Source organism: Tinamus guttatus, unplaced genomic scaffold (genome assembly GCF_059628265.1).
Source record: "Tinamus guttatus ecotype Peru unplaced genomic scaffold, ASM5962826v1 Tinamus_guttatus_pri_ptg000515l, whole genome shotgun sequence".
Classification (NCBI taxonomy): Eukaryota; Metazoa; Chordata; class Aves; order Tinamiformes; family Tinamidae; genus Tinamus; species Tinamus guttatus.
This window is the reverse complement of record NW_028289049.1, coordinates 112,490-590,182: the sequence shown is the minus strand read 5'-3', so window position 1 is coordinate 590,182 and position 477,693 is coordinate 112,490. Positions and strand designations below refer to the sequence as shown.

The 477,693-nt window shown below is 50.8% G+C and overlaps 12 protein-coding genes across 15 annotated transcripts; 4 read left to right on the top strand and 8 right to left on the bottom strand.

Moving 5' to 3' along the window:
• Positions 1-3,131: 3,131 nt before the first annotated feature.
• Positions 3,132-5,938, bottom strand: DFFB (DNA fragmentation factor subunit beta). Of its 2 annotated transcripts, XM_088533706.1 has the most exons (7): positions 5,825-5,938; positions 5,630-5,756; positions 5,367-5,555; positions 4,664-4,743; positions 4,328-4,501; positions 3,979-4,079; positions 3,132-3,583 (listed from the first exon to the last, which is right to left on the bottom strand). In XM_088533706.1, the coding sequence occupies exons 1-7, from the start codon at positions 5,936-5,938 to the stop codon at positions 3,367-3,369; spliced, it is 1,002 nt and encodes a 333-aa protein (XP_088389832.1). In that variant the 3' UTR covers positions 3,132-3,366. The 2 variants fall into 2 exon arrangements, with proteins under 2 accessions (XP_088389832.1, XP_088389831.1); XM_088533705.1 differs by lacking the exon at positions 5,367-5,555.
• An 856-nt stretch (positions 5,939-6,794) lies between these two features.
• Positions 6,795-21,127, top strand: CEP104 (centrosomal protein 104). The gene is made up of 21 exons (XM_088533688.1): positions 6,795-6,907; positions 7,397-7,570; positions 8,181-8,319; positions 8,820-8,885; positions 9,256-9,332; positions 9,506-9,674; positions 9,900-10,058; positions 10,698-10,934; positions 11,822-12,025; positions 12,216-12,383; positions 13,437-13,610; positions 15,291-15,467; positions 15,788-15,994; positions 16,250-16,366; positions 16,967-17,003; positions 17,491-17,572; positions 18,162-18,270; positions 18,527-18,665; positions 19,146-19,213; positions 19,605-19,695; positions 20,989-21,127. Exons 1-21 carry the CDS (start codon positions 6,795-6,797, stop codon positions 21,123-21,125), a joined length of 2,844 nt encoding a protein of 947 aa, XP_088389814.1. The 3' UTR covers positions 21,126-21,127.
• Positions 21,128-23,778: 2,651 nt separating this feature from the next.
• On the top strand, positions 23,779-28,102 carry LRRC47 (leucine rich repeat containing 47). Its single transcript, XM_088533693.1, has 7 exons — positions 23,779-24,423; positions 24,498-24,944; positions 25,332-25,448; positions 26,380-26,495; positions 26,734-26,836; positions 27,288-27,377; positions 27,843-28,102. Exons 1-7 carry the CDS (start codon positions 23,779-23,781, stop codon positions 28,083-28,085), a joined length of 1,761 nt encoding a protein of 586 aa, XP_088389819.1. The 3' UTR covers positions 28,086-28,102.
• A 337-nt stretch (positions 28,103-28,439) lies between these two features.
• CCDC27 (coiled-coil domain containing 27) lies at positions 28,440-32,016 on the bottom strand. The gene is made up of 9 exons (XM_088533711.1): positions 31,947-32,016; positions 31,736-31,848; positions 31,471-31,629; positions 30,782-30,983; positions 30,152-30,282; positions 29,937-30,014; positions 29,326-29,538; positions 28,811-28,915; positions 28,440-28,702 (listed from the first exon to the last, which is right to left on the bottom strand). The coding sequence occupies exons 1-9, from the start codon at positions 32,014-32,016 to the stop codon at positions 28,565-28,567; spliced, it is 1,209 nt and encodes a 402-aa protein (XP_088389837.1). The 3' UTR covers positions 28,440-28,564.
• Positions 32,017-41,802: 9,786 nt separating this feature from the next.
• TP73 (tumor protein p73) lies at positions 41,803-70,061 on the bottom strand. 2 transcript variants are annotated; one of them, XM_088533690.1, is made up of 14 exons: positions 69,857-70,061; positions 67,556-67,651; positions 66,113-66,236; positions 59,636-59,881; positions 48,010-48,196; positions 47,552-47,667; positions 47,274-47,383; positions 46,759-46,901; positions 46,328-46,416; positions 45,850-45,974; positions 45,403-45,557; positions 44,783-44,915; positions 43,691-43,784; positions 41,803-42,108 (listed from the first exon to the last, which is right to left on the bottom strand). In XM_088533690.1, the coding sequence occupies exons 1-14, from the start codon at positions 69,889-69,891 to the stop codon at positions 41,803-41,805; spliced, it is 1,959 nt and encodes a 652-aa protein (XP_088389816.1). In that variant the 5' UTR covers positions 69,892-70,061. The 2 variants fall into 2 exon arrangements, with proteins under 2 accessions (XP_088389816.1, XP_088389817.1); XM_088533691.1 differs by lacking the exons at positions 67,556-67,651; positions 69,857-70,061 and having other exon boundaries at positions 59,636-59,855; positions 66,113-66,213.
• Positions 70,062-72,468: 2,407 nt separating this feature from the next.
• WRAP73 (WD repeat containing, antisense to TP73) lies at positions 72,469-84,225 on the top strand. Of its 2 annotated transcripts, none has more exons than XM_088533695.1 (12): positions 72,469-72,543; positions 73,032-73,184; positions 73,725-73,841; positions 78,092-78,164; positions 79,354-79,457; positions 79,741-79,827; positions 80,202-80,336; positions 80,432-80,509; positions 81,013-81,115; positions 82,124-82,249; positions 82,951-83,142; positions 84,087-84,225. In XM_088533695.1, exons 1-12 carry the CDS (start codon positions 72,475-72,477, stop codon positions 84,194-84,196), a joined length of 1,347 nt encoding a protein of 448 aa, XP_088389821.1. In that variant the 5' UTR covers positions 72,469-72,474; the 3' UTR covers positions 84,197-84,225. The 2 variants fall into 2 exon arrangements, with proteins under 2 accessions (XP_088389821.1, XP_088389822.1); XM_088533696.1 differs by having other exon boundaries at positions 84,036-84,225.
• Positions 84,226-86,163: 1,938 nt separating this feature from the next.
• On the bottom strand, positions 86,164-89,352 carry TPRG1L (tumor protein p63 regulated 1 like). Its single transcript, XM_088533707.1, has 5 exons — positions 89,170-89,352; positions 89,005-89,096; positions 88,239-88,415; positions 87,498-87,651; positions 86,164-86,729 (listed from the first exon to the last, which is right to left on the bottom strand). Exons 1-5 carry the CDS (start codon positions 89,350-89,352, stop codon positions 86,535-86,537), a joined length of 801 nt encoding a protein of 266 aa, XP_088389833.1. The 3' UTR covers positions 86,164-86,534.
• Positions 89,353-92,615: 3,263 nt separating this feature from the next.
• MEGF6 (multiple EGF like domains 6) lies at positions 92,616-158,011 on the top strand. The gene is made up of 39 exons (XM_088533731.1): positions 92,616-92,701; positions 94,306-94,440; positions 98,318-98,427; positions 106,654-106,758; positions 121,160-121,282; positions 127,905-128,027; positions 132,841-132,966; positions 134,158-134,280; positions 134,679-134,801; positions 136,908-137,045; positions 137,808-137,933; positions 138,131-138,253; positions 139,502-139,669; positions 139,934-140,065; positions 140,860-140,988; positions 142,330-142,458; positions 142,626-142,760; positions 143,133-143,267; positions 145,550-145,675; positions 146,267-146,398; positions 146,740-146,868; positions 147,260-147,391; positions 147,773-147,901; positions 148,399-148,527; positions 149,626-149,754; positions 151,114-151,242; positions 151,359-151,487; positions 152,806-152,934; positions 153,288-153,416; positions 154,024-154,155; positions 154,537-154,665; positions 154,737-154,865; positions 154,948-155,076; positions 155,168-155,296; positions 155,407-155,535; positions 155,606-155,734; positions 156,200-156,331; positions 156,887-156,934; positions 157,914-158,011. The coding sequence occupies exons 1-39, from the start codon at positions 92,616-92,618 to the stop codon at positions 158,009-158,011; spliced, it is 4,875 nt and encodes a 1,624-aa protein (XP_088389857.1).
• A 2,010-nt stretch (positions 158,012-160,021) lies between these two features.
• ARHGEF16 (Rho guanine nucleotide exchange factor 16) lies at positions 160,022-169,069 on the bottom strand. Its single transcript, XM_088533689.1, has 14 exons — positions 168,524-169,069; positions 167,845-167,896; positions 167,314-167,465; positions 166,743-166,799; positions 166,409-166,569; positions 165,410-165,562; positions 164,606-164,735; positions 163,763-163,837; positions 162,925-163,017; positions 162,490-162,644; positions 161,700-161,909; positions 161,232-161,305; positions 160,643-160,744; positions 160,022-160,243 (listed from the first exon to the last, which is right to left on the bottom strand). The coding sequence occupies exons 1-14, from the start codon at positions 169,067-169,069 to the stop codon at positions 160,104-160,106; spliced, it is 2,100 nt and encodes a 699-aa protein (XP_088389815.1). The 3' UTR covers positions 160,022-160,103.
• Positions 169,070-174,552: 5,483 nt separating this feature from the next.
• Positions 174,553-359,629, bottom strand: PRDM16 (PR/SET domain 16). Its single transcript, XM_088533730.1, has 16 exons — positions 359,129-359,629; positions 289,362-289,711; positions 206,822-206,956; positions 202,217-202,319; positions 199,845-200,043; positions 197,904-198,051; positions 197,606-197,759; positions 193,095-194,493; positions 189,866-189,950; positions 188,347-188,516; positions 187,046-187,123; positions 181,154-181,323; positions 180,338-180,512; positions 178,134-178,364; positions 177,018-177,192; positions 174,553-174,687 (listed from the first exon to the last, which is right to left on the bottom strand). The coding sequence occupies exons 1-16, from the start codon at positions 359,163-359,165 to the stop codon at positions 174,553-174,555; spliced, it is 3,744 nt and encodes a 1,247-aa protein (XP_088389856.1). The 5' UTR covers positions 359,166-359,629.
• Positions 359,630-375,405: 15,776 nt separating this feature from the next.
• On the bottom strand, positions 375,406-376,506 carry LOC148592810 (actin-like). Its single transcript, XM_088533729.1, has one exon. It carries the CDS (start codon positions 376,396-376,398, stop codon positions 375,406-375,408), a length of 993 nt encoding a protein of 330 aa, XP_088389855.1. The 5' UTR covers positions 376,399-376,506.
• Positions 376,507-377,236: 730 nt separating this feature from the next.
• On the bottom strand, positions 377,237-378,370 carry LOC104569463 (actin-1). Its single transcript, XM_010216428.2, has one exon. It carries the CDS (start codon positions 378,368-378,370, stop codon positions 377,237-377,239), a length of 1,134 nt encoding a protein of 377 aa, XP_010214730.2.
• Positions 378,371-477,693: the final 99,323 nt, after the last annotated feature.

Sequence of the window (477,693 nt, the reverse complement as noted above, 5' to 3'; positions counted from 1 at the left end):
GAGGACCGTTCCACAGCACTTCTGCCTCGTCTCCCAGGCCGCAGACCTTCAGGCAGGCTTGGCCGGTGCTGACGGTCGTCTAGAGAAGTGTCTGTCTCCTGGACACGCAGACTGACCCCAGCCAGAGATGAAATTACTTGCCTGGCCAACTCCATTTCAGAAGCAAAGTCTTTCCTGTTCAGATTTAATTATTCTACAGGATAAATATTTTTACTCATAAAGATAGCTGAATTATGGAGACCTTATGCACTAAGGTAGTTTTTCACTGGCCACTGGCTCTTAATTGTGGTTACTTCAACACTTTGGAGTAGAAACCAGTTTCTGAGTGGCTGTGCTTTTGGACAGGTCAGTGACAGAATGAGAAATTCAAGTCCCAAGTCCATCAGTCCTGAGGTCTGTGTTAATAGTTAGTGTATTGGGTGTAGGAGAATGGTACGGATTGGACATGTAAGACTGTTGTTTGCAGCAATTGGGTTTTTTTCTTATTTTTTTAAATCCTTTTTCTTCAAGGACCTCCCAGCAGCTGCACTTGGAAGCACAACAATGAGCAGACGAGAATTTAGAAAGCTGCATTTCATTGCAAAGGAAGACGAAGAAGAAGATGTCATCTAGCCACAAAATGTAAAATAAAGCTATTTTTTTAAGGATTTTTATGCTGTTATGTTGGTTAGTGAAATGTAATGGTTGGCTGTGTCACTGCCCTGATGCATCTATATTTGCCTTTTCTCAGGGGGAGAACTGGTAGGGTTTATTTCTATGAGCTTGTCAAATGCAGTACTCTCCCATGGTTATTTGGGGGTCAGGGGAGGGAGAATTTCAGGGGAGGGAGAATTTTACTGATTTTTCTTTTTGAGAATTGGAAATAAGTTGTAGTTTATTACTAGAAAAGTATGAGAAATGGACATTTGGTTTACTCTGCTGCAATTCTGAGCCAATACCTATAATGTTCTCACTGCTCTTTTAAAAACTAAACAAGCAAGCAGTCTAGGAGCATGAATAGTCATTTTCCTTATAATTGTGATTTTTGGGGGGTGAGGGGGCATCTAATTAGCAATTTACCTAGCAGGCTACCAATACGAGGAAGGGTACCAGCCTCTGCTTCTTATGTTTACTGTTGCATGGTTTACTTACAAAATGAAAGCAATTCAGAGCTTTAAAATGCAGTTCTGTTGCCAAAGCTAAATGCACATGTCAGTGTGAATTCAGTATTTTTGGTTTCAAGATGATAAATTTTTATTGCATGTCAATTTTCTGAACCACCACCCGTGAATCCCATTGCTTCCCTCTTCCATCAAATCAAGTGAAAAATTGTCATTTTAAATATTTGTGCAATTCAACTTGTGCAGTATTGCCTTCAACTGATTTCCAAGGGTTATGAATAGTGGGTTTTTTTTTTTTTGAGAAGATGGTCATCAGTGGTGATAAAAGGAGGAATCTCTGCACATAGCACTTTTTTTGGTTGGTGAGTGAGGATCGATTGTTAAGGATAAGCTCAGTACTCCAGATTTATTCTTTTTGATGGTGTTTTTGGAAAGTAAAAAGGAACCTCCGAGATTTCAGGAACAGCTCGTTCATGCCATGTTTATGGTAATAGTTCTTTGAAAGTGGGATTATGCAATAAGCCTCCACAACTTTATTTTTTTATTATAAGTAGTTTTCCCTACATTTGTAAAAAGCAAATGTAATCAGCAGATGGTTTAAGTAAATATTAATTTCCACAGCTATAGCCTGTTAAGCAATCATATTAAAATTGCATGCCAAACAAATTGTATATGCATGACATGTTAATTCACTCACATTGCTATTCAGCTGATACATTGCTTCTATCAGTGATATTTCTTGGCCCCTTTTCCATCTACTTCAGTAATACACAAAGATTTAATTTAATACTGCTCTCATGGTTTTCAGTACAGCTCCACTGCAATGTAGTCCTTCCAACTTTTCTCAAACTAGGTTTATTCACAATTTCCTCTTTCTACTAAATTAGCTTTTACATGTAGGTCTTCATCTTAGTTTTAGCACCGTACGGAATGGTGATTGTCAGTGTGTGTGTGCGCCCAGTCAATCACATGGTATTTGTCATCAGAATCTTTGCTGTGGTGGCTTCTGGAATGTCAAAACAGCAAATAGTGCATTTCTGCCTTAATTACAGGTGATGTGCATGTTTGGAAGAGTGAACTCAACACAGTGCTGTTTGTTTAGAAATGCTGCATTAGAAGTGCACTAATTTTGTTTTAGTTTTGAAAAGCTTTTTGGAGGGAGGTAGAGTTTGTTGTTTACTTTTCAAGTAACTTAATATTCTCTGTACTCTCTAGAGCAAAACTGCATTCCCAAGACTCACACAGCAATATGATCTTAATACAATTTTAACTGGACTAGCTGAATTTACATGGCCAAGAAGGAAGACCATTTCCTTACAGAGGAGCCAAGTGTGTTCACTGCAAAGAGGTATCTAGTGACGCACTCAAACGCCTTTCCCTAAGCTCATTCTTTTTAGTCTCATTAGTTTTAGTCTTAGGGATTTCAGTCTGGTATGTTTTACTAACTTCTCAGATACCTTTGTCTTCATATACACAGGTAGAAAGATACCCATGATTCTTTTTTATTAAGAAAATACAAATATTGCTTATGCTGACATCCCTGAGAATTCAGTTGCTATCTGATGATATTTTAAAAAATAAATAATGAAAAAATGATATATTTTGTTTCATGAGAGGCAGAGAGCCTGTTTCAGAAGCCATAAATATTCTAAAGCAGGACATCAATGTGATGCTTTCCCAGTAACACTGCATGTCTTGCTTCAAGCAAACTCAAGCTAAAAAGGCAGAAATTGTCTGAAAGGAGAGGAAATCAATGGGCAGGATGACAAATTGAAAACATCATAAAAGCAAAGACAGCCTTGCTGCTCCTTCTAGAAAGCGTGCATGTAACTAATAGCAAATGGAACTGTTGGGTAAGAGCAGCTCTTCTCATACGAAGGGCCCGCGGCTCTGTCACTGAATCAGCGTTTGGCTCGTTTGAGACACGGTGGCTGCCGACCTGCCAGGAGGTGCAGAGCACGGTCGTTATCCTGTCCTCTGTTTGCCTTCATGTTTCAAGGAGTCTATTTTTTTAGTATGATTTATAGCTGTACTTTACCACACTTAATGTAACGTGATCTAAGCAAGGCCTGTGGTAAGCAGAAAGGAGGAGAGCTGCCTTAGACGTGATCCAAGTGTACGCTCTGTGAGACTGCAATTGAATCACCTGGGGTCCTTAGCAAAAGAGACCCGCTAAATATGGTTTTGTTTAAGAAAGTAGAGCTATTTAAAAATGATCTCATTACATGATTTTGGAAAAAAATCAGAAGTCACTTTTGGTGTGGTGCTAGGAAATCTTCTCGGTTTGCTTCCTTTTCCTGTAAATTTTAGTTTTGTCACAGCTAAGATTATGACTGGTTTTCTTATGGCAAGCAATGTGTACAAGTTTTAGATTATCCAAGGTAAACAACAGCTGATAGAAGTATTCCCAGTTCACTTCTCTTCCATCCCGTGCTTTGACAGCTTCTGCCAGTTCTGGGACAACAGTTCTTTTCTTCTCTATTCTGCAATGAATAATGTGGGGTAGAAATTATTATATTTTTTCATAATGACATTTGCATCCTGCTCTAAAAGCAGGATGGAGATCGAATTCTTTTGCCATGAGTGGTTTAGCACAGCTTGTCTGCTTTAGAAGTACACACTGCCTGAAAAATGGGTCAGAAGTATTTGTATTTGTATGCAGAGCAAATCTGAACACGAGCAAAGCAGCTAATGAGAGACTGCGTTATAATCTGTCTTCAGGGTTTGATGTTGCCAGACACTGTTGCACCTGAGCATCTTTTACAGCAATGTTTCACAGTGGAGCTCAGTGTATGATGGGGACAAGGAAGGGGGAAAGCCTCACTGGCATCATCTGTGCTAGTTAACAGGTAAGTCGGCACTAATATTTCATACGTACATATGGTCGAGATTCCAGGTACTGAAGAGGATTCTGCTTTCCCTGTTACTGTAGGGGTTGATGGAGTGCTTACAGGGGCAGAAATCTCTGTCAAAAGGCCCCTAAAAAACAAGATGAACGCAACGAAGGGGGTACTGCGGCTCAGCCTAGCTCCGTCCTACCCCAGTCTTGACAAAGCTTTCGTTTGCTGTAACCAGAAATAAATCACGCGAGCTGATAACGCTGAACTTGATCGATACCTCACTACGCAAACATCAGATTATCTCCTTCCTCCAATACTGTCATTGTAAATCACGCCTCTGCTTGTTGCAGTCAGTCAAGGCTCTGCTTTAGAGAGGGCCGGACTTACTTGGCAGGAGAACCATCCCTCTACAGTGCAGAGGCGAGCTGCCTCCTCCTCCTCTCGCCTGTCGAAGTAGCACCCGTTGTATTTCACAGATTTCAGTTTATCCAGCATAAGGTCAACTATCTTTTTATATGCATCTCTTGCTGTCGGATGAACGTTCGAAATAAAGCCATTAACCTTAAAACGAACAAACCAAAGTCATTCATTGGTGCTCATGGAAGGTTGAGGCTTTTCTTCTACAGCAAACATGTTGCACTATTGAAGCATTTTTTGATACATGTGATTGTTGAATTATTTTTACTAGCAGCTTAGAAATGTTACTTTATCTGAAACTTTCACCTCTTTCATGTAGCTTCGTATTCGGTTTTCACAGCTGTATCGCATGTAGCTTGATTTAGTCTTAAAACGAGACTCCAGACCTAAAGAGAGTTATTTTGTAACGGTGCACACGGTACTGTTAAATCTGTGCAGAAGCACCGAATTAGCCCTTCTTTTCACAAAACCCAGTATACACGTCTGTCTTTTTCTTTCCCGTTTTTATTTTATGGATCCAAGACTATCCCGCTCGTGCACAGACTGCTTGAGAGCTCTAATGGATACCTAACCCTTAGTGGTTCTTATTAACGCACATTCACAGAGAATGTGAAAAGACCATGGGATAAAAGCTGAGTTCAGGAAGAACTGCAGAGCTCGGCATGGCCTGGGAAGCGGAAGGTGAACTCACAAGGAAAACTTTACGAGCAAACAGGGAAGGCTTGGCTGGCTGCTGTATACAGGTTATGGACGTGTTGTTAGTGGGTGTACGCCCAGCTCCACTCTGTGTTAGTGGGGCAAATCTCCCAAATGTGCGTGTTACAGAACAGGGGGTGAGGCAAGGCAGGGCGCAGGGTGGCTCTGTTCCTGCTAGGGGAATGGACATACCTATAGGGGACAGGCAGGGCACGGACTCGGTGAGCGTGGCGAGGAGCCCTGCGCCGCCGCAGCACCCCGCGCCCCGCACGCCGCGCTCGAGGCTTCTCCCGCAGCCCGGCCCCGCACTCGCCTTCAAACCAGGGCCGGTCCTCGTGGCGCTGCTCGGCGCCGCCGTTCTCCTCCACGTTGTGCAGCACGTCCAGCAGCAGCTTCTGCCGCGCGGGCGCCCGCTCGCCGGCCAGCAGCGCCCGCGCCGCGCGCACCAGGGCGTCGCGCTGCCCCTGCGCCGCGGCCAGCAGCTCCGCCACGGCGCTGGGGCCTGCGCGGGGCTGCTCAGCGGGGCCGGCCCGGAGCCCGGCCCGGGATCCCCCCCCGCCCGCCCCCCGCACTCACAGCCGCGCCACGTCTCGCCCGGGCCCAGCAGCACCAGCTCCGTGTGCGGCGGCAGCGCGTGGAAGAAGCCCTCGGTGAGCTCCGTGCCGTCCTCGTAGAGGCACAGGCGGCTGCCTGCCAAAGGAAGCTGCCGCGGCGCCCGTGAGGCCCGGCCGCGCCGCGCGCGCCCCGCCGCCGCCGCCGCGCCCCCCGCACCTGCAGCATCCGGCAGCCCTTCCGCAGCAGCGCGCGCAGGCTCGCGGCCGCCACGCCGACCTTGGCGCCGCCGCCGCGCCCGCGCACGCGGAAGGCCCTGAGCGGCGCCGCCATGGCGCGCGCCCGCCGCTTCCCGCCGCGGCGCGGGGCGGCCCCGCTGCGCCTGCGCCCTGCGCCGCGCGGCGGCGGCTCCGCGGCGTCTGCGCACGCGCGGCCGCGTTGCCAAGAGACCGGCGGCGGCGGCGGCGGCGGGGGCCGCTGCGTGAGGTGGGAGCCGCGGCCCGGCCCGGCCCGGCCCGGCCCGGCCCGCAGACCCTCTCCGGCCCCGGAGCCGCCTCAGCCCCCGCCGCCGGCCCCGCGCGGCCTGCTCGGTGCGGCCTGCGCCGCGCCAGCGCCCCTGAGGCACCGCTGGGGCCTCGCTGGGCCTGCGGCGCCGCCTCCCACCGCTGCTCCTCTTCCGCTCTTTCCGCCCCGAGGCACTGGTGAGAGCGGCCGCGTTTCTTAAAAAACGTTCCTTTTTTTTTTTTTTTTTTATCCCCCGCTTGTGTTTCTTCCTAACATCCTCCCCACTCAGTTATCCCAATCCCTTCTCCGCACCCCCAGGTTAGGTACTGGAGGCCGCAGCACAAGCCCGTGAGGAGCTGAGCTGGGCCGCAGGCCAAAGCTGAAGGTTCCAGCCCGGGTTTGCAGCTTTCGTTGCCTCTGTGGGCAGTGTCACACAAGCTGGGCAAGCCCCAGCTCACTAAATCTTGGTAAATGCCTGAGTTAGAGCTCAGTAAGAGTGGCTTATGACACTAATATTAGTTTAATTAAGTAGAGAAACGCAAGTTTGAAGCTGTTGGCTCCTGGGTGTGCCGTGGGGGACCGCGAGGCTCGGTTTGGTGGTGATGGACCTCAGTGCCCTTTCATTGCGCTCGCAGGGGCTGGGTCGGCTCGGAAGGCCGCTGCCGTGGCGAGGTGCCCTCGCAGGATGCCGCACAAGATCGGCTTCGTAGTCGTGAGCTCGTCGGGACACGAGGACGGCTTCAGCGCGAGGGAGCTGATGGTCCACGCGCCGACCGTGAACGGGTGGCGATCGCCAAGGTACTGCCGTGGGAGCGCAGGGCGTCCTTGGGAAGTGCCGAGGGGGTCCCAAACGAGCGGGAGGAGTAGTGTGTGTGTTCAGAGCAGCTCACGGCCTGCCAGGTGAAACGGAGGGTGAAAACAAACATGTGGGTTACTCTGATCCTATAAAATCCTTATTATGAAATAGGTCTTGGCTACCCTCTAAAGGTGTAGCATCCCATGAAAAGAAAGGAAGGAATGATTTTTGCTTTTGCAGTTTTCCTGGGCTTTGAAACTTCTTTAGCTTAATATTAAAAAAACTAATCCTATTGGCACTTTCCGTTGATGCATATGGCACACTCTAACACATACAAACTGAAATGAAGAGGAAGACACTTTCTGTTCTGTTATTTGTTTTATGTTTATAAAGTTTGTTAAGTTCAACTATTGTAACTGTGGAAGACTTTATGTTTAAATGTTGATACAGAACATCTTTAAAGATGATTCAGAAACTGTGTGTGTTTTCAGACTCTGTCAGTATCCACAGGAAATTGTTCTGCAGTTGGTGGAAAGATGTCGAATACGAAAACTACAGTTGCTTGCTCACCAATATATGATTTCAAGCAAAATTGAGTTCTACATCAGTGAAAATTTACCTGAATACTTTGCTCCTTATCAGTCAGAGAGGTTTCGCAGACTAGGGTAAGTCAAAACACTCTAAATGGTTGCCTTACTTTCATCAGAAAGGCCTAGGAGGTCGCGGTATTCATCATGCTTTGCAGGCAGTACTGATACGCTGTCCTGCAAGCAGTCCAGAGCTGTCTCCATGCTCGGGTAGAACTGAAACAAAGCCAAAGAGACAGGTGTTACTTGGGATAGAGTTGTATTCGAGGTGTTCAGATCACAGAAGGCAGCTGCAGCCCTTGAGAGCTCTCTGAAGCCCCTCACTAGCTCCACAGTTATCTCTCTCTGACGCATTGGACGTATTTTCATCTTTGCACTTACCCAAGGACATAGCGCGTCCACTGAAAAGAGAACACATGTGTTGATTATTGGGTGTCTTATCTGTGTTGTGCTTCACTGGACCCACTTTGGACCCCTCCCTTCCTGTGAAGCAAGTCTGTAAAGTGCTGCACAGATGATGGTGATGAAGTTTTTTAAGGACATGTTGTACATTGTGAACACTTTTGTCAAATGACAGTGTACTTTGCTTCAGTCATGAGCAAATTCTAGAAGTTAACAAAAATGCTAATTTGAGGAGCCAGAACACAATGGCATTTTACCTGCTTACCTGTTAAGTTTTCTTTTTCAGTTACGTCCCTCTCTCAGATAATGAAAAGACTGGATTTAAAGCACGAGAGTTAAAATCCGTATACATGGATGCAGTTGGCCAGTACCTAAAGCTGATTTTCCACAAGAATTATGTCAATAAATACAACCTATACAGTCAAGTAAGTTAAATTTGAGTGCTTACTTGATCAACTACATGAAAGAAACTTCAGTAGTATAGGACAGCCATAGAAATCCTCTCCCTTGATTTCTAGAAACAAGAAATGCTCTTGAAAGCACAGTTGAAAGCTCAGTTGAAAGCTCTTGATTTTAATTATGGTCTCTTCTAAAACAAAAGGATATCTAAAACTTTCAGCAATTGAGTGAGTGAATAATAATGTTAACATCCAAAGTAATTTTGCCAAATATTTGTTTTCAGATTAATTTTGTAATCACTATTAAGAATTATATCTTTTCTCTTATTTAAGTAAAGCTAAGAAAAGGGCAGATGAGTTGTATGAATCACCAACTGATGATTTTCAGTAGGTTATACTTTTGAGGAAATACCTGCCCAAACTGGTAACTAGTCGTACAAATATATTTAAGCACACTGTTTGAATTTTCATAGGATAGGAAGAAAAGATAATAACTTGTGCATTTACAGCTTCTTTAAATCTTTCAGGTTGCCCTAGTAGCGATAAATATCATTGGAGAACCTGCAGACTACAGTAATGACAGCAATAATAATGTAAGTGTGTAATAGAAAGCATGCCTGTCTTTCTAGTATTGCTACACGTGTTCCGTTGCAGTGTTTCTGAAATAATGGATGGCATCTCCTAATAGTTCTGTGCTTTAGCAGAGTTGCCATATATCCATTTGTATTTACTTTTGAAGCAAGAAAGCTCTGATAAAGTTTGCACCCCTTTGTGGAAGCAAAAAACAAAACATTGAAACACCTCCATTTCCAGCCTCTCAAAGTTCATCTATGTCCATGTGCCCAGACAGAAGTGTGCCAAGGCTCAGAGCTCGTATTGTTTGTTATAAGTCATAGTTCCAGTCATGAATGTGGACGTGATGTTGCTGAACTGCATTAAGATTTTCTTTGTTTCCCCACAAAGACTTCAAGAGAGAAGCTGATAGACCACTACTTAGGAATCAAATCAGATGATCCAGCCTTGGATGGAACATACTTCGGGTAAGGGTGCTGTTTTGTGCATACCCTAGCAAAATGTTTACTCACTCTAAATTAGTTCTCAATCTCTATATTTTCTTAGTTCCCAAGTAGTGGGGGGGGGGGGGAAAAATCATACGTTCTACCTGGTATTCTGAATTAGCTGAAATTTTATTTTATTAAATTGATTTCTTCAGGAAGCCTGACTCCATTTCACCTCTGGATGATTTGGCTTTTGACATGTACCAAGATCCAGAAGTTGCTCAGATAATCCGCAGGCTTGATGAGAAGAAGCGCGAGGCTGTCCGTCAGGAGCGCTACGATTACGCCAAGAAACTCAAACAAGCTATCGCAGACCTGCAAAAGGTACCACCAAACTGGGGATTATCTCTTAGACACAACAGCTTTCCACTGGCCCCCTAGGCACTCTTTAGCCTAAATGTTAAAGCAGAATTGTAGTGTTCTCCAGTATGTTTTGAAAATAGTAATGATAAATCAGACAACTTGATTTTAAACTTGACTGCAAATACTGAAACACAGGCGTATATACAATAACGTGACTCCAAACTAACCTATTAAAACATTTTCCAGGTAGGGGAACGACTTGGACGGTATGAAGTAGAGAAACGCTATGCTGTGGAGAAGGAGGATTATGATCTTGCTAAAAAGAAGAAACAGCAAATGGAAGAGTATCGCCTGAAAGTGTACCAGCAACTGGAGCTGCATGACCTTCTGGATCCAGAGCTGATGGTGGCTATTGTTATTCTGAATTCTGAATGCTTTATCAGGTTGCTATTGTGAACGGAGATGGCAGAGCAGCCAAAATGACGGCCCTGCACAAGTATTATATGACAATATGTAAAGATTTTCTTTCTACTTAGACTGTGAATTTTCCCAACAAAAGACTTGCACATGGCATTTTATGAACATGCTTAGTTCTCCATAAATTACAATGTTAATGCTTAAACCTAATAGCATCAGACTCCCAAATGCTTTGCATTATTTCAGGGCTAGACAGTCCCCATTCATAAGTTAGTTTCTCATATTTTGAAGTATTTCTCATTGTGGATAAAAGAGGCTTATGTGTAATTAGTGACCTGTGAAGAAGCATAAGGTACATCTTTTACTGTTCTCAGAATGGGGACTGCTTGCAGACTCGCACTCTCTGTCTATCTGTTTCTCATACGCACAGAGTAAGTTTTTTTTTTTCTTTTTTACAATTGTTTCATAAAGCTGCATCCAGTGCAGTAATTGCACCACTGTGAATGAGGTCTAGTATTCATTGGAAAGCAGGAGAAGTTTTGGTGACTGTTAAAGTTGTAGCTGTAATAGCTTTAATTTTAGTACAATGTGTCACCTTGGTTTACAAAATCTCCTTGCCTTTCTCAGGTTCAAAGACCACCTGAGTTGCCTTTGGAGCCTGTGATTTGTGCTGGTAGTTCTCAGCACACAAAAGCCATAAATTCACCTCCTCGTGAGAAAACAGAGCCACAGGAAGGCGAGTCACGGAAAGCAGAGCCTTTGCTGGAAGAGAAGGCAGCAAAGTGCACTTCTCCGGAGCCCACGGCTCCCCACCAATCTCCTCCTGTGGCTCATCCCTCAGGGGAAGAGTTTCCTAAGGATAATGTGAGTAATGTACTTTTGTCTCTGCAGAAATTTAGCACAGCAATTGATCTTGCGTCCAGCCTTCCGAAACAGCATGGTCTCTTGTGGTTATTCTCATGTCTTGTGTCTGAAACTGGCCCTGCTGCTAAGCAGTGCTCAGCTGATAATTGCTGTTAGCCTTTCTCTTCCCTGGACCACTTTGGAAGGTGCTACAGATGCTCGTTGAGTCTGCAATAAATAAGAGTTATACCTGATTTACAAGTAGATGAATGGAATCAAATAGGCACTAAATGATTAATCAGAGGTCACACAGCCAATTTACTGGGAGAATAGGCAGCAGATTTCTGTCTGCTTCCTTAATGGCTTAATAAATCTTATTCTTAGAGACGCTACTGTGTGAATCTGCAGAAGCAGACTAGAAGGGGAGTGTAAGGAAAGTAACAAGAGTATGGGTGTCACATCTAAGGAGGGGAAGAAAATCACAGTGTCTGTGATTGGCCTATTTTGTTGCAACTGCAGCTTCTTGCATTGACTTCAGTAGCAGTAATGTGCTCTCTTAGCAGCATGCTGACTTAAAATAGTTTCACAAGTAAAGCTTTGTCTTGCTAACTTCCCCTCAATGGAGGGCTTCCTCTGCAGGTATTTCATTTCCACAGAAGGCATTTTGTACATGTTTAACTGTATCCTAGGGATGTAACTGTTGTATTCACAAACACCCGTGCCCTCTCTTCATGGTGTTATTGTGGGAACTGCCGGTGCACTTAATCTGTGCTTAATTGTCAAGTGGTACTGCTTTAAACAGGGGAGGAGGGTGGAAATCAATCGAATTGAGGTGAATCCAATTAGCGATGCAGCAGCTTCGTGTCAAAGTTTGCTATTCCAGAAATGGCTTAATCTTCTTTGTTCAGGTTGAGTTTTTACCTTATGATGAAAGACCTCTTCCAGCTATCCGTAAACAGCCCGAGGAAGGAATTGCATCCCTGGAGCCCGAGACCACCGAGGAGGGTGGCAGGGACACTCCAAGAAGCGGCATTGCCGGCGAGCCGGAACCGTTAACGGAGAAGGCACTGAGGGAGGCCAGCCCTGCTGTCGAAGTCTTTGGAGAAGCCTTGGTAAAGAACGGCAAAATAAACATATGGATTACTGTAATCTGTATTGGCAAGCACCCTGTGAGCAAAGACCTACAGATATGGCATTTGAATACTTAATTTCCTATTTTCTTCTAAGACTGTTTCTGTATATAAATATTGCACAGAAATAGCAGCGTTAGCCGTTTGCAAGGTGACCGTGCTCTGTGTTCAGGTTTCAGGAGCATATTCCAAGACATGGTCGTATCGGGAGGATGCGTTGCTTGCTGTGTATAAGAAGCTGACAGACATGTCAGTGAGCACTCCGAAGGAGGATTTAAAGAACATGCTGAGGGCTGCCATTTTCCTTGTAAGGAGAGCCATAAAAGACATTGTGTCTTCAGTAAGTAGTGGTACATTTGGTAAGAAAAGCTCCCTAGCCTGCGGTTTGCGCAAAATGTTGCATCTGTTCTGGCCCAGGGAAATTGGCAGGGCCCCACTCAGCGTAGGATCACATTTACTTGGCAGTAAAACAAGCTTTAGCGGAGACAATTATAAATACGAAAATAAAAAAAAAGTGTGTCCTATGCTATAAAATGCTTTGTTGCTTAAAATTACCGGTATAAGGAAGAAAAACGTGGGTTCATACCGTTTTTACACTTAGAATTTGGAACGTGCACACATAGAGGAGAGAAACTAGATATTCCAGTATTTTTAAGTTGTGATTGGTGCAGCTTGGTTTCTGTAAACTTCAGCTCATCAAAAAATGACAGAACCGAATTTAGAAGTGCTATTTAGAACTGCTATTATAGCAGCTGAGTGGCCAAATATCTTTAAATTACCAGTTTAAATCATAAAATGTTCCAGTGAACATCAAACAACTAAAATTGTGTAACTGTAATTAAAATGTGTTTTAAAATAATTGAAACAAATAATTTATTAAACTGCATTGAATGGAGTGAATGAAAAAAAGGAAATTTGGGATATCAGCCTTTAGTTAGACAGAGTGAAGTCTGTCTCCCATCAGCATGGGAAGTAACGTCCTGGGCTGAGTGATGGAGACAGAAACAACTGCTCCTGCAGCAAATAGTCCTGTGGTTGAGGGTTTTTTCTAACAACTGAAATAAAGCTATGGAGCAGACATAGTGAGCCAACTTGGTCTCCAGTTTAGGAGATTATATTTAGCCTAAGGAGACTTAGCTGTCAACTAGGTCTTAAATAAGAGAGGAAAAAATTATTCATTTTAAAATAAATTCTGAAGTTTTTCACCTAGTCACTAAGCACATGTTTTTCTGGAAAAGAGATATCTGAAGTAGCTTCTGTTAATAGTCTTACCTTATTTCTAGATCCCTGCTGTCGTTGTTTAGAACTAGAGAAAATATTTTATAGTGTTGCCTGAGAAGGGGGATCTTTATGGTATTTTTGTTCAGTGCACCTTCCTCTCCTTTTAATTCAGGTTTTTCAAGCTTCCCTGAAACTTCTAAAAATGATTATTACACAATATATACCGAAGCATAAATTAGGAAAACTAGAAACTTCGCATTGTGTGGAAAAAACACTTCCAAGTTTGCTTTCCAGAACAGGAGACTCTTCAACCCGTCTTCGTCTCATGGCTTCTAACTTTATTCAGGTGGGAGTTTTTCTTCCAATTCCGTTTTGATCAAATTACATTTTGATTGCATTAGCATGAAGAATGTCACAGAGGTTGTACTTGGGTAACCTCTAATCAGACTTGACTTCAGCTCTAGAGCTTGTACAGTGAAGGATTATGTCTCATATGCAAGGCAAAGGGTAGACTCAACTTTGTTTCTCTGCAGTATCTTTTCCAGCAAGGTACCCTCGCCTTTAGTGCAGAGATTGTGAGGAAATAGCTGATATCATGTAATCTGCTGCTGCAGATGCAAGAATGGTGTTGCTCACTAATTCTTATTAGCTGCAAGTGATCTACAGAGAAGAGAGCAAGCAAGTCCCTAGGTATTCCTCAGATTTCTTTGTTGTAGTTCGGTTCCATTTTTAACTAAGAGAAAAAAATAAATCTATTCCCCAAATAACTGGTGCAAAAATGTAAAGGAGCGTCTTGCATTTGAGTATGAGTTTTATAGAATTATTTAAATGTAGCTTCATTAGCAAGTGGGAATTAAATAAGTGTATGGTGTAAAAATCAAATGTAGCAAGAACATGACAAAGATGCCCAATTTAAAAGACACAATCCATTCCTTGTTGAGTTGGCAATGAGCATTTGTGAACAGCTGCTGGAGGATTACAGACTCTTATCCAGTAGAATTTAGAAGAAAGAACAGTAATTCTGTGTGAAAATAGGTGTTAATTCAATCCCAGGAAAGTAGTAGCTGATTCTTTAGCCTTGCTTGTCTGTCTGCATGGAGAGGAAAGTTTCCTTACGTTGTAGGTTTACCAGGAATGTGGACGGGTGTTGTGTGAAGTGCTCTGGCAAACTGCTGGAGCCCCAAAGGTGACAGAGTACTCTGTGATGACCACCTGGCCTGTTCACAGCAGGCTGCTAAAAGGGAAGGAGAGCGTGGTTACAGGTGCCTTTTCATAAACAGGGCTGGGCTTGGCCTGTGAAGAAGGAAAATACGTTTACGTTGGATCAATGCTAATAGAATAAACACTGCCCTAATGAGCAGTTCTCTGGGGAAGATGCCAAATGGAAATAATTGTGTCCAGGACTGACCAACCAGCCCTGGGACAACTGAGTCCCTCAGCAAGGGAGAGCAACTGCAGGACACCATGGTCTCCTTGAGTGCCTGGCAGCTGACAGGATCCAGAGGAGGCTGCTGCGGGCGGTTAATCGCTCTGCTGTCGGCAGAGACACAAACGGTGCTTTCTGAATAATAACAGAAGTTAGCCTTGGAGGTTCTCCAAAATAGAATGCGAAATTACCCGATGGCATCTGTCTTCCGCACTGCTGAGATCAATCTTGATGCATTGTCAACACTTGGCATCCTTTGAGACGCTTTTCATTTCCTCCTTGGATAGTTCGGTGTCAGATGGATTTCTTTAAATTTTCTTACAGCACAGTTCCACACCTCTCGCTCTTCTCCACATATCTAATATTTTACCTGCTTCTCAGTGGCTTTCTCTTTCTTGCCAAAAGCAAGACCAAACATCTACATTATCTTCCCATGGAAGCCAGGGCAAATGACTTGATTCCTAAAGTAACAAGCAGTTACTTCTTAAGGGGGGTTGCGTCATTTAGTTAACTTGTTAAAGTAATTTTGAATCTTTGCAAAGGCAGTTCACCGTCCGTGTTTAGTATTCTTACATCCCAATGGGCTCTCTGTGTTTGCAGGAAATGGCCCTGTGTAATGAAGTTAAACCTCTGCAGATTGTTCCAGTTCATTTGGTTCAGCCACTAAAGCCGACTTCCCCAACGCATCTGGCAATGAGTCAGGTGGAGTTAGTGGAAAAACTTTTGAAAGAAATGGGAACCGAGAACTCCGGCTTTACCATTGACAACATCATGAAGGTAGTAGTCCAAGTTTACAACATTTTAAGTTCTTTTCTGTTGCTGTTGGGTTAGTTGCTTTGTCTGTCTGTTTTGGAGCAGTCAGTAAATTTCCAAGAGAACTAAGGAGCCTCTTGGAGGCGACGCCATGCAGTGGTGTGAGGAAGCGTGATGGCAACACGGGAAAAAGCATCAGTTGGTCAAAATCTGTTCGGAGAAAAAACTCTGCATAAAGACTTCTCCCACTGCAATGGCATAGTTGCCTTAGACTAAAAAACAAGTATTTTTAAAAATGGGGGAATGTGAGAAAAACTTTTTTTTGGTTTGTTTCCCTTTTTCAGTTTGCAACAGGCGCTTTGGAACACAGAGTCTGTGAAGTGCGTGATACAGCGTTGCGGATCATCTTTGATATGTATAGGAAGCACAAGGCTGCTATATTGGACTATCTTCCTCCAGATGATGCAAACACTCGCAAGGCTGTTCTCTATAAAACACTTTTTGATGGATTTAATAAAATAGATGGGAAACTTACTGAAGCTGAAATTAGGGTATGTAATATAAGGTTGTAGATATCATATGCAGCTACTTTAAATGTGGTATTCAACTAAGCAATGTGTTGTTTTCATCGCTCTATGAGATACTGAACAACACGTATAGCAGAATATCTTAATGAGTGTTGCTATAATTAGTCTAAAAACAATATCGCTGATCACTTGTTCTATGCTGTTTTTCTGTGTGCAATCTCCCTTATATGAGTGATGGCTCAAAAGCTGTTGTAATTGAAGGAGTGTTTCTGGACACAGGCACAGAAAAAGGCAGCCACAGAAGAAGCAGAGAAACAGAAGCTGGATGAAATTAAAGTTCTGCAAGGGCAGCTGGCAGCTTTAAAGGAGATACAAGCAGAAGTTCAAGCTGGAAAGGTTAGGGCTGTTGTTTGTTTTTTGTTTGATCCGTTTGTGTTGTGTTTCTCCTCAGGTACCCCAGGTTGAGATGATCTGTAATGAGATGATATTAAAGAGGTCTCCATGACACACACTAAAGAAACATCTGTCCTCCTTAGCAACCAGCTTCTAAATCTGGCAGTTTGTTTTTTCCTAACGTGGTATCAAGATCGGTTTCGTTTATAGCAGCTTTGTCCCTATTATGGCAACTCTGTGAGTGCTTCCAGGAGGTCTAAGTGTAACTGCAGCAGCCAGAGAGCAGGAGCGGTGCCGAGCGCCTCCAGAGCCCGCGGGCACCTGCGGCTCTGCGCCTCGACAGGCTCCACAGCTGGGTCTCGGGAAGGTAACAGCCACTTCACAGCCAGGTGCTAGGACTGTTCTCCCTGCTCAGCAAACATTTGCTGCCTTAATAGCTGAAAGACTCACTGTAGGACCAGAGGCACTGGCAGTGTGAAGTATTGGCTCTGCTCCCAAATCCTTAATTCCAGAGAGAATTTGGGATATAATCTATTCTCCTTATCCCTGGAAAGCGTCACAGGCATTAAGAAAAGTACTAATTTAAATTTCTCTGTTCAATAGGAAAAAGAATCTGATTTTCAGAAGTCGAAGAATCAAAGTAAGTAGCTTCAAATAACAATAAGGAGTAGAGAGGAATTTCAAGTTATTCCTGAGGTGTGGTAGATGCTTAATTGACTATTGAATCATCTGAGTCAAATGCCTGAGTACTTGGAATTGGCTGAAGCTCTGCCTGTCCTAGAGATAACTGTTAAGTTTACTAAAAAAGCAATAACCTTTCCATCAGTTAACTGCTTAACATCTAATAACAAATGAAAGTGACTTGGCTTCAGACCATTTTTGGTTTCTCTCCAACCTAAAGTAAATCACTTAATGCATTTTCAAAATAATCACGAAACTCTTATAAATGCCCAATCACCAAAGCTGCAGTTTTCCAGCTGCCTTTAGGTATGGTGTCCTTCCGTGTTTGTCTTCCAACATGGAAACTGCTATTAGGTCTGTTGCTGTTAAGATAGGGAGAAGCAGTGGTTCTCTGCATGCACAAAAATTAATTGAAATGTGATTTTTTTTTTCCTCTTCTTTTACAGGCCATCGGGTAAATGAAAGGCCACAGCATGCAGCAGCTGAGATTCCAGACGATTGTTCCTCTGTGTCAAATTATTTAGATAAGTAAGTTAGTTGAGCAGCTTCTGATCACTGAACAGGGTAGCTTACAAGCTGATAGCCAAAATAACTTTTCTTTACTAGATAGAGGCTAATATCTTGAGCATTTAAGTAATGGCATTTTTTCTTCTAACCAATTTGGAAGTAGCGCCAAGCAATCCTAGATTTTACACTGCTTGGACAGTGTAACCCTGAGCTTGTTTTCTGAACACTTGCCTGTAAATTACTGCAAAGTAATGGTCTGCTGACGATGTGAAATAAGGCAAAGACCTGCTGGAACTCTCGTGTGTGTTGTAGAATTAGGGCACAGAGAAAGCACTTAAAGCTTCTGGGATCGGGCAAGCCATTTAAGTCAGCTGTTCTCACTGCTTTTTTTTAAAAAGCAATAAATGCTTTTAAGCTGTACTTAACATGAATTATACAGCAGTATCTCTTTATGCCCAGAACTAATGTCTGTAATATGTAGGGAAAATTAGCTGTTCCAGAATGTTAGCTGCTCTTCAGAATAGAAGAAATGGGGCTACCCCATTTCAGTATATAGTGTTCCGATGTTTGCTGATTTTTTTTTTTTTTTTTTTTTTTTTGTTATTCCTAGCTTATGCATTTTTTGCGGTGAGAGGGATGAATCCTTCACAGAGGAAGGATTGGATCTGCATTACTGGAAGCATTGTCCTATGTTAACCAGATGTGAGCACTGCAAACAGGTCAGGCATAAACTTTTTATAGCTGGTACAGTCCTTGCATGTCAGTACTCCGGTTTCAGGGTGCTAGGAGTCATTTAACAGCATGGTGGTTGAATTAGCAATGCAGTTGTGTAATCTTGGGTAGTGCTTCTAGAAAAGAACAGCCTTTTGAACTAGATTAAAAACCAGATTCCTATCACGTACATAGTCTCCCAAACACGGTCCTCATCTGCTCGGCGCAGTGCCAGTCTTGCTGTGCACCTCTGCTGTGTTGCAGGTGGTTGAAATAGCAAGCCTGACGGAGCACCTGCTGACCGAGTGTGACAAAAAGGACAACTTTGGGAAATGTCAGCGCTGTACAGAGGCCCTTCCAAAAGATGAGTTACCCAAACACATTAAGAGCAAGACTTGCAATTGTGAGTAGTTTTAAATAGGAAAGCTGTAATTCAGAAGTGAAGTCGGTTAGATTTTCAAATACTGCATGTTTTTGGCAAGTCAGACCACTTCTATTTAGATACTGCGCTGTGGATTTAGGATTCTAACAGCATCTTCAGGAGTCGAGCACGTTTAGTGTCAACAGCTGTGTCTGAAGCACCTGGAGCACTGGCACTGCCATGAATGCCCGTGGGGAGGGACGAGGGTGGGAAGAGTGGAAACCACCACCCCAGCTGCATGCAAGGTGGGCCCCAGGCACTGCTGTGTGCTGACAGCTCTCTATTCCTTTTCATTTTCTTTCTGCGTAATGGTTAAACACAGGACTTCTTTGAGAGCAATTAATGATAGTAGTGTGGGAGCTGGTTTAGTCATAGTCGTGTTCTTTGTTGTACAAGTCCTCCTCTGTATTTGAAAACTAACCAGTCTTTGCCATTCTCATGTCATTTTTCTAATAATTTCAGCTGCCAAACCAGAACAAGTGGCAAACCATTGCCCACTGTGTCATGACAACTTTTCCCCAGGAGAAGAGGTAGGATTGTCTTCTAGGCTGGTCTTACTGATATGTCACTGGGGTTGAATTAGTATCCTCTCGTAAGGCTGGATAACAAAGATTTAAGAAACTGCCTACGTTATTACTAGGGTCTCTAATGGCTGTCCTGCACTCTGGGCACATACCTGAATCTGGGCCTTCTACCCTGCCAGACATGTAGGGGAACCAGAGGGCTAGAGGCTGGACCAGGGATTAATTCTGTACAGATGTCAACGGGTGATGCGGACTCTGTGCCATTTTTGTCCCTAGAATGGCATGCTGCCACCGAGTAACACTTCTCGAAAAGCTTCCTTCAGAATTCTTTTGGCATTGCCAAGATTACTAAAATTTGCTGGTTTTGTAACGTATCTACTTTTTTAATTGACTGTAGGCCTGGAAATCTCACTTAATGGGCAAAGATGGCTGTAGAATGAATCTTCGGAGGTTGCCCGTAATAAACAAACTTTTTCCAGCGCAGTCAGGTAAGATATCTATGCAATAATTATACACTTCAGCATGTTGCAGATGTTTAGGCAGATGGTTTTCAAGAACAAAATAAACTGCCCTTTAATTCCTTGTTCAACATGCTTTTTGCATTTGCGAAGCTTAACTAGTTTTTCTTATGCTGATAGAGATAATGATACATACTTGGGGAGCAAGTTCTCCTCACTGTTAAATCATTCAATACTGACAGTTTCAAAGGGAAGGCATTAGTTGAATGGAGTGGGAATACTGGCCTGATTTTTGGTTGTATCAGTTCACTCTTCCCGTGCAGCAGCTTGGTCTGTGGGTGTCTCCTAGTGCAGCTGCTCTTAGCCCCTCTTGTTAGAGGGGAACAGCATGTGCAAAAGGGTCAGCCGTGAAGCTGACTGGTTAACCTTGTGGAAAGCTCCTGAACATGGGCCCAGGGAATGAACCCTTGCCTGGGGGCTGGTGTCCAACAGAGGTGCAATTCTAATCCTAACCCCAAGTGAACGGGATAGTTTGTGCTGCATAGGGGTTTCCTTTTCAGCTTGGAACCAGGAGCTAGGCAGAATTTTTGATTGTGTAGCTGCTTTTCCAGCAAAGAGGCGCATGGATGCTGATGTCATGGGGTTTTTGTTCTTTTTTGATTATGTGTCTTTATGAAGCATGTGTGAATCCTGAGCATCCAAGTTACAGAAACAAGCTATTTTCACTGCTTGCAGCACTAAAGCTTTTTGGCCAGTAACCTTCTTTCAGGCTTTTTTCTTCATTCTTTGATCTGCTGCATACCCAGGTGGTTGTTAGTTTCCTCCTTTCTCTCACTCTGGGCTTTGCTTTTCTCCTCTGCGTTTCCCAGCACTGCAAGCTCCTGGAAGGATGTGTATGACCATCTCCATCAGCTGCCACAAATCAACCATTTCCAGTCTTCTAAACTCGGCCTAGCATTGCATCTGTCTTTGGGCTTGCCATTAGTACTTGCTATTAAGAAAGTTAATTATTAGCTTGTTGCTGCTTAGAGATTGGAAATGTGATCAGAAATAACTTAAATCTTGTTTGATAGAGCTGACGCTCCAGGGCAATTTCCTGGAGATAGGAACGGAACTCTGACCATGCACTCATACAGCTCCTGGTGTGAAATGCACCTCGCTGTACTCGGCGGTTGAGGGTTCTCGAGCAGGGGGTCAGGCCAGCCTTGAGCTGCTAGAAGGAGTCCTTCAGCCAAAACATACCTTGACAAGCACAATGTAAATGAAACTGGAAACTTCAACCAGGTGTGCGCGGAAATAACGATCTCTCTGTTCTCTTTGCAGGCAAAACAGGTGGCCTGTATTTAATGAAAATGGGTCCTTCAGGAGCCAAGGCTCGATCTCCCACTGTAGGAAGCAAGATCCCAACCCCAAGGCTGGGCCCAAGTAAAAGCACTGGCAAAACGTACTCAAAGCGATGACGTGGCACGTGTTTCCCTTGTCCGAGTCGCTGCTGCGCGTGCCCAGCTCGGGCCTCCTCCCTGCGCCGGCCGCGCTCCGCGGGCTGCGGAGCCGCCACGGAGCCGGCTGCTGCCCACTCCAGGCCCCATCGCTGCTGCTCACCTTAAGAGTCTCCCCAGTGCGTATAAAGTTAACAAGAGCAGCCTCTGTGCTTGCTGCACCTGTGTTTTTGGGACAAAGATGAAAAACAGCAGTTCTCTGGAACTAAATCTAACACTACTTTGTGACTATACATCCTGAAAGTCTGGGAAATAATGCTCATGTTACCGACTTTATCATCCGATCACCTCAGCGTAATAACCAAAATATGTTGCTAATACTTTTCGAGCAGAATCATCTTTATAGCACTCTGCAAACAGTAGTGTCACTTTGCGTGTTTGTTTGAGCATCAAGTATAAGCGGTAGAGGTTGTGAGGCCAAAGGAATATACTGGTCGACTTGTGAGATAGCTCCTCCGTGGGTGTTTCTGCACTGTATCACTATATCACTTACCTTTACAGAGAATTCCTTGCAATCAGGCTTGAGAAAACACCACCACGAATACAAAGTTACATGATGAACAAAACAGGCTTGTTACAGTGGCAGGGGTTCCTTTGATGTGACAGTGGTGTTGGGATCTCAGCAATACTGTAACTTATCTGCTCTGATGTGCTGTTAGAATAAAGTGAAATGAAAAATACATCTTTGGCAGCCAAAAAGCTCCCTCATAAGCAGTGAGTAACCCCAGATCTCTGCTGTGGGGGCCATGCAACAGTAAGAATAGTTACAGCTCCTTGAAACCGGGGTCGTTCAACTGCAAGATCTTGGCCATCCAAATCTAATGCGCCCAGCGAAATTAAATGGAAGAACATACCTATGTCTGTGTTCACGAATATGAGCTGATCTCTGTGAATACAGATGTTTGTAAAGTTGTAGGCATAAATTACACTTTCAAATAATGTCCCTTTTTTAAAAAAAAAAAAAAAAGTGATATGAAATGTATATCTCAATTGATCCAAAAGACCCATTTGATCATGTGTAGATAAACTCTTGAACCAATAAATCGGCAAAACAACAGTTCCATAAAATGAAATACTTGCACATCAGTTTGCTTAGAAATAATAGTAGTAACAATAAGAGTTGTTACCTTGTGACATTGTAATGTAGCTGGGAATGGCTGCAGGGTTGTGTGTTTTGGGTTTGTTCCACTCCAAGTGCTATGGCATGGTTGGTACCTAAGAAGAGTGTGTACCTATAGAGTCACCCCAAAAGTGTAAGTGTGCTTTAAGATCTCATGCCATAATAGTCTTCCAAAAGATAACCCTGTAAAAAATCCGAGTAGGGGCTCAGGAAGCTCAAGTTAATACATGAAAACCTCTTTTCTCTAGTGAACTTCAGCCTGTTTGTGCCTCCACCCTGGCTTTCCCTGGTTAGCCCTGGACGGAGCCAGCGTCCCCAGCCTGCGGGCGCTGCCGCAGCGGCGCAGGGAACTAAACGGGCTCAGGTACCACGTCCGAACCCGCCCTTTGTGCTTGTGACGTGGAGGCAATTTGTCTAGGATTGACCCGCTCTAGGGGTAGCTACAGGAACGCGTGATCACGGTAGCGTGCGCAGGGTGGAGGGCTGGGGTTTTGCTACCACAGAGTGAATCTGCAGCGGTGTCTTGTACATACAGCACTGATTTTATATTGACTATGTTTTATAGTTTGCTTGCAGGCTTGTGCACAAGCTTACGAATTTTACAGGTAGATCAGAGTATCTGCATTTTAAAAATCTTTTATATAATTATTTCTTTAATTATTCTTATATAACTATATAATATATATTTTATATATATGTTTATTACCACCTGCTGACACAGGTTTGCATTTTAGGGCCTGATTCCTTATGTAAGCAAAATAACCCTTGCTTTTGCTCGGAGACAAATCCATACAACGGACTCCAGGCTCATGGGCGATTGCCCAGAGCGTGTTGTCATTTTAGAAGCAAAACTGTGAGTTTTTGTAGATAAACGGAGTGAAAAACCTCCACAGTGCAAAGCACCGATGTATTTTCTGGATTGGCCCATGTAGCACTGATTTGTAGATTGAATTGATGGATACGGCTCTCCATTGCTCTGGAAGGATGGCTTTTCAACAATAATTAAAATAAAGCTAATCACTAAAATTCTACGCATAGCAGGGTCTGTGCTTACTCTATTGTAATATTTAGGGACCAGCTTTTTAACTATAGTTAAAAAGTAAGATCTGATAAAATAAACCTTGTGAATTCTGGATTAGAGACTATTTGTGAGTGTTGATTGATCCGAAGCAAAACAAAACGTTGTAGGAGGTGGCGGCGCTCTAGGCGGCCGGGAGACAAACTCGGTGGTTCCCGCGCGGCGCTCTAGGCGGCCGGGAGACAAACTCGCTGGTGCCCGCGCGGCGCTCTAGGCGGCCGGGCCGCAGACTCGGTGGTGCCCGCGCGGCGCTCTAGGCGGCCGGGAGGCAAACTCGCTGGTTCCCGCGCGGCGCTCTAGGCGGCCGGGACGCAGACTCGGTGGTTCCCGCGCGGCGCTCTAGGCGGCCGGGAGACAAACTCGCTGGTTCTCGCGCGGCGCTCTAGGCCGGGCTCGCGCGCTCGCTGGTTCCCGCCATGGCGGCGGGCGCGGCGGCGTGGCCGGAGCTGGAGGCGGCGGCGCGGGAGCGGCGGCGGGAGCTGCGGCTGGACGGGGCGGCCGTGGCGGAGCGCGTGGCCGCGGGCGGCGGGCGGCTGCCGGCCGCGCTGCTGGCGCTGCCGCTGCTGCAGTCGCTGGAGCTGGGCGGCTGCGCGGCGCTGCGCGAGCTGGGCCCGGGGCTGGCGGCCGCGCTGCCCGCGCTCCACACGCTGCTGCTGCCGGGGAACGCGCTGGGCCCCGCGGGGCTGCGCGCCGGCCTGGGCGGCCCCCTGCCCGCGCTGCGCGTGCTCGACCTCTCCGGGAACGGCCTGGAGGCGCTGCCGCCGCCGCTGGGCGGCGCCGGGCCCGAGCGCGGCGATGCGGGCGCCGAGGCCGCCGTCCTCCCGCAGCTGCAGAGCCTCAACCTGGGCGGCAACCGGCTGCGCGAGCTGGGCCCGGGGCTGGCGCGCGCCGCCCCGCGCCTCCAGGCGCTGCTGCTCTCCGGCAACCGGCTGCGCGCGCTGCCCGGCGGCCTCGTGCCGCCCGCCGCCGCCGAGCCCTTCCCGCTGCTCAGCCGCCTCGAGGCGGCCGACAACGAGGTGGCCGAGCTGGGCGCCGCCATCGCCGCCCTGCCCGCCCTCAAGGTGCGCGCCGGGGACGGGGCTCCCGCCGCGGGGCTCCCGGCGGGGCCCGGCCTGATCCCGGGTGTCTCCCGCAGAGCCTGGACCTCTCCAACAACCACCTGACGGAGCTGCCGGCCGAGCTGGCCGACTGCCCCCGGCTCAAGGAGCTCAACCTCCGCGGGAACAGGCTGAAGGACAAGCGCCTGGAGAAGATGGTCAACGGCTGCCAGGCCAAATCCATCCTGGAATACCTGCGGGCAGGAGGCCGCGGGAAGGGGAAGGCCGAGAGCGGGCGGGAGGAGAGCAGGAAAAAGAAGAGAGAGAAGCGGCAGAAGAAGGACGGCGGCGACGGGGAGCGGGACAAGCTGGAGGACGTGAGCAGGCTCCTGGTGAAGGTGCTGCACGTCTCCGAGAGCCCCGCGCCCCTGACCGTGCGCGTGGGCGCCGGCGTGAAGGACGTGCGGCCCTTCATCGTGTGCTGCGCGCTCAGAGGAGTCACCCTGGGGCCGGGCAACGCGCTCAAGAGGTTCCTCGCTGCCCAGGTCAGTGCAGCGCTGACCGGGGTTACGTGGGTCTGCGGTGTGACAGCCAAGGCCCTTCTTTGGGAAAACGTAACAGGAAAACGTAACGAGAAGGCGATGGAGACGCGTTGCCTGTATAGCAACAGCTTTTTACTGTTGTTGAAGCTGTTGAGGATTGATAATAAGCACATATTCACACTAAACTTATCCTGATTTGGCCCTAAGTTCCCTCATCTGTGATGAAGTTCTCTTTGTGCGCTCTTCCCTGCAGACTAAGCTATGACAGGCACACGGTTTCAGCTGGCGCGCTGCTGCGGACGTGCCCGTTAGATGGCAGGCGTCAGCCTCCCGCGCGCTGACCGGACTCGTGTGTTTGTGCTGGGTTTGACACCGTTCTTTATGTTCTAGACCAAACTGCATGAAGACATCTGCGAGAAGCGAACAGCGGCCACAATTGCCACTCACGATTTGCAGCTGATCAGAGGTCCCCTGACATACAGTGTCCAGCCTCCTGCTGAACTGAAGGTAGGGCCAGTGGCAATTGCAGCCTCTTTCCCTTTTGTTGTTCTCCTGTCTTTCTCTCTATTTTTCTTTATTTTTCCTTATTGTTTTCCTTACTCCCATAGTTCTAGAAGAAGTGACACCCTGTGTCCTGCGTTACAGTCTTCGTGTTCCCCTTGTACACATTAGGCTGTACCTGGAGCGCTGCACAGCAAAGCAGCTGCTCATTTGTACAACTGCACCTTGGTCAGCAGCTGCCTGTAAGGCAACGTAATTAAAATCAAATCAGGTTCTCTTAGTTTGTCCCACTCTTTGGTTGTTTATGTTGCTGCTTTCAAAGGAAAACAAAGTTTTCCTCCTAGGCCGTCCTTGACGTGAAAGAGCAGTCCTGGATGTCAAGATTTGGTCTATTCTGCTGCATGGCCAGGTGGAGAACGGCCTTCAGCCAGGGAGGCTTAGAGCAGTCCTTATGTGACGTATGTTAAGCTGCTGTTCTGTGTGCTGCAGCACACAGAACAGTAATAACATTTGAGAGCCAGTCATCAGCATTTAAGCAGAACCGGGCAAAATGCCTGGCATTGGGTGTTCTCGTGTCAAGTAGCTGCATCAAGGAAGGAAGCAGTGGCAGCAAATATCACAGAATATGCCCTGGTACACAAGTGCTGCTTCAAAAGCAATCAGGAACACACTTGTGCAAAGAACTCCATTGAACTGCTAAGGTGACAAGGTAAAGCCCACAATCTAACCACATCCCACAGCTAGGAAGACTGTTATGGAGAACAGCGATGTATGTGAACACGCGACAGCATCCACGGTTGTTTGATTCTACAAAACTGTTTGCAAGTAACTTTACTTGAAGTATGTTTTGGGTATCTTTGTACTCACAAAAGACCGTTCATGGCAGCAGTGTCCAAGTTGCTCTTACTCAAACGTTTGCTCTTCTTGTCCGGGGCAGATAACGCCCCTAGGTCGAAAGGAGATCAAGGCAAAGGATCTTGTCCGTCAGCTGCAGTTAGAAGCTGAGGAGCAGAGGAAACAGAAGAAGCGTCAAAATATCTCTGGATTGCACAGGTCAGTATAATAACGTTATATTGGGAGCCATTTCCTAGGACTAACTCATCATTTCCATGTGCTAGTGGCTTTTCTCTTGTAATCAGCTGTATCACCGTGATAACACCTTGTTGAATTTTGGTGCTCTCAATCCCCTCTGTGGTATGTGGGGCTCAGGAACACTATTCGTTTTGTCACTGCTTTCTGCCCAGATGTCCAGCTGCTGGTTCACTCACGTTTTACTTTTCTTTCTTGGCAGATATCTTCAGTTACTGGATGGCAAAGACAACTATCCATGTCTTGTGGATGCCGAAGGCGTTGTTATTTCTTTCCCGCCAATAACCAATAGTGAAAAAACAAAGGTATAAACAATTAGTCCCTGTTAGAGTGGGAGCACCTCAATCAGAATCGAACAGTGATTTATTTTTTTCCACCGAGGAATAATTAGCTCCAGACTCCAAGACATGCAGCAGCCTGTGAAGCTTATGGTCACATTCCAAATGCCAATCTCCATTGCATGAACTCTCTGAGCTAGAGTATCAGATTGAGGTGAATCTTAAGGGGTTAAATTTTACATTTGCAATTTGCAAAGCTATGGCAAGCTGCTCCAAAGGTACAGGTTTTCCTTTGCAGATAAATCTTTATTGAATGGCAAAGGGAAGGGCAGGACTACAGATTGGTACTGTAAAGAAAGGGAGCACTTAGCATGTGGTCTGAATGCCTCTCCTTCAGCTCGTGTATTTTGAGAAATTTTGCCAAATAACAGAGTATGCTCTGACTCATTACTTGTTTTACCTCTTGAAATCCTTCCAGATTAAGAAAAGCACGCGTGATCTGTTTCTAGAAGTGACAAGCGATGCCAGTTTACAGATATGCAAAGATGTCATGGATGCACTGATTCTGGTAGGTAATCCACTAAGATAATCTGATTTGTTCTTGGGGTGCTTCTTAGCGAAATGTTTCAGTGCTCGCACGTGTTGGAGAAGAGCACAGAAGTTGTTTCTTTATTTCCTCTTCTATTTGTGCTGTATTTCAGGAGATTTCTATATGCTTATTTCCTGAGTGACTGGCAGACTTTAAAAACTTGCCAGGGATAAATTATGTTGTGTTACCACAGTTGGAAATAGATGGTGTGTCTTTTGACACCTTCAGGTTTAGCAGGTGCCCAGTAAAGATACAGCAGTGGTAACTTCACTAGTTCTTTCAGTTTCCATAAAGATTTTAACCCACCAAATAATGTTTTTGTGCCAAGAGCCCTTCAGGGGCAGGCCAAATTGTATCTCAAAAACAACTTTGAATTGCTCAGAGAGCACAGATGCAGTGTTCATACTTAGTTTAATCTTGTTTTCTATATTTTGCTTTTAACAGAAAATAGCAGAACTAAACAGATTCACCTTGGAAAACAGGGAAGACGACTCCGGCTCAGATAATGAATCTGATGCTCTTTGTGGGCCTGTGAATTTGAATCCTGGGCAAAATGTGCAGCAGACGAGTTCTCCGTTGGTGGTAGAGCAGGTTCGAGTGGTGGACACAGATGGGAACTTGAAAGTACTTTATCCTTCAAAAACTGACCTAGCCACAGTTTCTTCTCTTCTGACTGTATTGCGCTAGCAGCCGTTAATCTAAGAGCAGGATTCGGTTTTCATCTTTTTCATGTTCAAGAATGCAAATTGCACACAGTGAGATTGTTACTTTTTAAGAAAAGTGCAGTGTATCCTGCCTTGGTATGTAAAACTTTCAACTTTGATCAAACTATGTGAAAGAGTGTTGCATTCTTTCAGCCATAATAAAAATTTACCACTGGTAATTACCTCTTTTGAGCTCGGCAATGGTGATCTCTCTAGCACGTTTTAATAACAATGCTGTCTTAACATGCCCCAAAGACATGGACTATTTAATTTTGGCAGGTTTGCAAGACTGACCTGATCCTAATTAGAGAAACTTAGCAATGCATCCTCACACATATGTGATGAACAGTTTAATTGGTCAGTAAGGCACTGTCTGAAAACAAAGCAACAGGAGCCTGGAGGTGCTGACACATATTCTGACCGTCTCAGCTGTGAAGATTCGTTTTCAGGCATCAGATGACACTACTTCTGGGGACTCTTTCTGCTACTCCTGGAATTGGGGAGGGATGAAGCAGGTGTGTCGGGGCTGTAGAGAGATGGGACCTTGACGCCCTTCTGTTTCAGCATCTGATGGAACTCCATCCGTTCGTTAATAATTTTCTGAAAATCAGAGATGTGCAGAGCGATACGTTAGGCTGACAGTGGTATTTTCTTGTCTCATCAGCTCCGCGCTAGCTCAGAGAAGCAGAGCTCCAAGGACTCACATACCTGCATTGCCTCCAGCACCTCCTCATCAGTCAGTTCTGCCTGGGGACACTTGCTGCCTGCAGCACTGAAGGTGGCCTGAATTATTTTGCTTCGGTATCTTTCAAACTTTGATAAAATAGGAAAGTAGGTATGCTCAGTCTTTATGTGAGACTGCCCGGCACTTTCATGGAGCTTACTATGAGCCAGAGGTACTTAGGGGTCTTCTATGCTGTCACACTTGAGAAAAGCTGCTAGTGAGTGCTGAAATGGGAAGCCCGTTCTTGTGAAATGGCTACGGTTCAGCACGGGCTCCACCTGGAGCTGCACATACTTTGTGGTAAAGATGTATTTCCAGGTGGAGAAAGTACCTTCCCACGGGAGGCAAGTTAGGCCCCCAGGGAGTCTGCAGCGCCCTGGTTAGGTCCCCTGTGCTGCTACCTGGAAATGGCTCTAAGCTTTCTGATTCTCTGCTTGAAATGGCTGAAGTGCCTCTTAAGAGGGAGGGAGGAATGGGAAGTGAAAGAGGCTGCGTTTACCCTGCTGGAGATGCTTTGGAGGGCTACTTTAGTTTGCTGCTCCATGTGCTGCAGCAGGTCGGCTTGGCTCTGGATTGCCTCCTGTGCCCGTTGCTGCTCCTGGATGTGGTACTCGTTGACCAGAACCTTTGCCTGCAGCTGGCTGACTGCGCTCTGCAGATCGCTGATGAGCTGGTTCTGCTCAGCCAGTTTGGATTCTTGTTGTGTCACAGTCTGGGGAGACACATAAATCAAGCCCTTAAGAACAAGTGAGGAAGGTGGTGATCCGGCTCAGCCACATCTTCCCCGTATCTGGTCCAAATCCCTCTCATATTTCTCAGGATTTGCAGACTTAGAAAGCTTGTCAGCACCAGGAACCATTACTACTTTGGGATTTTCTCCAAATCTACTGTGCTGAGTAATACTTTTACTTAGAGCAGCTAGAAGCAGCACGTTTGCTATTAGAAAAATAACCAGGCAGTGAAATAAACTTGGGAATCAGATGTTCACAGTAACTTAACTGGATTTTTTTCATGAGACAGATGCCCTCAGACCTGAAACAAGCATAGCTAGCTGAGCCACCAATGCTAGAATTTTCCATAATTCATCATGGCACTTTGCACCAAATTCACCTGTCGAAGACTGCAGTTCTCCCTCTCTATTGTTGCCATCATTTCTCCATGCTTCCGTTCTTCTCTCAGGCTGCAAAACTAAAAAGATTTTACGCCTCAGGTGTGCAGTTCGTACCTGGACTTGCTGCCTCGCTAGAAGGGGAGCTGTTTCCCAAAGAGCAGCTCCCCTGCTGCCACCCCCGTGGGCAGCCGCCGTCCCTGCGCCAGGGCGCTACCTTGGCAGACATGGCCTGGAGCTGCTTCTCGCGCTCTCTCAGCTCCTTTTGCAGTGTTTCCTTTTCAGATTTGGTTCTCCGAAGCTGGGACTCTTGGATCTCCAGTTGTCTTTGCAAGGCAGAGAGGGCACCTGTAAATTTGGAGTACTGCCATAAGTGAGCTGAATCCCTGTCAAAAACTGCAAGAAGCTTTTTCTTCAGGTAAGTATAAGCAGACCTGCTTATAGACTGTGGGTGAAGCTAAAACTACTGCCACAAGGAGACAAATTAATATTTCGTGGTACTTCACTGTCATATATAATAAACTCATATAACCTCATTTTGTGAGTAGAAGCTGTTCTTAGGGCTAGTTTGGCCAGTAATGTAAACACAAGTGTGCCAGAGAGCCCAAACCCTTTCGGGTACCCCAGGATGCTGCTCAGGACTTTTTGTACATCATTTCCTCGTGCATGTCTAGGAGGAGGCCTCAAAGTAAGTGTTGTTTCTGAAGCACTCTGAAAGCAATGAGCGAAAACAGGAGGTTTTGCCCTCCTGAGAACCTAGGCTAGGTTTTTTTCAAGGTAAGTAGATTTGCAATAGAACAAACTTGGTAACTAGTAGCAATGGCGGCAGGCGCCGCTCCCGGGGTACCTGTGGCCATGCTGTAGTCGTGTTTTGTCTTGTGCAGCTCTTGGCAGAGCTCCTGCTTGGCTTCCTGCAGGTCAGCGACCTGGGCCCGCAGCTCCTGCTCTCCTGCTCCCGGCGGCTCCCGAAAGGCCCCGGCAGCCTCCGCCTCCCCGAGAGCTTCCTCGGCACCCTCGGTACCTGGGCTCTCCTGCTGCGTTTCTGTGTGCTACAAAGAGAGGGGAGCAGGGACTTCTGAGGCGTTAATAAAGCCTTGTGCAGAGACGCACGGATTCACAGCTGGAGCCGAAATGTTTTAGGGAAAGCTGGTGTGTTATTGCTTAGCCCCTGAGGAGGTGGGAGGAGGGCAGGTTCCATGGGCATAATCAAAGGATTCAGTGGGATTTCCAGACCCTGTAGCGATTGCTAGTTTTCTTGCTTGGGCAAATGGACAATCTTGAAGTCTCAGATTTTATCATGATACTTGCATTGTAATGGTAAGCAAGCCACTTTCTCTCTCAAACTTGTCCCGAGGCTGCTTTGCCCTACACTGTCCTCTCTCGAGCTTGCTAAACGAAAAACCTTTGACTCCCCGTTACCAGTGAGCAATCGTGAAAACACATTTTTCTGCAAGGGAAAAGGGAGGGCGCCAGGAGCAGCAAGAAGCCCCAGCAGAGGGAACGCGGCCCGTTCCGCAGAACAGCCAGCGCCGTTACCGCCTGCGCGACGCCGGGGCCCGTGAGCAGCTCCAGCCGCCGCCGCAGGCTGCCCAGCTCGTCCCGGAGCAGGGCGATGGCGCCGTCCTTCCTGGCGCACTCCGCCTCGTAGCGCGAGAGCCGGGTGACCTCCTCCTGCAGGGCCGCCAGGCGCTGCTCCTGCGCGGACAGGGCTCTCGGTGGGCGCCGGGCAGGAGCGGAGCGAGGCCCCGGGGTGTCCCCGTCCCCCCCGGGGTGTCCCCGTCCCCCCCGGGGTGTCCCTCACCTTGTCGCGGCTCTCGGCGCTGTGTCCCGGCGGCGCCTCGAGGCCGCCCGGCTCGCGGGGCAGCTCCCGCGCGGGCTCCGGCTCCGCGGGGCTCAGCGGGGGCTGGAGGCCGCCTGCGTGCGGGGCAGCGGGGCTCAGCGCGGGGCTCGGCGCGGGCGGCGGGGCCCGCGCGGGCCGTTCCGGGGGCGGCTCCGCCAGGCGCGGCCCTTACCCAGGTGCGCGGTGGACGTGGCCTTGTGGCACGTGCCGAGGCAGCGGGGCCGCCGCGGGAGCGGGCCCATGGCCGCCTCCCCCGCTCCGCCGCCCAGCGGCTCCTCCTGCGCCGCGGGCCCCGCCGGCCGAGCGGCCTCCAGCCGGGACAGCCGGCGGCTCCCGGCTCCGCGCCGCGCCGCGCCCAGCGCCGGCGGCTCCCCCGGCGGCTCCCCCCTCGCGGCCGGCGGCGCGGCGCTCCCGGCGCCCGGCTCCTCGCCCCCGGTGCCCGCGGTGCCCCCGGTGCCCCCGGTGCCCGCCTCCCCGCCCGCCGTTCCCCGCTCCCCGCCCGCGGCGCTCATGGCGGCGGCGGCGCCGCGTCCCCGGGGCCGGTCTCCCGGCAACGGCGGGTTCAGCACGGCGACGCGGACAGCGGCCGCCCCGCGGCGCCGCTTCCCCCTTCCGCTTCCGGGCGGGCGCCCGGCGCGGCGGGGCCGCCATGGGCCGCAGGAAGAAGACGCTGCACGACTACGCGGCCGAGTTCGCCGAGCTGGCCGTGAAGCGGCACCTGCTGCAGCGCGGCGCGCCCGGCGAGCCCGCCGTGGTGGAGACGCTCTACTGCACGTGCTGCGAGCTGCCCATGCGCGTGCGGCGCGACCGCATCCTGGAGCACCTGGCCTCGGGCCGCCACTACCGCAACCGCCGCCTGGGCCGCGCGCACGGGCTGCGCGCGCCGCTGCTGCTGTGAGCGCGGGGCCGGGCGCGCGGGGGGCGGCCCCGGGCCGCGCGGCGCCGCTCAGCGCCCTCCCGTTTCTCTGCCCGTGCAGATCCGCCGCCCCGGAGCTCGGCGCCGGCCTCCCGCTGCAGCTCGACGCCGCCGCGCTGCTGCCCCCGGCCTCCTTCCTGCTGTCGGGCTGCGGCGCCGCCCCGGGCCCGCCCGGCGGCACCGAGGCCCCGGCGCCCTCCACGTCGGGCGGCCCCGCCGCCCCGCAGCCGCCCCGCAGGCACCGGCACCCCGCGGGCGGCGGCACCGGCAGCGGCCCGGAGCGCGGGCTGGGCCTGGCGCTCTTCGGCGTCGGGCTGGCCGGCAGGGCCTGGTTCCAGAGCGCGCTGGAGGAGCGCGGCTGCCGCCTGCTCTACGTGGTGGAGGAGCAGCCGCGCGAGGCCGAGCGCGCCCTGGGCGCCGAGCTGCTGGCGGGCGCCACGGTGCTGCGGCAGCAGGACGCGGAGGCCGCGCTCAGCGACCAGCGGTACGGCCGGGAGAGCCGCGCTCGGCCTGCCCGAGCCTCCCCGCTGCGCCCGGGGAGCTCCGAGCCCGCTTATCCGCCCTCGGGGATTGGGGAACGCGGGTGGGGAGCGCCGGGGTCCCGGCCAGGCCGGGTCAAGCTTTGCTCCACCTGGGAGATCCCGGACATCTCCGGGCTTCCCAGGAAGCAGAGCTCGACTTCGGAGCCCGGGGCTTCCGGAGCACTCGGGGGAGCGGGCTGTTCTGGTGAAGAATATGAAGAAAAAAATCCTTTTCTGCTTTCTTATATAGTGACATATAACACGTGCCCACTGGCTTTTCTGCTTCAGAGGAGCTGGCTCTTTTGAACTGTCCTCAGAAAGCAGAATATTGTAAATACAGAAAACTGGCTTTTTGCTCCACAGCTTAAGCAAGCAAATGCAATCTAGTGCTGTTGTTGCAGCCGCCTCTTAAGTCAGTAGAGTAAATATCATTACAGAACTGAGAGGCGGACTTGATGTTAAAAATAAAAGTAAGCCTGGTGTTAAAAGTGAAAACATGCACGGTTCTACCAGATAGATATTTTTAGATCTTTTTGTACATTTTTGACTAGCAAAGTTCAAGTAGCTTTCAAAGAGATCTTGGAAGACTTTCTTTTCTGACGTGAAAGGAAACCAGTGCAGTTTAACCGTGTCTGTTTTCATTTTCATTAAGGATGTGTTCCTTCTCTATGTGCTTTGAAGAAATGCTAAGGAAGCTACTGGCTTCGAGTTAGGGGGTTTTGTTAGAGCTTGGCTTCCTGCATTACTGTCTCTTTCAAGCATTAGTGCCTCAGAATAGTTTAAGAAAGCTAACATTTAACGTAACTGTACCTGAAAGGAGGTTAGGGCTGCGATACTCCACGAGGAATCGTGTCCTCCCTGAAGACCTTTCTTTGAACCCCTGCAGGGTGGCGGGAGTCATTGTGTGCTCACCTCCCGAGGAAGCTTCTGAGATCGTCATGGGCGCTTTACGAGCGGGTAAGATCCACTGCTGCACGTGCAGCTCCTGTCTGTGCTCTTGTTGCTGGGGGAGGCCTTGCATGGCCACTTGCTGGCCAAACACACTTGGTGCCTCTTTCTCAAATAATTGCATCTTTCTGTACATTGGTCACTTGTGCTTTAACTCTGTACTTTGCAGCAGTGTCCCTTGAGATGTACAGACTGATTGCATAATTAAAGAGAAATTAGTTCATTAATGACACTGGTGTTAATGGCTCAGGTGCAAATGGTGTTTGTGCTATGCTGTTCTCACTACCAGTACTTCAAATTTCCAGTTCTAGAAGTTCAACCAGGAATAAAAGGAAAGTTAGCTATAAAACCAGTGTGACCTCTTGGGTTCTGTAAACTGGTTAATGAAACCATAGCAGCTGGCAGCAAAAGGGATTGAGTATCATCAGCATAAAAGCCATGCTGTGGTTTCTTGGAACATGCTTTTTAGAATGTACTGACTTACTGTATACAATATTGCAAGATGAACAACGTTCAGCTCACATTGTGCCCTGCCTTCACTTCTATATTCTGTGACATTTTGCATAGGGAAAGGTGTATTTTGCGAGAGGCTCCCCAGTTTAGACAGGCAGACAGCAGAAGCTTGTTTTGATGAAGCTGACAGATGTGGAAGACCATTGGTTTGTGGATTCTACAAGTAAGACCAGCCTTTTTCTTCTGCTCTATGCTTGTTAAGAAGTGCATGTCTGAAAGTAGCACTGGTTTCCTCAAATAAGCTTTGTTTTGTTGCTGCTTGTCAACATTGTTTGGCGCCGAGGTTGGATTTGATTAATTCTTTATGCTTAATGGAGGTGAAATCTGGTCTGTTACAGAATTAAAATACATACTGACATACTGAATTACATACAGATGAGAATGGAACTCAAATGATTAAACTTTTGAGACATGAGAGCCCCTGTTTTTTAGAATGGACATAGGTGATTTCTGCAGATACTTTGAGACTTTGGAAAGGCTAGTTGAAGCTGGAAGGAGGGAAATATTCTGGCAATGCTGGGCCCTTCTCTAAAGCAACTTCTTGGCCTGTGGTTTTAGGAACAAAAGGAGTTTGTTCATAGGTTGTGTGTGTGTGTGCACGTGCTTATATACAACGGCTGGGTCGGGCAGATCGGTGGTTTTGTTAAACACGCGGCTACTGAGATTTTCATTGGTTTTGGGGTAAAGCATTCATTGTTTTCTGGGTAAATGCTGCAGCATTAAGCTTTGTTCATTTATAGCAGACATCTTGATGAAACGTCAGGCCCCGCGGGTTGTACTGCTCTGCCTTTAGAGGAGATACAGCCGGTAACACCCAGGATTGCAAAGTGCATGTTTGTAAAAATGCTGCTTCACGTTAGGGTTGTTGGCCTATCTGATAGGATACATTTATTTATCCTTATACAGTGAAGCTTCCACTTGTGACTTTTCATCACAAAGCGATTGAATAATCGAACCAGAAAGAACGTAGATTAATTTTAACTCCCTTCATCTCTTTAAACCTCAGGGAACTCTGCTATAAGCAAAGAAGCTACTTTAAACTTAGGATTTAAGAAGGCATGTGTAGTGTGGATGTGGGTTGTTAGTAAACGCGCTTGGCTGTTTACTGCCCTCCTCTAGGATGGTCCCTTTCACCACCAGCAACAATTCCCTGCACTGTGAATGCGTTTTGTGAATGTTAGTGCATAATCACACAAAACGCCCACGTTAACGTTGGCCTGTTCAATCTGAGTGCTCTGTGTACAGGCCTGTTCCCCAGCCATAAAGCTGAATGTGAACTTCTCTTGAATATCCATTCTGGTCCACACTCGCCTGAGTATTAGCCTGAAAGTGAGGCTCTAAGAAGAGCTACCTGTAACTTAATGGACTTCTAAATCCTTTTAGTCCTTGTAGCTTCATTTCCTCTTTTAAGTTGTTGATCCTTAAGTGCAGTGAAGTGCGGATGTTGACGCTTTTTGCAAGAAGCAAAGTGCTGTGTACAAGGTGCTGAACTTGGAGAAGTGGATGGGGAAAGCGGCGCGGACGCCCGCGGGTGCGCGGAGGGGCAGAGCGGAGCCCTCCGCGCCCAGCACCGTCACCCCCTGCGTGTTTCTCTTTGCACCGAAGGCGTTTTGACCCCGCGCTGCAGTTCTTGTACAAAAAGGTCCGCGACAGCCGGGCGCTGGGGAGGATTCACCGCATATCGACCATCAGCAGCATTTATCCCGCAGCCTCTCTCAACTTCCTGAAGAAGTCAGGTACAGCAGCTTTCCTCTGAACGTCTGTTCTCAAAGGATTAGAAATGTGCTTGCCCCTTGATCTCACCAAAGATTAATTCTGCTTGTGTGTTCTAGGATGCATGTTTTTTTCTCTTTTGAGGAGTATTTTCTGTAATGTTTGTTTCTGTTGTGCAAGTATAACTCTTTGTATTAGATTTTGCTTTTGCATCGGTCTCGGTGCAGTTCAGAAATGTAAATTTACTGTGAGTTTTAACTATGAAGACCTTCATGCCCAGTTTTGCTTCTTCCAGGTGGAATTTTTTATAATGCTGCGGTGCATGATATAGATATCATCAGTTTGTTGCTGGGAGAGAGTGCACCAGATACAGTATTTTCACTGGGACATGCATTCTGTGCAGGTAAGGCTAAATCTGTGGATAATTGATTCTGTAACTTTTGTACTTTTCAGTTATTTCATATTTCAGTACTAGCCTTGGGGAAAACAAAGGTTGTATGGTACATTGTTCCCTTGTGGAATTACACACAATTATTCCCTCATGGAGCTGTTGAAAAAACAGCCTAGTGCAGTAGAAGACAAGTGCTAAGGGGGTTGCTGTAGACAGGGTATTTTGGTAATTATTTCTTCATTTTTGCCAGTTCCCTGCAAAAAAATAAATTGCTGCAGAGAGATCCCTGAGCTTGGCGCTGTGAAGAGCTGAGGGATGTAGGAGCTTGCAGTCTAGAAACCCGCGTGCAGAAGGCAGCTAGCAAAGCTCCGCGCTTACAGCGATGTCGGTGCGGTCTTTCCAGTTCCCTGTTTGACTCTGACCTCCCTCGTGCTCGGTGCTGTTTGCTCTTTGCTGTTCCTGGTATGAGCGAGTGCCTCTCTTGTCCCTCAGATATGGCCTACTTGAAGGATGCCGACACTGTAGCCGTCAGCATGAAGTTTCCTAGCGGAGCAATTGTTACTTTGGACATCAGCCAGCACTGCACTAGGAGCTGTGATCACAGACTGGAGGTGCGTTCTCGCTTTTTGATAAGTCTCTTGTGTCACCGCAGGCTGGAGTCAGTTCTCCCGAGCGTACGTTTGTGGGGGCCGTGTGTTGTGCCCCACGGATACACCTGCACTCCCCAGAACGGCTCTGTGCCTCCGCACCTTGCAGCAGCTCTTGAAGCTGCAGTCCCTTCTGTCCTGGTGTCCGAGTCTTGCCGCTGCCAACACACGTTCTCTTGGAGCAATAGGCCCCTGTACTACGTCTGCCATCACTGCCATCATGACTAATCCGCAAAGGGGGATACACCTGTCATAGCTCCTAATTTTGGAGCAACTTTTCTGCTTGATACTACAGACCAGGGGCTTTTATAGTCTGGTTAGCTGCTTGAGATCAAAACCAGAGTGATTGTAAAACCTTTTGTTCTCCTTCCTCATCACTGTCGCCCTCGCAGGTTCATGGTTCTCAAGGAGCGTTACGGGTAGATAATCGGAATCCCTTGGGAATTACAGAGCACGGAACCTCTGTGTCCGTGTGTTCGCAGAGCCAGGCCGACCGCTACAGCGACGCGCACAGGGAGCTCTTCCGCCACTTCATCCGGACCCTCAAAGGTAGGGGAAGCTGCAGCGCACGGGGGTTTGCTTCCAGCAAAAAACAAGCTGTGCCAGTGACAGGTGCAACTTGGAGCTAGTGCCTGAGATACCAAGAAAAAAATGGGTAGATGTGCAATAAAAAAATAATAATTGTGTTCTGTTGAAGTCGACTGTGTTTGACGAACAGGAGAGGTGATAGCAGTATTTTCTTTTCAAAGGCTGAGGAAAGGAGCAGTAGGAAAGACAGTCCCTTAACCTTCATGTGGGAGCTGCTGCCGTTTGCAGTCATTAAGCTGCGGTGCAGGCAGGGCTGTGCTAATGCCAGAGTGAGTCCAGGCAGAGCAGACAGAACCTCCGTTTTATCCCGTTTTCCTCATCTCTGCAGGCAAAGAACCTCCTATGATAACCAAAGAGCAGTTTCTCTGGACAATTCAGGTAGCTGCAGCTGCAGAGCAGTCCTGGAGAAATGGATCTGCCGTTGACTTACGGAATGAAGCAATAGATTCGTCTGTAATCAAGACTGAAATAATGTGATGCTCCTGAGGTGGAGGATCACCCTGAGCTGTGTGACGGTGAAGTCTTTTTACCCAGTGATGTCTCCACTGTTACCTTACTTGTGTACAAGACTTCCCTTCTGACACTGCCACTGGAAATGCCCAGGACTCGGAGGCACTTGGAGCTGGAAGGGCTCCGCGCTGGAGCCGCGGGTGCTCCTCAGCGCGGCAGCCGGGACCCTCCGGAGGAGCCGGGCGCGGGTTTGTGCGGGCGGCGTTTTCCTCTGGAGAGCTTTGCCGTGTGCACCGCTCCCTCGGGATAGCAGAGCGCTCCCTTGGGATAGCGCCCGCTCCCTTGGGATAGCACAGCGCTCCCTCGGGATAGCGCCCGCTCCCTTGGGATAGCACAGCGCTCCATTGGGATAGCGCGGCGCTCCCTCGGGATAGCGCCCGCTCCCTCGGGACAGCGCGGCGCTGCCGGGGCCGGGCAGGCGGGACCCCCGAACAGGAGGGCGCAATCCCCGCGCAGCCGAGAGCGCCGAGCCGGCGCGTGCTCGCGGGAGGGCGACTCCTGCGCCCCGTATTTATTATTCCGTGTGCTCTTTTTTAATGGTTTTTCTAAATTTTTGCTATGGATTTCAGACGTATCTGAAAAGCTCCGATTTTCTAACTTTCTTGGAGGGGTGGGGAAGAGGAGCAGGGATTCCACAGCCGTGCTGAGAGGAGGAACCACGGGAAGGCCCTGGGTTCCGAGTATTCCATAGGGAAGCAGCACATGTGGACACTTCTATAATAAATACTGCATTGTTAACAGTTTTCTCCAGAATCAGTCTGTGAATGGGTTAGTGGCCCCGAACAACGACTACGGCTCAGCGGCCTCAGCAATAGCAGTGAGTAGCCATCGGCGCACCTCTGTGTTCCTTGCTCAAATGCAAACCTTGTATGTTAATATTTTAGTAGCAAAAGGAGACTAATAATCGCTTTTCTTGAGTGTAGAAAAGGTGATGATTACATATTTTAAAAATATTTTTTACAGTCCAGCACATTTGGAACATACAGGAAAAGATATAGTGCCTTCAACAACAGGCAAGTCTGCTTTTAAAGCCAGGTTATTTTATCTTTTTATTCCTCTGTTGAGCTCATTGCAGATATCTAGATTTGACTATTCTTGTCTGTATTTCTCATATGCCAGTTATCAAGCTCTTTTGACAGCTTTTTTATTGTATTAAAAGAACAATCTTGCCTTGAGTATTAGTTGGTACATGTCACTTTTCTTCTTGAAAGATTCTTTAATTCTATCACTTTCCAATCCTGTATTTGCAGTATATGGTTAAAACTAGAAATAGCTGAGACATTAATAACTAAACACGATTCTCCCGTGGAAACTGTTTTTAGCAAGTGATTTTTTCCAAAGGGGGAAAGCTGTGTCTTCATGATCAAGATCACGGTCGGTTTCGTGCCCTGTTCTGTGGTCCTTTCTGGAGGAAATGGTTTTGTTCATACAGGAGTGGGCAGCGGCGCTCGCCTCGGCATCGCTCTTGTTTGTGGCTTTCCAGAGCAGCCTCCGGCGCTTCCCGGAGGCTCCCATGGCCCTGCAGAGCGACCCCGGTGCTGGAGAGCACTTTGCCATTCAGTGTAAGTGAGACGTTAGCTGGCAGCTGTTGTCATTGCGACGTGTGCTTTTATTGTGTTACAAAAACAAGATAAAACAAAAAACAAATACAGCTATAAAAATAACACATTTTCCAAAGATAACATTACAAAAAATACCATTCATAACATGGTTGGAGTATATCAATTAATACTGCTGGAAGAAGCCTTAGGTAACATTGCAAACACAAGTGATCGTTTGAAAGCCTTTAAAGCCTTAAAGTGCTTTAAGGAGCTGTTATTTCAGGGCGCGCAGGGGAGGGAGCCCCGGCGCTGCCAGCCCGGAGCGGAGGCAGGAGGAGGCAGGGAGGCCATTCCTGCCCTTTCTGCTTCCCGGCGCTCGGGAATCCGGAGCAGCCCCAGCCTGCGGGAAGCGGCTCCCTATGGTCCCCCTTCCCGGGGGTCCCCTGCCCTTCTCCTGCGGGCTCTGCGTGCGGGAGGGACGCGGTGCCTCCGTGCCCGCTTCCCGCTGAACCGCAGCTCGGGGAGAGCCCGGCGGCAGCAGGCGGGGGAAGCAGCGAGGCCGTAGCCAGCCGCGGGCCAGGGATGCTGCGACCGCCCCGGGACTGCGAGCAGCATCCCTGGAAGCAAAGGGAAAAGGCTGGAGTCGGGCTGGGCTATAAATAAGCTGCAAGAGAGGCAGCTGTGGAGGAGACTTGAGCTAAGAGCAAACAAACTAGAGCGGCCTCGTGCAGCCGCCCCGTCCGTCCCCTTGCACAAAGGCAGGGTCAAGTCTACGGCAAATCATTCCTGGGGGTTGGTGTGACTCGTCCCACGGCTCCTCGCCAGGGCAGGGAGCCGCTCTGCAGAGCTCCGGGTCCCAGACGGAATTCAGCAGCTCACGCCCTGCTCTGCATGAGGGACGCTCAGAGGGGAAATCACTTTAATTGTTCGGTGGATAAGGCCTGAAAACATGATTTCTGCATGTTTGCATGCTGGAGAAGGAAATTAATTTACTTGACACTATAGTGTCTCAGAAGTATCAATTTTTATAGCTTACATGAAAATAAATCTTTTTTTTTCCCCTTACAGCACAATGAGTATACTGTATGTACATTGTGGTCTGTCTATATACACAATTATTTAAGTACACGAACACATGTGTAATTGCCAAATGGGTTGTTTTTCTGCTCTACAAAGCACTGAGGGAGAGAGATACTTCTTGGCAGCCCACCAGGAAAGCAGCTGGGTTGTGTTGCTTTCTATCCCTCGATGGCAGACATGTAAACCACCTCCTTTTTTTTTTCTCCAATGAAGAAGACCTTAGGGTTTGGACTCGCTGAGAATACACAGGTGGGACACACAAGAGGAAAAGGTGAGTTTTGCTAGCAGAACGTACATGCTATCTTTATGCTGCATATGGTTGATGCAGTAAAATATAAAGCAGCGTTACAAACCGGCGAATGTCTCTCCCTGCATTGGAAGATCTCGGCATTCCTTTTCAGGTGTCGTTTCAGCTGCCTTTTCCTTCCCCTTGATCCTCTGATAAAGCCCCTGGAATTTCCTTTCTGGGGAAGATGCCTAATGAAGGGATCAGGATCAGGCTTTCTCCCGTGGCTCGGAGTTCCCGTCCATCCAATGCAACTGCATTTTCAACCAGACACTCAAGGCTGAAAACAACCTGCTGTTTCCACACGGGGTTTCCTCTTTTTCCGTGTTCTTTAAACTCGGTGTCCAGTCTCTTCCCGCTCCTCCCGGAGCCGCTCAGTTGATGTCCCCCTCCGTGAACTCCTCCTTTATGGACTGTTTGCGCGACTTGCAGTCGGGCAGGTCGAAGCCGAAGTCGGCCCAGTCGTCGGCGCCGCGGTTGGGGATGGTGATGGTGTGGCGCACGCGGAAGTGCACGGCCTCCATGACGCGCTGCCGCTGCAGCTCGCCCGCGCCGCCGGGCGCGTTGCCGCCGGGCCGCAGCAGCCCCTGCGCCCCGTAGTCGTGGCTCTGCTTGAGATCCTGCAGGCCCCTCCAGATGGCCATGCGGTACTGCTCCGGGATCTTCAGTGCCCCGAGATCCTGCAAGGACAGCGCGGCTCAGCGGCTCCGCGGAGAGCCCAAGGACAAGGTGGGCGCGAGCTCCGCACGCGCCTCTCATGGCACCATGGCTGTGCCCTGAGGGGTCATTTCTCCTTTGTAACCATGGCCAGCTGAGCGGTTGCTCAAACTTTGCAGGTTAGAAAGCATTTATTGTATTTAGAGGGAAGAGGAGCAGCAAGTTCTCGCTTCACACCAAACCCGTGTGCGACGGGGAGGACGAGGCCCCCCGGTGCCTGACGCAGACTGCGGAGCCGCATGAGCAGCGCCGTGTTCGGCCCCGGCGCCCTCGGCCCCGCGGTGCTGCGCTCGCCCTGCGCCCTGCCCGGGGCTCTCAGCCGCGTTTCCAGGTGAGCCGTGGGGCTGCTCGTGGCTCCGGCTGCCCTGCAGCAACGCGCATTAACGCGCCCACACGGCAGCAGCAGCTCCTCGCTGTGCCGGGCTGCGCTCAGCGCAAAGCCAGAGCTGCAAAACCCGGGGGCTGCATCAGAACAAGCACCACGGCGCCGGAGAGCTGCTCGAGAGCCAACACAGACCCACGGGAGTGTTAACGGGAGAAGACAGCGGGGACGCGATTAGTAACTATGGACTTGGACACACAGCTCAGCAATCTGGGAGCAAGTTTGGACTGCACCAAATGTTTCTTTTGACAGCTTACGGGTAATAACGGAGTTAGTTCAGAAAATGTTTCAAAACCAGACTAAGATTATGCAACTGGCCCCAGCTACCAATGAAAAATCATTGTATCTCCAACAACTGTGTCATCAAAACATGTTCTCGTTATTTTATTTTAGCTGCTGGATAGAAGACAATTGCTACAGACTACAGAGGCAAAACTGAATCAAGGCATGAGCTTTGAGTTGGCCAGAATATTGACTCAAGGACTGATTATGGCTGAAAGGGTTTTTTTTTCCTCTTCTGGCTATGCATGACCTCAGTATTTGCAGCAAGAATTGCACTTTAGCCAAGGATTATAGCACCAAGCCCCTCTTCCCGCTAGCAGCAGAGGGCTGACACACAATGTAATATAGGATATTTCTAACATAGTTCATACAAGTTTTCCTTCTAGTTTAGCCTAACTTGGGCTACTGGATCCCAGGGTTGGAACCCAAAGTCCTGATACTGGTACTGAAATACCAATTCTGTGGCCTTTGGATTATTTTGCTGAGTACCTCAGTTTGTTCTCCTAAACGTTATATGTTAGGATAAAAAAAAAATGCATTTGAGGTCTGATTTGGGGAGCCTTCAGGTCATTTTAGATATCCCAGAAAGAAGTGCACTGAGTTATAATTTTGTTTGTTTTTCCCCATTTTTCTATGAGCTTGTTGGCCTTCGCTTCTGGCTGTCTGGAAGAAGCAAGGGGACAGACTATTGGGGTTGCTACCATGATCTCTGCTAAACCTGAAGGACTGGAAAGGACGACACATATCACGGGGAACGTACAGCTTCTGTGACAAGTTGGTGCACTTTTTTTTTTTTTTCCTTTAAAACTGTTTGTCCTTGCTTTTAAGATCAACAGCTGATAGAAACAAGTGGTAAGAACATATCTTCCCAAAGCATTTACCTCTATGGATAGGTTCTGCAGGTGGTAAATATTCTGTAACCCTTGTGAGGTGAAATAGTCGATGCAGTTTGGACACCCCAATCCTGTTAAAAAACTGCAGAAAAAATTTGGAAAATAAAGTGGCATTAACTTTTTATGAATATAAGCTGTGCTCTCAACCATCCCTGTAGTGGCAAACCGTGCTTCTGCTCATGGAAAACCAAGGAGACTGCAGCAGGCCTCTGCCTCTCAGAACTGGCAGCCCTCCCAAACCCCTGCAACACAGGTGGGGTGCAGGCAAAGGCAAGTCTAGCGGGGAGCTCACTCTGGGATACTCACAGTGTTTGGACAGTTTTCCTTGGGGTGATGCAAAGCCAAAGCATGGCCTAACTTGTCATTAGGGTCAGAGTGAAGACGTTAGTGGGACTATGTTCATTCCCTACATTACTTTTTAGTCCTTCTGATCTTCAGAGGTTTCAGCAGAGTAAGTTTCACTAAATAACCTGAGGGAACTTGAGTTACCTGGAGAAGAGAGGGATGTGCTTTGGTCTGGGCAGTGACAGTCTCTGCAGTGTACACAGACGTTGCACTGGGTACGTTGCACATTAGACTGGGCTGCAGCTGTGCATGTGCCGCCTCCTAATTCTGGCAGGATATCTTCTAAAACATCTATGGTCTTTTTAAAAGACTGGAACATGAGAAAGTGGCTGCAGATCTGATAACATTCCTCGTGGAAATAAATCACGTGGAATGATTTATAGGTATCACCACCGTTAAGGAAGGGGAAGGTGGAAGTTCCACAATGCTTTTTTTTTTTTTTTTGGTGCCAGTTTGACATATAGAAACAGATTATTGTTCACATGTATTTAATTTCTATTGAACAAGGATAGATTACTCGGAGGTGTTTGCAGCCAATACATGTTTCTAATGGTAGTAAGCTGGGCTTTGATTTCTGAGATGAGAATAGTCTATGTGATTTCATGAGCAGTGATTTCTCAGTTGGAACCAGTGGCCAGTTGACCAGTTGCTAGACAGCTCTGAAGGTTAGAGTAAGGGACAACAGCAAGAAACATCAGAGGACAACACACAGCACATATGAGACGTCTTCCCTACCTGACAAGGCTGGGATCAGGGTTGTAGGGTGGAGGAGGGGTGCAGTGTGATCCCGAGACCATTGACTGGGATGAGTGGCCTCCATTCATTTCTCCATTGGGTTGCATGGGGTGACTATTTAACATTCCAGGACCTAAGCAGCAGCCATGTCAACACAACGAATAGATCAGAGTTAGACATAACTCAACCCAAATGGTTATAACCGCCCTGTCCCTCACCAGGGAGTCTACTGACAGGCAGGGAGAGCCCACAGTGAGCGTTGGCTGTGTGAGCACTAGCTTGAGGACTGCGGGGTTTGAGCCAACTGTGTCTGATCCCACTACCTTCCTCTGAGAGCTTCTACAAGATCTGCTGCAGACATAACAGTTACACCACGAATCCCCTCTCATCCCAAGAAATGCCAGTGGCATTTGCAAAAGTCTTTCCCAAGTGCCTCAGCTGTGGAGCGGTTCCAGGTAGGTGCTGGCTACCAACACAACCTGCCTGGCCTTTGCCTGCAACGCTTCTGCTTTGGCGTGGGCTTTGAGAAGGGGTGCAAGGCAAGGAGAGCTCAGCTCGGGGCTTGGGGCAGCTCCGGGGCTGCCTCTGGGCTGCAGGAAGCGGTGACACGGGGACCTTACCCATTGGCCCCAGGCTGGGCGCCGGGTTGGAGCCGTGCTGCGGGGGCTGCCCCACCAGCTGGTTGACAGACGGCAGCTTGTTCATTCCTCCTCCATGAACTTTATTCATAGGCGAAAGGACAGGACCGTAGGATGAAGCTGTCTGCAGGTGACTCCTACCCAAGACACAAAGCAGTCGGTGACCTCCAGCAGGAAGGACGGGAGCCCCCCTCCCTTCCCCAGAGCTCCCTTCTGGCTGGGCTTTCTGATTTTCCGGGCTGAGGTTTCAGCCAGCAGTACCAGTGCAAACTGTGGCAGCAAAAAAAGCTCCTTTGCACTGCTGGCAGCCGGGGGCAAATCGCCCCGTGCTGAACTGGCTGCCATCGGGAACAGCTGCTGGAGGGCTCCGCGCAGCCACACGGCCAGCGCTGGACTCAGCGCCTCGCTGGCTGCTCTGCTGGTACTCACTGCCTTTGCAGGAGCTGCTGCTGCTGCTGCCGGTAGGAGTCAACCAGCTGCTGGGGGACCAGCTCCACCAGCTCCAGGCTCTCCTTTATCTTCATCAGGATCTCGAAGTTCTCCCGGCCTCGCACCTGGAAGAGGGAACAAGTCCAGGCCTTCACTTTGGCCCATCTCACCTGGCCCTTTCCCATGGCCCTTTTCTCTACCCAGTCCTGCAGGGCAAAATGCCTCTGCAACCAGTGAATGGTCAAGGCTCCAGGACTCCCTCAGACACATTCATTTACAGATGTTTTCCCCCTTGTTTCTAGCCTCCTCTCAGCCCGATGGGCCAAGCTGCTGGCCCCCCGTCTGCCGCATGCTCTGTCTCCTCCAGGCACGGCCTCTCATCCTTCCCGACACTTTATCCCCACGGCGTTTTGCTCAGAGGGCACAAAGTCACAACTGTCCTAAGCTGTGGAGACCAGCGTGGCTCACAGACACTTACTGGCACGTAGTACATCTCCTCCTCCCCATGTCTGCGCTTCTTAATGCCAGCCCCCAGTGCTGGGATCCCCTGCGGGCTCTGTTTGAAAGCTGGGAAGGAGAAAGGAAAAAATGTTAGTGGGAAACAAAAGCCAAATGTCTCTCTGGGAGCTGCCGTGGCCTAGCTCCTCCTGGCAGTGGGCTAACCTCTACTGAAAACAAGGAAACAACTGCCTTCTGCAGACTTAGTCTGACACATGCCAAAGATGCTCTCTGTTTCAGGACTTGTGGCTGTGGGAATTGTTTTTTGTGTTCTTGGTGACAAAAGTTTGAGCTTGTGCAGCACAACGACTGGCTGAGCCAGGAAAGGAGAGTGACACAGAAACAGCCGTGGTGCTCGGAGCAGCAGGGGCAGCACCCTGGGCACCCAGCTCTCCTGGCAAGAGGACTCACTGCGTTTGTTGGCGCTGCCGTTTTTAGCAGCGCTCTCGTTCAGCGCTTGCTGCTCTCGGTAATGGTCCTCATCAGCTTTCCGGTCTCGGCCGGGACAGGCGCAGATCCGTCCTTCAAACGACCTCCTTCCCAGGACCTGGCCACTGCCAGGAGAGAAAAGTCAATGAGGTTGTTTCTTCTAGGGAGTTTCACGTCAGTTCAAGCCAACACTTGGTGGTATGGCTCAAAGAGCCCCAGTAAAGTCTCCCATGGGTATTATCAGGTATAGGGAACCTGTCTGCTGAGAGCAGGAGTTTCCTATAAGGGACGAGTGATTCCTGGGGCAGAGGAGGGGTGCAGCTGTGCTGGGTCAGCCATGCCGTGTGCTGCCACCTCCCCTTCCCAAGAGGGGCTCCTGGAGCACATGTCCAGGGAGGAATCACCTGCGTCCCTGCTCCCTTTCGAGGCCCCCAGCCCTCTTGGCAGCAGGGAAGGAGCCTGCCCTGGGTAGGGATGTTGCTGTGACAGCGACTCACTCTCTCGTTTCCAAGGTTATGATGATGAGGATGGGTCTCCTGTTCATTCCTCCCACGCAGCTGCTATTGCACATGAAGTTGTACAGAATAGTGGTGAACTCGGTCCCCACCTGCCCCGGAGAGGAGAGCAGACACTGAGCAAGGAGCGAAAAATCGACAGTCCTGTGTGTGAGGTCTGCCAGGACAATGTTTGTCTCCCCATGGCTACCCCATGGCACTGGCAGACCAAGGCAAATGCTGGCTCTGCTTTCCCATCCCCCTGGAAGCAAACGCGGTACCTGTGGGGGCTCGTAGGGCACCATCACACTCTGCCTGCCCGTGACAGGGTCGTCCACGTACTGGGAGAGGTTGTTGCCTTCCACGCGGATCAGGTGGCTGGCAGGGGCGGCCTGGCCTGCCAAGGGGAAGGTCAGCGTTAGCCGAGGGCGCTGGCCTTGCCCTCCCGCGCAGGGCACCGCGAGGGGCAGCGTCCCCGGCCCTTAGGAGCTCGCTGCCTTGCCTGGGTCCCCTTCATCCTCCTCACCAACACCTGAGCAGTGGGGCTGGAGGTGCTGGGGCTCCTGCTGCGAATCTGCAGATCCCCAGGAGCCCCCAGCCAGCTGGGCATGGCCGGGCACACGGTGCTGCTGGCTGCAGAGGAGCAGGAGCTCCCCAGGCCGTGGCCATGGGCGCAGCGGGCAGCACCGCTGCCCTCCTCGGCCCCGTCCCCAGTGCGGGGAGCAGGGCCAGCACTCACCATCGTTGAAGTCGCGGCCGAGCTCGTGGTTGGGGCAGCGCTTCACCACCTCCGTCACGTGCTCTGCCTTCTTGTAGACGGGCATGGCCCGGACGATGGTGCCCGGCGGCGGCGGGGTGGACACCTTGATCTGGATGGGACATGTCTTGGCAATCTGGCAGTAGAGTTTCTTCAGCAGAGGGGAGTACTGGAAAAGAGGAGACCTGCATTCGTATGGCGCAGGAAGAGGGAAGAGCTGGAGGTGCTGGGGGTGCAAAACGCAGGGGGGGCAGAATGGACTGCTGGGCTCCTGCTGCCCCCTGCACGAAGCAGCGCAGGGTTCGGGCACAGCTCTCCCTCCTGCATCTGCCCGCAGCTCCAGCCACCTGCTTCATCGTCTCTCAGCTCTGGGCTCCTCAGTGGCACCAGGTGAAAGCCGTCAGGAACTCCCGACTAGAAGAAGCCAGAGGCACTGCTGCCTTCCAGCTGCCTCGCCTGTGGAAGGAGGGAGCGCTCCGAACACACACACAGTCCCTTTGCCCTGGGACAGCCTGCAGGGAGGGCTGCCGCAATGGGGGACCTGCGGGTGCAGCAGCAACAGTCACCAGCACCGAGGCCGGGCGAGAAGGAGCTGCCGACCCCTTCCAAGGTAGGCAGCGACACGGCGCTGGGGGGGCAGCGGCCGTCCCTCCCCCTGCAGCGGGTGGCCCAGCTCACGTGCGGGAGGACCTGGTTCCCTCCTGCTCCCCTGTCCATGCCGCTTCCCAGCTCCCAAAGACTCTGTTTGCGCTGCAGGAGCCCACCCCGGCTGCGCGGGGAGAGGGAAGCCAGGCCCTGCATGGCAGGGCATGTTTCTGCTCCAAGGATTTTATCTCACCCCCACAACACATGCTTTATGCCAAAAAAATACCACCATGCAGAACGCTCACGAGGATGTTAAAGCTTGTCCTGAGCCATCAAAATACAGGTGTGCGAAGGCTGGCGAGGTTCCTTCTGCCTGGCTGTGCTGTGAGAAGCCCCCTCGGCCTTGCCGGGGGTCTAGTCCGGAGCCAGGGCTGCCCGGAGGTGTTTGTGTCCCAGGCACTTCCCCTGCTCGGAGCAGGAGGCTGCTCTGCTCTGCTTCGTGTTTCATGCTCCCTCTGCCCTCCCTGTCCAAGCAGGATACACTCCGTGACTTCAGTGACTGTTTCCCTTCCCATGAATGACTGTTCCCTCCTGCCATCATTTTCTCTGCCTTTTCTTTTGCAAACCACCCTCCATCACGCCTTGCACAGCTAGATAGGCACATACCACCATGTGAAATGCAAGGGGGTAACATGAAGAAGGAAACAAGAAATAAAAGCTATTTTCAGGTGGTATTTGAAAACAAGTTCAGAGAAGATATAGAGGGAAGAGGTCAGTACTGAGGCTGTTAAAGCTTTCATGCAACCAACGCTGAATTCACAAAATGTTGGTCAGCAGCAGAGATATCGGCAAGGGAAAGCAAGCGAGCTGGCGGGAAACATCCACGGGTAGTTCCTGGTTTTGCATTATGAGGAACAGCAGGACACCGTTGTCATTAGAGGGTGCAATCCCCAAGAGAGTGATCTGGAGGAACAGCACGAAGCCGTGTGACAGCAAGGATGAACCCTGGACACGGAGTGGTGCGGATTTGCCAGGAGACACGGGCTGCTTAGGAACACTGGGACTCACTGGAACGTCCAGATCCTGCTCCAACAGCTGGGAACTGTGACCACATCCCAACTCTGCTACAGTCACATCCATTTCATTACCCTGGAATTGCAAACAGAGGCTCTTTCTGGAAGATACCGAGATCCCATCTGCCTGGGTAGAAGAGACGTGTTCTTGTACTGCTTTAGCCCGTGTAACCATTTGGGCTCTGCGTGACTTGGGTCTAACACGCTCATTCTGAGGAAAGGACGAGGCAAAACAAGGGTTATTTGGAGGGGGTTCTTCCTTGCCAGGTGTTAAAATACTGACAACTTCTGTCAGAGGATTCTTTCATGTAGACATTCCCGGGCAGTCCCCAACATGCCTGGGAAATAAAACTGCTCTGGAAGAGCAGAAGTGCATTATGGCAAGTTCTTTGGTAACAAATTCTCTCATTATACCATGTTATGACACGGATAAATCTCTGTTAAATAGCACAGCGATTGCCCTGCAGGGAGAAAGGCTGCCGCTCAACGCAGGCATGCCTCCGCTGATAACCTTATCATGTCTTAACAGCTCCAGCGCTGCCTTCAAAGATCCTTCAACAATAACAAACTATTCTTTTAAGGAACTCCGTGCTGATAACTCTGGGCGAGGAACATGCGCTCGGTACCCTGGGTGCTCCTGCGCGCAGCGGGCACGGCGGCCGCGGGCAGCCCGGCACGGCCGCGCGCGGAGCCCTGGCCCCGTTCCAGGGGAGCTGTCCCTGGTCTGTGCGGAGCAGAGCGATGCTCGATGCTCGCTGCGCTCTGGGACCGGTGTCTGCGCAGGGAGCACCAGCGCAGGACAGCCCAGCGCAGCCCCCAGCAGGACCTGTGTACTGGCGCTTACAGGCTTAATCCGAAAATCTTCTTCTCATCCACACAACAGCTTGAACATCTTCTGCCTCTGGGTCCCTCCTTCCTTTTTCTTTTCTTTTCCTTTTTCTCCCAGTTCTACCCTTTGGATAGCTAGTAGCCTCCTTCCCAATAACGTTACTACTGCAGTAGTTCTGCTCGTTGAAGGCAGTCGGAGCTTGTCTTCTGTTGCATGCCTGGAGAGCAGAGGTTCAGATGCTGACGGGGCTCATGGGCATTGGCACGGCAGGAGCAGCCACTAGCAGCCGTGTCACTGTGATCTGCTCGAGCTCGGGCGCTCGTGCAGAGCGCGTGTTCCGATGGCCAGAGCTGCGTGTTCCAGGCAGCCGTCAGCATGAGCCGACCCTCACTTGCTGCTTTCAAATTTATAATGCCCCCCGTTTTACTGCTTCTTCTCTGCAAATGCAATCGGTCTTGCAGTGCAAGTCCGGAGCAACAGCAAGGATTGCAAAGGCCAAAGTCCTTGCACCTCAGCAGCCTTGCACTATTGCAGTATGCTGGCCTCAGCCCTGCTTCTCTAGCGAGTCGGTGTCCCCAGGCCTCCTTAGAGGGGTTTATTTCATCTCTGCTGCCAAAGCCGAGTCCTCGTGGATACCCCGGTGTGCCCGGCCCCGCAGGACACCCCTGCTGCCATCGGCCCCGGCAGAGACTCCTCGCCTCTCTGTGCCAAGGCTTGTCTTGGTGCTCCCGTAACTGTATCCACGACAATGTTTTGCACCTTGCAAGGTCCAAAGGGGACAAATTCCCACAAGAAATCATGAAGCTTAATATGGTTATATCTGTGAAAAAGCACTAGAATTAACTCATAACTTCTCTGCTGCAAATGTCCAAGACCCACTCTGGAAAAGGACACTTTGCCATGTAGACCTGTAGCTATTTCTCCTGGGCAGGAAGCAAGAGATGAGGTGTTTTTCCCCTAGTATGTTGAAAGCCTCACACAAGAGGTAATCTAAGTCTGCGTGAAAACACCTAGTAGAAAAGTCCATCTCGCCCAGCTCCTCTCTGGGCAGCAGAACCGCTATGAGGATGTGTCCCAACAGAGTCTGAACTGATAAAATCTTATTTATCTTCAACTGTTGACACCGAAGCGTCTAGACTTGCCTGCTTCAGGAGGCCTGTAGCCAAGTTCTTCTTTCTCTCTTGAAGGAAATGATTTGCTCAACAATTACTTTTTCCACAAATCCTCCCCCTCCTCCCTAGCAGCCTCCTCCTCCTCCTCTTTTACATTCCAGTCTCCTCATTAGTTCTACTCAGGACGTGTCCAGGACTGCAGTCAATGGATCCCAATAAAGCCACTAGCCTGGCAAGAGAAAGAGAAGAAAAGCGCTGCCTCCGGCTGCTAATTTCCTTGCGCTCCCCAGCAAGCAGCTGTGGAGCTGCATCCTGGGACAGGTTTGGACAGATCGCAGTGGAGAGGTGATAATAATGTGTCTGTCATCTTACTCAGACATGTACCATCTTGCAAACCGCAAATACCGTTAACCGGCTCGGACGAATCTGTTACGACAGATCCTGGAAGACATGCCGACTGCAGAGATTATTTTTTTTCTTTCTAATTTTTTTAATAACAATTTTTTAAATCATTGGCCTATATAACTTCTCACTGAGCTGGAAATTCCTTCCCAAGTTACTTTCTTGCTCTTTTCCTATGAGTTGGGGCTTGGATATGCCCAGTACATCCCTCTGCCAAGCAGGTCAGCATCCCGCAGTGCTGATACGCACCGGCCACATCGAGCCCCAGCTCTGGATATTTTGGTTCTGTGACAAGTCCTGCATTGCAGCTCAGTGCCATCCAAAAAGTAAATCAGAAAATCAGCAACGCTGTTCTCTTATGCTGCATGGGTGCTTTTGTGCATATGGTGACTGAGCTGGGAAGGAAGGAAGAACGATGGTTTGGGAATCCAACTGCTGCTGAAAAAGCAATGCAAAAAAAAAAATCAGAGCAAAAAGATGCAGTCCTGGAGGAGCGCTGCTGTCATTGTTAGCATCACTGTCACTCAGAGCCTTCCAGCATCCCGAGCAGCACAGGGACCTGCTGTTCCTAGGGCGTTCCACATGTGTGGGCGCAGCTGGGGACACTGAGTCTTACATAACAGACCCCAGGCAAGATGCTCTTTCTCATCTCCTGTATTACAAAACTGTCCCTCTGCTCCTGTTCACCACTGCTGGTTCAAGAACCAACAGGGACTGTTTTCAAGAACCAACAGTGCAAAGTTGCCCTTTTTGCATCTTTCTACCCTCCCGGGCTCCCACAGCATTCACCCCTTGGCTGAGCAGCTCGCAGCAGCTCGCTGGGAGTGCCGTGAACTCTGCAAGCACTTGGCAGTGGCAGCAGGAATCCTCCTTGCAGACCTTGAAGAGCCTCAGTCTGCACTCCTGGCTCCCAGAGCTGCGTTGCCAGCACTCATGCCACGCTCAGAGGGGAATTTCCATCCTTAGTTTTGCACATAGAAGGCTCCTGGTTAAAGCAGTTGCCAGACTGGCCTTGCAGGACTCGCGGCAGTGGCTGAAGGTGCCCACCAAGGAGGACGCACACCGTGGTTGTATCCTTACTGCAGCACTGAGCTTCGGGAAGCAGACAAAAGCCAGGGATCACAAATACTGATCCATAGGCTCGGCTCTTAGAGCTACCAGGTCCCTGCCCAGGGCTGGCCTCAAGGTTTCCTCCCCGTGCCCGGCTCCTCGTCTGCTCTCCTCTGGCTCACCGGCAGGCAGTGGAGGAGAGGTTTTCATAACCACGCGAGCTCTGGCTGTATGCAGATGTGTGCCGGGGTAGCTGCCCTTCATGCATGCAAGCGCATGTTCTCCCCTGCGAAAACAGGCTCCAAGAACGCTCTCAGATGCATTTCTCGTGGTGCTGAACAGAGCCTCAAGCGGTAAAATCCCTCTGCGTCCCCCAGCGTAACGGCAGACAGACGTGTGGCCCTTCCCAAGGGCGTTTGCTGGGATCCCTGGGACCCCGGCCGGAGCGTGAGGAGCTCCCCGGCCTGACGCCAGCGGGGACTCAGCGCACGCTGCGATGTGGAAGCACCAGCCAGGGTCGCTCTAGGGCCAGCCCTTGGAAACACTGCACCTCTGCAGTCTACGTGGTATTGACTCCTCTGGTTGACTCCATGTGTTCCCAGCCTGTTTCCTCAGTGCGTTGCAAATCCAAACGCGCACCAGAGCCGGCCAGAACACATGCCACCATTTTCCATAGCAACCTCATTTCTCCCAGCGCATCCTATCTCATCTTTGCAGTAGTCCCTGCAGGAGAACGTTACCTGCTTGCAGGAGAGGCAGTTGCCAGTAAGTCATTCCCTTGACCTGCACATACCATACACGTTCAAGATAGTGGAGCTGATAGCGCAGTCATGTTGGAACATCGCACACCAAATTCCATTGCCTTTTTTTTCCCTCAATTTCATTGTGTCTGGAGCTCCTGGAGCCTCATCCACACCCTGCTAAGGCTCATGGAAAGCCTCCAGTGGGCTGGCTTCAATGGGCTTTGGAGCAGGCTGATGCTGAGGTTGCTTTCCTATTTCTGGCATGCTAAAATATCCACGTTCTTCTGCCCAGCTACTTGGATAAAAACAAAGATGTTTATGGCTCGGATGTAGAAAGCACTGAGCCACACATGCCCCTTATTAACTTCCAGGCTGCTGGTGTGAGACATGAACATCTACACAATAAAATGAGGTGCCAGGAGATGGTTTCAGGAGGAGGGTGAGGTTCATTTTCTACAGATAATCCTGAAGACTTTTCACTCCTCTTTACAGCTGCTTCTCTACCTCCACGTACTTCAGCCAGGAATCAGCAAGGCACTGCCTATCTCCCACAACACCAATTATTTCAATCCTCCCCTTTCAGTCACTGTCCGATAAATCATCTCGCTCGCACCGTATTGAACCTCCCGCTGCAGTTTGTGTGGTGTAAAGAGCACTGGATTCAGGAAAGCCTGCGCTCCCTGCGCCCTCCCGCTGGCCAGGCACGGGCACACAGACTGGTTTCCCTTGGGAACTGCTCCATTATGTCCCTCATGGGCTTGGCCACAGCCCTGGGGACGCAGAGCTTCCCGCGGCGGGTGGCTGTCACCAAGGGGGTGGCCATGGCCGTGCCTGCCCCTTGGCTCGGGGCAAGAGCCCGGGGAGGCTGCGGCCACCAGCGCCTGCTCCCGCTCGGCAGCGCCGGGGCTCTCATGCGGGAGCAGGAACCCCGTGGCGCACGGCTCCACAGCCGGCCGCATCGACAGGGAGGCCGCGGGAGGCCAAAGACCCTATTAACAGTTCTGCTGGCTTCGGCCGCACGCTAACCTCCGAGAAGGGAGAGCTCACGGAGCCACCTCAAACCAGACTCGAGAAAAATACTAATTATCTATCAGTTACCAGCTGGCCAGCGTGGCGAGGGGCTGCCGGCGAGAACACAGCCACGAGCGGCTCCCAGGCCGAGCGTGCCCGGGCAGCGCCGCGGATGCGCGGGCCGCGAGCTCCCGGCGCGCGGGCAGGCTGCCGGCGTGCCCCGTCCTGCAGCGCCGCCGAAACCGCCTGCCCGAGGGGCTGCTGCTGCGCGGGGAAAAACTTATTTGCAGCGTCTGTTCAAACTCACAGCTCTGCTGATAAGAAAACCATTAAAAATGAAAAACAAATAAAGTTTGCGGCCTTGCAGGCTTCAGAGAGAACAGACCGGGACCAAGAGCCCCGGTTTGTTGCAAAGTTTGTGGTGGTCAGAGCACAGCCCAGGGACTCAGGAATCCCCTCGCACCCACCTGGCGCCTGGAAGCTTTGCACAGAGAGGAACCAGTCCTGGCAAGTGCAAGTCCCAGATCTGCGCTCAGGGTCCTCATCCCTTCTCCATCTGACTGGTTCATAATTTTAGAAATTCACCATTTTTAAGGCTAGAAAAAAAACAAATCATGATCCTCTGGTTTGATTTCTTTCATGGCAGGCCTAAGACCCCTGCTTACTAGTACTGCATTAAGTCAGCAGTATCTGCTCGAAGTAAAGCTTATCTTTTAGAAAGATACGTGAACTCCTCATTTAAATACCTCAGGAGCTGGAGAATCCACCACATTCCTTGGTAAATTGTTCCTATGGCTAATTACCCTCACTGTTAAAAAATTTCCACCTTGTTTCTAGTCTGAATTTGCCTGGCTGCAGCTTCCAAGCACTTCATCTCATTACGTCTTTTTCTATTAGATTAAAGAGCTGTCTGCTATCAGAAATCATCTCCTATGTAGGTACTTGCAGCCTGTATCAGGCCACTCTTACTCTTCCTTTGGAGAACTTAAATACACTGAGGTCCTTTGGTATCTCCCTACAAGGCATGTGCTCCAAATCTTTCATCTGCTTTGGATCTCCCTCTCCAATCTTTCCTATTTTGTCAACAGGCTTCCGAAGGGTGGACACAGGCGCTGCATTCTCTAAGGCAGTGGTCTCAGCAATGACACAGTCATGGGTAACCTTGTCTCCCCAGCTCTCCTGCTTAGGCTCCCGTTGCTCCAGTGCACAGGCAGCTCACGGCCAAACAGTTCTTTGACCAGGTCCCCCAGGCTCCTTCAATGTCTCCTCTCCTAAACATGGGGCCAGGCCATGCTGTTAACGCCTCTGCTGTGCTGCCTGCATCAGCTGAGTTGTCTCCAACACTATTTACAATTTTACGTTTGACCTGCAGGCTTTGCCAAAAATTAATTCATAGATTTTCAAGACTATGGGTAATGGCACTGCAGAGCAGGATGTCCAAGAGGGTCCCGTGGGACCGGGGAGCATCCTTTTGTACATGGGATGTGATTCCCAGCCACATCTCCTTTTCCAGCTGTGAACTGTGCTATCCTGAGTATGGATAATACTGACTCTCCTCTTTGGAGTATCCAGAGGAATTCAACTGAAATCATGAAAAAGGTGAGTCTATTAGGTTAGTTAGATGCTTTTATAATCAAAGCCGATGGCTGTGTCTAAGAACCATGCCAAAGAGTTTGGCAAGATTATTTCCACAGCATGATGTGGGTTAGCATTGCCTATGCATCCCACTTTGGGTTCTTCCTTGGCTGAATCTGAATGATTTGCCCCCAGATCCCCGCACAGACCTCCTGACCTGGCACAGTCTTCTCCCCTCAGCCTGGAGGGCTCCCCAGTGCTCTCAAACGGCAGGACGGACCCCGGGGAATTCACGGTGAACTATTCCAGTGTTCCTGCTCTAGGTTCTTTGGCACAGTTATCCTTAAACTATTTAAAAGCCACGAGGCTTCCTCAGCTACTGATGAAACGGGAAGTATTTTTTCTTGTCGTTTCGTTCCGAGTGCTGAATGGAATTGTTCATGGCTTTGATGCACCAGGATGGGGCCTGCAGCTCTTGTCAGCTGCAGCTCTTGTCTTGTCCCAGCCCTACTGGCCACAACTTTCAGCTTTCCTTGCCAACCGACTGTATTTCCCGTTCTGACTTGTACACTTGCATTACCATATGCACTGGCATTACTTATATAGCGGATCTTACTGCACACATATATCATTATTTACATATTGACTGACTTGACAGTATATGACATATGTTTTTGGCTGAATTCGTTCCCCTCTTAACCATGACAGATTTTTAAATGTAGCAGTTTTAATTTTTAATGGTGCAATATTGTTTCTTCAGTATATAATGCAACATTAAACAGCTCCCAGTCCTTCTTCATGTTTAACTATGTTTCTTTCAGCTTTGCTCTGGCTCTGAGAGCATCAAATATCTACGTTACTTTATCAGATTGGGTTCTTTTGGCTCCCCTGGCTCTTTCCTGCAGGCAGATACACATTCTTGGGTGCAGGGCTCACAGGTACGGGACGATGCTGACACAGTTTGAGCTCAGTGTAACTGGAGCCCTGAGGGGACCCCAGGCCCCTGGTCACTGCTCTGCCGCAGCAGAAGGCCATTGCTTTCTCCCGCCAGGTATAACCAATTGCTCCTTGTGTGTGCAGCAACGTATGCTCAGGAGAAGGTTGTGGGCTGGAGTGGGTGCTGTGTGGGTGACGACCCGTGCAGGGTCCATCAGCAGAACAAGGACGTGCCTGAGCCTCTGCTCCCAGCAACAGCAGCAGCCGGTCCCAGGAGCCACTCGGCACTTCCAGGCGGACACGGCTGCCAGCAGGACAGCGGGTCCCCAAGAAGATGGCTCCAGCGAGGGAACCGTGCAGTCACGTCATGGGCACCCGGCTCGGGAAGCATCTCGCTGCTCCATCTTTCGCTGGCCCAGAGACGAGAGGCCAAAACGGCCCCAGTGGCTTTTTTGATTTACTCACTGCAGCTGCAAAATTCATCATCTGGGTGAGGGAAGGGTATGTCCTTACTGCCAAATAAAGGTGAGCAGAGAGCGTATTTTTCAAAGCAGTCCTCTCCCTGCTCTGACACGTGTGAGCAGACGCTGTCCAGAGAGGGATCCTGCAGGAATCCCGCAGCTCCCAGCCCGGCTGTGCTCTCAGATGCGGCGGCAGCGCGGCCTGCGGCTCCTCTCCATCACAGAACTACCCACAAGTGCCTCCAGCTAGCGACAGCAGCAAGCGCGAGGCCGTGAGACACTTCCCAGCCCTCTTCCTTCCACGTCAGGACAGCTAGAAGCAGACCCACCGCACGAGCGAGTGTTCTGATTCCACTCACACGTTTCTGGTTTCCAGAATCACCACGGACGAGCACAGCCTTCACCTCTGGATCCTCCTCACCAGGGCCAGCTTGGTCCTGGGGTTTCAGCGGGACATCCCGTCTCCTGGACACCCCTGGCCGCACAGTCTGCACTGCCACCCGCAGAAGCCACCAGCAGGACCCAGCAGGCAGCCCCACCGGGACAGAGTGCCAGGCCGGGTCGCGGGGCCGCTGCGCACGGGCACCAAAGGGGCTTCTGGCTACGGTGGAAAGGGCTTTCTTGGCAATTAAACACATCAGCTTCCAGAAATAAAAGTAATTTTCACACCATGGGCTGCTATATTGCTCCTGGTCTGCTCTGCCTGTTTAGTGATAATGGCGAGTGTTGGGCTCCAAGGAAACCCCATTGCTGCCTCTCTGTGCCAGCTGTCTCACCTCAGCGTTCGGGCTCTGCTGACATTTCCCAGGGGAGAAAAGCCTTTCTGGGGTGTGAACGGGAGAGATCTCCCAGGCACTCGGGTGGCAGAAACCCGAGGGGTGCTGCAGTGCTGGGTGAGCAGGCTTTGAGGTGCACACTTCACTGCCAGAGAAACATCCATACCCGAAATAACAGCTGCAAATGCTCTCTAAAAAAACATAGGAGCGGCTTCATACGAACACAAAAGCCAGGATGTGACTTTAGAATCTCTGCCCATTAAAAAAAAAAAAAAAAGGAAAGAACTGTTGTATTCTCCAAATAATCCCGAGGCCCCCTGTTCTGCCCAGAGACTCCTCTGACTGCCTTTAGGACACGCAGTAGAATCTACACTGGGGCACGCAGGAGGAGCAGGCTGCTGTGCTCCTGTCTCCCAGGGCATGATGCTGTGCAGGGAGGCATCTGTGACTCAAATCTGCTTCGCTGTTTTGCTGTGGCTTCTAGAGATTAAGTCATTCTTCTGATACGTGAAATGAAACAGGATTACAAATGAAAAGCCAGAATTCAAGGCAAAGCAAAGAACAGCTCCGGGAGGTCAGAGCAAAGGTCCTTCAAGCCCATCTCTGACAGCGGCTGCTGGCAAATGCTTAGGGAAAAAACTATGAGAACAAGGCAGGTAGTTCTCAGTACATTCTTCCAACTTTATGATTTTCAGAGACATTTACCTACAGTTTAGGGAATTCCTGACCTGGGGTTATATTCCAATGACTGCACTTTCCCGTTTGGAAAAAAAAATACAAATCTCCAGTGTAAGCATTGATGATTCCTGCCTCTTCTGCTTTCCAAGGTCAGACTCTCTGTGCTGCCTGCCCAGCTGTCAGAACCCCCTGCCAGGCTGCACAAAACCCACGCATCTTGCAGCGGATCCTGCACCGGCGGCCGCGCACGGACGTGTCCTGTGCATCCCTCCACAAACCAACACCAACACATTCACGTGCTCGCAGCAGAGCCGCTGAGAACATATACAGCACTAGCAAACTTCTCTTTAGTGAAGGCAAGAACACATGCAACTTACTGTCCAAGTGGCTGACTTGGCCGTGCTGGATTGCTGGAAAGTCACCTCAAAGTGGTGGGGACCAGGGTAGTCAGTGTTGGAGGGGATGACGGGAGCTGGGGACATGGCGTCGAAGGTAGAGCTGGGCTGCGAGTAGGGTGAATGCGTTGGGACATTGGAGGTGTGCTCGGAGCTGTAGGGGCTGGTGGAGGCTGCTCTGCTGCCGATGCTCTGATCCATGCTGTTGTTCAGCAAATTAAACTGGGACTGGAGGAAGGGAAAAGGGGAGGAGGGAAAAAAAGAAAACACCAGCCAGTTTAGAGACATGGAAACCTCAGCTACACTTCTTCAGGACTTCAGGTGTCCTGTTACAGCTCCCTTAAAGGGGCAGCGTGCTGGGAAGTCAACCAAAATAGTTGTTCTGGGTTGGTTTGCTTCTTAAACAGGTCACCACTTGTGCAAAGGATAAACTTAATACATGTAAATCATCCCCTTTTATCAGCTCCATCCTCACTGAAGGCAGCGAGTCGCCAAGGTTCTTGCATTTCTAGAGCCTTGGACCACGCTAAACAGCACTTTTGGTAGCGGGGGGATTGGCTCGCTGTTGGGAACAGGCACACATTTTCCATGAAGGGCTAAGACGTGGGAAGAGTCCTGCTGAACCGAGCGGGAAATGGCGATCACCATCCTGCACAGAGGACGCTGCTGAGCGCCTGGACAACGACGCACAAGGACGCGTTGCCCGCGAGGTTGGATTTCCTTCTGGAACGCAGTAGCTCCAGCAGCAGTGCGGGTTTCCCTACGGGAGCGCTCGTGGCGGCGCTCCCGGCTCCACGGCACAGCCGGGACGAGGGCAGAGCTCCAGCTCCCGCCGTGCCAGGGCTCCTGCCCCTGCTCCCGAGCGCGGCGCCCGGCCGGGCTCCTGGCTGCGCGAGCGCAGATCCCCTTTCCCAAGGGCAGGAAGGCTTTGCTCGCCAGCGGCGCCGCGGATCCCTCCGGCGCTCCGGTGTCCAGCACCAGCGCGAGGGAAGCGGCCGCGCGCGGAGGCCTCATCCTGCAGTGCCAGGGCCTCAGCACGGCCCGGGCCGCGCGGCTCCCGCCGGCAGCAGCGGGAGGACCCGCGCTCGCTGTGGCACCTTGTGCCCTGCCTTCGAGCCGGGACTTTGTCCCCTGAGATGGCTCTAACCCGGGACAACCTGAGGCTGCGGAGAGCAGCGCAGGTGGCCGCCCGCTGCCACCGTGGCCCCGGGCAAACCCACCTCCTTGCACCGCACTGCCCGGGGCTGTTCCTCCTCCCGCTGAACCCCCAGCGCCAGCCATTCCCACTGCGAGCGGGCAGCTCGCTCCTGCGCAGGCACAGCCTAGCAAAGCGGCGCTCAAAGGCAGACTTAATCTTTCCTCTGAAAATCTGACAAAAAGTCCATTTTGTCATGGCAGAGAAATAAACTAATACTAAAATAATCACATTTAGCTGTTCCTCAGGCAAGCAAGCCGCTTGCTCTCACAGCAGGCAGAATGTTTTTGTTTTCCAGCCTGCTGGAGGGTTTTTCTTCAGGCATTTCCAAGGGAGCAGCATCCTGGAAAGGCCAGGGTTTTTCTTCAGGCATTTCCAAGGGAGCAGCATCCTGGAAAGGCCAGGGGCAGCTCCGTTGCTCTGCTGGTTCCCACGCACCGCGGAGATGCCCTCGCGCCGCCGCTCCGGGGCTCCCGGCTCCAGAGCCGCGAGGCTCCCGGCTCCGGGATCGGGGACGTGTTTTAACTTGGGAAGCAAAGCTCGCCCGGCCGGCACAGCAATGCAGAACGCGTTACACACGATCCTCCTTCTCCAGGAGAGCTCTCCTGCTGCCTGCATCTCTCACAAGGTCGTTGGAGTCGGTGACTAAGTGGAGGAATGCTGAACAAGATCCGACTTGCTTTAACAAATACAGCCATCTTCTCCCCTAAAACATGTGCATAAACCCCTCTATTCCCTCTCACTGCTCTATAAATAGCCTCGCCAGAGAGAAACAATTTTTCCACAATTCCAGAATTTACCTGGAGAAGAGGGTACAAGAGACTTGAGCAAACAGATGCTGAGGTGCACGTGGCCGCCAGCCCCGCTCGGGAGGAAAGGGCAGCGAGGAGCCCGCCGGGCCGCACGGCGCCGCGCTGAGCACCCCGGCACGACGGGAGGGAAAGGATCTGTCCTTTGGGAAAGGAAAGGATGTCTCCTTTGGGAAGGCTCTCCTCCAGGAGCCTTCCTGGGCGCACACGGAGCGCAGCACAAACGGGGCTCTGTTCCTAGCACAGCTCTCACCTGCACCACGCGGATCGCGGATCCCAGCGTGTTGGTGCTGAGGCTCTGCACGGGTGACAAAACCAGCCTGTGCACCGGGGGGAAAGACCTCCCTCCAACTCATGCAGTTTCTTTGCATGTTTAACAGTTTTACAGGCAGCCAGCTTCACCCTGGTAATGGAATAGATCTGCTACAAAGCCAAAGGCATAACCCTCAAATATGTATTCATATATATGAACAGATAGATAGATAGATGAATATATTGTAATTTTTAGCAGTGATACTCCAAGTCAGGTACAGTGGGTAAAACAACTAACTTGCTTTTAGGAATGATGGCATTTTGGAACCTTTCCTTTAAAAAAGAAGTCCTGCACACAAGTGTTTGTGTGCACACACATAAACAGATGCACATGTTCACATGTTTACACACGAGTGTGCGCATTCACAAGACTGCAGCAGGGATACTGCAAAGGATTACAGCACCACCCGTACGTGTGTGTTTTGCATCACACACATAAGACAAAAAGGAGAAATTAAACAATTTCTGGTCATGAAGTACAGCACTACACCTTTCCATTCATGCCTGTGACTATGTCTATCTCTACATCTATTTTTTTACCAACGAATAAAAGAAGAAAAGCACTCAAGGAAAGCAGGTTCGTTATTTTTAAGGGTGTGCAAAAGGAAGTCTTTGAGTCTGCTTTCCCCAATGGACACAACAGTTTGAACCTACGAGGGGCTGGGCAGCCTGTGCCCAAAACCATTTACCCTGAAGATTTAAACCATACTGGAGACCCTGCAAAGCACAACACACGGTTCACACAAAACGGGAGATATCAACCAAGCACCACAGCCGTAACCATCCTGATCCGACACGCTTTATCTTTCACAACACACAGGTTGCCTCCTGGTGCCCAAAGAGCACCACATCCTTGGTGCACCCGATGGCAAAGACGAAGGATTCCTGCCCGCCCAGCCCTTCCTGGAAACCCACTGCCCTTCCAACCAGCCCTGCGTCGCACACTGGACATTTCTGGAGCAGCAACGGGAATAAAAGCTCGGAAAACATGATGAGAACATGCATTTTTGCCGAGCCTTTTCTTTGGCAGCAGAGGACAACCCCAAATAAGAAATAACAAGGCAAATCCCATTAATAAAAAGTAGCACCTACCGTGGTATAATGCTGCATTGGGTCGCTAATGTACAGCATTTTAGTCTTCCTGGAATTTATGGATAATGGGGAACTTTCCCACCACCGGAGTCATGGGGTCAGGGGGAGATGGAGGAAACCAGCGGGGTTTTAGGGAGCATGCAACACTGGACCACGAGGAGCGGGGCCGGCAGCGGCAGCGCCAGGGATGCTGCGCTGGCCACCCGTGTGCCGTTTGTTGGCTTTTTTGCTTTTTTCATCTCCCTTAGTTCTGTCAACTCGCTGCATCCAACAACAAAACTGGGCCCACCCCTTTCTGACGACTGCGAAGCGCGGGGCAGGCCCCAGCTTGCCCAGCGCTGGCCGGGCTGCACCACGCGGCCGGCAAGGGGAGCGCGGGGGTCCCAGAGCCCGTGGCCACGGGGACGGTTTGCGCTGGCCGGCGCGCTCGGCACCGTGATAACGCCGCAGGTTGCACCCTGGGGCCGGACGCGCCGCCCCCGGGCCCTCCATCCGCCCCAGCCTGTGCCCTGGCTCTTCTTTCTGCTCGTTTTGGTGGCACAGCAGCTGCGTTAGAGCACACCGCCAGCCCGCGGCCCAGACCCCCTTCGGCTCAAACGCTCCTGGAGGGCACACGGATAAAAACCCCCGAGAGGAGGGAGTCACAGAGCCAGGGCCGTGGGCCAAGCGGCACCGATCCTGTTTGATCCACTGATCCAACAGGAATGGACTCAGCGGGGAGAGCACACTGCCTATCGAGGACCTTCTTGGAGGTTTGGAGCAAGGGAACAACCAGTTGAGAGACACATGCTTCATGCCCACTAGGAAACGCTCTTGTGTTCCCTATCATGCCATATTATTTCACTGGATTTAATATTCCTTGCTGGAACGATCTGAGCCTGGACGCTCGGATGCTCACAGCGCAGCTGGCAGGCCCATCCCAGGGCTCCATGGACACAAGCTGCTGTCTGCAGGCTTGGAGCAGTCGGTCCTGCCTGTTGGCAGGAAGCTTTTCCCGCATCGCATCCCCGTGCTCCGCCGCGCTGCTGCGCGCAGAGCGATGGTGAAGCCTGAGAGGAGGCTCTGCCACAGGATGTGTTTACGTGGCCTCTCCTGCAGGTGCTTTCACTTCACCATCAGCCTCCTGCCACGGCTGGCAGAGCCAGGTGCCTGCCGAGCTCCTCTAACGGGTGCCTCTTACACCTGAACAACAACAGAGCCTATTTCAGCACCTGGGGTGGAAACCACACCAAGAGTTTGCGAGCAGGAGGACTCACCAGCTCCAGTATAGGGCTCCCTGCCTACAGCCAGCCAAATTCCCTCTCAATTTGGACTGCTGGGGGAGTGCTGTTCATGTCGGCCAGGCTTCATTGTGGAGGTCAGCCCCTGACACAGGTAAGCAGCTCAGAGAATGGCTTGTCACATTTTGAAGATGGAGTGAGTGTCTCCAAGTGAGTGTGCAGGTGTGAACCTGTGCACGAAGGGGCAGCAGCCGTGTCCGAGCTAAGCCTCGAGTGCTGTGTGAACCGCTGGGTCGTGTTGTCTGTGCATTCACTCTTGTGTGCTGCGTGTTTTGGTGATGACGGGTAACAAGAGCTGGACTCGCCTTGCTCTGAGCTCAGCAGCACAGCATTTACTAGCGCGGTCAGGCCAATATAAACATTTACTACTGGCACTCTGAGCAAGTGCCCTGAGCTGGCTCTGCGCTCAGCTGCTCTCGGCGAGGACGGCTGCAGCTCTGCAGCCTGGCACGGGCGCGCGGTGCCCGGCTTGGGTTACAGGAAGGACAGGAGAGGCACCCGCAAGCCCAGCGCAGGTCCCAGCTGCTCCTCCTGCCCAGTGCAGACAAAGGCCGGGAAGAGAGGGAAAGCGGGCGGAAAGCGAGGGAAAGGGAGCGGGGGGAGGGGCTGCAGGCTGGCAGGGAGGGAAAACGGAGCTTTGTGGAGGGAGTTTGTGAATGGCCGGGGCTGCCTCATGCTGAAGAAGGGATGTTCCCGGGAGGCCCTGCTGCTGGGCAAAGTGTTCACACGCTAACACGCTCTCCAAACAGCAGGTGCAGAAAAGGCCCTGCAGTCTGTGCACACCTCGAGGGCAGGAGCAGATGGCACAACGCATTTGAATCCCAACAAATCACTCCTGTAGGTGACTGTTGCACGATAAACAAGAAGGCTTTGTCCTGCCCTGTGTCCCACCAAGAGCAGTGCCACCTGTGTGGCTCTGGACCCAGGCACAGCAGCTGAAGCAAGAAGCAGGCAGGCAGTGAAGGAGAAGGAATGAGGCTGAGCTCATCCGCGTGAGCTAAACCTGGCGTGACCTGAAAGGGACTGTCAGCCCCTCTGACGAGTGCACATGCTGGTGTGCAGAGCAAAAGCAGGGGGAAGGCAGCATGCCAGGGAGCATGGCACTGCCACCCTGCTGCTCGGTGAGTGCCCAGGCATCTGCCTGGCCTTGCTGCTCGCAGCCACGGCCACCCTGCCCCGGCCAGCACGGCCACCGCGCGGGCGGCTGGACTCGGCCCGAGCCAGCCCGCTCCCTTCACTGCAGCACGTTCTGCGTGACTGTTCCCTGTGACTGTTACTGCTGCTGCTGTTCAGATTGACATGGAGAAGAGAGCTGCCTCTGCCACGCACAAGGAGTATTTCATTGAGGGGCTGCTCTGACACTGTTCAAACTTGGCCTGCCAACACTGAAACTGCATGTGACATAGCATCACGCCACAGCCATGCTTGGCAAAAGCAGGATTGCTGTAGTCTCAGTTTAGTTGTTTGCTGCCTGTCTTGCTGGGCTGCTGAGATACACGCTCTTCTGAAACAGAAAGGTGCTCCAGCAAAATCAATCAATAAGCAGCCCCTGTTTTCCTGCCCGCTGTACTCCATGGCTGCAAAAATGCAATAGTCATTTATTTCAGAATATCAGACACTGAACAAACTGTAGTAACTCTGTACCTGCAGTTATTTTGTTCCATTTGTGGACCAGCAGGTGTTCTGTTTCCTACTCTAAAGCCGCTTAATCCTCTGGGAGGAAAAGTTTGGTTTTGATGTAACCCTTTTTTTGCAACCTGGGGCTACTCACCATAACGGACTCGTTCATGCTTCTCATCTGGAAGACGTCCATGGAGACCTCGGTGCGGCTGGGGACCTCGTGGCTGCCTGTGTGATTGGACGGAGGGAGGTCGAAGTAGGTGCTGTCTGGTTCCCTGCAAAAAAGTGACAGTCAGTTTTCCAGCTCTGTGACACAGCCTGCACCAGTAACACCCAAGAACTTGTGGTGTCCTTGAACCTTGCCTTCTTCTCAACTCTCCCTCCATCCTCTGCTTTTCTTGTCACGTGGCAGAGCAGGCAAACTCTTCCTTTATGGATGAAGAGAGACTTGGAAAGGTTTTGTCTACCTGGCTACTCTGGCCTGTCATCTTGAGATGACTAAGCTATAGAAAGGCAAGAGAGGAAGAAGTGAAGTGCAGCTCGCACTCCTTGTTTGATTACTGTCAGGCTCAAACGCCTGAATAGCTGCAAAAGTCCCAGTGTGACAGGAAAATGCTTGATTTTTGAAATCAGACACTTTAATTAAGCAGCTGGCAAGCTTTGTGATGTCATGAGTGGGGCCAGGGCACCCTCCCAGGCTTGGTCCCAGCATCTCTTGCCTCTTCCCTGGAAAGAGAGGACCCATCAAAAGAGAGGACCTTTGCTCAGTCCTCGATCATCTCCATCCATCCTGGGGAATGGTGCCTATGGAAGGACCCAGGCTATGGGACCCACGGTACCATGCAGAAATGCCAGATCCAAGAGCCATATTTGGGAAAAGTGGCCCAGTTTCAGTCTGCAGCCCAGCGGGTCAGTGCTGGCTCCTGTGAGAGGCACTGTGGGGTGCAATGGTGCTCCAGGGTGCCCTTCTAACAGGTCAGGGACCCTCTGCCCTGCTGTGGGGGCCAGCAGGTGTTCTCTCCTCAGGCAGGAGTGAGGACAGGGCTCAACTGCTCCTCACTCAGCAGAGAGGAGTCGATGTTTCCTCTTCCCAGCTCCTCTCGAGGCATTTCTGATCATGCTCTCCAAACGCCTTTGCTTCCTAGAGCAAGAGGAAGTGTGCCCTGATATTGATCTTTGATGTGCAAGAAAGACTGCCGTGCTGTGGCAACTTGTTGCAATGCTCGCAGCACTGCTTTGCATTTACAGTGCACATCAGAAATGCTGGCCTTTGTGCATCTCTTCTTTTCAGAAGCAGCTTCCAAAACCTGGAAATGACATTTGTGGCATCCAGCTTTCTGCAAATGCAAACTCCAGCCTCTGAACTATTTACCATCATTGAGGCAAAGGATTCTGGCAGATGAAACAGTCCAAACAGATATCTGAGTCTTGAAGCAAAATTCTGGCTATGAAGAATGAATATGTGAGAACTAGAGCATATGGAAGAAATGTGTCTCCTCTCAGGTCATATTAATATCTACTGGTATACACTACACAACAAAGAACCATTTCTACCTCAAAAGTCTCTTAACAAAAATGGTCAAATGCCACTTACAGTGTGCTCCAGAGGTGTTCAAACGTTGTGCCTTCGTCAGCTGGAGATGACTGAGACATCTTCACAGAAGGGGAGTCTGACAAAGGATAAACCGCTCTAGGAATAAAGAAAAAAAGCAAGGTTAACACTGCAGGAGTGCAAACAAAAAGCCTCTTTCTTTGTGGAGGCTTTCCAACCTGGATATACAGGGTGGGGGTTGTCCATTCTGCAAGGGAACAGAGCAGATCATTTAATATTGTGTATATGCTCTCCTCTTGGTAAATGCTTGGTCAGCTGCACTAACCTCAGTTTATGCCGAAGCAGGTTGCAAACGCCCTGTTACAGCACCGCACCCACGGGTATCAATTCCCTCCTCTCCCACTGACCCCGGCCCCTCGGAGGCCAAAGCTGACGGGGAGCTCGGGAGTCTCCGAGGCAGCCAGGGACGTTCCCAGCCAGCTCCTCGGCCAGGCGGTGCCGCTCGGAGCTCAGACTCATCGCCGCTGGCAGACGGGTGACGCTTCCCTGCCAGTACCGCGCATGGACCCTGCCGGGCTGCGCCGCCCGGACCCTGCTGCGGGACCCGGCGCTCCCCTCCAGCGACAGGGAAGGCTGCAGAGAGCCACGTCCTTGCCTGAGCTGCCTTCGAGGCTGAGCAGTATACCTGATATTCTTCATTAATCGTCTCATCTAGTATTTTGAGCACTCATGCCAGTGGATGGCGCGTGAGCAAAATACGAGGGGGTCAAGTGGCGCTCGGCTCTTAGCCCTTTTCTATCAGAAACCAATTCTGTGACTCCAGCTTCCCACATAAGAGGCTTCTAGTCCACTTAGCAAAGAGGTCACCAGAGCTGCAAGCAGCTCCCCTGACCTCGGGGTTGTCTCCACACAATTCTTCTTGGTAACTATTTTGAAGCAGGTACAGAAAAGGGCTTCAGCTTCCTGGTTAAACGCAGTAGTAACCACGTGGTGAGTACCAGGCTGCTGAACAGAACCAAAGCCCTGAAGTTAGAGGACAAAAATAATCCTGCAGCAAAAGGAAAGACACCCTTAGTCCAACCACAGCACCCAGATCTCTGGGAAAGGGAATTCTCTATCCAAAGCCTTCCGAGTCTTCTGCCTAGGCATAAGGGCAGAGCGCCCTCAACCTCCCTGCTCCTCTTGCCTGTGGTCGACAGGGTCTGCAGAGCCCCTCCGTGGAGAAACGCACCAGGAACGCACACGAGGGGCAGCAACACGCAGCCAGTTATGGACCGTGTCAAGCAGTTTAGATCCTGCTTTGCAAAACTCTCTATATGACCTCTATAGGGACTCTATAGCCCTATAGGAGCAAAGGCAGTTATAACAGTTCAGGAGCCTGGAGATGACACAGAAAGGGCAGGGCACAGGGGGCACTTCAGGCAGTGCAAGTCCCTCAACTCTTCTGTTTGCCCCAAGGGCTGTTTCCCTGCAGCATGGCGCTAGCCGCCCCGTGACGCAGCCCGCGCGTGCCGCCTGGCTTAGACACCGTGCTCGAGTCACTGCCGTTCCTGGGTCCTGCTCAAGCCATTCACAAAGCACCCGGCCTGCCTCGACCCTTCCTGCGCGGCTGTCGCCCCTCCGAGCCCCGGCAAAGGGGTCTGGAGGCTGGAGTTCCATTTTGTGGGGCGGCCGGGCTGCAGCCATCTTGGAGGCTGCGCGGCCTTCCCGCGCGCGGAGCCGCGCCGCAGCCGCCCTCCCCGCGGCGCCGAGACCCCGGGAGCTGCTGACGCTCGCTAAAACGCGCCCGTGCCGGCCGTGGTCTGGCTACTTTCACCCACGCGCCAAGTGTCATCGTCTTACTTCACCTCAGTACCAGCATCTCATACTGAAAGCCTGAAAACTTCCTGCTTTTCAACCTCGGCCTGCCGCGCCGAGGGCAGCCGCTCTCGGGCTGAGCGATCCCTTTGCCGTGACGCACACGAGCCCCCCGGCTCGGGGTCTGTCCCTCTGTGCTCTCTGTGAGTCAGCTGGAGCCCGGATGGGTTCACGAGAGGCCAATGTGACTGAAGGAGCTAAAACGAAAGCAGGACGGTGGCCCTGACGGTGGATTTGTTTTTGGGTTCTGCTACCTCTGTGACTCGAGGTGCCGCACCTAGAGATGCTCCTGCAGGAAGGTTTGCCGAAGCAGCAGCGCACTCGCTGCCCCCGGGTCTAGCTGCAGAATAACCATCTGTGAAAGTCTCATTTCCTCCCGTCCCTCATCATCCCGTATGCAAAAGAGAGAGAAACAGAAGGACGTGAACAGCAGTTTTGAAAAGGGGAAAAGCTCAGAGCTGCAGCAAAGCGGTGTTGGTGGCTTACCCAGGTTCCATGCTGGGTTCCTTGGCCCAGGACATTGGCAGCTTCCAGAACGAGCTTGGCCCGTTCCTTCAGCAGAGAAAGCACCTCAGCACCGCCCTGTGCTGCGTGGTCATGATGGGTGACACCACTCTAACCACGTGGCTGCGCTCGTTTTCAAAAGAAAAAAAAAATCTGAATATTTTAAGGGCGTTTTGGAAGTTCCCTTTCTCTTCACACTAGGGGTGTTTGCAAAGCCAGGCTGGTATCTTCTCACGCTCACACTCTAGACTCTGTAGCACAAAGCAGAGCCTGGGCTGGCAGTATTGCTAAGGGCCTTAGTGATGCAGTGATCATTTGATTACCATGAAGGTATCTCAGTAGCGATGGTGAGTCTGACAGCATGGCATCTAAGATGATAAAGAACCTCAAAATTTTTGTAAATAGTATTCCCCAAGCTGGGGAATACTCAGTGTACGGATTATGAGGGAAATAAAAAGCATGCACTGAGATTCACGAGAGCTGATGCAAGACAGAAAACCCACTCTTTGGAGACAAGTAGACATGAACCAGCACGTACCCAAGCATGAGACTCACGGTTTGTGTTCTGACCACATTCTCAGAATCTATTCTTAGAATTACTATAAATCCAGTTCCCTTCTCTCATCAGTACAAGGAAGGCTCCGTAGAGTACAAGGTACCGTAGGCAGAGCTAGGAGGCTGAAGCCTTGTTGGGAGATGATGCCTAAAAGCCGAGCTGCCCTGAGCCTATTGCAGAGGGGAGCAGGGCCCAGCGGGGCAGCCTGGGCACCCCATCAGGTGCTTCCTGGGGACAGCAGCACGCACAGAAACGGCGGGGCGCGAGGGGAGGAAGCCTCGTGGATGGAGCAGTCGGCACACAGGACAAGCCACCAGCAGCTCCGTGCTGGGGCAGCGCACAGGACAAGCCACCCTTGTGCTGGGGCAGCAGCCTGAACGGCGAAGCCCCGTTCCCCCCGGCGCCGGCTGCGCGTCGGCTCCGAGCAGAGCCTGCCCCGCGGAGCCGGGCAGCTCCGGCACGGGGCAAACCCCCCGGCAGCCGCCTGCGGCCATCCCCACCTCTGCTTTTCCATTCCAAGCTTTGCTGTTCCTCCTTCCACAAGTGCTGTACCTGCATCTAAGGCACTCTGGACCAAACTTTTCAAGACCCGTTTATACACTGTAGCTACCCTCCAGAGCAAAGCCACCACAGACCGCCTTCCAGCTGCGTTATCCAGCAATTGGGAGAGGCTCTGTGCTGAGTAACCCCCACACAAAGAGCAAGGGGTTCCTTTTGTCTTTTTCCTCCTACCTGCTCCGGCTCCCCAAGCGCCTCGAGTTCCCCCGGAGGTCTCCCGCAGACAGGAGCGGCCTGGGATTGAGGATCTACGTTATTTACCGCCCTGCAATCAAGTAGCGTCCCGGTCGCCTAGGCAATGACATTGGAGCTGTTGAAAGCTATGTGGAAAGAGTGGCCGAGGCTCGTGCGCTCCTTCCTGGAACACAAGGCAGTTGCAAGGGGGTGGGGAATGCTCAGCCAGGCGTGCTGGGGAATTAAGCCGATGGCTGCTGCCAAAGCGCCCCGCGGGGCTGCTGCCTCCTCAGGGGCTCCAGCCAAAGGGCAGCGCGGAGCCGAGGCGCTCGGCGGCGTTTAACCATGGCCGGAGAGGAGAGGCTTGGCGGGCACCACACCAGCATGGCCGGGTCGCCGGGCTGCAGCGGCTCGTGTAGTGGCACTGCTCAAAACGACTCGCTCGTCCTCGTCCTGCACGGGCACCAGGGTTCACCTCGCCGCCCGCAGCGGGCGACCGTCCTCCGAAGGGCAGCCGGACCCGGCGCCCTTTCCCTCGCGTATCACAGCTCCGAAGGCACTGGCTGACTGGGACACACTGTGTGCAACATTCACAAGGAGGCGGCGGGAGATAGGGAATTTTCCCTCTTTCCCAGTTTTTGCAGAGGACACGTTTTCAGGGCCTTTTCAGCACATTTCAGCACATCGCAGGGCTGTACAACACGGCTGCACAACCCGCCTGGCCTGGCACTGCCGTTATCCACCCGCACGCCAACATTGATGTGAGCCGCGCCATCTGCGCTCCGTCACTGCCACATCCCGCATCTCCCTCTCACAAATCTCCAGGGCCTTCTTTTCTCACACCCAGCTGGCGCCCCGCTTCCTGCTGTGTGCCACTTGCAACCTGCACCGCTGAGAAAACACACACGAGACTTTGTTGTGTTCATTCCACTCATCGTTATCAATAGTTTCTCGGTTGGCAGGAGAGCAAACGTTGAGGCTCAAGAAAATTGCCCGTCACGTCACGCTCGCTACATGTCAGCCTCGTGACGTCACGTTGCGTCACGTCAGCCCGCGGCTCCCGCGCTCGCAGCGCTCGTGCCGCGCGGCGCCCGCCTCCGCGTTTCCATTGGCCGCGCGGCGCCCGCCTCCGCGTTTCCATTGGCCGCGCGGCGCCCGCCTCCGCGTTTCCATTGGCCGCGCGGCTCGCCGCGCTCCCGCCCCTCCGCGCCGCTTCCGGCGCGGGCGGCCGTTAGGGCGCGGCGGGCGGAGCTGCCCGGTTTGAATCGGGCGCCCCCCCCCCCCCCTTTCTCCCCGTGGTGGCGGAGCCGCCATGAACTTCTCGGAGCTGTTCCGGCTCTCCGGCCTGCTCGGCAGGTTCTCTCCCGACGGGAAGTGCCTGGTGAGTTCGGCCGCGGCGGCGGGGGAAGGCCCCGGCCGGGCGGAGCGGCCGGCGCGGGGCCGGGCGGCAGCCCCGGAGCAAACGCGGGGCCCGGCGCGAGGCCTCTCGTGCGCGGGGTGCGGGGCGCCGCCGGGGATGGGAACGAGCTTTAGGGCTGCCTCCGGGATCAGCGCGCGGCGCCCGGCCCGGCCCCGCGCCCCTCCGGGCGGGACAGGCGGCCCGGCCGTCCGCCCCCCTCGCCGACCCGCGGCCGCCGGCAGGGCTGCCCGTCCTGCGGAAACCGGCCGCGTTGGCAGGGCTTGTTGGTCAGGGTAAGCCTTAATAACCGAGACCGAGGAGTGTGCAGCTTGTGCCACGTCTTTCTAACAGTCCTGATGGCGTTTAAAACACCTGAGCGACACAGCAGCCTGTCACGATGCAGGGAAACGCACGGGTCTCTGGAATCGGTGTCGATGTATGAACGCGGCTTTGTTTTTGCTTTTGGTCAGGCTTCGTGTGTGCAGTACCGCCTGGTCATCCGAGATGTGCACACCCTCCAGATTCTTCAGCTGTACACTTGCCTGGATCAGATCCAGTACATAGAATGGTCGTCCGATTCCCTCTTTGTGTTATGCGCCATGTACAAGAGGGGCATCGTTCAGGTAAGGACGAACACAGAGGAGAAGCTACCTGCTCTCGTGGGAGTCACGTGTGGTCTGGGAGCTTCTTAATGGCAACGGCTACTCCGGTGCTTTTGCTGAAGTAGCTGCTGCCTTGAGGGTGACCCAGCATGCCATTATGTTTGAAACCACGATAAAAATCTTAGCTTGAAAACAGTTAGAATAAAAGCTGTTTAAAACAAAACTGGAAAGCATCTTAGCTTCTTATTTCAGTAGGAAATAATTTCATGCAGACTTTACGAATGGACTAAAAAACCCCCCTTATTTTAAGCATTGAATATTCAAAAATTTGGCACAGAAGAAAATTTATTTTACGATTTGTGTTAATGCACAGAGATGTGTAGCTTACTTTTGTAGTGGGATCCAGCGCCAGTCCTTCATGGCCCCGGGCTTCCAGGGGTTTCCTCACCTCTCGTGTGCGATGCAGGAGCTTGCTTGCTCAGCCGTGGTGCGTGCTTGTAAGCAGAGGGCCTGGTGATCTCTTCATTTAATGCAGACTGTCTGATTTCTGCTCCTGCCTAGGTCTGGTCCTTAGAACAGCCAGAGTGGCACTGCAAGATCGACGAGGGCTCAGCGGGACTGGTGGCTTCGTGCTGGAGCCCGGATGGTCGTCACATCCTCAATACAACGGAGTTTCATGTAAGTGTGAAGTCATGATTGCTCTTGACAGTATCAGATGTTACTGTCTGCCCTTTGCCTCCTAAAATAACCTAAAGCTCTTAAAGCTGTAGTGGTGGTAAAGACACAGATAAAGTTTCCCCAAGTCCACAGATGTAGTTTAGCCTAATTCCAGTTTAGACATTATTTTGTCAATGTTTAGTCACTGTTCTCTTGCTTTTTGAAAAGGTAGTCAAGAGTCACTTAGCTTTAAAGTGATTTTTTTTTTGAGAAAGATTTAGGTGTAACTGACATTCATTAAAGTAGTTTTAGTAATCAAATGCCTCACTAGCTCAAGAAAAGAAAAAAAAAAATAAGAAGGCCTATTGAATTAAAATGCATAGTGATAGACTTATTGACCTATCCAGATGCTGGAAAGACTTTCAGAAGTGCTTAATTTCACACACAATAATCAGACTGATGTTGCAAGGTTGAGATTAAACACATGTAAATGGCTGTTGGTTAAGAGCTGTGTTCTAGAATCCAGATCAGAGCTGGATGTGTACAGAGGATGCCATGGCTTGCTGGAAGGCACGTGGAGGTCTGAATCTTCAGTTTTGTAGTCTTGGGGTTATAACTCATATTCCTCATCACAATGAGAAAGACTCAAAGATATATAAGAACATAATAAGGAACTTTTCGGTGTATCTGGTCTGCTGCAGAGGATTTCACATGCCAGGCTGTTGCACTACAACCCTCGCTAATGCTGAACACAAATATTAAGCTTTGAAACTTTCCATTTTCATATGCAGACAGGGGTTGGTGCTGTAAATGCCTGTGTACTCAAGGGAGCCTGTGAGGAAATTTGCCTACAACTGAAGCTTATCTTGTGATGCAAGTGTAGTGGAATTGTCTCATGGAGTTACCTGGCAAGGATATTTAATGCTGGCAAAGATTTTTTTTTTTAATGTCAGCTAGGATATATTTTTTCTGGCTATAAAATGGACCATGCACATGGTCCCCCTCTATCTGAGTATGAACTGCAAGGAATGATACATTTAGAGCCATGTTTTCCCAGGAGTGATATATCCTCATAAGGCGGTTTAAAAAATACAAATCAAATGAGGCTGGTGTTGAACCGGGGTCGGTGAAGGCACGTCTACCAGCTGGGCAGGAGTGTTGCAGTCTGAGCAGCCCAGACCGAGAGCTGATGCTGTGTGCTGCGAGCGAGTTTCCTATGGCACGTGCGTGTGGGGGTGGACGAGGGAGTATTTATTACCTCCCAACAGAACTTGCTTTGACCTTAGAGGATTTCATTAAGCCTTTGCCAAGTTGGCATCTGTGTCAGGATAAGTTTTCTTTCCAGCTGTAAACAGGTTGCTAAATTAGCCGGTGTCAGACAGCTGCCTGGGTTACACCAATGCCTGGGTTGTTTACTCTCTAGTGTGTTAAATCCACAGTCTGGCAGGACAGACGTGAGCAGTACTTGAGACAAACTGTCAGGATACTTAACGTTGGTGTATTATGTACGTTATCGAGTGCAGGGTTTGCCTGGAGGCTTTAAAGGCTCCATGTCACCACTTTAGTTTGGCTTTGGTAGTCTCACAGTTTCAAAAAGCGCCAGCTAATTACTCATAATTTGTAAGCTCAACATGTGAGCTCCGCTGTAGGCTCACAAATGTCAAGACCTATCAAGACCTTTACTTAGTTACTGCTGTAGACAACATGGACAAAATACAGGAAAAGTAAAAGGAACTTCTGGTTCCCTATAACTCTGGTGTTTGATGATAAATACTTTGAAAATTATTGTTGTTGTTCTTGTAGTAGTATTTCTTTTAGGAGATGTATTTATTAACTACCTATGTTATATTTTCTCTAGCTCCGCTTAGGGAATTAAAGCATTAATGAGCTGCTTTCGATTAGAGCAGCAGCTTAAAAAGAAAAAAAAAGAGTTTCTGTGTATATTGGAGTTAATCCTTAGTAACTCTAAATGGCTACATTGATAGAAAAATACTTTGTCGAGGAATGTGCTCTGAATAATCTTCCAAAGTCCGGTGCTGACAGACACTGCTATGTAGGGAGGCCCTGTGACCCAGTCAAGTCTGGGACAAAAGTTGACAGTCATTTGAGATGAAGGTTGTTTAAAAGTGTGTTTTTATCTGGTGAAAATCACCAGCTTACACCTGCCTATAGCTGTCAAAATCGGGATGTAGTCCTGAACCCCACATGGGAGACTGTTTATCACATTACCATCGAAATACTTTTTATTTCTCAGCTGTTTTTAGGCTATTTTAAAAATGCTTCCGTTTTTGGTTTGCCTTTCCACTGCAAAACAACAGCTGAATAGTTTTCAGACACCATTATCGTTTGGGTTTGAGATGGACAACTTCTCTTGATCCAGTCTCTGCGCTAAAGACAAAGCATCCCTTAAAATGACGAGCAAAGTATCTGGCTTAATTGACTGCAATCTCTTGTCTACCTTCAAAAGCAAAAGGTCCTTCCTCACAGATGCTCTGAGGCAGGCAAGCAAGCAATACAATTTCTTAAAGTCTTTACAGTGATTCACTTTTTTCTTTTCTCTCATTACCAAGCATTTTATGGTTCTTTGTTTCAGTTTCTGTTAGCAGTGAAAGAATCGTTATCTCGTTTGCATTGTTAGGCCAAGCAGTAACACAACTGTAGAACAGAATGCCTTTGTCAGGAAAAAATATGGCCTGAACTTCAGCATTCAGAGCTTGCAGTTGCTAAGCTGTTATTAAGTGGCTGCAGAATGTGTTCTGTGCACTGCATGTTTTGGTCTGGGGAGGAACAGCAGCGAGGACATTGAACACTGCAGTTAATAGGAACCAAGAGCGTGTCACTGCTGCAGTTGTTGGGGAAGAATGCGAGCAGGCATTGTGCTGGTATTTTTAAAGTAAATATTGCATGAGAAGCAGACTAACAGTGCTGTATTTTTATATGTCCGGAAGTGAGCAGTTGGAGGGATAAAACTTGATTAATGTTGCTCTTCAGTGGATCCCTCCAGAGCCTGTTTAAAATGTCTAGCAGTGATTTCATACCCCTTAAGTAAAGGAACCCCTTATAAAAGAAGAGAAAATCAAACTTGCCAAGTTCTGTTGCAGTGAGCAGTCTATAAATCTATTAAAATCTATTAATCTATATTATCTATATTAATCTATATTATCTATTATAAATCTATTAAATCAGAACTAGCATTGCTGTTTGGTAGGTTTGGAAAAGGTAGCTTTGCAGTTGTGGTTCTTTATTGCAAGAATAGTTTTACGTGTTTCTCCTAGAGTCTCTTACTTCTCTTTTGGTTCAATAAAATATAGGAAACCCTAGAAAAAAATGTGGAAACTGGAACCAGTCCTCACTTCAGATATAAATGCAAAGGTTCACATGACATGTTGATTAATACACATGTGTCTTGTGGCTGCTGTTGCTAGGGGAGAGCAAGTATTTGTTTTTAATCGAATAATCTGCAGATGGCAACCCAGAGCTTCCAGAATGCAGGCTGTGACCTTGAGGAGCTGTGGAGAGGTTTGTTTTGCAGCTGACTGTCTTTGTAGTTTTGATATTGTATGGGTGCATGAGCATCCCTAAATATCCCAAACATGGTATTTAATACAGTGCTTTGCATACTGTATTTTGGCACTTTTCTAATTCTTGCAGCAATTATATAATGTGGCAACCACCTGCAGGTGTGGAGGTGAGGAGAGGAGAGAGATGCAAATTGGCTGTTAAGACACTTTAAAAGTGAAGGACACATTCTAAGTTTTCCTACTTACTAGTCTTGTCCCAAGGAATATCATATTCTTAAATTGCAGCAACTTTGAATCCATTCATAAACAAAAGAAATTTCTTCTCTCTTTGCCAGATGCTGTGACAAAATGTGTGTGTTCATCCGAAAGTGCATTTTGTACAGTGGTCCATTGGTTAGCTGGATTTCTGCTACTCTCAGTACCTTTAATTTAAATTAACAAAAGGTTGTTGTCCCTGTTGTTTTTCTTTCTCTCATATGTCCCTAGGGTATGTGATGTGCCTGTGATACTAATTTTGAATAAGTAGCATCACTGTCTGAAGGGAAGATGTATGATTATTCCTAAAAGATTATTATTATTTATTTATTTTAGGATCCAGTTAGTGCTATTTAGAATAGCTGTAAGTTTTAACTAAAGCACAGAACACACTGCTCTACTTTTCATTGTTGAATTAGCTTATTTGGATTTTTATTACTACTTTTTGTAGATTAAAAAAGATCAGATACTTCCTTGTCTTTCTCTTTGCAACAGCTGCGGATAACTGTGTGGTCCTTGTGTACAAAATCTGTATCTTATATCAAGTATCCCAAAGCTTGTCAGCAGGGTAAGTATCTCAAATCTAACAAGGAATGGTATATTTAACATGGCAAAAAAAAGGGAAAATGAAATCTATGTATAGCGAAGAAGCACTAGTTCCTGAACAGGGTATGTTCTTGCAGGTCCCAGCTGAGCTGAGCTCGGCCACTGGGCCATGTGTCTGTGTCAGGACAGGCTGTCACCTCCTGCAAGGGCCACGCTGAGCTCTGCTCTGCGCCGGTCGTTCTCCCTGGGCCACGAGGAGGGTTGCATGTGCTTCACATACCTGTTCTGCACGTGCCAGCTAAAAGAGTGTTCTTGCAAAGCAAGCTGCCAAGTTTTATGGTACTCAACTAGATTTTAGGCAGCAAGAACACCTGGAAAATACATTACAGCAAGGCAAACCCTTTAAAGGAGAAATGTCTTCCTCCCCGTCTGCTCATGCACGTGGATCAGGTAGACTGTTGAAATGGTTGGAATGGAGATCTCTGAGGAATTTCGGCAGGAGGAGGCAGAGGGCAAAAGATTCTTTGGGGGTTCAAAGAGAAAAGAAGTTACAGGCACGGAGGGGAGCAGGGAGCCCGCAGTGAGGCTCTGCGGGCGGGCTGTCCTGGGGCCGCCTGTGCCTGGAGGGTTTGCTTAGTAACCACCGGAGTGACACTGTGGGAAATGGGTTAGACAGGTGCTCATTGAAGGTCCATCTTTGGCATAAAATGGTGCACAGATTTTCTGCTTAAGATTTTACAGTTACTTCCTTGGGGTAGTGACTTTTGTTGTGTTCTCCTCTGTAGATGCTTTAAGATATTGAATGAACAACTGTAGCACTTGGAAGAGAAGCTGAATAGTTAGTGAGGAAAAACACTAATGCAAAACAACTTTTATCATTACTGTGCATATTAAAAGGTTTGAAAGGGAATCTCACATCTAAACTGTCATAACTGTAGTTAGTACCTACTTGCCTGAGGTTCGTGTGTAATTATATCTCATATATCAAAGGTAACTATGTATTACATGCACAGTAAGAGTGAAGAGGGTCCAATACCTGGAAGCAAATAGTTTTGTTTTGTCTTTTAAAAAAAAAAAAAAAAAAAAAAAAAGTTGATCTGTGATCAAATCTTTTGTGAAGCTAATATTCCTTTCCTTTTGCTTCCTCTTTGAGTTAGTTGCTTCTTCTTTCTCTCAATAATTATTTTTATCATCTTTTCTCTCGTTGCCAGGAATAGCTTTCACTAAGGATGGCCGCTACATGGCGTTAGCAGAAAGACGTGACTGCAAAGACTTCATCAGCCTCTTTGTGTGCAGTGACTGGCAGCTCCTGAGGGTAAGAGATGTCCTTCCTTTCCACTGCTTTTGCATAGACTACATCTGTACCCTGCATGCTCCTTTAAATACCTTAAACATCTTCCCTTTTCTGGAAAGGGAAACCAAAGTAGTAGTGAATGTAGTATATTATTTTTAAAATCTGCTTCTGTGCTAGTATAAAAGCTTGTTACCTTTGTAATGGGAATTAAAGGGATAAAATTGAGGCTTTGGTTTGAAGTTAGCTGCACAGTATTTCTTAGTATAATGTTGTAAATGATTTTGTCGTTTTCTTTTGGGAACAGCATTTTGACACTGAAACTCAGGATTTGTTTGGGATTGAATGGGCTCCCAATGGCTGCGTTCTGGCAGTGTGGGATACATGTCTGGAGGTAGGAGAAAAAGCACGTTGTGTCCTTAGAGTTCAAGCTGTCTTTTATAGCTGCTCTGTGTAAAGCAGTAGCTGAAGAAACCTTATTTTGTGATGCCTTTTAACAAACATAATCAACAAAACTTTCAAATATAATACTTCTACTGGCAATGGGGGTCCTTACAAGTCTATGTGAATCGTTTAAAAAGTTTTACACATTAGCATTCTTTCCAATATAATTATAAATATATTTAACTCTGATTTTAAACATTGCATAGGCAGCTATGTATTTAACTTGCTGCATTTTGAGCTGTGAGGATTTGGCAGGGGTGCTTTTTGCCTCTGTGGCTTTTAATGATATTGTTAGTCTTGAGAATGAACCAATTTATGTTTCAGTATAAAATCCTGCTGTACTCCCTTGATGGCAGACTGCTGTCCACGTATCGGGCTTATGAATGGTCGCTGGGCATAAAATCAATTGCCTGGAGTCCCAGCAGTCAATTTTTGGCAATTGGCAGCTATGATGAAAAGGTAAGAAATAGAAAAGAGAAATTAAACTTATGAAAAAGTTCTGCAAATGACAGAGCTAATAACCCTTCTCTCCTGCAATGCTTGCTTTGAATTAGGTGCGGATCTTGAACCATGTAACTTGGAAGAAGATCACAGAGTTTGAGCATCCAGCAATCATTACTAATCCAAAGACTGTAAGTATAGGTCCAAAATCCATTGAATAGCAGCACTTTGTTAGAGCTGCTGTTTGAAAGATGCTAATAAATCCATTCCCTTCTGGAAAGTCTTCTTTATTTTCCTGCTAATCTGTAGATAGTGCTTGAGGAGTTGCATGAGAATTTGTGAATACAAGCAAAATAGAGAAATCCTTTCAAGTTCAGTGGAGTATGCACATTCAATTGTGCTGCTGTATTTAACTTTCAGGAATGAGGCATATTCTGCTGTACTCTTTGTAGACTTTAATTTATCACAGAAGTGTGTGGGCGTGTTTTTCTTCTTTCTGGTCATGGTTTCAAACTACAAATGATTCACTGAGAACGCCAGATTTGGTATTTGCTTGTCAAAACCCTTTCTCTGATTGAAATTGGGGGATGCTGAATTCCAGTATACTTGAAGATAAGTTAGTGGGATGTGGATGACCTGCTAATCTCCCCTTCTCTTAAGCCGTTCGGCAGAACTCTTGCTTGTTTCTTTGTAGATTGTGTATAAAGAAGTGGAGAAATCCCCATCCGTTGAAACAGAGAGACTTTCTTTCCCTCCGAGAGCATTGGCTAGTTCTCTCTTCAGCACACACAGTAAATGTAAGCCAAGGTTTACCAAAATGAGACACTTGAGTTCACTTGAGAGTGTTTCTGTAAATAAACATTACAGGCCAACTCTGTCTTTTGATACGGGAATAGATCTCTGGATGCTCTGCTCAAGTCTCCTGAAATATTTCCAAGGGCAGCAAGGGCCCTAGTAGACAGGGTGTTGTCTTTAGGGTGTTTTGGAGGTAGATTAAAGAGTAGGGAGATGCTATAGAAGAGAACTGTCATTGCTTGGGCAGAGGAGAGAGAGCAGGCAGATCTTCAGTGCTGGGGTTTCTTGCAAAAAATGCTTTAATATTGTGTGAGTTTTTTTCCTCATTTGCTGAATTTGTACAATATTTTCATGCCTTAGAGTTATTTTGACTGTTGCTGATAATTGTGGTACTTGATCTTATTTTAGCAGTTTTATCTTAGTATGTGGCAATTCCTACAACAAGAAAATGGCAGGGTGTCGTCCACAGGTACTCCTGCTGTCTTTATTTAGAGTAGTAGTAGGAAGCTGAATGAAAAAGCTGAGCAAGAAGAAAGGGATTTGACAGTGACTTGTCTAAAAGGCTGTATTCCTAGCAGTGCTTCAGACTTACTTTCAGGCAGTAGACTCATAGTGAAGAGGTCATAGGAAATGTGTGATTAATATATGGGGTTTTTTTTCTATCTTTTAGTGTCCCGTTACGTATGGGGCTGTAATTTCATTACTAATTTGTCTTTCACTGGGGTTTGTTTGAAACACTAGTTAACACGGTGAAAAACTGATCTGAGTATTTTTTTATAGTTTAATCTCACTTTCCTGGATTTCAGGCTCCTCCTTTGTGTAGAAGGCAAGAGTAGTAAGCTGACTGTGTAAAGATGCAAAGCCTTAAGGCAATTGAGGTTTTCTTTGATTGTAGTCTTTTGCAGAAGAGTAAAATTCTGCCCTACCATTTCAGAGATACAATTTTTTAACATGCAAACGCTTTCTCCATCCAGACTGACTTACTAAAGTACTTTTATTTCCAATTACAGATGATATTTCTGAGGTGCCAGTTTCTTTACAGTGTGTCAAACCAGTTGCGGACAAGGCAAATCCCAAAATTGGGATTGGAATGCTGGCATTCAGTCCAGATAACTGCTTCTTGGCAACCAAAAATGGTAAGTTCCTAATGCACCCTTATTAAAGGAGAAATCCATTTGTTATGTAAATGATATTATTTTCATACAATAAACAAGGACAATTAAGTTAGTTTGCACCATGGGAAGACTCATCGCCCTATTCAAAGTGGACTCATTATTTTGCGAACACTTTTTAGCTACAGAGGAATTCTGCCTTTGTCCTCTAGCATCATAATGTATTATGTGCTGACCTGCTTATTGTTGTGTTAATTCATGGTCTTGGGTTTCTGTTGAATATTTGCTTTAATTTCTTCTGTACTTGTGCGTATTTATGTACCACTCTTTCTTCCTTTACTTACAGGAGCTATCTCCTTAAAAGGCAATTTCTCCAAGCTTATAGTAGTGGGGTTTTAATTAGCAGAAATAAGGTTATAGAATTAACATTTATTTTTGCCTCTTGGTGGAGATGAAGGCTGTTTACTTCAACTTGTGGTTCACAGATAAAAACCTACAAATGGCAGCATAATTGTGAATAGCTTCATAAAAGTTAGTGAAGGCTTGGAAGATAAAGCAAAACAAAAGTTAAGATGCTGTCGGGTGAAACTGCAGTGATGTTAAGCCTCTGCTGTACCTGATTGGTTTGTGTATTGCTTGATCTTGTTTAATGTCTATTTCTTAAAGATATGCATGTTTACTTTTTACTTTGATATTTCTGTGGCAATTCTATCCTTTTCTGATAGATAATATTCCTAATGCTGTCTGGATCTGGGACATTCAGAAGCTGAAACTGTTTGTAGTCTTGGAGCAGCTGTGTGCAGTCCAGTCCTTCCAATGGGATCCACGACAGCCTCGACTTGCCCTATGCACAGGCAATGGCAAACTGTACTTGTGGTCCCCAGCTGGATGCGTGGCAGTGCAGGTTCCAATGGAAGGTAAGGCTGCCTGCAACAGCCTCCCCAACTCAGCTTTGGCTTTTCGTTTACAAAATATTTTCCTTGCTTATAAATTGGCCAAAATGTTGTCCTGTAAAGGTTTAGAAATGCCCTTGGAGCTTCATGAAAACAAGTATTTCTATCTACAGAAAAGGCATTCAGAGCAAGACATAGTAAACATAGGAAAACATACCAAGAACAGGGCACACGGGTTAAAACAGTTTATGGTTCTCTTAATCGCATGATACGCTGAAGTATTTCTCAAAACTTGTTCAGTTTATTTACATAGAAACAATAGCTATCCGGAAGGGCAGGTGTTGAAATAAAGCCTATTAAATGCCCAGAAGGATTTGGGATATTCTGAAAACAAACTATAACAAAGCAGTAGTCAGAAGGAGGTGGGAGGTGGAATGAACATATTTAATCTCATGTGTAAAGATAGATGTGCCTAAGAACATATGGGGCCTGACCTGTGACTCAGCCTGCATGATGGAAAGTTTTGTCTTGCAGTGAGTCATTTAGGACAGTAGCTAGACCACACAAACATTTTTCATTTTCAGCAGAAAAGAAACAAATCGGTTTCAAGTTTCTTTTCCTTTACAGCTAGCACCTAGATTGTCAGGTTATGGAACTCTGCACCACTAGACAGTCCTGTCATGCTCTAAAATGATGTGGCCACAAGCTCTCTTACGATTGTGTGTGGAGCACAAAGTAACTGTAGAGTTTTGCCACATGAAGGGGGAAAGGAGAGTGCTGCAGCTGCCTGTGTACAATGGAATACTGGGGAGCAGATTGAGTCTAGTATAGCAGGACAAAAATCAACCCTTTTATCAAAAGTAAAACGCCCTGGGAGGCAGAGCAAGCATCTTGCAATCTGTGTGACTTACCCCAAGAGGATAGTCAACCATCCCACTCCTTGCTGACAAACTGTTCTGTTTCCACAGGTGACTTTCAGATCCTCTCTCTCTGCTGGCATTCTAGTGGAGATTCCCTGGCACTTCTGAGTAAGGATAACTTTTGCGTATGTTACTTAGAAAGAGAAGAGGCAAAATAATCAATTTTGAAAATGTTGCTAAGTTTGAGGGAAAGTGAGAATGGACAATAGAGTTTGACCTATCTGAAGTTGTTTGATACTAATTATTTATTTGAAGGAGCATAAACTCTGCTGTGTGAACCACTGTGAGTGTATTTGAATGATGTTACAACTTAGAGAATGAGCCTGGATTTTAAGGAAACTTCAGTATTAATGTAGTTGAACTTTCTCTTTAACTTTCTCAACTATGAAACTTATTTTCCAAAACTGTAGCTGTGTATATAATGTATAGACATTATTTAAATTTGATAATTTCCAATAAATATTTTGATAATTATTTACCTTGCATGACTCTAGCTATAAGCCTGCATTTCTCCATTCTAGTTCTGACAGAAAACCGAAGTCTTTCACTATCCATCTGGGTTTGACTACAACTGTCAGTGACATGATTGCTTAGCTGTTATGTATCCCAAAACAAGGAAACGCATTTGTATGTAGCAGCATACTATTTATATCTACCCCAGCAAGACAAGAGATCTTTCTCTCTGTTAGAATTAGATATTGTAGCAGAAGTAGATACATCAAACCACTTTTCCTAGTGAATTCATTACTGCTAAAATGAATCCTTTGTTCAAAAAGCAAATGAAATCATTTATAATAATCACTCTTCTTTTCTAGACAAAGATGTTAGCCACTAATAGTTGCAATAAATCTGAAGTAGTCCTGGCTTTACACCGAATCTATTCGAGGAGGATAGCTGCTTTCTGCAGAGAAGCAGCAGCTCTTCTATCTGCTGTCTTTATCTGCTCCTTGAGAACTGGCATGTTGTACAATAAGGAACTGAAGTGGGAGCTTTTAACCCCACAGTGAAGAGAGCAAACAACTGCTTAGTGTCAAACTGGAGTGGACAGTCCAGTAAGGAACAAAAGGGTGGACCATCTCCTGTGCCTCTTCCGAATAGGCAGCCACTGTGTTCCTTCAGAGAAAGCCCAGTAGTTGGCAATTTATTGCATGCTTTTTGCTTTTGCTGCTTAAGTTGAGATCGTCAATCTCCACAAAATGAAGAATAAAGAACGATAGTTAAGTTGGAATTTAATGCTGCTATGAGATCAACAAAGGTTAGTGTTAAATACCTTAGCAAATGCATTGAGGGGGCAGACAGATTGTTATTTGTTCAATCATTAGTTCTACTTTACATAAGTTTCAGAAACATCTACTTCAGTTCAGGAAAAAAGTACCACTGCTACACAAGAACTTTATTCAGCATTATAGTAGCGGGGAAATGCGGTGGTAAAGTGACATATAGATCATCATACACTGTGGAAAAAGCTTGTTACAACAACCTCCTGAGCAATGCTGGCTGTAGTCTTATGCTGTGTCTGAAACTGATTCAATTCTCAAGGTCTGGGTAAGGTCAAGTGCAAGATTATGCAAATCAAGATTGATATATAGGGCTTAATCTGTCCTCTTTAGGAAGTCCTGCTCTGCTGCTGCCCCAAACTAGAGTAGATTTAAGAAATCTAAATTAAATCTAAACAAAGCAGAATTCTTTATTAAAAAAAAGCATTTTGCATAAATAACTCTGAAGGCAAATGTTTGTGAGGTTTTTGGCTATATTGTTTCAAGATGTGTCTTTATTATATGTCTGCAGCAAGAAACTATGTGAGAAACTTGCCACTTATATTCAATTTTGAGAGGAGGAACCTTTTACAAAAAGATAATGAACTTATGTAGCCATATACTTCAGTTTACAAAGTAATAGTTCAGGTAGGCTGGTTTTGAGATGTAGAACAGTCTGCCTTTAACCAAATCTGCCAGCTCAGTGCTTCGTTAAGGAATGACTGACAGCTTTAAAATTTCTTGTTACGGAATTAAACAAAATGTTAAGATTACAGTAATTTCGAGCCACTAATACCTCTTTGAATAATACAAAACGATCCCAAACATGCCATATAATTTGAACTTATTTATAAGACACTATTGTAATATGGCATGAGCATGCTACTGTATCTTGAATACTTGTGCGGAGCTTCTGTAGCACATACCAGTCATGCTTAGTTAGCAGGGAAGAGCACAGAGCAGAGGGGAGGCCACTGTTCACTAGCCTTGCATATGAACCAGGAAGAGCTGAAAATCAGATGCAAAATGCAAGAACAAGGCTACCTTGTGTCCCCTTCAGATTAATCTGACATGCACCCTAGCTATCTTCATAATAATCAGATACCGATGTGGACTGATGGGTCTGCAACCAACTGCTTTGATTCCTGTATCTTCCTCTTGATTATCGAGCACCCTGCCACACACCGTGCTCCCTCTCCAGGAGAGAGCTTTGCTTTGAAAACATTTTATGCAACAAATCTTAAAATCCAATTTTGCCTCTTGTCATGGAGTAGCCAAGTTTCGCCTCGTTGTTGATGAAGGACATCAATCCCAGGTAAGTCTCAATCAGAAGAGGACGCTCCAGCACTAGAACTCCGTTAGCTCTTCCTGGCAATGGTGACTCCTTATGAGCCTTCTTCACGGCTTGAATTAGTTGAGTTTTAAAGTTTTCCAGCTGAAAGAAAAGATCACTGTGATGTTGTTTGTCTGTCTGTCTTTAATTTTGAGCTCATAGGCAAAGACATTGTGATATCAAAGTGTAAAGAATTAATACTAAACCTGTAGTTGTCTAGGATTTCATACTCTGTAATAACTTCTACATTGACATTTAACCTTTTATGATGCAGTTAAATGTGGGCATCATAACCTTAAACATGTGAACTAGGTGCCCAGATTTATGAGCAACAAATATTGCTTATTGCTGGCCACAATTCTCTTGCTCTTGTAGTTGATGTGCTGAAGAATTACTTGAACATACCATTTTCAAGTAAAAACCTTTAAAGGAAAGCAACTACTGAAAAAGGAATCTAAGTAAAAACTTAAATTTAGAAGCTACAGCTTTTCTTTATTTAGTTTGCAGTTCTAGGTGCAAAGTTAGGCGTCTGCCTGTTGTATAAACAAAAGTAGGAGTAGCAGCACGATGTATTTTCTGTTGAACTTTACATGCTTTTACTTTTTTTGTGTGTTTGAAAGTTTCAGCTTCTTTTTTGTGTAACCCAATGATGCCTAATCAGGAGAAACTTCACTGGAGCATTAGGAAAATAGTTGTGCTGCCCTACAGGGTGAAAATTTGGAGGAGGGGGACACTTAGAATTGCAATCTAAGTTGTGTGTCTGATTTAATTGCTTGCATTTAATTACTTTGAAAAGATGCAGCAGAAGGTTTTATCCAGCCTCAGCGGCTGTTCAAAGGCCACCTAGAATAGGGGAGGGGGTTTCCTTACTAGGCAGAGGGACGCGATCTTCTCATCAGCATCTGCCATGGGGTGTTCGGTGAACGTGGCATAGGGGACATTTGTGGACCACGGATTCCAGCGGTTCAGGAAGGAGGCACGACTTTGCTTGTCCCACTGAATTCGAATGCCAGTACCTTCTCGCCTGGTATTGGAGACAGCACAAGGGGTATGGTAAGTCATTAAGTGTTTGCAGCAAGTTTAATTGAACACATACTGTCTGAAAAGGATGAGTGCTACTTAAAACTACAAGTTAAAATTTAGTTTGGTAATTGGTTTTCAGCTAGGAAAGTGTTAAGAGTAATTCAATATCTGGAAAGCCTGTTGCTGACTTTGAGCCCCTGGAGTATGGAAAGGTATTTTATAAGTGCAAAAAGGTTAAGCTCATTAGACATCTAGGACACAAAGCCTAAACGGTACTGCCTGTGATACCCTGCGCTTACACACAGCTTCCGAATAGGGCCGGGGTGCTGCTGCCACCTACCGCGGCGGGAGCTGCTCCAGGGCCCGAGCTCGTCCCCAGAGTCCTGGAGGGGCCCACGGCTCCTGCACCTAGCACGTGTCCCAGCAGCACGGGGACTTTCCTGGTGAAGTTTCAGTAATTGTTCAAAAGCCAACTAGTGACCACTGCCACGAGGCAGAATTCTCAAGTTTGGTTAATGGCTAGGGCTAAAGGCTGCCGGGTCAGGCTAGTTCCAGTGACAGGAGTACTGCATGATTGTGTCAACTTACTTATTCAGAGATTTAGGTGGGAACTCGAACTCTCCTACGGAGATGGTATCAACTGCATTGAGTGATATTCTTGTCACGTGCTGGCACTGCAGGCTAATGAAGTCATATTTACAGATCAAGAGGGACCAATCTGTGATGAGAACTAGGCGCTCCTTCTCGTTGTTCCAGTGATCGATCCTGGGAAGAGAACAAGGCTGTGAGCTTGAGCGGTTTTCTTGTCTGTCCAGAATCCTTTAACAGCTTGACAAGTGGAAGTGCCACTAAGGAGAATAAACGTGAGTCTTAATAACGCTGCATTTCCCATTGCAGCCTTTGCTTTGGATCAGCCAGTCTACCATGGGGTTGAGTGTGCAACACAACAATAGGAAAATACTAAGGACACTAGAACGAGTCTGAGAGGGTGAGAGCAAGCTCTAAAGCAGCTACCTCATGTTACTGGAGCCCAAACGCTGCAGCTATTCAGTGTTAAATGGAGCAGATGGCAATTTTCAACTGATACTGTGCCATTAGCTTGATAACACTTCAGTGTTTAAAAACCATATTTGTTCATTTTGGGGGAGAAAGCCTTGCAGCAGCAGTTTGTTTCTGCTGTGTAAGGCTTGCACCCCGGCTGCAGCACCCCTCGGGGTCGGTTGATGTTGTTGCTTTCCAAAGCGCCCCTGCAGCCGGTGCTCCTGCTCCCTGCCCCGGTTCCTGCTGCAGCCGCCTTCCCCAACCGGGGAGGCTCCAGGGGAGCGGCGCGGCCTCCCCGGGCCCCGCTACTCACTCGGTGAGCAGCCACACGCTCTGCACGTCGCCGTCCTGCGCGGGCAGCACCACGACGCGGATGTCGCTCACGGCCTGCTCGATGGTGCCGGGCTGCAGCGGGAGAGGGAGAGCGTTAGCGCGGGGCGCGGCGGCGGCGGCGCGCGGGCGGCGGCGCGGGCCCTACCCGGAACACGAAGTACTCCTTGAGGCGGCCGCCGCGCGTGGCCGTGCGCACGCGGAGCGGCCGCAGCGTCTGCCGCGCCGGCGGCGGCTCCGCGAGCGGCGGCTCCGCGGGCGGCACCAGCAGCGCCGCCGCCGCGGGGCTCTCGCCCGGGCTCCCCTCCACCGAGTCGCGGAGCTGCAGCATCGCGGCCGCCGCGCCGGGCCGGGCCGGGCCGGGCCGGGCTCCGCCGCCGCCTTCCGGGGCGGGCCGGGGCGCGGGGCGGAGCGGAGGGCCCTGGTGCCGCCCGCGGCCTGTGCGCGGCCCCGGCCCTCCCCGGGGGTTGGGGGAAACGCTTCCCGGGACTGCTTTGGGCCGGGGAAAAGGTTCTGGGAAGCGGTGAAATATATTTATATATATATATATATTTATATATATATATGTGTATATGCATATAATGGAGTTTGCACCCAGCGTTGGGCTTCCGATGCCACCTTTCACATGTGTTTAATGAATTTCTGCTGTACTGTCTGCAACCCCTATCCACGCGAGTGTGTTTCAGTGGGGAACCTCATTGCTTTAACAGCACTTAAAAAATCAGAGAATCATAGAATGCTGAAGGTTGGAAGGGACCTCTAGGGATCATCCAGTCCAACCCCCCTGCACTCGCAGGGTCACCTAGAGCACGTGGCACAGGGCTGCGTCCAAGCGGGTTTGAAGATCCCCAGAGAAGGAGACTCCACAACCTCTCTGGGCAGCCTGTTCCAGGGCTCTGTCACCCTCACTGCTAGGATTTTTTTCCTTAAGTTCCTGTGGAACTTCTGGTGCTTCAGTTTGTGGCCGTTACCTCTAGTTTTGTCAGTGGCCACCACTGAAAAGAGGCCAGCACCATCCTCCTCACTGCCTCCCTTGAGGTACTTCTAGACACTGCTCAGGTCCCCTCTCAGCCTTCTCTTCTCCAGCTGAACAGGCCCAGCTCCCTCAGCCTCTCCTCATAGGGCAGATGTTCCAGGCCCCTGATCATCATCCTTGTAGCCCTGCGCTGGACTCTCTCCAGCAGCTCCACATCCCTCTTGTCCTGTGGAGCCCAGAACTGGACACAATCCTGCAGATGCGGCCTCACCAGGGCTGAGTAGAGGGGCAGGATCACCTCCCTCGACCTGCTGGAGACGCTCTTCTTAACGCACCCCAGGATCCCATTGGCCTTCTTGGCCACGAGGGCACACTGCTGCCTCATGGTCAACTTGTCGTCCGCCAGGACGCCCAGGTCCTTCCTCAGGAGTTACCAAACCCATTAATTTGGCTTTGCATTCGGTACTTTCCCCTAGCACGTCCAAAGCAGGATGGCCGCAGCAGAAGGGCCTGCAGCTCGCCCGTGGGCCGTCATTGGGCCAGGGGCTCCGGCCGGCGCTGGGGCATCCCGGAGCCGTCCCTTCCTTCTCTGCCGTGCCCGGAGCCTTGGCTGCCTGCCCGGCCAGCCGCGTCCTGGAGAGGGAGCCACACTCCAAGCTCCGGCTGCTCCGGAGCGGCTTGCGGGGCGCGAAGGCCCCGTTCCCCTTCCCGCCGCAGCAGCGGCCTCTCGGCCCGCAGCGCCCGGCGCACCGGAGCCCGCGGCTCCCTGGCGCTCAGGGGGACGGTGCTTGGAGCGGGGCTTCTCCCAGGGCCACCTGCTCATGGGGGAGCTGCTTTGCCTTCCCCTTCCCTGGCTGGGGCAGTGGAATTGAGATCCAGAGAGGTTTGGGGTGGAATTTTGGTGTTTAGCTGCTTTTCTTTGCTAGCGACAATGGAAGGTGTTTTCCTTACCACCTCTTAGGCCTGGCAGATGCTTCATTTCAAAGTGATAATGCTTTCAGAGAAGCCTTGCAAGGCTTGTGTTCTCTGGTCATTTTAGTTAGCAGTTTGCCTTAGAAAGATCCTGCTTTCTTACTCACTTTAGGCAGGCATAAGTTGTGTTTCAAGTATGAACAATGCATTGAACTTAGGAAGGCAACGACAAGGAAGATTCTCTTTTCTAGTAAACTCTTTGGGAACAAGAACGGCTCTGCATATATTCAGCACCCAGCAAGGGAAGCTGCCTACTCAATTCGGTTTCAGACAGCAAAACATGAAGTGGGGGTAAGATACTGCAAATGTGGTCTTTTGGAAATGCGTGTGGTGCTTCCTCTCTTGGATTTCCATAGGTAGAATGCAGGCAGCTGTGGTGCTAATTACAACACTCGGGAGAATGTGTTGTTTGCAAGTCACCTGCATTTTCCCTTGTTTGTGTAAGTCTCCTTGTTCTATTCTGTGGCTTGTTTGTTTGTTTTGTTGTTTTTTTTTTTTTTTTTTTTTCCAAAGGGCAGCTTTGCCTGGCTCTACACCAGGGCAAGGGCACAGTGCTTTCCTGCTCCTTTGATTGCCCCTGCTTTTGGTAAGAGAGGTCATGGCTGGGTTTTTCCTCCTTGGTGTTATGGGCGCATCAGAGATTCCTTGGGCCATCGTTACTGTTGCTACCTGGTAGCCTGCACAGGGAAGGAAAAATCTCTGTTGGGAGCTCTAAGACCTGCTGGAGAATGGCATTTTGGAGGATCCGTACCAAAGTTCTCCTTGGGTAGTGCGAAAGAACGGCCACAAAACCCATGATTTCTGCTACTGTTGTGCAGGGTTTCCCCCTCCTCTCTTTGGGGCTGGACATGGCTGGTGGGAGGGATTTGTGGCTGTCAGCAAGAAAAGAAACAAGAGAGCATGTGAGTGAAGGGAGCTGGACCTGGGAAAGGCAGCAGGAAAGTTGCGTTACTCTCCTGGAACTCAGGAAAGCTGCTCTTTGCAGACGTGTTACTCGGAATCTGCTCGGGAAGGAAGCTGGGAGCGGTATCGGGAGTCTGGCACTAGCCCTGTGGATGGGATAACGGAAAACGCTGCCTGCTTTTGGAACAGTCCTGAGGGAGGTGGACTCCCCTGCGCACAGGGGAGCAGCCCCCGCTGTCCGCCCGTCCCTGCCTGGGTGCCGCTTTATGCCCTGCTTTATGAAGGGGACCAGCTAAAGCCACATGGGGCTGCGTTCCTGGGCCGAACCAGGATCTTGTGAGCCACCAGCTTTCTGGACCTTGTCCCGATGCAAGAAGGAAAAGTCACTGCAGTTTATTTCCCTACAAGCAAATGAGCATAAGAAGCTACGTTTGGTTTGGGGAAAAAAATAGTGACAATCTGCCTTGGAATAATTTTGCATGGACTGAAGAAACCTGCTGATCCGAGCCCATATGGGAGAAAGCATGCAGGAGGGATAAATCTGCTCTCCTGGTAAAACCCTGCAAGAATCCCGCATGCTCCACAGCTTTGTCCTGTGCAGAAAAGAGAAACAGGAGGTGGCCGTGAGCGGGACTCCTGCGCAGCAGGAGCAGGAACTCGCTCATCCTGCTGGAGAAGGGAGGCTGCGGGATTTCCTGGGCACCCACCCGGAGCACCGCGGGGAAGGGAGAGGAGCCGCTGCGATGGAGCTGCGCGTGTTGCCGCTGTCACTCATCCTCGCGCTGCGGGTGTCCTCGCTTGCCTCTGGGCTCAAGCTGCAGCCCCACATGTAAGTACCAAGAAGAGAGTATCACCAGTGTTTCTGTAGAGCGGGGAAACAATAAAACAGAAGCAGAAATTTTAAAAATCGAGAGTGAAGGGAGAAAGGGGGGGGGTTGTTCTGTCTTTCTTTATCTAATACCCAGTATACATAAAGGTGAAGGGAAACTTGAAAGTTTGGATAGTCACGGCTTGTGGGAGGTAAATCATTGTTTTAACTGAAATGTTGCTATTGTGTAAGCAGGAGAGGCAATTACTGTAGGGTAAATAGTCTGGTAAATACTTTTTATTGCTCATCTGCATCTCTCTCATTGCATTCTTCGTAGTATTTTTTTTTCTCCTTTTGCTATTAGTCTGGAAGTCCTTTCATTTTAATTGAATATTGCAGTTACACTTTGGCATTAATCATTTGGCCCCTTTGGAAAACTTCTTTGCAAGTTTGGTCTCCCGCCAGAAGATGATCTCTTGATACAGGGGGGTTTTGTAACCGACCAGAGCGTTGCAGAGTGTCCGAACTCCAAACTACCCTCCCTTATGCTCTTAACTTCTTGCTTAGGACAGAGAGGACTCCTGATCAGCAGGCAGGGGTTTTGCAAAGACACTTTCTCTCCCTGTATCTGAGATGCTTTGACAAATACTTTTAGGCCATCTTGGATAAGACACTAAAAATGAGAGGGATGCCAAGGTATCGGAGAAAAGAAAATGCCAGGCCCTGGGAAGTGCTCTCCTTTCCCATAGGGCATTGCAGACAATGTGCTGGACACAAATCCGCTGTATGGGGCACACAAAAACCTCTCCTCACTGCAATAAATTACGCCAGAACGTTGCTGCTGCCAAATTCAGCTGGGGATCCTTTTTGTTCTTTGTTTAGAAGTGCAGACAGCTAAGAGTTGAGATATCAGTGCATTAGCAGCAAGGAACATCCCGAGGGTTGGGACGTTCCCTCCTCCAGCTTTCCTCGAATACAAACTTTGATATTTGTTAATGGCTGAACTTGCTGCTTGCTGTCTGTGGAGACACTCACAAAATGAAGCAGCTTCTCTGGCATCCACCATTAGCACTTGGGTCTATTATGTTAGTGAACTGATGTGTGTGGGGCTTTACTAGTCGAACAACTCCGCAGTGGCCACATGTGGGAATGACAAGGAAAGATTTTCCAGCAAAGCTATTGGGGGAAACATGCCATTAATCCTAAAGGCATTTCCAGGCTTTCTGTAACAGCGGTGTAATTGAATGTCGTGCAGCAGTAAGATGCCAGCTGCAATCTCTATTCTTCACCACGTCTGAATTATTTAGTTTATACTTCTGTTATAGAAAGTTTTTGTTTGTTTGTTTTTTGCAAAAAAACTCACAAGCCCTTTTAGAATTGGAAGGAGCAGAAACAGTCCCAAACAATGTCTTGTCGCTCATTATTCAGGGACAAATATTTCCTCCTTCATTCTAAGGTAAGAACTCCTGAGTCATATTTGGTGAAAAAGCTCGTTTGTGCTCCTCGTTGCAATGAGCAATGCGAGGTTACCTGCGCCCGGTGCCGTTGCAGGCCGCCTGGGCCGTGCGCCTTGCGCTGGCCTGCGCAGGGGCGGATTCCCATAACGTTCTGTTTGTCTGTGCCAGGCCGAACGTCTGCGCGGAGCAGGAGCTGGCGCTCGTGGGGCGCAGGCAGCCGTGCGCCCGGGCCGTCGCTCGCGTGGTCAAGGTGTGGAAGCCGGGCTGTGCGGGGCAGCTGTGGTGCACGGGCTACGAATGGAGGTACGTGTTCCTGGGCACCTGCCTGGCTCTCTGCGGGGTGGAATCCCGCTCTCGTGGTGCAGAGGGAGCTCGGCGCAGCGAGCGGGCATCGCTGGAGCCTGCGCGAGGGCTCTGCAGCCTCTGCACAGCGCTGGTGAGCAGGAGATCTGGGCACACGCGGGATGCGCCAGGGCTCCGCATGGACGAGCGCCTTGCGGGCGAGGGCATTCGCACCAGGCTCCACTGCCGTGGCGTGAGGGCAACGGAGCCCCCAAACCACGGAGCGCAGAGAGCCCTGAACGAGCTGCAGGTAACAGAGCTGGTTAGTTGGATGTTTTTCTTGGCTAACGCCAGGGGAATCTGGGAGATTCTGTAAGCCCCAAGCAGGTCCAGCTCAAGGGGCTCTGCCCTACCTGGGCTGTGTGACGTGACACGACTCCCAAGAGCTCTCTGCGGAGCCCCTTTAAGCTGATCAGCATTTCCTGAACAGAAGATATATTGTTTGTGTTCAGAGGTTCTGTCATTCCGGTGTGCTGTTTCCACTCCTCTGGCTAGGTATGACATCTGTTTCCTGTGATCACGGCATGTTAATGAAATTACTCCACCACATCACAGCCATTATTCCTGCAGCTTTAAAGGTCCCCGCTTCAAAACGGAGACGGGCCAGTGTCATTCCAAAGTTTTATGGGGCTCAAGGCAATCTCACAGTCCAAGGAGGTCTACTGTGCATTGTTAACAGTAAAACTCATATTAAAGGGGAAAAAATATTCTAGAGAAAAATATGCATGAAAAAAACACACAAAGTTAGGTTTCATTACAGTAAGCTAAGGTGAGGCTGAAAGTTATTTTCTCTTTGTCTTTGCATCCTGGGGCAAAATTCTCTGCCTTATTGTGGAGTGGTTTGGCCTGCTTGGTACATTGACCCCTCTGGGTTTTAATCCCCTGAATCAATAAATAATATATGCTCCCGCTGTCGGGCTTTCTTCCAGCCAGCACCGAGAAGCCTGAATGTAAGGTTTGTTGGAATGAAGCGAGATGAGTGCAGGATGCTGTCAGCAGCTCAGCTGTGGTCTTCAGCTGCTGTTGGCACAGAGGTGGGGAGTTTGTTAACACAGACACACAGCAGCGATCATCCCCGAGCCCGAGCACGGCTGGGGAAGGCTCCGATGGAACCGGCGATGGGAACGGGCCAGGCGCCTGTTTGGTGCCGGGTCGTGGGGTTTCCTTTGACACCGCGGGCAGGACCAAGCTCAGAGCCGTGGAAGGGCAGCGTGGAGTAAAGCTACGTGTGTCAGAAATGAATTCAAATGGACTCTAGGTGGGAAACGGGTGCAGATGTTCAGCTAATCATAGCAGCATTTGTGTAGCAAGAGGCCCGAACCGCGAGCTGGGAGCCAAAGCCGGGGAAGGTGGTGGATGGAGGACTGTGACTATGTGCAGCACTGCAAGGAGTGAACCTTGCTGAGCTGCCCTGGAGCCCACACTGCAGTGTGCACAATCCGTGTGCTCCTCCTGCCTCCTTAAACAGATACGAGCCTTCGCAAAATAATAATAGTAGTAGTAGTAGTAATAGTAATGATTCCAGGAAGCATCTTGGACTAAAGACAGCTTTTAAGTCCAGGGTTTAGGAATTCCTCCTACCCTGTAATTGCTGGTAATTATCTTGGTGATGATATCTGTGTAGTGGTAATAAAGCAGTAAACAGTCTGTCTTTTGACTGTTTTAAGAGAAGGCTTCGAAATGACAGGTGCCTTGTCTGCTTCCACTTCAAAGGCTGGGAATTCCCCAGTCACAGACGTCCCTTTACACTGTGTAGTGCAAGCTTCGACGTTGCAAAGCAAGGAACAGGAGCCAGACAATTGTATGCGAGTATCCGAATAGTCTAGTGCGAAAGCTCCGTCCTTGCTGACGGGAGGAGAGCCCTGCAGGGAGGGCCTGTGCGATTCTAGGAGGCCAATGTGGTAAAGGTTGTTTTAGCAGAGCTCTCCTCGGCGGATTTGTGCCAGATCTCCTCTTTGGGGAGGTCCCCCTGCAGCTAGTGGAATCCGTTAGCCCGCGGATCTCGTGCCAAGCTCCGCGGCGCGTTGGAGGCACTGGAGCGCACAGCTACGGCGTTCACGGGACGCTGCGCAGCCCGTGCTGGAGCCGCTCCAGCTGGAGCCCGGGCCGCGGCGCCTCCGGCCTCGTGCGCGTCGCCAGGAAAGCGCCCGCCGCTTCCCCTCCCCGGGGCGCTTCCGCCGGGAGCCGTCTCCGCGGGGCCGCGCTCGGGATCCTGCCCTCGTTGCTCGGGCCCCCGGGCACGCGCGGGTGTGCGTGCTCCAAAACGAGGGCGCTTGGTTTCATCAAACCTGCGGCTGGGACTGCGGTGGTGCCGTTTCATAGAAGCGCACGTGAAGCCTGTCACACGGTGCTGGTGTCACTCACTGCTGTGTGCATCTCGGTGTGATCTGGGCTGCTTCTCCTGTCCCGCTGATGCACGACCACGTACGGAGCTCAGGACACGGGCCTGACTAGAGCAGAGGCTCAAAATTTGCTTCTTACTGGACAAATGAAGCATCTCTTGGGCCTAGTCGCTCCTGGTAAAGTTATGTTTTTGCTACTGGTTGTGCAGCTTCTCTGCTAAACGAAGTAACAACAGAATTTAGCTTTACTTAGGCCACAGCTTTCAATGCAACACATGTTCCTCATCGTTTCTGAGCTTCTTCAGGGCAGAAAAAAAGTGCTGCCTGTTGCCATACAGTTTCTCTGATTTTGGATGCAAAAGGAAGCGTGCTGGAGCCTCGGGGCGTTTCTGCTGTCCTGCCGTGTGGGTCAACAGCGTTCCCTTCTACTGCGAATGCTGTTTGCATTAGCACTGCCCCAGCCACGCACTGATATTTCTGTACTTTGCAACGACGCTGCAAGCCCTGGGCTGGCTGAGAGCTTCCGATTCCAAGAGGATCCAGATGGATCTGAGCTTGGTCGTTAGCTGCTCTGGGGCCTGAGCGACTGGAAATTGCTTTCTCAGCTGCTTCTGGAGCACGATTATTTCCTTCTTAATTTGCTAACAGCTTGTACAAAAGTTGGTATCTGCTTTCATGTTTCTCAACAGCACTTCCATAGGCTGATTGACAAAGAAGAAAAGCTGAACGCTTCCTTCAGGGGAATTAATAGTTCACCATTATAGGATTTTTTTTAGAAACATTCAGACAAAGCAACTGGAATGGGTTAGGATAAATATTTTCAGTGGGCATGCACAACACGTCTGCTTGGCCAAATATTTGTTGTTGTTTGTCGGATTTGCTCTGGAGGAGTAGTTTCATGTTGTGCCAAAGTATCTGTCCAAGAACCAGCTTCAAAAGTTTTCTCTCTCCTTTGATTTTGTCTCACACACATCAGATCTCCAGAGCGGCTCCCGCAGCTCCCACCTGCGAGTAGCGGGGCTGCGGGCGCAGGCGCCTCTGCTCCCTCTTCCCGATCCATAAGAAAGGTGGGCTGGGGGCTGTTCTGGTTGCTCCATGCAGACCCCTAGCACCACTGCTCCTGCCAGTGGGGCATGGCTGAAATGCACTTTGCTTCTTTCGTTGTGAGTGGTTGGGGAGAGGAGGAAAACAATCGCTCAGGACCATAAAATGACGTGGAAAGAGAAAGAAGAGCTGGGAATGTTCTAAGAAGCTGGGTACACTGGTGTCCCTTTTCCTAATTACAGTAAAGGAAGGAGTGTTTTGTTAGGATCAGCAGTCATTGTTAGGTGAAAAAAAAAAAAGGTGAAAAAAAAGAGGTGAAAAAAAAAAAAGCAAGCACATTTAAACCCTAAATTCCTCATGCTATCTGTGCGCCGTAGCCAGAGTTACATTTTCCGTCCTTTCCCGTTTGCTCATTCTAGGCGCTGACTGCCCCGTGTTTTGTCTCCTTGCAGGACCGCGTACTACACGGCCTACCGGCAGGTGTACGCCGTGCAGCCGCAGCGAGCGTACAGGTGCTGCCCGGGGTGGGCGCAGCGCGGCGCGGAGCCCGGCTGTCTGCACCGTAAGTGTCGCTCCCTCCGAGGGATCCCGTCCTTGGCACCCCCCGGGCTGCCGGTTTCCCAAGAGAACGCTCGGGTTTGGGTTGTTTTTAGCTGGGTGACAGAAAACTTTTTCTCTGGCTCTCCATGAGCTGCCCCGTGTGACTTTCCCTGCATGTAGATCTTCCTCCGTATGACATGAAAGGGGTCTCCGAGTTGCATTATTCATTTACCCACTTGCCAAATACTATTAGGTGTTTAAAATAAAGTCCAAACCTGTGATTGAAAAGGTCCCACTGGCAAAAGTTCTGGAAAGCCGAACCCTGAGCCCTGCGTGGGCCTTTCATTACACACTGCATTAATTGCTGTCTGTGAGGCTGAACGTGCTGTGATAGCTCGGTTGCCTGCTAGCTGCTCTTACTCGGCACCCTTAAGAGCTTTTTGTAAAAGCTTCCTTAGAAGAGGAGGCCTTTAACTAATGCAGCTTTAGAGCACATGTGAATTACTCAAAGTGTTGGAAAATGGGCTTAGCTATTGTGCGCCAAAAGGCAGTGAATTTTCGCTGGAAATGTATGGTCGCTTAATGGCCTACGCTTCCTCACTACCCTGCTCTCCACCTTTATGAGAATGTGAGACAAGTTCATTCCTTAATTTACTCTCGAAGAGATGCGAGCCTTTGGAAAGACTCTTGGGTCGGATAATAGTTCTATTATTTTTAGGTTTGTTTGAGCCTGTGCTGTCTTTCCCTTCAGCCTGCTCTCCCTTTGGTGTAAAGACAAGGGTTTGGGGTTCAGGCGGGATGGGACTCAAACAACCGTGTGTTGCAGCATCAGCCTCAGAGGAAAAAGCAAACTGATGACACTAATAAGATTTGAACTTATTCCCACAACTTGAAGCTTTTGGGTTTTGTGGCTGCGTTTTCTGCTCCTTTGTGTTTGCCCAGTGTAACTATCTACAAAACAGGCATAGAACCACCTACTTCATAGCTGTGCTGAGAAGCACGCAGATTTATCGGAGCCTATTGTAGAAATAAACAACACTCTTAAGGCAGGATCGCATACATTGCTTGGGATAGACTGTTAATTTTGTGCCCGCTTACAAAATGGCACAATCGGATGGTATTGAATTGGAATTTGGAGGTGCCTCCCACCCTCGTTGTAGCAAAGTAGCTTTCTCTTCAGGTAATAGGCATGCAAACCGTAACGCGTTTGGAGTCCTTGCTGCCTCACCATCAGGGAAGGAGAGCTAGCGGTTGCCAGCTTCATTGTAAAAATGATTTTGATTGTAATTGATCTACAATATAAGGAAATCTCTCCCTCTCTCTCCCCCTCTTCTTTTGTTCTCTAAAAAGGCTGGTTATACCTTCCTTGTGCTAAGATGCTTAAAGTGAAGGTAAAAAAAAAGCATGATGTGCCCAGCAAGCCGATCGTTATTCTTCCTATTCAAAAGCCTGCAATATAGGAGAGCAGCCCCACTGTGTCAGAGGAGACTCTGTGGGTGCCCGGTGCTTCGGTATCAGTGAGAGGTAATAGCCTCAGATGAACTCAGAGAGGTGAGTCCTGTAAGGGCCTTCCTGCAGGGGAAATGGATAAGTGCAGCCAGGAAGGAAGCAGGGAAAGGACATGGAGCAGCTGCTCGGAACATGTTCCTAACCCATCAGCCTAATCAGAGAGAGGCTGCGCGATGTCCTGCACTGCTCTGCTCACTGCGGGGCAGCCCGAAGGAGGTCCAGCTCTCCTGCAAGGAGAGCTGCTGCTTCCGGAAGCATTTGAAGAATTTCTGTGCTTCTAGAAGCACAGAAGAATTTGATTGTCTATACTGATTTCCCACTTGTTGGTGATGCGCCCCGCCAGCCATTGCTGCTTGCTTTCTTATAATGCATGTCCTTCCTGTTGCTCATACTTAAGTGTTTCTTATTTACATGTTTTTTGCATATTATTCCCAAGAGTAGTAAAGCTAGAAGTATATGTTTTGCAGCTGCAACATAAGCTGAAGAGCAGATTTCGAAGTCCTTGCTTTCCCACTGCTTCTAGTCACTAAACTTTTTATTTCAAAGTGAGAATGTAAGTGATATCAGTTAAAAAAAAACTTCAGCAGGAAAGAAATGAATGTGAAAGAGGCCAGCAGGATGCCTTGGCACAGCACGGGTTAACTGGCAGTCTGCTCCTGCCTCTTGACGAGTTGTTCTCTCTCCAGTCCTAGCAACTCTTCAGCCAAGTCCTTCTGTGTTTGGCTAACCTTAGTGCTTGAAGCATCTTAAATAATGTTCCTTGTGATAGGCAGCTTGTGTGTTTTTATCTGCTTTGTACCAGCTCCTAGGGACAACTGGCCCTGGCTGTCTGCAAAAGGAGAGTGACATTAACTTGAAAAGATCAAGACAAGGCGCTGCCAGAGCACTGCTAGGGTCTGGGGCCTGGAAGGGGATGCAAAAGCACTGACTTGATAACGTGGAGCTCGTGTTTATGGCAGGGAGGCTTCGGTTTTGGGAGTCAAAGCAGCCCTGATCACACCTGGCATCAGCTCACGTGTAGAATGTGCACGGGTTTTCCGAGCGCCTTGCTGGAGCTCACATGCTGGCATATTTATATGAGTTCTTTGCATTTAAGTCTGTTTTGTACTTGTGTGATCCTGAAAATGTAAGTGTTTGACCCCCTGTATTACCTGATTGCCAGGAGAACTGTGTGTTTCTGGTGTACAGCGCTTTGCTTTCATTCAAACCCGTGGCCGTGGTTGAATACCACTGATTTTAAGGTGAGATTGTGGTGCAGCCTGAAGTTTTTGAGGAAAAAAAAACGGTATTTGATGGGATGTGTTAAATAGTGCCGTGAAACCCCAGGTCCCAGGCAGGGGTGGATGGAGCCCGCCGGGCTCTGAGCCTGCCCCGCTGCCGCCGCCGCGCTCGCGCAGGCCCCGCTCCGGGTGCTGGTGCCTCTCCCAGCCTGCGCTCACAGGTGAGAAATGGGTTATTGCCGACTGTGGAGTCAGGACTCTCTGAATCTGCAGAGCATGAGGGCTCTGCTGGGAGCAAATAACTCGGAGAGAGAGGGAAAAATTGACAGGAACACCCTGTAAAATGTCACTGAAGCCAAGAGGTCTAGACACAAATGGCTCCAAGGAGATGTGTGCAGATCTCCAAGCACATTTGGCTTCTTTGTTGTTCTCCTGCATTGCTGTTTGACGCTGACAGCTGTGCTTGCTCATAACATCCCCTGGAGCTGTCGGATCACACCTTATAACCGTGGCGTCGGCGGTGCCGTTGCGAGGTGCCGGCTCCTTGTCGCGTCTCATCAGCCCGTGGCCGTGTCACCACGTACCTTCCTCCTGGAGCGTCCATCCGCCCGGCCCAGGGCGGGCAGGAAGGTGGCTGGAGTCGAGGCACCCGTTGCGTTTCTAGATTGGCGTCAGGTTCCCTTCCTCTCTGATTACTGATAAGACTGATTTTCCGGCTAAGCTTCTCGGTTGCAAGTGGCATCTGAGATGCCATGTAAGTTCCCCATGGATTGAATAACACAGCCAAAGCTCTTGATGATTAGGATGAGGGGCCTGCATGTCTGGTTATGTGCACGATCTCTGCTTTTAACTCAAGATGTTGAAAAGTCGAGTCCCACCAAGTGCTGGAAGCTGAAGCTCCGTTGCACAGAGTGGCTGGAGCTGAGTGGCAGACGATGCCCGGGGCTCTTGTGCCACCTCCTGCCCCCTGCACAGGAGAACGTGAGGCAGGAGGTCACTGCAGGTGGCAACAGCGATGGAAGAGGCTAAAGAAGACGCCCTTGTTAGCTGATCCAGAACGTGCTGATCTTGCTGTGGATGCGGTGTCATCGGAGAGCGGTGCACGAAGCGCTACTGCCAACTGGCCTGGGTTCCGCGTCTGCAAAAGGCACGAGCGTGACCTGGCGAGGGTGAAACAGACAGGAGGGCTGGAGCTGGGGCTGCAGTGCAGGAGAGACCACGTCGCTGCTGCAGGGGAGGGTGGAAGCGTCGGAGTCGGTTTTGGACGAACCCGCTCGGGTGAGCGCGAGGCCTCGGCGCGCAGGCGGCCTGCAGAGCCCGCGCCGAGCGTCCCGCAGCCATGGCGGACGCTGTCACTGTCCTTCCAGCTCCTTCCAGCTCCTTCCAGCCGCCTGGTCCTTGGGCTCCGGAGCACTTTGCCGTTCAGACACCCGCCACGAGCTGCTGGAGGAGCTGGGCTTGAGTTGCTGGTCTAAAACCGTGGTCACCCTGCCTGGCTGTTGGTGTCTCCAGTTTTTAGGCAGCCCTAGTCGCTTTGCTCTGTTTTTAGTACAGGTGTTTCCTGAAACGCGGGCCTGGTGCCAGGTGAAGAGGGAGAGCAGGCATTTGTGCAGCGAGGCGGTGGGAGGAAGTATCAGAGTCTGCGGCAGGATGAGCCCTCCCCGAGCGCTCCTGAAGGCCAAGTAGAAAGCGTCTGAGTTTTAATCACCTCATTAAAAGAGAAACTTTTATTAGTCACAAATGGCCTATTAAAAGGCTCCAGAGTGAGTTACCCTGCGCCGAGGCGCGTTTCTTGCTGCCAAGTCTGCTCAGCTGTGGTGTGTGACTGCGTGCGCAGCCGGGCCGCGCGGCACCGCGGGCTCCGTCGCCGCTCCGCTCGCCCTCGGGCTGCCCTTCCCCTCTTGCCTGGTGTTTTGTCAGCTCAGTTCTGAGCCTTTGGCTGGGATCAAGCCAAATGTTGGCTAAACTTACACTGCCTTTTCCTTCGGGAGGCCGTTTTTGCCTGTACATTGTAGGAGAAGTACTTTTCTCCATCACATTACCTTTTAATTCAATTTCTTCTTTCCGACTTCCTCAAAATTCTGTCTTGGTAAATCCTTTCTACAGATATTTTAAACAGATGATGATGACGATACTTTGTGTAGTTTATCTGTCTTGCCCATCCCCAGAGCAGTGTAGTTATCCTTTTCCCAGATTTCCAGTGCATTAAATTATGTCGTACCGAGTTGCAGGCTCGTTTGCAGGAAGGTTTAGAAAGAGCAGGGAGCTGAGATCTGCAGACCCCCTAAGCCCCAGGGGCTGGGAAATGGATGATGATTTCCTCTCTGTATGCGCCTGCCTGAAGCCTGACTAGTCCAAGTCCTTCAGAAACAGCCGTATCTTCCCCCTCCCGACCTGTGGCCCATCCATTGCTCCTGATCTTCCCCTGCTGCAGTTGGGGCTCGCGGAGCTGCCTCTGCAGGGCGAGCGCCGCTGGCAAAGAGGACGTCGCGGCTCCGTGCTGAGCTCCGCGGGGCTGCTGGTGATTGAGATGCAGGATTTGGGGAAAAACAAGCGGTGTTACTATGCCGTTGGAGCACTTGATCAATTCTGTCCGGTAGCACTGAGGCAAGAAAGAAAGCAGAGAGATCCCTTCTTGCAGGGCCAGTCATCCAGCAGAAATGCAAGCCTGCGGTTCTTTAGGAAAGGCATCTTGGAGCAGCCAAGGGCATAGGAAGCCCCAGCACAGCGTTTGTTGCCTTGGGCTCTTTCTGCCTTGCTCCAGGGGAGGGAATAGGCCTGTGCCCTAGGAAGGTTGTCTAGTAATGGGTGTTACAGTGCACAAATCAGCTCAACACGACGCGTGTGAGGAAACCTCCTGGTCCCGGTGAATTGCATGGGCAGGCTGGCATGAGACTGATCCAGGATCGCCCAGGGCCCCGAGGTTACGTGACTACAGAAAGTGACTCAAACACCAGATCAGAAGATAACTGGCTCTCTGGAACCATATTTCATCACCATTTCATTAGTATGGGTAGACGCGTATTTGAACTTCAATGCTACCTTTGTTCTCCTAAAAAATCTTTTTTGGAGGGGGGATCTGAAATATCTTCAGGTTCTTAAAAGCCAACGCTGAGGCTTAAGTATTTCAGCACTAATGCATTGAAGGTGCAAACTGCAGAGTTTACATGTCAGTTAGGATGGGGCTTGGACCCACATAAAGTTAAATTTCGGACTTGCTAGTTATAGCTTAATTATTAGTTCCAGGAGAAATTTGGCATCTCCACAGTTATCTGCCTGTGCCCTTTGAGTCTGGGGGAAGTCCATGAAAGAGGAAATAAATCATCCCCAAACTGTGGAGATCCACACTACTTCTGATAACTACCCAGCATGGCACTGGACATGTAAGGAAAGCTCGAACTTTTAATTGATCATCTCACCCCATTAGAAGGTCTTAAAGAAGACTTTCTAGAAACAAAGGTAAACAGTGCACGTCAAAAAAAAGGTAGAAGTGAGGATTCCGGTCAACTTCTCTAATATAGGTTTATGCAACACTGTGAAACGCAACAGTATCCGATCAAAATGATCAAGAGGCCTCTCTCGGCCAGTTATTTTGGATCTTTTTCTGTGGTGTGTTGAAGATGAGTAACGCAGGACATCTTTACCATCAAAATGTGACCCCTAAGTGCTGCACAAATGTTAGGAGACCTGTAATTGGGAAGGAAGAATGTTTTCAGGCATGGCAGGCTGAAACCTGCCTGCTCTGACTTGTGTCAGATTCCTCTTGTGCAATTAGTAACCTCCTCTTTTCCCTCTGATTTTGCAAGTATGTCTTTAAAGTCCAACATTCAAGTTATCTTTGTAAATGCATTGGTAAGATTGTAAATTCATCCTGTCCCGACAATTCACCCCCAAAAGTGCGAATCGTTGCTTGTGTTCTTGCCGTCTGTGATTCTTTTCTGCCTGCACAGCCCAAGTTTTGGGGTATGCTGTAAGTATTTGTGCCAAGTATTTTGGAGCATTTTTGAAGCCCTACAGGGTGCCTTTCCTTCCCAGTTATGATGGCACAAAATGAACAGAACAATCACGAGACTGCCTATTTTTTTTTCCTTTGTTACTACTGTTAATTCGATGCTATGTTAATTTAATGTAAATGATATTTAATCGTAGATTTCCTATTTAATGGTGGGCTTTTGTTTCCACTAAAGCCAAAGAGAAATCTTAGCTTTACTCTGGTGGAGAAGGCTTTGCACCTTCCAAAGGGTGCAGTATGTGTTTGGTGGTTCACTTCTGTTGGCAAGAAGCTGCAGCCAGCGACTGTGCAGGACAGCAGTTGTATTAGCCGGAACATAATCCGCACTAAATCTCAGTGTAAGCTGCACTTGGCTTTCATTAAGCCACAAATGTTTGTCTGGGTCACTTGCATTCTTTGCTCTTTCTAGTAACTATGTCTTTCTGAGCCAGCTGGTGTTGCCTTGCCAGGTCTGCCTTTTGTAATTTCAGCTACTTGAAATAATTATAGCCTCTGGATCCATAAACTGGATCAATAGGACAGCAGGGCCTCTAGCACAGGTGACCGTGACACAGTTGGCAGTCGCAATGAATTCCTTTCTGGGGTGCATAACCCGTAACACATCATCGCGCATTGCTGCTCCTGGCCAGCCCCGTCCCAGCCCTGCAGCCGAGCAGGACTGCTACAGAATTGGATTAATGAAAGTGAAAAAGGACAGGGTAAGAGGAGATGCAAGAACAAGAAACGCAGGGGGAACTAGCTCTTGGCATGGCTCTGGCCAGACTGGGAAACAAGGCAAAAAAGTCACCATCCAAATCTTTATGTGGGCACAGCAGACAGGCACTTGTTCTGCCTTCCTGCATTTTGACCAAGTACTACACCCATTATATTGTAATTTATCGAAAACTTTTCTCCTTTTTGCAATAAGTATTTCCTAATGGGAAGTATAAAATATTTTTAAAATGTACGAAATATTATTTTTTTCTGTGCAAAAACTGTAACTTTGTGTGTAGTTTTTGCTGACTGAGATGACAGCAAAGGTGGATTTCCAAAGCCTAATTGAGCGTCTCTGGCGCAGTGTCCATTTCACACTCGGCTTGGCGAGAACAGAGCTGCGGGGCTGTCACTGAAGCCCCTTGCGCTTTAGCTCCGTTTCAGGCCCGCGGAGGGGACCCGGCGCCCGCGGGGGCGGCTCTCCAGGACGGCGTCGTCCCGACGCGGGAAGCGGCTCTCGCGCTTTGCTCCCCAAAGAGCCCCCCGGGTTCAACCCCCTCCGTTGCCAGCTGGCTGCAAGGCGCCCAGCAGCGAGCCAGGGCTTTGGGAGAGCACAGGGAGCCGTGGGGAACACGGGGGAGATGTCTCAGCACTTCCCTCCCGGGGCCCAAATAAACAAGTTAGAAAATGTTGTGGCGTTAGCCGGGGCTGGGGAGCTGGGCTGTGGCTGCTGCTCGGGCCAGCTCCTCCTGTGTGCTCAGGTCCTGCATCATGATCGAGGCCTCACGGATTGTTCTGTCCCACCAACTTGCAGCTGCCTGCAGCGACGGGGTTTGTTTCAACGGGGGAAGCTGCGTGGAAGGATCTTCCCAGCTCTGCCACTGCCCCGCCGGTTTCCAGGGACCGCGCTGCGAGTACGGTGAGTAGGATCCTCACGCCCTCCTCGAGCGTCGAGTCGCAAGTGGAAGGGGTAAAGACTAAGGCTTGCTCCCCTACATATTTTTTTCCTATTAGCCATTATCTTATCTGCAAAACTCCAATAATCTGCTGTATACTTTTTTGGACGCTGCTTGTGATGTTTTGGGAATTGAATGTTTGGGAAGGAAGTGCTTAGCATGACTTGCTGTGAAATGCAGCACTATTCTCCATGCTGTACAATGGCCTTTATTCCTGCCTGCCATCAGCAGAAAGGATTTGTTGAGATTGGAGAAGGAAGCTGATTAAAGCTGGGTCAAACAAAGAAACCCCGGGTCATTTCCTGGGAAGGGAATCTCGGCCTGAGTGAGCATGGCAATGGGCTGCCACCATCAGAAAGGAGAGCAGTTAAGCTGTGACTAACTAGATCAGTTATGTCTTTGGTTAGGCTTTAATTTGGATCTGTGCAGCATTATTTAACTAACTTTTGTGCAATATTCAAATTATTGCTTCAAGGCTATTGAGGGTCTTCTGTTTCATAACTGTTCTGATTTGTTATTGTTATCATGGATAGCAAACATAATGTGATAGTGCATAGCAGGACTGGCACTCTGCGTCTGCACAGTGAAAGAAAATGTGCCTTGTGCTGTTCGCAAGAGAAACATCCATTCTTCCTTCTTTTGGCTGGAAAGCCTGAGACGTACAAGGCAGCAACAGTTACTCACATTCGCTTTAGACAGTACTTATTTATAATAGCAAATTAAATAATATGAAAGTTATATACGTGTGTATTTTACCGCTAGGTAAATATTTCTTCCTTCAAAGATATGCAGTTCGCTGCTCTTCAAGAGCTCAGAGCAGATTGATGTAGTTAGGAGAGACAGGCCGCTGGTGTAGGAATAGCCATAAGCAGGAGCTCGTGGGAAACGTCTTCTGCAGTGCTTGAAACCCATGGACACCCTCCTCGGAGACATCCGAACAGCAGACACGAAGATGGCCAGCTGCAAATAAAGCGTTTAAAGAGGGCAGGTACAAGTTCTTACCACTGAGGCTTGCGAGGAAGCTCATGCCCATCATCTGATATTCTGTTCAGCAAGGTTTCAGATGCTGACTCAACCTGTTCTTTCTCATTTTTCATGGTACACCTGTTTTAAGGAACTTTAATTATTGTTACAAGTGTCAATTTAGAAGTGCTTAAAAGGCCCTTAAGTCTCATTCACATAATCCCTTTAAGGAGGGTTTCTCTCTGCCGGAAACAAACTGTACATTAATCAAAAAGTCCTTGATACTCTTGACTTCAGGCTATATTCGTACCTTACACTTTGGTAACAGGATTTAAATTTATACCTAATAGAGGGTACTGGGATACTGTTTTTGGTATGATGGTTATTTGACTTCCATTAGTCACGTAAAACTGCATAATTTACTGTTAACTGTTAAAATTCTAGGTTAGATTAACACAAAAAGGACACTGTTAGGTCTAGAAACACATTTTTTTTCCATTTGTTTTGCTGCTTTATTTGTTTTGCATTTCTAAAACAGTCAAACTGGAATAGTAACTTGCTTCCAAATTATTTATCCACTTGATGATATCTGTAATTTAAGTGTACTAATTAAAATACTGCCTAACCCTTGTCCTTTGACCCAAGAAGGATGGGGATAGCTAAATGCTCAGAGATTATACACTTCTGCTCTCACTGCTTAGGTTTGTGTTTGCTCCTGTGAGGGCTGGATTACAGAGTTTTCTAGGAAATAAACAGTCCTTAAATTGTCTACTGCATTTTTTTTTGTCATAGCTTCACTCATACAGAATTAATAAAATAAATGCATGGCGCCTTCCAGTACAGAACCTGCGTGGTGAAAGCATTTTCACATTTGGAAATATTTAGCGGTTCCCCAAATTATAATTGGTTGCAGATTTGAAAACAAAGAGCACATTTCTGTGTCCTCCAAATATTTTTTTAAAGGGGAAATGACTGGTTTATTTTGGAGAGGAAGAAAATACTTTTGTAAATGCCACTGATGTTACCCCCCTCGAACAAGGAACCTAAAGTCCATGCTTTTGGTTTTAAAAGGTCAGACTTTGGAAGGCTGAAGATTAGCTTTTATTTTACTTCCCTGCAAAGCTTTTTGCAGGAACAGCATGAGCCAGAAAGGGAGGACAATAGCAGCTTGTGTTAGCTGCGCTCTCAGCGTGGGGCACTCTCTTCATACCCTTCTGCAGGGCTGGTGGAGAGAGGGAATCAAAAGAGAAGCAGGGCAAGTAAACTGCACATCACTAGTGAGTATCACAGCTTTCTGAGCTGGTCTCAGTTTTCCTGTTGCACTAAGATTTTCAAGGTAAAGAGAAACTTCTAGTGCAGAAGACCTTGATAAGAGGTGACTGTAGGGGAAAGTGGAAAATTATACTCTCTGATTAAAAATAAGGTGTGGGATCGACCTGAGAGTCACGATTTGCCTTAGCATGTAAAGGATAAAAGTGCTTGAACCTTTTTGAAGTGCAAAACTGATTGAAAAGCCCAAGATTTTTCTACCATTTCACAGTTGAGTTGGTTATGGCACTTTTCACTTGAGTTCCTAAGGACTGGAATTTCCTTTGCATCCTCAAATTGTTTTAATGAAGTCACTTATGTTTTAAGCCCGTGGCAAGAGAACCTCGTGACACCCCGTTCTACAAGGTAACACTTCCCTAGCCCTGCTGTTTATAAACATTGCAAAGGCGCAGTCATCCCGCTGCTCCCAGCAAAGCCATCTAGACCTGAATATCTGGTTGCTTCAAGGGCTGGGAGGAAGTGGATGGACCTTTGAAAACTCAGACCTGAACGGGAAATGCCGATTTGTTTACGACTCCTATTGTTTCCCTTGTCTTCTGGTAACGGAGCGGAAAACGTAAGGTAATCAATACAGAGAGGTCTCCTCTGTGGTTTCTTTGAAAAGGACAAGTGGGAATATGAGAGATGCTAGCAGCTTGAAAGGGTTTGGCCGAAGGAAGGGGTAGCATCTCTGCACAGAGTGACCTGATCACAGGCCTTAGGCTCCTTAACTCGCTCCGGTTTAAAGGAGGACGCTAAAACTCCAGCGCAGGGTCACGTACGCCGTGGGCACCGCGGCCTCCTGAGCCAGAGGCACCCGGGGGGCTCAAGGGTGGTTGGTCTTCCCGGGCCGCTGTCTCACAAGCCTCGGCCACTCTGGGATTTATAGCACATTCCAATTTATACACAGGCCGATTTATAGCCGGACGGCGGGACCGTGCCGTGCTGCTCTCGCTCGCGGCCTCGCTGCTGCCTGGCTCCTCCAGCAGCTCTCGGACCCTTACGTGGGATCTCACCGTGCCGCAGGGACGGGGCCCTTCTTAATTAGCCTGGCCATGTTTGGAACAGCCGCCCAGGCAGAATCTTCTTTAGCTTTGCACAAAGGACAGGTCAGCTCTACGTGAGCGGGGCCGCTATTAGCGGCTGCTTTTGCAGAGGCAGCTGAAAGGCCTTTGTCGCTGCTCCAGGGAACATTATTGTTTTTTTTTTTCTTTTATAGCACTGCCCTCATTTACACAAGCATTTGACATGCCCTCCGTGATGTTTGATTGACTAATGACCCTATTTCTCCTGCTAATCCCTTCAAACTGGTCAGTTGGAAGCCTCTGGAGTGTTTCTGCATGGGCTGCTTTTCGGCTGGAGTGGAGGGTGGATAGACAGGTTTCCTGCAGCGTTCTCGCTGGAGAGGACGCTCAAAGACAGACAAAGAACTGCAAGGGATTCGAGGACATGAAAGTCAAAACTGGAAAGGCTTGGGTTTTCTTTGGAAACGGAAGAGCGTGCTTTGCAGAATCTTCCTGGACCAGGAGCCAGACTTTCCAACAGGAGGAGAGCAGCAGTGAGTGTGTGTCCTGCTGCAACTCGGGTAACCTTCTAGGCCAAACCAAAAACCAGCACAAAGTTTAGGTCTGACAGGAGCAAGATGCTGTGTTTAATGTTCCACGGTTTTACAGTTCACAAGGCCAACTTAAAATCTGCTCGTGAGATTAAATAGCAGCAGTTGTTCCTCTGCTCTCAGTTTATCAGACACTTCCACTGTTAAGGCTAAGCTGAGCAGAGCACTTTCTTCCAACAGCCAAAATCCTTCTGCTCACAAGCAGCCTCCTGGTTTGGAGGTTTCCCTTGCTGCCGCGGAGGGAAGAGGAGCCCGAGGCCAGAGGAGGTTTTTGGGGTTTTGTCCCTTGCTCTTTTGGCTCAGAGAGCCTGGAACAAGGGCAGCCTGTGCAAAGCTCTGCTCCGTTCTGAGCTATCTACTTGTCCATCAGCCAAACATCAGGCATTTAATAGCTGGCAAACGGATAGTGTGGAGCACCTTGTCAAAGTTAGCGAGAGGAAACAAGCCAAGGCTATGCAGGAGTTGACTTAGCTTAAAAAAATACATATTTCGTGAAGTGAGTTTTGAAGATGAAAGAGAATGTGCTGGCATTGAAGGAGAGCTGGGGTTCTACCTGTGAAACAAATTTCCTTGCAGTTCATTTCCAGTGTGTGCTGGAGGCCAGGGTCACTCGCTTGGCATTCCCTGTAAGATTCCTGGCAGGACGTGTCCGGGGACACGCCATGTATTTTAAAAATCTGGATGTAAATGTAGGCGAATTACTCTATGAATAATTTTATAGCTTATATGATTTGAATTTCTAAAGGTCAACTAAAGTACAGCAAAAAGCGTTTTGGATATATGCTATCACATTTATTTAAAGCTGTCCAGGTTAGCTGATGAGTGATATAACATATGCATAGCAGAAATATTACCAAAACATTAGAGAAAATGAAAAAGAGCTACTACTTTAAAAGAAGATAATCTTAAAGACTCTCGTGAATATGAAATATGGCTTTCTTTGTTCTTTTCAAGCTTTCCTTGGGTTGGCTCAAGCCTTTATTTTGAATTAATGGTTCCATTATCCTTTAAAAGAGGTGATCATACTGGGTAAAAGAATATATATGGCTAATCCTTGTTTGCTGAGATGTGGCCTCTACTTAGATTTTTTTTAATGAATAAAGGAGAAATTGTATCAGTGGCCTTGCATTGGTTTGTGATTTTTGCACAGATCTTCACTACCCTTCTCATGACAGAGGCACCAGCCTGCGTGTCGCACTGCAGTGAGAGGGTCCAAGAGCTGCTGGTTTTGGAGAGCCCGAGCTTTGCTTTTGGGGATTTGTACACGGGGCCAAGCCGTGTGTGATCTTAGATGTCATCTGCAGAGTCAGGCCTGTTTTCCCTCCCGTTGGCTTCAGTGAGGATTGAAACTACACAGCACCTCACATGATCACCTCCTTAATTACTACAATAGGAGTAGCTAAATGTAAGGCCCCATTCTGATTTTTGCTGCAAAGATTTCAAACGAATGCGAGCAGTCAGCTGTGACCAATTAAAAAGGGTCAATTTTGTGTTTGCAAAACTTCAGCGACTTGAGAAAGACTTTAGCCAACATGGGAAGCTAAGCTGGGAGAGCAGAGAGGTTTAAAAGTGTTTTTCTTCCCTTGTTTTGTGCACTATGTAGTCTACTTACATACATTTGTCTCATGAACCATCTGTTGAAAGTCAGCCTGTGTGCATGGAGGTGAGTCAAGTGATACTTATATAGAAAAGCAGAATATTTTCCAAGCAAAGAAAAATATTACAGTCTAAAAGTGGACCATCTGGGATCCCATGGTGTAACTGGTAATAAGAAGAATTTGATGCACATATGCGAAATGCAGTGAAATAATGCTGAACCTTGAAGCATTACCTGAGAGGATGAGACCACCCCCAGGGGCAGGGAGCCCGGGGCCGTTTGCACCATACGATCACTGACCCAACCATCCTGCGTCGTTAAACAGCAGAGAATGCTGATAAAAAGCACAGCCCAGTCCAGCTTGGTCAGAACAGCCTTTTCTGGAGATAGGACAGAAGCACAGCTTCCCATTTGGAGTGTGAGGGCTGTCTGGCTAGCAGGATCTGGAGGCTAACACCAAAATCTCACTTTACAGCTCCCAGAAAATGTCTTTTCAAACCACATTGGCTTTTCTTGGAAAAGACAGCATGGGGAGAAACAGGGGAAGGATATGAGTAAGGGAATGCCTCTCTAAATATTTAATTGTATATGGGTAGATTTGGGGTTTTCTTTGTGTGTGTATGTTGGTGGGGGGCATTGCCTTCTGAAATATTTGGGTATTGTACAGAGGACAAAAGAGAGAGGAAAAGAGGTTACACTCCAATTTCCTGGAAGCGCTTACCCAATTGCTTCAGGAATGTCGATCAAATTCTACCCTCAGATTCCTGTCCCTACAGATAGCAGCAGCCTCCTGTTCATCAGTGGGGTGCAGATTTGTTTCTGTTCTCGATCCTGCTGATATTCTTAAGATCTCTTCTTTCTTTGCTTGGTCTGTAGCCATTGACAACACCTTTTGGGCCATTTCTGAAACTCCTCCTCCCACCTCATCCGTAGGTTTTCCTTTAATTTTTGCCTCATTTATTGCATTTCAATCTAACGTGCTTCCTCTCATTTTCCAGGTGGTGTCAGTATTAGAGTATAATTCATGGAACAGCTCAAGAAATCAAGATGTATTTTGTGATTCTGATCATGACAAATGCTGTTTTTCCGGGAAGCTGCTCTGAGGATTCCCCAGTTAATGAAAGCTATGTGGGAAAGCTTTACGGCACTTCAGGTTCTTGCTGTCAAACCTGTGCACGCAGACCTGTGTGCTGCAGGCAGTTGTGCATTTTTTCTTTGCGTAATTTAATGTTCATGGGCCTCTGTTGCCCACTTTACATCCCCACAGCCTGTGCCAACCCCCCCTCTCCAAATGCCAACGTGTGTTTGGGGTTGGTGAGGGGGCTTGGGCAGCAGATGGGCTTTAGCTGTCTCTGTGTCTGCGTTCTCTTTGCGGTTTGGTTTGCATTTGTATGCCTAAATATAACAACACCTTAAAGTGGTTCCACTTTCTCTTTTATTTACAAGCAGAAATCAATGGGCTTATGGTATTTGCATTATTAGGGCTAGATAAGTTTTATGGGTACTGAATATCAAACTGTATTCTTCTGCTTAAGTACAGCTTTGTATTTGAACGTAAAGAATCTCCTATAAGTTTTCTTACAAAAGCGAGCCTCAAAAAATTCAGATGTTTTCCTCCAATTTGGAGGAAAACCTGATGCTTTTCTGCACACCTAGACTCACTTCCCTTGCCAAGGCTGTGTAGCTGTGTGTGGCATGTGGCCTTTACTTTGTCTTGGTAATGAGTTTTCCTCTGAGAGGCCAATTAAGGCATCCTCTCACATGGGTTTGCTCCTGCTTATTAGGCTACGAATCGCAGTTGTTAAATGAGCAGCGAGCCTCCAGGTCAGTGCCTTGTGTCAGCTGAGGTCAGCGACCTTATAAATAAGCTGGGGGGAAAAAGTGGGAAAATTGTGTTGATTCACTCGAGCTAATTGTGCTTTGTTGAACCAAATGATGGACTGTTGCGTATCTCTGTCTCAATGAGATACTAAAAATGTTCAGTCCTCTGTAAAGAATAACCCCTAATGATGGCTTTTTTGTATTTACAGTTATGATTTAAACAATGATGCTACTTGATTGGCTTTCTAACTCCTGTGGTTCACGTTAGCAAGGTTAATTTTTAAATTATTATTATATTTTTAAAGGCAGTTTTTTTTTTTTATGTGTAAGTTTATCACAACTCTTCTTGTTCCTGTTTCAGTCCTGAAAAGGTAAAATCCAGAGGCTTAAGCCTCTAAACGCATCTGCCCTGTGGTAGACAAAGTCCTCCTTGAGGTAACTTTTATTGCAGTGAGTTATGCAGCAGAGTGCTGGTCGTGATGTTCTTTTTCTCACCAGCCCAAGCAAATACAGGAATGCTCAGGATGAGCATCCCTATAGCGATGGATAATAGAGCACAACAGCTCTTGGCATACATGCCTTTATATTCAGCCCTGGCAAACACCTATGTAATCTCACAGCGCTGAGGTCTCCTCAAAGATTGGGAAGCTTTGAAGGAAGTTGTTCAGCTCCTGCACAACAGGAACGTAGGTTCTTTTCCATGAGAGTCATCTTTCTGCCTTTCCTTCAAATGCAGCAGCTTTGGCCATACAGTGGGGAAAAAAAAAATCATGGAACATCAGCCTGTTTGCTGAGCTCCCAAAAGGAAGTCTTGGAAAGCTGGCCAAGTGGAGAATTGTGTGCTATAGGTTTTAGAGTAAATAAATGTATTTTTCTGGAGCGGAGTAAGGGTGTTTGGTGAAAATCTTTATCTCTTCTCTTAATGGATTCTGCATGGGAGCTACCCAGCACCTTAAATTATGTATGTGGAAGTATTTTTGGACTGCATAACTGTTATCTCTTGCAGATGTTCATTCTTCCAGAACATTTACACAACCTAAAAGAAATAACTCACACTAATCTGACAGGTGTTTACACACATTCCAGCAGGGAAGGAGGGAGGCCAAACAAGCCCTTTGCTGCTTCATTTTTCGTTCTTCTTGGGGACAAGTAAACCTGTCCCAGTCAGATGGGTTCATCAGCTACTAGCTGACAGGGCTGGTTTTAAGGATGTTTTTTGGTTTTCTTCTCTTATTTATTTCTTCCCTTGCAGGAAGAAGGGAGCGCAGTGATGGGAGGGAGGAGGCGGCGAAGCAGCCTGAGGAGGGTGTGCAGAAAGAAGCATCTCAGCAGGGGGATCTTTTTAGGGATTTTCCTGAGTACTGGCAATAATACTAATAAATACAGTTTGTCTAATGTATCCAAAGTCAGGAAACTTGCCATCAGAAGCAGAAAGAGTATGAATTGAGAGGTTAGGTTAGCCCAGCAGGCAGTAGGTATGTGCAGCCTGAAGGGTGAGGAGGTCACTGGGGTGGCGCTGGTGGCCGAGGCTCCTTGGTTCTGGTCCTGCTCGTGCCCTGGGCTCTGCATGGCACCAGCCCTCTGCGTTTGCTCCACGTGAGCTGGTTCTGCAGCCTGGGCAGCCCCAGGGGCTGCCACTGCCCAGGGAAGGCAGCGCTTTGGTCCCTGGCGCGGGGCGTCGTGACGGCGGCCACGGCGGGGGCGGGATGGGACTCACTAATCCTAATGGGAGCATGAAAAGGGAGCGAGGCTCTCGCAGAGCGTCGGGAATGGGAGGCTGGTGCTGGGGTGGAGATTTTGCTTTCCAAGGGCTCCGTCCGCCCGGCGCTGCTGATGCACGAGGAGCAGCAGTGTCTGGGTCCCTCTCGTGGCTCCTGCGGAAAGTCCAGCCAGAGGCAAGGCCAGGCCGGGGGCTACAACCTGTCCCATGACCACAGCTAATTTTATTCATTTAAGGGAAATTAAGTGACGTAAATTAACCTATTAGGTCAGGGAAGAGGTTGCAACGTTGGGCCCAGACTGTGGGCCCTGGACCTCCCCTCTAGCGCGTCAGGAGTGCACAGATATCTCACATGGTGCCGAGGCGTGTGGTCTGCAGTCACTTTCTGTGGTCTCAGGAACCATGTGCAAAGACATTGCTCTGTCTCTGGAGACCCTGTTCTCTGATGACTCCCCTGTTGCTGCCTGGAGTCCACCAAAATAATTAATTTATTTCAAAAATGGAAAATTACTATGTCACTTCATGGTGTGTTTTCTGGGGATGCAGGAAAGGAGCAGTCTTTGCTCCAAAGCCAGATGCTGCAAAACGGAGCACTCGGTATCTGCGTTTCCTTCAGGCCTTTTCGCAAGATGTTATAAAGTCGCTTGACAATATCTGGTGAATATTCATGGTCCCTTAGCCCAAAGGCAGATGGAAAACTGGGGCTGGGAGGTGGTGTTATCAGTTTAAGTTGGTGGTTTCTTTCATCTGGCAGTATGTAACCTCCATAAATAAAACATCAGATGTTCTTGAATTCTGTTTTCTTTAAAATAGCTTGGTCATTCTCATAAAGGATAGCCACATCTGCTCTTACCAGCCTTTTCTTTGAGTCTTTCTTAGTGAAGTGTGCCAAAGGGAGTTCCTGAATGCCGGAGCGTTGTATCCACGTTGGGATAGGTGGGATACTACTACTTGCTTTCAGTCTCAGTCCTGACAATATTCTCTCTTCTGTTCACACCTTTTTCTTAAAAAGCAAACTTGTACATTTTTTTAGGAACAGAGATGCATTGAAACTATGTTTAAGTTGAAGTCTTGTACTAAATCTCATTTTGAATTCATTTGCATTTATACGGCACTTTAATGCACATACAAAGCTAAGACCAGCAAGGCACCTTTTTCAGGGAACAGGTTTCTTGGAGCTCTGCGACACGTCCTGTTCCTGACCTTGGAAATCAACTGTGGGTGAACCTGGCGGCACAGCGGTAGGCGACCCGTACTTGGTTTCAAGGGTCAGCAGGGAAACTGCAGAGGGGCGAAACGCTGAACGTGCTGCGGAGAGCCATGGTGCTTGTCTGCTCTGGTAACGAAATGAAAACATGAAGACAGACTAAGCATATGAAATCTGGCTTTCATTTTTGCAGGTTTTCGTTTGCTCATTAGTATTCTTGGGCAAATATATTTGCTCATAGTATTCTTGGAAAAATATATCCAGCGCAGGTGACAATATACATTTCCTGAGTGAGCTAAGCTCTTGGAGCATTCCGGACACAGAAGCTGAATCCGAGTAGCCTGAGGCATCCCAGACATTCCCCCTTTAAAGAGGAGGAGCCTTCCATTGACTCCTCCGCTGGGCAATCTGCAGAGGCCTTAAACTCATAACCCCCACAAATCTTTCAGATGTTGCCAATTTTGTATTCATGCAAGAACCACGTGTGAAAATAAGAGGTAATGCTGCAGCCATTTCTTTTATTTTTGGAAATAAACCCAGAGTAAGCAATCTTAAAGTAAATGGTCTTCCTGGCAAATATTCCCTGCAGTGCAAAGCAAGCTGATTCTGAAGTGTTGTTTCAAAAATAGGTATTTCTGAAGTGATTTTGGACCTAGTTTCAGGAACACAGAGGCCGTAGGCAAGCAGTGATCACGGCGCCCAGCCAGGTCTGAGTGCGACCTCCCCAGGAGACCCAGGCCCTTCTGCTGGCTTTGATTTTGGCACCCAATTCTCTGTTCTTTGTGGGGGAAGAAGAGAAGAGCATCTTTAGCTCTGGAATGGTATATGGCATATGCCTAAAATCTTTAATGTAGGCTAAGCACATTGAATGGGAGAAAGCCTGCGGCCGTTGCACCTCTGAAAAGCTAATGAATTGTTTCAAAGATGTATGACAACCTCTAGGGAGTAATATATAACCTTTTCCATCGACAACTCGGAGGGTCGGCGAGGCCCCGTTCTAGCACAGCTGCTCCCAGTTAGCTCCGAGCTTCAATGGATCCTGCCTTGATTTAGTGACCACCTTTCCCACTTTTTCTCCCTGGCACCTGGCTGGTGGTGACAGCTGATTCATAGCCCTTCAGCAGAGGCAGAATAAATGCCATTCCGCTGTGCTGGGGGGCGATTGCAACTTTATAGTATCCTTTGTCCACAGATCTGATGATTCTGGATGGCGAAAAGGCCCTTAATTTATGGTAGCAAAATAATTAACCTTGGCCTCTCTCCCCTTTTGAAACAAATATGGCTCATTAGTTTCTCAGAATCACTTTTTTTTTTTTGGTGATAGGAGGCAGTGAATGTGCCTGGACGTAGCGGTGCTGCTCCCGGCTGCGCTGTGGGACAGGGGCCGGGGCCGTGGGGTCGGGCCGGGAGGGCAAGTCCTGCACGTGGGCCCCATGCGCCCCATGCGCCCCATGCGCTGGCCTGGCTCCTGCACGTCTCCTTCCGCTGGGGCCTTTCCTGAAGTGTCCCAAGGAAAGGGCAGTGCTCCCCATGGAGCGCATGTCCCAAGGAAAGGGCAGTGCTCCCCGTGGAGCACGCGTCCCAGCCTGCTTTAGCTGAAGGCAGCATCTGGAAACAGCGTGAAGAAGGTCCCAGCAGCTGCCCTTCTTGTCCCAGTTGATGTTCTGAGATGCTCTAGCTGCCATGCAGGAGGCAATGAAGCTTGCGAGTGCTTCAGCATTTCCAACAAGCAGCATCTCTGTTGTACAGCCTGTATCCGACGAGAGGGATGCGCTGGTGTTTGGAGACCTTGGAGAAAGGATCCATGCCCAGCTCTCCCACAGGCTCCTGCATCCTTCCGGACAGAGGTCTCGCAGCACCTTAGTTCTGAAAATGTTTCCTCTTATTAATTTATCCCTGAGGATAATCCTTATTCTCTCCTTGCTGCAAGCTCTTCAGAGAGAGGCTCCTGGCGCCTCTGCTTGTGCACTGTGCCCCTTTGCTGCCAAGGACTGTGTTGCCAAGAGCCTGTCTGGTGCAGTGGCTTTCCCAGAAGTGATAATTAAATAAAGCAGCTTTGGGGGCCAACTTGCGATCGTGCTGGATAGCAGGACATGCTGCACCTCCAGGTACCAGTTAACCGCATGGAGTTCCCAGCAGCAACAACACATTATTAAGCCTTTAAAACAGCCATGTGGTAGACAGGCTGGGTTTGTGGTTCAGTGTGGAAACAGAGGCTCTATGTCAGGAGATTTTGAAATTTAATCTCAACTTTGCAGCAGTTCCAGTGATTCTGTGCCCTTTCAGCAGATGGAAGGTAATACAAAAAAATCCAGCTACTCAGAAAGCTGGAAGGGAGTGGAAAAATAACCTGTTGAACTTGAATGAAAGCAATAAATAGTTGCTGTTCTGGCAGAGCAGATGGAAAAGGTGATCAAAACCACATGGACAGCCCTGCTGGAGGTGAGGGCAAGAGAGGGCTGCCTTTGACTGGGTTGGATGGAGTCTCGGTGCACAGTCTCATTAGGTGTTTGAATGCTGGAGGAACTTGCTGCTAACCCTATGTTCCTTACCACCCTTATATCCCTGCTTTCGTTACTGTGCTTCCTTCCTGTGAGCTTCCTGAGATGCTGGCAAACCTTCTCTGTCCATCCACATGGTGGATCTTAGCTTATTTTCTCCTATCTTCTTTTATTATCACAGTTATTAAAACTCTGCACAAAATGCGCTACAGATTCTGTGCTCTGCACAGAGGTAAGCTGCGGGACTCAACAGCACTTGGAGGGTGCAGGGGTCGTTTCTGTCAGCCCTTCAGCTGATGATGCAGGAGCAGAACATAATGTGCTCCTTGCTGTGCTCCAGCAGCCTCAGCTCCCCTCCTGGTGCTCCTTGTGCAAGCTTGAGATTTCTTTTAAATCCCAAAGCAGATGATATTTATAATTTTTTTTTCTCATACTGGATGTTCACTTTCTGTAGGTGGGAATTTTTCTTGTGTTCGTTGTTGCATATGTTAGAGACAGCTTAGAAGGGCTCAGTCCCCACCAGGGCTGCTCCGTGTGTCGCCGTTGCTGCTGTGCGGAGCCGGGCTCTGCCCTGGCGCTCTCTGCTCAGATGGAGGTTGGAGGTTCATGGAGAATCGTGGAGATTCAGCCGCAGTAGCAGCAGAAACGTTCGGTGCACAGTATGGCCGAAGCACACGCTCCTGGCAAAGCCACAGCTCGTTATTCTCCCATCCAGACCAAACGCCTTAAAATAGCATTTGTCTCCATTTTTCTACTTTACTTTCAGAAGGAAATGTTTCTCTACACAGTAAAAAAAAAAAGTAGCTTCTTGAGTACAAATGCATTTTTAGAGTGCCTTGTTTAGAGCCAAATGTCAGGAATTTGACAGCAGCTGATAAATCTTTTCCAAACCTCCGCATGCGTTTCGCATGCCTCCTTGAAACCCCCGTTTCCAAGGCTGCTTTGGCTTTGCTGGGCTTTTTGGACTCCTCAGCGTAGCTGTCCGGTCTTCCAGCAAGGTGTGAGAATGCATCAGTAGGGAAAGCATCTCCAGGGCTTCCTAACAGCTTCCAGATGCACTTTGGGGAGGACGCGGCCTCGGGGCCAGGAGAGGGGGAAGTTAAGGGGGTTTGTTTGGGTCTCAGCAGACCCAGATGGCTTCACCCTCCCCGCGGTACCTTTCCTCGTGGCCGTGGGGCGCAGAGCGAGCCCCAGTTTAGGGAGCAGGGACAGTGATGGGAAGGCCAATGTGGAGCAGAAATGGTAACGGCTTGTTGATGTGTATAAGAAAATGGCTTTCCAAAAAGAGGTCATGCAGGTAATGAAATTTGGTCTTGCTTCTTATTTGCATGAACAAAATAGTCCTTACAGAGGGAAGCGTGGTTCAGTGTTGATGTATTTTTATGAATGCATGTGCCAGGGTTCACCAAGGCAGGACCCTTCCAGTAGTAATGGTTTAGGTGTGTGAATGAGTAAAATAGCACATTACTAATTTTGTACCATGTAACCTTCACTTTTTCCTCTATTGGCACTGAAACTTAACAGTAGGAAAAATAAGCTGTATTAAAAATAGTTACTCCTGTCTCATGACCTGTCCCGCGTTGGTGTGGGAGCGGAATCTCATCAATCCTTCCCGCTTCTTGCCTCTTCCAGATGTGGACGAATGCGAAGCCGGGAACGGCGGCTGCAAGTCGCAGTGCTGCAACACCGTGGGCAGCTTCTACTGCAGGTGTCCGGAGGGGCTGGCGCTGCAGGAGGATGGGAAGACGTGTGCAGGTAGGGCCAGCCGGGAGCAATCCCCATGGGAAGCATCTCCTCGTGCGGCGCCTTTCTTAGAGTTATCAAGCTTTATCTAAAAAAGCAGCTGAGGTTCTCCTGTGACATCATGCTCTTTTGGAAAGCTATTTTAGAAGCTGAGGGTGTTTACAAAGCTTCTTCCCATTTCCAGTAGAAAATAGAGAGCACACAGATCTTCTGTAGATCCTAGAATTCAGTTTGACGTATGCGTTTAATTAAGTTGCAGACTTCATTCTCTTGTTTTGCCCACCACCTTTTTTGCAGGTTTCTCCTGGCTGCTGGCAGGCAGAAATGGTGTTCTAAATTTCATCTAATTTCCAAGGGAATGTAAGGCCATTAGCACAAAGAAGCCGACTGCCTTTTCACTCTCATGTGCTCTCTTTTCTCCCTGTCAGACAAGATGATATCATCTGTCTCTTAATCACAGAACAAAGCTGCTGGTTGCTTCAAAATACATGGGATGTGATTTGTGTAGCGTTGGACCCAGTCTCATGTCATATGGACTTTTCTGCTGTTACAGCTTGGATTTATAGTAATGCACTGGAAGTCATGTTCTGTACAAGCGCTGCCTGCTTGAGCTGGCAGCAGCTCAGCGGCAGAAAAACGCAAAAGGCGATTTGCTTATCAGAGCCAAGAGCAAGAGAGATTTCCTGGAATATACTGCAGGTCCAGGATTTGCTGAAAAAGTTAGAGAAAGATGCCTTTGCTAGGTTTCTGCAGGATAGAAATGTGCTCCCAGTGCAGTTTACACTATTTGTTTAGTATTGTCATGCTTTTATAGCAGAGATTTCAGACATTTTCTGCACCGATTTGCTTAGTAGAAGTCCCAAAATAGACAAAATAATTAATAAAGATTACTGACACGCTGGGGAAGAGGAATTTGTGCGGGTAGTGGTTTGGACATTCAAGAATTCTGCAGAAAAATGTCCCTTTCTTGCCAGTTTGGTACATTTGTCATGTTTTGTTGAAAATAACTGAGAAGTATTTCTTGGCTCTATGCCGCTGTAGAGATGTGTGAAATAAACAGCTTCGCCCTTATCTCAGCCAAGCTGAAATATTTTCAATTTCCCCAGAATTCCCCTGCTGAGGGTTAGTTTCTCAGATTAGAAGGTTCAGGGGGTTGGTAGAAACAACTAACCTGCCTTTTTGCTGTGTGTTTTTGGAGTCCTTCATAATTAGTGGTGTCCCTGGCCCTGCCTCATCCCCAGGGCGCGTAAGCGAGGTTGCCATCGCCTTGCACGTTCCTTCTCCTTTCCTGCACATATAGGGTGCAATGAAGTGTGCCCAGTCCTGGGGTCCTCCTGGAAGTTCATACTCATGCTGCATGTGTGTGTTTCTCTGAAAAAATGTCCTGTTTTGGAGGTTGTATCACTCAAAAAAGGGGAAAAAACAGGCCCCAAATGAAATTAGACCCAAATTTACATTAGCACAAATCACTGCTGGCAAAATGCACTCATGTTTTCCTGGGTGTATAGCTGTACATACCAGCAAAGAAATAGGTGTTCATTATGCTCCTTGTGCTTTGTACTTACTGGGTATACTTTGCTGTGTCTGTCACTTTTTACTTTAATTTTTATTTTCACATCAAGCAAGAAACTATTACCACATATTCTGTATGCTAAGGCACAAGTGAAGAAGAGTTGATGGGATTGGATTTGTATTTTTACAGATGGGGGTTAAGGAAGGACACAGGAGGCACTGATTAATGTTTATGGTTTGTGAAATAGTTAGCTTTTCTCACCAGAAATCCCAAAGCAGCTGGAATAGAGCAGCCTGGGCTCCAGTGTGCCATGAAGTAGTCTCACTGCTTTGCTGGCTTCACGTTGGACACCAGGGTTTTGAGAGGAGAGATGGAATTTGGATCTTCTTCGAGTGTCCCGAGGTGATGAGTTGCAGTTCAAGGCCAGCCTTTTCTGGCTTCATCAGTGTAACTTGATTAATGATTCTTGTTTTGCCTTGGTGACATCAGTCTGGCCTCTTTGGAGACCTCTGCTTTGAAGTATCTGTTAAATAAAAAGCTACACAATAACATCCGCAGGATGCTTTGCACGAGGGGCAGAGAACTATCAGGATCCAGTGTTTGCTTTTAAGTTAGGGAATTTTTCAAAGAAAAGCTTAATCTCAACAACTTGAGGACTTCCCAACCCCCTGAGCTAGAAGAATGTTGGAGCTTTGGAAGACCTTGTTGCTGGTCCTCACCAGAGCCAGTTAAAGTTATGTTGATTCATTCACAGCAAAAATATGCAGAAAAGGAAATGCCCGTGTTCTTGAAACATCAAGAACAAGAAGCAAGAAAAAAGGGGTTTCTTTCATGCTCATTTTGCTAATGGTAGAGATCTTAAAATAAATGTAGATGTTCTCCCTCAAGACAGTGAGGAGCTGTAATGCTTCTCGAAACGTTTGGCTGGCCGGAGTCTGGGAAATGTGACAGCGGCAACCTGGGACGGTCACACGCGGGTCCCTTGTGCGCTGCAGGCCCTGCCCGTTGCTCCCTGCCCTCTGCCCGTTACTGGTGCTAGCGGGGCTGGAGCGGGTGTGTACGAGCTCACACACGTATGTACATATGTGTGTAGGTATGTGTGCACAACGGCGGGCCAGCAGCAGCCCGGCAGCCTGCAGAACAAGGTTTAACTTAATCTTATCTGGGAAAGCAGTAGCAGTGCTTGGCTCTCCAGTCCGTTTTCACTCCTGAGCTAAAGGGATTGTATTTAGAAAGAAAATCCTGCACTGGGTTTATTCAGTCCTGGGCTGCTTTGCTAGAGCTGCCAGGAAAGGGGCCAAGCAGCCCTTTGGATGTGCCCATCTGGGACCTGCCTAACTCGCTTGAGCCTGGCCCGCAGTCCCTGCACGGTACCAGCTTTCACCTTTATTTGCTTGGCTGGAATATGAGCTGGTGATCTAGAGTTTCAAGTAACTATGTTTTATACAATACTGATTTTCGTATGATTTGCCTTTATCAATAATATATAGCTGGTCTAGGTGCTCATAGAGTGTCATTGCTTTACTGAATATAGGACCATCATGCTTGCATCCAAGAGCCTCGCCAATATTTGTGATTTTAATTCTATCTTCACAAGAAGAGCTGGCTGTGGTACAGTGGTTCATGTACATTATATGTTTAGGTGTTTTTTAACGAGAAAAAAAGAACAGCTTTTCCTTTTTTCTAACATTTGAGGTATGGCAAATGCTAGAGTGTGCAAGTTCTGTTGGGGCAAAGTCCTTTTGAGTTACCTTGCCATGATGCTGCATCAGCAGAAAACTGCAGCAAGGGAATGGTAGGATGAGCGGAAGCGGTTCAGGAAACGTTAGGAAGTTGCTCATGGTGTTTGGAACAATCTGCTCATGGGACCCATGACTGCAGTCCACCTTCTTCTGGAATATGCTTAAGCAATAGCCTCGAATTGTTATTTTTTTTCCTGGATTCAGCTTCTCTTGGTGTTTCAAAATGCTTCATGGAGTGCTATTCATTACAATAGAAACCACAAGTTTTCGTTTGGAAATTTACTGCAGCCAAATAATACTTGAGCAGCATCTCGAAGCGAGCAGGCACCGCTCCTTGGCACCCGTCCCCACCTCGACCCTGAACCACGGTGCTGCAAACCCTTCCCTAGGGCCAGCTGCGCTTTGGGGCAGGCTCTCCTGGCTCCGGCCTTAATAAAAACAGTGAAGTAGAATCCCGGACTGCAGTGCGGAGCTTGGTAACACCTTTCCTTTCTCTGGCGTGTTCCGAGTGGCCCTTCCTGATTTGAGTTTGATTTTGCCGATTAATGCTTTTCTAAGAAACCCCTCCGCGTTATTCCCTTCCCTGGTGAGCGCTCGGCTGCTTCAGGGGCTGCGCTGGTGCCGAGGGGCAGCGCGGAGGAGCCCTGCGCCCTCGGGGAGCCGTGCGGGGTCCCCGGTGCGTCCTGCCGCGTCCCCGGTGCGTCCTGCCGGGTCCCCCGTGCGTCCTGCCCGGTCCCCGGTGCGTCCAGCCGGGTCCCCCGTGCGTCCTGCCCGGTCCCCGGTGCGTCCTGCCGGGTCCCCGGTGCGTCCTGCCCGGTCCCCGGTGCGTCCTGCCGCGCCGGCTCGGGAGGGCTGGCGACAGGGACAGCCCCGGAGGCCGCCGGCGCCTCCCGTGGCCCCGGGGCAGCCGCTGCCGGACGCGGTGCCCACCGGCAGCGCGGGGCCGGGGCGAGCGCAGCCTCCCCTGCCCGGCGGGGGCTCGGGGCTGGGGGCCGCGCTCGGCTTCCTTGGGGCCCTCGGGGGGATTTTGCTCCCCGGGGCTGAGTCGCGGCTCGGGCAACATCCCCGGCTGCGGGGCTCGTTTAACCGTCCCCTTTCTCCTTCCCGGGGGCGGGCGCGGCGGCGGCTGGGGCTCTCCTGGGCTTGGCCGGTACCTGCGGGGGGTGGGCGGCTCCTGGGCCCGGCTCGGCCCGGCCCGGCCCGGCCCGCCCGCGCCTCCCCTCCGCGGGGCTCCCGCCGCCTCCCGCCCGCGCATCCCGTCCCGTCCCGTCCCGTCCCCTCCGCGGCGCTGCGCGGCTCCTGCCGCGTCCCCCGCGTCGCAGCCGCGTCCATGGCCCCGGGGCAGAGGCGCCTCTGGCTGCTCCTCTGCTGCTGCTGCAGCTTCTTGGGCGGCCTCCCGGGCGCCGCCGGCAGCTACTACCGCTACGCGTGGAGGAGCTGCCCGCCGTGCTACGCGGGGCTGCGCGGCGCCCTGCGCACAGGTACGTTCCCGTCGGGGCCGCGCACCGTGCGGCTGCGCCTAGCGCGGTGCGGAGGCAGCCCCTGGGCAAGGGGCGCTCGAGGAGCGGCTGCACGCGCTGTGTTAGACTGTGCTGGGCGCTGTGTTAGACTGTGCTGAGCGCTGTGTTGGACTGTGCTGGGCGCTGTGTTAGACTGTGCTGAGCGCTGTGTTAGGCTGTGCTGAGCGCTGTGTTGGACTGTGCTGAGCGCTGTGTTGGACTGTGCTGAGCGCTGTGTTAGACTGTGCTGAGCGCTGTGTTAGGCTGTGCTGGGCGCTGTGTTAGACTGTGCTGAGCGCTGTGTTAGACTGTGCTGGGCGCTGTGTTAGACTGTGCTGAGCGCTGTGTTAGGCTGTGCTGAGCGCTGTGTTGGACTGTGCTGAGCGCTGTGTTAGACTGTGCTGGGCGCTGTGTTAGACTGTGCTGGGCGCTGTGTTAGGCTGTGCTGAGCGCTGTGTTAGACTGTGCTGAGCGCTGTGTTGGACTGTGCTGAGCGTTGTGTTAGACTGTGCTGAGCTGCTGCTTTTCACGGGTCTCGCCTTGGTCCAGGGCGATCGATGAAAGGTGATACCCTTCTATGATGAGGAAAAAACCTGACTAGAGAGTTTGCCCGAGTAGCACGAGCAGTGCGTAGTGGAGCCTCGGGAGGCAGAGAGCTCTGCGCTGTCGGTGCCGCTCGGCGCGAAGGGAAATCCTCTGGCAGGAGGCTGGAACCGGGAGCAAGGAGCGCGCGGCCAGCGACCGGCACAGAGCGGGGAACCGCGTCCTGCAGACTCCGACCGCCGCTCTGCGCCGAGACGCTCGGAGTCGCTAGTGTCCGTTGGAAGCAAGTGCTCGACACCTGCGTCTCCAGCCTCTTGCTGCCTTGGCCGAGCGGAGCGGCCCACCGGGAGGTGGAGGCGACGGCCGTCCCGCGCTCGGCGGTGGGGAAGGTCCAGGAGCTGCTGCTGCGGCAGCACAGCCTTTATGGACTGCTCTCCGTGTCGCTAGGACGTGAGCAGCCGCTCTCTGCGTCTGCTAAGAGGGGACGCAGGTTAAAGCACGGGAAGAAGAAAGCTCAGAACCAGGTACCAGGAGGAAAGAGATCCACTGTCCTGCTTCCTGCTGGGAGGGAGCAGAGCACCTGGGTCTCCCTTGGCAGCAGCAGGTTGCTTTTAATGGATGCCTATGGCACTTGCATTTTCTGCTGTACTGGGTAAGGCACTGCACTGAAATAGTAAATACATTTTTGCCATTTTTCAGTATCTTTTACTGAACGTTTTTACGTGCATGGGCTCGTGTGTGTGATGGTAGATGGGCAGCTGTGCGTCAGCTGTAGTTGCTGTGAGTACACACGCTCCTGCTTCTTCCTTGTTGGTGTTGAGCTGACTTACAAGGCAGTAAAGCTTGAGGTTGTCTGAAAATACAGGAAATGGTGGGGGGCAGCATATAAAGTCCACGTTCCACCAGAGACTTTGGATGTTTGTGAGTGACACAGATCTCGAGATGCAGAAAATCCTCACAAATAAAGACCACCCCAGCAGTCCCTCACAAAGGTGATGCTAGTGTATCTGTGAAATGTGTCAGGCCTTTGGAAAGGGGTGAAGCTTTTTTGTTATTTCTAGACCATCTGTTTGTCTCCAGCTCAGCTCACATCTGATGTGGCCGTGCTCGCCATTAGCTCTCCCAGTTTCTCCAAGTCGCAGCGTGGCAGCAAGTGAGGAGCAGACAGGCTGCCTGGCCTGTCATAATAGCTTAAGTGATTAAATGTGATGAGATGGTAGGCTCCTTCCTGCTGCATTCATCCTCAAACCCAGAGCTGTCCAGAGGAGGGTGAATGATGCTGGCTTTGGATGCTGTCATGCCCATTTCTGCCTTGCCCTCTCCCCTTTCTTTTGCAGATATTGATGAGTGCCAAATTCACAACGGGGGCTGCCAGCACCGGTGCGTGAACACCCTTGGTTCCTATTACTGTGAGTGCAAGCCGGGCTTCCGCCTGCACACCGATGGCAGGACCTGCATTCGTAAGTCGAAGCTCTCGCCTTCCTGGGAATCTGTGATCCTTCCCAGCCCTTCTCATACCTGCCCCTGCATGGCACGGTGCCCAGATCGGCTCCCTTTGGCCTACCTGCCCACGTCCCCCCCATAGGGAAGCAGAGGTGACAGTGATGGGGTGGCTGTTCCTTCATCTGTCGGGAACCTGATAGTCTTTCTTGACATGTTTCCATTACTAGGTCCATGATGTTTGCTGTTCTTCAGTGTGCAAGTGTACAGTTTGGGCTTCCTTGTAGTTCCTCAGATTATTCTGGTTCAGAAGCAAATTGCAGCTCATGGGGCTTTGCTGTTTCTGCTTTGGCTGCAGCATGTATCAGATATGGTATTTTCAAAACGGGCACCTCCTAATGCCTTTTCAAGCTAAGGTTCAGGGCACTCTTCATTTTCACCTGAACTAATTTGCTATGTCTGCAAGGCAGGAATCAATTGTGCTAAATAAGTGAAAATAAGCATGACAGCGGGTGGAATTATGGCCATAGTAGTCTCAGAAACCTCTTCCCTAAGGTTTCAGTCATGTGTCCATTTGGATGGTGCATGTCCAGACATTATAATTCGGATGCCAGGTCTGGCTTGTGGTTCATTTTGGGGTCACTTTCTTGAAACGCGCTTTCGGGGTGGTTCTGCAGCCTCCTGCTCCTGGCCGCTTGCGTCCTCTGGAGCCAGTCCCGGGCGGAGGCCGAGGGGCAGAACCTGTTGCCCCAGGGCCATTCGCCCTTGTCCGCACCAGGCGGCTGCGGGCTGCTTTGAAGACTCGGACGTGCGCTTTCTCTGTGGCCTTTCTGCGCAAAAACACAGAAGTGGCTCATTCCTTGAGTGCTCCGTCTAGGTAAATATTTACCCTGCGGAGCGGGAGGCCGTGCTCGGACTCGATCTTTGCAATCACATGGTTTTTATTAAGCTGCCGTTCTTGCCTCCCGTCGGCGCCAGCCTCCGCTCACACGCGCGGGTCGGGTCCCAGCAGTGCCCCCGCGCTGCTGCCGAGGACGAAGGGCTTCTCCCGTGGGTGAGCGCCCGGCCGGGGCCGGAACGCAGGGCCGGAGAACGCGAGGGCTGGGGCCGCGCGTGGCGCAGCGGGCGCTTTGGGAGCCGCGGAGCTCCTGGGCGACTCGTGGCTTGGTTGGGGCTGCATGGGGAGGGGGCACAAGAGCGTCTCTGTGGGCAAAATAACATAATCGGGCTCCTTCCTGATCATGAACTGCTTCCTGTTCTTGCCTGCTTGATACCTGTGGAGAGCCTGGGTCTGCTGTACGCCGCAACAGATCCACACGTAGTGCTGAGCCGCTGCCAGGCAGACGTTTACCCGGAGCAGCAATTCCCACTGCGAGGAAGCGACCTCTGCCTCTGGAGTGCCTCACATGGAGGGCGTTTTCCCATAGTTATGTTAGGAAGAGCCTGTGATTCTGAAGCCGTGTGGTTCTGTGGGATTGGGGCAGCTGATAGCTACTGTGTGTTCCCTTCAGTTTGGGATGGCTCCCAAGTTGCTGCAAAGGTAAGATTCAGTGTGGCTAAGAGAAGAAAAACTGCCACTAAGTAACTCGACTCAGATAGGAATAAGGAGATAGTGATATTGAGGCTCTGTTACTGCCGTCTGCTCCAGCACAGCCAGGCCCCTAGATACAAGGACCGTCGCTGTCACTGTCCTGAGCTGGGGCAGCGAGGCGGTTTGCAGCCTCGAGCTGGGTAACACACGGATATTATCTCAGGGAGCTGGCGGCAACCCCAGTGAGCAGTAATGCAGTGCCAGAAAGCATTCTGGAGAAAGAAGAAGGCTTTTGGCATGGATTTCCTAGTTAGGGTCTGTAAAACTGAGGATCTAATTCTTTAAATGTTTTCCGATCACCGCAAAACCCACCAAGGCTTCAATTAGTCACTAGTGCTGCCGAAAGCTGCCCATGCTGTCTCCAGAGCTGCACCACGGGAGGCTGACGGGCTGTTAACCCTGCAGACACAAAACTTATTGCGAGCTCAGGTTTTAAGGCAGAAGGAATCACAAAGTCGATTCCTCTGCCACCCTTTGCTGGACTGTCACACCAAGCTGGCAGTGGAAATCCAAGGCTGCAGGAGGATGCCCTGGGCTGGCTGCTAAGAGGCTGGAACAACTCGCTGGGGTTACCCTGCACCTGGACCCACTGAGTCGAGGGGGTGCAGAATGGCCCCAAACCACCTCCATGGGCCCCGTGCTGGACCCCAGGGAAAGTCTGAACCGTTGCTGACGCTTTGGGTAGTCTGCAGCTCAACTGGGTGAGATTCCTGCATAGCGTCTGTTTTTGCAGTTCAAATGGAGCACGTCACTGATGACTCTTAATACAGAAGGGAAAGGGAAAAAAACCACAGACATTTCTATTGGAAGTGAGATGAAATGAAAAAATACAAAGGATCATTAGATGTCCTGAGATTACCTCTGTCTCTATGAGAAACACATGGTCAGGAGGCTGACATCCTCAGGTCCTGCTCCACTCTTTCAGAGCAGGGACAGACTCTACTCCAAAGCAAAGAATTTAATCTGAGCCATTGCTTTTGTTGGCCTGCAGAATAGGGAGATGGTCTGAATTACCACACTATATGTTTCTGGAAATTGTCTGAGGTTAGAATAAATCAGTTTGGGATTACACAGTGCATCCCTATTTATATTAAGGGCATTTCAAATGAAGAAATCAAAGATATACCAGTGATTTATGCAGTGAACAGAGAGACTATGCCATGAAGGTTTGTGCATGTTTAAACTGCATGCTCAGAAGGGTAATTGTATATATGTACGTCTGAGAGATTTCTTTCATTTGCATGTATTGTACAGCCAACTTAGACATTTTAGAAAATTTGACCATTTCTTTGTCCCTGTTACTTGGAGGCCTCTCTTAGAACCGATGGTTTTGTATGAAGCCGCATAAATTTCACGTGGAATTCTGATTGTATCTGATTACATGTGTTTTTAAAGAATTAGCTCACTGCTGCTGATGGCCAGTTTCTTGGCTCTGGAAGAAAGAGGATAGGGACAGGGAACCAGGACCTGAGTCTGCATCATCGGCGAGGGGCTGCCTAGTTCTGCCCATCGCTTCCATCTGCCCATGGGGCAGACGGCTGCTTTGCAGACCTGCTTCCCCAGTGGGAACAGTGGGAACATTGTCTGCCCTTTATCTGCTTCGTGGGCCCGAGAGGGTCAGATTCTTGGATCCAGCACCGTGTTCCCTGTAGACAGAGGGGCTCGGAGGAACGGCCGTCCTGCAGACGATGAAATATCATCTGTGGAAAATCTGTCTGAACTTTAATTACAAAAATCCATGTGATGTACAGGATGACGCTGGATTTGGCAATGTCATCGCAGAAAAGTTAAGCTAGAAAAAGCATCTGGGAATGGAAATATTTTTAGAGAGGTTCTGTAAACAGAAAAAAAAAGAGCCTTAATTAAAACAAGGCCAGCAGTGAGGTCTACTGGCTCTTACCCTGGAGAAGCCAACTAAGGAGACCCAGAATTAGAAGGCCTTTGCTTGCATGGAAAGACACCCAAAGCATTTCAACCTAAGTTTTGTTGGGTCTGTCTTGTTATTCCTGATTCTTAAAGTGAATTAGACCATGTCGTAGTAAAGCCTGTCCTGGGTGGCTCCACACTAATGCTGCAGGATAGGATGTTACTGCTTTGCTCCTTTCGTGGTGGAAGTGCCACGGGTGTGCAAGGGCTGTGGAATGGTGATGCTGGCTGTGTTCTCCCTGCACATAAGTTTCTTGGCAGAGAAGGATTTCTGGCTCCTATTACTGCTGGTGCTGGGGAACGGTCCTGCTATGGTAGAGACAAACAGAACACGAGTGCCTCAGTCATGTGTAGCTGCAGCAATATGAGGCTCACGTGGGGTTATTAGTCTTCAAAAGAAATTTTGCCAACAAATAAACTGTACTTTGCGGAGATTAAAAAATGCACAAGAGGAAACAAAACGCTCTGCAAGACCCTTGCATTCCCAGTGCTGCACATTCACCTTCTTGTGGTAACCCACAAACTGTTCCCATTCCATTTCCATTGAAATGAGGTTGTCCTGCCAGAGCCGAGTGCCGGGAGGCGGAGAGCAGCTCGACACACGTATCCTTCGGTAGCCCAAGAGCTGACGGTGCCTGTTGGCCTCGGCCTGCGCAGGGCCGGGGTTTTTACATGGTTCAGAGCCAGAAATCACCTTTCCCCGCCACAAGGAAGTCCGAGTTCGCTGCGGTGCCCCTCTTGGAGCAGGAGTCCAGCTGACCTGGCTGAGCCAGGGCCTCTGTGACCGCTGATCCTCCAACACCACCACGGGAAGCTCCGTGCAAACCAAGCAGCGAGTAAACAAGGAAAGGTTGACGTGCGTGACAAATGTGTCTGCTAGGGGCCTGCCAGGGTGTTTCTGGATCTACCTTTGGGTTGTGCAGCCCCCACCGGGCTGTCCTGGCCATCATCCTTCCGTGGGAACTGCCGGGCGCTCAGGGAGGTCCAGCTGCTCCACGGCACGGGGGCCAGGTTGTTTCCAAAGCCTGGAGCTGCCAGGGATGCCCGAGGTAGTTTTCCAGCCCAGTGCAAGGCAGCCCGTTTTGTACTCTGCACACAGGAGGGATTCTTGCAGTAACAGCTCGCTTTCCTTCACCAACGTGCCATGAACTAACTTCCCTCGTTAGCGCGGGCTGCGTAGGCCCCTCTCGGGCTTCCTCTTAGCAGAGCTCTCTTTGTGAGTGTGCGTAAGCGCGTGTGATTTGCCCTGGCCTTTGGAAACGCTCGATCCGTTGACGCAGGGTTTCTCTGACGAGCGCTTTGTCCTTGCCTTGTAGCCGTGAACACTTGCGCCGTGAACAACGGGGGCTGCGAACACGACTGCGTGCAGGTGACCCCGGCGCAGCACCGCTGCCAGTGCCGGCACGGCTACCAGCTGCGGGCGGACGGGACGCGCTGCGCCCGTGAGTCCCGCGCCGCGCCGAGCCGCCTCTTACTCGGGTGGGACAAGGCCCCAACTCTTTTCCAGCAAATTGCAATCATTAGATTTTTTCAGAGGCAACCACAGCCCATCTCACAGCCTTAGCTCCTGTCTTCTCTGAAGAGGAGAAAGAATTAAGCAGTTAATAACAGTGTTAAGACCAAAAGCTGTAGGTGCTCTGTGTTTGCACGCTCAGGTGTCAAGCCAAGCAGACCGGGGTCTTTCTCTCATAAAAAATGCTGCCAGTTCCGCATGTCATAATGTCAGAGTTGTGTTTGGCAGATTATTTTGAAAGTCAAGGAAGAGCAGAGGGATCCCGGCCAACAAAAATGAAGATATCATCAGGGCAAACACTTCTGAGAAAGCACAGGAAGAGCAGCATGTCTCAGTGAAAGAGGATCCTCTCCCTCTGCTTGCAGACAGCTTTCTGGCTGACCTGCTCCTGCTGCAGGAGGGGGACAAGCTGAAAGAGCACAAGTTTAATCTTTTCATTCATAGCAGTTGGCATTCAAAAGGAGAAAGGAGGAAAGTCTTTTGCTGTGAAGTTGCTAAGGGAAAAGGAACATCTAGGATGCTAAAAATCAGGATGTTTTTGTAGCATCTCTCTGTCCTGGAGCATGTCAGAAATTGGCAGATGTCTTAATAGAAGCACTTGAGATTAGTTTGCCTGGTACTCACTTCATAATCTCTTTAGAGGGTCAGGCCCAGATCAGACTTTTTTTTTAAAAGGATAATTTGTGCATTTTCACAGCTATTGCTCAGCCCCACAGTATAAGCAAGAGTTTTACTCTCTGCCATAGCATATTGCCACATTCAGTCTTTTCCAGTGCTCGGTTTGCTGGAGAGTTATTCTATATGGCTGTAGGAATCTGAGGAAGTGGCAGTGCAGTGACCACCCCCGAACTTTGGGTTTTTTTTCCCCTGCTCCCCACTCCTTCTACCAGCAGCGTAAGGTCCTTCCTAAGAGCTCAAGATTCACCAAGATTTAGATCCAAAACTAACATCTAAGCTGCTTGGTACAGAGAACAGTAGCAGAGTTATGTCATCCTAGAGAATGGATTGCAGTTTTTTTAACTTTCCATAACTGCTTGGTGTTTGTTCTGCTGTAACTAAAATGCCAATAAGAGATAAGAATAGCATGAAATAAGACTGCTGCTTCCACTTCCCTCTGTAGTGAGGAACCCATGTGCCGAGAGGAACGGGGGCTGCATGCACCGGTGCCGCAGTCATCGAGGAAGAGCGCTCTGCGAGTGCCACCCCGGCTACAGGCTGGCTGCTGACAACAGGGCCTGTGAAGGTACATTCCCTATGGCAAAGCATCCGTGGGGGAAAGCAGCTGCTTCTCCTTCTGAAAACTAGCTCTCTACCTTACTAAATACAAGATTTTCTAAATTTATTAGAGTGATGCCTAAGTCTTACTGGGAAGGCAGCATGAAAACATACATTTGATTCACTGAAATCTGTCCAAGAGTCCTGCTTGAGTTGTATGCAACAAACTTGGAGTTTCATGTGATCATGTTTTCTAGAAAGCTTTATAATTCTAAACTCCTGTTTCATAGCAAGTACAGTCTGGGCACCAGTGAAGTTAGGATACAAGAAACTGGTGAAAAGATTGACCTATAATAATAATTGCTGCTTTGAAAAAGATTGCAGCACAGCCTGCTTGTATTCTTACTAACTTTCTGTTTCTTTTAGATGTGAATGAATGCCTGACTGGACTAGCCATGTGTGCACATCAGTGTCTCAACACTCGTGGCTCCTTCAAGTGTACCTGCAACCCGGGCTATGAACTGGGGGCAGATGGCAAGCAATGCTACCGTGAGTACTGCAGGGAGAGCTCCTGCCCGGGCTGGGAAGGGACCTGGCTTTGCTCCTGTGGCCTAAAGGGAGGAAAAGAGAGAGTTGGGTGGTCCTCGCAGCTTGCATGTGCTTAGGCACTATCTTCTGTGAATTGTTGCAGTAGAGTTGCGGAGGCTTTATGGGTCATTTCACAGACAGGTTTAGAGCTGTTGATTCTCTTAGCAAGGATAAAAATCCTTTGTCTGACCTTAAAAGATACCATGAAGCTTCTTTCATTGCTTACGGCAAGTTATTTGGAAACATTTGAAAGCAGTAGGCCAAGTTCTGCTCTTGGGGACTTCTTTAGATGAATTCAGTCAGCTGCAGATCTGTAACTGAAGGAGCTGAGCTAATGGTGCAATCACATCTATTCCCATCAGGAAAAGAAATAAACAGCCTGACATCTGGTTTATTAGCCAGATCCTCCACACAGTCTTTGTTCAGCTAATACACAGCAGCAGGGATAATCCAAAGTGAAGCTATGAGCACTTACCACTATCGTCATTACTGAGATGAGAGCCACCTCGGCACTCCCAGTGTTAGTAATTAGCAGTACTGCAAGCAACGAGGTTCCAGCCCTGCAGCTCTCCCTGAGAGTACGTCTGGAGCATGCTGTTTTGTGGAAAAATAGGAGAGTAAGGCTTCATCGACAGCAAACGGGCCATAAAATGCAACAAAATGAGTAACGTGGAAAACTGGACTGAGGACATGCTATTGAAGAGCTTAAGCATTGCACACACCTTGCTTCCCAGCAGCAGGGTTTATTTCACACTCCAGCTCTGTGAGAAATCCCACAGCTTAGCACTTCTATGTGCAAGTGCACATTTCCTCTCAGTTGTTGGATAGAGATGCAAGACAGACATCTGGGCTTGCAGGATGTTAGGTGAGGGAGCCAAATTCCTAGTAAATCTTCCTAGCTACCACCTCCTCAAATAGCACTGTGACTATCCCAGCAGGAAATATTACCCTTTAGCTACCTGGCCCACAAGTAACTGAAAAAGCTAAGTAGCTTTATTGCCACCTAGGTCTTGTTTTTCCGGGTTTGCCAGGGCAGGAGATGCTAGAGTCACTGGAGACAGCAGGGAGGGAGGAAGCACCAGCCTCCCTCCTGTTCCAACAGCTCCTCCAGAAGGGAAAGGATCGTGACTCATTGCCATAACCACAGGCAACAGCTCTGCCTCAGTGCCAACATTAGTATTGGAATAGTCTTTCTGTATGGCATGCCCCCACCCCTCTTTTAACACACTTTTATGGAAACACTGGCTGACCGTGCACTCTTAGGTAAGGGGGAAGAGAGAATATATTCATATTGTGAAGTCTGGAAGATCACTTTCCACAGTGACACAACTTTTGTTTCTGACCTGGGAAGATATATTTGGGAGCATCAAGCTCCTCCCTTCTCTTCCCCTCCTTGGATTTGGAGATCCTAAACCCCCAAAAAGCTCTTACAGACAGAAGTTGTTTTTCTGAGTTTCAGGCCTGTGTCAAAGCTCCATGGAACAAGTTCCATTTAGTTTAAGGAAGCTTAATTAACCAAAGTTTACATAACTCTTGCCAAACTAAGGAGATATATGACTGCTGTTGATGTCAGTATCTAACATTGGACATGTCAGTAACTGACTGTACTAGCTTTAGGCATCCGCATGTTTCTGCTGCTTCCAGTTCTAGCTGGCATCAGCACAGCTCCAAGCCAAGGAAGGTCAGGCCAGCTTTGGCTGGCAGTACGTACCAGGGCTCATCAGGCACCAGCAAGGGAAGCAGTTGTGTCTGCCTGCTGTCTGCCTCATCCCGGGTTGTCCAGAGCCTGCTCCGCAAGCCCGTCCCTTGAGGGCTGCATGTGGTGTTGCCTGGGATCCATCCATTTATTTGTATACATCACTTTGTAACTCAGCAGTGGCCTCTGCAAGGCTATTTTCGTCCTTTCCCCAGTGTGAATCATTTCTTTGCTCAGCAGGGCTGCCTGCACAGGCTGGGAGCTGCCGTATGGGAACATGGCACAGGGGGAAGGCAGGGCTGGCCCTGGCTCAGTGGGTGCAGCAGTGCCCACGTCCCGCAGGAGCCCCATGGCCAGTGTGTCTTTTCCAGGGATAGCAATGGAGATCGTGAACAGCTGCGAGGTCAATAACGGTGGCTGCTCCCATACCTGCCGTCACACCAGCTCTGGCCCAGCCTGCGCCTGCAACGTTGGCTACCAGCTTGAAGAGGACCAGAAGACGTGTACTGGTCGGTACATATCCTACCTGCTCTGAGTATATACACCATATGCAGGTTAACAAGGCCAGAAGCAGATAAAAGGACATATGAGATTGATATTAGCTGCCCAAGTAGGTGGTGAGTGGAAGTTTGAGGGCCACCCAAAGTAGCTCAATCAGAATTAATCAGTTTTTCCTGCCAGAATTGAGCTAAGGCATTGGCATCCCCATAGAAGGGCTGATGCCCAAGGTGTGCCATCTTGCCCGTTATCTCAAAGGGAGCAGCAGAGTAATTTGAGTGCATGAGTGATGTGGGTGAGTCACTAGCAAGGTATAATTCAGCCCCACCTGGTTGTGAATGAAGGGTGAGCATAAGAGTGAAACACCTCAAACTCTGAACACTATTAAGTTGCAGTGCTCGTGCAGACATGAGTTCCCTTTGCTCTGTAAAATAAGAGGAAAGTAAAAACCATCTGAATTTACTTTCCTTACTGGCTCTGAGTAAGCAGGAGCAGCTGCCTCCACAGCCCATCACAGCACAAGAGCAAGAGGGACAAGGACCCAAAGTGCGTTCTGACAAAAACAAGCCGTTGCCTCTTACTACAACACACAGTAAATTCCCTGTAGCTTTGTAGTGCATTTCCCTGGCAGAAGCCTAAGCTCATTTGAGGGGTGACAGCAGGCTGTTTTACAAGCTCCTCTAATACACAAACACTGTAACAAGTCAGTTTTATGGTCACTACTGCAAAGCTAGATGTGTATTAATACACAGTGCCCTTTGTTTTTTATTTAGATATAAATGAATGTGACAGTGGTTCTCGCTCCTGTTGTCAGCAGGATTGTTACAATTATCCTGGAGGCTATGAGTGTTCTTGCCATGCTGGATACAGGCTCAACACAGATGGCTGTGGGTGCGATGGTAAGCAGGAATATCTACCTGAACCACTGAACTAAAATGGGAATACTGCAATCCTTGGCATTGCAGTACTGCAAGAGGGACAAAGTCTTACTACTACTAGCCCGAATGTTTACGCATCTGTAGGTTCACACACACCTGCAGCATCCGCCTTGTGTAGGGGACATTCTTCCAATACACAGAAATATTGCATTTTTTAGATATGGACGAGTGTTCTTCAAACAACGGTGGATGCGAACACACATGCCAGAACCAGATAGGGTCTTTCCAGTGCAGTTGCCAGATTGGATACAAACTGGATGAAGACCAAAAGAGCTGCATTTGTAAGTAGAATTTGTGTTACTGCACAGGCAAACCATTAAATCACCTGCATGCTTTCTCTTCTCCATTCTTCCCTTATAAGCACTCACCACATAGAATCCAAAAAAAATCAGAGAGGAGCCAGAACCAACTTAAACCAGACTCCTCAGCATACACAGGACTTTTTACATCTCTTCACAGCATTTATTAGCATGAGGAGCTGAAATGATCACCACCAGAGGAAAGCTTTCCTCTAACAGGACCATTCCTCTGCTGTGATACTTCACAGAGCTTTTCAAAAAGACTATGGGGATTTTGGCACATCAGCAATTAAAATAGTCTACAGTAAGCAATGATGCCTCCAAACTAGCCAAAGAATGAGAACATTTTCCACAGCCACTAGCCTTTACAGCTTTTCCTACTAAGGAGTAACATTTTCTCTTTAGCAGGACCCTCTTTATCCCACCACCAAGCGCACTATTTTCCAACTCACTCAGCAGGGTAGCCAGTTGTCTTCTTCTAATGACCCAGACACAGCAGCATTTTCAGGGTTTCCCATTTTTGGAAAGGCTTTTTAAAGTCTTGAACCAAAAGAGCAGCACTTCATGCCCCCCTCACTCTGGCAGAATGCCTGAGTCCTGCCTGGCCTGCTGGCTTTTATAGCCCTGGGAGCTGCTTGTGCTTCGAGTGTGTTTGTGCTTAGCGTGATTGGGGGACTTAACTCCTTCCTGCCCCGTGAAGGAGGAAAGCCTGCTCCACCTGGGTACTTTGTAGCTGATAAAAACTCTTTCCAAAAAGAAAATCAACCCAAAACGCATTGCGTAACTTTGCTAGATGGACATTCTTGTTTAATTTTCAAGAAGAAGAAAAACTGAAATCTCAAGGTACTGATCAGAAAAACTGCAGTGCCTAGATGATCAGGGAAAAGAATGCATGGTGATCTCAGGTATCTGAGAAGTCAGATGCATTGGTCAAGGTTAGGATCGAAGACTCAGACAACTTTTAAGTCATTTGGGTGGCTCATACCTCATTCTAGTCAAAACAAGCAAACCAGTAGCCAAAGGAAAAAAGGAATGCATTATCATTTTCACAACAGGGAGCACACAGATCATAGGAGCGATCCATTCCAAACCAGATCTGCCAACCCTATAGAGATATCCTTTCTGGTTTTCCTGTCTCATGACAGAGTTTCTCCCCACTATTCACCTCTGAGATGATCTCGTCTCACTTTTCTCCCTTTGACATTGTACTTTGCATGTCTGCCTTCCTAGCTCTAGATGTCCCTGTGGAAGCCCTGGATGGTCAGCATCCCATTATGCACGCAATCCCTCATGTTGCAATCCTGAGAGATGAATTTACCCAGCTCTTTAATGAGGATTATGAAGAGGAGGAGGAAGAGATGGAAGCAAGAGGAGAGCACACGCTTTCAGAAAAATTTGGTAGGCGTTTTCCAGCTCTGCTAGATGTCATAGATGGCATACTTTTACTTTAAAGTCTCTAGAATTAATCATACGTGTTGGTGTGTGATGAACATGTGGTGAAACGTTTGTCAGGCACCTTTTCCATGTACACAGAGCCTGTGTTATAACACAGATACTTTTACCTTTGCTGCAGCCTGGGGTGGGGCTTTCTCTGCCCAAATTCCCGATGCTGCTGGAGCAGCCTTGGGAAAGGCTGCCTCTCATCCGCCCCTCTTGTTGCAGTCTGCCTGGAGCACACGTTTGGCCATGACTGCAGCCTGAGCTGCGAGGACTGCCAAAACGGTGGAACCTGCAACGAGGATCAGAGCGGCTGTGATTGTCCGGAAGGCTGGAGTGGCATCGTGTGTAACCAGAGTGAGTTACCCTGGAGAGAAGCAGGAGGAGGAGGACTGGTGCTTTGCTGGCTGGCAGCTGTTCTTTCCAGAAGCCAGTCAAAAGTGAGGAGAAGGAAGAGTACATAAAACCTCAGCTGGCCAAAAGTAGCACTAATGCCCCTTACCTTGCTCAGTCCAGTTGCCTTTGTTTGCCATGTTTACCTTGGCAAAGCCTGGCTTTAGTCACTGGACAAAATCCTGAGGAAAGTTCCCCCTTCTCGTTCCCAAATAGATCCCAAGCCATTTTAGTCTACTGTTCAAACCTAAAAATGTATCTGGCATCGAGTCTGAGCTTAGCACACAAACTGTGTCTAAACCTAACAACAGTGTATTAGACATGTTGCATTCTTGGAGACTAAGAAAATACTCAAGATACTAATGAGAATCCTTTTAATTCCTCCTCCCGGCTAAATTTTTGCCTTAAGTAGAAGAATGCTTTTCCCTTTAGCCCTCTTGTACTTAAGAAAGAATTCCCTGGCTTTTCTAGTGACCCAAATAAAGTCTGCTGTTAGGTTGCTATCTACAATCTTAGTAAGGAATTGAAGCTATGGAAATCTGGCTTCCCCACTGAATTAATTATGTCTTTGCTCTTTTGTCCAAACAAGGCAAAACACTTACTGTCAAAAAACTGAATCTCATCTCATGTTCAAAAACTGCGCTCTGTTCTTGTATCTTCTTTGGGATGCGCTGGACAGGGGCTCTGCAATGGAGAGCCTCTCAGTCTGGGAACACCTTCTGCAGGGCTGTGACGTCTGCCTGTTTCTCCACTCACAGCCTGCCCCGAGGGCACCTTTGGGAGGAACTGCAGCTTCACCTGTCCTTGCAGGAACGGAGGCACGTGTGATCCAGTGACAGGCGCCTGCCGCTGCCCGCCCGGGGTCACGGGGGACCTCTGTGAAGATGGTAAGAGCGGGGTCCTTCAGCACCTGCTTCGTGCAGGGCTAAGATCCCCCTTTCTCTCACTCAGCCTTTTTCAAGTCACAGGGAAGTTGCAGGGGGTGCAAAAATACAGAAAGGCTCCTCTGCAGGGCCCTGAAACCAAGCCTAGGGCTGGGCCTTCTTGCACTTTCTTGTTCACTCAGGTGTTGTTTTTTAAAGGGGGGAAGTCGACTATATTTCACTGAACATTCCTGAAGTACCAAGAAAGTAGTGTCCAAAGTACATGTTCTGTACTAAGTTTAAAGAACTGAGGAGATGTTTCCCACTAAAGGAAAAAGAAAGGACTCTAAGGTTGCACTAGCGGTAGTTACCCAAAATGCTGCAAAAGAAGGTATCTTTTGCTGTTGGTAAGTATTTATTTCTCTCTTCCAAAGAGTTAAAATATTGGGAACATAATCTCAAAACACAGAAATAGTGGTAGAATGAGAAATTCAGATGAAACGACTTCAGACAAATGGTTAAGAGCATATGGAATCTATTACTGAAGGAGAAGGCTGAAGCAGAATATAAATGAATTCAAGAGATACCCAGACCTTTTCTTTCTCTAGGAAGGAGGTGATTGAGGGGTACAGAGAAAGAGCAGGAAGGTAAGATTAAAAGAAACAATGGTGAGCGGATGTGTTGTCCCAGGGTGGCATTTCCTGTCCTTAAACTGTCTAATGTTGGTTCAACATGGGAGAAGACTCGTGCTGCCTGGAAGGATGCTGGCTGGGCATTCTGCTGACACAGTGTGTTTGGCATATGCTTCTAATACTGGGATCTTTAGCATAAAAGAGAATAGTTTTATGCTCTTAATAGTGCAAATATCAAGTTATTTGTCAATAGGGGTGGCTTTATGGATCATTTTCTCACATATGAAAAATCTAGACTTCTTGGAGCCCGGTGAGATAGTTTTCTAGCACAACTGGCTTTATCATTTCAAGTGAAGCGCGATGCTGGTGGGTGCTGTGGTTTATATCTATCATGGTTGGAGGAAGGATATAGCAAGTTTTGTTACACAAAGCTCCTGCCTACTCGTGTGATTCCACCACGGACCTTGTTCCCCACGTGCTGGCTACTGCTGAAGCTCTGAGCACAGCCTCCTCTCTGTTTTCATGTGTTCTTGCTGAATAAACAATATTTTTGAAAAAAAAAGGTCAAAAATCAATCCAGCTTTCTTTTCAAAGCTCACTGTATCTTTTGCCTAGGTTTGTTTCTAACAAAATATAGCTTTGATTTTTGTATGTTATTTTCTGTGTGCCCCAGAAAATAAAATGATGTATCTAAACTGGCTCACCTTCCCAGATTTTCTGTCTTTATTGATAGGCTGCCCTAAGGGATTTTATGGGAAACAATGCAGGAAAAAATGCAATTGTGCCAACAGAGGCCGGTGTCATCGAATTTATGGAGCCTGTTTGTGTGATCCTGGCTTGTATGGACGGTACTGCCATTTAGGTGAGCTTATCCTCATTCTTTTCACGCTCTACATTTTGTTCTCAGGTTATGACCTTTGAGAATCCTGTCCCTGGGAAGGATCAGTGCCAGGTGGCAATGATCTCATTCCTTGTGTTGTATTATCTGACCTCTAATGTCACTTAGCAGTTCTTTTCCTCCGCATCTAGTTTGCCCCAAGTGGGCATTCGGCCCAGGGTGCTCTGAAGAATGCCTCTGCGTGCAGCACAACACTCAGGACTGTGACAAGAAGGATGGTTCCTGCACGTGCAAACCTGGCTACCACGGCAAGTGGTGCGAGACAAGTAAGTTATTGAGCAGAATTGATGAAGCATCTCCCTTTCTCCTCTCACAACCTCTTCTCCCCTAACTAATTGTCTCGGGGAAAGATTTGTCTTGTTTCCATCCCACTAAGGATGTCTTTCCTCTTGTTATTTAGATTAGGAACGAAGCTGCTTATCAGACTCAGTTGAGATAAGTTAACATGCCAGAACCTGCACGGCTGGCCCCGAGGGCCTGTAAATGCCCAGGGTGGCCGTGTCCAGCCTGCTGTGTCACCAGCTCAGTGTGAGCTGGTTCGTGCCCATGGCTCTGCCATCCACATTGTGCTGCCTGCCCTTCCAGAACCAAGCTAGTAAAACTGAATCTCCTCTCTCTTTAATCATGTTTGTTAACAGAATGTGACCCTGGCTACTATGGGGAAGGCTGCAAGAAGAAATGCAGCTGCCCTCTGCAAGCGTCCTGTGACCATGTCACTGGAGAGTGCTGGAAAGAGTGTCCCCGAGGTTACCACGGGGAGAACTGTGATCAAGGTAAGGCTACGTACGGAGCAGGGTCCCCGCAGGCACCGCACATCTCTTCGGGTGATGGCAATCCCTTTAAAGCAGGAAATGGGAATTCTGGTGCATTATGATTTGTATGCAGAGAGGGAGAACAAGGCCCTGCTTTATCCTGCCACTAGGGCATCTTTACTTTTGCACATGAAGGATTTATCTAGTTATCTTTTCCCTCTTTGATGTCTTCTTACTTCCAGGCAGAATGGTATCATATTTTTCCATGTTTTCTATTTCATATTAAAGTTCTATTTGATCTGCAAGTGGAAAGAAAATATTGCATTTCATTTACATTAGGATTTAAGCTTTGGCCTCTCTGTGAATCTCCTGCCAGCTTTCTGCTCTCCAAACCGCGCGGTTGCTGCGCTGTGCAGTGCTCAGGATCCACGGGAGCAGCTCTGCAGATTCCTGGGAGATACCTGGGCTCTCAGAGTGCTTTTTTTTTTTTTTTCCAATAAAATTTTTGGAGTGAACCCCAAAGCAATGAATCATTGGCATGCAAGCGGAGGCGATGATCGCAAAACATGAAGACAGTTGTTGGAAAATAGCGATTGGTGCCAGCCTCAGATCTGATCCACAGCTAAGAAGCCATCCTCCCCTGTCATGAGCTTGTTTTCCTCTTAATCGCGTTTCAACTGGATTCAACAGAAAGTGCAAACTGTTGGATTCTGCAGTTGTGGAAAAGACGTGCTGCGCTCAGAGGCTCGTGGTGTTCAGTATCTCGTTTCGGACTGTAGCGTTTGCACCAGCTTATGCTTAACCAAACATTCCACCCACACCCAACCCAGAAGGTACAGCCCGTAAGCTAATTACATTGCTAGCAGGGGAGTATCTTGCCTAACACCTTAACAGGTATGACAACTATCTGCTAGCTCTTCTTTTGGTCAGAAGAAAAGCTGCAGATTGTTACGAAAAGCTCCAATAAAACAAAGCAAATTTTACTTACACTCTTTCTGACTGCAAAGCAAGTGACAGGAGGCAGTTCCTGGTGGCAGGCTGTGGCACTGAGCCCCGTGCCCTGCCGTCTCGCTCTGCTGACAGGCACAGCCTCACACCAGTAAGCAGGGTACATTCATTTGGGGTTTAAGTGATACAACCCTGTGACAAGAAATTGCAGCAGTCAGAAACACTCCTGGTCCAGGCACCATCTCATATTTCACCAACTCAGTTCAACGTTTTCTCATCCCTGTTTTACTTCTCTCCCCTCTCCCTCCGGCCTCTCGCCACATGTCTCTGTCCTTCCTTGGGTATCCCTCCTTCCCTCAGTATCATCTATGCTGCGGAAATGGCTCCGTCTCCCGAGTGAAACCATTAAGCAAGTGCTAAAAGGATGCAATAAGTTGCAGCAGGCGCTGCAGGCAGCTCGTGCAAGGTTCCTGCTTCCCGCCGGAGCAGGGTCTTTCCCGAGGCCACCACTGGCCTCCCGGCCTCCACGTGGCAGCACACGCGCTGCCCGGGCCGCCCAGCCGCTCCGGGGCCTGGGCGCTTTCAGGCAGGATATTTTTGTAAAGAATAAGAGAGGAGCTTAATCCGTTGAGGGAGAGTCACAGGAAATAACACAAATATTTCTATTGAAATAGTAGGCTTTTGGCTGTTGTTCAGATCTGGAAATTATTAAAGGGTGAAGATGAACATCTGCCATCAATTAGCAAAGAGCAGGAATAACAAAAATCTCCACTGTGTCATTTTAAGTCTGCAAGCTGGTACACTTTTCCTTCATTATTTCTGAAAGCTGACGTGTTTATATCTGCCAAAGGCTTTTGAAACATTGGCTTTTGTGAACAAAAAGAAATGTAAGCTCCTCTGAGACATGCAAATAGGAGGTGAGGCTGTCTGGGTCCGAGGCCCTCAGTCCTCATGTCACTAACTGGCTGCTAAGCTGGGTCACTGGGCACAGAATGTGAGTGGAGCTCTCACAGGAGCACTGCTGTCCTGGCCCCGGGGCAGGGAGGAGGAGTGCACGGGGTGCAGGCTGCCCTGGTGGAAAGGACGAGCAGGGTGATGGGATTCACACCAAAAATAAAGACAGGGACATGGAACGCCCGAGACCCTGCACTGCAGGGAACATGGACACCAGTGCAGGTAACAGAGTGGGCACATCCAGGCCCAGTAGCACAGTCTTCCTCTGCAACACAGAAACTTTAATAACCTCCAAAGGTTTCTCCTTTTGTGTCAGGATCTGACCACTGTTTGCTTGCACGTGGTCTCTCGGAAGATGTGTCTTATAACCCTCAGTATCAACACTGCTCTTCCACCTGCAGAATGCCCAGAGGGAAAATTCGGAGCTGACTGCCTGCTCTCCTGTTCATGTGGGGCGTCTCCCTGCGACCGCATCACGGGCAAGTGCCTCTGTTTGCCTGGCTGGACCGGACACGACTGTGGAAAAGGTGAGAAAACACTAGGAACAGATCAGCTGAGGCTAAGGAGCTAGTCATCATTTTTAGTCATGTTTTTAAAAGCATCTAGTGCAATTGGAGTCATAGAAATCTTGAAAAAAAGAGTGCAGCTTTAGATCGTAAGTCTTAAACAGAGGCAGCAGCTCGCTTAGCTCTATTGTTGATGCTGAATGACCTATACCAATACATAGCAACAAAATGTGCAATGAATAAAAGGAGATATTTTCAGTTGTTGCTGTCCTTAGCAAGGAATCTTTCTGTCTGGATGTCTGTTTTGCACTGACAGAAAAAAGCAAAAGAGCCTCCACCCGGGTTTTAGGGTGCTGGGGTGTTGGAGAGCTTTTTAGCTTTTCTGACACCTCAGCAGGGCCATCCTGGCCGGGGGCTGGCACTGCTGGTGGGGCTGCTCTGCAGAGCCCAGCAGTGGCCTGGGCAGCAGCAGCGTGGGGAGCTTGCCCTGCCGTGGCCCTGCTGCCCGCGGTGAGGGCAGCCCTCGCGCTCCTGGCTTTGCAGCTCGGCAGCTCTCGCTCTGCTCAGTGCTCTGGGACGAGGGTGATGGGCTGTGCTCTACCCGTGCTCCAGCTTGCCCTGAAGGTCGCTGGGGACTGGGCTGCCAGGAGATGTGTCCTGCGTGTGCCAACAACGCCAGCTGCGCCGCCGCCACGGGGAGGTGCGTGTGCCCGCCGGGCTTCGCCGGCCCCCGCTGCCAGGATGGTGAGTGCTGCGCGCCGGCGCCGAGGGGCTCCGCTCGGGTCGGCCTGGAGCAGAGCGCGCACGTGTCCGTCCAGCAGCACCTGCTGAGCAGGGTGCACTGCGTCGCCTCACGCCTTGGGGCACAGGTTTGCTCTGTCCCCCGAAGTCCTGTGTCAATATTCGAGCCTTTTGCATGCAAAGGGACGTGAATCCATAAGTGCCTGTGCCCGTTCTGCCCAGAGTGAGCATGGATGCTCCAGCCCACGAGTGCCCCAGGGAGCCTCGCTGGCACCCGCAGGGGTTGTCGGCACAGACGCCGCGGCGCTGGCAGCCCGGCTGCAGCCGCTGTGTCCATCCTGCAGTGTGTGCGCCGGGCTGGTTCGGCCCGGACTGCCAGCTCAGATGCAGCTGTGGGAACGACGGACACTGTCATCCGGCAACGGGGGAGTGCAGCTGTGCGCCTGGCTGGACGGGGTACAACTGCCGGAGAGGTAACGTACCCTCGGCCATGGTGTGTTGCATAGAGGACACTGACCCTGCAAAGCTAGGCTGTGCCAATGCACATCTCCATGCTCTGCCTCTGCTGGAAAACTCTCTGCAAAATCCTTCAAGCTTCTCTGCTCTGTCTTGCCAGTATCTCCCAGTTCAGTCTTCCTTCCTTGGAGAATAAATTCACATTGACAGTGTGCTAAAGGAGCAGAAATTCCCACTGTCCCCACTGCGTTTCCTGGGAACCTACAGCTGTGCTTCACCTGCCTTCTCCACGAGCAGTGTTAATCAGTAGAAATAACGGCCCTAGGAGACAGATGAGCTGCTCCCATAGCTTTGCTCACCCGGGATGCGAAGCACAGCACTAAGGCTCTGTTCTTTCCTCTATTTTAGCCTGTGACCCCGGTCGCTGGGGCCTGGACTGTGCCAACACTTGCAACTGCAGCAGCGGAGCTGGGAGCTGCAGTGCGGTGACGGGGCAGTGCGTCTGCGAAGCCGGGTACACGGGAGTCCGCTGTGACGAGGGTGAGTGCCAGCCCACGCTGTCCGTGTCAGCCTGACACCAATGCAGATGGCCTAGGTGTGCTTTGCAGGGGAGAGGCCTTGGATGGGCAGCCCAGGAGAACTCTGCCTTTACGTGTCAGATAGCAGAGAAGCCCATGATACAGCTCTTGCTAGCGCTGGTTCCTCAGTTCTACAGCAGAAATTTAGTGGTCTTGCCAGTCCAGTCCTGTTTTTTGTGCGTGATTTGGTGCCATCTATAAAGAGCAGGATAGATCCCATTGTAGAAAGCAGTAGCCAAATCCCTTTACTTCCATTCAGAGCCTGAGCTCCTGCCGTAACAGAGTTTCGCGGAGGAGCCCAGGAAGGACAGGTTGCTCAACCTTTTCTCCTCCTGCCTGTCAGAGTGTCCGGAAGGCTGGTTTGGGCTGAACTGCCGGCACCGGTGCCAGTGTGCCAACGGGGCTCTGTGTGACCACGTCAGCGGCGCGTGCACTTGCAGCCCTGGCTGGAGAGGCACGTTCTGCGAGCGCAGTGAGTATCCTTCCTGGAGGAACCAAGTGCTGTAGAACTCGCTCATGCCACAGGCTCCTTGCCCGGGGGATACGTGCTCCTTGCTTGCCCTAGTTATGCTATTATGGCAAACATAATCCCTCAGGATGATAATGGAGAAAACTGTGTAGCCACAAGCTGCTAAGTGTCTCCTTGGATTTTAATTCTGAAGTGAACAGGTCCAGCAAAAATTACTGATAACATGTAAGCAAGAAACCTCCATTGCTGCCACTGCTTTTCTTCTCTGCAGGGGCTTTGCTGTGTGCCTTGAATGCCCATAGCAAACATGCAGCTGCTGTTCTGACACCATGTCAGGGAGACAGGAGACTTGCGAAATTGTCACATCTGTGCAGCGTTTCATCAGCAAAAAGCTTCCAAGCAGTATCTCCTCCATAATGGGGATTTCTCTCCCTCTGTGCAGACCGACACTTAAAAAGGCATTTGGTGTATGTGGGGGCTTTTCTTTTTGTTTTCCACAGCCTGTCCGGATGGATTTTATGGACTAGAGTGTCAGGAAAGCTGCCAGTGTCTGAATGGAGCCCACTGTGACCACGCAACAGGCCAGTGCCGCTGCGCCCCAGGCTGGGCCGGCCCCAGCTGTAACCAGAGTAGGTGTCACTGGGGCCTCGAGCTCTTGTCCAGCTATGGTGCATTTGGTGGGGGATAGGCAGCATGTGTTTGTGGAGGTAACGGTGCAAAAGGACCAGCAGTGCATGGACCAGCAGTGGGAGCTGTCTCTGTCCCTTCACCCAGAATGTCCTCAAAGAGGAGTCCAAATTCTGCAGACTCCATAAATGAGGGTATCTGCTCGTGACCTCCTCTGGCAGCTCAACTCTCACTGAGCCTGTGTGTTTGTGTGTGTGCATGTATACGTTTAGAATGGACATGTGCGCAGTAAAACTGAATCTAGAAACTGCAGACATCACAGTCTCGTGCTGCCCGCTGCGAGGTTGCCTGCATATTTTAGTTTGTGTGCTTTTATTTAATTGCTTTTTTTGTTGCTAAGAGTAGCACTGCCAAATAGAAAGGGTGAGCCCCACTGTCTTATATAAGCTCAGACCTGAGGAAAGTAGTAAAATGTTGACTTAGCTTTTGTCATTTTTGTATTTCTTTTTACATGTGCTTAATACTGCTAGATTCTGGCCTGATCCCAAAGTGTCATTGCCAAGATGGGCAGTTTTAGTGCTGCATCTATTATAAGGCCAAGGAGGAAATACCAGAAAATCTCAGAAGAGTCTGTTCTTACAAACCTCTTAGCCAAGTGCTGTGGACTAAAGCAGTTCAGAGGTGCTTGGACCTGGACTGCTCGGTGTTTATGTGAAGCAGACTCCCAGCCTTAGGGGACTCTTTTGGCAAGCGTGCTCTGTCCGGGGGTTACTTCCCAAAGCTTTGAATGGCTCTCGCAGCAACTGCCATGGCCTGGAAGGAGAACTGGGGCAAGACAGTTTCCTAGCAGATAAGATGATGTAACACTGAGAATAACAACAGTGCTTGGGGGGCTGCATGAATGTCAGGCCTATGTAGAATACAGCTGTTATTTCTCCATGACACCATAAAAACAACTTACACAACATTGCCAGGCACCATTTTGTGTCTGGCTGTTGGGTCTTCTTCCAGATGAGTGCAGTTTGGTTCACTAGTAGGAGTCTGGGCAATGTAATTAATATCTGTTATCTAACAGTTATGCTACTTCTGATTCCATGAAGCATGCCAGGAGAACAGTTTTGGGGAGAACTGCAGTCAGACATGCAACTGCTCCAATAACGCGACCTGCGATCATGTTAGTGGCCAATGTCTCTGTGCAGCGGGATGGACAGGACCCACATGCCAGCAAGGTAACACAGCTTTATGTCACTTTATAATCCAGATTGTTGCTTTCCTCGATATGGGGCAAAAATGTGCCAATGTGCACTACTCCTACATGCCATTCCTGTGGATGGGTCAGACTTTTCAACAGGGCAGCACCTACAAAGAGCTGAGGCAGTGTGAGAGCAGGACAAGATTGCAAATAAGATCATTCTTAGTTGTGCAGCATTTACTAATTCATTCACAAAGACATGAGCCAAAAGGTTACCCTCTCCAAGAGCAGCAGGAATTGCCTGACTTGCAGTTTGTACAACACATAGAATAAGGCTTGATCTTCCACTGCACTGAGCAGTCAGGCACGAAGCCAGCGATGCTTTCAAGCAAGCTCAATGAAACGGTGCAGATGGTAACAGTTACTTGTGTGCTTAAATGCTTTTTGCTAAGCAGTGGGTCTAAAAGTGAGAATGTTCTGCAGCTCAGGACTGAAGTCACTGAGTACCAGCTGAGCACCCTTCGTGCCTGCTGACTCACACAACTTTTTTTGTTTTATACATTTGCTACCACCAAAGCAATGAGACACACAGATGGGTTGTTTAAACTCTGTGTTACTAAGTGTTTCTTCTCCTGGCCTCTCCTTTAAAGAAGCTTTCCCCAAATAGGGGTGTAGTTTGTCTCTGCTTACCTACCCGCTCGGCATAGCGGGGCCCGCCGGCATTGCCGGTTAGGGACTTCCCAGCTCTTACCAGATGCAGCCGGGTGGGAAATAGCAAAGTGCAGGCTTGGGAGCCTCACATCACAACGAGAAAAGTGAGCGCAAATCCCTTCTCTAATGGGAAAGCAAACAAGGAAAATACAGGCCAAGCAGAGTTCACTATCTAGTTCATGTTGTCCAAGTTTGCTGTTATGAAAGACTCCTTCATGTGGCCTTTGAGAAAGCCAGGTTCACAGCAGCCTTTTGCCAAGCTTTATTTAGCTGGTGAGGGAATTGCAGAGCATGCAGCCTGACAGCAGAGCCAGAGGCACCCTCTGTGCCCAGCGCGGTCGTCCCCAGCGCTGTGCTTGGTTAATGGCACCTCGGTGGCACTTTCCTGGGCTCCTGTAGCAGCGTGATGGGTTTTTTGTGCCTCTCCCCTTACCACTGCATTGGGTCTTTCAGCATTTCCTTGGGGTGGCGCTTCCTAAATTGAGGAGCCTCCCAAAATGATCTGGAAGCCAGATCGGATGGGGCAGGGCAAAAGCTTTGTGGCTGCCCGGTTGGATGCTCCGTTTCACGGCCCGCAGTCACCTTGGGGGACAGGAGCACGTCCTGGTTCCTCCTTAAGCAGCAGTTGCGAGCGCCGGAGCAGGGCAGAGCAGGGAGGCTTTCCCTTTGGGCTGCTTTTCCGCAGGGTGTCCGGCCGGTTTCTACGGAGCGAACTGCCACCAGCAGTGTCTCTGCCGAAACGGAGGGCAGTGCGACCCCACCACGGGGCACTGCGCCTGCCCCGACGGCTGGACGGGGCTGGCCTGCGAGCTGGGTGAGTGGGCTATCCCCGAGGGCCGGGAAGAGCCCGTGCCGTGGAGCGTGGTGCGGTGTGAACCCGCGCCGTCCCCTCGCCGTCCCCGCGCGCGTCACCGCTGTCCTTGCTCGCAGAGTGCGCGCAGGGGCGCTTCGGGGCCGGCTGCCGGCGGAGCTGCGCGTGCCAGCACGGCGGGCGCTGCGAGCCCCGCACGGGGCGCTGCCAATGCCCTCCCGGCTGGACCGGCGACAAGTGCCAGAGCCGTAAGTGACGCGCACGCGTCCCCCGGCAGCGCCTGCTCCTGGAGGGGACTTTCTAAGGCAGACCTCGGGTTGCTGCACTCGGCAGACTGCTTGCACGCGCTGGGGTTCGGGCTGTGTAGAGCCTTGCGTGTTGCTCTGCTTTCCTCTGAGGTCCTCTCTAAAGGCCAGGTACACAGAGGGGCTGCACGGCCACCCTGGCCGGTGGCAGCAGGAGCGGGGAGGGTCCCCCAGCAGCAGCCCTGAGACAGCCCCATGGCCGGGCATCCGAGCAGGGGCTCCCGCTCTGGTCAGGGCCGCAAAGCAGCAGCAGGTATCCTGGGAACTGTCCGACATGGAAACCAAGGCAGTAGGAACAAGAGGTCATTTATTTCATGAGGAGCTGAAGATCATCTCCCTGTTCCCGCTTCTGCGCTTGTCTGTCTCTGGGCTGACTCCACTGACCCTGAGTGTCCGGCTTTGGTCCAAAGCCCCAGCAAATAATTACATCTGTCTTTCTGCAGACTCTTGTGTTCACCCTGTCTTTAAATGTACCACAAACCCACAAGCCCCTCTGTATGAGCAAGTGTTGAAAAGGCTGTTGGCCTTGTTAAGAGCAGCAGCCAAAGGCGTGTCAGACCAGCAGGAAGGGATCCAGCATCTTCCCTGCCAGGGGTCGTGATGCCTTGGGCTGGGATGTTCCTCGTATTGCAATGCCAAAGGGACACGATGCCGAGCTGCAAACTAGAACCCCAGGTTTGGCACCTGTAGTGCTCACTGCTGTATTGGTCTGGCACTGCCTGGGTTGCATCTGCTTTAGAAAACAGGGGCTTCTCTGACAACAGAAGCCACATCAAAACTAAAACAGTGCTGCTGTGACAGAGAGTGTCTTATGTTGGCACTCCAATCTCATCAAACAGTGCCAGAAATAACACTTCCAAAAACATTCAGCCCGGTTAAAGAGCGACTTCGCAGCAAATTGGGCACGAGCAGGTGCTTACAGAAAGACCAGTTTGCTCTGTTCACAGCTTCCTTTTCCTCGCTGTCGCACGGCTCCGCTCCTTGCTCCCTCGCTCCCTGTCCCGCCTTGGCTCTGCTGGTGTCACGCAGCCTGGTTCGCTTGCAGCAGGTTGTGCCAGGGTCACCCCGCAGGCAGATCCGCAGATCTCTGTGAATGTCAGCAGTGTCCTGCCTCATTTGGGGCTGAATTTGATCCTCCAGACTTGACGAGTCCCCTGGCTTGTCACAGTGCTACCTCTGGCTTGCAGGAACGGGTGTGCTGTGAAATAGGACCTGGTTTGTGCAACTTGCCCACTCTCCTTCTGTGTTTGCATCTCTGCAGCTTGCCCAAAGGGGCTGTTTGGAGCCCACTGTGAAGAGCACTGTGACTGTGGGGACGAGGTGCCCTGCCACCATGTCACTGGCACCTGTGACTGTCCCCCTGGCTGGAGAGGCCAGCACTGTGAGAAAGGTGAGCGCTAAAGCAAGGGTTCTAGCTCAGCACAGCACCCGAGAGCTGCCTTCTGCAGACCTGCACTCGATATGCTCCAAGGGAAGTGGAGGAATAGCAAGTTTTGTGGAGAAGCTTTGAGCTTTGCTCACCATCATCAGCGTCAGGCAGAGCTCACCCAGTTAGCACGCTGTATCCCTTTATTTCACTTAGTAGGCAAAGGTCTTTGGTATGTCACAGCAGGCTAGGGCTGCGTCACACTGAACCCTTAATTAAACTTTATTCTTGGGCCTCAGGATTCTTTCCTCCCCTCTCATTAACAGCAACTTGAAAGCCAGTCAGGATACTGACATCTCCTGCGTGTTTTCCCACAGCCTGCCTGCCCGGCTCGTTTGGGAAGGACTGTGCCAGCCGCTGTGCCTGTCCCGCGGGGATGCCCTGCAATCACGTCACGGGCCAGTGCGGCTGCCCTCCAGGATTTACCGGCTCAGGATGTGAGAAAGGTACCAGCAAGGGAAGGAGCCTCTTGCGGTTGTGCTGACAGGCTCTGGGAGCTCGGTGGGGCAGGCCACTGCCTTTCAAAATAAGATAAAATAGAAGAAAACACCCACACCCAACAGGAAGGTTTCCCAAAGAGTGCCTCACTTTTTGGCAGCTGGGGGCATGCCCGTATAATCTTAGCAAAGCCCAGGAAGCTAAGTGGGAAATCAGAGCTCTGCATTTATACAGAGGAGTCGCAATAAATCAGAATTACAATGAGCTCCTGTGGGCACGAGCAAGTCTGGGAGGGATGTGAGCACACTGTTCACCCTGGGGACATGGCCGTAGCTGCGAGCTCGTTGTGCGCTGGGGTGGCAGCTGGCAGGGCCGGGGGTAGGTGGCACTTGGCTCCACGGCTGACACAGCTGCTGTCTCTGAGTCCTCAACTTGCTCCTGCCCAGGGTCATTGCTGGGCTGCGGGAGTGGGGACCCCGTCCCTTCGGTTGTGGCCTGGCAGAGAATCGTCTCTGCAGTGAAAAGCCTCTAAAACCTGGCTTCAAAAGAAGAAGTAGTCTGATTTTGGGGTGGGAGAGCTCATCCCAAGTGAGCCTTGGTATCTCTGTCCTGCAGCCTGCCCGCCCGGGACCTTCGGTGAGAGCTGTGGCCAGATCTGCCAGTGTCCCGGCGCGCACCACGAGTGCCACCCGGTCTCGGGCGCGTGCGTCTGCACGCCTGGCTACCACGGGCCGGGCTGCCAGCAGCGTGAGTCGGGGCTGCGTCCTCCGTGCACGCGGGTGGCGTTCGCAGCGGGGCCGCCGCGTCCCCGCAGCTCGGGGTCTGCACGCGGGGGCAGTCGAGGCCAGGGAGCAGATCCGCACCGAGGCTTCGTGGTGCTGCTTGTGAGCAGCTCGCCGTGGTTGCCCTGCTCCTCCTTAGCGCGGCTGAGGGTTTGCAGTGAGCTGCTGCCCAGCTCTGCAGCTCGAGGCTGAGTCAGGGCAAGCCAGAGTGTCCCCAAAGCTCCCATGGGACCCTGTGTTTGCCCGGGACTTTCTGGGCCGCCTTTGACGGCCGCTTGCAGAGCCGCTGTCTTGCTGCGGGCGCTGAGGCCGCGCTCTGCTCCCCTCTCCTCTCTGTCCTCCGCAGCGTGTCCCCAGGGACGGTACGGCCCCGGCTGCGAGCGCCCGTGCAGCTGCCGCAACGGGGGCCAGTGTGACCCGGCCACGGGGCAGTGCCGCTGCCCGGCCGGCTACGTGGGAGCGGACTGCGGCACCGGTGAGCGTGCGGGGCTGCAGCCCGGGGCCGGGGCGCGCGGGGCCCCGGCACAGCCGTCGCTGTCCCCGCAGGCTGCCCGGCCGGGCGCTATGGCGAGGGCTGCGCGCGCGCCTGCCGCTGCGCCCACGGCGCGACCTGCCACGCCGTGAGCGGCGCCTGCGCCTGCCCGCCCGGGAGGAGCGGGCCGGCCTGCGAGCAAGGTGAGCGCAGCGCGGAGCGGGGCGCCCGCGGCGCCGCGGCCGCCGGCCCTGCCCGCCGCCCACTGCGCCCGTCTCGCCGCAGGCTGCCCGCGGCAGCGCTACGGGCCGGGCTGCCAGCTGCACTGCGCCTGCCGCAACGGCGCGCTCTGCAGCGCCCTCGACGGCTCCTGCTCCTGCGGCCTCGGCTGGACGGGGCCGTCCTGCGACCTGGGTAAGGCTCCCGCAGCGCCCGCTCGGCTCCCGTGCATGGCGGAGCCGCGCGCGGGCCCTGCCCGGCGCTGCTCACCCCGCTGCCGCTGCAGAGTGTCCCGCCGGCCGCTACGGCGCCGACTGCCGCTTCCGCTGCGCCTGCCGCAACAACGCCACGTGCGACCACGCCACGGGCGCCTGCCGCTGCGCCCCCGGCCACTACGGGCACCTCTGCGAGCACAGTAAGTGGGTGCGAGACGCAGGTGGCCTCGTCCGGAGCAGGAGCACGGACGAGCCTCAGCGAAACCCCTCCATGGTGGGCTGGCGCTGATGGGCTCTCCCACGGCCCCAGGCTGTCCCCCAGGCTTCCATGGTGTGGGATGCCGGGAGCTCTGTGACTGCGAGAACGGGGCCACGTGCGAGCCAGCAAGCGGCCGGTGCCGCTGCCCCGCGGGCTTCTCCGGCGAGCGCTGCCAGACAGGTACCTGGTGCCACCCGCGGCGCGGGCAGGAGCCCCGTCTCTGTGTGCCACGTCACATCTCTCCCCGCAGGCTGTCAGGAGGGGACGTATGGAGAGGGGTGCCAGCAGGACTGTGACTGCGAAGGAAGCGCTCCTTGTGATCCGGCCACCGGGCGCTGCTTGTGTCCGCCCGGGAAAACTGGCGTTAAGTGCGGCTCAGGTGAGCGTAGCTGCAACCCGGGGAGCTGAGGAAGGGGACATGCCGAGTAGACTGGAAATACGGCCCTAAATAGCGCACAGATCCTCTTGTTGGTGTTGGAAGCTCCTGGAGGGGGGTTCTCTGCGAGTCTCATGGAGGAGCAAGGTGGCTCTGAGCAGTGACAGTCACTGCTCTTTGTAGTCACAGCTGGAGACATCTGCCCGACCGCGACACCTGCTCAGGCCCTTGTTATTAGAGTCCCTGGATGAAGGGCAGAAGTGCTCTCTGGTGACCCAGTGTCCTGTAAGACATCAGTGACAAGAGCTCGAGAGCAGCCTCTGGGCTCGGGGGCCTTTGGAGGCAAGCCCTGCTCTGCCTTGTCTACCACGAGCTCTTCACGTACAACAAGGAGCACTTGAGCGGCTCAGGGCAGGAACATGTTGGAGCTGTAGCACCCTGATGCCCTCTCACCCCTGTCTTCTGCAGACTGCCAAGCAAACAAGTTCGGCCCAAACTGCACCTTCTCCTGTGCCTGCGCCAGCAGCAGCTCCTACTGCAACCCCCAGAACGGGCAGTGCGTTTGCGTTAACGGGTACATCGGACCTACGTGTCGAGAAGGTAATGTATAGGCTCAGAGCCACAGCAGGGAGCCTCTGAAGGCAAAGAGTGGTGGCACTAAAGCAAATGCACCCCCTGCACCTGGACGTTTGCTGTGGCCACTGCTGATAGCCCTGGTGAGTCAGGTTTGGGACTGGTACTCCTTAATTAAAACCAGTGTGGCTACGAGCTGCCTCTCCCCAAGGTGCTGCTCTTACTGTGCTTGGGGACAGTGACTTGGGATGACTTGCAATGACAGGGTGACTTGCTGTCACCCTGGCCACAAAGGACGCCTTATGCCAATGCACGTTGGATGGTGGTCATGCGCTAAACATAAACTGGCCCAGCAGCAGAACCCCAAACAAGCCACCATCCTGGCAAAGCAGCCCTCAGAGCTCACTCGCTTCTGGGCACATGGTTACATCACGCAGGTGTGCACCGAAGAGAACAAAATTTTTTAAAAGGGCTTTATTTCTGCCCAAGTCACAACTGCCCCAAAGCTGCGCTGGTCTCTGCGGGCTCTCGCAGGGGCCCTGCTGCAGCGGGGCCGGGGGACGCGCTGCCCTTCTCTTGCAGGTGGGCTGCCTCATCTGCCAGCAGCGGAGCCGCCGTCTTTGGCACCAGGTCAGTACCAGACCCCAACAAGGCCGAGGAGCCTGTTTCACCCCACGACTGCCCGAGGAACCACTGACGGCCCCTTCAAACCTGTGTTTGGGGAGCAGCCTGGGCCCATGTGCCGGGTGCTGGGGCTGTGGAGCCCCACGCAGTGTCTCACTCCTGCCCCTGCTTCTCTTGCAGCGCTGCAACCCCAGGCACCCAGCGACTCATCCTCCCGCGGGGCAGCGTTCCAGCCAGGAAAGCACTAGGTCCGAGCGGTTGCTCACCAGAGGAACGTGCCCGTGGAGCAGCCACCTGAAGAAGCCAGTGACCAGTGTAGAGACCTTGCTTACAAGTGGCACGAGTGACTGATCGGCTGCTGCTTTTGAACTTGTTTGACTGCACCTGAAGGCATAAGCACTGCTCCTCGGAGAGACGCCCGGAGGGAGGTAGCGCCAGCTTGGGCTGGCCTGGCACGGCGCTCGGGGAGCAAACTGCCACCGCCGGGGCAGGGACAGCTCTGAGGCTGCTGCTCGGGGCCTGGCACCCTGAGAGCTCCTGGGACTGGGCTGGCTCCCTTCTTTGGGTTTTGGGTGCAGGAGTTTTCTTGGGGGAGGGCTGAAATTAGAGGCAAACAACACATGCGTTTCCATGAGGATCTTTATGGGCAGCTCCACACCTGTGTCATTGCAAACGCTGGATGGCCATTCCCAGCGCTCCTGCAGCCACGACTAGTGAAGACAACAGAGACTTTGGTGTTTGTTTCCTCACCTTTCACTTGCTCCTTTATCACTGTTTGCTCTGGGTACAAGGGGCTTGTATAGGCCAGGTCCTGCATGAGTCTCACAGCAGCGCAGGGCCACGTCACTTTGCTCCTAGGGCTGTCACAGTCGGCACCGAGCGCTCAGGGCTCCCGTATGGCTAGAGCCAAAGCTCTGCTTGGCCTGGTGTACTGGCTCACGGTGTACTTGCTCCATGGCCCCTGCCTTGCTCTTTCCCATTGCAGTCGAGGGCAGGAAGGCCGCGTGGATGTGGACGCAGGAGCCCTCGCAGCGGCGGCCCGCGGCAGGGCCGGGCTCCGAGCGCGGCCACCGCGCGGCTTAGGCTGCCACCTGCCGCAACCGGGAGCGCTGGCGCCGGACAGGGCCCGGCAGCGACACCGTCCCCGCTGCGCCGCGTGCGCAGGAGCTCCCGGGGCACCGAGCCGCAGCCGGCAGCGCCCTGCTCCCGCTGCCAGGCCCCAAGGAATAAAAGAATCGCCTCTTTTCCCGATGGAATTTATTTTAACCTGTACATAACCTGTAATTTTTTGCTAATTCTTTTCTTATTTCTTCCTTAACAGTATTTTTTTGCATTAGCTATCATGATTGTGAAGAAATAATGTTAATATAAGTATGTAGTGAAGGACCAAAACGGTGTAATTAAGGTTGTATGGTGTATGCTTGGTGAGCAGGGAGGAGGAAGGTTGTGTCCATGTGCCAAACGACCCTGCAGCATCCTGCGTCTCGCTGCCGCTGCGCAGGCGGCCCTGGGTTTGTTACGTTCACGTTTAAAGGACAGTTGCCGCTAGACCCAGGCTCCTGTTTTTCCCGTGCACGGGGCGGTAGGAGAAGCCGGGAGCCAGCGGGCAGCAGTGGGAGCCTCCGGAGAGGCAGCAGGACCCCGCGAGGGCGAGGAGGCCGCGGGCCCTGCACGCGTCACAGGCACCCAAGGGCTTCGGTAAGGGTGAAATGGGGGCTGCTGCCCTCTCTACCTGCATTTTTTAAATCATATTTGTATTTTTTTTAATTTTCTCATTTTTGTATTTTTTACTATAGTTTGTTTACTTCTTATTTTCATCTAGGTCACATTTTTTTTCAATCCCAACTCCTCTAATTTAGTTATGAGTACATGTTTTAATTTTTCCAGTAAAGATGAATAAACTTACTGAATTTCTGTCTATCTTGTAGTTCTCATTCAATTACACCAGAAATGTGTTGCAATTCATAGCAGATGCTTCCTTCTGTTTTGTTTTTAAGCAAAGCAGTCACCTATTTTGAAGGATGGGCACCGAGGCTTGTGTGTGTTGAGCTCAAGCAGAGGCTGGAAAGATTCTGCCCTCCGCAGGCAGCTTCCTTCCGTGGAGCATTAGCAAAGGACAAGGGAATCCTTGGTTTCTATTAGACAGGAGCTACAGTGCTTGGAGACATCCCGCGCCACAAATGGAATAAGCTCAGGAACCGGTGCTGCTCCTGCTGGGTGCAGTTTAATGTAGGCAAGCAAAAAAGACACACTTATAAGGATCCAGGAATTTAATATTAGTGTAATTAATCCCTTGCCAGTCCAATTAACATCCAGAACAGGGCCGCCACCCAGAATCCAAATGAAGACGGTTAAGTGACCTGTCTGGCTTGGAAAAGCAGGACTGTCCCCTCCTCGCCGGTGCGACGTCCCTGGGGTTGGCAGCACTGCCTTGAAACGCGGAGCTGCCACGGACCTGCCTCCTGCCACATCTCCACTTGGTCAGTGGGGCCCTTGAGCAATTAATAACCCAGATACAAACCACTTGACTACCAAAAAACGAGTTGCCTCAGCCCTTTGATCCTGTGGAGCAGGACAAATGACCTCCCTGCCTGTGGGAAGCTGAAGTTGGAACCTCCCTGATGACATCTGAACCAAATGACTGAAAGAGCCTGGGCATCTCCTCCTGCACAGACCACAGCTGTGCTCAGAAAAAGGAGTAATTTGAGGGGGGAAAAATTGGGTAAGAGGAGAAGAATTACATCAAGGAATAAGTCTAGCATATAGATAAAAATTTCTAAATCTTCTTGGTTCAGGTGTGCTCTCCCTAGACCCCCACGCTTCCACGTGTAAGGAGTGCAGCAATGGCACAGACAGCAGCATGGACAGTTGGCAGCATGAGGCCCTCCTCAGGACCCAGGAACACGGCCACAACCTGCTCAAGTTTATTTTTTAAAAGCAAGAGCCAGCACCTCTTGGAGCCCCTTCCATGGGATTAGTAGCGTGTTGGCCAGGAGTGCCTGATGCCTCCTACCGCAAAGACCAGTCTTGAGCACTAAGATCTGCCTCCTGTGGCTGTTCAAGACAAGAACTCAAGAAGAACGTACTTCCCAGCTTCTTGCTTCAGGCTCAGTCTGCAGAGGCTTGAAGACCCTTGACACCAAGTCAAGAGAGGCTTTTCTCCTTGGCTTGCAAGCTACACGTCCGTCTCTATGCGCAGCCGCTCCATGCGGCGCACGTTGCACTCCACGGCCATGCGGCTGGTGATCCGCCGAGCACAGGACTGGGGAAACCAGCCCCTTTCACCGTCCCTCAGCCTCTCACCCCAGCACCAGCCTAGGGAAGAAAAGAGGAAGGGTAAAGGCTTCTGGAGCCAGGAATGGAAGGAGCCAGCTCCAACGCTTCTATTCGCGGGAACATGCCAGGTAGAGGTGTCCAGAGGAGGATGTTTCTGTTTCAGAGCTTATTAGGGAGATCATTGATTTGCCTCTGAGGTCTCTGTGATGGCCACCAGGTCCTGGAACACAGACCTCACCCTCCCTGTTCACACAGGAGTTACTGGCTCCCATGCCAGCACCAGCTTGTCACCTACTGGGCCACAGCAGCAGCCCCTGTCAAGGGCAGGGACCTTGCCAACAGCTATGGCTCCATGGAAGCTTCTGAAGATTGCTAAAAAGATCACAGTTCATGGGGACTTCTAAAGACTTTTGCCAACGCGTCTATCTAAGCACTTACCATCCTCCCCACCCAGGAGCAGGACCACGTCTGCCTGCTGCAGGGAGATCTCGTCCGTCTGCTTAGCCAGGTAGGCCCGGGTGATCTCCACCTGGCTCAGCTCTGCAGAGGAGAAGAGCAAGAGGCAGGAGCAAGTGAAACCCGTGCAGCGGGCACAGCCAGCAGGGCCGGCAGCGCCAGGACAGCGCGGGCTGCCCGCACGCAGCGGGGCTCGCGCCGGCGCCGCGGGAGCTGCCCCACAGCTCTGCACGTTCTGCCTCCTTGCCCACTTCCCTCCCCTCTCTCCTCCTCTCCCTGCACACGGGAAGCCGAATTGCTGCTTTCTCGTGGTCTAATGCAAACCTAGACTATTTGCTTCGCCTTTCAGGAAACACACGCAGGGTTTCCTGCGACTGAGGAACAGCCTGAGAGGCAATTCCTAGATTGCAAAGCGGTTGCACCCCAAGTCCTCCTGGTACACATCTCCAGAAGTGGATAGAACAGTAAAAAAATGTGAGATTAGTCCATGCAAGACTGTGGGATTTGGCTCCACAAAGAGAAGCCTGTGCTAGAGCCCCAGGGCAAGGCCTGCCCTCCAGCGCGGCGTTACCTCCTTTAGGAGTGGCGTCCAGCTTCTCCTGCTCTCTGTGCATCAGGGCAGCAATCCACCGGGCCCGGTCGCTCCTGGCAAAGAGAAAGGCCACATCAGAGAGCACCACGGCAGCATAACAGGGACAGAAACTTCCCAGCGGGATGGAGTCTTTCCTGGGAAGCTGGACTGAACAACCCCTGGACTCAGTGTTCAAGTCCCTGGCCACGGAACGATGCTCTGTGAGCAGCACATGCAGCTCAGTGATGTTGCTTAATCTGCAATCTACATTTTATGTAGATTCTTTGGAAATCTAAAGGAGAGAACTAGAGCAAGGGGAGATGCATGTGCAGGTTCCTCTTGGTGGGGCAAGGAGGCGCGGGAAGGACAGGGCGCTCGCCCGAAGCCTCCTTGGCGCTTCGGGGCAGGGCTTTACCCCCAAACGTTACTGCGCCTCGTTAACCCGCTCCACAACGCAGGGCCACTCACAGCGTCTCCGCCGACAGCACGATCTCCTCCCGCCCGCTCTCGCCGTTCTTGTCCATGAGCACTCGGAAGAGGTGCCCGCCGGCCGTGCCGCGCGCCGCGCCGCCCGGCCCCGCTTTGCCGGGAGGAGGGGAAGGTGGGTCCAGGCTCTCTATTTTCTCCACTCTTATCTGATCCAGCGTGGCATAGTTCATCACGGTGTAGCTCTCCTCGCTACGGCAAAGACAGGATTAGCACCTGAGCCATGTGCACACCAAGAACAGATACGGGATATGGGAGCTGGCTCCCTCCCAGCACTGCCTAAAGAGCCAGTGTTCACCCTATCTCCCATTCTATTGCTATTCAGCCGTGAGGCTCCAGCTGTATTTCCTAGAGGTTTTATCCCAGGAGCATGGAACACTGAGGTCTGTGGCATTTGCCAAATCCCTGGCTTGGACTAGATGATCTCTAGAGGTCCCTTCCAACCTTAACGATTCTATGATTCTATGATGCTCCAACCCTTCTGCTTAGGCTAGTTTCAGGGATTAGAGGCACAGCCAGGACACTGCCTGGAGGGTTCTTAGCTTTGACAGCACCCCTTGGCTTTGCACGGGCACCGTTCGGCAGCGAGATCAGCATCCGTCCCACTGCTGCATCCACCACACGACAGGAGGGACAGTAGTGGCAGTTCAGTCCTGCCTGCAACGAGTATCGACGGCTCTGGCGGATCAGAGCTCTCCCCTGAGCAACAGAATCCTGTCCAGGGCCTGTCCCACCGGGTCACAGAATAGCGAGAGGGATCTCCGAGCGTTACCTTTTCTTCTTGGTTATGATCAGGACATCGTTGAACAGGAAGAGGTAGCAAACCCTGCCAGAGCCTTTGCGGAAGATTCCTGCCTCTTCTGAAAGGAGCTGGTAGAGTTCCCCTCTCTTCAGCAGCCATCGGGAAGCAGAAATCAATGGAAAAGGCTGGAACGGGTCCAAAGGAAGGCTAAGTTAGCATCTGTCAGAGGCAACTAAAGTAGCTGTATCTTGCAAGAGCAATAACCAGAAATTTATATTTCAGGCAGCCTGTCAGGCAAAAATGGTCAACTTGGGCATGACAAAAGTGATGCTAAATGTTAAATGAAAACGCTTATTTCCGAGACAGATCCAATTTGTGGTCAGCTTTCTCCAGAAGCCTTCCCAGAACAGGCCTGACAAGCTAAACACACCACAGAAGATCCCTCCCACTTCCATAAGTCCTCACCTTCATTTTTCCAAACTCCAGCTGTTTCTGCAAGGTGTACATCTGCTCCGTCCTCTCCATAGCACGAGCTCCCTCGTTGCAGTTCTTAACCAGCTAGGAAAGAAAACCAGGAAGGAGCAATTGCCAGGGAGCTCAGAGAGCCCACACAAACCCCCGCACAAGCACAAGCGCTGCGGGCAAAGCCGCGGGCGGGCAGGCCACCTCGAACCACCTCCACCAGCAGCTGAGCCTTTTTCTTGAGCAGCAGAAACAGCTGAGTCACAAAAGAGATTTCGAGCTCGGTTTGGGAAAAGATTGGAAAAGATGTGAGTTTTTCTTCCACAAAGAGAGTGTGCAGGTTTCCTCTGCTTGGACAAGGACCAAAGTGAAAGTGGACCAAAACCAGGGAGCAATAAGAGGAGGAAGAATCAATCATCTGAGAAGAAGAGATTATGACAGGAGGGTAAAGTTCACAACTGTTCCTGCTTCCTTTGCTCCTTTTCTCCTCTCTCCCTTGTTCACTGTCTCTGCCTAAAGTGCCAAAAGATGTGACAAACAGCTAAATGAGTCTACTATTACCCCCAGGGGAGCTTCTGGGGTAGGGAGAGCACTAAGAGGACAGTGAGAGGAAGAACAAAGGATGGACCAGAAAGGAAGGAAGAAAAGAATGATGAAGAAAGCAAAAACAACAAGATACAAGTGGAGGAAGACAACCTTGTGGGCATCTAACAGCTATTTGGAAAGAAAAACCTCAAGTGAATCAATCAAGAAGGAAAATTAAGATGGCAGAATGGGACCAGAAAAATGAAATTGTGCACTAAGAAGGAGAAAAGGTGGAGAGCTGGCAGCTGTGCCTCACCTTGCTGATGGCTTTCAGAGCTCTGGTGGCAGCTCCGTACGCTGCAGTGCATGCTTTTGTTTTTTGACAGAGCGTCTAGAATGTCAACATAAAACACTTTACTGATATTGCAAGACAGAGCGACTGTGCATCAACTGCCTCCCTTTGACATAAGGACGTGTTCACTTCTCAAGCCTTCCCCAAGTGTCAGGCAGGCAGCGGGACCGACGTAGGCTCAACGCCAGGTTCAGCACCGCTGGTAGCGTGACCTTGCTCTCCATGGGGCTCTCACACCTGAGATAACCGGCCTGGCCACCCCGCACACCAGGCCCCACTTGGCTCCCACACCTGCCGGCTGGCACAGAGCAGCATTAGGAATTAGCCAGCCCACAGCCAGGGCTTTTGCTGCCTGGAGTAGCTGGGATCCAGTGCCATGGATTCACATTAAGCTTGTGCAATATCTGCCTTCCCTTCCTAGGCACCTGGACCATTAACCCAACCTGTGCTACCCCACCCTCATTGCCAGATGCCAAATGCAGCAGAGAAGGCAGGAAGGAACCTTCTGTCTGGGCAAGCTCCTGCCCCAGGCCACCTTCTAACCCACCACTGGGTCCCCAGCCACTCAGGTAATGGAGCAGCATTAATTACAAAGGGTTTAAGCTACACATCTGGCATCCACATAAAGAAGAGAGATAGCAGATCACTCGGTTTGCATCTAGAACGTGAATAAAAGCTCAGGTCAGGATCCCAGCTTCGGCTCGCAGAGGGATGGAGGCAGGATACTGTCCTGGCTTAGCATACAGGTGACGGGAATGACAGTGACCTGTCCAGAGGCGCCAAGGAAGGACTGTGGGGCTTACTTACATCTAAGAGCAGAGGAAGCCGTGTTACCCTCTGCATAGGGAGAATGAGAAATGATATCATTGGCAGGCCTCCACATTCTGGCTTCCTTTCAATTTGTTTCAAGGCCTCTTTAAACGCGGAGTTTGTGGCTCTGGAACAGGACAAGAAACCCCCATTAGGTCTGTTCTTCCACCATGTTCCAGAAGGTTTCCATACACGAGACAGTCACTGCACCTAGGGCAGGACCTCTGATGTCCAGCAGCAGCCAGTGGAGTTCAGAGCACGCAGCCGGTGCTGCGGATGGACGGATGCGAATGGATCGATCCAGTGGCAGGTAATGGAAAAGCAGCTCCAAAAAGAGCATCTCCAAAAAGAGGCAAAGCCCCTGATGTACCCACAGATGACACAAACTCAAGGTGTACTGCCACTACGACCTGGAGATGAGCAGCCTTCACCGGTGTCTCTGCCCGTATGCACTACTGGCCTTGGCAAGAACCAAAGCTGTCCCATCTGACAGCCTCAGTATGTGGCAGCATTACCCTCACTTCCCCCTTCCCTCATCCCTACAACACAACACGTGTCCAACTTCACCCCTCGCAGGCGTATCTCACTTATACCCCGAAGATGAACACGCTCACGGCTCCATCAGAAGGGAAGCAACATCCCTTTGGAGAAGGGAAGCAGCCCCAAGAGCAGGGGCCGCACACCACTCGCGGTGCTGTTTACTGCAGGACGGAGTTTACTGCAAAAAGCCCGTGTCCCCCGTGTCAAAGCAGAGCTCCCCGCGGGCAGAGAGCCCGGGGCTCAGCACGCAGCAGTACTCACAGCAACTTCTGGAGCGTCCGCTGCTGATAGACCTCATTGGAGCAGTAACTAACGTAAGGGTTGAAGTGGTTCGAGGCGTGCTCCTCCACGATGTCACTGATGTCAGGAATAAGGAGGTTTTCCTGGTACCGCTTTTCCAAGTCTTCAAAGAAGCTAAATAGAGATTCCAGATTCAATAGCCTTGCAGAGAATCCCTTTGTCAACCACGATGTTCAACTCTGGGCCTTGGATAGTACTTTGCATGGATGCCAATTATTTCTGAGGAAGCAGAGATTTGGGGTAGCAAAGGCTTTCTGGGTTACAAGTTAAAGATATGGCTGTACAGTTGTGGCCAGAGCAATATTCAAACTGCAAAGCTCAGGGCTGGGCTAAAGACACAAACAGACTGGAGTGAACTTTGCCTATAAATAGGTCTCCATTTGGACTACTGCAAGATGGCAAGTGTTCCTAAAGCAGAACGATTCTTACACTTATTTATTCTAAAATGATAGCAAACCCCCAAGCCCTTCTGCCCAGTCAGCTCTGTGCAACTATGACACCCATGTGGCTGCCGGCAGTTTCCTTGCAGAGATGGGAACACAAGCTGTGAGCCTGCAAATCCCCAGGGCGCTGCTCCTCCCTGCCCGCAGCTGCGATCCCAATCCGTGCGCGCTCCTCAGGATTCACTCCTGTCCCAGCAGGGCCCCTTGCGTCCCGCCGCCCCCGCAGCGGTTCCCAGGCCGCGCGGCGCAGCCCGTGTTTGCTGTTCCCACCCGCTGCCCGTGCGGAGCCTCCGCCGCCCGGGGCGAAGGCCGCGCTGACGCGCGCTCACGGCGCCCCGGCCGGCCTCCCGCGGGCTCGTGCCCGCAGCAGCTTTCACCGTGCCACAGCCCTCGCCCTGCAAGCCCAGGCTTTTGGTGCCACTGCAACTCGACCGGCCGAGGCGCTGCAAAGGGCGTTCGCGTAGCAGAGCAGCTCCTGGAGCAGCGGCGCTCGGCAGCACGGCCGCGTCCCACTCGCCTCGTGCTGACCGCCAGGATGTCACCGATGTTGGAGAAGAGGTGGTGGTGCTCAGTCTGCGTCATGGTCTCCCTCAGCTCCTCCGACCGCATGAAGTGGCACACCAGGACGCTCAGGCTGTGCATGTAGGAGTACTCGGAGGTGATGATCTCAAACATCGCCTGGGTTAAAGCACAGTGGGGAGGAGGTAACAACAAACTGTTACTACTGGCAAAAGCAGGGGCTGAAGTGAGACTTGCTGCATCTTGTTTACAGCAGGCTGCACTAGAGCCACTGGAAGTGATGATGCACCCAGGCAGACCCAGTCCCACTGGCGCGCTCCCCGGCTCCTCACCTCCTGCCGCTTGCGCTCCTCCGGGGAGATCCTGGCGAGGATGCCGGCGTCCAGCACCTGCGAGCAGGAGCGCAGGGCTCAGCGCAGCGCTCGCGGCCCGGCCGCGGTCCTCGAACGCCCTCTAGTGAGGCCGGGGGCTCCCCTCCCACGAAGGCCCCGCCAAGACACCGCTGGCCACCGCGGCAAGTGTGGCCGGGCACCTGGACCCGGCCCAGCGGCAGCCCGGGACGGGCAGGCTCCGTCTGCCGCCTCTCGCCAGCGCAGCCCCATGGGCCCGCGGGTCCTCACGGGCACGGCCGGGAGCAAAGGTCCCTCTGATGCTGCTCGGGGCGGTGAGCACCCAGGGCGCTCATTCTAAGCAGGGCCTCCTCTGCGCAACAGGGATTAGTTTCAAGAAGGGACAAGCAGAGCCTGCCCGGGGGGACGAGTTGTTGGGCAGGAGCCCCAGGCAAGAGCACGGCAGCTTCAGTAGCGGTGCTGATTGCTCCTGCTCTCCAATAGGCCGGCACCGCTGGGCTGCGTCCTCCCAGCCCCAGGAGCTGCACGAGGAGCCGCGCGGCCGCGCTCCCACCTCAGGCAGCTGGCTCCAGGTGACCTGGGCTGGCCGGTAGCTCTGCACCACGATGGCGGTGTCGGCGGGCTCCTCCGGGATGGGCTCCTCGTCCGACTCGTGGCTGACAGAGTTGAGGCCTCTCTCGCGGATCTCCTGGTACAGCCGGGGCTCTGCGGCGCACGGACGAGACGGGGTCAGAGGAGCCTCGTCCACCCCAGGCTTCCCACCCCACCGCCCTCCGGCCGGGATCGGGCCCTCCGGCTGGGCAGGGCCGGCAGCGGAGCCGCCGCAGCTCCTGGCCCTGTTTACGCAGGGCAAACACAGCAGGTGCCAGGGGAACAGACGGGGCGCGAGGCGCCCGCGGTGCCGGCAGCATTGGGGCAGCACCCGCTGCTCCTCGCACGCGTGGGGCAGAGCCCCTCGGACCGGGCCAGGCAGCGGCAGCGGCTGCCTTGGGACGCGGTGCGCTCCAAAGCGCCGTCCCGTCGAGGCGTCTCGGCTGCGCGCGGGGCCGAGGGGCGACGCTGCCAGAAGACAACGGGCACTCACGGTCCTTGAAGGAGCCACCGCGTTTCTGCACCCGCTTCCGCCCAAAGGTCTTCTGCAAGGGAGGAAAGAGGGAGATGAGCTGGGGCGGCTGCCGCCTTCACCACGATGCCCACGGCAGGGCCGTGCGCCCACCCCACGCACGGGGACCCGGCACGGAGCCCCCGCCACACAACGCTCCACGAGAGCCGTCAGCACACGGAGCCCCAGCGGCCTCTCCAGGGGCTCGTGCCCGGGCCAAACACCCCTCCAGGCCACCAGGAAGCAGCTGCCTCCTTCAAGGAAGGGGAGAAGCGGCCGAGCCCATTGACAAACACCGCCGTGTTCTTGCGGGCCGGCCCCGCCTGCGCTCGTGTTTGCTTTCCTGCTGTGATTCAGCGTTCACCTCGTGTTATCTGGGCCGCGATCGAATGGCTCACAGCGACTCCGCCGCCTCTCCCGCGCCCGTCTCAGCGCTGGACTTTGCCTGCTCTCCCACAGCCCGTCGTGCCCACGCGCGGCCCGGCGGGCCCTCCCCAGGGTGCCCAGCGCGCCCGGCTCCGCGCCAGGGCCGTCCCGGCTGCTCCGCGCTCCTGCAGGGCTCCCGCGGGGCCCGCACCGCGGCAGGGAGCCCCCGGAGCGGCTCCCGAGTGCGCAGGCAGGGCCGGGCGCTGCCGACGCAGAGCGGCCGCGCGCTGCCCACCTTGTTCCTGCCCGGGCTGCGGGCCGGCAGCGCGCCGCCCTCCTCCGGCAGCGGCTTCAGCGAGGCGGCGGCGCTGGCGGGCTCCGGCTCCGCGCCCGGGCCCTTCATGGCTGCGCGGTAGGACATGTTCCGCAGGTTGCGCTTGAGAGCCCCTCCATAGTCGTCCTCCACCTCCAGGTCCAGGGCGATGTTGGGGACGGACGCCCGTTTCGGGTTGGGGCCCAGCGACTCCTTGCTGGCCGCCCCGAAGCTCTGGTGCCGGGAAGGGCTCTTGGTCTTGGTGGAGACAGCCAGGCCCTTGGGGATGAGCTGCTGCGTGCCCACCTTGAGCGCCGCCGGGCTCTCCGTGCTCAGGACCACGCGGCGGGGCTCAGCCGCCACGGCACAGCCCGCGGCCGAGCGCGGCGCGTTGTCCGGCACCGCGCCGGAGCCGCGCTTCCCGGGGGGAGAGGTTGGGGACGGGGGCGCCGGCAGCTCCGGGTGGCAGCGGTACTCCAGGAAAAGGCTCTTGTCACCCACGGAGCTGCCAGGCGGGCTCCGAGACATGATGGCAGTGCAGGGGAGCAGGACGCTGCGAAGACAAAGAAAAGACACCTCAGAACCCCCTTCCAGCACAGCAGAGGACGGTCTCAGCAGCTGCCAGGGGCCCTCACGAACCACCTGGGGACTGACCCACCCCGGAAAGCCAGACACAAGCACCTGAACACCCATCCCCACAGCACACGTGTGCTCATCACCCCCACGATTCTGCACCAAGAGGACGGGCATCACCTCCCCCTTTGCTCCTCTGGGCTTCTCCCATCTCAGACACCGAGGAGGGTGTTTTGGCTCCAAAGGCCTCAATGAAACGAGGGGCAGAGTAGAGTAACGCGTGTCCGTCCCTGCCTGCTTCCACCGGGTGCTACAGGGAAGTGGGGCCGGCTAAGGGCACCTGCGGCTCCAGCCACGGCCCTGCCCACGCGCCCACCGAGCTGCCCCGCGTGGAGCCGGAGCCGGAGCGGGACGGGCCGAGACTCCTGCCCCGCGCCGGGCCCGGCCGCGGGGGCCGTTCGGGCGGGCCCGGCCGCCCCGGGAGGCCCGGGCCGGGCAGAGCCCCCAGCGGGGCGGCCCCGCCGGGAACTTCCGCGGTGCCCGGAGCCGCCTCCCGGGATCCCCGCGCCGCCCTCCCGGCCCCGGGAGCCCCCAGGAGCCCCCGGAGCCCCCGGGATCCCCGCGCCGCCCCCCGGAGCCCCGCGAGCCCCGCACCTACCCGCGCCCTGGGAGCCGCCGGGCCGCGGCGGAGCGGGCCGGGCCGGGCCGTGCCGGGGCGGGCCGAGCTCGGGGCCGCCCCCCGAGGGGCCGCTCGGCGGGAGGAGCCGCGGGACGAGGGCAGGTCGCGCTCGGCCGCGTCCTGGGCGGCCCCGGGGCAGAGGCCCCGCGAGCTCCGCGGGCTCTGGGCGCCCTCGGCCGCCCCTCGTGCGCTGGGGGCGACCGGCGAGCGCGGCCCCCGCTGCCTCCGGAGCCGCCTTTGGGATGCGGCGCCCTGGACGGGCGGCCCCTCCGCACCGCCGGCTCCGGGTCGGGCCGGGACCAGGCGGAGCCGACCCGCCCTGCCCAGGGAACGGGGCTCGCTGTGACCTTCCTGCCGGCCCCTCCGCTCCGCCCACCCAGACCTTTCCCCCCTGGAAAACGGAGCTTTTTTTTTCGCTGGTTTATGGTGAATCTCAAGGGCCTTTGGGAGGACAAAGGCCCCTTGTCAGCACCGGTCTCTTGAAAGCCGACGGTCTCTCCCCAGGGCCTCGGTGACAATCGCCCCATTATTGGCCTTGCTTGGCCGGGAGTCCCCCCGGGTAACCAGGCCCGCGGCTGCCAGCGGCCCCGCTGCGCGGGACGGCCACGAGCACCGCGCGGGCTCCCCGCGGCGCAGGCCCCGCTGAGCCATCCGGCTGCTCTCGTCAGTGCTCCGCTCGCTCCCAGCTCTGGCTGTGCAGGAAACACTCCCGGCCTTTCCAGCAGCTCCTGACACTTGTCCCAAGCCCCCTCTGGGCTGTCCTCGCTCTTGGCGGCACAGGAGAGGCCACGGCCCAGGGCTGCGCAGCCGCCCACCCGGGCCCTGTCCTGAGCCCTGAGCGAGTGGCCAAATGACCAAGTGAGCGACCAAGTGACCGGCCAAGGGAGCGGCCAAGGGAGCGACCAAACGACCAAGTGAGTGACCAAGTGAGCGACCAAGTGACCGGCCAAGCAAACGGCCAAGGGAGCGGCCAAGTAAGCAACCAAACGAACAAGTGAGTGGCCAAATGACCAAGTGAGCAACCAAGTGACCGGCCAACCAAGCGGCCAAGGGAGCGACCAAAAGACCAAGTGAGCGGCCAAGTGACCAAGTGAGTGACCAAGTGAGCGGCCAAGTGACCAACTGAGTGGCCAAGGGAGCGACCAAGTGAGCGGCCAAACGACCAAGTGAGCGGCCAAGTGACCGAGTGACCAAGTGACTGGCCAAGCAAGCGGCCAAAGGACCAAGCGAGCAACCAAGCGAGCGGCCAAGCCAACAAGCGAGCGGCCAACTGAGTGGACAAGTGAGCAAGGGAGCAGCCAAGTGACCGGCCAAGCGAGTGGCCAAGTGACCAAGTGAGCGCCCAAGCAAGCGACCAAGCGAGTGGCCAAGCCAACAAGCGAGCAGCCAAGTGGCCAAGTAAATGGCTGAGCGAGGGACCACGGGAGCGAGCCCCCGCGTGCCCGACCCGGCCTCAGCGCCAAGGCACGGCCCTGCTCGCTGCCCGCCCCAGAAACGCGCACGGGACCCTTGCTTATAAAAGCACACAGGTTTATTGCATATCAATCTCATGTATAAATTCATTGTAGCATTGGAAAGATTACATTTGGTATACATTCCTATTCTACAGCATTAACCTCAAAATCAGCTTTTTCTATTCATTATTTTAAAGGAATTTCTCTACACAAGTACATTTGTCTTTTATCACAAGCATCAAAATGAAATTTGTAAAATCGCTTTTTTAATTATTTTCTACACTTCATATCTTTTATTTCATTATGCTCCTGACAAAGCGATTTCATATTAATTAATAACTGCCATCACTTTTTCTTTTTTTTTTTTTATTTTCTTCCTTGGCAGTTCAAGGCTTCTAGCCCTGGATGCAAAATCTAATCACATATACAATAAGTGCATCTACGGAATTTTTTTCTTTTTAATAAAAATTTCACAAACAGACACAATAATGACTGCTAAACACAAGTCATGCACAGTTTACTTATAAACATAACAGAAGCAATATACAATCAAGAATGATATGGAACAAGCACCATCCTCTTTCTCAATGTTTTTTAAACATTATATGAAAACCAGACATTTACAATTGATTTAAAAAAACACTATACAGTCCTAAAGAAAAAAAAAAAAACTAAATCAAATCTGTATTGTAACAATGGGAAAAGGAATGACATAGGATGCACAGATTTATGATTCTTGCAAGCACAATATATATATGTTTTAAATTACATCTCTGCAGGCTGGAAATGACATCAGGGCAAAGCATCTCTTGCTTTGAAGAGAGCAATGAGAACGTAAAATACATTGAGAATCACCCTCAGAATTACTTTGTTCACATGTGAATTGCACATTTGGAAATCAAAGCTGCCTTAATTTTTTTTTCTTTCTTTTTCATTCTTCTTCCAAAAGTGGTAATAAGAATCAATGACAGAAGAAAGAGAAAAATAACCTTGGAATCATTCAGTAACGGTTTAATCACAGTATCACTCGACACGACGGAGAAGCGGCCGGGGCCGCCGTCCTCGCGGGGGCAGGGGCAGCGCTCCGGCATTCCGGGGCTCCCCATCCCAGGGGGGCCGGCGCAGGGGGGAGCGGAGCCTCCTCCCGGCCCCGGCGCGGCGGGACTCGGAGCATCCTGCAGAACCGGCGGCCGCCCCGGTCCAACCACGAGCTGAGCGTCCGCTCTGAGCTGCAACGCGTTTCAAGTGCAATCGAAGGAGAGCTACGAGATAAATAGGAATTCGGAGCGGCCGAAACGTGGGAAGATTCAACCCTGCGATCAGTGCTAGAGGAGTCGGGACCCTGCAGCAGCCTCGGACCCTCGCTGCAGGAATCGGGAGGAAAACAAACTGCGCTGGGGAAGAGCAGGGAAGAGATTGCACGATCTCCGGGGCTGTGTGGGAGCGGAGCGGCCCCAGCCGCGCGGACAGAGTGCTTGAAACCCCGGGGCCGCCTGCGCAGCGGCAGCGAGACGCAGGATGCTGCAGGGTCGTTTGGCACATGGACACAACCTTCCTCCTCCCTGCTCACCAAGCATACACCATACAACCTTAATTACACCATTTTGGTCCTTCACTACATACTTATATTAACATTATTTCTTCACAATCATGATAGCTAATGCAAAAAAATACTGTTAAGGAAGAAATAAAATAAGAAAAGAATTAGCAAAAAATTACAAGTTATGTACAGGTTAAAATAAATTCCATTGGGAAAAGAGGCGATTCTTTTATTCCCTGGGGCTGGCCCGGCGGCGGGAGCAGGGCGCTGCCGGCTGCGGCTCGGTGCCCTGGGAGCTCCTGCAAACCCGGCGCAGTGGGGACGGTGTCACTGCTGGGCCCGGCACTGGCACAGGGTGGCTGGAAACCGCATGGAAGGTCCGTTTTTCCTGGAGAAGGAATTGCTGCCGGGCTGCCCTGTTGTCAATGCAGCCGAGCGCCGCGCTGCCCGTCGGGCCGGTGACGCTCCTGGGCTCGTGGCCCCCCAGTCCCGCGGTGCCGCCTTCGCTGCAGCCCCGGCTCCGCAGCCGCCCTCTCCCTGCTCGTGCAGCTCACACCAGCCATGAGCGCCCGCTGCAAGCGCCGTGCCCGCTGCAGCTGCTGCAAGCACCGCACTCGTTGCGAGCGCGGCGCCCGGCTCCAGCACCGAGCACCCAGAACCCATCGGGAAGCTCCTGGGCACACGGGCGCCCGGCACTGCTGCTACCCGGCCTGCCAGCACAAGGACAAAGCGCAGCACAAGCACCACGGTGCTCCTGGAGACGGCCTCGCGTTGCTGCAAAAGGATGAGACGTGGCAGCGAGCTCGGGAGCGGGGCTGCACTTACCGGGTGCCTGCGCCGCTTGCTGAAGCTGAAGGAAGGAGATTTGAATCTTTCTGCTTAAACTGCGGGTCAAACGCTGCCCGTGCGGTGCACAGCCAAGCACCCTGCAAGCCCCAACCGCTGCTGCAGCCAGAAGTTCCTGCCGCAGTCCCTGGCTCCTACCAGCACCCAAGGGCTGCCGCTCGCAACCCCCTGGGGAGCAACCGGGTCTAAACAGCCCCCACGGCCAGACCTGCCCGCAGTACCTGCTCCTCGCCCGCAGCTCCCGCTTCCCACGCGCGGCACCCACGGGAGCTCTCTGGAGCAGCCGGACCACGAGCCACGTTTCCGTGATGCTTCCAAACCCCCCAGCCCGGCCGGCCACTGCGGGCAGCCCCAAGCAGGACGGGGCTTCCGTGCGAGCACGGAGCGCCCAGCGCTCCCGGAGCTCCTTGGGCTGCGCCTGCCCGTCCTTGGTGGAACCCAGTGACTGCGACAGAATTGCACCAGGGATAGGTCGCACCCAGCGCTCTGTTTTTCCTTATTATTTCGTTATTCAGCTGAATTGAAAGGGTAGGGAACCAAACGGTTTCAAGCTTTCGTTCACAGGCAAGCTCTGCTGGCTCGGTGATACTGTCCGGTAAGGTTAAAGGGGCCAATATTTGATTGCACCGTTGCAATTCATGTCTTGTTTATGCTACTCTTGGAGATTGTGAAATCCTAGGGCTGCATCAGGGTTATCCAGTTTTGGAGAGGTTCGTTCTGATAAATTAGGAATGAGAACTGCGGATAGGTGAAAATTCAGGCGTTGTAGGTCGGATGCAACAGGTTTCTTTCCCAGCCAAAAGCCCAGACGACTCCCTGAGGCCCTCTCATCCGTCTTCTGCTTGCTAGGATTTTTGCTAGGACAATTGCAGCACCACCGCCTCCTCGCTTGGACTCTGGCCAGTGCCTTGGTGACCTCTCAGAGGTGGTTGATGGGGTTAAAGGTCCCCGACTCTGAAGCTGCTCCTGCCATGTCCAACCAAGCACCCAGAGAGCTCTGGGAGGACGCGTGGAGGGGAGCGTTCTCGGACAGGGACAGCATCATTGCAAAAGCCTGGAGGGAGAGAGCAACGCGGGACAGCGGTGAGCGCGCGGGACGCGGGACGGGGCGCGCTGCACGCGGGGCCTGCGCCGCCACGGGCTCCGTTCCGCACCGGGCAGGTGCCACGCGGTGCGTGGGCCAGCGCAGGGCAGGGCCCACCACGTGCCACAGAGGCGGCGCGGTGACATCCAAGCTACCTGCAGACTCACCGCCCCGCGCGCGAGCCCGCAGCCGCACGGGGCAGCTAAGAGCACGAAAACGCTCCCTGCTATTGCCAGTGCCATCATCTTGCTGGGGTAGTTTTACCACTGTAGTGAAACAGCTAACAACGTCTGCCGAGAAATTCATTGAGATTGTGTTTTTCTTTTTTCTTTCTAATCTGCCTGCTTCTTTGCAATCTAGATGCTCTCCCTCTCCAGATTGCCTATCTTATGCATCCTCTGCATCCTTCCAGAGCACGCAGGTGGTAACTGCATGTGCCAGAGCAAAAGCCAATGAAACTGCAGCCCGTGACCTACACCAGAGCACGGATCCCCACCTCCCTGCTTAGCACCACCTGGTGCAGCCTCTGCTTCTATTTTGTGACTAAATCCATTAAATTGCGTCTGGGTGGCCCCCTCCTTCGCAGGGAGGTGGCCCCAGGTTGCTCCACTAACCAGCCACCCGCTGAGCCTCTCCCCATAAAGCTGGGTCACATCCACTTGTCAAGGCCACCCTAGGTGTGTGCTGGAAGGAGGACAGCCTAGGGACATGCCCCGTCTCCAACGGCCTGAGGGAAAGCCACAGAGGACTGCTGTGCTGCTCACCTCAATGGGGTTTCATTTTTATAGTCCCTGGATAAGAGATTGTTCGAAGTATTCAAGCTATTTATTATAATTTAACTGCAACCAGGCTATTAGTTCTGAAAATATATACATATAAATAAAATACTCCCCCTTCCCATGAAAAAAGTAAGGATAGGCTGAAACCAACAATGCAGAACAAATTTGAAAAGAGCAAGCGGTTCCTAAATAGTTAGTACAGTTGGTATATTAGTAACAGGACACACAGAAGAATCAGGCAAGTGGCTTGTGTTTAAAACAGTTTCAGCAGGAAAGAAGCCTTGTGCTGCCTTCCCTCCCCACCTTCAGTACCAGCACCTACTATGAAGCAGGACAAGAATTTCCCAGGTTAGGGCTACCTTTCATCAGAAACCATGCTCTGCTGGTCAGCATTAAGCTACCGCCTTGCTGGACATTTAAAATAGTTTTCATGACCCATTCTGTTGCTTGGAGGCTACGAAAGGGCTCCAAGGCAATAGCTCTGCTCACCCCCAGTATCAAAAGTGGTCAAACCTCTGCTAACGTCTGAGCTGCCTACTCTTCCTAAATGTACCAGTAGGGGTAATTAATGGGGAAATGCTGTCAGATTTTGCTGGATTTTGCAGATTTTGCTTTCCTATTCTTTGTCAGACTGGCACTTTCCACCCCATCTGCTTTTGGCCACTTCAGGTAGCTGGGTTAGGTACTAAGCGGCACTGTGAGAGCAGGAGCCCAGGCTCCCTGCTGGGATTCAGGGCGCCCTGTTAGAGGCTTGAAGTTGAGGTTGGAAGGTTTCACTAGCATCTCTCTCATCCTGTCCAGTGATGCAGCCTCATTTAGCAGCTCCTTCATGAGACTGCGTTCATACAGATCAAGACTTGAACTTCACAAATGTGAAGACTGAGTATTTTTGCTAAATGCAAAAGCTCAAAGCACCAACAGGTCTAGCCTGCACCTCCAGATTTTTTTCAAAACTCCAGGAGATGCTGAAAGGTCTTTTTGACATTTCTTGGGAGGTCTGAACTGATCTAGCTGTCAAGGTAGAATTTTATTTTATAGATTGCTTTTAGAAACCAGGGAGACAATGAAGTTTTCTAGACCTGTTGGACTGCAAGCCAAGAAAATAGCACTACACTTTTGATCACCAATCATAATTATATGATTGTATCTTTTTGCTGTTTCTGTGGACCAAATCTTGAGTTTCCTGGTAGATACCAAATGAAGATCTAGTGTAAAGTATAAATAAGCAATAATCGTTAACAACATTTATGCAGACAGATAGAACCAGACGGATGCCACTGTCTCACATGCTCTCACAACATAGACTTAGTGGGCAGGTGACCTAGAATTCGTGTGCACTCCACGCTCCTGACCCCAGGAAGCTGCAGCAGGGCTGGGCTCGCATGGATTCACTCATGATGGTCACAACTACAGCTCAGCGGGAGCGGAGGACGAGCCCTCGGCTGAAGGAGGCCAGCAGGTCCCCAGTCCTGCAGTGCGTGCCGGCGGCGAGCTAGAGAAAACGGTCTGTCAGATACCCACCTGGTTTTTAGCCTGCCTGTACAGAGTCTGTTTTATTGCCTCAGAGTCTAAGGTGGAATTAAACACATCTTTAACTTCAAATGCTTCCTCGGCTGCTTTGCGAAGATCCAGCCCCTTCCCAAAATTCGGCATCTGCTCCAAATCTAACAAGCCGGCTTCGTCCTCCTCAATACACCTGTACCAATGACCAGGGGAAGGGGTTGACCTGTTGTTAGCTCATCTCACCGTCACAATCTACCAATGTGAGTGCTGCTAACTCGGTGCCTGCATGCACATACCATGGGGGTCTCACAAGCCACATGCGTGAAACAACACACGGACAAACACAGAAATGGCACAAAATGCAAGAGCAAAGACAAAGCGGAGGGCATGGTTATGCACATACAAGCGTTAGAGCTGTAGATGCTTGTGGTTCAGTGTGGTTACAGCTCACTTTGGTCTTCTGTGGGGAGATGTCCAAATGCTGTCCACTCCTTGAAAGGTTTGGCACTACACTAAATTCTAAAGCAAGCTGCTCTACTATGTTCTCTTGACGTTGTAACGAAAGTAGTGATGCTGAGACGACACATAACACTTCTGTGCATCATGAACACTTGCTATGAATGCTAGTTGTAAAACTGTGGCTAAAAGGAAGGCTAAGCCTTCCTACGAGCAACAGATTCTAAATGTCTCTAGGCATGGCACGACTTCAGGCAAAATTTCACTTGTTTTCCCCAGGGCTTTAAGAATCCACTTGAAGACAACCCCATTTTACTACAGCTAAAATATGTAGAGCAGGACCAAATAGATTTTTCCTGCCCTGTGTTTTGGGGACAAAACACCTGATCCACTGACTGGTAGTTCTCTGAAAGATCCGTTTTCTATTCTGCACTAGGTGCTCTCCTGACACAAACTTTTCAAGTCTTGGATACACATCTTATCACAGATTGTCGTGCGGCCCAAGGCTTTTTGTGTCCCCCACCATAGTGAAAATGGAATCTCTCAAGTGAATACTTGAATCAAATAGGAGATGTGATACATGGGTTGGAAAACAAAAGAACAGCACTCACAATCCACCATGGACACAGTAAAACTCTGACCCCTATGTGACTTCTCAAAGGAAACGGCCCACCTCACCTTCGGGTGTGGTCAAAGCTCATGGTGAGAGACGTGGGTTCTTCATCCTCCTCATCCTCAAACGCTCCTCGGGGCTCTGTGGTGGGTGATACCGTTTCATCCTGTGACTTCCCTGTCAGGCTGTCATCGTCTTCCTCTTCCAGTTCTTCATCTTCATCATCCACATCTTCTGTTTTCTCATTTGCTAATCCATGACACTGGGAATTGCCATCAATATCCTGGATTTCTGGTCTGAAATATTGGGTCAAAGTGGAAGGAAAAAAAAAGGAGAGGGGGGAGATGCCAAATGAGTGAAGTCAAGCATTTCCACTGTAGTGCAAAGCTTAGTTCATTTTGCACATGTCCATATATACATGCATACAGACACATATATATGTACATATACATCTGATTTAAACAGCAAGAAGGAAAATGGCTGTTTTTTAGCCAGTTAAAAATCACTCCTTGCCATGTCTAAGGGCCAATGCTCATGTCAAGTATCTACCAACTCAAACGCCTTTCAAGCTAGAATTTTGTCTAATCTGGATTTAAGTAACACATTTTCTTCTCTTAAAATACCACCTCTGTGGGACAAAGGGCTTTTCTTTCTCTCTGCCCGAGCACATTCCAGCCAGCTCCCTGCAAGCGAGCAGGATGCGGCAGCTTCCTCGCTGCGTGACCACCAGCCGGCCCCAATTCCCTCTTGCGTCACTTCTCCTAGTCACACCTGTCTGCACCTAATGCTCTCTAAGAGGAAACGTGGTCACCAGCGTGATGGACGTTGAAGGCAGCAGGATGCCACCAGTGGCATCAGCCAAGCTCAACGTCCTCGCCATCGTCACATGCCAGCACATCTCAGCATCTTCCTCTTCCTTAGGTGCACTGCCACACGCTGAGAATTGCTCATACTTGTGTTTTAGCCTTTAGCCTTGGTATGGGCATTAAATAGCTACTTGTGAAAACAAGAGAGCAGCAGAAATGTAGTTACAGCTGGCCCCAGAGCAAAATGACATTTGTACAACCCAGAATAACCCATTGGGTTCGTGGGCAGATAAAATATCACTCCGTCAAAATAAGGTTTAAAAAATGAAGGGGAAATTCATAGATTTCCCAAGCCCTGAAACTTGCCACTTACTCTAAGTACTTCAGCAGCGGGTTTGCTTTGCAGGATGGTACTAGATTTTTTAAGGTAGAAGCCCACAGCGCCTCTTCCTCTGGAAGAATTTCCCCAGCCTGCTGAGAGTTCCTCCCCTTGCCTCCTTTTTTTTTTTTTTTTTTTCCTGTATCAAGTAATGTCGAGAGATTCCCAGTTTCCCCCAGGAAATTCCAACAGATCCTTAGTTCTCACCATCCCCCTTGTTTTGCTCCAAGTACACAGTCTAAACAAGAACTGTGGTGAGGAGTCAGTGTATGAGATAATTCTGCTTTCGCATCCAGCAAATGAAATGAAGACTGTGAAACTGGAAAGGAAACGGAGACTCTGCCTAAATTTAGCATTTTTACAAGCACTCAGGGAAAAGCCAAGTCTTGTATTCTCCGCAGGCGATTCCAGAAGGAGATTCCAGCGCTGGCAAAGCAGGATCTCTGCACGTGCACTACGGTCCCATCCGACATCTGCCTGACTTGCACATTTGTAAACGCAACCAAAACCTCCTGGGCCTCTGCACCATGGATAGAATGAGAGGCTCCTGGGGAAGTTTTCCCAGGAATAGGAAGGAATTCAAGAGCCTGGAGAGGGAGCGGCAGAGCGGGCACTGGGGCCGTTCGGCCGTGTCCCCCCACGCTCATCTCAACACACACTGACAGGCTCAAGGTCATTGAGAAGCCTGCGGGCAGCTTATCCCACATTCTCCTTTGCCAAAAGCCACAGTTTGCTCTCTGGCTGGCTGTAGGGACAGACTTGAAACCAACTGATATATTCAAAGTTCAGGTGCCTCTGTTGTCCTTAATCAGCAAGCTCTGTGCTCCCACGGAGCAGGCTGAATGCTTTTATGGTGGGACGTAGTGGCTCGATGATGACAGTTTTATGTAGCAAAGAAAGTAAGTTGGCTTTGCACTCTCACGTGGGAGCTACCTGCCTGCTGGGAGCTGCAAGCTGAATGCACTTTCCAAACTGAGGACTTTCTCTTGAGCATTTTGAATCAAGGCAAAAAGGACAGAGGATGATTAGACTTTTAACCATGTTAACAATGCATGTTATGAGATAAATTCATTTATTTGCTTACCTTTTATCTGCTAAAGTTGATGCTTGATTGATCTCACTATTTGCAATAAAATTTCTTATTTCAGAAAAATACGAATCCTCTTTTTCATCTAAAAGTGCATGGTTGTCTGATTCTGAGTTTGGGGAAGAGGCACTGGTCCCAAGGTGGTTTGTGATGACTCCAGAGTGCTGGCTCACTGATGAGGGAGGCAAGAACAGAGAAAAACAGGAGAAACAGTCAGATATTGCCAAAGCTATTGTGAGGAGAAAAGAGAGAGGTGGAATACTGTGCAGTAATCCCCGTAATTCACATTAAGAATTCAATATTTACAGTAATGTTATGAATCAAAGCTGCCAAAGGAAGCTCAGTTTTCCAGACTTACCTACAGAGAGAAACACAGACTGTATTTAGCAATTAGGGATGGTATATACAATTTAAGAACCACTATTCATTGTATAGCTGTTTGCCTGTAACTTTTCCACATTTTTTTTTCTCTGGGCTCAACGATCACTTAGTTGACTTCAGTATAGAAGGTTCTTCATCCAGTTCTTAGGGCAGAACTTATTGGGCTTCTTGAACTTCACATGTGTCTACAAACACACTCTACTTGAACCTCCATGGAAACCATGGGGAAACCTATGGAAACCCACGGAAACACCACGGGACACAGCTCAGCAAGAGCGCAGGCGTGCGCTTCGAGCACGCACCGGCGCAAACGCCTCTTGCTGCAGCAGGAGCTGGCATGTTTCTCTGCCACCTAATGATCCTCAGTGTCAAGAAATGGGGCTCTCACAAGAGCTTCCCAGCGTGAGCAGGGGGATTGAACGGCAGCGCTACCTGGAACGTTCTCGTGTTCGTGCTTCTTCAGGTGTCGGTCCAGGTTGGTCTGCTGCCCGAAGCATCGGTTACACAGGTGACATTTAAATGGCTTCTCCTTGTTATGGATGTTTCGAACATGCCGCTGGAGGTTGGAGGAAATGCTGAATGACCTGTCACAGTATTTACACCTGAAAAATAGAAGCAAATGCCAATGAGTATAATGTGAGGGGAAAAAAAAACACACAAAAAGAAAAATCTGACTAACAGAAAACATTGGTCTATAAATCTTTACTCAACTTAGGACCTGGAAAGCACAAGGCATTAATCACTCCAGACAAATCTGATATTGTTGTTATTCAAGGAGCACAAAGAAAGGATAAGGATTAATTAAGAAGTGAGCTGTCCAAACAAGTAAGAATGTAAAATAAAATAATTAGTTTTCCACACAGAAATGTGAAAACATGAAAGGAGAATTTATTCTGAATGAAAGCCACAGGGAAGCGGCAGGGAGACGGGGGAAGCAAGAGGGGACCCCGCGCATGGAACCCTGTCCGTGCGTCCCGCCTGGAGACGCACAAAACGCGACGTCTCCCCGCGGCAGTCCTGCTCCCGGGCAGGATGGGGCCCTGCAGCGCGCCTGGACGGCCACCCTGGTTATCAGGACGGGACAGCAGCCCCCGAGGGAGGCAGAGCAGCTTCCAGGGAGGAACCTGCCCCTGGGAGCGAGGATCGGGCTGGGGGAGCAGACGCCGCACGCCAGGAGCGGAGGCAGGAGGCCGGGGAAACGCTCTCCGGCCCCAGCACGGAGCGTGTGAGGCCACTGCCCTCCCTCCACTCCGCTCCTCGGACCCAAACCTGGCTAAATGGGGATCCCGCGGGCGCTCGGGCCTTGCCGCGCTGCCGGAGCGCGGTGGGAACGCGCCGAGCTTACTGAAGAGGGCAGCTTCGAGCCGCCAGCGAGAGCCGCGTCCCGCTCCGGCTCCGCATGGATCCCTCATTAGCTCCCTCTAAATACGTCACTTATATCGCAGCAAAGCTGCTTTCCTCATGGTTCTACGGCCAAAATGCACGAGAAGAGGCCAAGCCCTTGCTCTGCCGCGCACCTCCGAACTCCCGCGCGCGGGGACGACGTAAACCCCGCTCGAGCCGCCCCGTTGCAGAGCAAGGGCACTTGGGGCAGCAGGTCTGCTCTGTGCTGCTGTAACCGAGAGCAAAACACCTGAACTGCCGTCAGAACACCTGCAAAGACCTGAACCAGCCTTAAAGACGCTGGGTCAATTCAAAGACGCTTTAGGAAGGCCACTAGTCCCCGTGGGCAGAGCGCACGTAGAGCTCGACCTCGTGCTGAGCCCTTGCAGACCGACACCGGGCCGGGCTCGACGCACCGGGTGCGATGCTGTCTGCTGCAAACGCCACGGATTCACACGGGGAAGGAGGCGCAAGTGTAAAACGTCTACTCTGTGAAACACACACGCAATTTCCAGATGTGCTACAGCTGTGGTTTTGATTCCATCTCTAAAAATAGATGGATATTATTTTTGGAAATAGCAGAGATACACTTTCTCTCTCCATGTTTATGGATTCCACATCCACTTCCAAATTTCCTACTGTTAAGTCACAGAAAAGAGTTGTTTCGTACAATGTGCTTTTACTATGATTACCCTAAAAAATCAAGCAAAATCTCCCGTTAAATCACAGCTCCTTCAGCCTCTAATTTTAATCCAGAAAATGAATCACACAACGAAAGAAGACAAGTCGTTATTGGAACACGGCAGGAACGAGCCCAGCTCACCCGCTGAGCCCGTGCGGAGCTGCAGCCCTCTCCTACCTGCCGGGACGTGCGGAGCTGCCCGGCCCCAGGCTGCTCCTGCTGCAGAACACGCGAGGGGCCGGAGCGGCTCCGTGGGACGATGCTGCCCATGGGCTCTGCGGCTCATCCCGAGCACCAGCTCCCTGCCCAGCGCTTCCCTCCCTGGCAGCCGCCGCCTTCCCCGTGAGAAGGTTTCTGAATCCCGCTGCTCCCTCCTGCAGCCGCCACCAAACCCCTCTCCAGACTCACCTTTGGCTCGCACAGACCTACCAGCTGGGGCAGCACCTCCGGCTGATCCCCCACACCCAAATCACCCCCTTTTTCAAACCTCCTTCCGCCCCAGACCACGCTCAGCCCCTGCCAGGCCTCCCCAGGTCCCCGTCCCCATCCCGAGGCGCTCGGCAGCCCCCAGCCCAGCAGCGGCTCCAAGAGGGCCTGGCTGCGCGCGGGCGACCCGGCTCCTGCACGACGGCTCATTTAGACGCTCAGGAAGTCTTTGAAAAGCTTCTCTTGACAGGCCCTTGCTCGAGCTATGAGCTATGTGGATCCAGGCTGAGATACAGAGAAAGCATAAAGAGCTTATTAGAAAAATAGAAAACAGAGGGGCATTCGGAAGGAGCAATATCTAATGTCTGAAGGGAAGGGGATGAGGGAGCCGTACGGTATTATTTGTGGTCCCAGAGGGGTCAGTACTTGGATCTCTGCTGGTTTTAATCTAAATATATGACCTAGGCAGAGGAATCAACTCTAAAACCGGGGAAGAGGTGAACACGAGGCAGCAGGAAAGTGAAACACAGAAGAAGCTCTGTTTGCTTTGTAAACACACTGACAAGCGCTGGTGAAATTTGCTGCTCATCAGTTTGGAGTAACACAGCAACAGGCTAAAAACATAAAGAGCTGGAGTGAATGACAGTGCACAACAAGCCCGGGCCAGGGAACGTGGAGAAGAAGCTCAGAGACACAGCAGGCTCCCCGGGGACCTTGAGGGAGCTTGGATACTCAATCTAATACAGCACCAAAAGGGAAAAAGAGAGAGGAGGAAACAAAAAAAGAACGCGTAACTGAGCTCAGCACCATAAGACAAGACAGTTTGGTAACACTGCGAATGTGACAGCCAAGTCCCACAGCCTCGTTCGAGTCCCAGTAGTGACACCATTCCGGTAAAGTTTACACTCCTCAGGGATCAGGCAACGGGAGCTCTAAAGACAGAACTGCAGCAACAAACCATACGATGCACGGATGGCTACTCCTCCTCAAGGGTTTCCTTAACCTCAAGTACAGCTACACCAGGCGCGAAGTTAGCTCACAGTTTTAGAAAGAAAACAAGAAAGAAGAGGTTTTCCCTGGGCAATCTTGCAGGACATGGTAAATGTCAATTCTAGCTGTTAGTTTCAGCTTAATGCAGATAACAGGACGTGGGGGCTGAAAAGGAAATTAAAGAAAAACAAATTCAAAACAGACGTCAGGAAGCACATCTTTCTAGATGGAATCGCAGCCTTAGAGGCAATGCTGCAGGATTGGGTGTAATTCAAGAATCAATTAGATGGCATCCTGGAGGGAACGGGCATTTAAAAGAAGAAAATTAAGCCTGGTTGAATCAAATAGCCTTCACTTGTTCTCAGCCCAGGTTTTATGTAGTTCCAGAGAATGAAAACCAAAAGTAAAAATCAAACCCACAACTACAATACACCCTTATGTTCATGGCTTCAAGCATAAGGAGCTTCATTAACCACTGCCTCTTTGGGATTTTGCTTATAGAAAAAAAGCCCTATTTTTTTTTACTGTGTGAGCTGTCAAAGTAGCCTGACATTATTCCACAACAAGCCCGACTGATTTTGCATTTCTCTGAAAAAAAATAGAAACAGTTAAGTTTGATAGACCTTGCTACTAGGGGGTTTGAAATACATACTGTTGGATTATAGATCCAGTGCAAAAAAAAAAAAAACCCTGCAAAGAAAGAATCCAGCCTAACTCCACCCCATAACAGGCTGCATTCAAGCCAGTTCAAATCAGTTTGTTCAGAAGAGGTGCAGCACATCACCAGGTCCATCCCAGGCACCAAAACACCCAGCCCCTTCCTTCTCAAAAAGAACTCATTAACCTCCACCCTGCTCATGTGCTGTTTATTCCTGCCAATGAGTGACAATTAGGAATCAGATGGAAAGCACCTGATTTTCTCATCTGCATGTGTCTCCACCTACATGCTGACACTGGATTTGTTTATATAGGTTTATGAATATTTTTAGTTCATTTTTCAATGAACTTTCACACTAACAGAGTCAACAGAAAAAAATATTCAAACAATCAAAGGAAAAATTACAAAAATAACAACAATAAAACACCAAAAAATCAGCAATCTGCTTATACCTGAATAAAGTCAGCGCTTGCAAAAAAAGCTTTCAAAATAATTATTGCTGATAAAGTTGGGAATCTCAGTTCTCAAAGAGCAGAAGAAAATCAATGATAATTAAACTCTTCTGTAAACGTAGCACTAACTCTCAGGAGTGCTATTATAATGCAACATTGTCCAGAAGTCAAACCTCTATTACAAAAAAAACACACAGGCCGTTTTCTGGGAGAAGACCAGATCAAATAAATCTTTATTTTTCTAACCTTTGTTAAGTTGCAAGTCTCCTTTTTTGGAAGAAAACTGGACTAATAACCTCTGAATAATCGGGAGCATGCGTTATGGTCAGACAGGGGTGTATAGTGAATGCACAGTATTCATTCAGGTCCTATCAAATAGTGCAAGGGAAAAATTAGAAGAGTGGGGAATGGTTCCAAAATATATGTCTGTTTTGGAGAGGTTTTTTTTTTAAGTTTACCTAATGTCTACACTCAGAATTTGACTCTGTATGGGAAAAAAAAAAAGAAAAGAAAAAAAAGAAAAAGAAGAAACATGACTTTATGTACCAGGGATTAAAATGTGGGAGAAAGTAGTTTCTTAATTTAAACTGAGCATAAAAATTCCATAGATTTGACCAGCTGGCCTTTTGCTGTTCATAAATTTGTTTGTGTTTCTTTTTATATAATAACTATTACATATTAGCTTTGTTGTGAGCTTATGTCTGTGTAAGGAAATACCATAATACTAGCTACCAAAAATGCGATTACTCGTCTTGCTACTATTGTTTGACAATGTACAAAACACTCCTCCATATTATGGAAAACACCGTGCCTGATTTTTAGTGAGCTCTCAATACATCATTCATTCGATTTGTCTTACGTAGGTACCTATTGTAGAAAGAAATCAGTCAAAGCATTTTTGCTGAAGTTTTTTGAAGCTGACTGCAAACCAAAAAGAAAAAATATTCGACACCAAAATACCCATTTTGTCTTCAATGAAAAATGTTTCTCTGTATATACCTACCTACCCGGCTATATTTTCTCATGAGTTTTACGGCAATTTAAAGCAGTCGCTTTTACAGGAGCCCCTTTATGGGGATCCATTGGCGGCTGCACACGGGGTTTGTCCGGAGGGAGGGACGAGCGGCCCTGGAGCCGGTCTGTATCCACACGAGCACCACTGAAACCCCCAAATCCGACCTCTCCCTTCCCATGATTGCAGAAAGCAGCAGGACGGGCCCTGAGCTTTGGCATCTGAGCTGATTCCCCACCCTCCGACCCCCTTTCTAAACTCTGCCACGCGATGCACTCCCCAGTCCAGATTTTAAAACCGATGCACGATGGGGTTTCTTTGATCCATTACTGCAGAGGCTTCTGCTGTGCATTAGGAAAGGAAAAAAGGATCCAACTAGACGCAGCAGTTAATTCGCTGGCAAGCCCTTCAAAACAGCCCCATTTTCAGAGACATTCAGCACCTTCAGCTGTCCTTGAGATGAATGGTTAATGTGAGTGTTAAACAACACTGAAAATCAGACCACTCATTCGCCAGCATACATCTAAATATAAGTTAAGTGTCTATCTGGAAGCTGCCAAGTCTGATTATTTTTGGCTGGTACACATAATATACAATCCTATGAATCATTACATGTAATGCTGCAGGATTGCAGCACTTTGTTGGCACAACTTTACAGAGAGCAAAAAAATAACCTAGTGAGCAGGGCGCCGGGGCAGGGGCGTTGCTGGGCCAACCTCACCTGTAGGGCTGCTCTCCAGTGTGTGTCCGCAGGTGCCGGGTCAGATTGGCCGAGCGCGGGAAGATCTTTCCGCAGTACCTGGATGGCGAGAGGCAACGGAGCCGTGAGCGCGCGGAGCTGCTGCCACGCGCGGCATGGCCCCCTCTAGCCCCTCTCACCCATCTGGATGCCACGGGCAAAATTAGCAAAGCACCTGGTGCCACAGCAGGCACGGAGGCGCGGGAGGGCAGCTGTGCAGGTAGGAAGTGACAGAGCTCCATCCCTCCCGGCGTGCTGGGAGCCCCTGGGGCATCCCTGCGTGCTCCAACCTCGGGACACGTGGAAAAGGAAACACCCAGCACCAGAACGGGTGGCTCATACCAAAAGTCTGTCTGACTTAGTAGCTTATCCTGCAGGCATAAGAAGTACAGGGGAAGGTGGTAAGAGTGCAGTGATGCATCCCCAATATATCTCCCAGTTTTCAGTAAAATGAAGTTAAGATCCTCCTGGGACTAATGATGAATCTATGTGCTCAGTATCCTTCGGCTAAGTTGCTTCCATCTATTTTTCTAGGTGCCTTTTGAATGCACCTTATTCCTGCATCAGGATGAATAGTGTCTAATCACTGCCTGTTCATGCTCTCCCTCTCGAGATGTTTATAGACCTCTTATATTCCTAGCCAGTCACTTATCATCCATAAGCGACTTGATCATCCTGAATACAATTTGCAGCGTTTTCTTCTGGACAAATGCTGCAGGACTGCACTGCTGTTATCAGGATGTGCTGCCTTGAGTCTGGCCATGCTTAGAATGAGAAAATATATCAGCAGAATGCAGAATTAGGGGGAGCTCTGTTCCACAAGAAATACGAATTTGGAGGTAAAACTTCCTGAGCAGATACAGGTTTTAACTCTCTGGGCGATACGCCCTGATATGGAGTTTCACAGCTGCAGTGGATACACGGGTATTTCTGTGGAGACAACCGTGTCTGAAACACTGGAAGCTGCTTTTAAAGCCCGCTGTTCTGCACAGCTGGGACCGCAATGCACTTGCACTGGAAACCGTGGCCTTTGCTACCACACACACAAGGCTTGGCTTGAAAGACCGCTTTGCTTGAGAATCTCCAGATCTGCTCCCAAGGCTATTAAAAAATACAAAGAAAATAGAAGATGTTGATTTCCCCCCAGACAAAACAAGCTATTTCCGAGCGAATTAGTCATCAGCAAGCTCTGCTCTAATCCTCCTGCTCCTTGTTTCCCCCTGCGCCCCACGCGCGCTCGTGTCCGGGGCCGCTTCCCAGGCCCGCTCCGTGGCCGGCCCTACCTGCACGTGTAGCGCTCCTTGCCCTTGCGCAGGATGGGGTCGGACAGCGTCGGCGGCGGCGATCGGAAGTTGAAGGGGTGATGCGGGAGCGGCTGCAGGGACGTGCCCGTGTCGGCCTTCATGGCTGCGAAGCTCTCCAGTTTCTCTGTCATCGTTTCGATGGCCGACATCTGCCAGGACAAGGAAAGACCGCGCGTCACCAGACCCCACGGAAGAACAGGACTGGGTGCACGAGACACGTCTCAGCCAGGGCAGGCTGCCGGGGTCTGCTGCTGATGTCTGCTCTTATCCCCACGGTAAAACGGACTCACTGCATCTGGCCAGGGTAGGGAGAAGCTACGGGGCTAAGAGAAACCAGGTAAAACAGGGCTGGTAAAGCTGAGCGGCAGGCTCTGCGCCGGAGCGGCCGCAGCGAGCGGAGCGGGCGGGCGGCAGGAGGAAGCCGTAGATCAAGCCGGGATGCTCGGCTGGGCAGGAAGGGCTGACCTCCTGCACGTTTACACTTTATTAAACGGGGCTCCAGGGGGAGAAGAGAGCCAAGATATTGTTTAAAACGTATGACTGTAAAAAAAGTTGCCTTAATCACTGCAGAAGACATTGTGGACGGCTGACAAGCATTCACAGGCCGTAAAAAAGAGGAGTAGTAAACCCCACTTCCCGTTAATAAATCCACAGCCCCTTGGTCGGAACTGCTGGCCCCTGCCAAACAGCGAGCGATCCTCGGCCGCCGCCTCTCGAGACGGTGACACGACGGTTCGTGGCCCTTGGGCACAGACGGCAGCTCCTCGGTGGCCCCGGGCCAGCTCTCCAGGGCACTTTGCTGTTTAGGGAGCAGCCCCAGAGCCGGTGGCCCCGGCAGGAGGGGCAGCTCGAAGGCCGGGGCGGGCGCCGCGCGCTCCGCACACAAACGCAGGATGTCGCGGCCGGCCCGCGCGGTCCCCAGCCAGCGCGGGGCAAAATCGCGGGAAGTTGTTAACCAAACTGTGGGGCCGGCGCTGAACAATGAGGGAACTAAGTTTAGCCGGGAGAGCCGCTGGGATGCAGCTCCCACAAAGCCGCCGCTGTGGATGAGGTGGGAAGCACCACCAGCAGCGGCCGGGGACCCCGCGCCAGGCGGCCTTCCCGGGGCAGCTGCGGGAGCCGGGGCCAGCCCTGCACGGCACGGCACGGCACGGCACGGCACGACGGTGGGACGAGCTCGGGAAGGCACCGGGAGCTGCTGCTCGCGGCCGTCTCGCTCGTGCTTCCGCTCCCATTCCAGCTGGGAATGCTGCCCAGCAGCTCTTCCCACTGCCCTGCGGCAGCCCGGACCTGACAGCGATGCAGAGGGAGCAAAACTCCCCGGGCCGTGGGGAGAACAGGGAGTCGGGCAGCTCTGCAAGGCGGGATATACCCTGTTCACCTTCCTACATGGTGGCAAGGGGCAGGAAAAGCCCAATGCAGGGGACTGGTTTGTGCATCTGCACCTCCACTCTCCCCACGTTCAAGCACCCGTCGCATTCAAAGCTCACTGCTTTACCTGGGGGTGAAAAAGCAGCGGGGAGGGTCGCAGGTACTTCTCCTTTAGGGCCCCCACAGGGTCTGTCACCTTCCGCTTCTCCACCCTGCTGGACAACAACACAGAGGGTTACATACCCCACGGGTTACACACGGACCTCGCGAGCTATACACTGACCTCACGGGTTGTATACAGGCCTTGCAGCTCATATACCAACCCCCCGAGACATATACAGACCTCAGGCGTTATATACTGACCTCACAGGTCATATACAGACCTCACGGGTTATATACTGACTTAAGTGAGGAGCTGACGGGAGACTCCAAAGTGACTTAGGCACGTGAGTTCTTCCAGTGTCATTTTAGCACTGTTAAACATCCCACACTTGAACACCTTATTATGGACAGATAATTCTAAATTTAGATCCCTATTTTTGAAAATATTGTCTGGCTTTCACAAAGTTTTCTACTTGCAGGAGAACCATAGCGAGGAACCATTGAGGACGAGAAACTGCAATGTCCTCTTGGAAAAAGTGTCATCAAAATAACCCCAGTAAAGGCAGCAGCATCTCTGAATTATTGGAACAGAGTCTGTCTCATCTTACCTGTAGAAACCCAATAGTAAGAGCAATTTAAACTACATTAGTGCAGAGTAAATGAGAGCAAATTATTTTGCTGCATTTCAGCTGATTGGTGTGTGGATCAAATTACGAAAGGAGTTTAAAGGAAGAGTCATGCCGAGTGCTATTTAGTGAACTGTACTTAATCTGCATTTAATTTTTCTCAGCCAGAGGAGAAGAAAAGAAACGGATTTGAAATGCAGTCGTAATTATCACGCTTTGGAAGGCATGTGCTTTTATGGGCATTTGCTTTCGAAAAACAACCCTCTGCAAAACGAGGCTTCTCCCCGACGCAAGGTGCAAGCGCAAGGTGCGGGCGGCAGCGCCGGGGCCTTCCCGAGCTCCCTCCTCCTCCGGCACACGCGGGGAGAACGCGGCACCGCGCGGCGCTCCTCGTCAGGGCTGAACCCGCAGTGACCAGGGGCTTACGCAGCTCGTCACAGCCCAGCGCCTGGGAACGTTACCTTAACAAGGCCGAGCTAAAAACTGCACTGATTTCAGGCTGTCTGGCTGCATTAAATTATATCACCAGGAGAAAATGCCAAGGATTTAAGTGGCCTTTGGGAGAAAAATGAAGGAGCCAAATGATGTGAAAGAGTCTGATAAAGAGAAGTTTAGAAACAAAATATTTCCATATTTTTTAAGCTGGGACTTGGAAGCTCTGCTGTTTGGCCCATTACATCAGAAGTCCGATTTGCGAGCGCCTCCACCACTGACTTTCTATTTTAATACATTACTGAAACTACATGCACCCCGTGGAATGCAGCAAGCGATGCCCTCATCCTTCACTTCCATCTGTCTCCTGGACCTTTATGGTTTTCCCGAGGCTGCTATTTTAATTGGCAACTGCTTTTGCAACCCATGTTATTCTAACATCGTTGCTGAGAATGCCCAGAGGTGGCAGAACCCTAAGCTAACTCCAAGCTTTTGCCTCTCTATCCCATTTATTTATTTTTTTTCCAGAAGGAGTTTTTACAGAAATCAGCACCAGCCTATTTGCATCATTCCGTGTTTCTCCAGGAGACGGTGACGGCGATGGCTCGCGCGCAGGACGTACCGCACGCCGCAGGTTGTGATGCAGCCGTTTCCATCCCAGATGGCAAGCGTGGAAGCAAGCAAAGCCCTGTCAGCTCAGCGAGAGACGCTGTCTTAATCATGAGCGATGCAGCTTCACTAATCCCCTCGCAGCTGACAGCTCCTTGGCCTGGTGACACCGACATCACTTTTTCCCGTGCTATCGGCCGTACCAGCGAGGCCGGGGCACAGGTGCTCGCAGGCCCGAGCACCCACTCGAACCACCCCGTGAGGACACAGACTCGAGTCTGTCCTGCGTTAGGAGACCACGAGGCCCTGCAGCACATCCAGGACCCTGCAGCGGTCCGGATGGCAGCTCGGCGCGGTGGCCTCGTCCTGCAGCACGCTGCTCACGTCGGGCTTCAGGAATGCAGGAGCAAACCATGAACTGCAGGAACCGACTGTTCAATTAGGTGCAGAGCTGGAGCCTCGGGGCTCCCCTGGGCCAGACCTGCACACTGAAACCCATGGTTATTAAGCAGTCCATGGATCCTAAGAGAGAATTAATTGTCGTGCCAATGCCTAAGCCACGCTGGTTTGGGACATCACTCTTTCCTGCGCTTTGCAAACAGTGTTGGCTCTGGGCAGGTTCCTCTCCTCAGGGGCAGCGAGATCGCAGAGCTGGTGCCAGCCTGGGTAATATGTGACCTTAACCTTTCTCATCTTAAAATAATTTGTCTTTAGAAACAGAATTTATAAAAAGCTTTAAGATAACAGAAGAATCAAACTTTGCCCTTACATTTTCTTCTGACTTCACTCTTTCTGGCAGTTGAACTGGTAGTTTGGTTAGCCTCACTACTCTGCTCTGTACCCACCTTCCACATCCAGCTTATTCTAGAGGTGACACACAAATCTGGCCTTCCTCGAAATGCGGCCACTCAAAGTGAAGCTAGAAAACTCTTGGTGTCTTCTAAGAAAGCTAACTTGGCAAGAAATGCCCACAGGAGAGATCTGGATAAGATGCTACCATGTATTTATGTGGCACTTGTTACTCGTGACTTAAAAATCCTCCAGCAGCAGAAGAGCAGTTGCAGAACAGCACTTCCCATAACTGCGTAACTCTAAGAAAAGGGGTCAGAAAGAAAGGGAAGGAGGGGAGAAGGAAAAGGTGAAGAGGCTCCTGAAGCCATGGAGTCAGTGGGAGAGCAGCGTTCCTGGGCTCCCAGGGCTCCTGACTCATTCCCAAGGCGCGAGAGCAGGGGCCTGTGGCATCTGAACTCCGCATTCTTATCCCATCAAACCCTCTGGAATTTGCCCTGCAGAAGTGCCATCTTAGCAGTGGCTCGTGGGAGAGTCCTTAAATAGGCCAAGCTTCTTCTTTATCAAGTTAAGGCTGCATTTTATATATGTATCTCGATTATGATTACTCCTTCCAAACATTCAGCCCTTTCAGTTTGGAAAGTTCACCCGCTGAACAAAGCAGACAGGTACAAGCACCTGTATCAGGCCTTCCCTGCCCCTTCTAAACCACCCATACCCCCTTCTGCCTCGAGCTCTGCAGGCCAGCTATAAAATCAGCTTGTCAGAGGAAATGATTAAGGCAGGGTATGTTAATACCTGTAAATGGGGTCCATGAAGAAGGGTGATGGCTTGGCGTAATGCAGGGATGGCTGCTGAGGCAGCTGGGACTGAGAAATCTTGGGCAGGACTTCGTTGGCCATCAGTTTCCTCTCCCCGTAGATGTGGTTTTTCCGGGGCTCCCTTCCTCCGTTCTGGCTGGCTCGGATGCGGTTGCCGATGCTCAGATCCAGCGGCTGCTCCTCCCCGGAGGCCGGGGCTGGCAGGACCTTGGGTGGCGGCAAGATGGGCTTAATCTCTTTTGGCTTTGTGGTGAGATCGAAGGGGGACTCTGAGCTGGTGCTGCCTACTTTGTGGAGGTCCCTGGGTGACTTTGGTTCGGCCTTGACCAGCAAGTTGTGATTGAGGGTCCGCTCCGTAAACGGATAGAGGGAATGGGGAAAATTGGGGAGGAACTGAAATGGGAACATGGAATGATAGGGGAGCGAACCCATCTTCTTCTCCTGCATCCCCATAAAGCCAGGCCCAAAATACTTCTCTGCGATGGAGGCAATGGCTTTGATGGAGTCGTTGGCTGCGCCCGCGGGCAGCAGGTGCTCCTCGGGCGGAGGGAAGAAGGAGTGCTGGGAGTAGAAGAGAGGGATCTCGCTGGCGCTGTTGGTGGAACTCGCGGACACGGCGCTGCTCACAAAATCCGGCTTGCTCTCCATCTGCTTGCTCTTCTCTTTTGCTTTGTCCCTGTCACTCTCTGCGTCACTGTCCAGGTCAGAGCCGGTGCCCGTAGTGGTATCCAGATCTGTGCCCGTGGTTGTATTGACGTCCTCAAAGTCACTGCCATCCGACATGTCACTGTTCCTGGCTTTTAGCTTCTCCAGGTAGGAGTTTTCCAGGCTGCTTTCGCACTTCTCCTCTCCTGGAGCAGCCTGGTTGCTGTTGCTCACTGCGGAAATCAGAGGAAGCGCCGGGTTCCCAAGGGGGCTCGGGAGCTTTGCGTCTTGAGTGTGGTTGAGGGGGCTTTTGAGCAGCTGCGTTGGCGGTAACAAGGGGGGCCTGGGGTACAGAGAGGGTGGGAAAATGCCTGGGAATCCTGGAGCGAGGGCAGGGAACGCCGGGGGAGCGGGGGTGAATGGAAGAGCCCCGGGGTGCGGACGGGACGGGAAGTAATCGTTAAATCCCAGGCTGGCGTGATTGAGGTTGGGAGAGGGCTTGGATTTGTCCATCATGGAGGTGGGCGTCAGGGGCAGGCCAGGGGCAAAAATCCCCCCGGGGTTGTAATGGTTCTTGCCCTCGCAGAAGCGCCGGTGCTTGTTGAGAGAAGAGGTAGTGCTGAACATCTGGCCACAGTCCTTGCATTTGATCTGGGTGCGACAGTCCGCGTGCATCCGCTTGTGGCGGCACAGGTTGGAGAACTGCGTGTAGGATTTGTGACAGACCTCACCTAAAGCATCAACAGAAACCAACAACAAAAGCGATATGAAATTAACAGGAAATTGCACGGAAGCAACGAAGAGCTTCGCCGGGGCCCTTCTCTTGCCCCACTCCTTTCATCCTGCCCCCAGCTCCTCTTTGCCCAAAACACAGAAGGAAAGGAGTAAATTAGCAGTCCAAGCTATTGGCTGGATCAGCTTCCAGCTCCCTCTCCTAGGGACCCCTCAGGGCTCCCGGTGAAGGAGGCAGCGTCGCGGAGCCGCTCCGTGCGCAGGGCGACCCCGGAGCGCGTCGCGATCCCGCTGTGCCGGCCCGGGAAAGGCCGGAGCTCTGCGTGGGACTCGGCAGCGCCGGCCTCGGCCCTGGCCACGTGCAGGAAGGGAAGCAGCAGCCCTGGGAATGCGGGATGAGGATGCTGGAGAGGTGCTTGTGGAGCAGGATGGACAGCCCGGAGCAGCGGGCACCAAGGAATGATGCATTTGGGTCCTGGCGCTGCCCAGCTGGCACGGGCGGCATTCCCAGAAACACCACACATCCACACATTTCCCTTTCAAATGACCCTCGGGCCAGGGAATCTCTTAACGTGCCACGCTCTATGGCTCAACACAACGTGCTCCTCCTGCTCAAACTACTTCTCTGGCTTTTAAAATAATCGTGCATTTTAATGATAATATCTATTTATACTAGCTAGTCTGCTCTCCCTCTAGTCTCGGCATAGCTGCAGGTTCTGAAGGCTGAAGGGAGAAGAACTCTGCCTCACTTCATCAAATCCCCCCTTTCTTCAATGCCATTAATAGCAAGTAACCACTCCATAGGGATGTTCTATAAATACCTCCGCAGCCAGGGCCCAGCTCAGCTACAAGTGGGGTGAGATTTTGTATTCGTTAAATTAGCCAGACACCTCTGTGTTTAGCTAATGCTCCATCAGCATTTTCTTTAATGACCTCTATATACCAAGCTTTCAAAATGTTACAACCTGTTTCACCTACAGACTTTACAGGCATGGAAGGAGCAGGGAAAAGCAAGAAAAAAAATCCCACCCAAACTTTTCCATAAGTCAAAACACTGTAACTTTTTATTATCTGATGCCTCTTTCAACATAGGAATAAACTCCACTTCTCAACAAATTAACACTTACACTTCTTTCACGGGAGAATTATTGTTATCACCATGGAAAACACGGAAACTGAGACAAAGAGAGGGAAAGTGAATTGTTCGGAGGCAGAGAGCAGAGCTGTGCTCAGCAAGGAGCCAAATCCCAAATCTCCCAACGCCAGCCCTGACTCGGTGACGAACTGCTCCTTCCTTCCTTCCTTCCTCTCTTTCTCCCTCCCAGCTTCTATTGATGGGTACATGTAAGCCCGACTTTCTTATCTTTTTATCCCCTACATCTTTAAGATTTACAGCACTATTTAAGCACTAAAGGACAGTCAAGAGACTATTTCCCAGGCAGCTCTGGAAACCTGAGGGGGAAGCCCTTTCTCCTGAAACTCCCAGAGCAGATTACGAGAGTTTGGCAAACTCGGTGTGCTCGTGGTGCCCGTGTCTCCCAGCGCTGCAGCTGAAGAAGTGACACCCTCCTCGAGCAGCAAACCCTGCTGAGAAGACAAGCAGAACACAAGCAACGACTTCCCAGGGAACCGGGTTCCTTCTCCACTCCCCATGTCTGCAGGGAGGCTGCAGCTTCCACGCGGATACACGGCACAGGGCACGCAGTTCCCTTGGGAAGTGTTACAGGTAGCCGTGCTCACATCCCCGCTCCAAAGCAAGAGGAACTGGATCTTTCCTTTGTTTAAAACTCCAGTTATGCAAAGACTTAGTAACTCTGTGTGTAACGTCCTCTCCTGCTGTTCTGGGTTCTGCAGATACAAAGACACAGCTCTGGGGTTCTTTGAAACCAGGTATAATACGTTTTTGAAACCTTTTTTCACCAAACAGGAAAGCACAGCTTTCCAGCACACCATCCTGCCCCCTAAACTGCTAATGGGTTCCATACTAACGCACGTGCGTGCGCGCGGGCCGGAGCGGCCGGGCAGCACCGGCCTCGAGCTGCTTTGCACGCTGATTTAGACTGACAACTCCCTAATTCTTATGAGGTGAGAGTGAGGAGATTATGAGAAGAAATCATTCATTTCACTGCAGCAATACTGTGAGATTCAAATGATCTCTTTCATGTGCCCGTCATCAAATGAAAGATTGCATCAAAATGAGCAATAAGAGTATTTTTTCTTCCTCTGCTGACACCCATCTGATTATCTCAGAACACGTTAATGAAATGAGTCTCCCAGGATACTCTCGCATGCTGTTCCCATTATCCCGACGGGCAAAAGGGGGTTCGGTGGCTTCCCCAGCACAACATCAAAGCCCGGAATCAAACGCAGACCCGGCGCTCTGCTTTAACTGCGCTTTTTGAAGAGTGTCGTGAGCAGTCCCTAAAGTTTCTCCAGCTTTGTTGTGACACAATCCACTTTTCTGCGCAGTTATCAAAACCCGATAGCTGCTGTGTCAATTAAAAAAATATACAGCCTGGGGAATGACAAGAAATGAGATGAAGGGCTCTCCAGGGATAATGCTCATTTGGAAATGCCCACTGGAGAGAGCACTAAGGACACAGCTAATCTGCTATTTATTGGCTTCCAAGCATTATCCAGATGAAACATAGTAGCAAATAAAGAAGAAAAAAACTTCTTCTTAAAAAACACCTTCTTGCACCCTGACTATTCAAAATTCTTTGCAACAGCTCCATGATTTGAGGCACCCCTGAAAAACATTTCGATCAGGCGGTGTCAGCTATTTATTTATGTCACCAACATGAACGTTCAGAAATTATTAAGGGAAAAAAAAAAAGAAGAGGGAAAGAAAAGATATGAGAAAATGGCATCGCTAAGACTGCTGAGAGACTCAGCTTTTAACTTGTCAAGAAAGTCAGAAACTGCCACGAATGTTTACTGAAAAAACAGGGAGCATGCAAAAAAAAAAAAATCGCTGCGGAATTTCATCCTGCGCTCTGACCTATGAAATTAGAGTGGCTGCTCGCAGAGGGACAGCTCGGGCCGGGGGGCCCCGCAGGATACGTGCAATTAGAGCGCGAGCCGGGGCCGGTGATGGCCGTGACAACTTACATATGAAAGGTTTGACAGTGCTGTGAATGTGCTTGTGCTGCTTGAGGCCCGACGAGGTGGCGAAGGTTTTGCCGCAGTCGGGGCAGGCGTGGGCGCGCGCGCCCACGTGCTGCGAGCGGATGTGCCGCTGCAGGTTGCTGGGGTCGGTGAACACCTGCAAGAGAGGACGCCGTGAGGGTGAGCGCGGAGAGCGCCCGCGAGCCCGGCACGCGGCGTCGCGGCGCGTCCCGTCGCACGCTCGCCGCTCCCGTCCCGGCGCGCTCCCGGGCTCGCTGGGGCGGCCGTCCCCTCGTCGCACCTTCACGCAGTTTTCACATTCGAAGCGCTTCCCGCTGTCGTGGGACATCTGGTGACGGATCAGGTTGGATTTCCAGTTGAAGGCCTTGGGGCACTGGTCGCACTTGTACTCCCGCTCCTCGGTGTGGATCACCATGTGCTGCTCCAAGCTGCGGGAGAGACGCGCTGAGCCCGGGGAGCCGCACGCCCAGCCCCAAGGTGACACCCGACTTTGGGGGGTCCCTTCCTGGCGGAACCTGCCGCCTCCACCACAAAACACCGCGGGTTTTGTGACCTTTCCTACAGCAAACCCGGCTCTAACAAGGGGCGCAGGAGACGCGACGCCGCAGGCTCCGCGGGCACAAGGAGCTCATGGGGGCCACCTCAGAGACACCCTCGCTGCAGCTTAGTGGGCACTACACACACTCCTGTACGTATATAAATAAATATATTCCTTTCATATATATATACATAAAAATATGTGCCTGTTAACTGTGATTTATGAGTTTATTTAGAGCAAAAATGGACAAACTAATAAGCTGTTTAGAGGCAAGTACCTACTGGGATTAGCAAAACATTTATTTATTTAGTCAGCTGCTAAATGCTCAATCTCAGTTCCCCAGTGGCTCTCTTGATTTGATCTGCATTAACTTCTGAAAAATGGGCCGAGCAGCTCGAGGCTGACTGGGTTTATTCACGCGCTTCCTTCCGCGGGGTTCTCGGCACCCGGAATGGCAGCGATCGGAGCGCAGGGGGGTTGGCAACCGCCTGGGCCAGGACCCCTGGATCTGCCAGGACAGAACACGGACCGTGGCCGTTCTGCCCAACGCAAAACGACCAGGCTGGCCCGCGTCTGCTTGCTGAATGTTAAAGGAAACGAAACAGGCCTTACACCGGCATAAAGCCCAAAGCTTTTGCTCTGCCTACGCGCTAGGTGACACAGCATCACCAGTTCTCACGTTTTGATAACAAATCTTGCTTGTCGTGTTTGCTTGTTTGAGGAGTTAACTCAGGGGAGCAAATCGTGATGTGTGAACTCCAGCTTCTGGTAAAAAGATAAAAATCTAGTCCTCACATTGTGGAAAAACCTTGAAAACAGCTCAAATGTTAAAGATGCAGGAGGCAAATAAACAGAGTCCTAAAATGCTTAAAAAAAAAAAACCCAAAAAACAAAAAACCCCAACTCTCTGCGTTTTTAAAGCTGGCTCCTGGTACTTGACTGCCAGAGTCTCACAGTGCAAATGAACCAGAAGTCTCAAAGATCTCTGGTAAAGCTGCAATCGACACCACCGCTTTCTACTTGAAAGGCGGAAGCTTTCAGCTAACTCTTAATGAGACAAATAATTCTTCCTTTTTAAAAAAAGTTTAATTCTCATTTTGAGCTGCCTAACAATAACCAAGTAATTATTGAAAATAAAAATATGAGATGAAAGGTATCCTATTTCCTTTTTTAGTTTTTTCGTGGTTCCGTTATAAAAATGCTTGGTGAATGTTTTCACTTTTTCCATGAACATTTCCATTCAGAAATGATATAGAAATATTTGTAATAGAAATCTTAAAATTGCTTCTGTAAGATCAAATGGGAAGTCATGACTGTTGGTATTCAGTATAACAAGGCCTATTTATTACCTATTATTGACTTAAGTGATTGAGAACTACATTAAAAAGAACAAACTCAAGGCAAACATTGACAAAATGCAATACTGCTGTTTTTCCCTCAGAATCAGGCACTCAGGAGCTCCAAACTTGCTCGTTCTATCACCTGCCTCTGCCACAGCCCCGAAAACGTGGGGACTTGGGAAACGGAGCATTTTTTGCAAGCTGAACTTGCAGAAGCCCTGTGGTGGATGGCTCCTCCGAGGCGCCGTCCTGGCCTGTGAGCAGCGTGAGCCACGGAGCCGTCACAGAGCCCCGGCACCCAGCGACTTCTGGAGCAACGTGGAGAAGCGACCGCGCGCGGTACCTGTACTTGTTGGGGAACATGCGCTCGCAGTCCTTGCACTCGTAGACCTGGCCATCCGCCAGCGCCTCCGGCTTGATGTCCTCGCCGAGCGCCTCGTAGAGCGCGCCCGCCGCGCCGCACGCGTACTTCTTGTGCCGCCGCAGCTCCAGCTTGGACTGGAAGAGCTCGTCGCAGTCCTCGCAGCGGAACGTGCGCTCCTCTAGAACAGAGACACAGCGTGAGCTCGGCCCGCGCGTCGCGACGCTCCACGCGTCGGGCTACGCCGCCGATATGGGGCTGGCAGAGAACACACAACACCTTTTAGAAGGGGGTCTAAAAGAAAAGAAAGCAGCAGATGTGCAAGTGAGAGGAGAGAGAAACCAAGGTGCCGGGGCCTGCTGAGAGAGCAAAACGGTTTCACTTTGAGCACTGAACTACATCACAGCGGCAGGGGAGCGGTGGCTCTCCCAGCGCGGCCCCGCTCCGGCTCTGCGAGACCTGGGAGCCGCTGGATGGGCTGGAGCAGCCCGGCCCGGCCGCGCGGCGCCTCGCTCGCTTGTCTGCTCGTTTGCAGCAAGGGCGTCCGCAGAAACACCAGCGAGCTGCTCCTGCAAGGGGCTGGAGCAAGGGAAGGGACGGAGCCAGCCCGGGCGCCGATACGGGAGCTGCTGCTCCCGGCCGCGCAAACCTCTCCTGCAGGATTCCCTCCTGCGCCGTCCTCCAAGGCTGAGCACAAGCACAGCGACAACGAGTCAGGCAGGAGGAGTTCGGAACCAGAGCGCCGGGAAGCAAGGAAAGGCAGCCAGAGCCTTTGTTGTCGCGTGTTTTTTTAAAAAAGACCTAATGCGTCTCATAAATTACTGCAGTCAAGGTCAAACAAATTAAAAAGAGGGCAGCTATTATTGAGTTTACAAGGCAGCATCCTGACCACGGAGCCAAGGCAAACAATCGGCTCCGAGCTGTGAATGTTCCAGGGAACGGGTCCTGCGAGGGAGCGCGGAGCCGGCCCCGGCCCCGGCCCGTTTCAGCGGACACGGGGGCTGCAGCCCTCGTGCTGCCCCACGTGCTGCGCCGCCACGAGCAGCTCCCGGTACCGCTGGGGGCCCTGGCTCCAGGCACCCGCTCCGCGGAATTCCCGTTTGTTCAAGTTCTTTCTCTTTCTTTCAGCAAAAAACACCTAAAAATGCTGCCCTTCAGAAAAGGTTACTGCACCTCGCAGGGAGAACGGGATGAAAAGAAAAGAAAAATCCACTTACAAAAAAAAATTGCTGCCTGTTCTCTATGTCTTGTTTGTCAAATCTATGGTTATACGTGTCTATCTTAAGTTCCATCAGTAACACTCAGGACAAAGCAGGAATGTAGCAGAAAAATAAATCAGTGCCTAATAGCTTTCAGGGAAACCAAGGGGAACACAATTATGTGGCATCTACATGCTAATCTACCAGGCTCGAGTCTCAAAGGAGTTCAAGAGCCCTACTCAAAATTCCTGCAGTGATAAGGGGTCTGCTGTGTTTGGCTGGGGCTGGATAAAAGATTTTTATGATAATTATCTTTGTGTGGAACAATTTTGCATTCTCTCTCTTGTTAATTCAGAGTCGAAAGGGGGTGAGAGGCAGCAGGAAGATAGCTTCACTGCAAGTAAAAAGTATTAAAAAGTCAAATGTTTAATGGTGGCCTATTATCATCTAAAAGCAATCTGGTGGCAAAACCTCTCGACATAACCTGGAAGACACAGATGAATGCTGCACAGCGACAAAGCTGCGGTGTTACAGGTAACAAGGGGCACTTTCTGTTTGTTCCAAAAAAGGCCAGTTACGAACAGAAATGCAAAGCCATGGAAGTTTTCCTTCTGATTTCTCCCCGATATGAAGGAAGCTATGTGTTGTTCTCGTCATTGTGAACACAGAAATGACTCACATCTTCATGTCTGTGTGTTGTTCTCCAGAAAGCTACCAAGGTCTTGGGAAAACACTGGAGAAACACTTCCAAACATGAAATCCTTGGTGAGGCCGCAGGCCTTGCACTGCCCGAGGCACACACGAACCTTCAGCAAGGGGCTTGCAGTAGCCCTAACCCCCAAACTATCCATTTTTAGACAAACATTTTGGGGTCAGTGCAAAAAAGTGCATCCTACCTATTACCTTAGGGTTTCACTGCAAATCTGAATCTGCAGATTTTATTCATGTACAGGTGAACAACTACAAATGTATTTATTTCACACTTATATCAGGCTGTCCAGGTGAGCTAACTTAATTCTCAGCACTTAATTAGGTAAAGCAATATTTGCAACAAATACTTCACAAAGAACCAATAGAAGGAATATATTACAGAATGGAGTTTGCAAAAGGCAACGAGAGGAGGGAGCCGTCGCGGCGCCCAGGGACCGGCCTCACCTTCCACGCCGGGGGCAATGTTCCCCAGCGCGTAGCCTCCTTCCTTCACGAACGCCAGCAGCTCCTCTCCCGGCTCAATCTCTTTAATAACCTTATAATAGATCTGCGGATCAGAAACACAAGGGGAGAGGCACATTAAGCTCGTGGACTTGCATTTTACACTTTTGCCCAGTAACTCGAATGATGCCAGCCAGGAGCGGGGCTGTCACTGTGTCTGGGTGACAAGGGCTCCTGCGGGCGCTTCCTGGGGTCCCTGCTGCTCTGCAACCTGAATGCAACAGGGGCACTTGTGGCAACAGCCTCCCCCACAAACTACCCAGATCTTCCCCTCTTTCCCCGCGGTGACACCCCAAGGTGGGTTTGAGCAAAGGTGGGTTGGAGGGGTTGGACGGGCGTGTTGCTGTGGCTGCCCCAGCCCAGCTCTGCCTTCCCTGCAGAGCGAACGCAGCCGTGGAGCAGACTGTGTGCAAGCAGAGAGACCCAACTGCCGCATGCGCCCCGCGGGCAGCGCCCGGGCGCCTCCTGCCCCCGCACGAGCCCTCCCGCGCACGGAGGCACCTCCTAAAGGCTGCAGGGGGGGAACCCCACGCAACCTGCGCGCCCACGGGGCAGCGCGTGCACCCAGCGCGCCCGCACAGCGCCCGGGCCGGGGCGAGCGGCTGCGCGAGCGCGTGGGGACACCGCAGCCAAGCGCGGGGCGACGCGCGGGCCCCTTCGCCCCTGTGCTGAGCCCTTGTGCTGCTCTGCTCTGCACTGTCCTGTGATGCTCCGCTCTGCTCTGCATTGTGCTGCTCCACACTGCTCTACTCTGTTCTGTGATGCTCTGCTTTGCTCTGCTCTGCTTTGCTCTGCTTTGCTCCACGCTGCTCTACTCTGTTCTGTGATGCTCTGCTCTGCGACGCTCTGCGCTGCCCTGTGCTGCTCTGCATTGTGATGCTCTGCTCTGCTTTGCTCTGCTTTGCTTTGCTCTATGCTGCTCCGCGCTGTTCTGCTTCGCTCTGCTCTACTCTGTGACACTCTGCTTTTCTCTGCACTGCTCTGCTCTGCTCTGTGACACTCTGCTCTGCTCTGCTTTGCTCCGCGCTGCTCCGCGCTGCTCCACGCTGCTCTGCTCTGTGACACTCTGCTCCGCTCTGCTCTGCTCTGCTCCGCGCTGCTCTGCTCTGCTCTGTGACACTCTGCTCCGCTCTGCTCTGCTCTGCTCCGCGCTGCTCCACGCTGCTCTGCTCTGCTCTGTGACACTCTGCTCCGCTCTGCTCTGCTCTGCTCCACGCTGCTCCACGCTGCTCTGCTCTGCTCGGTGACACTCTGCTCCGCTCTGCTCCGCTCTGCTCCACGCTGCTCCACGCTGCTCTGCTCTGCTCGGTGACGCTCTGCTCTGCTCTGCGCGCTCCCACCGCGCCGCGGCGCCGCTGCCCCGGCCGCTCCGCTGCAGCCGCAGCCTCTCCCGCAGCCACGGGCCGATCCCGCGCGGGGCGGCGAGTTGGACACAGGTCGGTCCCGCTGCCACGGAGCCCACGGCCAACGGCGGGAGGGAACTTCCCCCTCCCCTGGCTATTCGGGACGCCGGGGCTCGGCGGCCGCCTGTCCCGCGCCCCAGGGAAAGCTGCTTCCCTCGGCCAAGCTTTTCTCAAGTCCGAATCCCGCTGAGTTTAATGGCAAATTCATCAGGAAATAAAATGAGAAGACGAAAAGAAAAAAAGGAAAACGAAAAAAGAAAAAAAAAAGAAAAAAGGAAGAAAAAAAAACAAGGAAAAAAAGCCTAGGAACAAGCACTGTTCGTGCGTGGGAGTCAGTAAATACAAACGGATAATATCTGCCACTTGCAGTTCCCCAAGATAAGTAAGAACTCAAAATAGCCCTGAATTAACATTTCTCTATCAGCCAGGAATCAAAAACCAGCACTAAAACACAACCCACAAGGTCTACCTAGGTCATAGGTACACTTCTAAATTTTAATTTTACTGAAAATCTGTCAGAATAGTAACACTAAATGGTTTGCAGCACCCTTGTTTTGGTATATCATAATCTATATAATTACTGCATGTAAAAATATTTCTGCAAAAGCCTTTCAAGAAATACAGTATGAGCTTCATTAATTATTGGGGAAAAGCAGGATTCTGCTGGAGCCACATTAATTTCATCAAACATTTCATTATAATAATTAACTTCATCTTGCAATCATGCTACTGAAGGTCTGAATTAATTAAAACTACTGCTGTGTTTCCTTTCTATTTGTTGTGCCCTGGAAAAGATCAGATTACTGAATCCATCAGAACATTTACATTTATAAATCACGTATGTCATTCTTCATATAAAAATCCCAAACATTATCTTTTCTTATCTCTCACAACAAAGAGCCCCCTTTAATTATTAAACTGCCATCCCCCTGACTACAGTTATTTTTATTTAAACACAAGAATAGTTAGCAAGGTAACTAGGCTGGGGTAGAACTCGCAGAGGACTGAGTACTACATTTCTGCATTTTTATAAGAATTATGACATTCTAGATAGGGGGGTAAAGGAAAAGGGAACTAAAACCCAGGAGTTTTAGGGGGATAAAGGAAAAGGGAACTGAAACTTCCCCTTTTTGTGCTGCTCTGCAGCTCAGCTCTGGGATTTCTACGGACACACACCCGGTGCGGGCGGCAGTGAGCTCCAGCTCCAGCGTTTCACAGTCCGCGCGTCCGGAGTGAGCGCAAAGCAACCGGAGCCGCCGTCCGAGCTCGGGACATCCTCGGGACACACGGACACTGTGCGGCAACCGTGGGACATCCTCGGGACACACGGACACTGCGTGGCAACCGTGGGACATCCTCGGGACATCCTCGGGACACATGGACACACGGACACAGCGCAGCAACCGTGGGACATCCTCGGGACATCCTCGGGACACATGGACACACGGACACAGCGCGGCAATCGCGCGGCCCGGACTGGAATCCCGGCAAAAGCCGGAGCTGAACACCGGGGTATTGCCTCCTTCCTGCAGGCTCCCTCCTTGCAATTCTGCTGCAGCCAAAGCTAAGTTATTTAAGGGCATTTTAAAGCAGGAATGAGACGTTTACAAAATGGACTCGTGCTCTGGCGCAACCTGAGCTCTTCTTGGTTTGCACGCGTTGGCTTCAGATTTGCTCTGACTTGCAGGTCAGCTACGAATTTTTTGCATGCTTTTGTTAGAAATACATTTTTCTGCCCTCCGCTCGTTCTTTTGTTGATGCAGATATGCCCCCTGCTTGCGAGCCCGTAGTGCCATTAGGACGGCATGACTCATTAAAGTTGGGCTGCACTAGTCTCTCGGCCTCGAACTGCGCTCAATTTGAGGTCTGTGAAACTCCCAACTTGGATTGCTCATCTTGAATCCATTTTTGGTTTCAAGCTTCAAAGAACTTTACAAACATTAGCTAATTAATCCTCGCAGTACCCTATCATCTGCACAGAAGGGAAAGCTTACCGCATCTTTTGGGCTAACATTATCATAATCGTATTAATTCCATGTAATACCTCTCCCACACACCCACATCTGCACACGGGCATTTCTATAAAATGCCTATTCGGGTTTTATTGCTTTTTCTCAGCAGCCTCCCAGATCGCCCCCAGCCTCAGGCCTCTCTTAAACACAGACAGAACCTGAGCCTGCAGCCTGGCATCGGGCTGCCCATGCAGCACCCACAACCCGCACATCAGCTTCCTTCGGCTTTGCTGGCACCGGAGCACGGACACGAGCTTCTCCCTTGGGCCTTGTTAAATAGAACCTGTGTTCCACAACCCCCCGCACCACAGGGCAAGGTCCCTTGAGCCCGGACCCTTAGGAAAACCATCCTACCCGCCCCAGCAGCGGCGCTGCCGAAGGGATGTCCCCCTCGGCCACTTCCATTCGGTCTGCTGTGATATAGATCCAGCTGAACTGCAGACAAAATACCTAGCATAACTCTAGGCTGGGACTTATTACCCTCCGCTGCGGTTTGCAGAATGACTCCGATGTTCCGGGGCTGGTAATTAGATCCTTTCTGCCGTGAGAAGGCCGCGGGGCGCGCGCCAGCCTCGGGCTGCGCACGCGAAGCCGAGGGCCCTGCCGCCCTCGTCGCCCTCCGGAGCCGGAGCCGCTGTCCCAGCGGGAGCTGCGGCCCGTGGGCCGGCTCGGGACCGCGTCGGGAGCTCTTTGCACCAACCTCCTTCGTGCACCGACACGCGAAGCGCCCTGCTGCGCTCGCAAGGAAGACCCAGCTCCTTCGAGGGAAGCTCTTCCACAACAGGGAAGGCCGTGCTTGGCAATCGCACCGTGTGCTGCCCGTTCACACCCTGCTCCCTCCTCCTCGGGGAGCTGCCCACGCAATCCAGCGGGATGCCCTTGGTGGCCAAGCGAAGCCTGAACCCATCCGTGAGCCTTGCGGGAAGACCGGAGCCCCCCGCGTTCCTGCGTTAACTCCCAACGAGACAGTTAAGGCAGCAGCAGGTACAGGACGGGGCTCCAGCCCCAGCCGCCCTGGCTCTGCATCACCCACACGTGCCCTGGGACGCTGTGGCTTTGCTCTGCACCACCCTCCCGCGCATCCCCGCAGGGCGAGGGGAGCCCCGCAGCCTGGGGACACCCCGCGTCGTTACCTGGTCATTAACGTGACACACGGCCAGGTTCTGCTCATCACAGGAACAGGCCACGCGGATGTATTTCAGCCAGTTCCCAGCTCCGCTCTGGCTGGCATCAACACAGAATTTCTCATTTCCCAGGTCATCAGCAATCTGTAGAAGAAGAGGAGGTGGAAAATGGGTCATCTGATGCCAAGCGATAGATACGGAGAGAAGAAAGAAAAGAGAATTATTTACAGTGTAGGATCCAAATGGGAAGAAGAAAGCTTGATGGTATATGTAATAAATAAAGACATTCAACTAGATTAAACCCAGTTTGAGCCCCCCGGGCAGCAGACGCCCCATGGACACAGACCCCGGCTCTCCGCGGGTGACGGGATTGGGGTCCAAAACCCACAGCAGCTTCAAGGGTCAGAACGGAGCAACTTCTCCCAGCCTCATTTGCCTTCACCTCCTCCATCTCCATACTTTATCCTCTGATGTATGAACATTTTTTATTACAAACTTTAAACTTTTTTCTTTCAGTGACCATTTCAAAACAGGTCACTCTCCATAATGCCATGAAATCCTATTTAAAACAATGCTGCAACCAGTGCTACTCCCATTGAGGTCTCTATAGCACTGCAGCCCGGTACGATGTGGCTAGTGGGTAAGTAAGTGATGCTCCTTCCCATCAAAAGGCCCTTACAAATACGGAAAATCCAGGGGCTGTCTCTAACCCTGCCCTCCTTTTCGCAGTATTTTCTGTGTTCCAGACTGCTTTGGTCGAAGGCACCGCAGCTAGTGAGAATTCAGAACTCAGCTCAAATGCACCAGCCGCTTTGCAAGGCCCCTGCACGAAGCTCTGCGCAGGATGAGGTCCTGCCTTAGCTAGAAATCACCTGAAACTCAGTGGTTTTATCTGAGTGGGGCTTTAAAACCCAAGCTGGGGGTGTGAAATCTCACAAATCATAATGAGAAAAAAAAAGTTTCATGAAACCCTGGGAACTTAAGCCCCTGTTTTTCACACACACTTACTCTACTCCATAAATAAAACAAAATACGACGAACCAGAGCCAGCATTGCCACTGAACTGTGCTGCACATGGAGCTGGGCCCTTCTGGGAAGAACTCCGCAGATCCCGAGGAATCAGGAAACACGCAGGGAAGAGCAGTAACGGTCAAGGCTCCTTCTTCAAGACCCCTCATGCAGGATCAGGTCCCTCCTCGTGTCTGCCCCGAGATGCCCCTTCCTCTGCATTCAAACTGCACCAGGCACAGGGGTCCTGATCCCGGGATTTACTGCCAGGTAAATAACATACACCATGGAAAGCTGCTCCTGAACTCTCTGCCCTCTGGACATCTCTCTAATCCCAAGGATCACTATTTGTCCGACTAACCGCGGTCATTTTTAGTGCATGTCCACCACCAGCAGCAGGGAGGGCAGTAGCAGACACAGGTTGACTACTTAGCCACCATATTCAGCAGTCACTAGTTACTTGGTGCAAAAATGGAACCAGCAAGAACAGCCCATCTAATAAATCTGGCCTCTAAATGACAACTGTTGCATAAAAATGCCAACATTTGCAAACACGTTTTGACTTTCCCCTAGAGCTGAAGTGAGAAATAAAGATGATATCTCCAAGGATGGCAAAGAGGGTGTTTTTACCGTAAATGTTCACTTGCCGTGATGCTTTTCTGCTCGCCCAACACAGGGCCCAGGTGTTGGAGTGGGATGGCCGTTCTCAGCCCGCTGAGACGCGGTGCCTCGAGCAGAGGAGCAGAGGCACCCGGGTCACAGCAGCGCTGTGGTTATCACCTCCCACGAGACCCACATCACCCACCCACGCGCCTCGCCGATGCTCTGGAGGAAAGTCACATTGCGATTTTAAAAATACTGCAAAATCCAATACCGATCACAAAGCAAAAGCGTGAGGTGCACTTTTCCCCTGTCAAGCATCTGCACATGCAGAATAATCTTCTAAGCCCCTCTTCTCCCCCTTAAAAAACTGCAGAAAAACAGAAGCTGAAAAATTTTGCTGCATCTTCTTGCCGTTCAGATGGGAAGAAAATCAGAAATTTCCTTAAAGCAACTGCTTACAGCACTGTCAGTAACAGTGCGGATTTTCTGCTGCCAGTTGTGTTTCTGCAATGCACAGAAGCTTTCGTTCTGTTTATGTTTTTGCAAGAAGCAGGACGAGCAGTAAGAGGCCAGTGGTTTGACGGGGAGCTCCAAAGGAAGGAAAAGGGGGACACGAGAAGGGACTTCACAGGTGGCAGCCTGCGAAGACGCTGCCGTTCGCTGCATGTCCCCGTCCTTCCCCGCTGCAGCCCGTCCGGTTAAGGCACAGGGACCTTCACGTCCGTTTGGAGCGAGAGGCTTTAAAGCTCCCGGCGGCAGCGACACGGGCTGCGGATCCGGCCCTGGAGCGGCGCCGCGCCGCGGCCCGGGCCCATCTCCACGCAGCCAGCAGGAAATGCTTGGCATGTTCCAGGACTCACTTTGCAGCTTCATCTGCTTTCTGCCCAACGGCCTTCAGGATCCGAGCCCAAAAGCCTCATTGATCTTGCAGAGACTCTACTTCATAATTTATTAACATCAAAAATGCTGAGTTATGAAGCAAAAGTTATGGAAAAATTCTCTTGAACATTTACAATTTTTTTTGCACATCATTTGAGGTTTCCTGCCTCTCTAATTTGCGGGCTCTCTGTTGGGCTGTTTCTTTCACGTTGTAATGGGCAGAGTCCAACATTTGGCCTCGGCAGAGGTGTGCTGCAGCGCTCGGATGCCTGCGGATCTGTCGTCAGCTGCCTTAATGGATTCCTAGTGTGCACGAAGAAACGGAGCAACCACGAGCTTGCCATCAGTGACCCGGCGTCCTGTTGCTATAACATCTCTCCCCAGAAGCTGAAAGTGTAATAAACCTTCTCATCCCATAGTTGCAGGATCTGCCTTTGACAGCTTGGCTGATGTACGAATTTTATTTGGCAGGAGTTAGAGGGAGATTTTTTTTTCTTTTTACTTTAATGACTCACAAGCTGATTTAGAGCAATAAACTGTTGCCATGAAGTTTTGTTGTGTTTCTTTTAAATAAAGGGGAAGGGGGGGCTGCTACAATTTATGACTTTCAGAAGTAACTGAAACAGAAAGTCCATTCTTGCCACAAAATGCAGAGAAAAAAAAAAATTCATCCAGAGAAACACCTCTGCCAATGTGTAGACACGGAGCCTGGATGAGCTCGTAAATCCAGCACTCTGCCTGCAATTAAGCAGGCTTCCTGGTGACTTGACAAAGAGTTAATGAGAACCGTGTCAGGCACGGCCAGGCCGCGGCGCGGGGCAGCGCTGCTGGGACCGGCGCGTCCGCAGGGCCCGGGGCCGCTCGGAATTCGGAGCGGCTCCTCGTGCGCCCAGGACGGGCGAGCGGAGCGGGGAACCGGCCTCCTGGGTCGAGGAGCGGGCGCAGACCCCTTGTCTGGGCCCGGCAGGACCGAGGCCCCCGTGGCACCAACCCCGTGCGCGCCCTCGGGACGGGGCCGACAGCCCCAGGCCCTCCCCAGGAGCGAAACCCGACGTGTTACTGAGCGGCTGCAGGGTCGGACAGTCTAACCCACCTGTGACGGACTCAGCTCCGCAGGCCGGCTGCGGCGCTCCCGGCACCGCATCCATCCGTGTCGGCCAGGACCCTTGGGGCTTCCAGCGCGCAGGAAGCCGGGGCTCCATGACACGGGGTGTTGAGTCACTCAGAAAGCTCCGGAATGCTTCTTCCTGGGACACAGGCATGTTCCGGCGGGCCCTCGTGGAGCCGCAGACCCCCTGGAAGGTCCACCCGTTGCCAGCTGCTCTTCTGCTCGATCCCATGTTGGGGTACGGGTCACGCGCGTCGCCCTCCTGCACGAGGAGCGTTGGCAAAACCCGGGGACACCGAATGGCCGTGCACTAAAACACGAGGTGAAAACGCCAAAACAGAGGAGGACTCTGAGGATGAGGGCAAGCGTTCACCTCAACAAAAGCTCCGTTTTCACCAGTAACGTAATTCATTTCACGCTGATTTAAACTAAAGAGTAAACCATAAAAAACTAAGCTGGACTCGAACCACAGGGTGATGTAGACACAAGCCCAAGAGGGATTTCCAGGTATTTGCAACATGCACACGAATTTTGAAGCTTTACGGCACCGCTCTGCCCCCAAGCTTTACGCTGCTGCCTGCTCCTGGTTCTCCCTGGGGGCTTCTCGCAGCTCCGCAGAGGAATCCCGGGATTCACCACGTGTTCCCAGGAGCCGCGGCGTCACCCTACACATGGCGCAGTGGGAATCCGACCAGGAAAACCCATTCCTGCCTTTCTTTGCGCTCAAAAGGTGCCAGTGCAGCAAAGAAAAGGCAGCCCAACAGGCACGAGTTCTGCTCTGCTTCTTTAGGTGCATTTGGGGAATCCTCCAGTCAGTATTCATGGAGGTTACTGCTGCTTGTTTTAAATTATTTCTTGTTACTCCATCTTTACTTTAATGATGTTTGGGGAACGGAGCTGTGGAACACCACGAGCATGTCGACCTCTTCAGCCTGATTTATGGAAGCACTGAGTGCCAAAACCATTTGCCACATTTCACACACTGGCCAAGAAAGTAGCACTGCACTTGAAGTAAAGCCTTCTGGTGTCCATTCATCCTGCTAATATTAATCACTACACACCGGCCCTTCTGCAGCTCCAGCACAGTCCACCCAAGGGTCTCGCACGAGCAGATCCATAGGAAACCACGTTGTCTCTGGATTCGGGAAAGCCTCTTCTCCAGAGGAACACGATGCTGTTTGATGGTCTTGGCAGCTCCTCTACCTTTTCCTGCAAACCCTGCGCCCTCCGATTGTGCTTGATCATTAATAATATATGAAACAAATTATAACATCAATTATCCAGACACCCCGGGGAAAGGCGAACACATTGGGATAGCTGATGCTCTTGAAATTAGATGTGTTTTCAATTTAATTAATAGATTTGGGGAGAGACGGCCCGAGCTCAAGCAACAGGAAGATTCAGATAACGGATGCCAAGTCACGGGGCAGACGTGGTGCACATGAGGCTGCCTTGGGCCTCTCGAGCCGAGGAGAGGTTTGATCCCAAAGCTCCCGTGCTGCTCCATCTCCTGCCCAGGAGCCTCCGTGCGGGAGCACCGGCCTCCGCGGCCCTTCCGAGGGGCCGGAGCTCCCTGCGGAGCGCTCGGACACGAGCCGTCCTCTCCCGCAGGCCAACGGAGACGCTGTCGCACCGCGGGCGCCGCTCTGGCCGACGTGTGATCCCTTCGGAGCTGCTATCTACCCAAGACGATACCAAGAGGAGGTGCAAACCGGAGGCGGCGAGCGGGGCCAGCTGGGCTGCAACCCGCACAAAAGCAGCCTCGATTTCTTTTAAGAACGTATATACAACCCCAAGGAGAGGCGTGAGTGCTGCCTGCTTGGCCGCAGGGCCCGCTCCGTGCCGAGGCGCAGGATGCGCGGGCGTCTTTCCGCCGGGATCCACGCCGACACCAAGGCCAGCCCGTGTCGCGGTCACACACAGGCCGAGCACGCCTGAAGGCAAAGCTGCCAGCTCAGAAACAACGTCCACAGAACAGCCCGGCGGCAACGCGCCGCGTCCAGGACAGGCCCCGCGGGACGCGTGTGCAGCCGGAGGGACGGGCTGGCGCTACCCGCGCACGTCCATCACGTCAGCAGCTCTTTGGGAGGCCCCGCGACGCCCCCAGCTCCTCGGGGCTCAGTTTCCAAACGCTCGGAGCGTTGCTATAGGGTCACAACAGTCGGTTCCACCGCTCACCTCCGTCTCATTGCTGTGCCCTGCTCCTACCTGCATCAGGCATGAGAAAATCCAGCGCCAAAGTCTTCCTGTGCTGTTCACTGGGAAGAGAAATGGCATGGGATATGCATGGCTCTGAGCACCTTCCCCACAGCTTTTATTACACCTAGGATCCTAAAACAACTCCCTTCCCTTTTGGACATCTGTATTCTTCAAAGAAATGTGGCTATTAACATGTCATTTGATTATGTGGGAACTCCTCCTACTTTTTTTTTTTTTTTTTTTTAAGAAGCTCTAGCACCATTCTAGCCAAAACTTGCTGCTCTTTTGAGAATTATGGCTAATAAAAGACCAACTTGATTATATCGCTCTAAGGAGGCTTGATGATTTGACCTCTCCTCAGCTGCAGCCAAGGAAATGTCCAGTCTGACATCGCAAACTGCAATCTTACCACCACAGATGTGCAACCCAACCACGGGGGCGAATTGCAGAGTCCCAAGAGCCACGGGATGAACTCTACCCCAAGCTGGTTCACCTACTTACGAAATTCAACACCCTGGGAATCGGCTCTGATGATAAATCTGCCCTCTGAACGCGCTGAGAGAGCACATTTCACAATCTCCCACTCGGATCTTGGACCATCTCTGGGTCAGAAGCTGGTCCAGCAGAAGGGGGCTGAGGCGGGAAGGCCACGGCGGGACGGGGGGTTCAGCACCGTTCCCCCCCGCCGGGCACATCAGATGGAGCAGGAAGCAAAGGGCCAAGAAAGAGCCCACGGGCTTGCAGAGGAACATTATTTCTCAAGCCAACACTTCTCACAGCCTTTCTAAGCGTGCCGATGGCTTTGTCTCTTCAAAATGGACACTTTTCCACCACCAAAAAACTGCTGGAAAAAGTTTCAAAGATTCTTCAGGTTTTCAGAAGTCTCACCTGAAAATAATCTCTAATTTTCCTTCATTGACAGAGAGAAGCCTTTGGAGGCAGCTCTTTTCGAGGTTATTTTGAAGTTAAAAAGCATAGATTATAGAACAAAAAACTTCAAAACCTTCCAACTGCTGTAAGATGTATTAATGTAATGCTAAGTAGGAAGCACCGTATCACATTTGTTACCAATTCTTTAGCATGCAAGAATAATTGAAACATGCTGAGAAAATGACAATATTATCTTCATCTCCTTTGAAAATACCAGCACAGTACGTTCAAGCATCTATTCAAACCCTGAAATGCTGCTGAAACGGTTTATTAAGACCTAATCCTACAGCCTTTAAAAAAAATCTAATAGCACAGTATTTCTTGTAAATAATTCCTGCGCGTATCTGGCAGCTCTGCGAATTCTCTATGGATGAACACAAATTCAACTGTACCGAATGAAATCTGAACATACATATGCCACATAGCATTTTAATTGGGGTGATTTTTAGCTTTTTGGGAAGAGCTATTCAATAGCTGGGTCTACCAGGATGATGCGACACGTGCGCTCTTCTCCCTGGAGCTGCCGCTTGCATTAATTCCTGGGGCAGAGATGTGTTTATATTGATGTTGTTACTGCACGAATAAAACCTCACAGACAAAAATGGCTTGATTAAAGTAGAAAAACATAGTTTATGGGTGGTTAGCAAATTTGTTCTTTACATTCAGTAAAGCTTTCTTAAGCGCTGGGATACAGATGAACCTTAGGAACATTTGCACAGCGGCATGTCCTGAAAACCCTGCTCAGAACAGAGGGCTCTGCCTGCACCCCCGGGATCAGCTCCATGGATCCCGACGGCTTCTCCGTCCCGCTCCGACCAACAACCCAGCTGCTCCCGATGCCCGTCCTGCTCTTGCTGCTCTCATTAGCAGGTTATTTGCTAGGGCTTTAGCATCGCACACCGGGCGCTGCCCGCTGCCTCCACAATATTCTCCTTGTCCACAGACAATATTCTTAAGAGAAACTTTGCTGCAGCCCAGCACGATGCAAGAGATGGAGATCTCGCATCCTAGTACATAAAAATAAATACTGGACCTCAAGTGAAAGATCCTTCGTTTGACACCCCCTTTTTTTTTTAATATATACTTCAAGCTCAGTTTTTACTGGACAGGATCCAGTGATCCTATGGTAATGTAACAGTCTTTCTTGGTAGGAACAAAAGTCCTTTTCTAGTCCTGCGGGCCAGCGAGTTTATCCAAATATTCTCAGTTTCCTCGTAGCCCCTTTTGGGGTTGATAGAGGCGATAAAGGGCACTTTGTATGTGCCAGGGCAGGGCTCGGCGGGCGCAGGGACGCGCGCGGCGGCGGCGGCTTCGTTCTGCAGGACGAGCCCCAGATTCCAGATAAGGGCCCGTAGGTCCCTGGGCCTCATTAAGGGAAGGAACGGGCCACGTGCTGCTTTGTCCCGGGCTGCAGGAAGGGGCAGCGGAGCCGGCCGAGCCCCGCGCCGCAATTTCCAGGGGCCGCTGCCACAGGTGCGCTAATATCGCATTAGAGCATGATTAGGCCTCGTAAAATATATGAATGCTGTTTCTTTAAGAAGCCATAAAATTTTATTGAGGAAAAAATCCATGTGCGAGCCTTTTGGTTTGTTTCATGCGGTCATTCAGAATTTCACTCATTTCTGACAGGACTATGATAATTAAAACTGCGGCCCAGGTCTGGTTTCCATAAAGCCCATCTGGCCTTCCGCGACGGAGAGTTTTGGAGCTATGTAATTGCCTGGGCAGCAAATAACCATTTTGCCATCCACGGCCGTTTAATTTTGTCCCTGCAGCAGGGGAGCGAGGCCGGAGGGGCCGGGATCGTTAGCGGCGCACGCAGGTTGGGATCCCGACGGGAACAACCCTGGATTCTGGGCGTTTGTCCCCGTTCCCTCCCTTGGCCACGAGGTCAAGGAGGTTTAAAGCACCTCGCGCAGCATCGCTAAAACGTGCAGGGGGGTGAGGAGACACCGCCAGCCCCGGGCTGCGTGTCCTGGGAGAGCTCTGGCCTCCTCGTAGGGTCAAGGAACGGGAAAATTACCCTTAAAATCTCCAGGGTTGGCGGGAGGTGGCCAGGTACAGCCACGGACCCCGACAATCTGACACAGCACCCGCGTCTGCAGGCTGTGCTCCCCTAGGGGAGATATGAACCAAACCGGCCCTGGCAAACCAAGTACTTCCAGGGAGGTTCCAAGTGAAAACCCTATTGCAAAAATGGTTATTCCCATACTATGTGTCCTAGACGACGGCCAGTAAAGGACTTTTCAACACACGCATTCATGCAGGTAGAGTATTTTTCTCAATATGTTTTAAAATAATCTAAAATGCATGCTGCGTATTTTACTGACATTTAATTTAGCTAGACGTGCCCCTGCCTTTATTTGACAGGGTTAAAAAACAAGTGGCCAAGCTCAATCCACGCAGACCTGGGCGAACTCACCTTTGCAATCGCCAGCATCCTCCTTCCGGAGCCGCTCGCCCGCATCCCACCAAGAGCAACGCGCGGCGGCAGCGTGCGCACGGCGGCCCCGGAGAGCGCAGTTTCCTATGCCAAAATCCACACAGAAATCGCATCTAGCAACAGCGCTATTAGCTTCTTGGAAATCACATCAAAACAAGATCTCATTCTCCTAAAGACCTTGTAGATGTATTAAACCCGTGCCATGCTAAATCAAAGCGAGTGAAATTCTGTTAGAAAAAATAAGAGCAGGATTGCCAACAGTCCTGAAAAGGGCTCTCAGAGAGAGGGAGAAAAAAGCGGAATAAAAGAAGCTGTGAAAGTTTATGAGGATAAACACTGATGACAGGTGGAGTAGAAGCTGAAATCTGAACTCCAAAGTAACTGCAAATAAAGATTTGTTACAGATGGTTTTAATATGACCTAACACTAGGATGCCAGCTACAGTATCACTTTTTACTATAGGCTGGACAAAACCAATAATACAGTTATGGAAACACGTTACACAAGCACAGATATGTAAGGAATAAAGCCCTGTAATATACGTAGATTATCACCTAAGGAGAGCAAGGACAGCTCGATAAAATGTGCATGAGGAGACAGCGGGAGCAGGTGACAACGCGCACCCCAACAGGTGAAGTCGGTGGAATGTCCCCTCTGCACAGACACACGGACACACATACACATGTGTCAGTGCATGTGTGTGCACACGTGTGTGCTGGGAGCGCTCACACGAGCGCGTGTTCAGCTGTGCAGAACGACCCTCCTCCCCGATCCCCAAAGCCTCCTTGGACGAGGACACGACGGCACGAGGACGCGATGCCGTCCCCCGCATCCCTGCCATCCTTGGCACCGCCGCAGCCGCTACAGCCGTTCCACGGGGGCTTCCCACACGGGAAGCGGCCGGCCGGGCTGTTCTTCAGCCCAGAACCGCTTTTGGCTGTGCCCAGGACCCAGAGCCCCTCTCCTGTGCTCGGAGCGCTGCGTCGCATCCTGCCGTGTTCATGCAACGTCACGGTGCGATGTCCTCGGCAGGGAGGATCATCCCCCATCGCTGCCCGCCGTGTCCCGGCCCTCCCGGCTGGACGGGGAGGGGAAGCCGGGGACCCAGCCTGGCCCTCAGCCCCCGCGGAGCCGGGAAGGCGCCAGGAGCGGCCTCATGCAGCCGGGTATCCGCTAGGGAGCAACACAGCCCGCCGAAAGGTTGGGATGGCTCCGAGCGGAGCGGGCCGGGCTGCAGGGCTGGGGCCGGAGCTGCTGCTCCTGTCCCTGCTCCTGTCCCTGCTGCTGCTCCTGTTCCTGCTCCTGTCCCTGTTCCTGGTCCTGTCCCTGCTGCTCCCACTCCTGTCCCTGTCCCTGTCTCTGCTCCTGCTGCTGCCCCTGCGCAGGTACCGGGGCAGGCGGCGGCATTGCGGAGCAGCCCAACCTGCAAGGGACTATGTACTGACAAAGAGGCGAAAAGAAGACACGGATCAAAGCAGAGGCGGGGGGACAAGCAGGGGTAGCCGCAGTGCAGCAGGCAAGGGACAAAACCGCCCCAAAAACGCAGGCAGATTGCAAGCTGCGCGTGAGAGCCCTCCCTCCAGGGATCTTCTATCAACATTAACTCTTAATTCATCCCCGCTTTATCTAAACATGGCCACTGGAGCCAATATCCCTTTCCATGCCGCTTGTCCTCTGGAAAACCGCAGCTCCCACCCCGAGCCCCTTCCCCGGCAGCTGGGTCGCGGGCGCTCCGGGGGGCAGCGCTCCAGCTCCTGCGAGCGCCCTCCCCGCCGCTTCCCGGAATCCCGGCTCCGTTTCCACAGCCCGTCCCGCTGCAGCGCGCCCGGTTGCTCCATCGCGGTCTGGACGCGGAGCCCAGTTGGCAACGCAGCCGCCGCGGGGCCGGGTCCCGGTTTGGGTCGTTTCCACGTCCACGATCAGCGTGAACCACGAGCAGGGCACGGCGGCGCATCCTGCTCCTCTCCCAGGGACCGGCTGCCTTGGCTGCTTTTCACTGCTGCTTCAGTTATCGCCTTGTAGAGGAACTAAATACCAAAGCTCCCAACCAAAAACCTTAGCAAGATTTTCAAAACTGGCAAATACCCAGACCTTTTAAGCATATATAGAAAGACAAAATACAGTGGAAAACAGAGAATCCTTCAATTAGTAATACACTGAACTAAATGTATAACTGAAGCTGCTAATGATCACTTGATCATATCAGTCATTTAAAGAAATTAATACAGCGAGTGATGCATAAAAGACACAGTCTGCCAGAGTGTCTACAGTAACATGGAGTTGTTTTATAATTTTTACTGAGCATTATTCTTATGATGGGCATGGAATAAAACAAGAGAACGGCTAGTGAAGACCATCGATACGCAGGGTGTGAAAAGCAAAAAAAGGTAATTGAGAAGATGGAGCCACAGAGAAAATGGAGCACCGGGCTTGGCGCTGAGCTGTAACTCGGGACACCGAATGGAGCCATCAATAAACCCAACATCAGTAACAGTAAAATTTTACCACTCACCTTATGTAACTTTTATTTTACACCCGATTAACTTTTATTACCAACTCCAAAGAATAAAGGCATTCTTACTGCACAGAATTAGAAACAGTCCTTGGGTGGAAAAAAGGCACATTCTGCCATTAGGGGCTGCATTCCCCAGCAGCTTGGAAATATTACCAGCAAATACAGCTTGCAACACCCATATCTAACCCTCACCTTCCTCGAGGCTGGACAGGAACCCTCAGCTTCGCCTGCACTTCGCACTTCCCAGGATCAAATCCAAGCCCTGCACTGAGGAGATCCTCACACTCCGTAATGCACTAAGCCAGCAACCAATTCAGCAATTACCTCTTTTGAATTGCAGCAAGGAGGACCCTCCTGCACGGAGGACTCGGGCTCGCCCGGGCAGACGCGCTCGGAGCTCTTCCCCAGCGATGGGCGCTGCTGTCCGAGGGGCAGGAACGCCGGCCATGCCGCTTGTTTTCTGGAACCTCCCGACCGTCAATCACGGACAATCTATTCCGAGTAATCCATTGTTTATTAAACTGGACAGTGCCCTGGGCCATCATGCTGGGGAAGTCAGAGGACTGTCTAATGTCTGTTTTTAATATGGGCCAAGTCCTTTTTTCCCCCTCCTGTTTAGTATAATTTTATACTGGGGGGACATATTTAGGGCCTGAATGGTTTGACAGTAATGATTAATACCCTGCATTAGGAGATTCCAGTGAAAGTATTCAGGGGCACGCTGTGCAGTTTGGTTCTCATCAGATGGTCAGGTCTACAGGCCTATTAAAAACAGCAGGAGAGCTGCAGACTTAATCACAGAGGCTGGGCCCATGGAGGGAGGAAGAGCAGGATGGAAAAAAAAGAAAAAGAGAGTGAACAGATCGAGAGGAGAGAGGTCCATGGAGCAGCTTAACTCATACTCAGGCCAACAATTAAACCGGGGGCTTTTTAAAAGAAATCTGTGAATTAGAAATGATCTAAACAAAACATCTTTCAAAGCCAAAGCAGGTAGGGTTAGAAGAAGGTGCAAGAAAGAAGCAGAGAGCCACAAATGAGAATTACTTAAGGTCTAATGGTAAAACAGAGACATGAAGAAAGACCAAAAGCAGGACAGAAAACTCTCATGAAGAGCCTCTGCCATGCACAGCCTCTGCCATGCACAGCCTCTCTTTTACAGACAAGCTGTAAAATACCCGTATGCTGAACACAAAGGTTCGACGCTGTCACTCCTCGAGGCCAAGTGTGCAAGGGAAGGAGATTAACGGATTGTGACACGTTTTACGGGGCCGGCTGGGCCATTGAAACGTTGCACGTTACTCACCTGGCCCGCTCCAAGGCACCAGGAGGCCGGCGCGGAGGCCCTGCCGCGCCGGGATGCGCCGAGCGGAGGGATTCCTCCTGCTCCGGAGGGAACTGCTCCAACCCCGAGGCCCGGGCAGGTGACATTGTGTTCCTGGAGCTATTAAGACACCTCGAATTACCTTGTTTCAGCGGTGTGGGTACTTCGCAGCTCCCACAGAAGGAAGGGCACGTGTTCTGTACTCGGCGCTTTCAGAAACGAGACCCTTTAAAACCACAGCTTTGCTGATACACCCACCACAGAACTGATCTTTTCAGGACTTTTGAAAAAAGAGCTGGAGCTTAGTGTAAAGTGATGCTGTCTTTGTAGGCAGATCTTCAGGATCCAGCCTGGAAGATCTACAGGGCCAAGTTCACTCCTTGCCAAAGCCAAGGGCTGCCCACAGGGAGGGTGCCCAAACCGAACCTGGAACCTGCAGCCTGGCTGAGAGCGACGCAAAGCCACCAGCACGTCAAAACAGCACGGCACAATCATTAATTTTTGTCAATTACGGAAAAGGCAGAACTTCTGCTACTAGTTAGTCGTGCTCCCATGCATGTCCCAAGCTTGGTATGAAACCTCAGATGATCGCCAGGAGCCCAGCGACATCCACATGACACGTTGCGAAGCCCCCGAGGTGTTCAAAGGCTGCAAAGCCGCTTTCTCCCCAGTGTCTGAGTCACAACAAACCCAAAACAATCATTAATTCTTCTCCAGCGCACAGACCCATCCGGTAACGAGCGCTAGGAACACGCTGGACCTCAGACCCAGGCCAGGTGGATGGGAACACTTTGGAAGTCTGCTCCGGTGATTAAATAAATGAGACCCGAGCAGCCACAAGCGGAAGGACAGGGAGTCCAGCTGCCAGGGCCCGATGGTTTGTGCGGAGGAAAGGGAGGAAACCCGGCGAGCTGGGAACGCGTCCCAGGGCAGGGGGTGGCCTCATCCCAGAGCGCTCCCGGCGATAATCCCGGCTCCCGGCCGCGGGACGGCGCTCCGAGGGGCCGCCCGTGGGGCAGTGACGGCCCCTCGGGCGCTGCGGCCACGTCTGCAGCTCCGGCGGCCCTGGGCACCTCCGGGAACGCCGCCCTATCCCACCGCCGCGGCAGGGAGCGGGACCGGCGCGGAGGCGTCTCCAGCGCCAACGCCGAGCGCGAGCGCGCGGCTCCGCTCGGCCCCGGCGCGGAGCACAGATCCCTCCAGGGCGGGAGGCCGGGAGCGCCGCCGGCCCCAGGATCCCGCCCGGCAGCACCACGGCCGCGTTCCCGCTCCTGGGCCACGGGGGCTCTGCCCTTGCATTTCCTCCTACCGCCATCACGTAAAAACCTTCCCCTTGCATGGCACAGATTGGACGCTGCGGGGAAGGAAACAGCACCCCCCTCCCCGACCAGCAGCTCCCAGCCAGCTAGAGCGGAGACTAAAATGGGGCCAGAAAGTCCTAGCTCGTTTTACCTAGTAATAGGCTCTGGAAGATGGTTTTTAAAAGGGGTATTTTGCTAGGAAAATGGGCCATTTAAGCGGCAGACGCTGTGCGCCCTCCTCCTGCTGCCGAAGCCGCTCCGGCGCGGCCCGACATCCTCCACGTTCCTCCTCTCTGATCCAAAAACCGCTCGTGCGTCCAGGGACTAACGATCCCCTGCCATAACAGCGGGACAAAGACTCTGCTCTTTCCAGACCTAAAACCACATCTTTTATTAAAGCACATTAACCCAAACATCCTCCCCTCATTTCTCCCCTGCTGGGGAACACCGTGTCAGAGCATGAGCCGCCAGGAAAACGCCGTGTCCTGCTGAAAGCCGTAAAAGAGGGGACCAAACGCACAGAACAGGAAACGTAAACACATCGGGCTGACATATTTTACATGGATTAAAGTGATCATGAATTTTCTCAAACAGCAAAAGCAAAACATGATAAACATTTTCCATATCCAACATACAGAGAAAAGGCATTTTTGAAAAATAAAGTAAAATCCTTGGTTTCCCTGTTCCAGGCTCTGGTTTGTTCACTGATGAGCTTCCTTTCTCCATGAGATTTAAAGGCTGGTTTTGTTTTCCTACAGATCTCACACAAGATGCACCCCCGGTGCACGACGAGGCTCAGTTAATAATTCAGCGCTATGCTGGCTGCGGTGCTTTCTGAATCAGAACGTCATCAATGGGAAAACAGTTGATTTACTGCCTTTTCTGCTGGTTTCATTCCCAAAGACACGGAAGGGAACGTGAAGGACGCCCGCGATGCAGAGCACGTGCTAAAACACCAGACCCAGGGAGAGGAGCCTGCCCAAACTGCACCCCGTTCCAGGGCTGCTCCAGGCCCTCCGACACATCGAACCCTTAAAGCTGAATCTTGGGATGTGCAAACACTTCTGCAGGTATTGACCTCGTCCTGGCACGTTAGGGGTTTTGCTGAGTAAATATCGAACTTGGATTACTTTGGGTTATTGCGCGCACCTCAGCGCAGCACCCGGGATCCGCTCGCAGGCCCGAGCGCCTCCCGTCCCGAGCGCCGCTCCGTGTGGGAGGAGCGGGATCGTCCCCGTGGTGAGCGGCACCCGCTCCACCGTGACGGTCACCGGCCCCGGAGCCCGCGCGCAGCCGAAGGCAGCGGCGTTAGTTAAACCGCAGAGACTCCTATCGCTCGACTCAACACGGGGCTTTCTCCAAGGCAGACTGACCAACCCCTGCATGCTGCCTGCAACGACCTCACGTTACTTACAACCTTCAAAATGTTAGATTTCCAATACTTTGCTTTCACCCAACCCACAACCTAGTTGAATTAATGGCCAATAAATTATGACAGTTGGAAACTTGCTGCTTCTCTACCCAGCACATGCTCTACAGACATGCATTTAGATCCCTCAAAAAATGATTCCCCTTCTGATGGAAACAGTTGTTTTGAATAACCAAATAATAACCAAGTTATTAGAAATGTAAATACCACCAGGCTGCCCACAAAAGGCCATTCCAGCAGTGCTCAATGACTGGCACATTAAGAATCCCTAAGTAGAGCAGCATCGAAATAACAGAATTTTGACAGGGGGTTTGTGAGCGGAAGGAGCAGTATTGCCTATAATGGAAGTGGCCCTCACCGTACTTTTTTTATGGAGCACTCAGCATACTATGAACACTCAGCCTTGCACTTATCAAAACCCTCCTGTACATGACAGAGCGGAGTATCCGCTGCCGAGCGCGCGGCTCCGGAGCAGCAGCCGGGATTCCTGAGTGACTTTTCCGAGCGGCAGATCAGAACCAGACCCGCTACCTCCGAGCGCCGTTCGCAGCACGTAGCAGCTGCCAGAGCGAGGGGGAAGATCCTCCTATCTGGGCATTTCTGAGCAGTGTAGGGAGCTCGGGTCTGTATCCAGCGCTGCCCAGCCCAGGAACGCGCAGAGCGGAGACGTTTTCTGCTAAAACGCTGCAGCAGGTTGACCTGTCCTTAAATTATTTAATTATTCCTAACAGGACTGGCCAACGCCAGCCAAATCCATCTACACCTCTTAAAAAATAACAGAGCCTGCACTAATACCAACATTACGGTCAATTTTTGGGGAGGAAGAAGAGCTACTGGAGGTACAACAAGACAAAAATGCGACGAACCCAAATAAAATGAGCGCTTGGCTACTTCAGCATAGCAGAGAACCTGACCTTTCTATTTACTTCAAAAAACTATTATTGTTTTCCTTGGAAATCCTATTTATTAAACAACTAAACAGTGGTCTACTTATCTACCTTTTTTAGAAAAAGAATCAATAAACTTGATTGGAATACAAAAAGAAACAACCCAAGAAATGGAAAGCGAAGCGTGTCTGCTGCTGCGAGCCTGGGCGGGAAGCAGAGCTGGGGCTTCGCAGCGGGAACGCGAGCTGCTCCCGTGCATTTTCTGATAAAATACCTCTGAATTTTATGGCAATCTGATGCCATGCGAGGGAGGAAAGCACCTTAGGGTGGCACGACACGAGGTTGGGAAGTCTCTTCCCCATTTCCCCCCAGATGTGGGGACGCACCAGTACAAACGTTACTGCCTTGTCATTAGGGGAGTTTAGCCGGATACCCCGTTCCTCCGCACGTGTGCTCGGGCCGCGTTGCTCACACGGAGGAGCTTGTGCTCCTGCAGGGCCCAGCGTTCCCTGAGAGGGGCCGCACACAGAATTCCCTTTTGCATCGCTGCGAGAACGCTGCAAAAGGAGCTCGGGGCTCACATGGGGCTGTGCAGTTCACCCGCTCATCTGAAATCACCGTGGCTGAGCGAAACGTCGCTGCAACGGGCCCTTCTGCGCACCCCGAGCGGTGTCCTTGCTCCCTCGACTCTTTTTCCCCACATCTTTCCATGGCAGTTATTAAACGCATGTTGATTACTCGTATAATTGACTGGTACTGCGGGTAACAACACAGCAGACTAATTGAAATGTATGAGAACCAATTACGAGTAATTGGAATCAATTAATTGATGATTTTCCTGGGAGCTGCTGCCTGGTGGAGGCAAGTTCCAATCGCAATGGCAAAGCGCAGGGAAATCCGCGCTCGCCCGGCCGAGCGGTGCTGCCTTCCCGCGCGGAGGGCCCGGCCACCCCGCGCCGGCAGCGCCGACGCTCCCCTTATCACATGGAGGCGGGCTGGGGTTTCGGCGTCGCGGCCCCGCGTTCATCCCGCTTCCTGCGCGCGGAAAGCCAGGCTGCCGCGCACAAAGCACGGCCCTTATCTCCCTCCTGCCTGCACACACAGGGTTCCATTTCCACCGCGCAGCCCGCGGGTGACAACGTCCCCCGCTCCGGTGTCTCGAAGGAATAAAGGGAACAGATCTGCAGATCTGCTTCTGCTCTCGTGGAATACGCTCAGTCTAGCTCTGCAAAACTTCTTTACGCGTAATCCACCTTTTACAAATACCTCTTAGAAATGAGGGAGTCCTTGCACGAACAGCAGGATTTTGCATTTTGAGAATTTTCAGAATTTTCCTGAGATTTTAAGAGATCTTTATGACAATCTACGGTGCTTAAGAGTTTCCCACTGTGCCCTCCTATAGGATTGGAAGCTCCACTGAAACTAGTCCATATCCTATTTGGCTCTTGTTGCTTTTCAGTAAGAATGAAAACCCCAGATGTTGTTCTGCTCTGCACTGAGGCCGTGCTGAGGAACAGCTCTTACCAGTACCAATGCACTGCAGGAGCGGGTTTGCTCCGCCGATGCTTTGGGAAAACCTTTGCTTTTGGAAAAGCCTTGGAGCTCCTGCACCGCGAGCAACACCCAAACTCCCACCTTTCCCAAAGCGCTCCTCAACGCGAGGAGCCGAGGGACCTTCCCGAGCCCCCGTGAGGACCCGTCGCGCGGGCAGCGCCCCGGGGGTCGCAGCGGGGACCCCAGCAGCAGCGGGAGGAATTCGGTGCCGCCTCTGTGAACTTGTCCGGGTGTCCAGCGCAGATAAGGGTGACATGAAAGCATTTCTGCGCCCCGCGCCGCCCCGCCGCGCGAGCTGACAGTGCACAGGAGCCCCCGCGCTGCTCTGCAAACTATGCCGTGGAGCAGATAGCGCCGAGAGCCTCAGTTTAACACGGTGTCCGGGGCCCTTTGAACTCGTGATGAGCTTTGCGTGTTTTCCCCTCTTTATTTTTGTAACTGCTCCAGACTCTGCGGCAGGTGGTGAAAAATCAAGGCAGGGCTGCAAGGAGCAAGAGATGCTTGGTCTGAGGGGCAGAGCGATGAACGGACACTTGGTATCGCAACCGATACAGGAGGATCCCGTGACACAGGATTTTGGAAAAGTCCCTTTGGTTGCATGAGAAAGGAGCCTCTTTGCCTGCGGGCTCCCCAGGGAGGCTCCTTCTTCCAGAGCCCCATCGAGGACCCGTCCATGGACATCCCTTTTGCACCGCACATTTGGGAAGCGTCCGGGCCTCTGCAGGAAGAGCTTGGAAGGAGATTCCCAGAGAGATTAACACAGCAACATTCCACGAAACGCCGCCCTCATTAAAGCATCCCAGTTCTACTTGCGAACGCTCAACCATGTCGACACGCGATTAGCAGGGGTTTCGGCCTCACTTTCATCCCCTCTTAATTCGTTTATCACCTTTGCAGGCAGCCTCAACAAAGAGCCAGCACCCTTAGTGCAATGAATTATTCAGAGGACCTTTCTCCCCAGCCAGGAGATTGGAGAATATCCTGACCTTAAGACAGTTTTAGCAGAGGTTGTAAAACCTGCTTTTAAGGTGGGATCTTCTTCCTTGATGCTCCTTCTCTGCCGCTAAACACAGTCCAGCTGCAGGTCCTATTCACTCATTGACTTAAGGGTCCTAAACGAGACTGAGACCTCCACTGGGAAGGCACAAGCCGGAGCCGGCGCGAAGCGGGGACGGAGCACGCGAGGAACGGCCGCCGAAACCGGCCGGAGGAGCCCGCGGCCCCGGGACGATTAATCAGATACCTTCTTCTGTTTTCATAAATGATAAGCAAAGCCACTCCGTTTTGTGAGCTGTGCCTGCAGGGATTCCTCCTGCCTCGCGCCGTGCTAAGGCTCGAGTGGCAGCAAGCCAAAAGCGAGCGTTCTTGAATTATGTCAGCTTGTATGTTTATTTCTTCTCTTTGGGAAAAAAAGTCAGTCTATAAGGAATTTCTGGCCTCATTATTTAGTCTTGTTTGTGCTGCTCTTAACCACAACATCATTATCAAAGCATTCCTCGATACAAAACCTACCGACTCTTCCACCCTAAGCCAGCAGGTAACTGCCCAGCCAAGCGCCGTAACCGCGACTCCCTTGTGCCGAATGGGAAGAACAATCCTTGCTCACAGCCTGGGTCCCCGACAGCACTTTCAAATTACTCATTTTTATATGTTTACATACCACTAGTAGCGGATCCACTTTAGAGCTTATCAGCCACAATAAAGCAAGGCAAGACTTTAGTGCTTGGGTGCTAAGGCTGGGACGTTAACCTTTAAAGAGCTTGGATTAGGCTGGGAACTGCCTCTTGGACACCCGCTGCCGCACGCAGCGGCGACGGCTGCAAGGAGAGTGAGAAAAGCCCCTCGTGTTGCTCCAAGGTTCCTGGAGAGCTCTGAGCTTTTACTGCCGCGGATTAGGGAGCGAGGACGCGCTCGGCTGCAGGAACTGCAGCCACTTCTCCATAAACTCCAGGCCCCGGGTAGGAATTTTACCCATTCCGAAGCTTCCCACATGAGGGGCCAGCTCTGCTGGGCCGGGGCCGCGAGGGGCAGACGCCCGGGTTGGGAGCATCCCGGCATCCCGGCCCCTCCGCGCGCTGCGCCCGGAGGAGCCGCAACCCGCTGCATCCCATTAGCCGGGAAAGAATAATAAAATGGAAATCCCCGCTGAATTAAAAAATCGCCTCAGATGTGAGCTTTAAGGCAAAATTAATGAGCGCTGCAGCAAGCTTAACAATTGAGCGTTTTTCTTAAATCGCAGACCCTCAGAGCAACGCGGCCATAAATTTTAGCGTAATCAGAAGAGCCCTCCCGTAAGGGAGGCCCTCGGCCCGCGCGGGGCTTTGATCCGCGGCGGCGCGAGGAGCCCCGACGTGTGAATTGCCGGGCAGGAAGCCTGCGATCCGGCTGACGTGCATGAGCGCAGCGCTATCTCGCCGCGAGGACCGCTATAAAATATCCCAACAGCTCCTGCTGCCCGGCCGGGAGCGCGGCTCCCGGTACCCAACGCGAACCAAGCGGCCGGGCCCGTCAAAGGCAGCTCTGTGCTCGGGGCCGCGGCGGCTGGAAGCTACGGGGTCGTCGCAGAAGCTCTCAATTGTTTTTAAATTCTGTTTTTACAAGGAGCGTGAGATTTATAGGCTCTTGAGGGGAAGAAAATGATGTAACTTGAGTAAATCAACAGGCCATTTATTCCTGGCCCTGTTTCCTCTCTGTCACCGAGCGCTGGAAGCAGCTCCCAGCGCTCGCGCTCCGGCCGAGCAGCCGCGCAGCTCCCGTCTGCGGGGCCGGCGCAACACGGATCCCGGGATGTCCAAAACGTGGATCCTGGGAATACCCGAAACGCGGATCCCGGGGACGCCCCAAACGCGGCTCCAGAAGCGCACAAAATCTTTGGGAAATCAATTAACAGTTTTTTTGGCTAAAAGTTGGACGTGTAACAGAGACAACAACCTCAGTCACAATAAAACTTAAAAATGCCTGGAAAATACAGATAGCAAATAAAGACTTTTCAGAAACTTCAGCAGTGTTAAAGTACAGCTGTAAGTGAAGTTTTAATAAAGCTATTAAAAATGCAATACTTTGTTTTCTATGTAACAGAATTTCACAGCCTAATTTAAGAAAAGGCACATGCAAACAAAACAAAACAAAAAAAAAGGAGGAAAAAGAAAAAAAAAAGCTTGTAGGAAAAAAACTGGAGTATAATTTTCTTCAATCAACTCCAGCTCATGACTGCAATTACCCCAAATCTCGGCGAACCTTGCTGTGATACACCAGGGACAGGTCTTGGAGCCTCGGTGGGTGGCAACCTTTCATCTGCCTCTCAAACTGTTCTTTATTGTAAGGTTTCAAATTAGCGCTAGCAGCAATGAGCAAATTTGATAATTCGATCTCAAATTAGTTAATGTAATGTGCCAGGAACCACTAACTAAGGCTTTGCAGAGATGAAAATGCATCTTTCCAGGCTCAGGATGCAAGGTTAACCAGCCTGACATTTCATGTTCGAAAAATTCCTTTTTGTTTTAATTAGAAGAAAATCTTGCTCTCACTTTTCCCTCTTTCCCCCCAGAGTATTTTTCTCATTCTGCATGGAAAAACATCCCCTAAATGGCTGCTGCAAACGTTCTTATGTGATACCCTCTGAATGCGGCTGACCCAGACACTGTGAATTGGGTGGAAATCATTAGGATCATGTGTGCTGATGGAGCCTTTGTAGATAGCAGAGCTAACGGGGGATATGTTTCCATGGCAGCTTTCAATGAAACGAGCCACTGATTCACGTTTCAGATCCTTATCTCAAGTTTACCTAAACTCATTTGTTGTGGAAATCAAGATGAAATATTTAACAAAAAATGGACTTAAGACTTTTCCAATGATCCTTGGTTGTGACAGCCTGGGACCATGAGGACATCTCATTACACCTCGGTGCTTTGGCTGCTCTTTAAAGATGAAACCAGAAGGCGCACGAGACCAGATTGCCTTTCTGTGTGCTGAATTCTTCCCTCCTTTCCCTCTCTCCCACTCCATGCTCACCTTTTCCTTTCGGATTCGTGGGTGCAGGCCCAAGCATCCAGGTGACTCGGATGGTGACACAGGCTGCTATCGGGGTGCCGGCTCAAGGGAACTTTTCCTGAGGAAGAGGGACATTGGAAACCCCATCTCCCTCCCCTACCTATCGCACTGTAAGTTATAAGAAGAGAGAGGGCAAAAGTTCCTGAGTTTCTCCTCTTTTTTACAAGTGATACGAGTTCTGTGCAGGCTCAACTCCAGCCCTGTTTCTGTTAAAAATAAGAATTAAACTTGACCCGCTCTGTGGTTACTTTTAGCCTCCTGAAACTGCTTCCTTCCTGCTGAACGGGGAGTTCTCCAGGGGCTGCTCCGCGATGTCCCGCCGCGGATCCGCACGGAGGAGGCTGCCCGGCAAATCCTGGGAGTTCAGATGGAAACAAGGATTGCGACGGATTCAAAAGCTTCACTGTTGCACGGGGCTCCTGCTAATCGGAGCTGAAAGGCCTCCAGCCCGGAGCCTAGTGACAGATGATTCTACCCTGAAATGTTTTAAAGTGGAACAGAAGAAGTTCTTTATCTGTGTGGTCTGAGCTCATTTACTGCAGGAGAAACCTCCAGCTCCTGCCCGACTGAAAGCCAGGTCTTGTTCCCCATCTGATGGATGAATGGAATCTGGAAGCTTGATACTGTCCCCTGAGATGTCATTTAACCCCGCAGACACATTCAGCGCGCAGGCAAATGTCACAAAGTCACTGCAGAGGCTCATCTCCCAGCCCCTGCCCTTCCTCCCACGGACCAACCCGGCCGCACTCTATTTTCCCCCCTTTCTTTTGCTTTTTCACTGTTTTAAAACGGACATGACTTTAAACTGTCTAAATCAGAGTTGCCCGGAGAAAAAAAAAATCTCATTTGTGGTTTACTAATATTAAAGCAACAACCCATGTTTCTCCATGATCCAAGAAAAAGGCACAGAGGATGTTATAAATTGCAGTGCCTCTAAAGGAATCATCACATCTTCATTCTTAGGGGATGTCCACTTGTTTTCATAGGTTTTATTGTGATGATAAAATAAAAGGGAGGCAAACACACACTTTCCTTAATCACCTGTCTGCCAAAACTATGTGTGAAAAAGAGATTTCCTTTTCGTTTTCAAAGCTGTGTAAACAAAGAAGGGAAAAGCGAGAGCTCCTGCCGCTTCCCAGGGCTGTGCAGGTGCAAAGCTGCGGCGTGGCGGCGGTCCTGCCGGTTCCTGCAATACGGCAAAAATGCCATTTTCACACCTGGGGCTCGCAGAGGCAGCGTTCCTTGAGGACAAACGTGCCCATCTTCCAAAGGGCGAAGCAAAGACCCCCAGGATTCATCCTGCCCTTCCGCTGCAGACTGAGACTGGGAAAGCAAGAAACGCAGCCAAGCAGCACGGAGAAGTCGGGCCTTTTTTGGGGGGCAAATGACTCATTTGCCAGACTGCCATCCCCACGGATTCTTCTCCAAAATGGGCTGTGCTCTAGGGTAACTGCTGCTGAACCTGACATAAAGGAAATTCTTTCCAGGATAGCAACGCTGGGATATGAGGGATGATCCCGCCGCAGCGGTGCGTGCCCGTGGAATCCGGCCCAAATCAGATAGCGCCCGCCTGCACTTTTCTCTTTCTGAGTGCTGCTACCTCCTCTTTATCACAAAAACAGCTCCGGGACGGTTGGAGCTGCTACTGGTGTAATCCATCCAAGAGGAACGGGAGAAAAGGGCTGAAATAAAAGCCGAGCTTCCTGTCCCATGTGTCTGCCAGACTGCTGGGGAGAGGTCAGGGGCATCCTCACTGCAGCCTGGTAATTGCGAGAAATGGAGGAGGTGAACCCGAAGCAGCAGATCAAAGGAGGAAGGGAAGGAGAGGGTTTTACAGGGAACAGGCCGACGACGGGGGCAAGGCACCGGGCAGAAAAACAACAACAACTTCTAACAGAAAAGAGCGGCTGTAATTGGCATTGCCTTCACGAATCAGGCGGGTGCAAGGGGAGGCTGAGCAGACCCAGCCGCAGCCATCGGCGCGGCAGCGCGTTCCTGCTGCTGCAGAACTCTGCAGGTTTGCTGTGCTGAGCGCTGCAAAACGCAGCCCACGTCCGCATGTTCAGCACGCTCATCCATTAACGACGGTTCCTACTAAAATGACCAACATTGTGCAACTAAACAACATTTTGCAACCATAAAGGATAATAAATCACGGCTTTAGAAGTGCTAATGGTGCTCGTGTTTATTCCCATTAATACTTCCCCGTTTTGAAGGCTGGGCCGATTCCAGAGATAACGCAGCACAAACTTTCCCGCCGCAGGCCCTGGGCTCCCTCCGGTTCCCGCTGGCAGCTGGTGCTTTCACACATTCCCAAATCCCGGCTCCTCCCCGCGAGCAGCGGAGCGCCCGCGGGTTGTGCCTGGGGCCGGCAGAACCCGGAGCGGTGCAGGAATGAACGGGAAACGATGCGGCCTCCGGAGACCCCGGCCTCTACCCGGGAGAGCTCTCCAGAGGCCCTCCCTGTGCCCCGCGCTCGTGCACGGGGTGTGCGCGTACCCGCACTTATGGAACGCCCCCAAAAAAATAATGATGTTTAATCTTTGAAAGCACCCGCCAGCTGTAAATAATCCGCTCTGCAACAAGGAAGCTGCTCACAGAACCGGGAGCTGCCCATCATTCCAGACAGGTTCCAACTGCTTCAGTGCCTCCCGAGCCCGGATCACACGGGAAGGATGCAGGAGAACCCACAGCACCGCGCAGGAGCGACCAAACGCTTCCATGCCTTGGGTTTTGGGCAGGGATAGCATGGGAATTAACTGATGTCATAAACGCCAGTGTTACCAATTCCGGGATAACGGGAACGCAGGGAAGGGCGCTCCCTCAGAACCACTAAGAGGAGTTTCCTGCAAAGCCCCTCCGGTTTCTCCGGAACGCTCCTTGCTCCTCCAAACCCGTGTTCGTGTGCGCGGGGCATTCTGAAACGCTCCTCCGGCGCGTCCGACAACACCTACGTGCAGGACCCACGAGCACCTTTCAGGAGGTATTTCTGGAAGTGTTGAATCTCCTAACAGCAATAAGAGGAAAATATCATCATAGCCAAAATAAACGTCTATTTGGAACACGTTGACAAAGCACTGGAGTATTTGTGCAGGTTTGAATCGCTCGCCTTCCTCGAAGAACAGCCTGACTATTGAGCGGTATCAGAGAAGGACAAATTTACAAAGACCTCATAGTCCATCTGTCTATTTAAAGGAACTGCCCAAAAAGATAAAGTTTGAGTTCGGATACTCCTGCAGCCGAGGGCTGCTCTGTCCTCTAAAAAATCAGTTCTAAAACACGAAACCTGCACCCAAAGGGCGGCCGCAGCCCTGCGCAGCCTCAGCCGCTGCCCCCAGGTTGCAGCCCATTTAAATCTGCCTAAACGAGGGAGAAACAAGTGGTTTTGTGAGCGCCAGAGCCCTGGTCCCTCACGCTGAACCCGACGGCGCCGCGTGCCCCGTATGGGGGGTTTCTCAGCCCCATAGGGGAGGTTTCTCGGCCCCATAGAGGAGGTTTCTCGGCCCCACAGAGGTTTCTCAGCCCCATAGGGGAGGTTTCTCGGCCCCATAGAGGAGGTTTCTCGGCCCCACAGAGGTTTCTCAGCCCCATAGCAGTTTCTCGGCCCCACAGGGGAGGTTTCTCGGGTCCCTGTTGGCGCCGCGCTGCTCCGCACGCTGCTCCGCGCAGCCTCCCCGTCCCGTCCCGTCCCGGGATGCGGCCGAGGCCGCTCCGGCTGCGGCTCCCGGCCCCCCTGGCAAACGCCCCGCTCTGCTCGGCAGCCCCGGCAGCCCCGTGACGTTATTTTTCCCTTTTCCCAACAGAAAAGCAGATGATAAAGTGCATCTAGGAACATAACGCACGGGCTTAGGGTTTTTTCCGTGCAGCAGGAACAAGAGCGATGCTTCTCTCCAGCTCGCGGGGTATCTCGGAACAGTGGACGGATTGTTGCAGGAGCGAATCTGGTTTTCATTAGAGGGAAGCGATGGGTCCAATTTCTGCCTATTTGCCTGCATCTCTTGTTTGTCTCCGCGCGGGCAGTTAACCCTTGGGGCGACCAGGGGAGCCTCCCGGCCGGCAGAGCCCCCCACGCCTCCGCGCGGGGCTCGCTCACGTATTGGATTAATTCCGTTTCCTTTTAGATTCGCAGGTTTCTGTGAACAAAGGGTTGAAGTGACACAGGACAATACAAGCATTGACACTCGCTCTGCAGCATTTGCTCTATTTCTTGTTAATGCCTTTGTATTAATAAAATTATTTATTTCATTCATGAATTAAAATGGAATGAACGGACATAAGGGCAGCCAGCAAAAAGGATTTAGAAGCGTATTAATTTTTAAGGTATTCGCCACATACACTACTGAGAAGAATTTCTCAGACTTCAGAACAGCGCAAGCAAATCAGATCCCCTGGTTGCAGGTGGTTACAAATCCCTGGAATCTTCCCCGTGCCCGTTTCCCAAGGAACATCCTCCCTTTGCCCTGTCAAACCACCGTTCCCCATCCAGCGCTGCAAAAAAACGGGTTTTGAAACGCGAAACGGGGCCCTGCGCGCCCGCTTCTCCGCTCAGATAATTCCTTGAATTGCACCAAAGATCTTGTGCTGCACTCCATACATTTCTTATAAATTGGGCATCCTAAGCCAAAACATTAATTGCATCTTCCAGAAAGGAAAAAAAACAACTACATTTAGCACCGTATTCATTAAGGGGCTGATTGGCACAGCCAGAAACGGGGACAGGGGCTGGGGCTCCGGCAATCCCCCCGCTCCGCGGTTCATCTCCGCCACTCGGATAATTGATCCTCCTCCCAGCAAGACAGAAAGGGAACTTGGCAGAGGGGGCAAGGCAAAAGTAGACATTTTGCAACTGCTAAGTGCTAGCGTTTCTGAAGATAATTCTTGCAAAAGGTTTCTAAACAGCCCCTGTCAGCCAAGTTGTATTTTGTTATTTCAAAGTGACTGTGGGAGTCTAATCCAGTTCAAATCCTTTGTAAATTTTAATGGAAATGTTCATACACAAAGGAAAAAAATGCTTAGCTGCTGTTAGATATTCAGGAAATCTAAATCTAATTTGCACTCCTAATCAGAGCCACAATCTCTGCAATGCCTGTGGTTGTTTCTGTGTTTTCTTACTGCAATTCCAACTATTTCATATGAAAATACATTTCTACCCCAGCGTTGAGTACCCACAAGAAAAGGGGGTTTTTGAAAGGAAAACAATGGTGCATTGCAGTAATTTGTAGGAGTGCGTGCGGGGAGCGCGCACCGCCGTGCCTGTCACCAGGAGAACCCTCCTCGCGCCCATGGAAGCGCCGGGTTCCTCGGCCCGCACGCCAAGAGCCTTTCCCAGTCGGAAGGAAGATGGAAAATCCACGTTCTGCCCGGAAAAGGTGACGGTCCCACACGTGAATACTTTGTGCTTACACGGAATCGACCTTGCAAGCCGCTCGGAAGTGTGCGTGAACCGCAGCGACGCTGCCGTGGGCATTCGGCACGGGTGAAGCGGGTGCGGAGCACAGCGCATCCGTGTCCACGCTGGAAACGGGACACCCAGGAGTCCTGCCCCGCGCTCCTTTGCTCCAACCACCTTGCTTGAGCTTTCGGAAATTTGGGGCCTCACTAATTATGGATAATCCTGCAGAAAATGAAGCCCATCAGGAATAAACAGAGGATTCCCTTCATTGCTCCACTTGCAAGGCCAAGCAGACCCCAATATGCATTAAAAGCCCATGCAATAAGGCATTCCTTTCCTACTGCACGTTTCAATATATGACCTTACATCACCAGCAGCGCTTCCAAGGTGCGCTACATTCTTGCTAGCAACATAGCAACCTACAGCAGGAGCTGCAATACCAGTAAAATAGTACCAAAAAAGAACCCCAGAGGAGGGGAGCAACCCAATGGGTCATCTACTGGTCAGGCAAATTGAAGCAGCTGCTCAAAGACAGAACAAGGGAGCTGGACAACATCTCTGCTTGACCCCTCACATCCCCTAGGATCTCCCCTTCCTCCACTTTGCCATAGGCTTCGGAGACCTGGAAAATGGTACTCGGTTACCGACCCAAAGTGAGAAATTCCCTCTTGAGCTGAACATTTGTGTCACATCTCATGGATTTCCACTGACTCGAGCTGCAGCTTATAAAGTCAGATTGATCTCTGTGCAACGATCCTGTCCTGCATTTTGCAACTAGAAGACATTGCTTAAGCAGAATATTCTCTTTCATCACCAAGGGGGAAAAATAAATGCATTCACTCTACAACCTTAAGACATCTGTAAAAGGCAAAATTTCTCTAGAGCACCCCCCATGGAATTGATGTTAACAGTTTCGTAACAAAACGGTGCAAGACGCTGGGCGCACTGTGCTGGCCCTAATCCTGCTTCCCTCTTGGGCAGGGTTGGGAAGCACAACTGGAAAAGAGCCGCTAAGTGCGTTGGAGCTGCCCTCAGAGCCGCGCACGGAGACGTCCTTCAAACGAAGCCGTTGGCTGCAAGGCGGAAGTTTTGCAGTACTAAAATGACCACACAAGTAAACAAATGCTGATATAAATCCTACACACACAGAGATGTATTTTACATGGACAGGAGGAGGGTGGCCGAAAGAAAGAAACAGCCCCCGGGAACATAACGGAGCGGGAGGGAGAAGGTGGAGTCCCCTCCTTGGCCGTGTCAGCCCGTGACATCGGCCCGGGAAGGTTATTCAGCCCTCTGCATCCCAGGAACGAGCAACGAGCACGTGGGAAGAGATGGGATGGGATGGGATGGGAAGGGAAGGGAAGGGAAGGGAAGGGAAGGGAAGGGAAGGGAAGGGAAGGGAAGGGAAGGGAAGGGAAGGGAAGGGAAGGGAAGGGAAGGGAAGGGAAGGGAAGGTGCGAACGCTGCTGGTGGTGCCGATGTCCCGGGCCTGGCACGCGGCGCCGCTGCCACGTGGGGCTGGCGCCTTCCCAGACCTGCTGCCAGCACGGATTCCCCCGGGATCGCTCTTTGTGACGGTCTCCGAGATTCCCGGGAAAGGGAACGCCCCGCGTTTCCCCAGGACAAAGCGCTGTCCCCGGGGCCACCCGGAGCGGGGAGCCGGCATCCCCTCGGGAACGCGGCTCTTCCAGGCGGGAAGCGGCCGAACGAGCGCGACGGGAATCCTCCCCTCCCCGCTAGAACGTCCCATGGAGTGACTGTCCTCGGTGCCCTTCCCGCGCCGACGTGTCCGTGCCCCGGCGGCGCAGCCGAGGGTGAAGGTTACGGGTGTCACACTCGCCAGGAGAGTGTCCCTGTCACCGCGTCAGGGACACGGCCGCGCAGATAACGCGGCGCACAAAAACCCTCCAGGCTTTTCAAGTACTGCTTATCTCCCTTACGCTCTTTGTTTCCCTTACGGAGGAGATACCAGCCAGGCTGAGATTCACAGGCTTAAACCCTTCAACCCAAGTGCGTCATTTAACTTAGCTGCATCTGAAACCAACTATGGGAACAGCGAGGGCCAGCACTGAAACTCACACTCCCAAAACCAAAATCCACTCCTTTCCTAAGAACCAGGCCCAAGCTGATACGAAGGAAAATCTCTGATAAAACCACGGGCAAAGTTTGGCGAGTGCCCACGAGCAGCTGCTGTTTCTCCCTGGCAGGTCTGCAGGGAAGCGCCTGGGCGGCTCCTGATGAGAAACCCCAAGGATGCTGCTCTCCCCAGCCTTTCCTAGGGTTTTTCCAACACGCTGGAAGGCAGAAACACCCCAGGGACTCGTGCAGAGCCACCAAGGAGGGTGTTGTGGGATTAACCCCCATCTCCACGTAGCGCTTGGGATTCTCCGTCAATATAAGGTGCTGTATGTAAAGATTAGCTCATTTTTCCCTCGTGCCACAGCGGTCTGCAGCGTAATTCACCTTCGGAAAAGGTCCCTGCTGGTTGTATCCACGGCTCTGGAAGGAGCCTCCGTCCCCGGCTCCCCGCTCCCAGCAACGCGGCCGGGCAGTTAATAACACTCCCGATGAATGATCAGTATGGATTTCTGCACCGCTAATTTCCGTAACTATCACTCCTTGAAAGACAGCTCGAGGGATTTTGGGTTCAGGGTGCCTCTGTCTTTCCAAACACAGAGCCGCATTATACGACGAAGTTCAAATTGGCGTATCCCGTTTCAGCGATCTAATGTGCACTGCACTTTAAAATGATACAATATTTTGAAACATGCAACTACTTTGCCGATACTGTCTGTGCCTAAAAGCCTTAGCGGGGCTCCCACAATGCCTCCTATCTTATTCTTTTGAAAATAATACAAAGCCTTGGCATGCGCTTTATGCGTTTTTATCTGTCTCTCTGAGACATCGTATTGAAATCTGCTCCCATAAGGAAATCGGGCCCTTCCTCGCGGCCCTAAGCACAGGCTCAAGCAGCGGTGAAAGCAGCTTGCTCAGTCCTTGCTGCTCTCGGAGGCTAAAAAACCCCCCAGAATTATTTCTACTCGCTCTTGTAGGAAACGGGCACATGGGAGCACACGTGCCCAAACAGGGAGCAAAGGGCTACGGGTGCCAAAGCAGGATATTTTGACAAAATTCAATTTTTGCCAGCAACTTATTGGGCAGGTTTTTTGTTCATCCTATTATAAACGAAAAACGCATTTGAATGAGATGTTCCCCATCTCGCTCTCCATGCGGATACCTGCGGACACCCTCACTCAGCCTGGACTTTCGGAGAGGCAAAGCCAGGCTTTGTCTCCATGGAAGGTAATTCCTATACCAGTGACCTCTTGGAAGCAGAATTTGCTCTAATAGCATTAATTTTAGAATTATAACCAGGAATTATATCAAACCTGCCAATACAGGAGATGAACTAGAAGTCTGTTCGTTCTTCAGAACTACTGCTGCTGCATTTAACTAACCCTCCTGAATCCTACCCAAACTGAAGACAACAATTTGAAGACAAACTCGAGCGGGTACTTGCACACACGGATTATACAACGTATAATCTACCTCGGAATTGCATTAAGTGTATCTTCATGGATTAGTCATTGCCGTTTTCTTCCTTAAGATCAAGAGCATTTTGCATTGGCACCAGGCAATGAAAACACCTGAGAGCTTGAGACAACGTCCAAGTTCCCGTCAGAAGGGAATGTAATTAGTGCAAATTAGGCAGCGTCCTGGAGGCAGGAGGTCAGGGAGAGCTGGGCCCTTCCCAAGGTTTCCTATGAGGAGCGCGTGGCCGGACACGGAGCCACCGGTGCCTCTGAGCGCTCCGACACCTCCCGCGTCCGGACACGGAGCCACCGCTGCCTCCGAGCGCTCCGACACCACCCGCGTCCGGACACGGAGCCACCGGCTGCCTCCGAGCGCTCCGACACCTCCCGCGTCCGGACACGGAGCCACCGGCGCCTCCGAGCGCTCCGACACCTCCCGCGTCCGGACACGGAGCCACCGGCACCTCCGAGCGCTCCGATACCACCCGCGTCCGGACACGGAGCCACCGGCGCCTCCGAGCGCTCCGACACCACCCGCGTCCCGCGCCGGGACGCAGCCCCGGAATCCCCACGGAGCGGGAAGCGCCGCTCCGGTCCCTCCTGCCCCATCCCGGGGCTGTGCGAAGGGGCAGCCCCCCCGCCCGGGCTCACACGGGACTTTTTGTGTGTCTGACAGACGCCGAAAACCCCTCCAGCACGACAACAAAACATAAATATCAAAAGAACATTTGAAGAGCTCAATAAATTGATCATATTCTGCTGAACCTTCACCTTGTAACGATAGTACCATTTAAATGCTAATGTCATTTTTAAAAAAGTCAATTACAGGAGTTTTAAAGTAATGGAGTCAGCAGTCTCGATGTAAATCTGCTATATTAATCTGCTCCGCGCACTGTATGCATGGGCACTGATGCATTCACCCCCTTTTCCCTGGAGGTAATGTTCCCTCGCAGGGTACCAGTAATTGAATCAACTTGATACAGACACCAAAAATATTGTAAGTCTCGCAGGTAATGAAAAGCATATGTTGATAAAGGCAGTTGTTGTAGTTTAGGATAAAAGAGCACTGACATTTGGGAACTTCAAAATTAGAGTTAACCCTTCAGTGATGAAGTGACCTGAAATCGTCTTTACAAACTGCTGATTTCACCGAGAAGAGGTGTCTGGAATACGCTGCGAGGCAGCAGAGCTCCCTTCCCTCCGCCTTGCGCTGCGTTGTCAACAGCATCCGCTGCAATAAGGTCTGATAAAAGACGAACCAGGCAGCCGGGTCCAGCTGAACACGCGGATCCGAGCACGGCGGGAGCGTTCCCGGGGGCCGAGGCAGCCCCGCGCGCGGCCGGGAAGCGGCTCCCGCCTTTCCCGCAGGCAGAGGGATGCGCCGGGATGCGCGGGGACAGCCCGGCCCCGGCTGGGAACAGCTCCGATGGGGCCCGGGACAGCAGGGGAATTCCGCCCGCGGGATGCGCACCCCGCGCAGCCCCCGTCCTGGTGCGCGGGGATAAACCCGCTCTGAGTGGGGCTGAGGACCGCGCTGAGGGACGAGGGGACGGGAAAGGCCCCGGCACCGCACACGGGCCCTGACGGCGCTCGGAATCAGCGGCATTCCCGGGAAAATTAGGGGTTAATGGCACCAGCCCGCGGGGACGGGAAGGGACCTGGCGGCTCCCCGAACGCTCCGGCCCCGGAGGCCGCGCCGGCTTCCCCAGCTCGGGATGCGAGGCCAGGAGGGCCCGGGCAGGACGCGGGGCTCTTGGGAAGGCGCCCGCGCTCCCGCGGGCAGCGGGCACGGCCGCTCAGCGCCGCAGCCGAAACCTGCGAGGAGCTCCCCGGAACGGCGCGGAACGGAGAGCGCTCCAAGGAAACACGGCTTTGTTCCACCTAAGGATAAACAAGAACCGCGCTTCATTCGCCGCAACTCTCAAACAGAAACAGTAATTCCAGATAAAGAACATTGTCATTGAATGCATTTAGGTGGTTATATAAACATGTGGCTGGTTTTGCTGTTAAAAAGAGGTTGATTAATGGTTCATCAAGATTTTCCTGCTCCTGCCCTCTGCGAATTAACTTCCAAGCGCAGGTCTAATAAAATCTAGCGAATGTCACACACACATGCCAGACAAGTATTTCCAGGGCCACTATAAATCTGAGCAGCTCGGAGCAGCGCGCTGGCAGTATTTCCTTAGCTTAGGGCCTTTTTCTTCTGTGGTTCGGGGTTAAGGAGATCCACAGAGTATTAGAAACCGTTCAGGCAGCTCTGAGCTAACCACAAACGCAGATCGCGTCTAACAGCGTCGCAGCCTTCTCCAAACCCAGAGTTTTCCCCAAATACTGCAGGCTCCAGCACCTCAGGAAACCCCTGCAGTTTCAGGAACGGCTCCTGCTTGCAGGGAGGTGTTTGGCTCCAGCGAGAGCAGCTCTGAAGCAGCTCGGTGAGACGGGTCCCTGCTGCGAGCTGCAACCTGCCCACGAGCAACCCCTGGGGCTGCTGCTGCCGGACACGGTGCAGCCGCGCAACAATGCAGCCGCGCAGCAATGCAGCCGTGCAGCCCTGCCCCAGTGCAGCAATGCAGCCGCGCAGCACTGCAGCAACACGGCCGTGCAGCAGTAACACCCTGCAAGCGGCAGAGCTGGGAAGCCCTGCCAGGCCGGGCCGGCACTGGGCACCCACAGGGCACCCGAGCACGGCAGGGTAAGCGCAAGCCCCGTGCGGGGGACACTCCAGCCCCCGCTCCGTGTCCCGCTCCACTCCATTTCCCGCTCCGCTCCGTGTCCCGCTCCGCATCCCGCTCCGCTCCGCGCCGGCCCCGCGGCCGCCAAGAGAGGGCGACGTCGCCCAGCGCTTCGGGCACCGCGCGGCGGGACGGGGCGGGACCGGAGCGGGACCTGGAGCGGGTCCGGAGCGGGACCTGGAGCGGGACCCGAACGGGACGGAGCGGGACGGGGCGGGACCGGAGCAGGACCTGGAGCGGGACCTGGAGCGGGACCTGGAGCGGGACCCGAACGGGACCGGAGCGGGACCTGGAGCGGGACCGGAGCGGGACCCGAACGGGACCCGAACGGGACGGGGCGGGACCGGAGCGGGACCTGGAGCGGGACCGGAGCGGGACCTGGAGCGGGACCTGGAGCGGGACCTGGAGCGGGACCGGAGCGGGACCTGGAGCGGGACCCGAATGGGACTGGAGCGGGACCTGGAGCGGGACGGGACCCAGATCAGGACCTGGAGCGGGACCCGGAGCGGAACCCGGAGCGGGACCCGCGGCTCCCGCTCCCTCCCTCCCCGTTTTCGCCCCCGCGGCCGCATCCCGCCTCTTCCCGCACAGACCCCTCCGACCCCCGCCCAAATCCCCCCGCACCGCCCGGCGCAGCGGGAATAACGGGGCAGCACCGGCCACGCAGAGCGGCGACGAGCTGCGGGGGTGTCGGAGAAATACATCAAGAACACGAGAGATAAAACCGCCGCGGAGAATAGCGTCTTTCAGGCGTTCTCCTGCCCCCGCTCCGTATCAATGGAAAATGGATTTCTAAGTATTTGAAGTGTTTGCCCTGGCAGAGCAATGTTCGTGTTACGTCAGCAGAAAACACTTTGAAACTGCGTTTTGCAGCCATTTGCAAACACGGGGTTTAAGAAACTATTAAATTGGCACCTGGGAAAAGGGTCTTAATCTTTCAGATTAAATCAAACAAACAACAGAAAGGACAAGGAATCACCCCAACTTCCACCACAACTTTGGCCCAAATCAGCCCTCTAAGGATCAAAGGGAAAAAGGATGTTAACTGCCTTTGCTCCTTCCGTTTTTTAGGCCTTTTCAGGCCTTTTATTTTCCTGCCTCAATGCAAAACATCAGGATTTTGCAAGTCCTCTCATCAAAAGGGTTTCTTCCAACTGCAACCTGGACATATTTGCTCATAGAAGCACATTCTGCAGCTAGAAAATGTAAAGAACAAATGGTTCAGACATTTTTATAGGCATAAAAATGAAAGCCAAGTTGGTTAGTGGTTTCAGATGCTTTTTATTTGCGAATCAGAAAGGGCTTCATTTATAAATTGGAATTGTACTGGCTGCTAATCCTGAAGGCAGACTACGGCCTTTGGCACTATTTGAAGGAGCAGGAAAAAGTGCATTTTAAATACAGATTATTTCATTTGGAAAAACGAGTGCTGTGGTTGGACAGTACATTTATTTTTTAACAAAACTCATCCAGGGCCTTGCGGAGCATCGCGCTGCGGCCTCGCCGCGAGGCCGGCTCGGGAGAGCCCGGAGCAGGGCCTGGAGCTGGTCCACACTGCCCATCCCGGTGATGCCACGAGGCCCACGGGCAGCGGAGGGCCCAACAGGGCTCCCGGCGAACGTGTCCTTCAGCTCCATCAGGAAAACCCGGCGGGCGCGGGGGGGACAGCAGCCCGCAGCTCACCTGCGCTCCGCAGGGCCTGCGCCCGGTGCACCGCATCCGTATCCATCCTCAGCGATGCTCGAACCACAGGCAGAGCGCACGCCGCATCCGTGGTGTTCCCAGCAGAACGCAAAGCCTATTAGCACAAGCACTAATTCCATTATTTCTATTTTTTCCCAACAATTACTGCCTCTCGGGGCTCCGATTAGCTGCTCTCCTCCTCCCTCGCCTTCTGCTCGAATTTCCTCCCTCCCGATGGAGGAGGAAATCGCCGGGACCTGGGGCCTCTCCACGGCTCCCCCGGAGGAGCTCGCGGCTCGTCCGCCTCCTTGGGAGCCGCTCCCGACCGGAGGGACTCCCGATCCCGCAGGGATCCTCGGGAGCTCCTCGGGAGCGACACGCGTGTCCCGGGGGCTGCTCCGGAGCGGCCGAGCCGGGAGCTCGGCCTGAGCAAATTCCGGCTGCAGGGCCCGCGGCGCCTGCGGAACATCCCGGCGCGTTACCGTTCGGACGCAGACGCCTCGCGGAGGCGCTGACCCCAGCTACACAGACCTGACTGACGAGGCCGCATGAGTTGATTTTACCCTCCAGTAAACTCAATCTATCATTAAGGCTAAGATCCGCAGCCTGGGAATAACTTCATGATCTACCTGTAGGAATATGTGCTACCCAAACCACCACAATCCCGTGGGAAGCAGCGCAGCGCGCCAAGGCCGGGTCCGCAGGGAGGGCTACGGCCTCCTCGGCGCTCCCGGCACCTCTCCCATGGAGGGCGGCACGGGAACGCGCGGCGCGCACGGAACATCCCCGCGGCGCCGGCCGCGCTTCGATCCGGACCGGAGCTCCGGCCCCGTCGCAGGAGCAGAGGGAAGCGGGAGCTCTCCCGGCAGCCGAGGCGGCGCCGAGGGGAGCGCGGAGCAGCTCGGCACAGCGCGACGCCGGCACCGACGCTGGGACCCGCCGCGGCGCGGACGTTGATGGATGGCCGGGTTATCCCGCTGTCGTGACAATCCTCTCCTGTGGGAAATGCGTCTCTCCCCCAAAACAGCTTATTACCAACCTGTGGCTGAGGCAATGATCAATCAAACTGATCAGATATGGCAAACACGGTAACTGATAGAAAGAAGATTTCTTACTGCAGGGTTTGAGGCTAACGTGACAAATGATAGAGCGAGAGGGAATGACGTACGGGAGGGCAGGGCAGCCCGTTCCACACGGAACTTGGAGCTCCGGGAAGGCCGCGAACCCCGGCAGCGTCGAAGACGTGCGCGGCCCGCGCGCCTGCTTGAAGCCTGCGGTGGAAACGCACCAGAGCCCGAGATTCCAGGGATATTGGGCTGCCGTTGGAAGCGGAGCTATCTGAGAAGGAATCCTGCCCCGGAGCAGCGTCCGGAAAGCCAGGGGCAGCTCCGTGCTCCGGAGGCGCTGGCTCATCCTTGTGCTATTGCCGAGGCACCGGCGCGGCCCGGCGGGCAAGCTCTGCTGCCTGGCGAGGGATTTTACAAAATCCTTCCAAATTTGACCAAAGCTAAAACACATGGGGCTTTTGTGCCCCTTTCCCCCTGCCTTACCACTACATTTAACGTGAGAAAAATAAATTTCTTCTCTGTGGCTAACACTGGAGATTAGATAATATGAACGGCTCAGAATGTATTTTATACGGTTACACTGCAAATAGGGAGAAATATTCAACTATGTTTAGAAATTTATACACTCAGTATTCTTTACACATACCTCATGCAAAATTGTGAGCCTGCAAATATGTATATATATATTTCTTACTATCATTTTTCATCGAAATCCAGATCTCTAACCTGGTAATAAACACCAACTTTTTGCCTTTCAGACACAGAAAACTGCAAGCAGAAAACCCAGAAACGCATCAGACAATAAAAACACATATAATGGCTACCAAACCCAGTTCTTCTTTTTTTTACCCCCCTCCTCTTTTTTTTAACAGATAGGTTTTAGACTCTATAATAATCATGCAGCTAAGATACAAGGTCTCTTGTTGGCAATAACCTACATGACATGACTTAGAAGGCAGGTGTTACTGTAATTAGCTATTGTTTGACTATCAAAAGTCAGAGCTGATTAAAGCCACTAAGTACAAGTGCACTATTTTATTTCAAAGAATATTATGAACTGCATGCTGGGACTCTTTCACTGCGGACCTACCTTCCGGAGTCTGCTAAGAGCCCATGCCAGCAGTAATCAAAACTAAAATCTGCATAAACCTTCAGGGTTTTAATTCAAGCAGAGCCCTTTCATTAGAAATATGTTACTTTATGAAATCTGGTCGCCAGCAAGGGGAGAAAAATGTGACTTCTTAAGAAAAGTGAATGGCATCTCTTTAGTGATTAACCCAAGATTAATGGAGGCTCCTACTGCTAGGCCTAAGTCCATTTTATTGCTAATTCATTTAGGTACTATTTCAGATGTACTTGATGAAAGTCACCTGCTAAGAAGTCATGTTTTGGCAAGCAAGGATAGCCATTATGGTCAAATCCCAAATAGAATTTTTATTAAAGAAGCTTTGAAAAGTGTCTCCTATTAGTCTTTCAGAGACATATTATTTAATGTACTCAATTAGTTAAAAATTTGGGGCTCAAGTCGCTAATCAAGCATTCATAAAGCTTTTTTGTATGTATGCATCCTTAATGTTCAAGGTAGGATGAACACTGCACTGCACAGTGACATGTATATACAGACAAAAGGGGCCATGCTAAGACTTACCAAGAAGTGGGTGGGATTTGGGACAAGTGCACAGTTGGATGTCGGAAATACGGGCTTGGCAGAGCATCTCTTTGTTCCCCGTGACACGGCGAGAGGGGGACTTATGCAAATCTCCCCGTCTTAACTGTACATAATCACCCCGCTTTGCCCTGCGTGCACATTTAGAACATGAGGTTTGTTCTCTCACCCAGACCAGCTGAATTTGCTCATACAAATAAATTTAGCTCCAGACCTTTCTTTCACAGATTAGCAAGGAGCTTAGGAGGTTTCATAATCGCCCAGCACAGGGACGGCTCCGTCACGCGCGCCACGTGCCCAAGGCGCCCTCGACCCAGCAGCGCCACCTCCGCATCCCCTTCCGAGCCCGTCCGGCCCCGCTCTTGCAGCCTGGCTGGCGTCCGGGCCGGCTTTTTGCTCGGCTCACGGGAATTCTGCGTGCTCCCATCACCGACGTGGCCTCCTCGCTGTTCCTCCTGGCCACGCTGAAACGCTCCGCGGTCAGAGAGCCGCCGGGCTCTGCATGGGGGGGTTCTCTTCCCTACACTGGGTGCAAATGTCCTGACAGCCCCAGAAACACTCACTCGGCAGGGAAAAACTTACTCTAGAGATAGTCCTGATGATCACAAAGCTCTGACCTTTAGGTGAAAAATGTGCCCTTCTTTTGGAAAAACTGAGCAAGTCCAAGGGAGAAAAAAGGGACGCGCGTTCCTCTTTCTCAGCTCCTCACCACCCAGGCACGTGTAGTAACACAGCATTTCCCAAAAGCTACAATAATGGGGTTATTGACAACCACCGCACGTCGAGCTGCTCCTGCTCCCTTGGCTGCAGGCACTTGCTCCTACGCAAGATGCAGCCCCAGGAGATGCCCCGTTGCAGCTCGCAGGGCCCCGTGCTGTGAGTGAGAACGCTCGAGGTCAACGCGTCGCGTCTCCCCTTCCCGAGCCCGCGCAGCCCCGGCTCGGGTGGCCATGTTCCCGGTGCCGCCGGCAGCCTCGGCCCTGCTTTTCCCAGGCTGTGTGCATGGAATCGGGTTGTTTATTGCTCACCCGCCTTCCAGAGCCCAGCTTTAGCATCCGAGGTGTCACAGAAATCCCACCGGATGGCAGCTAGGGACCAACCCGCGCTCCCCTCTTCGCTCCCAGGACTCCTCCGGGAGGGATGGGAGTTAATGGCTGTTTGGCACTGCCAAATTCTCTCTTAGGATTAAACGTATCAGTGCAGAGAGGCCCCACCGAGGACCAGGGCAGAGACCGGCATCAGCTGAGGGTCCATCAGACCCACTAACCACAGTGATAAAGTGGAAGCACTTGGGAATATGGTGGAGAAAGGAGACAAAAAGAGACATCCATGCTGGTGATGGCAGCAAAGCTGAGGATTTCCTAAAGCTTGAAAGGCAGGAGCTGACGCAAGACCTTCTAATTTTTCCCCTGGAAACACAGACACTAACATGCAACTCTCTGGTATTCAAACCCTTTTTCCTTTTTTTTTTTTAATGATTGATACTTTTTTTAAAAAAAAATCAAGTAGAATTGTTGGAATGAGCAAAATCAGCAAAACCAAAGAGCAGAGTGTGCAGGAAGCTGCAGAAGAGCCTTGCTGGGCACTTCTGCTACCCACACCCCGGACCTGGCAGTGGACAAGCTGGAGCCTCTCCGATACTGACGGCCGCTTGCAAACATTTACACCAAACGTAGCAAGAAAATGCCCCTCACTCCGTAGAACAATTAGGAATTATATCCTCCTCTTGGAATAACCAGAAATGGCAACGCACGTTTGGTGGCAGAATTCTTCTGAGTAGAGACAGGGAAAAACCAGCAACCCGGGCTTTTAAAATCCTTTGCTGAAGGAAAAGTACTGCTAAAAGAGCCGCCTGCGTGTGATAAAGTTACCCTAATCTGTTCCCCCTTGTGTGCCGGGGCACTCAAACATGCAAATCTTGCCTCGTTCGACTGTGTTTGTTCACCTCCATAGTCCTTCGGTGATTCAAATCTGTGTCTTACTATCCTATAATACCCTTGTCTAACAGTTCTTTTTAAATGCATGTGTTAATTATCTTGCCACTGCTGTAATTTCTCCCTGTAGTCCATTAATTAAGAGGTCACAATCTAAGAGCATGTTTACCCAATAAGCTTTCTTTTTTAATTATCCTAATTGCTTGGATACTGACAAAGACTCTATCCCTCCCCTTTCTCCAAGTGGATTAGAAAACGACATTTAAAAGCCCCACACAATGATAGGTTTGTTAAATATATATACCTATATATTTGCATGTTCTTATATATATGCATATATATTTACAAAACTCCAAAATATTCTATAATCCAAGCTCAGCAAGACACAACATAGTATGCTTTATAGCTATGCAAAATGAAGACACATACTACTCGCCATTAACTTATCTGTTGGTCTAGAATTTTATATAGATCAGGAAAAAGTAACTTTGAAATCTCCAGGGCCATGAACAAGGGCAGATAGAGGTATTGACTGTTCCACTCCAGGGAGCATCCCCGTCTGTCCCTGAAATCCATCTCTCCCTGTGCCCAAAGCGGTGGGACCTCAGAGGAAGGGGAGGAGGAGGGAGGCAAAGGGCTTTCCCTGCAGCAAGGATCAACCGTGGGTTCCCTGCTCCCAAAATTCTGCCTTCTGCCAGGCCTGCTAAAATCACAGACTTTGGTTAAACTGGTCCAAATCTATCTTTAATGTCTTAGCAAAATGAAACGAGCAAAATCTCTACCACTTAAATTCAAAAAATCTGCCATTTGTAAAGCTTTTAAAAGGGAAAAGTAGCTATTTGAGTTCCAGATCGGATTTTAACACAACAATTAGTAGAGGCTTTGTCCAGAAAAATTAGTACTTTGTCCATGCTATTTTCAGAATGTGAGACAAAATTTGATATGTCAACTGAAATAGATTTTTTTTGCTTTAATAAGGCAAATGGCTCATTCAGACTAGTCATCTCAGGAACTATATAACACAAGTACAATTACTTAGAAATTGCTTAGGTAAGCGTGATTGATGCATGGTAAATAGATGTTTCCAGCACTTATTGTTTCTTCCTGATGGATTAGGAAGAGTTGTTTAACAGTTCATTTGACCAGTCTCTCCTGGTGTTTCTCGAGTCTGGCTGTGCCAGTCAGCACCAGCAGTTCCTGGTAGTTTAAGTCTCTTTAATAAAGATTAAGATGTCAGAGGTCCTGCATTGCACAAAATCCCAACTTTATTAACTTCTCATTATCAGCTAAAATATGAAGTGCATTTCTTTTCATCTAAAGCGAGGCACTTTCTCAAGGGAAAGGAGACATATTTAATATACATTTATGGTGATTAGGGGTGGCTGCGCTCGGCCTCGACGGACGGTCACGCGCCGCGCGGCCCCGCTGGGCGCGATCCCGCCGCCCTCCTCGCGCGCTGCCGATCCAGCCGGACGCCGGAGCGGGGCACAGCCGCATTCAAAGTCCATTCTCCGGCCAGAGAGGCAGATAAGGAGCTCAAACGCCATCGTTGAACTTAGGAAGCAGCTGATAAAGCCGAGGTGCCGGAGGCGGCAGCGCGCGCGGCCCCCGAGCGCCGCGGCCTCCCAAGGCCCCGCCGCGGTCCTTATACACCGTGTAACCCCACGGGTTCTCCTGTGAGACACTCGCCCCGAGGGCTGCGGCTCGGGACACGGCTCCTTCCCCCGGTGATCCCGTCCCTCTGCTCCCAGCACCAATGGCCTCCTCAACCCGCTGCATTTCCATGGGCGCAGTCACTGCTGCGTCACCCATTTAACCCAACGCTCCGCACACTGCCGGCCAAGCCTGGGATTCCCAAGCTCTTCCAGCCAAGCCTGGGATTCCCAAGCTTTCATAGGAGCGCGGGAAGACACGGGGAGAGGGGGCAGCTCCTGCTGTGGCGCTAGGGGCACAACCTGCCTGAGTCCAGTCTCACACCTGGAGCGTTTCTGCCGCTCACGACGCAGCTGGTTCCTACCAGGGACCCTGGTCAGGTAACTAACACGCAGCTCCAGTTCTCCCAGGGGGCTGAACTCGCATTTCCTCACAGATGCCTTTCTCTTTCCATCAGAAGCCGCATCCAGCCCAGAGGGAAACACAGATTCTTCTCCTGCGTTTACTTCTTTAATAAAGCAGGTCAACGTGTCAGAAACAGAGTCACCCCATCGGGATTTAGGAAGGAGAAATACATATGCCATAGGCTGTCTATTTCAAAGGTATGTATGTACAAAAGGCACGATAAGTGGGTGCTGAATAGTTAGGAGTGGCAATTATCAGTTGCACATATCATTATAGTCTCTCAGCTTTTCAATAGCACAGAGTTCCTAATACCATGTTTACTAGATCAGGTAAAAGGGGACTCTTAATACTGTGCAAATATGACTTACCAAAGGACTTTGCTTTCTCACCTATTCTTGGGCTTTTCAAATCAACATTATTAATTGGCCGGCTTATCGGTAAGTGCTGTCTGGCAGTTGAAGGATGTTTCCACCCATTGCAACGATACATAGAAACTAAGCAATGTCAGCCGCAAGGACAAATAACTTCAATGTTGAAACTGGAAAATATTTTGACATGTTAAATCTTCTTTTTTAAAAACAGAATGCATTTCAGGATTAATTTGATATCTTTATTGCACCTGTTAGTCCATCTTTCATCTTCATTGTTTATCCTTATCATTTCATGTTAATTCAGAAGCCTGGCTTCCAATTACAGATAGGAGGGCATCTTTTAAATCTTTTTATTTGCTCCTTTCCTCTGGTTTTGCACCGTGCAGCCTGGGTTCCCACACCAGGGAAGTATGAGACACCCCAATCTGGGGTAACTTTCCGCCTTTCAAGGTCACCCTTTTTCTTAACCCGCCAAACTCTCTTGACTATCAGATTTGTTTGAAAGTGGACAAAAGTACTTGACTGAGAAGGAATGCCAAAAACGAGGGAAAAAAAAGAGTTCAAACCTTACCAGCAACCATTAAAGAAGAGGCTGCCCAGGCATTAAGCTATCCTGGTTCTTCCCTTCTCTTTGCATTTAACCAGAGCGTGCCCGGCTGCGTCTCTTCCCGCTCGGATGGGTTTAGGCCCGGACGTACCCCCCGGTTAACACCCGACATGAAGTTCAGCTCCAGCTGCTCAGTTCACATGCGGCCACCTGCTTCCCTCCAAGAATTTTTCCAGCAGCAACAGGATCAGATCTAATGTATTTAAAATACACTTTTCTGTTTCTTTTAAATGGGATTTGCCTCTTCCACCCTTGCAGTTGTGATTTGTGACTCATTTTTTTCTTCCTTTTTTTTCTTTAAGGAAATGCTTATTTCATTAAGATAGACACTGAACGAAAATCAACCAAATATTTGATGTGCTGTGTTAGCATGAAAAGGGGGAGCACTGCAAATACAGGTGAACTGTTCCATGGGGAAGGAAGGGCTCCTAGCAGAGATAAACCACGGCGAGGTCAATAAGGGAAATACTGTTCAAACACGGAAGGGAGCTACCAAACGAGTGGCTGCTATAACTCAGAGTTTGCACATTCAGGCACCGTGATGAAGCGCAGGAAACGCACAGGACTAACAGAACAGGCAGAGTCACACGTCGGGGCTGACACCTCAACAGATTCTTTTTCTTACCCGGAGCCAAGCAAATGTTCTCATTGCTGATGAATACTAATTTAACTGCGTATCTGAAAAAGAGTCTCCCTCTTCCAGCCCAAGGTTGTTAGGGCTTTCCCTCTCCATCGCACATTTGTTCACGTGGACCTGTGCAGAACTGCAGCCCTCTGAGGCCCGTTTTGGGGTAGGGGCCAAATCCACCAGCGCCGCGAGCCGGCGGCGTTGGGTTATCTTGGGCTTTTTGGAACAAATCGCTGGCATATGGGTCTGTTAGTCCTAATATTTACCGTTCACTTACTGGCTGACCTTCAGTGTACTCTAGCCCTCCTCTAAAATCTGCGCTTCGTGCCAAGCGCAGCCACTTCTGTGGTTCTGCTTGGTTATGGAAGAATCCATTTAGATACGTGGAAAAAAAAAAAAAAAGGCTTCGCTCTTCCATTCTGCGAAACCTTCACAACAAAGAAAATGCACCCAAAGCCTTATCTAGCTCCGAAACACCTCTGAGCTTTCAAAGGAAGAGAAACAGCATCTTCTTTTCTCCTTATTTAAGCTTGTATCACTTCAAAACTGGCTGGTCCGACGAACAGAACGGTTGAAATACAGCAAGGAGACCTATTCCTTGGGTATTTCCAGCCCAGTCAAGAGTAAGGAATTAAACGAAATTTATCTCAAAAAATGCTACATGTAAGATTTTCATCTGTGTTTTCAGGCCAAAGGGGTTCGGATACGTTTCAGAGATGCATCCAAACCGAACAGGCTCCAAACCTCTGACATTCATCAGTGACTGGGCTGCCAACCTTCCTATCACACAACAGAAAGGGCCATTTCAAACCATTTCTAAATGAACTGCTTTCAAGGTCATGGCCATTTTACTAGCCTCTGTCTGTGCAACAATTTTAATTCACAAGAGCACAAACATTCACGTAGCACGTGGTTAAAGCCTTGGTCTAGGTTCAGAAATAACACAGACATATACCAGTATTAAATAATAAACCTTGTTTTTATGGCTTTACTAATCTGAAAAGTTCTTGTTATCTTGATAAAAATAATAAAAATGTCTACTTTTTAATATTATGACTCTCTTTCCTGGATTTAAAACACTTTAAAAAGCAAAATTCATCATTCTAGTTGTGTGGAAAAGCAAGTAGGGGCAAAAAGAAGGGAAGTGCTTTGCCTAAAACCCCCAGCGAGGCCATCTTCGGGATGAGGATCTTCTGGGACCACGGCTTGTCTGTGCGCCCTCCTCCCGGCCCGCGCGCTGCCGTTCCCTGCGCACGGGCTGACGCGGCGCGGCGGGAAGCGCGTCCCGCTCGGAGCGCCGCGGCCGTGCCGGTTCCCAAGGCCGCACGGACATCGCGCGGCCCCTCCGCAACACGCCGCTCTGCGGTCCCAGGGGCCATCATTCCCAAATTTGTGATGTTTTGTCTACTCCGGTGATTTAAGGTTTGTCAGAAAATGTCAGAAAGGCCACGGGGCCAAGGGCTTCCTGATGACGGAGGATTTTCTTTCACATGACCTTCCTGAGGTTGATTTTGGGCTCCAGACAGTGCTGCCTTCAGCGCTGACAGGGGCCGGCTGGCAGCGGATCCGCGCGCTCTCTGGGGCATTCTGGCATCCTGCAGCGGCTGCAATAGCTCCTCATCGCCCGAGCAGGGCTTCCCTGGCAGCCGCCTCGCGGGCGCTGCAGGAACGCCGGCTCTCCCGTGCAAACGCGCATGCTCGCACCGGCGCAGGCGCTCACGTAGTGTCCTCGACGAGCGCCACGCGGAGCGTTTTGGGGCATTAGGGGCATGGCCAAGCAGGGCAGGGGGACGGGCAGCGAGGGAGGGACGCGCCGGGCAGCCCGAGCCACGGATCCGGGATGCGACGCGAGCGTCATGGATCCAGGATGCGACGCGAGCACCCCGGATCCGGGATGCGACACAAGTGCTACGGATCCGGGATGCGACACTGGCACTCACTGCAAACCACCACTGCAGTTGCGGCTGGGGTTTTGGTGGCGCTGGCTCCTTCCAAAAATCTCATTTTTGTTTTGAAGCAGGGGGTTCACACATGATCCTGACGTTGCATTAACCCGCCTACAGAGAACGGGGTAGTTTGCCATTAATCACCCTAATTACCCGTCCCGGGGAGGCCTCGGAGGCAGGAGGCCTTGCTCGCCCTCGCGGCTCGCCCCAAGGGGACAGCGGGGACAGCGGCAGAGGAATCCGAATCGCTGCTGCTCCTCTCAGCCCGACCCGACCCGCAGGCCCAGACCCCGCAAGGCCTCCCCATAAAACCATCCATCGCGCACGCACTGCGCAAACAAGGGGCCAGCCCACGCCAGCGCCTGCACCAAAGACACTGAGCCCAGCCTGTTCATCCTGCACGATAATTTAACCACCGCTTTCCCCACTGACTTTCCGCGCCCGCTTTACACCTTCCCTTACTTCCCCGGCTTCATTTCAGCAAAATCAAGGATGCAAACTTCTTAGAAGTACTTAGTTTCCATGGCAACCTAAGCTGACCGCAACATTATTGTTCTCAAGAGGGAACTGACTTTACTATATGTTCATTCACTGAATTAATGGACTCCTGGTTTCTTTTATTAGCAGCTCCCTAACAATGGAAAGAGAGAAATGTTATAAAAAAGACTCTCAGACAACTGTCCACTCTTTTGTCCAGGGCTTATTGGAATGACGCAAGTCTATTCAAGGAAAGATTATAAAAATCAACTCGGGGCTGCCTCTGTTTGTGGCAGCTAAACACGCTGCGATCGCATGAAGATATAACCTATAAAACAAGCAAATTAGAGCTCTTCGGGAAACAGCAACCGCGAGGCAGCGACGGTGCCGACGGCGGCTTCCATCAAGGATAGGGGGATATTGCTCGATGAGCCCGAGGGCCGCGGAGCCCCCAGCGCGCGGGACGTTTGCAGGGAGGTGCCCTCCCTCCCCAGGCCAAATTCAAGCCCCAAAGCAGCCGTGTTTTAAGGAGAGCCGAGCGCGCGCTGCTTGCCAGTGTTTTAGACAGGCTGGTACGCACGCGCACGAGACTTGGATTTGATTCTTAACACAAGAACCGACGGATGAAGCAACGCCGCTGGCGTTGGGAATTTCTCAGCGTTGCCGGCAGTTGCGGAGGTGTTTCTTTAGACACGGGTGTTTTTGTGACACGCGTGAAGCGGGGACGCGCTCGGCCCGCGCGCAGCGCCGCGGCAGGGCCTGCGCAGGCCTCAGGCTGCGGGGCCTCGTAATTGCTCCACAAAAGACAGTTAACAGCTCCCTGCTCTTCCCTAACTACCTTCCTGACTGCTTATTGAAGTCTGATTTCTTGCTCCTCTGGGTCGTCATTCATCAGCCCCAGAGATCCCGCAGGGAGAGACCGGCCAGACCTTCCCATATCCCGCCTTGCCAGAGGCCGTTTCTGACGGCCCCTCATATAGAAAATGTCTTCACAGCTATCCGGTGGGACAAAGTATGGTTATAATACCCAAATAATCATTTTGCAAATTATCATAATTATCAATCAATCATCTGGTGCGGACAATGTGTTTCTGAAGTATCAGATGGTTTGTGTGACCTGTAGCATTTTGGATATAATATTAAACCTGGGGGGATTTATGGACCTATCTTGTGGAAGATCTGTAGCAGCAAAACGTTGCTGATTTTAACTTTTGTTTTAGGAAGGAAGGCTTTCCCCCTACCTGCGTCCTTGTTTTTGTGTCAAGATACCTAATCTCACACTGCTTCTAACAGTAATGATTTTCAGAAAAAAATCCATGCTATTTGGGAGAAGATGAGAGAAGGCACTGAATAAATTACTTTTAGTTTATACTGGTAGCTGTACGGCATTACTGGCTTCCTATATTTTGCAATATAAAAATGGAGTGGGCTGAAGTAGGGGAAAAAATTGGTTTTGTTTTCTGTTTTGTCTTTTTTTTTTTTAAATACCAGACTGAATCCAACTCCTTTGAATCTGATAGCATCTCCTGCTCCCTGTGTAGTACATTCTTGTTAATGGATAAATTCAAGCTCTCCAGAAAGTCAAAGAATAAATTTAAAGCCTTTTGCCAAATGCCTATCCTATTGGATTTTGATAAGATGGCTATTGAGCTTTAATAATGTCTTCCATCCCCTAAAGCCTCTTCAGCGATGCCTTTTTATTACAAGTCTCTCAGCTTGCTCTCGAGGGAGCCGGGGTCGACAAGAGTGATAGATAGATAACTCTATAGATTATCTCCCACAGATGTTTTCTCTCCAGTAGCCCCTCAGGCTATTCCCTCTAAGTAAACAGAAACTAAATAGAGAGCCGACTGAAGAGAGAAGTCCCCGAGGTCCCCTGTCACCACCGGCAAAGCAGCCGTGCCGGTGGGAGCCGCGCGCCCGGGCCCCTCCTGCGCCGGCTCCGGCCCCGGCCCCATCCAAAGTGACTTTGGGAAGAGAGATAAATGCACCTAGCCCGAAAGCAGGGGCTGGAACAGGCGCTGGCATCGCTTCCTGGCCGAGGAAGTGCAAACCCTTCATCTCCCTCTCGCAGCTAAATCAAAATGACAGTGGAGATAATGACAACAAGGCGGCTTTTCCCTGTATTAAACACACTGGAAATGCTTAGGAAATGCAGAAGGAAAGAATATGTGAGCGCCTACACAACCAAAATAAACAGGAGAATGGATTGGAAAAAAAAAAAAAAGAGCTTGGAAATACGAGACAAAACACGCATGCTCATACACAGCTCTAACTGCAATGTGTGCACGTGGCTGAGCGTATCCATCCCGCTCGCTCAAAAAGCGACCCTTCCGCTTGAGCATTACCTTCAACCAAACAAATATTTACAAAAAAACAAACAAAAATTTCGAGGTGCTTATGTATTTTTACAGGTTAAAGCAAGCAAAGCAGATAAAAGAAAAGTTTGGCAGGAATAAACCTCTTTTTATGTAACACATTTCCAGGTATGGAAAAATGATCATGGATATAGGTCCTTTAATTATATTGCTAGAAATTCTAATTCTGCGACAAACTCTAACAAAAAAATCAGCCCTCTGGTGCTAGCAGTCCCAGAAGAAATAACAGTAATTCCACCTGAAAAATACTGGGTGTAGTGGGAAAATAACTCTTAGCTGCAAGCAGAAGAAGGGCCTGTTTTATTATACAGTACACTAGTGTCTGCTCTGCTATGTCTTCAGACATTTCACTGCCTCTCAGTTTATGAAAAGCTGCAAAATGGGACGTTTTTTCCAGTAACATAACACCACAAAATAGCGCTGGGGTCGCTTTTTAACCAGAGACGGCTCCCTGCGCATCCTGCCATCCCGCGCCGCTGCCGGGCTGCCCTTCCCGAGGCTTCATCCTGCCATTTTGCAGGTTTCCTCTCCGGAGCCCGGTCCCTCCCGGCCGTGTCCCGGGACCTCGGAGCGACGCCGGAGGCTGGGGAGGGAATCCTGCCCCCCGTAGGGTCTGCAAGCGTGGCGCACGACCCCGTGCACAAGCAGACGGCTGCTTACAAATAATTTTCAGATACTGCAAAAATTGCACACGATGATTTTTCATTCTTTATTTTTCATCTCCTGACCACAAAGCTGTCTTGCAACAGTCTCTTCACAAGCCATTAAGTTTAGACTTGAACTCTTTACCTTACTGCCCTGACCTTTTCTACCCTGGCTGTAAAACCCCACTGCCCATCCTTCAATAAATTTATCACCTCATAAACTGCCCCAGCGCTTCTCTACCGCGCATTTAAGGAAAGACGTGCAAGGGCAGCCCCCCTTGTCAAATATCATCGTTGTCCAGCTGTATGTGCAGCGCACAGGAGAATACTTGAGCATACGGGTGTTCCAGAGAACTGCGGGTTTGCAGCGTTCTCCTTCGAGATAAAAGTACTCGAGTGCAAGGAGGCAGCCCTTTCAACGCATGCACTGACTGCTCCACGTTTCCTTCCACCCTTGTTTTATATAAAGCCCGGCTCTCTCTCGGGCAGCGTGGATCCAGCGGGGTGCGGATGCGGAGTTTATTTGGGATATTGTAATGAAGGATGCGGAGAAAGGAGCCGCTCGCAGCACGGGGACACGGGGAGATTGCTCCATCCGTGCGGTAGCGGCGCTATGATAATAAGAACCTGCCACCTTGTCACCATGTCTGTTCACACAAAAGGGTCCCACTGCGGCACAGACAACCCCCAGATGAGTTACGGGGATGGACAAGGTAAAAAGTTCAGCGCTGTTGTGACAGGTCCCCTTGGAAGGTCACGGCATGGTCAGAGGAGTTCCCAGATTGGAAGCTCCAGGCTCGAAAATAAAAGCTGATTTTGCTCAGCGCGGGGAGAACGTGTGGACATAGCACTGGGCAGTAACGTGTCCAAATACCTTCCCCCAGACAAGCTCTGGAGCCCGACAAGTATCACGTTTCTCTGGGCCTCGCCGAGTGACACAAGTGTTTCCTTTTAACCCCCAGAGCTAGGACAGAGTACTGAAAATGGCCTAATTGAGAGAATAAAAAGGCAGTTGTTGCAAGTTCCGATGTAAAATGCGTTACACTTTGAAACGGACAGACGTGTGATCAGACAGCAGGAAAGCACCACAGCGAGCTCAGAGCTTCACCGAGGACACACCACCCCACGCGCTTCTGCATGGGCTACAGTCAAGCACAGCCCTCGAACAATGATAACCATGCAAAAAATGTCACGTTAGTGTCCCCGAGAACAGCCTGGCCCTGGCCAGGAGTGCAGCTCTGCAGGGAGGGCAGCACAGCACAGCACGGCCTTCCCTGCAGGAACGCTGCAGGCACCCAAAGGACACACAGCACGCCAAGGAAACGCCAAGGCTCCGTTCACAACGGCAACGGCGACCACCGCAAAGCTTCTAAGACGTTTCTGTAAAGTACAGCTTTACTTAAAAGGAGAAAAAAGCGTCAAAGTGCACTGCAAAGCCAAATAGTAAAATAGGGTAAGATTAACCCATATCCTACCTTTTTTATATTGCCCTCTTGGGAAGTCACCTCAGGATCGCTCAGGATTTGCTAAAAGAAAACAGAAAAAAAGAAAAGTCAAACTGCAGCTAGGCACAGCACGAAGTGACCAAGTTCAGCATCATGTATGGGGGCCAAAACACGTGTGGGGGCTCCCAGGTTCCCAACGCGCTCCGGGATGGGCCAGCACATGTGGCCCGACAGCCACAGCTCCATTTTACTTAATAAAAGAAATAAGAACAGGAAGGAAAGGGCCAAGTCCTCTCCTGGTGCAAATTCACTTGATTCTGCTGAAACCAAGGAAGTTTCGTGGCAATTCAGCAGCTGCTGAGGATTTGGCCCCAGGTTCTTGGGCCCCTTTGACCATGTCGGGGGAGATCAACCAACGCACAAATATTGAAACAGGTTGGCAAACGTTTCCAGGGTCAGCTGTAATAACAACCTGTCATATTTTACATAGTAGGAATCCTGAACGACTCTGTATTTCACAGCAGCTTTAATAGATACTGAAATTGTGGTTTGGAAAGGAGCTGGCAGCAGAGAGGCCCAAGGGGTGAGCACCAGAGCAAGGCCGACCTCCGCGTCCGCGCGGAGCCGGGAACCGCCCGGAGCGCTCCCGGCTCCCAGCCCTGCTACTGGCAACCAGGGGCCCCCCAAAGCCCCCAGAGCCGCAACGTAAAGACACTTCTGCTGAAACCACCCCAAAACCTTCAGGAAACGCTGCCGCTTCCGAACGGAGACACAACTATAGCGATTATATGCAAATACCCTGGAATACAATCGGTGGAGTATGTGCAGGGCGCATAATCCACCCATTCGACACGACCATAAACGTAGAGGGGATAAAAAAATAAAATGAAGTGCAAATTGGGCTGTGGTAGAGCCCTATATAAACAGGCTTAACAGTCAGGAATTCCTGAGTCTGAATCTAAATGCCAACACAAGCTTCCTTTTCTTGGTTTGGATAGTCCTGGTGCTCCAGGGACAAGTTCTGCTTCTCAAAGGATATTTAATCTTTCTTTTCTTCATTTCATAGCTGATCCCAAATTTCTAAATTCCTAGAGAACATGAATTCTGTAAAAAGTGTTTCATACTCATCCAAAATTTTGTTTCTATGGAAAAGTATCACTGCCTTTTTATCTAAAAAGATAAAGTGAAACAAAAAATGTCTAAAATTGAAAAATAAACTCGTTCATTCAGGAAATTTTTAAACGGTATATTCTTGACATAGTGAAATATTATTTTTCTAATTGTTTTCCTCTAATCTCTGGGAAAAGAAATCCTGATTTCATGAATAATTCTCACAGAAATGAAACCATATTCCCACCCAAGTTATCAGAACATTATGTGTGGGAAAAGATGTTTTAGCAACGGTGGGAGAATAGGAACTATTTGAAGAATATATTTCTCAAAATTCCTCTTTCACATTCCCTGTTTGGGATGAAAACTCCTTGGAAATGCCCTTCTAGACACACGGAAATTCAAGAGCTCGAGGAGTTTGGCTTTGAGGGGCACAGACCCATCGATGTAAAAACTATCTCCTAATTAGAAGAGAGAAAGTAAGTACCAGATGTGATGTTTATTAATAAGAATAACAAAGGATACTTTGAAAATCTACTCATTAGGTAATTTTAGCTCAGGCTGGACTTCATCTCATGCGAGTGCCATAATACTAAATACAGTGCTTGACATGCACAGCAGGCTGCAGTTTTGCAGTTAACACAGATGTTCTTAAATGTACTCAAAATTTACACCATATGCTTTTGCTATCAACCGATATGTTGATTCTGGCCCGAGGAAAGACAACATGTCAGCAGCAGCCCCGTTAGCGGAGCCGGTGTGTTGGGATCTGCTCGGAGGGATCCGCTCCGGCGCTGGATGAACTTCAGTGCGTTTCCCTTCCCGGGTTCAGAGAACTGGTGGCAACAAAATCCTGCCTCAGTTACATTATTTAGGGATGTGCTATAATTTTTGCAAAGCCTCCTGAATGTATACTAAACATGTCAAGTAACACCATGTGATTCTTTTTGAAAAACAGTTTACAAGCTGGCATTCTCCAGCTGCAGTTAACCCTAATTTGATTACATTACCGAGACAGATCACAATGAGCTTATGTAAATAGTAATGTTATCCATTCATTCCGTGAGCTCAGATAAACTGTCATTAAAAAAAAAAAAAAAGCTTAAATAGGCACGGCTTGATGTATTTAGCAAACTCTGAAGGCAAAGAAGATGACAGACTAGAACCTGCCTCTTTTATCACTGTGAATCTTGATTTTTATGAAGTAATTCCGAACGTGCAGCAATTTGGCGGGCGAAGGGAACGCCTGATCATTGCACAGAAGTTACCGTGCAGATAACAACTCTCCTTAGAATTATTTTTCATTTGGATCGGCGCTGCCCTCGGGAACGCCACCTGCACCGCCCGGTGCTGCCTCTTTCCCAGGGAAGGCCGTGCAGCCTCTGACACCGATCCAGAGCACGAGGAGGCGGAAAAAAGATACCTTGAAAGCAGTTATTTTGTCTTAAAACAGATCAGGGTGAGCAGAAGCCTGTGCTAACGTTTCAGAGGAAACCACAGGCTGTGTCTGTGCTGTGCCCGATCTGCTGCTGTTAATGGCGAGTTATTCTGCGCGGCTGAGGCGCAGCCGGGACGATGTTTCCCTCCACCTTCCCGCAGGCCTTGGACACCAACCATCCCAGCGGCACCGCTGGGAATGCGCGCAGCGGAACTGCGACCCCAGCGGGCACGGTGCATCCCACTGCCTCTATGGTGCATCCCGCTGCCTGCACGGTGCGTCCCGCTGCCTGCACGGTGCATCCCACTGCCTGCACGGTGCATCCCGCTGCCTCCACGGTGCCTCCCGCTGCCTGCACGGTGCATCCCGCTGTCTGCACGGCACATCCTGCTGCCTCCACGGTGCGTCCCAGTGACTCTATGGTGCATCCCGCTGCCTCCACGGTGCGTCCCGCTGCCTCCATGGTGCATCCCACTGCCTCCACGGTGCGTCCCGCTGCCTCCACAGCGCATCCTGCTGCCTCCACGGTGCATCCCGCTGCCTGCATGGTGCATCCCGCTGTCTGCACGGCGCATCCTGCTGCCTCCACGGTGCATCCCGCTGCCTGCACGGTGCATCCCGCTGTCTGCACGGCGCATCCCGCTGCCTCCACGGTGCATCCCGCTGCCTGCACGGTGCATCCCGCTGCCTCCACGGCGCATCCCGCTGCCTCCACGGTGCATCCCGCTACCTCCATGGTGCATCCCGCTGCCTCCACGGTGCATCCCGCTGCCTCCATGGTGCATCCCGCTGCCTGCACGGCGCATCCCGCTGCCTCCACGGCGCGTCCCGCTGCCTCCACGGTGCATCCCGCTGCCTGCACGGCGCATCCCCAGTGGGCACGGCAGATCCTGCTGCCTCCACGGCGCATCCCGCTGCCTCTATGGTGCATCCCGTTGCCTCCACGGTGCATCCCGCTGCCTCCATGGTGCATCCCACTGCCTCTATGGTGCATCCCGCTGCCTCCACGGCGCGTCCCGCTGCCTCCATGGTGCATCCCGCTGCCTCCACGGTGCATCCCACTGCCTCCACGGTGCATCCCAGTGACTCTATGGTGCATCCCGCTGCCTCCACGGCGCATCCCGCTGCCTGCACGGCGCATCCCGCTGCCTCCACGGTGCATCCCACTGCCTCCACGGTGCATCCCGCTGCCTCTATGGTGCATCCCGCTGCCTGCATGGTGCATCCCGCTGCCTCCATGGTGCATCCCGCTGCCTCCACGGTGCATCCCACTGCCTCCATGGTGCATCCCGCTGCCTGCACGGCGCATCCCACTGCCTCCACGGTGCATCCCACTGCCTCCACGGCGCATCCTGCTGCCTCTATGGTGCATCCCGCTGCCTCCACGGTGCATCCCACTGCCTCCATGGTGCATCCCGCTGCCTCCACGGTGCATCCCGCTGCCTCCACAGCGCGTCCCGCTGCCTCCACGGTGCATCCCACTGCCTCTATGGTGCATCCCACTACCTCCACGGCGCATCCTGCTGCCTCTATGGTGCATCCCGCTGCCTCCACGGTGCATCCCACTACCTCCACGGTGCATCCCGCTGCCTCCACGGCACCCGCCACCACCCACGAGGACCTGCGCTCCCTGAACGGCCCCGCGGGGTGACCCGCGCAGCTCCCTGCTCTGTGCACGGCCCCGACGGCAGCTCCCGCGTCCTGGCTCCTCACCCGCCTTCGCCCCCGCGTCGCCCCAGCTCAGAGGAGGGCACCAGGACGAAGCCACCTGTCTTTTTTAACGTAATTTTCACTAATTAGTCCTGTAAAGTCCTATCCTGTCACGTCCTGAGCGCGCTGGCCCAGATCCAGGCAGATCTTTAAGCAGGGAGCAGCCCTGCAGAAAGTATCCGCAGTGGAAGCGCGCACGGATTTAAGTGCTTTTTTGGACGGAGCCCAGGAGCGCGGAGCACCTGGCAGGACCCGGCGCCGCGGCGCGCACCGGACCGGGCCGAGACCCGACGCCGCGCGGGGTGCCCGTCCCGCCGCGTCGCCGAGCGCAGTTATCAGACGTTCCCTTCTCCCGCCAATCTGCTGCACGTTCGGAATTACTTCCTAAAAATCAAGATTCCCAGTGATAACAGAGGCAGGTTCCAGTCTGTCATCTGCCCCCAACCTCCTCTGGACTCTGCCAGCCCGCGCTGCTCACGTGGCCCCGGCACACACCAGCATTCCTGGGAACTTCTGGCCTGTCCCTATCTGCCTTTAGCTAATGTTTCTGTAACATTCCCACTCCCTGGTGCCCGTGGACAATCCTACAGGAAAAGCACATGATGCATTTTTCATTGTTACTATTAGCCAGAGACACGGAAAGCCATTACTCATTATATTGACAAATGCTGTTGCCGCGGCAGTAAAGAGCTAATCAGCTCTGCTGCTAACAGCTCTCCAGATTGCAGAGAGTAAACGCGCAGGCAGGAAAAGGTTTATTTGTTTATCCACAACTTCCACAACAATCCATCTGCAAAATCTGAAATGAAACCAAAAACCCTGACTCGCGCGAAGGGTAAAACTGTCATTTTCCTGCAAAGGTCTGAACAAAGAGGTGGTCCAATCCTGCATGAAAACTGGTGCAAATCAGCAGGGACGCAGGGCCCAAGTTTTCTGGCTACCTGCCTCCGCGCTTGCTCGTGCCTCGTGTCTTGTCTGCCTTTACAGAGGAATTTTCCCTGGTTGCCAAATCTCGAGAACAAACCACGCTTTGTGGCGGAGGATCGGCACAGGTTGCTCCTAGGTGATGCAGAGGAGGGACCTCCGAGGGCCGCGCGGCAACAAAGAGCCGCCCTCTCCTGCGAGCAGCGGGAAAGCGCCGGGCGCACCCGGGAAAACCCCCGTCCAACCCCAAGCGCAAGGACAGGGAGGGACGACGCGGGGCGGCCGCCCCCACGAGCTCGAGACGCGGCTGGTCCCCGCGCCGCCAGCACCGGGACGTCACCGGGGCTCGTGGGGAGCCCTGGGGACAACCTCAGCACCGAGGACTTGAGACCTTCCGCCAAGACAAACAGGACAGGCTCTGATTAGCAAATGTCACCGTGCCCCTTGCCAAGCACTCAGCGGCTGGTGATAGCAGAGCATTAAACATAATCTCGCAGTCTTTAGGGGCTGTTTGATTTTATATTGCGTTCTTATCGGGTTCTTAAAGTCCAGTGTTAATGAGCACAAGAAATGCACTCGGCAGCCTGGCAGTTTGGCAGGAGAGGAAGCGGCTCATTCAGCCCGCGCGTTCCCTGCATCCAAGAGATGCTTTTGCCTTTCACAGGACTCCAAAGCAGGGAGGCCTCCGGCGACTCTTTGTGCCCATTTCAGCAACCTAGTGCCACCTTTAACAACCTTTTATCTGTACTTTATTTAAATACCAATAGTTTTGACCGCTAGAGAGAAGGCGAGTTTCACGGAGGCTGGAGCGCAGACGGAGCGCGTGGGTCGGACACTAACCCCACTGCCCATGTGGGCATCCTGCAGAGCCCTCATGGAGAAAGAGCAGCTCCCGGGAATGGCAAAATATTGGGGAAAACAACAATAAAATAATCATTATAGTTCGGATTCTCCGTGACCCACCAGGTTCTGGGAACTCTGCTCGTGTTTCACACATGGTCCTGATGTCAGCGCTGAACACTCGCCAGCAAATAAAGACCAAACACCCACTGCAATCAACTACAACCCCATCGTCTTTAGGGAGCAACTGGGCCACCCTTCCCAGTGCTGCAAACGTGAAGAATGAGCCCTATTCACTAGGGCGAAACTAGGTGCTGTTCAACGCACAGGTGGAGGAATCAGCCCTCACCTTTCCCTTTCCTGTGAACACAAACGCTACTGATATTATTTTTGCTGGGAGCAGATTGTAGTCCATGTTACATATTTTCCTTGGAGAGTTGAACTTAATCCCTGGCAATTTTTTAAATGAATTACAGTGCTTTCTTCTCAAGTGCTAAGGCCTAATTTTCACTGCAAAATACTTTAACTCCTTCTCTCTCGCCCTTTTAAAAATCACCAAGAAAGCCAGATTTTGAAAAGATCACTAAAAATCCCAGGACAGAATCATTAGAGGTTATATTTATGGGAAAGTAGCCATGGAATGAGTGCCAGGCTTGGCAGAAAAGGAAGGTACCTCCAATTTCACATCTAAACAAAAAGTTTGAATTGTTTCTGTATTTACTCAGCTCGCTCATCTGCGAGGCTGGAAATGTGACTAGTAGATGTTCATGCTAAATAAAATATGAGCTGCTCTGACAGGATGTGTTTCAGAACTGTAAAACAGTTACATTTTCACTCAGAAATCCCCAGAAAAGATAGGTCTGCAAGGGAAGTTTAGGGTCATCAGCTCTAAATTCTGCCTGCCTCAGAGCTACGTAACACACAATCACGTAAATGTAGCTACAGCCATTTATTATGTGAGCAAAAAATCATCTCAAAGAGCGAAAGTGATGTTTTGGTTAAGAGATAAAGCTCTGCTGTCTGCAGCTGCAGTAATTGAACTGGATGGTTACCTTTAGTCATACACGATCCATCTATCTTTTGTTCTCAACCCTTTTTAGTTATAAATATGGCTTGGTATTGACAGAATAATAAAAATGAACTTCCTCTGTATTTCATATATTGATAACCTGTTTGTTAAGATGATCAGTAATAATCATAAGTAAATAAAGAGAGATCATACATCTTCTGGTAATGGCAGCACTGCCACGCGCTCGCGCTGAGGTATGGGGACCTCTGGGCTGAGGCTGGAGAGCTCATTCTTCATATTAACCACGGGGTTACTGTCTGGGACACGTATTGACGTATGGATCCGTGCAGGGCAGTGCACTCCAATCTTGGCCTCATACCTGTTGTGACTGGGATACAAAACACCCTCGGCCGCGGGAAGGGTCCTGGATTCACCGCAGCAAATGCACCCCCTGCACCCCGGGATTATTCGGGGTGCAAACGCCACCCACCCAGGGGTGACGTTCGCTAAGCTGGTGCCTTGCCTCCTTCCTGGCCCTGTCACCAGGGGCACCTTCATTTCCAATTCCGGCCATTTTTCTTCTTTTTTTTCCCCTCCGCAAAATTCCCTTGATCATGATACAAAGTCTCGTGAGGATGCCGTGATTTATTGGCATTGGTCTCCACTCCGATCCCCGCATGGTTCAAACTGTCAAACAGAGTCACAGCCGCCTCCAGCACAACACAGCCCTGGGCTGCTCTCACTGCCACGTCCATCGCTAAGGATTCGAGGTTCAGTTGCCTTCTCCTTGCAGCCTAAAGAGATAACAGGAGCAACTGCAAATTATTTTACCACGTCTAAAGAACATATGACGTTTTTATACGTTTTTCGTAGACACTTTTCCTCTCTTGGTTCAAATGCTGACTCTTTTCTCCGTGCAAACAAGCCACAACTTTGCCGAGCTCACTTTGTGCTCCAGCTACCGCGTTCAAGCCCGTCACCCGTACAAACACGCGGGCAAACCCGCAATTCACTGCACACTGGATCTGCCTGAACCCGGCTCAGCGCCTGCACCCGCATCCAGCGCCGTGCCCGGCTCCTCGGAGCGCGGCCGCAGCGCCGCGGCGGGGAGGGTTCCTGTCATTAATCACACTTGAGGGAAAGCAAGCCAAAACGCACCATTCCCACCCATTTCCAGGGGTGAAGCGGGAACCGCGCCGGCTCCTGGAGCAGCTCTGCCCGTGGGAGCGCGGCAGGAAGGAGCGGCCGGCTGGGAATGCATCCCTGCCTGGCACCCGGACAGGAGGATGGGATATGTCACTTTGATACCCATCAGCGCTGCAACCTGTCACTTTAACGTGACAAGGTCAGCGTGCGCCAGGGAGGTGCAGGAGGAAAAACAGCCCATTAAAGCCCAGGAAGGAGCGGAAGGGAAACATGAGGCTGTTACGAGGGGGTCGAGTATTTATCCAGCGCAGATGCAGGTACGCGGCGCTCCTCGAACGAGACCATTCCACCGAGGCGCTTTTTGCAAGAAACAGAGCAAAATGGAGACCAGCGCAGCCCCCCGGCGCAGGCAGCTCCTCGGAAGCCCCAACACTCATCCCCAGCCCCTGACCTCCCAGACACGTTTTCCGCAAGCAGAGCCGGGAAGAGCCTCGCGCTGGCTCGGCCCAAGCCCAGGGAATGCTCCATCCCTTGGGTTTCTTTCCTGGCTCCGGTGACCGCAGGGAAGAGCTGGTGCTGCGGCACGTGCTGCCGTTTGGCCTCTCGTCCTCGAGGCAGGAGCCTCGTTGGGACCCAAGGGGCGGCCCTGGGGCCTCCCGCAGCGACGCACGGACACAGACAGGGCCCTCGGAAGGAAAGCAAGGAAACGACGTTGTCCCAGCACGGAATCACTGCAAGGACCCCCAAAGCACACGGGGCTGTTGGATCCGAGCAGGGTGGCAGGGGCTGCCAGGTGAGCTCGCTCCCGAGAGCCGCAGGAACAATCCCAGACAGACCGGGTAACGTTGTGCTTGGAATGACAATATTGTGCTTGGAGAACGCCAATAGTTTATTTAATCAGACAGACGCGAGCGGGTGGCAATTTCAACGCATTTTCTTGCGAGAGGAATTCAGGGAAATCAGCCCCTGTTTTCCTCTTGGGCCGCTCGTGACTTCCACACAGAACTTCACAACAGCCCATCCAGGCAGCCCTGCGGGATGAGGATACTAAGAGCTTAATCTACCTCTCAGAGTAAAAGCTATTTAAGCAAGACTCCTCCAAAAGAGCCCAAAATCTGCTTGAACTGCTGTATAAGCATTACAACCATCTCTAACGCACATGATTTATTTTTAGAACAACTTGTTCTACACCTCCTATTTTTGAGTTTGTCGGTTTTGCTGCAAAACAAGCACACGATTACATTTGGATTCTCCTTTTGCTCTGAGAGCCTTCAGTCTGTGCAACCAATGCAACTGCCTCTTGTTTTTCACCTTTCTGATGGAGAATTGAACACGTGAGCCCGTCCAGCCATAGGTTTTTTCTCTTGCACCTGCGCAAGAAAGATTCTCTGTAGAGTGAGACTTGGCCTTGCAGAACTGCTGGCTTAAGAAAGCACTTGGGGAACACACAAAGCAGCATCTGTAACATCAGCTCATGAGCCATAACACTAGATTCAAGTTTTATGCATTTGAATCTCATTTATTTCTGACAGATTTCATGCAATCTGATCCAATCGTGAATTTGACTTTTTTTTTTCAAAATATAAAATCCTTTTCCTTGAACCATTTAATCGTGCTCCATGGCAGAACTGATATTCATCATCACCCTGCTGTCCCTTAGCCTAAAAGATAAAACACCCACAGGGTAATAAATGTCAAACTATGATTATTGATGCTTTGAGCTAAATTGATTATCTATTTGGGGTGCATGGTATGGTGATTTATTGCTGTCTCTTTACGTTGCACTTGCACAACGGCTTCCCTGAAAGGTGAATATTCTGATTGTTTTAATAGATTTTTCTATTAAATCTTCTTTTTCAAAAGTGGCTCACAACTATCCCCATCCTTGTTTAACTGAGTCGGAAATAGGCTAGCTGTTTTCTGAAGGCTGGAGGTTGGAAAGTAATAGGTGAAAATGGAAAACGAAAACTTTTGCTTAAGAGTTAGCAATATGGAAAACTTCCTTGACTTATATCCTTCATTCAAAATCTGAGAGCCTGGCACAGAGATTTAATGCATGTTTTTGAGATCCTGTTAATAGATAATTTGGAAGCAAAATGGTCTGATTCTCCACTACTTTTTGTCTGAACGGTTGGAGCAGTATCGCAAAGCAGGTGCCATGCTCTGGCCTTTTACTCTTGTTTTGCAACGATGCAGGTAGATAAGAGGTTTACAGAACCTGATTTATTAGGCAAAGGTGAAAGATAGCTAAGCAAGGATAAAAATGAGGAATATCTGCGCACACATGCAGGGTATGATCACTCTTAATGAGCTAGGTTCACGGTGAAGAAAGATGGAGCTCCCGTGATGGAGCTGCATTAAGAATGAACACAAGAAACGGGGCCGGGACGGGTTCCAAGAGAGTGACCCGAGGCTGCTGCCCTGCAAGGACGGGCCTGCTCTGCCCTCCATGCAAACAACAGCGGTTCTCGCTACTTAACATATCAGAGTATAAAACCCTTTATAACCACCTGATTCTTTAGCTTAATTTTAGTTTCAAGGGAAAGGCGGTGGAAGCCTTTTCGGGTTCATTTATTTATTTTTTTCATTTTGTACAGACTGCTTAGACAACAGCGTGCACCATCCTGAGCTTTGCTGAGCGCTATCCTCTCAGCTGAGAGACGGGATGACCTTCGACTTGTCACTGACACTGGGTTTTTATTAGTTTCAGATAACAGGAGCTATAAAATTCAAAGGCATTTGCCCACCAATGCTAATCAGCAGCTGCTTCACAAGCAGCGCTTTTATTAGCTTTACCTGGCAGCTTCCTTGAAGCGGTTCCTCGAGTGGCCGGACACCCAAGCTCCAATTTCCAGGGCTGCTGCTTCCTCGGAGCACGGAGCAGTTGGCTCTGGTCTCTGTGCCATAAAGTAAATCTGACTCCAAGATGAAGAGTCCGGCAGATGTTGATACAGAAAATAAGAGGACGGCTCTTATCAACCCGTCTTGCTTTGCAAGGACTGTTCTGAAATCCTTGCAAAGTAGAGCAGGGAGATAAATGGGCAGTGGGAGAAAGACAGGAGGATTTTACTGATTTTACAGAAATTGGGAGCCCTGCCCAAACCACACAGGGAGTCGCTGGCGTTTAGAAACCGTTCCAGGCTCCGGGGCCTTGGCATTGCGGCTGCCCTTCCCGCTGGGCGCAGGCACCTTCGACCCGGCAGGCTCAGAATTACCCGCGCATCAGTTCAGACTTTGAAGCCTGGCTTATCTCTTGCTGGTGTAACTGTCCCCTCTCCATAACCCGCAGAGCTACCGGATTAAAGACAAGCAACTGAGCAGGAGAAAAGGGAGGAGACACAAAGCACCAAGCCCTGCGGCTCGAGGCAGGCGGACTGCTCTTCCCGGGACACCTTTCCTCCCAGCAGGAGGAGGGAGCATCCTAGGGCAAATTTTGGACATACACCCTGTGGAAAGAAAACCGCGTCCTGCGTCCTCCCGGCTCGCAACGGGGCAGCGAACGTTCGAGGGAACCGTTACTTCATTTGGCTTGGGAAATAACCAAACCCCTTCATGCAGAACAAAAGAGCAAAAAGGAAGAGCGCAGCGAGCGTTTGTTGATGCTCCCCTGAAAAGCTGCTTCTTACAATCACTTTTCAAAATTTACGGTGCAAAGTTGTGTCCCAGAACAGTCAGAAAAAGGAAACGTGAAATGGAGGCGAGCGGGGTTACTTACTCATTCAAGCACAGAATGTGGCTCAGAACTTTCCGCCCGGTCCCAACAAAAACTTTCTAAATCCTTCCAGGAGTTTGAATCACTCTCTCCGCTCCGTCCTGCGCTAGATGCTGGGATGCGCCTCTTCCAAGGGAACCACTGCTCGGAGCCACGGATGGGCCCGGCCTCACCGTGCAAAGAGCGCCGGAGGCCGCTGCTCCTGCAGGCAGCATTGCAAAACGTGGCTCAAACAGGAGCCAGTATCTGGTCTTCCAGTCTGCAAGGCTCAAACCTGCCTCTCTGTGCCCGAAATGGGGCACTTTTTGCCTCGCGCAGCAGCAGAGAGGCTGCAGGCTGCGCGCTAAGCCCGGCATCCTCGCGCTTTGGAGCGACGGCACTGAGCGAGGAGCCTCGTGCCGGGCTTCCCTCCCCGAAGGGACGCGCTGCAAACGCCACCGCGTCCTCGCGGGGCCGCGCACGGCTACCGGCACCGCGCACCGGACGGGACCGCCACGGGGCCTCCGCGCTGTTCCACGGGCACGAAACACAGGGCAGGTTTAGGAGCACACGGAGGACGTCACGGAGCCTCCAGCGTGTCCAGGCTGCTGCGGCGGAATCCGGCTTTATCACCAAACACGGGGTCCTGACGGGATTATCGGGAGAAAGAAACCCGGGAGCTGTGTAGCTGGGAGAGGGCTGTAAAGATTAGGCCAAGGTGCAGTAGCTTCCTTGCAGGCAATGTTGAAAGCCTCTTGCTCCTGCCAACTAGGCCCCTCCGCAGAATCAACTGGGATTCTGAGCTCACAAATGAATCAGTCCCACAGCAGGATTTTAAACGGAAAACTCCACGTGCATCCGCACGCACATCCCACCGAGCGCCCTCCGGAGCTCCCCGGGCAGGATCCCATCCTGGGGACAGCGACGCCACCGCTCCCTTGGGGAAAACCAAGGCCTGGCTCTGCCGTGGGGTGAGACTGTGCCCCCGTAGGGACAGAGCCGTTCATCACCGCCCGCTGCGACACGAGCTGTGCCCGGCCTCGGCGCTCGGCAAAGGGGCCGGGCTCGGCCTTGCTGGCTGCTCCCCAAAGCCGCAGCCGGGCCGGCCATTCCCGGCATCCCTGGGAGCAGAGGATGATCCCGGGGCTGCATCCGCGCCGGGACCTCCCTCCCGCTCCCGCTCGCACCCCGAAGCGGCTCATCCCTCGCCTCCCCCACTCGCACCAACTAAAAAAGGGAAAGAATGAGAAAGTGAGCGCCGCGGAGCTGGCACCGCGGACAATGTGCGTCTTGTGTGAGTAATTTAGCACTATGGCCAGTCAATCTGGTTTCTGGGCCCAATGCCCTGACCCTCTTTAGAGCAGCTCTCTCTCTCCAGCACAGTGTGAAACATTTCCTTTCACAGCACTGACACTTTGCAGATTGAGACGTCAGGCCTGTCCAACTGCAGCAAATTAGCAATTTTTCTTTTACTAATTGGAAATAAAAATGTTTGCTAAGGGAATAATTTGTAGGAATGCAGTGTTAGGTTTCCGGCTTTTTATAAGGATGCTTTAAACTTTACACATATGCACTTTTCTTCTGTTTTGATGCCTTGCACTGTAAATTTTAAGAGGCTACTCAATGCTAACTTTACAGTCCCAGCCTTCCCGAGGATTAACTGAAGTTTTTAATTTATCTTCCTCCCCGAGGCCGGGGGCCGCCTTAAAGCAGCCCGCGGGGGTGACACGGCACCGGGTGCCACCTTCCCTAGGGACCGGGTGCCATCCCGGCCCTGGCGCTCCAACCACCGGAGCACTCGGCTCCGAGGCCGCCGTCCCTGCGGAACAGGGAACACGGGGCTCTGCTGCCAGCGGCCCCGTCCGTGCGGGATGAGGGAGCCTTGGGAGGGCTCCCGGTGCCCATTTCCCTCCGCACGGGAAGACGGGGACGTTGTGACAGCTCCGCTCCTAACGCGCTCCGCAGCAACGCCACGGCGGTCTGCAACGGCTGCTGCAAACACGCCGAGCCCTTCGGGAAAGCAGGATCCGGAAAAGCTTCCTACAGCCTAATCGGCTGCTAAAACCTGGAAATGGGAATAAAACGCCCTCCTGTCGAGCGCAGCATCGAGCTCGGTGTCTCCCCGCAGCCCGCGGGCCGCCGCGGCCGGCGCATAAAGAGTTACTGTTCTCCCCTGCCCCCTCCAGCGTTTGACAGCCATGCCTAATAATTCTTTCTGGTGTGGGTTTTTTTTCTTGATGTCTTTATGTGAATATGAAGCCAGAGTGAAAGGCTCTGGGTGACCCCCGTGAGAGAGGGAAAGTATGAACTGCAGAGAGAAAGAGTGAGATATAGACTCCCCGCAGAGCCCTCGGCAGCGGGCTGGCAGCTCACAACTTGCCTTTGTGCGCAGAAAGGAGTCTTCTTCCCCGCGCTCCCACAATAGGTGTTTTGTCAGAGAGGGACAGGATAAAAAGCCGGGGGTGGGAGGCGAGATCATCGTGGGCAAGGGGCTAGCCTTTGGGGCCTGCAGATGTTGCACGGAGGATGATTTATTGCTCCAGTGTCCTCGGTGGCACTTGGCCACCTTCCCAGGCGGGCCGCGGCTCCCGGGCACGGCCGGGCCGCCCTTTGCCGCGCAGAGCCCGGAGCGCCGGCGCGAGCCCGGAGCGCCGCGGGGTGCAGGGCCCACCTGCGGCGCCAACGCGCCGCGACGGGAAGCGCCCGGAGCGGAGCCGGGACGCGGAGCCCGCAACTCGGGCGGGAATTCCACAACTCCGGCCTGGAAGCGGCGCGGGAGGATTTATGCAAATTAGGAAGGAACCAGCGTTTTGGATGCCTCTCCGGACCCAAACAAACCTCAGAGCGTTTTGATGTTTTCCCACTGCTCCATATAGCCTGTATATTAAAAAAAAAAAAAAGAAAAAAAAAATCCCTGTGCATTGCCAGTATCCCAGATTGCTGAGCCAGGAAGTTCTGGACAGTTTCCAAGAAAAAGGAATCGCAGCCTAACAAGAAATACACAGCAAGACAGTATATTGCCAGGAGTTTGATTTAGGACTTTTGCTCCAACTCCTTTCCTCTTTTAATATACAGTTTTCCACCACACTTTCTATATAAATACTGTATCCTACAACTGACAACCTCTTTTAGCAGATTTATCCATCAGTGGATTTTCTAAAAGTGTTTTCTGCCAAAACAAGGGCACAGGCTTCACCTCTGCAACAGGCAGACCCAGGGACAGCATTAAAACACAAGCCCAGTAAAACCAAGACTAGAGAGGCACAAAGCAAGCCGTTTTAGCATCATCTTGCACAGAAATAGCTGGAGTAAAAAACTGCAGACCGGAAGACAAAGTACAAAAGTGGACGGGGACTGGGAAAAGGCATAAAAGAAGCGCCGCAACGTTGCCGAGATGAGTGCCACAATAACAACGCTTAACAAAAAGCCACTGCTGAAAAGCCTGCCATTAGTTTCAATTGCCAAGACCCTACAGCACCTATTATGAGGGAAAATCTCAAAATGCTTTATTAAGTTTCCGACACACTTTTCTGCATGTACTCAAAACTGTTATATCCATTTACAGAAGGAAGCAGAGCATTCAAAATATAAGTGACATGTCCAAGGTCACACAAAGAGTCAACTGCAGAGTCAACAGAAGAGTAACTAGATCTTTGCTTAAAATCCCTTGGCTTTGACTGCCAGACAATGGCTCCCCCTCCCACGTAATCAACCAGTTATGGCAAGGCATACATGCATATTTGCTGCACTAAATATGCTCACTTGAGAATAAAAATGTTTGGATGATTATCTATAGATTATGTGACATTATCCAGACCTCTCTGGTTTGGAAGCTAGATAGAAATTTGATGAATTACAAGCAAGACACAAATGTTGCAAGAAAAGCTTTTCTTTGACTATTTCTCTTGGTCTCTGTAGAGGGCAAGAATTGCAGAGATGTACCAAAAAATTGAACCCCACAGCTCTGAGCACTCCGAACTTCCCACGTGATTATCCCTACTCCCGATACCAGCTTGTTTATCCCTGTCGGCATTTAATCTTCCCCTGCCCGTGTGGCCACGAGCGACGGTTTCCATAGAACAATCCCGCGACCGCAGGGCTGGAGCAGAAAGCCGGAGGGTGCCGGGACCTGCACCGAGACGGAGCCGCGCGGCGCTGGGGGCTCCGGTGTGTCCATGCACACGGATGCTCCGTGCGCGGAGCCCCCCGGCTCCCGGCCGGCTCCGCGGCGGCGGGAGCGGATCCGTGCCGCGCTCCGCCGCGAGGAACGCGCTGCTAAAAGCTGGCTTTGTGTATTTTTTTTAAACGGGCAGTGTTTGGACGACGGGCACGGATAATACTGCATCTTTACTGCTTTGTAAACCGCCACATCAGCACTAAATACCTCCACTTAATTTTTCATTTGGATACGATGAAACATTTTTTCCCATGGAAGGAAAAGTCTGGTCTTTGTGAGCATGGCACTGCCAGCCCAAGTTACAGTAAAGGTTAATCACAAACAAGAGACAAGTAAAATAGACAAAGAGCATCATACACTTCACTTTTCAATGGATGTTTTCATAAATGTATGAATAATTTAAATTATCATTGCCGAGTATTTATTCGAGTGTTTCAGGGGAAAAAAATGCCTCCTCCTTTTTTTCCCCTCCTTGATTCTTTTCATTTCTGTCTCATCTCTTTTATGTGCTGCATCGGCTGTTTTCTTGCCATCTGAATCAGTGCTGGGAACAATGGGATGTATGAGGGCTGAGGGGGCAGCCGAAGAATACGGCCCTTGTTGTACACTCCGTGACTTGACATTGATTAATGAGGGTGCGGACATGGGCAGAATTTGATAGAGAGAGAAGGGGAAATTGGAGGACCTGAGGGCACCAGAAGGAGGAGGGCAGGGGATGCGAGCGTGCGCAGCGCCGTGCCCGCGGCTCCGCGACGCCTTCCCGCGCGCGCCGCTTCCTCCGCGGGAGCTTCGCGCAGGGGACGGGATCCCCGGACAAGCCTGGCCCTTTCTGCCGCGCGCTCCGCGCTGGGCCCTCCGCGCCAAGCCCAGCCCCACGCCGGGGGCTCCGGGCACCGCGGTTCCGTGCCGCGGTTCCACGCCAGCGGGTGCGTTCTGCAGGCGGGAGCGCTCCGCAGAGCCGGGCGCGCAGGGCCAGCGAACAGCGCGGAGCCTCCCCACGTTTTCTGTAGGTTCGTTAAATTGGAAAAAGCAGCCAAATGTCCACTAGAAGAAATTAAAAGCAGAGCAAACTACCGCAACCCTTTAAAACCCTGTGCAAAAGGTGTCAGAAACGAAGAGGGTACTATCCAGAGAACACAAATTTTGCACGTCTGTATTTAGCACTTTAGTTCTGGACTTTTTTTCCTTCTCTTTTTACACGGAGTGTTGCCTAGAAGAAGAGAAATAGATCGGGCCATTTCTCCATTTTGCAGAATTACAGTGTGAGATGAATTGCAAGTAATCTACTAGGTAAAATGAAGGAATTGCCCGTGTTCAATATTCTAATGCAAATAGCCCAGGCCGGGCCTGCCATCTGGCCCAGGTTACCCACGGACAGCGATGTCGCGGCCCCGTGCCGGTGCGCGGGTCCTGCTCCCGCCGTCACGGCCGCGCTCGGGGCCGACCGCGACGCTCCGCGGGCCGGGCCGGACGATGCCGAGGGCGGCCGTGGGTCTGTCCAGGGCTTGGAGGACAGGGCGGGCGGGCGCTCCCGCTCCCTGCGAGGCGCCGTTGGAGCCGGCTCCTCCGCACAACCCGCGCTCCAACCCCGACTTGCTGCATCCTGCCCTCTGCAAAGACGCAGCCCCTGGGACTGCACCACTGGTTGTTATTTCAGCAGCAAGTTGCAGTGCATTTCCCTGAACTCGGCCCGTTCTTTGGTCTGATAATGAGACCCTTGGTAAAGAAGGGAGGCCATGCCCTGCCCCTGGGGATTACCACCATTAAAAGGGCTGACAGAAGTACCTGACCCACCCGAGATGGCCACAGAACCAGCTCTTCACCAACGGGCTGGGGGACCTGGAAACCAGGCTGCAGCTTTAGCCATTGCAGCCAACACCAGCAACAGGGAGAGGGGCACCCAGGCCCAGGGCCGCCCCTGTTGCTCCCGCTTTGCCATTCTCCAGCAGCCCAGATAAACGTGATACCTGCCAGCCCGGGGCCTGTTCATGTGCTAATCCGGCCCCGCGCTCATTCACAGCTGTCCCCATTTGCATTCGGCACCAAGCGCCCGCGCGGGGCAGCGGCACCGGGGCCGCCCGCGCTCCCCGCCGGGCACGGAGCAGCCCCCGGCCCGGGCCGCGCGCGGAGACGTCCCCGGGGAGCGCGGGGACACGGGAGCAGCCGCGCGGGGGCCGGGGTGGCACTCGGGGCGCAGGGACGGAGCCGCCGTGCGGCTCCCCGCGATCACCTGCGCCCGCAGCCCCGAGGGCGACCTGAGCCCCCGAGCGCGGCGGGAACAAACGGGAGAGCTTAACTAGAGCAAGACTGGCATAAAAAGGAAGGGGAAAGAAAGAGAGGAACAAAGATTCCGTCCAATTTGCTCTTTTCGGCATTGTAAAAACTGGCCTGTTTCCCAGTATATCACTCTGCCATTGAATAAGGTCAATTGCAGAGCAGTTCTTCAGTCATCCTGATGGGTTTTCATGAGAAAGTGAATGGAGTGCAAATTAGCCAAAGTCGTCACAAGCTTTTTTACTGTCACTCTAAGCCTGACAGTCCAAAGGAAAATGAGGATTAATAAATCTAACGAACTTTCTCTATTATCCGAGCCAGGTTAGGAAACTATTTATTGTCTCTTTTTTCCCTCTGTTTCATCCATTTTGCCTAGTGTGGCGAAGCGTTTCCAGCAGCAGGAGACGAGGCGCACGCACACGCACCCCGCGCGCCGAGGGGCACCGGCCCCGCACGCAGCACGAGCAGTTTGTTAGTTAACAGCTCCAAGGGTCTTTGGAGCGGCTCGGCCCCGTGAGCTGATGTGCTCAGTGTGCTAAAATGTACATGTTTTATGGGAGAAAGAATAGTCCTAAAAACTAGCTGTCCTTAAAAAGCAAAAACAGCGTTTTTGACTTACAGGAGAATTTTTTCCTGATTACACCCACATGTGAAAGACGATGCTTTTAGCTAGTTTCAGATTTAATGTTTAATTTTCCAAAAATATGCAGTGAAGCTTTTCAGCAGCTACTGATCTAGCATGCAAATCTTTACTAATTTACCAAAATAATAAAGCCATTTGGGTGGCTTCTGTACAATTAGTTTAACTGAGAGAGATTTCCTTGACGCATTCACAGGGACCAGGAGGTCGTGCCAAGCCCATCATAGACATGATGCAAAACAACTCTGGGAAGCATTTAGCATCTTTTGTTTGTTTGGGGGGGGGTATTTTATTTATATATAAATATATATATGTCTGTCTGTGCATAATCTTTGTTGCTCAAGTCCACCACACTGCAAATCTGTCCGACACAGAACGCTACCCCATGCGACACGCTGCAATCAGTAGGTTTCATTAAAGAACCTCCAAGTTTTTGGACACTGTCCTGGCACAGACGTGCCCTTTTCCAGGCGGCCCTTGGGACGTCTCCCATCTGCAGTGAAGGCAGGAGGCAGAGGGGCGCCCATCGCCCGCACCGCAGACCTGCAGAGAAAAGGGCTCCAGCAGGCAGGAATGATGGAGACGAGCAGGATAAACCCACTGCAAACACAGGGTCAGCATCCAGGCTCTTGCCCTAAACACCCGCGTTACGAATAGGGGAGCAGCTGCTGAAGGAGCATCGCGCGAGAAGCTACGCTGACAACGAGCGCGTGCCTCTCCCCTCGTACTTTGCTAGTCGTCTTTCATTTATAGGAAGAAATAAAGTCAGAGAAAAAGCAAGATTTCACTCTGGCAGGTGGTCAAAACGAGGTTTGATTTCATTAATTTCCTCCGTTTCTCAGATACTGCAGCCCCGGAGCACGAGCAGGCAGCGGGGCAGCTGCTCTCCGGCCGGGCTGCAGTTCGCTCCGCCGCTGCGTTCGCGCCGTTCGCATCAGCAGAACAACCCCCCGAGGAGGCTCCCGCGACGCCCGGCCCGGCCAAAGGAAATTATTTAGTATTCACAACAATCGGGGGTTTGTTGAGATTGCCCCTCTGCTACTTTTACAGTCACTTGTCATTCTGTTTAATAAGAGGAAAAACTTTCCTGACCATCTAAATTATGCCATTCAAGATATTAAGGAAAACACACATACCCTGAAGTAAGGGTAAAATTATGCTGCAATCATCAAATCAGCCTCTCTTCTTTATCCCATCTGTATACGCTCCTCGTAAACGCTCAAGTATTGGCTGGAAAGCTACACGAGCAGCACAGTCCTACCTGCTTGCCACTTAAATTGCTGGTATTTTAATCTCATCAAAGAATCTGAGTTTTTTCTTCCTGCTGTTTTGACTTTGCTGTCTCTTACTCTTGTCACATTCACTAGTTTTGAATAAATGCAGAACTTGCATTTACAGAATTTGCAATCTGCAAGATTGTTTAAGTGATTTATCAAATACCTTGATTGAACACTTATTGCCCTTCCAGTGCTGAATCTCATTTAAACTGACTGGGCCTGACAGGATCCTTTGGAAGGAGCCTGGGGAATGGGATCCGGGCTGTGCACTGGCACCCTGGCACAGGCAGCCACGTCCCGGCTCCCCATGGAGCTTTTTACCTCTGCTCAAACCTCGATGCCAGTCGGGGCGGTTTGTCAATGCCAGCAGCACCGTGTCCCTGCGGGGCGGCGTGCAGCACGCAGGAAGCCCAGCAGCACCCAGCTTTCCAAAACTGCAATGTATTCCTATCTCTCCGTGCAGCTAAAGAGCCTGTATTTGGTTCGGCTCCGCACGGCCACGCAGACGGCGCTACGGGAATGGAAGTCACCACCGCTTTGCACATGTGGGACACGGATCCCTGTGGGACCAAAGCAGCCTCCAGACACGCACAGAGCTGCCCAAAGCACCCGCGGCCGCCGCGCTCGCCCAGGGGCTGCTGTGCCCCTCACCGGGTGCCTCTGGGCAGCAGCGGCACGGCCAGGCCGCCAGCTCGGCTGGCCTTTAGCTGGGGCACTGCAGTTTCTCACTGTTGCTCCTAGTTCTGCTCCAGCTTCCTGAGCTCCCGCTTTGCCAGCATCACCCCTGCAGGTTCAGGACCTTGCGCCGTGCAGGGCGTGTGTCGGGACGGGCCGATGTGGTGACACGGGGAGGTCTCTGCACAGCCACGACCACCACAAACCTCCCGGACACCTCCCCGACACCCCGGCGTGCCCGGAGCCGACCGCGACAAATCCCACCCGGAGGAAACACCCCGGGAGCTCTGTTTGCCAGGGGCTCAAACGGAACTACCCGGCCTTGCCTGCACCGGGCTAATCGGAGAAGCAAAAAAATTCAGAAAAAAAGAAATTAAGCGATTAAGCCAACTGCAAGTCCAGTGTACGCTGTCCTCCTGCTCCTCTCCCTCTCCTAGGAAAGGCTTCCTTAGGACTCCAAAATTTAAGGCAGAACCAACATGTCCGAGCACGTTTGCTGTGTCTACAGCGTCATTTCCAGCAGGACAGTCATTTGGAAAGCGAACCAGGGATGGGGAGAAGCCACCACACAAACAGCATGGTAAACCTTTCCAAAAATAACAAATAAAGGGGTCCACATCAGAGCAGATTTCAAGCACCCAGAGTTCGGAGGAGATTTGATAAAGAGTTTCCACCACTAACAACCTAGCAAAGATAAAGTAAATGGGCAGAATTTGTTTCGGTTCATAACAGATTAAAATGACATGCACTTGCAGCATAACTGATGGGATATTTTCTCCTTAAACCTGTTGTCTTTCACATTCATGACATGGGAGATTATTTGAATGCTTCATCCAAACTCATGTGGGACAATGTGCTTCCAAAATTATTGGCTCTAGGTAAGCGCATTCTTAAAATCAACCACTCACCCCACATCCAAATAAAAGTGAGCTTTCCTACCCATTTTCCCCAAGAAAGGAAGCTCAGAGCCCTTTTATGCATTGTGAATGGCCCACCTAATTTAGACTGAATTATACCCTAACCTTCATTTCCCCTTTACTTCTTTGCTTCATTCAGCGGTTTCTGACTTCAGCTAATTCACTAACAATCCCAGCTGGTCCTTCCCAGCTCCCAGTTCTTTAGCACATTGTCCAAGGAAACTATGTGCTCCCATCTACACTGGTATTCCAGTCTCCAATTAACCTACTGCTGAGAGGCTTTACCCCTTTCCTCCATCCATTCCTCTGCACACACATTTTTTTTAACCTTTTACTTCTTGAAGCGAAGCCCAAGATCTCTTCCAGGTGAGGAGCTGTTGTGTTAATTTGCTGAACGTGGTGCTGGCTACGCAGGAAGACAAAACACAACAACACGATGGCTGTGAACAACTAACCTAGCTGATCCAGAACACGTTTCAAAGCCGAGCGCTGAGCGTGGATGTTTAGGGCACAAGTAAACAAGTAAGGGAGGAATTCCAACCCTCGCTGCCCGCCAGCGCACGGGGACGCGGGCAGCGCCGCGGGCAGGCTGGATGCGCACGGCTGCTCCAGACACACGCGTGGATTTTCTGTTCTTAGGTTTAGGAACAGCCAGTCGTGCTCCAGCAAAGAGCCCGGGGGCAGCGGAGCGACCGCCTGCGCCGCGCGCGGCTCCAGGACGCGGCTCAGTGTCCTTAGGGACACCCGGCATCCCGGGCACGGGTACCCGATCAGCACCCACCTATCGTGGAGCGGAACGAGGCAGGCTGGAAACGGCCCTCCTACCTCCGGGCAAAAGCCGGGATTTCGGGGAGACGCTCGAGTCGCTCATCCAGAGGGAAGGTCCCAGCGAGGCTGGCGGGAGGCAGGGCCGAGGGGTTTCATAGCCAGGCACGGAGAAAGTCAATACGGGGCCCCGTGTCCATTTGTTTTGATTTATCTCACTAACTTCAATTGACAGTTAATTCATCAGAGGAGGAAAACGCCAGTCTAGTGAAAACACAACTCGTGAAGGAGAGAGAACAAAGTGGAAAACACAGAGGGTGGATAATACAGGTAATAAATTAAAAGATTCAGTATCGGGACTCTATCATTCGCATCCTGAGCTCCCTAAATTCCCAATCTCGCCAATTACAATTTAGAATAAGCAGCATATTTACACATGCATTTACTCATATATACCCTGCATAGGCACAAACTCTTTAGAAAATGAAGCTATTCAAAAAAATCAGGAAAACGCTCATAACTTACCAGTCCTATCAACCAGACTGGATTGGTGCACTTCTAAATTGCAATAAACAGGATTTTTTTTCAGAAACCATCTTTTAGGATGCAAGTTACTCATCAACACTGAAGCAAATTCAAATGTATCGGCCACTTAGGGAGCATCATGAACTGGTATTGATTATACACCAAAAGAGGACAGTCATAAAGCAAGATACTATAAAGGAGCTTTCCCCTTCCCATTTCTGTCACTTCAACGGGCACCTTTGTGCTCCCCTGAACGTGCAAAATCCACTCGACCAGAGCCTTACCCAGGTGGCACCTTACAGCCCGTCCCAATGTGCGCAGGGGTTACATGAACTCACCTTATTTCTCTGACATCTATGAGCAACACATTTGTTTTAATCTAACAAGGATAAGTAACACATTCATTTGTTCAATTAAATAAATCATTTCATGGAAACTCTTTCAATATGAAAAAGAGAATAACTTCTGCGAGGAAGGGTGAAATTAAGATTAATTGAAAGTAGTGGAAACTGAAGATGCTTCTCCACTCACACTCCACAACCCACAGTATAATAAATCACTTTGACTAGCATTTCTAAGTCTGAAATTTCCCAGCTTATTACTACAAAATCTTGCAGTGAACTGCAGGCAAGATAAGAATTTTCACTGTGAATGCTGGTTTGGGTCTAAAACCCACAAAAAAGATAGGAAGTTGGCAAATGCGATTTGCAATATAAAGTGGTGCACAAGGGCAGCCAGAGCAGCGGCCAGGAAGGCCCGAGGCCTCCGCAGGGCACGAGGAAGGCGCTGCCAAGCAGAGCCGTGGGCGTCCAGCCCACTGTACTGCCCATACCCCTCTCCTCCTGTCATTTGTTATCCAAAATCCTCTCATTTCTCCCCGTTATCTTTTGCACTAATGTCCCTTCAAGGGTGGGTTGGTCCTTGCCTGGCCTGAAGACACCGGTGATGAGAGGGGACGTGGGAGATGCTCCTGCTTCCACCTCACACAGAATTGCCTCCTCCAGCTCTGTTCAAACCTTGTTCTACTCTAGTTTCAGCAAATGCCCCTAGTGCAAATACTGTGGAGTTTGCTAGAGGGCACAACCACGGATTGAAGCAACAAAGACCACCTTAATTCTAAAAAATCTGCAGCTTTGGTATTACTAGCTGAAAGACTGCGAAGGCACAAAAAAAAGTTACGGATTAGCAATGCAGAGGATGCAAAGAAAGGACAAACTAAGTGTCCACCCAGCTTTCTAAATTCAACCAAGAGTTTTCCTAAGGTTTATGCAAGTTTGATTGTTTTGTTTATGATCACAAGCCACTGCATTTCAAGGACTTTATTGCTCAGAGGGGAGAAGCAGGTTACTGCAGCGGGATTTATCTGCAAGGTCGCGGGAGGCTGGGAAAGCCCCACAGGCAGCACGGGGCTTTTCTAGCACCAGAGTCCTCCAAAACTTTGGTCCCTGCCTGAATCCGCTTTCTGACCATTTTGGAGCTGCCCTTTGCCATTGCTTGCTGATGCATTTGGAGCTTTACGAGCTGCTTCTTGGCATCTCCATGGCCCTGCGGCCCCCTCGCGTTCACGCTGCCCTCGGCCCCGCTGTGTCCCTCGCCCCTCCGTGCGCACCGCGGCAGCGGGACACCCCCTGCTCCAACACCCCCTGCTTTAACACCCCCTGCTCCAACACCCCCTGCTCCAACACCCCCTGCTCCAACACCCCCTGCTCCAACACCCCCTGCTTTAACACCCCCTGCTCCAACACCCCCTGCTCCAACACCCCCTGCTCCAACGCTCCGGGCCAGGCCGTGCCCTGCTCCGCGCTCCGGCTGCGCGCGACGCGGACGCAGCAACGCAGGAATAATCGTAAGCGCCACCGCCGATACCAGAGGTTAAGTCGCTGGAGCTGTATTTAATTCCTCCTTTGCAAAAGCTTTCAAGTCAACTCAATTAAAGTAATCCACCACAATGATTCAACCTTCATGGACAGGGATCCCCCGCGCCCCCAGCAGAGCAGCTCATGCTTTAACAGTAATGCTTGAAAATTGTTAAACAAAAACAACCCTTGGTTTCATTCCATAAACGAAGAAGAAAGCCGAATCCATCAGCGCTGAAGAGTTGTGATGTCTTGGGGTAGGAAGGATGCCTCACCCGGCTCCGGTCAGGCTACAGCAGCTCCCTATGCTGTAGGGACGGAATATTCACCCGCGCCAGGGTGGACAACAGCCCCTGGCCACCCTCAACAGGGGACAGTCCTCGGTGTCACTGCCAGCAGGGACTCGGTCCCTCAGCTGCCGCTCAGGGCCGTCACTTTCCCACCTCAAGGCAGGTTCATCCACTTCCCCACCTTCCTCTCTACACATGTGGCTTGGGCATCTTTGGCTTCCCCCCTTCCCTCGCTCCAAGTTTAAGGCAGTTCACCACTTACGGTCATGTACAGCTTACATCTCAGTAAATCCAGAAGGTGTCTGATGAAAAAGAGGGACTAGCCAAGCATCTTAATCCCCCTGTTCATTCATGCTCTCCGTAATGTTCTTTCAGGCCTCCGCTGAGAGACTAGGCTGAAATGAAGGCTGATAAATTAGTCTGGAGGGAAACAAGGCAGATTCTGCTTGTAAAAGGTCATTCCAACTTTGTTCTGGGTGAGGGTTTATCTTGACTGCAGCTGCGACAGACAATGGCCGGGGCCTAAACGGCAGAAATCCAAGCTCTGCTCATGAAATTACTGTGCTGATAAGGTAGAATGGACTTCAGTGAGATCTAAATGGGAAAAGGGAGGCGGGAGACAAGGGTGAAATGTAGGTATTTTTGAACATGATTGAACAGGGATGACACAATAAGATGTACAATTAAACCGATGACTTGCCCGGGCATTATCTCAAAGCGAAGAAACACACTGCTCGCTAATGAGATCAGGAGGAAGCAAACACGCGGCTCTCCACGCCGAGCGACGCGTCCGCACAAACACGGCACAGGGCAGCCCCACAGCAAAACGGGCACGAAACACATTAAACACAAGGGCATTCCTCAAAGGCCGGCTCTCCTGGACTAACTTACTGTGCAGGACAGGGAACCAGGGCTGGCTGCAGATTTACTTGAGAATTAGCAACGCGTTTGCCAAGAGTGGCTCAAACGAGTTCCACTGCTGGCATCCTAGGGCTCAAACGAGCTCCAGGAGCAGGACATGGGGGCAAGAACACTCACCAGGGAGGAGAGTCTTTAATTTTTTCATCGTTTTGTGCATTTCTGAGGCCATGCACATACGGGGTGGCAAGTTCTGGCAAAGCCCTGGCATGTCTGCACTCCAAGGGACCTGCCAGCCGAGCGGCCTGTCCTTCCTTCACGCCCCCCTCGCACGCGCGTGGCCCGGTCAGCGCGAGCACGTTCAAGGTCCCGGCTGCGTTACCAGCCCGGGAGCCCACGGAGCAGCCAAGCAGCTTCCCCAGGGCCTGCGCCTCCAGGGCTCCTGTTGTCTGTTTGCTCCAGAGAGGGCCCGGAGCAGCGGGAAACGGAGAGACGCAGCGAGGAGGGGACACGGACAAGAGCTGCACAAGGGCTCCTCAGAGAGGCCATGCAACTCCCAAAGGCACCCGGCGCACGGGAATGCTCCCACCGAGCGCCCTCCCCTGATATGGAGGCCATACGTGATCTATATGTAAGAACATAAATCGCTTGCATCTGTGGAGATAAATAAGAGGCGACCGAAGCGCCACAATCCGAGCAGTGCTGAAGTCCCACAGGGTTGCTCCACCCAGCAGCTCTCCAAACCCGGTGCCGCTGCTCCAGGTTTGCTATGGGAAGAGTTGTCCATCACAACGGGGCCAACGTGAGCGAAGAGCGGGTGACCCTGCGGCAGAGAGGCACAGGCAGCCTCGGGGCTCACCTGAGCGTTTGGCTGGTGCGCGTGGGGCCTCGCTGCAGCCACACGAACGTCACCTCAGCACGAGGACCGTGCCCTCCGTGTCACCAACCATCGTGCAGAAGGCGCTCGAGAACAGCAAAGCCCCGCAGGGCTTCTGCTTCCCAAACTGCAACCAAGAGGCCGGGGAATGAGGCCTCCTTTAAATTGCTGTGTATATTTATGGCTTAATTCCAACTGATCGATCATTTCCTTTACAAGAACCTACTGTGTTCTAAAGCTCCAACAGCCAAACTTCTCAGGGACAGCAGGAAAATAAAGGTTAGACTTGTACTAAGGTTAAAATTCCAGAGGAGGAAATCGTGTCCTGTATCCCGCAAGGCTTTTGACAACGAAAAAAGCTATTTTTCAAATCCCGTGGTTGCCAGTGAGCTATTCCTGGGATTTCCCCCAACACCCCACCCCTTTTTTAAGTGTGGATGATAAAATACTGTTTCTGAAGCTGGTATTCATGGATGTCTCTTGAAGACGAAAAGAAAATATTTATTTCCTTTTTCTGCTTGTGAATCAGAATGTTCTATTTAAAGAAAGTGCCCTCTGCCGGATTCCTCATGAGTTATTACCCCTTATGGAAATAAAAGAGAAATATCAGGAGGTATTCTTAGTCATTCCCTTTCCCTGTCTCTTCTTTTTTTCCCCTTAATTCCTTATATACCCATGTTTTAGAGAAGTGCCTAAGAGAGAGAAAAATATCTTAGCATTCTTGGGCCTAAAAAAGACTCACTCTTTTAACCCTGATGTTGAAACATTTGACCAAGCACCAAAAAATGGTACAAATTTCAATCATGTTACTTGGATGCCATTAAATTTATTTTTCATTTTTATCCTCGGTTCAAGCTGGTTAATTAACCCCCATCCTGCAGATTTAATGGAGAGGACGGGATTTCGCTTGGATACAACCACCTTCCCCGCTCTTTTATTCTGATTTAGCCGGACACAGGCTCTACCTAGGGCATGTCCATGCACACCAACTCCAGCAGCTCCCAGCCCTGCTCCTTCCGAGCAGAGCGTGGAAGGGAGTTTTGAAAACAGCAATTCCTAAACGCCTTCCCCGAGCAACAACGGCAATTACACCAACATCATCCTCAGCCAAAGGGAAAGGCAGCGGCCAAAGAAAAGAATGAATCAGAAGACACATGAAAATCTACGAGGAAATGTCATCACCTCCTTTCAGCCTAAAAGTTAAAAGAACATTAGAAAGAGGCGAGTGCAAAGGCTTGGAGACTGCTCAGCTAAAGCGCTCGGATCCTCCTGAAGCACCGCTCACTTTTTCTAAACAAGCTGCATCCCAATCCTAAGGGAAACGGGAGCATTAGGGCTGCATGTTCCTAACTGAGAAATCCTACAAAGCCAGCCCAGCTGGAACCACGCTCAGATGCTCCTGCCTACTTTTATGTATCTAGGCCCAAGAAAATACAGTCTAATTCTCTGTAATCAAAGCTACTTCTGCGAAATAAATGTTCGTTGGCATGCGTAAGTATTTCTAAAACAAAATAAAACAAAACACACCACAGAATATTCTCTTTTGTGGGAGCAGGGAGGTTGAGCCGTTATGAATCACTGACACTGAAAGCATCCCCGGTATTCAAAAACCAGCAGTTTTCAACTGACACAGATGTGAAGCCAGGAACTCTCACTGCACCCTTAGCTGCTTATTCTTAATTTATCTACAGTTATTTGTCTTTCACGGGACAGTTTCCATCTTCGACCTAAAATATCAAATGAAAGCATGGATTTTTCATATGTAAAAGGCAAGTCTCTCATCTCCATGAGGCCCCAAATTCTCTTGTGTTTCAGCAAACATTCTCTCTTAAAATAAAAATTCAAATGAAGGAACTATATGTTATAAATGGTATGTACTCTGTGAAGCAAGCTGAGCTAAAATATACCTGAAAACCTTCCAAAGTCCTTGGAATTCAGTCACAATATTTCCCTCCAGGATGGGATTCCCACTGTCCGCAGCAAAATAAAACAGTGCTGTTATAAACACCATTCTTTACTCAAAAAAGTGATTAAAATCACTACCCACAACCAGCACCTGCTGAATCATCCTTGCGACGGGGTGGGAAGGGAAAGACCAACACCTCTCCCTTATTTTTATCACGTGAATCATTCACTGCCATGCCTTCTTAAAAAAGCCCCTGGATAACAGGTGAGGTTTAAATTAAGGAATATTTTAAATATATATGTATATATTGTAGAAGGCAAATGTTTGAGAAAAAAAAAACAAACAAAAAAGACAGTAGAGAAATAAAATAGATTAAGTGTTCACCCATCTTAACACCATTGCTGCTAAATGACTGAAAGGAACAAACATCTGTAATAACAAAGATTACGTATCTTTTCTTTCAAGGCCAGATCTGGCATTCAGCATTCCCTATGATGTTTGGGGCTATTAGGGGAAATAATGGGTAAAGTGAAACTTTGAACAAGTTGCTTTTACTCTGCTTTTACCTCCTGGAGCTAGAGGGCTTCCATTCCAGAGTATGAACTGCAGGGCATGAAATGAGGGCCATCAATATAGAAGTTTGTGTGTGCAGAGCTACCACCTTTCCTGAGATTAAAAATACTAACACACCAGAGAGGAGAGGCGATTCCAGCACAGCACAGACACGTCAACTAGCCAGCGATAACAAGTCAGGAATAAGGGGTCTTGAAACAGCCACCAAGTCAAAGTCAAAACCCCAGGTTACAGAGGAGTATTTTCACAAATACTCAAACTGGAGGGAAGGCTTGTTAGTGTGGAAGTACAGACCCAATCCTTGGATCATTGTGATAGATCCATCACTGTTGTAAGAAACAACAGATGGAGGCAGCAATCTAGTCAACACGAGTCACAGAGTGACAAAAAACACATACTTTTTCTTTTCCTTTTGCTGCCAATTGTCAGCGTAAGGAATTTTAGAAGGCTTTTCCAACTTTATTCTCAAAGGAAACAACTCAGAAAGCCACATACTGGCAGAGGCAGCATTTATTGCATGAATTCCTGTTTGGAATATGGAAGTATTCAAGTACGTTGCTCAGAAGTGAAACAAGGAAGACTTTTAGTGATTAAGCTGAGTTTTTTAGTTCTGAGCTGCCTTTTAACAGAGGGGGAGGTGAAAAGCTGAGACCTATCTGCAAGGTCAAGAGATAGGGGCAGGGCAGGTCTAAGACAGTGTCTGAGGGCATTTGATGGAGGACAAATATTCCTTCCTTTCAGATATGAAACGTTCCTGCCAAATCAGAGAACAAAAGAAAGCCGCAGATAGACGAGAAGCGCCATAAAGAGCTTGTTCATGGAGAGCAGAAAATAAACAGCTGCAAAGTCAATGTAGATGGAATCAATAGCCAGAGCTTTTGTTCCAGGCCTGGCATTCAGTTAGCACTGGAGATAAGGAACATCAAAATATCAACGTGAACAGAAACTGGCATCAAAAATATATGAAAGTTATGTTTAAGTAATAGAAAAAAACATCTTACACAAATTATCCCCTTCTGCATTACCCAAAGCTTACAAATAATCAGTGCTACATATTCCTAGAGAACTGAGCTTGCTTTCAGAAGGATCTTAACTTGACCACTATTTTAGGCAATCTCAGGTGGTCCATAGCATCCCAACAAGGCAAAGTGCTTCCTGTCCACTAACAGGGAAAGAAAGTCTTTTCCAACATCATTTTGGAGATACCACGGAACTACTAATCAAATAACCCACCTATAACGACAGTAACAACAAAAGAGCTAAGACAAAGATGAAGTTCTGAGGGAAAAGCATCAAAACTCAGATGAATTTCCCTTCTTTCCCAGCACCACTGGAGAGAGAAGGGAACTCGACTCATTCAACCAAACCCTGACTTTAGCACTTCAGAAATTTGCTACTGCAGAGGAAATTACAAAATACGGTTGAGCATTGTTTTTACAATGAGTGCCTTTTGCTTTTTTCCTGCACTTCGGACACATTAAAAAGTAAACAAGAACATCTGGATGTATTTCTCTGGGCTTCACAGATTCGAGCTGTTCAGGGATTTTTCAGATTTTGTAATTAGAAGTGTAAATATCAGGCACAAGACACACTTTAAATTACGTGTGGCCTTATTGGCCTGGTTTTCTGAGAAAATAAAGCTCTTGCACTTGTCCTGCAGGGAAAGGTACCTTCAAATCAAGCAAACAGGAGCAGAGGGGACTACAAAGATTTCTGGGACAACTCCAGGGAAGCAAGGAGAACACCACAAGGGTTCTGGGATTGGGCAGGTTTCCTAGTGAAGATTGTTTTCTGTTTAGGGAAAGTGACTTTTGTATTTATTCTCCTTGTTGCAGAACAAGAGCTCAGGAACATCAAGGGTGTTAATGGCTACATGTTATTTTACTATGAGCAGTTAATAAGGCCTGCACAGCTAACACGGGCTGGAAGTCAAAGGTAGCACACCCAACTACAAAACATGATGCGATTAATCTTATTTCTTCCCCTGCGACAAGTTCTGAACACAACCCGCAAATGACAAGCGCTTTAGGAAGTGACCCAACATCACTTAAAACCAACCTTCCTCTAAGGGTGTTGGAGCAGTATTTGTAGCCCAAGGAGCCGTCCTGAAGCACTTCTGTTGCTTTTTAAATAGCATAACCTGCGATCCCGAACAACGCAGGGAAACACGGCACTAGCAAAGTCACTAGGCCTGTCCCTAGGCCAGGCCCAACCCAGTGGAGCTTAATGAGCAATCAGCAGACAAGACAAATGAGTGCAATTAACCCCATTCAGCGTGCTTACCTCCCATCCAAAGTTAGCTTCCTTTAACGTGCTCCTCTGTACTGTCATATAAGGTCCAAATCTTTCCCCAACTTCAATCTTCTTTTTGGCCCAAATCCCTAGCCCTGCCCCTGGAATCGAAGATTCTCTGAGTTCAAAATCTGGAGGGATTGGAATGTCATCAGGAATGTAGACGGGAGCTTCGTACGGCGAGCCCTCCTTGGGAGTGAAGTCCTCGCTGGTGGGAAAGGGGGACGGAGGCCCCACGGGGATGGGGGACATGATGCTGTCCTCGGTTTCCTCCTCCGCGCTTTCGCCGCCCAGGAGATCGGGGTCCGTCTCGTACATATTATTTACAACCTCGCTGTCACCTGAAAGGGGAAACAGCAGAACAAAACACACTGAAATACTCGAACATCCCTTAATCTTTCTTGGGACACAGTTTCAAGCCTGGCTTACGTGCCATACGGACAGAAGTAGCGGCAGAAAAGAGAATCCTCAGCCCAGCGCTCAGTAGAACTGAGGTGAGGATATTCCTATGAGCTGCACGACATTCACACTCACTGAAGATGGGACAAACTGCTGCAGCCCTGTCACGTTATGCAGACATATCAGCCCTATCATGTCATCAGAAAGGCTGAAGCTTTCATGCTGCAGCAACGCAAAGAGGGAGGAATACAGCAGTGTCTAAGATTTCCTGGAACCATGTAACATTTTAATGGGTTCAACACATTTTGTAGAGTAAAGAAGGAAAAGGGGAAGAAATTAAAACAAATTCCTACTCAAAATTCTACAACCAGAGATATAAGCAATTCAAAGAGCTTTCACCTTCGCTAGGAGGTGCTGATGGGTGAACCCTGGGCAGCTCTATGAGAGCCCCCTCACAGAGCAGGGTTTCAAGCCTGGACTCAACCGTGTGTGGCTTCCCAACAGCTTTTCTGAGGTGTCTGCACTAGCACTCGAGGCAGGACCCCCAGAACCATCCACACGACGGTTCCCCAGAGAGACCCTTTCCAAGGAACCACTAAAGACACCTCTTTGGGCTGCATTCACCTCCTCAGAGTCTTAAACAAGGTCTTTTGTGCTAAACGGGCTCATTCACAGATTTTAGCATCTCTACCATACAAAGTACAATTCTTCAACTCTTAAGTGAACACTTAAGTGAACAGAGCTCTTCAGACATCATAAACCATTCCAACATGGAGTGTCCCCAGAACCTGGTGCCGGAGTGTTAATGTGGTTTCCCTTTAAATAAAAGGAGCATTTGCATTCTGGTATTTTGAGATTAGGACACACGAATCTCCTCTGCGTCTGCAGGGCCTAGTAGAGACTTTCCTGCTCCCAGCCCAAGGAGCTGCCGTCAGACTGCGCTGAGCGCGGAGGGTTTTCACCACCCGCGCACCCCTCCTGCAACGCGACGCGCGCGGAGCTTCCCGCGGGATCCGCCGCCGCTCCAACGCGCTGCCGGGAGCGCCGCGCGCCCCGCAACCCTGCAAATACTTGTGGTTGCTGCAAGTGTTTTCTCTCCTGGCATTAGCAAGTCAAATTATTTTCTACTCTATGATTAGCCTCTTTCGCACTTAAGAAACAGGAATTCCAGCTGAGTTGAAAAGCAAAACTAGGTTTAGCAGAAGGCGACCTGTGAAAACTCAGGGCAACAGTGGCAGGGAATAAACCAGGTCGCCACTGACCACCATGGCTCGAGTCTCCCGCATGGGGCTGTCAGACCAGGTGTGATTAAACTTTAAGTTATTCTGAATTTACACTTCAAATTCTAATTTCCTACCAAGCTCATGAGCAAAGCTGCTCAATAAAAAGACCCACTGAAGGATTGTTTCTGCAGGATAACGGGATACAGGGGCAGGTTTAACACACACTTGACACCGACAAGGTCTGTGCACCCGCGAAGGCAAAGCCACATTGCTGGTGACACCTCTTTATAGCATCTGCAATGAAAGAACGAAAATCTAACGTTAAAGGAGATGCTGGCAAAGGGAAAAACACGTCAGACAGGTGGTGTTTTGGGGGGCAGGTTTTGTATTTGCTTTTTAATGTCTTTTTTTATTATTCCACAGAATCCCGCTCAGGAAATGCCTCCTTATCTGCGAGGGCCGAGCGGCGCACGCTGACGGACACAGCGCAGACCCCCCGTCCTGCACGGGCACCCGGCCAGGGCCCCGCGGCAGGTCCTGCTCCCCCAAAGCGGCGCCTTTCCAAGCTAAAGCATGGGAGGCAGTGTAAAATTCGGGTGCTCGTGGCAAAGAGCTCCGTGCCACTCGCCTATAGCACAGTAAGGGGCTGGAGGCCACGCTGCTGCCAGGCCAGCAGCACGCTCCTGCGTCAGGGCTGTATAAATGCAACAGACTCGTAGAAACCTCCAACGCTGTCGCTCGCTGCAGGAGATCCCGGCGAATTCCCGGGAGGCTCTGGGGAATCCCAGGCCCCGGAGAGGCCCTTGAGCAAAGGGGGACACGCGGGCACCCAGGAGCACCCGGCAGCGGGCCGGGGCGCCCGCCGATACCAGAGAGCAGGTTGCCACCTGATGGCCGCAGCTGAAATACAATGGGAGGTGGGAGCCGGGCCGCGTCCTGCCGCGTCCCGCGTTTCCACGGGTGTCCTGGGGAACCCACGTCCCGCGAGGCGGGCGCTCGCACCCGGACACGGACGGGCCCAAGCCCCTCGCCAAAGGGGCTGCCCGCGGCCCGCTCCGCTCCTGGAGCGATTACACTGCTCAAACAGGCCTGGATTTAACTTCTTAGCTTAACGGACACTTCTGCTATAACTCGGTATAACTCTGTCAACACTTTTCCCCGACAGATGAGGGAAATACCTGGGAATATCCTGCTTGAAACAATGTTTTCCTCCCCCGGGGCCGTCCCGAGCCCTCTTCCGTGGCCGCGGGCCCCGCGCGGCGCCTCCTCCGAGCCGGGGCCACCGTGGGGCCGAGGGGACCCGGGAGCTGCCCCGACCCCCTGCAGCCTCCCCGCACCCCCGGGAGCTGCCCGCGACACACGGACAACCCCGAGCGCCGGGCGACTGTAGGAGCTGCACAACTATCCAGACATGAGACAGGCAGGAATGAGCCAAGGAAACAGGACGGGGGAAAGGGAAGAGGCTGAGATCAAAACAAGCGTTTCTCACACGTAAAACCTCCTTCCAGGGTTAATTTGTACATCCATAATCCGTATTCACTGTCTGTATTGTCCTTATTCTAATTATTTTACCTCTCAGAGCAACAGCTGATTCGAGTTCTTTTACTGAAAAGAAACAAAGAACAACTTATATGGGAGGTATGAAAAAAGAGCAGATGAGCTAATTAGCTACATTTTCAAAAAAAAATTCTAAAAATAGTCCCTGCAAACCTTGGCTGTAAAAGAACAGGTATTACAGATTTAAAGTGCCTTTGGTTTTAAGTTAAAAAAAAAATCTTTTTCTGTTATTAAGGGATTTCTGCTGGCAGAAATGAAGAATCGAGCTTGTAACAATATTTCAAAGTGTTCCTTAATACGCATTTTCCTCTAGTAAAACCAGCAGGGAAAGTGTCCAAATAACTCTCCACTAAATGCCAGTATTATATTTCCAGCAAAAGTCTAGTTCAACCAGGCATCAAAAATATTTCCACATCCGAGCCGGTTAGAATGAGCCCTCAGAGGAGGGGACGTCTGTAACCACCCTCCACCTGATGGTCTCCGTGCCCCGTGTTGGATTTTACATTTGAACTGAACATGACACTTCTGCAAATTCTGCTGCGTTAAAAATTAATTCAATGCCTATCTGGATGCAGAATAAAGTGGGTTATTTTGAGGAAAAAAAGGCTGAACTATCTCACTGCTGAAACCATCGGAAAATAATATTTGTCTTTGGGATTTCTGGGCTAAACTATTCACAAAATAGTAACTCCAATGAGGCATCACAAGAAAATATGGTGTATTTCACATACAGTTGTTAATAAAGATTTCTGAAGAAGAATCTATAAAAATAACATTATAGAAAGAAAATCTGGAAAGGGTGAGATGAACGCCTAAAGAAAATGTCTCCATTTATAAAGAAAATATATCACTGCTTTTCAGTGGTTTGCTTGTTTTTGCTATAAAATACTTTCCCTTTAATGTCTAATGTTTCTACCTACAGAAACTCTCCCTCAAAATTTCTTTGTTGGCAATGTAATAAGACAGAATTTTCAAAATTATTGCAAGCTATTTTTTCTGCTAAGAGAAAAGTTACCTACTTAAACTAATAATAATAATAAAAAATGCTGTGAGAGTAGATCTCCCAAAACTAACAAATGGTGCTGGATATTCCCCCCAGTCCCAAACGTCAACCGCAGAACAAGAATAAAGCGTTTGTAAGTCGCCAAAAGGAGACCTTGCCATTGGAATTCACATCTCTGCCAAGCGGGCGCTTTTCGGCTGTTGTCACCGTCTCATTGTCATTCCGCTCACTGTGGCTTCCCCAGGGCCCAGGACAGGAGCCCTGGCGTTATTAACATAACAGATTAATAGCAGCGGGAAAAGACATTTTCGCAAACACGCAAAATATTAATAATAATTGATAACAGTTTGTATTTGTTATCGGGAGCCGGCGGAGCGCACCCGGGCAGGGCGCAGGGCAGGACGGGGCCGGTGTCACCGCGCTGCAGGATCCAAAGGGACCCGAGTCAACGCGGGACGGAGGCTGCGCCGTGAGGTGGGTGTCAAGAGCAGCGCTCTGTTCACAGGCTGCGCACACTCCAGCCCCGCTGTGTACGGTGGATTTTCCATTCCAAGGCAAAAAAAATTCCACTGAAGCTCACCCATTTTACATGACATAATAAACAGCAGAGCTCGGCAAGAACAGTGAGAAATCGCTTGCTATTTTTACCGGAGAAACGCTGCACTCCGTGAACTGTATTTTCCTGACACTCACAAGACCCCTTTTTTTCATTCAGGTATGTACAAATTTACCCAGTTTCTAGATCTGCCTTTCAAGCCTGCCTTGTACTCGGATTATTTTCCACCACCCACATATTTTAATATAAGAAACTTGCAAAACTTGTTGCGCTCTTGTAAAGAATTAAGGGGAAGTTTTCAAAACGAAGCTTTTAAAGTGTTTATTCACCTCCCTGTCGCCCTGTTAATTGTCAGCAGCAGACGAACAGCAGCAGCAGCGCGCACAGCCCTGCTGATGAGCGAGGACCCGCGATGTTTGCGCTGCTAAAACCAAACCGAACCGTCTCAGCTAACGGCTTCTCGGCCGAACGTAAATTCCTCCCTGTCACTGAGCTGAGTCCTCCCAGGGCTGCGGGAGACCCACAGAGTTTCAATTCACAAGTTCAAGGCCACATTTTTGCAGCACTGCTTGACCCACGAGCTGCGGTTTTCAGAGCTGGGACACCCGGGCCTGGCCGGGAGCGCTGCCGTGCGCCCCGCGCGCCACCAAGACCTGTCCCTGCTCCAGCTACCGCATCGGGATTTCGGGAATGCATAACCGACGCGAAAAGCTGGAATCCCAACAGGGCAAGAGACGACAGTAAAACACCAGTCCTTTTTTTAAACCCAGAGATCTCCTCCTCTTTTCCAGCTCCCGAGTTCAGCCCAGGCCTGCACTGTGAACCCCTCTCGGCAGACGGCGCTTCTGTGTTTTTCCCGGACCCTCAAGTGCTCCTTAAAGCCAGGCTTTCCTGTCCCTCAGGAAGCCAACAGGCGCTCACAAGGCACTGAGAGCAGGTTTAACCCCAGCGCTCGATTCCACCCCTTTAGAAACCGCTTCGGATTGAGAAAGCGCTCCTAGACCCTGTCCCGTGCGTTTTAGGAGAGGCAGGACAGCCAGCTCAACGACAGCGAACACGGCAGCACGGCTGATCCTTTCCTAGCGCTCCGAGCAAGCACAACCATCGCTGAGCAGGAAGGTTTTCCCGTCATTCCGCAGACGGGCCGGAACGTCCCGCGCGGGGCCCACGGACACGGCGCGGCCTTGTGCGGCTTGTCTTGGCAGCACCCGGCCGCATCGATTGTTCCAAGCCCCTTTCCGTAGGTTCCGCATGAAGCCGCAACATGGAAAACGTGGAACAGGAGGGAGATGCCCACGAACAGAGCGGGCCCGGGCCCCGCCACGAGCGCCGCTTCCCTCCGAGGCAAGCCGAGGTGTTGCACCCACACCTGGCCCTGCTTAAACCCTCCCCGCTACTCTAAAAGGGGCTGTTTATTCTCCAAGTGCTCCCGGGACTCCCGTATTTGTATTTCAGGGCTGCCGCATCCCCTATTTCCTCACTGCTTTAATATGGCCTGAGGCAAGCGGCTGAAATGACTTGCGATGCCACTGTAATTTTTATCAAGGCTTGTTCCTGGTAAAAAGCCTCTTTGTTTCAAAGAAATGTGATTTGGCCTTTTTCCTCCTCTGCTCTATTCCTTGGTTAATATACCACTTCCACTTGCCCTGGGGCTAAGAAAGGTATTCCATGGAATTGGTCAAATCTCACTGTTTTTCTTCTAAATCACAACTGGCTTTTTTTCCTCGACCCTTGCTAAGCACTATCTAAGCTGACAGTCTGAACCTGAGATTTTATTTGTGCCTTAACTCTTCAGCTCCCGGATTTCCGCAGGCCCCGCGGGGCAGACGCGGGTCAGCGCTGCTCAACTCGCTCCGGAGGGCCGGGCGGGCGGGAGGAGAAGGCCGGGCCCGACGCGAGCGAACGCGGCATCCCCGAGCGCGCCGCACTCAGCAATGGGCCCGGTTAGCACAGAGCAGAGCGCCACGGTTTTCTCTCCAGCTGGAAACTTTCAACCTGATTCATGGGGTTTCAAAAAACCCTTTTTAAAGCTACTCGGAGAACTCTCCTGGAGAGATGCCCTGCAATAGCCTGATGCGACCCAGGAACGGCAGGAACGGCCGAGCGCATCCCGCGAGACCCGGCACAACCCTGCAGCGCGGCTCCATTGAGGAGTCCACACGTTCCAAGAACGTATCCCACAATATCTCCGCTGAAGCTGCCAACCCGTTTCAAGTGCAAGGTATTTAGCCTGACTTTATGGAACCGACAACGTGCTGGCCATGCTAAACAGAAAAAACACCTTTTTCTGCTGGAGGTTCAATAATATTGATAAACTCCCACAAAGCACTTGTCTTATTCAACAAGTATTTTCCTACGCCACACAAAAACTTTTTACATTGAATATACAGAGCGCTCAGCCTAGTTGCCTAGTACTACGTTATTAAAAATATTAATTACAGCTTCTGAGACAGTGACATGCACTTTGTTGAACATGGGATTGTTTTATGTAAACAAGGTGGATGTTTTGGAGTGACAAAGCTTAATTTAGAGTTTTCAAACCAAAAGATCTATTCTTCCTTGTTCCTTATGTACCACTAACAATTTGGTTTTAAACACTATGATGCTTAACCCAGCCATGGGATTGCATAATCAAGTTTGAATTTACTCCAGTTCTCATACGGACAAATAGGGTGTATTTTCCTATGAGATACATGCCAAAAATACACTGATAAAATAGTATATGAAAGCAAAAGGAAGAACTTATTCAGTGTTCTTGTGCATTTCCAGGATACTCACAGTCCTCAGAGTATTTACAGATACATTTGGTATTTTTTTAAAGCGTCTCTTTCAGTCGTATTTGCAGTAAAACTCAGCATTTCCCAGCGCCTGGAAACACCCACGTCGCAGCGGAGCGTGCGAGGGAAGAGCGTTTCCCTGCAGAGGAAAGCAGCGCCCGGACAGGAGGCCCTGTCCGAAACACGGCGGCTCCTCTGCACAGGGAGCAGCGCTTAGGATCCTGTGGGACCTGCAGCAGGCAAAAACACCTTTGCTTGGTGCAGGAGGGCCCCGTGTCCTGCCTTACGTGACACTTCACCCCGTGCAGGAAACTCTTCCCATCGTCCAGCAATTTCAGCAGATTTCTCAACTTTGCTACCCACAGCAGCGCACCCTTATAAAACGGATTAAAGCCCTTTACAAAAGGCATCTTGTGGGGGTCCTTTTGAGCAGCTCTCCTTGACGCAGCAAGTGCTAACGTCCACGGTATCCGACACAGCAGCGGGGCCTTCGGCACCGTTATTTGACATCATTTTCACCCAGTACTCAGGATTTTGGTACATTCGTCGCCGATGGGTGAGTGGGACACGAACGAGTTCCCGGCATTTCCAGCCCAGCCCATGACCCGGGATCCAATCTCTCCTTCCCAACGCAAAGGCCCAAGCACAGAGGAAGCCTGGGCGCCCCGGAACGCTCCTCCTAGGAGCACCAACCAAATTCCCAACGCTTGCCACATCCTATCAGGGCCGTAATAAAGATGTTTACAGTTTTAACCATCAAATAAAGTGCTTAATTCCACCGAGCTTGTCCCCTCCGCTCAGTCACTCCACAGCTTCATTTAGCAGGCCAGTGGTAAAAAAAATTCATTAATTTTTATTAACAGGGAGAGCCATTTGTTCCCTGTGACAATATTTGACTTGTCGAAATGATTTTCACCTCTGCCATGAGGTGCGCGCTCCCCACATACATCACCCGATTACTCCAGGAACGGCCAGAGTTGCAGTCATTAGCCAGTGAATTAACGACAATCCACAGCGCTATTAATCACGCTGACAAAAGCGTTAGCTCGCTGCTGACCCGAGCACGGCTCTGGGACACGAGCAGAGGAGAGCGGAGCACAGCCACGGGGCTAGGAAAGAAAGGATTTTTTTAAGCTGCTGAGGCAGGGAAAAACGGGAGAGAAAAAGGGAATTAGGTGGTACCGGCGGAGCGGGAGCGAGCGGCACATGGCAGGCACGAAGCACCAGGGTGCAGGGGCTCTGCGCCGCCCCAGCACCGCGGCCTTCCAACGGAGCATCCAAAGGCATCGGGGTAACCAAACCACGGCGAGAAGGCACCAGGGTCTGCTTGGAAAGCTCTTTGCTGCTGCAAAAGAGCTCAGAGATTCCTTCCCCCCATGCTGAACCGCCGCAAAGCGCCTGCGGAGGCGGCAGCAGATGACGAGCTCCAACCTCCAACATACCTTGTGCCCCACAGCCTGAACCACCACCAGCCTCCGCACACCCCGTCCGCACACCCCGTCCACCAGCCTCCGCACACCCCGTCCGCACACCCCGTCCAACAGCCTCCGCACACCCCGTCCACACACCCCGTCCAACAGCCTCCGCACACCCCGTCCGCACACCCCGTCCACCAGCCTCCGCACACCCCGTCCACACACCGCGTCTGCACACCTCGTCCGCACACCCCGTCCACCAGCCTCCGCACACCCCGTCCGCACACCCCGTCCAACAGCCTCCGCACACCCCGTCCCCTCCGTCCTCGCTTTGTCCTTCTCCAACCCCTCTTTCCAGAGCAGAGGAATGGCCACTACCCAGGTTGACCATGTTGTGGTTTTGCTCTATCGAATAATTTCAGAACCTGTTTCTTGTTACTTACTTTCATCGCTTTAATTCCCCTTTTGCAGGCAGGAATGCCACGAGGAAGGCTGGCTTCGGAAATCCATGATTTCCTGTCAGTTAATTCATTTCAGCCTAACGGACAGCAAGGTGATATTCCTGCCCAACGCCGCAGCAACAACCAGGGGCCATAAAGGCTTCCATGTGCTGCCCTTTTCCCTGCGCTCCCGACGGCTCCACGTACCCACCTTGTGCCAATTTATACCCTTCCAGCCCGAAGCCATTTTGTCCCATTTACAACTCTCAGGAATTTCAACATCAAAGCAGGAACAAGAGCTACTCTAGGTGGAAACCACTAACCCTGTTTCTGCTCGCCCACCTGCCTACGCGGTGGTTCCTACAGCGTGACGCACAACGCGACCAACCACCCTCTGGAGCCACCGGGAGCTTTTCCAGGTGAACCCATCCAGCATCTCCGTGTTTCCTACACGTGTGCTCTGAACCTTATTCACCTGCCAAAGCAAGGGGAAAAAGGCAGGATGCTCATGTACAGTAAATGGTCAAAGCTGGGAAAACATCTCACTATGCCGGGTACAGCCGGATGAGCCATGAATTTTCTCATTCCGTGCCAAAGAATAAACTTGTTTGACGAGATCAATGTGTATTAAATCACAATAGATAGTTTTAAGGTTTTCAGTTAACTGCAAAAAAAAATATATATATATATATATATAAACCGTAATTCTGGATCAACCCAAAGGGCTTAATTCAATCCACCATGGAATGTGTCATTCTCATGTGGGACATCTAAGCGGTCACATTTTTTGTCTTTTTAAAATCTAGGTCACTTCAGGTCACAACTAAATGTTTTTGCTTTTCTAAAACTAGAAACTTTTCTAAAAAGTCTGCTTTGCCTTTTTCCATGATTTTCCATTTTTCTGATCAAAGCTCTTTTTCAAACTCTACCTCCACGACCTTCTTCTAAATCAGTTAGCTGATTAAAAAATAAAACAAGATACAAACAAACTATTTTAATTCTGGGACTCTAAGGCTCATCTTGATCTTTATGCAAATTTAGGCAAATGGAGCAAATGAATGTGCCCATGACCAGCTTTGTGGACTGGCTCCCCTGGCGAGTCCGCCTGGTTCTGTAAATACAGATCCAGGGATCTGAGCATCGCAAAAAGGAAAATCTGGTGCTTGCTGCTTTTCCGTACCACTTTCTAGCTGCTTTATTTCTTCTTCTGAAATGCACGGTGAATGAAAACATAAAATGTTACACAGACTTTTTAACTTAGGGTCTTCATCCCCACATATTTTTCATATTACTCATATTCCCCTGCTTGAGTTAAACTCAAACAGGCCTGGAACAACTTCATTAACATAAAACCACATGATAATGTGAAACAGAGCCTTTTAATGGTTTATTTTCTTATTATCTTGTGCTCTATTTCATCTTCTCCCGCTCTGCAGAGCGCTACCGCGCGGGGCTCCCCGCGGGCGCAGGGACCGCGCTCCGCACGGGGAGCTGCTCCGTCCCGCGCTCCGCACGGGGAGCTGCTCCGTCCCGCGCTCCGCACTCGGAGCTGCTCCGTCCCACGCTCTGCACGGGGAGCTGCTCCGTCCCGCGCGCCGCACCGGGAGCTGCTCCGTCCCGCGCTCCGCACGGGGAGCTGCTCCGTCCCGCGCGCCGCACCGGGAGCTGCTCCGTCCCGCGCTCCGCACGGGGAGCTGCTCCGTCCCGCGCCGCCGGAGCCGCTTCCAGGACAGCTCCCTGCCCGGCTCGGTGCCGCGGCAGTGACAAACCCGCAGGAAAAGCTCAAAGAGAGAAATCCCCGCTGCCCCGTTCCACCCTCACCTGTGGGCGCGCTAGGCTGTGTCCTGTCCTTGCCCGCATAGCCCTTGCATAACACCACGCATCACCTCTGAAAAAAGAAGCCTTCCCCCTCCAAATTTTGCAATATCACATTTTCTTTTGTCCTAACAGCACAATTTGCAAATTTTAGCACTGCAACAACTTTCATTTTGAGGGTTGATGGAATCTGAAAACCATGAGAAAATGCATCTGCTTCAGGACAGCTCTTTTTCTCACCTGCTTCAGTCATGCTTACTTTTAATAACGAACAAAAAATGTTTACAATTTTTCTTTAAAATCTTTTCATTTTCTTGCCTTTTTTTAAACATGTCCTAAAGAGGTTTCACAACAGTTTATATGCTAAAGAATTAATACAACTTTCTTACTACTCTGTACACAATAACTTAAATCCTAATTAATCAAAAAATGCAAGGTAAGTGTATTATATCCTAATATCCAGTACATTAACTGAGCACTCGTGGACGATATTTAAGCTGTTGCTGGAGAGCTCAGCAGCAGCCTCCAGCTTGTCTTTAAAAAGGAATGGCAATTTCTAGGATCCACATTCTATCATAGCTCAAAGTAGGTTCTCTGAATAAATGGGAGAAGGAAATCAGTGAGATATATTAGCACCACTATATATTTTTCATTTCCCTCTGTCTTTACTTCCCAAAGAATATTGGTGATGAATTTGCAAATGGTTCTGGATTATGACAGAATATTTTACCCTTCATTATTTATCCCCCCACTGAGCACCTCTATTAGAGATTACAGTGACAAATGCACAAATAAAAAGGCAAAGACAATATTTTAGCATTGCGGTGTAAATCTCTCTTTACGCATTATTAATTTAAAGAAATCCATTATCCATCCAGCGCTGAGGGGAAGACAAGGTTACATAAGAGCTGCTATAGGCACCGAGGGTCAGCACCAGCGAGAACCCCAGCACCATCCCTGGCCTCCTGGGTGCTGGGCTGGGATTTGGGGTATTTTTTGCACATCCAGGAACCCCTTTCTCCCTTCTCTTCCCCTTGGATTTGCCCCAAAACGGCGCTCAGCCCCTGGCAGCACCTTGCAGCAGGGAGCTGAGCAGGGCTCTGCACAGGCTCCCTCCTCCCCTGCACACAGCGAGGCAGAGGAAACGCTGCTCCTATCGAGAGGAAGGAAAAAGGGAAACAGATGGAAAGTACTCAGAACTGGAACAAGTGTGCTCTAAACAATGCAACAGGTCCTTTTGACTGCAAAATAACAGAACACTGCTGTGGAAATCTATATACAATAATACCATCGACAACAAAGATAACAGGGAAATAATTCTGTGAACCTGAACTGAAAGTGCTTTTTGTGAGATGCTAATCACCAGACACAATCTCCATATAGCTCCACTGTGCACAACCAAGCTTTTGATTTCACTTCATTTATTTATTTATTTTTAATCTCAAAACAAAAGACCACGTAGGACTAAAATGCCCAAGTTTACGCCTACCCCGGCTTAAAAAAACACCCACCCATTTGCAAGAATTAGTTTATTATGACTTCATTTCTAGTGCTGCACTTAACTGAACTACTTGCAGGTGATCCAATCCACAAACCTGGCCTTGCTCCGTGCACCTGCACTGCTCCCTGCTGCCCTGGGCAGGGTTTCCTTTACAGCCCAGTCCTACCAATGCTGACTGATGAAACGGACTCCAAGATTTCCCCGGGATCCTCTTTCCATGTGCCTAAGGGCAAGCAGAGCCCCCCAACAGATACTGAGGATGAGCCTCACTGGCTGGAGTGAGCTGGTACATCTAAAAATCGGAGCTTGCTGCTCATTTTTGTATCCTTCTGAATTTGGGCGCTCGAGTGCAGACTTTCGTGTTTGAAAATGAAGGTTTTCAGCACATACCCGGTGCAGCACCACCCCAACATGGATTCAGGACCTGCTTGTGCTCCTCCACCACCAACGCTCCTCTCCCAGTCCTCAAGGGACTAGAGACAAGGTCACAAACCAAAGGGCTCTTGCACTTTTAGGCCTTTGTCGTTCCAAAGAGAAGCATTTGATCCTCACATTTGAGCTGTATTTTGCCACGGGAGCCCAGTTTCTATTTTCTGCATGGTGTTTCCTACGGCCTGGCAGGCTGTTCCCCTTGGAAGCGCGGGCTTTCTAACACCAAGAGAATTCACTGAGTAACCGGGTATTTTGGCTAGATGGAAACGCAGGACTAAAAAAGCACTCTGGTGAGCCGCAGACCCCAGAACACTGGAAATACTGTTCGGAAAGGTCAGATAAGGTTTGTATGTACATTCCGTGACATTCTTTGCATTTTGGGGCAGGACACAGCGATGGAAGCGCCCGTCTCAGCCCAGAGCCCTTGCGCTTCCCCTGCGGAGGGCCGAGCAACCAGCCCATGCCGGGGAGGAGAGCGGCGACGCCGGGACACGGAGCCGGGACACGGAGCAGCTCCCCAAGCACCGGCTCCTTTCACAGCCTGATATCGGAAACTCAAGCTCGCCGGCGCGCTCAAAACGCAGACCATGCTTCACTGACCTCTTTCCTTCTGAACTGAGGAGCTCAGTCAAGGGGGCTGAAAATAAGATACTTAATAGTAATTTTAAACCCCTAATTTGTTTGCCCTCCCCCATGCGCCCAATACCTTCACAATAAATCCTTTGAAAAACTGGGAACGCTGGAGTGAAAAGACTGATGGGAAAGGCTAAAAAATATCACGCGAGCAACATGGAGTTATCTCTGTTATTTTAGGCAAAACCTATTTCCTGCTCTTTTCCCCCCAGTCTTGCTCCCAGCCGGCCGCAGGGCTCCGGCTTTCCAAGCGCTCCGTCCCGCGGGGTGGCGGCACGGGAGGATTCCCGGCACGGGAGCATTCCCAGCATGGAGCTGCTTCACCTGGGGGGGCCGCGAGCTCCCCGGCTGCAGGACACCCAGGGACAGCTCTGGGATATCAGGAATGAGGGAAACCCAGCCCCGGAACTGCCGTGTCTGTCAGTGCAACTTGGAATTCTCAAGTTTGCTTTGAAATGCTCTTAAAGAACAGGATTTGTTTTTCCAAATGCAAATACTTCCCCTTTTCCTCTGAAAAGGCAAAGTGCGCTTTCATCACAGCTTACGAGAGGATTACGTCACCTCTGCTGAAGTATTTTATCACAGCTCAGCTGGGAAGCTCTAAAGAACCTGCAAGGATTTTGCTTTGGTTTGCAATCCTGGCACCATTTACCCCCAGCCCCTCCGATTACTCGAGATGCACGAGACATGAAACAGGGCTCTTACTGCAGAGCAACCCGCCAAACTGCTTCCCAAGGCGGCAAAAAGGTGAATTAATGCCTGCCGACCCAGTCCAAAATTCCCTGTTTTGCTGCAAAAGTTTGCTGATATCCCTTTCGGGATATCAGCCTACGTTGCTTGGGCTGTTCTAGTGTTTGGTACCACCTGTAACCAGGGAGAAAGAGCCTTGAACTCCGGGAGAATCTGCCAGCATCCTCCAGGGATCTGTGTGCGTGAGTCAAACGCGCACAGCACTCCCGGGAAGCCTCTTCCAGGCAGCGAGGGCCCTTCTCCGAGCACTCCGCTTTGTGGTCCTTGTTGCCTTGACAAGGATGTCACCCACTGCGACGTGATTCCACCTGTGTGACCTCCTATTCCTGCATTCCTGCTGAAAATTTAATTCCCAAACAGCAAAGAACATCCCAGGATTGGAAAGGGCCAAAAGCTCACAACTAAGCCGTTCAATTGCAATTTTGCTGTTTATTTTAATGTAAAATATTTACTTCTAACAAAGATGAAAGATGGTTAAAAATATTAGCAACATTCAATGTGCACACACAGGATCAGGTAAAGCATCTCTGTTTCATAAGATCAGGTTCCATCCAGTCAAAGGGTAGACAGAAAAGCTCACAATTTGACTTGATAATAATGTTGTGACTTGAGCTCCAAGGAATTCTCTTCCCCATCCCCCCCAAACTTTTTTTTTTCCTTAAAATAATTAAATTGGATGAGGCAAGATACCTGATCACTTAACTTTTCCATTCCTCTGTTTCCAACGAAATAAAATCTAGCAACAAGTTTCTTGCAAAAGATTGTGTTCTACGCCAGTGGGTCAGTGGCCAATTTAACCGTAACAAATAATAAGTCTAGTCTTTCAAAGTTGCAAAGATTTTTTTTTTTAAGGGGGGGGAAAAAAAGACATCGAGTGCTAGAAGACAGCTTGGATTTCCTCTGCATTTTTACACCACCAGGTCACTAGCACATTTTCCCTCTGGCTGGCTAAGGCATCTCCCTCGTGAACATACGCAGGAGGCAGCCTCAGACCATCCCATTGCACCAAAGTCACTGCCATTAACCCCAGGCATATTTGAAATCATGCAATTTCCTCAAAGCAGAAGCTTCAGGTAACTTCCAGGTTCAAGACAACTTTTTTGGCTTTGATGCGTGTGTACTCCACAACTGCAATGGCTTTGGCTGAGCAGGGGTTAAAATACTTCAGTTCTGAGTTAAGAAACAGTAAAAATCCTAGCCCAGAGACACTTTTTTTCTTCTTTTCTGATGGCGATTGGCTCCCCTCCCCCTGCTTTGTTTTAAACATTTTGGAGTGTGCAGACTTGTGTAATGCAGAGATTGCTTCCAATTTAATTTGGTTGTTTTGTCTTTTATCATAATGGAAATGAGCACAGGATCCTTCTCAGGCTTTCTGCCATATAAAAGGATGCAGACTTTACTCTCCACGTCCCTCCGAATACTGGGGGAGGGAGAGCAGAGGGAGAAGGAATAAATAAGATATTTAAAGGAAGGAAACACAGCAACTTTGCACTGTTTGCCAAAGCAAAAAATGTACTCTTGGATTTTGAATTAGTATTTGCTTAAGGATTATATGTAATATGCCAAACATAGCCCTATGATGTAAAGAGCCATCGCTGTATTCCATGGAGGAGAGCAAGCCAAACGAGACCCCCAGTGCAGAGAACCTCGGCCTTAGGATCCAACGGGAGGCTGCAGGAAAGCAGAGGACTCATCCTAAGAGGCTTATTCCAAACCGGATGTCTCTACACTGGATTCCAGTGTGCAGATTATATTCATTTTAATTTTAGCTACCAGCTACACTAACTGATTGTGTTTTCTCTGAATGGCTTCAATTTTTAAGTATTTGCTGAATGGTTGGACTAATCACAGTCAGGCCATTGATTTCTCACAAACAGTTCACTTCAGCTGTTTACTGCTAGGATTTCTCCTGCAAGTCAATGGCAGAAGTGCTACCAAATGCAATATTGTGGGAGGACCCTCAAAGTACCTGCATGAATCGGCTGGCTGGTCACTGCGGGCACTACTGTTATTTCTGTACCAACAACCAACATCTTAAAACAAAAGAAATACAAATAGTGACTGTTGCCTTTTCACAGTATAAATATTTGAACTAATAATCACTCAGGAGAAATATGTAAAGCTTTCAGGATTTACCAACATTTTTCTAAATTCCTGGCATCCACCCAAGCACTTAACAGCAAATATAATGCTGCAAAGAACAAAGTAAACTACAGGCAAAAAGATGACAACCGCTTTTGTTGTCCATTTCAGTCGCATTCCAATGCTAAGACTCCTAACGATCTTATAGACAGTGTGGTTTCTAGGATGGATGGTGGAATAGTATGCCACACATTGAGATATCACAGCAGCTGATTTAGGTGGCAAAGGTGTTTCCTGCCCGTTTGACAGGATGAAAACATGGAGCAAATTAGTGAGGATCAGAAGATGTACAACCACCTAGGACTAGGTAAACCTGTTCCCGTTCTGTTACACGCTAGGCTACCAACTTTGTCTGAAATCAAACATCTAACACGTGCAACACCCATTTCAAACACAAGAAGCACAAGAGGAAGCTCTGACCCCACAACAAGATGTGCTGGCACAACTCCGGAGACCTGTGCCAGTTGTTACATGGAAAGTCGTATCCCCTTGACTGGTTCTTTCAAAAATGACACATTTCAAGAGAAAACATGTAATTTTTTAAATGGAATAACAAAGCAGATCTTAATTTTAAATCTACTTTGAATTGGAACAGAAACCTCATTTTTATTGACTAACCTGACAACTGATTTTAAAGAGAGAAACATGAAGTAAATACAAGTCTACTTTACCCAGGAATGACTACTTAAATCTTGAAATATTAATTCAAGAAAAAACTGTGCATTCCATTTGGTAACTCGGCTTTTACACATGAAAAAAATAAACCATTAGCATACTAAGTGCAATAATTTTGCATATTTAGCAACTGGCTTTAAACTTTATTAACAGCTTCCAGGCTGTTAAACTTATTAACAGCTTCCAGACTCAGCTCTGCTGAGGCCCAAACATTACCGGCCTGCAGAAGCTGAAGTTTGCCATGCAACCCTTTATGCACAAGGCTTAAAAGATGAGCTATTGTGATGTGAATTATTTTTGACAGACCAATAAATGGGATTGTTGGGTTTTTTTGTGTTTCTTTAATAGCTTAAAACTCCTCTAAGAGAAGAGCTGGACATCGTAAGTATTGCCTTGTGACAACAGCCCCATTTTTATTAAGGAATATAGGAACGAGCCTCAGAAAGCCATGGAAGCCACGGGGTGCCCGAAGCACCCACGAGCCTCGTTGTCTCGGGCCTCTGTAATGGCGCCCAGGCCGCTCGGCTCCGCGGAGGGGACGGCCACGCTGCCCGCACGGCCGCTGGGATGGAGGCTCCAGGCAAGGGAGCGTCGGCCCATCCCGGAGCCGGGGAGGCCGCTCGGCCTCGCGTCGGCGCCTCCTGCAGCGAGGAGGGCAGCCGTTACCTCAGCGCCCTTCTGTGGCACCCCTGTCCTGGTGTGGCCGGGGACGCGTGTGGCTGCCCTGCGCGGTGTCCCAGAGCTGCGCCGGGGAGGCCCGCGCCGGTGCCGCCCGCAGCGAGGAGGGCAGCCGTTACCTCAGCGCCCTTCTGTGGCACCCCTGTCCTGGCGGCCGGGGACGCGCGTGGCCGCCCTGCGCGGTGTCCCAGAGCTGCGCTGGGGAGGCCGCTCAGCCTCACGCCGGTGCCGCCCGCAGCGAGGAGGGCAGCCGTTACCTCAGCGCCCTTCTGCGGCGCCGCTGTCCTGGTGTGGCCGGGGACGCGTGTGGCGTCCCAGAAGGGCGGCCAAGCCCTTCCCGGGTACTGGCCACCTGTGCGGCCTGCGCGATGGCGGCAGCGCAGGCCAACCCGCCGCCATCGGCAGCGCAGGCCAACCCGCCGCCATCGACAGGCTGCCCGGGTCGTGCTACGAGCGGCACCGAACGCACCGCAGCCCCACGGCTCCAGCAGCGCCGCGCGCAGCCCCCAAACCCGCAGCGCTGCCTCGGCCACAGCAAGGGGAACTTTTCCAGCGCGTCTCCCCACGGCGTTTTGCCCAGGAGCCTCCCAGGCGACCCGTGGAGCCGTAGATCTGCACGCCAAGCAGAGTGCAAACCCGAGATAGCGGCTATCTGCGCTCCGCGTTTGCAGTGCGCCTAGCGCAACACGCACGAGTGGGCCTCAAACAGGCTAGCTACAAAGAGCCAGACAAATCCGAAGATTTAAGGAGTCAGCAGAAGCAAAAAGGAAAACCCCAAGTCCAGGTCTCACTCTTCTTGCACCAGCCACATTCACTTTCCTTTACTAAATACATTTCTCATGTGACATCCCTGAATCAGAGAATCGAACACAAGAAATGAGACAAACTGAGAAAGCTCTAGGTAAATAGAGAACAAATCTTTCAGAAACAGATTAAAATCTGTCCATTCCTGTAGCCTAGCTGCTAATTTTTACAGCTTAGGATGACGGAAGGTAATGGCCTGTACATTTGAAATTACTCCTCTGCTTCAGATAGGCATCTCCAAAGTCCATTTGGCAGCATTCATCATCACCGTAAAGACACTATTTACAAACACTTCAACATTCATTAGAGCATATTAGTAACAGTGGCATAAAAGTACTAATAATTTCTCTACCACTTATGACTTATTTTGGGGTTTTGACCCTTTACTATCGAACATCTACATTGACAAATCTCTCTCTCCGCACTCACATCTTTTCTCAAGCCATCTTTAGTTTTAAATGGAAGACTATAAAATATCTTTATTAAAGTTTGGTCTTAGATTAGCAAGAGGGCAATAGCACTGTGACTCTAAATCTAGTGCACACATTTTCCCCCAATGATAAAGTAAGGGAAAGCAATGTGATGGCTCTTTCCACCTTCCTGATTTATAACTGTCTATGACTATATGTCAAATGAATGAAAAGCACCTGGGGAGCCTGCTGCAGGAACAAGTCCTTAGTGCGATAGCAACCCTGGAGTGCAGAGGAGATAGCTAGTCCGACTCACTCAGACAAATTAGATAATTAAATGGAAACAGGCTAGATAAATTGCACGTTCTTAATTGGGTTATCAAGAAACAATAGTGACTATGAATGACCTCACTGTCTGTGTAGTCTAACACTTCTCTCCGTAGGAACTAGGAGGGAGTTATTCGTCTAGGCTGGGGTTATTGTTGGCCTAGAAAATGAATGCTTAAGAACAACATTTGGTGCTTTGTTTTGTTTTCTCACCAAAAGCCGTTACAGATAAAAATCGAGGTCTGCTGATGTGGAGGTGGGAGCGCGCATGTGGTGCCGAGGCAAGAAAGATCGCATGAACTTTGCATTAAAAACAAACAGCTCTCACCAAAGTTAACTGATGTCCAGCAGATCGTTGGTGCTTAACTCCGGGCTCGCTCACACCCCCAGATTTGTCATCACTTACGGAATCATTCAGACCAAATGGCTGTGCATGCTCTGTGCGTGCGAGGGAGACAAATACTGCAGCGCTTGAAAGATGTTACGGAGAGCACACGGTTAGGGCCCGGAGACTGGGAATCAGGCACCCTCCAAGGCCAAGGGAGAGCCCATTACCCCGCTTTTGTTTTAGGCGAAACCTCAGAGCTCCTCAAAGTGACAGGCAGGTGTTTCCATGGACGGGGAGCACAGGGAGGAGAGGAGGCAACGTCCCTAGCAGCCTAACCTGCCCAGCAGCGGTGCCCCACATCGAGCCACGCAAAGCCAAGCGGAGGCAAGGTCTGAAGTGAAGATGAGTCTGGCCTTGTGGTTGCCCTGCGCTGCTGGGAGGCTCTCAAAGGCTGCCGCGCCAAAGGAAAGCTCTTCTGCTGCTCCAGACCGAGCGTGTGCCACCTTGGCGTGGTGCTCAGTGACGCCGGGAGGTCCTGCTTTGCGTTCACTAGCCCAAGTGCCAGCCAGTCTAGGAGATTCCCAAGTATTAGCGTCACTTCTCCAAGCAGTGATCGCGCGGTGGCACAGGCGGACGCCGAGGGGCATTAGTGTTTAAAGCACCAAAGGAAACGTCTCAGACGCCTCGTGGAGTGGAAGCTCCACTTCTTGACTGCCTGTCCGCGGCTGACCAGTGACTGGTATCAGGAAAGAACCGCCAACAAAAATTGTTTGACATTTACTTTCCTCACCAGGCCATTTATCTCTCTTCCACAGCGCACAGCCCTGGTCAGAGAACAGATCTAGAAAAACACTATTTTAAAGCAAGACAGTGTGTCGCAACTGGAGATAACCCAGAATTTTGGTATATTCCCTCTTAAGCAAAAGAGGATTACACCCACACTTCTATATTGCTAAGGAATAAAGCTTAAAAGCTACCTAAAAACAGTACCTTAAAATTTCAAGTAACATCACAGTTTTGGTATTAGCTACTGTGCTACCAACTCCATCATCCTCAGATATCCTCGTAGCAAAATAATTCTTATCCAAACTCCTCAGGAGAAAACCAGGGCAGCATGCTCACTTTGCAAGATACACAATGATGACCAAATGCAGAGGCAGAAGAAATGAGCATTTACTTAAAAATAATGTTTGAAGGAAAGAAAAAGCATATGGCTTCTGTTTAGAAACCTGACTCAACAGCCCCAAGGCTACAGGCTGAATTGAAGCTGAATCTTAACTTGGATTTAGTTATGTTGTCTATATTCTATTAAAATCGCCCTTTACCCTTCCATTGAGCTAATGGACATTATGATCCTACTCGTGCGCAGTTTTAGCATCTCAAAATTGATTCTAATTCCACACACACTTCCCTTTACTTCTGCTCCCTGTTTATGATGCAGAAAGTAACTGTGCCTGACAAACTAGCGGTGAAATCACGTTACAGGATGTTTGCAGCTTGTTAGCTGAAAGTTTTAAGCATTTCCTCAGAGAAAATGCTACCTAAAACTACTTTAGCTCAAAGCTTCCATTAAGATACTACATTTTCTACTCTTATTTTTATTCAAAATGACAGGAAACCAAAAACATCAAGTATGGACTTTTTATTTAAGCCTCCAAGAGACCTAATGAAAAACATAACTAGGGGCTGCATCCAAGAACATGTTTAAGGTTTCCCTAACTGTGAAACAGAGACATCCTTCAGCTGGTTACCCGGCAGGACGGACTGGCAAGGCTGGGTATGATGTTACCCAACAAGACGTAATTTCAAGATAAAGAAGGAAGGCCCTTCCGTATCTACTGCACCGTCTGCTCACGGATCTCAAGCCTTAAGACTTTCTAAAGGCAACAGCCTCGCAGATGCTCTCCCAGCCCTTATATCCATCCAGCCAAGTACATCCTTGACCACTGGAACACCTAGGATCTGCTCTTCACTAGCGCTGACCACTTGTACTAATTCAAGCAGAGTAATAATTAGGTTTAATTTTAGCTAAAATTATGCCATTTTTTCTCCTAAACTTTTATTAATGAGTTAAATTATCCCCACAGTAGTTGTCGAGGCCTAAAATATGCTTTCAAATTCCCTCCTTCATTCAGCCCCTTCCAGAAGGGAGCAAGCCATGAATTTTTCCTCAAAAGCAGTAGCAGTGATGGATAATTTGTCTTTATGTGTTAGATCAATGAGTATAGGTTCAGTATAAAAATATCCATTTGGGAGATATTACCAGCCATTTAGGAGATTTACATGAACCTTCTGCAGTCCTGCCATACACTCAAGCAGGAGAGAGTTAATTATTTCTCCAGAATTTATCTTCTGAATGGGCATGTGCTTGGTATGTTACTCACACTACTTTGTAATGAACTCTGCACTCTCCTCCTTTTCTCCCAGGAAGTCATAATCGAAGACAAAAGCCTGCAAATGAGAGACAAGGGCAGAGGCCATGTCCAACTTTGATATCTTTTTGATAACGTATTGTACAATTAGATCAATTTGACAATTTCCATTATAGCTGATAAAATATTTATTGAACCTTGGAGATGATGTCTGATCCCTGTGCCATTTGTTTTACTAATGGGGGAGATATTTACCAAATCAGTAAAAAGCATTCAAATCTCAGATCCTCATAGCCTCCCCAACATTAGATTTGCAAATTACTGGCTGAAGCCATAAATTACAGCACAGCACAGCCAGCCTGATGCCAAGCTGACAAGGTAGGTAGATGGCTTGCGATGACATTGTTTCATGGAAGCATTAATCATAGCACGAAAGAAAATACTCTCAAATTGGGCCATAAGTCTAAATATTAAGGAGTGAGACGCAGGTTGCTGGGAGATAGCTTTAGCTAGAAAATTAGGAAATGAAAAACCCTTTCTATTATTTAACAAATCATCTCAGTAATGTTTTAGGCTCAAGTGCCAGCAAGCAAAAGAAATTCCTACGCTTTTCCATTTGTTCTTTGCCCTCATTGCTCTTTAATAAGAATATTAATAATCTGAGGATCTGTTCAGCCGTAGCTCAGGCTGTATTTTTCTTCTGCCATGGCTTAACTAAAAAAGGATGCATATGGAAAGAAAATAAAATCTTAATTTTCATTTTTAAACCATTTGCTCTCTCAGCAATACCAACAGGGGCTATAGCTCCTCTTCTGCTGTTATGTTCAAGGTCAAGTGCATGTTTACTTATGTGCAGGTCATTGTTATTAAGGGCTCACAAATCAGATAAAGTGCAAAATCCAGTTTAGCTTGAAACACTGAGACAGACATTTGTAATCTTTGGTAAAAAAAATACACATATACTGTGTTGATTAAATATAAGTTTAGAGAGAAATACCATCTTTCAGGGATGATTATACAAAGAACAGTTTAAAATGCTTCCCCGCTAATAGTACTGTCAAAGCCCAGGGCCTTGCAGCAGACTGACCAAGGGAGATTCATAGCCCAGCACGACTCACGGAACTTGAGGTGACATATTTGTCTAGCAGACATAATTAAAGGTATAATATCGGTGCTAGAGGTCAGACTTGTAGAGTCCTAAGGCAAAGGCAATTTGAAAGCCAAGGCTCCGAAATAAGGCAATGAGGAATGATGTTGATGAAGAGCCTGACGCTTCCCCGGTCACGCGGCAGAGCTCGGGCTCAGCAGTGCCCACGCTCACGTTTTCTCTGCTTTCGCCAGCAAAACGAGATGCCCCGTCTTGGGTGAGGGCCGTGGAGGGCACCGTTGCCTGGAGGAGCTGCAGGGCACCATGACGCGGTGCTGCCGCGCGGCCTCTCGGAGCTCCCCTTTGCTGTGGATCGGCCCCGACGCGCAGAGCCGGGGGCACCGCACGTACCCGGGGGCACTGCACATACCCACGGGCACCGCACGTACCCGGGGGCACCACACGTATCCGCTGGCACCGCACGTACCCGCGGCGCTCACGTTGCTGTTCCCTCTCCACACGCTCCATGGAGCCTCCCTCACAGCAGGGCCTAACCAGCACACACTGACAAAGGACAACACGGGGCCGGGGGGTGGGAGCAGGAGAAATCACCCCCGGGCTCTCAGGAACCTGCAAATCTGCTGCTGGGGACGTGATGCCGAGTGTGGAAGATAGGAGCCTTCCCCCAGGACGTTCTGGGGCTCAGGAAAGCATTTAGCTCTTCATTGCTCCCAACCCGTTGAAGTCTTCGGCAGCTTCCCAAGGGCGCCCACGCGAGGTGCCAGCCCAGCACATTCCCGGCCGCCCCGCGCCGCGGAGAGCCGAGGTCCTGTCCTTTGTGGCTGCCTGGCAGCCCTGCTGTCCCCGGCCTTATCTCACACACATGATGCAGCTTTGGGGAGGGATCGGCAGGGACTTTGCATTCCTCGGCTGGGATGATACGCGCTTGTGTCTAAATCTGTTCCATATGACCCACCTCACATGGTCGGTGTCTGGCCGATGCACTTGTAAAGGTCAAGAAGTATTTCAGCTGAGGCTTCAAAGTCAAAAGGCTTGTTAAGAAAGAAAAAAAAAAAAGGGAAAAACCCTGCAGATAGAATCAGGACTTCATGGAGATGATGTGATCGCTCCCATTCCTTAGTACACGTATATTGAAAGACCTCACGCGGCAGAGGTACAAGGTGAGGTTTTATTTTATTTTGGTGTGAGGGGGTAGGAAGAGAGTTTAAGGGTCTCACCTTAGATGACTGAGGCTCAGAACGTTTAGAATTAGGTTATTTTAGATACTTCCAAGTCCAACAATATGCCAGGAGAAAAGGCATTTTCATGAAATTTCTGGCAGATAACAATACTTTCTGGACTAGAGACATTTTTATTTTGCTGCTGGGCCCCATCAGAACCTGGGAGCACAAAGCTGTGCAGAAAAGGTATCCAAAAATTTTAGTGTGAAGATTAAAGCCCAGAATCACGGCCAAGCTTCCCAGATCTTCTGATTTCCGGGAGGCTGGATTTATGCCCAGGCCATGGCTGGGTGAACAAGTCTCTCCCAGGCCATCCACTTACTATATAAATTTACAGCACATCAATAACTCCATGAGGCCGACAACGCCTACAGTTACTTTGAAATACATTCCAGTAACTTCCTGCGCTTTCGCTGAGGCACCAACACGGCCTATGCCACAAACTCTTATTCATGTAGTCAGAGTTCGCAAATACCGGGCGTTCGGCAGGCAAAGCAGAAGTGCAAGTCTGCTCGGAAAACTACGCCAAAGTTTTGTTTAATTACCCTACAAGAAGCCTCACAGAACTCCATGGCAACTCACAGGCCCTTTTCAAATTCTCATTACGGACCAAGCTCAGCCAGATCTCAGCCAACGACACCCAGCATAGATTGGAGGTAGATAATCAGCTCCAATAAACTACAAGGCAGATAAAACTTCTCCTTTGCAGGGCTCCCCCAAATCCTCTAAAGTCTGTAATATGTTCAGGACCTGTCTTGGGAGGAGAGAGCAAATCAGTGGCTGCTCGTTGATAAATTCCTGCTGATGGTGAAGACCCGCCACCCCTCCGAGCAGAAAGGGCCGGGACGGCCCCGCTCCAGGGCCACCCGGAGCCCCGGCACAACCTGCCCGTTTCCATCGGGAGCTCCATAGGGAAGGGGAGGCTGCGTCCCCAGGGCAGGGAGGCGCCTGCAGTGCGTGGGGACAGCGCTGGGTGGCCCCAGGGCTGAGGACGGCCGCGACGCCGAGGGGCTTGCGCAGGTCGAGCGCGCTCTGCAACGCCGTCAGCAGCTGAAGGAAAGATTTATATTCCTCTGGAGGGTGTTGCAGAGCTGGTTGAGAAATAATAATCCCATCCATATTTTCATGACTTATTTGTTCCAGAGATTTTTTTTTCCTCTAGATTCAACATGTAGCAAGCCTGGAAAGATCTATTATGCAGAGAGCAAGCAAACTTCAGGCAAATAACCCAGCTTGAGAGAAAACAGAGGTGCAATATCCTTTAGGCTACCTTCACACATCCCAAAAACTGGTATCACAACACAACAAGGAGGGAAAGGATCGTCGGTTTGAATTGAGTGAGACAGGTCTGAGGAGCATCCTCAAAGACATCATAGAGACAGCACCACGTAAAGGTAAAACAGTTAGAGCTATCTCACGTTCTGATCTGGAGGGAAAGAAAATAAGCCTATTTTTAAGTGAGAGGTAAAAGAAAGATTTAGGAAGCTCCTTTCCATCTTAATATCCCTGCCGAAGAATGATGACTAAATAGCTGAGCTGCAGTTCTGTGCCTCGCCTCACTGAAGGATTTGTAGATATTATGGAAATACCTGTTTCTCATCAGGCAATATGACCCCTATAATTACCAGTCATTTTCAGGCAGTGATACTATTTAATGCCAATCTTAGAGAACAACGTGATAAACCTATGAAAAATGCAAAACTTAAAGGAAAAGAAACCCCACACTGACATTGTCTGAGATTATTTGCGGCTGCGGCGCGCAGCCCTCACCCGAAACGCTGCTGCAGCGCGAGCACAACAGCCGACCAGAAAGGCGGAAAACAAAAAGCAAGGGAAAAATGAGGGGTATTTTCCTTTCATGACCAGTTCCACCACTAAAATATGGAAGCCAATCGTTGCACATCAAGCTGATGAGTCTAATATGCAGTTATATTAAATATTACATAACTCTCCATACGCATAGGACCTGATTACATAATAGGCAAGATACAGGCGGTACGTTCCACAAAATCAGCACCTGCACAGAAAACCCTTCCTGATTCAAATGCTTAAGCATTTTAAACGCCCAAGAACCCATACGGGGAACCCACGTTCATTCCAGAGGTCACTTTGAACATGCTGAGCGCAGGTAGCACTAAAGCCAGTGCCAACGGCTGCCCATGCCCCAGCACCAAGTTAACACAAGGAACACAGGGCGCATTTCCACGGGCGCTGGGACAACCCCTGCCACTTTTTTCCTCACGCAGAGAAAGTTTTTCCGAACTTCTCCCCAACGCACCTTGTGGGTGGCCGGTGTTTTCACCGCTGCACCGGCAACCCCGACTTTTAATCCCCAGGCTAATTCCCGGCCTGATTCGCTTTGCTGGCGATGGATAAGTCGTGTTGCTGCTCCCGCACACGGTGACCGGACACCACCTCGAGCGGCCGCACAAAGGGCCGCCTGTTTGGCCACCCTTCCTTCAGAGAGGCTTAGGGACATTTTTGTCATTTTTGAACAGCTAATATCTTGCAGAGGTAAAAAAAAAAAATACTTGTCTAATCTCTTTAAATTTAATCTTTACTTTTTGAAAAATCTGAGCGTGGATGCTGAGTGCTGGACTATGTTCCGTTAGACTAATTAGGTCAAGATTACCTAAAATGGTACCACTCCACCACCCCATTTACATTCCCTCCCTCCTGTCACCCAAGTTGCCTTGTTTAGCATTTATTTCACTGGCCCTTTCTCTCTCCTCCCCTCGAGACAGCAAAGTGTGCTGGCAATTGATAAAAAAGGAGAAAAGGGGGAAAAGAGGAAAAGAACAGAACTGCAGGGAAATCTAAGGGATTCTTCCCTTCGGCTTTGGTATCAGCAAGATCCAGTTCAGACTGGACAGAACTTCACTAAAATTCCCTGATTTGGGGACAACTGTGTTCATTTACACTGGTAAAAAACCATCTGCTTATATTTTGCTTGGTTTACAACATGAATCCACTTAGCACTTTTATTAGGAAACAGTTTCCTGTTAGTGAAAGAGGACAGCTGATATTTTTATTTCTTCTTATTTTCAGTTTTGGAGGCCTTCGCAAAGTTAAATGTTTTACACGCATTAAAGCAACTAGGAATGGCTGACAAGCCCAGCAAGACGTTAAATAGGGGATTTTCCAGGGATGGAGGAGGCTCCCGTCCCACCCGCGGCTCCTCCGCGGCTCCGGGCCCTGCACCTGCCCCGGGAGCAGCAGGGCAAACCGGGCACCCACGGATCATGGATCGCATCGTTCCCCTGGAAAAGGGCTCCTGGCCAAGGAGATCCTCTTTCATCCCAATTTATATGGGGATTTTTAAGATATGGGGTCAGCATGGGGAGGAAACCCCCGAGCCGCAGGCACCGCGGCCCAGCAACGGGGCTACCCGCCCAGGGCTACCTATTCCCTGCAGTTTTCCAGTTTTCCATGGGATTTCAGTGAACTCCACTGCAGGGAACACGATGTACGTTTGATCTCCCTCACGCATGAACTTACGGCAAAGGAATAACTATTTCCCTGCAGAATAATCTTCCTGGAAACCAGAGATTCACTGAAACTCAAATTGCAATTTACTCATTTCAGGGTGTTAAAATGACAACTAATGAAATGAAACTAATGAAAACTAATGAAATGAAATCAGACTCTCACTGGACCTGCCACCGCTGGCGGGGTTCGCAGGACACTGCCCCAGACAGGCTCCACGGTACAAAAACCACTACCTGTTTTTAGCTCCCCAAGTTACAGGGCTCTCGTTTTTGTTCTCTTTCTGGCCATTTAGAAGACAGGAAGAAAATAAGATTATTAAAAAGAAAACAATAAACAATAGTGGCCTTTTAGGGACGGGGTGGCTTTGTTTAGAACTCGTGTTTCCAAAATAAAATTGCCAGGAACTCAACACAATCAGGCTCGGCTCGGGCGCAAATTTTGCAAGTGAAACAATGAAAGCGGCGGCGGCTGCGGGCGCAGGAGCCTCCCGCCAAGGGCAGCGCCGCTTCCGCGCTCCCACAGACCCGCGCAGAGAAGGACGGGGGAATTCTGCTGCATCAAAGCGCTAAGATGTATTAAATGTCTTCCAAATGAGCCAAAATCGAGCAGAATAAAAAGACAAATTGCGTGTAAAAGCAATCTGGGGGTGGCAAGGCCGAGGATGGACACAACCGCCATCGGTGGAGCGCAGCGAGGTGGAGGACGCGGCGGCCTCGTCCCGTCCCGCGCCCGGCGCCCGCCCGGGCGCTACCTGTGCCCGCGGCCGCCGCGCGCCCGGGGCAGGTCAGAATATTTAAGCAGTTCCATATTCAAAGACCACAAAGAGGGGAGCGCGTTACCTAAGGGACCGGGTTAGCCTGGTGCGATCAATGCATAATCAGATAACTGCTCCAGCTTTGCTGCGAGTCTTTAAGCAAAGATCAGCCACTCAAATTCTAATTCCTTTTGCTAATTAAGCAGCCTGTTAATTGCTCTCGGGGTCTCTAATGCCATGTCATTATGCTTTTTAACAGCCTGCTTGACATCAATAGGGCTGCGAGCTCCACACAAACAAAGCGGGCATCTAGCACTTACTGAATTAGGCTAATGCCGGCATTGCAGCCGGGCACTGGCACGTCGCCTCCAGCGGGCGGCATTTCATTATCATTTCATCAGCCCTCGCGGGGGAAAAAAGCAAGTTACAAATGTTCAACACTTACCAGAGCGGCAGCCGGGCCGCGCGGCGCCCCACGGGACGGCAGCGCCGCGCCGCCCGCCACGAGGACGCTCCGGGCGCCCGCGCGCCGCTGCCGGGCACGGGCCCCGCGAGGCCACGGGGACAGGGACGAGGACGCTCCGTGCGCCCATGGGGACAGGGACGAGGACGCTCCGTGTGCCCATGGGGACAGGGACGAGGACGCTCCGTGCACCCACGGGGACAGGGACGAGGACGCTCCGGGCGCCCGCGCTCCGCTGCCGGGTACAGACTCCATCCCCTCCTGTGATCCCCGCAAGGCCAAGGCCCAGCCGAGACTCCTGGCCTTGCACTGGGCCTTAGGAATAGGGATCCTCTCCAAGAACTTCCCGAGAACCACAGTCAGGAATCTCGCTCCTGACACATGCACCCAGATCCGCACGGATCCTCACGCGGCTGAATAGCCGCCATTCATGCAAGCGTACGAGAAAGGAAGGAAAGTGAGAAAATACCCCTGATTTTTCTGCCTCGCAGCTTTTCCAGCTGTGGAGCGGGAATACTAATGTTTACAGAAAGCACAGAGATCTTGGCATTCCTAAGTGTTAGCATCCGAACGAACGATGCTGTAACTGAATAGTCTCTATTATAATGCGTGGAAAATATTTTTAGTTATATTAAGAATACATAAATTGTATCCTATTGCTGGACAAGGCAAATTCAGATAAAGTAAAAAGGCATGAACAAGTTGTGAGCGCAGACTCGGCTCTGCGCTGAGCAGCAGCAAAGTGAAGCAAAGGGCAAGTGGCACTGCCGAAACCAGTGCCCAGCCGTTCCTATTGCCGCCTTCCCAACGGCGGCTACAGGATTGCTCAACACATGGAGCAAAGAATTCCATGCACAAGGATGCGGCACGAGGACACGGGCTCAGCTGAGCACACACTCAAACCCCTGGAGCTGCAGCAAACTTGTCTGCAAGCCTGCCCGGCTTCTCCCGCAAGGAGCAGCTTCGTTTGGACACAATTGGGAAGGCTCTGGCCAGGGCGCTGGGAGCCGCGGTGCCTGCTCGGAGCGGGGGTGCCCGCTGCTCCCCCGGAGCTGCCCGGGTGCTGGTTCCGGGCACGGGGAGCCCCAGCTTTAGACTCCGGCTCCAGGGCAGAGGGGCAGGACTCTGGGCCCGCAGCTCCATCCACGCGGCCGCCCTACGAGCTCAGGGCCTTGGAGACCAAAGGCAAACGCCGAAAGCTCCCCGGCTCGTCCCAGAGCAGAGCCAAACGCTGTGAGCTCCACCATTGCCTTCCGTAGCCACGTTCGGGCTTGTTGGCATCCCACGGGCCAGGCTCTTCCAAGCCGGATCAACCCACCTCCCATCCCCACTTCTCCACTGTCTCCTTTGCTGCTCCTCAGCACAGAGCATCTTCCAGCAGCCCCTTCCCCTCTCCTCGCCCTGTCCCTTTGCAGCAGCCCCAATATCAGCGCTATCCTGACAGTTCCCATCTGGCTTCCTGGAGCTCCGTGCCGGATCCGGGAAGTCTCCCCGCTGCCCTCGTCATTCCCTGCCCACCCCAGCTGCCCGGAGCTTCATTCCAGTTTATTTCTTGGGTAAACTCTAGCACATCAGAGCAAGACACACAAATACCAGGCGTGTGGCCTCCTGCGCTCGGGGTCTAAGCGCAGGCTACCTGCTGGTAGCACAAGGGCTTAAACCCCTTGGCTACTAACTAGGCATTTAATTTTTAAACAGCAAGAGCAACCAAAACGCACGCAGCCCAGGCCCCTGCGTGGCTGCTGTCCCCGAGGGGATTAATGGCAGTTCTCCCCTGCCCGGCTGCGGCCGTACAGACACCGATATTGATGTGCCGCCCATACGTGACAGGTAAGGAGGCACCCACATGCACACGCTGATCCCCGGCGTGCCCCGCGCCCGCTGCACAAGGAGCCCCTCATCCGTCCAGGCAGGAAAATGGGATATCGGCAGAATGCTGAGCAGCTTCGGAGCATGTGGGAATAAAGTTCGGAAACTGTGCGGAGTCATGCAGTTAATGAGCAATAAATACACACTGGCACACCCTCATCAATTCTGGAGCCCCGGTATGAAAAGAATGTAATTAATTAAGATACGTTGATTTATAAGAGGTGACATAACAAGATGGATAGGGAAATCTTTTCCCTCCCATCTGTCATGGTTTGTCCCCAGCAGACAGCGACGTGCGGCTCTGCCCTCCTCGGACATTGGCACCAACGCGGCGCTTCCCCCCGCTATCACAAGGAACAAACTTCCCTTCCCAGACTTGTTCGAGCTTGGCACAGCGATATTTAAAGTGAAACAGTTCTGCAGACACAGAAGCAAAAACCAGCAGAAACAAAATCGTGTTTAGAGAAACCCTTTCCGAATGTTTGTGTCGAAACGCACAGCCCGTTTCCTTTTCCCTCCTCCCCCTCAAGTCAGACGACCTCTCCCAGCTCGGCCTATCGCAGTCCTGCTGCAGGACAGGCCCGGGGCATTTGTTGAGTCAAGATGTTTAATTTTTTCATTCACATAATGATCCCTTTTTCCCTCCAGCCACTTGAGTTTTGTTTATGTTGCTTGAGCCCTAAACTAATACACGAATTCTCTCCGCTGCCAAGATGACGACTTTGGCACCGCGTGGATGGGCTGAAGAGGACTGCATTCGCTTTTATGGACAGAGGCTATTTTAAAGACTTCTTTCCAGTTGTGACAAATTAAATGCATTAAAGGAAACAACTGCTGCTGCAAGAACTACTGGACTTCAAGGATAAACCAGGGGAGTTTTATTTTCTTTGCAAGCACTTGACTTTTGCTAGGGGACACCTCGCTTCTGTGCCAACTCTGACTGATATTTTATTATTTTAGGACAAATATTGCAATAACTACAACAGGGGAAATTGTGCTCAAAGATGAGACTCGGGAGATAAATTTGGTAGCATTAATTGATTATAAAATGTGGGCTTTTCAAAAAAAGACTCCAGTGCATCGGTTTTATCCCGTCAAGAAAAGACAAATGAGCAGCACAGCTACTTTCACTCAGGCCAGACATGTAAACCTTGTACTTAATGACTGATGAGCAGAATTTTTTCTCTTCCAAGTGCAGATGGGCAAGTCCCTCCTAATTACAAAACACCAGAAAATCTAATTTTACCAACAGAAAGCAGCGCACTGTCCAAATGTTTCCCAAACTAGAGCTTTAGGTGCTTGGTTGGGGGAAAAAAGCAAACAACATTTTCTATAATGTGATCCATACTCTACCACATGCACATTTAATATAAAAGTTATGTTTGATATATTCCGCCTTAGCATTTTTCTGCTTTGACTGAAGCCTTTTGTTCTGTCAAGATTAGAGGAGGATTTGCTTTCATTTTTCCTGATGTTTCACTCAATACATCACTAACATTAGCAGCCCTAATAAGTGCCCACCGTCTCCTTCCCCCGCGCGCCCGGGCTGTGGTGCCTGCTCCTCGGGACCGCTCGGATCCTCGGCACGCCGGGAAAGCGGCCGCTTCCCACCGGGATCAGGGATGAGGAGGAGGCCGAGCCCCGGCGACGCGGCCGTGGCCAGCGCAGCAAGCAGAAGGGTTTGCAGCTTTAAATCCTGCCCTCGGTACGGTCTCGGTAACGGCCTTCCCTTCCTCCTTTTCGCTGTTGCAAATTCACATCTGTTTCTCTGCATTTTGAAACTGTGTTCATTTTTCACTGCTGCCCTTTGTCCCACACTTACTGGCTCTCGCCAAGGGCTTCATTTCACTTATTCAATAAGCGAGAGGCACTGCAGACTAGAGAGCTTTAGCACAAAGCTCAAACTTCTATTAGGCCTCAACAAAAATGTTTTTGTTCCCGATCAGGGAACTTTTTCCCTGTTGCTTGGTGCTACTCATCTTTTCTCCTTAATGAAGATGTCTAGTTTAGCAAAAAATTGCCCAAACAGCTTGCAATTTCAAAGTTTTTAGGCAACTTCTGAGAAGAGATAAAAAATAAAAGCAATAGAAGAAAAAAATCCATCGTATCCGTTCCTAGAGGTCCCCTGTTCAACGCAGGTCAGAGCTGCGAGGAGGCTGCACCAGCAACGGGGTTTACTTGGAAAGCAGGCGGGACGGCCCAGTAAGTGCCCCGGTTACACGTGGGTTCATACCCCGGCGCCCCCGCACTGATTTCTGCATTTTACTGCACACGAAAGCTAAAGGGAAGGTAGCAGCCACGTATGTTTTCCCAACATGGGATTTCTGACACGTTAACAAGCTGCTTACACCCTGTTGCTCATCTGAACACCAAAGAGCTCTTCTTCAGAGAGGCAAAAACAAGGATGAAACTCCTCACACTTAACTACCGCACTGAGCACGCAGTGTGGGAATGCGAAACAACCGAATCCTTGTGACTATGCTCGTTACGCCGCAAGCACGAGTCAGATACAGAATTTTTGTTAATAAATCATCCTCCTGCTATGATGCCAGTGCCACAAAGCCCCCATAAAACCAGGCGGTGCCGGGAATCTTTCCCGTTACACATCAGTTAGATGACGAGCTCCGTGTGCGAGCGCATCCCGCTATCCCGCCGGATCTGCCCCGTGCTCCTCAGCAGCAGCAGGATCCCCGCAGCCCGCGGACAGGGAGGAGGCAGCGGGTATCCGGGTGTCCCTGCCTGCCTCCCGCTCAGGAATCGCAGGGAAAATCCGAGCCCATGCGCCAAAGTGAACAACTGGTGACATTAATGAGGCTTCAGGAGAATGAAGTTGGTGGTAACTTGTGTCCCATGGGACGGATGCTGATGACAGAGAAGGAAACTTAATATTGGTGAAATTAAATAATACTGGATAAGCAAGATGCCTAAAACAGACCGAATCCATCTTCTTAATTATTGGGGGGGTTGTTTAAAAGCAGAACCTGGTTGCTAAAAGTATTTCTATTTTCTCACCCTCCTCTGGGACTCAGGAAAGCGCCGCACTAAAAGCCGCAGCCCCATTCCCTCCAGGGCCTTAATTCTTCCCGCTTCCTTCGCCTTGCTCCCCGTCAGCACGGGAATGTTTACAGAGACGTGGACGAAGGTAACTGTCCCCCGAGTTCCTCTCAATTGAAATATCATTTCGGGCTGGAGTCGCACTCGAGGTAATTAAAAAGGGCTCCAAGAGGACGAGCGCATCCCGAGACGAGGCCGCGTGGGACGAGCGGCGCCGGCAGCACCGGCTGCTCCCAAAGGGGCGGCAGCGGGAGCTCCACGGATCCCCGGGAGCGTTGGGAACCAGCATCCCACGCCAGCGAGCCCAGCCAGGAGCAGAGATACCCCAGGCTGCTGAACCACACTGCGAGTTTCTCCCTTTGGAAGATATTCACGCCAACGCGCACAGTTTTCTTAAACCGTGTCCTCTATTAGCACTTGCTTTCATTGCAATTAGGGCCACAATAAAGACAAATGGCTGTGGCAGAGCCAATGCATTTTTACTTGTCAAGCACAGGGCGCACACTTGGCTTCGTGTGCAGCTGGCTGGAAGGTAACGAGGGGCAATTGCCCGAAATACCTCACGTTACTTACCGGGTGCATCCAGGCTGGCTCCAGAGTTGGTTCTGCACAAAACGCTGCTGCACATTGAGGGGAGAGCACATTTGTGCCACCCTTCATGCAGCACAGGGGCTCGCAGACGAGGAGCGCGAGGCCGCTAGCTCTGCTCAGAGACAAGCCCGAGCCTTCTAATTTTCCTAAAGAAAACAAAATTAGTAGATTCCTTTGAGATACACCAGTGGGGAATTAGCTTTAATTTACTGCATACACCAAAGGCTTCCACTTAGTGCCTCAGCGAAGCAATGCATTTGCTATTAAGCAGAGAGGGGATGCGGGGCGGCCCCGGCCCAGCAGCACCTCAGCTGCCTTCCCCGGCCCTGGCGGGAGCCTCCTGCTCCGCCGGCTCCTCCGGAGGCTCCCGGGGCCACGCGGGCACCATCCGCAGCTCCTGGTGAGACCCCTGCACTGGGGGTTGCAGTTTAATCACACACTCCCCCATTGCCAAACCGGGCATCGCTCATAGCTAAGTTTCTGCATGATTTTGCTCCGTTTTGCTTGCATTTTAATCCGCATGCTTTTTTGATTCAACGGCCTTGGTATAAATGCCACCTTTCTACAACACACAGTTCTGCATATAATGTCTAAAAGAGCAGCTTGTTAAACTCTAATGAAAGATCTTTGCTGCCTTCCCAAGAGTTCCTTCGGATGAGAACGCCTATTTATCTAAAATATCAAATGGGCAGAGTGCAATACCAACAGAGAAACCGATAGGCACACGAGAGGCTTCGTTCCTCCTCCTCCCGAAGAGGCTTTAAAGCTGAATAAACACCTTGGAAAAGCAGGAGCAACGCGGGGATCTCCCGGGCTGTGAACCCGACCCCTGCGGGCGCCGAGCGCGTCCGCCCCGCGCTCCTGCCTGCGCAAACACCCGAACGCGGCCGCATCCCCGCGGCCACCGCGGCAAAGGGCCCTTGGCAGAGCGGCCACCCGCCCGCCGGCCGCCCCGCTGCTCCCGGCTGGAGCGCGCGGAGCTCCCGCGCACGGAGCGCGCGAGCTCCCGCCCCGCGGCATCGATCCCCGGTGCAAAGTCCAGCATGCCGCTAGTCCCATCTGTTTTCAAGCTGACACAGTCCCATCATTTGTCATCTTCTCCTGTCCTGCTGTGTTTGTTTAGGAGCAAGATATCTGCTTTATCTGTCACTTTCCAGTCCTCACCGTATCCTTTACCTGACACGGACTTTAGTGGGTCCACAGGTTTCTCAGCGTCATTAATGAGGGAGGTTTGGACCTGCTGATCCCGAGATCACTGGGCAATGCTGATGTCAACAGCTTGGAAAGCGTTAATGAATCGGACTCAAAACATGCCAGTGTCTGCTTGAAAGTACATTTTGGCTGGGAAATTTCTGCACCGTTGCATTTTCTACAACAAAACACTCCAAAAGGCCAGCAGAAGACCCACAGTTCATTTCATTCTATAAGAACGCTTATTTATGAGGAAAACCCTCCACTCAGGAGCTGCACAGAGTTGGCACAGGCAGCCTGGTTCTTGCTTCTGTAGAAATTGCTATGATTTGGGGCATTAAAAGCACCACAAGGACATCATCTACATCCTATCTGTTGGCAAATATTCATACATATTATATATATTTTTTACTGCAGATGACCATGCTGGCTGGCGGCTGAAGCGACCACTCACACCCCCATGGCAATAGCCCCAGCCACTTCCTCAAGGCAGATGGTTGTTTAAATAAGCCCCTAAACTCTAAACTTTGGCTCACACTTGCACGAGTGAACACACTTGCAGCAACCTGGATCAACACACAAGGGATCTGCGAACAGAAAGACGAGCACTTAATTTTTCAGCTTTTGCTCCTGGGGAATAATCAAAGGTGTTTGCTTTAAGTGGAATCCACGCTTTTAAAAATTTGAAGTTTCCACTGGAACTTAACAGGTTTTGTTATTGCAGGGTCTTAAACTAAACAGCAGTGAGACGATCCTCCCCAGGCCAGAGGCGCAGCGAGGCGGCCGCGCTCGAGCGGGGTTGGGTCCCCGGCCCCGGGGGTATCGCACCCTGCGGCCCCGGGCGCCGCTTTGTGCCCTGGGTTCTCCCCGCTTCCGAGCGGCTCCCCCGGCTTTCACAGCGGGATACGCTCAGTACGGGGGGGAAGTGCTGGGAGGATACGGAGGAAGAGAAACGGGGTAATTTCAAGCATTTCAAGGTTCTGCAACCTCTACCTGAGCAGCGTGGGTATTTATGGACACACAGGCCTCTGCGTCCTCTGCACGTATTGGGGATAAGGTTATGTTTTATTTGTGGGGAATTTTGTGGCAGCAAAGTCCAGTCATTAAGGAAAAAAAAAAGAAGAGGGAGATGATTGTTACCCAGAAATGCTCATCAGTTCTCCCCCAGTGTTTACCCTTCAACTTTTAAAGGCATTTTTAGACAAAGATGCTTTCCTCCTCCTCTGGGGGGAAGAAAACCCAACCCACTGCGGGCAGGGAGGCCGTACAGTTTCCAGTAGGGGCTTTTTAAGTCTCTTGGCAGCACCCTGAAAACAACTTTCCCTTTAACGAAGGCCTTTTTGGTGCTCTGCTCAATATTCACTTCAAAAAAAAAAATTAAAACTTCCCAAGTTCATAAGGACGGATCCCCGGGTAGGACTTTTATTAAGTCCTTTCTATTTACTTCCTACCTAGATAAGATCTTAATCACAGCCCCCAAATTATCCGCAATGACATTTATCAACTCTAGTCATCTTTTCTTTAGCATGCTCCGCCTGACCAGTCGGCTTTTCTTCCACCCCTTCCTTTCAATGGAAGTTAATTTCGAGTACATGATTTATCTTGCTGGGCTAACAGCACCGAGGCAGCCCACCTTTTCAAAGGGCTGGCCAGGGAGTGAATTATAGCGGAGTTGTCCGGTGATTGCGTTCCACGGGGAAGGAGAATAGGCAGCCAGTATGTTGCCCCGATGCGGCGCTGGGACCTTTTCAGCAACTGAAGAAAAAAAGATTGGGCCTCTGACCGTGGGGCTGACAGGCAAGCGTTATATCAGCAGACAAAGGCCCGAATACCTGAAAGGATCAGAACTCCATGTACTCCGAGATGTGATGTTGTTTACAACACCATACGCTGACCCTATCCCGAATTTACATGATATCGGCGCAGTGGTCTTTAACCTTTACTCATTCTTCTTCCTGCATCTTCACGGAGCCATTAGCATACGGAGAATTAGTAAGGAGCGCATTAAATCCACCAACACGTTGAAATCCTTTGCACGCATGCTGCAGCAAGCGCCACCGAAATGTATAATTTCCCCGCACGCCCTGTATATATCCAGGGGCTCTGTTTGGTTTGGCAGTGGGGCTCATTCAGTATCTATTAACATTCAACTTCTATTTGCAAAGGGCATGTGCAGCCCACTCAAGTACATATTTGGCACGAGCTGCGGTCATTTAGCGCGGCTCCAGGAGTACAGCTGGTGCCATCTGCGCGGGATAATGAGCATCTTGGAGCGCTCCGCGGCGCTGCCCGGCCCCGCTGCTCGCGGCGCTGCGCACGGGGGCGGCGGGGACGCGCGCGGAGCACGCGGGGCCTGCGCCCAACGCGCCCCAACGTGGCACGGAGCGCGCCCGGCGCTTCCGCGGGGCGGCAATCCCGCTTCCCTGCGGCACAGGCCCGGGAACGGGAGGCCTGTCCGGCAGAGAGGCAGGGATCTCCCCGGGCAGACAGCAGGGGTTTTAGCACAGGAGTTTTTGTTTGAAACACCCGGGGAGCAGGGGACGGTCCCGGGGCAGTCTGGAAGTCCCACGGCACATTTCCAGTAAACGCAAAACCCCGGAGCGCTTCCACACCAACCTGCTCAGCCTTCCGAGGGGCACACTGTCACGTGCCCTGCCGGCTGCAACACAAAATACAAGGAAAAAAAGCATTCAAGGAGGCTTAGATGGCCCTGCGTGATTCCTCAAATGCCTTGCGCCGCTGACCACGTTACTTGAGTCTTTGTTACGTTCCAGTGGGAAGACGGGAATCCGGGAGCCGCATTCCTCCAACGAGCCACCGGGGCAGCCGGCGAGGGCTCTTCACCGAGCACAAACCTTTGGTTATTTCTCATTCCATTTCCAATGGCTAAACGTGCTTTCCACGCAACAAAGAATTTAGGTAAAAATACTGTACTTTCACAATCATTTTCAGGCTTTTCTGCCCTTCGAGGCGCAGTGCTCGGCTGCAGCTGTTAAAGCTGACCCAATCACTCACACCGGAGCCACATGCAGCAAGTTCTTTCCACGTGTGGATTGTCCTGCAAACAATGTGCAATTCCCTTGAATCGCTCTGCCAGCCTCGTTCTCAATTTGCAGCTAAAAGCAGCTTCGTGCACGAGCTGAAACACGAGCCCGGTTATTCTCCCTGTGGTTCAAGGCATCCCTCACATGCTATCACTTCTCTGCTGCAACCGATGAAGAAAATACAGAAACTCAGGTGCAAATTTAGGATTTTTTTTTAAGTTCAAATACAAATTTAAGTTCTGCTACCAGCACTTAACTCCCAACACTGCTCCACCTGCAGGGTGCTAGTAAGTGTCATCAACAGTGAAACCAAAGGGCTCAACACAATCAAAACTCAAGCAGATATTTGGGAAAACGACCACTAGGAAGCATCTCCCCTCCAGACCAGACAAGTCCCTCTGCAGCAAGACGCAGCCAGCTAGATATTCCACTGGAGAGGAATTACTGGATAAGCAGAATGCCCATCATCCACAGCCGCTGCGTGGCGACGCGTCTGGCACCGTCCCCGCGCCGATATTCTCTGGTTCACGGGCAGCCATCGCTCCTGGGAATACCGAGCACACGGAGCACTTACAGGCTTATTAGGAGATGTCTGACTTCTTGAAACTTTGCAAATCCTGATCATTTTAACATCTGTCTAGAGAGTTGCACACGGCTCCTTTCCAACCTCATCTTCACAAAGAACAGCATGAATTAGCAATTGAAGAAAATCCACACATATACACATGGGGATAAAAAACATTTTTAGGCTTTACTGACATGGGGAAAGTGTGCCAATATTTCATGAAGAGGAAGACAGAGACTGCAATATATTTTCTCCTCAGGCACGTGCGCTTTTATTCCACTGATAAACACAATTAGATAAAGACAAGGAAAGTCACTACTGTTAAAGAGAAACAGATATTTAACACAGCTAAAATTGTATGAACTGTGAAACCAGTCCCACACTTGAGCGTAAAATTGCGTCTCATTCAGCTTGAGACTATCCTGCAACAGTCAAAGGCATCACAGAAATCGTAAACACAGCTACTTTTTTGCTTGGATGTTTTTTTTTTTTTTTTTAACTCCTCTAAGCAAATACACAAAGGAAATTATTTTGTGCTGGAGATGGGTGCGTAACTTTATGTCATTATTTAAACATTTGGATTTCAACAGGAGGAGAAAAAATATAATTAGAAGTACAACAGCATACAAGAGCATATTAAGGTTTTTAAAGGGTTGGAGGTGTGAAAAGCACAACCAAACATTCTATTTCTCGTAGTAACGTTTTGATGGACATTGACCACATCAGTGTTTGCGAGCGGGGCGCAGGGCCCGCGGGTCCGGCAGGTTTGGGCTGTGCAGACGGTGCTGAGCCCTGCGGGGCTGCGCAGTGTCGCCTTCCTCTGCTTGCACCGGGTTATCCCCAAGAGCTGCAGAAAGAGCCCCCAAACCCTCAACTTGGAGATCTCTCCTTAATCACTTTGGTTACCATACGCTAACCCCGCTAGCGATAAAGGCGACACGATCTGGGGTCCTGCTTTAGGTGAGGGCCTCCCAGAGGGACCTGGTGCCCGGGAGCCCCGCGGCGCAGGACGATCCCGAGGGGACAGCTGAGGTGCAGGGAGCGCTCCGGCCCCGGCGCGCCGCGGGCACCGCGTTGAGCGTCCTGCGAGGGGCCAGCGCGGCACGTGGCACGGGGCAGCCCTGATGGCAGGGCAAAGGAGGAGCGCGGGGAGCCCCGAGCCCGGCCAACAGAGCCACACCGCCCGCGATGGACGGGCTCCAAAGCAGAGCAACACCCCTTCGGCCTCGGAGGAGCGGGGCCAGCAGCCGCGATAGCCAAGGTGGCATCAAAGCAGCGCCCAGGGCAGACCCTGGGCAGGCGAGTGCAGGGAAGGGGCATCCCGGGTGCCCTCCAGGCGCCTCGTGCCACAGGAGCCCCAGCTCCGCTCCAGGCCTGCTCTGCCACAGCCATCGCTGCCCTCCCAACCTCCGGATCCATGGAAAACCAGCAACGCGGCGAGGGGCCGGCGCGGGCGGACGGCAGCCCCCGAGCAGCCTCCTGCCGCCGCGGAGCGGCCCATGGCGAGGGCAAGGCTGACAAATGTCCCATCCCAACCATTATTTTAAGCGAGCTTGTTCTCCCTGGGTCACTTTACTCAGGCCTGCCCAACCTTAGCAATAATGAGCTGTGGCTGGTTAAGCAGCTAATTAGCATGCCGTTTGTTAGACGGGGTAAGAATGTAATTATTGTGAGTAGGCAGAGCCTGCCCATGGAATGCATTTTGAAGGTTACCATAGGAATCCTTCCTTGGTCTATTCATTCCGAGTGTAATACTAATCACTATCATAAGGAAAGGATTGCTTGGATATAGACTGTAGGTTAACATCTGATTAGATTTCCAGTGAACAAAGCGATCCGGGCAGTTTGTTTGTTAACCCTTTTGGGTCTTGCCCGAGTGTCCTGACCCGCGCGAAGCTGCCGGCGCCGTTGGGTCCCCCGGCCGCTGGGTCGGTGCCGCGGGCAGGACGCAGGAGTCCTGCGGATGGGCCGCTCTGCCCCACAGCCGGTACCCCCGCGGGCAGGAGAGCTCCCGCCGGCCCCGCGCGGCCTCCGGAGGCTCCCGCGGCGCTCGGCCTCCAGCCCCACGTGCCTCCCTCCGGCACTGCACAGCCGCTGCCCGCGTAACCTTCCTGCGGATACACGGCAGCTCGCTGCTGGAAGAGCCCAAACGTGTCCCCTTTTGTCAAGAAACGGAGAAATCTGCTTAAATTTCTCCTTTGTTCCCCCACCCCGTGGCCGGCAGAGGCCACGCAGCCCTCCACCACGTCGCCTCTGCGCATTCTGCTCCTTTTCCCCAGGGCTGCCTACCCAAATCTCCCCGTGGTGTTCCTTAGCTCTTATCCTAAAAATGCGACGAGCCCGGCGCAGTGAATACCCCAATCTGAGCGCATTCTGTGGCCAGCCTCATGCTGTTCGCAGCTCGCTCACGAGGCCCAGGGCTCGGTGGGAATTTACAATTCATCGGCGACCAAACTATTTTAATGTTATCAACACATCTTTACCCTGGCACATGAGTGCGTGACTTATGAAGAGAGGAGCAATTTGTTTCGTGCATTTCATCCTTTGTTATTGAAAGCTGCTGGATTTGGATGTATAAAGACCTGTGCCATTAAGCCGCAGGGCAGAAGCATCCTATGGGCTAACAAGTTTGTTTGCTTGTTATTATTTTTTTAAAATACAAATTACTTTAAAAGTAGCATTATGTAGGCCTCTGAAGGTGCTTTACTTAAATCCTGTGCTTCTTCCAAAAGATTCTAGAATATGAAGAAAAACGAACCAAACAGACTGTGATCTCAGTTCAGTAGGAAAATACCAGCTGATTTCCAACTAAATACACACATATAATTCAGTAGTTTTATAATTGTGCAATCTGGCATGCCTCTAAATAACTGTATTTATTAAACAATGAAGATTAAGGCAGAAACCTGTCTGGGTTCTATTTAGGAAAATTTTATAAGATCAAGGCAAATCCTTGTTGAACACTTGCTAAAGGACAACTGGGTATTTACCAAGAGTTCCTTTTCAGGTGCAAAATGCTGTCTGCTTGAAATAAAAAATCCCATTTGTAAAAAAGAGAAAACATTTTAAGAAATGAGTGAAACATAGAAATGTTATTGAAATAAAGTGCTTCTACTGACAAGATCCATTTTTAAAATGGTTATTTCTGATCAACAGCAGTATGAGCTTTTTGTTGCTGTGTTTTTCTTTTTCTTTTTTCCTCTTTAATTCAAAGCCATTCCCAACTGCTCGAAACAGGCAATTCTGAGCAAACAAAACCTCTCTGGCCATGGCAACGTGCCGCACTGACCCATCGCCACGAGCGGCTGCTGGGCGCCGCGGTGGGCACAGCAGTTTTACCCAAAACTCCCACTTTCCTCCAAGTTTTCTCTGCATTTTTACTTAAAATCCAAAAAATGCAAAACATTATCTCAATCCAATCCATTTTTATAAATTAGCTTAAGAAAGCAAGCCAGGAAACTAAGAGGAATAATATTTCATTCCGGCTTCCTCCAGATTACGAGATTCAACAAGAAGAGGAAAAAAGTATTCTTTACAAGCTATTGTTCTCAAGCCAGCTCTTTCACTCTATTTTTGGCTAATTAATTTAATCTGGTAAGCAGGTGTAAACCCACTTGTTTAAGCAATGGTTTGGGTTGCTAAAAGGAGAGATTGGAGGTATTTGCACAGTAAGAGATTTGTACAAGGGAGCATTAAACCCCATCAACAAGAGGAAACTCCACTCAGGATGCAGAAAATCCTGTTTAGCACTTACCAAATCGTACCAAATCCTAAACGCAGTGTGCTTCTAATCCAATGTACTAACACGAAGGTGACGTGATCATCTGTTCTGCTAAACCCAAAAGCCCGAGCAGCTCTGCTGCCTACCTGCTGCAAGGCTGCTCTTTTGCCTTGTAAATGCAGGCCTAAACAACACTGTCCTCTGACATTTGCAACGTGTTTGCAGCTGAGAGGACACTGTTTTCATTGGGAACAGTTAATATCCCACTTCCAGTTGTGGTGGAGACCCTTTTTCTGGATGTACGGGATTTTCAGATATATGAACTGAGCAGACCACCAACACGGACTGAGCACGAGCGCAACCTCCAGCACACGAAGCATCCCCGAAGACAAGGCAGTGTTTAGCAGAAACAAGGAAATATCAGTCAGGAAACGAAATATACCAAGAGACAGAGGTGTAATGCATGACCGCCAGCTGAAACCTGAACGTTTAGCCAGGTGCAATTCCCCTAATGCAGCACCAAGGAGTCGCAGCGAACCTGGAAATGCTGCGTTTCTGCCCGCAGCCCCATGCCAGGCTCTGGCTGCGGGTGCAGTGATCCGGGGTGCGCAGTGACGGCTCACGGGTGCCAGCAGCGATACAGGGCGAGCAGTGACAGTGAGTGAGGGCGCGCGGGGCCGCGCGGCACCGAGCACCACCGCAGCCTGCGCAGCGCCGCGTTCCCGGCGCCTCGAGCCCAACATCCCCAGCAGGTGCCCAGGCCCCGGGCGCAGCATTTCTGAGCCCCGAGGCCCCTGTCCCGGAGCAGGGGCAGCGCTCGGGGCAGGCGCAGGGTCGGCTGCACACGCGGCTGCAGCGCAGCCCATGCCAGGCTGCCGAGCCAGGCCTCGGCGCTGGGAAACCTGCACGTGGTCCCTGCCGCGGCCCTCCTCATCCTCCTCCTCCGGCCCCTTCCGAGGTGGCCACTCCTGTGTCGCGCCTCGCCCACCCTGCGCGCTCCGGGATTCCCGAGGCCGCGCGGGCGCATCCCGCTCCGGAGCCGCCCTCCCACATCCATTTCAAGGGCCGTTCTGCCGACCCGGCCCGTAACAGCAACGAGCAACACGATTAGCAGCTCTGCCTGGGCCCATCCGCAGCGCTCCGGCTCGTCCCCCTCCCGCCGCCCCTTCCAGATTTGCTCCTGTTTTTCGTCTATTTGTGAAGGTGCCCAAGACAGGAGCTCACTTAATACGTTCCCTTACGCTTGTGGCGCAACAGCCTATTCAGGACAGATAAGCCCCTTTAGAAATGAAGGGGAATTTAATTCAGTGCTTGAGTGACAGCAGGAAGATTTATCCCCTCAGCAGACAATACGGCTTTTGGGGCTTTAATCTTGCCCAGACAATAGGCTGTTTCTCGGCCCTCATCTTGTGCTTTTCCCACGATGTTCGGTGATTAACCGGGGCTCCATTGGATGGAAGCCACTATCTCTCATTTAAGAGTGTTTGCGCCTCTGTCAAGGAGCAGGCCGGGAGGGAGGCGGGAAGAGGAGGAAGGAAGGGGAGGCCGCGATGGCAGCGCTGCCCGCGGGCCGCGCAGGGCGCCCCAGAGCCGGCAGCTCCGCGGTGATTCCATCGCGGAGCGCTCGGGAAGGCGCTTGTCACGCACCGGAGCGCGGAGCGAAGCGTGACCCGGAGCTTCCCCCGGGGACGCGGGCGCCCGGGGCTCTGCTCCTCAATGGATCAGCCGGACACCGCGGGCACCTCCGAGGGGCTCTGCTCCACACGCACTGCAGAGCCCGGGGGAACCATCGCGCTCGCCAGGGCACCCTCATCCTCGGAGCAGCAGCAGCGAAGCCTCCCCGTCACCAACAACGGGGACCGCTACTGTGACTGTTTTTCTAATTAATTTTAGTGAGGAAAAATGTTTTATGACCCTCTTATTGAAAAAAGCATTGTGGACACCACTGCTTCAATTTCGATAATGAGTCAAAACAGTTTTAGTTTTAAAATAACACCAGACAATTCTGCGAACATTTTTGTTGTGCTAGCTCTATGCCAATGCAGCCTTAATGGCCAATACTGAAGTGCTGCAGTGTAAAGATCTTTTACAAGAAAGAAATCCTGCCAAACGTACTTCATGCCTTGTTGACATTTTCCATTTTGTTGGAATTTCATTCACAGTTTGGGTTTATTAAATACTCTGCATATTGTGGAAGTCAGATTCCCACACGCGGCCTCCCCCGCGGGATGTCGGAGCTGGGCGGATGATCCCAACGCTCCGACGCGGCGCAGGGGCAGGAAGCTCCTCTCCCAGCGCTCACCGGCGTCGGGGGAAGGAAACACTCCATGATTTATCCATGCCAACGGGCACCGGGTCAGACCAGAAAGTCTCTGTGGGCTCCTGTTTGGTTGATAAATACCCTTGCAACCCGAATTGCGCACCCGCCGCCCGAGCTGCTAAATAAACGAGCAGCAGCACTGCGCACAAACACGTTCAGATACGGGCTCGGAACCAGGAGCCGTCCTCTCCGTGCTCCAGACCTGCGCGTGGGACACCCGCAACCACCGAGGGAGGTGTCTGGTGACAGGGGACACTCGCACGGGCTGCGGCAGCGGGGCACAGCCGAGCCCCGCGGCGCCGCTCCATGCGGCACAGCGCCCTTCCCGCCGGAGCTCCGAGCGCCCCTCCGGCCCGCGCTGCCTGGAGAGGTTCTGCTCGGGCTGCCGCGCGTCCTTCATCCTCCCATCCCACCGCTGCAGGGCCGGGTGACCCCATCGGCCCAAGGGAATCGCCGCGGTGCTCTCTTGCTGCCGCGAGGGTTTGGGAGCAGCGGGGCCAGGACACGGGAGCGTGTTTCTGCGCTGCCGAGCGCGCGGGACGCTGCGTCGTCCCATAGCCACAGCGCAGCCAAGGCCACCAATGCCTCACCGAGCCGCTCCATGGGAAGCGGGCACGGATTTAGCACCCAGGGTGCCCCAAGGACGGCACGAGCCCCTCCTCTGCAGGGTGCTCTGGCCTTCCAGGAAGGCGGCCACCATCCTCACTGGAAATGGCCACTTTGGCCCCAGAGCTGCCCCGGTGCCGGGAGGAGCGGCTGGGGGGTCACTAGATGGAGCTCTGGAGCCCTTTCCCACCAGCTTCCCCGTCCCGCGGCTCCTGGGGGCTGCACAGGCAGCGCAGGACCAGCTGCTGGGCCCAATTCTCCCCAGCTGGGACCGTTTCTGGCGCAGAGCACTGGAAACCAAAGCGCACACGAAGGGGCAGGGGTGCCCACAGGATCCTGCCCGCCGGGTGCCAGGGCCCGAGCAAACACCCTGGAGACCCGACCTCGGCCATCAGCTCCTCCCGACACCAGCGCGGCCACCGCTGCTACCCGGGCTCTCCTTTCCAGGCTCTGCATCTCCACATCCAGGCTGGGGTTTGAGCAAAGAGCCACAACGCCACCAGACTGACCAGGAAACCCAGCAAAGTCAGAGCCCGGGTCCAAGGGGCAGGACCAGGGCTTGCATGCTGCTAATTAGCAGCAGTGACACCTTTCTCTGCTATAAATCGCACCTTCATGGCAGACCTTTTTCTTGCAGACCTTTTTTATTGCACAAATAAAAACAAAGAAGTGGAAGGCAAGATCAGAGCTTTTACACACACCTCAAGAGAGGTATTAATACATGGTTGTTCAAGGGCAGAGTTTAAGATTTCCTTAACATCTTATTTGGTATCTCTTGCTTCCCTCACCCCAAGTTCAAGTCCCTTAGGACTCATTTAGTTTTTCATTTTTTTTAATGCAATCAGCTCAGTGCTCTTTTTTTTTCCTGAGTGGTCTTTAAATCTACATAAGTAAAAAAGATCCCCCAAAGTGCCAAAAGACCCCCCTGCCCAGGGGTTAACTTGATTTTAAACCCTAGTTTGTGGGTTGGCCACAATTAAAGCGCTGCTGCTGTGGGACACGCTGGGGACAACCCTGCTCCCTTGGGAGCCTTCCTGCAAACACCTCGGGACACTTGGGCAGCCCTCTGGACAGGAATCACGACTTTGTGCAACAAAAAGCCCACAAAACTGATGCCAAGGAGGTGCTTGAACAGCTAATACAGTCCCGCCTTGTACCAGTGACTCTGTCTTCACTCTTTGCCCTCTTCCTTTTGTCTTTGGCTCTTGCCATTTAAGCCTCATTTAGGGCTCACTGGAGGGCTCCTGTAGTTCCTGGGAAGCCTTTCAACACCTTTACGCAGTGTTGAAACGGGCCCTCAACACACGGAGCCGAGAGCAGAGCCCCGCGCCTCCCCGCGCAGATAAAGGCCCTGTCTGCCCCATCACCCCATGCAAATGGGATATGCATGAGAGCACTGTCCTCTGGCGAGTGACTAATTCCGCCCGTAGCCAGGCAAACACGGCCCTTTCTCTTCCCTGCAAAGCAGCAGCGCTCCCCAGCCACGCTGCGCTCGCTGCGGATTAGTAATTGGGGCTGCGCTCGCATTCTCCCCTCATCCTGGAATACTTTCACCAACGCTATCTTGCCTTCCAAGTTAATTCAAACGGTGTCCTTCTGTTCTATTTTAAATGGTGAATGCGAGGAGAGTGGGGAGAGCAAAAAAAGGAACATGAGAGGAACAAAAATGAGACTGAAATAAAAGACCATATAGAGAGCCAGGAGAAAAACAAATGTCAAGCTCAATTCTCATGTCATCTCAGCCACTGTGAACACAGAGTTACTCCATTTAACTCGGAGAGATCAAACCGTGGCTCATAATTTTTCAGCACCTTTGTCTGGCCTAGCATTTAGAGGAAGTGGGAAGAGGAGAAGGAGAGTTATTCTGCACAGGCTTCCTGAAAACCCTGTGGGATTTCTGCGGCAGCGGGGGCAGGGAGGAACAGGTCTGTGTTCAGAAGAAACGCGCCATGAAAATCAAATTAATTTTGCAAGCCCCAGACCACCCTGGCCCGCGCCCAGGCCGGCCCCGCGGCCGCGCTCCCGTTCCGGGAAGCGGATCTGCCCACGATCAAAAGGTCAGCGGAGCTTTTTGCGCTGCGCAGGGCCCGCTTCTAGCTGAGGCATCTGTGCAGGAGATCCTGGGATCACGAGCAAGGGCTCCCCTTGGCACGGAGCGACACGGCCCCCCTCTTCCCCTCACATTCACAGCACGAGGAGCGGAGCAGCAAGGGACAAGGTCCCGGTCCAGCAGGGGCACTGTGAGCAGCGGCTCCGAGCGCCGGGATCAGAGGGAAGCGGGAGCCGCCGTGGGCAGCGGCGCCAGGAACAAACGGGCAGTGTGTGCAGATACCCCCCGGTAACCGCAGAGCCGGGAGCCCCGTCCGCAGTGCGGATCGGGGCAAACCTGATGCAATTAGACACCGCGATGCCTTTGATCTCCAAGCAGGAGTCAGGCATTTAATAACATCACAGGTGGCACCGAGACTCCCGGTCATCACGGGGGCCTTTGGATTCGCAGAGGAGCATCCCCTGAGCCGCATCCCGGTGCTCTCCGAACACCCAACTCCTCCCGGGAGGGCCGAGGTGACAACTGCCCCTTGCCAGGCTCCAGCAGGCCCCGAAAGGCCGGGGAGGCACCGCTTGTCTGGCGACTGCTCCCAGGAATGAGCTGCTCCCGCCGGCTCCATGGTCCAGGATTATGTGTTACATTTAATATTAAACTGGTTAGTGGCTTATTTGCTGCCTTGGAGTTTAGCAGCACAAAGCACTTCAACAGGAAATATAAAATCCTTTGCCCTTCACCAGTCTTTGCCCAGAGCCACCGAGCGACACGGCGCTATTACACACAGGCGCTCACCTTGTTTCGCTAATGGGTTTTTGTTTTGAGCATCCTGAACTTCCCAAGCCTCGGGTCAGGCTATCACAAAAGCAAAAGTATTCAGGAAGCATCTTTGCCTGCACACTGCCGTGTTTTGGCAGCAACACTCACTCTTTATGAAATTACTCCTTTTCCTCAAGTAATCCACTTAAAACCAACACGCGCCCGCACGGCCTGCACCGCACCGGGGCCGCTCACATGAACCTGGCAGCGGTGCACGCAATAAAGCGGTTTTTGCAGAGGATTTCCCCCAGATAAATGCCTCCAAACTGAATCATGCCAACCCAACAGCAATTGTTACACAAATGCAGTGCTTCGGAGGTGACATAATCCATTAGTTAAGGGAAATATATTCAGACTTTTGTCCTGACCTAGTGCACAGGAGAGGTGCAACTGACAGGGGAGGGGATCAAAGTCTCCTCTTTATCAAAATGCACTTGGCAGAAACGTAAACTTCCCCATATACGGCTTCATAAATATGTTTGAACTAACCGAAAAACAACAACTAAAGACGTCTCCACGAGTTAAAACTCACAGGCCCCTTCAGCCTAGGATTCTTGCTAAGGCAGGCAACCCAGGTGCGTTATCCTGAAGGAAAACTCTTCAGGTTCTTGTCAGTAACAATGGAAAGGAGAAGGGTGAAAGAAAGAACAAAAAAGCTTTTTTCCATATGAACATAATTGGTTTGACAATAAACAGCTCATTTATAGAAAATAAAATCAACAGGTGCGAATCTGAACCAAAAAATAGAGAATTTAATCTAATCAGGCTAATCCTCGCTGGCTGCCCCAACTGAAAGGAAACACACACAAATGATGCAGGATCTCGGAGGGAACGAGGAGCAGCAGGACAGAGAGCAGCAGCGCGGAGCCGACCGGGAGCCGTCCCGGCGCGGAGCGGGGAAGCTCCAGCCCAACACAGCGCCCCGGTCCCACCGCTCTTCACGGCACGCATCCCAAGCAGCATTGCTCAAAGTTCCATTTTTATGTTTCCCTGATATATAAAAGACATTAGACCCTGATGATCAGAGAAAAATTTAGGCTGATTTTAAATAGACTCATGGACAAAAAGACAAGAAAAAAAATCTTTTTTTTTTTTTTTTTAAATAAAGGGACTTATAAAGTCATGAGTAAAACAAATGGAAACACCTACCAGTCTGATCCAAAACTCTTCCAGTTTTACTGCTCTGGAAAGGCTAAGAGCAGGCCTGACGCAGCGGTCTAGGCTATTCCTCAGAAGTCACATCCGCATCTCTTGGGCAGAGAAACACCCAGGACCCTTTTCTGAGGGACTAATGAAATTACTTTTCCTGGGGAGCCACAGGCTTCAAAGAGGAGGAATTTGCGATGTGGTTTTTTTACTGCAAAAAAAGGCAAGACGAGCTACAGATAGAAAGAGGAAGGAAAGAGGGGAAGGACTAAGAGGGAAGTGGCAGCTCTTTGACACCTTTTTGATGGAGTTAGATTTGCAAAGCAGAACATACCCCCTTCCCTCTCAGCAGCCAGCACCGTCTAATCTGATTTTACAAGAATCCCTCGGGATGAATCACGGTGCCCAGGACGTGGGGCTGCTGCAGTCGGACCGTCCCCAGGGTCCAGGTGTCCCTCACGGCCCTAAGTCCCAGGCCACAGGGACAGAGATGGCCCTGCAGGGCCCAACGACCCCAGGAGAGCAGGGACCGCGCTGCAGGCCCGAGCCCAGGTCCCAAATCCCTGTAACGGCCCCGCAAACGCCGGGGGTTTTGCTCTCGCCGCTACTGAGATAAGTTTGCTGGCAAATTGTTAATCCTCGAGCTCTGTTGCTCTCACTTATCAAGGAAAACAGCGGCGCTGGGTTTTTACGAGGTGCCGCGCGACCGCAGCTCCCGTTGCCGGCGGCAGCGCGTCGAGGAGCCGCCGGGACCCGCTCGTGGGGCTGCCCCACGGAGCGGGAAGGAACGGCGCTAGGAACGGCCTCCCTGGGCAGACAGCGCGTCCCTGCCTCCCACAAACACGAGAGCTGCTCGAAACTCGGGGCGACAACACAGCCTAACGCAAGGGCTCAGGACGTCCTGCGGGGGTAACGCTGCCAGCTGCGCTCCGTCAGCTAACGCTCTGTTTCGGGTTTATTTTGCTGTTACCACCACAGTGGGTCAACAACGCCCTGCTCCGGTGCGTCTGTCCCGAGCGGCCTTCCCGGGGCCGCGCTCCGGCCGCACCGCGACCGCCGCAGCACCGCGCGCGGCACGGCCTGCGTCGAGAGCAGCAACGAGGGACGGGGACACCCGTCCAGGGCCACGCGGGAGCTCGAACAAACCCAGAGCTGGTCCCAGACATCCTCAATCCCAGGCCACCCCGTCAGGCCTAATAGCTTGCCTTTTCCTTAGCGACTCCCGGACATCCTAAGTTCCCCAGGTGCCAGCAGTGGCAGTGGCCAGCACAGATACAGTCCTTGCCACCTCACAGGATTTGCTATTTGTAAGGCAGATGAGAAATCCATAGGCATTTCCATGTTCCAACTGATAAGAAGATAAAAAAAAAAAGGAGTTAAATAAACAGACCAAGTCTCCTCCACTGCATCGTGCCTGGAAAAGCCAAGTGCCATCCACTCGGAGGGCTTCTCTCAGCCTCCACGCTACGTCCCCAGCTTTGCCATGTACCTACAATACAAACCCCGTGCATTTTGCTCTCCTTGTGCATGTGCAACCTCCGCTGAACGGAGGCTAAGCAGCTCGCCCTTCCTCAGGTACCAGCTCTCCTCGCTGCTGCTCATCGCTTGTTTTCCCTTATTCTCCCCCATTCCTGTTCTAACAGCTCTGCAGATGGAAACAAGTGCCTTGCAGGCAGTGCACACAGCTATCCTAGCGATGGGAAGCAACCAGGAGCAAAACCAGGCCAAAAGCCTTCAGCAGCACCAACAAAAACCAGACAAAAATCAAATCCTCCGTGCCACGATTTGCATTAAAAAAAAGTCAAAGTGTTTATCCTGGCAATGCTATAGCTTTTTCTCCCTGAACTTTGTAAAACTTCATCCCCAAACGGACTCACTTCTACATTATCTGACATTTCCTCATTAGCTTCTTTCCTTTCCCTCTTTTCTTTGCAAAAAGGCCCTTCAGTCTAACCATGCCAGAAGTCTCTGAAAATTGACAGATCTTACATCTCCAGCTCATTTTCTAATGAGCTTGGACATCAGGACTGATTAGTGTAACAAAGAAGTCATGAAGGAAATAAAAGGAACATGAAGACACCTTGAAGAGGGGAAAGAGAGCAAGTCAAACATGTTGGGAAAAGGTCCGGCCTTTTTAACCTTCTTGAATCGTTCTGACAAAGACACTTCACCAGGGACACTCGCCAGGTACCCAACTTTGTGTGCACAAAATGTGGCCCGTTTCACCCTTTCTCCCCGGCGTTAGCCCAGCTCGAGCAGCCCCTCATGGAGGCAGCTCTTGGCCAGCAGCTCCTGCGCCCGCTGGCTGCAGGACGGTGGGGACGTGGTGGGGACGTGGTGGGGACGTGAGGGGACGCGGTGGGGATGCGGCGCATCGCGGGGCTGCGCGGCCCGCGACAACCCGGCCGAGCAGAACTGCCCGGCTCTGCTACAGCGACTGCTGCTTCCTGACAGCAAAAAGGGAAGAGCGGCAGGTTCCCCTGCAGGGCTCGCCTCTCTAGGTGCGCTTCATTTCATCTGCATTACATTCAATACTACTTTTGTCATCTTTATTCAGCTTTTAAGGAGCTCCCTTCCCCTATGCCCTGCAATGGTACCTGAGCTACGTAAATTCTCACAATTTTCTTGAGGATAGAACATTTTCAGGGGAGAACTGGCAAAAAGCACCTATTGCCCAGCTGTACAGGTCCTGTGGGTGGAAATACCCATTTGTGTCTTCCCTTTTACCTACAGAAAAACAAATTATAATCATGTGGGGTGAAGGATACGAGGAGCTGCACCTCTTTGCTAAAAGAAAAAGGGCAATCAATCTCACCTCTTCTACTAGAGCTTTCAAGGTAAATAATAATAATAATAATAATTAATTGCTGATCTAAAAGTAGTATGCTTGAAATTAAATGCAGCAGCTTTGAGGGTCCGAAGCTAACACTGCAGACCCATAGGTATTAAAATAATGTTAAGTGTACCACAGAAATGCCCTCCCCCTTCCCACTTCTTATTTTCTGTGCCCTTTTGACCCCACACACTCCAGGGGCTTTTCCCCCGTTTTCTCCTCTTGCATCTGTCCATATCCTGCACCCTCCCTATCCCTTGATCTTCTATTACTTCTGTCCCCGTCTCGGCGAGTCCTGCAACGCCCTGGGCACAGCGCTGCCCTCCACTCCTCGCCACCCCATCTTGGCTACACCAAATATTACAACATAAAATCCACCTCCATCGCTGTAAACCCTTTCAGGCCATCCTTTGGGAAACACGTGCAATAAAGTTGCATGGCTCCAAACAGGGAGCACGCGCGGCGCGGGCGCGCACCGACGGGAGCTGCAGACCCGCGCGCAGCGGCGCTGCCCTCCAGACGCACTTTGCTCCTTTTCCTTCCTCTCTTGCAGGTCTTGCACTTTTGGAGAACTTGAGGCAGCAGCGCTGATGCAGGAGATGCTCAACGAGATAAGCCCAAAGGGGAGAAAACCAAGAATGCTGCTGGAATAGGCCGGTATTTCTAGGATGAAAACTGCTTGAATTCATCTAACTAGGAAAGACAGATTTGCAGGTAACGAAGGCAAAAGCGTTGTCCAAAAATACTAGAGGGAAGTCAGTACAAGTGAGAAAATGGTCAGAAACGCCAATATAATCAGAGTAGTAACATTTTCCAGCCTAAACGGGGAAAAAGCGTGCCCAGCCGCTCCGGTATCACACGAAGCGTTTGCACCCTCACTTTATCACGCGCGTGGTAACCGACAGGGCCTTGGCAGCTTCCTCGCACTCGAACTCCACCGAGCGCGGCGCCGCAGCGCGGAGCACGACGCTGCCATCGCATCCCGTGGGAAGCCTCCCCGAACAGCCAGGCCTTCCCTCTGCTCCCGCCCGCGTTCCCGGGAGCCAGAGGGACATCGACCGCCCAAGGGGACCGCAGCGGCCGCGGTGCCGCTTCTGCTCAGGAGCTTCTGGGGAAGGAGCCCGTCCGCCCCGGCACCGCTCTGCTCTCAGCGGGAGCTGGAGGCTGCTCCTGCCCCCGAGCGCGTTGGGGAACCTCTTAACCGGCACTGCAGCTCGGAAGCGCTCAGCACACGGGAATGCCCCCGGGATGGCCCTTCCAAGCCCGTGTCCGTGTCCCGGGAAGGGCCGCGCTGGGAGGACGCCCGGCCCCGGGCGGCAGCCGCCCCCTTGCCGGGATTCGCGCACGGGTTTAGGTTACAGAGCAGCAAAACGCCCTCCCGGCCCTTCCCTTTCAACCCTGCTTCCCAACAAGACCCAGTCCCTAATCACCAACCGAGAACAGCAGAACAAGATGCATTCTAATCCTCCTCCTTTAAACGTTTCCAATGAAATTGAATTCAGGGATACTGCGCTAGGGGCTTGCCCACCGCTCGCAGCAGAGACACGGGAGAAATGAGCTGGCTTTAAAATGAAACAGGTTTCTCTTCTGAGCGACTGAAAGTTACAGGATGTTGGTAGTGAACCAATTAAAACACATCTTAAAATGATAAATATAAACCAAATGTACATTATCAGCATGTTTGGCCCTTTGTTTCATGGTTCTATTTTGTATCTGCTTATTGTAATCACATGTGTTTTCAAGGGGAGGGAGAAAACCAAATCATTTTAGGAAATAATAAATACAGAATTCAGCCAGGGAAACAAGAGAGAACCGAATTTATGCAAACTTAATACCAGCCAGGCCTTCCAACGGCTTGTGAGAAGGAGCCCCAGCATTCCTGGGCCAGGAACCCTCTATTTTTTTCCTTTACCCAAAGCATGAGCTTTTAAAAAATATTTTTAAACGGAGAGGTTGCACAGAAGAAAGTTTGCACAATTTTTTCATTATTTCAGACTGCAGATAAATAGCTACATAGTCCTGTGCTTAGCAGAAGGAAGTACTGAAAATCTTCCCTGCTTCTCCTCGATTCATGGTTTATAAGGTGGTATTTATAAATACGTTGGTAGTGGGTTAAGCTGCAGAGAAAGGAGAATATTAAGGAGAGGAAAAGGAAAGCGCTCCAAGCCTGGGAGTGTCCAAAGGAGGGACGGTCCCGGGAGGGCTCCCGGCACGGGACAACCCGGGGCCGCCACCGCAGCGAGCGGCGGCTTCGCGGGGGGACGGGGGACACGGGAAGATTCGTCCCCGCGCCAGGGCGGCCGCATCCTGCGCCAGGAAGGCCGGGAGAAGACTCCGGAGGGTGGGGGGAATGACGGTAATACTGATACTATCAAAGCAAAATGGTGGCACTGGAATGACCTCTTGGAACTCCAGCCTTGGATTCGTGCCCAGGAAGAGATTCGCTAAGAAGGGCCAGCCCTGCGGAGGAGCCACCGCATCCACGTGCGGAGGAGCAAGCCCGGAGCTCGGGTCCATGAACCCCCTCACACATCCACGCGCAGCAGAAAGGAGAGGGGAAGTCTCTGGGTTCGGGTTAACAGGTCAAACCAGAGCGCTGGTGATTCGGGAGAACTGCGAGACGGGACCCCGCGGCCGTGACCACGGGGCCTCGCGAGGCTCCTGTGCCCTCTGCTCGCGGCCGCGGCCCCCTTGGGGGACAATCCCGGCTCCGTTAGGGAATGGGGACCCTGCGGACACTGCTCCGGCTCCAGGGACAATCCCGGCTCCATTAGGGAATGGGGACCCTGCGGACGCCGCTCCGGCTCCAGGGACAATCCCGGCTCCGTTAGGGAATGGGGGCCCTGCGGACACTGCTCCAGCTCCAGGGACAATCCCGGCTCCGTTAGGGAACGGGGACCCCGCGGACGCCACTCCGGCTCCAGGACGCACGATGGGGTCACGCTCTTCTCGTGTCCAAGGTACAACCAAAGCGAAGGCCCCGGCACACCGAAGGCACCGTCACCAACGTGCCCTGATTGAACAAGGCCGGATCGCCCAGTTCCATACACAGCCCTCCATTTAAACTGTAAAGAAGCCGTCTTCGCTGCTGCCCTGACAGCTTGTCTCCTTTTCTCATTACCTACTGTAAGCTGTAAGGTACTGCACAGTTAATATTCCAAGCTGTTTCTGTTTTCAACATCCTAGGCGGGATCTTATATCCAGAGCACCAGACGGCATATGGAGTTCAGCTCTCTAAGCCTTAGGGTAAAACTCCTCGGAGCAGCGCGGGGCCGCTGGAGACGTTGTAAAAAGGGAATTTTGCGAGGTAGGGTTCCAGGAGCCGCGCGCGGCGGTTACCGGCAGCGCAAACGAGCCGTGCGCCGGCGCAGCGCGTGGATACAGTAACAGCAATCCGCTTGCGGGGCCAATTCCAGATGTATTTCTGCTCAGTTTTTAATTCAGAAATTTTGTGGCACAGAGCGATTTAACAATGCACTTTTAATGACCCTATATATATATCTTCTGTTTCATTTTTATTTACCTTAGCAGCATACTAAAATGTAGCCAGCATAATTCAGTTTTTTACATTATATTTTAATTAGTATTTTTATATCTAAAAGACAAAGACACTACTCAGTACAAACACACATCTACTGTGCTGCATTTCCCAAGGCATATAACTTAATACCCAGAGCACCAAGGCTCTCCATCAAAATTAATATTCCCGAGTCCATCTGGCAGCGGCGTTTAGGGCCGGCGTCAGGGCAGAACCACGTTTGATGTCCTTGAAGGAGGGCCCGGGGCTCTGCAAACTCGAGAGCCCGCGTGCAGCACCAGGGCCTTGGGGAAAGCAGCCCAGGGCAGGCGGGTCCGAGACGCCCACGATTAATTTTATCTGCAAAACCGGAACGCGTTGCAAAAATCAACGCTCCCAGCGCCTCTTCCTCCCTTTTGGGAAGTGCTCTGGGGGGAGAGGGGTAGTCGGGCATCCCGGAGCTCGCCCTGCTCCTGCTCTGGGTTTTCCAAGCCCGGGCTGCCCGGTTTGCTCCCCGTGTCCATGGGTCTGGGCACTGTTTCCAAGCATTCCCAGCACCTTCCTTACTGCTCCCCAGGAATGGGTGCAAACGCCTGGCAAAGGAGAGGGAGCCGCGAGCAGAGCACTCGCCCCAGGACTTGAACTAACCATAACATCACACAGTGGAATAACGCTGCTAGGAATATATAAAATACGCGCCGGCATTAGAAGTTTAAACACCGTAAATCTTTAGCGTGCCATTTACTGGGCTGAGGAGGTGGCAGAAACAACATTCTGAAGTGGAAGGAGAGAAGAAAAGAAAACGGAGCGGAGGCCAGAGAGCAGCGAAACCGCCAGGGCCTTGGCCCGCGAGGAGCCTCGAAAGCAGCGCCGGGCTGAGCTCCCCGCAGCGCCGCACGCGCCGGCCCCGGGAAACGCACCGGAGCGGGCAGGAACGCGGGAAAACACCGGGGCAAAACCGGCGGCAAAGGAAACAACGACCCTACGCACAAATAAAGGCCTCGGAACTTAACATACAGCCCCCATCCCTTTATCCTGTTGAAACACCATCACGAACCAGTGGTTGTGAATGGGAAAACTATGCAGGGAGCGGGGGCAAAATTGCCGGTTATAAGACCTGATCCAGCACTTGCCCATTCCCAGTGCAAAGCCAACGCTCAAGCCCAAATTCCTCCCAATGTGTTGTCTGCTTTCAGGCTGGAGCTCTGCTAAAATACCGGGTCCGAGGTCCTACACACACTATTACCAGCCCATCACTCCCAGGCTCTGCACTGCGTTTTGTAAATTGAGTATTTAAATGCACATCATAGGAGAATATTAAAACTACCAACTGCAACACTGAAAACTCAGTCCAAAGCACATATCAGTTATCTGGAGGGCTGCTGCTGAGGAATAATGCCTTTATGGGGGTTTTGTTTAACTGGATGAACCTATAACCAACTCAATGAATTAAGCATCTTGTTTAGCTCTTTGGAGCTGCTAATTCCTACCGAACCCCAGGTCCGTCTGCTCTCGGAGCCCCATCCCCGCGGCTCCCACGGCAGCTCCGGGAGCGGGAGCATCGTGTGCGAGGAGGCAGGCGAGGGCAGAGCCGGGCGCCACGAGCCCTCCCAGCGGATCATCCGCGTTCATCCACAGGGCATTTCCCACGCAAAGCAACCTGTGCAGCTGCAATGCTGAACAGCCTCCATTGCCAGCTGAAACTGCAAAGTTTTCTAGCTTTTGTAACTTCGAGTCAGCTCATTAACATTACTTAGACATCATTTTTATAGCTGAATTATACTATGTTTATACTGTGGAATTCCATTACTTAATTGCTTCACTACTGGAAATTTCAGTGGGGTTCTCCTTTTTCGCATAAATCTTGAGAATAAACATGTTTCTGTATTTCTTTTACGTAATTAAGTGCATATTTCATAAAAATAGCCAACACAGACAAATTAAGCAAAGCATCATTTGTTTAATCAAACGGGAAACTCATGCTGCATGTAAATAGGCAAACTTCAAAAGCTTTGGCATTTGCTTCTGGTAAGTGCCGGAGAGCGGGTATTCCTCCGGATTATCTAAATCTGGTCGGCCTACAGAAAAGCTGCACTGGGAAGCGGTCGCACACGGAGCGTCCCCGCAGCAGCGAGGACACCAGAGCGGGAGCCAGGTCCCTGTAGAGCACCAGGAGCGGATCCGCGGGAGCCAGGTCCCTGCAGAGCACCGGGAGCGGATCCACGGGATCCGGGGAGCCAGGTCCCTGCAGAGCACCGGGAGCGGATCCACGGGATCCGGGGAGCCAGGTCCCTGCAGAGCACCGGGAGCGGATCCACGGGATCCGGGGAGCCAGGTCCCTGCAGAGCACCGGGAGCGGATCCACGGGATCCGGGGAGCCAGGTCCCTGCAGAGCACCGGGAGCGGATCCACGGGATCCGGGGAGCCAGGTCCCTGCAGAGCACCGGGAGCGGATCCGCGGGATCCGGGGAGCCAGGTCCCTGCAGAGCACCGGGAGCGGATCCACGGGATCCAGGTCCCTGCAGAGCACCGGGAGCGGATCCGCGGGATCCAGGGAGCCAGGTCCCTGCAGAGCACCGGGAGTGGATCCACGTTCCGAGCAGGGCAGCAGCGTGCGGGGAAGGAAGCTGCACATGGCAGCCCCTCCAACGCGGCAGGATGGCTGCACCAGTCTATTTTATCAAGCAATCCTAGCCAGGATCGTGCCTTACCCCCGTCCTCTCCCCATCTGCTACGGCCAGGTCGACTCACCCCACAAGTCACCTGCAAGAGCCTCTCTGAGCACCGTGTGATTCAGGCACCGCAAGAGCTCGGTCCTCCCGCGTCCCGGCGGGGACTTCACACCCCAGCACTCCACTGCTGCTAACGTGGAGGAGCTCTGCCCCTTGCCATAACCAAAGATGATCCCAACTAGAATTAAAGACATCAAAAACGGATGGAACAAAACCCCAAAGCCTCCTTTAAACCCAGCTCTCACATTCTTACAGAGGGAGACTTAGCACAGGAGCTACTTTTCGGTTCACGAAAGCAGGACATGTTACCTGGCTCAAGCATTTTGCTGCAACAACAGAACAAGATCTATTTTCCACGGCAGTCTGCCTCAAGGATATGGGATCCCCCTCAAAAAAGGGAAAATTTTGTATAACAGAGTGCTGTAATATCTCAAGTAGTCCCTAACCTGCCTTTACTAAAAACACGACTACATAGTACCTTTTAAAAAGAACATGACATACAATAAAACTTTTATTTCCAGCAGAGCAGGCTGCTTCCTACACATCTGTGCAGCAACCAGCACCACGGAGCTGGGCAGGGGGTCCCCCTTCCTGCCTGGCACACGGCTGCAGGGAAACACCGATACGTCTGCAGCTCCAGGAATGTCCAGCGTGTTGGCACGGGGACGCCTTTAATCCCATGTGTGAAGTCCTGTCCCCTCAAAAGACCTTCCCCGTGCAGAAACCAAGGGCCATGTAACGTAGCTAGTGGCAGTGGCTTTCAAAGCAAACCCAGAAATATTATTCCATTTTCTGGTGAATAAAAGTATTGAGGATTCTTTGTGAGGGGAAAGCGAGGCTGGATTCTTTATCCCGGCGCGCTCCGCTCACAAAGCGGTGCTCTGTGCGGAGGGCCAAGGAGGGGCTCCCAGGAGATCCCGCAGAATCCAGCCCCAGGTAATGGACCCCTCGCACGGGCCCGTCAGCCTCCTCCGCGTCTCCCTTTGAACGGGGAGAGTCTGCCAGGGCCGCGGAGCAACCCAAAACCGCGGCTGAAGGGAGAGCAGAGGCAGGAGTCGTTATCAAAGGACACGCGGATTCCGCATCAAAGCGCCCGCCGAGAAGCCCCGCGGGGATCCCGAGGAGCTCGGGAAGGAGCAGCAGCTCCCGGGAGCTCGGCAAAACCTCCCGGAGGGGAAGGTTGGTCCTCCAGGGGCGGGAAGGCCAAAGCCCGTGGGCAGCGCTAGCCATATCCCGCATTTCCACAGGGAGCCTCCTTTATACCCACCCATTCACACATACACACATGTGTACGTGTACAAAGACCCCTTTGGGCAGGAGGCGACCACAGCAAGATGGAGCATGCTTAGATTAACTTCTCATCTGCCCTTTACATTTAATTTCTCAGCTGAAGCAAACGCAAGTTCTCACTTCCCAACGTGTTTCCATGAAGGATGCAAGCACTCGGTGTGAGGAACAAGGAGTTTCAGGAGCAAAGCAAGCGCTCAGGCAAGGGGCTGCGCTCACCAAGCAAACGGGATTTTAGGACAGCCATGTGCAAAGCCGGTGTTCTAAAGCATTATCTTTGGGCAGGAAACAAGCCAGACTTTCATACATACAATTTAGAGCTTTCCTAATACCTTTAAGTGGGAGGAAAAAATGTAATCTGTTTTGATAACTCCTGACATTAAACAGTGATAAATAATTAAAGGCATTTAACTGTTTCATTAACTAAAGACAGATAGGGGGAGCTGCATAGATAGAATATAGATCAAAAAGATTAAGACTGGCTGTAAATTCCCCTGATGTTTTATGACACCATTTGTATTCTGTCACTCACTAGCTTTATGTATAGTCCAAGCTGTGAACTGAATACCCCATTCAGAAAGCCACTCACTCTGCATGTTATTGCAATTTAATATTTTCACACACAGACACATCATTATCTTGGAACCTGACACTGCAAGGAGAATTCTGTAATTTTTCAAGAGTGCCTTTTTCTTCCTCTAATGTGAGGACTGAGGCACAAGATAGATCTAAATGACCGCTCTTTCTTTTCACATATTCAGTCTTTAGATAGATACACCAGCAGGTAGGTATTTGCCTGTGTTTTTATGGCTTCTCCTCCCTTCAAATGGGCATGGATGTAATTCCACTGAAGAACTGAAAAGAAGGGTAAGAATCGGCCGCTCCTCCAAGGAGAGCCCCTCACGCCGTTCCCGCGGAGGCGCAGAGCGGATCCCTGCGCGCCGCGCGGAGCCTTCGCTCCGTGAACCACCCTGGGAGCGGGATCAGCCCCCGCGCTCCAAGGGGCAGCGAAACCTCCTCCCCGCGGCTGCTCCAGAGGCAGCGGGCACCCTCGCAGCTCTTCCCATTGCAGGTTAAGGGCACATTCAGCTGTCAGCATTTTGAAGGGCAGACCGGCACCCTCGAGGGACAAAGGCAAAGCCAACCCCACCAGTGGGACAGGCAGCTCTTCCGCCCCACACCTGGTAGCTAATCCTTAACGAGCACCACAAAGACTCCAGCGTAAGGAAAATCCTCACGCATGGGCAGCGTCCCTGTCCCAAGGAGTTCAGCGCCGCGGGGCCTGCTCCAAGAGGCTGCCGTGGAGCCGCGCGGGTGTGAGCCAGGCCGCAGCGCCCGGCCACGGGGACAGGGCCCTGCACGGGGCTCTGCCACCGGGGACCAGGACGGCCCAGGGAGCAGCCGAGCGCCAGCCCCGAGCAGCCTGGCGAGCCGGGCGGCCGAGCGCCGGCCGCGCTGCGTTCCCCTCGGGAACGCCTGCTGCCCGCGTTGAGCCGGGCGGCCGAGCGCCGCGTTCCCATGGGGAACGCCTGCTGCCTGCGCCGAGCCATGGCTCACCCAAGGTGTGCGGCCAGGGGCTTCGTGAGGAGACAACGGAGGGCTCCAAAGCACAGATGCTCCAGAAACCCCTTTCGCTCCCCTGTATCAGGGCACCGGTGCCTGCAGCGAGCACAGGGCACCTCCTCCAACACAGGGTGAAGGGGACAGCGCTCCAAGCTGACTGAGGCAGTTTGAAAGAAACAGCTACTGCCCATCAAAAAATGTATAGACTTGGGGGTATTTGTCCAACACGCAATTCTCCTGCGGAGCTATGAGCAGGGCTATTGCACACATCAATATTTGGGTAACGCGCTGGCTGCTGGATCGTATGAGAAGCTTCCCAATGATGACCAGGGGCTACACACGTGAATATCTGCACCAACCCTTTGTGTGTTCTTTCAGGAAGCGGAGATGCACACCCACAGCACTGCTGAACAACTACACAAAATTGCCATTTTATCTGGAACAGAAGTTAAACAGAAATAGGAAAACTTAAAGAGGAAATGAAATGCAAACTATGAAACACGCAGGTCTTTAATGCCTGCACTGCCCTCCTCTCTGCTCGTCCCACAGCTTGCACAGAACCCAGAAGCAAGATTCCTGGGCTGTATTTAACAAGTTGCTAGCAGTTTTGTCCCCTTTAACCAGCGAGCATAACCTCCAACAATAAACTATTTGAGGAAGCGCTAGAATTTGCCTGAAGGGCCACAACTGCAGATATTCTACTTATCTGGGCCATCACATGTCCTCTAAAGTCTGAGCAAACACCAGTAGCTGCTCAGGCATTTCCTTAAGGACTTGTCCCCGAGATTAACTTGGGTTTCCTAATGGCTCCCCTTCAGCTGCCAGGACTAACAAACCTGCTAGAAACACGTTACTCATTAACAGACGCCGCTGTCACGAGCCGAGGATGCGGGACTAAACTCTGTCCTCGCCTTTCTCCGAACAAATACCCGAAGAGTGTTTTAGCAGGGAAAATTTAAGAACTCCCAGAGTAACAAAGACCTGGTTTTTATTCGCTGTATCTGGGATATATGAGCAGAATTATTTCTGAGCAAAAACCCTTTCAAAGTTTTCCATGAGGCATCAGCTGCTTTTTAAATACAGCTACTGTGCCATGTAGGGATTTAAATGTATTTTATTCCTATGCGATAATTCTAAAATAAAATATATGATCACTTGCTAGTTTGTGTCCTTTGTTTCACATTCATGTTATAAAATATAAATGAAACCAGCCCTTTTCTATAAACAGAAAAAATAGGAAAGCAATTTTATGATAATATGCGAACTTTGAGGACAGCCATTTAAAAAATTAGTTTACATGATTGAGCCCAAAAGGCCCATTCACTGGGGAATAAAAAACACCTAATATTATCCTGAAAAGAAAGGAAAGAAAAAGCCAGATTGCACGTAAACAAAAGCAATTTTCATAAGCATCTGAGCAGGAAGAAAAGATTTTAGTAAAATCTGAAATAGTTGCAAAATGAGGAAAAAAAAAAAAAGCTCCGCTGCAGGGAATTCGGCAGAGGTCCCTGGCGGCCGCGGAGGCGCCCGGGCTGGCGGCAGGTCCCGCGGCCCCGCACAGGCACCGGGAGCTGCCGGGGAGCGCGGCCGCTTCCCCGGCCGCAGGGCTGCTCCGAGGAGGAGGAGGAGGAGGAGGAAGAGGAGGAGGAGGAGGGGGAGAGCAGCCGCCCAGCCGCGCTGCTCCGCGGCCCTGCAAAGGGGCACAGGCCGTCCCGAAACACAGCGAGGGGTCAAACACGCCGGGGTGGGGGCATGGATCCTTCCCTAAGGTACGGTGGGGGGAACATTTCTCCACTGCAGGGTCGATCCGCGGATGCTGAAAGTGCATCCCTTAAAGCAGCTACATACCAGTATTTGCACATTTTATGCACATACACAGAAAATCTCGTGGGTCACATCCTCAGCTGGTGAAAATTAGTTTCATCGATGTTGATGCCGATTTACATGAGTTGAAAATCTGGCTTCTCATAAAACCCCAAGCGCTATCAGTTGAGCTCAGTTTTAACAGCGGAATTAGACACACGTGCTCTGTGCAATGGGATGCACTGACAGAACACGCAGCTCAACACGGACCACAGGTACCTGCATGAGACACGTACATAGTAGCAGAGGGTCCAGGGGAGCTCGGGGGCTGAATGAGGGCACCTGAACACCAGCTCTCCCCAGAGAGCTGCCTGCAGACACGGTGCCAAGACAGACACCAAGTACCCAGCTCTGACCCCCTGTTTGCGCTCAGAGCGCCCCAGGAGGCACCGCGCTACTCGGCCAGGCCATGCCTGGCTCGAGCCGCCGCTCCAAGGACCCGCGGATCACACGGAAGCGGTTCCGGGAGGAGGCCGGGAGGGCCGCGCGGGCGCCCCGCGCCGGGAGCCGCTCGGAGCCGCGGCGGTGACGGCGGCTCCGCTCCGGCCTCCGAAGCGCCGCTGCAAACACCCGGGCACGTTCCAAACAGGATTGCAAATTATTTTAACGGTGTGTTTGCAGAGGGTTATAAAAACAGCTATGATATTTTTGCCTTGGATTCTAGGATTACTAGTGTGACAGCTAACGCAGTAATGATTTGTTTCAAATGCCAGTGTTTAAGCTGTATAAAGCTGATTTTATACATTTTTCCAGTAGGCCGCATTGTAGTTAATGAAATTAAACACACCAATCGCATTTGTCCCCAGGGGATGAGGAACTGAACACACCACTAGTTTATTTTTTTATTAAAATAAATTGCAGCCAGCAAGATGGACTAATTGCATACAGAATTGAAAAAGAAACATTCCACTGACATAATTAAGCCAATTTCCATGGACAAAAATAGTTATAGTGGATATAAAATAAGCAGAGCATTCACTGCAGTTTGACTTCTCCTCACCCTCTATTTTTTGTTCCGAACATTAACTATTAAACAAATACGTGTCTCAAACGGGCTGACAGCATTATCTAGTAATGATGGCTAAATTGGTGACAACGCCGGTGTCGGGCATTGTGTCCCGCGCGCTGCTCGGCCAAGGAAAACAGGCCGGGAGAGACGGCCCCGCGCAAGGCAGGCGCCGCACGGACGCACCCGAGCGGTGCCCAGGTGCCCACGGAGGCTCCATCCCACAGGGAACGTCCCCGGGACAGCGCTGGGCCCAGGGAACGCGGCCAGCGCAAGGAGTCGCCGGGGCCTCCGCGCCAGGATGCGCTTTGATCCCCGAGGACGGGCTTCGCATTAACCCTACCTACAAGGGCCGAACACAACACAGCTCTTTCCACAGGGCAAGTTCTTCCCAGCTGCATCAAGAAAAATGTGTTTGCTTTTTTTCCCCCCCCTCCTCATTGAGGGTATGAGTATGCAGAAGCACGAAGGAGTACACTCGTTCCAGGGATAAAGGGCATATTTCATTTTTATTAGCAAGGAGGGCCACATCATTCACTGGAGGAAAAGGAGAAAAAACCCTCTTCAGGACAGGGACACTCTGTTACAGATTTGGACACTACCTAATGCACAACCTACTGCAATAAAAAAAATAAACAGCCCTGAGTATGTAGTGGTGATGCACGAAAATCCATTAGGAAAATAAAAGAAATAATAAGGTCATAGATCTTTTCCACTGCAGCATCCCTGACCTGCAATTCCTCCAGAAAAGCAGGGCACATTTAAGCTCAGAAAACACAGCAGTAATTTGGTGCTGACGCCGCGCGGCACCGACGCATCAACAGGCTGGTACCACGAGCGGGGACAAACGTATTTGCACGTAACCTTCAGACGTCTTTGTCCCTCGTGCCGACGGCCGTGGGCCATGCGCACGGTTCTTGCCATGACGGTACTTACCCTGCGAGATTAAAAATAATATTTTGGGGGAAGAAACAGGCACAAACAGTTTTATTCGGCGGCTACGACTCGGATCCTTTCAGTTTGCATTCAGAACCGCAGGAGTTTATCAATAATCACTAGCTGGAAAAAAATAAACATTCCCAGTAATACTCGAGTAGCCGTAAAGTGTGGACACAAAGCAGAAATGTGCCCTGGCCGGCGAGCACACACGTTCCCGCGTGTTGTCACCCCAAAGCCGTAGCAAAGGGCTGCTTGTAAACGCGGTTGTTTTGCTTCCACTAAACAATTTCGCATACCAGAAGTTACTGCAACGGGGGGAAAAAATACAAGCTCAAGAAACAATAAACAGGGAGCACAGATTTTACAGTAGAAAGGCAAAACCAAGCCTGGAGAAAGGGGAAAAAAAAAAAAAAAAAAAAAGAATTCTTTTCCTGCTCCTGTGATCCTGCCCCAGGAGCACGGGGGATCCTCGGGCACATTCTGCCTCCCCTTCCCCAGCTCTCCTGCAGAATTAACAACAGGTTCCCCACGAGAACGGCAGCTGCTGGGACTTGCCGCATTAGTGTTTGCAAACTTGGAGGCCTTTGCCTCTGAAGCACCATATTAAACATGGCAGAGCTTTCATAAAATATATAAGCCCTAATAACCCCTGCTGCAGTAACAACGCTGCTGCCGCCCGCTCGCCAGGGCCCCGGCCGCGAGGGGCTCGGGGCGCTCGGCCGCGGTGCCCGCTCCGCTCCGCGGGCAGGTGCAGCCGCCCGCGCGGCTCCCGCTCCCGCAGCGGCGCCTCCGCGCACGGAGCCGGGACGCGCTCACGGCGACGGCGGCACCGAGGCGCAGAACCCGCGCGAGCGGCCACCCCAAGCAGGAACGCAGTGCCAAGGGGGCACCGGCTCAGATTTTTTTTTTTTTTTTGAGGGGGGAATAGGGGAAATAGAAGAGTAATTCTTTGCTCTTATTGACAGCAATTTTTTCTCAGCACGTTTTTAATATCAAATGTTAAAAATACACCAGTTCTAATTCTTCCTCTTATTAAACACCCTATCTACCATTGCTTCTTCTGGGCTTTATACTGCAGTTCCAAACAAGACTTAAAAATAAAAAAGCTTCATTTGTCACAAAACAAGCACAAAGTTTTCAAAGGCAGTCACTGCATTTCTGTACACGGGATGCAGGTTGGCGAGGGCAGTGCCTGGGTTTTACTGCATCTTAGAGACCCCTGAACATGCAGTATCCATTCGAGAACAGCACATCCACACATGCATGTTTTATACCTGTACCATGCTTTAAAAGCACGCAAGAACTGCGGGAAATGGGAATACCACAGCACTCCAAAGCGCTTTATACACTTGCACACACAGCTCCCCGCGCTACCCACACGTGGATAAAACGTCACGCGCTCTGCACACACGTCCGAGCAGGGACTTCACTGCGGGCACAAACTGCCCCCCGTTTGCAGGTCGCGCGGAGCCCACGGACACCCGGGACCCGCGGCCCGTGCGGCAGGGATGAGCGCGCTGCGCTGCCCGAGCGAGCCCAGACACCGAGCGGGGCTTGCAGGCTGCTTTTGCAGAAGCTGGGTTGGTTTTTTTTCTTCTTAAGACTAAACTGATTTTAAATCCCTGGAAGTTTTTGTTGAAGCGCTAATTACACATTGCCTTAATTAAAGGATCACCCCCCGTTCGGGCTCCCTAATTGCCTAATTGAACAGATCCGGGGCAGGCGGCAGCCCCACTCCGCACCTGCAGAGCAGCCGCGCACGGCAGCCCGCGGACCGGGAAAAGGAGGCAGCAGGATCGGGGGAAACAAAACAAAAAATAAAAACAAACAAACAAAAAAAGACAACGCGAACAAAAGCAACTCCCTTAAAAATAATTAAAAATAATGAAGAAAACGAAAATACGCGAACAAAAAGCCGAAGCCTCCCCAGGCTGCGGGCATTTCCCTGGCGCGGCGGCGGGGCCGCCCGGCCGGCGCAAACGGCGCTTCCAGCGGCGGCTTCTCCGGAGCGGCCCTAAGGGCCCCTCCGCGCGGCGCGGGGCCAGAACCTCAACTCGGCCCCGTTCGGGCCCGCACGGACGGGCTGCGCGGGCCGGGCGGCACCGCCGCGGGTCTCGTTTTCCGAGCGGGACGAGGCCGCCCGCGCCGCGCTCACCTGCGAGCCCCGGCCCGGCCGAACCGCGAGCCGGGACCCGGGGCGGCCTCGTCTCGCCCTGCGCTCGGGCCCGGCAGCCTCGCGGCTGCTCCGGTCCCGGAATCGGCAGCGCTCGGGGCGCCCGGGCCGGCGCTGCCGGAGCCGCCGCTCCGCGGGACACCCGGCGGCAGCTGCAGCGGGGGCTGCGTCGCCGCAAGGAGCAGAGCGGAGCGTGTCCCGCGCCCGGGCTGCTCTGGGGACGGGGAAACCTGAGCCGAGAACGAGCTGCGAGCCCCCAAGAAGCCCTCGCCGAAGCGCCACAAGCCGCCGGGCCGCGGGTTGTACCGAGCGCCCGGCGTCACCAGAGCCGCTCGGGAGCCCCGGGCCGAGCGGGGGCTCCGCGCCAGGCGCAGAGGCTGCGGCGGGAAGGCCCGGCTGGGGGGGAAGCGGGGCTCGCCCTGGCCCGTTCCGGGAAGGGGCGCCCCGCGCTCACGTTTATTGGGATATAAAACCGGCGCGAGCCGCGGGCAGAGCGGCGCCCGGGGCGCTGCGGCCGCTGCCGCTCACGCCAAGGGCAAAACTCCCAGCGCGGCGAAAAACGAAAGCGAGTGCCCGGCCCGGCGGGGTCCCGGCCGGCCCCGCAGCGGGGACCCGCGCCGGCCCCGCGCCCACGTGCGCGCCGGGGGGTGGGAGGTCCTCGGCCCCGGCCTCACCTGCGGAGCCGCCACGCGAGGGATTTACGCGCGGGAGGCGAGTGCGGAGCCCCACGCGACGGCCCCGTCCGCGGCGCAGAGCGTCGAGGTCCCCCCGAAGGGCGAGCGGGGACCCCGCGCGGGGAGGGCGAAAGAGAAACCGCGCTCGGGAGCGCGGAGCGGCCGCGCAGCGGCCCCCGCGGTGCCGGGACACCGGGGCGCTTCCCCGCCCGGGCCCGCTCGGCTCCTCCGAAAATCCACAAAACTACCCGAACAGAAGGAACGAAGGAAGAAGGGAAGAAAAAGGGTCCGGGGGAAGACGGAGGAAAATGTGCGCAAGAGTTAAGAGATGCAATTCCACCCCCCCAAGTAAATTTTAAAAAATTAAAAATTAAAGACACTCCCCCACACTCCCCTCCCCCAGACCTTCTTAACCCCCAGCTGGGACACCCGAGCTGCGGCCACGATCTTCCCTCTGGACCTGCGAATCCAAAAGCCCTCACTGAGAACGGTTCCATTTGCTACAACTCTCTTCCTTCCCTCTCCTCGATAATTATTCCCCGACTAAAGGGTTTCTTTTTTCCCCTTTTTCTTTTTTCCGTTCGTCTCCGTCTGTTTCCCTCTCCCCCTCTCTGCACTGTTAAGTCTCCTTGGAGCTCGCAGGCAGATGCCAAACGCAGACCTCTAGCGCCCACTATTTCAAAAGCCAGGAATATTATTTCACAAGACTTGGAACGACTCAATAAAAAAAAAAAAAAAAGGCAAAGTTGCTATCCCCTTTCGTCAACTTCGCGCTAACTTTCGCTTTTCTCCCCCGGCCGCCGGCCCCGCGCGCGTCGCCCCGGCCCGCGGCGCCCCACGCGGTTCTGCTCTGCGCGGAGCGCGGTCCCCGCGCGGCCCCGCGCCGTCCCGCGGGCAGCGGCTCGCGCGGGCGCCGCGGGCAGCACCTACTTTTGGGCAGCTTCCTGGCCCGCGCCTTGGACCTCATGGTGGCGGCCGGCGGCTGCGGCTCCTGCGCCTCGCGCCCGGGAGCAGCCGCGCACTCTCCTCATCTCCCGAGCATTGTCAGTTTGGACACCTTCGCACATGCGCACAGAGCCTTCAATCTGACACCCTCGCCGGGGCCAAAAAAACTTTCCAACGTATTCATCATCAGCAGCGCCTTTTTTTTTTTTTTTTTTTGTCCTATCCTCTTCTTCAGACCACTTATCTCTCCCCCCTCCTCTCTCCCGGCACCATCAGAGCCTTCCCCTGATCTGCCCCTTTAAGAAAAATCAGCCCTCTCCGCTCCTGCCCCTCCGCACACTGACCTTACACACTGGACAATATTTAAGGATCAAGGTGCCATCCCATAAAAAGGTGATTATTATTATTATTGCTAAATAACAACGCCGTGGAGGGAGTTCGTTAATGGGACTCATTTTGCAACTGCACTTATTTAAATTTGCTTTTGCTTTTCATTCCAAACTGGTTTCCGCGATTCTTCAGGGAGAGTTTCTCTTTTCATTCCTTTTTTTTTTTTTTAATTTGTTGTTAACCCCTTTGCTTCGCTCGTGCCCTTGGGCGCTGCGGCCGGGCTCCCTGCGTTCCGCGGCCGCCCCGTCCCGCGCAGCCCCCGGGGTGCCGCGCAGGTAGCGGGAGGAGCGGGAGCCCGCGCAAAGCGCGCGGTGATGGAGGCGCTGCGCGGAGCGCGGGGGAAGCTCCGCGCGGACGCCGGGTCAGACGGTCACGGAGGAAGGTGAAGGGCGGATTGAACGGGAGAAGGTGAAGGATTTAACGGGAGCAACGCGCAGCTCCCCGCGCACACGGCGCGCGGGTTCCGCGGGGTCCCCGCTGGAAGCGCCGCTGCCCCGCGCGCGGAGCGGGGCCGGGGGGCCCGGACGCTGCTCCCGGCCGGGGGAGCGAGAGGCCCCGGAGCCCTGGGCACCGCGCAGAGCCCGCGGAGCCGCAGGTGGCCGCCCGGGGCGCGCAGCCCCCGGCCTCGCCACGGGCGCTGCCCACGGCAGCGGCGGCTGCGCGGGCGCGCAGCGGTTCGGCGGCCGCGAAGGGGGCTCGGGGCAGCGGGAAAGCCGCGCAGGGGAGCGGACCCGAGCAAAGCGCGCGGAGGCGGCCGCTGCCCTCGCGGGGCGCTTCTCCCCTCGCCCGGCTCTCGCTCCGCGCCCTAGCGCGGGGCCGCGGCCGCCTCGGGCCGCTCGAGCCCCGCGGAGGCTCCGCCACCTGCCCGCGCCGGGGACACGGCCCCAGCCCCCGCGCGCCCCGCGCTCTCCCCGCTCCACGAGGGCGCGTTAGAGCCCGCGGGGCCGGCGCAGAGGCCGCTCCGCAGCCCCGGGCAGCGCGGGCCGAGGACGGGGCCCGGAGGGGCCGCTGCGCAACTCAGGGCTGAACATTAAAAGGGCCGGGGGCAGCTCCGCACCCGCGGGGGCAGCTGAGGACACGAGGGGGTCTCGCGGAGAGCCCAAACGCGGCTTGTTCGCACGCTCTCTTGTTTAATAAATATTTTGTTTTTACTCGAGCGCTTTTCAGCAGCTTCTGGAAGAACAACGAACAGCGCTTTTTTTTTTCCTCCTCTCCTCCTCTCTCTCCCCTCTTTTTCCTCTTCCTTAAGAACCATGCAGAGGAAAAATGTTTTCTGCACAAAACGCTCGCAGTTTGGGTCATTTTCACCAATCCCGCCGATCCCCTAAAAAGCAGAATAGAGGGAAGGGGGGCAGGAACGGGGCCCAGGCACCGCCAAACCCCGCGGCTCTGGCTGCCCCCAGAACAAGTCTCGGCATCGAAACCTTTTATCAACGTTTTATTCTCATTTCCAGGTGAAAGCTCCGGCTTCCCGGCCCGAAAGCAGAGCACATAATTCGCCATTTAAGATTTTCAAAAAAGACGTGTTCAGCTCTAATAATTCCTTCAAATTCGTTACCGCTCTGCCCGTGCCGGGTAAGGGCAAAACGCGAGTGCCGAAACGGGAGCGCGCACGAGGAAACCATCCCCGCGTGGACGCGCAGACACCGTGAGCGGTGCTCGAGCTGTGACACTTGTCACTAACCCCGCGCCGGTCCGCGGGGCGCGAACAGCCGCTTTCAGCACGACGATGCCTCCGCAGCGGGCGGAACGAGGGAGCTGAGCCCCGAGCGCCGAGGGGAGCGCCCTGCCCGCCCAGAGGCTGCGGCGAGGGCCGCAGGAAGCCGAGCCCGGCGCCCCGCGCTGTGTCCCCGCGCCCGCCCCGTCCCGGGGCTGTGTCCCCGCGTCCCCGTCCCCCCCGCCACGCCACACAAGCTCTTCCGCGCTGGCGCTGCCCGCAGACGCTGCTCGGGCGCCCTCCTCGAGGCCGCCCCGCGCACGCGGAGCGCGGGAAGCGGCTCCGCGGAGCTGCCTCTCCCCGGGGACGGCGACACCGGCTTGGGCCGCCCGCGGGGCTCGCGCACCCGGTCACCCCGCGCAGGGAGCACGCGGGGGAGGCCGCGCTCCCACCGGCGGCCGCAGCCGAGCGCACTGCATAATTATTAGCTATTAATTGAGTTCAAGACCTTTTACGGCTGTAGGAAATGAGGAGCCCGACCACTAATCCCGCGCAGGGGCCGCGCGCGGCCCGAGCCGGGGAAAAGCCGCGGGGGCCGCCGGGCCCGGCCAGAGCGTCAACGAAAACGGGTCATTGGGTGACACTGCGGCGACTTCCAGCAGCCCCGCGGCCCCGGCGAGCGCGGCCTGTTCGGGGCTCCCCCCGCCCCGCCACGAAATTTTCATTTTGTTCATTTATTTTCACAAAGCGCCGCTCACGCGTCTGCAACAGATTATTCAAATAAAACATTACGGAGCTTTTTCCCCTTCGCTCTTTAGAATTACTTTTCTGAAGAGCTTTAACAGCGCAGCCTTCCCCAAGTCCTAATTAACACTTTTTTTTTTTTTTGCTAGTAAACAGGAAAAAAAATAATAAAAAATAATAAAAATGCCCCCCGCTCCTTTTCGTTTAAACTCAGCCGTGCCTGTCACAAATATTCACAGGTAGATTTGAGACGAAGCTGTTTTTGGCTGATAAATCCGAGCCGTTCGTGTGCAGGGGAGCACGGGCCGAGGCGGCAGGAGCCGCCCCGCACACGGGATCCCGGGGCCGCAAAAGCCGCCGGAAAAGCCGCTCCTTCCATCGCACTTGTTCTCCCCCCCCCGCCTTTTTTTTTTTTTTTTTTTTAAATCTTCAGAGAAGCAGGAGCTGGGGATATGAAACTCCTTTGGGAAACGCGATAAAGCGCGGAGAGCCGGTGCCAGCCCGATCCCGATTAACCACTATTTTTTTTTTTTTTTTAAGGTGCGTAGTGGCAGCAAACGGGGACCCAACGGGACGCGGACCTATTTTATTAAGAAAAAAAAAAAAAAGGCAGCTCTAACGCCATCACCTCCCCCTACCCCCGTTAAAAAAGGGAAAAAAAAGGAGAGTAAAAAAAAAATAAATAAATAAAAGGCAAAAAGCGAGTGAAAGGGGAAAAGCGGCGGCGGGCGGCGCCGCTCGGGAGCGCCCGGCCCTGCGCGCCCGCGGGGGGACACACGGGCCTCCGCGCGATGTCCCCAACGGGAGGGCGACACAACGAGCCCCCGGGCCGGGGCCGCCCGCGGAACGCACCGCGAGGTGACCGGCGCTGCCCCCTATCCCTGCCCCAGAAAGAGCCATCGGCACCAAATATATGTTTTAACCAGAGGTTCCTTCAGATTCACGAATTCATGAAGCTCGCTCCAGAACGCGGCTATAGGAACACGCACTAAAATGCAACAGGGGGAATTTTCTCCCTTCCCACGCGCGGCGGATGGGATCGCGCCGGGCAGAGGGAGCCGCGTCCTCCCCGCGGGGCTCGCGGCGCGGGCCGGGCCGTGACCCGCAGCCCCGGCTCCCACCGCAGCCCTCGCCCGTTTCCCGGCGCGGGGACGAGCCCCGGGTGCAGCAGCCGAGCCCGCACCCTGCGCCCTCAGAACCGCCAAGTTTCAGACACTTCCACGCGAGCACAAAACGCCCCGGGCCCCTAAAGACCCCGGGGCCTCTCGGCTTCCCCGCGGATGCAGTTCGGTACCGAGAGCGGCACCGCGAGCTGCAACTAATTATCAACAGTTTAAAAAAAAAAGAAAAAAAAAACACCACACAAACACACACACACCAAAAACCACTATCGAGCTCCGTTTCAAGAGTCGTTAGAAAAATGCAATGCAAGTCTGCGCATAAACACCCAAGGGCTTCACTGAACATAACCGCTGCTCTCCCCGGGACTGCGGTGTCCCGGGCACAGCCGCAGCTCTCCCGCACCATTCAAAGCCACTACCCCACCTCAGCACGTCCCTGTGCCCGCAGTGCCTCCCATTCCACGGGATTACTCCCGGCAAGACTTGTGTTAAAAGAGGGGGAAAGAGCAGGACGTGTGGGACAAAAACGGGGCGTTTTGGGGGCACAAGACACCCTCACTGCGCCTGTCGGAAGAGCCTCGCTCACAGCCCGTGCGGGGAAAGGGCTCTCAATCGGCAGAGCACTGAAAATAATTCATTCGATACTCGCATCGAATAAAAGCATTGCCGAGTAACGGTGCTTGCTCAATACCTGGAAAACCAGCCTTCCTCGAGGAAGGCACCGGGAGGAAGCTGCCCTGTCCCACGGGTCACCCCGGGCAGGGGGATTAACTCGATCCCAGCCCGGAGCCGCAGCCGGGCTCAACCCGGGGCAGCGACGGCACCTGCGGGGCCGGGGGCTGCCGAGAGCCCCGCGGGGCGATTACACCCCACGGCGAGGTGCTGAGACGGGACGAGCCCCGATTGAAGTTTGCTTTCAAACTGCACGTTTTCAGGATCATGGAGAGCGTTCCAAAACCGAGCCTCTGCAGAGAGCACTTGTGCAGCAGCAGCATCCACGTTTTGCCGTCAGATTAAGATGTTTTCCAGCTATTACTGCAGTCTCTAAACAGTGCCAATACTGTTCCTGATCTACTCTGGATGTTCTCTTATCTTCCCTCCAGACTCTCAGTACCTCAAACCAGATGTACTGTGAACTGCTTGACTACCTTTCAGCTGCAGTTCTGCTCCTTTAGTACAAACGAGATGGGGAAACAGTTTCATTTCTCTGAAGTATAAAGTTAAATAGAGTGAACTGAGAAGTTTCTTTGAAAATAATGGAGTGAGATCACCCATACAGTGATTTTAAACAGCTTAAATAAGAGTGGCACTTGCAAGCGTGGCAAGTGCATCCTAAGGAGCAGGAGGCTCCTCCACATCAGCCGTGCGGGTACATTACGAGGGGGACAGTGCTCATTCATATGGAGAACAAATTTTCTCTAAAATTACCACCAACAGATTTAACTGTAATCTTAAGCAACCCAGAGTGTGAATCAATTTGAAAATCACAAATTCCCTTGAAAATGTCAAGCCCTTTTAAGTTTTAATTATTTTGTCATAAAGCCCAGCCAAATGAACCATTCAGAGAAACACATTATTCCCCAGTATATTGGCCACTACACTGGGGCTGCCAGGGCAAAATCAGGGTGTAAAGAAGGAGCCAGCTAGTAAAACTCAGCTGGGCCACCACAGGGCAAAGTGACCAGTGTCTCCTGTTATTTCTGATAAATAACCACGCGCTGCTGCTCCGGTTGAGGTTCTGCATAGCGCCAAGCACAGCCCTTCTGCACAGCCATCACCACCGCTTCACCTCACCCTCTGATTTTTACAGCTGGACCTGTTTATCACAGCCCCAAATTCCACTAAAGAGGGAAAACCATCACTTTAAACAAAACCATTCAAAACTCTAATACAAATAAATCACAGAAAAAGTCTTATGTTCTCAGTGATGTCATTCACCCAGGCACCCCTGGTTTCCCAAGCAAACCACCCTTAGTATTTTCCCCCATTAAATACACATGAATTAATGCTAAGTTTACTTTATCATCATACAAGTTATTGGAAATTTCACATTTCTGACTGTTTCACCATGTAGCTGTTTCACTTTCCATACAGGCACATTATCTCCCAACAGAATTGGGGACGTTTCTGCACTAATGACACACTGGTGTGTCATACACATGGTCAGGATGCAGCACACTCATCGCACAGCTTGGGGAATTGCCACAAACCCACAGGAGCAAGAGCAGATCTGCAGAATAAACCAAACCCTGAGCATGTCATTGAGCAGTGAAATCACAACTTGCAGAACTGCCTATTCCATCAGCAAAACCAACATCTTTGTCACTCGCGGGTCTGTGCCTTAGTAAAGGTATCACAACAGAAAAGTCATTTTGTACTAGAAAGATGAGAAAACGTTGAAAATATTTATGGGAGAAAGATACAGAGCTGGCCTGAAATCTGAAAGTCTCCCATGCCCCAGGATCCATAAATAGAACCAGCTAGGATTGTGTCTTGTACTAAATTTAAAGGAAAGCCTTTTCCATGGAGAATTTTCTTGAAAACAGATGGTACCCCAGAAGGAATTCAGTGGTGGCATTTCCAACAAGCAGCATGAATGAGTTAATAAATGCAGTCGAATCTTCCTTTAGCAGTAGTGTACACAGTTGTAGTCTGAATACAAATTCCCAAGACCTCTCCCTTGGATTACAACAGCTTCCCTTCACCTTGTACTCCCACCCCATGAACGAAGCACAATTTCACCTCTAACTGACAAAAAGCTTCAAAGTTAGCCCCAGTAACCCACAAATCCAAACTTGGTCTCACATGGTACCAAAATATTCATAGAATCATTACGGCTGGAAAAGACCTTCAGGATTGAGTGCATATTCACCTCTCCTGGGTGCTGCTCTGGTGCTGGGGAGGGAAGGAGGCAAGGAGACCCCAGGCTGTCCCATCAGCTCCAGTGAGTTCTACCTGGAGATGCAGCAGGCAGAGCTTGGCTGCTCCACTCCAGTCAATGCACCCCTGGAAAAGGCACCTTCACATCTCACACAGCCACAATTACCAAAACCCTTGCTTTTCTCAAAGCAACAAACATAGGATCTCTGAGAAGGTTTATCAGGAACTAGAAGGATGGAAGTTTCCAAAGAGCAGATTCAGATACATAATGGGAAACACCTGCAGCAGTTCACCTGGACATGCACAAAACACCACAGTTGTCACAAGCTCATGAGATTCAGCAGCAATCAGAGAACCTGCTCTATTTTTCAAGTGCAGTTGATGCTTCAATTAAACATGGCCCAAACTGTTACTCATAATTACTTCATGCACCATATTCTGCCCCACAATCAACAACATCCCAAACACGTAACATTAAAGACACCACCACATTAGCTCAGGTTTTCCAAATCACTTTCTGTTTTAACTCCCTAGTTTCACTTTTTCCACATTTCCTTTCACTTGCTCAACAAAAACATGTTATCTTTCAGACTTTCTAGAAAGGAAATAGGTTTTTTACTTACCAGGTCCTCCTCTGCTGTTTTTGTCTTCCACTGCAGCAAAAACAGATTCAACACAGGGTCATCAGGTGCCCATGCTGATAACATCAGAGGCCATAAAACCTGTAAGGAATATTACACTGTTAAGCCTAAGAACAGGGCATATTCCCTCACAATGGAATGCATAGCTTGGATATGGAATGGCTTCCCCAAATCCCACTGGGGATTAATGTCTGTAGTAGCAGGGTAAGGACTCTCAAATTAGAAGAGCAGTGGAGTTTTCTCCATACACACACAAAAAGAGTTAGACCTCACTAAGTTTCCTGCCAGAACTTCAGATTTTCTGGCCCCTTGGGGCACCACATGCAGTATTTTTGGCATTGGCTTTACTAATGCATACACAAGAGAGACACATAAAAGGACATAAACCAGCCCATATTTGAATGCTACAGGACCCAGCCACCAAACTACTACCTCAAAACACCCAAAGAGCACACAAACCTGGGCTAGAACACAGACTCCCCAGCAACAGAGTGACCCTGGGGGCAGCCCCTCGCTGCTGCTTATATCCAAGTAGGCAACGAGCCGCAGGTGCCGGCGCTCCGGTGCGTGGGAGCACCTGGGGCCCGTTCGGGCTCCGGCGTCGCTGCGAGTGCAGCAGCCAGCACGTGGCTGCAGCACCTGCGCGCGAGGGAACTTCTGCACCGAGACATCGACAGCGGAGCGGCCTCAGGCAAAACTGCCCCTGGAAAAGCATTTTCTAAGCATAAACCAGACCCAATATAGTCGCATAGCCTGGAGCTGTGTGGGGAAAGCAGCAGAGGAGGCAGCGGGGTGTCCTGGCCTCCTCACGGCTGCTCCCAAAGGCCCTCGCCACGGGGTGACACCCGGCTCCTTAACCGGGATGAGCGGAACGGTGCCCGCAGTGGCCGGAGCTCCCTGTGAGCGGCCAGTCCAGGAGCTCGAGCCGGGACACCCCGCACCAGGGGACACCCCGCGCCACGAGGACACCCTGTGCCAGGGGACACCCCACACCATGAGGATACTCTGCACCAGGGGACACCACATGCTACGAGGACACCCCGTACCAGGGGACATCCCGCGCCATGAGGACACCCCGCACCGTGAGGACATCCCGTGCCAGGGGACACCCCGTGCCACGAGGATACTCTGTGCCAGGGGACACCTCATGCCACGAGGACACCCCGCGTCACGAGGACATGTCGTGCCAGGGGACACCCCGTGCCAGGGGACAACCTGCGCCATGAGGACACCCCGCGCCACGAGGACACCCCGCACCGTGAGGACGTCCCATGCCACGAGGACACCCCGCGCCAGGGGACACCTTGCGCCATGAGGACACCTCGCGCCATGAGGACACCCCGCGCCATGAGGACGTCCCGTGCCAGGGGACACCCCGTGCCACGAGGATACTCTGTGCCAGGGGACACCTCATGCCACGAGGACACCCCGCGTCACGAGGACATGTCGTGCCAGGGGACACCCCGCGCCGGCGCTGCCCCCGCTGACGCGCTCTTCTCTTCCCCACCTCTCCCTTCCTAATGAAATCTTTCCATGTTATTAAAGGCCGGGGTGGATCTGCAGAATGTTCCTTCCAGGATTTTCTTGTTTGCTGTAGTCTTCAAATTTTCCAGTTCATTTCCTATTTTCCTGCTCAGAACCCCCTGCCAAAAACATCCCTGAAGCACTCTTTGGTACTTGAACAGAAAAAAAAAACGAAGAGGGAGTAGATACTTGATCCAGGCTCTTCTGAATCAGTAGCAATCCTCCCACAAACATGAATAATTTTCAGCAGTGGATGGCAGTTCATCAAGGTGCGTTTTTATCTAACTAACCGCACAGATGCATTTCAGTTACTAAAATGGGTAACAGTGTCATATGATTTACACAAAATTAATTGTCCAGGAGCATCCAGCCAAAATGTAAAGAATGGACTTTCAATGCACTACTCAATCAGGTTCCTTTAGGAATTAAATGATCAGGAATTAAATTAATGAAATGGATTTCTGCCTAGATTTTCTAAACAGCACTACGTCTCATAGTCAAAGAAGAAACAGGTACCCAAGAAAAAGTTCCTACTCATGGAGTGGAATACTAGAAACAAAAGTGGCGATGTAATCCCCCACGGAAAGAATTATTTCGGTTTCATATAATCCCTCACCAGAAGAATTGGAAACATCCCAAACTGCTGATATTAGAGCTCCGGTGCAGGATGGTGCCAACTGGAACAGGTTAGGAGCTGGGGAATTCCTCAGGACTTTCTAGGAGAAAAAAAATCTGAAGTGACTTCATGGATTCTGGTTGGTTTTAATTCTTTTTGTGACTTCTGGGGCAAACTCCCCACGCTTTTAGTCACTCGTCCGTGGACGCTTCTCCGCAGGGTTTCCTACTCTTTGCTCCCTGTATCTGAATGTCTCCTGCCATGACGAGCCACGGGGCACACGACGAGTCGAGGGTTTCCACGCTGCCTTTACTTCAGTAAGGAATTCAGATTCAGAGTAAATCCACTAAATACAGTTGGTTTAGAACAGTGTAGCTACAACATTTGCGATACTGTCTTGGACATCTTACAAGTCCAAGATTTCTCTCTCTAGGGCCATGTACTTCTAGGTAATATATATTACTTTGGCTAAGAGACAGGACTTCAGAGAATATCACCAGGCCACCAGCAGAGCTTAATAGTTCTGCAGCGTTGTTCTGAGAAATACTGTTTTCTGTAGGAATTCAGAACCGACCGGCAGAAACATCTTTGGCAGCGTGTCCACCACCTCGCGGGTTTGTCAGGGCAGCGAAGGGCCCGAGGAGCAGAACGTTCTCCCCCGGCTGCGCTCGGAGGCCTCGGCGCCTCACGAGCGGCTCCTTGGCTGGTCTGCGGCTCTGACGTTGTCGGGGTTACGTGTGATCCGAGACGTCTTCCGAACCACAGGGAGAGCAACGCTTTTAACACCAGCAAATTCCCCTCTCTATTCGTGGAGAGAGAGACCCACTGCAAACCAAGCGGTGGATTCTGTGAGGCCGGGTGAGCGCAGCAGACTGAGCCGGGCGCTCTGCGCGTCGGGGTGTTGCCGTGGCAGGAACATCCTCCTGCTCCACACAGCCAGGAGGCAGGTAGTGCCAGGGGACACAGTGACTGTCCCCAGGAGGGCCGTGGCGGGGTGACAAACCTGCAGCCGGGCCTAGGGCCTGCAAGGGACTGCGCTGCTCCACCGCTCCCTGCTGCGTTCACACTGCTCAGCACATTCCTCTGACACGATCCTGAAAACGTACAAAGGAAGAAAGTGTGGCCAAGTGTTCGGAAGACCGGAAAAAGATTTTTCAGGAAGTCTTGCCGAGGAGGGAGATTTGTCAGCATGTTACTATTTGCCTCTGCAGAAACCGCAGGCACAAGATATAAAGAGGAGGAGATTCCTGGAGGGAAGCAGAGCCCTCGGAGGAGCAGAAACTCGGGCTCTGTCCCGCTCCGATCCCGTCGCTCCCTGCCCGCTCTGCTGCAGCTCAGGCACCTGCCCGGAGCTCCCTGGCAGGGAAATGCGGCCCGGTCTCTATGTTCCTGCTGCGGAGCCGTCAGGATCCGTCAGCTCCTCTTCCCGCTCCGCGCAGGAGCTCCCAGGGGCTCCGCCGGGATTTAGGCCGTGCTAGGTGGAATGACACGTTCTTTACGTTCACGGTTAGTTTTATTTTTAGTACATGAAGCACAGAGGCACAATTCAAGAAGAAAAATGCTTTTTATCCAATGCCACTGGAAAATGTAACAGGCAAAGGAAAGTCAAGACGATCCCCCAAACCATTGAAAATACTTAATTCTTTCCAACCCCCTTCAGGAAGCCCAGTACTGTGCCTCCAACTCGCACCCATCAGAAGTGTATTTGGAGCCTGCACTTTCCCCCACTCTTCTCCCCGCCAAGCAGATAAATCACAAACATGACTGACAACTGTCACATCCCAGCACACTTCATTCCTCCCAAACTGTCATTTGTGGTTACAATTCTCCCAACACCAGGTTTTATGAAGGGTTGTTTTTCGTTCCTTTCATTTCCTTGTATATAAATACCAAGCTGCGGACACGGAACAAATCACCTTGGTGGGAATGGTCATTAAGGAGATGGGTAATATGCATGCTTATTGTCCCACATACTTTTCCAGTTAAAATATTTGGCTGGAGAATGTGGGAGGTAAAGAACTTATATTTTGAGGTCTTTATAAAATGTAGCTCACATCCCTGATTTATGTTCCCTGGGACTTGTTCTATGTGAAACATTTAACTAGCTATACTTTAGATAAAAGAAACATCTGAAGCATTGGTTGTTTTGGAGTTTCTCATTCTCTTCTCCCATACATCTTGATAAAATTTCACTGCCAGGCGCAATGTTTTCAGTTCAGAACCTTTCCTCTAGTTCCTAAATTCTCTTTTCTTTAGCAATATTTATAGTATCATTTAATATTCTCCTCTGCTGCTGGGCTCTCAGGGCCAGTGCAGCCCCTAGCACAGTGCAACCACTGAACTAAGGGATTAGCCTTGACTTTGGGTTTTGCCCAGGAGGATGCAAAGTCCCTGAGACAAGTGCAGCACTTGCCGCCTGCATCGGCATCGATGCCCCGAGGAGCACGGTGATGGAAGCTGGGGTGAAACCCTCAGCACTGGCCAAGTCACCTCCTGAAGAGCAGAGCCCCCGAAGGCTCTGGAAGGCGAAACCAGGCCAGGAGGGAGAAGCAGCAGCCGTCACCAGTCAGTGCCCGGTGGCCGAGCAGGTTGGCCTGGCACTTATGAGAGTGGAGGGAGACGCAGCAAACCGGGTTCCTGGCTCTGCTGCATCCTCCCTTGAACTGCCCCTGCTCTCAGTAAAACAGGGCCTGGATCATTTCTTCTCTCCCGCCTTTGCATGGCAGCTCTGCGGGTGCGACGCAGTGCAGGATGGACACGTTTCACCTGCTCAAACGCGCTGCCTGCGCGGCAGAGAGCCGCGCCACCACATCGAGCTGTCTCTTCCCTGGGCTAATTTGTCCGTTCAAGAACAGGGTACCCAAAGCACCACGCGGAAAGGGCCCTCTTGGTCATTCAAGCTGGTGTGTGCATCTACGTCCCGCTGCAGCTCAGCGCACAGACGAACCCGCAGCACCAGGGACGGCCCTGCCGTACACACTGCTAGGCCTCGAACAGCCACAGCCTCTGCCAGCGCTTGCTGTAGTCATAGATACAGAGCCCTTTGAGAAATCAGGACCAATTTAGGTGCCTAACACTGCGAGCGAGTTGGTTTTGAATTAATCGAGTAAAACAAGGCAGTGGAAACCCATGTAACATGTTGGTCTGGAAGCTGCTGCAGCCCTGGGGACGGAATAACAATGCATATTTTATTTTGTGAAATTTTTATTAAGGGCTGTTTTTTATTTTTTATTATTGAGTATGAATATTTTACACGTCTGAGTTCAGAACAATGCTTTTTTTGGCTGCCTCTGCACTTTTCATGGTTGTGTACCCTCGCATTGCATAACTAAGAGAGATCCATTTACACACCAGGGGAAAGGGGACTAATGAATCTCAGCGAGGCTAACTTTACTGTGTGTGAAAAAAGCACTCTGTAGTTTTCCAAATCAAAAAAGAAAACAAATCTCCATACAGAATCCTTGTACGGGAAGGCCTAATGAAGTGGACACATGTGTGTGTGTGCGGTGCCTGCGTGTGCAATGAGCGCGGAGCCTCCCTCAGCAAGACGTCGATGGCACTCGGCGCAGCGGCTCCTCCGCGGGGAGCTCGGCAGCGTCCCGAACCCCTTCACACCTCAGCCTGCAACTCAGGTGCTCCCCGAGCCACGCAGAGACAGCGAAATGGCAGCAGGTTTCACAGTTACTCTGTTCTGACAGGGCTGCCCATATGCAGCGGCAGGACCAGCATCTATCTGCCCTCGGCACCAGCGCTGCCCTTTCTGGACGCTTCTCCACGATGCTGGAGCTTCCTTCACACCCGTTTTTCACACGTGTTGACTGCGGCACTCTGCCTTCCCACTCGGTTCCTGGGGATTCCCGGCTGCCCGGGATCCCAGGCAGCCTTGGAGATGGCTGCTGATCCCTCGGGCCGAGGGTTGTCACCCAACGCCCACGTGCCGGGACAGCGCGTTCTGCGTTTCGGGACCTTTGCAACGCCAGGTATCTCTGCACTATGCTCTAAGCAAAGTCGAAAGCAAAGGGCTCGCTTCCCTGCCCCTTGCATCGAGATATATCTCGGAAGCAGCTGCCACTGGCATCTGCCGGCGAGCTGTCTGCAGAGCAGGGCTGAGATCACCTTTTACAGCAGCGCTCAACACGCACGAGGGCAGGGCGCAGGAGAGCCGAACGCTGCAGATAATCAGTACTTGTCGCGCGCGCATTGGAACGCCGGCGTTTCACCGTGCGCCCGACAGCGGGGCGAGAGGGGAGAGGCAGAGGCTGCGGCAGAGCGGGCACGGGACAGCAGGGCAGTCTGGGGGGTCAGCACACACTGGCCCAGGCGGACACTGCCGCATGCCAATAAAACCTTCAGATTCCCAGCGAACGTGGAAAGTGCAAAATGATGAATTGTTTGACATTTAAAGGAAAATAAAGAGCTGCTGCTGGAATGAGACTTGGGGAGGGAGGGGAAAATTGCCAGGAGCAGGTTGAGATGTTTATGCAAACTTCACAAATGATTTTGTGTTTCTGATTCCGCGGCCCCAAGGCCCCGGTCTGTGCGCTGATGGGGGCTCTCGGAGCCGGCTTTGCCGCGGGGAGGGCAGCACGGCACGGAGCAAAGGAAGGTGGCGTTTAATGAGTGGAAACTCTCACCCGAATCGCCCCAGACCCGACTCCTCGTTCCACACAATCGCTGCCACATCCAGGAACCACCTCAGCCCTCTTCGGTCCCTGCGGCCACCCTCAAACCCACCAGATTTGTTCCTTTCTTGAGGCCTTTGCAAGCCAAGTGCTCCATGGACACACAGGACAGGCAAATACGGGTTGAAACAGATTCAATTCCTCCAGCACGTTTCCCATGCCGCAAGAGCCTGGGGGACAGGGGCCCAAATGGTTAAGACCTCAGAGCTCTTCAGTGCACAAATGAAATACAAGTATGTGTCTGCCCTGCACAGAGACTCCGCGCACGAGGGGATCGGGAGGCTGGCGAGGTCCACAGGAAGTTCCGCTCCTGCAGGAGATGCCGCCTCCCGCTCTCTGGTCCCACGTCCTCGAGCGAAGCCAGGTCTCACAGGCAGAAGGGAACAGGCAGGCCAAGGCACCGTGGGGGTGTTACATACCTCTAATAAGGGCTTGTTGAAGGATTTTTCAGCTGGGAGGAGCTCAACAAGGTTCCCCGACGTAAAAGAGCTTTGGTACCAGTGAATTACTGCATTACGTCAGATGTATCCTGTTCTCCAAGGGTGAGATGTTATTGAAAGCACCCGCAGAGCCCTGCTAGGTGTCACTGCGAGCACGGCTCGCGCCTGCATCCCTGTCCGCAGGGTTATCGCTCTTTCCATCTTCCTTTTCTCCTTCCTCACAACAACCCCGGCTTGCGCCGCTCTCTCGGGTTTCCCTGCCTTCCAGCACGCTGCTGTTTGCATTTTTATCTGCATTAGATTACTGGAGCAGGAGTCTAAACACTTAAGTTACTGCAAATCCCTCCTCATATGGAAGTCAGTGAGCTGTAAAACATTTAAACTGTCTACAGTTGTACCTCGTTTGTTTACACATTTCCAGTGGGCTGCTAAAAGGCAACGCACTGTAACAGGAGAAAGAGCCAAGGTGCTGATTCAGGTTTCCTATGGGCTGCGAGGGCAGCGCTCCGAGGGAGCTGCCACCTCGTGTCCGCGGCCTTGGGGCCGCGCGGAGCAGCCCGGCTGCCTCGGGCTCCATCATTCCCTTCCCTTCCCTTCCCTTCCCTTCCCTTCCCTTCCCTTCCCTTCCCGGCCGCCGCTAAGGGAGCCCCACGCTCCTCCGAGGCAGCGGCCGAGGGAGACGCGACCAACATTCCCAAGGCAGCAGAGGGCATCCATGAGTTCGGAGACGCATCTCCGGCGCTGGATCCAAACGCGCTGCGCGGAAGAGCTGCCAACACACACTTCAGCGCTTCTCTCCCTGCAACAATTCCAAATTATTTCAGATGCAGATTTTGTTTTTAAAAATCCACATCTTTGTCATGAATTTCACAATTCACTTCAGAAATGCAATCAGTTATCCATGGTACTTACTCTAGTACTCTTACTCTAAAATTATTTGCTGGAATTATTTATAAAATATAATAATGCTGAGCTTCACAAGGAAGATTTGTTCAGCAACTCACACAAATATTTGCAGGATTATTTCCTCTATTTCCCTAACTCTCACTAATGAGGTCATGAAACAGCAATTTTGCCTGACATATCCAGCTTTTCCCAGAAGAAAACCAGTGTCAGCCAGGGACGGCTGCCTTCACCCTCTCCTAGGTGCCGGACACCACAGAATTTCTTCGTGGATCTGCTAGAATAAACCAAAACCACCTTTTCCCCCACGCTGATAGTTTGACGCAATTAACCTCACGTTAGGCAATCCCAGTGGAGCCTCACGGAGTTTTAACGCTCGAGTCACCACAGGGTGCAGGGTGCTTGTTCTGAAGTGTTCTCAAGTCCCACAAACCGTTTGCAGTTCTAGCAGGGATCAACACAGTCCTAGAACTAAAACCAACCTCTTGGATCCCCCAAGTGCTCTGAACAAGGACCCTTTCTTTAATCCAAGGCACATCCAATCCTTTCTTTACCAAGCCGTAAAATCGCTTAATACAAATCATTTATTTTTGCACTGATTTATTAGCTGCTCTCCAGCTGTTCAGATCAGCACTTATAAAATAATCTCCTGGATATACTTTTTTCACAAGCATTTTCTCTGGAGAACTGTTGGCCCAACCTCGTTGTAGTCTTCCCTGGTGACCCACATCTTTGTGAACGCGGTCAGGCTGGTGAGGACGGACGCCCCGATCCACGCCGAGTACATCCTGTCTCTTGGGGCAACGATCCTGACGGGGCAGCTCTGGGGAATCTGCGCCTTGAGCTCCTTCAGAAGCCTCTCCTTGAAGCCTCGGAAGAGAGTGGAGCCGCCGGCGAGCAGCACGTTCCCCAGGAGGAGCGGCTGGACGCCCGCGGCGCACGCGGCCACGCTCTGCAGGAGCATCCCCGCCACGCCGGGCGCCGCCACGCCGGCCGCGGCGGGCACGAAGAGCGCCTCGGGCGCGCGGCACAGCTGGTCGCCCGCGCTGACGGCGTTGCCGTCGGGGAGCAGGTACTCGCGCGCGAGCTGCGCCGCCTCCTCCCGCTCCTTGCGGCCGGGCTCCGCGGCCACGTAGCACAGCGTCTCCTTCATGTCCCGCACGATCTCCCGCTCCGCCGAGCTGACGAAGGAGTGGCCGATCTCCAGGAGGAGCCTGGCCAGGTAGGCAGTGATGTCCCGGCCTGCAAAGTCCAGCCTGCGGATGCCTTGCACCAAGCAGTGTCCCTCGTAGACGGGGACGGCGACGGTGACGCCCGCGCCGCTGTCCAGCACGAGGCCGGTGGTGCGGGCCCGCGCGTACAGCGCCGTGAGCGCCGGCAGCGCCACGAAGAGCGCGGGCACGCGCAGGCCCTCGAACATGGTCTCGGCCAAGCGGTCCCGCTGCGGCGCGGGGCTGAGCGGCGGCTCCGTCAGCAGCGCCGGCCTCTCGCTGGGCTTCATTCGCAGCTCGTATTTATACACGAATCTCCAAACCTTCTCCAGGTCATCCCAGGACGTGACTCTTCCATGCTCCACAGGGTAAGCAAAGGACAAGACGCCCCTTTTGCACTGGGCTTCTTCCCCGACATAAAAGTCCTTGTGGCCTGCCCCACACATGACAAACTTGGACTTGGGGTACCCCACCAGGGTGCAGATGACGGAGCGGGGCGCGCGCTCGCCCGCCACGCCGGCCTTGCACTGCCCCGAGCCGCTGTCCAGGACGACGGCGGCGGCGCTCATGGCCCTGCAGCCTGCGGAGCCCTGCGCTCTAGATCCCGGCATCACAAACGGGCCGGGGCCCCGGCTCGCCCCCCGGCGCCGCGGCCCTGCCCTCCCGCAGCCCTGACTCCCGTTCATCTGCACGGCGGCACACGCAGCGCAGGGCGGGCGCGTTGCAGCGGGGAGCGTTCAGCCCTCCTGGAAGCATCCTCTGCCGGCAGCGCCAGGGCCAGACCGCGCTGCAGCCATCCCCTTGGAGCTGCTCGGGAAACGCCAGCACAGGGAGCAGCTGCTGCCGGGAGGCCCTGGCACAACTGAAGTCCCAGAGTCAAATCCAGACTCTGCAGGGCCTCTCGCACAGACCCAGTATCACTCTGCAGTCCCACTGCTAGTGTGATGCCACCAGCAAGAAGCACTGGGGCTGCGAGCGCTGTGGAAGCCCTAATCGCTCTAGAAGAACTTCCTAAACCAGGCAAGGAGGCGGCAGCGGGGCTCGTGCTGCCTCACAGGCGCTGAAAAGCCGGAGGTCGGAGCACACGGTGCCCGCCCTGGAGACGATAAACAGCGAGATGTCTCAAAGTCCTCGTTACCAATGTGTTTAATGTTTTATTTTCATAAAGGTTTTGTCAGCCAATAAACACACAAACAACTGCAGCACCGCGGCGGTCGCTCGGCCCTCGCAGGGCTCCTGCTCACGCTGTGCTGCAGCAAGACGTTCGCTTGCTCAGGCCTCTGCTCAAAAGCACTTCCGGTGGACCACGGCTGCCCCAAAGTCCTTGTAGTCACTCACAGTGACCCACATCTGTTTGAAGGACGTCAGGCAGGTGAGGATGGAGGCCCCGATCCACACGCAGTACTTCCTCTCGGGCGGCGCGATGATCCGCACGGCCATGCCAGGAGGCACCTGCAACTGCATCTCCTTCAGGATCCGCTCATCCAGGCCGGGGAAGAGCGTGGACCCGCCGGAGAGCAGGATGTTGCCGTACAGATTCCTGCGCACGTCAATGTCGCACTTCATGACGCTGTTGAAGATCATCCTGTGCACGCCGGGGGCTTCCACTCCAATGTTGGCAGGCTCGAAGAGGATCTCTGGGGCACGGAAGAGCTGGTTGCCTATCTTGATGACGTTGCCGTCGGGCAGCCGGTATTCCTTCATGATCTCCTCGGGCTTTGCTTTCATCTCCTGGCTGGGGTCCAGAGCCACGTAGCACAACTTCTCCTTGATGTCCCTCACGATTTCCCTCTCGGCCGTGCTCACGAAAGAGTGGCCGCTCTCCAGGAGGAGCCTCATGAAGTACTCGGTGATGTCTCGGCCAGCGATATCCAGCCTGGAGACAGCGTGGGGCAAGCAGTACCCTTCGTAGATGGGCACCGTGTGGGTGACGCCGTCCCCGCTGTCCATGACGATCCCGGTGGTGCGTGCCGAGGCGTAGAGCGCCAGGGTGGCCTGCACAGCCACGTACATGGCAGGCACCATGAAGCCCTCAAACATGATCTCCGTCATTTTTTCCCGGTTCTGCAGAGGATTGAGCGGGGCCTCGGTGAGCAGCACTGGCCTTTCGCTTGCTTTGATTCTCAGCTCACACTCGTACACGTGTCTCCAGATCTTTTCCATGTCATCCCAGCACGTCACTATGCCATGGTCGATGGGGTAGTTCAAGGAGAGGACCCCCCTTTTGGACTGGGCTTCCTCCCCAATGTAGTACTCCTTCTGGCCGGCTCCCAGCATCGTGGCCTTGGCTCTCGAGCGCCCGACGATGGCGGTGATGACGGAGCGCGGAGCGCTGTCACCGGCGATGCCGGCCTTGCACAGCCCCGAGCCATTGTCAAAGATCACGGCGGGGACATCCAGCGCGTTGGGGTCCAACATGGTGCACGGAGCCGCGGCGGAGCCGCCGGGGCCGCGGGCAGCGCGGACGGCACCGCGGCCTGTCCCCTGCTGCCCGTTACGGGCCGCTCACCATAGCCAGGGACGGCCCTGCGGCCGCTCCTACCTCACAGAGGCCGCTGAGACAACAATTCGCTCGCCGGGCGCCCTGCGCCGGCGCCTCCTCCGCGTGGGCCTCGGCAGCAGAACGGCCCGTGCCGCCAACCGCGCGTGGCCGTCGCCAGCGGCATCACACGGGCCTCTGCCCAGCCACGAGCTCGCTCCGGCCTCCAAACGCTCCCAGGAATTGGTGACGGCCAGGAAAACTCCACTTGCCTGTGAGTATTAACACAACTGGCGACTTGCTTGTCCGATCAGCATCTGCGTTAGAAGCAGGTGTTTGTCACTGACTCCTCTCTAACCCTTTATAGGGGATTCTCAAAAAGGATTTCTAAGTAGCTAGGACTATGGCTGGCCTGGCCCATTCCCATCTTTCTTTCAGTCGTAATTTCAATACTATTCTCTGGTGAAATCACACATGGGGAAAAATACCTGACTCGAGGTGCTTTCAAAACCAGCAGCAGCCTTAAACACGGCTCATGTTCCTCCTAGAGCTAAGAATCCCTTCGAATCCAATGAGGTCTGACCATCCAGACCCACCTAGAAAAATTCCTCCTTAAAAAGAATCACTTTATAACTTCATTTCAAATCCACGGCTGCTGCAGTTTAATTGCTTCTCCCTGTGGCTCTAAATCCCAGTCAGCTTCAAAGGGAGGGTGGCTTCTATTAAATTTAATTACTTTTTCTTGCAGCTTGCATGGTAAAGGTGCCAGCTACTAAATGAAGGTGGCTGTGAATCAGAGGTAGATTCCAAGCAAAGATATATATTAAGCAAAATTTTAAATGTAAGCAAATGACCTCCTGGTGCGGTGACTTTTACGCCCCAGATGAACTACTAAAAACAAAAAAGAAGCAGCAGCCGCCATCTAACGAGGGATCAGCTCCGTGCATGTTGTTCCCATTTGCTGAGATTCCAGCCACGCTCATGCTAAATGCCACTCTATCCACTTCAGCAATTTCTGTAATCCTCTTATTATTTGTGTACATATATTTCAGTGTGTGGCACACTTATTTTCATGCATGCTTCTATATTAATGTCAACAGGTGTCCTAATCATTTAAGAGGTAGTTATAGTCATCACACTGGAAGCCCCATTTAATCCAGCACGGTCTGCACGCAGCTTACGGCGAAGTATTCACTTTTGAACGTGATGTTTGGTATTAAAACAAGGGAATATTGACTGTGATTATGACATGGAGGTTCAGCGCAGACACAGGAATGCTCATCTAGGCCCACACGCCAGTTCTGCCATAAATCACCTTAACAAGGGCAGGTGTGAATTAACTGTGTGTGGAGATCGCACGGTTGTAGCACACCGAATGCAGGGGAAAGCTCTGAAATACTAAATTTCACCAGACAAACCCTCCACAACACTCAGGCAATGCTCACAGTTGCTGTTTCACACGCAGGGGCACAGAGATTTGGTCGTGCCCCAAACTCACTCCCCTGATCCCTTCTCCATTTTCTAGAGGCAACGGCGTTTCTTTGGCCAGTTCAGTTCTCAGGCAACCTCAGCCCTGCTGCTCCAAGCAGCCACGTCTGCCATATCCATCACAACCTTGACAAGCAGCTTGATGAACTGGTATAAATTTCTCCATAAATGTCCCGGGGAAGGGAGGCTGTTCACCAGCGTCTTCTCCACATCCTAAAAGCCTGAGGCAGCGGTTCGCAGAGCCTGGCTCTATTAAAAATGCATCAAACGCTGCAGTGACACTAGAAGCCTTTCCCAAGTCATCTTGTCAGCACGCACGGACAACACTTTATCTGTGCTGCAAGTAATTCCGGTAGAGATACAAAACAAATTTATTATTTATATTGCCATAGCGCATGGAAACCCGCCAGGCTGACCTGGGGCTGCAGAAATGAAGAGCAAACGGGAGGCCCCGCTCCAGAGAACGGGCTGCAAAACGAGAGGGACAGCGGCGGCGCGCGGCGGCGCGGAGCAGTCACCACCGTCACCGTGCCCAGCTCCAGCGGCTCCGTGACGGCCCCGTCCGCGCACCGGAGCGCAGTTTGATTGCTCCCGTGCTCATTGCCATCCGAAACGCCCCTTTTGCAACGTCTTCCTGACACTGCAAACATCCACAGTGCTCTTTGAAGTCCAATTTTAATGTGTTTATTGACACCAGTTATGATATTTCAAAACATATGGGCTACAAATTGTTACCATGCACTCCTGGTGTTTACAGTAATCCCCATATGAAAACAAACTCGGCCTTTCCCGAGGGTTTTACATCTTCTTGCCGACTCACTTGCCTCTGTTTATTTAAACTCCTGTTGAGTTTTTTTATATTCAACACGTTTTAAACAGAAACCAACAATCTGCAGATCTCAAACACTATCGAAACCTTTTGCATTCGCTTTTATGGGCGCCACATGGCCAAAATGCTCTTCCTAGAAGAAAAGATGTTTCTTTTCTAGTTCCTAGAAGCTACTGGAGAGAAGCTAATATTGTACTTATAAACTATATAAACGATTCCTGCTCATTGTCTCTTAAAGGAAACTTAAATTACTGCACTGCTGAGTTGGAACAGCTTTGGGGATTCTTTTGTGGTCTACTCTTGAGTTTCCTCAAAGTCTAACCAGCATCTCTGGGGGGCTGGATTTAATAGTATCATCTAAAATGTAATAAACCCTGCAAGTGATGAACAACCAGGAAGGCGCAGACCCCACTGGGAGTCTAATTTAATTAAACAATTTGGAATTCAGCATCCAAGAACAACTCAGAGTTCGCGCATTATTTTCCATTTTGGAGAAAAGAAAATAAGATCTACATGTAGGAAACGATACAGATTATGCATAAATAAAAGTCTTGCTTGAAAATTCACGTATTTAAAATAATGGACCTGATTATGCAAAAATTATCAGAAGACCAGGAAAAAAGATTATTATTCCTTATTGTATGAGTGTTCCAAGTCAGGTAAAATAATTCTGCTAAGCTGAACTCCGATCACGCAGCCACAAATTGGCCTTTCCTGGGCAAATGGGATAACCGAGGGGCCTCGTGGCTCCCCCTCCCAGGGGCTGCCGCGGATTGCCAACGGAAAGAGGGGAAGGTTTGGGAATCACCTTGTGTTGGGCCCTACGTGCTGTCTCTGCAGCTCTGCGCTGCAGCGGCCACCTCTAAAGCGACTGCAATGACCCCCCGCCCCGGCTCCTGCACCTCCACAGCTGGGAAATTCCAAACTGCACCTGGTGCCGCGCGGGCAAGAGCGTGCACAGCAGAGACCAGGGGGGCTGGAGCTCGGCGCTGGATGATGGGAAAGGGGAAAGGCAGGGCTTGCTCGGAAAACACTGAATTCAGCGGCGAATGCACAACAAGTTGTTCTGGAAACTCGTCGCTGCTTGGATTCGAATGGCTGTTGGGCTGGGGCTTATGCACAAATTGCTAAAAGCTGCGTCTGAGCTATGAAAGCGACAAGTGGAAAGCGTTCCCATGCCGAGCGCGGCGGCTGGAGCCGGGCCAGCGTCCAGGTCAAACCCCGTCACATGTCCCGTTAGCTGCTCCGGAACATCCTTCAAATCCAGCTAAGCAAACAGCGCCGAGAGCTCCGCGCCAAGTGCCAACTCCAGCTGGCATCCTGGGGCATTTTCTTCTACAGCTATGGCCGTTTTGGAGGTTATGAAAAGTTTACTAATGAGAAACATTTCAGGAAACCGCGCCAGCGACTCGGGCTGGGAGAGGAGCTGCAGCGACAGGAACGCGGAGCGCCGGTGGAAAGGCTGAGGGAGCAGCTCCGCAGCCGCCTCCCAACGCGGCTCAGCATCCCCAAACTTCTCTTACAACGTTTCAGTTGTGCTTTCTAAACATTTAAAACCACTGACGAAATTAAAGCCAAACCTTTCATGATGTTCTGTTTCTGAGTAATTTGGCTCATTTTGGTTTGCAGGGAAAGTTCTTTGTTCATCAATGTGAATTTGGTAGAGCAAAAGGGGTGCGAGAACCCTCAGGGCTTCTCGACAAACCGGGCAACAGGAAAACCCTCTTTACTGACATGGAAAGAAAAGCCTCACTCACGTGGGATTTCTAGCAGAATGTTCAACTATTAGAAGTGAAAGAAGAAATACTCGAACTGCAAGCAAAACCTCTGCTCCCATCTCCCCTCTAAGACAATATTTGGGAGCAGCAGAAGTGCAGAGCGGTGTTTGTCTATCTACCCGTGCTATTCATCACTCCATTTACCATATTTTCCTTTGCCTTCCAGAGCTCTTGGCTTCCCTCATGTCTGGGTGTTTTGTAACCAGCCATAATGCAATAAATCAAAGCTGTCAGCATTGGAAGAAAATTAATGTGAGAAGTTGTTCCAAAGGCCACCAGCCCTCTCCCTACTCCGTGTGCTGCATTAACCCAGCACTCCTCACAGCTTCCAATGTGCTTCGCTACGTTCCCGAGGTTTGGAAGCTACAGGTGCAGTTCTGAAGGGTGGCTTTGAATCTTACCCTTAAAGCTCATGAATTCCTGGACTTTCTTTGAATTTTAAAAGGAAGCTAAAGTGCTCCGCACTGCCAAATCTGAGTCTTGGCCATTTCAGGCTGAGCCAAAAGTGAATCCAGATCCAGAGTCAGAACATATCAGGCTTGGATCTGGGATTCTGATAAGGACTTTTTATGAAGACAAAGGCCAAAAGATTCAAACTGAACCTTGTAGGTCTTGCAGTGATGGCACGGGTTGAATTATTCACTGTGAGTTACTTATCCCTAGCTGGCATTTCTGCTGCATAAATTCCTTGCAAGTTTCCTTTCTCGTTTCAGTGCTTCCCCGACGCTGTACGAGTCCGGAACTCCGGCCTCTTCGTTTCTGAAAGTTTCCGAGTCTGGGAAAAAGAACACTTGGGAAACAGCCTTCTGTTTGCTGATTTGATACAGCAAACACCTCTGTGGAAAAAGGACAGCCTGGAGCTAGGGCACTTTCCTGGAACTCAGCAGAGAAATGTCCTTATCCCTGTCCAGCTGCAGACCAGTCACGGCACTTCTGCTTGCTCGTTCATAGCACGGACGTAGCAGTATTTCCCTCACAAAGATACAGCCAGATACGTTAAAGATGAAGAATTATCTAGTTACTATGGAAACTGGGAAAGCGCCTAATGCAGAGGGAGTTTAGAAACAGATCCTCCTGCCTGGAAAATCAGGAGCACTTGGGAAACTGTATTAGGTAAAATCCATCACGTTGCAATCAGGATTGTGGGAGCCGCTCTTGGCTTCCTTTACCAGAAAGTACCATTATATTAGATTTGCTTCTGGATAAGCATTGTCATTTTCCCTTGCACACCTTCAAATTCTCATATTTTAATGCAGCTTTTCAGACTTGTTTTTCTCCAGGGGCTTCAGATGTCTAGGAGTGATGAAAAACCATGTTCTACCAATCAAAGATCATCAAACTAGTACCATAATTACACAAATAGCCCAAAAGTCAAAAGCCTAGGACGTATTGAGAAAGAAAAATCTAAAATCTCAGGAGCTGTTTAAAGACAAAGCCCCAGCAAACAGGAGATGCAGCTGTGGCCGTTTTCCAGCACGAGGCGGCTCCCGTCTTCGTTAGAGCCTCTGCTCTCCGGTTTCGTATCGGGCTCCGTCTGCCAGCTGCTCACCCGGGTACCTGGAGGGCGCCCAGTCGGAGTCTTGTCCGGATGAAGCGGAGCAGGGACGTCCAAACCCCGGCCAGGGTTTGCAGCTCCCTCCCCGCTGCAGGGCCACTGAAGAGAAGCCAAGGGCTGATTCTCTTGCTCAACTCCCCATCAACGTCGTCTTTGCCCTCTTATTTCTCAGAGCCTAACTGATGAATTTGGCTTTTAGAAGGGTATTTAAAATACGGAGGTTCCCCCCTCCTGCCACACATCCAATTACAATAATTTTGAGGTATTTCAAACTTTAGGCCTCAAAGTACTCCTCATTGTCCCTTCAAATTATGCAAGTCTTTGACATGAAAAGCCATTATTTCCAAGGGCTCCTGGCAGCAGCACTTACTGAAGTGAGGAGTCGAGGTTTGGGAGGTTAAAAATGGGTTTGCCATTGCAAAGGGCTCATCGAGCTGCAGCCGTGTCTCGGTAGGGCAGAGCACTCAAGGCTTTCAATTGCAGCAGGCCCTGCTGACTCAGGCAACGAAGGCTGCGGAGCTGCTGGCAGAGGAAATGCTAATAATTAAAGCAGCGGTCGTGACTCTGGGGCAAGAACTAAACGCCTGCGGGGGGACGAGGGATCGAATCAGCAAAGCAAACAAGAGGCTGGCGCTGCACGAGGCCGCGGAGCGGGGAGGAGAGCTGCGCGGCGGCGCGCAGCCCCTCCGGCACGGAGCTCCCGGCCTGTCCCGTGCTGTCCCATGCGGAGCCCGTCCCGCGCTCGGGGCCCCGGCAGGACGGAGCCTCTTCCTGCCACGGAGCCGGGGGACCTTCTCCATGGGGAACGGGTGCAGTGAGTCTTTGCTGACACCCACAGCAAGGCCACTAACGACCGTTGTCACTTTCTGGCTAGACAAGGCCTCATTTTGGAACCACAAATGCCGTTAAATACATTTGGGAAGTTATTATTGAAGCAGAGGGTTGTCCCTGGAATGACAGCAGCAGGAAGCCGCAGGAACGCTGCGCAGGACGTGGCACCTTGCAGCCTGGCAGCGCTTCCCAAGGAGCAGCCGCCGCTCCTCGCGGCCCTGTTCCCAGAGCTCCGGCAGTCGCCTCATTCTAGCGAAAGCGCCGAGCAAACACATGAAACGTTCACCGATAAACCTGGTCCGAGCGCCGCGGTGCTAGAGGATCCACAGCGACACGGGGTGCCGCGAGCAGCTGGGAAGGGGACAGGGAAGGAGGAGGAAGGGCAGCGCCGCCGGCTCCCCGCGCAGCCGCACGGCTCCCAGGGAAGTCCTGTCCCCCGGGACCGGCAGCAACTCCATTTACCGGCATTCAGGTGTCCCGTTCCACTTCCTTGTTTACTGAGCGTAATAATATCCTCCAGTATCTGGCTTGCACAAGGGACTAAGTGAAGTAATTTGAGGGCAAAAACAAACAAAGGAAAGGAGTCTTTAAATACATGAAAGAGAAAGGGTGCCACTATCTGCGGGACCATCGCCGTGCGCTGCGGCGGGGACGCGCTCTGCCGCGGGGACGACCTGCACGTTCCTGCCTGCAGGCGCACGGCACGAACCAGCACCGTGCTCCTCGTTGTCCCATCCTGCTTGTTCCTCATACTGCGATTGGAATACCTAAAATCCACTTGGGTTTGCTCTTCCCAATCTGACAGTTCTTCTTCCCAAGCCGTAATTTATTCTTTATTTCAAGGTTAGAGACGGGAGGCTTCTCCTTTCAGCCCAGGAAATCATTGCCAGGAAGACTCTGAAACTCAGGGCTAAAGAAACCAGGGAGGAAATACCTGGTCCAGGGTTTTAGGAGTGGAAAGTAAAAATCTCACTGCACTCTCAGTATATTCAGTGCTGCAGAGGCAACTTCCTGTTGGAAGGACTGAGCCCTTCATTACATGCAGCTAAGAAAAAAAAACTCAGTCGTTTTTCATTTGTGGGTGTTTTTTTCTTTCTAACAAAACTGGCCTAATGATGGGGGTAATTAAATTATAATGCCTACACTATTGTTTGAATAAGGCGAACTCCCTCACATGCCATTAATGTATTACTGCCGGCAGCAGCCGGGAACAGCCTCAACAATCGAGGATTTTCCAGCTCACTGTGCGATTTGATCTCCATAAACCTCCCATAACATATACTGTATGGCAGTAAATCATTTATAACATTATTCTCCACCCTCCTGGGATCAGAGTGCAGCCACCAGCACGACGCGGGGAGCGCGGCTCCTTCGCGCGGGGCTCTCGCGGGGCGGCCGCGCGGGCCCCTCGCTGCCTGCCCGGCCCTTCCCAGGGCTCCGGTGGTTTCATTCCCCAGCGTTGTCAATACTTCTGTTTGCATTTCGGGATGGTTATTGCTGGAGCTTGGTTGGTTGATTGCGGTCCAGCTCCCGGTGGAAGAAGGAAACAGTCTGAGAAAAAATCCAACCACGTTTTCTGCAGTAGCGTCAGGCTGTTCCCAGCTCGCAGACACCAGTGGGAAGATGTACAAACACCTTCCCATGCACTTGTGCCCTCCCTGCCAGGGCCTGTGTCGCACAGGAAGGGTCCTTGCAGGGGAACATCAGCCCCGTTGAAAGCCTGGCTGTGAAGAAAGCCTGCGTGTCCATCCCGAGGGCAATCCGCATGTTTGTATCACAGCCTGCGAAACACGGCGGCATTTCCACCCTGGAGACTTCTCTGAACAGCCCCTGCCAGCTCCACACGGGCTGAGCGCGGGTGCCCACACATTGAGGGGTACCGATTAAAGCAGGAACAGCAGCAGCGCTTGTTCCTCACAGCGGGGGCCAAGGGCAGCGCTCATCGCTGCACCGGGCCCACGGCAGCACCGCGGCCGCGCGCAGGGGACGAGGGCCTGGCCTGGCGGCAGCGCCCCTTCCACGAGGTGAGGACGTCGTCAGGAGACAGGAACAGACCGGGAGCAACGCGAGAAACTCGTGTCGCTGGCCGTGGTATAGAACACTCGTTAGTAAGGCAGAACATCATTTCCTGCAGGATTTCTCCACACAGAATTCACCAAACACGAAGCTAGAGCAGCGGCAGGGCAGCCCCAAGCAAGCTGCTCATAACCAGATCCTCAGGGCTGGCCTCGAGCCTGCACACCTACAACCTCAGCACTAACTGAAAGAAGCAGAGCCCACCAGACCTCCTCAGAGATCATTTCAGAGCCTCTGAAAGAGTTTACATGGGATCATCAATTCATATACATTGGTTTAATCAATCCATATATAAGTACACATTGATTTATCTAAGCAGTAAACTGTTTAGAAAGTTAGTTTTTTGGCTACAAGCCTGTAGTTTTTTGCAAGTGCTTTGGAATAAAAGGAGAAATGCCCAGCTCTTGTGTCAAGCTGCTTTTATGCCAACAGCAGCATATCAAAACAGAGAGTGACTTTCAAACGCTACTCACTGCCCTTTATTTGTTGCAATTAATGGTTTTTGCATCAGCCCTTCAAGAGAAGATTCTTTTATAAGGTATCCACCACAATACTGCATTAATTTTCTTTGGATAACCATTAGGACACAGGATGTGAGGAGGCGCTGCCCGAGCACGACGCCGTCCCGGCCTCCCTTCCCAAGCCGGGCCCAAACGGCCCCCGGGGCTGCTGGCTCCGCGCGGCCCTGCTGCGGTAGGTAGCGGGGAAGGCCCTTTCAGCGAGGCAATCCCTGGCTGCTCAAATGTCGCATCTTGTCAACACACCCGGCGGAAAGGCGAGCGCCGAGCGAGGCCCGGGCTGCCTCCGCTTGCAGGCGCTTCCCGAGCGATGCCAGGGGCGACGGAGCGGCTGCCCGCGGGAATGGCACTGCGGGAATGGCGCTGTGGGAATGGCGCTGCGGGAATGGCGCTGCGGGAATGCCGCTGCGGGAATGCCGCTGCGGGAATGGCGCTGCGGGAACGCCAAGGGCCTACCCGTGGCCACCCTGCCTGCACACCCGGCCTCTGCGCACAGGCACCTGCGAAGCCCAGTGGTACCGGCCTCTCCTGGGGAAAAACCAGCGCAAAACGGGTCACAAACTCCAGAGCAGGTATCGGGCCATCTCCCCTGCTGTCCTCACTTGCAACTTCTCCTTTCGTTTGAACAGAAAGAGCATCTCAGCCTGGTGGCCGGCTGCAAGTCCCAGGCCCGCAGCAGTGCCCCACGACCCGTCCCATTTCTCATCTCTTTCGCTACCCAGACCTTCTTCTGGCTCTTTCCCTTGCCAGCTTGCTTCGGGGCCGAGCCCTGCCCGAGGGACTCGGTGCTGGCCCGTTGTGGCCGCCACCACATGCAGAGCCTACGCGTCGCTGGCCACAGCTCGGGCAGCTGCCGCACGTCACCCCCTCCCTGCCTCAAATCCTCGCAGCCGTCCTGCCAACGGGCCCTTCTCCCATCCTGCCAGGGTGTCTGCAAAAATCACACAACATTTTTATTGTTAGCCTAAAACTCATCGTCCTCTTAACCCTTCAGAACCTCCCGAGCCAAGCGCAGCCACGACACGAGGTTCACGCTCTGCTTCTCTATGGCGCGTGCGAGAGCGAGCGGATCACGATGCAGCGCGTGCACGGACCTACGAGCATCGAGCCGTTGTTTAGCCAGATCCACGCTGAACGTGTGTGCAGTGCATGGGAACATCTGAACGGGTTTTTAATGTAACATAACCAGCTTGTTACCAGGGTATTCTGGGATTATTCAAATACTAAAAGAGAGGAAAAGAGAGAAGAGTGGTTCAGTAACATGATATGAAGCAAAATCTGCCAAATAGGACGGAAACACTTTAATAGCACCTTGCCAGAAACAATGCATGGCAGAGCCTGTTTTAAACAAGGTGATTTTTCAGAATATTGTTACTGACTTTTTGCATAGCGTTAGTGAATTTTGTATACGCTAATAAAAAATGAAAGCTGCTATTAAAAATAAATCAATGGACTGTACCTGGTTTTGATCACACAAGAACTAGCCATTTGCATTGGTATTTGCAGCATCTGTTCCAATTAAGACTTGTTTTCTAGTTTAAAGATATTAGTCCACTCACTAGTGTTCTGTTGGAAACATGAATAGCGCATTGTTCTGGCGGGACGCAGTTAAACAGACTCCACAGACTCTATTAAACGGCTTTGCTACCCAATTAGAATGGCAAGGAGGCCGGCACACATGACTGTACTATATACCTTCTGTGCCACATGGATTTTTATGGATTCATAGTCAATGAAAACAGTTAACATGGAACATGTGTTACGAAAACACAGGCTGCGCGCTGTCTTAGAGCATGACAAATGGAGCATCGAGCAATTTATCAGGATTTAATGGAGGCCCAATTTAATGATCAGAACGGGCGCATGCGAGGCAGCGCACACGAACGGCGAGCCCCGCTACGTCCGAACGGCTAGAGCCGTTATTGGGAGTTGGGCAGCACAGAGCCCTTGGAGCACCAACCAGACGGGCCGTGCCCTCCCCGCTGGCCCGCGGGCTGCCGGCACGAGCGGCGGCAGAGCCGGTCCTGGCCGCAGAGCACGCGGCTCCGGGAGCGCGGGGCTGGCGGCACCGCAGCGGCTGCAAGCAGCAGCGCCAGGCAGGCTCCTTACCCCACACAGCAAACCAGGCCGCGACTGCGCGCCCGGCCCCGCCGGGAGCCTCCAGGCGCTTGCAGGGAAGGGTGTCCTTATCCCGGGCTGCAATTCTGGGAGATATTGCCTGCCCCACTGCGCCGCGGTTGTTGCTGCTTTGACTCCAGCTAATTAGCTTCTGCAGCTTGGATGGATGGATGGATTCAGCAGTTAAACAGAGATAAATTAACTGTCCGTCTAAGCAGAGTTTAAGTGAGGAGGGAATTCTGCTGAGCGCGTTATTTCATGCAGCAGTGCTCCTCTGCCTGTGCAGAGCGCTGGGCAGCCCCGCAGAGCAGCCCCTGCTGCAGCTCGGCCCGCGGGACGTGTCCGCGTCCAGCGCTGCCACCGGCTCCCGTCGGCACCCCGGGGTGACGAGCTCATCCACGGGACTGAATCAACACAGGCTTTCTGCAGCCTCTGGAATGCATCCGCTGCTGAATCCCATCAGAACGCCCAAAAGCCAGTAAAAAGTTACCATTTTCTGTTCACTTTATAGGACTTCTACACTAAAACGTCTTTGTCCTCAAGTGAAAAATACCTATCGCCTCTTCTTAAAAAAAGTTATTACAGAACTAGAATAAAAATATTTTGAAGAGCTGCCATTGTAAGGGCTCAGAGAAAGACAAGTTTTGTTAAAATTGTGTGCATCACTGAAGTACCTTAACATGTAGGTAACTTAAAAAATAAACACAGTCCTTACCTGAATATGTTAAATAAACATGTGTCAAGCAAGATGAATATTAGAGCATTTCACATAAATATTATCTTTTAAAGCTTTCCAACTGAGAACATTAAGGCAACAAAGAATGCCACTTTACTTGCAACCTCATATACTCAAGGGTCCTGAAATGGAATCGGAAGGGGGGAAGCACAAGCGAGCGAGCGCGGGCGCTGCAAGCGCGCACGACGGGGGCAGCTGCGGACGCTGCAGACGAAGGCTGCAAGTTCCAGGGAGGAGCTTCCTTGGAGCCTCGGCTCGCGTGCCCACGTGGAAAGCGGGACAAGCCCCAAGCTCACCCTCGGCCAGCTTAGCTGCCTCTTCACTCAAATGCCCAATACAGGCCCGATATTCAGGCCACGAAGCATTAAAAAGTTTTTCAAAAATAGTTCAGTTTAATTTGAATAGTTAAAAGTATAAAACAAGGGCATTCAGGTGAGGAGAGTAACCACGAAGTCTTGAGGCAGAGCAAACAGCGCTGCGCTGCTCCCTTCTTCCCCTGGAAGAGAGGTACAAGTTAAAGCAGAAGGGGTTTCTATGGCATACAAAGGCCATTTCTTTATGTATAATTTTTAACTTCAAGAACCTCAATGAAGAATGGTCCCTCCAAGGAGAGCCAAGGGTGCAAGACATTTCTTTTCCTTAAAGAAGCTGGAGACGCACTGAAACTAATTACTGCTTGTTTCATGCTCCAGCAGGATGCGAAGTTCCGATTAGGCTGGGACAGGAATTGCTGGCGAGGCCAAGGCAGCGGCTGCTGGCAGCGCTCCCGGCAGGGCTGTCCTGCTGCTCCAGCTCGGCCCCGCCGCAGCACGTCGCCGCGTGTCGCTGGCCCCACCGGCAGCGCGTGGCGAGGGGACGTGTCCGCGCCCGCGCCGCCCGGCAGCGCCCACGGTGTCCGTGCTCAGCCCAGACAGCCGATACTCCGTGAGCAGGCCGGCCAGGGAAACCCGCGCCTCGCACGCACTCCCTGTCCTCTCGGCACGGACAGCTCCGACAAATTCTGTGTCCTGCAAACCTTTGGTACTGCTGCGCCTCACCTAGGCAAGGCCACTCAGGATTTCCGATAAACAAAAGTGATAGAATCTTATCCCAAGGCCCGGGCAAAACAACATGAAAGATTAATTGTAAATCAATACAGCGATAAGGCGGGAGCGGGCAGCGGCACCGCGGGGCCCCGCGAGCGGCAGCCTCCAGGCCGCGGTGTCCCTGCCGCCGTCACCCTGCCCCGCGCGCGGCAGGAGCCCCGCGGCGGCGGCCACGTCGCACGGACACAGGCGGCAGCACCGGCCGTTGGCACGGAACCGCAACACGGAACCGGGGCCCTCCTGCCCGCGCGGGCGGCAGCGCCCCCTTCCCGCTCCGCCGCGCGGAATCGCCTCCAGCCGGCAGAGATTTGGAACGAGATACCTGAGGTTTGCGAAGGACTTCCAGGCTCCGAGTACAAATTATTAATTATTAATAGAATATTTCAGCCCAGCTGGGTAAACTGTGCAAACAGCAGCAGTAATACCCAGGGCGCCTCGTGTTTGCTCGAAGCACATCAGCTCGCCCTCCGCAAGCAGGCAGGCATTTCTATCACAGGTTTTCCTTTGCTTTCCAAAGCTGTTAGGAGTTGTGTCATTATTGTTTTAACTCAATATTCATTAAGCATCTCGCTATTTTCAGGGTGTCTTATTACACACAGTTTAATTTGACGAAGCAGAACTTTGCCCTTATGCAGCTTTATTCTACCTAAAAAGATAATCTAAAGTGTATCCTACTCTGCTGAGAACAGTCTATAAAGGCAGCTCTGTGCTTTATGCTAGAATCCCTTTGCAGGAAGTGTTTTCCTTCCTTTAAGTAACCTGGAGAAAAATCACACAAGTATCTCCCAAAAAGGTTCCTGATCTGTTTTAATTTAGCTTATGTGGAAGGAGTTTTCATTCAATAAGTCTAACCTGGGGGGAAAAAAAACCCTTTCATCGCTTATATTGCTGGTGATATTTTTTACAGAACAGAGGAACTCTATCTGCATCATAAAATCCATCACCTTCCTAGGTCCCCCAGGAGACTCCAAGACAAATGGGCACAGAATAAGGAGCAGAGGTTAGTTTAGACAGACGACACGCAGAGAGGAGAGACCCCAGCCCCAGCTGGACACGTGCACCATAGAAATCTTATGGCATCTGCAAAAACCCGCCCCAAATCTTGTGAGAACAGCTTCTCTTCCTGTAGCTTCACTGCTGCATCCTCCTGCCTGACCAATGGAGGTGGCAGTTGTGGTATTACCGCGCTCTTGGCTTCGCTGGCCAGGGCAGAGCCGGGTGCTGCAGAGCCGTGCAAAGCCACAACGATGTCCCTGGCATCCCGCGGCTTGCACCGTACATCCCTGCTCCCCCGCGCGCCTCGGGAACACCTGAGGGCGACAGCAGGGCCGGGCAGCACCGCATCGGAACGCAGATGTCCCGGGACATAAAGCAGGATGTGGCTCTGCGCGGAGGAGAAATCCCGGGCTGCAGCCCGCGAGTGCTGACCTTGTGGCAGCGCGCGAAGGCATCCCCGGCCCCGCCACGGTGCCGCCTTGGCCACAGAGCCGCCGCAAACTGCGCCCAGCAACACGGTACCTTGCTCTGCAGCGAGCGCTCGGCTCTTCTGAACCGGCAATACGCACGCAGACACCCACTCAAACAAAACGCAGCACATGGGCAATTTATCTACGGCATCGTAGCCGGTCATTTCCAGGACAAGCTAAGGAAAGCCCTCCGATTCACGGGCCATCTCTTTTCTTTCTGGTTCGCTGTGCCTAAACCCAGGGTTTCAGGGTTCAGCTTGCTACCGGAGCCACTCGTAAATCAGCCCCAGCATTCGGGCCCCGAGCCGGCTGCTCAGCAGCACATCCCTGTTCTCCGGCCTGCAACAGCAAAATCACCTTTACAAAGCCGAGACTCCAAGGGACCGAGAGGAGGGAATAACACCATCTAATGCTTTTATCTGCAGAATTTGCAGAGATTCAGCAGGAAATGGGTCTCCTCCTTTTAACTCCCTTTGACCCAGTGAAAGCCTGGGGGATGGTTCCCCTTTCAGGATATCTCCAAGTTTAACAGCTCCATAAAACCTCCCATTTGTCATGGATTGACAGAATTTCTGCTTCACGCAATGAAGGTTTCTATTATTTCAGCTACCGGAGGACCCGTGTCAGTCCCAGCAGCGTTTGGGCACTGTCCCTGACGCGCAGGGACACGATGCTCTCGGCCCCGGCAGAGCCGGAGCCGGCGGCGTCCCGAAGAGGTTCCCTAGGGAGAGGGAGTCCCCGTCAGCCCACGTTATTAGTTAGTAATGGTGCACACTTTGATTCTACCGCCCTCCTCCTCCTGCCACGCTGCACAGGTTGGTGCTGCTGCTAAATAAAGCTGCCCAGCCAATGCACTCCTTGCTGGAAGAGGAAAACAGCACTCCAAGAACCTGGGAAGCGGATTTGCAGCCCAAACAAGCTTGAGAGGGGTGGGGAGTGAGGGGAAGAGGGAGAGGGAGGGAAAAAAGGAAAAAAAAAAAAAAAAAAAGCCCGGCTCTGGAACCACTGAATTACCCTGGCTCTAGGAGCCCGGCCAACACAACGCTCAAATGGTTGCAAGACAGTTCCAAAAACGACACACGCGCTCCCTCCCTGGCTCACGCACGGCAAACCCTCAGCAATGGGCTCTGTTCCTTAATGCCCTGGAATTCCCATGAAAGCAGGGCAGGAGCCAAGGCCAGAGGAGCTAAGATGGTCAAACACGGCAGTAGTGCCCTATATTTAACCACTTTTGCAAGCCCTTCAGTTCCCGAACGCGACCGCAGCCGGACACAGCCCTTTGCCCAGAGCCTCCTTTCGAAATAGAAGCCCAGAAGGGCCAGGAGCTGTCAGTCCCACTACTGCGCGTATGCATATATATTTTATTCAACATATCATCTCAGATATTCAGCCTCTTTTACAAAGGAGGCAAGTCTCTGTGGTGTTTTTTTGGAAGGAAAATGTGGCATGCACCTATTTTGTTTCATTCCATGCCAGGACCTATAAAGTTTCTGTGGGCTCCAACTCCTGCCAAGTTCTAAAGGTGACAGGGCAATGGGCACCCAAAGGACGCTTCTATCAATGCCCTTTTATTTCCTTCTCTTTCCCCTTCCACCGAACATTTTTTTTCTAATAGAATTACTCTTATCTGCAAGTGATTTAAACTCTAAGGTTTACAGAAGATTTAAAGAGTGCGAACACAGTTGGAATGTTTTAAACTAACAGTACAAGTTGCATTTTAAGAAAATAATTAACTCCCAGGGGAGGTGCGGTTCTTGGAGTAATGACAGATTCAAGGCTGGCTTTCCCTATATGGAGTTTCCAAATAATAAAATATCTTCGGTTCCCTACTGGTGTCAGATGAGAACCTGTTAGTGTGCGAGTTGCTAGTGGACTGTCATGGGTTTGTTTTTTTTTAGTGGGCCCATTAGTGTTTTAAAGACACAGTACACAGTAGGTAATTCTACATGCAAAGCTTTAGCACAAAACATTGTAAATGGATTTTATATGCCTGCATCTTTTCCCCATCCCTTCCTCTAGCTTAAGAAAATACTTTCCTCCTTTTTTTGCTTTTGTTCGCACTGAGGACTTCTCATTCATTCTCTTTCATGTCCAGCCTCAGTGGTGACACAGCCCAGGCATCAACAGGGCCCAAGAGGGGCACGAATCCTCCGGCTGCGGCGGCTGCCACGTCCTGACACCCCTGTTATTGGCCTAGGAAACGTGGGAAGGAGGAGCCGCTACCTGGCCAGTCCCCGCATGTCCCTGGGTCCAAGCCCTGAAACTCTTGCCCTGCATCGCACAAGATGCCCAGACCTTTGGCCTTTAAGGTGAAATACAAGTATTGCTCTGGGAAAACCTAATAATATCCTTTCCTGAAACAGCCTTTACGGAGCTACGTGACTTGGATGGAGAGACTGGACCAGCGAGTTAATAGAAACAGAGCGTACTGCAGGGTTAAAGACACCCAGCAGGTACGGGGAGGAGAGATTTTGACCTCCTCTTTGCAGTTAAGAGCTGTGTTACGGGTGCCTGCAAAGAGCTTTTCTCCCAAGGCCCCGCGGATGGACCCGCGCAGCGAGGCGGGTGGCGCGAGGCACGTCCAGCGCGGTGGCACGGCCGGCAGCACGGCCGCCCTCTCCCCGGCACGGGGCCCTGCGTACTGCCCTGCACGCTAGAACCTCTCTTGGAAAGGCAGCAGCTCGTTCCTGCAGAGGAAAGCAAGATTCAAGCTGAACACTGCCTTTTCTTGATGTGGACTACAAAAAATCTGGTGGGGGCAATGCAATGTAATGTAACTCCTAAGCTTTCCCACTTAGGAGGTAGACTTTTTGCCTTTGTACTCACCATGAGGTTCTTTAACTTAATTCCTTAACACCAATTGCCTCTTTCACTGCTTCAGAATCATTTCACCTAACTCAGGATGGCTCCTAAGCCACAGAAACGGTCCTAAAGCTCCCGTGCGCTGCTGGAGATGCCGGCTGGTTGCAGAGCCAAGACCTTCACAGCCTCTGCACCGCACGAGGCTGGGAAAGCGGGACCTTCTTCCAGACGTGGAGAAAGGGATGTTGCCCCTGGCGCCTTCCTCAGAGCTCCGGGATTCTCCCTGTGCCTCCTGTCCCAACGCGGCGCCGGGCGCTCGCGCTCGCTAGCAGGTTCTCTGCAGCATGCAAAGCTGCAAAGCAGCATCGTGGCAGCAGAGAGCAGCTCGCAGGCAGGGACGCCCCAGAGCTGCAGCAGCTCCCCAGCTGCAGGGCCCTCTCCAGGGCACCTGACCGTCACTGAGGGAAGAAAATCAATTAGAACCATTAGCAGCATTAAAAAAATTAAGTGATTAGCTGAGACTCCACTGCTACCAACTGCTTTACTTGGGCTACAGAGGGAGATCCCCAGAGCCCCTCGGCGGGCGCACGGCCGCATCCTCGGCAGCCCTGCACCCCGCGCCAGGCCGGGCTCGGCGGCGCGCACCGCAGCGCGGCTGCACGCAGCGCTCGGGTCCACCGGGAACGCGACGGAGCAGCAACGCGCTGCGCGCGGCCGCGGGGCTGCCGCTGCCACTGCCTCCTCCTGGCGGCACCTCCAGTTCCTGCCTGACCAACTCCACGTAAGGCGGCATGTCAGGGCGGGCCCTGCAGATTTCATCACACGTGTGAGAGGTGCTTCTGTAGCAGGCACCTAGGAATGGAGGCATGATCTTCATAAAAGACATAACACTGGATTTATTTCCTTTATTTTCCAGGGTGCAAAAAACGGAGCCTTCTCTTTGCAAAGTCTGAGTCCAGCTTATATATACAGAGATATATGCACACATATATGTGTACAAACACAAACACACATGAGATACTCCATGGAGTATGGAAAACATTAGCATATTTATGGTGTATACACAAGTATATACACCTCATGCCATGTATACTCATGTCATGTGTTTTGTTTAATTAGAAAAACAGACGCTGCACTCTATAACTAAAAGTCCCTCTCCTATTTCCTAAGATTCCGTTAGGAAGCGGCTAAGACGCAGCGGGCTGTGTGAGCGCAGAGCGGCGCGCGGGCGAGCACGGCGCTCCCGGCGCGCTCCGCAGCCTCGCAGGGACAGCGCTGCCCGCTAATTTAACTACTTGCAAAACCTTTGGTCATTAACACCCAACCTAAACCTACTGCAGGTCACAGACTGCTAAGAAAATAATAATGAAGTGTCCGTGCTCCCTGAACGCTGACTTGGCTTGCTGGAGCCCTGGTTAAAGCTGAAGCCAGGCCGCTGGCTGTATCGGCCCCCAGCAGATGCAGCAGGGACTCAGCTCCTCTTCCGAAGTTTTCGCCTGACAGTTCCCAACGCTACTAGACATCTCTGAGACCACTGAACTTTGGTGTGTGCAATATGGGCCAAAATACCCCGTCAGCAAGACTAAATACACTCCTCCACCCCGTGCTAGGGCCAGCAGCCCTCAAGTGTCTCCGTAGGACGGTGAGAAGTGCAAGGTTCCGCATCCGTCTTTTCCGAGGGCTCCTGGACGCGGAGCAGCCGCAGGTGCCCGCCACAATCTACATGCAGACAGAGCTGCAGAACCATCCTCTGATCCTGGCGCGGAATGGGCTCCGCTAGGGCCTCAGGGCAGCTGCTGCTCCTGCCTTTGCTCCAGCTTCTTTGCACGGCCGGATTCCAAGCAATATAAACAAGAGGCAACCTGGCTCTTCCGCAAGGAGGCTGCCCAGGGAATGACACACAGCGAAACCCAAATGCGTGCGCTCGCACAGGGACAGCCTGCTCGGCTCCTGCGTTACAGATATTTTATGGCTTTCATAATATTTTCTGCATTTTGAAACACAAACCACATGTTCAATATTTTTCAAAATTTACACATTGCACATGCTGGACATTTTGTTCATTCCAGCACCCGCAGCCCCAGACCCCTCTCGAGAACAGAGGGGAGGAGGAGAAAAACGCACCCCAAGCTGCTGCTGCCGCTCGGGGGCACCTCTGCTGCCCAAGGCCCAGGGCACCGACCGGGCGCTCGTCACCCGCTCTGCCTCCACAGGGCAATAAAGAGCTAATGATTTCCGTGGCGACTAGATAATCCAAATTAACATCCAAACAGAGCATAGAAGCTTGACAGCTTGCAGGATGTGGAAGCGACGAAAGTAAACAGCAATGTCCTGAGCTCCCTCGGGTGCGAGACTGCCCGCGCGACCGGTCCCGGTGACGGTTTTGGTGGCCGCCGCAGAGCAGTGAAGGGCCAGGGCAGGACCTACCGGGATGGGCACAGTGACAGCTTACGGGCCTCTCTGTGGGGTTGCCCACACGGTATTTCCAAAATAACAGGGAGAAGAAGTCCCGAGATGCAAACGAACAGCAAGAGCCTGATGCTAAGCACTACACAGACTCAGTGTCTGCTGCAGGCAGTGGATACTCCCTCCTTACGGTGCAGCTCAGAGCCGCGGAGCAGCTGAACTGGTGTCACACCCGAATCGGCTGAGACGAAGCGTGTTTGGGCAGCGGGAGAGCCCAGGTTCACCCCGAGCTCAGGTTCTGCCGGAGCCACCGGAACGCCCTGCGGCTGAGTGCTGCCAGCGGAGAGACCGGAGACACCCGCGGCCAATCCAGCCCCAATGCCCTGGGCATTGATTTACGATCCTATTGCACCCTGTTTTGTCACAGCACGTCCCTGCAAAGCATCTTATCACTTGTCTTTGGGAGCCCAAGGAGAGCCGCTGCGCAGCCGGGCTCGTCCCACGCACGGCCGTGGTGAAGGGCTGCACCGCACCCGCCTCGCTCCGCTGACGAAGCTGTTAATGACTCTGTGACGTAACGGTTTGAAGTTTCTGATCCGATTAGCTTGGCCATGTGAGAAGCTGCTGCTCTTCAGATTCATTGCTAATGCTTGCATTTATAGTGCTCACTTATTACTTTGGTGAAGAAACCCACGCTATCCGTAGCAGCGGGGGGCAAGAGGCATCTCCCCGGCACCTCCGCGGAGCCGGCCAAGGCCCTGGGAACAACCTGGAGAGTCTGCGCGGGAATGACGCTCCTTAGGGCTCAAGTTCACTCCCGGCTGTCACGGCCACGCAAACCCCTGCCCGGCACCTCACACTGAACAAATCTTTTAAGGGAACATTTTCACAGAAGCTTTTTGAGAAGTTACTATCACATCTGTGCTCTAATCACACAAACTCAAGCTGGTGATCACGTCAAAATAAAATGAACGCTACGGGTAAAAATGCAAAGGTAAAAAATTAAATGCTGAAGTACGTTTTTTTCTTCATTTGTTTGTTTCGTTTTTAGCAGGTGGAATCTTCCAATTATTAGGCAGGTTTTCCGCTCCCTGTTCCTCAGAGGAGGAACTGCTCTGAAACGGAATCCTCCTCTCCGTCACTGCTGGCTCCTTTTAGCAGCCAGGAGCTGGGAGAGCCCTGAGCTCCGAACCTTGTTCCAGAAGACTTTGGGAAGATGCACTGATAAAGCTAGTCAGACACTGAAAAATAAAAGCAAGGATTTGCTAAAGCAGTCACGAGACTTGCGCTCCTGGGAACTCCGTGTTTCATCCCTCCAGGAAAAGCCATATTTACTGCGTATTATGGGTGTTGTGAAAACAAAGACATTACCCCATGCTCTGGGGACAATTAAAGCTAACTGCACTCACATCCACATTCAATTTGCTGCCAAGCAATTTACAGATCACTGGGATCTACACATGGAAGAATCTGTTTGTAAATCATGTGCTATAAGTGAAGGCCAGTTCCCTCACGTGAAATCAATGGGAATTAGACACCCGAGTGCCTTGGAAAATCCTGCTAAGCAGCCCTGTGTTATCTATAGGTTCTGCTAAAATCCATTACTCTCTACTTGGGTCCAGCGGGTGTTGAATCAGCCCTGGACGTCTCTGACTTCTTCCACCCATCCCAGCACCCATTCATTTAGGAATGTCTGGTACATTCATAACCAACAACGCACCAATACTACAGAAAACGCAGATTTAATGAACAGCTCACCAAGTATTGGGAATTTGTTACGTCTCTCATTACATGTTTTAACAGGCATATTCTCCATGAAAGGGCTCTGTCTCTGCCAGGCAGAATACAGTCCACATTGTGCTGTGTATTGCTTTGATTAGGACTCTTTTATGGAGTATCAGGTTAAAAAAACGCACATAAAACCCCCAGCAATGGCCTGCATTTGTGTGCCAGGGCCACTCTAACGTAACGCTTTTCAGCGACCTCTTTTCACTCTCATTCCAGTGCAGGAAATGCAGAGGAGCTGGCACACATGTCCCACCGGCTCTCATGTTGCAGCATCTCCAAAATAGCCCGAACGCTGTCAAGGACACGCTCGCCTCTCCGCAAGGCGGGAGCCTTCCCCGACAGACAAACAGCATCATCTAGGGGCCGGCGATCAGCACTGGGATCGCACGGACACATCCAAAGCAGCCTGGGAAGCTGCGTGTGAAGAACTTTGTTGCGTTTGGTCCAGACGCAGGAGCGCTGAGCGTGGGGCTCAGCAGCACCAAGCAGGACACGGCTGCTCCTCCCCGGAGCCTCCCGGGGACGCAGGTCCTGGGGCAGGGCAAAACCCCCGCGGGACGGAGCGGGATCTGCTCCGCGCACGACAGCCCCGGCCCCTCCGCCCAGGACGGCTGCTCCTCCAGCAAGCTGCGCTCCGACCCTTAAATCACCCTTTTCCATAAGGATGTAACGCATCCTTATCACAGTGAGGATTCTAAGCCACATTATATCCAGAGGAAAGTCATATGCTCTGCCTGAATGAGAACTGCAAAAACAAATAAATAAATGATCCCATCCCCAGGGGACAATTATAATCAATTGCTCTTGTACTTGCATCCAATTTGCTGCCAAGAAATTTAGACCATCAGGATTAACACAGGGAACAATCCCTGGGAGGCAGGAACGTCCGACACGACGGTCGATTTCCTTGTGTGCAATTATGATACTTAGTGACTATCACTGTGCATCAGACACCAGCGTGGGACACAACTTCATGCAGAATGCTAGCTACAAACCTCCTACCGCCACATGTGTGCAACAATACCACCTATCTACACGCTGACACCAATCCGAGACACTGCAGAAGTAGAGGTTTTGACCACGGTACCAGAAAAATACCATTTCTTTGTCTTGTAGCAGTAAGGACAGAAGAGCTCTCAGCATTTAGCCAGGCAGGTGATCTGCACGCTTCTGGGGGACAAAAGCCTAATGGGATCTTGGGATGTTTTACTTTGGAAATGGCTTTAGGTAGAAGGGGCAGAGACTGGAGCACGTTTAACACTTAACAGATGAAGCAGATGCACGTCCCACGTGGGACAGAGCAAAACAAGGCTGCTTAATTAACATGCTATGTAATGTGGCTTCCAAAAAATACATACATGGAGCTCCAATCCAAACAAGTCTTTACTTCAACTGTTACTTTTACAAGCTTAAAAATAAGCACATTCTGCAAGACTGTTAGCTAGAAGCACGAAAGCAAAAAAACACATGCAGATAAGACCTACACTCCTACTTTAAGCAAAGCCTATATGTAAATGTTTTGCTGAACTGTGACCCAGTACAAGTTTCCATAGAATAACAGTTGATGGGCAAAAACTGGTGAGGTTCTCACTCGGTTTTCCAGACTGGCCACTGGGTCCCGAGGAGGGCGCGGAAGCGGAGCCCGCTCCGCAAGCCTGACTGCAGCCTGGAGGATGTGCGGGCCCCGTCACCCCGCAGACCCGGCTGCTTGTCGACTTCGAGAGGACTGCAGAAGAAAAATGAAACAGAAGAATGTTTAACAGACATAAACGCACCCCCGTGGAAAGCAAATGAACGGTGAAATAATGAAGGTCCTGATGGTCCACGGTCTGAATGTTCAGTTTGGGGCAACCCCTGGCTATTATTTTCACAATACCTTGCATTCATTTTTTTTTTTTTAAATGTGTCTGGAAAACAGGAAGTAAGCCATAAATCTCCAGTTTAAAAGCCATCTGAAGCCTGTGGAACAGATATGTTCTCAATCAGTAGTCAGGCAGTAAATAAACATTTATATACAGCAACTGCTCTCAACCAACCTGACCTCCGGCTATTACAGGGCACATAAAGAGGAAATTTGTTTAGTCCCATAAAAGCCCGGGCAATATATCAATAGATTATTAAAAATGGAAACAGTGTAGGCTAATGGATTATATTGATTTTAATAAACATAAGTATATGGGATTCAAAGATAAGAGCTAAATATGACATCCCTCCAAGCTCACCTTTGAGGATAACTCCTAAATTTAGCTAAACTAGCTTTATCGAGAATAATCAGCATTGCTCTTTTTTGTGCTTTGCAAATTGGCATGTGTCTGGCTAAAGGGCTTCAATTTTGCATTTTTGTCTGTGAATCATGAGTGCAGTAGAAAAACAAAACTTGTGCATCTTGACTGCCGTTGTACAAGCAGTGCATTCCCTGCGGCAGGGAATGAGCGGGGACGGATGCTGCTGGGCTTTAGGATTGCTCACGGGTGCTGCAGCTCGCTGTGCTGCAACCTCCGCTCTCAGCGCGTGGCAGCTCTGCAGCTGCACCAGCACCTCCGCGCTTGCACTTCTGACAGTGCCAAAAACAAGGATTCCTGCAGAACGATTCCTAGAACTCTTTCGCCCCAACTATGCGGATGGTCGCCAGAATCCTCCAGGATTTGCTCTTTGCTGGAGCACGTTTTACCTGTGTTACTCTACAGAGAGGCAAGCTTCCTTTCTGAAGATATCTTCACTTTGCCCCACACAATCGCTCCCCTTTGAGTTGTGTTGGGAGTTGGGCAGCCAACACTGTTTTGAAACATTACTTTTATTTAGCTGTACAAGAAGGTCTAAGGAAGAACGAGGAATTGATAGCTCTCCTTCTCCTGGATTAAGGAGACTGGGGGACCTTTAGACTGGTGACAAACACGGGAGGACGTGATCAATTTTCTTCTGTAACCAATTGTCTTCTGGGTTCTCCTTTCTAGCAAACTCTGGAGCGGGAAGTGGTTAAAGCTTCTCTTTTATGGGGGACTTCAAGTCCCCTTCTATAAAAGTGAGACATTCAATTGCAAGTTGGACCAGAAGGTATTACTGAGAATATGGAGCCCAGTTCAGCAAACACTACAGACATTAAAAACTTATCGCACCAACTTCCGTGAGCTCCAGTATATGGGACTTGCAGGTTGATGCTGACAGTTGTTTTACAAACTCCCCTGTTTCAGAACTGACCACAGCGTCTGGGCACTCAGCGTCAAACGTGCAGGACTGCAAACCCCCAGCTCTCCAGCAAAGAGACTGAGGCACCTCATATCACACTGACCTCCCAATTCTGCTTGCACACCTAATTCACTAGATAGGTGCCTTCCTATATGGGGACCTATGCATGAACGAGCTATTAATCAGCAAACTTATGGGGTGGAGGCTCACAATTGTCCTTCCTATTCGAACAACCGAGCTCCTAGAGAAAGATATACTAATTAATATGTATAGCACCATCTATATCCAAGTAACTAACTAACATCAGAGATGATTCTGCTTTAAACTTTGTTTGGAATCTTTCCTAATTTTTAGCCAGAACATTTCTCAGCCATTTGATATATGAATCAAATGCTCCTTGGAAGTAAATAAGCCCAGGACAACCTCAACGGCTTCGGAGTTTGGAAGCGCAAGCACAGGTCTGCAACGTGTTCAACAGCCATCGGGTCTGAACCGCCCCGCTTGCTGAAACCACGAGCAGGGCTACAAGAAATGATTCATCCCGCTGTCTCGAAGACAGAAAACAAGCCAAAGCTTGCAAGTTTATCAAATGCCTAGAGAGTTCAGAGATCTGAGCGTTCAAAGAGCACCCATGTGCTCTCCTTGGACATGATCTACTCGCCATTTCTTTCTTTCCATCTGGAGGGAGGGAGGAAGAGCAGTCATTAAAAGTAAATATTAATTTAGCAAAAATGTTTGGAGTTCCCTCTGCTACCCCCAGTTAAGAATGAGCCAAGGAACCAAAGCCTGACACCTTTTGTCCACGGTTCCTCAAGAAGCATACAAGACTAAACTTACTCTAAGTTTCTGCCACTGTTCATTAGCCCCCAATGGCAGAAATAACACCCTTGCACAGTCCTGAATACCTCACAAATTACAGTAATCCACAATTATAAACTACAGTGTTAATGAGGTTTGATTGCCTGTTATTTGTGATGCCACCTATAAATGCCATTTACATTTTACAGCATATTGAAGGTAACAGTCTGTTTTGAGAAGATCACTAATAATCAAATGGACTTTTATGAACACCTTTTGTGATTTCAATTTGTTACCTAGAAACCAAACGTGGCCACAGAGCGTTTATCCTCACCATAGAGCCAAACCCACCCGATCCCTCCCGTCACTGTGATTTCCCTTCGCACTGATACGGATCTTGACGCAGGAGGGCCACCTTTCTTAATTAAGGAGAGTGGCATCTAAATTTTTATGCTTGACCTTTAATCAACAGTATTTTGGTAAGTCTAAGAGGACTAATTGTGTCATTCATATACTTAAGGGATAATGTGCCTTGCAGAGAAGTACAGAAGGCAATAAACAGCTTTTACAAGAGATTAAACACCCAAGCAAAGCTTACGCATTTAGATAACTGCAAAAGCTACTTATTGACACTGCTCTGATGCTGCTAACGCTGCTCTTGTGCAGTTCTACAAAAAAAAAAAAGCAAACCCACGGTTTTTACATCATGTGTGCTTTGGTCCCAGAGGGATTTCTCCCAAAGGCCAAGCAAGACTCACGCTGCAGCGTGGCATCCCGCGCCGCACGATTCCGGCTCCGGCTCCGCAGCAGCTCCGTGCTCGGAGCAGCTCCCTGCAGGACTCGGCGCGGGCTGCCGCAGGCGCCGCATCTACTGCGCGCTGCACGGGACACGATTCCCTCTGCGCGGCCGGGAAAACAGACTGTTAATTTACCTATTCTACACTTCTACATGCACCTGTCTGAGCTCTGGGGAAAGCCAGCGGAGTCTCTGCAGCTTCCTGCCAACGTGCCACATGCAGAAGAGGAGAAGTAACACATTACCCATGTAAGATAAACACACCAACTGTCACAAAATATTAACACAGATATGAAGCTATTAGAATGAACCCCACTCCATAAACAACAGACTTTAAATACCGGTTACCAAGATTAATGTGTCCTTTTAGTTTGCCGCAAAGTTATATCCCTTAAAAAAAATTAAACAAATCAGGTTTATAGTGATAGGCACTTCAGAAAGGTTGTGTTTGAAAGTTTAAGGGCAAGTCAATAAGGCAGAGCTAATTGGAGAACAAACTGACATTCATAAGCTGGCATTTAACATGACTATGGTAAACAAGGTAATAGACATTTAATGCAGCGGACAGGGGTGGTGAACAGCAGCAATCCAGGGTGAATAATGGAAAAGCATCAATTGAGCAAATTCGAAGTACAAACAGTCTGATTTCAGCCTGTTCGGCAGGGATCGCCCACAAGCTCCCATCTATAATAGGCTCTTTTGGGTTGTTGTCTTTAGAGAATAAGTGTGTCAACCAAAAAAGAAATAAATCCACATAATGGCAAATGAATCCGGGTTACTAAGTGCACATAGCGATAAGGTTCTGGTGGGTAAATAGTAATGGTTGCTAAACCCTGACGGACACCTGAAATAACAAGCAATCACAATGGGACCGGTCAGCACATTACTTAATGGCACACTATCTTAACAAAAAATTGTAGGAGTCAGAAACCAAAGGAGCCCCTGGAGTTGAGCTGCTCTTTACGCAGAGCCCTCTTGCTCTTAATAGGCAAACTGCTGTGTATGGCAGGGAGACAAGCACCCGGGGAGGACTTCTGAGTCCCCTTCACATGCATTCACAGATACTAGCACTGAAGGGCTTGTTAGGGCTCAGTGTTTTGCCAGACCTAAGCCTTAGGAACGCTCCTAAAGCTTCCTGCATGGGAGCCAGAGCTTCTGGATGAGTCAGTGAATGAGCCTGGAGAATAAATCTGCGTTGATGGGGACATGATGAATGCAGCTTTTTCGATAACTAGGCAGTTTTTACATTTCTCAACAGACTCATCCCCCCGCATTTCTGGAATGTGTCTGGAACTTTAAGAACAGATGCCAGAAGCATAAGTGAAATTTTCTCCTTCAAAACTGCAGTCAAGCTTGACCGAATCCCACGCCCTTCAGGTAAGCAGCCGCCACTGCACACGTAACACTAAGAACTTACAGGGAGTCTCAGGCTTCTTCCTAAGTTTAACCACATCTAGGCGGAACCCGTTGACACGACTGTCCCCCTCCAAACCCGGCAGCACCGCCGCAGGGCTCGAGGAGCCCCGTTAGCCCACGGGAACAAGGCGCTTGCCGCCCTGTCCTGGGGTCAGAGGCAGGTTTGGGCTGCTGTACAACCTCATCTCTTCTGCCCGGGTTCCTGTGTGCGGGCAGAGGAGCAGCAGGTTACGGCAACGCGCCCCACGCGCCTGACGAGACCATAACGTGGTTCTGCAGCCTGGGAGCCGCCAGCTCCCCCAGGGCCCTGCCCGTGGGGCTCCCCAGAGCACGCGGGGGCCCCCGTGTCTCGTGCTGCATCCACAGACCCTCCCGTTCCCCCCGCGTCGCTGAAGCCCCAGTGTGGGGCTGCCCACGCCTTTCTGCGGCTCCCTCATCCCAGAGCGCTCCTTGGTGGAGCATCTCCTCCCAGTTCTCAGCACTTCCCACTGAGCCGGCTTTACAACCCGTTACTGCGGGTTCAGCTCCCTGGAGCTTCCGTGAAGTTCTCCCAGGTTCTGCCAGAGCAGGCCCAGAGCATCCAGAGAACAAGGGCCGACCCGACCGGCTTCCTCGTCACTCGCCCTGCACTAGACTGTGAAAATCCTTCCCTCTCCTCCCAGCCTTCCCGCTCCAGGAACCTGGATCCCATCCAGTCCCCATTTAGCCTTTGAAGACTCTTAAATATACCAACAAGACAGTTTTTGTCATTGGAGAAATATTTTCATGTTCAGACAGGGCACCCAGAATAGACCTGGGAAGATTTTGAGATGTCACTAATATTAGAGTTGAGTAAACCAGAATGGATAAAATAAGCAGCAGCTTCTGGACACTGAATAGGCAACTTTATTCCCGGAGCAATTCCGAGCCAGGCTGTGAGGAGCAGGGCTGGTAAAAAGGGAGGCTTTTTGCAGGGGCGAGGGGCTGGCTGGGAGCGTTTCCTCTCCGCACACACGGGCGCGGGTGCGAGGAGGCAGCTCCCAGGACAGCAGCTTCCCAACAGGCTCTGCTCTATACTGATGATAACCTCATTTATTTTTGCTGGTATAAAGTATGCTTGCAAGACTAATATTGATAGTTGCCCGAGTCTCTTAAAGCCTGCAAATTAACTAACTACACACCACTAAATTATGGAAACACAGTTGTGAAGGATGCTTTCTCTAAAGCACTGACTCGTGTAATTGATGACAAAAGTTTCCTTTTTAGCTGATTGCGCCTCGATATAGCAGCAGACAGCCTGAATTGCATATCCTCTATCGCTAAGTGACAGCTAAGATTAAGCAGATGCTCACTGGGGTATTATCCCTTGTGCAAACAAATAATAATTTCCCTCATAAGCAATCTGACTCGTATGAAATCACGTATGTGTGGGCTGTGTCATCCATTCCCACCTTCTTGCCCACCTGGGAGGACACCCAGGGACTCTCACTTAGCCCTGAACAGCTTGGGGGACCCTGCTGAAGTGAACAGAAATTGTACCCGAGGGGGGATAGAAGAGGGGAAACAACCGATGCGACTCTGCGATAAACTAAGGAGCTGCATCAAGAGCAGCTTCCTAGAGAGCTGCAAAAGGATGGCTGTGAGCACCAGTTTTTGCACATGAAAAGTGCTCTTTTGTCCACTGTAAGGAGAAAAACTGGCCTAGAATAAAGACATAACAGCCAACTTGAGTGGGAGGAATGAACACAGCAAGCGGCTCCGCGCAGCCCCACTCTGCTCCTATAACCACAGCCTGCTCCGTCATCGCTGGGCAAATTCCTCAGCCCATCACACGCATTGACACATATTTTTTCAAAGGCCTCTGTGCATGCATTAGAACCTGCAGCACATTCCTAGCCTGTTTTCTCCGCTGCAGCTCCTACTAAAATAAACACTTGTGGGGACTGAGATCTCAGCCCCGGGCAGCCCTCCCCGCAGCAGCTCGCGACAGAGCCCCAGGGTTTCCACTGCAGGGTCCCTGTCACCTGCAGAGGCACAGGGCCACCACCTCCCCGCGGGACCCTCGCTAGCTTTGAGATGCTAACATTGCAAAAAGCACCTGAGAAGAGAACGACCCACGTAAGTTTGGGAAAGTTGCAACAGGAGACTGGTCCAGGCCATGTGGGAGCCCTCAGAATAATTAGGCTCATTAAAAAAAGATATTGGGAAAGCTCAGTTAGACAAAGACCAGCCCATCCATTAAAGCCGCTCTTTACGTGGGTTTTAAGAGGCACTCTCACAACCACAGCTTTTTCATTATGAGCAGCAAGCATTTAAAGCTACATAAAAAATCACAGGGTCCAGTTGCAGGCTAAATAATATCTGGAGAAGTTTATCTTGGAGGTATAACACATGGGTGTGAATAAACTGAAATCAAGGACAGAGTTGGTTTGAGTCACACTCCAGGCAGTCTTGCTCAGCCCCGTAGGAAGACTGCGCCGGTGGGAACGTTGTGCCCAGTGGGAATGTTGTGCCCGGTGGGAATGTTGTGCCCGGTGGGAACACTGCGCTCCTGGTCCCCGCGAGCTCCTCCAAGAGCCCAGGCGGAGGCTCCCGGCCTCCTGTGTCCCTTGGGGCTCATTTCATTCCAGCACAACGTCCTCAGGGGGTCTGTCCCACCAGCCCGCCCGCCCTCACGTCTAGAGGCCGGAACTGTCCCGATGGTGACAAACCTTCCACAAGTAATTCCCATCTCCGACAGCCTCCAGAGGGGCTCGTGCCCCTGAGCAGCCAGGCTGCCCTGCGGCCGGCGCCACCGAGCTCCGAGGGACACGAGAGACGCGCGGTTAACGTGGACACGGCCACGTGGCGGCACAGGGGACGGCAGCACGGGGGACACGGGGAACATGGGGACAGCAGGACGGGGACAGCGGGTCGCTCCGCGGAGGGCAGCGCCTTGTTCTGCTGTCAGAGTCCTGGAAGCAGCAAACGGCCCCTCGAGCGACCCCCCGCCTGGCGTCCCGGGGGGAACGGATTGAATTAATGATGCAGGTGTGGGTTGTTGTTCCAAAAAACTTTTTTATAGCAACAGTGGGAGAGGAGGGGGGGATGGAGCCAAATGAAAAGATTTGGTCTATGTTATGTTTTTCTAATATTTGAATTTTAGCTAAGATTACTCTTTCTCCTCTCTTTAATATATTGTTTTAAATAAAAAATGCTAATAAATCTTGAGAGAAATATGTCATAGTGGAGCTTAAAAACTGTAGTGCAATATATAACAGTTCATAAAGTATTCTATTCAAATAGCCAAAATTGTAGTGCATTTGGACCAGAAGTAGTTAACTGCAGGAACAGCATTTTATTAGCTACTAAAATTAAGAAAGAGCACTGCTGTTTCACAGCCAGATAATTAAGTACCGTTTTCTCTTTTTTAATACTATAAAATTAAACTTCCTGTTTAAATGGCCTGGTGGGGACTGTAGGCAAAGGGTCGTCTGATGAGCCCTCCGGGCAAATCCAGAAACACAACATAGCACTTATTCACACAAAACTTTAACAGGGTGGAAAACACCGATTGAGTAAAAAATGCTGCAGTAAGCGAAAAATTGCAGGTAATAAATCAGAGATCCATTTTTTTCCACAACATTTTGGTTAATCCATTAAATCTCATTGCAAAGGAGTCTATCAGAAACAGAAGCCACTGCCTTCATTCTACATCTCCCAATGTTATTAAAAGTGTATAAGCAGTGAAAGAACTCAATTAAACCAGGGCACCGACGGGATGTTCCAGCCGCTCCCGGCCCACCAGCCTCCCCGGCTTCTCCTGCGGGCGGCAGCTTTGCTGGGAATGCTCTTTGGGAGGGATTACTCACGAGTGCTTCATTAGGGGGAGAGAGTTCTCCATTTCAGTTTACAATGTGTTTTTTCACTCAATATCTCTCTCCATGTCTATCCAAAATTAAATACTAGTAGCAAAATAATGCTTAGGTTAACCACTTATAATAGGTGCATGCCTTTTACCCAGTCTAATCCTGTTACGAATTTGTATGCTGTAAATGAATATTACTTCTGTTTTGACTGAGAACCACAAATGCTGCAAAGAGAATTATCCCGCTCCCGCGATGTGAAAGGGCATTCCGAGAGGCTGTAATTCAGGGGAGAACTTGCGCTCCGCGGCACCCTGTTCAAGGAAGGATTGCGCACGCGGCCGGCGAGGCCCCCGGCGCTCCTGGCCGCGTTGTTGGGTGTCGCAGGGCTCTCTGAGGCCTGGCTTACGCTCCGAGTCCCCACTCCCGTTCTGCTGAGAAAACGCAGAGATTAGAACCGCCCGTGAAGGCTTTCTAAGTAACAGAGTATAGGGTCTTCAGCTGTGCCAGACACTGCAAACGCCACTGCTGTTGGGCTGTTCAAATATTTTTATGTTTTATCCAAAACCACATGCTAATAAAACACTTCCATGCACCACAAAAGTATCGAAAGGCAGAATAATATTATGGTTAAGACACTTTATTAGGATTTGGGAGATCTAAGACCTTTCCTTGCTTTGCTGATGTCCTTTGGACCCCGCACAAACCACTCTGTGGGAACCCATCCCCACGACACATTAGCACCCAGAAAACTAAGGGCCTGATCCAAGAGTCCCCTACACCTGCCCGCACTACGGGGAGACAGAGGCAACTGCAGTGGGATGATTTACTCCACCTTAACCACCACCACTGCCCCTCGTGCCTGCTGCTTTCTTACCCGTTCCCGTGGGTTTTGGAGGACACAGGTGGGTGTCTGACACCAGCAGCTGCTGGAAGCCGCTGACATGAGGAAGACACGAGCTCCGCGGTGCCCCGACGTCTCGCGGGAGCAGGGGGCCAGACCGGCACGGAGGGATCCGGCCCGCGAGGGAGCTCGAGATCCCAGAGTCAGGGCTTTGGCAGGAGAGCAGAACGCCACTACATCAAAGTCTGCTAAATAATTTTAAAAGCCTAGGTGAACTGAAGCATTTGATTGTATCAGAATATGTCTTCAGTTTCAAATGTCGAGCAGCATTGTACTGTAGAAAATACAAACAAGCTTCAGAAGAAATCATTGAAAAATCCCTAGGGACACCTGATCACGGTACAGAAAACTGGGCTGCTTCTATTCTGCTAGAATTTTTTGCTTACATTTTTCTCCTGAAACAAAAATTCTGGAAAACTCAGCCAAATTTTATGAAGCATTTTGATGTAATGTGGTTTTGGCAACATTTCTCAGTCTAGCACTAGATTAAAGCTGCACATTGTTTGCAACAAATCTCAAAAGAATGTGGGATTTGTCTTGCTCAGCTTTCACCCAGGACTGAAAGTTACCCCCGGCCACCTGAAACTTCTTCAACATCAACACGTTAAGAGCCTAGAGGATTTTTTGTGTGTGGGAATGAGCAGAAGAGAGAACAAGAGGCAGCCTGGGTCAACCTTATTTGTTATGGTTTCTCGTGGCTTGCAGAAACACGGGTACAGCACTCAACTGGCCAAACATGACACAATTCCCTCATGAAATTCAGGAAACTGCTTTCACTAAGTGTCATCTCATGAAGGATGGGAACCAGGAACACAGAAATCGCCACCCCGCACTGCCCCTTCCGCCACTGCACAACGTTCCCCTCCGCAAACGGGGGCACCGCCAGCACTCGGCACTTGCCCAGGTGCTGATGGCCCTTCCTGCTCGGGGTGAGAAACTTCCCTTCGGGAGCGAAGCAAAGACAGAACAAACACCCTCTCTGCAGGGTTTCACACTGGATATAAAACATTATCGTGCCAGCGCGGAGGACACTTTCTCACTTGGCCCAGAGAAGATTGGCTAGCAGCTCTAGTAGGTTCACTAGTGGGGAATCTTTCCAATATTCAAACCTCTTTTCTTAGACTAACTTTAGGTGCCTGTTTTTGGCCTTCTAATGTGTCCCACTGCACCTACCCCAACTGTCCCTAGGACACAGTAGCCGTATCGAGCTACTTTACTCAAGGTTTTCCTTGCAAAATCCTTTCGTGCACTTATGGTAACATAACACCACATTTTCATAAGGAAATGCATTTCAAACCTTAAAAGAGAAAATAAAGTCTTTTATGTTGCTATTAAGTTTTGGAGCAAAGCCTGGTTATCAGATTTCAGCCGCTGCTCTGGGGCCATTGCACCAGATTGCTGCCCAGATAAGCCTCGGCCTGCAGATCCCCCGCACGCATCCTCGGCCTGACCGGGCTGCAGCGAGAGGGGTTTGGCTTTAGCTGCCTCTAGAATTCAAACAAAAACCCACACTATATAATGTTGAGTTTTATTTAATCTAATATAGGTTGCTAAAGGGCTCTGATCTTGCTTGTAAACAGAAGCAATTCAGTCCAACTGGACAAATGTTGGGATGGGCTTTTGTATTTCATTGCAGTGCTTCCCACTGGACAACCTGAGTTTTAAGCCTAGATATCAAGATCTGAAAATACAGGAATTAAATTAATACTCTAAGCATTTTTTCCCCATTATTTTCTATTAACTGTGCAAAGGACAGCAACCATACCTTTGTTCAGGTAGATATGCACACACAATGCAAGGGTTAGATCTCAAAACCAAACCAAACCTCCTCCAAAACCCCGACCAAAAAAGCCACCGGTATTTTACGGCCTGGCTGTCCTCGCTTGCAGGCTCTACGAGCTCCATTCCGTTTCGGCAAGGGCCCGAAGGCCCCGGCAGCCTGGGGCAGCTCCGGGGCTTGGGGCCGCCCCGCGAGCGCCTCGAGCACAGGCAGCTCCTGCGGCTCTCGGCGCCCGACGCGCTCAGACACAAGCACCGTCCACGGGAGCTTCAGGGAGGGATTCTAGGGCCCATTAGCACAGACCTGAAAAACAGGAACGTGCAAGAAGTCCCCAAAACCTGGGCCAAGCTGCCCTGCCATCAAACAAGGCTCCAGCCACTCAGCTTTGTCTTTTTTTTTTTTTTTTTAAACCCTGTCTAGGTTAAATTCTCTTTTTCCTCTTTCTCAGATTCGTTTGGAGCCCCTTCCACAGTGCGGCCCCGCTCCCCTCGGCCGCGCTCTTCCCAGCGCCAGGCGGCCAAGCCGGGAGCTCCCTAACGGGCCGCCGAGTCCCAGCCCCGCCACCATCTGCAGCTGCTCCAGGGACAATAAATCAGCGCGGGGGCTCCGTGGGCAGGCTGCCAAGGAGCTTTCCTTTCCCCATTTAACCAAGAAAGCTGAAGACAACAGGGAGGACTGGGACAGCCCTGGAGCACAGAGGTGGTTAAAGGAAGGAAACGAGTGGGTTTGTGCCCAATGGAGCAGCCTGCAGCGTCCAGCGCTGCGGGGCGAGTTGAAGAGCGCTGCGCACAGGCCACCCCGCCAAGGCCTCCGTTCCAGTGCTCACCGTGCAGTGCTGGGAAGCCCCAGCAGGCAGCAAGCACCAAATCCAGGAGGAATCGCCTCCCTGAGGAAGCAAGGGATCCCAATCCAGCCCCAAGAGACTGCAGGGCTTCCCCGCTCAGCGGCTGCTCGGGGACGAGCCGGCCTCGTTGCACACACTCTGCGGGAGGCTTCCCCTGCACGCGCCTCGCTGCGGCCACTGCCAGCCAGGGCGGCACCTCTGCCTTCCAGCGCCACATCAGAAGAAACCCCAGCGGCTTCCCGCGACTGCCCCGGGCAGCGTGGAGCCGCCAGTGAGGAATGGTGCCCTCCGGAGCATGGCCAGCCCAGGAGCTCCACAGGCGGCATGGCCAGATGTCTGGGAAGGCACCACGTCTCGTGTGGGCCCCTCGTTCCCAAGCCGCAGCTGGACTGGGGTGTGGGAGCATGGACGGGTAAAACTTCTCCTTGACCAGACATCTAACAAAACTGCCCCCGAGCAGAGCTCTGTCCACAGCTGGACACAGTAGTTGGCTTCTTACCTGGCGGCCCAGCTGCACACAACGCGCTGGCTCAGGACTTCGATTCCAAGGGTTTCGTCAACACTATCAACAGGACACAAGTCTAACCCATCACATACTCTAGGGCCTGTCTGCATTGGAACAGTTATATACCAGCTGCGTTTTTTTGAAGTTCATCATTTGTTATTCAATTTAAGATACAATAAGCAAAGCATTTGATGTGAACACGCCATGAATCCAGTGGACAAACCAAGCTGAAAATAAGAGTCACTAGAAATATTAGCAAAGCCACAATCGTTTTGCAAGCGCAACCTCAACAGGTTTATGGCTGTGAGGCCTGGCCAGGAGGAAGTCAGTGTTTTCAACTCTGTTTCCTTTGGAGTTGCGCAGATTTGTTCGAAGCCTAACTCAAAACACAGCTTTGACTTTCCCAGCCCGCATGGACAGACGGCGCTAGGGCACAGAAATCACCAGTACCTGGTAACTAACTGAGGAGCGCAACCCTGGCCACGGCTCCCTGCCCTCTCTGCACCATTTGTGCCCAACGGGACACTGGAGATGGAACCAAGTCAGTGCTTAGAGACACCAGGTTGCACTGGAGCAGTCACACACCATAAAAGTCTTCCCAGTTTGCACAGAGTCCCTTGTATGTTTTATTATTTTAGAACCCTTTTCTCAAGGACACACTTTTCCTTCCATTATTTCTAGCTTGTACGCAGTGCTGAAAGCCTGAAAAAGATGATAAATTAAATGAGAAGGAAATGTTTAAGGGTTCCTATTCATAACAAAAATACTTAAGGCAGCTCAGGCCATGAATCTTCCACAAGCAAGTTGAGATACACATAAAGAGCCTGATTCAAAAAAGAAATGTGGTGGACTTTCATGGATGCCTGCTGTTCGGTGGATTTATGGGGGTAGAAGTTGGTATGTGGGTAGAGTCCAGGCAAGTAATTAGTTCCTTGCAGAACTCAACTACGGAGTTGGCTTTTGCCAATTGTTCAAAGGCTTTTACCCAAGCAGTGGGTCAGCACTGAGCAGCTCTGCTCACTGCTGCTCTCGCTCCGCGGCCCAGCGCCGCGCTCAGCCGGCTGCCCTGGCGTGTGAAGATTAATGAATGATCATATCCTGCGCCTGAGCCACTGCAGACATGTGCATCTCATTAAAGGATTCAGAAATCTGGCAAAAAAAAAAAGTCTTGTGGCATTTTTCAAAGCTGCGCAAAGTTTTTGTTTGGTTTAATTTCCGAGTTACATCCATTTAATAAGGATTAGCTTATAAACCTCACTTAGCTTCCTCTATATATGTCAGGTTTCAAGTGAACTTTGTGGGGAAGCTGCTAAAATAATAACTCCCGTGGACTGAAATCATGTGTTTATCCATGGACCGTGACAGAGAGGGGTGCTCTTGTCACCATGTCTCATCCTGACATGGAGGGCCACCTTTCACATTAGCTCCCGTCATCTGTCCTCTCAGATCTTGGATGATTCTCAACAAACATCAGCCCCTGCCAACCATTTTATTTATTTATTAATGACCCTAGAACCCCTGAACTGGACCAGGACTGCCCACGTCACTGGTCAACAGAACAAAACACAAATGAGTGTCTACAAGAACTGCTAGAAAATGAACAGAAATGTTAGGACCACAGTCCCACTTCCCTCCCCTTTGCACATTTCCTTACAGGACAGGAGGCAAAGACACTCCTGTTCCTGGGAATGTTGTGCTTGGAACTGCTGCAAAGCGATTCCAAGGGGCTACGCTTGTGCTCCCAAGCCAGGAGAGCCGGAGCGCTCGTGCCGGTCCGGGGATGCTGGATGCCAGACCTGGAAACAAAGTGGGTACCTGGTAATCAGCCTCTGTCTGCAGCAGCGGCGCTGGCGAAAAAGCAATCTTTAAGCCCACATAAAACGGTGAAACATGTTCATCCTTAATGTGAACCACCTCAACACTCAGCTGTGCTGACCACTAAGACTTTCACATTTAATACTCCTAACATCCAAATTTGCCTGGACTTTCAATTATCCCGACAATAATGAAAACATGTTGGTGAGGCAAGCGTCAGGTTACAATCGCAAATTCTTACTTCAATAACAGCCATAAAACAGAGACGTAAAGCATGTTTTTTGCTTTTCTACCAAACATTAGCAACTCATCTGATACTTAGTCCAAGGATCCAGTTTCCTGCAGGCTGATGACATGTGAGACCACAACCCTGAGGCTGATATTAAATTATACATATATACATATATAAATATACAGAAAGAAAACCTGTGAAATTACAGACACAGATGTGTTGTTGGTGTCATAATTTTTTTCCATTAAACACCGTATTAGGTTTATCCCCTTTCTATACTTGAAAATCTTCACATATAAAAGATGAATAGCAACTTCTCAAGGGGATCTTTGTGGTTTAACCTTGTTTCAGGAGGTCAAATGCAACATACAAACTATATTGGTACAAAGACGACTGTAAAACAGAATTAGCCTTTCGCTCTCTCTTCTAATGGAAAGGAAGAGAACTTTCACGTTTATGAATTGCTCCTGCCTCAGACCCCAAAAGGGACTTGTGCACATTGCTCTTGGAGTAACACAAAGTGCACAGATTATAGAGCAGGATCTCTCAGTGTTAGCCCCAGATCCTGCCTGCTGCAGTCTCCTACTTCTGAAATACTGGACCATAATCACTTCTGCTTGAAATATTCCACACCTTTCATAACCCTCATATCTCCTCATGCACATAAAACTAACCTGCTTGGCAAACGGTGGCTTCACTCGAAAGCACTTCTCTCTCCAGCGTGGCAGACAGAAAAGACTCTTTTTCCTTAAAAAGGATGGAAGAGTAACCATAAGAAATGGAAATGGTAAGAAGGGATATCATAAAGAGAACTTAACTTTCCAGGCTTTCTTGGCCACCCCTAAGGCCCTCCATTCTCCCCAAACACAACCCAGAAAGCTGTGTTTTTATTTGCACCAGTCCCTTTTCTCAGGCAGCTCCTGTGCTGACCCTGTTCCCAGTTCTCACGCCGCCGCAGAAGGGGACGTCGTGCTACCGACGAGCAGGGTTAGCAAGAGCTGGGCCGCTTCCCCGCCGGAGCCAGCGGCCAGCACAGGCAGACACACACAGAGGCAGCTCCCCTGTGCCAAGAGCAGCTGCTCCTGCAGGGACAGGATCCCTCCGGGTGTCCGTGGAAAAGCCCGCACGCACCCGAGGGCACCAGGCAGCCTGGATGCCCGCGGCAGAGAGCAGGGGGATCCCTGCAGCGGCTCCCGCAGAGCTCCGGGCCCTCAGGCCGCCTCTGCTGCTCCGTTCACCCCAGGCAAGCTCGGAGCGACCAGGCCACACTGCGTTTCACCTGCCCGGAGCATCTTGTGGGTTCTGCTGAAACAGCACTGACAATATGAAACTAGGAAGGAAGTGCTGTCATGTACTGCAGTATATTCCTGGTATTCCACAGGCCTGGGACTTCTTACCCAGCCCCACTGTAGGAATTCAGGGTAATTGGGGCAGAGAGCCTGTGATCCAGGTTTGCATCAGGAGTCTCTAGCACTTTGGCTGCAAATAAGGAGTGTGTCCTATAGCCAAATGACCTTGTCCCAAGTGTCTGAGCATAGAAAGCAGCTTAGAGGGCTACAGCAGATACCCAGTAAGCGGCATTTCCAAAGAGCAAGTGTCCCAAATCCCAGTTTTCTGAGGCTGCTCTCGGTAGCACAGTTCCATTCTACTGGGATTGGATTGCGCAAGGAAAAACTTCCGTCTACAGATGCTCAGCAGGCAAGACATCTGCAAGCCGTATGAACGCTCCACACAAAGCGAAGGGATTGCCAAAGGAAGACACCAGCAGCAACACGATAAAGATCTTCATTATTTTTCCTTGACATTTTCATGACAGAATTCATGTAGAACATCATAAAGGCATAAGGCATGTTTACTAGATGTTTTATAGTTCAATAAAACATAAATAAACAGCTTTTAGATCAAAGCCACATAAATAAGAGAAACACTGTAGCTTCTGGGACCAAGCTAATGTATCACATAATCTTAAATTGAAAGAAATACTGTCTCTCCGGTTCTGCTCTGGAGCAACCCCATCACAAAGGCATAAATGCCTACCTTCAATCTGCCTTCGGATTTTATATACATTTTAACAAAGCAGCACAGTTGAGGTATTTTGTTTTCCCAGGAAATCCTTTGTGATGAGATTTTGGGGTCTATAAGTGAACTGATGAACGTGGGAGTGGACAGCAGCGTCACCAGCAGAGCTCGGGGCTGTACCCGCTGTGCCCACCTGCACACGCGTCCTAGGCCCTTGTGAGCTTTGCCCTTGTCTCATCACCAGACGCCACGTGATCAGGGTTTTTTAGCATTATGGACGAACACGCCTCAGTCTGCTTCCTGCTCTACATTTTATACTGTGTTCTCTGCACGGCTATGGGCTTTTGCGGTTATTTTTGGTCCCATATCTCCTAATATGGGGCGGCTGGAGCTGGAAATACCACTTGGAGTTCATCTCGGTGTACATTTACTTATCTAATGCCAGGGGTGCTGCTGGCCACTCCTAAAAATAGTCATGTGTCCATTACCAGTGAAACGGAGTGAAGCAGAGTTAAACGTGCGCGCAGCCGGAGCTCTCCCGGACACCGATCCCGCACGCTCGGCGCGGGCAGCGCAGGGCAGCGGGGCAGCGCGGGACAGCACAGGACAGCACGGGGCAGCGTGGGCAGCGTGGGGCAGCGCGGGACAGCGCAGGACAGCACGGGGCAGTGCGGGACAGTGCAGGGCAGCACGGGGCAGCGCAGGGCGCAGGGCTGGCTCTGCTGGACGCAGCCCTCCAGCCCTTGGTGGCACGGAGAGGCTCTCCAGCAGCACCGGCTCGGGAGGCTCCTCCCTGGGAACGCAGCGTTTCCACAGCAGGCGACGAAAGGGAATCCGGCTGAAGGCACCGGGTAGCCGCAGTGCCCCCCAGGGCTCTCGGAGGGTTTCTGCCCGCTGCTGAGCCAAGCTGGGCAGCCCCTGGGCTGCGCTCTGGGCCCCTCCGCTGCTCCCCAGCCCAACAGGGCTCGTTGCTGAAGGCTCCCCTGGCCCTGGGTGCCCTCCTGCTTTCCTACGGCCCACGAGGACACGGCTCCGCTGCCGCAGCCATTGCTCCAGAACTGGAACACTTTGGCGGCTGAGCGCTAACCCTCGCCGCCATCCAGGGGCTCTTCCACACTCGAGGATTCCCAGGTCACGCGTGCACGAATGGAAACAGCATTTTCCCGCCTGCCTTTGTGGTGACGGTGCCCAGCACCTGAAGGCCGGGCTGTGCTTTCTCCGCCTCACACATCATCACCCTCAGCCTGAATTAACTGGCAAGACTGGTGATGATGCGTGAGGCCAAACAGAATCCAGTCGGAGCTGCCAGGGATGCCTGAGCGCTGCCGTGCTGACAGGGCTGGAAAACCTGCAAGCAGATCATAGGAAGCTGGATCCTCAATCACTCGCACGAGCCCGAGCCGCAGGAGCGGGCCAAGGCGCCGGGCAGCGGCCGCGCAGAGCCGGGCAGGGATCCCGGCTGCCCCCAGAGGTGCTGCCCGGGCGAGGGACGCGCTGGACCCAGCTCGGCCGCCAGCGCCACGTCCCAGCTGCCCCACTCCGGGCTATCAGCTGCCCGCAGGACCCTGTGGGTGGTGGTGGCACCAAGAGGATCATCGGCACCCACCAAACCCCCGTCCAAAAGAGCCCTGCCCGACACGGCCACGCGTCCCGCTCAGCGCTCCCTCGGGAGCCCGCGAGGCCTCTCCGAGCAGGGAGAGCGGACGGACGCGCAGGGTGGGAGAAGGGGAGCCGGCCCTGCCGGCTCCTCCGCAGCGGCGCCGCGCACGCCAGCGCGTCCCCGCGCACACACTGCCCTGCGGAACTTTATACCAAATGTGCTCGTCTAAAAATACCTCACTGCTGTGTTTTTTGACCACGTGCCCAGGACCAGGAAAAATTTTCCGTAGGAAAAAAAAAAAAAAAAACACAAAAAACCCTTAAACCCGTAACATCTTGGAATGATTTGACCACTTTCTTCTTAGGACATTCTCTCCTTTTTATAACCTCATGGAGTTTCTCCTGAATTTAAAACACCAATTTGGCCTAGCATGAGGGGAGTGTTCATTCTTCCAAACCATAAAGATCTGAGACTATAAACTGTTGTTTCTTAAATGTTTCACGGCAAAACGCATTCAAAGCATAACATTAACACAAAGTTTTTCTGTAAAACAATCTGGGAAGTGTAATCTCTATAAGAGGTTTTTTATGCACCATGGCTAATTGTTCCTGACAATATGATTTTACATCAGGCGCTTTTTGTAAATTCAACACCACTCAAACTTTATAGCAGGTAATATTCCTTACAAGTGCTACAATCCTGCCTGCCTCTAAATTACTGTTGCGGAATGATGTTAACTTTTCCTTTTAGCTACAAAATATCTAGACCAAATTCTCTCCTCTCTTGCCGCTTCTCCCATTATACACAGCCGTCTATGAAATGCTTCCACAGCACAATTCTGCCCTGAGCCAGAATAAGCTTTTTACACATGTTTTCTACACATCAAAGAGCACGGTGTGTTTCCATGGGCCAAGGTCTGTGTTCTCACTGTTGCTGCTGCACTCGTGTGATCTGAGCAGCCTTGTGGGCTTCCTTGTGGGGGAAGGACAGAGGAGGATGGAGATTTCTTGCACACCCTGGATGGATTTCTTGCTTTGAGACTGGAGAGTAAGGCCTGAACATGCAACTCCTAAAAACTTAAACTCTGAAAGCATTTTTAATGGCTACATTTAAAATGTGCGGAGCCTGTGCAGCCTGACTCAGGATTACTTCATGCTTGCTTTCAGCTACACTAAGCTGAGGACGTCAGTGTGAATCATGTCAACAATTTTTCTAAGTAGCTACCACTGTGCACTCTGTCCGACAAGCAAAATTCCCATTTGGAGCCGGGCTGGGGAGCTGGGAACGCGTGCTCGGAGCGCTGCGTTTCTGCAGAGCTGCCCGTGCTCGGAGCACCGTGCGGCTCAGGCCGCTCCTGCCCGGATAAGCTGCTCCCCTGGCCCCACTTCCCCTGGCACCTCTGCCGGCTGCGGAAGAGGCTCCCTGTCCAGAGCGAGGTGCCCGGGCCAGGCAGGGGACGTGTCCCCTTGGGCTCCCTCGGACGCTGCCCGCCTTCGCTTAACACCCCGGGCACAGCCAGGGCTCCGGGCGCAAACCAAGCTCCAATCCAAAGCCCACAAGGCCGGGGTTATCAGAAGCTTGGCTGCCTGGTGCTCGCCAGCACGAGCTTCCTGTACTCTACTGTTCGTCACAAGATGACTCGTTTTGGAATCATAAAAAAACCAGAAATCCCAACTACTAGATTGTGTTTCAGGTTAATTTAAAACGCTCCCCCGAGGAAACTGGTCCTACTGCAGTAAATAACCCCATGAGCAGGGGCCCTGCCTGCGCACGCAGGAGCTCGCGGGCGCCGCGGGCCGGCGCGGGGCCCCCTGCGCGGTTGCTCCTCTCGGGGAACACCCCTGCTTTCAAAAGCCAAACACCTGCGCCCGGCACAGCCCCCCTCTCACAGCGCCTCGAGCCGGGCTGCTTTTGCATGAAGCCGGCTATGGAAACCCGCACAGCTGTAAAATCCACCCACGCGGGCCTCCAAGTCCCCAGAAATGGACTATAAAAACGTGAGTGATACGGGATTGTTTCACTGTACCACGAGAAGAGCTTAGTTTCGTGTAAGATGTCAGATGGAGCTCTTGGCCACACATGCTCGTTAAAGTTCCCATGGCAGCCTCCTGCTGCAGAGGTATTAGAGACATTCTCCAACTTGAGAAATTCCAGAAGCCCGAATTCCTGCTGAAGTTTCATTGGAACAGAACAGTTTACACTCGCCCGTGCTGTGTGAAACAGCTGCCATGTTGGGGGCAGAAACGTCTTAATTTCTGTGGAGGCTGCGACATCCCTTCTTTGAGAAAGCAGATTTCAAACAAGGAGTGGATGAACATCCTGGCATAAGATGTTAATAAATAAATGAGTCATTGAGTTTCCAATGAGTGAAAACATAAGCCTATTTCCAGACGATGTTCCTATGAGAAGGCTGCACAGTAACTGGAATCATTTGCCCTCGTAGAATCTTCCTATAAGCCCACAAGATTCCAAGATGCATAAATGTGTCAGTGTGCAATAGAGGGATTTCTGCATTCGAGGCACACGCAGCTACAGCAGCTCTGCACTCTACTGCAGTGGGTCTTTGGTGCAGAAAAAAAGAATCCATCCCTTGTGCTGCCTTCTCTTTCGTACCCCCACCCTGCCCCAGCAGGAGTGCATTAATATACCTACACCATCCTTCATAATTAGAGTAAGGGTAATAAATCTGATACATAAAGCACAGTCACTTTATGAGTATTTCTTACAAGAAATTCTTTAAACCCACAAAATTCAATCTGGAAAAGGCTGGTTCTTCACTTGCAAAATCTCCATATTGCATCATTAGAGGACAGGGTGGGCTAGGACAAGGAGATTCTTTCTCCTCCTCTAAAGATATTAGGTTTCTTAATACGATGCCTCTCTAATTATTGCCATACTATTCCCCTTAGACTTTGCTCTGATCTACATCCTACAGGTCAATTTATTCAGCAAATGGGCCTTTGGTCCAGCCTTCTTTGCCAGGCTGAACTGCTTGAGCAGTGTATTAGATCTGAATCATGTGCACGCACAGAGAACGCCTTTCCTCAACTCACTATAGCTTATAAAATATGGCTTATAAAACCTTTATGGAGCCTGTTCCTCCGCAGGGCTCATTCCAAAGCAGAGTACGCAAAGGCAGCGCGGTCACAGCATGGCAGAGAGGGGGCTCGGTCTGCACACAGTGTTAACGGGACCCTGAACGGGCCACGCAGCCCTGACCGGGTTGTTGCAGGGGCAGCAAACGAGCAAGTGCCTCGAGTGAGCTGACACAGGAGAACGCACGGGCCCTTCCTACCAGGAATATCTCCCGTCCGAGCCCTTCCTAGCAGGAGTTCCTCCCCATGCGAGTGCCTCCTATGAGCAGCACCTCCCCATGAGGGCCCTTCCTCCTCGTAGCACCTCCTGCCCGCAGCTCGTGTCCGTGCGGAGCCCTGGGCAGGGTAATGCCCTTGATCCCCCCGCCGGAGCACGCTGCCGGCCGCCGCTCTGCGCCTTTGGCATTGAGCGGTTCTTCCTCTTGGGAGCTATAATGGATAAGAGACAGCAGCGTTTCCCAAGGCGTAGCTTGTTTAAAAAGCTACCAACTGATTCTAAAACTCTTGAAGTCCAGCAGTACTATTTGAACCTTTCAGCAGGGGCTTAGCACTGGCGTACGTCGCAGGGCTGTTCTGGGATGACCACAGCCTTCGCTTCTCCACAGAGCAGATCTGGGGCCTCTCCGACCCATGTCTGAGCCCTGCCTAGCCCTGCTCCTCTGCTGGGAGCCCAGACAGACGTGGGGCAGGGCCGCAGGGTGCTGCCCTCCTGCTCCAAGCCCCTTTCCAAGACGCCCCGAACCAGAAGGCAGACCCGCAGCTATGGCTTCAGGACAGCAGCGCGAGCAAGTGCCACGGCGTGAGATGCTGCTGCACTCATCCTCTGCTCTGAGTCTCTATGTTTACACTTCTTGCACGGAAACAGCCCGTTTGAGCACGGTGTTATCCCAGCGTTTCCCTGTGCCGCGCAGTAGGCCCTGCCTGTGTGTGCAATCCCCTCCCTTCGGCCCGTCCCAACAAGCACTGCCACCATTTGGGGACAGGCCCTCCCTCCTCCAGGTTTCTCAAGGACCTGTCGCAGTGGGAACATAGACCATTCTTTGGCATTATTATATCAAATAAGATCAAGGATGGTAAATAACACTAATAATAAAATATTAGAGAACTGCATGCTGTATATAGCATTATCCTTATCATTCGTAAACCAGATTCTCACAGGTGGTCTGGATTAGTTCCCGCTCAGGTTTATTTTTTCTGCATTTTTTCTGCAAATAGGTTTTGTTGGTGCACAGGTGAATTATTCATTATCTTTGTTTTTTGCTTAGGATGGAGAAGTTTCTAAAAGGTTTCATTCTTGTATAAAGCAATTTCATGTTTGAGTATGAATTTTTAAAATATGCTGTAAATCTGCAGTACATTACAGTTGTTTGCCCAGCATTTTTTTAAATTTCTCTCTATAGCTTGTGAGTGTTAATGCGTGCACGAATCTACATAAATCAAATAGATGGACACTTATTTGGCCCTGATCTTCCCAATCAGATGTTTGCTCCTCTGCCTGACAGAAGGACTAACCTGTGATTCGGGCCCTTGGATTCCCACACGTTTACATCTATCCTTGTCCAGAAGCCCCTCCTGTTTCATCCTCACATGAAGCCCTGGCTAATTCCTAGGCCTGGAAATGATTCCCTGTCTTTTCAGTTAGGGGATCAGAACTTATCCAGCACCTCCAAGAACATCAGCCAAGAAGAGGAACCACTGCAGGGAACCACTGCAATTCATCCAGTGCAGTAACAGCCACGAGGAAGAAAACCTCTTCAGCCTTGTGTACAGGGAACAACCTGCATCTCCTTGTGCACAGGGAACAACCTGCGTCTCCTTGTGCACAGGGAACAACCTGCGTCTCCTTGTGCACGGGGAACAACCTGCATCTCCGTGTGCACAGGGAACAACCTGCATCTCCGTGTGCACAGGGAATAACCTGCATCTCCTTGTGCACAGGGAACAACCTGCGTCTCCTTGTGCACAGGGAATAACCTGCATCTCCGTGTGCACAGGGAACAACCTGCGTCTCCCTGTGCACGGGGAACAACCTGCATCTCCTTGTGCACAGGGAACAACCTGCGTCTCCATGTGCACAGGGAACAACCTGCATCTCCCTGTGCACGGGGAACAACCTGCATCTCCTTGTGCACAGGGAACAACCTGCGTCTCCCTGTGCACAGGGAACAACCTGCATCTCCACGTGCACAGGGAACAACCTGCGTCTCCCTGTGCACAGGGAACAACCTGCATCTCCGTGTGCACAGGGAACAACCTGCGTCTCCCTGTGCACGGGGAACAACCTGCATCTCCTTGTGTACAGGGAACAACCTGCGTCTCCTTGTGCACAGGGAACAACCTGCATCTCCCTGTGCACGGGGAACAACCTGCATCTCCTTGTGCACAGGGAACAACCTGCGTCTCCCTGTGCACAGGGAACAACCTGCATCTCCCTGTGCACGGGGAACAACCTGCATCTCCTTGTGCACAGGGAACAACCTGCGTCTCCCTGTGCACAGGGAACAACCTGCATCTCCCTGTGCACGGGGAACAACCTGCATCTCCTTGTGCACAGGGAACAACCTGCGTCTCCCTGTGCACAGGGAACAACCTGCATCTCCGTGTGCACGGGGAACAACCTGCGTCTCCTTGTGCACAGGGAACAACCTGCGTCTCCTTGTGCATGGGAAACAAGCTGCATCCCCCATGTGCTCACGCTGCTCTGCTTGCCCACCCCAGCTGGGGACTGGCCAAGAGTTTGAGCAGCTCCATGAGGTCACTGCAACTCCAGAAAGCTGTAAAAGCAGCCTGGGTTGATGGTTCAAACAGCCACAGGTCTTTTTCTTTATAGAACAGATATAAACCTATGAAATTATTATAATAATATCATCATTTATTTCAACAGGGCTGAAGCAAAAAAGCTTTATGATGGTGTTTTATGTGCAACATATGCACTATAAATATTTCAATAAAATATGAAGCTGGCGAACAGAAATCAAAAGTCAGGAAAAAAAAACAGTTAAACAAGCCTTAAACGTTAAGTGACAGAATAGTGAATAATGAGACTTTGCCAAACGTGGCACCAGGCCTTTCTGCCAGTGTTTCCAGCTGCTTCCAAACACAGAGGAACAGGCCCCGCTAGCCCTGGAGAAAGTCCCTCGTGGCCCCTGGGCCCTCCTCGGCCCCGGGAAAACCTCTGGCCTCCTGCACCGCGGCCGCGTAGCGGCCTCTGCCAGCAGGACCGTCCGCAGGCCTCGGCGCGGCGCATCTCCCACAGCAGCAGGGAGAAGCCCTGTGCGCGAGGAGGAGCGAGGGCAACGTCACCACGCAGGGATGGGGGGCACAGTGCAACGGCACAGTGCAACAGGCAGCGCCCGCACCAGCGAACGGCCTCGCAACAACCCGCTGCCAGGCCAACCCCCCGCCCGCACACCCCGTCAGATCGGTTTGTCTGCAGAGATGTTCACACTTGGAAACATCTCCCTTCTGTGAACACCAAGCCATTAAACATGCATTTCTCTGTTTTCCCCATCTCGCTCTCTGTACATAAAATAAACTCTCTTCTTTGTTCTCAGCAAATGCCTCTTCCATGTTTTTGCATGTTTTAAATATTGACGCATATGAAAGAAGCTGTAAAAACATTGTATGGCTTATTTATTATTTAGCATACACACTTTCCCCTCCAGAATGCCAAAATAAAAACCATGTTTGTCTTTTTGTTTTTTCCACTTTCTTGGTATTTTATTTCTATTTGTCTGCTCGTTAAAGTTTAAAAACTGCTTTGTTTCTTGACGCTGGGATTTCTATGTCTCTGTCAGGGAATATATTTGTACATATATTTGCTGACATGACAGCAGAGCACCCCGGGAACGCCTGGCTTGTCACACAGGAGCGCAGGGGCTACCTCGGAAGGGCCACGCTGGGGGGCGGCTGCGGGGCTCAACGGGCTGACACAACCTGATCCCAGCCTCCGAGAGGCTCCGAGCTCAGCCAGGCAGCCCGCAGCCGCTAGAGGGTAAGCAGAAGGGCGTTTTACTGCTGACAATAAAAATCTCTGGAGGAAATATTGCCACATGTCAATCTTTCCACTATAAAGAGTCCCTTGATTCAGAGATTTTGAGGCCAGCTCAGAAAGATGACTTAGGATGACCTCTTGCACAGCGCACACCAAAGAACCTCATGCAGTAATTTTTACATCAAATCCATAACAACTTTTTGGGCTGCAGCATCTCTTTTGGAATGAGACATCAACCTTGAGCTCAAGGCTGCAAGAGCAGGAGCGTTCGCCCCGTCCCGCAGGAGGGGTTTCAGTGTTACATTACCTTAGACGTGTGCACTCTCATTTCAGTCACTTTTGCACCACCATAAGATTCTGCAAGTATTTGCTCATTCCAGGAATGACTTGTACAGAAAAGCCCTGTGCACTTGGAGCCGAGTCTGGCATCAGATTGCAGTCCTTAACTTTTTCAAGTGTTCACTCTGTAGCAACAACCTATTAACCCGCAGAAACTCTGCAGCGAGTCGGGCCGGTGCCACCAGAGCGGTGCCGGAGAGGCAGCGCTCGGCGCGTCAGTCCAACCGAGCCAGCGCTGCCGCCCCCCGGCACCAGCTCCGACCCGAGGGGACCACCCGTGGGAGCCGCGCGGGCGCTGGCTCCGTGGCTGACACGGCGAGCGGCGCTGCCAGATGGTAAGGTCATTGCAGCCATCGGGCATCTTTCCATCAGGAACTGGATCGAAACCAAGAACTCTTTTCATACAGGTCACTCGACAGACATAACTACCAACCTGGTCTGGATTCAAATGACTGGCCCAGTGTGAAAAGACTGCGATCTTGTAACTGGTGCCATAAAAAAGTGACTAGTTTTTAAAAGAAGTTCATTGCTCCTGGAATGAGATGGTTACAAGCACCTTCCACGTGACAGGGTTTAGCACTCCAGTATGATGTAGTGAAAGGCATTTCAGAAAATGATAGGCAATACAGCCAGGTTTTAGCATATTTATATGCTATTTTATAATGTAAAAGGCAAACACTTAGAGCCACTAAGACAATTAATGGCTTGGAGCACCTGCCACATGAGGAAAGGCTGAGCAAGCTGCAACTGCTCAGCTGGAGAGAAGAAGACCAAAGGGGGATCTAATGAACATGCACGAGGAGCCAGCGGGAGGCTGTGAAGAAGACTGAACCTGACTTGTCTCTGTGATGCCCAGTGACAAGAGGCAATGGAAACACACAGAAACCCAGGAAATTCCATCTGAATGGTAAAAGCCACCCTCTGCGAGGTGGCTGAGCACTGGAAGGGGTTGCTCAGAGCGGTGCTGGCGTCTCCATCACTGGAGATACTCAGTGGACAGGGCTCTGGGCAGCCTGCTCCAGTATCAGGAACACCCAAAGCTTACCTGCCCTCCTGCCACGTGCTAACCTCCCTCCTCACATCTCCGGTACAAAGGAATGCTGCCACGCAGGGCACTTCAGCTGTACGGGTACAAGAGCAGCCTGAGAGAATTAACGCAAGTTAATCTGTGCCTCACACACAGCCGAGGCCTGGCCTTGCGGTGGGCTACAGAAGGAGCTGCCTGACTCTGCTGGCTTCAGGAGTGCCAGTACTAAATCCCCTGCGGGAGGGAGAAGGCCCCTGCGGCTCCAGCCCGCGCATCCAGAACAGCAGCCCTTTCCGGGGAGCTGTTTCTCACTTTGACTCTGTGTGCTAGGGAATAAAGAACCTTCCAGGACTCTCTCACTAAGGTGTCCTTCCGAAACCACGGCAGAGTGCTTTACAGTGTCAAATATTAACTAGCAATCATGTCAGTGGCCACTGGGGGGTCAGAGAGCCATATATTTAACTAACGCCCTGGGTAATCTAAAAGGTGGGATGTCAGGAGCTTCGGGTACTGCTGCCACTGCTGTCCGTGGCCTCCCGCAGCCCCCTCCGAGCCGGGCACGCGCCGGGCTCCTCCGCGGGCAGAAAGGCCCTTGGTGCAGCGCGGGGACCGCGCTGCCCACCCAGCGCCGCGCACGCGCAGCCCGTGCTCGGGGGTGGACGTGCCCCAGCGACGCCTCCCTGCCCCTCCAGCCCCGGAGCACGGGCTGCACTGGGAGCTCTTCGGGGCAGGGATCAGTTCGACTCACGAGCGCGTTGCTCACTGCAGCAGTAATGAACCTACAGCTCGCAATACTGAACCGGTGAAACGGTGCAGTGTGTGCACGCCTGTTTGTGTGCACATGCGTGTTTGTGTGCACGTGTGTTTGTGTGCACGCATGTTTGTGTGTGTACATGTGTTTGTGTGCACACACATTTGTGTGCACACACGTGCTTGTGTGCACATGTGTTTGTGTGTGCACGTGTGTTTGTGTGCATGTGTGTTTGTGTGCACACGTGTGCACGAGCATGTGCATGTGAGTGTGCATTTCAGCATTAAATCCTGCAAAGAAGAAGAAGGATGGGGTAATGCTGGAGCACAGAGAGAACAGAAAAACAGCAAGAACAGGATTCTGGAACATTTCAGTATCCTGTTGACTCACAAGATTGGAGCAGACAGGTACAGCCCAAAGACAGCATGATCTAAATGTGGGCCAAGCTCTAACACACAGCAGGAATGTCTAATTTTAGTCTGTCCAGCTTTGGCAATGTCACCTTTAATTGCATGGCTCATTTGAATTGTAAAGCACCTTTAAATGCTAACTAGTAAAAGGAAATAGGCCATATTTTCTAGCATAATAGTCATATTCAATTGTAAATGAAATAAAATTGGTCTTAAACAAGTCGTGTACACTGGCCTTGGACTCTCGGAGGGAAAAGCCGCTCTGCGGACACGCGTGGAGGTGCCTGGCCTCTGCCGGGGCCCATCGCGCCGCGGCACGGCTGCCCTGCAAGCTTCCTGGGCGACCCACGCACTCGCACGGATTTTTCCAGCTAACAAGCTGCAGACCCCCTCATCCCATGGCTGCAGCGAGATGAACTCACAGGAGCTGGGATGCTCTAAGGGGTCTAAGAAGCAGGAGTGCCAGGCAGATCTCACCTGCTCCAGCCTCCACACCACGTGGAGGGCTTCGCAAGGCGCAGGGCTTAGGAAATGGCCACGTTTGCAGTCACCAGTGTTCATTCTAACTCTCATTTTCAAAAAGCAAAGGCCTCACTATGTATGCAAACAGGTTGCACTGCTGAAAATCTGCATACTCCACAGAAACTACTTACTAAACAGATTATTGTGCTAGTTTAGGATCTGAATGTAGTGTTTTGGGGGAAGGGAAGCTTTTCTGAAAATCTGGGCTGAAGCTAACAGGCATTTTGTCATCAGCCTCAATAAGAGAAGATTTTATTTCACATTGAGCACACTGAGCACTTTTCAAAATTTGTGATTTAGTGAATGAAGCCCAAGTAGGCCCCTGGTGAAACCACTGAATATGCATGAGAACACATTCACAGCAAACAGCTCGTGGTCAGCACAGGAAGGAGAAATATCGGGAAGTGCATTTAAATAATTGCTGCATTTGGGAAATAATTAGCCCTCCTCCCGGAAGCAGGGACGTGAGGACAGGAGCACTCGGTTGTGAGCGGCAGCTCTCATTAGGCAGAAGCCAGTTGGGAGCGGGTTCCCCCAGCACCCCCGGCTCCGCGCAGGAAGGGCTGCAATCGCAGACCGCGATTGCGGGGAAAGTGCCGCGTGGTTTCTGCAAGAGCAAAACCCTGCTGGGCCGGTGATGGAGGGGAATATTTAAGGACTTTGCCACTAGCATAACCTGTGCTGCCACCTGAAACATACTGCACAGAGTGCTTTTTGGTTGCTCCTGATTGTGCTACACGCACAAACCAGCACATCCACACAGAGAAATAGCTCTCTGCCTCCCTCTAGAGAGGTTGCAGGATATTCACAACTGCAAAACTGAGGTCTGTAAAACAGACGCTTTTACCAGGGTGCAGTCAATGAGCTTTTAAACTTGCTCTGGGTCCCCTTCAATTTTTTTTAAACCACCAAAATTTTATATATTTTTTTAAATCCATAGAGCAAGCTTCCCTCGTATCTGGCGCCTCTCCGCAGGGCACGGTGGGCGCACGGTGGGCGCACGACGCGCTGCGGGAAGGCCGGCCGCTTCGGAGCAGGGCAGGGGCGAGGAGCGCCCCTCGCCAGCACCTCCTGCCCGCGGCGCCCACGTCCTGGCTCTGCCCAGAGCCTCCGCTCCGCTCTGCAGCCTCCTCGTGCCGCGGGGCACGCGCGGGGGCCCCAGCGCAGGGCTCTGCTGGCCCCGGAACACACGGCTCCCCGGTCTGGGACGTCCCAGCCGCATCTGGGACGCGCTGCCACGCGGACATGCAGGCTCCAAGCACCGGTTGTCACTGCCCTGCCGCTGGCAGATGATCTTGACAGCAAGGTCCACGGAAAGGGAGCCCAGGGGCAGGTGAGCGCGAGGGCCTGAATGTGGCAGCGAGGCCTCCAGCGACAACGCGGGTGACGCTCTGCCACGCTGCTGCTGTGTGTCAGGCTGGAAACTGTGTGTTACAGCTAGTGTTTTTGTGCATTTGAAAGGACACGAAACACTCCCTGAAACTAATTTTGTCGCCCCCAAAGCTCCTCAGACTAACGACTATTTCACACGTTGCAAAGTGAATGTCTTAAAGTTTGTAGCAGAAATAATACACAAAAGGGGAGAGCCCATGGCTGCAACAGTGCACTGGGAAAATGAACCATCACCTGCCAGGGCTTTTCTGAACATCTTAAAAAAACATGCACGTCTTTAATGTCCTTCTAATTAGAAATAATCATTCCAATCATTTCAATAAATAATGCATGGTCCAGAGCTCACTTAAGAATTTTTGTTTTGTTTTGGATATCTTTAATCCTCCAAGTCTTCTCTCAAGACACTGACGTTACATTTACCCACAATGTAACTTGTCACTTCTCTTCTGAGTAGCCCAAAACTTGATGCAATATCTTAGGTGGACTAAATTTGATTCTTTCCCCTTAAGCCTAATGAGTCATTAAAAAAAGGCAAGTGGGAAATAGCTAAACAATTAAAATACAGAATACAGAGGGAAAAATTAAAGTAATGCATCCTTAGACTGTAATTTAGAGAATTTATTAGTCATAAAACCTTAATGACTTATTCTTGTGACAAAACTTGTAATAAGAAGGAAAAAAATGATAAAAATACTGAATGCATTTGTATGATAGAGATTGTAACAAGTATAGGAAATGACAGAACCTTCTTTGGAAGGATATGGCTTCATAATTACAAGCATATGGACATCTTTTAATGCCGTTTTTGGGGTAATTTATTGTTAATTTTGTCCTGGGAACCTTTTCACTGAAACCACTTGCATTTTATCTTTCAAAAATAAACCCATCTCTTGTCTTCTGTGAAACAAGCTGCTGTGAGCAGTGCACAAGAAGTTCAGGAAGAAAAGCAGAACGTGAAGAAGTGAGTGGGGTGTTGGCGGCGGAGGAACCGCTGCCTGTGGAGGGGGTTTGTAGGGGTCTGCAATGGGGCTGCCCGTGTGCAGGTCTGCAATGGCATTAGCAGTGTGTGGGTCTGCAATGGGGCTGCCCGTGTGCATGGCACCGGTGCAGCACGCAGCACCTCCCCGCAGGAGGGAAGGGCGCCGGGCCGGTCCTTCCACAAAGGCACACGTGGAGATGGCTGATGCGAGTCACTATGGGCATAAAAACGGGAGGTTCGTGCCGCAGACTCCTGCTCCCAGGGTGCAGAACGGGCCCCGAGAGCCGGAGACGCCTTCGCGCCGGGCGCCAGGCCCCGGCCTCCGCACGCAGCCGCCCGCTCCCGGCTCCGCGCGCCCCCGCCGCCGCAGCGCCCGCTGCCTGCAGCACTCGGCGCTCCCGGAAGGGCCTCCCCATTCCAAGCTTTGCTGCGATGGGGTGGCAGTCCCCACCGCAGCGCGGGGGTTGTGTGGCAGCCTGGAACCGAGGGGAGGCTGGCGGGGCCGGGAAGGGTGGGCGCTGCCCTCGGGACGGTAGCAGGGGTTACTGCAGCTGAAACGCCGCAGGAAGCGGGAAAGGATTTGAATTAGACTCCACAGATCACATTTCAGAACTAGAACCTGGACCCCCCTGAAATCCCACCTGCAAACAAACACCGAGCATGAGCACTTCTGGGAGCAACAGTTAATGGATTACTGCAGCCTAAACTACGATCCTCTCTGCTCTTCCCCACCATCACTTTGCCTCACGTGCCTCTCCCCAGGAGAGCTCCACGTCTGATCCACGCTCTAGCAGGGAAAAGTCCCCAGGCAGACGAAGCCCAGCGCTCGCGAGCGGGCGGGCAGCAGGGACGCGCTGCCGCTCTCCCGCCCAAGTGACAGCGCTTCTCCCCTGGGTACGGCAGGGCTCGTTTAACTTGCCAAGCAGCTAGTGTCCTGACAGGCGGGCGAGCAACACCTCTGCGTTACGTGATGGATTTAGTGGGTATTTGTGAGCTGCTGGCGAGCTGGGGTCCTCCCAGAACCATATGATCCACGCCAGAAATAAACCGCCCTTGCAAGAGAGGGCTCTGATAGGCACAATCTGTTAGCAGAAAATTGAACTGTCACCCTTGTATGTCATGTTCATTTGGCTGATTAAGGAGATATTAATCTACTGTCATTGTTACGGTAGCTGTCATCCCAGAAAAAACAAGGATATGCAGACAGCTTTCCCAGATACACACACAGCGAGACGGGAAGCAGAGGTGCGCAGAATACCAATGAATCGCTAATCTGCTGGAAATATTGAACGCACTGGAATTGATTACAGATATACGGATAGAGCAAACAATAGGTCACACTTCAGGTAATGCACTGTTTCGGCTGGTATTGACTCCCCTTGAAGGCAGCAAGATGAATTCTGTGCCATCATGTTTTGCCTTCCCTGAACACGAACACGCTCAGCCGTCTGGAAGACGGGCACGGTGAGGTGCAACTTCCACGGAGCCGACTGTTCCAACACCACGAACCACGCTCTCCCACGGCAATATCAAACATTGCCTTTGTCACTATCCTTGGGAAGGGAATGGAGAAGCACCACTTCTTCTGGTGAGCAGCACAGAAGTAGGAAGCTTCCAGAATGGGGAACAGGCTTTACTCCTTTAGAGGAGCCTTTCAGCTCCTCTAATGTCAGGACGTGTTTCTGAAAGGTGTGGCACACAAAACGCACCAAAACATACCCAGAGCAAACTTGAGAGTCACTCGGCATCGCGGAAAAGAAGTTTCTGCTTGTCTGTCAGTCCTTGTCCTCCTTAACCTCCTCCCGCCTTTCCAGCCGCTTGTCTGTGTCCCCCACTGCAACAACCGCTCTGTCCTGCTCCCACCGCCATCCTTCCTACTGGACCTGCCAAAGGGCCAGAGCTGCCTGCCAGGGACACAGAAACGAGGACTGCCAACAACACCCAGCACCAGTGCAGCGACTGCAGGAAGGGCTCCGCTCACACTGCCTGAGCCGTTATCAGACTGCGACGCTGCCTGGACACCTCCGCTTAGAGGACTAGCTGCAGCCACGACAGCTTGGCCGTGATCTTGGCAGTAAAGGCTACGTCCCAGAAAATCTGAAGATGCCGCCTCAGCTAAAAACAAAGCAAAACAAAACAGCAGTGCACTGAATGTGGCCTAAGGACTAGGCGTGAGAGTCCTCCAATGTAGGGTAGGAAGGAGCAGTGGCGCACACAAGCAGCTAGAGTGACTGTTGGCTACAGCCCTGCTGGGACATGACGATCTTGCATAGCAGCAGACTGGGGGCTGGAACAGCCACATCCAGCTCCCACCATCCTCCACTCGGCAACTCCGAGAGCCGCAGTTCAACTACGTGGGGCTCGCAGGCACCCAGGGCAATGGGGGTTGGCAGAGCCCTTTAGCAAGAGGCAGATTTGCCCAGGCTTTTCTTTAGGAGCACGGTCACCATTAGAATGCACACAAAAAACCTTGACTTCTTGGGCTTTTGCTCATTTTCTGTGCAGAAACATCTATACAACCCCAAAATGTCAAGAATACATCATTAAAAATGAGCTAGTAGTTCTACTTTTTTTAGATGAGAAAATGTACTCCAAAGTCTTCTACCTCCCTTACTTCTGCTACAGTCCACACAGTTTATGTTTGAATCAATAACTATTTTCATATGGGGAGTTTAGAAAAGTTTGATTCAAATTCCTTTGACACAATTCCATCAACATCCAGTTATAGAGCCATTCTGCATATGACTCATTAAATATTTAAAAGATTCCTATTATTGAATTAACTATTTATTGATTTATAATTTAAAAGATTTATGCTTGGCCATTAAAAAAAATTCCAAGCTGACTTTCACTTAAAGAGATGTCAGGTGCCATTTGCTGCTAGTGAATGTCTAATGTACCCTTTTCACCCCTGGAGTGAAGAAAGGACAATTACTCAAGGACCTCTGGTTCAATATTTATACTGTTTAGATGCTGAGGTCTGTGGTTGCTTTTTTTTCCCCCGGCATTAGGTCATGCTCAGCAGCATCTATCCATCCCACAAAATCTGAGCCTCTGTGGAAATGCACAGCTTGTAGTTTCTCTCCTGTTACATTTATTGATTTACATCCCAGATGAATTTGGCAACCTTTATGAGACTTGCTGCTCGCGCTCCGGCTGCGGCGGCGCTCGCGCGGAGCCCAGGAGCAGCGCGGGGCCTGGGCACGAAGGGCCCCTCGTAAATCCGGAGCGGACAGAGCTGCTCTCCTGAACTGCACCACAGTCACTCCAGTACACCCCGGGCAGCGTAACAGTAATTCCCATCTCTACGTTCCACATGTCGGACTATTGTTGTGTTCTTTCTCTAAGGAGATGGAAAAAGTATTAATATTTTGTCTCTATTTAGCACCTTCGATGTGAGGCCTGCAAGCTAACATTAATTATTTAAACCTAGAAGAGCCCCTGAGGGGTGCCTATTATTATAATGCTACTTGCCTATTATTATAATACTCCTTTTACAAATCAGTAAACTGATTCACAGGAAGGTTAAGTGACTTGCTGAAGGCCACACAAAGAGTCTCCGCCAGAGCCTGAAGTTGATCCCAGGGTTCCTAACTTTTGTTATCAAAAGGAAAAGCAGCAATCCCCAAAAATGTTACTGTTCAAAGGGATAATGCAAAATAAATGCACTGTCTGCCCAACCTCTGCAAACTCAGGATATTTCCAAATGCAGACAGAAACACCACTTGGATCTCAAGGAAAAAAGAATGGGAGTGACTTTCTTCTCCTGCAGCTCTAAGGTTCTGCTTCAGATAATGATCTCGCACTGTGTGTTTGACTTTTGCCTTTGGGGACCTAAGTTTTAGTGATACACATTTTTCTACAACCCTTTCTTGGCTCTGTATCAAAACCACATTGAGTAATTAGCACAGGTCTGTCCGACACAGCCGCGGTAGAGTCATGCACCAGACTGTGGAAACTGTTGCTTCAGTTCTCCAATCTGTGAATTATAAGGCAAGATTTGTACCAATCAAAGAAAGTGCTTGCTCCAAATAATAACTATTTCAGGACTGCCATGTAGCTTTCCTAATGGAATTGCTGTGCGTTAGGGATTAAGGGATTACTAAAATCATTTTTGGAACATCGGACACAAAACTGTAATAAAATGGAGTAAAACTGATATAATAGGAAAAGAGAGTGTAGCATGATTCCAGAGAGGAGGAAGCTGATTCTGGAGTGACGTGGAAGAGTCCCCGCTGCGGATGCTGTTGGTCCGGGCCGAGCAGCCCTCACCTGCTGCCCAGGGCTGGCTGCAGAGGTGGGCGGGCAGCCCCGGGATGAGCACAGGGCCCGCCGGCGACAGCCTGACAGACAGGCTCCGTATCCGCTGTGTCACCTTTAATGGACTGGAAAGGGAAGAAGCCACAACAAGGGGACAGAACGAGTGTCCGCCTGTCCCTGCGGAGCGGGAGCCTCCACGCAGGCAGGGAGAAGCCGCGCGCCTGTCAGCTCTCATCAGGCGTCCGCACGCCTTGGTGCTGCTGAGCCGGGAGGCAGGAGCCACCGTGCAGCGCTAAGGGATGAGCCTCTGGACGCTGGGGCTGTTCCACCACTGCAGGGAACCCGCATCTCAACCACACAGACCACAAACGCTTATTCTGTGACTCTTGGCCAGGACGAAACGATTTGTCTCACTGGAAGGTGTTTCAATATAAATCCTAGGTCGCCATCACAGCAGCAAATACAGTGTGCCATCCTAGGAGCAACTCCTGATGCATGATACAACAGTGAGCGCTTGCTTCCACACACGCGATCATCCAGAGTAGTCGGGAACACGTGTAAAGTGTGGTGGTTACACTGCTTTGAGACTCCAGCACCCGAGAACTACAGCATTGCTATGTAAACACACACGTACCCAGAGAGAGGCAGGCTGGAAAGGATACATACATGAATAGACTAATTTAAACGGAGTGGAGGCAAAATGAATTATTCACTACAGGTTTTTATCTGCATTATTCACAGGATGAATTGGAACACGATTACCCACTTGGTCAGTAGACCTCTGCCCAAAGTTTACTGTGCTGGGCTTATTGAAGACACAAAAAAGGTTATTCCACAAATTGAGGTTCAGCCCAGCTCTGCGTTTAATAGTAATCACTGCACACCAAGATTAATAGAACATCATTCAGTGACTGAGAAAGCAAGTTATGATGAAGAAGCTGTTGAAACAGGAAACAGTTGATTTCCCAGGAGTCCCGTAAATCTGCCTCTGATGTCCTTTCAAATTCTCTGTTATTGCTGCAAAAATTTTAAACACCCGTAAGAGGGTGAAACAGCTGACATACTCATTTACCATGAGCAGGATTGCGTTGCGGGCCCTGCCTGCAAACGCGCTCCCGCGCTGCAGCAGGCGCCGCGCTCGCCGCTGCCCGCCCCGCGCGCCCGCCGCGCTCTTCCCCTGCCGCGTCGCGCCCGGGGTCCCTGAACCGCCACGCGCCCACGACCCTGCGGGCACAGGGGTCCCCGCGAGGCACTGCCGGCTACTCCTCCTTTCACTAAATTAAAGGTCTGGTCTGGGGCTCTTCTGGGTACTTGGTCGACTTTTAAACTGAGCCACCTAAGAAGATAAGGGCAGGCACCACGTCTGAGAGATGCCACCTTCATCTATCTGCACAGCCACTAAAATGAGACCAGAAACAGGAGACAATTCTAACCACAGTGAGTCTTCCTTTAAAAAGCTACTGCTTCTCCACATTTTGCAATCCAGATTTAAGAACAACTGCAGCTGTCCTCAGAGCAGTAGCCCAACAAAAGCCTCAAGGAATTGCGCTTTTGCACTAGTCAGACCCATATCCCCTCAGTGCAGGGAATCTGGCTTCAATTTGCAGCTCTCTCACATGCACCAGCTCTCAGCAGTCAAGTTGCTCTCTTTGTACCACAGTTAACAACCTGACGATGGCTTGTGCACAGCCCGCATGGCTGGCCGTGCAATCGTTTAGATTGCAAGATCCCAGCACATAACTCTTTTCCACATTAAGAGTCTCTTGACAGAGATGTTTCAACATTAAAAAATGACAGTGTAGAGAGAAACTGGTAACCAGCACGTGATCCTTGAAGAAGTCACCAAAACTGGAAGTTACAAAGTCTGCACACAGACTTTGCTCGCTGCGGTGCTGAGAAACCCATTTTTCAGAATCGTGACCATCTTGCAGATCATTTGCAGTATTTCTGCTTTTGAAAACAATGCACTCTGCTGCTTTCAGTGGCAGAGTCAGTGAGTCAAAAGCACTGCGTATCCAGCAGTAAACCCCCTCGCCATGCATCACGCTGGTTATCTTCCTAAGAGGATAATATCTGCAGAATTCGTGGGCTTGGGGAAGAGACGCTTCTGAGACCAGCTTTGACATGGAATGCTTCATATTCAGTAAATCCAAGTGAACAAGTAAAACGCTTTTGGCCTTTTCCCCTTTATTTTCTTCCGATGACGATGCCCTCAGTTCTCTCCGCTCAGCGATCCCTCAGCATGGTAGGAATATCGGTCCCGGACACAGCCGTTCCTGCCACTGAGCATCGGCCAGACTCCATCCACACTGCTGGAGCTTAAGAACGCAAACCACATTGCAACCAACAGGTCACATTTACCAAATCCTGGCCATGCGTGACTGCGATGTGAACAGCCCACTCTTATGTTTCTTCATCACAGAGTTTTTCTTCCTGCTTTCTCAGCTGTACAGTGTCTCTGCTTTTTTCTTTTCCTTTCTTTTTTTTTTTGGCTTGAGGTCTCTACCTAATTATCTGTAACCTTCTGTTCGAAGATCTCTGTCCTGGCCTGATAAAAACCAGTAACTTTGAAAACAAACTGGGTCTTAATTTTCCTTGACAGCCCTACTTTAAACATGTGGGCAAAGCCCTGGCTTAATTAAATGCACATTCGTATTCCAAACAAATTAAGTACAATTAAGGACTCTGAGTTATGGGTATCTATCACTCGGCGATGTTTTTGTAAAAATTACCACATTTAGATCAAACGCAGAGGACCCTTTGCTTAATTGCTTCATTAGGGCCCGATGCAATAGGCTTCATAAATACAGGGTCTGATGTCTCTCTGGGAATTGCCCAAAAGACGGCTCTTAAAGTAATTGCTTCCACATTTCTGCCCGTGCAATGTTCATGTGCTCACTGATCAAAATGGGATGGCTCTCAGATGTGCAAGCAAATGTGAGTCCCCTCCCGTCTTCCAGCAGAGGTTTGGCCCCTGGTTTTTACCTGCACAGTTTCCAGAAGCAGTTCTATGATTCCGCCAGAGAAGGGCTGTGGCAATGTGCTGGGAGGCCAACACTTTGCTCATAGATGGCCTACGGATCCCAGAGTGAGGCAAGCAGGATGTTTCAGGATGTATTTTTCCAAAAGTTGCTCTGCACCAACAGCAAACTCACTGAAAACATTAGATTTCAAGTCTTTTGCTATTTTTAAACTTTTAGCTCTTCCAAAGGCAGCTATTACAACCCTTTAAAAAGAAAGACCGTTCACAGTGGTTGCGTTAGCCAAATCCCAGGCTTCCTTCAAAGGCATCTGGAGTGAGGGAATATTCCAGGGGGAGCCCAGCATGGAGATATAAGCCTTGCTTAAGTTAATGGCACTCACTGCAAAATATAATGTGGATGCAGAAAGGGAATTTAGTGTCGTGTTTTCATTGAGATCATCCTTAGCTCCACAGAACTGCTGGCCTAATTTAAATCCAAGCTCGAGAAGACTGCTGCACAGGTGGCGAGCTGTTTCATTGCTGAGCACTATTATTTCAGCACGTCATATAATTTCATCATGGCCACATTGACAAGATCAGTGTTGACAAAACTGGAGATGATGCAGAAGAAAATGTAAGAAACAATGTAGCAAACAGGTGACAATATTAGCACTGCTGCTGTGGTGACAGGAGGTCTCTAAACACCAAGATAAGAAGACACTTTTTCCATATTGCCCTGCCAAAAGTAATTTTAAATTACATAGAACAGTCATCTCCGCCTCCCAGTGGCTCCCGCTGCCTCCCGCAGCCGGTGAGTTTGGGGTTGAAAGTCTCCCTCTCCCCCAGGCAGGGTGCGACCCCCTTTCCCTGACGTTTCCTTAAGCACCCCCAGGTCGGCGGCTCCCCCAGGGACCCTGCCCTGCCGTCACGGCCCGCAGTGCCATGGCCGCAGCAGTGCTCCTCGCAGCCACGTCGCTTCTTCGAGTTGCAGATTTCCTGATGATTTTGCTAGCAGCAGGATAAAGAACAGAGCAATTACCCGGGCCGTGTTACCAGCTTTTGCTGAATAAAGCTGGTAAGGCAGAAGTCAGCCTGATTTCCACAAGCCACAAAAGTCCATCAACCTCCAGTGGCCAGAGAAACAGCTACTTATTTTCTGACTGCCTTATTCTCCAGACCAATTTTTCTCAATGCTAAAAAAAAAAAAATTAATGGCAGATTGTCCAGTTCATGACTGGATGGCTGGCAACAGAAATCCTATTTCCAAACTGACCCCTGCTTTCCAGCACGGCATTCATTAATTCCAGAGTCTCACATTTCTAGGAAGATGTCAGTCATGTATGTGATTTTTCTATCAGCTATTAATGCCAGATCACAAGGTGAGAAAGCAGGGGTTTTAATCTCTAGACCCTCAGGAGATGGAGCTGAATACATTCGGTGTGAGCCATGTGCCTGAAATGTCAAGGACAAATATTTTTAAAGTGAGGACTGTTCATATCCATGTGTAATCTTAAATACTAGAGATGTGATCCAAAACATAGCCCTTTTCTCCTTATTACCATTGTTTAAGTATAACCAGCATTTGACTCCTGCTTCTCTAGCATTAAGGCTGCAACATCTAACAGGGCACCTATGCTTTCAGGAATTTGCATAGTTATATGGAGTGACAATTCAAGGCTCTGCTAAAGGCTTTGCCCATGACAGGATGTTTATTTTTCTATTTGTAGGAAAGAAACAGTAAAGATCCGCTATTTATCTCCAAGAATTGTTTGTTCCTTCACTCTAAATATGCGATTAGTTCCTCACCTCAGTATATTTTGTCATTCCTTATTAGGTTATTTTCACATGCTCTGCATAATCAAGCACTGATTTTTTTGCAAAGTCCCTGACTTTTGGACCTAATCACACCTTCCACCTCCCTAAGAAACGTACAATAAACACTTTGCATCCTTAGTCCATGTAAATTGTAGCTTTGAGTCCCAGTATAATTCAGGTATATAATAAACACATACATATATTCCCAATATCACAAACGCCTGTGGGAGCCCTGGCCCAGGGGACGAGCTCGCCGACGCCTGCCACCCCAGGGCGCCAACGGGACACTTGTCCACTCATGTGGGATACAAGGGAACTGGGAGAAATCACAGGCAATTCCAACCCCAGGAAACCTGCTGACTCACCAGCCTGCGGCATCACCAAGAGTCGAAGAACACACTCACACGGCACCTGTTTCACCTGCCCTTGGCCACTTCTGAGCCCAAGGAACGGCATTTTACTGAGGAGGAACCCGGCGCGTGCTCCCCGATGTGCCCTGCACGCGCTGCCGCCGGCCTGGCCTCCGATGGGCCGACTTGCTCACAGGCATTCCAAGTTCCAGACCAAAGGGTGTAAAAACAGTCAGCCTTCCCGCTGACATGAGTCAGGTGTAATGCAGGGAACGCACTGGCTCATTACACTGTACAACAGCATGAAACACACAGAAATCTCCGAGATGGTGTGGACCCTTTCCAGATTTCTTCCTCGATGGCTATTCTATTGCTCGAAATGTAGATCTGAGTCTGCTTTTAGGTACTAACAGCCTTATAACATATTATCCTGCCTACTGCATACAGCTGCAAACACCTTGGATGTGGAAGCAGCCAGGGAGAAGGCTCCTTTATTATCAGTCAATCTCCAGTCCCATTATGTTCCTCTACACCAGTTTCCGTAAACATTCAGCAATCTTCAGTGTCTGAGTTGCGCAGCTGAAGAGGTGCATAAACAGGCTCCACTGAAATGTGAAGATGACTGATAATGTACTAACACTGAGACCCCTTGCTGGGATTATTACCCCCTGAGTGCTCCTTACAGAATGTGCCTCTTATCTCACAGTGACAACGCTAATAGAATATGCATAGCCCTATTAGCATACAAGATAATAGCACCCTGGAGGGGACAGAGCCATAAAACTTTAAGTAGAAATCAAAACAGAAGGAGGAAGAAAAAGGGAACATTGTCACAGACAAAAAAAGAAAGAGAAAAAAAAAAAGGAGCCCGAGGGCAAATTTTGCTGCAGAAAACACACATAGTCATAATTCTTGTGCTAGTCACCATGCAAATGGTAATAGTCTTTAGTCCCATGAATACTATCAGTGCCATGTTTGCTGTGAAACATTAATTGAGATAATGTGCCCCTTTCTGATGCAGCAGGGAGTCATATGTGAAATTGCACCATAGCACAACGACGGCAACATCTGCAAGAAACACACAGCAGCATTTGGGGTGCTGGCGCTGGCTGAGGCCGAGCGGGCGCTCCCCGGTGCAGTCCGGGCTGCAGGGGCAGGCGAGCAGCGAGCAGCCGTTCCCCGCGCCCGCGTGGCTCCCTGGGCCGTGGCCCCGGCCGCTGCACGGCTGGAGGCTCTGCGGGTTGCACGTGTTGTCTCTTGACCCACCCCGGGCACCGGGCTAACCCGGAGCAGCCACGGCCTTTCTGCAGCCACGCTGGCCCCGCACTCCCGTTGGATCCGTGGCGCTGGGGATCCCCCGGGCAGGGCTCTCGCCACCCCTGGGGCTGGCATGCAGCCAGGCGTTCCTGTGCTTCCCATCGTACCGCAGCAGCCAAGGAAAATCTCCCAGTGCTAGGCGCGAGAGTGCGAATTCAATCAAAAGGCTCCAAAACGGTATGAAATGGCTTGTCTCTAAACAAACAAAGATCTGCGAGCGTTCTTAACGCTCACTGCGGTTCAGTTCCTGCTACAGCCAAATCCTGCTAACCCCAGCAATGCTGACAACTTCATCAGGTAAAACTAGTCAATGGCAAGGGGACATGAAAGCATCTCCACAAGCAAGGCTGGGGGAGCAACCCGCTCCTACCAAGAGCTTTAGCAGGGACAAGCCAAGTCCTCATTGTCTTCTCTGGGACATCTGCAGTTTTCCAATACTGGTGCAGAAGCTTTAGGACCCCAGGGTAATCCCTCCCCAGAGGCCCCAAGATGCCTCTTGCAGCAGATGTTGCAGAAAGAGGGTGTCAAGCACTGGGTCCCTGCAGCATCTCTGCAGCATCAGGCAGGTTTCCCAGGATCTCCTCCCTGCACTGCGGCCTCCACAGAGCTAAACTCTCTGCAAAGTGGCTTTGGGTTACCAAGTTTTGCAGCTTGTGGGAGTCTGACAAACTTTATTTTGATCGATGGCACTTCATGCTGATGATTTCAGCAATTAAAACACAACCGGAAAAGGACTAGTAAAGAAAATTCAACCCTTTTGGAAAAGGAAAGTAACGTGAAGATTACAGGAATGACTCCTGAATGTACATCTGCGTGTATTTATACACGAAGACACCTGCTTCAACTGTATTATCAGAGGAGAAACAGGTCATCTCATAAACATACACATTTTAGAGGTGGTTGGAGTATTTCAACATTCTTTGGCGGTAGAATGATCCCCCCTTTCCTCCTGGAAAGGCCAATTTGGTTTAGACAAAACACCAGCTCCACTATAAGCAGCACTGGAACTAGCATTTTGCCATGTGGCTCTTAGCTGTACAGTTCTCATTTGTCAACCCCATCTTAATTTTTCCAACTTTGTGACTCTCCAACAAGTCCTGTTATTAGGAAGGGCTTATCATTAAGAACGGAAATGTTGCTTCCACAAAAAGCACCCCTGCATTGGCCAAGGTTACCAAAATGCCTTCAGAAACAGTGCATTATGCCAAAAAAGTTAAAACAATGACCCAGAGAGGGACCAGAAAAACTTGTGCACTTTAAAAGAGAGTGAGTTACCTTCTTTCATATCTTTCTAAATTAGGCCAGGCTCGATAGCTGGATCTTGCTGGGCTCGCTTACTGAATGATGCCTCATTCGGCAGAGTGTCTAAACACGGACGCCTGTCTAAAAGTTTTGCTTTTAAAGCAAAGAAAGTCAAGGTTTTGCTTGTGGATATTTCCTGACTAGAACAGCAGACAATCCCCTATTAAAGAGGTTTTAGTTGTGGATTATTTATTACAGATGCTCCAGCATAGCGATGTTCTGGGTATAAGGGAAAAACGCAGAGCTCGGGCGCACTCGGAAGACAAGCACTGACAGGCAGCGCTGTCAGCCAGGTCATTCTATCAACAACAGCAGTCATTTAATTATTCCACGATAAATAAATATCTATTTTCCTCATACTAAGGCACAGGCTTTATTTAGTAAAACATTATCTCCAAGGATCTTTAGCAGCCCAGGACACAGTGAAGTAATACAGTGCAGTCTGGATGTTGTTATATATTTATTAAGTTGTATCAGGGCCCATTTAGTAGCAGCTCTGCAGTTTATCACATAAATATCGAATGCCAAATACAAAAGAGAAGAAAATAGCAACATAAAAAATTTATCTTTGGGGGGAGGAGAGGGAGGAAGGGAGGGAATGGCACTGATAATGTGATTGTGCCTTCAGCAGTAATGGCTAATATCCCCTCGCAAAGGGTGCGGTGTACAAATACTCCCAAGCCGGAGCGGGCGCGGGGAGCCTGGCTGCTGTTTGTTTGTTTTAAAGTGTATTCTGGTTGCAGGCTAGGTCAGCGGGTGGCCAGACTGAGAAAATGAGTCCCCCGGGCTGTAATAATTGTAACTGTCAGGGAAAAAAAGTCAAGGTCTTAGATAGCAGTGGTCTGCTCTGACTTCTGACCATGGAGAAATATATATGAAAACTATTGCCTGGGGCACTGTGGGAAGAAACCAAGAGGTTTTAACTCCTGGTGGCTTGTGCTTATGAATTGGAAAACTCATTTTGCACCTTGGTGGTTTGTATCTTTATGATTATTTTCATTTGCAGTATAAATGAAGCTGACGGTACTCCTTTTCCTGTGATGCAATGAACACCTATTACTAAACTAGGCTTTGCATTTTTGAGTTTAAACAGCATGGGGGCTTATAATTGATCTTTCAGCAGTGGATATTCATAAGGAGAGTCTGAGCCTGATTATCTCTTGCGGTGCACTCATTATTTACCAGAGGTGTGTGTAGCTGCCTTCAACGGATTAATCCAGAAGGCCACGCTGGTAAGTTCACCAGAAATATTGCAGGTATAGAAACAATGTGAAAGAACCATCCAAGATTAAACCACACAAACAAACAAACAAAAAAAGAAAATCCCTGTAAACCTGTCTTTTCTTTTTAATTATGCAGCCTTGCACTAGCCAGAGTAACTAATCAGGCTTTTTGTGAATCCTCAAATTCTCCCCTTTATTTCAAGAAGTGTGGGAGCTTTAATGAAGTTTGTTAATAAACCTGAGCCCAGAGGGTAACACTTTGGTCATCTGCTACACATCTATCATGCTGGGAGTCACGTCTCACAGTCCTCTCTCCTTTTGCATCTTTGTACCCAGAACAGGGAGCGGACACAAAGAAAGGGACAGACAAATCTGCTGGTAAGAAAAACTGGCAGCTATTTCTTTGAATACTCTCTTGGCATTTTGCTCTCATATTCCCAAGCACCTTGTCCACATTGTCCATACCTTTACACCATCTGGATATATGGGAAGGGCAATGGTGCAGAGCAGAGGAGATAACGCAGCATCACCCACACGTGCTGCTCAGGCTGGGAGGGAGGTTCGAAGCAGCCTCGGCAGCACGTGCAAGGAAGGGCCTTCCTTCCACTCGCCACCTGGCAGCTCCTCAGAAACAGGTCTTGGACACTGCCTCTGTTTACATGAGGGGGAAAACAAAACCAGCTGAACACCTTTGCAACGCTCAGTTCTGCCAGCCCCTCTGCTCTGGAGCTTTCAGGATGTGCTTCCATCCTTGGCTGGAAAAGCCACTTCCATGCTAAGAACTATCCTCACCAAAATCCATGTTCATCTGACAAAAAGGTTCTGGATTTAACCAAATGTCATTTTTCACTGTAAAAACCTCTGCTCAAACATACCTGCCTCTTTGATAGTCTTCTAATATGAATTAATTGGCAAATATAATTTCTCTAATATGAATTAATAAGTGGAACTGAAAATGTTTATATTCATCATGGGACCCAGACAAACCCTATAAACATCAAATAGCAATTATTGCCAGTTTGATGGTGGCAATAGCACCTAAGGCATTGCTGGTAGAAGACGGTAATTATTGCCTGAATGTGACTTAGTTGCTGAAAGTCACCATACTAGTGAGCTGGGTAACCTTTACGGACTCCACGTGTACGTTACCCCCGTCCCTGCCTGCTGAGTGTGGCGTGTGTGTGAGAGAAAGAATGAGGGAGGGAAAGAAAAAACACAGAGAAAAAGAGCCTAAGGGAGGGCGCCAGCAGCACGTGTCAGTGGCACGGGAGCAGGGCTAGCATGGCACCCGAGCACCTGCACAAAGAAAGCCTCCACTCATGGTGCTCATCTCTTCCACGTTACACAAACAGCTCTCCTGCTTGGTAGCCCAGGCATATTTCATTGTTCGTTACACTCTACAGAAAGGCTGATGAAATATTAGACAGTCTGTGAAAAGACAGGTGCTAATTTAGGATCCCTTTCAAATTCCTTTTGTCATTACAAGGCGGTGCTGAGAAGAGGTGGGAAGAGGGAGACCTCAAAGAAAGACCAGCTCCGCTGGCCTGGCCAGAGCAGCGCAGTGCAGAGCCTTGCACCCGCTTTACCCTGCAGCACGCATAACCAGCTGGGTTTGTAGGTGTGTTTTCTACAACGGTATGCACTATTAAAGATACCCGGCCCAGAAAACCTATCACACCCTTCTAACAACTGCCCCAGCAGCTACAGACTTCAGCAGCAAAGAAGAGCCAAAGCTTCCTGCTTTGAAGACAGGAGGAGGATGCCAGGGTGGAAACCTCAGCTCCCAGGTAACTCTCATGATTTTGAATCCTTCCGACTCTTTTCCTGGCTGCGAAGCTCGGGCCGTGCCAGGCCCAGGCGTTCGCGGGGCTCCTCCCGTGCAGCGCCGGTGGCTGCGCCCCGCTCCGTGCGCAGGCAGGAGGTGCCGGTCCAGCTGCTGCGGAGCCGGGAAGCGCCGCGCGCGCGCGAGCGCCGAGGGCTCCGCGGCTCTGCCTGGGCCCTGTTGATGCCCCTGTGCCTGGACAAGCAAATGATTCTTCAAGTGATTTTCTGTTGGAAGGTGAAGGTGGTACATGCAGAAGATCTCAATGTCACTACAAAGCAAGGAGGGAGGCCGTGAGGAGGAGGAAGGCAGAAACCTTCACAACTAATGTCAATTTTCTGCATCAAATATTTTGATAATTAAACAAAGCTGATCAAGAGAGGAAAACAGCATGTCTCCAGAGCTCCGGAAGCAGAGGCCCATTAAATAGAAGAGTCAGAAAGTGCCAGAGGCGGCAGCCTCAGATTAATGGCACTCCAGTAATAGATTTTCCCAGGCACAGTCACACAGGAGACAACTCCTGTGTAGCCAGAGCAGCGATGAGGCTGTTAAAGCCACAGTAACATTAAATCACCTGGCAGCACGGGGCGCGGGGATGGATGGCAGAACCTGGGCTGCACCCGGCGGAAGGCTCAGGCACAGCCTGAATCCCAGAGGTCATTTAGAGCAGGGGAAGGAGGCAGCGCGGAGGTTGGGTGTTCAGAGAGAGAGAAACAAGGAGGAGGGTGAGCTGAGCAAATACCTCTTCCTGAATGGAGACGGAGGCGCTAAGCATCACAGTGTCTGGTTTTGCTGAGACTGGCCGTACTGCTTTGGTTCTTAACTAATCATCAAATACTAGTTTTATCTTTGCTCTTTCTCCCCTGACTTCCAGGGTGTTAAAACCCAAGCTTGCATTTGCTTAAATCCAGTTCATTCTGGAAGTGAACAGGAGGAATGACAGCAGGGTGAAAAGGCAGCTTGTTTTCTTATTATCATCGAGGCCTTTTTATCTCAGCAGTGTTTGAACTGATCCTCCTTGAAATGTCCATCTTGTCTGAATCATTCCTATCCATTTTCATAATACATTAACAACAGAAACAAGGGCTTCTTCCAAGGCAGGCTGGCATGGATTAGTGTCCACCGCGAGAGCACTTTGCTCCCAGCTGCGTGTATGGAAACCAGATGAAGCGGCTGAAAATCGGAAACAACTTTTTAGACCTACTCGAATCCCGATACGATCACATCACAGGGATGGGTTAAATTTATGATCTTATCTAGGATTTTTGTTTGTAATCAACCCCAGACCTACTGGCTATCACTCACTACAGGCTTATGATTTCCCTGTGCTAACAAGGAAAAGTTGGGACTTCAAACTATGAGGGAGGGAAGCCAAACTACAATATTAGCTGATAGGATCAGAACTGGAATGCAACAAAAAGCCCCACCAAAACAAAAGAAAAACGATAGCCTTTTGAGCCTGGAAACGTCAGCCTTTGTCTCTTTTGGCCCATGTTGCATACATAAACTCCAGCACGACAGAAAAGCCCGGTTTTCAGGCTGAAAGACTATGGGATAAGAGCTAACAAAACAGAAATTACCATGCAATACCCCAAGATCAAAGCACAGCTTCAGCATGGAGTGCAGTTGCTCTCCTTAATCACGCACATTCACTGCGGCACACAGCAAAATGCAGTGATTTCCTAGTTTTCTCTCTCTGAGGTTAAAGGAATCTCATCATAGCGTGCTAGGTATTTTGTCGGGTTTCCTGCTGTCTTTGCCATGGCGAAGGCTGAACCGCTCGCGGGTGACTGCGACAGCACATGGCTCAGGGTGCCTGCCAGGCAGGTCTCAGCCTTGTGGCTCCCTGTGCCTGCATGAGTCAAACACAGGAGAACTGCAAGCCACAGCTGGGGCCCACGGCACCAGGACCTGGCCAACGCGGACAGCTTCATGCGGTTTTCACAATTACTGCTCCAGCAAATAAAAAGGGAAACTGCATATCTTTGTGCACGGGATTTCTTTGTATCTTCTTCCATCTTCACCAAACTAGGGTCTGTTCTTATAAAACATCAGAGCTTCTTTGGGCCACGGCACAAACGCTGTTGTGCCCAGACTAACCAGCTTCTTTTCCAGGCTCACGGCTCTGGAACAAGGTAGTACAAAGCACTGTTTCTGGCACCCTTTCCTGAACCAGGTCAAACTTCCAGTGCTCTTTGGTCTGCACCATTTTCAGCTGTGACAGAGACACACTGGAATTCGGACAATGCTTCAGACTGATTACATAATCAAAAGTTGTTTGAATATGACCATCCAGATGACAGGAATGGCAGGACACCAGAAGCAAATTCCCAAGGACAAGCTCATTATTTCGGCTGTTTCCCTTTCTCGCGTTTCCAGACCCTTTGGAGCTCTTTGCACTCCTTTTCTTAGGAATCCTGGTATCAAGGGCACACTCTGGAACTCTTCAACCCACCACAGGTAAACAGCAAAGCAGGGTTGAAGGTCAGATACCCCTCAATGGCTCAATCTAGAAGTTATGGTGTATCCTCTACAGTAGTTGTTTTACCACAGGTAGACATTTCCCTATCAGGTGACTGTCCAGCTACAAGTAAATATCTAGTAAAACTTAAAAGGCCTTGGGAAGGTCCCTGCTCAGCATTCAGGACAGCCCTCCAGACTGAGGGGAGGTTACAAACCCACACTGAATTGCTTTCTTTTCATCTTTGCATGGATTAGCTCCGAGACTAACAGTGTGACAAATCTGTTGAAACTTAAACAGGCGAGTCTAGGGTTTGTGTATACCCTTCAGTCATTTTCCATATGGAACCGGAAATGTTCCTTCACAAACAGTCTGCTAATATTTTCAATATAGGCATAAAAAGATTGCTCAAAAATAAGAAGTTTCAATTTGGGGAATAATTCCAATGGTTTCAGAAATTAGAACTCTTGGGTAATCCTTATGTATTTTGGAAACAGTAATTGTACCTATTCTATAAAGGGAATAGAGAGGTTGAGAGCAGAGGAGGTAAAGCAGCCTGCCCAGGATAATTCCAGCTAGAAATGTAATCTATGAATCTCCAGCTCCAAACCCAATCCCAAGGGACTTATAAATCCAGGAGCATATTCAAAACTGAGTTTGGCCCATGAATTTATGACCAACTCTATGCAAGCAGCAGCCTATAGCATAATTAGCCCCCCAAAGCAGACACAACAGGAAAAATTTAGGGCCAGATTCATCTATTGTGTATAAATCAAATCTATAAATTAAGAGTGACTCAGCTGAAGTTACCGATGTTGCATTAGCTTAGAGTGAACGGAGCAGAATCTGAACATTTCACACATCTCTGAGAAGGAGCATTTTTAACTGTATCTGTAACCAGGAATGTCTCCTAATTGGCACCAAATGTGAAACAGGTCACTACTGGACAAGGCAAATAGCGTGAGACATCTCAGAAGCTGAAAGTAAAGTCCAAATAAGTTCCACACGCAGACAGAAGTCAAGTGTAATGAGCATTAAATAATAGCTATAAAAATTCATGCATGTCTATGAATTACAATGTTATTTCTTCCAAGCTGATGCTCGCAGGAAAGGTGTGTATGTTTTCCTTTTCCCTGCGATATAAAAATGACTCATGAAATCAGTATGTAGCTGCATTGTGTTGTGTAAATATCTGCAAATTTTTAATGGTCTGTATTGGTGACGCTGAGATTTATGTGCATGTAGAATCTTTTGAACCTACTTGACAGCACATGGCTTAAAAAGCAGCTGCAGAAATAACGTGTTACCCATGAGCTTGGTAACTCACCAATACAGCTGCACACATCTGGTCTCATATCCTCTGTGCTACCTACTAAAACCCATAGGTTGAGATCCGTAAAAGAACCTGGGGAAAAAAGACACCCATACCACACTAAAATCCTAATGGCTGGGCAATCAGGCTGTTAATCTTCAAAAAAGAAAGTGCCGGAGGATCCCAATGTTTATTCAAGCAAACAAGCTTGGTTAAAGCCCTGTTAAAATGTTACTAAGACTTTGGGTGTTCAAGTCTGAAGGCTGATTGAAGGAAGGAAGTTCTAATAACTAATGCAGAAAATAAATCCTGCTTGATCCTGCTGAACAAGTGTAACTCCTTCACATTCCTGACAACAGTAAGCAGAAGGTTTGGATGGTGCTGCAACAACAAGGGGAGCACAAAGGTGTTCACTTCCCAGGCAGCTCGGTGTGCTTTGGATCAGGAGCGTTGCTAGAAACAGTAGCTGAATGCTCACAGACTCCCATCTCCATCTCCCTTCTGGAATTAACCTGGTCCCTACAAGCATTTCAGATTAAAGTTACGTGTCCACTAAGCACCTCTTCCTGATGATCTAACCACGGGCCCTTACGCCAGTAGAAATCTTGGATTCCATCCTTTCCTTGCAGATACCTCCTTTCCTCACCATTGTTTTCCAAGCCGAGAAATCCAAGCTGACTCTCTTCCTGGGAAGTGTAAGGCTCGCTCCTATCACAAATGAATCGTATGGAGCCGGTGAAAACCGCAACACGCCCTCGGCTTGGGAAGCTCCCCCTGCTCCTTGGGCAGGGGCTGGAGCACACAGGCAGATGGCTACAGGCCACAGCCAAAAAGGCAAAGCCACGATTTGGGCTTTTGTTTGCTGGAGTCGGCAGTCCCTGCTACAACATCCACCTAAAAGAGAGGCAAGGTCAACTGCTGCCTTTCAGAGCTGGCCAGCCATGCTGCTGCGCAACGAGCATTAGTACCACATCATTATGTTCTGCTGAAACTCAGTTACTCTTCAGCAAAAACCCATAAATCACGAGCTGCCGCAATCAGGGCGCTGTCACCATGGCGAAGCCGCCGCTCAGAACCCGCCACGTGGCCAGTGGCCGGGGCCGGGGCAGGTCCTCGTGCCCGGGGAGCGCGCTGGCCAGGCCGGGGCTCGGTGCAGGGGCTGGGAGTCGCTGGGATGTCTCTGCCTCTGCAACACAGTGACACATTGTTTGAGTTATCCCTACCGAGACAGGTCACGCTTGGCTCTGAAACGCCGCGCGGGCCGGTGAGCACGAGCGTGCAGAAGAGGCTGCCCCCGCCAGCCTCACCTGCACGTCTCCTCCACAGAGGGAAGGACCCTGCCGCACCACACACCCCAGCGCTGCCACCCGGCACAGCAGGCGCCGGCAGAGGGAAGAGCCCTCCTGCCTCAAAAAGAGCGCGGCAGGAGAGCCCGGGAGCGCCCAGAGCCCAGCGTCCCGCTGGCTCCGCTCGGGCCGACGCCGCCTGCGCTGCGCGCTCTGCTGCAGGCGCCCAGGGAAGGCTGCGGCTTCAGCAGGTCTCTGTGGATCCCACTTACTAAGACAAGCAACTGTGCCACGTCGGGAATGGGTAGCTCCACTTCAAGGGAAAAGCTACGATGTGCATTGGTTCTAAGATTTAATTTGCTCTTCAAAAAACACCCTCCATGCTGCCATTTTAAACAGGACTGTACTGATTTACAACATGGAGTGATATTTCAAAAAGAGATGATGTGGGTAATGAATTATTTGCTGATCCAAAAGAACAATTGGACATACCTACTTTTCATGGATTTAATCTTTGCCGAAGCGCTAACTAGCAAGCATGAAATACTGCTTTTCAGAGGCATTTTGTTACATTAGGCAGCTTTATGACACACTGACTTGACCAAGTGTGATGCAATGTAATACAACCAAAGTAATATGAGCTTTTAAATGCAACATGATGGCAAAAATCCATCTCAGATCTGATCTTTGTTTCCTTTCAGATGCCAACTGCCGTAATTCAGACTGAGTCAAATCCTTCTGCCTGTGCTCACGTGATGGGCTGCATTGACGCCAGTGGGACGCACCCGGAGCAGGGAGGAAGCACCACTTGACCAACCAGGGCTGACGCCAGTCACGGATTAGTTGCAGTAACTAGTACACGTCCTTTACAGCTTGCAAGCATTCAAATCCTTTCAAGCACAGATACACACAAGGCCAAATTCAGAACTGGCTCATAAAGAGGAACATTGCTGATTTCTGTTCTGCCAGCCAGGAGTTTGCTCCGCTGGCTTTTTTCTTGCACAGATGAGGCTTTGGCAAGGAGGGAGCTAGGAACCCAGCGGGCATCCCGACCTACTGCTGCTCAAGAAGCTCAGAGGAGAAGGATTTTATATATCCTTCTCAATAACGAGCAACACACATTTCAGCGAGTTCCTATGGGCAGTGGTGCCCTGAGCTTAACTGGGAAGGTGGAAGCAAACACAGATACAGGGATAGGATGTGAGCTGTGCTCCTTATTCCTTTATCCTGCATCTCCAGGGTTGCTTTCCTCTGTGAGGTACTTGAGCTCTTGGGGCCGGACAGTAGACAGGAACGTGTCCATTTCAATTTTGATTCTGATCCTGGGATATTTCTAACTCTCTCCATATCCTTGATAGATAATGGTTTAATAAGCGATCTGTTTTTTATTTAAGGGGTCGGTAGTAAAACCCAGATCACATTTCTCACTTGGTGGGTTAAAAAACCGCTTACGCTCATTTCTGCAATGTAAAACGACACTATATCAAATCAAACATTTCCAGATGTGGCCAGCCTGTGTATGGAAGTGCAAGAAGAGCGAGCGTTTACGGACAGGAGGGTTTCCAGCTTTTTTAAATAGGACTGGAACCCCACCTACTGGCAAAGACTGTTATAGGAATGTCAAGATAAGAGCTCATGCAGCTTCCATGACCTAAATCCATGTGCCTACAGTGGGTCCCTAAATATGTGCTCTGAATCCCATATGTGCTGAGTACCACTGAAGTCAATACGGGCTGTCAATAAGTGCTTAGAACTCATAAAAATCAAACCTTTAAAAGTGACTTAAATGTCATTCCCACTGAATGACACAAGGAAAAGGACAGGAATTGCTTAGAAGTCATCTGATCTGTGTTCCCGACATTTGTGGTACTTCAGAATATTTCAGCTTTAGGAAAGAAATTTTACTTTTTTCATTTTGAAAAGCTACGTCAGATCAGACTATACAGTCCTTACATAGATAATGACCCCAAAAGTCTGAAGTATCGTAATCCAGTAATGAAGAAAGGGGAAATAAGTGATGTCTCTCTATGCTGTCACTTATGGCAAATGAAAAACGAAGACAGTATTAATAAATTAGACAGGACAACAAAATATCATTCTAAAGAACTGCAGCTGTATTAGACAACCTTGAAAGAAAGAGTTCTTACATTTCATTTAGATTCACTTTACAAAATCCCAGTATTCATACAATCCTGCCTTGTTATAGCTGTCCAATTAACAACACAAATATTTGAACTTTGAAGTGCTCCAGAGCCAAATTTAAGTAATTCAATAGAGAATGCAGCAATACTGGCAATCAGCATTGTAACATCCCCAAATGAGATGCTTGGCACTTTGCACCGATACCCTCGGAATAGCCACCCTGGTCTCCCGGCAGACGCTGCCGCACGTGCGAGTGCAGCACGGTGGAAGGCACCTCCTAGGAGATGTGAGCAGAGCGGCGCAGATCTGCGCAACACCTCTGGCATCTGCCATTCTTTTGGTCTGCCAAGAATCTACTTACACATGCAAGTTCATGGTGAGGAGATGTGCTAGTTAAGTACAGGGAAAACTTCCTCTGTTTCTCAAAAAACGCTGCCTGCTCTACAACAATAGATCCTTGGTATGGGCTTAGCACTTAAAAGAAAGTTTCTCTAATGTTAGCCCATAAACCCCATTGCAAAACAAAAATCAGTCCAGTTCTGAGACGAGCTGTGGGAGTGCCACCAGCTCCCAGACAGTCCTTCCGCTTGCTTTTACTCATTATGTGATAGACAATTTGGGTCAAATTCTCCCACTTTAATGACACGGAAGAAATCCAGATGCTGCTTGACAGAGAGGAGAGATTGCTCTATTTGTGGTATTTGGCATATGCATCAGGCATGTCCAAATATGAAGGAAAAAATAATCTCTATTTTCGGCCAAAGTGCTAAGAAAAAAAAAAAGTTTTCCAGGATGTGAGTCAGAAAGTCCTGGAAGGGCTGCCTTGCGGAGCCGATGATAACGGAAGGGTAAGTTAAAGCGTCAAGAGAACTGCTTAGATAAGGCTGAGGTAGACACGCTTCCTGTCTATGAGAAAGGAAACCAAACGTGCAGACTGAGCCCAAAGCACGCTCGCTTCCAAGGGCTTCCTCTGAACACGGAAAAGAACCACTTGTTAAAAACTGTGTTCTGAGCACACGTGAGCATTGGTAAGGAATGGCAAGCAGAGGACTGGATACAGTTGCCAGAAAGAAGAATCAACAGCCCAGGCCAGACAAGCCCCGGCCCCTGCCCCTTATCCCTGCCACCTTCTGGGAGTCCAAACAGCTGCACCAAGCGTCCACAGAGGGTTTTTCCAAATAAAAAAGTTTGCATCAGCCCTGGGTTTGCTTGTTCTGCTATCTTCTGTGATCAAAGAATTGAAACAGCTGCATGTCTCAGCTCACCAGCAATAAAACCTGCAGTCGATCGGCTTTGTCCTCACCCCACAGCTACAGAGAAAGAGCAACCATAGATTTAAAGGGGGAAAAAGAGAAGGCAGGGGGAGAGAGAGGGAAGGAGGGGGAGAGAAGGAACACCCAAGCTGCATGCAGCCACACTGCTCCTTCCTAACATACAGTCTCTTTAAGTGCCACTTACTCAATTAATCCAAGCTCTTCAAAGCTGTAGCATATTTAAACAGCTTAGGAACTCTGCCCAACAAGCAAAGCTCTCTATCTTATTCATCAGCTGCAGAAGTGAGTGTGCACATGCTTTGATGAACACTGCTGCTGCCAGTCCTTTGCTGCCGTCTGTTAATTTTTGCTGAAATTCAGCTAAAGCTGAAATTTCTCAGCTTTTTCTTCATAGGGTGGATCTCATCGAAGTAGGGTCTGTCTCTTGGATCAGCTCCTAGAACATCCTTGCAGCAGCTACAGTAACTATTTTTATAGGCAAGTATTATTAGGAAAGTATTTTAAATGGCCTTTGAATGCAATTTAGCAGCTGGAAATAAGGCAGCAAGCCAGCAGCATGTGATCAGACAATATGTGAAGGACCAACAAGTGCTACCAGAGATCACCGGTTCTCTGTAGATGATCCACGAAAAATTCGGATACAACAGACCTGGTGCATTCAACAACCCAGAAAGCGCTTTTAAACCCCTGAGCTGGGCTACTCCTGGGTCTCTTGTAGAAAAGATCCCACTGTCAGGGGCCTAAATGGCATATTTGGAGCTAAAATCAACAGTGATATTTTATATGAAACAGTGGATGTTAGCTCATCATAAATATGTGTAAGGGGGTAAGAAGTACCATCTGCACAGTACAACCTAGGGCCAGCAGTGAGTACATAAAAGCAGCGTGAGTTACATGCTTAAGGCCTTGGCTCCGGACAAACGATCCAAAGTGTAAAATGAAGTAGCCCAAACACACTGGGCCCAACATATTCATCCCCTGCCTGGTACCCAAATGCATCATGCTGGAGACAGGAAAAGATCCATTTCCTTCTCCCTTTTCACCAGGGTTTGACAAAGGCCTTTTTATCCTCCCCCTCCGTTTAACGGTGCTCAGAGCGTGCACAGAACTGTGCGCTGTCAGAGTGAATGAGGCTGCTCTTTCCAAAGGCCTCTCACACTTTCTGCACAGAGAATGTCTCCCCCCAGAACCAAGGCAGCACCTTGCAGCAGTGCTTACGGCGGCACTCAAAGCGGGGCGCGCAGCCGGGGCCGGCGGGGAAGCAGGAGCCACGGGCTGCAGCCTGCGCTCTGGGAAAGGCCACTCTCCATCGACCCCGCACACGGAACTTGGGCTCTGCTAACCAAGGAGATGGCTCTACTAGGCAGCAGAAACTCCCCAAACAATAAATAATCTGTAAGCAAAGGGCTGTCATAAGCCACTTCACCAAGGGGCTTGTTCTTTTGAGGGATTCCCAGATCCCACGTCCCACTGGGGCACAGGGTGCAACCCGCAGGGACGCGGATCTGCACTTGGAAGACAGCTGAGCACAGAGCAGGTCCCGTGCCTGGGGACATGCTCCCCGAGTGCTCAGCATGAGGAACAAATGGTTAACACTGTGACCAAAAAAAGGATTAAGAAAGCAAAAACAAAGCTCTAAATAGCTGAGAACCCATTCTGATCTCAGCACCATTGGCACAGTCACGTGCGGTGTTACTGTGCTTGAAACTCATGCAAATGAGAGTGGAAACTGGCCTCCAGTACAAGTGCACACCGAGGGAAAAGAGAGCTTTCCTTTTCAACATGATTCCAATTGGACGGTCTGAGATTCAATTAGGCTTTGCTTTCCTGACATCTCCTTCCAAATAAAGGCTCAGTCTTTGTCCTAGGCATTTTTTAAAATAAAATAAAACGAAATCATACGCTTGGCTGGACCTGGGCATTCCTGCTACTAAATTGTTCTGTACTTTATGCAAAATTTCAATGTATTAAATAGAAGAGAGATCGCTTCTTTGACCATTCTCCAACTGTTTAGAACTGTTAAATGTGAGTTTTTGCCCATGTTTACATGTGGAATGGAACACAGCCATTCAACCACAAAATGTTCCCAAAGCAAACATCCAAAACCTGGTCGCTGGCAAGGCACTTTGACAGAATTGCCTGAAACCAGTCATTCACAGGATGCCAGAACAACAGATTACCATTGGTAAGAAGTACGCAGAGTTGTTTTCTTACCTCCTGGGAAGGGGCCATTGCAAGTGACAGCAAACAGTGACTGGCAAAACAAAATGTAGGCTCAGGTTTTTTTTTTTCATCTGGAGGGAGAAAAAAGATGGGTGTTATTTCAGATGTGCAGAAAAGCACACTATTAACAAAATAAAACTCCTTCACCGAGAGCACATATGGGTGACCTGAATTAGGTTATACATATTCTGTAAAGTCAAGGATAGATAACCAAGCTGTTCAGAAATAAAGCAACAGAGGTAAAGAGATGACATTCTTACCAAAAATGTAAGCAATAACTCAGAACACAGCTAGGAAGAATCCCTTCTAATGATTAAAAGTCTCGAAGTGACTTCCAGAGAGCCACTTCCATTTCACATGATGCTACAAAATGTATCCATCTTCTACCGTTAAAAGCCTTTTTCCAGAGTTAACTGTTCTTCATGTGCCGAGTTTTCCAAGGAGAAGCAGCCTGGCACTCAGGCCCCCTCACGAACCCCCTCACTGGAGCTTACAGTTGCACTGCACTTTTAGGAGCGCTTGTGCTTAGACAGGCAAAATCGAGGTGCAGTGGCCGCTCTCCTGCCTGGCAGAAGGTCATGATGAATTTTTGCTCCCGCCAGCCGTATATCCAGCTGACACACGGCTCCACGGAGTTCTCCAGCCAGCAGCAGAAGCCGTGGGAGCGCCGTTCCTCACCTGCCCTGTCATGTTTAATATCTCGCCCTATTTCTTTCACATCTCTGAGAGTTACTCGATTGCCAACTATGCAACAAATGAAAACGTTTCACCATAATGTTTTCTTTCCTCTCGCATGTTAACACCTCCCCATGAGCCGACTGATCCCTGTACACACTGGATTCTTGTTATTATTCTGCCTGTGCATTGACACCTAGTTGTATGAGCAGTGTTGATCAACTGCAGGCGCCCCTCACTACGAAACCAGCCAAAAACCCACTCACAAATTTGCTCCGCTTGTGAATATTGAAATCATATGGCCAATACTTTCTTAAATTGGTTCAGGCTTGAGGCTGGTTCACAGTAGAAGCAGTGTTGCAACTAGCTTTCTGCAGGCCCCACTATTTATGGTAAACACTACACTTCATTGAAATAACATAAAATTTTGATATAAACCTATTCTAGCAAGGAAATGCTAAAGTGCCACCACCCTCCCTGTTTTAAAGCACTAAAATCAGGTCTACTGCAACTGTATCATGCTGTAGATAGCTGAATTCACAGGGCTATCCAAGAGCTGAGGACCACATGTTCCTTGTTTGATGAAAATAAGGAAGAAATTTGATGTGCTCTTACTGGACTGATTCTCTTTGCCTTCTCAGTACGTAGCAGACTTGCACTGCCAGGATATTTCCTCTCTAGCAGCTTTATCCAGCTACGAAGATGTCTAAACAGAATGTCAGGCAGGGGGTTCTCTCTGCTGTTTGGGGCAATGGGAAATTACCTGGGACTGCAAACTAGAAGGTTGACAAGGTAACGACCAGCTGAGGGCCACGGCTTCCCAAAGCCGGAAGGCTGCAGGAGAGTATTTGCTGGTGCTCCTTGATTCACCAAGCAGAAGGGAAATGGAAACTCTCTTTAAACTCTCAGTCACTAAACTTTAGGTTGAACTTTTATATGGATTGGCTAAAGACAGAGTGAAGCTGGTTTTCACCTTCCAGCACAATTTATTTCATTCTGCAGACTTTGTTTGCAGGCCCCCAAATGATCCCTTGGGAGTTTAGCCATAATCAAAATAAAATCAAAGCACAGTAAAAGCTTTCAAACATAACACATTATCCCAAATATTTATGATGTGTATGTACTACTTTCATACTTTGTTGTTCAAAAAATATTTTAACAGGTGGATTGGCAATGACGCCTAACAGGGACTGAAACCATTACTTTATTGGTATTTCAAGAGATAAGTTTTGAGCTGTGTTTCATTCACCTGTAGTGACACAGAGGACTGAGGCTGTTATAGAAACCAACTCACTTGCCAGAGACCCAAGCAGGAAACATGGAGCCAGAGCTCTCGGCCAGACCCGTGGAATTTGCCTATTTTCTGCCAACTGCTCTCATGGAACAACAAGAACAACAAAAAAAGTAGCATGGACATGTTCCTCTACACTGGCATAATGACAGCAGGAGCCTCTGTCCACTCCTAGGCCATTTCTGTCCTCTTAATAGGGGATGGCCATATTTTTCATGCTTTTTATTACTAAAATACATACCTTTCTTACATATACTTATTAGGAGATTTTAACTATTCCTCTCACCTTAGGTGTATATCAGCTTGACTTAGGTGTGTATTCATTTAAGTACTCTAAACTAATCTTTGCAGAGAGCAGCCAGGTTCCTGGGCTGTGATAGCCATTTGGTCCACAGGTGCCAGACTGAAAAGCAAAGGGAGAATTTCAGGAGGCAGGCAGATACAGAATCATTTTCAGAATAAATTAGCTGAGCGCTGAGAGCCGCTATCAATGACTTAAAGCAAATGCATGCATCTTCCATGGGGATTTTCACGGAATAATTGTATGCTCTCGCCTGGTATTGCTTGGGAAGGCCACCCCAGAAGTTGATGGTTTAAGGTAGTTGAAGTGGGATTAGCCTTCATGAAAGACTCATGGATATTTTCTCAGTGAAAGTTTACAATAATATTTTAAAGACTCTCAACCAACACCCATACTTAAGCTTTGAAAACAGATAATGCATTTTTAATGGGATTGCACATCTGACAAGGAATTTGACTAATTCTTCTGATAGCAGAGAGCTTCCTCCCCATAATGCATCTCAAAAGGATCAAAAAATCAAAACACACCCTACCATCTTTGGAATGGCTTCACCACAACCACCCTCCCCACACGCTGCTGGAAAGGATCAGAGCAATCCCAGCAATTCGTGGCAAGGGAAAAGAGCAACAGACACCCGACCTCCCGCCAGGCTGTCCCACCAAGACCAGGGTCCGAGTAAAGACGCAGGCGAGGAGGGTTCTGCAGGACAGGGGCCAGCTGTGCTGCTGTTTCACAGATGTGTTTGGCAATCAGTGTCTTAGCTAACTGAACATTAAGTGTAGCTACCAAAATCTTCAAAATTGTTTCAGTCAGATATTTCTTTGCTCTGCTGCACTAATGCAGGAGACGCATCAGGAGTTGTTTTAATTTGAGGCGTTCTAGAAGGAAAAGCATGAGGATTGTTGTTAGCTTTTTTTATTATTCATCCTAATAAGGATTTCCTGCTCATAATGGTATGTTTTGCTATGCATTAAAGCCCTTCTCTAAAGGAGAAGACAAGCTAGGACTGTCTCTAATCACATGGCTGTGCCTTTAAAGCCATTCCCAGCCTAAGCCTTTGTAGATGATCCACAGCACAAAACCCAGCAAGGTCTGTCAAGGCATTTTTAGCATTTGTTCTGTTAAAAAACAAGAAAAAAACCCCGAGGTATTAGAGTGCACTAATCTTTAGAAAGGTTAATTTATTCATAGAGATTTTGACAGAGATGTATGGCTAGGCTAGAGTCCCAGGCACTTCTTCCCGAGGGGAACTGCTAGTGCAGAGCCGGCTTTCCTGACACGGGGAGAGAGAAGCCTCCGAAAGCGGCCCAGGCGGCGGCAGCTGGGGGCTCCCGCGCACCAGAACACGCTGCCTTTCAGCAATCAGCAAGGCCAGCTTGTCCCGCGCCAAGCAAACCTTCCTGCTGGGAACAGAGGTAGCTGCAGAGCTGCAGAAAGATCACTTACAGACTAGAATTGCCTCTGCCTTTCTAAACTGGAGCAGGGAGGACGTGGCAGGAGCCAGACGAACCTCCTGTCTGTGAGAGGCCTCTGGGACCGTGGGCTGTCAGGACACCGGAGGAAGCCCGCCTGGTAACTAATTTGGTTGCTTCTTTTTAATTTGCCTGGGGTCTGCGCAATTAAGATTAAAGCTTCCACTGGCTGTGGAAGGATAGAGCTAATACGTGAATGCCCTCCGATTTTAGCAGCAATTCTTCAATGTCAGGAATACCTGCGTTGTTTCTTCCAAGCCCCTACCTAGCAAACAAAACTTAATCCTGCTCATAGTTAAATGAACCATAAACAGGCTGTACTAGCTAGGACCATGACCAGCAGCTTCAGGGAAGTGATCTTCCCTCCTCTTCCTCATCTCCAAAAGACTCATCTATCTGATCTCCTGGTCCTCACCTGCATCTCTAAGACTGTAAAGGACAAGGCACCAGCTTTGCTAGCTGCTTGAGAGCCAAAAGCAATAGGGCGCAGCTGACCATAGCTAGTTAATTGCTAGTTTGGATTATTAACCTCTTGTGCTTAACGAGAGTCCCGAGGCTGCTTAAGCCACAAGACCAATTTCTTCTAACCACAAACATGGAATCCTCATTAATATGAATCTGAGACAATTTTCCAGGAAGAAATCATTCACAGAATGCAGAATCTACCCAGAAGGGAAGATCCTAGATCTGAAAGCATGTTTGAAGTTTCTGCAGTTCAGTTTAATTTGCCCTGACTGGGGAAAGGTCTGGATTGAGAAATAGATTTTATTTTTAACTGTCAGGTGTCATCAGACCTCAAAAAGAGTTTCCTGATGTTCCCCCCAGCACCCCCAAATACTTGTAATTATTTTCAGGGGGAATTTTACTTGAAAAATGATCTACCTCTAACCAAATTTAAGCCTGTGTTATGCAAACACTAAACCAGCTTGTTTGAAAGTAATCCTTACCCAAGGGCTAGCAAAGAAATAAAAATAAATAAAGCATGAGAGGTTTCACAAAACCACAGACACCACTAGGTTCTCCAGGTCCCAAGGAAGAAAATCTCATTTTGCTGACTTCCTTTTATATTTTTGTGACTGCAAGATAAATTTCTTATGAAGTGTTACAATTGATACATGGATCAATTTACCCAACAATCAGCAGCTGCTGCCTCTAAAGTGGAATGTGGCGGTGTCTAGAGGCGCAGAGCAAACCAGCTGAGGGCAGGAAGCAAAGTTTATTGCATTAATCTGAAACTACAGAAGGTAAGGATTTAGCAATATGTGATTACTCATTTTCAGCTAAATTGTTGATCTTACCACTACTCAGCACAATGTCAACGTTCCAGGATTTCCTTAATGGCCAAGAGTGATCGAGGCCCCTATCCTTGGAGGCGCTGCTGCTCGCGCGGCAGCTCTGGGCGACGCGCTAGTGGTGGCTGCTGCTCTCGCCTTGGGTCACCAACCCCGTTCACCTGGTCCCGGGCTCTTCCGGAGCGGTTCCCAAGGCCAGCGTGGCCGGACCCCACACGACTGAGCCTGTGAGGCAGCCCGGGCTCTGCGCAGAGACTGGCAGGGCAGGGAGCACCACGCCTCCCCTTCGCGGGCCTTTCATCTCCACAGAGTGTTTCCTTCCAACATTCAGTAGGTTTAAAGTAACAAGTGAGCCTTTCTCCCAGGTAGGATTATGCTGTAACAGGAACGGGGGTTCCTTTCCCAATTGTTCTTTCCATTGTTTGAAATATGAACCTTCACACTCAAAGAGCAGTGGTGCTGGGCGAAACCTGAAGACCGCAGGAAGACGGCGGCATTCCTCTGAGGTAACACGGGAAGCATCTTAACTGAGTCCTGCTGAGATAACAGCCTGTGGGGAGCTGTGGGGCAGAACCCACGTCCCCTCACAGCTGTGACCCACCAGAGCTGGGGAGCAGCCGTGCGCAGGCTGTTATTCCCGGTGTCTGGGCTACTGTGCTGGCAAAGGCTTTTCCCAACGACAATCACACACCCCACACACAGATTTGCATCACAGAAAGCGGTGCACCGCAGAGGCCGGCTCTTTCTGCTGCAGCTTGTTCCGAGCAGCCTCTATCTAACAGCCTCCTTCCAGGAGGCCCCGCTCACTTCTCACGTACCATCTATTTTCATGTTGGTATCTTGTTTTAATCTTCCCTTTCACGTGGATTTGAGTACAATACCAATAGCAGATGTGGCTTGTTTAATGTATAGCAAGTCCCAGTCATAATACATTTCAAGAGCTCTCTCAGGTACGTTTGTTTGACTCCCATAACATGCAGACAATGTTCTTCATTACATCTATTTCTGGCAGATTTGGTTAAAGTCCAAAGGATCACTGGAGCAGTATTTCTCTCCTAGCTTAACACCCTTTTTCCAGTTCCAGTAACAAACAAGTATCTGCCAGACACTCAACAGTTCCTGTGAAAAATATCTTTTCATTAAGAAGTGTTTTTTGGATCAAAACAGGCATTTTAATTCTGATTTACAAAATAATAATTTCCTTATTTCTTAGTTCAGGGCTGTGCTGGAATTTCGCAAGCTGTAGGAATTCTAGAATCCTACCGGCTCTGTTCGGAGTGCCTGCTCTCTTTCAGGTCCCGGAGGAGCCCTTGCAGCAGAGCCAGGGCCCCAGGCCGCGCGCAGCAGGGACGGCACTGCCGCACGCCCGGCTCCTCTACCTCGGCAGAGGCGCTGCGCCAGGGCCCATCGACAAGGAGCTTCCCGCGAGCCTGAAACACACTCCCAACCACCACCTGTGCAGCAGGGAATTTCAAAAAGAATCCAGAACACAATGGCAAATAATAAAGGACTACACGGGTGGCAATTCCTGGCTCCAGTGACAAATTCCGTAAGCTTCCACATCTTCTAGAAATATGAGAGTTTTCAGGGATCAGCAAGAATCCAGATGAGCCATCAAGCACTGCTGAAGCACCTCAGCAGTGGGAATTCTCAGCTTTCCTCCGCTTTTGTAGACCACAACATGTTGTCATACTTACATCCAGTAATCTAATTTAAACTGCTGCAGTATTCCTAACTAGCCATCTGCAATTGTCATTTCAGGAGAAGTTAATGGAATGGAATTCCAAGAATTCCAATTCTTGTAATGGAATTCTATCAAGTTATATTTGAATGACATGTCACAGTATTATTTAAAATCAACATTTTTTTTTGCTAGAAAATGATAAAATCCCCCTAGCACATTTCAGAAGCTATGGGTAGTTTAGTACCCAAATATTCACAAACACGGTACAAACTTCTTGCTGACCATTCAGACCACAGCTCTGAATTTTACAGCTTTTTTTACTTCCTTTTACCTTTCTCTTGCTGATGTATCTGTTCAGTTAGATCAGGAACAGACTGTCTCCTCTTGCCTTGTAACCACTTCACCTATACAAGCATGAAACAACCATTTCTTCCACAGCAGAAATGCTCCTTCTATCTTTGCACAGTACTACTTTTAAAGTCATCTTTTAGAAAGCTCTTTTCTGAGCTGTATAGGTAACAACATTTGAGGCTCACTTTGGTATGTGCATCTGAATAACAATTCTGATGTATTTATGATTTTTCCTGGGGCTTTCCTTTTTTTGACATTTACATAGGACAGATGTAATGAAGGCTGTTCTTGTAAACAAGATATGGAGATGGTCTGGATTGGGTTACCTTGGTAAAATAGTTTAAAATAAATAAAAGGATGGTTGGTCTCTTTCGGATGAATTAGCTTGATTGGAATTGTCAGGTTAAAAAGTCTAAATAAACAGAGTTGTGCATCTACCCTTAATGGAGTTAAGGGCCCAGCACGAGCAGGAAAGACACAAACGCAGAGCGAAAGCCCAGAGGATGGAATTCATCCCGGCACGGACACGGATGACAGCCTGAAGAGGCTGTTTGCTCTCCCGAGTCCCGTGTTGTGCTCGTGCTTCATGCCCTGCTCCCTCCTCACAAGACACTGGACTTCACCAAGGCTGCACTCGCCTTCACACCTCCAGCCAGCCCTTCCTTGTCAGCCCAGCATCCAGCAGCGACCTCTCCTCGTCAGCCGCTCCATCGCCTGTCAGCTCTCCAGGAAGCTCCAGGAATGCTGCTGCCTTGCTGTGTTCCCCCAGCAAGTAGCAGGATGGTTAAAGGCCCCAAGCAGAACCAGGGCCAGTGATTGGGAGGCTACTGCAGCAGTGTGCAGAAAGCCTCATCTACCTCTTCTTCCCGCTCATACATTTTCTTGTTTCCTTGCTGGGGGTCTGCTTGTCACTTCTGGGCCAAAAGAATTCCTCGCTGGGTACTCTAAACTGCTGAATAGTTCTCGATATCATGCAGCAGGCAAGTCCAGCATAGAGGTGTATGAATTTAACTGATGGATGACTTGTCTCACATCAAAACATCCTGATGATGCTATACAACTATTTTGGGATGAAAGACGTGTAAGTGCAAAGATTTTTTTTTTTAACGCTCAAAGAGAAACATAAAATTCAAAAAGACATTGCCCTCCAACTTCGACCATTCCATTTAAAAGTTACATAGTAGTTGTGTTACCGTGGAGCAATAGCAAAACACTGATAATGAAAGACTCTTACTCTTCATACAGTAGGACCCTCTTCTGCACTTTCCACCTTGTTCACCTCAGGTTTTTTGAAGACTGTCTCAGACAGAGTTTTTCCAAAAAAAAAAATAAACAGTCATTTTATTTGTTGGTACACAAATAAGATTAAGGAAGAGTATATTGTTTTCTCATGTTAAATCTTATCCATGACTGGTCAAAAACAACTAGGAGGTTTAGATTCCAAGATACTAGAAATTACAAGTTGCTGTGACTCTCTCCCAGTTAACAGCTATGAATACAGCACAGAAACAGAGGTACCTACACAAAGAATTTGGCCCACAACAAACATACATTATTGTAAAGGAGTCCAGAAAATAAATTCTGTTCAGACCAGAAATTACCTTAAATGACTGTTGAGTTGACTGGGTTACAATATTTTAAGGATCATAAAAATAAATATAGTTGTCCAAACAGTGAGATGTAGTGTGTTGCCAAGTAAAACACCCCAGCATGAAGGGGTGCTTACCCTGTGTAGCATGGGCTGCCTGTAAACTACAAGGACTAGGATGAAGTGACTCTTTGTTCGGTCTGTGTGTTTAAAAATTGACGAGTGCTCCGTGGTATCAATCATGCCTGTCAGACAGCACAAGTGCAGATCTGTTACACTTAAAGGGTTGTCAAATGAGACATGATTTAATTTGTCATTTTTTCTCTCTCTCTTACTGCAGCTTGCACGTGCTCTTCATTACTCTTCATCATCAGGGAAAATGAATACATTTTTTGTATAATTTTTTTTCCCAGAGAGGGTGGAGGGATGGTTGTTTACCAATGACCCAGCACTTGTGAAGAGATCATAAGCAGCTGTTCCCTACATGCCCTCACGATCGGAGAATTTCAGTGAAGCGGTGGGAGGAGCAGGTTCGGGGAAGGGGCTCCTCGGTCCATTTTTTCAACAGACAAAGGCCCCTGTCCTGCAAAGGGCTCTGCAAAAGAGACTGCAGGAATGAAGCCTTCGCAGCTTGTGTTGCACTGCAGTTCTTCATTACATGTGCCTCTTCATCAAACTTGTCCAATTTTAACATGGTGCCTTCACACCAGGTATTTCAGAACACAACCATCAAGGAATTTCACTTACTTCAAGACTGAAAGATAGAATTCCAAGCGCAAAAAACTTTCTGATTTCTTTGACTTTGTTAAGGACCCTGTTACCATGAGCCAGGAAGAAGTAAACAGGCAAAAAACTTCACTACAGCTTGACAGAGCACTCCAGAGCGACACTGCCAGAACGGCCACCTACACCTGAACCCAAAGGCCCAGGGGCCACGTGCTCAGTGGCTTCAAGGAACTGGGTCCCAATCCCTGCTTTAGCTCTACCTATGAATGTGAATAGCTCTATTGAATTCAACTGGACTGCTCATGGAATAATGATAGAAAACTTTGGCTCTGCTTTGGTAAATTAAACTTCAAGAACAGTCTGCATATATCATAACAAAGACCCTAAAGCCAACGAGCATCATGAAAGGAGCTTATTTCATTAAATCAATGTGTAAGTATAAACATACAGTTATGAGACTAAAGTACGAATACTCCCAATCTGAAATGCAGTGCCTCAAACTTATTAAATGTCACTAATAGGCATACCTTAAGGAAGCAGGCAGCATGCTGCCTTTGGATGCCCCAACTATAAATCAACAGATTTCCTGAAGTCTGCCTGGAATAGTGGAGAGTGGCCAAAATCACATGAACTGCTATTTGTGTGCTATTAGTTGTGGGGGAGGGAGAAAGGAAGAAGGGGAAGAAGGAAAACCACTTTTTTTAATAGTTCCTACAATGTTTGGAAAACATTCACTCATAGCATCCATGTATCAGGCCTCTATGTAATAATTCCAGGCAAAAAAAAAAAAAAAAAACACAACCTGAAAGCCTGCCTGAAGGGCCTGGAGGGGAGGAGAGGAAACCAGGGATGCTAGGTTTTAACTGGGAAAACTGGAACATTGTCAGCGTTTCCATTTAAAAGAAATATGGTAATTACAAAGCAATGCTTGCGTCTAGGTGCCTTCCAAGGTAGCAGATTAGGGTAATTTGTTCTGCTCAGTGGTTTTACTTCTAAACAACAGTGCAGTCTTATATTGAACTTGCAAGGGTTTTTCTCTTTGTTGCAGTCAGCTACAGCCTCCCAGCCATCCTGTGCACTCGCAGGCCCTCGAACACGGGCTCGCGGTGTCGTTCCGAGAGCTGCAGAGCCCGGCAGACCTGCTGCAGACAGCGCATAGAGAGACGCCCGAAATGCGCCCTGTCTGCAGCGCTCCCGGGCTCCTGGGCCGCCCCAGGAACGGGATGCCACGACATCCATGAAAGAATACGTGTATTTAACAAAGAACATTGAAGAGACAAAAGTGGTCACCACGGTACGCATTAACAGGGGTCTGCACGGATTATGTTGCCTCATGTTCGCGCTACTGCGCGAAACATCGCACAGAGTCATCTAGCGGCCCAGTGAGATCCTACACGGGAGTATTTTGATTTTTCTAAACCAAAAAATAAAAAAAAATAGTGAGCAATTAGCCTCCAGTATCTAATTTCACCAGGGATTTAAAAAATGCAACATGAGCCAAGAAACTGAAATGAAGCAATGTGCATATGTGAAGCCAGAAACAGAGGATGGTAGCAACCCGTTATTAGAGCATTACCACTGTCCTGAGTGACCTTTCCTGCTGACTATCAATATTAGTTTAAACGCAAACATTTTGCATCAGCTGCCATCTGGAAGAAAGACAGATCTCACTGCAGTTAGAAACAGAAATTCTTTCTCTCAGATTTTAGCAGATCACGTTCATGGTTATTTTTTGATGTTCCTAGGGAGAGAACATTTTTATAAAGCAAAAAAAAATCTCCTTGGGAATTCCTGTTGATGTGATGTTTTTGATTAGTGCTAATGTTTTTCTGGCTGGCTGTGAAAATGCATTTAACTATAATTGAGTAGGCATTGTAATTCCAAAGCTTTATGAAACAAAAATCCACAGAGTGACAATCTGATATAGAAATCTGGCAAAAGATGATGTATCTTGCCCCTCAGAGACAAGTTTAATGGAATAAAAATATTGATTTAATGCAGAAAGATGGGATATACATTTTCCTGTAACTTTCGGTATTACCGAGGGAGCAGAGGAGAACATTCTTAACATGAAAGCCTGCTTGGATTTGGGACAGTCTTGTCCTACAGGAAGTGGCACAACCGCAATTCCTGTGCTCGCCGCACCCAGGGGCAGACGACGCTGCGCAGACCGCGTCCCCGGGAGGAGCTCGCGGGCGAGGGCATGGGCACATCTACTCCCTTTCCACCTTCTGCGAGTCCATGACTTCACTTTTCACTGAAACTGGAAGAGGAGAGGGAAGCGGGAGCAGAAAGCAACAGAATTTCCTCACCATTATCACAATTATATTTTGCTGAATGCTCCCCATTAGAGATGGGCTAAACTGCTCCGTTTGCCACTTCCTGGAAAGCTCCTCTCCATGCTAGCCATAGGAAAGCCATGTGTTTGCTTTGCTCAACCTCAGAAATGGAAAATGCAAGGCTGGTTGATTCCCAGACTGTAAATTTCAGAGAGTACTTTTAAATAATGCTCTAAATTAGATCTCCTTGTGGGAAAAACGAATCTCTCGAGGGAACAGAGTTTTTAATTTGTGAAACAAGCAGCTTAGCTGTACAGTAGTCACAATGACACCATCCATTTGGTTCTAATAGTTGATGCTAAGCTGAAAGGGGCTGCAGCAAGAGAACACAGCACTGACCAGATAGCACCAAGTGACTGTCCATTGCTCTCCTTTCTGGTTCATTTCAATCACAGTGAAAACCGTGATGATTTCACCCTCTCCTTCTTCACATTTTTTGGGGAAAAAAAAAAGACTGCAAAAAGGAACAACCCCAAAGAATACTGTGGATAAAGAAAAAATCACAGCATCGAATCAATTAATGCAAGTTCTTCCTAACTTCCATGCGAGCTTTGCCTTCAATTAGCATGATCTCACTGAACCCTCTTGTGTAGGCCCGGAGCAAAAGCAATGGAAACTTTCTCCCTTCTTGTTTTAATCTTTCACCAAGTCCTGACTTTCGCCTCCAGCCCGTCTAATTGAAACTAATCTTCGCGGGCGAGGCCTGTCTCTTTCCCTTAATCCCTCTCTAAGGAAGCTCACATGGTCCCAATTACAGCCACACCGGCCCCTTTTATTCCCCTCCTCGTCTCTCTCTGCCAGTTTCATTTTTTGAAAGTTTGCATTATTAACTCCATGCTTGCGAGTTCCTGTCTGTCACGGGGGCCTAGAGATGTTATCACTGGTTGCCGATGTATAAGGTTACCATGAAAGCATTTTATGGATTACATTTTGCAAAAAGGCGATAGAGGGCATGATAGCTAGCACAGTGGTGAGCTTTATAGGAGTTTATATCTGCAATAAATGAGGGGCCAAGGAAGTGTTTATCTTGGACTTATGTGTATACCTGCTTAGATATCTGAAGGCAGAGACAATAACAGCTAAGAAGGGATCGCTAACATTTACTCCAAGGGTTCACAGAGATGCTTATGAGATGGGCTGCTACCCTGGGAGGCAGGCAGGCCACGGAGACACGGCCAGGCAGCCCAGCTGTGCCGCGCGTTCGACATCACGCGCTTAATGAGCTCTGGGGAAGGCAAAGACGGCCCGTGCTATTCCCGGACTGGCTCCTAATCCCGAGTCAAAGCCAAGCCCACTAACACTGCCACTCAAACAATTTATTAAAAAGAGACAATTTTCTTTCTCTTCCTATTGTTTTACACTTCCTTCCCATAACTGGCTGAGCTGCAGCCAATAGCTCTGCTTTCCTCCAGTGCTATGATTTATTGCTTGCTTATATAGTTTCTGGTTCCAAGCGAGGCGCATAAATCAATCAGGGTGGCTGCTCTCCTGAATACATTCGCTTCAACGTCTCTGTTGTAGCCCTGAGAAAGGCAGCACCACTGCAATCTTCCTCCTCTCCCATCTTCCCTCTTTTTAAACAGCAGAGCAGAAATGCAAGAGAAGAGAGTCTTCCTTTGCTGCACGGGCAGAGAGCAGTGCTGGGGGAGCCAACAACAGGCTAATGAAGGCAGCATAGGCGTCAATACATTAAATAGTCACTAGCCCTGAATAATCAGAAATGGTTCTGTGATTTATGTTACAAGCAACAAAACTCATCGACCGTTGTTGGTAACCAGAATCTGGAGCAGAACTTCTTACACAACATAATTTAACTTTGGAACCACAAATTTGCCCATTTTTTATCCCAAGGGGACTGCAGTTTAAGTATGGCCTTTCTGTAACAGAAGAAAGCAGTACAGTAGCCATTTACAAGGTTCAGTTGCTTTGAAAGAAAAAAAAAAAAAGTATTAATTCCTCATACTGCTCCTTTTCCCCTTGGAGTTGAAGGAAGAATGAAGGGAAGGACCAATGCGGCAGGTGGGAGGGACATCTCCCCCAGAGGACGTTCTGTTTGTACATAAGGACGTTCTAGATTTTAGCTCAGGATGTTTCTTTGCAAGTAAATCTCAAAATAAGGACAGAAAAAAAGAAAGATCAGCTTAAATGCGATAAAAAGTAAAAACTGAGAATTTCCTGAACTAAACACTTGAAAAAATCTTATCATTACTGTCAAACAAAATATTTTTCTATAATTTCAAAACATTTCCTTTTGATTTTGAACATTTTACAAGCAGGTTTTACTTCAGCTAGTTTAAATTTAAGAGCAAAAATTCATTTAAGCCAGAAAAATGACAATTCCATTTTTTAAAATGTCTAACTAACACATTTTGACAAACTCCAAGTATTTTTTTCCCAAAGAACAATCCAAGTCAAGAATTTGCCAGAAACATATCCCATAAGAAAAACTGGTATTTTTTAGGAAAAAATAAAAGCTTTCCCATATGGAAAATAAATTATTGGCCAACACTAACACCTGAACTGTGGTCAAGCTAGCAGCAGTGCTACCTGTAGGGCTCTAGGAGACACAGCTGGATGCTCCAGGAGCCAGCCACAGCACAGGCACTACCGCTATTCCAGTGACTCCCGCACGCAGCCTGCTCACAGGCTGGCTTTACACATTCCTATCTTTCATTATAATGGGAATACAGTATGAGCTTTTCTCCAGAGCTTTTCAGGATGGAAATCTTCATGACACATCTGTCATTATTTCAGTGTCTTTCGTAAAACACTTTTCATAAGCTTCTGAAACTGTATGGTCTGATCAGAATCTCACCTTTCATTAACATAAGTCTGTTTCTCCCATCTACAGTCAAAAGCAGACCTTCTTAATGTTCAGAAATGTAAGTTGATTAAATAATAAATCAATAAATCTTGTTTTAAGTCTAGCTGCCAGAGGTGCAGAAATAGAGGTGCCTGGACCAAGATTCTTAAAATCTGTACTACTAATACAGATTTTATAATTCAATAATAATAATAAAAAAAATATACATATGAACATATGTATGCATATATGCACTTGTTCCTTACTGCCTCTTTCTTCTGTGAGATTATCTTTTCTTTGAATACTTTTATGCACATCTTTTTTGGTCTAAATAGCAAGAATCTCTCAGCAAGAATCTTCACATTGCAACCTCTGGTTTGCTGCTGAATTTTTCACATGTAAGCTGAGAAGCAAAAACTCATGGCATAGCATCATGCATTTTATGGCACTGCAAGAATAGGTCATTGTTTTCCTTTGCCTGTGATATTTATGAGGACCTAGAGAATGATTAACTGAAGGGGATGGGGGAAATGAATCCTTCTAAATAGTGAAGCTTTGGATTCTCTAACCAAACGAATGGCTTTTATTTCAGATTTATGATCTTTACACAGCCTTGCGATGATGAGTAACGACCTATCTTCATACTATTAAAAAATTTATTATGACTATTTATCACCAAAGTAACATAACCAGACTTGAAGGAGCACAGAATAATGTTAGGAGAGCAGCCACCACTGTCTTAGCTGTGAACTTCCTCAAATACCCTGCGCCAAAGAGGGGAGCTGCCTTCTGTCCCTGCTCAGAAGGGAGGGTATTATGGAAGTGTGTCCTGTCTGGTAGGAGAAAGTCCAGAGAGTGCAAAGGGCCACATGTACACGGGGAATATCTCCAAGGGACAGGGAACTGTGAATCCAGCTGTGTGTGTGTATAGCTCTCTCCTCGCTTTTGTTTTCCAGGCTTAATGCTGAAGAGAGTGCTACATGATGTTCACGTATGTAGGCCAGACTAATTGGGCTATATCCACCCATGGAAAATCTCTCTAGAGGCTAAGTAGAAGAGAGTCAAGAGATGTCATAAAAATTGTTACAAAACAGGAATAGTGATACTAAGAAGAGTGGTGTGAGTCTTCGGGATGCTCTCTGAGTGTGACATAGCATTGTATCCTGCTACTGACTTCAAACCACTGACTTTGGATTCTCCAGTTCTCCTGGTAGAATTACATCAGATTTATATCTGCTTTTTAAATGCGATTTTGCAGGTTACTAATGCAGCTTGAGCACAGACAGCAAGCTAAAAATCCACAGCCTTTCTGCCCCTTCATTACCTTTGAACTAAGCCCTAAAATTGTAGTTAACTTCAGCAGCAGTTACAGGAAAGTCTCATGGATGCATTTCAATATTGGCTCCGCCATACGAGCCAGATGCTGAAAACCCCTCAAAGAAATGTAGTCCATCAGAGTAAGTCATCCAGTCACAGGGGGCTGCAGCCATTGCTGCTACAGGAGTTTCCTCCTCTGCGCTGGTTGAGTCCGATGGCAGCTGTGCCCCTGGAGTCAGGAACGTAATGGATTGCCTCCAGTCTCCGCATGTAAGTGAGATCAGCCCTTTCCACTTTTGAAGCAGGCTGTCAGTAAGTGTCATATTTTATTTTGCTTCCGAAAGACAAATATGGCAACACATACTTTGTTAGCAGGCCAAAAGAATTATAACTTTATTTTGCTGAAAGCAATGTTGATTTGGATTTAGGCTAACACTGCTTGTAAAGCTGAATTACACTGAATCTGCCCTAAGCAGCTGTGACGGTTGGATCTTTACACAGACACACACTGCTGCCTATAGTAAAAATGCAATTGATGCTCAGGAAGAGTAGCTCTTCCGAGCAGCATGGGAAGTCCCCACACTTCCCAGGCCTCACAGGCCACTGAAGAGAGACTTCCTAACAGATTCTGGCTTCTAAATCACTGTAGGCAATCCCAAGCCAGCTCAATCACAGCGCCAGGGAGCAGAACCTACACAGGCCCCTGGAATTCCAAGGAGATGAGCAGGGAAAAGCCTGCATACAGTACAGTATGACAGAGTACAGTACAACGGAACAGCGGCCCAGCTGCTTCTTCCAGGACCGCAGCTGACATCTAAGAATGCCAGGCTACAACACCAGTGGCAGAAGTTGCCCCACATGTCCTGCCACACCTGGGTTTTCTAATGATCTGTAGGCAGAGACTGGGCAACTGATGGAAAAAGAATGGGAAGCTTCCACAAGCAAACGGAGGAAGACTCTTCCCTCTGTCACTGGCAGAACAGCTATTAGCAACATATTTTTGTGTTTGCTGGTACTCCAGGTTGTGACATTTGCTTCTTTTACAGAGCTCTTTCTCAGAGGCAAGGATGGTTTGTGCTGTAAGGGCCTGATTCAGAGATCATTGATAGCTGTGACACTAATTAAATTTTAATGGAGTTTAGATCAGGCCTAGCAGTTTTGAGGGAGTGATTCCTCCCTTTCCATAACGTATTTTTTTCCATAATCCAAAGAGTTCCAGGAAACCTCACAGGGTCAAGGTCTGGTCTGAGCCAGAAGCTACTTTTCTGCCAGCCTTAGGCTTCCTTGGGCGAGTGTCTCAGCAGTTCTCACTAAGTTGTTATGTTGACCTCTGATAGCTTTTGTTCAGGTAAATCTGTCTGGCCACTAATCAGAGTTTACCTGTGGTTGCTCATTCTGCTTTAACAATGTACGTGGATGTGAGGGGTCATCAATAAAAAAAGGTGGTTTCTGTGTTCTCAGAATAGATCCCCAAACCCTATAGACCAATACTAGGCTCCAAGTTCCCAAACCCATCTGTAGCAATCATCAAATAAACTCTTAACAGTGTCTTCTGTAGCTTTTAATAGACTAGAGCACTTACACTGTCAGCTTTTACTGGGCAAGATGTAATTTTCCAATAAACACCATCTCCTCCAAAAAGCAGCACTTCTGAACTTTTTCCAGAATCCAAAAGCTTTGGCTGCAGCCACAGCAATGGGAATCAAACTATAAAAACAAAATCCCTCCTTTCACTCTATGCTCTCAAATGTTTTTCCAGGGCTGAAATGAGAGGCGCGCTTGCTATTTGTTTCTGCTTCTGTTGGCTTTTAAAAGCACAAGAGGGTAAAGGAGCTGGATGCCTGTAACTTTCACAGCTTGCTTATGTACACAGTGCCATAACCTTTGTGTCTTGCTGTGAGCAGCTGCACTGCAATTGTATTAGTCTGACTGACTGTAAACTGTGTGGTAATATGTAAAACATATTGTGAGTGATGATGACTAATTGGAGAACATCTTGTGGGACATGCTAAACGTGTGTAAAATGTCATCCAGCTGCAAGCCGCGTTCTGTCCTGGATGCAGTCTGCGCTACTTATCAGCAGTTTTTCAGAGAACGATGAACGCCGCACCAGGAATATCCTGCGTTTCAACCTCCTCCACCCTCTGCCTTTGCTAATCAATAACAGGACAGGGGAACTTAGGCCTGGGTTTCCTACAGTGAGTGTCAATTCAAAGCACCCTGCCTGGAGGAGCCTGTTTGTCACTGTGATGTTAAGATAAATCAGCTGCCTTTCCAAAAAGAAAAAAAAAAAATCTGTCTTATTTCAAAATCTTGTCGGTGTTTCTAGTGCCCTCACAGAGAGACTGAACCCTCACAGAGAGACTGATCCAGGGGTAGGGTGCCCCATTCAAAAGACAGCACATTTACATTCAAAAGAGAAAAGCTACCTCTTAGATGAAATGTGTTAAACTTATTATTACAGGCACCAAAGCTCCCACTGGATGAAATACTAGCTTTGCTCAAGTGCCAGATCACCAGCCACTCAGGCTGGACCACAGACACTCTTCTCTTCTAGCTCAGCTGGCAGGGAAGGTATTCCCCATACCAATTCATGATGCATCTGTAAGGGGCCTTTGTCCATGGGTGATAAGGCCAAATAGTTTAGTCAACTAAACCTTACAGAATTTCTCATGAAGACAGTAATAATAATTCTCCCACCAAAAGCAGAAATAAATACATTAAAATCATATCCTTTAAATAAAAATATTTTCTCAAAAGAGATTAACAGAATTCAGCAGTTACAAATTCTTTAGAAGTATAAAACCAAAATAACATTGGACAAGAGATTAATTACAGATAGTCCCACTTTATTTTAAAAGGATAGATCTCATGGACGGAGCACTAACTGGTGCATATCAGCGAAGTGGTACCTTCCAAGGAAAGCAGGTTTAGCTCTTCTTCCAAACACCACAGTGCAACTTTGGAAGCAAAGATCTTACTTGTACAAATGAGAGCAGAACTGGGCTGGCCCAGAACAGGTATGCCACTTTTCATTAGAAGTGTGTTTTATTAAAGTATAGCTCTCCTTGCATAGCCTCCCTATTGGGCTAGAATTGGCAACTGCAGTGTACTGAATTTTATACTGCCATCTCTGGAGTTCATAGTAAATTAATTGCAACAGGTTATATTCATTAAAATGTTGGAGTTCTTGTCTAGAGAAGCTCCTAAGGTTAGGGCAACGAAAGCTTCCACAGGAAGTCCTTGTTAAAACAGTGATTTGTGTGTACAGGAGACTCCCTGGGACTGTACAGCAACGTCTCCAGCAGTTACACTGCAAATGCCCTATGCCTTCACAACATAACATGCATTTCAAAACCTCCAGCAACAGATCCCAACAATGCCCCTCATTGTTCATTTTAGCTCGCACTGGACCAAAACAATAGCTTGGTTGTAGTCCCAATAAGCTGGGACGTATCTGCTATCTGCTGTGCAGGCAACAGTGAGGTTAGCTAAGGGTAAAAATAATTCTGTCCTCCTTGGTGCTGAAAACCCTTTCATTTATACTGATATTCAAGGGCCCAATTTAACAGGGACCATCTCTCTCTGAGCACATCTGACTGGCAGTACAGGATAGAATTACAGCTGTATGGTCTAGCTTGTCCATTATGCATTTAAACATTGTCAAGAGGATCCTAATAAACCTCACCGTGACCACTGCTCCCTGGGGATCACAGCTAGCTCCCCTGAAAGACAAGGAGTTTTTGGTGCTGCCTAAGAACGAGCAGCGGCGCTTGGCCGCCCACGGCAGCGTGCGGGCGCGGGCACAGGCTGCGCGCGCGGGGCGGCTGCGCGGCGCTCGCGCGGGCTCTCCGCACCCCAGGTGGAGCGCGCCGCCACCGAGCGCCGCGCGGCCCGTGACCCGCTCTTCACCTCCACCGCTGCGGCTCTAACAGAGCCGTTTTGTTCCTCCCCATAGTGGAGGGCGTCC

What these genes read in the sequence shown, in the direction of transcription:
- MEGF6 (XM_088533731.1), top strand. Translation starts at nt 92,616, where the DNA reads ATGGAGCTGCGCGTGTTGCCGCTGTCACTCATCCTCGCGCTGCGGGTG. An exon ending in GGGACCGCGCTGCGAGTACG is followed by an intron (nt 106,759 to 121,159) that starts GTGAGTAGGATC and finishes TGCCTCTTCCAG; the next exon opens with ATGTGGACGAATGCGAAGCC. An exon ending in AGACCAAAAGAGCTGCATTT is followed by an intron (nt 138,254 to 139,501) that starts GTAAGTAGAATT and finishes CTGCCTTCCTAG; the next exon opens with CTCTAGATGTCCCTGTGGAA.
- PRDM16 (XM_088533730.1), bottom strand. Translation starts at nt 359,165, where the DNA reads ATGAGGTCCAAGGCGCGGGCCAGGAAGCTGCCCAAAA. An exon ending in ATGTTCCCCAACAAGTACAG is followed by an intron (nt 198,052 to 199,844) that starts GTACCGCGCGCG and finishes TCTCTCCCGCAG; the next exon opens with CTTGGAGCAGCACATGGTGA. An exon ending in AATGTGAAAACTGCGTGAAG is followed by an intron (nt 197,760 to 197,903) that starts GTGCGACGAGGG and finishes CCTCTCTTGCAG; the next exon opens with GTGTTCACCGACCCCAGCAA.
- LRRC47 (XM_088533693.1), top strand. Translation starts at nt 23,779, where the DNA reads ATGGCGGCGGGCGCGGCGGCGTGGCCGGAGCTGGAGGCGGCGGCGCGG. An exon ending in AGAGGTTCCTCGCTGCCCAG is followed by an intron (nt 24,945 to 25,331) that starts GTCAGTGCAGCG and finishes TTTATGTTCTAG; the next exon opens with ACCAAACTGCATGAAGACAT. An exon ending in AATATCTCTGGATTGCACAG is followed by an intron (nt 26,496 to 26,733) that starts GTCAGTATAATA and finishes CTTTCTTGGCAG; the next exon opens with ATATCTTCAGTTACTGGATG.
- LOC148592810 (XM_088533729.1), bottom strand. Translation starts at nt 376,398, where the DNA reads ATGTGTGGGGCAGGCCACAAGGACTTTTATGTCGGGGAAGAAGCCCAG.
- ARHGEF16 (XM_088533689.1), bottom strand. Translation starts at nt 169,069, where the DNA reads ATGTCTCGGAGCCCGCCTGGCAGCTCCGTGGGTGACAAGAGCCTTTTC. An exon ending in GGCTTCCTCTGCTCTTAGAT is followed by an intron (nt 163,838 to 164,605) that starts GTAAGTAAGCCC and finishes TTGACATTCTAG; the next exon opens with ACGCTCTGTCAAAAAACAAA. An exon ending in GCTCCTGGGTGGGGAGGATG is followed by an intron (nt 160,244 to 160,642) that starts GTAAGTGCTTAG and finishes TTTCTTCCCTAG; the next exon opens with GCTGGTGCTGGGGTGAGAGG.
- CEP104 (XM_088533688.1), top strand. Translation starts at nt 6,795, where the DNA reads ATGCCGCACAAGATCGGCTTCGTAGTCGTGAGCTCGTCGGGACACGAG. An exon ending in TTCTGGATCCAGAGCTGATG is followed by an intron (nt 10,059 to 10,697) that starts GTGGCTATTGTT and finishes TGCCTTTCTCAG; the next exon opens with GTTCAAAGACCACCTGAGTT. An exon ending in AAGTCTTTGGAGAAGCCTTG is followed by an intron (nt 12,026 to 12,215) that starts GTAAAGAACGGC and finishes CTCTGTGTTCAG; the next exon opens with GTTTCAGGAGCATATTCCAA.
- TP73 (XM_088533690.1), bottom strand. Translation starts at nt 69,891, where the DNA reads ATGTCCTGGGCCAAGGAACCCAGCATGGAACCTGG. An exon ending in CGGCCGCGACTTCAACGATG is followed by an intron (nt 47,668 to 48,009) that starts GTGAGTGCTGGC and finishes TCCCCTTGGCAG; the next exon opens with GCCAGGCCGCCCCTGCCAGC. An exon ending in ATAACCTTGGAAACGAGAGA is followed by an intron (nt 46,902 to 47,273) that starts GTGAGTCGCTGT and finishes CTCTCCTGGCAG; the next exon opens with TGGCCAGGTCCTGGGAAGGA.
- CCDC27 (XM_088533711.1), bottom strand. Translation starts at nt 32,016, where the DNA reads ATGGGCCCGCTCCCGCGGCGGCCCCGCTGCCTCGGCACGTGCCACAAG. An exon ending in CACGTCCACCGCGCACCTGG is followed by an intron (nt 31,849 to 31,946) that starts GTAAGGGCCGCG and finishes CCCCGCACGCAG; the next exon opens with GCGGCCTCCAGCCCCCGCTG. An exon ending in CGACTACAGCATGGCCACAG is followed by an intron (nt 30,283 to 30,781) that starts GTACCCCGGGAG and finishes CCAAATTTACAG; the next exon opens with GTGCCCTCTCTGCCTTGCAA.
- TPRG1L (XM_088533707.1), bottom strand. Translation starts at nt 89,352, where the DNA reads ATGCTGCAGCTCCGCGACTCGGTGGAGGGGAGCCCGGGCGAGAGCCCC. An exon ending in AGGAGTACTTCGTGTTCCGG is followed by an intron (nt 89,097 to 89,169) that starts GTAGGGCCCGCG and finishes CTCCCGCTGCAG; the next exon opens with CCCGGCACCATCGAGCAGGC. An exon ending in CCACCTAAATCTCTGAATAA is followed by an intron (nt 87,652 to 88,238) that starts GTAAGTTGACAC and finishes CTCCAATACCAG; the next exon opens with GCGAGAAGGTACTGGCATTC.
- LOC104569463 (XM_010216428.2), bottom strand. Translation starts at nt 378,370, where the DNA reads ATGTTGGACCCCAACGCGCTGGATGTCCCCGCCGTGATCTTTGACAAT.
- WRAP73 (XM_088533696.1), top strand. Translation starts at nt 72,475, where the DNA reads ATGAACTTCTCGGAGCTGTTCCGGCTCTCCGGCCTGCTCGGCAGGTTC. An exon ending in TCATTACTAATCCAAAGACT is followed by an intron (nt 80,510 to 81,012) that starts GTAAGTATAGGT and finishes GTTTCTTTGTAG; the next exon opens with ATTGTGTATAAAGAAGTGGA. An exon ending in CTTCAGCACACACAGTAAAT is followed by an intron (nt 81,116 to 82,123) that starts GTAAGCCAAGGT and finishes TTCCAATTACAG; the next exon opens with ATGATATTTCTGAGGTGCCA.
- DFFB (XM_088533706.1), bottom strand. Translation starts at nt 5,938, where the DNA reads ATGGCGGCGCCGCTCAGGGCCTTCCGCGTGCGCGGGCGCGGCGGCGGC. An exon ending in AGGGCTGCCGGATGCTGCAG is followed by an intron (nt 5,757 to 5,824) that starts GTGCGGGGGGCG and finishes GCGCCGCGGCAG; the next exon opens with CTTCCTTTGGCAGGCAGCCG. An exon ending in ACCTGGAATCTCGACCATAT is followed by an intron (nt 3,584 to 3,978) that starts GTACGTATGAAA and finishes TATTCATTGCAG; the next exon opens with AATAGAGAAGAAAAGAACTG.